This window comes from Hermetia illucens, chromosome 2, assembly GCF_905115235.1.
Source record: "Hermetia illucens chromosome 2, iHerIll2.2.curated.20191125, whole genome shotgun sequence".
In the NCBI taxonomy this organism is placed as follows: domain Eukaryota; kingdom Metazoa; phylum Arthropoda; class Insecta; order Diptera; family Stratiomyidae; genus Hermetia; species Hermetia illucens.
Window position 1 is genome coordinate 138,469,945 of NC_051850.1, and position 560,210 is coordinate 139,030,154.

General features: G+C 39.8%; 23 protein-coding genes and 3 long non-coding RNA genes across 43 annotated transcripts; 12 read left to right on the forward strand and 14 right to left on the reverse strand.

Moving 5' to 3' along the window:
- Positions 1-2,057: 2,057 nt before the first annotated feature.
- On the reverse strand, positions 2,058-110,336 carry LOC119648323 (ensconsin). Of its 13 annotated transcripts, XR_005249039.1 has the most exons (17): positions 110,192-110,336; positions 52,934-52,987; positions 52,576-52,653; positions 31,584-31,843; positions 31,373-31,509; positions 31,106-31,233; positions 30,666-30,818; positions 25,933-26,073; positions 24,525-24,959; positions 14,768-14,938; positions 14,559-14,704; positions 13,829-14,494; positions 13,523-13,765; positions 12,810-13,462; positions 12,566-12,720; positions 4,200-4,299; positions 2,058-4,139 (listed from the first exon to the last, which is right to left on the reverse strand). XR_005249039.1 is itself a non-coding variant. In XM_038050006.1 (16 exons), the coding sequence occupies exons 1-16, from the start codon at positions 110,253-110,255 to the stop codon at positions 4,283-4,285; spliced, it is 3,498 nt and encodes a 1,165-aa protein (XP_037905934.1). In that variant the 5' UTR covers positions 110,256-110,336; the 3' UTR covers positions 2,058-4,282. The 13 variants fall into 13 exon arrangements, 12 of the variants coding, with proteins under 12 accessions (XP_037905934.1, XP_037905941.1, XP_037905932.1 ...); XM_038050006.1 differs by having other exon boundaries at positions 2,058-4,299; positions 31,584-31,840; XM_038050013.1 differs by having other exon boundaries at positions 2,058-4,299; positions 24,786-24,959.
- LOC119648324 lies at positions 78,443-79,093 on the reverse strand. Its single transcript, XR_005249040.1, has 2 exons — positions 78,586-79,093; positions 78,443-78,524 (listed from the first exon to the last, which is right to left on the reverse strand). It is a non-coding gene; the product is annotated as an uncharacterized LOC119648324 (long non-coding RNA).
- Positions 110,337-114,469: 4,133 nt separating the features above from the next.
- LOC119649954 (acetyl-CoA acetyltransferase, cytosolic) lies at positions 114,470-121,773 on the forward strand. The gene is made up of 6 exons (XM_038052390.1): positions 114,470-114,643; positions 120,180-120,301; positions 120,352-120,464; positions 120,529-120,958; positions 121,027-121,212; positions 121,349-121,773. Exons 1-6 carry the CDS (start codon positions 114,595-114,597, stop codon positions 121,628-121,630), a joined length of 1,182 nt encoding a protein of 393 aa, XP_037908318.1. The 5' UTR covers positions 114,470-114,594; the 3' UTR covers positions 121,631-121,773.
- Positions 121,774-129,156: 7,383 nt separating this feature from the next.
- Positions 129,157-130,046, forward strand: LOC119649897 (heat shock protein 27-like). The gene has a single exon (XM_038052290.1). It carries the CDS (start codon positions 129,269-129,271, stop codon positions 129,890-129,892), a length of 624 nt encoding a protein of 207 aa, XP_037908218.1. The 5' UTR covers positions 129,157-129,268; the 3' UTR covers positions 129,893-130,046.
- Positions 130,047-137,473: 7,427 nt separating this feature from the next.
- Positions 137,474-138,296, reverse strand: LOC119648394 (heat shock protein 23-like). Its single transcript, XM_038050133.1, has one exon. The coding sequence runs from the start codon at positions 138,132-138,134 to the stop codon at positions 137,562-137,564; it is 573 nt and encodes a 190-aa protein (XP_037906061.1). The 5' UTR covers positions 138,135-138,296; the 3' UTR covers positions 137,474-137,561.
- Positions 138,297-143,612: 5,316 nt separating this feature from the next.
- LOC119649191 (heat shock protein 27-like) lies at positions 143,613-144,455 on the reverse strand. The gene has a single exon (XM_038051221.1). It carries the CDS (start codon positions 144,277-144,279, stop codon positions 143,755-143,757), a length of 525 nt encoding a protein of 174 aa, XP_037907149.1. The 5' UTR covers positions 144,280-144,455; the 3' UTR covers positions 143,613-143,754.
- Positions 144,456-155,934: 11,479 nt separating this feature from the next.
- On the forward strand, positions 155,935-156,759 carry LOC119650070 (heat shock protein 27-like). Its single transcript, XM_038052566.1, has one exon. It carries the CDS (start codon positions 156,064-156,066, stop codon positions 156,646-156,648), a length of 585 nt encoding a protein of 194 aa, XP_037908494.1. The 5' UTR covers positions 155,935-156,063; the 3' UTR covers positions 156,649-156,759.
- Positions 156,760-160,554: 3,795 nt separating this feature from the next.
- Positions 160,555-161,459, forward strand: LOC119649254 (heat shock protein 27-like). Its single transcript, XM_038051321.1, has one exon. The coding sequence runs from the start codon at positions 160,847-160,849 to the stop codon at positions 161,348-161,350; it is 504 nt and encodes a 167-aa protein (XP_037907249.1). The 5' UTR covers positions 160,555-160,846; the 3' UTR covers positions 161,351-161,459.
- A 5,075-nt stretch (positions 161,460-166,534) lies between these two features.
- Positions 166,535-167,472, reverse strand: LOC119649964 (heat shock protein 23-like). The gene has a single exon (XM_038052400.1). It carries the CDS (start codon positions 167,302-167,304, stop codon positions 166,768-166,770), a length of 537 nt encoding a protein of 178 aa, XP_037908328.1. The 5' UTR covers positions 167,305-167,472; the 3' UTR covers positions 166,535-166,767.
- Positions 167,473-185,325: 17,853 nt separating this feature from the next.
- On the reverse strand, positions 185,326-388,578 carry LOC119648766 (autophagy-related protein 13 homolog). Its single transcript, XM_038050595.1, has 6 exons — positions 388,269-388,578; positions 270,421-270,778; positions 218,335-218,527; positions 194,488-194,626; positions 194,069-194,419; positions 185,326-188,880 (listed from the first exon to the last, which is right to left on the reverse strand). Exons 1-6 carry the CDS (start codon positions 388,416-388,418, stop codon positions 188,623-188,625), a joined length of 1,449 nt encoding a protein of 482 aa, XP_037906523.1. The 5' UTR covers positions 388,419-388,578; the 3' UTR covers positions 185,326-188,622.
- LOC119648769 lies at positions 218,910-219,515 on the forward strand. The gene is made up of 3 exons (XR_005249057.1): positions 218,910-219,114; positions 219,175-219,204; positions 219,268-219,515. It is a non-coding gene; the product is annotated as an uncharacterized LOC119648769 (long non-coding RNA).
- Positions 368,373-369,099, reverse strand: LOC119648768. Its single transcript, XM_038050596.1, has 3 exons — positions 368,940-369,099; positions 368,760-368,884; positions 368,373-368,695 (listed from the first exon to the last, which is right to left on the reverse strand). The coding sequence occupies exons 1-3, from the start codon at positions 369,008-369,010 to the stop codon at positions 368,439-368,441; spliced, it is 453 nt and encodes a 150-aa protein (XP_037906524.1). The 5' UTR covers positions 369,011-369,099; the 3' UTR covers positions 368,373-368,438.
- Positions 388,579-396,036: 7,458 nt separating the features above from the next.
- Positions 396,037-396,740, reverse strand: LOC119648311 (heat shock protein 27-like). The gene has a single exon (XM_038049991.1). The coding sequence runs from the start codon at positions 396,668-396,670 to the stop codon at positions 396,185-396,187; it is 486 nt and encodes a 161-aa protein (XP_037905919.1). The 5' UTR covers positions 396,671-396,740; the 3' UTR covers positions 396,037-396,184.
- Positions 396,741-403,014: 6,274 nt separating this feature from the next.
- On the forward strand, positions 403,015-403,865 carry LOC119649132 (heat shock protein 27-like). Its single transcript, XM_038051137.1, has one exon. It carries the CDS (start codon positions 403,129-403,131, stop codon positions 403,660-403,662), a length of 534 nt encoding a protein of 177 aa, XP_037907065.1. The 5' UTR covers positions 403,015-403,128; the 3' UTR covers positions 403,663-403,865.
- Positions 403,866-432,037: 28,172 nt separating this feature from the next.
- Positions 432,038-432,868, reverse strand: LOC119650118 (heat shock protein 27-like). The gene has a single exon (XM_038052644.1). It carries the CDS (start codon positions 432,729-432,731, stop codon positions 432,168-432,170), a length of 564 nt encoding a protein of 187 aa, XP_037908572.1. The 5' UTR covers positions 432,732-432,868; the 3' UTR covers positions 432,038-432,167.
- A 6,775-nt stretch (positions 432,869-439,643) lies between these two features.
- On the reverse strand, positions 439,644-440,497 carry LOC119650380 (heat shock protein 27-like). Of its 2 annotated transcripts, XM_038053119.1 has the most exons (2): positions 440,341-440,497; positions 439,644-440,225 (listed from the first exon to the last, which is right to left on the reverse strand). In XM_038053119.1, the coding sequence occupies exon 2, from the start codon at positions 440,221-440,223 to the stop codon at positions 439,783-439,785; it is 441 nt and encodes a 146-aa protein (XP_037909047.1). In that variant the 5' UTR covers positions 440,224-440,225; positions 440,341-440,497; the 3' UTR covers positions 439,644-439,782. The 2 variants fall into 2 exon arrangements, with proteins under 2 accessions (XP_037909047.1, XP_037909046.1); XM_038053118.1 differs by having other exon boundaries at positions 439,644-440,439.
- A 13,697-nt stretch (positions 440,498-454,194) lies between these two features.
- LOC119650381 (heat shock protein 27-like) lies at positions 454,195-455,028 on the forward strand. The gene has a single exon (XM_038053120.1). The coding sequence runs from the start codon at positions 454,336-454,338 to the stop codon at positions 454,849-454,851; it is 516 nt and encodes a 171-aa protein (XP_037909048.1). The 5' UTR covers positions 454,195-454,335; the 3' UTR covers positions 454,852-455,028.
- Positions 455,029-461,925: 6,897 nt separating this feature from the next.
- Positions 461,926-462,791, reverse strand: LOC119650378 (heat shock protein 27-like). Its single transcript, XM_038053116.1, has one exon. The coding sequence runs from the start codon at positions 462,610-462,612 to the stop codon at positions 462,061-462,063; it is 552 nt and encodes a 183-aa protein (XP_037909044.1). The 5' UTR covers positions 462,613-462,791; the 3' UTR covers positions 461,926-462,060.
- Positions 462,792-463,697: 906 nt separating this feature from the next.
- Positions 463,698-464,522, forward strand: LOC119650379 (heat shock protein 27-like). Its single transcript, XM_038053117.1, has one exon. The coding sequence runs from the start codon at positions 463,880-463,882 to the stop codon at positions 464,408-464,410; it is 531 nt and encodes a 176-aa protein (XP_037909045.1). The 5' UTR covers positions 463,698-463,879; the 3' UTR covers positions 464,411-464,522.
- A 4,205-nt stretch (positions 464,523-468,727) lies between these two features.
- LOC119650376 (DCN1-like protein) lies at positions 468,728-477,578 on the forward strand. The gene is made up of 3 exons (XM_038053113.1): positions 468,728-468,881; positions 469,172-469,756; positions 477,013-477,578. Exons 1-3 carry the CDS (start codon positions 468,879-468,881, stop codon positions 477,229-477,231), a joined length of 807 nt encoding a protein of 268 aa, XP_037909041.1. The 5' UTR covers positions 468,728-468,878; the 3' UTR covers positions 477,232-477,578.
- A 7,825-nt stretch (positions 477,579-485,403) lies between these two features.
- Positions 485,404-491,279, forward strand: LOC119650377. The gene is made up of 4 exons (XM_038053114.1): positions 485,404-485,759; positions 490,523-490,702; positions 490,757-490,945; positions 491,002-491,279. Exons 1-4 carry the CDS (start codon positions 485,553-485,555, stop codon positions 491,191-491,193), a joined length of 768 nt encoding a protein of 255 aa, XP_037909042.1. The 5' UTR covers positions 485,404-485,552; the 3' UTR covers positions 491,194-491,279.
- Positions 491,280-497,963: 6,684 nt separating this feature from the next.
- On the reverse strand, positions 497,964-508,984 carry LOC119650429 (serine/threonine-protein kinase polo). Of its 3 annotated transcripts, none has more exons than XM_038053248.1 (10): positions 508,840-508,984; positions 500,777-501,001; positions 500,514-500,718; positions 500,255-500,447; positions 499,953-500,194; positions 499,744-499,892; positions 499,508-499,689; positions 499,181-499,427; positions 498,917-499,104; positions 497,964-498,808 (listed from the first exon to the last, which is right to left on the reverse strand). In XM_038053248.1, exons 1-10 carry the CDS (start codon positions 508,930-508,932, stop codon positions 498,787-498,789), a joined length of 1,746 nt encoding a protein of 581 aa, XP_037909176.1. In that variant the 5' UTR covers positions 508,933-508,984; the 3' UTR covers positions 497,964-498,786. The 3 variants fall into 3 exon arrangements, with proteins under 3 accessions (XP_037909176.1, XP_037909175.1, XP_037909174.1); XM_038053247.1 differs by lacking the exon at positions 508,840-508,984 and adding an exon at positions 508,214-508,511 and having other exon boundaries at positions 499,744-499,889; XM_038053246.1 differs by lacking the exon at positions 508,840-508,984 and adding an exon at positions 508,214-508,511.
- Positions 508,671-509,444, forward strand: LOC119650432. 2 transcript variants are annotated; one of them, XR_005249279.1, is made up of 3 exons: positions 508,671-508,817; positions 509,046-509,169; positions 509,318-509,444. It is a non-coding gene; the product is annotated as an uncharacterized LOC119650432 (long non-coding RNA). The 2 variants fall into 2 exon arrangements; XR_005249278.1 differs by having other exon boundaries at positions 508,796-508,933.
- A 4,023-nt stretch (positions 509,445-513,467) lies between these two features.
- Positions 513,468-556,555, forward strand: LOC119650428 (actin-interacting protein 1). Of its 2 annotated transcripts, XM_038053243.1 has the most exons (10): positions 513,468-513,671; positions 514,252-514,373; positions 524,068-524,158; positions 527,492-528,105; positions 528,172-528,420; positions 528,524-528,718; positions 528,786-529,046; positions 529,131-529,133; positions 556,056-556,206; positions 556,284-556,555. In XM_038053243.1, exons 1-10 carry the CDS (start codon positions 513,656-513,658, stop codon positions 556,391-556,393), a joined length of 1,812 nt encoding a protein of 603 aa, XP_037909171.1. In that variant the 5' UTR covers positions 513,468-513,655; the 3' UTR covers positions 556,394-556,555. The 2 variants fall into 2 exon arrangements, with proteins under 2 accessions (XP_037909171.1, XP_037909173.1); XM_038053245.1 differs by lacking the exon at positions 529,131-529,133 and having other exon boundaries at positions 513,469-513,671.
- Positions 537,230-538,587, reverse strand: LOC119650431. The gene is made up of 3 exons (XM_038053250.1): positions 538,436-538,587; positions 538,252-538,378; positions 537,230-538,176 (listed from the first exon to the last, which is right to left on the reverse strand). The coding sequence occupies exons 1-3, from the start codon at positions 538,437-538,439 to the stop codon at positions 537,270-537,272; spliced, it is 1,038 nt and encodes a 345-aa protein (XP_037909178.1). The 5' UTR covers positions 538,440-538,587; the 3' UTR covers positions 537,230-537,269.
- LOC119650430 lies at positions 548,398-550,091 on the reverse strand. The gene is made up of 3 exons (XM_038053249.1): positions 549,848-550,091; positions 549,647-549,773; positions 548,398-549,555 (listed from the first exon to the last, which is right to left on the reverse strand). The coding sequence occupies exons 1-3, from the start codon at positions 549,849-549,851 to the stop codon at positions 548,640-548,642; spliced, it is 1,047 nt and encodes a 348-aa protein (XP_037909177.1). The 5' UTR covers positions 549,852-550,091; the 3' UTR covers positions 548,398-548,639.
- Positions 556,556-560,210: the final 3,655 nt, after the last annotated feature.

A 560,210-nucleotide genomic window follows, 5' to 3' on the forward strand; every position in this document is an offset into this window, starting at 1 on the left:
TTTTAAGCCGATGAATTGCACGGACTGTTTCTTCTGTACTTGGTGGTAGCAGTATTTGTCCGTTGTCTTCAGTTGTTGGGACCTCCAACTTGCCGATGTTCTAGTTGTTCAGTAGTTCGTCAAAGTACTCAACCCATCGCTCTAATATGGCCATTCTGTCGGAAATCAGATTTCCCTCTTCGTCTCAGCAGGATGAACATCGAAGTGTGTAAGGCTTCATCCTGCTGACTTGTTGGTAAAACTTCCGCGCTTGGTACGGTTGCTCCCTGTTTTCGAGTTCACAGACCTGTTGGTTTTCCAGGCTTCTTTTTTCCGCGAATTGTGGGGTCCTAAGTCCGCATCGACTTAATGCCGGACCGGGTCAAATGGGGAGCAACTTACTCCCTCTTTTTTTGGTCCACGGACCCCTCATTTAGGGTGAGGACCCAAACTTTAGGAAAATGTCAGGCGATGACGGCTTTACGGTTTCTTACCAGGGCAGAGGCAAATCGTCACGCTGCCTCACCTCTGCCCTGGGAGCAGCGTGACCGAAGCGGCTCGTAGATGTTAAGTGCTCCTTTATATATTATAATTCGCAGAACACAACATGACTGCGAATTATATCGAGCGCAAATCCGCCTTGTTGACCAGAGCTTGGCCAGAGCTGAAAATATTTTTTTTTTTGGTACGATCCGGCATTAAGTTGATGAGGACTTAGGACCCCACAATTCTCAAAAGAATATTTTCAGCACTGGCCAAGCTCTGGTCAACAAGGCGGATTTGCGCTCAATATAATTCGTAGTTATGTTGTGTTCTGCGAATTATATAAAGGAGCACTTAACACCTGCGAGCCGCTTCGGTCACGCGGTGTCCGGATAGCTGAGTGGTTAGAACACAAGGCTGTCGTACGGAAGGTCGCGGTTCAAGCCTCACTGGTGGCAGTGGAATTTGTATCGTGATTTGACGTCGGATACCAGTCGACTCAGCTATGAATGAGTACCTGAGTCAAATCAGGATAATAATCTCGGGCGAGCGCAATGCTGACCACATTGCCTCCTAGTGTACCGTTACGGTCTTGAATGAAGTGCTCTAACACACTTCAAGGCCCTGATCCAACATGGATTGTTGCGCCAACGATTATTATTATTATTGCCTGAATACGCGCTCTGTCCCTACTTGGCTGTTAGGATCCCCAAGTATGATTTTGATATCATATCTGGGACAGACTTCGAGGGTTCGTTCTACTGCCTCGTAGAAGGTATCCTTCTCCGACTCTGCATTCTCGTCTGTAGGGGCGTGAACGTTAATAAAGCTTATATGTCTAAATTTACCTAGCAAGCACAGAGTGCAAGGCCGTTCGCTTGTGTTTTCAAAGCCGATAACAGCAGGTTTCATTTTTTGGCTGACTAAGAAACCTACTCCGACCACATGGTTTACTGGATGGCCGCTATAATATATGGTGTAGCGACTCTTCTCCAGGAAACCGGTCCCTGTCCAACGCACCTCCTGTAACGCTGTTACATCAGCCTCATTTCCAAGACAACCGATATGACGCTTTTTGGCAATCTAGGCAAAATGAAACAAAACTTTGATAAAACTTCTGCATAAAAGCATGCAGTGTTTTTTAGGAATTTACAACTTGATGTGAAAATTGATATTATTCTACCAAAACAATGACAAACTATTTTTTTCAAGCTTGAAATTCAATCAATAATCGAATTTATTGTAAGGCGTAATTAAACACGTTATATACGGCCAAATGGTTGTGAACTTTTTTTCAATTATTTCTATTCTGTCAAAAATAGTTGGCAAAGGCCTACTTCGCCACGGAGAACAGCGGTGGTGGTCCGTCAGTCGAATTAACAACATCGAAATAAATTTCATTTCATTCGAAATTTATTTCGAATGTTGCTAACCCTGCTGCGCTACAGTTCAAAGAAAATAAGGCATCATAAACGAGGTGCACATTTTCTAAGGCAGCAATCAATTATTAATCTTGGATCTCTCCAATTCCCGCTGCGATCTACAAAGTCGTCCACTAACTCTCGGAAGCAGATCAATAAAGAAAAGATCAAGAGTATTACATGTAATGCATTTTATTACAAGCATCTCGCATAAAATGTCATACAATAGTACAATAAACTTTTATTTAATAGATGTTTCTTTCGTTTGTTGTTGATGTTAGCAAGATAAATATTGTTTTTAAATGTCTGTAGAGAATAGATATACACAATTTTTATATACTTTTTTCCCACTTTCACGACTTAAATTTATTATTTTGATTTAATTTCTTTTAAATAAGGTTTAATACAATTTTTCCATTAAAAATTACCACTTTTTATTACTGTAAATATGTGTTATATGTGATTCCGAAAATTACTAACTGGATTTTTGTTTCTTGCTTTTGCAAAAATTTCAACGACGCTTGTGGTTTTTCTTTAGAAATTTATGTTTTATCTTTGAATTGAATGTTGTAGTTTCTTCCTACATTATCTGATACAAACGGCATAAGAATGATTTTGATATTTACTATGATTATAAATTAAAAGAAAGTAATTACTTTTTCCAATAATAGACAGTTGATAATAATAAATTACAACAAAATGATTACTTTTCTTTTATATTTCGTTTCAAATAAATATGATTGTAAAAAATTAGTTATAAATATATTTATTATAACAAAGGATTACTTTATTTAAAAAATTAGACAACATGAAGAAATACATTGCAGTTATTGTTTGCGATTTCGTCTAAGCACTGTTTAAATCGATATCTGCGCGGCGCGTCGGCTAGGCAGTAGTTTTCATTTCTATGATGTGTGTTCAAAGAATATCGGTTCCATGCAAGTTTGGCTTAGATAATAGTAATACTAGCGGCATAACGACTGCTGGCATGATAACTACTCAGAAATAATAATCAAACCGTACGAAAGAGGATTGCCAAAAAATTTCGAATAAATTTATAATACTATACAATAATATGGATCAATTATTTCAACAAAGTGCACTTTTCATTTCATTTCACTTAAATTTTTAATTACTGTGAAAACCCCGACTTGGATTAATCTTCTATCAAAAATATCTGATTCTTTCCTCCCAACCGTGCTTCATTTTTCTTCTAAATATCCAATTAGAATCATACGACAGATGAAAGTGATTGGAAATCGGATCAAAGTGTACGTTCCCTAACGAAAAACAACTCTAGGAGCAAAGGTAAACAAATTTTATATACGATTACAAAACATTCAACCCAAACACGATAGAACTTATCGCAGATTGGTTATACACACTAAACAATAATTATGAACTATTGTTCCATTCACGTTATTGTGTATTAACAGTTATAGCAGTGGATTTTATACATTTTTTCTTTCAATTGAAATAGTTAATAGAGAACCGACCCATTAATATTCATTTCTCAATTTGATGCATCTAAATGTTGGTGATTTTCAGCAGCTGCGTCCTTGGCGGACTCCTATCACCATGAAAGCAAGGGAATATTATAGGAAGTAACCACTCTAGATTCTGTCTAAATTTTGATTCATTGATTAAGACTTCTAGAATTTTTATGCGAAAAGGTGCGAATCAAAAAAGCTCCCATATAAATTCCCTGTATACTAGTGTCGCTATTTTATTAAAAATATATTTTTCATGTTGTCTGTAAATTGTTTTTCTTTTCTATTGGAAATAGCATTTAATTTTTGTTCCTTCTATTTTCGCTTACTTGCTTCCTTTATTTGTGATAAATACTACAATAATATAATATGAATAATAAAAAGGAATCTCATCATGTTTATTTCCATTCATTTTTTGCTTTTATTTTTCGCCCACTTCTCCCATCTTGGATACAAAATGCATTTTGTGCTAAATATCCGAACAAATAGTAATACAATGTAAAGAATAGTACATATATGCATATCTATATCTGTAATGTTTATCATTTTATTATTTTTCGTTTCCTTGGATTCTCACTAAATTATTATTGTTGTTGCTTCGTCACTAACACGTTGCGAAATAATATTAATGTTATTAGTTACCTGCGCTCGCGATCACGTTCTAGCATTTTTCTTTCAATAGCAATATCTTTGCAGTTAGAATATGTAGAGAAAAGATGATGGATATCTTTTTTATCTTCACTAGTGTTTGTTTTTATGGTTTTTACTAGAGAAATAGTTTTATTTAGTTTTTTTTTAATATACGTATAGCTCTTACAATAGTAACCTTGAATCTAAATATTATTTTTATTATTTTATTCACACATCATTACCACATTCTTAGCCGACAGACAGACGACTCTGGAAACCTCACAACAGTGATATCTCTGGAAAATATAAAAAATATTTGTTAGATTTAGGAAAGTATCGGCAAATCCGGGATTAGTGTTTAAAATTCATTAGTTTAACGCATAAATTATATTGGTTCTATCCGGATAATCCTCAAACCTGAACGAATGTAAAATGTTTCTTATTTGGGACTTTAGTACAAAATTGCTAATGTTTATATCTATTGATTCCAATTATAATTAAGTTCCGTTGGTTATATTTTACTAATATTCCTCAGAATTAGAGCAAATTTAATATCTCTGAGAGGATAATCAAAAACACGAACGTGTGAAGTGCAGATAAACACCACTATCAAATGAAACAGAAAATATCTTTGCCACATCTGACGAGTCATTAGATACATAATTCAATTTTATTTGATAGCTGGTACTCACGCTGGAAAGATAACGACGAAATCTGAGCGGTGGGCGTGTCATTTAATCTGTACGTTGGAGGATGATCCAGCCCGGAAAGTGTATAATAATAATAATAATCGTTGGCGCAACAATTCATGTTGGATCAGGGCCTTGAAGTGTGTTAGAGCACTTCATTCAAGACCGTAACGGTACACTACAGAATTACAGTACCCTGTAGGAGGCAATGTGGTCAGCATTGCGCTCGCCCGAGATTATTACCCTAATTTGTCTCAGGTACTCAAATCACGATACAAATCCCACTGCCAGTGAGATTGGAACCGCGACCTTCCGTACAACAATATTAATGATAGAAAAAGAAGGCGCAGCCCCTGCGTCAGATGAAACGATGACGTAGGTCAGGACGCCAGACAGCTTCTTTAGGGATATCAAATTGGGATGTCTGGAGTTCCTTGTTAAGGAAGGCCTAGACCGGATATCGGTTGTTGCGCCGTTAATGATGATGATTATGAAATGACCAACTGAAGTTGTTTTCATAACTATTGGGAACTTCATTAAAGTCTTGACATTTTCTATTGCACTGGGATCTTGACATCTTGGTATTCAATTTTCCCTCTTTTAATGCAGAGGATCGATTCCGATATTTGAGATTCTTGCCTGCTTAAAGAATTTAATTGTTTTTGTCGTATACCTATTAAGCAGACTTTAGTAAACCAGATTTCTATATAAGCACCATCAGCTCAGCGTCTAAGATTTTAATGAACTCGCAAAAGCAGTACGCCAAATGCTATCGATAAGCGTGGACACCCGCAGAATGTTTTACGGTGTATTGGAAAAATGTTTCAGCTTCTAAAACCACTCCCCACTTTTTTTTTCTAAAACCACGTCTGCGGATAGCTGGAGAGATAATTTATCGATAAAAATAACTTTGGCCTGTGTGTTTGAGGTGGAAGAGAGGCAAAATATTATATAACTTTGACCTAGTCGGGATCGATATTTTCTTCAATCTACTGTAGTTCTTTTTCACTTTTTTGTCTGAGAGAGAGGGAAAAAGAACGACAAATCTATTGTGGGCTATGCCATGCACTGGAATTCACCACCCACTGACGAATGAGTCGCCCAGAACATACATAAGTTGCAGAACAGGAAAAAGAATTCAAACTCGAAAAATTCCTGGAGGGAGTTGAAATACATTTCAACAAACTGACAACGATGGCATGTAGCCATGGCTGACGTGATTCCCCTTTTTTCTTTTTTTCAAACTTCAACACAAAGGCAAACTTCTCGTTGTAATTAAATTGTTTCACAAAAGATGATTCGATGAGATTAGATTTTCGTCTGCTACTTATAATTCAGCCTAAAATTAATAGACAAGGAGTAGCTTTTCCAAAACTATTTTTTTTTGTTTTTAACGTGTATCTATATATTTCGGGACCGACATACCCCCTTCTTCAGTACAAAGTTACTTCGATGATTTCCTAACTGCATATTACATGCAGACACATACAATTCTAGGACTATTTTTGGCCAACAGAGACGGTGCAAATCTGTTCTTAGCTCGCCTCATCACCTGCGATGACAAGTGGTCTTATATAAGAATTACTAAGACAGTAACGGAATATTGATTTGCGACGATTTGTAGACAGCGTAGCCTCGTCTCATTTTCCATGACGTTTCTTTTTTCAAAATTGGATACTTTTGGCTCAAGCAAAATATGGTGGAGATATTCAACCGAAATAAAATGGAGTCAGACTACGTTAAAATGGATGATTTGAATGGTAAAGGGGACTCTTAACCACGTCTCACAAACACTACCGACCAAGCAAACATACAGTACTGGGCAAAAATCTCGGGTAAGTTCGTTACTTTAATTTGAATTGACAAACAGTTTTTTTTGTTGTATAAATACAAATGTGAAGAAAGTAGTTGTACCGTTGTAGTTTCTCGCAGTGGTAAGTTTTCGAAGTGTGTTCATTTAAAAAATGGCAAAAACACGAAAAATAACTGATCGACCAAGGAGAAATAATTACCTTATTTCATAAAAAATATAGCAAACGACAAATACCGGTCATTGTGGGCTTTAGTGAGTCCTCTGTAGCTGACTTTTTAAAAAAATTCAAAAGTTCACCGGGCATTAAAAAAGAGCTCAAAGATTGCATTGGAACAGAAATTGATGCATCAACGGTTTTTTGGAGGCTCAGAGAGAGCGGCCGTCGTACCGCAAAAAAAAACACTTTTTTAAATGTAAGAATGCGGAAGCAATGCTATTTATGAGCAAAGGACCACGAAAATTGGACCCTGAAACAATGGCAAACTGTGATATTCTCCGATGAATTCCAATTTAATATTTTCAGGTGGGATGGGACCCACCACGAATGGAGAAGGTCAGGTGAGCAATTCAGTGGGGAGTGTATTCAGACCACAGTATACCAGCCGGTGAGCAGGATGATCTGGCGCTGCTTTTCGTTTTATGGTGTGAAAGGCCTTTCATTAATTGATGGAACAGTCAATGGTGCAGCCAATAAACGAATCTTGGAGGAGCATCTGATACCTTGTATTGAAGAGCAATATCAGTATTTAAGTGGGGTCATCTTTCAGGACGATTCTGCGACCTTTCACAGGTCCCATATTGCAAGTATTTTTTTTTATTTTCTCCAGCGGTTTTATAAGAAATATTGAAGGTTTTCCAATTATTTAACCTTTTTTGCTTTGGTGCGCACGTTTCTGTTCGAAATCCCAGTAAAGCAGCTGACTTGGCCCGGGAACAACACGGATTTAAACCCCATGTGGGCACTAATGGAGAAAAATGTAGCTGCACAGAAGTCGAAAAGCCAACATGAGCTTGATTTAATCCTCTTGAGGACGTGAATTGATGAAGTTGACCTGCATATTCTGCAGAATCTTATTTCATCAATACCAGCGAGGATTAGAGCGGTAATTAAGGAAAAAGGAGGTGCAACGAAATACTAATTAAACATTTACGAGTTTACAGTAAACAACAAAAATTGTTGTGATACCTCGAGTTTTGTGATTGATATGAAACATAAACCAAATTTACCTATTTTTCCTAAAGTAGACTAATTTTGAATAAAAGTCCTTCCTGAAAAATTTTACATAGTTTTTTTCTCGAACAACTATTTTTAGAGCAAGATATCAATACACAAAGACCCTCATATTTACTTTTTTTATCAGCTCGATATTTTTTCTCAAAAATCAGATTTTCTTACTGATCGGATTTTTTTTGCCCAGTACTGTATTTTTGAGGATTCCTACCATTTTTGGAAAATTAGTTTGAATATGAAAATACATTGCCTCTTGTCATAAAAGAAAGCTGCAAAATAACAAACCCATCACAGATTTTTTTTCTGGAAAATTTTTTTGCATACAATTCACCGATAGACATGTTTTGGTTTTGCTAGGATAATAACATAATAGGCGATAATATCCTTTAATAAGGCTTGGAGTTTCGTTTGGAGATGTTCATTATACGCTAGCAAGAAAGCGAGGAGCACAGGAGAATATCTGGGCCACCTAAAGTTACAAAAAACAAGAAAACGAAAATTTCCTTACAGTATATTGTCTGGACGCAACCGACGTTTAACTGTACCTCAAATTACTTTTAATAAAGCATGTGACAAACCTGTTCCAGCGACCCCGATTAAAATACGATTATTACCCAGTGGTCTAAAAGGTTGAGTAGCCGCTTAAAAGTCCAATTCGGGAATTTAGCCTAGATGCGACTTAAAATATTTTGCATACGAAAACTTGCACGTAGCATAGGCGGGAAATTCAACCAAGAAGAAACTTACATTGTTGAAGGTTTGTAAAATGTAATTTGCGCACGATCCGGTCGCGACACTGCTTCACTTCTGCCCTGGGAGCAGCGTTACTGAAGCGGTTTGCTGGTGTTCAACGCTTCTTTTTATAATTCGCATAACACAACGTGAATGAGAATTATATCGAACATAAACCCACTACGCTTGGTCAAAACTAGAATTTTTTTTTAAAGGATTAAGAGATTCGCTTCAACTTGATGTCAGACCGGACCAAATGGACAGCCACTTGATTCCGCTTATATGGTGGAGGCTAAGCGCCAAACAATCAAAAAATAAAACGATCCCTCAGTCCTTATATAAAAAGTTCTAAAACTCCGGCAAAGTTTTGGTTTAAGTATGGCGGATCTACGTTCGATATAATTCGCACTCAAGATGTGTTTTGGGAACAACAACGAAGTCTTTAATATCTGCGGACCCCTTCGGCCACGCTGCTCCGTGGGGCAGAGGTGGGACATCGTCTGAACCGTGGACGAAACAGTTAGTCGTCTAGTCTCTAAGCCCAAAAGAAGAATCCATTAACCACAAAGGCGGAAGCAAGTTGCTCTCGATTTATTCCGATATTAAGTGGAAGAGGACTATTTTCAAACAAAAAACGTTAGTGAAGTCATAAAACGTCACGAAATCTCGTCAAGCCGTGAAACAAGACGAATTTTCGAGGCATTGTTCAAACTCAAACTCAAGGAGTCCAAATTATGAAAAAAAAACAACACTACGGCTTGTTGGCTGACTAAGGGGGCAAATCGGTTGGTGTTCTCGCTTGCATACCAAGTGATTCCGAGTATTCAGACATGGAAAACTTCTGTTCAGTGATATGGGAATATCAGTTGTTTTTTGCGAGCGGTACGACAGCAGTCAGTGGAAAGATGAGTTGCCATTGGCTGACATACACAATGCTTGGTATGCTTGAATGAATATTTCCTATTTAAATTTTGCTAATCAGCAATCAGCAGTATGCTGGCCAATTTATCGAAGAATTCTGAGGCGTTTTCAGGACCGGAAAATTGCTTCTTGACCAGATATTTACACCAGAGTGAAATTATGTGGTGTTTCCAACGATTAATTAATTGAAATAATAAAAACTTGATGTTTCTTTTTCGTTGGTGTGGGTATTTATTCTTGCAAATACCGATATTTCGGGAACCACTTGTTGCCTTCATCAGTGCAAACAAGATATTTACAGTTAAATGACTATAGCATTAAATATAGTACTTTATATAATCTGCTTCTTCAACTACCAAAAGTGGTATGATTTATAAGGACCACAATCGATAATACTCATTACCAAGTGAACATACAATCTAAGTTAATCGAATTGTTTGTATCTGAGGTAGTTTTAATAAAGTAAAGAAATGGGCTTGACCCTATCGTTTTCAATTTGGCAATACAATACGTCGCCAGAAATATCAAGACAACCAACGTATGTATATAACGTGGATACGCGGACTCCTCGGACAATTGTTAGAATCTGCGAGAGAAATCGGGTTAACAGTAAACAAAAGTAAAATGTTGATTCCGACTTTAACAACATTTTACTTTTGTTTAAGTAAGGACATTCAGCGGCAAATTATTAAAGCGAATCAAACATATTTCGCAGTCTTCCCGTTAATACAATCAAAGCAAATGCATCGCAAAAGTAAACTGCGAGTTTACACAACTCTTATAAGCTCCATTCTTTTATATAAATACCTGAGACCTACTCAAGATCGTAGAGAGAAAATCCGAGCGCGGATTCAGGGAAAAGGAGCAAAACTGGTGGCCAACAATCTAAGGGAAAAATACAACAACCGAAAAGTAGTATACAAGATAAAGGTCCAAGAATTGGGAAAATTGGAGAAAAATTAAGTCTTTTAAACGACGTTAAGGGCAGTCAAGGGAGAATAGAACTGCAAAGACGGTCTAGAAGCCTGAATTGTCAGTTGTTTTCCTCTTTTGAATAATTTTCAACGAAGTGATCTCCGTTTTTCTGCAAAATTCGTGGAAAACGCCGCGAAATTTGTCACCATAAGCCTAGGAAGAGAAACCGCAGCGGGGTGGTGTAAAAGATAAGTTTCGAAACTAAGGAAAAGTATCCAGATATGGAAAAATAGTAATGGATAAGTTTCTGACAGATAAACTGTGAAAAGTTTAGAATTTATTTTTGTCTTGGCAGGTGTGTCGTACTAAATTTCTTCGCATTTAAGGCGTAAATCGAACGTATTTTTTTCTATGCAGTGCTTGCCATGCGTGCTACGCACATTCTTCTTGCATTGCAATTCCTCGAGAGTTGACCTGATTATTTTCGACTAAGTTCGCTGAATTATCGGAAAATTGGTCTTTTTGGCGGATTCTCATAGGTGAACACATAGATTCGCTTCAGTAGCGTTTTATATTAAGGAATGTTTGTATTTAGGTTCGATCTTCTGTGTACTGAATTGATGCTAGTTTAACACGATCTCTGTTGTTCTCCATATAGGCCTGTAGTTTACTTTTCAGGTGTATTGCTAACCATCCGTAACTTTTACGAGCTTTACTGTTTATGTTTGATAGGTATTGACCTCATGCCTTTTAGAGAGTATGCGGTTTGTTATGTTTTACCCTCATTTCTTCCGTGCAGCAGTTGTGCACTTGATGTGCGAGAAAATGATTTCTGTTTAATTAGTAAAGGTTGTGATTATAATATGTCTTCTGGTTTTCTTTCGGTATTGTGCATAACTCAATATTGGAATGTTTTTCTTTAAATTCAAACTGATGTTCTTCTACTTTTGTTGGCTTCAGGATAACTACTCTTCTAGCATTTGGTCAGTTTGTTGGATAGTAGCTATTTCTAAGGATCCCATTATGTAATGTCTAATACAGACTTTTGGAGGCAGTACCTTTTACCACGAGCATTCTTTCCGTAGTGATCCAGACTTGTCAAAAATTTTGTTTTTCGTTGATTTTGTTTATTAAGCTACTTTAAATCCGTCATTGAATGTTTTTATCGAGTTAGGAGGTTTATGTTTGGCCAGGCGGTTTTGACAGGTTGAAGATACGAATTCTAGCCTCGTCTTTGTGATTTGTTGGACTGCATTTCATAATTGTTACTACAAGATTGCGTTGCCTACATCCTCTTTTTTCTAATTCCCGGGAAGAAAATGCAGTCGTTGTGATATTGGCAACAATTTTCATACTGTCTGCTAACTTCGATTCGGTGTAGGTGAACATAGGGGCGTTGTGGAGGGTTTCTATGAAATGTTATGCGATGAAAGACCGTTGGTTATTTCAGTTTTAATTAGATTTCGACTGTCCTTTTATGCAACTCCAAAAAGCCCGTTATATCGTCGTCATTGATTAAATAGAACTCCACAAACTTAACAAGTAACTTCTTGGAAATTACGAAATTGGCCTCTTGAAGAGTTCTTAATACCTAATTCTTCTTCTAAACTTCACCCTTAGATGCTTTACTCGATTCAGAGTCAAATTAGATTATTTGCTGCGGTAGTTTTGCTTTATTTAAAATATTTTGGACATATTTTGACCTTGAAACCCGGGGATTATTATGGTAGTCAATCCCTTTAATACCAACCCTATGACCTTTGATGCTATTAAGCTGGAAGGTGCAATGTTATGTAATGATTATAGCCAATTGACATTTTGCGTTTATTGTACCTCCTCGGTTGCCGGGTTTTTGATTCTTAATTTGCTGATGCCAGCATAGCGGTCCTTTCAAATAATCTGTTCAAATCCCAGCCATAGATTACTCGCGACTACAAATTGTTTCGTTCTAAGGATGATAAATATACACATCCGGAGAAAGAAAGTATCAAACGAGGGAAGAAATATAAATTCTCTTTTTAACTTGCTGACTTCTATCTAGATTTGAGGCAAAAGCATACAAATTTCTGGAGGAAAAGCGAAAATCTATTAGATCGAAAACTGGTGATACATATGGAATTTTGAGATCGAACACTACCCTAAACTTAACTAACGAAAATTCTGCATTTTATCCAGAATTCGAAATTTGAATTAATTACTTAAAAAATCCCGTTGAGCAATTTTTCACTTGAATAAAATTTTTAAATAATACTTTTACTCACCTTTATTTTCATGACTATCGGATGTGACTAGGTTCGGCCCTGTTGTCGTTGACAGGCTATTGTTGTTAAAATTAACATTGCCGGTCATTTGTTGGGACTCGTTGTTAAAATCGATCAATTGATCTGTTGAAAAGTCGACTAATTGGTTTGTGTCACTAAGAAAAAATGAACAAAAAAAGGATAATAAATTTCAAAATATCTCTGAATTACTATCATTTCCCTTATAAATGTATTATTCACTTACTTTTTATTAATATTTTCAATATGACCATTGCCATTCGCCACGGGTGATGGCTGCACAACCGTTTCATTTGATAGATTTTGTTCTTGCAGTGTTTTACCATTCGTCATTTGAGATGGCGGTGCAATGAATGGATTTTGGAAATTTTGAAAGACTTTATTGGAATCGTCGATAATCATATTTGAGAATGATTTAATTAAGGCATTTTCCCTATCTGTAACAGTCTTTTCATAAGCACACTGCTCTGAAAATGGTTCAGGTTGCTTTTGCTGCATCTGTGGCTCTGGCTGCTGAACCTGTTGTGGTTGTTGTTGAACCTCTTGTGGTTGCTGTTGCACCTCTTGTGGTTGCGGTTGAACCTCTTGTGGTTGCTGTTGCACCTCTTGTGGTTGCTGTTGTTCAGGTTGTGTTTCCTGTTGCTGAGGTGCTACCTGAGGCGGTTGAGCTGGTTGCTGTTCTACTTGTGGTTCTGACTGTAGGGTCGGTTGGGGTTCTGCTTGCGTCATTTGAATTTCTGCAGGCTGTTGTGGCTCTTGTTGTGGAACAGTAATTGCGGGCTGTGCATTAGGATCTGTTTCTTTGTTTACTGTGCTTTGTTCATTTGTTTTCTCTACATTTTCTTCTTTTTCATTGCCATTGGTTTTGTTGTCATTTTCCTGATGTTATCGAGTTTTACGTATTATTCAATTGAAATAAATGATAAACTTCCAACTTACCTTCGTTGGTGTGGAATTGGGTGTGTTGTTTCCACCCTTTGCCCTCGTTCGGGACATAATCGCTTCTACACGCTTCCTTCGCTCTTCACGTTCTTTCTCTTCCTTTTTCAAACGTTCGGCAATTTCCAGTCTTTGCTTTTCGGCTTCCTCCTTAGCCTTCTTTTCGGCTTCCTCGCGTTCAATTCGCTGTTTCTCCTCTTCTTCACGTTTTAAGCGTTCAGCTTCTTCACGTTTCTTTGCTTCCTGTATTTATATAAATATGCATTAGTTTGTATCGAAAAAGGATTGGTATAATTCTCATTATACCTCAATTGCTTGCAATAAGCGCTGTTCTTCTGCTTTCTTCTGTTCTTCAGCTAGTCGTAAGGTTTCCTCCTCGAATTTCCGTTGTCTTTCTTCCTCTTCTGCTTGGCGCTGAAGTTCAGCTTGTCGTTCGGCTTCAAGACGTTGTCTCTCAAGTTCAGCTTGACGCTCTGCCTCCTCTCGCATGATTCGTCGCTTTTCAGCCAAGGCAGCCTTGGCTTGTTCTTCAGTAGTGATTTTGCGTGCAATCATTGAAGCCGTCATTTCATTATCTTGCCGTTCTGCTGATAATTCACGCGTTTCACTTCCTGATTTAGGAGGCGACGGTTCTTTCTCCTTTTCCTTGTCCTTTTCTGTGTCAGTGTCGACCTTTTCTTCAGTCGGTGTCATCTCAGACGGTACTTGCGTCTCGGTTTTGATTTCAGTGACAATTTCTTTTGTAACTTCTACGACATCGCCAGCAGCGTTTGCTTCAGTTTTGACTGCATTTAATGCTTCCTTTTCTTCTTTCGTTTGAGGTATGTCTGCCGTCGGTTCTTTTTCAATAGTTTTCGTTTCGACAGTTGTCTCTGATTCTGTTACGCTAGTAACACTATCGGTTGTAGTTTTTTCGGTTACATTGTCAGTTAACTGTTGTAAAAGTGCACGAGGTTTAGGTGTTGGGGTATCCTGGAAATGCGCGAAAAGTGTTTTCTGAAAATATTCGAGTTTAATTGTCTAATTGAAGCTGTACCTTCTTAGCTGAAGATCGTTTTTCATTTGTTTTTGGAGTCTCAACAGTCATTGACTTAGACATTGCATTGGAATTATTGTTAATACGTTTCGGAGTGCTATGTGTTTTGGGTAATGGAGGTTTCTCCTTCTTATGTTTATTAATTTCTGAAAAATACAAATATAAATGAGAACTTGCTTCAAACATAATCAAAATGCTTTGTAACGAACCATCATTCAACGAAACACCAGTAACAGCTATACTAGCAGGACGTGGTTTACGTACTGTACCCACCGACCTCCTTTGCACCAAACCTGAGGCTGTTGTGGATGTGGACATTGCACTTCCCGGTCTAGAAGTGTTAATGCTACCTCCTGGAGTAACATCTCCCGAGCGGGAGCCTTTAGAATTCAATAATAATGTTTTTTAAATACCTTTTCAAACTAAACTGTTTTCTTATCGACTAAGAAAAAGGGTACGACAGGACTCGGTCTTAGTTAAATAGATTCAAAATTAAAAGATACCATTCAATAAAAAATAGCGAAAAAGAAAAGAAAATCAACGACCAAAACCAAAGAAACCACTTCCATAGTATTACGAGAAGATTGTTTTGTAATAGATATACGGATTAGCGTGGTAGGCAACTAAATGTCTTGTAGATAGTTGTCGATAGTATAATACATTAGAGTAGACTTTACACAACGTATTGAATGTTTATAAAAATTTGAGCAGAAAATACACTTTCATTATTTCCTATGAAGCTTATATGGAGCTGATACATTTTTGAATGGAAGTAAACGTATTTTTACATTATTGTACAAAATGAAAATACATTCATCTGAAATAGAAGAAAAAAAAATCATAACATCCATAATGAAACACGGACGGTGGTACTGCTTTCGTAATCAGAATCGCGCTTAAGGGGGTCATCCCGTGACAAGGCGGTTTTTTGGCTTTTTTTAAAAAAAAATTGTGAAGAACTGGATAAAGATACAAATACGAATTTTTCACCATAGATTTACTAATATGTTGAGGGTGGACAGTAATTTGTCTAGCCCAATCGCATGGTTTGTTATTTAAATACAGAATAATTTATACACCCATCTCCAAAAAAAGATGTTTTTCTGCTGCCACGCTTGAGGGCGCCGTGATCATCTTAAAGAAAAAAAGTAAGCGGCATTTTTACGTACAGACTTATTAATTATTAAAAAATATAATTTAGCTTTTAAAATTTTATGCCGTGTCAAACTTTTTTTGTTAATTTTGATGATTTTTCACAATGAATAAAAAAAACTACTGAATGGATCGCAATTATCCTAGTTTGCGGACCGTAGAAATATGTTCTGAATAAGTCGTAAACATTTCAAACAATTTCGTTGGATAGATTTTGGGCTATGGTGACAACGAGGAAAACGCATTTAAAAAGTGGAATGCGATTTTTAGCTATAAAACTTTAACTGACCATTAATCTGCTATACCTAGTCTATAAACCTGTGGTTCTTCAAGAAACATATGTACAGCCTTGGCTTCAATTCTTATCTTTTTATCGAAGTCATTCGAACGTCATTCGGACCGATAAATACGCGCTTTATTATTGCGATCGGCATAAATCTGGCATGTGACTTATCACGTGTACAACACTATAATTTCCGAACGACTCCGAATATCGACAAATCACTTTCCCCACATATTCTACACTATATCTAGATAGAATTGATGTCAAAAAAAATCCGATTCCGCGGATCCGACACACGGGATGACCCCCTTAACAGGCGTCGTTCGATTTTTATGAGTGACAGAGAAGTAGTGTAATAACCAATTTGCAATTTATTGACGTTATATAAGATAAACAGATTAAAACCTTGGTATACAGTAGATGAACTAATTAAAAGGTGCCGTGAAGGTACAACGCATAACAGTTTTTGCCAAACATGGAAAGAACTTGCTGCATTTAAAGTTGGCTTCGAATCAAACTATCGTCACTGTGATATTACGTTTGGCGTTTGTGCAACAGCTGATCCTTTAAAAATTTACAAATAATTCTCAATATTTCAATATATGCATGTCCGAATAAATAGGAATATTTTTAGATTGTTGCTTTTATATAGGTAAACAAAATCGTAGGAACATTTTGGACGTTTGAATGAATCATTGTACTGTAGTGAAGATGTAAGATAATACAATTTGAAGCACAGGCTAAAGGTTGTAATTCAGAATAAAATTTGAACTATGCAGAGGAATGCCGGAATAAAAGAACCTACGTTGACAGCTCGTAGAGCGATATTAGAGATATGGAAGCATGATACAGTGAAACCTCTAATTTTCTAATGATACATAACCGTAGGTCGGAATCTAGAAGACCCCTCATGTGGCCGAGTTTTCTCATTTTCTCGGGAGTAAATAACTGTTAGTCGGAATCTTTTTGTTTATTTTTTTTCGGACAACGTCCTGTTTTGCTTGTGTGAAAATAATATTGTGTCTTTTGGGTTTATACTTTTTTAAGTTCAGTTCAGTCCTGTCCTTCTCGACACAATGACTACGTCGCGCAAAAGATTCCTTCCTTTTTATTACGTCATATCCGAATCGAATCGTCCGAATAACGGACAAAATGACGTTCACCGAAGGTGTCCGGTAAATAAATGTTTCACTGTATTTAAAAGTGGCAAAAATAACTTTTGGTATATAAGATTATTTTTCAAATGCACAGTGGCGGACATAGGAATGTGACCAGCTAGTCTGACTGCATTTGGAGGGCCATAAAAGAGTTACGCTGAGGTTTTGCTACCTGATAGTTTTCCTAAGCATAAATTGAAGTCTTCTGATTCGAAACATATCAGTTCATCTAAAGTTTTGCAACTAACTTGATAGTAGTACTGTGTTGAATGAAAAAGTGCTACATTGTAGAAAAATGACTGAAAGTGATAAAATGAAAAGTCTTACACTACGATCGGAAAAGTTAAGTTTAAGTAATATTGGTAGCAGAGTGGAGTTTAGTAAACATGCTATAATGAGCAGACTTTTAAAGGCATATCGAGCTGCTGGGTCTATTGAAAAGAACCACCTTCATCTAGAAGTGTTTGAAAAACTGACGGGATCAGCCTCAAACTGCGCAGTATATTAGAAGAGTATTTGTTGGAGAAGATGGAATAGAATGTGGCATAGGGAAGATTCCACGAAAACTACAGGAGGATAGCTTATGTGCTCAAAAACCTGTCAAAAAGCTACTTCCGATCGAGAAATTGCGAAAAGCATTTGGAATGGGCGGAAAAGTATGTAAACTGGACGAAACTCGACTTCAGAAAGGTAATATTCTATGATGATGTGTTAGAAGAATTATTAAGCGGGGAAGTAGCCGAATGATTTGGGAATGTTTTACCTATCATGCTGGTGAATAATCGGCGCGGATAGAAAAACCTTTGAAACACTATCTCATTACCATAAATCAATAGAAGGATTCTATTATCAAGAAAATGATTTAATTTTTGGACATGATTTTGTGCGGACCGTATTATCGCTGCAAACTGATAGATATCGAGAACAATATTAATGAAAACTAACATTTCTTTTGTCTTTTGCAGGTAAAAGATTATTTCTAAAAATCAGCATTTCTACGTAAACAACAGTTTTGAAGACAGCCCTAATATGAAACCCATCGAAATTCTTTGGCACATTAAAGGTGCATCACAGCTGACGAATAGTATTCGATATCCAGTGGCGATATAAATTATATTCACTGAAATCTACAACGGTTACAAGATAGAAGAAACCAGTTGACTGAAATTTTATTTCTTATTCAGTATTGTTTTCGACAAAATCATAAGCAATAAGGGTGTGGTAGGTATGGGGTGCTTCAGCTTATCACTTGACAATATAAATTTAAAAAGAAATAAATAGAATAAAACCATTTGCACATACAGCAATTAAATAAAATGGTGTCAAGGAAATTCACTGAAAAAATCTGTTGGAAAATCAATGATATCAGGATAGCAAATATACATACAATTACCACAGCGCTCCTATTTTAAATGCAAACAACAGAGCAAAAAAGGCGCAAAATATTGATTCCAAGAAAATACTTATTACGGAAAAAACTATTGAACCTTGTTGTATATAACTATATAAAAGGAGGATTCTGTATTGCAGTTGACAATGGGAAAAAACTAAGATTCGAAACGAGCTATACTAGACCAGTCAGCGAATAAATATAGGTGGTTTTTTCTTGAAGAAAGAAAGCTTTGAAATTGTGATTTCCACGCTCACGAAAAAATGCACTTAATTCGCTCGCTATCATTAGTAAATAAATTCGCATATTCTTTGACGACCCTAGTGCGAACAATGAAACAACTTATGAAGGAAATAAATTCCGCGTGACTAGCCAGCATGTCTTATATGTTCAATATAAATATACATTCTACCCCCGTTTAATTTTTCGTTTGACACTTCAACGGAATGGCCCAGCATATTAACCCTGTCGAACATAAATTTCAATTGACACATCTTTTCTAAGTGAAGGGCAACAACAATCAGGCAGTTGGGACGCAACGTCGAAAAGATCTATTCAACAATGAACGACGACTGAGGTTAGTATACCAGAAAAAAATTGCGCCATCATTGTAAATTCAACGAAACCTAACAACTTCCTAATATATCAGCATCCTTTGAATATCTTCAAGAGGCCATGGCCCAATGTTCGCTGCAGCAAAAAGGATAAGTTAACAAAAGTATTGGAAAATTGCGCATTTATTTATTTATTGTAGGTTTGGATTTCATTGTTTATAAACTTTCACTGGAACCGTGCCGTTAGATCTATCTGACTTTAACAAAAGCCAGTGTGACGGGTTGACCGATGGACACGCAGACAATAAACCGATTTTATCAGGGTTTTGTTTTACATACTTTTGGACTTTATATACGTGGCTTTGGGTTACCCGTCATTCTCAAATTAAAATCTCGATTTTCCAAACACAACTTGTTAGCAAGGACTAATAATCTAGTTCGATAAAGGTCGATTCACTGGCCCAGCTAACATCTATGTTTTAACAAAATAGCAGCAAGAAAATTCCGCTAAGAAGCTAAATACGTCATGGCGAAAAACATCATTATGAAGGAGCAATGGGTGTTACTGATGACATGACTGAAGGCAATGCATGCGCATTGCAAAGAAATCAATATATCCGCCTAAACAAGGAATTTAATTCAGATTGACAATCAACAATAATCATACCCGGGTATTACTTCAAAATCTGATCGTTTTGTAGATAGGCTGATGCTCATTTCTATAGAACTGAATATGGACTTCCAACTGTGTGAAGAGGAATCAAATCATGGAGGTCTCATAACGAATTTAAAATATTTAATTCATCATTATTTATTATATGCTAGAGAGGAAGTCGAATGACAACTCAGACATAAGGGTAAAGTTGAGGGAAGTTTATTGCTATGAACTTAATTAAACTCCTACGGTTCTGCGTGAATGATTAAACCAACAAAACTTACCGATGATAAATCGGTACTGAAATGACATCTCGTGACTATAATGAAGTTAAAATCCATGCGTGTTCTGATCATGAGAAAAATCTATCGAATGGTTATTTATTAATACTTCTTATACAAGATGGTGATTTCAACCACCACAACGATCAAAAAGTCAACAGGGGTATAAAGTGATTCTTTGAAGTTCTACTTATTTCCCTTACGGCGAAGATGAACTTCCCATTGGAACATTCATAAGAGTTATCCAATATGCCAGGAATGACGCCGGGAGATAATAGCAGGTGCGGATGTTAACGCAATAGCACGGAATTGATCTGCTATCAGTTGGATTCTTTATATACTGGAGTGAAGAAAGATTCAGATTGCTATGGCTCTTGGAAAAACTCGGAGATCTGCGCAAACACTTACATACAATCTAGACGTAATTCAGTAACGACAAGTTTAACAATACAGTATGTGATCGCTTGAATGCAACTTTGCTAAGCCTAACAAGAGGGAAGTAAAAAGGGGGAATTACCCCAAGTGCGGAATGGAAATTTCAATAAAAAAAAGAAAATAGAGTCTGCATAATTTTCACCCTGGGCAGCGCGATTTTTTTCGCATAATTTCCAATTCAGTTCCCGGATTTCTTCTCTACGGCCCTGAACTTTGTAGATAATTCACAGTTATTGTCTCTATATCGGACTCACGGCGAACGCTAGCAAGACGGACCTAGTTATGTTCACTCGAAGCATTAGGTGTGGCAGCTACACATTACCTACCTTAGCATTAGTAGTGAAAGTTCAGCTGATACGAAACATCAAGTATTTAGGAATGCATCCTGACCCCTAGCTAACAGGATGACATCATATCAGGTACAACATCGGAAATCTTGAGGACTGCCTTGAGGCTGTAGAACTACGAGAAGTAAGTTCTAGGGATTTCCATTACAATGGATTCACAAAATGTACACACCCATCATAAAAGAATTGATATATAAGCGTGAAACGAACCGGTCGCTGAGGCTGAACTTTGCAACAACAAGAAGCTGCTGGCAGATCAAGGAGGACTCGGTTATCTAAGTATTACTGAAACAATGAGAACTACGCCGCCCGCAGCAACCGAAGCTACCTCAAACCTACCACGCGTTCATTTGGAAGTGAACAGCTAACGACGCATATACACGTGACATCATTGGTGAATAGAATGTCGGCCGTTCGTGCGGTAATGCGCCTATTTGGAAATTCCTGATCAAACATCAGGAACTCTGATGGCTGCTAATTATATAGTTTCCAGATTTGGGAAGACATGTTTTGTCGTAATTACCAAAGAGAAGTGTGTATACTCTTAGTGGAGTGTAGGGCATCCATATAGTTTCTTTCGTTATTGTTGTCCCCCCCATTTTTCAGTGAGACTGTGCTTCAGTTTCATAATCATTACAACGCTGTGCAAGTATTAAGCTCATAGCAGCGAGATAAACATAGCCATCCATGACAACTGGAATTTGAATCCAGAGCAACGAGATTGAGAGCCTGACACTCTACCTCCACAACCATCGTCGCTCTCAAAGAGGACTGTTGCTGATAAATGGCCACGAGTTTTTCGAGATTACATATTTAATGATCATGCAACATGAATCGGACTTGTGGTATTTTTCGGCAACCCAATTATGACACTGGCCTGATCTTTGTGAAAAGTCATCACCGCAATCCAGATGGAGAGAGATACATACCATTGTCTAGACAGCAAAACAATGGCTCTGACAAATCCAAATCTGTTTTGAATTGCTATCAGCTACTGCTGGACAGACTAAACGAAACATTCTTGTTATAGGTACTGGAGCAATCGAACATCATCGTGGAGTCACGGGCAACGAAGATCCAGCTGCACAATGTTGAGGCCAGAGCCAACATTAGAATTCCTACCGGCAAATGTTTGTGAAAGAACCCGGGCCTCTAGAACTGCCGGACTTAAACTACGAGATGGAAGAATTGAGGTGATCTCGGCTATATGTAAAAAATGTAAGGAAGAGACAGCCACGTACTTCAGATGCAGCCCCGGTCTCCACAGACCTTAGGCATAGGTGCCTAAGAGTGTACAAAGGTATGAATGCTTGAAGTTCATAATGGGAATGACAAACCGCATGTTTCTGATGATTCGACAGCTAAGAGAAGTAAGTTATGATACATTTACCGTAAAATCCCGACATTCGATTATCACTTTCGGCTTCAAAAATGGTGTATGATCTCACCTTTTCTCATAAAGAAACGTTATAAACTTCACATTGATTGGGATAATGGTGATTTTGGCAGATAAGTGTTTAAAAAATGGAAAGTATTTGAGTTTGTAAAATTAATTTTAAATATTGTAATTTGGTGTAAAAAATATTTGTAGAGGACTATGCATTAACTATTTAGTATACAGAAGTTAATTTCCGCGGTTTTTCGCCCGTTTATTTTACCGAGATAAAAGAATTTTCTATTTAATAAATTTTATCCTGTTACTTTCTCTGGGTTATTAGCTTTCTATTCATTTATAATTTTTCGCATACCATCATGGAAAATTTTAGGTTTAGCTTTGAATAATGTCAAATTATGCATTGGAAAAATGTCATTTGCGGAATACTTTGCTCTTCCTATTCCATCTCGAAGAAAAAGCGACTAAGGGTCATTAAATGTCCGACAATGCTCTTTCAATAAGAACTTGTCAAGAATAGTTTCATCGTTATAAGTCGAATGATTTCGATGTCAACGACAGGGACCGATCAGGACAACCAAAAAAGTTCGAAGATGAAGAAATTCAGGCTCTTTTGCTTGAAGATTCGGCTCAACCTCAAGAACAGATCGCGACATCACTCAACATCATCCATTAAGCCGTTTGTCTTCGATTGCAAGCTATGGGAAGGAATATGAGGTAAGAAAAGCAACTGTCCAAATCTTGCATGTTAGATTCCAAGGGAAGATAATTCTTCACCGTATCATCATTGGTTACGAAAAGTGGGTTTACTACGACAATCCAAAGTGCATGAAGTCGTAGGCAAGCCTTCGATATTCGGAAACTTCGATCGCAAAGCTCAATATCCAATCAAAGGTCTTGGTGGGAGAAGCACGCCATACTGTACTACGAGCTTCTCCATCTCGGCGAAACAACGGCCAATCGTTACCAATGCCAACTCTACGGTTGCGCAATCAACCGATTAAAGACACGCTGGGGGGGATACTACTCCACCCGCTCTACTCAAGTGGTCAAAAAATGAATGGATTGCCTTCAAACCAGAAATTTTTTTTACGGTGGAATCCATAAGTTGCCATGTCTTTGAAAAAGCCTTGTTACTAACGATAGAAATTATTTTTATTGAAAATATTCTTAAAATCAAGTCTCGTGTATCATAGTAAAAAAATAAAAACGGGGAAGTAACTTCTACACCTAATGTTTTGTAAACGATTATGAGGAGCATAGAGGAAACGATATTTCAAGGTAACAACAAGAATTTTTTCGTGGTGGTGAAGCTCCACACATTGCAGATTCAAAGTAATTCTAAATAGACTCGAAAACAATTATCCAAAAGTTGATCGATTATCTGATAAATCGTTCGGAATATCGAGGCTTTATTTCGAGAGTGCGAGCATGGCGTATTATTTTACTGTTTTCACGCTATTTGTAATAAACATATAAACATTTATTCCTTTTACTATTTTCATGCGGTTCGGAACGTATAACTCTATAGAAAATCTATAATTTATATGATCCACTTCTAAAGTGGGGTGCAATAGGCGAGGCTTTTTGCTTTTAAGCTATTAAAAAATGCAACGATTTATTTTGGCAGAGCTGCTTAAATGGAGTTCATTGATGATAATTCATACATGAAACAGCGTTGTGGGATGATTCCTGGAAGCTATTGGTGGCTTATAAATACAACTATCTATTCGGATATATATAAATGTGATCTTGCTGATAACCTACATAAAATTGTAATATTTCCGATGGAATAGAGTCTTTAACCAGTTCATTCAACATACTTCTATCCATTCAAAAACTACTTCCATTGGTCGGTGCTACATTACTTCCGTAGGAACAACGAAAGCTAATCTAATCTAAATGATGTCCGTAAAAAATGAAATTATAAAGAAAAACTTACCAATTTTCACGTTTTAAAGGTAATTCACATATGGAAAATTATATCAAAATTAAATCTAAGAAGCCAGATTCAATATAACGTAACCATCAACAATTAGCATGGAACGAAGTTGGATAACGAACGCAAAAGGGGATTGGAATGGTGATTAACATGTGCAACAACATTAGAAGTTATTTATGTTAATGAAAAGATAAGTAAAACGAAGAACGAAAATGATTAAAAAGAGAACAAGAAGAGAAACGTAAGAACTAACTAAGGAAGATGTTATGCTATTGTAGTTGTGTTATTGGTGTTTATCATTATTGGTCATTGTATTCCGTTTTCTATTATTGTTGCCTGTTCATTCTGTTATTGTAAAATAAACACGAAAAACACACCTGTTGAAGCCAAACTAGATGGTGCATCATCTTTTCTCTCGTATCTTGCCGAACGAGCAGCAGTGATTTTTTTAGTAGTAGTTGTAGTAGTAATAATGCGATTGGCAGATGTAAGTTGCGTCATGCTTCTACTAGTATCATTCTTTTTCAAAGGACGCATCATACAATGCTGTCCTCCAATCATATGACTGTTATCGTTAATATGCTTATTGCTATAAACTTGCTTAGTTCCAGCTAAGTGAGTCATACTGCGTGACATACTTTTAGGCGCAGTGACGGTGGTGGGGGAAGTTTGGGTAAGGGTATTCGGACTTGTATTTGATATTAATCCATATTGTTGTTGACGCTCGCGTTCGATCACGGCACGAATATGTTCTCCGTTTCTTCGAATTGGCTGAGCTAGCTGATCCAATCGAGTCATTGACACAGCACGTCCTTTTCGAAATTGTAATATATATAAATTGTTTTTGAAATGCGTTTTGTTTTTTCTTATATATTTCACATTGTCTTAAAAGGTGTGTTATGTTTGAAAGAGTTTGTTTCTTTGGTTTTAAGATGAATAGTTAAATGAGGAGTGAAGTACCGAAAAAGAGAGGTTCGAGGAGTTTCTAAAGACAGAACTTGCAAATATCTTCATATGGATTGATTGCAATGTAATGGATCACAATATTTATTGAGCACAAAGAAATATTATGGACCTTCGAAAAAGGAGGAAGTAAGAATCGTCACCTTAATCAGTTTAGATTTTACTAATTTAAGTGGATATGAACATTAATGATTCGTGAATGCTTCATTGTTTAATGAATTCTCCTGCTGACAAAACAAACTGATGTGAAGTAAAATAATAGAAAGTAGCGACTACAAGAAAATCGCAAAAAAGATATCAACAATTGCCGAAGCATTTCGGATGCCGGAATGCAAATAATAAAACTGCTTGCTCAAAGGAACTTAAACTGATCTACTGTTGAATTTTTAATTGTGACCAGGCTTTTATAACACTCGTGAAGCAGTTTGCATATTTGTTACAGTAACCTCACATTTCACATAGAAGTTCAGTACTGTACATGGAAAATGTTTCTCTACAGGCAGATACAAGATTCACAGAAGCCAATTAATTTTGAAATGCTCTGAATTAAATACTGAACATGCTATTATAATCGCTTATTTGAATTTGATTGTTATTGTTCCTTTTTTGCAACGAAAGCAAGCAACAAGAAAGCTCGTTTTATACACACGAAATAGGACATTTGCAAAGTTCTCCAATTTTGTTTTTTGCCTTAGAGAAAATAGTGAGAAGCCTTTTAATTTACGAATCGGCAAATCAAACTCTCATAAACGTTCTATCAACAGAGACGGGAAAAAGATAGAGAAGGTGAACATTGTTAGATATTGTACATTTTTAAATTACCTGGTGTTCGAGGAGTGTGGCTGTGTAGAGATGTTTTCGATCCAAAACTCGATTCTCTTGGACTAGGAATCGTAGGCATTAGATCTGTCTTTCTTCTAGCTACACTGCGATATGAAATCGGAGGCGAATCAGTTATATCCTCTGTAAATATTCATCATTCAATTCAAAAGTTTGGTCAATATACCAGCCAGTCTATGAAATCTATTGTATAAGATGTAGTAGTAGAGATAAATATGAATGGTAGACAAAAAAAAAATAAATTTATATTATCTTGTTATGATCAAAAACACAGCCCCGTATACGGTTGAAAATTATAGTTTCAAGTTCAAAATAAATTCGAATACAAACAAACAAATTAAATTCAGCTACCAAGCGATTGACATAAGACAAATTGGACGTTTTACATTATTGAAAACAAAAATCATGGAAATTGTCATAAGGATTTTCGATTAGTATAATTTGTTGATTGTTCATTTCATTCTAGCAAGTATTCCTAAAAATAACGTCATGTTGCGAATAGTTCTGGAGTTCCAACGTTTACACATCTAAGCAAAAATTTGAAAAAATTCTTCTAATTGCCATTAAGCAATTTTGCTGTTAGATAGGAACACTTTCGAATTATATTAGACTCGAGTAATGCAGACTATTCTATTTCTGTTTTAAGCTAAACTATCAATCTTAATATCTTAGAAGTATGGTTTAATTTTAAGTTAAGAATACACATCTAAATATCCGAGACCATTACATGCTTACAGCAAGCTCGATGCCATATGAGTAGTTGTATTTTACACGATGCAATGGAATAAAATTTACATGAATTACATTATGACTAGCTTTACACAAAAAAGTAATGATTGATGTTTCGCAAATGCAGAATAATGGTACGTAGACATTTGCAGGCGACACTTTTCTAGCGTTGACATATTACCACTTATATGTGAACCTTGCATTAGTCTTCCATAAAGCTGTCCTTGCTAGGAGGAGCTGCTACCTCTTTGAGAATGTTGCTTACGAATTCAGCATAAGAAAGTTAGTATAAGTATTTAGAGCGAGAAGCATTAAGGTGTTTGATTGTTTTTCTGGAGTTAAATTGATTCTAAGGCCCAACGGAGTTCAGGGAGATTAATCATCGGTTTTCGTGAGTATGAAAGCATTTTCTAATTTATACAAAGAATTTGGATATCACAGTAAAAAAAATAGTCCAGTAAGTTCAAGCATGAGAGGTACAAAATATCTGACAATTTCTGTCCTGTTAATAAAGAGTTTAAAAAAATAAACACTCTTAAAGACAGTGACCAGGTTGTTTTGCTCGCCGTCTCTCTCATCAAAAAAACTTCAAAAACTGCATTAGAAAAAAAACATGATATAGAAGCTGGGCCAGACTAAAGTTGATCATCACATTAAAATTAGGACGTGAGTCTGTAGAACGTGGCTGTTTAGCCGTAATCAAAACAGTATTGGTGCATCTTTCAAAAAGGAAACTTCGGGATTCACCGCAAGGCGTTTTTGAAGGAAGATAGTCGTTACAGAAAGAATTCTCCGAAAGATAGACTGTGATCAGGAGGCTGTCGTAAAATCATCTTCACTGCATGAGTTCTGCTAAGAAAAAACTTGACAGTTTAAGAGCTACGCAAATCGAGTCTCAAACAAGGGAAATCGTCGCAAAACCAAGAAGAAGAAGACAATTAAAGCACACTACTCAATTATATACATCTTAAAGTGCAATGCACCTGTAAAATAATAATCATAACTCTGTTAGTTTATTGGCAGCAACACCATTCGTTGCTAAATTCAGATGAGAAAAAATGTTGAGACGCTTTTGAACAGAATATTGGAGAAAGTCGCGTTAGAGATGAATTGTGCCTAAGGTATAACAACGAGCTATACAAAATATGCGATTAACCTGAAACCTCGACAACGATTCCATTGGGTCATTTGCAACATAAAAACGACGCAAGAATGTTCAAAAGCCGGACTGGCTCTACTTTGATTCAATATGGCACTAGAGAGCATGTTATTTAAAAGTTCGCGGTATGTGCGAAAGTTGAGTTGTTCTACACGTTCATCCTGATACTGACCTATGGGAATAACCGATGTCGAATGGGATACAACCATTTGTTGTACAAAATATCTGACAAACCAAAAGTTTCAACGATTATCAACCCAAGGACAATGCTCAATCTAAAAGATATTTGCGGGAAAATCCGAAAGGCGAGGACAAATCAGAAAACCAAAAAAAAGTAGATAGATTCTCGAATTCAAGAATTGGGAGGAGACCATCGAAGGATGTAAACTTCTGGAGCCAGTCCATACTAAAGGCAAAGCCGCGAAACGGGGTATGGAACCGAAAAAATGATATTCACGTGTCAATTAATGTCTAAAAGATAAATTCTTCTCTTCTTCACATAATTTTTTAAGCCCAGATTAATCTCTTGTCTACAATTTAGAAAAGTTTCCGTTTCAATTAGTAGTCAATCTTTCAATCATTTAAATGCAATAGTTACATACTACTGCCACAGTGGCACGCACTGAGCCCGTCCTCGCTGTTTTATCCTAACTCCGAAAGTATCGCTAACTCAACAATAACAAGTTGAAGTAATTCCACGCCACTGTTCTCTCTGTGTTGCTATATGGCAGCAACAGGATCAACCCGTGTTTATGTCGAATCATCAGAATATTCCTTCCTCTCTGAGACAATAACAAACAAGAACTTCTTCGGCGTACGGATTAGATATTCATGAATATTTTGATCAGATGGCAGAAGTAGCAGTGGGTAGATCACAATTGCGAAAGGCCGATACCATCATTACATGATCGCCCAAGAAATACTTGGCGCAGAACAATTTAGAAAGAGTAAAAGCTTCTTGATTAATCTTGGAAGGATCTGAAGCACATTACAAATAATAGGCCAGGATGGCAGGTATATAGATGTAACTGACGCATTATGTCCCACATAGATGTTGATGGCGCCATATATCAGCTAAAAAGTAACGCGATTTAGGGGTTAGAAAATTTGAGCTACTTGCGACCAAATTTAAGAATTACTTCCATACTTTTTTCTTGAAATAATCCCTGTAAACGTTATTTATTGACTTCATAAAAGTGTCGATAATTTCGTATAGCTAGGGGCAATGATTACAAAGAGCAGCAACGAAATGCACAAAATCAAGACGGATCATGCTTAAACAAAACTTTTTACCTCGAATTGCCAAAATAAAAAAATTTACACATCAAAATTAAATATATACAAAACAATGTTTGGTCAGCTCCTGTGTTATAGTAGCAAGGTATGATAGAGCAGGTAATCAATGCTGTCAAACGCCGAGTTTTTAGAGGAATTTCAAGCCCCATGAAGGAGGAATGCTTTTGTTGATATAGGTGCAACGCATGCATCCATATCAATATTTACGAACTGCAGTGGGTAGCTAATGTACACAAAGGCAAATCGCCATCTAGAAAACTCGGATTTTCAGTAAGGCATGTATTGTCTGTTATTTAAAAAATAGAATATTCTGTACATACTGAAAAAGTTAAAACATTATTTCCGTGCAAATTACTCAAATTGCGTTTATTGTCTCATAAGTACACCATGGAAAACTACTTTCGGGCAAATGGGATTTTATTTCATCTTTTAAGACTTTTTGACAAGGTATATATCTAGAGTTGAATCGAATTCCATTTTATTAATCATAATTGCATAATTATAATCAATGTGAAATTGGCCGATGAATCGCCTTTAAAACCATGGGTGATATTTACAGTATAATGGATGTAATGCACACACTTTGTATTGTTCGTAGCGTAACGGGAGATGGAGATAAAATGCGAAATTCGACCATCCAAATCACTCCTTGTATTTGGCTACATGAGAAACGTGTCTTGTCGATACTTTCTATACCAAATTCATAATCAAGGAGACAGAGTAAAACGACCGAGAGAATCTACGGGGTGAAAATTATAATGGAATAAAGCTCAATTTTCAGCAGAACAACGTCAATCGACAAGATTTCATGGATATTGAAATTTAATTTGGGTTAATATAAATGGCAACAAAAGTTGTGCAAGTAATAAGTCTACAGCTGCAGGGCAAACACAAAAATACAAATGGATCGCCGTTCATACTGATCCAAAAGTTCAATTTTTACCCGTACGTTTATCGCATCAACTTTTAAATATATAATTGATATCTTCACAATAACACATCTCGCTTCAGATTAGGATAAATACGAGAAATAATTAAAACTATTGTCTTCCGGTGTTCCAATATTAATTGTGGGTTAATTGCTGCAACCGTTGCCATGTTGAGGAAGTAATAGTCAACTTGGAACCAGTTATGAGAGCCGATGTTAATGAATTATTATATGAGATAATTTATTTGATTGACTTCATAATAACCATCAAATTTACGTGCATTCTATTCAAGAATTTCACTTTAATATAAATCGTTACTTTTCCAATGAACGATGATACTTTCAAAGACGACGAAAACACTATACAAGGCTTTATAGCGTAAATTATTTTCACAAAAATCACGAAAACTTAAGACCAAATGGAAAACAAACCAAAAAATAGGTAGGACATGCACAGTCACAATTATTTTTTCTCATATTATTAATGGTGGTCATGCATTCATTTCATATATTAATGTATCAATATTTTATGTAAGTTAATATGAGTATGTATGCATGTAAGTTTTGTGTTAATTGTTTTCTTTTTCTTTAAATTGCCCTCACCCTTAGTATTATTTCTTATATTTGTATATTTCGTCGGTCCGTCAATATTAATTTCTGTTGCAGCAAATGATAAATTTAATCTTTTTGGTGGCTCATCGTTTAAATAGCCCCAATTAAACACCTCATACATTGATGTGGATTTAAATCGTCGATCTAATATAGGAGGGAGAATAGTGCGTGCATAAAGTATAGTAAATTTATGTTTGTCTTTTATGTATATATAATAGGCCTTTACAAGTATAGAGAAAAATATTATTTTAAAATTAACAACATTGATTTTATATATATAACAGGAAATTAAACATTAAGACTAAAAAGTTGTTATGTAACTAGCTGGAATATAATAACTTAATATATAGGGAAAAATTCAATAAATAAAAAGCTCAACAAAAATATGTTAACCCTTTGTAAATTTGAGAGAAAAGTATGGGAAAAATTACCTTCATTTTGCCTGTCTATTCCGCCGGCTGATGTTGCACGCTTCTTTGAACCATCGGCCAGCTCTCGTTCAGAGCTACGTCGTGATAAAGGAGCACCAGTGTAAGCGACATTTGTTATTGAAGTTGATCTGAATTCAAAAGTTTATAAGTTTTTTGATTATAAATATTAAATACGCTTTGAAATAGTATTTGAACATCTCAATAGCAGTCGCTATGATTTTTGCCATAAAATCTCATAAATGTTAGTATTCGAAATTTATAAATCACCTTCTATGTCCCCAATAAGTACTTTGCGAAAGAGTACCAAGTTCTGCAGGGTCAAGTAATCGAGGTGTAGACGAGCCAAATGCGTATACAGAACTTCTCTCATTTCGCCTTTTATTATCAAGTTTAGCGTCACGTTCCTAATATGATAAATTCAAAACATCATTTTGCACGATCTTTTTTAGGACAAATAATATGGGAAAAAGTCGTTTACCTGATTTCTTCTTACAATATATTCACGTCTTTCTCGTTCTGCCTCCATAATTGCCTTTTTACGTTCCTCAACCTGAAGTCTTCTATCAGTTTCGCGATTTCTTAACTCTTCAATTTTACGTTTTCTTTCCTCTTCTTTTTGTTCACGATATTTTTGAGCTGCCTCTGCTTGAGCTTTGAGCTCTTCAATTTTTCTTTGTCTTTCCTCATTTTGGCGTTCTTTAATCAAACGTAATTTCTCGTCCCTATCTCGCGATGCTACTAGAAAAAAGATATATACAGTTTTTAGTTAAACAGTCAAAGTATTAAGACGAAAATATTCAAGTTATGTAACCTTTGAAATCAACAGTTAGTTTAGCGCATTCCAATAATTCCAATGGCATTAGGAATATCTTTCAATTACATGCCTTGAGAAAAATGTAGTTTTTAACAAATATTGTAATAATTTTGAAAAACCTCCCCACAAAGATGTAACTATCTTTTCCTTTTTAAGGTATAAGATAAGTTTATGAAATCACGGAAAAGAAAATAGCTAAAATCGAAATTTTTGATAATATTCGACACTCAGAATGAGCGAAGAAGAAAAAATAAAATTCAAAGATTCATTGACCGATAACAAAAATGAAAGACATTAAACAGGGAAATTTATCTCCCACAGAATCAAGCAAAAAAATTCAATTGATATTAATTCAAAGGAACCAATGCTTAGATAACAAACATTCCTCCTACAAGAGGAAATTAATGTTCAAAATTCATCTATATTTTGAGGGAATTGTTAGTAGAAAAGATATTTTATGCAAATCTTACAAAGCGTTCCATAAATTTTATTAATACTTGATATTTTCGCACTTATCTGTAAAGTTACTTAGCCAACACAAATATCATCCATACCACAATCCATCAAAATATATTTTTCTGCAAATCATCTGACAAATATGAAGAAAATATAAGCGCAACATTCGCATTTACCGCATTCGCGGCAATGAGAAAACCATAAAAGAAAATACAAAGAAATGAGACAAAACAGTGCAACTTTATATTCACCACCGCAAAGAAATGGTTCATTGCCACACATGTATGATTCACTGAATCGTGAATATAATCCAAACTAAAGTCTTAGCGATGTAACGTTCATCTATGCATATCTAAATATAGAATATCTGACGGGTGAATAGATTAACCATATCATACCGACACCAACGATGGAAGAATATGTGCCAATGACATTAAAATATCATGCACTTTTTAGGCTTCGATAAAGAATCTATAAATGTAATTCAGGAAATTCAACGTGAACGAAATGATATTTGCGGTTCGCTTGGAGCGCATAATGTGATATCACAATGAGGTTGTGATAAAAATTATAGTGCGATATTTTGGATTGCGATAAGCGATTACTACTTTTTAGTCAGATATTCAGAGTAATGAATAAGCGAGATTATAGACTAAATGTAGACGATTACATAAGTTTCCAAGGTCATAGGAAAGTTTACCCACAAATTATCAATATTTTGAGTTGTCATGTATGCACTTGATCCGAATTGATTTTTTACTCAATGTTAGTTGGAAAAGGGAACAGAATTGCAATTTCGAAACTTTTTGCTTATTTGCTTTAAGTTCTGGTTAGTGTAGACCAATTGAGTTTTTATTTGTTACTTTGAACATTATTTTTTACTATGTATACACTATTTGCAGTGCAGGATGTAATTCAACCACTGACTTTCCAAATATTTGAAAGCCGTTGAAAAATCAAAATAAGCACTTACTGAATTTAGTACCTCTTACAGAATGGCAATATGGTCTCTTGGTGGCGTTGAACCTATCTATAACAACTTTAAACACAAGAGCACTTAGTTGTAGAACCGACAATGCACCTATATGTACCTAGCAATTCATGAGTGGTCACAGGCCAAATTACGCACTCAAGTGCTATCAGAGGAAAAAAAATGTTATGTAAAGAGATTAAGTCATTTTAGAAGTGCAAGATCTGACGCGTTTAAGTTGAAGTCGTGATTAAAAAAATGGAAATTTCCGAGAAGAAAGGTTTAAAATACAGTAGGAGACAATTGAAAAGCGTTGAAAGCAGTTATGCAGTTTGGGGCTCTAAGATACAAGATAACATAAGATATAAGAACTGGTTAGGAAAAAAAGTGATCATATCGATTTCAGTATGCCCGATTAAGAGACTAAAGAGAGGAGGTTAGTTTGGTCAAAAATGAAGGTAAATGAAGGTAAGCAAAAAAAGAATTATATTCAGTATGCGAATCAGATACCGATAACGATGTGTATTAGAAAGCGGAAGTGATTTCTGCAACATGTATGATTGCATCACGCGAAGCACTTTAGAGGTGTAGGTTTCCCGAAACTTCTTAAAAGCTAAGGCGCATTGTTAAATATATAGAACTATGGCGCACTTTGTCACTTTATTACACTTTTTCTGCAAACAATTCGTAACGGGTGTCACCTTTAAAGTGCGGCTTGTGAGATGGAGCTTGTCGTGAAAGGCAGTGGGCGAAGTGATAGAAATCTTTGGGCTGACAAACTGCAAATTTCGAAAATATACTCCTACTGTAATGTCAATAACGCCTCGGATGAGGAATGACCTCACACCGACCACCTCGAGTTATTATTGGTTTTTAGAGTATAATGGGCTTTTGTACTCTGGAAAGCAAAATCGTAGCAGACGCGAATCCAGTGTCGGATAGTTACCGACGGCTATCGTGAGGTGCTAGTTTCTGACAGCATTTTGACTGCAGAATTCCGGTTCAGGATAAGAAGCATCACAATTGTACAGTGCTATGCACCAATAGTGGGGAAGGATATTTTCTATGAGCAATTATAGCACAGTTCAGGAGAGGCTTACTAAAGGGTACATTGTGATCGGGATGGAGAATCGGAATGCCAAGGTGGACTCTGACAACACTTAGTTCAGACAGTTTTGATAGTTTTGCGGGTTTCTGCAGCTTCAACTGTCACAGAGAGGAAGAAGGGGATATTCGTTAAAATTTCAAAGAAGGGCATTAGCAAGGAATATATCTGGCGTCTTCTACGCAAGAGGAGCATTCCGGAGAAATTGTCATTACCAAAGCAAGATATGATAGCGTAAAATGTACCACACAGAATCGAGGTAAAGTTCCACAGGAATTTGAGGTCTAAAGCGAGGTCTATTTCAACATGATAATGACCCTAAGATTTTGACAAAAAATCGCAAAGGAATGGATCGGCAACCAAGAAATTGAAGTATTCAAGCAACTCGAAAAGTCCAGATTAAAATCCAGTTGTGGGGATTACGTTAGGTACCAGCTCTTCGTCTATGTTGAGCATCCTTACGGAGTCAATCAACTTTAGAAAAGACTACAAGAGGAATAGGAACATGTTTTGACAGTGTAGATTTCCAAATTATACACTTCAATGCCAAACTACATAAAACTGCCAAAAAAGCATTGGACAAAATACTTGGTTTCACGAAATTTTTGCCTGGTGCAAAAATAAGTCAATGATCTTTGATGTTTACATGTATCTATTTTCATTAGTATAGTAGTAGTATGCGATAAAATTATTACCTTTGATTTACCTTTGACTTTTTTAATTGGGACTTTTTTCATTTTCGTATAACCTTGACTCATTTTTGCACCCTTCTGTATATGAGTATTGCGCTCCCAGGTAATATCCGGCAAATGGGTTTGATTGCATGTCAAAAATATAGGCAAACATAAAATGAATCGAGTATTGAACTCGTAAGGTTATGTATTTGCAAACCTTAGAATCTGTCAGACTTGCTGAATATCCACACACATCATCATTTTACCTTCCATTAATAAACATTTTTATCGAATCAATTTCTTTTCCAATGTTAAGATGATGCTAACCAGGTGGCCATTTATAAATCAAATGTACAAATTGATTTCGATTTGATCTGCTTCCGTCAGCACTTGATTTTGAATTTTTGGGGCAGATGAACTGATTTACGATATATTGGATTGTTTTCTTTTCTAAATATTACATATTAATCAAAAAATTAATATTATAATAACGCCTTATGTTAGAACAGAGAGAGTTCTATCAGAAGTATCATTGATTCGGAAAGAAACCCGTCATAAATCGTTCCTACATCCAAACATAGGAAAATATTGCTCAGAAACCAATTTTATAGCAGTGAACTGATCTGTTTGATTTCCGGCGTCACAGACAGTGGATGAATTTAATCTACAATGGTCCTTCTTCTTCCTCCAGTCAAATTTAAATGAGAAAAAGTGAGTTAACAAATTATAAGAACTAAAAATTCTACTCCAAAAAAGTCACAAAGTAGCTTGAAATTTATAGCAAATTAAGTTAACATAAATAGCAGTTGTGACAAAAGAAAGTTGAATTTCGTTAATCTAAAAACATCGGATATCGAATTGGTGGACCTCGACGCAAAACCGGGATGTCTGGAGTTCCTTATTAAGGCAGGCCTAGACCGGATACCGGTTGTTGCGCCGTTGATGATGATGAGGAAAAACATCGTAGCCATATCGTCCGCAGATTTTTTTCAGAAGATCAATCAGTTAAGCATTATAGTCGTGTCTTCCAGAGAAAAATAGCAAATTTATTTATGAGAGTATTTAATTTTGAATGCGATGAACTTTTGCAGCCGATGCAAAATACCTAACGGCATTAACACATTCCAGATCTCCGAATTACCTGCAAATCGAATTCTACTACCTCTACTGGATAGAGTAATTAAGTGGAATGCGGGAAGATATGACGGAGAAAAAGCGGAGCAACATTTTTTTTATTCTATTTTTTAAATGATATTAAGGGTTTAGAAAAAAGATGAACCAATAGTATCGGACTTTTGCGATATTATTTAAAACAATAAATTAAATTTACAATTTTATTTGTGCATTTACGTATTAACAACCAATCATCTTGGATTATTCCTTGCACACCGAACTTGAACTTTGACTGACAGGAAAATTTAATGCTCTTCGTTCAACTTTTGCGTATCTTTTCCTATAATTGAACAACAATGTGAGCTCTAGGGTGTTATAGGAATCCTTGTTATAATTAAGCCCGAGGGAAAATTGAGTCAGCATTGCGCTCGCCCGAGATTATTATCCTGATTTGACGTAGTTACTTATTCACAGCTGAGTCGACTGGTTTCCGACGTCAAATCACAATACAATCTCGCTGCCACCATTTGAACCGACCTTCCGTACAGCCTTGTGCAGTCTATATTGAACATTTTTCCTAAGCGGCATTTGCAATTCCAAAAACTGTTCTTATAACATTACTTTTATTTCCTTTCACTATTACAATGGGAAAATAAATTTCTATAGTTATTTTTTGAGCACGTGGTAAACTATTTACAACATTATTTATTTACAATGAAAGCCCTTAGCATCGCAATAAAAATCGAAGTTATTTTTGCTTTCAAGGGAGGTTTATTAGGCCGAGATAATTCAAAACTAATGTGAACTGGTAAGAAATGTATGATGAAAATTACATATTAATAATTTAAATCCGACTAAACCCCCCTAAAGTCCGACGCCAAGAAGAGGAGCTCATAACAGAGGATACACTGTTGATGCACGAGATTCGACGCATCAGCTAGCGTATTTTTGGGCGGTTGTTCATTCAGACGTTGGACTGAAAGAATAATTGACTAGAATAATTGTACAATAGTACATATTATTCTAGTCTCGCCTCGGTGTTGATATGGAATTCCGACCTGTACTTCCAGTTTAGGTGTTTCTTCAATATTTTCCAATTGAGCTACACTAATAACGAGTCATTATTGTCAAAGGTATTATGAAACCAGAACGAATGCATTTGCAAATTTGTCATTAATTTAATGAAATTACATGCAATTTTCAAAAGTGAACTGGCTCCGGATAGCCAGGAAATGTTATTATGACGACGTGTTTTTGTTCGCTTTCGAAAAATCCGACATCTACTGCCTCTTGTTTTAGATATAAAATTATGCAGTATTCATCATATTCGCCGAACCATGCCTTGCCATTCAACTAATTAATTTAACTCTGTTATCCATGTTAAAGTTCGGGGTATGATTTCATTTACATTTAATGATTGCAGAAATCTTGTAATGTTAATAATTCAGACAGTAGCCTGTCAGGTTGAGCTAATTTGTTATTTGATATCATGTAAAGGGAAATGTATTCCATTAGCTGACATTAAATGAGTACTCGGTGACTGGGGGAAATTTTAATGTCTTGTTAATTCAGATTTTGAGTTATAGGGTAGATAGCTTCGATTTTCTGCGCTGAACGGGCTGCTAAAGGGTAGACAATATATCAAAGTCAGATTTAATATTATTGTTTCATAGAGATAAGACTTCTTCAGAATTTTTGAATTTATTTTAATGAATGTAAGAATATAGCACTGGATCACATTCACAACCAGATTTCTTTCATTTTCTTTTTATTCAGAATTATCGAACCCTAAAATTATATTTGGCCATCATTAATTCTCTAGCTTACATTATAGTATCTTGAAAACAATTGAAATAATTGTATTCATTAAATCTGTTTTTTCTGAAGATCTTGATGAAGCTTCAGTACAAAATATGTTTCTTCGTGTTTACTTGCAAACCGACAGTATGCTTCTACTATTTGGAAGTAAACTATGATAAAAAATACATTTATTCCTAAACAAAAAGCTCATTCAGATGGTTACATTCGACATTAGATCTCGTTTTCTGCCTCTCAAGTCCAAAGAGCCAATTTATTATCTACCATAATGGAAGCCTGATGTAATTGGCTAGACCATGGTTTTTCATAGAAAAATTCAGGAAAAGAATCTACAATGTACAACGTTCTGAAATCAAGCACCTCTTATCCTCCCAGATTGTCCTCAACTTTTCAAGAATTATCTTTAGTCGTCTGTTGACAGACTCTAAATGCGTGCCACTCCAGGTATCATACTGAAAGTGTATAGAAGAATGGGAATGACAAAGGTGTTGATTGCCATGATTTTTTTTCCCGAAAAGCTTAATTTCCAGAATCAGACCCAGGTGCCACCACAATTTCCCCAGCGACTTAGATTCCGTAATCGGTACAGCGGGTATTGCTAGTTGCAATATGCCAAAGTGTAATAATTGCGTACGTTGTCCGAATCCTATATCTTCAATTTGGATATATAATCCCAGAATAGGTATTTCCACGCAATATTCCTCTAAAACTGCATGCCGACATCTCTACTGAACTGGCGGATAATATTCAGCAAGGGGCGCAATTGACTTTCATTACTGGCATACAATTTAATGTCGTAGAATTAATAGATACGAATCCTCAATAATGTATGTTTCGACAATATGCTATGTTTGACCTGGAACTCGTGATTTCATGCAAAAGATGGGACAAACCGTGCGTGCTAAGGAAGTCGCATTGATAGATTTCAAGCCTGAGTAATCTTCAAATACTACATATGTGGAAATTCCGATAACGTCGTGCTTCAGTTCGTTCTCAGAGGAATTAAAGAAAACGCCACATTAAGGTATTAGCCACGAAAGTGATTAGAAATCAATTTATAATCGACGGAGGCTATCGAGATTATTTCATTTTTGGTGAGCCTGCTTTACAGCTACTGTATCGAGTATAAGCTGCTCTTTAGAGCTCTTAAAGCCTTTTACACATCGCATCGTTTTTGCTTATGATGTTTATGAACATAAAGTTGATTGTGGATGTAAGTGTTCAAGTAAGAATAATTGATTATAATAAGAATAATTGATAAATAATTGATCGACATTTCGCAGGGCCAGAGGCATCGTGTTCTTCAGGAATTAGATAAATAATAATTTCTTTGAAAACCAAACCAAACCTGAAAAATAAACAAATTTTTCCGAATGTCCTACTTGCCATAAGAAATTAACAAGACCAAATATTGAGAAATGCTCTCGCGGCATATTCAATTATAATAGGTACTTCGTGTAAACTCTAGCAAACATTATTCAGGTGTAAAAGTGATGATGTTGAGAGACCGTCCTTCTAGAGAACATTTAGCCGTTTTTTCCCAAATAAACCTATTACAACAAAAATTATTTTAGTTGTCCAACATAGTTGAACAAAACGGTGATTTTTTCACTAGATATCATTAAGGAAAAAGACGTCATTGGAAACGTCGCACTGCCTTCCTTCTTGGAGTATTAACACGATTGTTTGCTCATTTTTCGTACGACTAGATACCGAGATTGAAATCTACGTAAAACAACTCACAGTAATATATGTAGATCAGTCTCCGATCTAAAGTTAAAGTTTATTCCAGGAAACACTATCCCAGCCCGCCGAATTAAAGCTTCAGACAAGGATCGAAAGGAATGAAAAAAGTGAAACTTCGGACGAGGATCCAAAGGAATGACAGAGTAATGAAAAACTTTCAGCAATGTATTGTCCAACTTAGTCGACACAGAGCAACATTTGCCGTTGAGACGCATAATAATAGTATGGGTAAATTATATGTCGAAGAAGGGAATGTTGAATAAACTTCAAAATACTACGCATTTCGCCTTTTTTACTATTGCTTGATTTTGGATATGTTTTCGTGTCGAATAGCACCACCGTAAATTTTACAGTCCATGATTCCCCAATTATTTACACTATTATTTATAATCGTTGAACACGACGAATAGTCTAGCTGTTAAATCTTCCAAGCGGTCTGATCAATTGCCAATTTTAGAACATTTGCGTGCTGGAATGCCAATCTATTTAGAAATATAATTCTGGGCCTTGTATTCTTCTAAAACTGGAATAAAAACGATAGCCAGCGACCATTAATAAATGCCAAAAAACGTATGCAAACCTTCGTTAATTAACTTGCGCCTATAATTACGATAACGATAAATCCAGATAATCTAACAAATATCTGCAACTTCTTATGTTGCTGCTTTAAATATGTTGCTTTAACTTTCTTTACAGAGCGATCTGTGAATAATTGTTAATATCTCTTCTTTCTGTGCAAGCATTAACATTCAAACGAAGATAATTTCTTATTCGACAATTTGAATCACCCATCTGACAACTTGAATCACAAATCTAACCACCATTTTATTGATTGAATTATCTGGCTAGATTATGACTTGATCACCAGATTTAAATCTCTTTGAAAATGACTGTGAAATCATTAAGTCGTAAAATTAACAACAGTACAATTTGATGCGAAAATTTAGATCAACTTAAGAAGCGATAATTTGACATGAGGTTCAATTAAGCGATTTGGAGTTCCGGGACAAATTATACAAACTACAATGGTGGATTGATAGATTGCCAACCTTGAAATTTGCTATTTAATTGATTTTATTCTTACTAAACTTATATAGACAATTTGACCACGCCAGTCTTTCATCTTGTCATTTTTTCAAAAATTGATATTTAGCATTCAATATTTCTTTTTTACTGAATGACATTCTAACGCTCTTTTCAGCATCTGTCTTTAAACAAAATATCAAATTAAAATTTTAGATTTTGATCAGTAGTATTAGCAAGATTTGCATCAATCTTTTGCGGTATTTTTGGCTACTTTAACTGACAAATAGATAATAAATCCACTTTAATAAGGTTCCCACAAAACTTTTAATAAATCCAGTGCTGACTGTTCCTTGTATCGCCATCTAATATCAAGACAATTGTCTCTTTGGCAGGCTCCAAGGAAAGGCGGGCTAATGTTAAAGCTCATCATGTTAAATTCCAAGCAAGTAGAAGACTTAACGCTAGATTGTATTCCTAGGGAGCATTGAAAGGTAAGCTACTATCTGTTAACATCTTCCAGATGTGTTGAAACATATTTTAAATGGACAAAATGACGTGGCATGTTATTTACAAGTACAGATAAAGGTGGAGGGATTGAGCCAACGTCCTTTGTACTAGCCTCAGTAAAATAAAAATCAAATGTTGGGATCAGGGAAAGAGATAAGGCGGAAAAGGCGAATTCATATCTGCAATCTTTAAGAAACCTGATGGTCTGACGCCAAAAGCTGCGATATAAAATGCGAAAGCGGTGAAAATGGCTATAAGCTTCTTTATTTTGGTAGCCCACACCTTCAATACCATGTTGGCAGTGTCATCTCAGATGCTATTATATCAGCTGATTGCACTATTCACTCCTTCACCGCATATACACCACAGATAGGTCGACCTGATGCCGAGAAGCATGTCTTCTCGATATAAGGACGTGTAGCATGCTTACTGATGACTGTATCATCATCGCAGGCGACCTTAATGGTCAATTGGAAGAAAAGGCAGGCGGCAACAAGTGCTATTGGGAAAAGGGTTTGAAGCGCGCAATGAGGGTAGCGAGTCGATTTTGCGGACGACACTCATCACCTTGTACTTTGGAAAACGTGGTTCATCAAACGATTGTCACATCTTCCAAAATTTTATAATGGGAACAGTATAACGCAAATCGACTATATTCTCATAAGACGCTGACTTTTTTCCACCGTCATTGGCTGCAAAGCCGTTCCCCATGAGATCATCGCACCTGGTAATGATCTTGCCAGTTCTTATGTATTCCTCGGAGACCTGCGAACTCTTATGCCGCGTTCGAGAGAAAAATCCTTCGAAGCATTTTTGAACCCCTACGATCGCGTAGCCTACATAACGACGAAATCTATGAGCGATACCACGACCGTCTGGTTGCGGATAAAATCCGGCTCAACAGGTTGCGGTGGGCGGATCACTTAATCCGTATGGATAAGAATGACCCAGCCCGGAAAGTCTATAAGGGTCATATCTATGGTAGAAAAAGGAGACGAGGAAGACCCTGCCTAAGATGGAGTGATGGCGTAGGTCGGGACGCCAGACAGCTTTTTGGCATATCGAATTGGTGGACCTCGGCGCAAACGAGGGGTATCTAAAGTTCCTTACTAAGGCAGGCCCAGACCGGATACCGGCTGTTGCGCCGTTTATGATGATGTACATGTGATTTTATATTAACAACATCCCATATTATCAAATATTATTATATTACTATAGTAGGGTATTTACACATGGAAAAAACAGGGAATCAGCTGCTATCCGTTCTGGTGATGACGGTAGTGATGCATCGAACAATGTATTATATTACATTTTTATTCAGTGATGGTTAGTAATATCCTACATTGTGATATCACATCGGCAAGGACAGTACGAAAGATTGCTTATCCAAATAGTAATATCATCATCATTTACCTGTTGGGTTGTGACGCGCTGATTAATTGATGTTTGGATCGCGCTCGGTGATTATAATGTGATATAACTTTTGTGATGCCAAAATCACCACACAATTTATCTCAAATGGTAACAAATAACGAATGCTTTCGGGAAATTATAGTTTTCTGGGAATAAAGTTGGTACTTAAACACGATATAATATATTTTTGAAGGAAAGTTGTTGAGAATTAGATAATGTTGGGAGATGTAGAAATAACTTAATATGCCAATGTGCTTCTGGCGGATTGGAGAGAACAAACAAATTAATGAGGAATCGGGTTTCTGTTTCGATTTATTTAAGAAGTCCATAGTTGTATTTAGCCACCGATACTACTGAAATAGCAGTGTTATCACACCCACTGGATACAAACTTTCCACTATCTTCTGAATTCATTTCTCATATATTTTTCATATCGTGCGCACCTTTCCCCGCCGTGACTGAATGAAATGCATGAAATACGTGCTGATAATTAGAGCTAATTGAAATCTTGAAAATTTCATCTTTAAAAACCAATCTTTAGTTGCTTGCTTCGAAGCTACTTATAAAAGAATAATGCTAATTAAATGGAATGTAAAAGAGCAACTTACTAATCATGCAAATTATGTTTCGGAATGCATTTCGATGAAAACAGCAATGAATTTATAAATGTGAGAAAGAAGCTTGAAGTCATAGTTTATCTGTGGAAACTAATGTACTACATTGAGTTCATCTACAGTAAGCAAAAATGATATAGAAACACCTGCAACTTGTAGCACGCCAACCTGTAAAGCATGGTGAATTCAATGCCTGTTTTAAGTTTTTTGTGCTTATTTCTATGTCTTTTCTAATCTGAATTTCTATACTCCCTCAAATATTATTCATATTGAAAAATCTCAATCAAAGCTGATAGTTACACCTCGCAATTCCGCGATGAAAATTGTTGTCGACGTCAAATGCGGCCATAATCGTACAATTACGAATATGAACTTTCAAGGCCGAATGTAAATGTAGCAATTATCGCACTACAATACAAGCCATTCCACTCAATTTTTCTTTGCAATTGCGTTGAGCTAGAAATTGCTCAACAAAATTGCTTAGCTCCATACACGTACATAGACAGCATCTTACCTAATTTATAAATTTAGATTTATTATTCTTATTGATGAATCAACTTTCACCCAGCCACTCAATAGATCATTGCAAAAATGAGTAAAAAAATCACTATTTATAAACACAATAATTATACATTATTTGTTGCCGTTAGAGTTAGATTAATTCATATATAGACAGAGAAAGACAGCCAGATCTCTCAGATATGTGTAACTTATTAGAAACGGTAAAATAGCTTTTCAAGAGATTATGAGGAATGAGATTTACAGTGAAGGTGGAAACGATAGCAACTTATTTGTGTGCCTTTCAAGGCCGGAGAAATTGTTGATCATTGATATTATAACCAGCTTTTAGACGAAGAAGAACGAAATTCAACGGGAAATATAAAATGATTTGTTCGATTTGCCTCAAAAGAATTAATAAGCTATTTTGTGATGTGAAATTGCATTTTTGAACGGAAATCGAAGTCTATTTCAGTTGTCTGAAATATGAAGGAATGAGATATTTATTCGAATGGCATAGAATAGGAATAAAATTAAATAATTTAAATTCCAAAATGTAGAGAATTATGTTTAAATATGAAGGGATATGAAATTTATTCGAATGGCATAGATTAATAAAATAGCGAACGAATTACATAATTCTTTAATAGAGATCTTCAACAGCTTCTTAAATTTATAAGCAATTTATATTTTTTGAAAAATAATGTTATGATATTCTGATCTCTTGAAATTGCTCCTTCTTTCATATTGTTATCATTAAGTTCTGCATTACTTCGATGTCGACAATAAGTATCTAATAAAAAAAACAGTGGAAAGAAGTCAGTTTGAAACTATATTCGAATAAAACAAGAAAAGTGTCCATCTGCACTTCTGTTTCGCATTAACTTCAAACAGAAGCTGGTTTTGTGAATATCGCACCTTCAATAATAAGTTCACTGAGACAACTTTGGAAAATATAACAATACGACTTTCCTGGCACTTTCAATACTAACTGAAGTATGCAAAATTCGTTTAAATTGGCAGACAAAAGAGACTTTAGCCGGAGTACCGACAACGACGACACAAGAATTAAAAACTGAACTGGAATATTCTGAAATGCGCACCTGAACAGCTGCAATCTTATATTTAGCAGCTTTTGTCCGCTGTTTGAGCCCTCACCAACAATACTTAGCAATAAGAAAATGTGGTTATAAAATTCAAATTTTATCGAGCATCCACCCCCTGACATCAATGAAAGGAAAATATGCAAGATACCCGTTGACCGAACGAGTTTTCCAAGCCGTCAAACAAATAGAAAAGTCTTATGGTTATCCTTAAGGAATTCGGCAGCTAGCCTAGACCCCCCCCTAAATTTCCCGTTGGCGTCTTTAATTATTCCTGCAATCAGGAAATAAAAGTAAGTTCGATTTTGAAACCAGAGAAGAATACAACATTAGGCGAATACAATCACCTTATAATTGACTACTGCCAAGACCCACTAACTTCCGAAGAGGGCACAGCTCCGCAAAAACCCACATACACAATCGCCTCGACCAACCGCGTCCTAATTTCTGAAAATACGGAATATCCAATACATAACATCAGCCAATAATTGCTCCCCAATCAAATAGATCGCCGATTACTTGGCTGGCCGACAAACGTTCACGGAATTCAAGTACTATCAATTAGATCGGGCAAGGTGTAATATTCGCGGCTTTGCAATATGGTCGGTATGTCGCTAGCTTTTCCTGGGTTCCATCCTGGAGCGGGTGCATTCAATTAAACGTACTCTCCCTTTTATTTATTTTTCATTATAACATTCCTTAACTTTCCCAATTACCCTACTCAAGTGCATAATTTCTATCCTGGCCTCCCTTTAGATCCACCATTTACCCCTTAGAATTTTAATTTTTATTCTTAAAGAAAAAAAACCTAACATCGCTTTCAATTAACTTTAAAAATCCCATTTCATTTGATCAAATTTCGATTTGCATTTACTATCAATTCTTGATTGCCATCGAACATTAACTGGGGAAAACGTACGTTTACTTTTTTTGTTGGTACTGTAACGTATTGTTCGATGCACATAAGCGCATTGGTTTACCTGGGCTAGAGAGAATATGCATGCATTTAGCTAAGCGAAAATGTGAGTTGATTTTTGCTTCCGCTGAGCGGACTTGAATTTGAAGTTCAAGGCTGGTGTTAGTGGAATTATAAATAATATAAAATAAACAAGTCGGGAAACCGGAAGCTTGACGCTTCTGGTATAAAAGGTTTTGTGCTTCCTTATGTGAGGAGCATAACGTAGTTTTCCATTGGCTTATAGCATTGTCCCGAGATATTGAAATCGCTCAGTTCTGGGCAGGTTACTGCCATTGCCAAAACTGAGCGATTTAAATATCTCGAAGGGCAGGTTACTGCCATTGCCAGAACTCAGCGATTTAAATATCTCGAGTCAATGCTATCAGCCAATGGAGAACTACGTAATGAAATTGTTTCACGCATTAATACAACCTGGATGAAGTGGCATTCCCCAACTGGTGTTCTTTGTGATCGACGTATCAGCGCACGTCCCAAATCTAATATTTACTGCAATGTCGTCCGTCTGCCGCTCTCTATAGTTCTGAGTGTTGGCCGACTATAAAGGACAATGAACGGCATCTTGCGGTAATGGGGACGAAGATGTTGCATTGCACTGGTGGCGTGACACGATTTGATTACGTCTGAAGTGAGAATATCCCCCATCGATATGGGTTTGCATCGATTGTGGAAAAACTGCAAGAGAGGCGTTTTCGATGGTGTGGTCACGTAACTCACGCTAACGAGAATTCAACAACTAGTAGTGGTCAGAACATCGAAAGCAATGGGAAGCAACCAAAAAGCCGGCCAAAACAATGGTGGCTTGATACGCTGGATGGGGATTTAAAGGTCTCGCGATTACATCTTGATCAGGCATTTGATAAAATAGAATGACTAAAAAGATCACCACGAGCCGACCCCGCTTGTGAACTGAAGGCCGAAGAAAAAGAAAAAGATGTGAGGAGCGACGAGTGCACGACAGCTCCGTGTAATATAGTTAAAAATTCCATTGCCCTCTGTTTTCTAGAAAGCAATTTAAATAAATATTTTGATGGAAAGCCCTGTGTTGATAATGGTCAACTTCATGCGCTTCACGCTCTCAGTTTAATATTATTAGCAAATGCCAACAATTTAACCAACATCAAATATAAAAAAAGGGCTAGGGTGAATTAGATTCTTCTTGAATGGAATTCTAATATTTCACTGGAATTTCAATTATTCTCGTTAATTATGACGTCAGCATCTTATTTGTATGGCTTAGGATCCTGTTAATTAGCACGAAATTGATAAGTTTGAACTTCTATAACTTTGACACTAATAGTTGGAACTTAGCATGTGTATGTACGAGACCGTTCTCTATGTCAAAATTTGGTACACCTAGGATGATCTTAAGGGGAGCTTTTAAGTCAATTTCTAAAAATTGATAATATACTATTAGTAAATTTATTTGAGCAGATACCGGAATGGGACATCTCTCGAAGATTAGATTTCACATAAGTGTTTTACACAAAACCTTAAAAAGGGCTGCGGATAAATAGATTCTTCATAAATGCGACTTTAATATTCCACGCGAATGTCAATTATTCCGAGTAATTATGACGTCAGCATCTGAATTGCATGGCTTTGGAAGCAGTGAATTCGCGTGAAATTGCTAAGTTTGAACTGCTATAACTTTGGCGTTAATTGCCAGATTTTCACGAAATTTAGCACGTATGTACGAAATATTGTCCTCTATTCTGGTGCAAAATTCGGAAGTCCTAAGATGAATTTAAGGGGGGTTTTTCAGTAAATTTCTAAAAAGTAGTAATATACTATTAGTAAGTTAATTTGAGCAGATATCGGAATGGGACATATTTTAAGGCCTAGATTTCATCTAGGCGTACCACCCTGATTTTTTTCGGATTTTTAGGCTGGGTAGTTTCCGAAAATCCGAAGTCCTGTCTCACTTCAAATGCGTACATTTTGACTCCTTACTCACGCACTTTGCAATTTATGCCAAAACTAACTAACTAATCAGTTTCGGAAAGTGCAAACCAAGACCTTTCATTTGATACCCTACACAACCAAATCCGGTGAAAAAATTTTTTGAATCCCCCCTTCGCATGTATGGGAAGCCGCCCTTTAAATTCCACCTAAATTTATGCCACTCGCTGTATGCGTGGGATTTCATAGTTCCCATCTGTCCACCAAATTTCGTTCGGATCGGTTTAGCCGTTTTGGAGAAAAATGCGTGTGACAGACAGACAGACAGACACATTGAATCGATTTTAATAAGGTTTTGTGTTACACAACACCTTAAAAAGAAACCCTGCCAGAGGCAATTCTATTTTGTTGAAAATCATCAAAAAAAAGTTATGGAAAAATGGAAAATTCCGCGAAAACCCTACCCGGTCATTACAAAGGAGAATTTTTATTACCGCCCCTGTTCAGCCTATATCTATAGAGCTCCATATAGGATCTAAAGGACTTCAAATCATCATCATGATAGCTGTTCAATTTTGATGTGACATCCTCAAGATGCACACTCGCATCATCGGATACCAAGGCAAGCGTGACACCTCCGTCAACAGGAACTATGTCGTAAACAAAGGACATGAAAGTGCAGTTAAACATATCAGCAAGCAATCACCCTATCCACATAACTAGCCAACCTTGGTATTATGCTCAATAGCATGGTCACATTATCTGCACATGCACATACGAGATGTAACAAGAGGAGAAGCGGAAACCCAATTCTCAAAGCCTTAGTTATATGTTTCTGGTGGAAAGGTAAGGACATTTTACTGGTAATCCAGAAAGTGATCAGAAGGGGTTGTAGCAGAATAGACAAGCTTTCATATTTGTGCAAATACCGCTCTTTTCTAAGATCGCTCACAGAAAATTGTAAAAAACCACAATAACCTCACTGTAATAAACCACAATAATCTGCCTGGGACGCTAACGAAATGATGGCAGCACCTACCACATAATGGATAAAAGTACCGCCTTCTCATAACATTCGACGCAACCTATGTGACCTCGGAAGAGAAAAAGAGGGAACCTCTCGCCTACAGTCGTGCTATTTCTTAATTGTACCATCTGGTAGTCCTAAAATTAGTGACGGAATTTAAACCTTATTCGATCACCTGTCAGTTGTATGATAAGATTAAATAATCCGCTGCGATAAACGAGAGCTACTCTTGCCCAACTTCGAGCAAGGGAGTGATTTCGCCTCAATTTTTAACTGTTCCGAAGAAACTACAACTTCCAAAATCCCCAGGATACATTATGGATTATGGAACCAGCCCACCGAGGTGGTTGCTTTTCGTGGACTTAATGGGAAGGAGCCCAGAAATACATCATAGCAATTTGAAGCTATTTTAGGAAACAAAACAAAATATTGACTGTAATTTATGTATAGATGTAGACGAAACTTAGCCCTTCTTTATGTGCAATAGTTTTTATAGATGTTCAATGAAATAATTGTCTCTTGATTTTATTCCGTCAATGGTAAGAAAAACATTCACAAGTCTAGAAAAGTTCCAAAGCAATTACGATGTAAAATTCCTAGTTTAATCGGCAATCGTTTGCACCCCGTGGCTTCCACAGAAAGGTAAACTATCATATTTTCATTGCATTTACCTGAGGTGTAATAACGTGCGGAGAGGCATTTTCAATCCTATTATTCGAATAGCCGTTGCTTTCGTGTGATATTGAACCCTCTTTGTTGGCCGCTGAGCAATGAGGAAGGCATTTTTAGTACTGATCTTTAGATGAAATTAGTTTTTAACCAGTATCGAATTTAAGCCATTTGCAAAGAGAATCACGAACCTCATGCAGTGCATAACATCAGTAACCTTCATATTCGAGCTATAGCAGGAACGAAGTTATATGAATATTTATTAATTATGAAAGATACATTCGCACGCATCTGTGACTTGAGTCGCGAGGAAGCAGCTACTGAAGTTGCATCCCAACGGAAAGCGAAATGAGCAATATTGATTGTTTCTCAATTGGTTACGCGTTCGAAAAATGTTTATAAGACAGCTCCAATGAACATGCTGACTCCTAAAAAATACACCACCGTTCTATTTTCCGCAAAATAATAATTGAATCTTCTAAAAACAACTTAATATTTTTCAGAGTAGACAATGCTTTTAAAGACTTCGCTTTAGAAAACTATTATTAAGAAAAAATGACTTCTTTCAAATAGTCCCGATTGATTTGGCAGCAGTCAATCATGTCAATTTAATTTTACAGCCCATTTGCTAAGGTGTGAAACTCGATTTCGCCAATGATATTATTAATATCGCATTTAAGTGCTTGAACTGTTTCTGAATTGTTAGTATAACATCAATCTTGAACGGAAAACCATAAAATTGCGTCAACCCAAGCTATATAGAGGCCAAACACCATCATCGAAATGACTTATTATCCAAATAAGAAATTAGCAAGCAAATTATCGATTGTTCGCGGATTGTGTGGCTCAAAAAGTTATTTTACTGGAAACCGTCCTTGCTGTTTTTATTCGAAGAAAGATGGGCTAAAAGTGCCCTCACTATCGTATCGTTATCGTAACATTAATATGGTGAGAACACATTAACTGTTGTGCGAATGCATTGGTTTTCAATCCCTAAAATAAAATTTTTACTAGATTGCATAGCCACTAAGATAAAAACGTGTCTGATTAGAAATATTATATTTTCTAGACTATCCCTCGCTTTTTTGGAGCTTAAATGTGAAATGATAACGTGGCAACTTTGATTTCTCAACTAGATATGCAACGTAATCCGGCTCTTTGGGCAAAATGTGACTAATTCAAATTATCGGTCTTGGACAGATACTCCCCGCAGCAACAGCGGAATTCTTGCATTTTAATTGTTTGCGCTTTGTGCAATGGTGCAAAAATTATTATAAATGGCCAACTTTAGGTTGTTTCGAACTCGATGATTTTTATTAAAATCAACATCGCACATCGGCATTATATAGCTTTTGTTTATTATGCCATTCTCTATTTCCACCCTAAAGTTCATACCAATCGATCTTGACTGAAAAAATTTGGAGGTTCACCCGATTTTCAGCTTCAATAACGTGATCACATGACAATGGCCAGAAGATGACGCAATAGTGTAGAGGCCTCCAAAGAATGCGTCTCATCTAGAAAGAGGCAGGAAAGACATCAGATTAAAACCGGATCCGTTGTGTCTCTCCTCGATTATAACACTCGGATCACGGTTTTTTTTGCCCTCGCCCGCATTCGAGCCGCTTTTTCCTACTTAATTTTAAGTCCGTTCTTGTTGTTCCCCAAAGGGCTCGAATTTCTTGCAAATTTTTGCAAAAACATGTGACGAACGTTCATTACAAACCGTCAGTCACTTTTTTCCATTGCTGGGCCTTATATAATGGAAATCTTCAAGGTAAGCAGTCTTCCAAACTACTTGGACAAACCAAAAATGATAATTACAATTTGGGAGATTATGGATCATTTCGATGCATAGTATGCAGAAGTCAGAGATTCCCCAAAAAACCTATCCAGAAATAAAAAAAAAATGTCAATCTTGAAACAAGGATGTTAGATATTTAGACTTCGTTATCCCACATTTTTAGATACTCGATTTGCCTGACGATATCTGTTAATTTGGAGTAATCTCTTCTCCGAGCGACGGCGCATCGTAAATGAATTCAAGCCTGGAGTTTCGTTTAAGAAAAATTGAGCTTATTGTCATCAAATATGGACTTTACAGAGTTATTCGAATAAAACAATTACTCGCATAGGAAGATAAGTTACGCCCACAACAATATTCAATTTAATCCTCACCAATTGACTTCAATAATACAATATATATCGGACACACAACTCAATATGTGCTGCAACAACTAAGAAACACTATCTTTCCACATTCTTTTATTGAATGGTAGATAAGTGGCTACTAATCTGTTGAAATCAGATCACTTCAATTCTTACATGAAAGTGTTGGTTACATCCTATATACTGGGCATCTAGAAACTCCAGATAGCTGGGACTGAATTTATAATCCGAAGTCTTATCTTTCTGATACGATTAGATAATTATATCCCTAGGTGACATTTAGCAAGTACAAATTGCAGTTTCAAATGTCTACTATATCGCCGAATAGATCTTATCACGATTCCATAGATCCACTAAATAGACAGTCAAAAATATAATTATGACTTTGGACAAAAAAAGTGAAAAAAAAATAATAATTCTGTCCCTTGTGTTGCACCATTTTTATCACATGTATCAATGCAGCAAAAAGGTTTCATATTTTTAATGGAACTTGCCAACATTTTTTCCTCAAAAAGGGTAAAGTTAAAACCTCACTTTTTTGTACCCTAACATACAATCATTTTTGATTCTTCTTGCGGTGATTCCATTACGTAACAATACCCTAGACCAGTTGTGATTATTACCGGCGTTTTTGATGTTGCCTCTTAATTTCAGCAGCACTCATTTCTGTCCAACAATAGTAACAAGAAATTTGAAGCACTTTTCCTCCAATTCACCAACTGATTGATTAAAACACTTGTTGAAAACGCAAAAAACGATATATCATGCCATTGTTTCAATTGAGGAGTGTAGTTATTTATTAGTTCACATAACGGAGTTGTGTTAGATGATCAACATGCAGAGATGAGGGTGTTATTGACCCCGGAATACCTGAAGCGGAATCGCGGTCATCACCGACTTGAGCAAACCAATGAATTGTGTCACTTTGTTGGTGGTCCATGAGTTGTGCTAATTTTACCAAAAATATTAAAATTAAATTAAATATGATAAGCATCTATTTATATATGTAAATATGCACATCCGTAACACAGGTCATCTTAAGAATCACCTTCCTCATTATGGTTCCGTTTCATCAAAGCGGAAAAGCATGATATATTTACATGTGAAGGAATGTAAGCATAATCATATGCATTTTTCAATCAAATACTCATTTTTCTTCCAAGTAATTAAACCCCCCTTTATTTAGCTGAAAGAGAAGTGAAAAACTCATCACTCTAGTAAAACTTACATTTTCTTTCTACACTGGATGGACGGCTATTAGTAGTTTTTTGTGGTGTGGAATCTGAAACGATAAAAAATAATTGGAAAAGGTTATTAAAGATGATAAATTTCAAGGAAAATTAGAAAGTATTTTTCCCAATAATTTATCCGCTCGTTTTCAATTTTCAGTGTTTGATTGATTGCAGTGCAGTATTTAAATTGTTTCTGAATGATTATTACAATATTATGCATCCATTGAAAGTAAAAGTGCAATTTAGTTGTTATTCATTTCAGTTTCGCAAGCAAAGATCTTTCAGAAATCTGGTATATTATCGGTGATGTAAATCAATATTTTCTACAGATTTAGAAAAAAATTGAATGCATAATCATAAATTTGATTGTAAGATAAAAATCACTCCAATAAGAGTAATTGGTATCAAGATAATATATTCGGAATAGGCCGCTTCCATTCCGAAATTTATCTAGAAAAGAGCATCTTGTTAAAGCATTTTTTATGCTTAAACCTTCGAATTGAATTAACACATTCAGAGTGATATAAACACAGCATGGCGGTTGATATGTAGCAACATATCTGTTCGCGTTATGCGCGGTCGTAAAACAATAATGGGGGAAAGTGTCTATTGCGACAAAACCATTTAGTGAAATCCTCAATAAATTAAAGATTGTTAAAATTACAAACCAATTCAAGGGTGGAAATTCTTGTTTTACTTCAGCGTTTTTTAAGAACACTTCGAGGTTCAATTATGCGTAATCACTGAATTTTTGCAAAAAAAAAAAATCATATGTTTTTGCCTGACAGTTAAATCTAATGTTTATTATATTGAAATTCCAGCACCTGTTCTTCAACCAATTTATCTGAAGTGAAACCTATGCATTTGTACAAGAAGATAAACATCATAATTATAACAAACCGTAGTCAGAGGTCACTGCATTCAATAAATTATACGCGCACAAATACAATCATTTTCCTCGCAATCTAGATACTAGACGAAATCATATCATTAATCTTTCGGCATCTACTTCATAAGAAGCATACCACGACTAGCAAAGAAACATAAATGCTACGGTTGGTACTAACTGCCTGTTAAAGACATGCCTTAATTTGCTTTCACTTTGCATACATATACGGATAAGGTGTTCAAGTTAACGAACTCAACAACAAAAACCATAAAAACTCTCTGTAATTTCATGGAAATCGGACAGGTGGATTTAGGAAATGGATTTTCCTGATTGGCAGGATAATGCAATAGCGAATTAATTAAGAGAGACCGTGAACACATTCAAAATTAATGGGATTTAATAGGAGTTTAAAAGTAACTTTATCGTCTTTTCGTAGATGTTCCAGCATATTCAAATCGATTCATGGTAATTCAACCAATACATGAATACCTCCATAAGTGATAATTCGTAAGAAAAGTGATTAAACTGGCCTGTGTTGTAAGTAATCTATGAATATTCCAAACCTGGATTTATTTCTTCTTTAAACTCTTTAAGTTGGGACGAGAGCTACATATTGGTAGCTTTAACCTTCAATTAAAAATGTTGGTTTTCCATAGACGGTCAAGTTTATACACAGTTGTAATATAGTTTTTCCTTCTCAACTAGAAGAAATTATTAGCTGATAAAAGCATTAAAATAGTTGATATCATCATTTTAATACCAAATTCAATTCGTATAAAACAACTATAGCGAAAATCATGCCTGTAGAAATGGAAACATAAATCTAAATTTCTAAGATCTTGAGTCAAGCTATTAAAGATGTAGAATATCTTAAAAAAAATATTTCCATCTTAAAGTTCAATGAATAGGTTGAACAAGTTATATGTTCGAAGAACGAATTGAATATTCTTTATGATAAACGACTGCGTGCAGCACATAGAGTTCATTTGAGGTGAAGCTCAAGGCCTAAGAAAGTGGGAAAAGCAACATTATCAATAAGAAAAGAAAGATCTGCTGAAATGATTAAATGAACAACGTAAAAGAGTCCATAGCTATCTTTGTTGGTTCAAAGTATAGATTACAGATATACTGACTACATGTCAGTTAACGCTTAATTTGCTAGAAAACAATGTGCGGACAGACAAGCAGATAAATAGATATGCAGCAGATTGGCAGAGGACTGAAGTATGTACAAATATTATAATTGATAATAGTAAAATGAGCGAGATAACTAGATAAACTTTTGGTCGAATATAGAAGTGTGAAGTTCGCAATGGTATTAAATACTATAATTTTAGCGCAAATAGTGTGCAGATTTTAAATGAAAGAAGAAGGTCAGGAGTTAAGATTTTGGTTAAACTAATTATGTTAAATTTGTTAAAGGATGAAATTGAAGTTCTTATTTTAGGAGCTGATGTCCGAAAAAATTGAAATTACTTCTTGGCATCTTCTTTTCCTTTTTCAGGCTTGAAAAATACCCAATTGAAGTTAATCGTAGTTTTTCAGGTTAATAAAGGGTGGAATACACAGAAACCTATGTAATCGGCACGAAAATTCATATAACATCCCACAATACAAATAACGTAGACCTCTCAAGGTTTCGTATAAAAATAAAATGGATTTACTATCTGTCACAAATACTTTCCTTAGAAACGGTTATACTGATTGATATGAAATTTGGTAGAATATGCAGAATATGACCTATTTCGCACACTGTGGCATGGTTTTCTATGGAGTTTAAGGGTGTCCCACACAGGCGAAGACTATTTTTTCCGAAAAAAGTTTCTAAACATTGTTTTGCAAAAGCATCAACTCTGAATGTTTTACAATTTCTGCTGAGGATTTCGAAAAAGTAAATCAATACATTGGCTAAAAAGAGAAGAAAATTAAAAAAGTAAATTTTTCAGGAGAGGCAAAAAACAAAATCACGTACTTTCTCCGCTATTTCGGGACAATGAATTTACATCTTCGAACTATCGATTTGAACCGAACAAAGTACCTCGAAATGAAATCTAGTATCTCATCTGAAAGATGCGTCGATGTGGTTAACGAATTATGCCCCACATGCGCGTTTATGGCAGCTATATTCAGCAAACATTCAAGAATGAAGATGCCAAAGGATTTAACAATGCTTATCTGCATTATTTTATTTATGCTAGATCAGCAGACCTAACTCCTAGTGACTTCTTTTTGTTACTGAACAGCAAAAACGCCAGGTGAGGTTCTAGGACGACGTGGAGACTATAAAACGTGAAATTACAAAGCAACTAAAAAGTCTTATACTTGCACCCTTCAGAGTGCTACAAACAATACCTTGAAAAGAGGAGGTTTCTCTGGCAACAGTCCGCCTATTTATTGGGTCAACATCATAGACATAATAAAATTGCGCTTTCCTTTTGTATTCACTGATTTACAGAGGATGAAGTATGTCCTCAAGTCGCACTAACTACCTCATTTATATATTTCCCCATTCACTAATTTATGGGGTGTAAGACATCCAGACAATTTTATAATGCAATGAGATTGCATTCAGTTTGAGTTTATCATTACCCTTGATGCTATGCAAAGGATAAGGGATATAACAGTGGTACAGCACAAAGGCAAACAGAAACATCCATAAGGAACGATATTTGAAGCTAAAGTAATGAGATCAAGTGGTTGCCCCTATATTAACCATCGCGCCCGTCGTTTGAGAACACAATTTCCAGCCTTTATTTTCGAAAGCTAAAATAAGCGGGAGCATTTGATAGAACCCCGAGTTTGTAATCACGGAGAACTTTTGAATTATTATCGTAGTTTTGTTCCTTTGTTATCATTCTTTATCATTTTAATTTGATGAAGACATTTACTTGTACCCTCACATGTTTTCGTTTGTCTAACAAAATCATAACATAAAGATTATTTCGCCGACCGAAAGAACTCTTTTTTGAATACAGCGTCAAATCAATCTACTAATTGTAGCCATGAAATTGGATAATTTCCATAATAACACCAAATTTCATGATAAGTTTCATTGATTTTAACCATCTTATTTCACAAAAGAAAAATTCAAAATTTAAAGAACTTTCAAATAAATAACGCAACAATTTATGTGAGCATTCGTTAACTTGATTGGCACAGCTAAAGTCCTGGATAGTATGCCATTAAGAAGTAGCTTAATGATAATAAAGCATTTTTATCACCACGTTCTAATTAGATTTCATCGTCATCAAATTTCCAAAGTACAATGACCTTATCAATGCAATTATAAAACCATTGAATGGGGCACATTTACTTAATCATAGGGCAAAACATGACTTAGGTTATCTTCTATCTTTATCAAGAGAAACATGAAAGCGAGGCCGCCATAGTTTCTAGGTGATATTGATTTATAGAAACAATCACAATTGTTAGCTTTCATGCCATTCAATACAATTAATAATGATAGTTTTATAGGCATAAAAGTATCGCATCTACGTTGGATATCTTCAATAATTGTTATTACCACTAAAACACACAGTTCACACACAGTTCAAAATGAAATTTTGTTGGCTTTGAAAGCTTCATATTTCCTATGATACTAATATATATAAAATAAATAAGTTCACTATTCCCTCCCTTAATAGAGAATAACTGAAGAATACATACAGAATTGGAGACCTACCTAAAAATCAACTATCTCTTATGCAAAAATAAGCACGAAAGGTTCTGGAGATGAAATAGGACTTCTTGAATTCAAAGTTATTTGAAAACACTATTTCGCTTTCTAACTATAATCGAGCCTTAAAAATCTCAGCACGGTAACGCGAAAAATTTACTTATTCATCCATTTCACTTTAGTAAATCACAACATTCCTTTTCTTATTGTGAGCACGTTCTTGTAGAATTGGCCGCACCATACGTGGAATGTTTCTAGCTATCCACGGTGAATACTAATTCGAAGAGCGCCTCTCAAGGAAACCGAAGAACAATATTAAAATTTTCCATTTTCCTGATGCCCAGAGACAAAATATTTACTCAAGATAATAATGAAGTTTATATCTGCAGATAGGATAAGACAACACTGCTGAAATTGACTGAAAATGTTAAGAATCGTACTGCAGTATAAAATTGTCCAGTTCCCTTGAGATATGGATGAGAGAATGCCTAGGACATTCAAAAGAGTTCAAATTGTGGGTAAAGGTATTCATGGAATACATCATTTTAAGTAGCTGAAAACTCGTCACTATCTGTACAAATTTATGGATTTGCATGATAGTGGGTGAAAAGCGTGTGAAAGCTTAAAATGTTAAGTAGCTGAAAAAGGATATAACGCAGCTTTGAACATCGCTACCCCATCAAGCTCAGAATAGAAGAAAAATTAAAAAAGAAGATAAAAGCAAGCCCGAAAGACTCACCATACTTTTCTACGTAAAAAAATTGTTCACTTCAAAAGTAAGTATGAAGTTCTAGCATAGTTTGTTTTTGCTTATTACTCATCGAATTCAATTCTCTTATCTTTACAATTTGTTCAACTGGCTAAGATGCGGCTGCAGAACAGACACTAATCTAGGTCTACCACGGCGCTTGGTCATATGTAAAGATAAAGAAGTCTGCATTAATTGCACTGCCATCGTGTATTAGTCAGAATAATTATCATGAAAGTGTTGAATTTGCTCGAGACGACATTGGGGTGGGTGTGGCGTCCAATTTTTCTTGGTTTCAAGAGATTCGATCTCAAAATTATATACTAATACTTACGAAAGCAATAGGATGAACAATAGATTTTTCGATTGAATAAGTTCTGAGAACGAGATTTGTTTCACATTTTGACGCTCACACACATTTCGAGCCCTCTCTCCCCTATGTTTTGCCTAATATCACAAATAGAACCAGTTTGGAAGAGTAGTTCATTGAATACGCCACCACGGTCATATTCAGTGAAAAAAATTGTGCACCCCCTTTTGGCATGGATGAGGAGCCCCCATAAATTCAACAGAAAATAGCACCACTTGTTTTACACAAATCTTTAAAAAGAGTTTGTTTTTATCATTGTTGTATTTACGCTTCTAAGACCCTGCCACAAAAATATGATAGAAAACTGTAGGTCCCAGGCGCTTCAGATTTGAAAAAATGAACGACGTAGACAGTAAATCGATTTTAAAAAGGTTTTGTTTTACTTTTGATAAACCTGCAAGGAATAAGCAATTAAAAGACAAGAATTCTAAGGAACTTAATGTTTGGTACGACAGCCACGAATTAAGGAGCACACCCACTGGAACGGCACAAATTGACTGACACGAGCGCCCACATTTGTCTGTCGGATGTGATTGCTGTCTGAAACGGACACGCATACTTTGTTGTTTGCTGTTTGCTGGCTGGGGTAGAGACCGACATTTGACCTTGACATTGTTTTTTCAAAATGTATATCTTGCCTATATTATCAACCGCAATACCTCAAGAATGTTGTGTCAAATTTTTAGAGTGATTGGAGTAAAATTGATGGAGATATGGAATTTTAACCATTCGAAGATCTGAGTCGCTTCGCCCGATCTGGTAACTTTCAAAGTCGGTGTCGGCTGTAGTTTAAAATCTATAGCACCGATCCGTTTGAAATTTGGTACACACTTTCCCTGAATAATTTACGAGGTGATGCTGTCGAGTTTTTTAAGTTTGTTATTTTTTATTTTACAGTAGCAAATATGCCGATTTTTTGAGCGGAAATCGCATTTTTTGATTTTTTAGTGTTATTGAAAAACCATTAAAAAAGGGAAACTCAACAACGTTACCTGCGAAAACTTATATAGAATCACTTGAGTTTTTTTGCTCCAGATGATCCAGTCATGAGTTACAGCCGTCACCGCAAAACCACTTTTTTGGAGACGTATCGGTAGATTTGCTGCCAATGGCTTAAATTTTAATATTTGTCGCCGACAATCTCAAAATTTTGAGACACTGAACCAAGAAGATCGGTGATAATCTGGTGGTGTGAATGCACGTGGTTATATCTTTCAAGACAATCAAGTGCCAAATCAAACATATCGTCGGGAAAAATGGTTGTTTCTTGGTGTCGGAAAAAATGGTGGTAAAGGTGGATTAAATAAACACCACAAATAGAATTTTTTCGAAACGATGTCGTAGAGGACGGCGATACAAATAATACCACAATTTCATGCCGTCATTTCTACTCAGTTGTTTGTAACTTGTTGCATGGTTACGTGGCGCATACAAAAGAACGCTGTCAGTTGCTATGGAAGCATGACACATATTACATGTAAAAGGTGCGTAGACGCACTGCAACCTTGCTTCAGCCTCAAACAAGAAGATTAGAAGATTCGTTTTTTGTTCCGTTTTCACTTTCGATTTTCACCTTCTGTAAAAAATAGTTTTGCACTGAACGATCGAACGATAGCCAAATAATAACAATTTGAACCGGCTATAGACTATATAAGCAAATCTAAATCACATATAAGGCCATATCATTGCCACGATGACATTGTTGTCAAAATTTTATTTTTGCAAGTGGTATACCTTCTGTATGATACTTAGTTAGAACCAATTCTCCTGGTGTTTAAAGAAGAGATGTTTGAGTATTCTGCCCCCCCCCCCCCCCTCTATGTTTCTGAGCTTAGCACCATAGCAGCTGAAAATTTGACTGTTAGGTGCATTTTAGCAAAATGTATTACAAAATTCGATTGAGAAGAAACTTTGAAATCTACATTATTTCAAATACATTTGACGATTTCACAAAATACGACGGAGAGATCCCAATCTTTTCGGCACAGTGATCACTGATGATAATAGCTTGTGGACACGGCCTACAAACCAAGTTGCAGGCATCAACATGCATCATCGCTGAAGCTTAGAAAGGCAAAGTCCACAACAATGTCAAAGTCTTCTTGACAGTCTTTTTCATCATAAAGACGCCCCATACGGCGCTGTTCAGTTCCTGAGTCGCCTTCATAATGAAATGAGATGCAAAAGCTGGATATACGGACAAATGAACGTTGTCAAAATCATCACGAGAAAGCTCATTTTTCACATACAATTCAGAACTTTTTGGTCAGCACATTCGCCAACCTATCTATTTACCTGGCCTCACTTCCTATGATTTCTGCTGCTTCTCCAAGCTGAAAGTGCCTATGAAAAACCCCAAATCTTTGTCCAGAAAAAACAGTATACAGAATGCGATGGACCTCCTGCTTACCACATCAAAGTACGAACTTCAGCAATGCTTTTAGCAGAAGCAGAACCTTTGAGAATTAAAACACAACTACGTTATTATTTATTAAAATTCCTTATGTTCTCATGTCCTAACGTTGAAATATTTTGGGGATTCCACTTCCCCCTGAGGGAATCGAGAAACAAACCTAGGACAATAGCATCAACACGAACTGTTTAAAGAGTACCGGAGAAATTAAAACTATTAACACCAAAAAGGATATAATTTTAATATGATTAGGTCCATGCATCTGCCAAGTGATGGCAAAATGTTATTTTCTGATACGAAAAAAGTTCAGCATGTATGACCTTGACGGCTTTCCATTCTATTACCGTTATTTAGAATAAAGGTGTATGGTGGGGGAGAAGCTACAGCTTCTGAGCACTCAGGCCGTGTTGGTCCATTGTACTCGTGAAATAGAATAAAGGTACTCTGGTGCATATTCTAATATATGAGGGTGATACACAGGAAATTAGAAGTTTGCAAATGTGATCTCTGGCACTATTAATGAGGCTTTGCGTAATTTAAAGGTTCAATAGTATTCCGCACCGGGAATACACTTGCCTCAATGTCACTAACAATATGATACTTTTGTGTTGTTGCTGTAAATGCGACAAAAGGTGAAAAGTTCTCCATTTGATAAGGATTTCAAAAGATCCTTCCTCCAGAAAAAAATTATTTAGCCTAGATTCCAACGAAAGATTTAATCAGCCAAATCAAAGGTATAATTATCAAACGTAGCATAGTTTATTAAAAAATATCAAAAATTATAGAGAGCTACTAGAATTGCAGAGGGAAGTGAAGCACCAATTCTTCATATTTTAACAGAAAGTGACACAGCTAATTTTGCAAGTAATAGCTTAGAATTAACAGTGTTACACTTTTAGATTTGAGTGTAATTGCGCAGAGTTTCTAGCGATTATTTATTTGAAATAATAAAACTTGTTTTTTCTATTCGCTAGTGGAGAATTTTATTTGGCAAATACCGATATTTCGGGAACCACTTGTTCCTTTCATCAGTGCTAATAGTCAGTGAAGTCTGCTCATCAGTGGGTTTATTAGCTAGCTAGCAATATGAAACAAATTAGGTATAAAAGTTGATGGTCTACTACAAATCTACACAAAAAAAATCCATCATACATTACCATCAAAAATTTTTAAAGTTAGAAGTTGTACAAAAAAACAATGGAAAAAATATCCATTATTAGAAACACATTCACACCAATTTAATTTTTGAATACTTCTTTGGGTGATTTTATTCAAGTGTCACCTGTAAAACTGATGTTCGGGCATTACGAAACTTTCAATCCAGTTGAATAAATTTCTGCAACTCTGCAGATCTTTCTTATTATGGGATTGCGTAATTAATCTTATGAAACAAACATTTTAAGGGCTTACTTATTATACAGTTTAAACGGAAATACTTGTTGGCGCTATTCAAGTGTCAGAGAGTGTATATTGATTTATGATAAGGTAAAGTTCACTGTCAAGCCTTGGTCACTGAAGGAATAGCAAAACTAGTATTAGATCTAACATTAAATAACTGAATCCAATGATAGAGTTACCTTTTACTGCACATATCATCGATACCATAATGTCCCTTACAAGGAGCATGATCTGCTAGAGAAAACTAGAAGAATGTGTACAGTGTTATCATATATCGGATTGCCATTTGGGAAGACATTGGATAAAGCCATGGTGAATATCACAAAAGGTCCGCAAATAGGCGTTGTAACAAAACGCAAAAGCAGTCAAACCTTTCAAGGATGGGCCGAGAATGTCATACAACTGAAGTAACTAGGAAAGTAAAAAAAACTTTATCCCTTTTAAAAATTTGACCTAAAACAATTTCAAATAGTTAGGAATTATACCATGTATATGGTCAGCAGAAACAAAATAGAATAGAAAAGATATATCTGCCGGTGTCTCTCCAAATAAGGATATAGGCGGCATATTGTTTTGCTTCTGGTTTGCTATAATGTATCATTCCATCGATTTGTTGGGAAAACTGGAAATAATAGCGAATATAGAAAAAAACGAAAAGTGACAGGCTAATTCCAAAATAAAAGCCGTTAATCAGCTCTGGCCCATTATTAAAAAATGACCCAGATAATCAGAGCGAGAAATTGTCGTTAAAACGATTTTTGCAAGCTCTAAATCAAAAGAGCCAGCCATGACAATGATTTCAATTCTTCTTCAGCCAGAATTATTCGTCATAGCCTGAAGCGTTCATAAATTTAAATACTAATGAGTCATTCTTCTGTAACCGCGCATAGAGGCCAATGTAGCATTTCTGGCCCCACCACACGCATCGACTCCTGTTCACTTTTTATGAATTAATGCCATAATTACACTACTCTTTTCGGCCAGCAAGAAAGTACGGTACGTGCAGTTAATAACCGAAATTCCACTGAATGATCATTGAAAAGCAAACGTACTCGTTCACAATACAATATGAACATCATACAATACAAATATTATTATGTATATAGATCGTTTCAATGAGAACGAATGAAAACAAGTATTTTACATACGTTTTTACATATGGTTATGGATACAGACTCGTCGCCTAATTATCTAGTCAACGTGACTGAGAGTAGTTCACTAACTACTGAATGACATCATTGAGGTCGTTTATAGTAGAGGCGAATTATATTTTATCGAGTGGCACTGATCTTCCGGCAAAATATGAAAAGAAACCGGTATACGGCAGGTTGTTTGTTTATTAACCCTATAGCGAACAAGATCTTTGACATTCTTAAGATATTTCCCATGATGCAAAAAAGATCTAGCGGAGAACGGTGACTAGATGATTTTGCATTTGGAATGCAATGTTTTTATTAAGACCAAGAGCGTGCTTACGTGATTGTCAACTAATTCAAGATGACTTTAAAAATTTATCTACCACAGAGATAATATCTGATATTAGCAGACTAGTGCGGAAAATGAACAACACATTGGAATTTCGTTTTTATTATCTTTGCCAGTGCACTGAGTTATTTCTCTTCTTGCAGAGTTTGTTCAGACCTATTTCATGATTTTATTAAGATATAAAAAACTGAAAAGCAGTTATCGTGTTGCTGTGTTTTTATACCACTACTGGGTATTAAATTGAGGGTTTGAAAAACGTTTAAGGCTCAAGTTACGGTTACGCTATACGCTTGGGCCAATTTGATTTGGAATCAGCCTGGCCACAGTAGAAATTGAGTTAGGATAGGCAAAAAAATGGAAAGTGAAATAGATTTTCACGACCGCGCTCAGCAGCTAAGTTATGTAAATCTTACATGATCCAATGATCATTACTGCAACAAGACCGCTTTCTAGGAAGTTTAATTCGAAGGAAACTTCCAAAACGTTGCACAGTTGGAAGAAGCTTAATTTGACAAGCGTGAATATATGCAATTAAGAACACTTTATAAGTCGTAAAACAAAAATTGTTGGCGAGTATTACCGTAACTACTTTCATACACGTGCTAAGCATATTCACACAGAAAAAAACGAGTAAATTGAACAACTGTTGACTAGAGTCTTGCACGCAAAACCAGTTAACTTCTTGCAAAAAGTAGTCGCCAATTGTCGCACTTTATCTTTCCGCTATTTGAAAAGATGTTGCAAGAATGCGTCGCCATGGTAGATATGAAATGCATAAGACGGCAGGCAGACGCTATTGCATAATGAGCCGGCATGTGTATTTAACACAAATTTTAATGAGCAGCTTACACTCTTCAGGCTTTCAAAAAAAAGTAGATATGAGACATGAAAGCCAATGCCTTTTACATGAAGGTTACAATGTACAAAAACAGTTCATTTATAATCTTTGCATAATACACTCGGGGGGAAAAGAAGTTGAAATTCCAGTTTATGTCTAGCGACAAAGGTGTGTAACATCATCGGAGCCAGATTCAATGCATTGGTGATGATTTTTTCAAGCCTAAGGGCAAGATAAAATGCAAGATACAATTTCCAAGTACTATGGAAAGAAGCCTCATGCTGAAGATACTTGGAATCAATCATGAAACCATTAAAGTTGCGATCCAGAACCATTGAATTGTAAAAGGGAAAATATCCAGGCTACATGGGTATCATCATAAGATATTATCCGTGATTTCTTGATATTTGTATCTGTGTCAAGAGTGAATTGAATGATTCACTACTGAATAAATTACTCGTTTACAAATATGACTATGAAGTTGGAGTCGATGGAACTTATTCTCAGAGAAATTTTAATCGAAATAGAATTATATTACTGACAGACGAATAGGGAAAACGAAATAAACCATTTGCTGTAGATAGAACTGTTGTTTACTAGTATGCGAAAAGACACTATTCAGTGTGTAAAATTCTTCAGCGAAAAATAATTCGCTTTTAATGGTTTATGAAAGGGAATGTGAAGAATTTATATCACATTCCTATATAAAAGTAATCCCACTGCCCTTTCTTTAAAATCTCTGAATTTGACACAATTTAGGACGGCGGAAACGATATATCCCCAATATCCCACTTGGACCATCCCAGAGTTGTATCGCCCGAAATTGCGTGGCACTACACAATGCAAGCAGAAAACCTACACCCCTATATGACCTCAATATCATAGACCCTACCTTTTACAAATTAGATTAGAATTCACTCCTAATAAAAAAATTACATACAGGAAACTCACTGAACAAAACATATTAAGACAAAATCTAATTCAGATGCTATGCAATCACGCTTTTCTAGTTAATATAATTTTTCATGTTAACAAAAAAGTAACTTCAGTTTCTTTTTCACGTCACAATCATCATCAAGCAGAATGAAATGTGATAAAAAAGGAAGCTGAAAATAAGTATCGCTTCGGGTCATAAACTCGTGGCTACTCAGTCGATCAATTAAGAGTTTCAAGTTCATTAAAACTGCTTCGCCTCAAGCAAATTAAATCTGTAGGTTTGCCGCAGGGAAGTGCTTTCGTAAAGCAGGTTAAGCTTCAGATAATCATCAAATGTATTTCGACCTATGCCTAACACCGTTTTACTTCGAATTGGTTAAATAAACGACTCACGAACTACGAATCATTTCATTCAAAAATGTTTCAAACGCGGTTGTTGATGGATAAAACGCTCGATTCATAATAAAAAACGCGTCTAAGGTCCGAATCCTGATTTTGCCATTTGAATTGTGTCCCCGTTCATATTTGTCCTTTCGTTGGTTTATCTTTTATATCTTGCGAATAGTGAGGCGAAATTTGAACGCTTCAGGGACAAGATGGTTTGTGGCTCTCTCTCTCTAAACAATTTTGACTCGTTTTTGGGTTTGAATCAGAAATAAGTGCTATTTTTTAGCATTCTACTTCATTTTTCTCTTGGCTTCCTAAAGTTTTGTTACTACCGCCGGAATTGATATTAAATCACCAAAGAGACATTTTTGTCGAAGTTCTTTTTGGGAACATAACATTTTTCAGCGTTTACTCATACATCATGTGCCTGTTTTTCGGGGTCTTCATTATCGATAGCATTCCGACATCGTATATGCAGCCTAGTTATCGACAGTCCATTTCCTTTGAAATGACGAGCGGTTCCTCTCAATGTACTAAAATATGGCAAATATTCGTTCCGACGCTCGCTCAGAGATCCAGATGTGGATAGAAAAACCCTCACTAAAACATGTCTGAATTGGTCGATAAGCTTTATCTCACGAAGCCTCCGATCTTCCAAGGCCCAAAAGGAACATCTTCTCTCCCTTCATATACGAGCCGGTTACTGGATAACCGAAATTTTCAGTTTATGAGGGAGCTGCTTCACGGTTCGGCATATTACAAAAAGCTCAAAAAGCCAACACGAGATGCACAGACTACAAAAACTTTGAAACTGATCATCGACATTAATACGAGCTCACATGACCTCGGGTATAAGTTAAACACCCGAAAATTTAGATTTCATTTATCCCCTTGTTTTACAAAAGCAGCTAAGATGAAAAAGTCGTGCAGGTACTTTTTCCTATTCACCCTAATCGCACCGATGTTACCAATGTGTGTAGAACGCACGGAAAACTGTCCCTTTTTGTTGTAAGGGTGTACCGAGGTCACATGGTTTTCCCAGCGAAATACTGAAGCTTTCCTTTAGGTATCAGCTGGGTTGGTTATTCAGAATGTTCAAAGCATGTTTAGCGGCGAACGTTCCCCTTCATGATTAAAAGTTGCAATACTAGTACTGATAGGCAAAGACAAAAGACCTCTGAGTTTCCATCAGTGTAGTATCGTGTCAATAAGTTGCGCAAAGTGGGGAAATTGTTTGAAAATCTTCCCAAACCAGTGCTGGCTGTTGTAATGCGAAGCAGTCCCAAAATAATACGTATAAGGAAATGGCCCAAGCGATTAAGTGGACTTGGGCACCCATTGATAATGTTTATGAGTGCTACTCACCGCTGCAACGATGAATGCAAGGAGAAATTTTATAGTTATTCTCACGCTTCCGGCGCATTATTTGAAATTGTATGGTGGAAGAAAATGATTGCGCTTGTTTGACCTTCTACAGAACGTGCACGAGAAAAATTTCGCGCATTAGTTCTGGTGTTAGTGCCGTATATGCAATGTGGCATTGTACTTATGGCTTGCAACATGGGATGGGGAAACACACAAGAAAACCATATAGGCGCCATCGACACACCAATATATGAACCACAAAGGCCACGGGCCAGTTAGCTGATTCGATCCTACCCCCGGATACGCAATAATGCAATGATTTGCTCCTCCTGTAGTTTTCTTGAAGTTATTTTTGCTGATATTGAGGAGTTACCTAAAGAGGCATACCCCAGATTTCGAAATCCAGGAAAGACAATGGAGAATGAAGATCACATTACAGTTGGCTTAAAAATGCATCCGTGGTAAAATACGGTTACATTATGATAAACTCAAAGATAAGCTGTTTCCGACAGATTTAAAGCATGGTGGATAAGGCGACAGCGATTAACCGGCTGATGACTAACACCAGAAGATCCAATTTCAGTGGAAATGGTTTGCTACTGGGCGCTATAGCCTCGTTCTGAATTGTCCAGATGTGTGCAGATGTGTGCAGAGGTATAATAGTACAGAGATTTGCGGGTGATGTAAATCTACTGCACTATTTCAAGCCAGCCCCCTTCCCCCCGAATAAAATAAAGCGTTACTGTCCCAACACCTTAAAATCAGAGCCTATGTGGATTTCCCCAACAAGCCTCCCTAGAAGTTAGAGGCAAGCATCAAACCAATCCTTATTCTGAGATGCATTGAACTTCATCGTAGTTGAATTTACAATATTGAAGTTGTACTAAGCCCAATCATAACGTGATTGACCGTAAATCGCTTCCAATTAGGGAAATATACTTAAAAATACAAAACATTCGAATGAAATCTTAAAACCCAGTACATTGAAGAGCGACAAGACTTCGTGATTTGAGGGCAAAACACGTTCCTTCGACATCAATTTTGAACGCAGTACGAATACTATTGCACAAAAGAACATAATGAACACAATCTTGGAATCAGAATCAATCAGAACCATGCTATACTGTATTATTCGTAGATCTATAGTTTATTAGATATCAAAATGAGCATGCGGACAACGACTACATGACTCTTTTGAACATATGAGGAACATCGACAACAATTAAGAAACTAATCTACAACAAAAGCACAGACCAGAATGAAATTAGGAGACTAACGGATAAAGACATTAAACTTAAACTTTCAGAAAAGACGATAAAATTTACAAAGATAAAAAAATACCTCATCTTGGCGCAGGATGATAATTTTTTATGGTATACACTCTGTCCCACAAGAAAGAAGACGGGAATTTCAATAGTAAAATAGAAGACATTTTGATCTGTCAATCGAAACAGGCAACATAATAATAATTTTTCAAATGCGCAAGGCGCTTTCAGCCTGTCTGCTTTTTCATGCATACAAACGGACCGAAATTGTCAAATTTTTTGAGGAACATTAATGATCTCTCTGAAAACGCGACCGATTTTCAACAAGCATGACACAATGATTTCCATTTTTAGGAACAAGGTAAATTCTTCATACCGTTCCACGAGTTCGAATCCTCTGCTTAGTACAATTCGCACAGGAACGCCTGAGCTAGGCAAGTAGGAACAAAGATCGTGTTTTTTTCGGATGAAACGACTTTCTGGGCGTGGCTTCGAGTGAAACGTGCCTGGCTACCAAGTAATACTGATTTCAGCGCACCGTCAAACATCGCCAAAGTGTTTTTCTGGGATGGGTTTAGGGTGCTTGGAGCTCTTTACGCGAAATTTGATTTAAGACAAGATGCTGAAAATTTATGAACATAGCATTTGAGGTCTGCAAAAGACTTTTCGAATCGATCAATTTTCGTTGGTCTTCCAAGACAATAATCAGAAGCGCCGAAGCCACCTCTGCCAGGTTTGGAAGGAGAAAAACGGAACTATAACCATGGAAGGATCCTCCAAATCTCTCAACACCAACTGCGTCGAATACATGTGACCCATTATTACGTGACATTTGGGGGAAACTCTGGTTAGAAGAGAGAAATTAACACTTTCTAACAAAATTATATGGAAATCTTTATGAAAGTACATATATCATCAAAGCAAACTCAAAAACATTAACATAATTGAACAGGAGACATGAATTGTTACATGTATACATGGGATTAAACAGTTCAAAGCTAGTTCACTTCTGTTTGGATAGGGATCTGTGATACTATTTATGAACCATATCCTAACATTAATTCGTAACTAAAAACAACAAGAGCCCGTTGCTTCCCAAACAGGGTAAAAATTCCACGTTCCAATGCACACAGGACGCAAGTTGAATATCCTGACGGCGACGTAAACATTACGTTGCGGAGATTGTACACGATATATTTCCTGGTGCTGACCTTTACTCGCTGAGAAAGCTTGAAAGTTATAAATATGCCACCCAAAAAGTGCCACCAATTATAGTAATTGAAATATGGGTGAGAAGATAAACATGAGAAGGATTTAAAACTTCGACTCGTTCCCATGTGTAACATATGTAACATTATAATCCATGACTTTGGGACCTTACGTATCGAATTGCGAATTATGTATACGTAATAAAAATTTAACGTACAAAGTCTTACACTTAGCAGAAATGTAAACTTGCAACTGATCTGGAGAAATTACTGTAAATATATTGTACAGAGAAGACATCCGAAATTGACCATATAAATAAGTCCACGTATCCTTTGTAAACAATTTTATCTACAACTTGAAATTCCACCAAATTTCAGAAAGAAATGTCGGTCGTAGCAACTGAGCAAGAATTCTACCGTTGTCATAGAGCGAAGATGTATCTCGCTAAGAATTGCACCTAATAATATAAGAATACTAAACAAAATATTAGAAGGGAAAGAAAATTGGGTGACCATTCGAAAATGGAAGATCTAAACTGCAAGCACTGTATAAAGGTACGACCCCATATACGCTACGCGACGCGACGCGGCCACAGACTACACTGCCGGACAAAATATCTTCATATGATTTTGTGGGCAGCAATACACACTTGAGCGACACTGCGCGACTTAACATTCAGCCAAGCGACACGACGCGGCCGAGTTGCCTGGTAGAGAATGTTTTGCAGTGCCGCCTGTCATTTCCATATAATGAACTCAGTTAACTGCTACGATTTTTCAGTTTTGGTTTATATTCACCTATGAAAAAAATGTCAAAATATGCAGTTGCCTGTTGTTGACTACCACGCTAGTGCAATATAGGCATGCCGCGTCGCAGCAGTTGTGCTGAATGTAATGTCGCGTCGTGTAGCGTAGATGGGGTCGCACCTTAAATGTGCTGACGGCATGAAAACAATATTCTCTGCTTATATAAAAGAAGTTTTCGAAAAGCACAAATGCCGCGACACGGCATACCTATATTGGACTAGCGCGGCAGCCAACTATAAACAACTACATATTTTGACATTTTAACAGGTGGATACAAACCAAAACTGAAAAATCGTAGCAATCACCTGAGTTGATCATATAACATTCTTCTTTCTTTTTCTATTGTAAAAAAAAAATCATTGAGATTCCCTTATTAAAACATAAGATTTATTAAAATATTGCCTCTAAGCAACGCTAACAGCCTATTATTAAAAATTAGAATATTATCCTAGGGGTTCAATTTTTTTTTGTGGATGAAATTCATCCAATATGACCAATTAAAGTTAAAAGGATTTATTTTCCGTAAAACCTTGAAAATCAGGTTCTATTTGTTCAGTTAATGTTCGACGGGTTAAATTCAGATTCAGCCTAGCTCAGTCCGAACAAACCATAAGTGCTACCTGGGGCTTTATTTTTATTTCTATGTAGGAAGGACTGCATCTTAACCTGAATAACTTGACTTTAAAAAGTATATCTAAGGAGAAACGGCAAGGTTCAGCTATGTAAACAAAGCTATGATTTGCAAACTATTAAATATTAAATCACTTTAATTATAATTGAATTTGTTGCACTCCTATGCCCACTTAACTTACTTCCCTCTTGTTCCTTAAAATACTTTCTCTAATTTCTATATTTACTTTTAGTATCACCTCTTAAAGAAAACCACAAGAAGCTACCTCCTTCAAGTCATTGTCCGAAATTTGCAATTATCATTCAGACATTTGCATTACAAATGAACGAAAAATATTGAAGAGACTTTCAAGACATCTGATTTTTGGTCAACTGATTCGGAGTAAACGGTTCATATTTATTAAGCAGCATATACCAAATCTCACAGATAAACATCACCCGTAGCTGTTATGTATGAATTTCTAAATGCTGCTAATCGTATGAGCCCACAGTCAATCTCATATAATAGAAGTGTCTAAGACTAGGGAGTATGACTAACGGGTTGGCAATTAGATTGTATTAGGTTGTTGCAAATGAAATGTCGGATATTTGAGTAAAATTTCAAAAAACTATAACTTTTATGAAAATTAATTTTATTAGTCAAAATAAGAACCAGCAGCTTCAATGCACTTCTCCCAACGAGATACAAGGGCATTTATTCCAGTTTCGTAAAAGTCTGGGTTTCTAGAGCTAAGAAATTCTTCAAAGGCACTTTTGACAGCTACTTCATTGCTGAATTGTTTCCCCGCCAAAAAGTGATCCAAATGTTTAAAAAAGTGGTAGTCGGTTGGCGAGAGGTCGGGTGAATATGGTGGATGAGGAAGAGTCTCATATCGTAATTCATTTAATTTTTGGACCGTCATTCTGGAAACATGAGGTCGGGCGTTATCATGGAGCAGTATCACTCCATCTCTGTTGACCAATCTAGGCCGCTGAACACGTAATTTATCGTGCATTTCATCAAGTTGGGCACAATATTTCTCTGCATTAATTGTTTCACCACGCTCCAAAAACGAATAATGAATAATTCCAGATGCAGACCACCAAACAGTTACCATTACCTTCTTCGGGTGAAGGCTCGGTTTTGGCATGTGTTATGGGGGCTGATCGACATCTAGCCATTGCGCTGATCTGCGACGGTTGTCGTACAATATCCACTTTTCATCGCATGTCACTATTCTGCGCAAAAAGGGATTGTTCCTGTTGCGGTTGAGTAGAGAACTGGATATTTCCATTCGCAGCGCCATGTTTTGCTCGTTGAGTTCATGCGGAACCCACTTATCAAGCTTCTTCACCTTTCCAAGCTGTTGTAAGTGCCGAGATACTGTCGAATAGTGTACGCCTACTTTCTCTGCAATGTCACGAATCGATGATCGGGGATCAGATTCCACTATCAAACGCAACTCGTCGTTGTCGATCGATGGTCCTGGGTGTCCACGAGGTTCACTTTGGAGGGTCATGTCGCCTGATCGGAATTTTTCAAACCACCGCTGTGTCGTTCGTTCGTTTGCTGCGTCAGCTCCAAATGCTCTGCAAATGTTTCTGGTTGCCTCCGCTGCGTTGTGACCAAGTTTAAATTCATATAGAAAAAGTAGACGTTTTTGACTCCCTTCCATGCTTTTTTCTATGAGTTTTACTTGGAACTTCAATGACGATTGAAACTGAAATGACTCCTTGATCGAACGAACGACTATTTATACTCAATTATCCCATACCACCAGAGTCACCTTGCGGCAGTTTTAAACATTAAAATCATAACTAACTTCACTTCATTGAAAAATCCGACATTTCATTTGCAACAACCTAATACATATTTTTAGGTATTACAAATTCCTTCAAAGCGGAAAAAAATGATGTTCATAAATTACATGAAGTTGTCATATTCTTATTATCGCATATCGCTAGAAACTATGATGGGAGCCGGCATGTGTTCTGGTATTTATCAAATAGATAACTCCAGAGTTTCTATCGTTTGTAGTTGTTGCTAATATATAATAGCTTTCTGTTTGTTAATATTATGGTGACAGTTAAATAATTTCGTACCTGAATTTTGATGCAGTTATGAGGTATTTATACAAATTAAGTTATATTGATATACCAAGGCACATTTTATAAAGAAAATTCTCAAGCTTCTTTTATGTTTTCTTCTAAATTCAGCTGAATTCGCTTTGGATTTTAAGCATTCGGACTGCATCTTGTATATAACTATTGAATCTGGCCGAGCCTTCAAACCAACACAACACCCTACGCTTGTGACAGTATATTGAATTTATTACGTTCTCATATTCACCAGAAAGTATCTATTATCAACATGAACGAAGATAAGAATAGGAATTTGCATAGCTAAGCCCATTTGTCATCATATATTTTTATCTACCCACATAGGTAGCAATAAATCTAACTACTCAACCGACTACCAATATACAGATACATCAAGTGCTTGGCTCTTTTCTCTAATAAACGTCAACAGCACATTACTTAACCTGATCATTAGATTGGGTTGAATAAATTCATCCACAGTAAACATTTGAATATACCTTTAATTAAATACGACCTTGAAACAGAATAAGATGATTTGAATGGAGATATGAGAAAAAAGATGAATCATTTGTGTACTTATACCGTGAAGAATTAACGGCGAAACATAATATTTGAAGACTGAAAAAAATTATTTCTGACTAAATTTGATTTATGAATTTTTTGCGAGTATATCACAAAACTTACTGCTATCGCATTTCCGGCATCTTTTTGTTGAGGTAATGAAAGGAATTAAATCATACAGTTACCTTGGACACGTCCAATCAAAGAAAAGATTCTCGCAATCTTTTGTTGCTACTCGGAAAATAAATGACACTTGAGATGAAAAAGCATTTCGGAATAAAAGGAAGTTGATCATAATCTAAACTTTGACGAAGACTTGTAAATAAACATTTTTTTTTCATATCAACCATTATATTTTATAAGACTTGAATAAAATCCAAACTACTTTCACGAGAAAAATGTTTTGATGCTACTCCAACCTCTTGATTTGTTTTTATCACAATCTAACAGTGAATGATTTGTGTAAAATAAAGATTGCGGTTAAGGTTGAAGAGTGTCCATTCATTTGCAGTCTGATCGAATGAAAGCAAAGAATAAAGGAATCAGATATTATCGTGGAGAAACATCTGCTCATTTTTGATCGTGCAGGCCAATAGGAATGTACGGATTTTCTGAACCAGAACAGAGAAGAAGATGACAAGCGAAATTATAGGTTGTAAAACTTGGTTCCATTATTTGCAAAGTAGAAATCGTGGACACAATAATGCAATAATATTGGGTTTTAGCTAATGCTGGGGTATTGATATATTAGAAAGGGCCCACGTAAGGAGAACCACTTAGGGAAAAAGCATTCCTATTGTACATATAAAGCAGCCACAGAATTATGATATATAACTAAACCTTTTTCTGGTGCTGTTAGTTGACTTGTATTCGAAGATAGATAAGTATATCTGGAGACCATTTCAATGTATCTAGTAAGATATCGAAAGTCTTAGATGAAGGGATGCAACCATTGAATACTCACTAAATTAGCGCCAAAAGTGTATTCACTAGAATATGCGATAGTGCAAGACCAATAATAGAGGAAATGGTTAAGGGTTCTTTTTTGTGTCGAAAAATGGACCGTGGTCACAACTTTAGAAAATATTTCGTAACTACTCTATGTTACAACAAATCTATTTAGTAGAATCATAATGTGGATAGTATTGTGTCCGCAAGCCTCTGCGGTCAGAAAATTATAATTCGATTCAGTAAAGCAGATTTTCTTTGTTTTTGGCTGAAAATATAGAATAACTGCATAACCGGAATTTCGAAATGCTGTATCTGCGGTAACTCAATAAAACTAAATAATGTGGATTTGGAGAGGTGTGCTCTTTTTCTAAAGTGGATATTCGGATATAAGCACTTATTGCAGGATTTTCACTACCCAAACATTTATTGCAAGGTTTTTAGGTACCCAGGCATTTTGAAATCACATGTCGTAGTGGCAGTGTTTCGTTTTACTTCAGTACAAAATTAAGGGCAGTTTGTGACGAATAAAGGCGTTGAAAAGTAATGAATAAAGAATCCTTATGCGGCATGGGAAATTACTCGCATCAAAACGTATGAAAATGAAATGTATGGCGACAAAAGATTTGCGTCGAAAAGATATGGATCCAGTTTAGAGGAATGTACGTTCTAAATAAACCCAGAGGTTGATATTTCTACAGAGTATGTTCAAAAAAATAAATCTCTTACTCAGCGGGATCCCAGGATCGAATAGATTTCTTTTTTGATGGGCAAGGGATTAACTGCCATTTTCACAAGGAAGAACTCAATTTCTTTAGTTATTTGTAAACATCGACACATAGGCTATAGAACGAATTTTTCAGGTTAGAATTATCCAACTTTTTTATTGTTTATTTCTAAACAGAATTTTTTTTTTAATTTTTCTGAAAAATTTATAACTATTTTACGACAATTTTTATATTAAGCAACTTTGTTTCAGCTCAGAAGAACCTGTTCCAGTGCTGTATGGAGAGGAATAGGATGAAAATGACATCAACGGGAATGCGAAATAAACTATTCATGAACAGTTTTTATAACAAAATGGGGGTGACAAAAAATCATGGATGACCAGCCGTACGTGACAAAAACCAAACAAGAAAAAAAAAATTCAAAGAAGCATTTGGAAATGTAAAAATGGTCCAAAGCTTTGCAGATGAAGAGATTTGCGTGATGAAGTAGCGAAATAAGACAAAGATTTTCATGATTTCTCTTTGTATAGAGATAAAATGGATTGACACGACTGATAAAAGAGGAAATATTCAGATAGTTTTAAGTAATAGATAAGCGGAACAAGGTCATGAAAGGTGTTGATCACATGGATCAAATGGTACAAAACGTGGACTACGGGTCCGTCTCGAACTCCAATGGCAAACATGATATGGCTCTGATGTCTGCCGATCATACGGCTTCTAAATTTGTTTCTGAAAGCGCAAACTCTGTTTTAATCTCCAAAAGGCAAGAACGGTTGACAAACGACCACAAGTCTTTTAGGATTGCTGACATAATAATCTTTCTCAACGGATCAGTCATGGAAGACTGACTGAACTAAGGGTGTTTCTGGAAACCCCGATTACGAAGCTGTTTCGACCTTTCGGAAAATCGACAAACATAATCGGAGATATAAGCCATTTTACTGGCAGAGAAAAATGTCTACGATAAAAATGGTGAGGACGCTCTATTTGAATCGATTCAGACAGTCGAGTCGGTGTGGAGTTGCAATCAGTTGCTGGCTAACTGAACATGCCTGACATGGGTGTCAAGGTACTCGAACATCGCTGGTAACGATAAAGCTAACAGATTGTCAAGGGTTTGAATACACAATGCTTTGACCAGAGCCAACATCTGGCATCCTGCTACCTGTCAAGTCTACTCTAAAAGGTGAAGTTGCAAAGAAATTTTAACTCCTGCCTGCAAGTGAAAACCTTTGTGAAAGAACGCAAAACTAGCGCTGAGAGTAGCGCACCCTCAGACCTCAGACGAACATAACAAATTTGTATACTGTCTTTGGAAGATATTTTCTGATTCGAAAAATACTGCAGATGGAGCGGGAGGCCATTAAATAGACGATTTCAGGGCCTAGCATAATGGGCCTAACAGAAAGCCTGAGTACTTGGAACTCCCTCCATCAAACTAACTAAACTTCTACAAATAAATCAAATTCGCAATATAAAATGAAATCAACGAGTAAGAAGATAGTCGACAAATTTACGATTAATGTTTATAGAATCGGCAGCGAACTAATGTTATCAGCCAAAATAAAGTAATCGAGCTAAAATTTCAGACGAATTTGAAGTTCAAAGCGGAATTGGTCAGGGTTGCATCCTGCCACCGATATTATTTCTTCTTGTTATCGGTAACACTCTCCATGCTGCCTTGTTCGGCAACATGTTTTCTGGATTCCTCGACTACGCTGATGATATCTGTTTATTCTCTCAGCGGGTCACAGATCTTAGCCAAATGGCTTTGGATTTGGAAAGAGAGACAAGTAGAGTTGTCCTGAAGATAAACACCAACAAAACTAAGGTTCACATTCGTTTTAGGAATGATGGGGTCCTAAGTCCGCATCAACCACTTTTTTGAGAAGTTTGGGTGCAAGCCCTAAGCGAGGGGTCCGTGGACCAGGAAAAACGGAGTAAGTTGCTTCCTATTTGGTCCGGTCCAGCATTAAGTTGATGCGGACTTAGGACCCCATCATTCCTAAAACGAATATTTCAGCTCTGGCCAAGCTCTGGTCAATAGGGCGGATTTGCGCTCAATATAATTCGTAGTCATGTCGTGTTCTACGAATTATATAAAGAAGCACGCAACATCTGCGAGCCGCTACGGTCACGCTGCTCCCAGGGCAGAGGTGAGGCAGCGTCTGACGATTTGCCGCTGCCCTAGTAAGAAACCGTAAAGCCGCCATCGCTTCACTTTTTTGGTAAGGTTCACAGTCTGACGAATCTTGGCACTCTTCATATCTGGAGGTGGAATGGTATTGGATAGGTCGCGCATGCAATGATATTCACTCTTCCAAGGTGGTAGGCGAGTGGTTCGCCCCAAGAGCACTTGGTGTGGAGTAGTAGAGGGAGAGTGCAGGCGCCTCGGGAAGTCCTAGGAGGAGTTGAAGCGCATTTCAGCGAATCACGAACGATGGTGCATAAGTGAGATTGACGTGCCGTTCTCCACAAGGGGTGAATACCGACCAAATAGATATATATAAGCTTTATTTTGAATCAAATTTTATTTATAATTTCAACAGTAGATCAGCTTCGAAACGAAAAATGAAGCATTTCGTAATAAAATAGAAAGGACAAACTTTAAATAATAAAATTGTAAACTAAGAAACAACTTAAGATCGTTATGAAACATGTTGAGGAAGTGATACTATCTTATCAGCATCTCGAATTTAAATGGAAAAGAAGATATTATTGAAAATTCAAAGTCTGCCTTTGGCACTTGAAGATACTGGCTGCTTTTTTTTCATGAGTACATTTGTAGGCGTTTCGCTAAAAGCCACTGTGACATTCAACAACCTCTAGACGTTCTCCACAATGTGGATTAAACTGCAAACAAAATCAACCAAAAAATTAAACTGCACCAAAAATGTCTATAAAGCAATCATACAAGAATTTCCTTAATGAAACAGAAATTAAAATTCGAATTTAATCGATATGCAAATATCTAATATGACAAGGATCACATGAAAACTAGAATTTATTTTATTCCAGTGGCAAAAGTACATTAACGACCGCACACCCAATGAAATACCAATTTGGAAGAGGCGCCGACGCCTGTATTTGAATGATTCACTTCAGAAGTTGATATTAAGGCATGCACTATCTTAATCAGTGTAGATTAAGTAGAGTTAAGTAGGCTCTTGAAATTTCCTGATTTCGATCTGTCTTTACAAAAACCAAGTGTGAAAAGAAAAAATGGTAACAGTTACCGAGAAGGGTATTTAATAAAGCGTCATGAAACATTTTATAAATTCATTGTGTAAAATATCCCCAGAGTAACCATTTTATTTTCATTTTTTTGAGGCATATCAGAAGATAAGCCAATAGGGAAGCATTTTCTCAGAAACCCAGATCAGATCTACATTGTTGAGAGTACCTAGAAATTATCGGAAAAAGAACTTCATATTTAAATTTAAAATTGCACTTCTTTGGGATAAATTTCTAACGAAACTATTGATAAAACGAGCTGCTTACCACCTAATGCATTTGACTGGTCTGATACTGATAGAAGGGACCTTTTTTATTGAGTAAATATTGCTTCTCTTGCTTCTGTTATCAGTCAATATAAAAATATATGGATATGTTTACTTTAGAAAAGTTTAGTTTTGGTTCTTATCAACAATAATAGAATCAACCATTTAAAATTGACTTAAGGTTGTGAAAGAAATTGATAATAATGAACGTTTCAATCAGCTTTCAATTTAGAACTTGCGTTTTAATTTAATATAAAACCGGCGATTTCATCAGTTCGGTTCCCAAGGCAATATTTCACTTTGTCAACTTTCAAGAGCTCTCATAGCCAATTCCAAAGCGATCGATAAATTTCTGTTAAAAATGATTCTCTTGACATTGACGAAAAAAATGCCCACGTTACAGTCTCCCATCATGCATCAGTTTAAATCTTGCTGATGCTCAGAACTTTTCTCACAATACTTCGCATTTGTTTCTCAATTAGAAACACATAATTTTCATTAGTTCAGGTTATCGTTATTCAGCAACATGCATACATATACCATAGTTTTTCTATTAGGTTTTTTCCGTAATTTTCTTTTGTATTTGAATGGTCTCTACAGAGATTCGCATTGCGGTCGGAATTCGACGCACTGTACCATAGATTTTTGAATATGCTTGGCTCGCTGTGAATCCATCATGGAAACTTAATTTACCTGTCCAAACTATGCTTTCGAAGCGTACCAAATCCCAGCGAAATGATGTAATCGGAAGAGAGCAGAAAAAATTCCATACACCAAATTATTATGGTAATTTACGATTTACATTCAACAAGAAAGAAAGAAAATGCAAAAATATGAATGACAGTCTAGTTGTTGGTACCTGTGGGGGCGGCATCAATGTCACGATGAATGGCTGCGCCACTGTTCCGATACAAAGCGGATAATAGGGGAAAAAATGCGGATAAATATTTGGCAGTTTTCCATACTATGTTTTCACGTTATTGTTTTATTGCATATTCATAATGGATGTATATTCCTAGCGCTTCCGTTGTTTAGCATTTTCATTGTTACTAGAATAAAAGTGAAATTCTAGCCACCTTGTGCCATTTGATCAATCCTCGTTTGGGAAATGAGGTTGTTCTTAATTAACAAACACAAGTATTTGGAAATATCCGATTAGGCAAGTTGACTTGTGTGATTTTATTGTATCATAACTATTTACGTAGATATACAGGGGAACCTCTTCAGAATTGGGAATTAATCGGTGTTACATGCAAACGTCTTTAAACTTTTCAAGGTGATACGGGTAATAATAATCACGAAAATGTGAAATAGATAAATTTGGTAAAAGAAAACGCCGTCAATAAAACATGCTTAGGAGAAATCCCGGAATTTCTGTTGCCATTCAATTCGCCACAAAGTAAAAATTAGTTAAGACATGCGCTAAGTTCGTAACACTATCTTGACATCGAATTTATTAATTTCTACGGTATCCACTGACCCGAAATGAACTTGCACATTTATCTTGTAAACAATGCCACTTGTTTACATGAGATATCCACTTTAATGCATAGAAGAGAAAGCCGAAAGCTAATATCATTCATTGCGGTTTTAAGATATTAAATTGAACCCGCCCAGTAATCCCTCAATTGAAACATTTCGTTTCCTACATTGAAACTTCCAATAAAGGTCAATAGTGCAAAAGCAACGAACCACTAGTAAAGATGATAGATATCCGTAAACGTCGATGCACTTGTTGGTATCATTCCCTTCTCTCCGTTTTTACTTCATCTACGATAAATTCTTTGTAATTTGTCGTGCCTGGTTTAATACTCAATGAATTGTATTCAAAGCTGTATTTATATGTACTTATAATGCTTTACGTGGCGACGGAACTTGAGTACTGAAAATAAAGAAGAACGAAACGAAGCTAGGTCTTCGAGGCCAGGTTTTCTACTCCGCAATTTGGATAATCGATAAAAAAGGCGAAGACGAGAAAAAGAAGAAAACACGTCGACCTTGTGTGGGTGGCTTAACGTTAAATGCAGAATTATACACATTGATAATTTCTTTTTGTTTTTCGTTTGTTTGATTAGTCAACTTCTCGAATGGTTCTTGACCGATATCATAAGTCTCTTCCCCTCGTGATGTGAGTCACGCCGAATTATTCAGCGATTTCCTCAACAATGTAGTAGGAATTTCTTAAGCGGATCCCAGTTAAGTTGAGCCGGTTAGCAAAACATTATTGCTAAATGAAGCTCGTTTCATTTGCAATGATGGTATCTATAAGCAAATCGTACGTTGCTTTTGCACTCAGGTATTGCGCTTCTCAAGTTGTGTACTGTAAATCTGTATTTGTAATGTCTTAATTTGTAGATGCTTGCAGATTTTATTAAATCACTTACAATTGAATCACCTACGTAATGTTCGCGGATGAATAAAATGAATTAGTCTCATAAAGCTTGCATAATCTTCAATTGTCCTTATCAGAATGCAAGATTCAATTATAGGAAGATGAGAAATCTTCTAGGAAACAGTTTAGAGTTATATCTGGCCACAAACAAATTTAAGAGAATTTCCGTTTCATTATTTATATTTTGTATTCGCACTACTCATCGCAATGATGAGGAAAACGCCGGCAAAGATCTAATAGACGAAAACGTAAGAAGCATATGTTTGGTTATTTTGTCGCTTGTCGATAGCGCAACAGGCAAAATCGAGCCCTCTCGTTCAATATGATTCACCTCTAATTCCCTTGGTCTAACGGCACATTTACGGTCCTCCGGTTTAAAAACTTTGACACCGATTTGTTGTCAGCATCGATCAAGTCCTCTCACGGCATACGAGCCTTCCTTGTCAGATTTCTGTCGAACACTCGACCTGTCAGTGCTCCTTGGGGATTCTTTTAGTCAACATTTGCTCTACGTAACCAACAAGTTTCCCTATCTTTGTAGAATTATACGTCAAAATAACTGAAATAATCTATTTGGTTCCTATTGATAGCCAGTCATTCGAACCGAAGCGACTCGCCATTCAAAGGCTGTATGTTTCTCCGTCATCCGTTTCTCATTCGGATTTAGGGCAACATACGGAATCCTAAATCCGAATACCTCCGTGACATGCCATTGATACATGTGGTAACATCTTAGTAGCTGCCCAGGTTTCAACCACCATAGGTCGTGGAGTCCCGTTTTTACCGCCAGCCAGTGCAAAAATAATTAGCAATAAATATCCACTCCATCGAACGTGTCCAACCCTATGTTACTATCTTCCACACATGTAGTTCGCAGGTGTCCTATGCACCTACTATTACGAACCTCAATAATATCTCACTTTTGTATCTAACTGCATTGGCCTTCAATGCAGGATCACTGAAATTGTTGTCATGGTAGCTACCACGTACTTGGAAAAAATCAAATTCTAACGCTGAACAATATAGTTCAGCCATCACTTGAAACTTACGACATCATTGAAGCGCAGGATATAACCAGTCAGTCCGGGAATGTTGGAGTTGTTATACAAACCGCTAATGTCCAGTTACATCATTCACTCGACATCGCCTTGTGCTCGACGATTAAAATTCCAATCTCAATATTAATGCAAGGGGAGACTTAATCACCAAACAATAGGATACGATGGACTTCTGGCCACTAAAAGATAACACTCCCGGTCGTTTTACGGGGGCATCCCTTGCTTATAAATAACCTTTTTCTCAGGCCATCTTCCAATCACCTAAGATCCGAAGCTACAACCTGCTGATCATCACACTTTTTAAGGGGGTTGGTTTTCCTATGTGACGCTCGATATTTCAACCTTATTTTAGAATTTTTGTTTGGAAATAAAAATAACACATTTTCACCCAGACCAGAACTACTGATGTGTAGAATAATGTGTAAAAATGTTAACCCGTTAAACAAAATTTTAGTTGCGCTTCCCACCAAAGGTGGAAAAAAGGTGGTTTTGTGCGTTTTGTGAAAGGTTTCAAATTAATAATATTACATTATGGTACAACGTATTGGCAAATTGGGATTGAAATCTCTATTGGCATAATAAGCAAAATCCTTCAAAAATTTCCCGATTTTTCTGTTAAAAATAAGGCCATCCGCAAGCGGAATTTTCGCCCAGCACAAGAGCAGGAGCTGGTAACACCAAAATTTAATGGTAGAAATAAACCATAGCCTTCCACATATTGACAGTGTGGCGCAGCAGGATTCAAACGCCAGCGGACTACGGCATACCACCCGCAATCCAATGGGATGCTAAAGCGTTGACACCGGACGCTAAAAGCCGCCATTATCGTCCGCAACGATCCGTCCTGGACTCAAGTCTTGCCTCTCGTCCTACTTGGCCTCCGAAGAACCCGCCGAGAGGAATTTGCTACCAGCCCCGCGGAGCTGGTATACGGGGAGAACCCAAGGCTCCCAAGTGACCCGGTCTTCGACAAGAGGTCAGGTCTCACAGATTCGGGATTGCTGCGCCTGCTGAAAGGCAATCTCCACCGCCTTAAAACTACAACTCTTACCCGTCACACATCCGTACCTGCCTGCCTGCGCTCCCAAGGAGCTGGACACGTGCACGCGCGTCCTGGTCAGGACGAATGCTGTCCGGAAGCTGCTGCAGCCTCCATACGAAGGCCCGTACCGTGTTCTCGGGCGAAGAGAGCATTTCTTCCAGCTCGAGAACGGGGGTCGCAAAAAGGATGTCTCCTTATCCAGGCTGACGCCTGTTTGCGCCCCAAATCAACGTCGCATCGCCGAATGATGGAAGACGCAGTTCTGAGTTCAGTCGCTTAAACCCCTAGATTTCATCTGGGAGCGGAGTGATGTGGGGCAGCAGCGTTAGCAACATTCGAAATTTATTTCAAAATAAATTTCGAATGTTGTTAATTCGACTGACAGATGCCACCACCCGTGTTTTCCGTGGCGGAGTAGGCCTTGGTATTTGACTAGAAAAATTGTAAAAAATAATTGAATTTTTGACAGTTAGTTCACAACCGTTCATGGGTGGCGAATGTTTCCTTTACCCAAAAACTAGTCTCATTCATTCAAAGTATAATTCAACAATCCAAATAAAAGTTTCAAACTTGCAACCGAGCAGGTCCTTTAATTTTGTCAAACAGATGTTCCTTTTAAGTTTATTGTAAATAATAAAAAGTGATGTGTCAAATGTGGAAAGCTATGTTTTGTATTATATCTCTACCTAGTTAAATACGGAGACTACTCGAGATATTTAAATTAAAATATTCTCAGAAACTCTTTGACGATCATTGGGAAATGCTCGTCCCAAAGGGCGCGAAAGGGACGAAAAACAAAAACAAGACAGAATCCGAGCTGTAGATGACTGGGGAAAGGCTATGCGAATGGGCGGAGGGAGATCGTGGGGGGAAAATGCATACCATGTAAAGCCCATACTGAAGTTTGCATGAGACTCAATTATGAGATGGCATTGTATGACAAGAAAAGAAACTGAGAAATTGATGAAACTTGAAGGAAGAATAACCTCTGACTCTCATATTAGATTCTACAAGATCATCTATTTGACACCATGGAATATTTAAGTGTTAATGCTTCATTGCCTTTCAATAATCTCCAATGTACAGTAAAATGGGAGTCCAGGAATGCAAAGCAAAAACGTTAGACTGGGCTCCCCAACAACTAGACCTAACCCCACCAAACACTTTTAAAACAACCGGTCACAAGTGATTTGGGCCACTAATCGAATCATGGGCAAATATGCAGAATGCATAAGTGCAATACTTCAGAAAATTCGTGAAAACCTGGTTTTTAGTATAACTAGGAGAATTCAGAACGTAAGGTTGATTAATTCACTTTAACAGCCTTAGAAATCAGAAATGAGAATCATTTACTATCATAATTCGTTGAACTCGCAAAGATATCGATACTGTATTTTAAAACTTCATAAAGAATCTCGGAAAATGATTTCGTTCTTTTTAGACAGCGGACGTTGAAAGTTCTACCTTTGTCGCCCTCTTATTATTGTTAGCACATCGATAAAACCGTAGCCTGGTGGACCAGAATCTACCCTATTTTGATCCGATCTTTTTCACTTGGATTTAATATGCAGAGAAATTGCTACCCAGTCCCCGATCAGGGTTAAACGTATAACCACGTGAAGCCTGGAGTGAATTGGAGAGGTAAAATGCTTTTTTACGCATACCTGTATATTTTATCAACATATCTCCAAGTCCATATCATTTAGGTATATATGACCAAAAAAGGTATTGAAAAAAATTGTTCGGTTTATTGACGCCCCTTCACCAAAATCGCTGGCAGTACTATTCACAAATTTAAAAATTCGCTTAGCCACTAAGGATATGAGATTATGAGATCTAACCAGCAGACTTCCAACGAGAGCTATACTGTTGCAACCAGATTTTTATATGTGCATACTTAAATTAATTCTCTAAACACAATTTTTCAAACTGGAATCGAAAATGATGTTTCTTCTATACTGATGTGACTGTGGACGGAAGAATGCGTAGGAGACTCACGAAACACGACTCTGACATGTAAAAACACATAACGAAAGTATTGAAGGAAAGGATAGGGCAAAGTAATGAATGAAGTCATCAGAAAAATGAATAAGTTTACAACACTTAATTTGTTAAGAAAATCAAGTGGACAAATTTTACACCATCATATTGTTTCAGTTTGTCCGGTTAAGATTCATCTTTTTATAATTTTGGATTGTTGCTCTTTTCCGGAACTCAATAGCGTAGAGCGGAAAACCTTTTGATAATATGCCGATGAGGAAATTCCTTTCCATTTGCATCTGAAATATACCAAATCAACTCTAGTGTAATATCGTATGTTCAGTTAAAAGAGCATAGAATACAACATTCGCCGGTTTGAAGTGGAACGCCTTTAAATCAAATTAATATATTCTGCAAATCTACCGGCGGTCCCATATACACTTCGTTGTACCTCTTCATTGCTCCATACCTCCACAGAAATAAGTTTGTAGTGATCGGGACAAGTTCAAAGAAAAACGCTTTCAGTGTGCACTCCCAAGAACGGGGAAAGAATATGTTTTCCTTGTAAGTTCACACCGTTATATTAGGAATCATTCCCTATTCAGACAAATTTTCATCAAGAACCACTTCCACATAAATAAAATACTGATGACATAGGAATTGAAAGAGAGTGATATTGTAAGCAAGAAGGAGTTATTTGAAATATCGTTGAAGATGACGATGGATGACGATTCTTTGATTAAGATGATCAACCATTGTGCATTTTCATTTGTCGGAAGATGACAAAAACAGAGCTTGAGATATCGAAGTGAAAAACTTCTCGTTTAATTTAAGAACCATTAGATTTTTATTCCTTACACAAACTTTACTTATAAAATTTAAAAATATTTCTTAAGTATGTGTCAATCAGTCTATACTTTTAGGACTGACTGAATGTAACTATGGTTGAGAATTTGTTGAAAGCATTTCAGAATTCAAGAACTCGAACGAAAAGATGTTCTCGATAAGGTGCGGCAATCGTACCATCTGGGCAACTGCCCTCGGGAATAGTAAGTTCGGAAAAAGGGGACTTTGTATGGCCTGAATATTCCTGGGAATCAATTTTCACTTAATTTCTGTAGTGATATATGGAGTCCAAAGTTTATTATAATTCGGCACCGTAGAATCATATAACCAAAGTTAAATGACTGATCAAGACCAACTAGAAAGGAACATGACAACGTCATATGCAGTGAAGACCAACAGAAGTCAGATATTGTCAATAATTGACCTAGGAAGGAGATATTTTGGAAGCATTAGCAATATTGGATGCAAACAATAAGAGCACTACTACTACTACTACTTTTTGCAGCAACCATAAAAATATTACTGCGCCTCGACGTAATAATCAATATAATAACGCAAACAAATCTGGTCACGAAATACTTCAATCGATATAAAGCAAACGAACGAGATACAAGTCACATAAACATCTAGCGAAAGAACAGATGGTTGAGCTTACCGAAATCAAAGATTAGATATCATACCAAACAATTCTGTGATCACAAATGATAAAACACTTAATGGAAAAACTGTAATAATATCTAAATTATGGAAGCAAAATGATAAATGACGTGGTTTACCGTCTGCATCAATTGCATCCCAAAAAGGGTAAATTTTCGAATAGCCAATAGTTTACAAAGCGGTGCATTAATTATAAATTAAATGGCCAATCAGAAACTAGTCGATTTAAGATAATATTATCAGCGACGCCATACTCTCAATCTCGGTCTGATATTGATTTCCAAACAGCAAGACCACTCAATTCAATATTCCGCACCGTTGCACTATCTTCGAGTCATAGATTTGTACAACACCTATGTTAAATGTTTCAGCCCCGATATTCGTCGTTTTTTACCAACTGGAGGTAACAATGCGACCATTCAACCTAGTCTTATCAGTGACTGCTTAATTATCACATCAGTTTTTAATCATGCAAACAGTATAGTCGTCTGCATTAATAAAGAGGGAATCGGTTTTGCGGAGTGTCTTTGGAATCGATCGAAGTTTGCTAAGAGTTCTGGCTACCAAACAAAGTATAATGACTCACAGTATATTTCTTATACCATGGGAACTTTAGTTTTATGGAAACAGATTTTGATGCGAAGGAATTTTAACGATTTGGGACTTAAAGCCATTCAGGCGATGTCGAAATAGTTTTACTTTCAGGTATGATCTTGCGTCCGAAATACATGCGATTGTGATCGCTTCCGAACCGTCTCGACTGTCAAGGGAGTCTAAAATAAAGAAAATCGACTCTGGGGACCGGTAAATTTGTACTGCATTAGTTTCCTTGTTCCACATCTCTCAGTATGTCGTAGTATTGTTTTTGATGATGGTATATTGTTGGCCCTCCTAATCATGCGGTTAGAGTTTATATGCGACTTAATCAACCATTTCGAAGTCTCTCGATGATTTGTTGTGATAATACCTTTTCTTCGTGCCACGTGCCCTCAAAGCTTTGCGAGCGAAGCAAAGGGTTACAACTGGAACAGAAGGATTGACACAGATACAGCCATTCATTCTCAGCAAAACTTAATTTACAATATTATTGAGCAGCAAACAATGTGATCTTAAAAATTGTAGCAATGGTTTAGTAAACCAAACCAAAATCACTGTTGCCCAAGAAACAAACCGAAATGAAGATTGGTACATTCGTTTTAAAAGCAATTTTAAATCCTCAACATTTCCGCCACAAGCACTAATAAAATCGAATGTTCAAATTAAGTAAGCGCAAATAACGCAGAAAGTGTACTAAAAAAGAAAAATCGGGAAATGGAAACGATTGCATGACTCTAATTTGATTTAAGCTTGTAGAAAATTCAGAGAAGTTCAGCGCAAATAAAACGAATATTCATTCTCTTCATTCCAGGTAACCGATAGATCTATTATGGTTTCGGCACACGTACTACAATAACGACAGACTTTTGCATTTTTTTAATGAAACATTTCAATGAAAAAGTTGGATAAGAATCAGTACTCTCCTTGAGATTCAATTAACCACCTTCCATGTTCTCTGATTGCAACATGTCACGACAATAACATTTTCGATGTTTAGCCGAAAACCAGAGACTGAGCCATTGAAGTATGAACATTTTTGTTATTCTCTTTTATAATAACATTTGGGGAACACTTCAATCTGAAAAATCCCACGTCTGCGCCAACTATTACAGTTTTCTGATGGTCTGGAACGAAGTAAATTCCTTTTGAAGAAATTATTTGCGTATTTCGTTAACAATGGAAATATTTGCACCAAACTCTTCAGGTTTTTTGCCTTTATTATGCTTTCTTTACTATTAGAAGTAGACTTGAGTACGTGACAATATTTCAACTAGTCACTCTCTTACTTCTCTACGGAAATTAGATATAAACTACCTAGTATAATCATAAACGCTGCAATAAATCCACTTGATACGTTACTTGAACTACAAAAAGAGCATAGCTGCCCCAATCGATCACCAATTGGCATCAGTCAACTCCACCAGACTAGACTAACTTTATTAGAAAATTTTTAAGAATATTCGACAGTCGGGCTTATCAGTCCATCAATAATTAATTGGGCGTCACTCTGACTTAATTTACTGATGCCAAATTGACCGTATAAATGGTTTCTACTGTAATAGTCTGCCTCGCAAAATTTCGCGTACTTTGCAGCCGTATGAAACCACCTGTAATTTCGGATACTGATGGATAGCGCAAAAATCGACATTTACTGGGTAAACAAAAAATCTTACCACAGGAAATGCATATCTTACAAAAATTCAAGTCTTACATCATATAAGATGATCTGATATCTCTGTACCTACAAGTAGTACACTGAACATCTGCTTTCGACCGCATTGAAACCAAAGTGTAAACAAAAATCAAAAATACTACTCCTAAGTCGGAATGCAAGAAATGGACACATGCAACTTCCATTCACTGAGTAGAAAATCCAACAATCGTGTCATTATGTATGAAAAGCATTCGAAATCATTTCGTCAAAGCCCACATATATATGTAATGGTATGATGAGAACTGAATTGGGACGGTATAAGCAGGGTCCGAGAAAGGAATGAAAATATCGGTTAAACTGGACAACTCAAATCTGATGCAAGGCTAGGTCATATTCGCCAATAAGCCGCGACCTTTCATTAAAAATTTGCTCCACCTTCTGAGGCGAAAGCGATTAATATTTGATTCAGAACTTATGCCGTTACATTAACCAGAGGTTGGACATGGTAGTCCAGACTCCAACTTCCCAGCAAACGAGTCGTAGAAGCTATAGTTTATACGTCACGCGAATATTGAACCGCTGATATGTGCTGTGAGGTGCACATTAAAATTTACGGAATTGGTATTTCAATTCAGGAAATGAGTTGTCTTCTTTCACCAACCATCTTCATCATAAACACCTTTCCAATATCGAGCTCAACTTAGACATGTAGATGAAGTTCATATAAATATCCCAATGGCTTAGCAATGACAGTTTTTTCGGGAAAGATATCTCTTCCTGATAAGGGATGCCAATAATTTCATGAAAGCTCACCACCACTCCACTTTTCATTTACTTAATTAAACTTTTGAAGCGAAAGACAACGCAACAATTAAAACCCTTGAATCCACACTGTACTACATAAATAGCCAGATATACTGAACTCAGACTCATTGATCGCAATGTCAACATTATATAATCAACGCTTGGTTAACGGCCACTCCCCCACCAGCTGGAAATATGCTCGTATTAGACCCCGATAATTATAAACATATTTCCATCATCTCAAACCTCACTTAAATTTTAGAGCGACTTATAAAATCAATAATAGATGGGTTCTGCTATACAGCACAATCCCAGACATCCAGTTCTCCAGCCGATCAAGTCTCTTCGCAGAAACGGATATCTGGGCAGGAATTAGTTGCAACAGACAATAGTCTTCTTGGCATAAAGAAGGATTTCGACCAATAATGGCAATATGGGCTCATTTATAAGCTACACAACATCCTTTACTTCCACTCACCTTCTACTAGTTAATCCTTAGCTTTCTGAAAAAGCAGCACTTTCAAGTAAAAGTTTAGCGCTAGCTGCTCTCTCACTACACCAGTCCAGCTAGGATCCAATAAGGCTTTGTAATTGACGAAATCGTTTCCTTACTTTCTATTGCGGATATCTGTAAATCCATCAATTACACTTCCACTTTAGGGGTCGGTTTTTTAAAGAGCCCACTTCTCATCTCGATGGACCAAATTGGAAAGAAAATCTATCGACTTTTGTCTACTCAAGTATGACACGTAATTTTTTAGACGGGTTTTCTCGTTTTCGAGGAACAACTCATGGGTGACCGAGGAAACAAATTTCATAATATAACATAGGAATCTTGGCACGAACGATGTACGTTCCACAGCTTTGATAGTTTGGCAACAATTAATTTAATTTTAATTTACCCCTCCCCTTAAATGCGTTTTGGCCTTCCAGAACGCGGTTGATTTTCGCTCCATCACAAAAACGTCCGAACCACTGCGTTCAATTACAATATTGTCGCCGTAAATTGCGGCACAAGCTTCACTCTGTGTCCAAGATTGACCATGACCATGACCATGACCATGTTGAAGACGTCGCAGTTAATTCAAGAATGAGGCTAGGCATCAACTACCCCTACCTAAGAGATCTCTTTTAATAAGCCTTATTTTACCCTAGAGCTTACAGGACTAGCAGGTAGTGAGGATCGCCTTTAGATAGGAGGTGGCTTGGAGAAACCGAAAAACTAATGTACACACCCTATATTTAGACGCAACTTACTAAAGGAAAATTTATCTCACCCACAAAGTTTCAAGAGGTGCAACAACCGGTATCCGATCTAGGCCTGCCTTAGTAAGGAAATTCAGACACCCCGGTTTGCGCTGTGGTGCACGAATTTGATATCCCTAAAAGCTGTCTGGCGTCCTGGCCTACACCATCGCTCCAGCTCAGGCAGAGTATACCTCGTCTTTTTTTCTACCATAGATATTGGCCTTAAAGACTTTTCGGGCTGGATCATCCTCATCCATACGGATTAGGTGACCCGCCCACCATATCGTTCATAGATTTCGTCGTTATGTAGGCGGAATCGTCCATCCTCATGTAGGGGCCAAAAATTCTTCTCTCGAACGCGGCCAATAGTTCGCAATTTTTCTTGCTAAGAACCCAGGTCTCCGAGAAATACATAAGGACTGGCATGATCATAGGCTTGTATATTAAGAGCTTTGATCCTATGGTAAGACGTTTCAAGCGGATCAGTTTTTGTAAGCTGAAATAGGCTCTGTTGGCAGCCAACCACCGTGCGCTGATTTCATCGTCATGCTTTTATCGGTTGTGATTTTCGACCCTAGAGAGAAGGAATTTTCAACAACAAGAAAACGCACATTTATAAGGCGCTTGCTTTTAAAACTGTTGAAATCTATTGATTTAATTATTGATCTTAATGATGTCAAGCATTTTGCAATGATGTCAAACGTTTTCACAATAAAAAATGTCTGTTTTCCCATGTATGATAACGCTACAAACCACGACACTGCAGCAAAACATAACGGTACTATTTCTAGTGTCAGTAGGGAGTACAGAGGTGGACAAATGATAAGAAGCTGATTTATCTCAAAAAATATAGATATCATAAGACCACATGCAGTAAACCTCATAGTTTCATTGAAATCAGCGATGTTCATAATTCGATGACACTGCACTGTATAATACAAATTACCAGATCTTCTACGAAACCTTCAAAACACCCAGCATAGATACCCTCCTGACTAAAAGCACAGAGACATTATACTCGTATAAGATATTAGTCACATCCTAATACATCAGTTACTGAGTATCTGTTTATTGAGTTCAGCGAGGAGAATTTCCTCTTTTCAAACCGATTTCCACAAATCTACATTCTTTATAGAATTAATAAACATATATTCCCACTATCATACCCAATAAATACCTCCACCCAAATAAAAAGACTTCTTAATCCTTATCCCAGCCTTTTCTCATCCACCCAACTCCACTCCTCTGACAACCAAGGTCGAAACCAGCGACTGGAGGCCTTTTAATCATCCCTCATCCACGCGTCACACAACACCAATCAACACTTATTAAGTATCATTAGTTTCAAATTGGAGATATGTGTATAACCTAAGATTAAATTCAACTGTTAATTAACAAGACAAACAAACAAAAAATGTAGTTTTGCCATAAATTTCCTAACGAATAAAGCCGGATAACCACAAATGCTAAGAGGATACATCATAATGAAATCACTTTTTCCTCGTCCAATTATTGTACTAATTAGCATCGAAATGAAGCGAAGCAAATTCGACCAACTGTACCCTAACGATTCAAATAGGTGACCAAAACCGCTCATAACTAATGAAGAGAGAAAAACTGCCGCCTTCAAACACTACAAGTTTGTCTTCTTTCGAAACGCTACAAAAGTCAGCCGATCCGATTTACGATGAACATAGATTGACCACTCATGAAAAGATAATTGATTTGCTTTTTATTAAGCTACAACTAACAAAGTAATAAATGTCCAATTCAAAGGTTTACTATATAGGATGTTGTGTAATGCTACATCGTTTCAAATGATTTTTTCATAGTTGCATATGTGGCCTTAATAGAACTCAATGCACTTTCTCTTGGAAATTGGTATCATCCACATGATAACCTTTCAAGTGACAACCTTTATTAGTATCACTAAATAGCTACATTCATTTCATCTTGCAGACCCCCGCCTAAGCGATTCAAGCAACAAACGATGCATGAAAACCATTAAATTTTCAATAAACTTTACTCAGACACGAAGTTAACTTCCTTTAATAAAACTATGGATACATCAATGAGCAGACGACCAACGAGCAGAAATGTAAAGTGCATTCAATGCAATTTGCTAATTTTAAATTCTCACTTTCTCGAAAATTACTTTTCCGAAACCGCTCACTATCTTTTCACCGTTCCAGATCGTAAATACATCATATTAATTATTAATTACAAAGCATACATAGTCTTGAAACATAAATTAAATACGCATGAGTTTAAAACGCAAGTGCATGTATTTATCCCGTGACACCACTTTCAGTATTATTCGTTTTCAAAGAGCCAAGGAAAAAAATGTTTATTGTTTTTTGTTTATGAATTTATGTGTAAGGGAAATATAAACAATTGGCATGAAGCCAATTGGTTATGGGAAAAAGTCATCAGTTTTCGTATTGACAACTTTTATTTTGGGAACTTGGCAAGATAAACATTAGGTTTTATCCGGTGTTGGATTACGGCAAACTTCAGTTTTTGAGTTCTTCAAAGGTCAATGTGTTATGTGTATATTTTTTAACATGACCCCCATTGTCATGGAGCCAAACTGATAAGTATTTTTGTTAATTAGTAAAAATATAATATTTATATTAAAATCCATAACAATTCAGGTAGAGAATCAGTTCAAACGGAACGTTAATTGCTCTTTTATCTTTTTACTCAGAAATCAGGGAATAATCAGTTTTATGGTCGTAAATACACAAAGTTAACTGATATGAAAATCTCTTTAAACAAAAACAACATCATCAATTTTCCAAATAACAACATTTCATGAAAAAATGTATGAACGACTCAACTGTTCTGTGTGCACAAGTCTAAACTTTCCGCAAATAATTGCATACGTACATACTAATGTTGGTATATCAAAGGGAAAATCTGCAACCTGACCTTTCTTTCCCATTCATGGGAATAAATTTAAATGAAAATTATCGCAGTCTGAAAGGTAGATTCCACGGTTCTGTCGTCATCATGCGATAACATCAGTGCGTACGTGATCGAATTACTTAACCATATTAGCCAGTTTCAAAGTTGACTAGAAAACGATTTTTTAGACGTTCTCCAAAATCGTGCAAAACAGCACGCTCGGTCTAATGTGTATTAATTGCAACTTTAATTTTCAATGGACGACAAGTCGCATCGTAAAGTTTGGCAATTTACGTTGAAGTTACTAGTTTCGAAAAAATAAATGAAGATTAATTGAATTCTTTTGAGATATCACCTCCCCATTAAATTTACTCAAATCATTTAAAGACCATGTATGCAGATTAGCTATCAAACAAATGCAAACTCGTTGATCATAATTTTTGAAAAATTTAAGTATGTTTCATTGATAATTTTACCTGCAAGGGTTTATAATTGGAAGGATGCATCTATCATTTTTTTAATATGGAGTTTCCAGCGAGAAAATGCTCACGGGCGGAGGTCATTGGCTTTCACGAGCTCATCATAAGCCAATATTACAATTTCTATGAGTTGTAAAAAGCCAAACATCGATAGAATATTTTATATATAACGCTATAGAGATATCAAACTTCTTTATATCTGTATGTATGCAGCATCTACATTTCAAGTGACTTTCAAATTCGCTGATGAACGTAATGTAAAATAAAGCAAAATATCCATGAAAAAATGGGAAGAATATCCAGTGTCAAAAAAAGTCAATAAAATATCGAAATTCAAGCTGAGGTTCGTTCATGTGGAACATGTTGTAAGCAAGTTAAGAAAAAAAGATTCTAATGGGTATTGATATTATGGACATGACGGATCATCACCTAAGGCGTCTCTAGTTGTCTCCGGTAAGTTGAAACTGAATTAAGAAAAGAGCTCCCCATTGATTTCTTTCTTGATCTTGCAAAAATGATGGAAGTTTTAATATAATAAATTTGCCTGGTAATAGACTTTGGAGAAATGGTGATGACAATGCAATTTAGAAGATGTGGTGAAGACCTTCGAAAGGTATGCTTTAAAGAAGATGTAATAAAGGCAAGTAGGAATAACAAATCAAATAAAAAACTTGACATGCGGCTCATTTGTTCCACCTTTAGCAAATTTATAGAGAGAGTTAAAACTCTCGAAATGTGGACTGAGTAAAAAGGAGAATTTAACTACTTCAGATCACAATTCCGAAGGAAAAAATATTTAGTGATTCAAAGGTACAGACAAAGTTTTCTTCTGCAACTGACCGTCGAAATAAGCAGAAATATAAAATAATTTTGACCATTATGATTAAAATCCTTAGATTTTTTCTCTACACTGAATGATGACTCTTATCAGTTCTACAGGGGTATCATCATCATCATCAACGGCGCAACAACCGGTATCCGGTCTAGGCCCGCCTTAATAAGGAATTCCAGACACCCCGGTTTTGTACCGAGGTCCACCAATTCGATATCCCTAAAAGCTGTCTGGCGTCCTGACCTACGCCATCGCTCCATCTTAGGCAGGGTCTGCCTCGTCTTCTTTTTCTACCATAGATATTGCCCTTATAGACTTTCCGGGCTGGATCATACTCATCCATACGGATTAAGTGACCCGCCCACCGTAATCTATTGAGCCGGATTTTATCCACAACCAGACGGTCATGGTATCGCTCATAGATTTCGTCGTTATGTAGGCTACGGAATCGTCCATCCTCATGTAGGGGACCAAAAATTCTTCGGAGGATTCTTCTCTCGAACGCGGTCAAGTGTTCGCAATTCTTCTTGCTAAGAACCCAAGTCTCCGAAGAATACATGAGGACTGGGAAGATCATTGTCTTGTACAGTAAGAGCTTCGACCCTATGGTGAGACGTTTCGAGCGGAATAGTTTTTGTAAGCTAAAATAGGCTCCGTTGGTTGACAACCGTGCTGGGATTTCCTCATCGTAACTGATTTTCGACCCTAGATAGGAGAAATTATCAACGATCTCAAAGTTGTATTCTCCTATCTCCTGTTTGACCAGTGCGGTTTGATGTTGTTGGTTGGTTTTCGATGCTGACGTCGCCACCATATACTTTGTCTTGCCTTCAAAGTATATCGTGTAAAATTTCCGCCTTTAGGATTAGTTCATATTACAACCAAATACTGTAAGGCGATATTCTGATAATAATCATATAATTTAAAGAATCTACGAATAGATTTACCACTTTAAGTGAATTAGTCACACTTTAATGAATGAAAAGTCGTGACCTTATTTCATGCTATACAATTGTTTGGTGACTGGATTGTGTGTACAAATTATTATCTCGAACATGAATACTGCGGAGTTGGCCTTCGGAAAATAAAAGAAACAAATTAAACTTATGAATCACTTAGTAAAGCTTAATTGACTCCACACAACAAATTGCAATGATGAATTACTCAAGGATATATTATATTCCGAAGTAAGAATTCTCTAAATTCGACTAAGTACTGTAAACTCTTGATATTCTCAACGATTAAGCAGGATTTATATGAAAACCTAGAATTTGGTTATTACTAAATATAGTACAATTGCTAGTGACAGGCACGGATAGATCACCTGAAGAATTCCCAGACTGATCTTATCTCTAATCCAATAAAAAATCCCCCTATTCCCTGTTGTTATCAACCCACATATATGACACAAAATTTGGGGGCACTTCATCCATTGGCTATCAAGATTTTAAAGATTCAGTGACCACACTTTTGTTATTTTCCAAACAACGAGAGAAGCACATTCCGTATGTTGGTTGTGGGAGGTTCTGAACTTTAGCGAAAGCGCCAGCAATTTGCGAATGAAATTGTGATTGAAAGTATCACCCGCATAGTTGAACCGAGGAAATTATCATAAATTCGCGATAAATTCAGTGGAACAAATATGAGGAAAAGATAATGTTTAATTTTATATTGAAAAATTAACATAAAATTTCGAAGTAATTGCAAGGTTAAATTATCACGCATTTCACTTTACATCGGCTAGACAAAATAGCTTACTCGGTTTACAATTCCATATATAACTCGAACAATAAACATTTGATGGCTGAACGCAGCTTACCGAAACTGCCAATATTTTGGGTCGTGGTTAAAACGTCTCTAAAGATATTTTGATAGAAATGAATATGATTCATCTTTCACTAGTCTATGTATGAAGTATCATGACACACGCTACTGTCGTTTAAATGTCACTAAATTCGCCTCCGTATAGAAAATGGAAAAACTGGAGTATCGCATCTTGATTAAACATTGCTTTTTGATTGGAAAAACTCCTGAGCAGTCAATGAAATGCTTGAAGAAAGGTTATCCCACATCTGCTCCTTCAAGAACAGTTTATCGATTGTTTCGTAAGTTCAAAATGAATCGTACAAGCAATGAAGACGCACCTCGCTCAGCAAGGCCAAAAGAGGCTATGGGTGCGAAAATCGTAAAATCTATCGAACCGCCTTGAATGATCGTAAAGTGATTGCGCGAGATAGCCGCAGCCATTGGTATATCAAAAGACTGGGTGGGCCACATTATGAACGAGGTTTTGAACATGAAGAATCTGCCCGACGGGTGCCGCGTTTGTTGATCATCGACCAAAAACAGTGGCGCGTTAATAATCGAGCGGACTTTTTTCAATATTTTATGACAATGGATGTAAATGGATCCATTACCATACGCCTGAATCCAATAGGCAGTTTCTAGAGTAGCTGAAAAACCTCTGGGTACCTGGTCATTGTGCTGTAGAGGGAAATGAAATCTCGGAGGCTTTAACTTTCCCCATGCCCGGACCGGAACCAGCAATTGGGGTGTCGGTAGCATTGGCTGATGCTGCTATCAAAAGCTGGGAACAAATTTCCCATAATGACAGGTGGCGAAGCCTTAATGTTGCTAAACAGACCAAACACTCTCTGTCAGAACAAAACAAACATATTGCAAAGTTTATCCTGTCGAAAAGCAGAAAGACTTGCAGAAGTATTGTGGGCATTCTGACTGGCCATAATTCACTAGCTGGGCATATGTTCAGAATAGAAATTATCCAAGATGATACGTGTCCATCCTGTAATGAGGAAGCGGAATCCACGGAACATTTTCTATGTGATTGCCCCGCTTAGGGACGCATTAGACACCAGATTTTTGGTGCCGATGTGCTCCAACTGCAGCGGATCGCATCACATACACTAACGGAAATCCTGTTATACATAAACGAATCCGAATCGAGTACAATGGACTACTAAGGTCTGAGTGCTCAGAGGCTTTGCCTCTCCACCACCTCAAGCAACAACAAACACACACACAAACAGCTGAAAAACCACGAGAGTCGACCAAAGCGCCCAAACGATCAACGCTGGACTGAGTAGGTTTTGGCTACCATTTTTGCAATGAAAGGGAGAAAATGTTAACGGAGAGTATTGTGCAACGTTATTGTACCAACTGCCAAAATAAAAAAGTTCTGTACCCTCAAAATGACGAATCTCCACGCACGCCCTTGAAAGCAATGGCCAAATTAAATTAACTATGATTCAAATTGGTTAGTGCCCCACCGTATTTTCCAGACTTGGACCCCAGCGACTATTACCTTTTCCCGAACATGAAGTGGTGGCTCCACATTCACATGACATGAACAAGGCATCGCGGAAACCGACTCGTATTTTGAAGGCTTGGACGTTTCGTACTATAGAAAGGGCATCGAAATGTTGGAAAGTTGCTACACCAAGTGTATCGAGCTTGAAGGGAACTATGTTGAGGAATAAATTAAACTTTGCCCGAAAACCTTTGTTCTCATGAAAAATTCCAGGACTGTACAAGGACAGAATAAAAACTGTGAGCTGGACTATTCTCCATTTAGAAATTGCGTTGGACTAGTGGCGTGGCACGTTTTGATCACATCTGCGATATGGGACTGCACTGAACGTTTAAAAACTGCAAGAGATGCGTCTTCGGTGGTATGGTCACGTAATTCGCGCTAACGAGAATTCACTTGACAAGATTGGTCGGAACATCGAAGTCGATGGTAACCGGCCAAAAGGCCGGCCGAAACAACGGTGGCGCTGGATGGGAATTTAAAAGCCTCGAGATTGCATCCAAATCAGGTATTTGATAGAGCCAAATGGCGAAACCGATCACGATGAGCCGACCCCCGTTAAACAGAACAAAAGCTGAAGAAAAAGAAGAAGAAATTAAATATTTATATATGCGTACTTCGTAAGTGACAATTATGTATATGCACGTACTGTGTTGCTTTTTGTCTGATACAAACTGTCTAACGTACGAGACAGAAACAGAAATTTGTCTGATACAGAAACAGGCATTCAGCTGAGGCAGGTTCAGACATTTGTCTGAAACAAACATTTGCCCGGATAACTGAGTGGTTAGAGCACAAGGCTGTCGTGACAGTGGGATTTGTGTCGTGATTTGACGTCGGATACCAGTCGACCCAGCTGTGAATGAGTGCCTGAGTCAAATCAGGGTAATAATCTCGGGCGAGCGCAATACTGACCACATTGCCGCCTACAATGTAATACTGTAGTGTACCGTTACGGTCTTGAATGAAGTGCTCTAACACACTTCAACACCCTGATCCAATATGGATGCGCCAATGATTATTATTATTAAACTTTTGTCTGACTCAAATGTTTGTCTGTCTGATATCTGATACAGGCGCAGACATTTACCTGAGAAAAGTACAGAAAAAGAAGAATATGATTTTTGCTTTCAAGTGCTTTCTCTTCACAAAACAATTCTTCAGACTTGAAAATATTTTTCGAGTTTCTACTTATATATCTTTTTGTCTACAGCTGCAACGCCTTTTAATTTCCTTATTGGATATTCATTCTTGTGTAAATAAATATTCTTGTATAAATACGAAAATATTCACTTCTCCGAATACGAATATGTTCGTATTCATAGAAAATCATCGTATGAATTTATTGGTATTAGTATTTATGAATACAAATATGCCCAACACTGCATTCACCCACTATAACTTTCTTAGCAATAGTGCGATTTCCATCAGACTTGATAGGATCGTAGTTCATATAACCTCAATATTATTAACCTTATTTAAACAGGTATCTATATGGAGGCACGCTATAATGGCAGCTTCGTGTTTTTTTTTTCAGATCTTTCAGTTCAATGAAATAAATGACCTCTTTCTAGCCCCCGCCCTATCCCGGAAAAGTACTAATCGAGACCTTTTATTTGGGGTATAAGCCTATATTCGGTGAAAAAAAATTGTACAGCCCTCTTTTATATGTATGGAGGCCCCCTTAAATTCCACATAGAACGATATTACTCATTGTATGCGTGTGGGTTCACAGTACCCACCTTCCAACCAAATTTGGTGTCAATTGGTATAACCCATTCTAAGAAAAATGCCTGTGACAGAGGGACAAGTAAACCAATTTTAATAAATTTTCGTTTTACACAAAAAAAAGGGCTCTTTCACCAAATCAATGCATCATACCACAAACCAATATTATGAGAGAAGGCTTGCTTAGGTAAAGTTAAGGAAAATTGGATAAACCGTCATTTCAAACCTTTAGGTATAAATATTGTAAATCTGAGGACGTCCTCTAACAGAAAAAGAGTGAGCATAGATAGGCCTTCTGCCCGAGAAAGCTTGAAAACATTTTCCTCACTTTACTGTAGTTAAAGTCAATCCCACAACCGTAATTTCCTGGAGGTCATACATAATTCAAGAAGCATACTAAGAATAAGTAGAAGTCAAATTTTCGAATGATCTCCAATTGAAAATGCACAACGATTTCAATAAATATGGAGATATAATCTCCCAAGCATTTTTAAATATAATTTATTTTAATCTCCACACACTGACAATCATAAATGGTGTCTGAAAAAAAAAATATTATCCTGCTACACAATTTAGGTCACACTTCGCTTAGTTTTCATAGTAAAAACGTTCAAGGAAAAATTCTAACAGTTCCTCTTCTTCCCTTTCTGCATGTATAAGAAGTCTCTCTCTTGAAGTCAACGCATAATCATGTCACTCAATGCATGCATGCATTATAATCTACACAGGTTTTATTCCCACAAAATGTTAAAAAGACACAAAACAGGACGACACCTTCCTAGGAAATTATTTTGCTAGATTTCAAGCTTGTACAGGTAAATCAATGAATTATGACGAGTTGGCAGTTAGTGTTGTTCCGAGGATGGGGTGGTACTTATTCAAATTTTCCTCAGTTGCATAGCATTTGTTGAAGAGATAGTAAAATGTAATATCTACATTGTGGAAAAAACTGCACAATCTGAAATAAGACCGTATTATATCATCCCTTGCTTTCGCATGGCCTTTCGTATAATAATTATTGGAGACTTCACGCCGTGGTAAAAGGTAAGGGTACAGTATCTGAAGAACTTGCTAGATATCAGCCGAATCTAACAATTAATACTTGATAATTTGGGACATCAATGTTAAGCAGAAGAAGGAAAGAGATTGGCTCGTTTATAAATTATTCAATTCGAATTTGAAAGACGCCAAAAAATCAACGATGCGACTATAATATTTAAGCGTCAAAATGATAGTAACTGGTAATGATGCCAACTTAATCATACTTAACATTTTTAATCAAGTCCAAAAGCGAAAAACATCTGATAAAAGATAAGAGTCAGTGAAAGCGAAGTCAAAAACTGGGTCATGATAAGTGCCAGCCAAATAAAATTCGACCTTGTGAGATTACAGTTTGGATACAAAAGCGAAAAAGTGGAAGAAAGCTTTCTACGCGAATGGATTCAAGAAAAAATGATTGACACTTAGCTACTAAAATGAAAATACAGATGATACGTAAGATCCTTAGAAAATGTAAAATATAGAAACGATACGATACTTGAGGCGCTATCGGTAGCTATCTGGATACTCGAAGGAATAATCCAAGCTTATCTCCTGAAGTCTGTAAGGCACCATCTAAACCATGCAACAAAGTATATGTCAGAGAAACAGAAGTAGACATTAGGAAAATTATGTGGCTGAACTACACAAATTTATTAGTAAATACATGATTCTTTAGCAACAGCGGAGCCCTCACATACATTAGATATAAGCAGTTTTTGTCTAGCTTATAGGAAGACATCTCCAACTTAACTTATTCTCCCATAAATATAATTGAATCTATCATTATGTTAATATATTGACCGGTATTTTTGAATTGGTGCATTTACGATATTTTTTCTAATTTTGAACAGTTTTTTTGCCCTTACCAAAATAGGTCGTAAACAAGGATATAACTATAGCGCATACCCGTACAAACCGAGATACAAATCAGTAAACATTGTTGGAATGATTCTTTTCAGGTATAATAGTGTCCACCAGGGCAATGTAAAATGCTACAAGGAGAGTGGTGGGAGTGCTGAGCGACCAGGACCGGTGAATATTAAGCGAGAATGTTCATGAAATGCCGCAAGAGCTCTGGCTGAAACAGGAAGCACTTAAACTATCGTTAGGAGGTTAGAGCTTTGTCATATAAACATAATTTCCGTGATTTCTTTTATTTTTCTACATAGTTCCTTTGTGCTCAAACAATTTTTTTCCAACATCTTGGAAGTTCCCTGATTACTTCGTTATAAACAGTTGAAAGCTAAATCGTTAACAAATTACGCACACAGAGGTCAATCTCTTCACGGTGATCGAACCGTTAACCTCTAAGAGCTTCCTTCAATGGAACAAGCAAACCGTAGGCACACGGCGACAAATCTGGACTATATGGTGGAAGTTCTAGTTGATCCCAGTAAATTTCCTCCAATTTCCTCTGAGATATGCGCGCCATTGGAAACCAGGCATTACCATGAAGGAGAGTGACACTTCTAATTTGGAAGCCCTGTCTTTGGCTTCGAAATTCAGCTTTATTTTTGTCCAGCAGCTCACAAAAATAAACAGAATTTATTGTTCGGCGTTAGTGGAAAGGAATTTTTCCTACAGACAATCGCATTTTCCTCATTATTGTCACATGTTTTGAATGTGGACTTTCTTTGACCGCTTGTTTTGATTCAGTCGGTGAGGCGCCGATTTTCCTCCAAAAGTTCCCTTACCGCACGGTCGTTTTCTTCAATGATGGAAATGCAAGGGCGCGGATTGTAACTCTGATTTTACACGTCCTTCAGAAAAACAACTTTCATGCCACTCGCACACGCAGGTTTTGGAGAGAGTTTCAGCTCCGAATTGCCCCCGTAAACGTGTTAAAATTTCTGAAGGTTTCATGTCGAAAACTTTATAAAACTCCGTTGCTCAACAGAAGTGGGAACCACTTACTCATTGCTTTAATGTAGACTGAATAGGGAGAATATTGGTAGTGGATACGGAAATGAAGTAGGGAGACCCAGATGGAATCCGGGGGAAAAATTTATAGCCTTCTGAAATGGCTCTTGCCACGAAGCCTCACCGGAGATTATCTGGCGCCATGAAAATCTTGAAACGCGTTGAACCCATTCAAGTTGAATTTTTTTAGCTATAGTTTCCATTTAAAGAAGGCTCAGCATTCATACAAATGCGTAAAAATAACATTCAGAAGTTTTTTGGAATTCATCATAAGTGACACATTGTTCGAGGAGAGAAGCTGTCCCAAGGCAAATTGAATTTCAACAGACCGGCAGTGTACGATCAATAAGACCGACCATATCGCGATCAACAGTCGATTTACGACTTATGTTCTGGATAACAAGAGGGGCGCTGACATCAGACTCGAAAGGGACCGTCACTTAATGATCGCTTGCTTGTGATCGCTTTCATGTCGACTGTCCTGACTCTGCAAACATGGAAACAAATCAAGGATCATAACGACCTAAAGACTCTCCTAGTCGCTGCGAGTGTGGCGTGAGGCGTAGCATGCGTCGTAACAAAAATATATTTACTGTTGTACTTGTCAAGGAAGCAAACGACGAGCGGCTTATGAAGTGGAAGAAACATTTCACTACAATTTTCAATCGTATAAAGTTTGGTGAAATTCCGCCTTTCGTGGATGAAATGGCTAATCACAATATGTCCGTTGGCTGTCCCACGTCCTCGAGGAGGGCAATCAGGCCCGAATCTGAAATGGCTCGCTATTACCCCGCCTTTGCAGCCCCTGTAGGTTCATGGAAATTTGAGATTAATCCCAGTGAATGGCGAAGCATGCAATTCAAAAGCTTAATGGAAAGGGAGCAGATTAGTTTCCGATCTAATCACATCAGCATTCTTCGAAGCATTGCGGGTATTAGACGTAGGCCCCACCTTCTCTTCCTCGATTTTGAGAAGGCTTTTGACAGCGTCAATAGAAAGTGTATCTGAAGTGTTCTGCAGAAGGAGTATGCCGAAGAAACTAGTAGCTATTATCAGAGCCACAATCATATGATGGGGCAAAATGTCACGCATCGAGGTAAAAACTCAGAGAAATTTGAATTTCGCCAAGGTTGTATTTTATCACTCATGCTTTTCCTTCACTTTATCGGTGATGCCCTACAATGCTGCCTTGACCGGCGGACATAAGGAGGCTCAATGGACTACACTGATGACCTTGGCCAAATCGCACTGATTTTGGAGAAGGACGCGAACAAGTTTGGGTTGGAGATCTAGCGGGTCATCGCATTCTTCGCATTTTCATTAATCGGTAGTATATCAAATGCATTTATTTACCAAGGAAGCGTTATTTCTGTCGACGATGGCACACAATTTGATGGCGCTTGAAGCATTAAAAGTACCTTCGCTGTTTTGTCAAAAATCTTGAAATGAAATGCTAGCTATCTCAATAATAACATCAAATTGAAGATGCTCTGGGCCAATATTCTTTCCAAGCGCTACATGGGAGCAGCACATGAAAAGTTAACATGTGCCTACGACATTTAATCGTCATATTATGGCCTGAGACAATATCAAATGGAGAATGTCGTCGGCATACGGGCCAAATACGCGAAGACGTGTTGATTAGAAGACAGAAGACATATCAAGAATTGCTTGCTCTCCAAAAGTAGCCCCAAATGCCTTAAAACTTTCATTATAGTGCAGAAATAACATTTGGACAATGAGAGAGTAGAAGATCCCACTGACAGGTCATGATTAGTCGGTATTGATCAATGTTAGCTTTGTTGCATTGTTTTTCAAGGCTTCCCCTTTCATTGTTTCAAATAGCTAGCTAATGGCTTTGCTAAAAGTCATTAAACTGATTCTTGCTGCGTTGACACTATTTCACTTAGACCATAGGCCCTCAGAGACTACCTCGATTTCTCTAGTAGCAGATAATCTCCTTTGAGGCTTTCATACCGGGCTACTTCCGAAGAGATCCTTACAGACTCGAATCTAATCGCGCTCAAGAACACAGAGGCAGCATATCCACACAGAAAAATCAGATATCGGTGTCCCGAACCGATAAAAATTACCGGAATTCATAGTCTCCCGGCAGCAGCTACTCGTTTATGGGAGCATTGCATGAAAAGTCACGAGCATTGCTTTCCAATTTGACTCAAAAAAACTGCAGATTAAGAATTATATCATCGTAGGGTCACTCACGTTCCAGCGAGTTGATTAGAAAGCGAAAGTGACATTTGACAGGTTACATACTACAAAATCACATTGCTGGCAACATTATGTAGTGGACTCTATTTGTAACGCAGATTAGTATGTTGCCTGGAGCAATATATTTCTAAATAATTGCGGAAAAATGTGGGTAGAAATGCATAGTCAAGAACCAGCACCGATATTACTCAAGCCTAGTCGATGGCAATGACCTTTTTGAAAGCTTTACAGCAGCCGTATACAATATATAGTAACTATGCATAAGAGAATCTAACGAGGATAAAGTGTTATCAATTTTAAGCTTCCGCCGATTGGCGAAGAAATAAATTTAGAAAAACGACCGTTTACAAAAAATAAGTTGTTTTCGATGATGACCAAATCAAAGGAAAAGCATCTTACCACAGCAATGCACGTTTTTATGCATACTTAAGCGGACATTGACCAAATTCCTGAAATCAGTAACAATCTCTAAAACACGTCTGCATTGCGGAAAGAATTTGTAATTTTTGAAAGGTAAAGATTCACGATCCAAAATCCAGTCAATAAACGGCTATAAATTTATCACTGTAGAAAACAGCTCATCCCAAGACAACGGACGGCTAATACTTTAAATCAAGTCTGGTCAGTGATTCAACCATTCGTCTCAATTGCGAATGCGAACAATTTAATAATCAAAATTAGCCAAAATAAGCTGCAGTTTGAGAGTTCAAAATAACCCATCAAGCCCACATCGAGTGAAGCATACCCGGCGCCCATCTCTTTGCAGATTGGAATTAGAGTAATCTCCATAACTGATTATGCTGGAAATGTTTCTCAATTGATCTAAAATTATCAATTTCACATTTATGGAAAGATAATCGTAGGCACACAAGCAGGTATTCAATGAACTTTGGATTATCACGTAAACGTTAAAGTCCAAATCATTGCTTTGCAAATGTAGAAATAAAAATCATTTCCATATGATTGTGCTAAATTGCAAACGATTGCTTGCACTCCAATCCCCTCCTCCCCACATTTTGCTTCATCTCAATTTGAACTCCTTTTGCATGCTCTTATCAATGCTTCTAAGCAATTTTCTATCAAATGAGACAAACGACTGAGCGTTTGCTACGCTTCACCATTTCCATGCAAACTTCCATTCCACTTTATCAAAGTCCATACTCAAATTGCCACTATTTCCTCGCGTGAATTTGCTGCAGTTTGAAATCAATACTAAGTGCATAATTTTCATACGGTAGACATTAAACTGTCATTACTATGATGAATCACCAAAGAAACCTCCTCGCAGGAACGACTTGACTATTACAACAAGAGTAAACACATGGTTGGAAGTTCACGCATCATTGTCAGTCCGAGCTAGAACAAGTTTTTGGTCACTACTACGCCGGTTGGTAGTCAGATCGTCTGCATCATTTCATTGCTATCAGCTGCGCCGAAAGCGATTGGAATTCTTCAATAGTGATAAAATAGCACAGTCGGTTTGGAACTAGTCCAGAATATTTCTGGAATTGCACACCAGATAAATAGAACAATTGCTTGGCATAGACTGTGTTCGACTAAAAGCGAATATTTGGAGCACTATCAAACACTTGGGACATGATATGTAGTAGGCATTGGGATATTGCTGCAAATTTTAAAGCAAAATAAAAATGAACATACTGGCAGCAGTCATTTTCCAAATTATCGAGTGAGGAAAACGCCGGCTTTAACAACACGCGAGTAACATCCGAGGGAAAATCGAATTCACGTCCCGGAAACGTAATTTTCTTGAGTATTTCGCTACACTACTTCAATCTACGTTTCATGCACTTGATCTGATTAAATCTAACCGAATACAAAATTCACGAAAGAAATTATTTTAACGGATTTCAGTAGCGGGCTCGGTACTCTGTCTGTTCGGACAAGTATGGTGCAACTGCTGAGGCCGCGGCTTTTCCGTTCGTTCGCATCGACTAAGAAACGTGAAACGTTTCCCCATTCACATTGATTGAACCGTAACGAAATATATGTTTTTTCTCCACTATATTATTCATACTCGAACTATCGAATATGAAATGCTTACGTGCAAATATACCGTGAGGAAACTGAATATGTACAGAAAAAAATTGAAGACTGAGGTCGATTGAAACATGGATTGTTGGATAATTTCGATTGAATACTGAAGGAGAAGTGAATGCATCGAGAATGACGGGAATAATGTAGGCTTTTCAGGTGGAAGTCATGCATGAATGCGCCTATGACAAGTGGCAAGGTTCGCATGGAAGAACTGATTTTTTGGGCGAAGTAAAAAGGAGCAAGCGATGGGGTTCGGATGAAACGACAGAAACGAAATGTGAACAAACCTATATGGGAAAACGACAGCTGATTTGATTCTTTTACGACGAAGAATAATCAAACAATTGGAAAGAAACCACCAAGACATCAAAATTTCTCCCATAATTACTTTCTGAGGTAATCGTTACTCGATCAACATCAACTTACGCCACTGAAATTTTCTTTGCATTGTTGGGAAATCCTCGAATTTTGTACTGAAGTCTTTGTCTCAGGTAAGGCTAATTGGTGAGCGGGTAAGGCTAATTGTGTACAAAAGGTTACCTTGTTCGGGCAATTATTGGAGGAAATTTAATTGAAGAAACCTCCAGCAAAATTTGTGACAAACCATCATCCGTCTCCACGCCCTCAAAGAAGCAGTTTCCGCCAGAGTTCGTACATTTTCAGAATTCACTCCTGCTGCGTATATGCATTTGCGCAATCGTTCACACTTTTGTTGAACGAGAAACTTTGGAAACATAGAAACACATGTCATTCTTTTTATGACGATGACGAGCAGACCGCCGCAATCTCTGAGATGCATTCCATTCAATAGTAGAACTGAGCGCCATCGGGCATCCGGAATTCCGTTTGATTAACACTCCTTGGATCGTCGCGTCCAAAGCCAGATAAAAATAGAATCATTTCAGAAATTAGAATGAAGCCAGAAGACACGAGCACCGATTGTACGGATATATCGGAGGTCGAGCAGAATCAGAAGATTAGCAAACGGCCAGCCGACAAGATGCATTCTCGACGAATGGGGACGGGGGAAGATGTGTTGCATGCCGCAAACGAATCCCCAAAGTCGATGGAAGTTATCTCGAAATGGAATTTTCCCCAAACTTTGGGGTTCACATGCGAAATGGATTTCTGAGCGCATTGTCGGCTCGTAAAAGATGTGACTTTCGACAGTAGCCACTGGCGAAATCGTTTCACTCCAGCGAATATTCGACGTTGATATTAACGTTTGCTAGACCATTGCCAGGCGGCCGCCGCTATAGTTGCGCTGCCAGATGATTAGTGAAAGTGCATGCAATTCGGCCAGCAATTATACAGCTGCAAGGCAAGCGGCACAAATGATCTAGAGCCAGAGAAATTGGTCTCGTGAACTGCTCTGATCTATTGTCTTATGCGTTTTGGATCAGGGTCACGCTCAATTCGTGCAAGAGCATGATTCCGACATGGTGTTTCTGTGATGCAAGCCAATCGGATCGAGGGGTAGGAGCGGAATTATGAAATCCGTCGACTAATCGCACTTGGAAGCAAAGGATTCCGAGCGAGAAGATGCGATTCGATGCAAGTACTATTCAGGCCGCAATCACGTCAATCAGACCCGACACTGACAAATCGTCTGCCATAAATCAAAGCGACACACGAATTGCTTGAGTGTGTGCCACCCAGCTGAAAAGTTGGTAGCGGAAAATTCTGTTAGGTTGCATCCTTCGCATTGAACCGTTGCATCCAATTCGGCAGGTCTCGCGCAAACAGTTCGGTGCGGATGCCACCCAGACTCTTGACCGCCGCTACTATGCAAAAAATGCACAGAGAAATTCCTCATGACGTAGCGAGAAAGGTAGCACCACGGCACCGTCACAAGTCAAGATGATCCGATCATTTTTCCTGTGTTTGCCATTTTCACTCGAGCACGTTCGTCATCGTGTTTTTCCACTTTGTCCTCGGAGCGGCTGCGACTGCGACATCAACCGCATAACTCGCAGCCGCAAGCTCGCAATTTTCGCCTCGTCGGCGAAACGAGACAAGACTCCAAACAAATAGACTAAAGTAAAATCTGTGGTAGCCAGCGCTAGCTGTCAAGGTTGTTCTGCGAACGTTCTTGGCCCCATCGAACTACGAAAATTTTCACTGCACTTCCCGAGACTCACGACACTGACACTTTCACATTTTCCACAAAGCACTTACAACTATTGATCAAAATTGGGTAAAATGATTAATCTAGAACGGTACCTTGTAGATCTTTTGTTGAAATTATCTGTTCGCCCCCAAGGCTCGCCATATTTTCACTTAACATCAGTCACTCGGTTTTTTTAGAACAATATGACGGGATCGAAATCAGCAGTGCAACACCCGAGTTCTAAAGAAAGAAATGGAAGACGACAGCGGGGCAAAATGAGTCGTGAGCGTCATCTGTTGTCGAGTACTATCGTGTCTTCGGTACTAAATTTGAATTATTTTTTCCGTCGTTAGTCTTTACTGGAATATGGAAGAGAATGATGTAAAGGAAGCGATGGAAATATAAGAACAGATGAAGGTTTGCGAGAAAAAATATCTTGCATTTTCGACACGTGCATGATAGCATTTAGCTCTCAAAGAAAAATGAAAAACCGCAGAATTGGTATACATGGTTTTTGCCCTTCATTTCCAAAAGGGTGACTTTGGATAAGGAGAATTACTTGTATAGGGTGTCCAGGAAATAGGGATGTATGAAGTGGTAAACAACACACAAAATTTATCAAAAATGTAATTTTTTACAAACATTAGGCAACATTTTGCCTTGTATGTATAAAAAATTATATTCTGCAAATCTCTACAAAAATAAGGCTTAAAATCACATAATCCTGAAGGCCATTCCGGGTTGCCACGCAAAGAGATATTCATTCAACGGATATAGGACATGTGGCACTACGTTGTTGAAACCAAAAATCGTGATTGGTTTACAGTAATTGCAATTCCCTCATCATTAAAAAAAAAAGTACAGGCCAATCACTCCTTCTGCCCAAAACCCGCACCTCAGAGTCGTGCGTTGTGGATGCATCTCATTTTCCAGTAAATCTCGGATTTTACTTGTAATTCGGCAGTTCTGCCTATTGGCATACCCAAGAGGAGGAAATGTGCCTCATCTGTTTTTGTCAAGTTATTGAACAAATCGATGGAAAGAACCATGATCTATACGCTTCAACTGTTGTGAAAGTTAAATCTTGTATCGTAAGCAAATTTTATCAAACCGGTGACTTGATAAAAGAATAAAATAAAAGGATAACTATTTTATTTTAAACTTAGCACACAACTTTCATCAGATTAACTAATTTATGGAACAGCATGGCGGCTCGATTCTCTACGTTCTTGGGTTTCAATTGACCGACACCGTATGAGCAATCAGATCGACCACTTCGCAATCTGCAGTAAATTCACTAGTTGTCTCCTGGTTGTGCATAACAACAGACGCACTGACATAGGCTTCGGAAGGGATATTTGCATGCTCCCTACCGTCGCAAAGACAATAGCTAAAATAACCCTATAACATTTCAAAGAATACCTCGAAACCTTGATCGACAGAGATCAGTCTGGTTTCCGCTCCGGATCTTCCTGCATTGACCTCAACACCCAACGGATCAGTTTAGAACGGAGTTTAAATCTTTGCTTTATCTGCTTCTCATCGATTTCTAGATGGCATTCGACAGAGCGAACTGAGAGTTTATAAAACGTGCTCTACGCAAAAAGGTATTCCGGAAAAACTAATAGCTTTTATCAGAGCGACATATGATGGCGCAAAATGTCACGTGTTGAACCGGGGTAAAATCTCGGACAAAGTTGAGGTCCGAACCGGGATCCGATATTATTTCTTCTTGTTAATGGTTACGTTCTTCATGCTGTTTTGTCTGGAGGTCGTGGAGAAACTCAATCGACTATAACATCTTCCCTCTAATACATACTGCGTTGCTATCATGTTTGCTCTGGATTTGGAAAGAGAGGCAAGTAGAGTTGGATTGAAAACAAACACCAATAAAAACAGAGGTTCGGAGTCTGACGGGCCGCACTCTCCCTATCATCATTAATGAGCGGAGCATCGGAGGCGTCAATAAATTTGTTTATCCAGAAAGAGTGGTTTTTTTCGACGCATCAACAGCGCTTCATCCACTTTTGCTACTTTGTCTAAAATCTAAAAATGAGTTATCTCAACACCAAGGTCAAGTTGAGACTGTTTCGTGCTGCCAATTTAAAAACCAAAAACTCGTCTGAAAACACATCGGGAAAAGTTTGCCTGATGACTGACATCTTATCAGTGAAACTTAAGGTATGAAACACGTTATTTAAGGCTGAGTGATCCTATGTTCACCACCACTTGATATCAAACCGGACCAAATGAGGAGCAATTTACTCCCGTTTTTTCGGTCCACGAACCTCTCGTTTCGGAGGTAGCACTCAAGTTGTTGAAAGTAAGCTAACGCGACTTTACGGCATCATATCAGGACAGAGGCAGTTTTTCAGACGCTGTATTACTATAAAATAGTTTAGCTCTGGTCAAGCTTTAGCTCAAAATATGGGCGGATTTACGCTCAATGTAATTCGCACTCACGTCGTGTTTTGCGTTTAATATCTGCGAACCGCTTGAGTCACGCTGCTTCCAGAGCAGCGCGTCAGACGCCGCCCCACCTCTGCTTTGTTATGAAACCGTAGAACCGTTATCGCTTACTACTTCCAGTATGTTTGCAGACTTTTTCAGTCGAAATCATTAAAACATTTCAAGAAACACAATTTAATTTCATTTTGTAAGATTTGACGTTGGATACCAGTCGACTCAGCTGTAAATGAGTACCTGAGTCAAATCAGGGTAATAATCTCGGGCGAGCGCAATACTGACCACATTGCCTCATATAGGGTACTGTAATGCTGTAGTGTACCGTTCAGGTCTTGAATTAAGTGCTCTAACACACTTCAAGGCCCGTAGTCAACTGGATTGTTGCGCCAACGATTATTATTATTATTTATAAGATATACTTGGTTAGATTTATCTTTTATAGTGTGTCAGAAAATTCATGACCATTTTTCTGAGAGACCATAACCGGCTCTAAAGCAGAGAATATCCGTACGCATGTTCACGTGTCTTCATGCCGTAATTTTTTTGTAGCAGCCGCGACCTGCATTGAATGAAGATTAGCAAGTATTGACTCCTTGAGAAATCTAGGAAGTCAAAAAATTGTGTATGGATTTTCTTCTTTTTTTTTTTTAATAATTATCCTTGTTTCCACCAAAGCGCTATTTGGGCTATTCGGAGCGGCCACTGATACTTACCTACCCATCCTTGTTTCTAGGGAAAATTGTTCCATTTTTCTGGTATACATAAAGAGATTCAGATTTTGTGCAGGCATCCCGTACATTGTCGACTCAGAGACGATAGAGGTACGCGTCAAATTTCGGTCTATCTACGCACAGACGATTTCAAATCCTGTTATCCTGCATCCCCGTGTACCACACAAGTCCCCAAACTGCAATATTAGTAAGGATTATGTCAATCATTCTCCGGATAGTTAAGTGGTTAGAGCACAAGGCAGTCATACGGAAAGTTCCGGTTCAAATCTCGTCGACTCAGCTGTGAATGAGTACCTGAGTTAAATATCGGGAGACCACATTGCCTCCAACAGTGTACTGTATGCGGCCTTGAATGCAGTGCTCTAACACACTTCAAGGCCCTGATCCAATATGGATTGTTGCGCCAACGATTATTATTATTATTATATCAACAATAGGCTTGGCAAAGGTCCAATTTCGAGCAGAAGATGGAAGACTTCTTGAATAATGGAGAAAAATTCCAACCGAACATCTCCAATATTTGGTCGAATCCATGCCGCTGGCCAGTGAAGGCGGTATATGATGCTAAAAGTCTCCAAGAGGAGTATTAACTAGTCATTTGTTTGAGTTTTTAATGTCATTCTTGCGATTTTTTTTCTAACTCCGTCCGAATTTCAATTTTGCATACGAAAATAGGAACTCCATTTTCGTAATTCGCTCTCAGTAAAGGCTTTATTTTATCCTTTGTCTTTGAATTTCTTTGTATTGTATCCAACAGACTATACGTTACGTTCTTATAAAAAAAAAAAAACAAAGACATACAACCACTTTTATCCCCTTTCTGAACATTTATGTACGGAGGTATCCGGATTTGATTTTGCTCACTGTATCTATTCATGTTGACTTAGTAATATTTTGAAAAAATTTAAAAACACAGATCTTCATATATTTACGATACATGCACACTTACAGCATACAGTTCCATTTTTTTAATATATCAATCTTAATCATTTTCCCATCGAAAATCAGGTCGCTGTATTACCACTTTATTGTTCTTCTAAACGGCTAACATTGACTGCACGAGTCAGTTGAGCCCCGTTTCTATTACAGAATCTCTCAACCAGCCACATAGCGGAAGAAACTTTGCAATTTTCAATTCTCCTCGGCTAAGCCCTACTGGCAACGCTATAGACATGGCACAGTGCAATCAACAAGAAAAGTGCGGCAACCGAGCATGTGTCAGTTGAGAGAAATCAGCTGTGCTGTGAGATAGGTTGCTGTGTATCTTTGGGGCGGTAGTTGGATATTTATCGAGTTACAAGTGTTCCTTCCAATTTGAAATGAGTGCACAAGAAGTATATATTGTCTCTGCAGCCCGGACGCCAATTGGTAAGTTGATTTTCGATGATTTTCATTCATTTCCGGCGGGAAAATCTGCATAATTTCACTATTACATCTGAGTGGGGTGTTCGTACTTTGTGGGAGAAAGTTGTTAATTACATAAATTTGGCTCTTTTCTGAGTGACTAATATTTGATTGGAGATATCACGCAATTGTATAGATTCACCTGCGAAACTACTGGAACATCATTTTATATTTTGCTCTGAAATAAGCTTCTAATGTGGCGTAATTTGGGCTTTTGCTGCGATACCTTGTTAAGTACTACGTCGTTTCCCTGTTTCCATGAATATTTCCATGAATATTTCCACATCACTTCCCCAGGTATTTTTGGAATGCTAATACCTGCTTTGCATACAGATTATCATAAACACATAAATGTTTATTTAACTGACTATAAATGGACGCAGCTTTTACCAGAGATATTTCAATAAAGATGTTCGCGTAAGTCACTTGGAGATAATCGAAAATATATTTCGAGTTGAGATAATTGTGCTACGCCAGGTTGAAGTTCAAGGTGTTAGGCCTGAGCGAGCTTCCCCGTTGTCTAGGAAAATTCAACGGCTTCAGACAATAATAGAATGTTTTGAGAGGCCATACTAATTCAATTTAAAGCTGCGGCTGCGGTTTATACACGTCGCAGCTGCAAACAATTCACTGTGCACGCAGTGTTGATCGGCAAATGGAATCATAAAACCAGCTCACAGGGATTTTGAATTAAATTAATAATGTGTATTGTATTATCATGTCATGCAACTCGAAAAAGTGTGAAGTCACTGTTCCTCAAATCAACATCAGCCGTAGCTAGTAAATGGTTAAAACGACCTATATTACATGAGGCATTCGATGGGGGAAGGATTACGATCCTTCTACCATGATGGTGCCGGGCTTAAATTTATCGTCTATATTTTCACGAATACCTTTTGCGGAAATAATAATTCAGGGTCAGGTTGGAGTTAACATTCTTCTCTTTAAGGTTTTGTGTAAAACAAAAGACTGTCTGTCTGTATGTCACACGCACTTTTCTCCAAAGCGGCTATACCGATTCAAACGAAATTTTGTGGTCATATGGAAATCCCAGGCATCCAATCAGTTAAATTTAGACTGAGTTTTGACGCAAATTGTAAAATTAAGGAGTGAGGAGTAAAAATGTGGAAACTTAAGGGGTTATATACAGTTAGAAGGCCGAAAAAAAGCGAATTTTCCAGATTTTTTTTTGAGAAACCTTTTAAATTTATTGTTCTAAATATTTGAACATATATTATGGTATGTTTTAACAATATTTTCAGACTTAAAACTAGTACAAATATTTATTTGGATAGGAGCTACAGCTGATCTCCGGGAGCTCCTCTCAAAAAAGACGTTTTGCGGTGACTACAATATCACTGAACTGGAACCTCCGAAATTAAAAAACCAAACAGATTTCGTTAAAGTAATGTTAAATCTAGTAATTAATCGAAGGAATAAGCAAAATAATTTTTTTCTGACAAAATGGTGGTTTATAGAAAAAAAAATTGATTTTCGGCCAAAATTTCGGCCTTAAATTGTGTATAAAAAAAGTATTAATCGGTAAGATAAAATCTTCGATCAATTACTAAAAAATATATTTAAGAAGCTTGTGTCAAAATTTGAAATCAATCGGTTTAGCCGTTTTTGAGTAATGTTTGTCACCGACTTTGAAAACACCATTTTGAGAAAAACGCGTTTAAAGTTTGAAAAGCACTTTACATAAGATGAAATTTTTTTTTTTTTTCAACTTACATGGAGTCGTCTATTCCAGGACCATATAATAAACATTCCGTCGCTTCGGCAGCTTCTAATAACTCACTGTTATAAAATTTAAAATGCGATACTCAACAAACGGATCACGCGGAACCGAGATTTCCTCTTGTTCTTTAAATTTTTTGCCGAGGCCCTGAAACTACTTTCATCCGTTTCGGCTGTTTTTGGAAACAAAAACATTTTTTCGCTTTTTTGGTCTCGACTTACGTATGTTAAGAGATTTTCTCATTTCTCTAGAAGCCTTCATTTTCAAATTACAAATAGAATTTTAACGAACTCACAAGTTTACTGCTTGGCTTAGCTGCATATACTGACTACCACTCTTAAATATTTTCCAGTTTGGGGAGAGCAAAATTAAAATTTACCTTTCAGGTATAAAAACGACAATAACACACTGATGTTTTACCCATCTAAATACATTAGAAGGGAACATTTTGAATAGGTAGGTGCACCAAAGGGACAGCGTTCCAGGTAAGCGCTGCCGCTCCGGCCTTATGCTTCCAACCGCTCTGAAACGCCTTTTAAAATTTGCGTGTAACTTCGAAAATATTCACCGGAACGATATGACCTTTTCTGTGTGTATTCTTAAATATATGTCCATTAAGAAAATAAAATAAAAAAAATAGATTTTTTGAAAATTCTAACTGTATATAACCCCTTAAGGTGAGACAGGACTCATTTTCGGGAACTACCCAACCCAATCATCTGAAAAAATCAGGGCCATGCGCGCATATGAATATAAGTTATAGCAGTTCAAAGTTATCATTTACCTCTTAAGCGATGCTAATAAGATGCTAACGTCATAATTAACGAGAATAGTTGACATTCCAGCGAAATATTAAAGTCTAATAGATGAAAAGGCTACTATTCAATGGCCTTTTTGCCTTTTGTCGCTATTAAATGAGCCCTTTTAGGATTTCGTGTAAAGAAAAAACATTATTAAAATCGATTCAATGTCTGTCTGTCACACCCTATGTACTCCGAAACTACTAGACTGATTGTTACGAAATTTGGTGAGAACATGTGGTCTGCATCCCCCTTTACATGCAATGAGTGGCGCCATTTTGTGTTGAGTTTCAAGGGGTTCTGCCCATACATGCGAAATGAGGATGCAACATTTTTTTTTACAGAATATGGTCTTGTGAAGTACCAAATGAAAGGGCTCCATTACAAAATCTAAGCCTGAAAATATATCCCGTCCCGATATCTCCACAAATAAAATTAGTAATAGTATATTACCATATTTTTGGAATTTAACCGAAAGCCCGCCTTAAGTATGTCCTAGAAATACAAAATTTGGTATCAGCATAAGCGATAATATAAGACATAACTCTGGGAAATTTGAGGGCAATGTAACTATAATATTATTAACAAAGTTATTGAAAGTCAAATTATTGCATCTCACGCAAATTTATTGGACTCTAGGACGTGTATGACGTCATCATCACGTGTATAAGGTGAATTTATATGAACGGCGAAGACATTTTCGCTTTTTTTCTTAGTTGTTTTTAGTTGAAATTAATGTCCATGTTTTTTTTTTACAGTTGGTATATAAGTGAAAAAAAGAACTAGGTTTTTTTCCTTATCCTGTAAATATTTTTATTTTTTCCCCATATACAATTGTGCCTCCTTCCTCAGTCCTACCTAATTAGGTACTAGCACTGAGGAAGGAGGCACGTGGTCTCCGAAAACAATTGTATGCGGGGAAAAAATAAAAATATTTACAGGACAAGGAAAAAAACCTAGTTCTTTTTTCAACTTATGTTTTTAGTTATTTGAATATCAATATCAATTACTGGAGAAGGGCATATGCATGTATACGTATATGCTAATGAAATTTGCGGGTAGTCTTCAATAAGATGGTCACTGCTTTCGGGGACAGAGTAAAATGGAATATGCGTTAGATCAATTTTCCGCACAATATTTATGTCTTTAATTTATATGTACATACGCATATTTTGCTTCCAAATATGTGACGGAATATTTTGCATTCTTAACTATGTACGAATGAAAAAACGTGCATAGAGACTTGCTCACATAAGATAAACACAATACATTTTACCTTAAGCGTCGAGCTTCCAGCATTCAGACTTGTTTGTATCTTGTTACGCAAAAACTGTGACTCCACGTTGGGCACCAACTCTGTTACGCCTGCTCGAATGTGGAAATTCCGAATCGCTGTAGACCTCGCTCACGATGGCATTGAGAGCGGAACGAGAGGAGGGATGGAGTGAGGGTTCCATCTCCGAGAAGTTCCAAACCTCCTCTATCGCTCTTCCCTATCCAGGAACTCCAGTTCTCCAGCTGCCTGACGAAGCTGCGCTACGGTGCTAAGACGCTGTCTGAACAGAGCTCTCCTAAGCGGAATGCTCATCCCTGCTCGAAGCACATCAGGCAGTTCGTCGTTTGCAAGGATGTGGATAGACGATCCTTCAGGTATAGAATGGCACGGGAGATTTTGTTTATGAGGACTTTCTGGGCGTTGGGAAGCAGCAGAAATACCGCGAACTTTCTCAATTACTTTTTTTGTTGTATCCTTATCATGAAGTGGCTTTTAGGAAAGCCTCTAACTCAATAAATACCGGACGTAACATACACTCTGACAGAGCTCACTAAAAATGAAGGGACAAACAATAACAACAAAGGGACTGTATGGATTTCCTATGGTAGGTAGGTATCCGTGGCCGCTCCGAGGAGCCCAAATAGCGTGCGCCGTTTTGATGCCCCAAACTCCTAAGACCGTGACTGTTGTAATGGAAGTAGGGAGGCAGAGTCCAGCCGGCTCGGATCTTCAGAGCCAGCTCGTAGCATTCACGAAAGAAAGCAGCTGTCCTACCCTGCAGCTAGAAATCTCTCTGAGGTCCCCAAAGAATGGTTTACCCAGTGTCCGCAGCTTGACTCTAGCCAGAGCTGGGAAATCGCAGAGAAAGTGCATGAGGATTTCCCTTCCTTCTCCGCAAACTTCGGCAATGCGAATTGTAGGGTATGCCAAACCTAGCGGCATGGTCCCCTATGGGCCAGTGCCCCGTGACGAACCGCCGTAATCTTGAATGCATTTGCACGCGTCTAGCACAGGAGCTCTCGTGATCGGGCTATGTTATAAGCAGGCCAATTTCTCCTTGACTTGGCACAGCTCGTAAGCCTTCGCCACCTTAGGCCCGCGGCTGCTAGGTAGTGCAAGTGGACTTGGTCCCCGACAGCCGCCAGCGGAACACCAACTGCATCCGCCGAAGGACTGCCAAGACTATAGATTTCCTATACTCCACACAGGAATGAACAGGAGACATACGGCACCGCTCGACCGATTCAAACGAATGATGCCTGCTGTAGTAAATTGTGCAATAGAGATTAGCACATTGTTGATTTGGGTGATATGCTCAAAGCGCAATGAGTCTATGCATACATGCGTGGATGTTTCGACTCGCATGCAACTCTAATGTACAATGAACAGTTCACTTTGGGGAAGTTTATTCCACGTTAGCAAGGTTTGTTGTTATTGTGGCAAATCACGTCATCCGCAATTTTGCCCGGCTTTCCATTTTTAAGTCTGCGGTAGATACTATTTTAGTGGCAAGTGGTAATTATTGACGTCACTTGCATTAGTTTCGCTGATTTCATACAGAATAATTGAAGCTTATCTTGCTTACTTCCGAGAGCTAGAGGTCCAAATACCAACGGGTCATCTTTCTCTCACCAATATTTCCGACTATATGTATGTACATTCATCCTATTTTACATTTTTCAGGTTCCTTTAATGGCGTTTTTGCGAAGACATCCGCTGCCGATTTGGGGGCGATAGTTGTAAAGGAAGTTTGTAAACGAGCAAATATCGCTTCTGAAGATGTGTCTGAAGTAATTTTTGGACAAGTAAGATTATTCATATATTAATCAAATTCCCGCACTAATAAATGTTGTAGACTCTCACAGCAGGTTGTGGGCAGAATCCTGTGAGGCAAGCTTCTATGAAAGCTGGAATACCAAAAGAAGTCCCTGCCTTTGGTGTCAACATGCTCTGCGGATCGGGTTTGAAGTATGTGGAAAGAAACCTTTTAAATTATGTTTCAAATATGAAGCATTTATTTTGATGATTTCAGATCCGTAGCATTGGGTTACCAATCAATCCGTTCCGGCGACTCAACGATTGTTATCTGCGGAGGCCAAGAAAATATGACAATGGCACCCCATGTAATGAATCTCCGTCAAGGTACAAAGATGGGACCAGCTACCATGGTCGATTCAATGGTTCATGACGGTCTCACTGATGCAATGGAAAACATCCATATGGGCATAACAGCAGAGAATCTGGCAAAAAAGTACAATATTTCGCGCGAAGAACAAGACAAGTATGCCACTCGATCTCAAAACTTAACAGAAACTGCACAGAAAAACGGTTATTTTGATAAAGAAATTGTACCTGTAGAAATTCCCGATCGTAAAGGTCCCATTATTGTGAATAAAGATGAATTTCCAAAGCATGGTACTACGGTTGAAGCTTTGTCGAAAATGCGGCCGTGCTTTATCAAGGTTGGATTTCAGAAATATAGAAATGGTAGCAATTTAATACTTGATATTTTCCTTTATATAATACACAGGATGGGACAGTAACACCAGGAAATGCATCAGGGATAAACGACTCAGCGTCTGCTGTATTATTGATGTCAGGGGACGAAGTGGCAAAGCGGTCAGTTAAACCGCTCGCTAAGATTGTAGGTTGGAGTCAGGCAGGATGTGAGCCGGAATTGATGGGTATTGGACCAGTTGGGGCAGTGCAAAACTTGGTAATGATGTTTTTTAGTTGAATTTTCATTCTTATTCATATACACATATACATATAATGAAGACATTTAGAAAATTTGCAAAATACCAAATGGGAGAGATTTCTTATCTAACAATTTCAATTTATCGTATTTCCAGCTTAAAAAACTTTCTTGGAACAAAGACGAAGTTGATCTTTACGAATTGAATGAAGCCTTTGCTGCTCAAGCGTTAAGCGTCAATAAATGCCTGGAATTGAATTTGGACAAAGTGAACATCCACGGGGGAGCTATTGCTTTGGGTCATCCTATAGGTGCCTCAGGAAATCGAGTATTAGTAACACTCTTATATGCGTTGATGAGAACGGGCGGTAAGAAAGGCATTGCATCTTTGTGCATTGGAGGTGGCATGGGTATTGCCTTAGCTGTGGAAATGCTTTAAGAGGAAATGGGTAGTAAGAAGTATTTTGTACTGACTATTACAAAAGTGTATTATTCGTGTATAGATGAATTTATAGACGAAAGTATGGTAGTTGTAAAGTCTCCTTGTTATATTGAATAAAGAGTTTATATTTATTTATTGTATACGTTTTCTTTGAATAATGAAAACTCGCCCGAATTTGCCAAGTAGCTTTCATGTTAGTTACAGTACCGGGTTTTAGCAAACTTAATTGTGATCCCAATCCCATCTTCACATATATATAAAACCATAATTGGCGCTAGGAATCTATGACAAAAAATAAAAGGTTCCTCACTAAAAAGCATGTTAAGAAAGTGGTAAGAATTGAAGAAACGACGAATCCAGCGGGCGATGAGAATAGTTAAACTAAAACTCCGAGCTCGTGAGCTTAGCAGTTAATGTGCGCTATTTTATGCGATCCGATAAGGTACATATTATGTTGCAAGCAAAGAAATCTAAAGGTACAATTGCGGGCAAATGCCTATACCCCATGTAGAAATTTCAAGAACAACACGTTAATATAAAGGTTCTAATCAAGTGACCGAATATGGATAAAGTTACTGTAGAAAAATATGTTCATGATAATTCAAAGTGCATGCTATGCCAGAGGAAATAACCCTCCCAATAGGATTAGGAAAATTTCTACTGGTGACGCTACGCTCGTATAATCAATTCGTGATATATGTGAGTCAAAATTGTATCTGTATTACGTGGGAATAAATATTTTGTGCTTTTCATTGCATCGTCTCATACGTGTTTAGAAGTTCGTTCTTCAACCTCTTCTCTTCGAGAACCATTTCTCGCAGTGTACCAACCACACTACCCAAGCACGTTGTATGTTACGTGGGTGTGGCACAGCAGAATTTTTTTCTTTTTACTTTAGCCTAAGAACGGTCATATAAGGGTACCATATAGTACCTTTTTGTCACATTTTTTGATGCCATAGTTTTTTCGCTGGTCTACTGATGAGATTGCAAATCACTGTCAAATTTCAAATTTGTCCCTATAGCTGCCCTGCTCTGCTTTACGGCGCTACATGGCTGGGGAATTGGGTTGAGGAAGGAAGAAGAGCGTTTTCCAACTACAATGAAAATTTCCATTTGGAAGTGATTTTATCAACATATTTTGGATTTAGAAGTGAGTTTTACGATTTGCTTACGCTGGAATTACTTGTGGTGGATAATTTCGTGATATTAGCTGAAATCAATGACTTTGTCTGAAAGGCGAAGGTCGAGAAAATTCGGTTAAGGATCTCATCTGTTGTGTCTCGCAACGAAAAGGGATTTTGATTCGAACGGAGGAACGGGCGAACGAGCAGTTGCATGAAAGGTAAAGTCACAGAGCCAACATGACCGCGAAGGATGTCCACTACTCGGACAAATATTACAATGAACAGTATGAATACTGTTGCTAAACATATGAGTCCATAGAGTTGATGGTCAGTGGTGTGTATGAAAACTCCGTCCTAACAAGATTCGGAAATAATGTTCTGGGACGTTATTTACTGCGTTCCGGGTAAGCAGTTTAAACCGCAATGTAAAGAAAATACCAGATATGTCGATCCACTGGATATATCAATTTGTGGCAAAATAGAAACTGAGCAGAAAAATTGAGAAAAGAAATAAGATCCAAAATGAATCATTCCAATAATTTTGACCCAATTTAAATCTTAAAGAAAATATGATGCACGTTGTATTAGAACTTCATAATAAAATCATCATGTTAAGTAAGGAGATATATAATGAGATCCACACATTGTTGTGTTCTAGCTCTCTCCTGGAATAGCGTCGTTCCTCCCATTTATTAGGGGTCCTCTATTATGTTTGAAGTGGCTGGTGTTGAACGTTTAGGTTGAAGTGGCCCGCCGCAGGGCCACCATGTCATCTGGCCCCTCATGAAGAGGAAAGGAAGACAGGGGCCACTCGTCGCCTAGATGCCTGAATCAGTTCAGAGCTAATCCTTCCCCATCCATCCCGCGTGCGTTAGGGTTTTGTGATTTAGCCCTCTCCCTTATTAGGCTGCTTGGCAGTTTAGCTACTTTGAGATTGAAATCTTCGATGGTATCAATCCACCTCGAAACTTCTCGTCTCTAGTAGAATAGTTTACCCCAGGTGGGTTTAGTTTTGTTGGTTCCTGAGTTAAGGCAGGTGATAAAATCTCTGTGTCCTAACAGGGATATAATATTTGAGGACCAAGAACTCCGCCCTCATCTCGCCGCACTGCAACCATTCAGCTTAGATCCAGCATGTGCCGTCCGGTTCCATATATTATCTCGCGTAGCCGATGTATACGACTGATAAATCTGTTAGGGGAGTTTGTTTGGTTGATAGCCGTGGTGGACACTGGACTCGCATTGCAACAGAGTCGCCTAAAGTGAGGCATATCATCTTCAATGATATGCCATTGGAAGAAATTCTCGAGGTGCTGAACCAGTGCGGTAAGTTCCAATTGCATCCGTAGATACCAGAAAAGCTTTTAGCGAAGGACAGATAACACCTTGCCCGTTCAAAACCAGAGAAGATTTTATAAAAACCTCGGCAACTCAGGTGAGGAAAGTAATTTCGATCTCGACCGGGCAAAAGACTTCTGGGGAAGTGTTTGTAGCCAACCCGGCCGTTGCAATTTAGAAACAGCGTGGCATGCGAGGCACTCCCCGAAATAACCATGCTTGATATAACTAAATTTGAAATTGAAACAATCCTTGAAAATGAAGCGCCAGGAGTTGGTAAGATTCACAATTCCTGGCTAAAGCGGTTCAAGAGCACTCACAAGGTGTTTGCAAATTATTGTCTTCTTACCATCTACAAGGTTCTTACTTTAGTTTTCAACGAGAACATCTCAAAACATCTTGATGTTCGCAAATCGATAGCTAGGGAGGAAAAAGGATGCACAAATTAAAGAGCAGCTTACAATCAATATGGTGGCTGTAAAACCAGCTGTTCACCAAAAACGAAATATCCCCATCACCCTTTGACTCCATATCACATTCATGGTTACTACAAGTGTTACGCTTGTACAAAATCAACTCGAATTTCGCTCTTCTTCTCTCCTTAAACATCAGGACAAATTCAAATCAGTCGTGGAATCTTCCAAAGCGACTGTCTAAGTCCGCTGTGAGTTTGTTTGGCTTTGAATCCGTTATCCCCTGCTTTGCATGAAAGCAAATACCAGTTCCAAGTTAAACATATTGTCGAAATGTACATTTAGTTATTGAAAGTGTGCATATTGGCATCAAATTGTATGGCAAAGACGAATATTAACTTCGAAGTTCTGCAGGGGTATCGTCATGCAGTTGGGTTTAGGGGTGTGGCACACGAAAACATTTATTCGGGGAAAACACACCGACAATGTGGGCTACAGCCAAAGTGGCATCTAAATAATGGGTACAGATTCGGACAACGTCTACCAATACCTTGGCATATTGCAAGCACAACATTTGCTGTGGCAACGATTAAATCTAAGTTGCTGGTGGAATGATGGCAGATAATAAATTGAATTTGAAATTGAAATTGAAAAGCAGAGAGTGCGATCCTATGTCGAATGTTACTTCAGTCCAACAGAATATCGACACGTGGAAAGAGAAACCCATTCATGGAGGTTATATAAAGAATTCTATAAGACCGAAGCATTTTCCGCTCCCAACAAAAAATGTAAACGATACATTCTTCACGACTCCTCAGTCGCCAACTCTAGTTGTAGGATATGTAACTATGAAGAGGAGACCACCCAAGACTTAACACCTGCGTGCAGGATATTGAGCAATACCGAGTATATTGACCGTAATAATCCCGTCAGTAAGATTTTCCATCAAAACCTTGCGTTGAAGTATAACTTAGCAGCAAATTACCATCCTCATTATAATTATACTCCGCAAAGAATCTTAGAAAGTGATCGGTTCAAACCACTGAGGGATAAAACTATCGCCACTGACCACAGTGTTAATCACAATATACCCGATCTAGTTCTGCTTCTTAAAGAAGAACGAGCTTGTTTCATAATCGATATAGCCGTACCGTTGGACCGAAACACTGTTGAAAAACAGCAAGAAAAAATCCGGAACTACGGCCCCTTGGTGGACAATATGGAGTAGATTCAGAGACTATAAAAGATCAAAGTAAGTATCATAATTTCTGCGACGGAATTAGTCCCGTAATATTTACATAATGCGCTGAAAATTCTCGATCCTATGGCTATACATGGAGATGCAAAAAGCGATTATCTTTGAAACCTGTGATATAGTCCGGAAAGTTCTATCTGCTAACGGTCTGGCCTAATGAGCTCTAGTCTTATCTCGCACTGTCTTCTTTTTACCATCAGGACGCCTTTGTCGCAAAAACCGCTTAAGAATACACTCAATCTTCCCTGCTTATCGCAAAAGCCGGCTAAAAGCGATAGAAATTTGTGGGCTAGCAGTTTGATAATTTCGAAACTCTACTCCTACCAAAACATCAACAACGCCTGGGATAGGAACTCACCTCACGGCTACCACCTTTGGCTATCGAAAACGGACTATAATTGGTTTCTGGAATGAGAATTCCAGCGATATGAGCTAGACATCCTAGACCTAAGCGAACTAAGATTGTAAAATTTTGGGGAACACTCCTCCTTCTCTTGCGGCAATGTGTTTTTGTACTTTGGAAAACCAAGTGGTAGTAAAAGCGAATTCGGCATCTGGTTGTTTCCGATGGCTACCGCAAGGTACGCTCTCTTTATCTGAAAGCCGGTTTTTGATTGACTTCTGGCTGCAAGATTCCGGTCCAAGTTAAGGAGCATCACAATTATGCAGTACTTTGCAACAACGAGGTTTTTCGCTACAGTAGGGAAGGATGGTTTTTATGAGCAATTACACGCAGTTCAAAAAAGGGTTTCAGAAGATGTTATTGTAATGGTGATGGCTGATTTGAATGCCAAGGTGGGCTGAGGGCAATAATAATAAATAATAATAATCATTGGGGCAATAATCTAATTGGATCAGAGCCTTGAAATGTGTTAGAGCGCTTCATTCAAGACCGTAACGGTACACAACAGGATTACGGTACCCTCTAGGAGGCAATGTTGTCAGCATTGCGCTCACCCCAGATTATTACCCTGATTTGGCTCAGGTACTCATTCACAGCTGAGTCGACTGGCATCTGAAGTCAAGTTGCGATACAAAATCCTATTGTCCTCAGTGAGATTTGAACCGCAACCTTTCCTATGGCAGCCTTGTACTCTAACCACTCAGCTATCCGGGCACTCGACCATGATAATAGTGGGAGATTTCGGGCACAGAGCTTCCCATAAGATCAGTTGGGTTTCAAGTGGCCGACGCCGTATAAGCAATCCGGTTGGCAACCTTGCGATGGGCGATTTAGGAGTTGCCTTTTGGATGCTCGTAACAAGAGAGGCGCTGGCATCGGCCCTGATTTGATAAACACCAAGCCAACCGACGGTTGCATCGATTTGGATACCGCTCAACGCATTAACATCGCTAGATCCGTTTTCACTGGCTTGTCTAAAATCTGAAAACGTAGTTACTAATGTTCTTTTTGTATGGTTATATGAGAGTAGCATATAGAGAGTGACCCCCACTGTTACTCAAAAGTTCGAAGCGTTCGTGAACACTACTACCATTTCAAGCAAAGAACTTGAACACCAACTGCTTGTGGACGATGTCATCAGAAGGCGGAAGTGGCAGTGGAAAAGTCACACATTAAGGATGAACTGCAATTGCATTGCTGAGTAGGTCATGCAGTGAGACCCACTCTCCCAAGATGCCTGACGAGTGGGCTGCCTCAAGCGCATTTAACGCAGAACAGTAGCGTGCGGGTGTCTCGGGAAGTCCTGAACGATGGCGCGTAGTTGTGGCTGACGCGCTATACTCCACCTAGGGGTGAAAGACAACCATATATCATCATCATCAACGGTGAAAGAACCGGTATCCGGTCTAGGCCTGCCTTAACAAGGAACTCCAGACATCCCGGTTTTGCGTCGAGGTGCAACAATTCGATATCCCTAAAAGCTGTCTGGCGTCCTGACCTACGCCATCGCTCCATCTTAGGCAGGGTCTGCCTCATCTTCTTTTTCTATCATAGATACTGACCTTATAGACTTTCCCGGCTGGATCATCCTCTTCCCCATCCATACGGATTAAGTGACCCGCCCACCGTAATCTATTGAGCCGGATTTTATCCACAACCTGACGGTCATGGTATTGCTCATAGATTTTGTCGTTATGTAGGCTACGGAATCGTCTATCCCCATGTAGGAGGCCAAAAATTCTTCGGAGGAACGCGGCCAAGAGTTCGCAATATTTCTTGTTAAGAACCCAAGTTTCCGAGGAATACATGAGGACTGGCAAGATTATTGTCTTGTACAGTAAGAGCTTTGAACCTATGGTGAGACGTTTCGAATGGAACAGTTTTTGTAAGCTGAAATAGGCTCTGTTGACTTCCAACAACCGTGCGCGGATTTCATCATCGTAGCTGTTATCGGTTGTGATTTTCGACCCTAGAGAGGAGGAATTATCAACGGTCTCAAAGCTGTAGTCTCCTATCTTTATTCTTCCCGTTTGACCAGTGTGGTTTGATGTTGTTGGTTGGTTGGTTTTTGGTGCTGACGTTGTCACCATATATTTTGTCTTGCCTTCATTGATGTGCAGGCCAAGATCTCGCGTCAATTGCCGCCTGCTCGATCTGGATGAAAGCAGTTTGTATGTCTCGGGTCGCTCTTCCCATGATGTCGATATCGTCAGCATAGACCAGTAGTTGGGTGCACTTAAAGAGGATCGTACCTCCTGCATTCGCTGTCCCATACTTTGAGCACAAGTTGATGAATCCCTTGGTGTAACTGGTCGCCTCCATATTTAACCAATTCGGCTGTAATTCCATTGACTCCTGGCGACTTATGATTTTTAAGCCGATGAATTGCATGGACTGTTTCTTCTATACTTGGTGGTAGCAGTGTTTGTCCGCCATTTTCAGCTGACGGGACATTCAGCTTGCCGATGTTCTGGTTGTTCAGTAGTCATCAAAGTATACATATATAACATATAAATATACAGATTTCTCAAAATAAGGCTTACTGGTTAAGGCGTTAAGCTGTCACAATGGAATGTTGCAGTTCAAATTTCACTGCTAACGGAGGGATATCTGCGATGTGGTGGGAAATCCCAGATATCAGCCGACTCAGCTGCGAATAAACTGAGTCAAATTAGGGTAATGTCCCAGCCGAGCCCAATGCTACCCACATTACGGTGTTGACATGAACTGCTCTAATACTAATGAGCTTGTTGATCGAATTTGTATTATAACTCAAAGAATGTAAAAATAACGGTTTCCGAGTCTATGCAATTAAACCAACGATGGATGCATGAAGAATTCCGCCCTTTTGCTTGGAGAGTCAGCGTAGCGAACCAGGCACGCGAAATTAAGAGTGAGAAACTGCATCGTTTTTGCTAATAGTATAAGAGCTTTTTGTGAGAGCAGTCGAGAGAGTGCAATTTCCAATGAAAGCAGAAGCTTTTGCGTGGAAACAGCTCATTTGGGAACTAGTCGGAGAGCCGGTAGGTCGTTGGTCCTTAATTGTGTGTCTGATCTGTTGTTGGTCGCGTTTCCGTGAATTGTCTCGTAAAGTGTAAAAATGTCGGCAATTCCATTCCTTTTAAATCTCGCGGACGAATTGAACGATTTGGAGTCTTGGCGGATACCGGACGATTTCGGAATGGCGATCTATCCAGCGGATCTCCGTCGCAGTCAACGGGTCCCTGCCCGATTGCCTGTTTCGCTTCCACGCGGCCGGAACTATCCGTACGCGCTGGCCAAGAAACCGCAAGATAAAGTCAAAGCCAAGGTCGAAAATGCCGTTGGGAAAAACGGCTTCCAGGTGTGCATGGATGTGCAACAATTCAAGCCAAACGAACTGACTGTGAAGACTGTAGACAACACAATCGTCGTGGAAGGGAAGCACGAGGAACGCCAGGATAGTCACGGATTCATTTCACGCCATTTTGTTCGCAAGTACACACTCCCCGAGGATTACGACCCTAACGACGTCGTTTCAACCCTTTCGTCGGACGGAGTCCTGACCGTAAAGGCGCCGCCGCCATCGAAGTCTGACGCTGCAGAACGGGTTGTTCAGATCCAGCACACTGGGCCAGCTCATTTGTCGGTGAAGGACAATTCGGAACCCACAACTTCGAAGCCGGTCGCAGTCCAGGATGGAGTCGAGAATGGCGAGAAGTCCAATGAGAAGATGGAGGACTGAGGATTCGATCCGAAGTCCGGCAGTGTCCCCCGGAGGGGCGCCGGAAACTCGTAATAAGACTGTATCAACTCGCATTTCTGAAATATTTACGTTCCAGCATGGAGAATATTTTTTCATGCATTCAATAAAATTTGTCACTTTTTTATGTATCCAAGACGCTGCGTTTTCTTTTGTTCTTTTCCGACAGCTGTGGTGGGCGGTGCGGTTGCATTCTGGCGTTCTGCGTTGATGCACGTCCTCTCGCAGAATCGATACGTCTAGACGGCGACTGGTTCATGGTCAGCGGTGGCTGCAGAGCCATGGATAGTTGAGTAGCGAACACTTCATTGACTTGTAATTCAATTGAAGCACATATGCTTGTGTCGGTAGTTGGGAGAATCCGAACGTGTAACTCGCATGCGCTGCGAGAATGCACCAAATGTGAAATGCGGTTGCCTAGGATAAGATATTACAGGTTGCGTTTACGAACATTGGAAGTCCTTGAAGTTTCATGGATACCATTCTTTTATTTTGGAGGTGTTATTTTTCATCTTGCATAAAGGGGAATAGCTTGCTAATCTTATAAGGATACGCGGATTTGATGGGTTCGCTGGTGTATATTTCCATCGTGTAGCGGTATATCACCTCAATTCCATTAGAAGTGCAGTTAGCCACCTGCAAGTTTTTCTATGTAACGGATCGCGCTGTGATTTCCGAAATATGTATATGTACTGTGTAAAGGGCGAATAACTTTGTGGGCCACAGATTAGACCCGGAAAACTCTGGGCACCCACAAACTTATGTAGCTAGCAGTGTATTGCTATATATCTATGCGGAATTGAATAAAAGAAAGTTTCTTTTTTAGGTTTCAATAACAGTGATTCGAAGGACAATTCATAAAGTAGTCTAGCTTCTTTACTTTGTCCCGAAAAAACATATAGAGATAGCGGCCCAGGTAGAATTTTCTATTTTCAGAGTACTGATAGCTCTGTCTGTTCTTGAGGTTATCTATGGAACCACTTACCTGAGATACCATGACCGTCCGGTTGTGGATAAAATCTGGCTAAATAGGTTACGGTGGACGGGTCACTTAATCCGTATGGGTGAGGATGATCCAGCCCGGAAAGTCTATAAGGGCAATATCTATGGTAGGAAAAGAAGACGAGGCAGACCCTTTTGAGTTTGAAGTAGGAAATAAGCTGCATATTGCTTAGTTTCAGTTTGAGAAAATGGGGTACCTCTGTTTCGAGTAATCAAATCTCTTATGTTAAGGGACAATATCCCGTTTTTAAGGTTTTGTGCGAAATCACTGGCCTGGACACGCCAGCGTGTAGGATTCTTACCCACTAAAACCACCCCCGATTCCCGTCAAGCCACGTGGAACCACCTTACGGTATTATATCACAGCGCGGAGTCAGCTCATTTTAGCTTGGTCCTCTTTCGTCTCTACGCGGCGTACGTAACCGCGCTTTTCCAGTCTCCTTTGCCTTTCGAAGTTTGCTCTGGATAGATACGATCATGTAGTTAACCGCATCCCAGTCTTCCTGACATGCTAACATTCCTCGCACCAGATTATCTGGCACAAGCACCTCTCCTAGAGCCTCCTCTAGGTTCTTCCTTTCCTCCACAAACCTTGGACAGCGGAAGGATGCATGCTCTGGGTCCTCTGGGACTCCATCGCAGCTTGGACAATTGGGTGAGGTATCTAGTTTAAATCTGAATAGGTACTGGCGATATCCTCCATGCCCCGTGAAAAACTGAGTAAGATTATAATTAATCTCACCGTGCCGTTCCTCGAACCACTCCTTGATGGCAGGGATGAGCCTGTGTGTCCACCGACCCTTTCCCGAGCGTTCCCAACGCTCTTGCCATCTGTTTATGGATCTCTCCCTCGCAGCGTTCCTCGTCTGCACCACAGTAGATCTACTATAGGCAGTACCCTTACAAAAATGACCCCACTTGCAAATGTGCTTGCAGAAGCTTATCTGTACACATCAGAGACGCTAAACAAGGAAAAGGCATAATCTTCGTCAAATCGTATTGGTAAGAGAGAGATCGGTGAGCTTTTGCTATTCTGGTACTAAGGCGTGCTCACCCATATAGCAAAAAGCTGTTTCACGTATTCACTTATCCATAAGCAAAAACTTGCCAATCTCACCAACACATTGGCAAGTCCGGGCGGTATGTCAAACACAGCTGATCGGGTTTTCGGTACATCTCGCTCATGTTCAAGGGCAAAATAATTTGAAATCGTGTGTACTCGCATTGATTTCCCCCCTTGAGGGGCAAGGGGGAGTGAGGTAGCTGTCTAGTATCTAACTGTGGTCTGCACTAAGGGAGAGATTCGCTTCGCATTGAATATATTCACCATCTCATCTGCGAAGATGTCAATCAGCATCATTCCAGAGATGACGAATGCTGCATCATCTGAGGCAGTCCTGAAGGCAGAGCATACCCTCAGGGCTGTCCTGCGGTAGGGGTAGGTAGGTAGGTATCAGTGGCCGCTACGAGGAGCCCAATTAGCGCTTTGGTGCGCCGTTTTGATGCCACAAACTCTTAAGACCGTGACTGTTGTTATAGGAACAGGGAAGCAGAGTCCAGCTGGCTCGGATCTTCAGAGCCAGCCCGTAGCATTCACGAAGGAAAGCAGCTCTCCGACCCTGCAGCTAGAAATCTCACCAAGGTCCCCAAAGAATGGTTTACCCAGTGTCCGCAGCCTGACTCGAGCCAGAGCCGGGCAATCGCAGAGAAAGTGCTTGAGGGTTTCCCTTCCTTCTCCGCAGCTTCGGCAATGCGGGTTGTAGGGTAAGCCGAGCCTAGCGGCATGGTCCCCTATGGGCCAGTGCCCCGTGCAGACCGCCGTAATCTTGAATGCATTTGCACGCGTCTGGCACAGGAGCTCTCGTGATCGGGCTATGTTGTAAGCGGGCCAAATTCTCCTTGATTTGGCACAGCTTGTAAGCCTTCGCCATCTCAGGCCCGCGGCTGCTAGGTAGTGTGAGTAGACTCGGCCCCCGACAGCCGCCAGCGGAACACCGACTGTATTCGCCGAGGGACTGCCAAGAGCAGAGCCTTGCCTGGCCAATCCGTCAGCCCGCTCATTCCCCTCTATGTTCCTATGCCCGGGAACCCAGAGGAGAGTGATCTTGAGCGTGCCGCCCAGATGGTTGAGCGTGTCTCTGCACTGCCCCACCAACCGGGAAGATGTCGTCGTTGAGCACAAGGCCTTGATGGCCGCTTGGCTGTCGGTCAGAATGGCTATGTTACGCTTGGAGCTCGAATCACGCTCCAGCCATCGACAGACTTCCAATATCGCCAGTACTTCCGCCTGGAATACACTGGCGAAACCTGGGAGACCATACGACTTGGATACACCGTGTGTATTCGAGAAAACCCCGCGCCGACTCCATAGGCCATCTTTGATCCGTCCGTAAAGAATACCGTGTCATAGTCTTGCAACACACCGCCGGTCTTCCACTTTGCCCTGGTTGGAAGGTGCACAGCAAAGTTTCTCGTGAAGTTCAGCTTGCGTGTGACATAGTCCGTGGGGGATGCCCAGATTTCTCGAGGTATTTCATCTAGAATGTTGCTGTGGCCGTAGGACTTCGCTGTCCAACATCCGGACTCACGTAGTCTGACGGCACTGCACGCTGCAACATATTTGATGTGGAGGTCAAGGGGGAGGAGATGCAGGAGTACATTGAGAGCATCTGCCGGGCAGGACTGCAGAGCCCCCGTAGCACCTGCACACGCGGTTCTTTGAATCCTATTAAGCTTCGTTCTATTGTATTTCTTCCTCAAAGCCTGCCACCATACAATAAATCCGTACGTCAGGATCGGACGCACTACAGCGGTGTACATCCAGAGAACCATCCTCGGCCGGAGACCCCATTTCTTGGCAACGGTTCTCTTACAGGCATAGAAGGCTATACAGACCTTCTTAACCCTCAGTTCTATGTTCAACCTCCAATTTAGCTTAGGATCCAGGATTACACCCAGATACTTTACATTAGAGGAAAGAACCAATCTTTGTTCATTCAGCTGTGGTAGATGGAATTCAGGTATCCTTGTCTTGGTGGTGAATAGCATCAGTTGCGTTTTGGTTGGGTTTATGCTGAGTCCGCATCTTGCGGCCCACAGGCACACCTTTCGCAACGCTCCTTCCATGATGTCGCTCATAATGGACAGAAACATCCCTGATACTAATATCACCAAGTCGTCGGCATACGCCACCACCTTCACCCCGCTGCTGTCCAATGTACGTAAAATTTTGTCCATTACTATTAACCAGAGCACCGGTGAGATAGCACCACCCTGGGGCGTGCCTCTGTTCACAGCTCTGGTCAAGTGGTTGCCTCCCAGATCGGACTGGATTATCCTGGTACTCAGCATGGATATAATCCAATGCGTGAGATACCCCTCCAGTCCAATACCGGTCAAGGCTTCCTTGATGGCGTTGGTACTGACGTTGTTGAAAGCTCCTTCTATATCCAAGAAGGCAGCAAGGGTATACTGCTTGTACTGCAGCGACCGCTCAACCGTGCCAATTACCTCGTGGAGGGCGGTTTCTGTGGATTTTCCTTTGAGGTAGGCATGCTGGGACTTAGAGAAAGGCGTTCTCTCCATAATCGTCCTTAAGTGAATGTCCAGGACGCGTTCTAGGGTCTTCAGCACGAAAGAGGTCAGGCTGATTGGCCGAAAGTTCTTCGCGGACTCATGACCTCGCCTGCCCGCTTTCGGTATGAAAACCACCCGTGCGCGCCTCCAGGACTGCGGTACGTATCCTAAAGTGATGCAGCTTCGGTAAATCTCAACAAGCCACGGCACAACCCTTTCCTGCTGCTTCTGTAGCATGACTGGCATTATACCATCTGGGCCTGGAGATTTGTATGCGGTCCTGCGGTAGACTGCACTAAATTTGTTAGTGTTAACCGATATCTAAAACACCTACCTCCAAACTGGGGTCACATAAAGCATGATTGAGGTCACCACCCTGGCTATAAGCAACCTAGAAGTATGCCGCGGCCTTCCCACGTTCCGCATCACTATCGCCAGGGCCATATTAGCAGTGGATGATTTATCACAAGCATACTGTACGTGTTGCTTATAGCTGAGCTTCCTGTCTATCACCAACCCTAAGTATTTGATGGTCGGCTTGGAAGTGATGATATGATTCCCGATTCTAATATAGGCCTAATTTCTCTTCCGGCGCTTGATGATGAGGACCGCTCTGTCTGTCTGTCTGGTGCTCAGAGGTGGCGGCGAGGAAGATCGGCCAAACCAAAACCAAGTGGCCGAGGAGAACCTCCATAGTGGTGGCACCGGGAAACGCTGTACTCACTTTGGTTTGCCGGCCGTGATGCAGTAGGGGAATGCTCCAAAGGCCTAATTAGGGCGATCAGACCCGCGTCTGCACAGGGACTCATCTGAAGTGGCAAATTGGTCACGAAACCTTACCAGGGGTATACTGGTACCATGGGAACCGGGATAGCTCCTGGACTCTCATACTTCGGGTAAGCTCCCGTTGTACGTGAGTACAGCTCGGTTATTTGCGGTAGGCCCCCTAGTGGGAGTTTCATGGGGGTTGTGGTTATGCTCAAATGAGAAGAGACCTTCGGGCCTCGCCGTGGTGTTGCGTTTCAACACTGGTGCCGTACTTCTTAGTTCGGTAGAGATTTAGGTAAATCTTGCATCCACCAGAAGGTGGGAACTGTGGACGCCCAGACATGCAGTGAATGATGTCCTTCTACGTTGAGATTTAGGGGGAGTCGCCATACATGTAAAAGGGGGGTGTACAAAATTTTTTCACCGAATATAGTCATGTGGAGTATCAAATGAAAGGTCTCGATTAGTACTTTTTGAAGTCAGTCTTAGTTTTGAGGTTTGTTAGAAAGGCGGGGAGTGGGAGGGATGGAAAGTGATGATTTCTTGAACGGACCCATTTGAAACCCATATTGTACGCAGAATTTTCAGTTTGCGACAGTTTTCAGCATATATTATAGTTATGTCTAGGAATATAAAGGTTACTCAAATTAACTGACATGCCAAAGCCTCTTTGTTTCTATCTGGTACAAGATCTATGGGTTCGGTTTTACAAAATCTGTGGTACTGGATCAGTAAAGAGCGCTAGGATCTTCTAGATCATATTTGTTAATAGAAACTCAATTGGAAACTCTAAATCACACACTTTTAGAGTACTTTGAAGAAGCTTGTACTATTAGCCGAGGCGAACGAAGGAACCGAGAACTGCAAAAATACAGGATATCAAATAGATGATTTCTAAATCGTGTTTGCAAAAGCAATACAAGTGCTTCCTCGCGTGAATATGAGCGGCTTGTAGAAAGTTCGGAGCAGGAAAGTGTTACTCTGAGGCATTGGAACAATGGGAGAGCAGTGGTTACCAGTAAAGAGGTGAGAACTGCTACACTATCTTTTAAGTACTTCAAAGACACTGGACACTATCCAGCGATGGTTGATAAGGAAATACTATAGAACACGTAGAGTGAATTCTAAGAAATCTTCTTCTAGCATTTCTTGCACTCTTAGCAGAGGGTAGAGGTGTTCTTCTTACCAAAGTCTGGAGATGATAACTATTCAAACCCAAACAATTTCAGACAAATCAACTTAACGATATTCGGGCTGAAGTGGAGGACTGAGTGTTACATGCACGGAATAATGCTAACGTCGGACTCACTAAATGAAAACCAACAAATTTACCAGCGTGGGAAGTCCTGTGAGTGGCTTTCACTCATTGGTTTCCAAATTAAAGGCCGTAGCGCTCAAACGCGTTTACGCGATTGTAGTGTTCGTGAGCATTGAACCTAACAGAAGTAACGAAAAGCTGCCCCAAGGTGGTACGTTGATAAGATGTGTAGACTGCAAAATCTGCCAGTACACGCCCAAGCCTGTCCGGATACGGTGATCTCATTGACAGTTGGTGCCTCAGGCTAAAGAACCTAACTGACCTTTACCTTCCAAAATTATCCTCCAACAAAGTTTGCCTTTCAGATAAAAACAAGTGGATTTTTTTCTTAGGACAATATAAACGAGTCTTTCAGGAACGATTGAAGAACAGCTCTACCGCAATTTGCAACAATAGTCGAATTGCACCGCAAAAGGTTCAATTTCACCTATACCGGAACTAGCAACTGAAGTGTCCGTTGCATTGTTATTAATGACGGGAAACAAACACATAATGATATTACAAAGTTCAAGCTATCGAAAAGCGAGAAAGCTTCCAGAAGTGTTGTGGGAATTCGTCTGGCCACATTCAATATGGATATATGCTTCAAATTGGGATTCTACAAGATGATATCTATCCATCCTGTAATGAGAAAGCGGAATCCACGGAACATTTCCTACGTGAGTCCCCCGTCTATGGACGCATCAGACATTAGACTTATGTTGTTGATGTCCTTCAGCTGCAGGGGTCAGCGTGACATCCACTAGAAAAAATCATGAGATACAGAAACGAGTGCACGTCACTTAAATGAATGTGTCGAGTATAATGGACCACTAGGGTCTGAGTGCTCAGAGGGTATAAGTCTCCCCGATCTCAAACACATATACACATTAGTCCGGTTGGCACATCATAATCCTTCCTCTTCAAAAATTGAATCTTTATTGAAACAAGAAACAATTGAAGTATACAATCGATGAAATATTTTCAAATTAACGAAAATCAATTGCCTTATTCAGTAGGATTTTCACCGTCTCCACTTGCATCAACTTTAGGATTCTCCTTAACAGATAAATGAGCTGGTCCGGTTTGCTGTATCTGTATAATCCGCTCCTTGGATTCATCCAACTTTTGCGGCAACGGAACCTTAACTGTAAGAATTCCGTCGGATGACAACGTTGAAACAACTTGGCTCGGATCATATCCTTTTGGCAAGCAATACTTCCTTACGAAGTGTCTGGAGATCAAACCATGGTCATCCTGACGCTCTTCATGTCTTCCTTCGACAACTATAAAATCATCCACTGTTTTCACACATAACTCACTAGGTTTAAATTGTTGTACGTCCATGCAAACTTGAAATCCATCCTTTCCAACTGTAGAAACGCAAGTATCAGTGTTTCGACCCAAAGGATACTCGCTTTTAGTATTTATGCGAGCGGGCAGAGATTGCCGATACCGAGGACGGTAGATACGGTTCAATTGGTAAGGATATATCCCAAAGCCAAAATCATCCGCAAGCACTCGATTAGATAAACAGTCAAGCTCGTCTGCTAGATTCAAGAGTAAAGATAAAGACGACATTACTCCGTATATTGATATATTTTCCTTCTTCACTGTAAGGGATTCTTCTAATTCAATTGATTCCAGAAAATTTTCAAGATTCCGTTTGTAGAGATTTTAGATAATCTGCTTTCGTACAATTGACGAAATTGTTTTGTTGCTATCTAGAAAGTGAGAATTGATCGGTTGCTTTGATTAGCGAGAACAGATTTTTTTCAAACAGTGCGGGTCACAAGGTAACAGACAATAGTACTCTGTTTACATGCGACACTGATTTACATTGAAATTGTGATGGTGATCTGGACTACAGGTCGATTCGCGTTCTTTGGAAATTTTATTTATGGACCACCATAAGCCCTCATAGTGTATGAGCCATCTCTGTCGGTTCCTAGCAATGTGCCTCAGCTCGCCCTATAACTTTCGCCCATCGCACATAGCTCTGTTCGCTCGTCCTGGGATAGTTGGTTTCACTGCATGGTATAATTTGCAACCAATGTAATCGTCGCCCTTTCTCGATACGTGATCTATCCACTGCCATCTGTGCCTCTCAATCGATCAACACATCCCATTTAGCAGCACAGATTGATCATTGGTGTGGAAAAGTCTTAATTTAATCTTGGTCTTGAGATAGCATTTTCGGATTTTGGACTGCAATGATCAATTAGAAGGAGAACTTTGGTTTTGTTGGTGTTTATCTTGAGTTCGATTTTTGCTTCTCTCTCCGCATTCAAAGCCACTTTGCCGAGGTCCATGACTTGTGTCGTCATATATTGTTCTGAAGGCAGTATTGACCTCTCTAGAAGGTCCCTCCTGTGTGGGAATTCAAGATACATTCTCTGTTCATGTTAACGAAAACCTGCTCGAATAGACAAAATGGAGGTAGAGCGGAAATTTGAACTTCACAATGATCCAAAGGGTGTTAATGTTATCGATGCAAGAAGATAAAGAGCGGAAACCAGTCTGCTTTCTATCGATTAAATTTTCGAGATGTCCTTTGGTGCGTTCCAGGGTTATTTTAGCTATGGTCTTTGCGACAGCAAGAAGTCTACAAATATCGCTCCATGTGCCGCACTCGAAACGGGTGCCATTCTTCAAGATGTTAACGGTCATCCCTTTCTTCCAGTCATTGGGATAGATTTCAGATTTCTGGCATTTTTAAATATGTGGAAGTAGAGACTCTACAGAGGCTGCAAGGGAAAGTTTCATTGGCAGGTCGTGAGGTCGGGAGCCTCACTCTGCTTGAGCACGTCGCGTCGATGGCAAAGGTGATTTCACTTCTATTTGAAGGAGTACTCTCTATCTATCCTTACCATCCGAAAGAGGTGGAACTTAACTCAATGTTACATGATTTAGAATCGTGGTGAAATACTTGGTTTACCTTTTCAGCTGCTCATCATCATGGGTGAGAAGCATACCGTCAACGTTTTTCACGGGACCATCAAAAGGCTTGCGATCGCTTGCAAGCTCCTTCGCGATGTCGTACATGGTGGCAAAACTGTTGCTTTTGCGGTAGCTTGTGATTCGCTTACCTATGAATTGGTTTTCATTCTTGTGCAGGCTAGGTAGGTGGAGGAAAATGCCCACCCGTGGACAAAAACTGGTTATGAAAACGATACTCAGAAAAATAAACCCAATATGGGGGAGGAGAAAGGTGTTTTTTTTATAGAGCAGAGCTTCGGAAATTCGGTACCGGCATTCTTTTGGGTATGGGCAAACGAGCTTCTGCTCTTCGATTTCAAGCGACCGCAGTACGTCAATAGTTAGGAATTTGGCTATTATGCACTTTATGATAGAAAACATAATAATGAAGTGGAAATGAAATCTACTTCGAATCCTTTTCGTAAGAGTTTGAAGCTTAAAAGGTCAACCCCGAGTACAACGGTGCCTCTCGGCTGTTGAGAATCGTCGTGGATGTCTCCGGATCGACATCAAAGCTGTTGGAGCAAAAGATGATGACAGAAGGCAGTAAACTGAAACTGTGTTCCTTTTACTGGGAGAACGCATAAAGAATTCTGCGGGTTCATCAAGGAGAGGCAGAATATCTACCAAAATATCCGAGCTCTAGTAAGGGTATTAAGTTCTCCTATAGTAGAGAAGAGAAGCGGAGAAACGGTAGAGGAACGGTACAGGTGAACCTTTTGGTACCCAACAAGGGGCCAAGAAGAAAAATCCTCACGGGGGAAGCTGATTACGGCCTCAGCATTGGCAAGAGGTGAAGAATCAAAAACTCGGAGACCGGCAAAAGGACGGAAAAAGATCCGTTGGGAAATTCTTCGGAAAATGAAAGCGAATTCTGAATGGGCGAACTAAGGTGATAGTGTGAGACACAGGAAAGCGATATGATATTGGCGTTAAATAAATTCAGCGAGTGATCAACGGATATCAGTGAATCAGTGAACAAGCGGAGGTTAAACGCCGAAAACAGGATATAAAAATCGAATGTAAAGATCTAGACAAGGTTTTATCACGGGAAGATATTTGCTTTGCGGTAAAGGAATAACTTAATTTTAGCGAAATGAAATAAATTGCAATAAGAGGGTGGAGATACACCGGCCACTATTATTAGCGGTTTATGTCCCGGTCAGTGCAGGTTCAGTCCGGATAGCTGAGTGAGTAGAGCACAACGCTATCGTACGGAAGGTCGCGGTTCAAATCTCACTGGTGGCAGTGGGATTTGTATCGTGATTTGACGTCGGATAACAGTCGTCTCAGCTGTGAATGAGTACCTAAGTCAAGAATTGGTTCAGTCGTGTGCCAAGCCAGGGAGCAAGTATCTTGAAAGAGCTGATTTAGACGCATTAATTTTAGCCAATTTGCAGCAGCATACGTCGGTCAGTACGATAAATCATCAAAGACCATACTGCAAGACCACAATGCGTGTTGTGCAAGGAGAAATAGGTAATGGGCGACTGGCACGTTGCAGATGGTGGCAGGTATCTGGGATATAGAAGGATGCTAAATGCATGGCTAAATAAAGCTAATACAAATTAACTTCAATCACTGGGAGATAGTTCAAGCTTTCACAAAACATTCGAGAGTATGGCCATCTAAAAGGCAAGCCATACAGAGAGGTATAGTATTCTCTGAAACTGGGTTCCATCCTAAGTGACCATCAGGACATTTTTCTTGATATTTGAAACAGTGAAAGCAACTTTCGAAGACGCGTTAGAAATGGAAAATGGGAAAAGTTAGTTGGTCCACTGACGTTTCTGAGGAGGCAACATTTCTAGCGGCTCTAGAAGGAAGCCATGACTCAAAACGAGCGGTGCTAGAAAAGGTAAGTCAAGTGTATTCACGTGAAATTGAGGTATGTTACGCCACAACGACGCGGCGACGTTTCCACCCCCGTAGAAAACCAAACTGTTGGTGGAATCAGGAAATTTCGATATTAAAAATTTACCAAAGAGCAAGAAGAAAGTGAGAACACAAGAACTGACGGAACTGTACCGAAATCTTCACAGCAGCCTTGAAAAGGCCCCTTAAAAGGGTCTTACGAGAAAGCAAACGGAATGTCTATGGCCTTGAGGCAAACTCTAACGTTACCCACAATGTTGGAATGAACTAGATAAGTGGGCCCGATCCCTGGGGTTATCGAGGAGAAACCACGATGTTGGTAAGCGGTTCACAGTGGTTATGCTAGACGTTAGGAATGTCTTTGACTCGGCCAATTGGAGTTGAGTTAAGGGCACCGTGAATATACTAGGCGTCCCTGATTGCTTAGCTCTGTGAATGGAGAGTTACCTCTAGAAGAAGCTTTTTTGGTACGAGACGGACGAGCCGCGTAAGTAATACATTGCTTCAGAATATATTTACCAGGGTTCCGTTTTAGGAACATAATGTATGTAATGTAATGTAGTGCTTGGCTTTCGCGTGCCAGAGGAGGCAACTTTGAAAACGATCTGGCGGTGATGACAGTTACGAACACGAACGCAAATATGAAATTTTAACCAAGTGATGAACGAGTTCATCAAATAATGGTTACGAATAAATACGTCAAATTTAACCCGACGGGCGAAAACAAAAAAGTAGTCCCTATTACCAATCGCTGGAAAAACAATACTCTCAAAATTGGTTACTAGATGCCGAGGGGTAATGATCGATACCAAGTTGAGTTTCAAGGACTATGCACGGAAGAAGGCATGATGCATTATATCAGACGTCTAAAATGTAGTCGCTAGTTTCTTCTAACAGGGACGCAAAATAAATCCAACTATATGCTGACACTTTCTGAACGAGAGGTCGGCCGCACTAAAGGTGCGCAGCACTTGGTTGCTTTACGTAAGTACCCGTTGTTTATACGTTACCTCATGGTTTTCTTAAGATACATTTTGATTTTGTGGTCATATTCAAATTCCCGCTGTGACAAAAAGCAATAGTACCAGTCTATACTGAGTATACGTCTCAGTATTTATACTGGTGGATGCACGACCTACTGAACTAAGGAGTATAGTACCCGAATTGTTAACCAAACTCTACGTTTGAGACCCGAAGGCTTTTTATCCACGTGGACGTAACTGGGCCAACTGCTAATAATATAATATAATAACCGGGCTGAAAACACATGCCACAGGAATTCTTCTGTCACATACGAACTTACAGGGCTTTCCCCGTGACCATTGTATCAGATAACCTTTGGTTTCATAGTCAAAGCCATCTCGGATGAGTCCCCGTGCAGACTCGGGTCTGATCGCCCTAATTAGGCTTTGACACATTTGCCTACTGCACCAGGAATGGCAAATCAAAGTGAGTACAGCGTTTCTTGGTGTCACCACTTGAATGTTTTCCTCGGCCACTTGGTTTTGATTTGGCCGACATATTTGTTGTCCCGGCTTCCTCCTCGCCACCTTAGAGTATCTGAAACGCGTATAGGACATCATTCAGTGAGGCATCGCAGGAATGATTCCCTTGGACATGCTAGCAAATGGAGTGGATTGCCTCTACCAGTGGAGGAGATGGGTCGGGTGACGGCATAGGCAATTGAATCATCATCTGATATAGTGCCTTACAGTTGTTGTAAGAAGTATGTATTTACATCGCTCTGGATTGGACGGGACTCCCCGCTGTCCTCAATGCATCGCTATGTCCGAGCCTCGAAACATGTTATGTTCAAATGTCTAAGACTTGTGGATGGCAGAAGTAGTTTGAAAGACCCTCACATAGAGTACAAAACTTTTATATTCTATAATTCTGTTAACAATGATAGGATTTCCATCAAACTTTCCACCATTATGCTTTATGTTATTGTTTATTCACATGCTATTTTGTGCTCCTGGGATGAATTTAAGGTTTTTTGATAAATTTCTAAATTATAGTAATATGCCATTGTTAGCCTCATTTAAGCAGATATCGGAAGGGGATGTTTTTTGAGGTTTCGTATATGAGTAGGTGCATTATCGTGATTTTCCTCAGATTTTCTGGTTTGGTAGGGTTGAATAAGAAGGAAAGAGTTCCTGATAAGCTTCCAAAATCTAATTAGCTCCTAAGAAGAAGTAGTCAATCTAAGCTCGATTTTTTTATTCTAATATGACTTATTTTAGTATAATAGCAGGCTTCTATAATAAGATTCAATTGTATTTAACATTGTTTTGTTTATTATTTATAAAAATGAATTAAATTTTCAACTTAAATTTGCTCGTTTGCTTCACTTGCTCTCTTCCCTGGTTTCATCTTCAGCAGGATCGTTGTCTGCCTCTAATTGAATATGAACATCGTGTTCCTGCCATTTTTCAGCCGCTCCCGGTGGATGCGGAGCCCTAACAGTTAAAATACCATCTACCGACAATGAGGACACAACGTCTTTTGGATCGAATTGTTGCGGCAATTGAAACTTCTTTGTGAAATGCCTAGCAACCAATCCATAGTCCTCTTCACGTTCCTCGTGCACTCCTTCGATGACTATATAATGGTCGACGACCCTCACCGTGAGTTCGTCCCGTTTGAACGGTTTAACTTCTATTGCCACCTGGAACCCGTCCTGGTTAACAAACGGACCTCTCCGAAGTTCAGCGGGTTCCTCGATCTCGTATGCCTCTTGGCCTTGGCAATATTCGCAACAGCTTTGAACTATTAACGGGGGTTGCTCACACTCTGGTTGGAAATGGGTCATGGAATCGTTGCGGCAGGTATTTAGGTCCGTGTATTCCGGGCTATATTTTTTTTTAAACATCGTAGAAATTTTTATCTGTTTTCAAAAATATTAACTTTTTATGTAAATTAGAGATATCACTTTATTTAACTTTATTTATTTAACAAGATGCGCGTATAGCACTTAATCACTTTCTGAATTTGGGCATTCCAACTGGATCCCAAATTTCGCTCTACCAATGCATCAATTTTTCGAGTAAAATCGAGAACAAGGGAGAGCGATCCAGAAGGAAACTACTCTCAAGTAGGGGAGGAATTCTCTTATATAAAATCAAGAGAGTTTATACTAGGAGAATTCAAGCGGACCCGAAGCTTCTGGAAGCTACGCGAAGTAGTCATTAAGGCATTCGGAATGGAACCAATATTTTTGTTGAGGTAGGTCACGTCTTCAATCTGATTTCGAAGCTGGATGGATTTTGTGGTGGTTAAACAATTCAGCGCATCAGGAGAATAGGTTTCCCATTCTTTTGTAATCTCGTATGAGTCGCAACAGTCGGAGATTTATTTGACGTCGGTTGTGGATGCATGCATAGTCTGCGGAGTTAAGTATGTGCACAGAATCAGATGCATTTTTTGTAAAAGCAGAAAATTAGGTCAAAAGAAAAGTCAAGATAGTATTCCATGTGCATATTTGATTTACAGGAAAATTGACCGTACGAAATACATGTGTTCAGAAAGGGTGTAAAAGGAGTTGTATGTGTTTTGTTTTTTTTGACAAGAACGTAATGTACACTCTGGTGGACACAATGCAAAAAGAAGCAACGGAAAAGGATAAAGTAAAACCCTCACTGAGTGTGAATAACAAAATTGAAATCCGGACAATGCAATAAAATCGTAATGATAACATTAAAAACTCAAAAGATTATTAACACTTCTAATGATGACTTTTAGCATGATATGTATATCCTTCACTGGCCAGTGGCATAGATTTGATCAAACGTGGGACGTATTTGGCTGCAACTTTTCTCCATTATTCGAGAAGACAAGTATTTTTTGTTTGAAGGTTCTCAATGCAGTCCGAGCATTATGGAGAGGTTTTGAGTAACTTCGGACAGACCACTTCCACATGCGTACTTTTTACGCTTTATGTTTCAGGCCCACTGTTTTGGCATATGTATTCGGAATGTTTGACAAACACCTAATTTCTCGGCGCTGGCATGTCGATTTTTTTTAAATGTCGATTAAAAATAATAATCGTTGGCGTAATAATCCATATGCTCCTTGAAATGTGTTACAGCACTTCATTCAAGACCGTGACGGTACATTGCAGTACACTGTAGGAGGGAATGTGGTCAGCATTGCGTTCGCCCAAGATTATTACCTTCATTTGACTCAGGTACTCATTCTCAGCTGGGTCGACTGATATCCGACATCCAGTCAAGGTAACAAATTCCTCTGCCACCAGTGAGATTTGAACCGCGATTTTCTGCTACGAAAGCCCAACGCTCTTACCACTTGAGCTATCTGGGCACACTGATCTGATATAATCAATTATTATTTCATTTCAGTTATATTATTTTTGTTTATCTTATTATTATTTATGATCCTTATTTTTTATTTCCGAGTTATCGCAATCTCGGCAGATGCCGGATTTTACCTAATACTAGCACTAAGTGCCAAGCATTTAGGCTCGGACGATCCTACCTACTTAAAAACTAAAGGGGCACTGGTGGTGGTGGCCGGTGGTAGGTCAGTGGGAGAATCCGTCGAGTACCCCCCGCAACATCGAGCACGTATGCAGAATGGTGTACTTCTGCATGGTTTGAACCAGACTGTGCGAAAATCCCAGGACATCAAGGGAAGCCGTCAGGGATTTAGGTACAATACCTGTAGCTGACAATATTATGGGAACTACAACCACCCGCTCGAGACGCCAAATTTCTTTGATTTCCCGAGCCAATGGCTCATAGTTCACCTTCTTCTCCACGTATTTCCGTTCAATGTTGCTATTATGGGGGATAGCAACATCAATAATATACGCGGAGCGACCCGTCTTGTCAACTAGCAGTACGTCAGGCTTGTTGTGTGCGGTATGGCGATCAGTCAGAACTTGCCGGTCCCAATACATGCTGTAAGCAGAACTATCAAGTACTGCTTGCGGCTCATATCGGTAAACCGGACATGTTCCCGTGATCAGCCCATGCTTATATGCAAGGTTTTGATGGATAACCTTACATACAGCATTATGCCTGGTGATGTATTGCACCGGTGCCATAACAGTACAGCCAGAAATGAGATGGTCCAACGTCTCTAACGCCGAAGCACACATTCTGCACTGGTCGTTCTCCACCCGTTCTTTCATGATGAGCTTTTTATAAGCTCGGGTGGCGACCACGCCATCCTGAATGGCACACATGAACCCGTCCGTCTCAGCAAAAAGCTCCCCAGCACACAGCCACCTGTTCGACAGATGCAAATCGACAAATGGCTGCCAAAGACAATTCACGTGTTTACCATGCATTGCCTTCGACTTCCATTCCTCGATCCGCTCCTGGTCCGACTTCACCCCACTCAGAGGATTGAAAGATCGATCCTTCAAGTTAAGTGGAGTCAGTCCACAGTCTGCCTTACAGACAGCCGCATGCAAGGGGCTCGCCTGCTCTCTACTGTAAAAATAAGCGCGCAGCGAGTCGACTTAGCGATGATGTTGTGCCGCCACGTCAACCACGACCCTACCTCCAATGTCACGAGGCAGGTTCATCCGCTCCACGGCAGACTTTGGGTGATGCATTCGGAATTTGGACATAGTTGTCCGTATCCGCCGCTGGACGTTTTCCAGGTCAGTCTTCGTCCACGGCAATATTCCGAATGCATAAGCCAGTGAAGGGATAGCGAATACATTCAACGCGCTTATTTTATTCTTCCCCGAGAGATGCGATTTCAGCACCAGCTTTACACGTCGCAGGAATTCGGACAGCAGAGCTTCCTTCAGATCACCAACTCGAGCATGGGTTCCTTGCAGAATTCCTAGGTACTTGTAGAAGTCTGTCTCGGTCATAGCTTCGATGTGGAGGTCACCAATGCTATGTCCGGCATGCGGCTCGTGATGACCTTTGCGAATGGCTTGGATTCGACATTTGTCTAATCCAAACTCCATCCGAATATCACGGCTGAACATGTCTATTATTCGCAACAGACTTCTAAGATGGTTGTCAGTACCAGCATACAGCTTGATGATAGGTACATCAAGTGTGTCAGTTCGCACTTAGCACGTAGGCCATATTTTATTGCAAAACCATGCCCTCTAGCATCATTCAGTAGCCATGAAAGGGGGTTCAGTGTCATACAAAACCAAAGAGGACTCAATGAATCCCCCTGGAAGATGCCCCTCCGAATACGGATGGGCTCTGAGGTATTAGCACCCTCAGATGTACGGACTGACAAGGTGGTATGCCACCCTTCCATGACTGTCGCCAAAAACTTTATTAGTTTCGGATCAATGCGATACAGATGTAGGATGTCGATTAGCCAGGTATGCGGAACGCTATCAAAAGCCTTGGCATAATCGATATAGCAACTGAAGAGGTTTCTTTGGCCTCTAGTTGCTTGTCCTACAACTACCGAGTCGATAATGAGTTGCTCTTTGCAACCCCTTGACCCAACTCGACAGCCCTTCTGCTCCTCGGACAGAATGTTGTTGGTCTCGAGGTGCGCATTGATCCTTCCACTAATAATGGACGTGATGAATTTGTAGAGGGTTGGTAAGCAAGTGATCGGTCTTGTGTCTGCGGGGTCCTGCACCGTGTCCTTCTTAGGGATAAGGTAGGTAATCCCCGCAGTGAGGAAAGGTGGAAATTCCTCCGGCCGACTCATGACCTCATTTATACTGCGTGCCAACCGACTGTGTACGCTGGTAAATTTCTTATACCAGAAATTCTGCACCCGATCCAGACCTGGGCCCCTCCAGTTCTTCGAGATGTTTATAGCTCGTCGAACTTCCTCTTCGGTAACATCCGCGAAATTCATGCCAGGTGTATTGGCATAGCGGGTGCCTTCGGCGGTGATCCACTCAGCATGCTCAGCATGCTGAGCAGGTAACCCCCAAAGTCCACTCCAATACTCTTTCGCTTCCGTCACCGAGAACTGTATTGTCTGGGCGCTCTGTTGGGATTCGTTGAGAGATCTGAAAAAGCTCCGCTGGTTCCTCGCGTATGTTGCATTCTGGACACGTCTGGAATAACTTTCGCCATACCGTCGTAACCGACTGCATATGACAGAAAGTTTCTGTTTTAGTGTGTCCAGAATTTCAACTACGGGTGTCTCACAGGGGATGGCATAGTTCCGGTAAACCCTCTGCACTTTATTTCTCACCCGTCGGCTGGCATTGCCAGTGCTGATCTGAATCAGTCTAACAATGTCCTGCCTTAGTGAGTCCCGCCGACGTTCCAGACGAATTTTCCATGGTGGATCTCTTTTGTCACTCAAACCAATAACGCGAAAGCGAATCTTCTGACCGTGCAATCTGATAGCCGCAACTGCACCACAATACACAAGTGATTGTAGTTGCAGCAGCGACATATCAGCACACAGTCGAGATGCAATCTCATCATTGATTTGAGATAGAATTCCCGGAGTTGCTGGAGATGCATAGAGCCTGGGAATACCTGGTCTATGCAAAGGATCCATATCCGAGAATTCTATACACGCTCTTTGGAATTCGTCCCGAACTTCAGCGGAAACCTCAGCTGGACGGTGGAGAAGAGTGCTTCGGCGAGTACTGAACCTGTTGCCTGCAGTGCGGCGTGGTGTTGTTGATGCCGCCGCCTCTGCCCCCATCGACTCTCGGTCACCAGTTTCCCCGATGACTTCAAGTCGAACACGTTCCCTGATGGCGGCCGGGATTGTGTCACTGCGAGTGATGAAGCGGTACTGGTCTGCGACTCGCTGCACAGTCACGTGCGCGAATTGCGGGAAACGCTCGACGAATCTCTGGTGCAACAAGGGGCGGTAAGATGTTATACCCGCCCCCGCCGTTATTTCGTAGTAGGAGCGGATGATGAAGAGGTTCATTTCTTCAGTCCATTTCATCCGCTTCCTACGCGAACCTGCTGAAGTGGTCGCCACTTGTGGCGAAACAGCTGCAGCAGGCGGAGCTGTGCTCCTGGTCGTCGTGGCGCCTAGACGTCGAACCGCCCCACGACTAGCGGTTTCGACGCCGTGCTGTCCATTACGAGAGCCCGACCCAGTCACCAAGTCAGACGACTCCCGCCGGTTATCCGTACCGGACCTTAAATTTCTCCTTCTTCTCATTTTTTGGTGGTGCATTTTATCCCTAGCTGCCAGGTGTGTAGATAGCTTCCTTAGTGAGTAATCTGCAAGACTGCAAAGTTCCTGCACTTTCCTCACCTGACGCTGCGGTGGCGTACAGCCATTCAGACTGAAGCTATCCATCCCTCCTCCTTTCACAACCGGGCTTGGGACCGGCTTCGGCGGGGTTTGATCCTTATTTTATTTTTGTATTTGTATTATATGGTAAAATTATTAGGAAGGACTTCCTTCCTCCTCTTTGACCGCGCAAAACTTTCTTTACCAGGCGCATCCTCCAATATAATGGCCTGAGGATGCCATGGTAGAGGCGTGACCTTAGAGTTCCCGCATCTAGGGTAGAAGTATCGATTGAGGATACGATCTGTCGTGGCTCTTCCCTTTCGATCGCCGTACTCGGGTCTAGAGTTTTACAGCTCCACGCGGGGCAAACGTAAAGTTCTTATTCCCTATTCAAAAAGAAAAGAAAGACGAAAGGTAATTTTAATTAATGTGTATTCTCCGAATGTTAATATACAACTCAATTCGAAGTTGTTGGGTTTCTTATAGGTAACTTCATTGACCTAATTAATAGTATGTGCATATTCATTGATCAGCCAAATACTCTGATTGCTTTGGAAAAGTAACTAGTACGCAATATTGCTAAAGATCAGCATAACTTCATTAGTAAGTTAATGATGAAATGTTATATTGAAGAAATGTGGATCAATGACGAAATGCTGCCCCTACTTTATTTACCGAATCTAGTGGTGAGGCAAATGAACTTTGCCAGAGTATTATGATGCCCAATTTAGTTGAAAATTTCTCCTACGTAGGGTCGAAAATGACCGCGCCCGTCTGTTGGCTGCCGAAAGAGCTTATTTCAGCTTACAAAAACTGTTCTGCTCCAAACGTCTCACCATAGGGTCAAAGTTCCTTATCTAGGAGACTTGGGTCCTTAGTAAGAAAAATATCGGTACGGGTGAGGATGATCCAGTTCGGAAAGTCTATAGGGGTAGAAAAAGAATACGTGGCAGACACTACCTGATATGGAGCGATGACGTAGGTCAGGACGCCAGATAGCTTTTAGAGATATCGAATTGGTTAATCTCGGCGCAAACCGGGATGTTTGGAGTTCCTTACTAAGACAGGGCTCTCCATACAAGCGAATGGAGGGTCCCAATTTTTTTTTGTTCACGGAATGTGACTATGTGGCAAATGAAAAGGCTCAATTAGTAGTTTTCGAAACTGGTCCAATATTTGATATCTCATGAAACATAGAGGATAGAGGCCTCAAAATATGAATCCCAAAAAGTGTAATAAGTCTCGTTCTCAGAATCTATCCTACCCTAAAATCTAAAAAAAATCACAGTGGTGTATCTAAATGAATTCTAGGCCTCAAAATACATTCCGTTTCGATATATGCATAAATAAAGTTAAGGATAGTATATTAGCATATCTTAGAAATTTAGCCGGAAATCCCCCTTAAGTTCATGCTAGAACTTAAAAATTTGGCACAGTCATTGGGGATAACGTAAGGCATAACTTTGGAAAGTTTGCAGGAAATTCAACTGTTATTAACAAATTTATAGAAGGTGAAACTTCTTCATTTTGTGGGAATTTTGCGCATTCTTAAACGTGTATGACGTCATCACACATATCAATTCGTCAATACCACAACAAAGTGAGCTTACATGAATGGCGAATCACAGGGAAACATTTCGTTTTAGTTTTTTAATCATTTATACATGAATATCAATTACTCTAGACAGACAAATGTATTTTTTTATATGTAAATGTATATGTAAATGAAATTTTTTGAATAGTGCCTAATTCAGATAGATATTGGACAAGCGGTATTCAATATACATACTTTAAATGTGCATATGCACGAAGTAAATCGGAAATATGTGTACGATCAATTTATATACATGCATATATAAGTATAGTATTCGATAATATACAATATTTGTTTGTTTAGGGTGAACATGATATCTGCGTCTGCAATATGTACGTATGTATATATTGTAGTTTGAAAAAAGTACGAACGAATATTTTAAGGCGATATACGAATGAAGAAATGTGCGTAGAAAGTTTTTCACATAAGATGAACACAAATCCTTTATATTCGAAGCGCCAACTTCCGGTATTCCAATTCATAAATTAAATCTTCTTCAGCCTTTTTCCCGTTCAGAAGCGGGGTGGGCTTTATTTATTTATTTTATTACAATTATTTACAAACACAAGTTTCATGATAACATGAAACTTGAATCATGGATTAATTTTCCCCAGCTTTGATAATTATAATTTGCATATAAATATTAATACTTACCGGTCAAGAGATTGTTCTCAGTAACTCGAATTTTCGTGTGAGCGTCAACGTAAGGTGCACACCATGTTCTCAGAATGTCCGGAACTTTTCTTGAAACACGAGAACTTTTCACAAGGAGGGAAAATCGCTGCGTGATATTGCTTCAGTCATTGCCATAAATTCGAGGAATTATCATCATCATCATCAACGGCGCATCAACCGGTATCCGGTTTAGGCCTGCCTTAATAAGGAACTTTAGACATCCCGGTTTTGCGCCGAGGTCCACCAATTCGATATCCCTAAAAGCTGTCTGGCGTCTTGACCTACGCCATCGCTCCATCTCAGGCAGGGTCTGCCTCGTCTTCTTTTTCTACTACAAATATTGCCTTTATAGACTTTCCGAGCTGGATCATCCTCATCCAGAAGGATTAAGTGAGCCGCTCACCGTAACCTATTGGTGCGGATTTTATCCACAACCTGATGGTCATGGTATCGCTTATAGATTTCGTCGTTATATAGGCTATGGAATCGTCCATCCTCATGTAGGGGACCAAAAATTCTCCGGAGGATTCTTCTCTCGAACGTGGCCAAGAGTTCGCAATTCTTCTTGCTAAGAACCCAAGTTTCCGAGGAATATATGAAGACTGGCAAGATCATTGTTTTGTACAATAAGAGCTTTGACCCTACGGTGAGACGTTTCGAGCGGAACAGTTTTTGTAAGCTGAAGTAGGCTCTGTTGGCTGACAACAACCGTGCGCGGATTTCATCATCGTAGTTGTTATCGGTTGTGATTTTCGACCCTAGATAGGAGAAATTATCAACGGTCTCAAAGTTGTAGTCTCCTATTTTTTTTTCTTCCCGTTTGACCAGTGCAGTTTGATGTTGTTGGTTGGTTGGTTTTCGGTGCTGATGTTGCCACCATATATTTTGTCTTGCCTTCATTGATATGCAGCCCAAGATCTCGCACCGCCTGCTCGATCTGGATGAAAGCAGTTTGTACATCTCGGGTGGTTCTTCCCATGATGTCGATATCGTCAGCATAGGCCAGTAGTTGGATGAGCTTAAAAAGGATCGTACCTCTTGCATTTACATCAGCATCACGGATCACTTTCTCCAGGGCCAGGTTAAAGAGGACGCATGTTAGGGCATCCCCTTGTCGTAGACCGTTGTTGATGTCGAATGGTCTGGAGATCCATCCAATAGAGCATTTATGGGAATATCTCGACAGGAACATTCAGAATACCGACATAACTAGCATAGCCTATACTAGACTTTTGTATAATAAATGAATGGCAGAAAACATCACCAGCAGTAACAGCGAAGTTCGTGGAATCAATGCCGAGCAGGAAAAAGGAAAACACACGAAATATTAATTATTGCAATTTTAAGTTTTATATTTATTTATTTTTTACTGTGTATGCAGAGAATTTTGGTTTTGTTACATTACTTTTATTTTTGTGATATAAGTTAAAAATTTTGTTTCTTAACTATTAAGGTTACAATATTGTTTAAACAAGTCGGGAAACCGGATGCTTGACGCTTCAGGTATAAAAAGTTTTATGTTTCCCAATGTGAGGAGCATAATGCAGTTCTCCATTGGCTGATAACATTGACTCGAGATATTCAAATCGCTCAGTTCCGTCAATGGCAGTAGCCTGCCCAGAACTGAGCAATTTAAATATCTGGGGTCAATGCTATCAGCCACTGGAGAACTGCGGAATGAAATTGCTTCACGCATTAACGTAATCTGGATGAAGTGGTGTTCCACAACTGGTGTTCTTTGTGATCGACGTACCAGCGAACGTCACAAATCTAAAATTTACCGCAATGTCGTCCGTCTGCCGCTCTCTATAGCTCCGAGTGTTGGCCGAATATAAAAAACACTGAACGGCGTCTTGCGGTAATGGGGGCTAAGATGTTGCATTGGACTAGTGGCGTGACACGTTTTGATCACATTCGAAATGAAGATATCCGCGATCGATATGGGGTTGCACCGATTGTGGAAAAACTGCGAGTGAGGTGTTTTCGATGGTGTGGTCACATAATTCGCGCTAACGAGAATTCACTTACCAATATTGGTGTGAACATTGAAGTCAATGGTAAGCTGCCAACAAGTCGGGAAACCGGAAGCTAGACGCTTCAGGTATGAAAGGTTTTGTGTATTTCCTTTATAAAGAGATTTGAGTGTGCATTTGTCCCATTAGCATGTAGCACGTAAAATATGCATATATTATGTGAAAATAGCCATTTTCAAGTGATATTGACATTCATAGTCTTGAATTTGTAGAGGAGCGACAGTTTTGACCTAGTATAACTTTGTTAGTAATAGTGCGATTTTCACCAAATTTGGCAGGGTTATGCTCTATACTGTAATCTACATTGCTGCAATTTTGTGATTCTAGAGTGAACTTAAGGGGGGTTTCCATGTCAATTACTAAAAATTATAGTAATGTACTATTATTAACTTTATTTGAACAGGTATCGGTATGGAGGGTATTTCGGAGCCTAGGTACCATATTTTTCTCAAATTTTTCGGTTGATTTGGCGGTTTCTGAGAATGGGTTCGTTAAAAAAATGACTACTTTCAACCCCCCACACTCCCCACCTTTTCAACAAATGTCAAAACTAAGACCGGCTTCGAAAAGTACTAGCCGAGACCTTTAATTTGATATGACTATATTTGATGAGAAAAAAATTAAATTCAACTTAAAAGGATGTAACTCACTATATGCGTGAGCGTTCACAGTTCCCACCTTTCTACCAAATTTGGTGTCAATCGCTATAACCATCTCCGAGAAAAATGCGTGTGACCGACAGACAGATAGACAGACAGACAGACAGACAGTAAACCGATTTTAATAAGGTTTTGTGTTTACACAAAACCTTAAAAAGGGCTGGGGAGAAATAGATTCATGAATGGAATTTTAATATTTCACGCGAATGTCAATTATTCTCGCTAATTATGACGTCAGCATCTTATGTGCATGGCTTTGGAAGCAGTAAATTCGCGCAAAATTGCTAACCTTGAACTGCTATAACTTTGGTGTTAATGGCCAGATTTCCATGAAATTCGGCACGTGTATACAAAATATTGTCCTCTCTAGTGTGAAATTCGGAAGTCTTTGGATGAATTTAAGGGGGTTTTTAGTCAATTTCTAAAAGTTGGTAACATACTTTTAGTAAGTTTATTTGAGCGGATATCGGAATGGGACATATTTTGAGGCCTAGATTTCATCTAAGCGTACCACACTGATTTTTTTCGGACTTTTGGTTTGAGTAGTTTCCGAAAATGAGTCCTGTCTCACTTTAAGTGTGTACATTTGGACTCCTTACTCGCGCACCATACAATTCACGCCAAAACTAATACCAGATTCGAAAAGTACTAATTGAGACCTTTTATTCAATATCACACATGACTATAGTCGATGAAAAGATTTTTACATCCCCCTTTACATGTATGGGGAGCCGCCCTTTAAACTACACGCAAATTTATGTCACTCACTGTATGCGTAGGATTTGATAGTCCACCAAATTTCTTTCGGATCGGAATAGCCGTTTTCGAGAAAAGTGCGTGTGACAGACAGACAATGAATCGGTTTTAATAAGGTTTTGTTTTACACACAACCTTAAATAAGGAATATCTTTTGAAATCGTTTTGTAAAGCATTGACATTAAGCAGGCAAATGTGAAACGTATGTTGTACACTTTACTTTGACGCTCACAGTACATATGTAATAAGCATTTACTGTTGCGATCACATTGGGCAACGAATTCAAAGCCAATCTGGAATCAAAAAATGTAACTTTGATCACTATCCCTAATAAAAGTCCAGTCTGTGCATTTTCATCAAATGCATAAATCAATTTGAGTTCAATTGCCCCATAATGGACTGCAAACCTCCCCTCATCCAACGCAGGCATTGATTGTTTGCTAAAGACCGGTTCCGGCAAATTCTAGACAATTCATAGCAAGAGCGGGGAAATCGTGTGCTTCCAGTTACTCAATAGTACTCTCTTTGGGGTGGCTCTGAAGAGAACTAACACAATTTTAATTTCTCTTTTCGAGTTTCTTCTGGATCATTCTCCGCTTTTCTTGATTTCTTGCGTTTAATATAAAAGAGAGGACGAGCAAGAGTCAGGTATCAGTCGAAAATTGAACATTTAAGAGAGCGAATAGTTCTGTGAATTGCGATAAAGTGAGACTTGTGTTATTTAGTTTCTTTGTAAATTTCAAGTGAAAGAAGCCGTGAAGATGTCAATCATTTCAAATCTTATCGATTTGGCTGCAGAACTTGCCAATCCAACTTATTGGGACAACGACGACGACGATTTCATATTGGGAACTCGCCCCCGGAATATTTGTCGTCTCGAACGACTTCCGTTACAGCGGCTCGGATTGTCACAATACCGGAAACGTCCATATTCGTTGCGAAAGTCCAATAAAGTCCACGACACTTTCAAGGATGGATTCCAAGTATCAGTGGACGTTCAGCAATTCAAGCCAAGTGAGATCACAGTGAAGACTGTAGACAATATGGTAGTAATTGAAGGCAAGCACGAGGAGCGGGAGGACGATCACGGAATCATCTCGAGGCATTTCGTAAGACGGTGTCCGTTGCCAGAAGGATACGACCCAAATGATGTTACGTCGTCTCTGTCGTCAGATGGAATTCTGACCGTAAAAGCACCGAAGCCACCCAAAAAGGATGCACAGGCCAAAGAGCGCATTATCCAGATAGAACACACAGGACCCTCCGATAAATCCGAGGAAGACGGCGTTGCTGACAAAAGTAAGAAAAAGCGAAAACAGGCAAATGGAGTGGCAGAGATAAATTAGTGAACTCATGAGTTTAAGTTTAGATTGGTTACGCGTATAAGTCTGATAAATTATTTTTATATAACATAAGATTGATTAGCTCCTAAGAATAAACTTCGACTGTAAAACAAATTTGTCTTTTATTTCACCGGACTTAGAATTCAAGTTCAGTATTGAGAATTTTTCTGGGAAGTAGGGTTCAGCACTGAAGGAGGGAAGAGGTTTTGGCGTATAAGTGATTGTTTGATTTTCGTAAAATATGATTTGAAATACTTGTACATTGAAAGGTTCTAAATACAGCTAGCAGGCTACATGGGAGGGAAAGGTCCCCGGTTGACTAAGAGGAAACGCCATACATGCAAAAGGGGATGTAAATTTTTTTTCACCAAATATAGTCATGTGAGGTACCAAATGAAAGGTCTTGGTTAGTACTTTAAGAAGCCTGTCCCAGTTTTGCCATTTGCTGGAAAGGTGGGGAGTGCGGGGGGTCGAAGTTAATCATTACTTCTCAGAAACTACCAAACCGAAAAATCTGGAAAAAGGAAAAGGCTGCCACTATAAATACCCTCCATACAGATATCTGTTCGATCCTCTACGAGTGCTGCCCCACGCATCGATGCTTTCCTTTCCCGTCATGCCCTCAACTTCCTGGTCAAGTGTCAATTCCATCCCAATCCTCTTGTCTCCAAAGCCATGCAGATCTATATCTTTAAAGATAACCTTCTTCGGCCTCATCAGTTTCCCCAGATTCTTTTATCCCTCCATTCACAGAACCGTCTTTTCGATCGCCACGGTAGAGTTGTCTTCTACACAGGCAATTTTTCCGACTCCCAATTTTTTAAGCGTACCCATCATTGGCGCCCCTCCTAGCTTTTAATTCTCATCCCTCTCCCGCATGTGACCCATCCTACCCCAGTCCTTTTTCCCTCCCAGTCCCACCCTGATTTGAAATATGCTCAACAAGTGGAGGTTTTTTTCGACTTTTCCTCCAAAATGATCTGTAAATATTTCCACACATTTCTTTAGTGATAAGTTAGGTTAAGCTTCATGATGTATCTTAGATTAAGTTTAACTGTTAAGGTAGTTCCTAAGACTACGTATAAGTTTATTTTCATCCTTTCCTGTAAATAAAAAATTGTTGTTTTTCAAAAAAAATATTGTTTTTCGACGCATATTATTATTTTGATCTCGGGAACCCTTTTTCCAATAAGTGCTATAAATTGGCGAGCATTTATTTATTTATTTATTTATTTAATTAACGGACAACAAACAGAGAAAATTCCAATTAATTATTGTCCTCAGGAGGAGGAGAAAACAAAAAACTTATCCTACGTTTAAAACTACTTAAAGTAGGGAAGTTAAAAGGACCAAGCTGTTTTGCATTATAATTTCGGCAAAGCCTGGGAATTGGGGAATGAAAGTAGACTTCGAGCTCTGCGAAGGGGACGTTGAAAATGTCTGCGATACGTGCGTTATAAAACGCAGGACGGCAGGTGATCTCGTCAGCGGCGGATCAGTCCATCAGACCCGAGGAAAGTTTAAAGAATGTGCATAGATCCAGATAGGATCTACGCTGTTGTAGGAAGGGAAGGTTCAGAAAGCGGAGGCGAGAGGGGTAATTCACACGAGGGAAGCTTTTCTTAAAGAAGAGGGAACGGGTGAATTTATGTTACACATTTTCAAGGGCAAGACAGTCACAGTTACGGGAGGGTGACCAGATCACGGAGCAATACTCGAGGGTATTCCTCACGGGGGAATTGAAGAGAGCTAAGGAGGGTTGGATGGAGTCAAAATCAGAGGAGGAGCGAAGAATAAAGCCTGACAATTTTACTGCTCGATTGATGACATCGAGGCAATGGGTGTCAAAGCGGAGCTTATTGTCGCAAGTGACTCTGAGGTCTTGAGTGGAATGTAAGCAGGATAAGGAATGTCCGTTAAGCGAGTAGGAGAAAGAAGTGGGTGAGGATTTTACGGAGTAGCACATAGTGTGACACTTTCTGACGTTTAGCGTTAAACCATTAGTCGAGCACCAACGAACCAGAGTGTCCAGGTTAGATTGAAGGGAAACACAGTCCATAGGCGACGATATAGTGGAAAACAGCTTAAGGTCGTCTACATAGAGCAAATAGGGACAAGTAAGGAGGGGAGGAAGGACGTTAATAAAAAATAAAAATAGCAAAGGACCCAGAATAGACCCCTGTGGGACGCCAGAAGAGGGGGTGAAGGAGCGGGAAGTACAACCGTCAAAAGAGACGCGGCAGGATCGGTTGGAAAGATAAGAGGCAAGCCATAAAACAAGTGGTATGGGAACGTTTAGGGACGAGAGTTTGGATAGAAGTATCTTGTGATTTACAGTGTTGAAGGCTTTCGCGAAGTCATTGTAAATGGTATACACTTCTTGCCGTGAATTTAGACATTTGGCGGCAAAGTTGGTAAAGTCAAGCAGGTTGGAGGTTGTACCCCTACGTTTAACGAAGCCGTGTTGCTCTTTCACTATGTGTTGGCCAAGGTGGGTGGACAACCAGTCGCTGACATTTCTTTCTAGGATTTTGGGACAGGAGGAGAGGAGGGAAATGGGACTGTAATTCTGGGCAAGCGAACGATCGCCACTTTTGTGAATGGAGATAATGAGAGCCTCTTTCCACAAGCTGGGAAAATGATTCTCTTCGAGGCTTTTGTAGAAAATAAGAGATAGGGGAAGGGAGATGGCCTTACCAGTTTTGAGCAAAAAGAGGTTTGGAAGACCATCGTAGCTAGGTCCGACATTGGCATCAAGTTTGCCAATGAGGTATTCGACAAGGATAGGGGTGAGAAGGGGAATGGTAGGCGATGCGGCGATGTGGAGTCAGGATATCTGAACATCGAACTCGACAGCAGGATGATGGGCGTCAGGGGCAACGTAAGACGGAGCATGCCCTTCATGCTCCGTCTTGAGAAAGATAACATACGGGAAGGTTAGAGAGGACAAGGTCAAGAGTGCGATCTAAGTGGTTTCTAGAAAGGTTAAATTGGAGGGCGCCACAGGTGTACATGAAAGTGGATAGAGGAAGGGAAGGGTGGGTCAAGTTATTAGGGAGGGCGGGAAGGCCAGGAGTAATAGGCCAGGAGAGCATAGGAAGATTAAAGTCGCCACAGAGGATGAAAAGAAGTGAGTGAAACAAAACGATTAGGGCCTCTAATATCTGTTGAAGAAATCCTCGTACAAAGAAGGCGGGGTTAGGCAGGGAAAATATACATACGATATGATAAAGGGACATACGTTTGGCGGAAGGACACATATGGTAACAGAATCGTAGAAGGAGGAGGAGCGAAGATGATTTCGACACGGAGAGGGGACTTAACAGCTATTAGGGCACCTCCGCATGATACAAATCACCCTAAATTACGATTTAAAAATGTGATCTAATGCCCTCAATAGGTAAATACATCGTGAAGATCTAGTGCAGGTCCGCCGGAACCTTGAATTTGTTTTGCCACGTCCAATTTTCGAGGACGCCTGGATGGCGCTGAAACACATTTGCAAACCAAGAATACTGGCAATTTGGCGTAGCCAACGCGTGTAAAGCAGCTGCATATTTATATGTATATAAATATGTAGCAAAAATTGACGATCTATATACCTGAGAGAAGTTATCGTTCCGTTAAATTAGAAGTCTTTAATTGCGGTTAGTCGAACACAGTGAAAGTGATTACTTCCTACTTCAACTTTCTGGGGATTCAGGCGTTTCTTGTCTTATTTTAAACCTAATTAATATTGGGGCACTTTTTTAGGACACGGAGTGATTTTTTGGTAGGATATTTAATATTATTTTGTTAATACTTTTTTTTATTATTTTTTATCTACTCTAATTCTAGTTTGTGATCTTTTCATTTTCGTAGAACCGCCGTCAAAAAAATGCAGTCAACAGTTTTTATTCAGTGATTTATAGCACGTTAAAAAATAAATCCATAAATTTCATCTCTTCTGCTGGAATTATGATTCGTTTCCCTTTTTCAAGCCAGCGTACACCCTCACTCCAGCGAAACTAACTGGCATTTTTCTTAAAACCTTTCCAGGCATAAGAACGTTAAGTAGTGCAAGTAACAGCATAAGTTCACCGTTCATATAATTGTTTAAGTGTATCCTAAATGAAAGTTACGCTTTTTCTGGGAAAGAGCTTGTTTGTGAAATAATGTCTGGAATTTTAATGTAGAGTTATAGTTTAATATAAGATTTACAATGGATAATCAACCGCCCGGTGCTCCGCGTCAGCATTTTGAAAATCTAGTGAGAGATCGTCGACATAATACGCCAATGGATTTTATTCATTTGAACCTTCCAAGTTGTTGTCTTCAGCGGCTATGCCCAAGAAATGACGGGGTGTTCCTTGCAGTTACTCGAAAAGGATATCACTTAATCTTGGATGTGCATCAATTCCGGCCAAACGAATTATCAGTGAAAACCATTGGCAATGAAATCGTATTTGAAGCCAGGCATGGACAACGTAATGAGGACAATGGATTGGCTACGAGGAACATCACCCGACGCTTCTTCCTCCCATCAGGTTACAATCCTTTGTCCGTTGTATGTACACTCGATCTTGATGGAGTACTAAATATCACAGCGCCTGCACCGGGACGAAGTGCTCATGAAGAACGTCAGGTCGAAATCCACTTCACTACAAAACGGCGTCCCCGTCCACCCGGCCGAAATAATCGTCCCCGGCACGGGGGACCAAATTAGATGCCATCATGGCATCTTAAGAAATTCAGAAAAGCATCATTTTCAATCCTTGTAATTTCGGTCTGTTGATTTTAATTTGTAGAGGAAACTAATAAATTATTCAAATGATTGTGTTGGTTTATAATTTTTCCTAAAATGAATTCTTCGCTCGGGGGCAGATATTCAACTGAGGAGCTTCAAGACCAACAATATCCACCCAATAAAAGAGCCTAATCACGTTTATTCTGTGCGCCTTGAGGTTCTCATTGCCTTGGGATTTGCACACTTTTACTCTGATCTTATTTTAGAAGTTATGTAAATCCACTTTGATTTACCTTACATTAGTTATGTGTTATGTGTACCGTCATCAACTGAATTCTATTCATCATCATCATCAACGGACAACAACCGGTATCCGGTCTAGGCTTGCCTAAGTAAGGAACTCCAGACATCCCGGTTTTGCGCCGACCTCCGCCAATTCGATATCCCTAAAGCTGACCCTATTGCTCCATCTCAGGCAGGGTCTAACTCGTTTTCTTTTTCTACCATAGATATTGCCCATATAGACTTTCCGGGCGGGATCATCCTCATCCATACAGATTAAGTGACCCGCCCACCGTAGCTTAATGAGCCTACGGAATCGTCCATCCTCATGTAGGGACCAAAAATTCTTCGGAGGATTCTTCTCTTGAACGCGGACAAGAGTTCAATTTTTCTTGCCAAGAACCCAAGTCTCCGAGGAATACATGAGTACTGGCAAGATCTTTGTCTTGTACAGTAAGAGCTTTGACCCTATGGTGAGACGTTTCGAGCGGAACAGTTTTTGTAAGCTGAAATAGGCTCTGTTGGCTGACAACTGTGCGCGGATTTCATCATCGTAGCTGTTATCGCTTGTGATTTTCGACCCTAGATGGGAGAAATTATAAACGGTCTCAAAGTTGTAGTCTCCTATCTTTATTCTTCCCGTTTGATGTTGTCGGTTGCTTGGTTTTTGGTGCTGCCTTTCCCACCATATACTTTGTCTTGCCCTCATTGATGTGCAGCCCAGGATCTCACGCCGCCTGCTGCTAATTCTTCCCATGATGTCGATATCGTCAGCATAGGCCAATAGTTGGATGGACTTAAAGAGGATCGTACCTCTCGCATTCACCTCGACATCACGGATCACTTTTCCAGGGCCAGGTTAAAGAGGACATATGATAGGGCATCCCCTAGCCGTAGACCGTTGTTGATATCGAATGCTCTTGAGAGTGATCCTTCTGCTTTTATCTGGCCTCACACATTGGTCAGGGTCAGCCTACCCAGTCATATCAACTTCGTCGGAATACCGAATTCTCTCAAGGCCGTGTACATTTTTACCCTGGCTATGCTATCACAGGCGGCTTTAAAGTCGATGAAAAGATGGTGTAACTGGTGTCCATACTCCAACAGGTTTTCCATCGCTTGCTGATTTGCCTGGAGTGAAACCTCTTTGGTATGGGCCAATGATGTCCTGGGCGTATGGGGCTATGCGCCCTAGCAAGATAGAGGATAATATCTTATAGATGGTACTCAGCAACGTGATATATCTATAATTGCTACACTGTGTGATATCTCCCTTTTCATGCCTGAGACAGATAATGCCTCTTTGCCAGTCGTCAGGCATTGATTCGCTGCCCCATACTTTGAGCACATGTTGGTGAATCACTTGGTGTAATTGGTTGCCTCTAATTTCGCTGTAATTTCATCCGCTCCTGACGACTTATGATTTTTAAGCCGATGAATTGCACGGACTGTTTCTCCTATACTTGGTGGTGGCAGTATTTGTCTGTCGTCTTCAGTTGGCGGGACGTCCAACTCGCCGATGTTCTGGTTGTTCAGTAGCTCATCAAAGTAGTCAACCCATCGCTCTAATATGCCCATTCTATCGGAAATCAGACTTCCCTCTTTGTCTCCCCAGGATGAACAACGAGGTGTGTAAGGCTTCATCCTGTTGACTTGTTGGTAAAACTTCCGCGCCTGGTGCGGTTGCTCCCTGTACTTTTCGATTTCACAGACCTGTTGGTTCTCCTAAGGCTTCCTTTTTCCATCTGTGAAGTCGCTTCTCCGCTCGACGGAGTTCGTGAGAAGTCTCCGCGCTTGCCCGCGTTCTTTGAGAATGCAACATTAGTCGGTATGCGTTCGGTATCTTACGTTCCGTTGGTAGCTTACAATCATCATCGAACTAGTCGTTCCGATTTTTCTTGCGGCTAGGACCAAGCATATTTGTGGCCGTATCAATGATAACGTCCTGCAGGTGATTCTGAAGATCATTTGTTGATGCTTCATCTGCAGGAAATCTGTTAACTGCGGTTATTTCGTTATCGATTCCCCCTTATAGGTGTGGACTGTGTTGTGAATAGCTTCAGTATCCACTCTCACCTGATTGTTAGAGGGGATTGTAATTCGAGCCCGGCGCACCATGCCAACGAGATAGTGATCCGAGTCTATATTGGTCCCCTTATATGTTCTGACATTCATCAAGACTGAGAGGTGGCGGAGTTCAATCAACACGTGGTTAATTTGGTTGAAAGTGGTCCCCTCTGGAGAGACCCACATATGTTTGTGGACCACTATCCGCCCAGACCAAGTACTTCCAATAACCATTTCGTGTGACACTACTAATTGAATAATCCGCAGTCCGTTATCATTTGTATTATATTTTGATGTAAGCTATGGGAGCCAACGTATCACCTGAATACGGGCTCCGTCCCTACTTCGCTATTAAAATCCCCAAGTACGATTTTGATATCATATCTGGGGTAGGCTTCGAGGGTTCGTTCTACTGCCTCATAGAAGGTATTCTTTTCAAACTCTGCGGTTTCCTCTGTAGGGGCGTGAAAGTTAATGAGGCTTATATTTCTAAATTTGCCTCGCAAGTGCAGAGTACATAGCCGTTCGCTTATGTATTCAAAGCCGATAACAGCAGGTTTCCTTTTCTCTTCTCCAGGAAACCGGTTACTGTCAAACGCATCTCATGTAACGCTGTTACGTCAACCCTATATTGGAACAGGACATCGGCTAGCTGCTCAGCAGCTTCATCTCTGTGCAGGGAGCGCACGTTGTGGCTTCGTAAACAAGTTGTTTTCCATGTAGGGTTGCCAGCCCTACCCAACCCACCACCCTGGAGGACCAGTTGGTACGATTTATCCCGTTTTTAGGCGCGCGAGACTCGCCTTCATCCTTCTCCATCTGCAGCTTTTCGTTGAGAAAGAGCTACCAGCGGTCACCACGTGGAGGTGGAGATAGGGTTTGGTAGTAGAGCTGTTGGTGTTAGTTCAACAGGCATTTCCCAGGTTTTATGCTCCATCGTGGGTACCAATCCACGTTTCGCCTTGGGACCTATATATTTGATATATTCGATGTAATTAATACTCCTGAAGTGCAACTTTCTAACGAAAAATTGTTGAATATTGTAACAAATGACGCAGAATTGGTACAACAAAATTTAGATCATCTGGGATAGCTTCTCAACTGCAAACCTCAACAGGGATTCTTCGTGATTTGTGTAAAATAAAATTCTACACTAGCGAATAGGAAAAACAAGTTTTATTATTTCAAAAAAACTAAAGCCCTTTCCATTTTCGTATGTATTTTGAACTGATTCTTAATAGGTGCTATATGCGAAATGTTAGCTTTGGTACTTCATAAGCAACAAGCGACAATTAACGAAGAATTCTAGTCGTCTTTACCCTATGCGTACGAGCATGTATTTCTTACGCTTCGACTTGTCACATTTTCGACTTATAACGCACTTTCATGGAACAAATTAACTTGATAAGTCGAGGTATGCCTGTAATATATGGTGTAGTGGCTCCTCTCCAGAAAACCGGTCCCGGGTCAGCCCATCTCTTGCAACGCTGTTAAATCAACCCTATATAGGGGGCAAGGTACCGTTTACAACTTTTCGTTAAGAAGGAGCTCGCAGCGATCACCAGGTGGAGGTGGAGATGAGGTTTGTTAGTAGAGCTGTTGGTGTTGATTCAGCAAGCGTTTCCTAGATTTTATGCTCCACCGTGTGTAGCAATCCACCTTTTGTCCTGAGACCTATACCATCTTTTGACTGCTAGATCCGGTGGAAGAGAAGATTCTCACAGGCAAGATTCAGCCGGTTATTCCCCCTCCTTTACGGCTGAAGTTTCCTTCTGCCGAGCCTTCCACTTTCTTTTTCTGGAAGAATTAGGTAACAGTTCCACCGACAACCCGATCGTAATCGAATTTCTAGTTTCTCTCATTATGGCCGTTACTATACTCTCCTTCCTGCTTGATCGCGCCGTAGGCACTAAGTGCATTTTTCACTGAAGTTGAGAGCATGTCTTCCACAGATTTCTTCGTGGTGAAGCCTCCAAAATCCGTATTCCGGCCGCGACTTGATTGCTTAAAGTCGCGAGTGGGTTCGAAATCTCTGCTTTTTACCATTTAGAGAATCAATATCAATATTGGCACACAATCAAAATGTTAGGAGTTACTTAATAAAGCAGAGACCGGTTCAGTGCTTTTGTTGGTAATAATGATGGCTGCGTGTAATATCTTTGAGTTTACAAAATTCGGTCACATACCACTCTTCACTTTAATTGAGCAGATATTTACGTTTATGACATACGTTGAAGCCTAGATTTCGTATAGTGGCACCACCCTGATTTCGTTTCAGTTTTTCACTTGCGCTTTTACACTTGAACTAAAATCCTACAACTAATTGTATGGGGTCTCATATTCCAATCAGCAAAAGAGGCAGGAAAGTATATATAGCAAGAATATGTGCATGGATTTTACTAAAAACTTGCAAAAAACTCGAAAATATACACTTTTGCCTACTGCTTCCTTATTTAGAAAAATGTTCGATTTTTCAACGTAGGTTTAATTATTAACCCCGTTTTAAAGAAACAATTAATCCTGCCTACATTAGAGACTAGTCTTGAGAAATAGGAAAGTGGAACAAGCATTCTCATAGTCCTCTTACAAAAGGTACACATATGATAACAATATCGATCGCAAACCCTTACACCTTAAACTGTTTACTCAAAAGGAAAATTCAAAATCGATACTCGGTACGCCCGGAAAGCAAGGAAACTGTTTCCTGAAAGTAGTGCAACGACGAGACATCAGCATGCACACTACAGTGCCAGGGAAGCCCGGCAAAACAGCTAATCCAACCGATTAAGTATATCAAACACACACAGCAGCGAATTAACGTACAAGCATTTTATTTCTTTGTTATTTATCTGAAAGTGGATGAGTACAAGCTCTACATAGTAAACAATACATTTGGTTACCTCAATCTAACCCAAAGGCGGAAGACTCCCATCCGGGAGCACTCGCCCTACATATAAATAAGTTCGAGTATCTAATGCAAAAGCTTACGCCACGGAAGGTCATGGCTTGCCAATATTTGTTTTCAAAAATTGCGCATTTAAATTGCTTTATTCGCTAGCGTCGTTCTGTTCGTCCTCGACACTATCGTTGTCCTTAATGCCGAAATGCGATACTCCTGTCTGTTGAATCTCAATCACGCGTTCTTTGGAGCTTTCCGATGTTGCGGGTAGAACTTTGATGGCCAGGATACCATCTGAAGACAGAGTCGAGGCGATTTGCTCGGAGTCGTAACCCTTGGGAAGGGCGTAACGGCGCACAAAGTGTCGCGAAATGAATCCGTGCTCGTCCTCACGCTCCTCATGCTGGCCCTCGACAACAATAAAGTCGCCAACGACTTTGACTGTTAGCTCCTCTGGCTTGAACTGCTGCACGTCCATGGTCACCTGGAAACCGTCCTTTTCGATTTTGGTCAGGGGCCGGTCACTGTCCATTTTGTGGTGTCTTTGTAGCCATCCATGGTTCCGGGGCCCATATGCATGGTAATGGCGATGCGGATACAATCCAAACCCGAAATCGTCAGCATATGAACGCGTAGAAAGGGTCTCCAACTCGTCGGCCAAACTAAGAAGGAGCGGAAGAGTCATTTCACGAATTTTCCGGCTTTTCACTTCACAAGAAAAAACTGCAATTGCCCAATTTAGTGGAAACGACAAAACACTCAACAATCTGGGATGCTCTATCGATTGAACCCGGTTAGAGAACAGGAGTCTACTCTGGAGGAAAGCTCGAAAGTTTCTGTTGTTTATCCGCGACCGGTGGATGGTAAATAATAGGAAAAGTGGAAAGCACATCGGCTCTGTGGAAAGCTTGAGAGTTTTTCCCTTGCATTTTCCACGGGCGGTGGGGGAAAACGCTGGAAGAAAGTGAAAAGATTACCCTAGGTCTTCGGAAAGGAAAACTCATGAGCTTTTGCTCCGCTTTCTATGCCACTTGTCCTTTACAGTTCAATTGCATTATGTCTCCATAGTGTCCGCCGGTGGGCGGGGTATTGCGAAATTTTGTTGGCGAAGTTAAAGTGCACTTGGTGGCTATGGGTGCAGTGCAATGGCTGTTGGCACAATTAATCCTCCATGCAGCTACTCAGAAAAGTGTGTCTAGTGCTTTGTACAATGTCAGTGATACCTAAGTAAATATTTTCAACTGCTTGATTCCGGTCTTAAAGGATGCACACAATAAACAGCCAAACATGAGAACCACTTTTGCGTTTTTAGGTGTTATGGTCTATGGATGACATGGGCAGAAGCCAAGTGCCCTTTGTCCATTAGTTTTCGTAGCAGGTGGGGAAGAATTCGATACAATTTGTCCTTATTTAAATAACTATTATAAATTGGTACTTCTCACAGCATGAGAAATCTATGAGTGTAGAAATTTGTAAATATCAGTTGGACAAATGCTAATTGTCATTATTACACCCATTTGACTGGCAAACATTTGTGGTTTTTGTAGCGTTCGCGGCTTTGCGACATGGCTGGCATTTCATTCGGCTTTCCCAAGGTCAATCTCACAAGAGAATGCATTCAATAAAATGTAATATTCCCTCCCTTTCTCTCATTTTCGCACTCCTTAGCTTTCCCAATTACCCCTCTCAATTTCATAATTCTCATCCCGACATTCGTTTATAATCAACATCTAACATTTAAAATAATCAATTTTACTTTTTCGGAAAAACAAACCCAACAATTGGTCGCTTCCCCTAAAATCAAGAATCCAATTCCATTTGAACAATTCCAAATTTTATTTAGTAATAATTTTCGAATGGTGCAAGCGGAAATTGACTTAAACTTGCCTATATTACCCATTGCGCATATTTTTGGATGCAGACTAAGCGACTGGCCTTTTTGAGGTGAATGAAGTTTGTAATGCAAGCAAATGGTTGTGGTTGTTTCTTTTGCTGTGCCTCCATTGAATTTTAAAGTTCAAAGTCGGTGTCAGCAAGAGTAAGACTAACGGAACCGGAACCGGCTGATGGAGGTTGACAGCTGATCAGCTGGACAGAGCAGAGGAGATCGGTTTTGTCTTTCGAAGAAGGTGAAGGTGAAAGTGATTCGAGAGATTGTCTGTTTTAGAAAGAAGATTGTGACGGTGTAGGGTTTTGAGTGAGTAAGGTGTCTTAGCTAATTAGCAGCTTTTGATTTGATTAGTTTATTATTGTTATTTTCAGAAAGAAAGGCTGAACGGAGAAAAACTATCTAATCGTGAACTTTCCAATAAAGAAAATGAAGAGAAAAATGTTTTGTACATACATTGGTGGAGTTTATTAATTCATTAGAGAATCAATGAGTTGAATGAAAATTGAAGGAAAGATGATTAACGCTTTCGTCCAGGGCAGAGGTGAGGCAGCTTCTGATAAGTAGCGTGGCCAAAAGTGGCAACAGATAGAAATCGTTCCTTTTTATATAATTGTAAACATGACAAGGGTGGGAAGTATATCCAAGTTAAAATCAACAGTATTTTAGGCCTAAGCCAGACTAAAGCCCTTTTTTGTTTGGTATAAGGAGAATCCTATGTCCACATCTACTTGATGTTGGACCGGACCAGATGGAGAGCAACTTACGGTCCGGTCTAACATCAAGTAGATGTGGAAGTAAGATCTCTTGTCACCAATATTATTTCTTCTTATTATCGATGACGGTATTCATGTTGCCTTATCCGGAGGATGTGAAGGGTTTCAATGGAATATGTCCTCTTTTCTTAAACGCTTCAACATCGTTGATGACATCATCTCTCTGACCGGGTCATGGTCGTGACTCTGGATTTGAAAAGAGAGGCAATAGAGTTGGACTAAAGATAAACACTAACAAAACCAAGGTTCTCAGTCTGACGGATCACCGCACTCTCCCTATATGTATTAATGGCCAGAGCATCGAAGGCATCGATCATTTTTATGTCTGGGGAGCGTGGTTTTTGCCGTTCGTGGTACCGAACTGGATGTCGCTTGACGCATTAACAGCTCTAAACCCGCTTTTGTTGCCACTAAGATCAAGTTGAGGCTGTTTTTGTGCTAAAGTTCTTTTTGTTTTGCTATATGGGAGTAGCACTTGGAAAGCGACCCCCACTGTTATTTAAAAGCTCCCAGCCTTCGTGAACACTTGTCTGCGTCGCATCATCAGAGTACGCTGGCCTAATACTATTTCGAACAAATAACGTCGGCGTACAGGCCAGTTGGCTGTGAGAGATTTGATCAAAAGGGCGACAATCCCATTGCTCCATTCATGCAATAGAATCCATTCTCCCAAGATGGCCAACGAGTGGGTCGCCCCAAGAGCCAAGAGGGGAACAGTAGAGAAGAAGTGCGGGCATCACGGGAAGTCCTGGAACGAGTTGAAGCTCAATTCAGTGGACCATATGCACTTGCGGGTAGTTTCGTTGACGCTATTATTATTATTACTATATTTTTTTAAAATTGATTGGAAACCACCCCCCTCCCTTAAGTTCCTAGATATTCAAATTGATCAACATGCAAAGGTGCAATGATCCGTCAGACTAAGAACTTTAGTTTTCTTTATCTTCAGTCGAACTCTATTTGCCTCTCTTACCAAATCCAGAGCTATTTGGCCAAGGTCCACGACCCGGTAAGAGAGCAAACAAATGTTATCAGCGTAGTCGAGGTGATTGAGGAAAGATGTCATCGTCCATTGAATTCCTCCACGTCCTCTGGACAGGGCAGCATGAAGAACGTCACCGACAACAACAAGAAATAATATTGGTGACAGGATGTAATCCTGGCGATTTTCACATTAAAATCCCCCAGGATTTTACCTGATAATAGCTATTAGTTTCTTCGGAATGCCCCTTCTACGCAGAGCAGATACCAGATACTCTCCTTGTTCACGCTATTAAAAACTTTCTCGAAATCGATGAAGAGCAGGTACAGCGAAGATTTAAATTCCGCGCAATGTTCCAAAATGATCCGTAGGGTGTTGATGTGGTCGGTGTAGGAGATCTGATTGCAATTCAGTTGAAACCCAACTGACCTTATGGCAGGCTCTGTTCTCGAACAATGTGCCACCAATGACGAGGGGATGGAAGCTGCAGAAATCCACCAACTTCCCACCATTACCGTTACGGTAGCTAAGACCTATCACATGTCCGAGCAAGGTGTTGTCAGATCCCACTTTGGCATTCAGATCATCTATAATAATCACAATGTCACCATTAGGAAGCTTCCCCTGAACCGCGTTTAATTGTTCATAGAAAGCACCCTTCTCCACTACATGAGAAGTCTCCGTTTGTGCATAGCATTGCACAATTGTGATGGTCTGTAACGTGGACCGAAATCTAGCAGTTAGAAGTCTGTCAGAAACCGGCTCCCAGGTCTTAACCTGGGAGAGCGCGCCTTGCGGTAGCCGTCAGAAGCAACCTGACACCGGATCCTCGTCTGCTACCACCACCAAAAGCACGTTGCCATTAGTGTGGCAAGAAGGAGAGAAGTAATCTCCACAGTCCTACCATCTTACTTTGCTTAGGCCCGGAATGTCCAGCTTATATCGCTGGAATTCCTGCTCAAGTTGGAGAAAGCGAGCATTCTGATGACCTTCGCTTCCGTTGTCGAGAAGTGTGCGCATGTTTCAGTAACCAATCATAGTCCGTTTTGGATAGCCAAAGCTTATTTCCGTGAGGTCACTTCTTATCCGAGGCGCTGTTGACGTTTTAGTAGCAGCAGAGTTTCAAAATTTCCAGGTTGCTAGTCCACGAATTTCTATCTCTTTTAGCCGCCTCTTAGGGCAATTAGGGAAGGCTTTGAGTATATTTTTAGGTCCCAAGTCACAGGGCACATAACACTATTAAGTTTGGTGGAAATTACACTATAACTAACAAAATTATAATAGGTCAAAGTCGTCGTTTCTATGCAAATTTATTACACTCTAAGATTTTTAATGTCGGTATCACACTGAAGTAAATAGCCTAATGCGGCATCCACATATTTGCCAAGCCTTATCAAAACGTCTCAAGCACAAGTGTAAGGGTGGGTTGCTTGGCTTTGGTTGCTAGCGCTTGTTGGCAATCTGGCACGTTCACACACTTGTCAAGCCTCAACAAACGTGAGGGCAAGGAGTTTGGCCTGGTATGTGCACGTTCCCGAGGCGCCAATTCGATGCAGTATCGGTTTTTTGGCAAAAATCAAAGGGTATGTGCGAGATGAAGGAGCGGTGTGAAATGTAGTTTGTGAACAAACTTCGCCGACGTGGAACGCTCACATCGCAGGTTTCTGGGAGTTTGGGAGTTTCCCAGCAGGAAAAGAATGCATTAAAAATATTTCTACTGCGGGGATTTAAAAAACAATGGTTTGCTTGCTTGCTTGAAAACTGAAAATTTTGTTTTTTCTATATTATATTATATATACTTGTAAAATATAATATTTCCACTTATCCAATGAAGTCTATATTTATAATACCACAGTGTTGCACTTAAAACTTTTATTCGTTTCACTGCCTTTGAGTAAGTGGCTTAGATCAATGAACAATTTTCCAAAAATTTCATGGGCGAAAACAGAAACAAAAGAATAAAAATGTATATGCGCGTGTACTTCTAATAAGCTTCCTATAAAGGAATTTTTGAAGCATCATTTGCTCACAGATTCCAGATCAATTGACATTATGCCTTTGCTAGATGATTTTTTTCCCCCGTAACTTAATATAGGGCAACTTAATTGTCCTTATCGAAGTCTGGACGTTTCCATGAATATCAGGTCTTGCATTAATGAACGGTTCATTTATGTGTTCCCCAAATGAAGAAACGCTGTTCTGGTTTGCTCTTTTTTACACCCGTGGTCTGTACAAAACACGTTTGTCTCGATCAAGGGACTATGCGCATTCCTTTCCAAGTTCTGTGACGAATCTCGAAAGCAATCTTTCTTTTCGATAGGCAGATTTCCCACCTCTGAGGCACTATGGTTACTGGATTTTAACGACGGGGAGCACGTTTGCTCATTTCTCAAAACCACTAGTATCAGTCCTGCTCCGGTAAAGGTTTCCCATTTTCTCCTTCGTATTTCCTTCATATATTAGTAGATATTTGACTGCTAAAGTAGAACTTAAAGTTCAGAGTGAGAGTGAGAGTGAGAGTGCTTTCAATAAAGTATTTGTTCTCGCAGCACTCCACTCCACTGAGGAACAACAATTCAAAAGAGTTGATTGACAGTTTTATCCAGGGCAAAGGCTAATCATCAGGTGTTGCTTCACCTCTGTCCTGGGAGCAGCGTGACCGAAAATGGCGCCAATCGGAAATTGCTCCATTTATATACTACTAGCTGACCCGACAGCCGTTGTCCTATCTTACAGCGTTGCCATTCCTCCATCAATTTCTTGTTGCGTATTTCAATTCAAAATTTCATTGAAAGCTGCCAACCAGCCAGATGGTAGAAATTTATAATCTCCTATTATATTTGCATTGAAAGTGGGCATAAAATTATCTCAAATAAGTTTATTATTAGTGTATTATTTCAGGATATAAGTAAAAAAATGTATAGAATCTGCTCCATTTCCGGAAACCAATTTTAGCCGTCATTTACGTTTCGTTATTTCACTGTCATTTGCGTTTTGTTATTCCATGGCAGATGCGTTTTTGTTATAACACGTTTTATAGTGACTTGACGGAAACTTGGTCGAACGGGTTAAAAAGTATCCTATGTCCGTCTCCTGGTTCTAAACTACCTCTCCACCAATTTTCAGCCAAATCGGTTCATCCGTTCTTGAGTTATAAATAGTGTAACTAACACCACTTTCTTTTATATATAATCGCAAAGGCGACATGAGTGCGAATTATATTGAAGTGAAATCCGTCGTATGTTCTGACCTAAATTAGGCCGAAATGATTTTTTTGTTGAGAAAGCAAGGGGATGACGAAAATCGTCAATCAGCCTTTTGAAAATTTGGGTGTTTAACTCAAAAAAGAGGGGTCCACAAGAGAGGAAATAAATTGCTTCGCAAGTAGTCCCGTCCGCCATCAAATGGATACGGACTCTGGACTCCCTGCATCCTCAACAAAGAAGCCTGTACCCCAATCGCCCTACAAGAGGAGGGAGTGGCAAATATATAGGTTTCTGTCACTGAAACATCAGATTGAAGAAGTTAAAGAGGTTTCTCTGGCTGGGTCGAAATTCAGATCTTGAAACGTATTTGAGTCGTTTATCCTCTTCAAAAGTGACTAATTGCTTTCATTAAGGATAGGGATCTCCCATAAAACCGGAGGATAGTTCCAGGGCAAACTCCTGTGAAAGCGGGAAAATGGATCCTGGATATAAATTAAAACAAATCCCTCTATTTTTAGAAATACATTTTATTTAGCTTAAGATCAATGTGGTAGTTATTCATTTAAACAATTGATTTACACTTGAAGGTTTTCCGTGGCTTATAATAAATGTGCTTACAAACGTTTTTCATTCTTCTTTAAGTTTCCTGTTACTTTAAAGCCTTCAGTCTTCTCATTGATGCGTGTAAATTACACGCCGAAACGCTTGAAGTCTTATCCTCTTAAGCAAGGCCGAAAAATATTCGTTCCACTACGTATACCCAATCTTCCAACATAAATGTTACGATTTCCGCTTTGTTTTAACATTTAATCAATCTTTCATCAATAATATCAAAATATATAGAGTGATGATAACAAAATAAGCGTTTTATCTAAAGTCATTGTAGGAAATGAAGCAAGTACGATTACAAATTTGAATATTATACGTGATAAGTGCATCGAAATGAAGGTTATAAATACGAGGTGACTGTGTAAAGGTATTATACTTTAAGTTTTCTTAGGTAATGATATAGTGTCCTTATTTGCGAGTAGTTAAGGGGATGGTTTTGTTTTGATCAGTTTTGAAATTTATATATCATTGATGGAGTAGAATAATTTGGCACAGAGTTCTATGGACAGTTGAAATTCAACGATGCTGAGGTTGAAGATTAGTGATAAGAACGTTAGAAAAAAATATACAGAAGATAGTGTACATAATATAATGTATTTTTCAGGATAAGTAATTTCCATTGCAGGACGTATTGTTTCTCAATATATTCTTAGGTGTAACAATAACTTACCATATTAAATTAGAGAGCTAAGTTCATCAGAGAAGCTGATAATTAAATTATCAAAGCCAAGCATAATTGTAATTGGCATATCTCAGACGCATTTGTAAACCATCGTGGACTTCATCGAGGCTGAATGCTGTCTCGCATGTTATTTCTTTTTGGAGGATATGAATGAGCACAAGGGGAAATATTATTTCTAATTAAACATCTCGATTACATTGCCCCCCGCCCCCCCACCTCCAATTAGTCCTAAACTTTAAGCAAATGATTTTGAATTTGGAGAGGGAAGTAAGGAGAGTTGGACTAAAGATAAAAACCAACAGGACTTCAGACCCTTTCTATCTACATCTATGGACAGAACATTGGAAGTGACAAAAATAGTATAAGGTATTGTCACGATTTATGTGCTCTTCCGCAGTGAGAGTGGACAATACCAACTTAGAACACGCGGGAATATTAAAAAGCACTGGTTCGCCATTCGTAGCCATTATCTTTGGTGCAAATTGAGTGGTCAAGCATATCTCGAAAGACTGTCGTAAAACTTCGCTCAGTATGCAAATATGGCAGCGATTGTAGAATGCAAGAAGACCAGCAGGGACCTATGACAATTCCGGAGTCTACATCCTCCTCGTAGAGTTATTTCATATAACTTCTACTGGGTGACCAAGCCGAGTGCACTAATCCAATAGTAAGAAACTGAGCTCTTTATTTTTTACTCTATTTGGAGAGTTTTACTACTTTTTCTAGGAGAGAAATGAGGAAAAAGGAAAAAGGGAAACATTTTTGAGTTGAATCATCAAGGGCAAATTTATCTAGTAACGGAAAGCGAACAAGTTCTGAAAACTGTCGTATCTAACCACTACACTAAGCAGGCTATAAAAAAATTGTTCGACAAACATAAGAAAGCTTTTTAACGACAAGCGCTCACCGAGCTGGCTCCGGATCGTCAGCTCATACGGAGAATAGCTTTAGCAGAAGCAATCAACTCAAAACGCTTCTAGAGTCGACTAAAGAACTCATTCGAACGCACGGCATCGGGAGTGAGAGGCTGACACTCAACCAACTCCACCATTATTGTGTCCAGATAAAGGGTGTCAAACAATTAGGTATGTATCTTGATCGACAATCGACAACAAAAACCATATCGAAGTGTAGAAATACAAAAGTATTTCAAAACCACGGGCTATGTTTCAACTCTTGCTAATAAAGTTATTTTGAAACCTATCTGGATTTATAAGAGCCAATTTCATGATGCTGATAATGATTGTTCCATGCATTGAAGATTTTTGAAAGCACTCTTAACACCTGCATTTGCCTGGAAAAACTCCGTTGGAAGCATCGGCATTTTTACATTGCATTCATTGGATCTGCCGAAGGGATCTGTAGAATGGATTTCGCCGAGTGCTACACAAATACATTTGGTACGGACTGCGATAACACCAAATGCCAAGGGAACTCTCAGCTAGATTAAACTGTTCTATCGTGATCCCAAGAGTAAAGTTCGGAGTATGGCAGGTATTTCAAAATCGTTTCGTGCCTGAAACTGAATAAAACAGTCTTAGACGACCAACCCCAATAAAGTAAGCGCTAGGAGTGAATGTGAGCTGAGTTGATGGGAAACGATCCAAAAGTCAGTCGAAACAGCGAACCCTCTGCATCTGGGTCAAGCCTATGGCCGACAAAAGTCGCAAATCCGTCTACTCCGCTAACGAACGGGATAAAGACGAGAGAAATAGAAGACGACATCAAATCTATTATGAACAATAACCGGTAGTCCATAATATGGGAGGAACCTGATGCTTACGAGGAATGCAACGCATCGTACGTTGGGGGTTTAGACAAAGTTTTCTTCACTCAATACTGCCTGCAATCGTTACGAACTTTGAACTTCAATTACATTCTTAATCAAACGATAAACAAAGTTGACTGACATAAAGGTTGTCCATATTTAAAATTATGCATTTCTCCTGCGTTTATAAAAAGTCCTCTTTCAAACTTAATGTAAAATCATCCCATTCAGGAACCGTAGTGAAAGCTAACCAGCATCTGTTTCTCTCAAAACCTTAACGAAAATCTTCATTCGAGTTTATTTTCTTCGAGCGACTTTTATATAGAATCGTTGAAAGTGAATAGCAACGTTCTGGTATCGACTTGCTCAAATGGCATGACGATGATTTGAGTAGCCTACGCATGGCTGCGTATCAGCTTCGAATTCTAGCTATGTTATGTTCTTTTGGGGGAATATCTATTTCGACAACTACCTGGTTAGCGCAGCTACCGTAAAGCCCTCGTTACCTAGATTATTAATTATTGAGCATGTTACTTTTTTTTTTAATTTGCTGTGCAAAGTTGTAGTAGAATATTGATTCTCTCTCAATGAACCATCCCGATAACCTGTAACCATTCATGGAGCCCTAAAATAGTCCCCTTCAACTCCATGATCCACTCAATGGAACCAAATGAAAGACACGATCCACAAAGCGGCCTCTGCAACCCTCGGGGTCACCAAGCCGGGTAAGCGGTACATCAACCGAGATACTTGGCTTTGGAATGATGATGTTGAAATGAAGGTCCGTGAAAAGAAACGCCTCTACCACAAATTTCTCGACGATAAAACGCCTGCTAATTGGCAAATTTATAAGAATGCCAACCGGGAAGCAAAGAAAGCGGTCGCTGTCACCCGAGCGAACCATTTCAAAAATCTTTACGATAAACTGGACACTCGGGATGGCGAGAGAGATCTATACCGACTTGCTAAAAGCCGTGATGAACGCACACAGGATATCGAACATTTCTGTTGTGTTAATGACAAGAACGGTACTTTGCTTACTGATCGTCGAGCCGCGACGGATAGATGGCGAGAATACTTCGAGCAGATTTCAACTGAAGAATTTGCTCATCCTCCACTTCCACAATCATTGCCGACGTTTGGAGCAGTTCCACCAGTCAGCGCAACTGAAGTTGAGGAGGCAATAAAACAAATGAAATCGGGGAAAGCAACAGGACCTGACGACATCGCATCTGAGCTCTGGAAAGCAAAGAGCTGGGACCCAACACCGTGGCTGAGTGAATTCTTTAACCGGGTTATTCAGGAAGGAAGATCACCATCTGACTGGCAAGAAAGTACCACTGTTCCAATATGGAAAAAGAAAGGTAGTCCAGCAGAATGTTCAAATTACCGTCCGATCCGGTTACTTTCCCATACCATGAAGATTTTTGAACGCATTCTTAACAACCGTATTCGCGAAATAGTTGAAATAACCGTGAATCAAGCCGGATTTGTCAAGAACTGCGGAACTACTGACGCAATACACGCTGCGCGGTTACTCATGGAGAAACACCGTGAGAAGCATCGCCCTCTTTACATTGCCTTTCTGGATCTAGAGAAAGCGTTTGACCGTGTACCACACGAACTCATCTGGTATGCTTTACGACAACACTTCGTGCCAGAAGAACTCGTGCGCTGGGTTCAATTGCTCTACCACGATCCGAAAAGTAAAGTTCGAAGTATGGCGGGTGTATCAAAACCGCTTCGCGTCTCTGTTGGAGTTCATCAAGGAAGTGCCCTCTCACCACTTCTCTTTGTCCTTGTTATGGACACCGTCACACGGGATATCCAACGTCCAGCGCCCTACACACTGCTTTATGCAGATGATGTTTTCCTAGCATCTGATAGCAAAAATGATCTTGAGCAACTTGTTCAAAAATGAAAATGGTTCATGCAACACGGTCTCAGATTGAATTTAAACAAAACTGAATTTTTGACGACCGATCCCCATGAAACAGGCACAATCACTGTCAGCGGCAGTGATCTGCCCAGATCTGAGCGATTTAGATACCTCGGGTCAACGCTATCAGCCAATGGAGGGCTGCGTTATGAAATTGCTTCACGCATTAACGCAACCTGGATGAAGTGGCGTTCCACAACTGATGTCCTTTGTGATCGACGTATGAACGAACGTCTCAAATCTAAAATTTACCGCAATGTTGTCCGTCCAGTCGCTCTCTATGGTTCTGAGTGTTGGCCGACCATAAAAGACAATGAACGGCGTCTCGCGGTAATGGAGACGAAGATGCTACGTTGGACTAGTGGCGTCACACGTTTAGATCACATCCGAAATGAGGATATCCGCGATCGTTATGGGGTTGCACCGATCGTGGAAAAGTTGCGAGAGAGGCGTCTTCGATGGTATGGTCACGCAATTCGTGCAAACGAGAATTCACTTGCAAAGATTGGTCTGAACATCGAAGTCGATGGTAAACGACCAAAAAGCAGACCTAAGCAACGGTGGCTTGATACGCTGGATGGGGATTTGAAAGCCTCGAGATTGCACCCAGATCAGGCATTCGATAGAGCCAAATGGCGAAGCCGATCACGACGAGCCGACCCCGCTTGTGAACGGGACAAAGGCTGAAGAAAAAGAAGAAGAACTCCATGATCCACTCAATGTACACATGTCCCGCTAAATGAGGAACACTTCGAGAAGGAGAAAGCATACATCCCCGTCAACACCTCTTAGATGAATGGCTACACGGAAAAACCAATGAAGCATCAGGAAAGGCAACTGAAGAGGAGGCAACTAACGCGAGAAGTGAGATCCGGAATGCGACCAGGTCTACGTTGGACAGACTAAAATGCCGGTGGCCGCCGGGATCAGAGGATATATGGGGGAAGCACGGGCTGTATTGAAGAAAGGAAGAGCAGCGAGCGAGATAAAATCGTCAGTGGCCAAGCATATGGCAAGCAGGAACCATAACATCACCATAGATAACTACGAGGTGTTTCACATGGTAAGAGGAACACCGTCATTGTCATCCTAGAAACTTTACAAATCTCCAGACTACCGAATGAAAATGGGATGAACAGGAATCGTGGGAACGCTCCATCATGGTTTTTCAGCCTAATTTAGAAAAATCAGTGCTAATTGACAGACTAATCACCTCGCATTTTAAATATCCGGAAAATATTTCAAATACAAAATTGTAGCAAAGATTTCTTTAGCTTAATTGTTAGCACTGAGGAAGGGAGCAACTGGCTCCCCAAATATTCATTTCTGGAAATAAAAACAATAGGGTTGTCCCACATATAAAAACAACTTTTTCATTTCATTGGAACGTAAAAGACTACAGAAGGATCAGAAACATACATTGTCCAAAGAAATATGCAACCCACAAGCTTTATAAGTAGAAATAAAAGAAACTACATAAGAGACTCTCCGTATGGTTTTCATTAAATATGAAAATTATTTCTCTAGACCAATCATTTGTGAGAAAATTCCTAATCTTTAAACTATAAGCGTTGACATGCAGTATGTGACGTCACAAGTCACGCCGGAAAACGTCAGTGGCTTGCGATTAGCAAGTATCCCTTGCATTCCCCTTACTGTATTATCTGTAAATTAATTGATGTACAAATATAAGCGTTATATTAATTAAACTTTAATTTGACATGGCTTAAATTCAAGCCAATCGCTCAGTAATGGCATTTAGCGCCGCAACTAATCTCAATTTTTTCCTACCTTTTCAAAACTCAATTTTTTTTTAAATTATTGTAAATTAATGAGGACCTGAAAGATTTTTTTCATGTGACGCTTTCCTTAATCGACTAGATTTATATATATATTTTGAAAGTAGAAACTATTCAGTATTGAGTATACTGCCGAAATTTCAGTCCAAAATTCAATCAAATTACAGCAAAGATAAAAGCACGCGCCATATTGACGTGCATACAAAACGAAAATTTTGAATGCATCTTTCTCGAAACGCCATTTTCTAAGTTGGTGGGCAACTAAAATTCTGTTGGAGCAATCGAGCTGAAATCTCTACACATTATTTTACACATCATATTAAATTTTTGGTTCCCGATTACTGTCAATGGAGATGTGCTTCCCACCAGCAACCCATCTTTTTTTAGAGAAGCCCACTTGAGCGTAAAAAACAAATACACACGATTATCGAAACCATTAATTAAAAAATCTGTATCATAATCCAAGACCCCTATAGTAACGTATGAAAAGACATTTGCCATTATTGCCCAAAAAATTCTTAAAAAGAGGTTGAAATATAGAGCGTCACATAGCGAAACCGCCTTCCAGTCTGTTTGAAAAACGCGTGTACGGCGAAACTTTTTTTTGAAGCTGTTAGAAAGATGGCTTAAATATGAGCCTGCAGTGAGGTTCATTTCCTATGACGTTTTGTATACCATAGAATACATTAGCTTTTTTCCAATTATTGTGACAAAACGACGTATTTTGTTATGAGTACCTCGTATGCGTCACGTTATGAAGAAGTATTTTGCTGAAAGGGAGAGATCTCTTCATAAAATATCTTACAAAGTAGCTGTTAAACACATGAAAAAGTGAAAGGCATCAATTAGTGGATGAAAGGCTATTGTGAAAAGTTTCGTAAAGCACGAAGAAAAAGCAGAACAAGATGAGTTTAAAATCATCCCAAAGGAATTCTCAACTATCATTAAGTGCTCGGCAATCGGATAAGGAATTCCTTTACTGTAGTACGAGGAGAGCAAGGCTCAACTCTAAGAAGTCACCTGACAGGGATGGGATGATTGACCATCTTATTGCATTTTCAGTGCCTGTATGAGTGTTGTCTACGGGAGGTCTATTTCCCTACATTCTAGAAGATTGCCAAATTTATTATCGGTCGTACAGCGTCATATTTCTTCTCCCAGCCTTTGGTAATTGCTAGAAAGGATTATGATCCAGCGGCTGGGGGTGAAAACATCCAATTTGGTGTCGGAAAGATAATATGGCCTCCGAACTAGCACTATGTTGTCCTTTGTGTTAGCAAATGGAGTTTCCGTAAATTTCATTTGTCGACCGGATGCGCATAATCTCGCGCTCGCACCTGATCAAGCTCTAGACGCGTGTAACTAAATTGGTGTATATGTTGAGGCGTATGATGAGGTGAGAATGAAGTCAGGAGAGGAGAGCTGCTAGATCCATATATGGGGACACTTTATTGCATGTTCTAGGCACGGGTCCTCCAATATATGTCACACCGAACCCCCTATTGCATGATATTGCGATGTCGGGCAAGGCAGGCAACTGTTCTACGCTTCTCAGCGAGTGGCATTGTTAGCGTGTCTTTCTATGTGTCGCACGGTTTTGACCGACGCGACGTCATGCAGATATTGTTGCGCATTTCTCCTCTTGATCTAGAGGTGATGCGGGGCGCCACTGCGTATAAGATCAGGAAAGTAAGTGCCGATCAGATGGAGTTACGGTCAAAAGGTTGGTAGATGAGAGTGTTACATCTAAGTGACAGATTAGATGGAACGAATATGGGAAAGCTCGGGTCACAAACGAGTACGTGAAATGTGTGACAGAGGTAGCTCTGTCATAGACTTCGAGCTCGAAATGGGCTTCCTCTTGACGGGGCATGGTAGCTTGAATTAAGCGATGTCCAGCGTACTAAGCCATCCGCAATCTAGACGTGTAATGATCGATATCTTTGATTTTAGCCAATGTCTTGGAGGCAGTGATTCGCCTCGTTCCGCTAACGCATAGGCACCTGCTGCCTTCCGGCGACGGAGGGTGTTCATTGACGTTGGGCGAATGGGCATAGCGGCCGTGGTGGAGAGCCACCAGTTCCTTGTGTTTTGTGTTAGGTTTGTCTTGTTGTATTGTACTCGGATCGATAGTTGACTGGTGGAAAAGTTTCGTACCGGTTTCCCGCACCGGGCTGATTCCAGTCAAGCCGTTAAGGAATGCCGTCCCCACTTACTTGAGGAAGGCGATCCGAACAGAGTCTGCAGTGGGACTCATCTGAAGCAGCTTTTGCCACGAAGCCTCATCGGAGGTTATTTGTTACCATGAGAACCGTGGTGGCTTCAGGAGAATTCTTGGGGGGATTTGCTTTCGGCGCGGTTATTTACGATTGGCCCACTTGTGGGCATTCCATAGTGATTGTGTCAATATGGCGGTCAGAGCTCATTGTGTGCTCAAGCGTGGAGTTGCGCTGTAAAACTCGGGCTTCGTACCCGTTAGTATGGGCAGAAGTGTTAAATAGGCCTTGCGTCCACTGATACAAATGCGTAGCCTGCACTCAGTATAAACCAGTATCGCTGTACCAGATGTGGTCTTCAAATCAATCCGTGCCCGCAGAAGGCCATGGGATTATGCCCGCAGGACTATCAGTACCTAAAATTTAGAACACGTTTTTCTGAAGACAACCAATTTCAAGTCGGCCGGACCGGCACCTTCAATAATTTCTGTTCGATTGTCTTCCCAACTTTTACTGTATATTCAAAACTAATTGTTCAAAAACACTAGGATTATTATTCAATATTGCATGGTTTTATTGTTGACAATTTGTAATGACTTATATGATTGGGCGATGGTCAAAAGACCATCTTGATTTTTACGCAGTTTGTGTAGGAAAGTTAAGTTAGAAGTAGCGGCGAGTGTACCTTGAGTGGGAGAGATGTGAAAAGTGTAGGCTGTAGATTGGCGGTGAGATTCGAATGAATCATCCCCGTTTTAATTTGCAAATAAACTTCGTTTGAGGTTGGTGGTACGCAAGGAAAATATTGAGTTTCTCTAGATTTTCGTCTAGCGTAGCAAGTAAGCATATTCCAAGTGTTTTTGGGGTTGCAGCAGTGTTCCTTTCGTTACTCAACTTAACATTTAATGATAGGTAATTCCTGTGTGGTGGGTGAAAAGTGAATTATTTACGTATTTTAATTTGGTTTTCGTTTATTGCATAATCCACGTTAAAGTGAGATTTTGCGACGTGCTCATAACGCAGAGATTGTGCCCATCCTTATATCGATAGCCACGTAATCTAATTTAGAATTAGTGCTTCTTGGAAATTCGTAGCATTTCCGTTGGGGTTTCAGCAACCGTTTACGCTCTGGAGTCCCCAAAAATCAGTTACTCGAAGGTTTTGGCATTGGATGAAATGAATTCTCGAATTCGAAGCAAAAGTGAACAGACAATTTACTACTTCCCATTGTTAATTGAAAGTGTCACAATTCTAGGATTAAATCTGTATTATTTCTGTGAGCTAACCCTAAAGCTCTGGGAGAGGGGCCTCCATTCAATATTACTCATTTACGGGGGCTGTTCAAAAAACAATGGACGCAGGGAGGTAAATTGGCGGGACTTCGCGGTCAATTTCGTAATTTTTTTTAGCTTTTTGGGATAACTCTCCCTTTTTGGTCGATTCCGGCCACTCAGAATGCCTTAGATCATCGCCAAATCCCAGTAATCATTACAAATTTTTTTGGCATTTAAAAAATCTTAAAAAAATTCCCACGAACTGATGAAGCTAGTATGAAACCTAATCGATTTTTTGATTTAGAACTGCATCTTTGAAATTGCTGGCAGTTATGGGTCTGACCACACAGCTACAGAATAAAAAATCACGACTCTAAGAAAACGCTGGGAAGCCGCCTTTTTATTTTGAACAGTTCTGCTAAAATTTACCAAAAACACTTCTTTAATAAATATATTTCTACCAAATTCCAAAGTTTGCTCTATTCTTCGATCTGTACGGTAGTTTACCCCCTAAAATAAGTAGAAAGCATGCCTCGGAGATTTCAGTCAATTATTGTTAATGAGGTAACAATATTGATGATATTCATAGATATCTTAATACCATCGAAAGAGAGCGTAAAGGAGACCCTGGTGAAGCTTGACAAGGAGCTACGTCTCTATGGTTTTAAGTGAGTAGCTGTCTCGTAGACTTAATCGCACGGTCTTCTTAAGACACGAATTGATTTTGTGACCACAATCAGAACCTAGCTGAGATAAGCACAACGATACCAGTCAATACTGAGTGCAGTTTATTCATACTGGTGGATGCAAGACCTACCTATATCTTTACCGAACTTTGGAGTACGGCACCAGTGTAGAAACGCAACACCACGTTTGATGCCCGAAGGTCTCTTTTCGCTACTTGACAAGTATTGAATGAAGTTGACCTAAAATTAAACGAAGAGAAAGTCAAAATCATGATACAAACCCGACATCGAAGACGCTAATCAGACAAAATGACTTCAAATAAATCGACAGTTTTGTGTGTTTAGGCACCACTCTCACAAAGATAACTAATAAATAGACGAAATCAACACGCAGATCAATGCTTACCAATAAAACATTTCACCTTGCACTGCTAATTCTAGAAAATAAAAATGTACACAGGCAATCAAAGTTTACAATATATAAAACTTTAATTCTGCCAGCCCTTTGTTAAGGAAGCGAGACGTGGACGATGATCCAGGTGGGAGAAAGAAAAATCAATGTTTTCAAACGTCTTCGTACCAGGAGAATTTTAGGACCAGTGAGGGTGGACAGCGGATAGCGAATGAGATATAAAAGTGAGTTGTTTCCATTATACGAAGAACCAGAAGCCGAGGCGCATACTCAAAGGCAAGTGAACACGTCGAAAACCCCGAAACAGATGTGAGAACTCAGTGGATAACGCTACCCGGTTTCCGAAATCTGTGGTTGGCAGATTGAAAAGACTGGAGACGAAGGCTTCGGAAGGCCAAGGACTGACTTCGAACTGTAGCGCCATACAACAAAATGCCAATCTATATCTTGCAAAATGTGTGATTTTTTTCCATTTCTTATGAAATTAGTTTCCAAGTTTCGCCATACACGCTCTTTTCAAACGTACTGTATCTTTAGAGCATAAAAGTAAACGGAAAGATAACCATCAACCAGGCCTTTTCATGCCTTCTTTTCACATTTAACTGTTTCTTGTTTGAATTTTAATAAATGTTTTTTTGAAACATTATATTGTGTACACTTGCTACCGTAAATTGCAACAAAAATTATAGCCAAAGTCATATTCTTCCAATCACATCGCATATTTCACTCGCATTCTTGTCATTCTTGCACATTTATCGAATGCTGCTCGTTTATAATATAAATGTCTTCATATATTTTTCTTATAAAATTTAATAACATTTATTCAATATTACTTAATTATTTTACACACTTTCATAGAATATAGCTTAAGAAATAGAATTATATAATAATAGTAATTATATAATATTATATATATGACCATAATAACTTATATGATTTTCATCCAATAAAAATATGATTTATACAAACAAGTTTAATTTTTACGATTTTTTCGTTATTTCTTATTTTTTTTTTTTTAATATTTTGTGGTTTTTACTTGTATATGTAATTACTCTTAATAATCAGCGCATTCAATATTCGGTCATATAAAACATGACCAATATCAATATAATAGCAATAATAACAGCTGGATTTTTTTATCATTTCATTCCTCCCTATTCTTATTCAATATCTAAAATAAAAACAACATTTCTAACGAAAAAGAATAAACACTTGCTCCACATCCAGTGCGTTTGCTCGAGCATTAGTTTAGTGAAATAATATATTGTTCTGTACTGAAAATAGTTTTTATTTTATCTAGCTAAATTTGAATAAAGAAGAAATTAATCGACACTTTCCTATTTTTTATATGAAAAGTAATTGCATAATGGTGAGATGATGGCGGAGAAGTAGTGCTGAGGTCAATTGTAGTCATTTGCTTTCGCTGGTGTGCTTTTTGCATCGGAAATGTAAGTTCTACATTTAATACTAATTTCCCTCTATATTCGGAACTGAGTGAGAATGAACGAATGTCGAAAGTGCTTTAATTTTCTCCAATAGATATCCGGAATGAACTAGACTTAACCTTGGCACTAACATTTCAAAATTTTGTAAAAAAATAACCAAAAAGTAGATTTATATTTTTCAGTCTCAAATTTTTAAGAATCATGAGTAGATTGTTGCCATAGAAAAGATGAAAAACTTTGATTGCTTAGCATTTGTAAGCAAGATATGGATATAATTCGTGGATAGTCAAGTATTATTTGCATTGTGCTCGTTACTTTATCGACTATCACATTTCATTTTCAACCTGAAACTAGCATTTGAGAATCTGAATACGCGAGATATGAGCGGCGAAGATATAGAAATTGAACTTAAAAGGTCTTATTCAAAATAACGTGGCAAAGCATTTCCAATGATTTGTAGGATTCAATATACGAAAGATTGTACAAGGGGATAACGTTAACTGCGTAAATTTAAGGGCAAAAAGCAATATTTGTATAATTTTGATAACATACTTACAAGCATATCCAATAACGAATTAATTTTACTAAACTGCGTCTGTATTGCCATCTTTGGAATATTTATCATCATTTGTAGGCTTCGAAGTATTACAATAACTAAATACTTTCCATTGCCTTGCGGAAAAAGAAGGGATATAAATTGAATTAAACACTTAAAAAAATTCAATGTTCCCTAAGTGATAACTGAAAACAGCATGAATATCAATAGAGGCATTGAAATGTTGTTTTCACCAAGTTTCATTCTTTTGGATTTAATTTATTATCTGAGCATTTTTGTGCTATCGATTTGGCTAATAAACATCTGATCTCTCGTTGAGGAGAGAATAGAATTAACACATTCGCGGTTATTACTTTCGTAAGTTTTTCATCGTCCAAGAAGGGAGGAAGGAAGGGTTAAATAAATAATGACTGGCCCCTTGCATTCGGAACGCAACAACATTCGAAAATCCTTGAACAAGATTAATTGTACGCCCTTCCTTTGCTATATATTGGAATAAATTTCTGCTATCGGATTCATACAATTTTGAACAATGGATTGTCACAGCACAAATAACCGCGAAGATATTAAAGAATTTGAAGTGATAAAACACCCGAAATTTGTATACATTCTGATGGACTTTCTCAAGTACAAACGCTCGGCATTGAATCTCGTAAAAGGCAATGCTTTAATTGGAATCGAATTCACAGCTTTTCGGATGATAACTTGACGCACTCACCCTTTGGCGATTGGTGCCAACCCTTCTCTCCACTTTGAAGCGCTATTGACACTCTAAAACCATGAATTAGCATTTATCCCCGTCCATAAAATGTTGAACTGAAGTCTAGCCTTTGCTATGATCCTCACCAAGCGCTTAGTCGGAATGTATACGAATTCCCATAATGTTAGCCATATGAAAGGCAAATATTTTCGAAGGCAACTAAAGGTTTTCATTCCCTTTTGGATATAAAGAAGGAATCCAAAATTGGAACACTTATAATATTGACTAAATATCAGTCTCTCCATTCAAATATTCCATTTGACTATAACAACGCATATTTAGAAATCAAATTTTTTTTTTTTCTTTTCTACAAATTGGAAAATTGCCACAATTTCGCTGAATATTTACAAACGTCGTCTAGAGTTTTCACGCTAAATGATACAAAAATGTTTTTCAAACTGATAGAATGCATAATGAAATGATGAAAGTGTAAAGAAAGCTAATCCCAATCATATGATCAAAAGGATTTCAAAGATTAAAGCCAATAAAACTTAAGAATCGTAATCCATTCTTCTCTTATATGCGATAATGATAAATATTTGGAAACATATAAGGCATTTACATCTAAAATAAGCTCGCATCTTATGACAAAAATTAAATTATGCAAAAAAACACATACAGGGCGACATAATGCTCAATAATAAAAATAGTCAGTCCATATTTGCAACAAGAGAAGTACCTGCTTCACTAGTTCCCATTTCTTATAATATTTGACGAAAAAACCTCCACGGCCGTTACAAATTGCCCCCTCCCCTCCCACATCAGAAAGACCTACTACAAAATCGTAATATTGCTCCTCACTTAATCGACTTATCGTTTACTAAGCTTAAATCAAATTTTTTGGAAGTCTTAATTAACCATAAGCAGCTATCATAGCTCTTCTTCTCCGGCTACTTAGTTGTTAAATTCCGGATATTGATTATAGTTATGCCAATTATGATACATTACATGGTATTGTAGTTTGTCTTATCCACTTGATATTCCAGCGGCGTGTAATTTAGTTATTTAACTGTTTGAGTTGTCATCGAGTGGGGGTAGCGTGAGGGACTTGACTAGCGCGTCATAGTCAGCCAGATCCATCTCGAATTTCTCCAACTGCTTCGTTATGTCTTTAATTGGATCTTCAACTTCGACCGCAGGTTTCTCTTCGTCACTTACTGTGCCATCTTCGTACTGCTTGAGTTTTGGCGCGTTATAGATTTGCCGTATAAACGTCGCCAATTCAGATGATTCGCTGTTTTTGTTGGTAGCGAATGGAAAGTGCTGAAACAGAAAAAGAAAATTGCTGTTAGCTTACTGCGGTTTCCAATATGAACTTCATGAAATTTACTGTGGAATTTTTTGTTGAAATGCCAGACAAGTGCTTGGTAGTCTTCAATTTTAAATCTTGATTGATATCAATTTGTATCTTATTTAAAGCAATGTTTCTCAAAGAGCCTTTTCTGCTCTAAAAACTGTCATAATCGCTGTTTTGAAGAATTTGAATTTTCTTGATTTTTAGATATAGAAGCAGATTATCCACGCATTAAAAATAGACATCCGCAATGAGCACGGGAGGACGTCCCAAAAGCGTTCCACTGCACAGAAGTAGTTTACAAGGTTAAAAAAGTCAACTTGAACCGATCAATTTTCGGAAGGAGCATCTCAGCAACAAATAATCCGTGAATTGTTCACAAAATGAAACGCAACCATTGATAAGATTTGCTAAAAAATGAAGAGTGTCTCATGCACTCTCTCCGCCGTTTGCTCACTGCTTTGTGCACTGTTGGGAATCCATGCAGTCTCTTTTTCGTATTGTAAATTTTTCCTATTTGATTTCCAATGAAACTTTACTTCAGATTTATTATCGTAACATTAAATGTTGTGCAAGTGATAAACCTACAGAAGCAGGGCAGAACTAAGACGAACACAAACATCCATGACCGGACGGGATTCGCACCTGGGGCAGTAAAATCGAGAGGCTGATTATCAATCAACTCGGTCATCGTACCGTCAAATTCCTGTTGAAAATCTTACTAAAGTGCGGATAATTGGCGGTTACAAAGAACGATTCACATACAGGGAGGGGTAAAATTTCAACCTAAAGTAGAGAAGACAATGATTGGAACTAGTAGATATATCGAAGCTAAGAATCAAACAAGATTTGCACGCAAATGTAATGTTTCTAGTGGTGCTGGAAGGGTCTTCTACACAAGAAAATGCTCAAAAAGAACAAGGTCTATTTCCATTTTAATTCTGTGGATTGTGATATATAATAATAATCGTTGGCGCAACAATCCATGTTGGATCAGGGCCTTGAAGTGTGTTAGAGCACTTCATTCAAGACCGTATTGTGATATACAACTGAAAAGACCCGAATAATAGCAGTGGCTCCCGAGAACCTCAGGTTCTAAGTTACGATTTTCTGATATTTTCTTTGTCCTCTAGCTTGAGATTTTGTTGAGGTCATCAAAAAGCCTGCTAGTGTTCGTGATTTGACCAAAGATAATCGCAGAGTTCGTCCTGTTTTATGATTTTTAATTGACTATCAACTGAACGAGTTAACTTTACAAACTCTATTGCTCGCAGCCTCCTTGAATATATATGCTGAAAGTATTTAGCTTTCGCAATCTGTAAATGGTTGTTAAAAGGCATTGCGTGCCCTTTGCGGCAATATTTTTCGCAAGCGGAACATCTAAATTCCGACAAAAGCCATCCAACATACTGCAAGGGTTACAATTTTAAATTCGCGCATCAAACCAATCTTCTAAAAAATTACGGAACTTAGGCTCTTAGAAATGTAAATGTGTTCAATCATCTTCATCAACGGTGCAACAACCGGTATCTGGTCTAGACCTGCCTTAATAAGGAACTCCAAATACCTCGGTTTTGGGCCGAGGTCCACCAATTCGATATCCCAAAAAACTGCCTGGCGTCCTGACCTACGCCATCGTTCCATCTCAGGCAGGATCTGCCACGTCTTCTTTTGCTACCATAGATATTTCAGGTTGGATCATCCTCATCCATAGGGATTAAGTGACCCGACAACTGCAACCTATTGAGTCGGATTTTATCCACAACCGGACGGTCATAGTATCGCTCATAGATTTCGTCATTGTGTAGGCTACGGAATCGTCCATCCTCATGTATAGGGGCAAAAAATTCTTCGGGGGATTCTTCTCTCGAACGCGGCCAAGAGTTCGCAATTTTTCTTCCTAAGAACCTAAGTTTCCGAGGAATAATGAGGACTGGCAAGATTATAGTCTTGTACAGTAAGAGCTTTGACCCTATGGTGAGACTTTTCGAGCGGAACAGTTTTTGTAAGTTGAAATAGGTTCTGTTGGCTGACAACAACCGTGCGCGGATTTCATCATTGTAGCTGTTATCGGTTGTGATTTTCGACCCTAGATAGAAGAAATTGTCAACGGTCTCAAAGTTGTATTCTCCTATCCTTATTCTTCCTGTTTGACCAGTGCGATTTGATGTTGTTGGTTGGTTCGTCTTCGGTGCTGACGTTACACCCATATATTTTGTCTTGCCTTTATTGATATGCAGCCCAAGATCTCGCGCCGCCTGCTCGATCTGGATGAAGGCAGTTTGTACGTCTCGGGTGGTTCTTCCCATGATGAAAATGAAACTAAAAGCGCCAATTCCACGAACATTTTGATCTTAAAGCAGAGTGAATATCGCCGTCGCTGTGGAGATAGAGCCATGCATACAATCTCTTCGAATAATGGATTGGGTAAGCAACATGTTGTCAATGCAAAGTCAATCTACTATAGAACATATTTAAAATAAAAATTTATGGAGAACATCCTCCATCGCAAAAAATGTGTGAGTACTGGTTACGATGCTTTAAAAGGGACGATTTTCACATTGAAGACCGGGAACGTCATGGACAGCCGAAAAAGTTGAAAGGACTATTGGATGGAGATTCGTACCAAACTTAAGAAGAACTTGCAGAATCATTAGGAGTATCCAAACCGGCCATTTCATTACGTTTGAAAGCATTGGAAGTGATCCACAAAGAAGGAGAATGGATGCCATACGAACTGAAGCCGAGACACATGGAAATCCGCATGTGAACAGTTGCTTCAAAAGTAAAAGGAAGGCTTTTTGCATCGTATCGCTATTGGTAATGAAAAGTGGATGCGCAATTCCAAGCGAAAAAAATCATATGGTTATTCCGAACATGCTGAGATCAGCAGAACGCCAAGCTAGCTCAACCCTTGCAAGGATGATGCCTAACGTGGGAGGGTCAAAGTATAGTCGCAGGCTACTCATCGCGGGAGTGGTGAAGTCGATCCTGTTATACGCGTCCCCTGTCTGGGCGGAAGCGTTGAACCACGCTGTAAACCGGAGAAAGATAAGTACGGCATACCGGGAATGATCCCTATAGATCTTCTAGCGAGCGAGGCACACTGGCTCTACGAAAAACGGAAGGCAAATCCAGCCGAGGTGAATGCGGATTTCCGAAAAGCTATCAGGAGAGAATTGTGTGGCAAGTGGCAACAACGGTGGGATAACTCCGACAAGGGCCGGTGGCCCCATACGTTGATCCCTTGTATCGAGAAATGTATCGACCGAAGGCACGAAGACTTGAATTACCACCTGACACAGTTCCTTACGGGACACGGTGGCTATAGGAAATACTTGCATCGCTTCGAGTTGGATGAGTCTCCCAACTGTCCTGAATGCGGTGCTACACTCGAGGACCCGGAGCACGTTATGTTCCATTGTTGCAGATTTCTGCAGCAGAAAAGGAGGTTGAACAGCATTTTGGGGGCGACATCGAGCCCTCCAACCTGGTGGAAGAAATGCTGAAGTCGGAGGAAAGCTGGATGGCGGTAAATGAGCCAGTAGCCGTGGTGCAGACAAAACTCCTGGAGTTGGATCTAGCTCGGAAGGCGGCGCGAACGGGGCGGAAGAGTGGGGGTGGTTTTAGTGGGTGCCAATCCCACACACTGCTGCAACCTGGCGCAGCAGCGTCTTTCTAAGATTTCCACCTCCATCCATAAAAAAAAGTATTTACATGGTTACATTTACAGACATTGAACATAGCTTATTCGCACAGACACTGCGCGACACACGTCAGAATTATCAAAAAGGATATTTTCGCTGTGCAGGTTGCGCTATGTGCTGTAAACGTTGAGTGTCTGCAGGTATGCATAAACTTACTACGGGTTTAAGACGATCCTTTTTTGTATTGTATGCGCTAGGTGCTGGTAAGTATGAGTATTTTTGGCTGTGCTGTGTCTGGTACGCTACGTCCTGGTAATTATGAATGCTGTTTAATGCAAACTGGACTTTTTAGCTTGAGAGATTTGCGTGAAATTTGAGCTCCAAATACAAGTGAAGTAGGAGGAATGGAAAAACCTATTTCTTTCAAATCCATTCAAAGTTGATTTGTTTTTATTGCATAAATGTTCACCTTGAAGCAATATACCATTTTCAACTAAAAAAGATATCTTTCAAATAAAAAAAGAAGTACTTCGGCGACTAAGTCGAATTACAGGAGATATGAGCACAGAAAATAAAAAAAATAATTAATTAAATCAGGAGCACGCATTTTTCAATTTGTGAGAACATTTCTATCAATACATTGTTTGATGATGTTAGACAACATATTCTAAATTTAGTGGAGCTCAGAGTATGAATATTTGACGAGACATTAATGCAACGAAGATGACATGCAATAGCCAAGCAAATTACGACAGCGGAGAAGAAATATATCAGATAATCAAAATGTTGAGCTTAACGTTCAATATCAAATGCAAAGTCGCAATAAACGAAAATTCAATCGAGCAGGTAATGGAATTGATAATTCTTTATACGTTCGGCCTACCAAGGCGTAAACAGTTAAAACTAATAAAGTCATAGAGACTGTCAAGAAGCCAACATCAATCGTTAAATTGAAAATACCGAAAGGAAACGTTAGAATGAGGGAAATATATTAAAGATAAGAAGTAGTCATATACATAATGCTAAGGGATTTGTACCCGCATCTCGATAGGATATGTGGTCATAATTATATCCGGAAGTTATGGGTAGAGCTGTGTATCTGCTTATGACTTTCGGACTTTGAAATCAGATTTGGTCAACTGGCCAAGGATTAGAGAGCAGTTAACAAAAACAGATAAAGGATAACTGACAATTTAAATGCTATCATCAGGAAGAGTAAATTTGCTGTCAAAACTATTCGTAGGGCGACTTCATAAACACAAGGAGGGATGCTTTCATAGGAAAGATACTTCGTCTGTCTCTCGTAAATAATTATGAATTATTATTTGAAACACTATTTGTATATTGAATGTTCAAAAAAAGGAGATAAAAAATAGGTTTTACAGCTTGAGACGATTTTTTTATATAGATTTATCCAAAGATCAAAATATTTACGTTTGAACCTAACTTATCGTCATCAACTAAATTCTCATCAGAAAACTGAAAGTCATTCATGAAAAAAACCACTTACCATTTCCTTTAAAAATATGTCAGGTTTTTGCTCTGTATCACACCAGGGAGACTTCTTAGGTACATAGCCACTATCAGCTAACACCTTCTTCCACCAATCAGGATTTGGTTGTTTCTTCCCCGTGCTAATAACACTTGTTGTTGTGCTATCACTGCCGGCACTAACATCAGACGATGTTGATTGTACCATTGATTTCTTCTCTTCATTTGACTTCTGCTGTTCGACCGTTTGATGCTGTTGTTGTTGAGATTGTTCCGTGTTGTTATTTTCTGAAGTACATGAAACTGACTCGTCTTCATCTTCGCGCCGACCCACTGCTTTGTGACTTGGCTTACATTTACAGACTGGTTCCTAGAAAAGAAATGTAAATTATATTTATTCATACCGATTGGGTGGATATGAAATTACAAAGAACCAACCTTTTTCTGGAGCAACCAGGCAAATGGTGGCGTCTCTGGCAAAATGTAATCCTCTTCTGTGTAGACTTTAATTCGGGAGGGATCGGCAAATGCGCCTGGTTTCATTGGGGTGTTCCAATCAACAACACGCGGAGCATTGCTAAAAATAGACAAGGGAAAAATGGAAAAATCAGTAAAAGTTGGTTTAAAAAACAAAGATAAAGTTGTAATTCATTGCTTGGAGAGAATTTCTTAGCAGGAAGGAAAATTTTTCAATTAAATCCAAAACACCCATTGTTTCGGATACGTGCTTATAATTGCAAGTCATCGGGGAATGCACCCAAGACGTGATCTGCATTGTTTGATTAGCACATTTCAATGCGTGCAGGTGTTTTCTTAATTAGCAACTTCTGTTGATTACTAAATGCTTCAGACTTCCGAAAGAGATCTCTATTGTGATGAGCTACTGACCGCAAGGAATGGGCACAGAAGAAAATTTCCATTAATAGCATATACGTTTGCTCATCTCCATTACATAACAATTTTATCATAATCTGATTCAACAGGAGGCAAAACAATAGAATTGGATAAAACAATATTCTTAATTTCTAAATCAATTAATATCAATTACTCAACAATATGCCAATAAATAAAAGTTGGCAGCCTAAGAAGGGATTTCCCTCTTTCTGGTTCATATGTTTGAAGATAAAATGAATAACAACTTTTAATAGCGGAAACTGGAAAAGTTTTTTCTGTGTTTCAATTAGTTTTGATAGATATGCTCTGCAGGAAAGAATGGAAATGCTATCAGCAATGGTACGAGGGCGTTTGAATGAATTGTAACTTTGGGGGAGTCGCTTAAGCTGATAGTGTGTATTGCGTCTTTTTTGGAGAAACTTTATCATTGACTGCTATCAGCTACAATTACGAGAGGTTCATATGTAATTACATTTTAATTATGCTGAAGAATGGGAATATAAATGGGTTTCATTCAGACAAGTCAACGTGGCTTAAAAGACTCAAGTGATGTCGTTTATAATTGTGAAAGACCCTATTTTACATGACAGTTTTCATAATTGTACTTATTGGGACTATTAACCCACGAAAACTGCTCAGTAAGTAACAAACAGCCACGCTTAAATCCCTTCAATAATTCAAACCATGGATACCAAATATATCGCAATAAAATGACGATTGGCAACAGTCCCGAAATCAGATCAGAAAGCGCCAGCTCGTCCAAGTAAGCATAGTTTGCCAATTGAATACCATCACGAATTCGAAAGCAACGCTTAAATGAATATGAGCAAAGTAAATGGAATTTAACTTCATTAGGATATTTGCATTTCTAGAGTATCCACGTTGTTGTCAGTAACGCTCTGCTAAATCACAGAAGTTAAAAATGTATGGCTAATTCTTGCACAAAGGTGATATCACGATTCGCCATGAATATTGCACAAAAAGCTCTATTTGTAAATTAGTGCAAATAGTCAATTCTGCGCGATTGAAGGTATTAGCAGGGTTTAACGAGATATAGTTGTTAAAAGGGTGGCGAGGCAGATATCGTCACAGGCAGAAATCCGCCAAACAAACGACGAATCGAGGCTTTGGAGCGATTAATTCAAACGCTGGTTTTGATGCAACCACGAAATCAAATTAACAATGAGGAATCAATGGACTTCTGAATAAATTGTATCTGTATAATCCCTCCTATCTCTTCTATTCGCATATAGTATTATAGCCTTTATCTAAGGCTTAGGTTTGAATCAACTACTCAGCGGCGAGTGTGACCTTTGATTAGTTCTATTTTGGTGTGTGATTTCACATGTCTGACGACTCCCTAATCGAGAGCTGTCACTATGGTACATCATTTTATTATGAAATGTTGACATGGTCATTTCCCGAAATTCTTTTGTGAATTTTTTCGAATCCATCAATACGATGGATATTCTTAGCAATGCTTTCGATTTTTTTGAATAAATGTAGGATATACATGTGGGTGAATGCTCATCCTTTTCAATTGAAAGTCAAACAGTATAGAAATAAACTGACCGGGAAACAATACTCTCTAAAAATACCTCTAGAAGCATTTTTCGACATTTTCTTGCACGTGCCACCGTCGAAATGTTTTTTAAAAAAAGCAGCCATGAAAACATGTGCATTTCTCATATTACCAAGTTGAAAAGAAAACATTTTTTCTGAAAAATTCCTCGAATCAATGGCGATATTTTTTTTTATTTACCTTTCACTGATAATTAAGCTCGTATTTATTGGCTCTTGGTTGCATTAAAGCGAGATTGAAAAATAAACATGGAGAGTTCGATTCAAGGCAAATGTTTATGTGTGGAAGCAAATGCGTGCAGTTAAAGGTAAATTAGTATTAATTGATAAACAAGCTTAGAGGAGTCGATGAATCAGTGACTTATGATTCATTGAGCAATGTAGATCGCATCGGACGATTTTGGATGCTACATTTTTGGACTTTGTGTTCGTAAATATTTGATATTGTTTTACAAAAGGAAATTGTGATGTAAACTTTCCTAATGTAAGCCAAACTCTTCTTTTGATTAGAAGATATAAACACTGGGAGAACAGTGAAATGCTAGTCATATCCTCTGTAAGAATAACAATTAAGGCACAGAATATCTTCTCATGATCGGGCTTGATAATCAACTAGTGAAAGAACAATATATTTTGATTTACAATTTCAATAGCTTGAAATTTTGGGTACATTAACATATCTACTCGTTCGTTGGATAATTTAATGCTTTGCTGGCTGGGTATCTTGACTTCAGCCGATGTGCGTATGAAGGAGCCTGAGCCAATGTAGCTACGTGTAAGATTCTCACCCCAACGAGTGGGAGTAGACTTTTCGTCAGGCCCTCGTGGCCAGAGTACTCGGTCTTTTTTGTCCATGTGCATTTATCTAAATGATGATATTGATTGATTGACAGCAGCAGACTGAACAGAGCTGTTGCATTGCCCCTTTGTTTTTGGGGTATGTACATTTGGCTACAAATTCATTTCTTTTAACCACCATTGTTGAGAAGCCAGGTAAACTGCTCCGAACCAGAAAGATTTAAGGGGGTAGTACGGTCTGGGAACATCTTGTCACAAAACTATATCAACATCTTACGAGCACTTTTGCGCGAAGTAGAAGGTTATTGGGATAAAAAAAAATGGAATTGACAATCTTCAGGTCAAACGAACTTGTAATGATTCGCACGATAAATTTAGAAAAACTAAGAAAATTATCTGTCAATTGGCACAAGAGTGTCTTTTACTTTATCTATAGGAGAATAAACTGACCTATGGTAACTAGGAAAATATTTACAACACATCATCACCAATCATTCATAGGTCAGATTAGATTATAACCATACCCCACCTACAAAAAGTCTACTAATCAAAATCGAAAATATAATTTTGAATTAACCGCGTTTGCATTTGAGGTAGCATTACAATAAGATGTTTCTGTATCTATCCCTTTCAATAGGGTATTGCAATAAGCTCTGTCATAGAAAACTGTCATTAGAAAATCAATGTTATTAACATTGATTTGCCAAGCATTCCAAAAGGACTTGCAAGAACGGATCAAACCAAGTAAAGGCAGGATACAGGTCACCAAAAATGAAACTCATGACTCCAATAAGTAAAGGCTTTTGCTACTTGGTAATGACAAAACAGTTCTGCTGTTATTGTGATGCATCGGGAAAGTAAGCTGTGGGTTTATAAGACTTATAAGATCTATTTTTGCACCATAGATGAGTGTCAAACTTGTATGGCAGTTAAATGACGTACTCCACAAGCCACGAGCATCAGTTTTACTGAAACTATGGAAACTGAATGGGAAAGACATGTCGAATGAATAAATGCCCACCCAATAACCTCCAAAACGCTGGCAAGACACAAGCGACTAGAGATGCGCGGTAAGTGATGTGGTATCACATCGCACACACACATTTTCATGATTCTAACTGTACATTTGAGATCATATTACCAACACCATATTATGTACATTCTTCGGCCGTTATTACCAAATACTAATTACCACCAGAGTGATATTTACCCTGCATTCGATTCGGATATATGTAGTATGATATTTTCATATGCAAAGAACAGAGAACCATGATTCTTGTAAGTTAGCATTACTTACGACTTAGGATAGGGAATCACAGTACTAATAGATTAGTAACCAATAGTCGGCATCGGTACTCAAAAGCCCGAACCACCATTCGCACTAGGAAGAAAGGTGTAATATATCGTAGTGTTATTCGGTGAGGTACTGTAATGTGATATCACATTGGTTCGAACACAAAACACATTATCACAAGAGTAATATCATCATCACTTTTTTACTGGATGGTGATGCAGATATTTGGATCGCATTCGGTGATGGTAATATCACAATATTAGACTCAAAGGTTATATCACTTTTGCAATATTACATACATCACTTACCCACCTCTACAATTTACGCAGATGCAGCGGTCCTTCTGAGAATATCAAACTGGACGACGCGGATCGAAAAAATTGGAAGCGACGTATTAAAGAGATCCGGGTTTGAAGTCGACTGTAGCATCATTGTAGTGAGTAGTAAACAATCCAATATAGGTGCATATGAAGTTTCGTTCAATTCGAAAGTATTAAGTGAAAAGCATGGTATTCCGTCATGGTCGATGGTCGAGTATAATTTTAAAAAAACTGGTTGGGTTAATCGGATTGACGAAGTTAGTTTTCTTAGGTATGATAGGACTCGGTTAATGTTTCCAAATGAACTGCTTAAATATAGAGACAGGATGGATATCCCTGGTGTCTTTTAGATCGTGAGCGATTTGAACATTCGCGATATGGTGTGGTCTTACAAAAGCTGTTTAAATTTCGAAAAATTATAATATTTTTAAAGGATCCATGTAAAGAACAATTTCGAAATGAAGGCACTCCGGGGAATCTCCGAAGAACCGCATGGGAAGACGATGGTTGATAAATAAACTTCAACAAGGAGCTGTACGATAAGCGACATGGTGAACTAGAAATATTCACTACAATGAAACTTCAAGAAACCCAATCAACCAATCAAAGAAAGTATTCAGAGAAATGTATGGTGAAGGAAATAAGGACGCAATGAACATAGTGCAGTATTGCTAGGAATGACGAGCTTGTGAGGGTAATCATTGAGCCGAGGTGAAAGCAAGAGTCTTTAGAAGCTATGATCCCATCCATACCGTAACATAGTGTAGTTTATACTATTTTCTTCATTTTTGAGAATTGAAAATTCAAACCGAGTCCCAAATACGCAAAATTCATTCATGATGCCCTTCAAACTGCAACAAGCCCCCAACCTCCACGACAGTTATAAATGGCCTATCAAAGAAGAATCCATCTAGCAACAGGATCAGCAAAGTCGTGCCAACTATTCAGCCACATTCACATTTAGCATATTTTAATGCATCTCTCCCGTCGGCTACATTAATAAAACCCCAAGACACTGAAAAAAATCTCGTGAACTCAACCAAGAAATATTAATTCAACTGATCGAGGAGGCCTTGAAGATCAATTTAGCCGCTATTTCTGTCTCCACATTAGTTCTTGCGTTCCACTGCGCATTGGACACCGCATTTGCATAAGAAAATTTATGCAGTTTTATTCTGATTTTGCACAGAATTTCCGCTCATAACGCGAATGTCAGCCAAAGTCTGGAAAGAAACGGTGTGATGGCGGTTTTTATATTTTTCTTGTAAATCTGTGCGGGGATTAGCAGGAGCGCGCTTACAAGACAGACTCGCTTTACAATGCCTAGAAGACTTATGTTCCCTCAGAATTTATGAAGGTGTAAGTATTATTTATGATCTTGATCTTCATCTTTATGCACAACCAAGGAATCTCCATAATCTGAACATATGGCCCGCAAGTCGTCTGTCTTATGATCAAAGCCAACTGCTCGCTGCTTTTCTATTCAACTTTAGTGCATTTTCTAGGCGGCACGATGGCGGAGTATAAGAGTTCAAAGTGATGTATTATTGTTTGTTAAATCATTTTAGATGAATGACGACATGGATGTAACCGATGGACTGCATTTATACGAGCATTTCTGGTGCCGCTAGAAAACATTTGTTCGGTAGTTGTATATCGGTTGGATCATGGCTGGCACATATCGTTCTATCGAATGTTACAAAGTGAAATGAGAAATGTGGGAGAGTTTTCCATGCTTCGTGTCATATTGTAAAAATAGAAATGTTTAATCATGCGTTGCAGTATTTCACAGAAGGCACGAATAAGCAACCATTGATGCATTTATAGGCAGCCGGATGGCAATAATGGGCGATATTACGCATCTATTGTGAACAAATTGGACGCAATTCGTAATAAAAGCGAATTCTGTGCATTGGTTTTGTTTGGAAACTATTAAATTACTGGAACGTGTCTCAGTCCTATAATAATGGCTGTCCAAGTATTAAAGCAGTTCATAATTTATGGATAAATGGTGGCATGCTGCCCATTTCCGCAGTTTCATACCTTCTTCATTGCAATTTATTTCGAAAACGGGCAAGCACAGTCCAAAAGAATTATAGATATTTCCATTAGAGTTTCTCATAATTAAAACTTTTTCCTTTTACATACTTCAACCAACAATTATTAACTAAGCTTCACCTGCAGGTTTTCCATAGCGGTTGCAATAATTCCACCATCACAACATTATTCACTTCTTTTCGGCAAGATGGAAAGCATTTTATTCAAATCAAGTTTAAAACCTGTCCTAGCAGCCATAACGTCTCATTGAACCGCCACTACAAGAATGTGTTAAGTAGAGTACATTTCCTTATAACAAAAGACGCCAAGACAACTGACCACCAATTTTCGTGATGAACTCGCATTATCTCGAGGTCATCGAATTTGGGTGTGTTGGTTGATGAGTTTGTCCTTGCGATTCATTATTCAGATTATATGGAAATTCGAAGAGAAATGAGAAAACGTTTATTTCCATAACCACGTCAATAATTGATCGTTTATTGGATAGGTGTAGCAGAATTGGGAGTATTCGAGGTCAAGTCAATCCTTTTCGGCTGATTGTAATCTAGAAAGTGTCGGAGCTTTATTGTTCAATTTAACGTGTCATATCTTTATTATTGAATTTTGGAAATTTAAATTTAGACAGACATTTTCAAATTTGGACATTTGTGGGTGTGTAAAAGAAGTTGGCCTAAATTTAATTGAACGATTTGCAAATGTTTCTTTACAATATGACCTCCTAAAGCTCAAGTTATATGCTATTTGTATGAGTACGTAACACAAAACCCCATCAACATTGGTTTACAATCCATCTGTCTGTCTGTCGAACACAATCATTCGTACGAATCAGTAGTAAGAAGCCTGTAAATCAGGCTGGACTAGCTTCCCTGTTGCTGAATATTTTGTATCAGGTCGTACATGACACCCGGATGGGATTAAAAGTAGAAGTCAAAATTACGGCGGAAAGAACTGTTGGTTGGAAGGTTATATAGATTAGTTACCTGACAAGCGCATGAACCCTCTCACTAAATCTGAGGTTTTTGAGTACTGCTTAAGGGCGGAAATGGAGAAAATTAAGGAAAGTATGAAAGGTTTTGTGTATTGTTTATATAAGAATTTTTCAGGGGGCAGTTGTGTCGTTTGTACTTGGCACGTAATGGTTATGCTGCTGGTTATGAAATGATCAGTTTGCAGCCCCCGCACTCCCCCATTTTGCACCAAACATCGGAACTGATGTTAACTTGGGAAAGTCTTCATCGACACTTTTCATTTGATATATTCGTTGAAAAAAAATCCCCTTCTGCATCTGTGGGAACCCCCTTAAACTCAACGTAGAATCATGTTACTCACTACATGCAAGCGGATTCACAGTTCCCACCTTTCTACCAAATTTCGTATCAATAGGAGTACCACGTGTGCCGTAAGACGGGGAGCCTTAAATAAATATTCGAAAATGGTAAACGTTTTTGAAACTATGATCCTGGGAAGATGATTGGACTACGGACTTGGGTTTATAATTAGAAATCACTTTATATCGAAAAAAGTGAATCGCCTTTTACAGGTTTTTTGGTAAAATGCAGTAGCCTGCGAAAATTTCTCACACTGGTTACTGCTCAATGTAAGCGCGAATTAAAATGCATTTCCAAGGCTGAGAGAAGATACTTCCTAATTACAAACATTTACCGTCATTGGTCCTATTTTACTGTAATCAATTTGGCTGATGGATTTATCGAAGCAACAGTTCGAGGTTGTCCTCTGGAACTATAATCTCTAAACCAATATAAAGCAGAAGATTTGTGGCCTTAAACTGGTCTGGAACTAATCTCCTGCCAGAACGATATGACCTACCATAATTGAATTTACGCCCGACAACTGAGTTGAAGCCTTTGGAGGGACGAGCTCGCGGAAGTTGACGACGAATTTGGGCGCTCCACAATGAAATGTAATTTGAGGTCGTAATTTATGAAGGATGCTGCAGTAATATTACTGTGGGAAAACGCTACAACGGGCATCATCCGCTTCTACAACTACAACCCTTCAAAAATCCAATCTCAATAGCTAGGTTCTAAAGGCTCACTGCCCATAGTACTTTCCGGCATAGGATAGAGTCGCGGCTTTCCACTAGAAAGAATCTACCTACGCACTCGAGTTCCATAGTTTATCGATTAAGGAATGTTGGTACGACACTCTTTATTTTCATATGAACACCAGTTAGCCTGCCACTGCACCATTAATCCAGGAATGTCTGCAATTATATGGAGTGTACTGTCAGCATTATGAACAATTATGAACAACAATTAAAACGAATTTGTTACACAAAAACCGCAAGAGATACCATCACACGAAATCTAAAGCAAAAAAAAAACAACCAGCAAATTTTATGGTGCAGTGACAACAGAACTGTTGGTTTGGAGATTGGCAGCGGAAAACCACTATATTGCTCCTTGCAAAAGTTCCAGACATGCGGAGATGAAAAAGAGCGAGCAACTCAAATTTTCCATAAAATTTAATTTTTAAACATTTCGTTTTTTGTCCAAAAAGAAAATGGAGCGGTAACGGAAAGCCTATGTGCTACCTGTTTAAGGATATCAGGAGGTCATCGCAACTTCTGAGTACCTTCGTGATGACCTTTTATAAAAATTTAATTTGTTTGGTTAATGAAGACCTGTCTATAGAAAATCCTTTTAAACTGGTTACAAAGCCTTGTCCTATTGACCAAAATGAAACAAGATTACCATCTTGTAAGAATTAGGACACATCGGGAATGAAAGAACTGAAGAGGTGAATAACCAAACTTGGCACCACGACATTTTCCAGTACCTTGAACCATTTTTTGGGAATCAGGGGTTATAGATACGGAAGTGGCTAGGATTTTAATATTGGAAATACTGAAGCAACTTCCAGAGAGCAATAAAACTAACATCTCAAAGCAGCTATGATTTTCAACTCAATCAATTGGCAACGACTGGGTACAGTAGATATCTGTAGGTTGTACGGTGTATATACTATAATCAGCTGTATAACTCTAGTGTAATTACCAAGATAACAGAACACGACGACAAGATATAAGGATGTTGTCCATGCCCTTTTGAATATTCACCAAAATCTCAGCAATTTTGAGTGAGTGTTCTTTCAAAAGCGCTAGTGTACCGGAACTCTACACTACCAGCTATTATGGCCAAATTTCGGGCTGTTGAATTTAAACCCAGCCGAACCCGCTTATATGACGTGGGACGTTTGGGACGGCCAAATACTGTCACCACTGATAATAAAATTGCTGAAATATGGCAAAGGATGTTAGACGACGAACGACGAATATTTTCAATGTTCCTTGGGTGCAATTTAGGAACGACAAAATTCTGGACGTTGCGAGAGTCAGCTGATTGACAGTCAGCCTTTCATCTTGTTTCCCCGAGTTCGAACCTCCATTCGTCATGGATTTGATCTGGCTTGACATACACAGTTCAGGTGTCAATTAAATACTGTAAATAGAACTTGCGTACTCCTTTATGCCCCAAAATAAAAAGACAGTCCAAGAACTGCAAAGGGAATCAATCTCAAAAAATGCAAAAGCTTGGTTCAAAAAGTAATGATGACAGTTATCTGAAGTAAAAAAACGTCAAAACTTGACGAAGCAAAAAGCAAAAAAAAAGAATATGTCACAAATCCCAGCGATTGCCACTTGGAAATCAATTCAACCTAAATTGCGCTGACTATTTTCTTTACTCATCAAATCTGGCTCCAAAGAACTTTTCTTTTCTTTTCCTAAATGAAAAGTTGGCCTCGGAAAACAGAGATTTTTTTCCCAAGTACTATTTGGTCAGGTTGAAATGATGGAAGCATCGTCAGGAGGAGCGTATAGACTTGCCAGTAGATAATAAACAAAAAAAATGAAGGAATAAAATATATTTGAAGAAAAAATTCCTTGTTTCATCGCTGGGACTGACGTTAACTAGACAATTCTAGCGTATGCTTGAGTTTGAAAGATTGGGGAATGGAAATAGAAGGACTTTAATCAATTATGGATGATTTTTTAACGGAGAAATCATAGTTTCAGCACTCAGACCTGCAGTATGGCTCTTATGCTAATTATTTTCTTTAGACAATCACAGAAACCCTTGACCATAACTGAGATTCGAACGCGGGGCATAAACTCGACATTTAGGGGACGTCACTTCAGCTACCCCAATTATCGTACCAATTAGGACTCATTATAATGATAATAAAAGTTATGGCGCTGTAAGTTATGCTCAGGAAATTTTATATACTTCTATATGCAAAAATATGGGATCAAAGTGATGATGCATTAGCAATTTTAGAAGTGAATGAAAAGACAGTATTTCTAGGAGCTACTACTATCCTTAGATCTCTTTAGATAATTTACTCCAACGAGAAAAAAACGTACAAATGTGATTATTGTCGCTAGATATTATCTTTAAGTAACAATAAACAAATAGTATAATTGAGGATTTAGATCATAGAGGGAATCACATTATTTTATTGTATTTATTCTTTGTGACGCAGAGTTGCCCTATAATAGATGTCTTTATATGATTATATAGTAAATTATTAAAGTTATCCAACAAATTCCAAGGAATAACTGAATAATAATAAAAATTTGTATAATAAATCTATAAATCAATTAAAATTCGAAGTCGAAGCCAAATAAATTTGGGACGAAAAATTTTAATAAATTTTTTATGTCTACCCATTAATTAACAGAATTTTCTAAGCAAAATAGGAAAGTTATTATAATTTAAAAGCCCAAAATGTCTTCACTTCTTTGAAGGACATTCTGCCCTATATATAATTTTGATAAGGGTAAATCCCTAATCAATACCTCATAGAAAGTTAATTCAACCCTTCACAAATTGATAATAGGGGCCAATTAATTGACAACAATATAAGACCATACAACAATTTTGAACAATGGAAACCTTCAATAAATTTTCAAGAACTGCGTACTAATCCTATTCCGTTTTGGATTGAAGTTCGATGTGGATGAAGATATGTTTTCGAAGGAAATTGACCCACCTTGAATGCACGCATGCGATACTTATGTGTGCAAACAACATATCATTCGTCCAAGCGGAAAAACAGGTCAAGAGGAAAATTTCAACGGAGACACCATTCTACTTAGCTTCACAAAAATATAAATTATTTTTGGGCGCCATTGGGTCGTGTATTAATCTAATAATCGATGGGATGTTGTTAATATTCAATTTTAGGTGTTTTTTTGTGTGTTTATGTAATAGTTTTGAAAAAAATTACTTGTGACATGTGATGCGTCAGGTATTGAAAATTGTTTGATGGAGTATGGAGTGAATGTTTAATAAGGTCCGTTGTTAGAAAGTTTGCCTAAATAATTGAGTACTGAGTTTGTGAATGTTTAGATTATTCAGAAGAAGACTCGCAAAGTTTCACGTATTGGATGGTACCTACTAATTGCCTGCCTGATTACTTTCCCATAAGGTTCCAAACAGAGTTTTTCCTAGTTCAGAAATTATTCATACCTATTTCAGAAAAGTTGGAAAAAAGTTTTATTATCTGAAACACATTCGTTTGTTATGCACATACATGCAATGATATATATAATACATATAATAACAAATGCCGTCCTTGATAATCCGAGCAACATGAGTAGGAAGAAGACGCAACAAGAAAAAAATCGTATCTAAGAAAAGAGATCTCAATTTTGTAACATGCATAGATGCGTTTGACTCCTACTTAAGATTCTCACAATTCGGTCTTCCATCTATTCTCATTTTTTCGCTTGCATGAATTCCGTCACAAATTATATACCGCTGTGCTTTGCCGGATTTCCGGAATGGGAACTGGAAATTCATTTTGGAAATGTTATTTTCCTACGCATATACGATGTCTGAATGAACAGAATCCCAAGCCACGCGATTGCACAAGTCTTGGGCTGCTTGAAACTTTAGATTGTTGCATCTTCTACTGCACATACCACACGGTATTCAACCATACAAATTAGATACCATTAAACTAATTTCACGCGATATATCAATTTGTATTTATCCAGTGTGAACATATCTCAACGTAGATCATTCACGTTTGAGAAAATAACGTCTACGTGAAAAATTCAAATCACCGAAACTGGTTTTTGTCTTCATCTCTTTTATTTTGCTGAATACCAGAGTGAATAAAGTCTAACGTTCTATTTTTTAGGTACCATTTGTACGTTAATGGCGTGCATACATGCCTATCAGATTCAGTGAATCGGTGAAGCTGCTGCTCCAAGTTTCTCTGAAGATACCTTTATTCCCCAGTTATCTGATTTCAATTTGATTGGCAGACGATCCAGTACATTGCGCGATTGAGCAGCTTCTGCATGTTCCCAAAAAACGGCTGAATTGGTAAGTAATTGTTGGTCGAAGATGAGGAGCTGTAAAAAAGCTAATCATTTACCTGCCAGACGAAAGCCTTATTGGTTATGTTATTTCAATTTGGAATTGAGGGTATGGGGCTGCATACAAAAAGTCATTTTTCATAATGCTGAAGCAACAGCAAACCAAAGCTGAAGTTCGAATTAATATCCAATAAAAATCTATATTTAACCACATCCACTGATAAATTTATTTTCAAGCAACTGCTCATTCCCCTACCACCGCAAATGCATACACTTGTAACCAATTTTGAAATTTGATTTCCATTACAAACTACGCGCGGAGTCATTGACTTCATTGCATTTACAAAGCTTACGTTTTTTTATCGCTTGTAGAATAATGCATGACAGTAGAATTCATGTGGTTTTTCGTACGACATTTCCATTTTAGTTTTAGCTTTTCCCCCAGAATAATTAAAAATGTGGCGCAAATTGACCTCCGTTGTAAATTCAACTAAACATGTTGGTTAGTTGACCTCTTTCACAGGTTGTATACATTTGAATTTCAAGTGCTTTACCAAACTTTCATTGGATTGCTTGTAATGACACTATGGGAATTCTCGGAATTCCATTGTCACTAGAAATATGGGCCCTAGTAGTACAGACAGACCCTCATCAGCTTTTGATTATTGAATATTTTCCTGAATAAAACCCACATGATTGCATTCGATACGGGCCGTTGTTTGGCTATTGAGTGACATGACACTTTCAGAGAAATTAATTTATTATCAATTTATAAACGGATTATAAACATGCAGGTGTTTGGGAGATGACAGCTTTGAAATATTCAAGTATATAGTGATGCAATTTGTTTAGAGATGTTTGGAACGGACATATGGATTTCAAAAAGCGTAAAATAAGAGGAAATATGTCATAAATGGAGAGATAAGCCGCCAACCTCAACTGAATCAAGTCAAAGTTATTAAGGGCCATAGATCCAGAAGCTTTTTCTCACGTGCATCTACACACAAAAATGGTAAAGATGCTGCACTGCTAGATTCTATTATAAATTCAAAATAGAAGAAATTATTATTACTTTAATTACGCGTTTTTACGCAATCTCCAAAGCTACTTGTTCACAAAAAACCCAAAGTCAACCAAAAAAAACTTAATGGATAAACGCCACCCTCAGAGCCAAATATCGTGTTCATTTACAAATATTTTCTGAATTTTAATCACTATACTTTCCTTATCAAAATCCTTGACTATTTTAAGATGTCAAATCGTATGCATAGATCCATGTTTAAAACATGGTGGGCTGGTTAATTTGTGGAAAGATTAAACTGGGCGTTGTATCTTATCTGGACATAAATAAGATTAAAAAAAAAATTGCATTGAACATTCGTCAGCATGACAAATTTTATAATCGCCTATTGATAACGCCATAAATTAAAGTAAGTGTTAAGTCATTTGACTGTCAAAAATTCATACATTGGAACTTCAACTCTTGAGGCGTTATTAAAACGTTTAAAATTGAAATGTTGAATTCTTTCCTAAGATTAAAATTATTTTCATGTACGCAATGCTAAAAATAATCTTGAAATTACTCCTATTACGTATGGAAAACACGCTCTTACTTTGGGTGTGAATCCAATTCCAAGTACAACCATAACGTGATTCAGTAGCTTGTACTTATCTGCTAATATGAGATATAATTCATACTCAAATAATTTTGTTATGAGCATTATGATCTATGGACTTACGCCTACAAATGATCCCATGAATCGATCTATCAGGAAATGGGTACCAAAAGAGATTCTAGTGGAATATTTTCTATCGTAGACTATGGAAATGACCTTCGTGGTCTGTCTTGTCAGAAATGCGTCTAAGTCAGCCGATGAATGTTATCAGCCCTTCTCACATCTCAAACACGATCAAATCATGAGTAAAGCACTATCATTACACTGAGTTTTTTCTTGAGAACTGAGATAACACTAAGCCTGCATCTGTTTGAAGTTCGACCGCAAGTTACCTCATTTAAAAATTTTAGTTTTAGAAGTAGAACACCTGCTTTACAAAAAAAGTCTAAAAAAATTGCTGTATTGAATTAAAAATCAATTGAAAAAGTTTTTTTAGTTAAAAGAGGAACACGCGTCAGAGCAGGGAACAGGTTCCCGAAATACTATATATGCGTCTGAGTTGATGAAAATCATAATTTGTTTGTTTTTGAGATTTTTTTTAATCGAATAAATCAGGATTTTTTTTATTTATTTGCATTTATTGTAAATTTGTCTTAATTGAAACATAAATGGTAGGTCTCAGCTTTTTTAACTGTCGACCCCTTAAGATACTTATCATTTTTCACACGCACAACACTGCAATGCATCCGCAGTGGAGCGAAAAAGTCGTCTCGTAGAATGTTGAATAAAACCACTAATAAGGATTATATAATTTGGGATGTCAGTGAGTATTTTCAGAACTATACTCGCGAAGCATCAATGATAGTTTGAATTTTTTTAAGACTTGACGTGATAATTTTTGAATTCGGCCGCGAAAGTGTTACATGGGATGTAGGCCGCCCAAGAAAGCAAAATCCTGGTATTACTCCAAAATTGCCTAACAAGTCTCTAAGGGAGACTAGTGTATTTCCAGGATTCCCCTAATTTGTCCTTAATGATGATCTGCGGGCAAATAGGTGTCGTAAAAAATAGTATTGTAAATTATCATGATGATCATGCTAAGTCAGTCGAAAATTTGTTAAAAAGTCACTTATCTTTATGAACAAAAACTCAACTTTCATTTAAATATATATTTTAATGAAAAAAAAATCACTTGATATTATCCATTGATTTAAATCAATCAACCCTGATATGCGATAATTCAATGAAGAATTTTAGTAAAAAAGAGCGTGCTTCGATTGATTTACATTTAAAAATTGACTGACACACTCCATACCTAACAATGTTGTTCTATTGATCTGAACCCTTCAAATTTTTCAGCTTTATTTCAATGGAAGTGAATAGCAACTTTTTAAAAATATATCTCGAAATCTAGTGAATAAAGTGTTGCATTTTTACATTCAATCTAAATCTGTCACTTTAATCTTTTAAGCTTCAGGCAATTGACAATAATTTCAAACTAAGAGCCAGGTTTGGGTATAGACCAAATTTCAATGGACGAATCCATTCAAATTAAATCAAATTGTTGTTAAATCTTTGTGAAAGACGATGATTCCACTTCTAGTTATGCTATCTGGTAGAACCTACTTTCAAAACTAGATTGAAATGGATTTAATTGAAAACACCAGCAAAAGTATGGAATCAAATAATGATTATTGGCGGGATACCATTAGGACTTCTCCTTCTCCAAACTGAGAGGAAAGGTGTAGTTACCGAAATTCAAAAACTTATCCTGCGCATCTGGATCGCAGGGGGAAACAAACGACACCGCGAAAATTGCGGACGTATCTAATTGCTTTTTATGCCTATAGGATACTTGGTAAAATTTAAGAAAACAAAATTGAAAGATAATTGAAAGATAAAATTCTGTGGGAAATGATTTTAGGACAGTTATACTTATGATTGACCACTCTTTGTAATCAAAACAAAACTCTATCTCTAAATCTATTACATTTACGGACACTTTCAGTAGGTAAGACAGCATTAATTGGGCAAATCTGGAATTTGGAATTCCCGCCGAATTAGCCCAACTCACAAAACATGCGAAGTCCAAATACAAAATCTTTTGATGAATCCTGCTTCGTAAAAGGGTGTACTGAAATCAGGCAGCTGGTTGACCACTAAAGCATTCAGCCTAGCACAAGAATCCAATATTCGAAAAATATCCTTCATGAATAGAGGAGTAATATGCCTCGTTTCTTTTTTGTTTGTGGAAAAGGATTTCGTCAATCTTAATACTTTCGTGAAGGAAGTTTAATTTCGCATCAATACAACAAAAATCATTAGGTAATCAAAAAAAAACCCTCAAACTCAATTAAAAAATATAACATCTTCTGACATTGACATCTTTATTTACCTTGGTTGCATACTTTAGAAGGATGTAAATAGGATTGACAAAAAGAATCATTCAACCAGCGAACAGACCTTCTTTTCAATCCTCCTAATTTTTATCTAGAGAGGCAAACACCCTAAAATCGTATTTCACATTTATACAGCGGTAGCCTCGTTTATGTTAGGCAGTGGGAGTAAAACTAGAACCTATATATGGTTACCATAAACGTGAGTGTGGGGTATACTGCGTCGCCTCTGTTGATTGCTCGTAACTTGATTAAGTTCTTTCCAGGACTTTCCGATAGACTTAACTCACCCATGTGAAAATTTATATCTCTTTGAAAGGAAGGTGGTGAATACTGAAACCTGGACAAATTATAGACAACATATAAGAACGAATTAGATGGCATATACGATGAACTCAGAGTCTCTGTAATTATAAAGTTACTAAAGTTTCAATGGATCAACTACGTACAATTCATGGACGAAGCAAGGAAACCTAGCAGGATCTTCTTAGGAGAACAAACAAGACAACACTAATTGGATTATCAAAGGAAGATACTGACATGGACAGTGCGTCCTTCTCAGGAATTAGAAATTAAAAACTTGGTTATCCGGTCGAGATAATTTCACTGATCTATTACAGCAGATCAAGACCAGGTATAGTCTTCAATGACATAAAGAGGAACCGGTGGAACCCATGTCAAAAAATTTGATTCGTACAAACTCCACTAGGAAGTCGTCGCTTCAGCTCCAACATGTAGAAGGAACCTCTGTTGCGGTGTCCTTCCCAAAAAATAACTTTCATCGGCAGGTGGCATCCTTCGTACAAAATAGGCCATTCGTCTAAAAAAATAGATCGTTTCTGCCAATAAGAATGAAGGTTGATGCTTGGCGTGGGAAAGTAATGTCGACAACTCTGATCCCGGCAGAATTAGGCCAATCAGCCCGTACTGTGATTAAATATAAAGATGTCATTTTCTCTTCGGGACTCAACTCCATCAGCTTCACTTGTTCCGATTCCTACAAAAGGACTTAAAGTTTTGACCGCGCAGGACATGTTATTAAACGCTTTACCACCTTCTAGAATCAGGAGGACGGAGAAATATAGAACCTGTCGTTACGAAACCTAGTAGCTTAAATGGCTGAAGTATCTAAATTCTGCATATTATAAAAAAGTCGGGAAACCGGAAGCTGGACACTTCAGGTTTTGTGTATTTCTTTTATAAAAAGGCTTGAGTGTGCATTTGTCCCATTAGTATGTAGCACGTAATATATGCATATATTATGTGAAAATATTCACTTTGAAGTGATGTTGACATTCAGTCTTGAATTTGCACAGAAGCGACAGCTTTGACCTATTATAACTTTGTTAGTAATAGTGCGATTTTCACCGAATTTGGTAGGATCATGCTCTATGATGTAGCCTACATTGCTTTCGTGATTCTAGGGTCAACTTAAGGGGGGTTTTCCTGTCAATTACTAAAAATTATAGTAATGTGCTATTATGAACATTATTTGAACAGGTATCGGTATAGAGGGTATTTTGGGGCCTAGGCACCATACAGTGGCAGGCTCCTGATTTTTTTCGGATTTTTCGGTTGGGTAGTTTCTGAGAATGGGTCCGTTAAAGAAATGATCACTTTCGACCCCGGGACTCCCCACCTTTCCAACAAATGTCAAAACTAAGACCGGCTTCGAGAAGTACTAATTTGATACCCCACATGACTATATTTGATGAAAAAAATTTACACCCCCCCTCTTGCATGTATGGGGACATTATGATAAAAAAGCGTACTATGAATTAAGATTTTGAGGAAACTGAGAGTTGGCAATTACATCTGAATAAAAAGTTTCTAACAGATCTGAGTTAAAAATCAAAATTCAATTGAAACTAGAAGGTTTGAATTTGAATTTCATATAATGACAATGCTTCACAGAATAAATATTGAACGCTTTTGAAAGTTAAAAGCACTGTTGGGGAGGAGGAACATTTCCAAGTTTGCTGGTCAAAATCGCATTGAAAATTGTATATTTCCGCGAAAGCAAACCAATTCACCAATATTCTATCATATCTTCGCTTGCAGTATATTTACTCGAATTTTCACCAAACTTTCCAGTATCGGACTGTAGTAGTCCATAAGATGATTCTAATTACGCTTTAGTTTACACGTAAATGTATTGTAAAAATCACCATTCACATTATTTTTTATTATTTCATAATTGGTTTCATGCTTGCCTAAAACTGTTCTCCTAAAATTTTCATTTTAGGAAACTACAAAACCTCTCAAGCAAACAATTAACAATTACTGATTTGTTGGCCTTTTTTTGTTATCATTTTCTTTGTATTACTTGATAAAACCTGTGAATCACAGTATTTTTTCAATACATTAGTTATATCATATTCGCATAATTTTATAGTTAGCAACCAATACAAAAATGCTGACATTTCAAGCATGCACGAATGCCCCAATACATTTCCAAGATATTCGCCATTATATTCGCATTCGCATAATAAAATAAAGTAAAAATCGGTCATAAAATCTGCATACTGACATTCATTGTTGCAGCACGTTGAAGTTACACGAAAATAAAAAATTCATTAGCTTAATCAGCTATCAATAATCGTCACATGACATGTTAATTTCAAAAGGGGGAAACACGACTGCCTTTCAAATGCGTCTCTCAACTCTTCTAATTTTAAATTGTATATTGTAAACAAAAGTGCTGGGAGATCATGATCGTATCACGTAATAATTGAAACTGGTATATGTGAAAAAACATATATGTTCACACTCTAGAATGAATAGATGAGGAGAGTTGCCTCGATTAGCTATTAATTACTGCAAAAGTCACGTTTAAATGTTAGAATTTGATAAGGAAAAGTTCACTTGTTCGTTCATTCACTTTATATACTACATTATTTGCGATAATAGGAAATATGTCCACCATGAAAAGGGAATTTTACGTTCGGAAAAAGTGTGAAGATCTTCTGATAATAAGCGATAGAGGTAATAGTCATGTGTGTTGAACTGGGGTTACAATGCAATAAAAAAAAGCTAGGAGTCATGAAAATGAAAATCTGATAAGACGATGAAATGAATCTAAGGAAAGGCTCCGGAAATCCGGATTTTTCATTATATATATTTCGAACCCACTCATACCAAAAAAAGGTGATTTTTTCAGGCGGCTTGGAAACCATTATGTTATTTAAGTGCTGAAACCGAAAGGAAACAGTAAACTGTACCGCGAATAGGGAGCAGGGTCTGCATGATGTATAGGATGGTAACCGCAGGATCGTATGATAGACTCGGCATGCCTCCCACATCTCGATATTTACACCAACACGTCCCATGTTGGTCCAGAAATTATGGACAGTAAATATCTTTGATATTCAACCCCTTCGAAGTGTAAATTGCCAACCAGATCATTACTTAATGGAAAGTACACGCCGATGTATCATATCTAGAAGCATAACGTCGAGTCTAGTCAGTCTCCTCGATTCACTGCGCTTCGTAATGGCTCACTAGTGAAGGGAAAATTAGCTTCCTTTGATAGTATCGCCCTATAGCTATGAATTGAACAACATCTGGTTCTATTGAGACTTCATTCGAAATTCTTTAAACAGTGGTCCCTGGCTAAGGAATATTCACAAGGACATAGCGACAATGCGTTGCCCAGCTCTCCACTTCCGGGGACTCTCATAATATTAAAATAAAAGCCGACTCTCTGCAGTGGTCGATAAATTCACTAAGAAAGTATCAAAAAATATTTCCGATAAAAAGAGTACTGGGAAACTGCTGGAAACACGTCATGAACATACTATATGAGAATGGGTCCGTTAAATAAACCATCACTTTCCCCTTTTACATGTATGGGGACCCCCCTTAAATTTCAAAGTAGAAGGATATCATTCACTGCATGTCTGGGCGTTCACAGTTCCCACCTTCTCACCAAATTTCGTGTCAACTGGTATAGCCTTTTCTGAGAAAAGTGCGTGTAACAGACAGACAGACGGAGGAGGCCACGGTGGTAGGTTAGTTACGCCGATGATATAGCACTGGTTGTGGTCACAAAGCTTCTCGAGGATGCTGAGTTGTACTCAAGCGAAGCAATCAGTGTTGTAAAGGCTTATTTAGAGAGTACTGGACTGGCACTCGCGGAGGATAAGACGAAAGCGGTTCTCATCACTAAGCGCCGCAAAAGAAATTACGCCTGCATTAGAATCGGAAATCGTATCATCACTTCCAAGCCGGCCATCAACTACTTGGGGGTGATGAGGACTTAATTTTAAGCAGCACATAGAGCATACTTGCAAAAGAGCATCCACCACGAGTAAGGCTCTGGGAAGGATCATGTCGAACGTAGAAGGCCTGCGGCATACTTGCAGGCTGCTCATAGCCAGGGTGGTGAGCTCTACCATGCTGTATGTGGTCCCAGTTTGGGGAAAAGCACTGCAGGTTTTAGGCAATACACATAAACTGAGTACGGTTTACAGAAGAACATCCTTAAAGGTGTGTTCTGCCTTCAGGACCGTATCAGACGATGCAGCGTTCGTCATCTCGGGAATGATGCCGATTGATATTCTGGCTACCGAAATGATGAACATTTATAAAACCAAGTCCATCTTTGCCTTATTTCAGATGAAAAAAGCCGAAAGGGAGAGATCCATAAGCAGATGGCAAAAGCGATGGGATCAGTAAGAAAAGGGTCGTTGGACTTACATGTTGATCCCTTCCATCGAGGAGTGGCTGGAGAGAAAGCATGGGGGGGAGGGGCGATCAATTATAATCTCACCCAGTTTCTCACCGGCCAGAGAATACCGTCAATATCTGTCAGGTTTAAATTGGACAACTCACCTAATTGTCCAAACTGCGACCCAGAAGACCCAGCGCACGTATTCTTCCAGTGTCCTAGGTTCGTGGAAGAAAGGAGGAACTTAGAGGAAACTCTGGGTGAAGTGCTATCACCGGAAAATTTTGTACGCAGAATGGTAGCCTGTCAGGAAGACGAGGATGCATCAATTCCATGATCGCTGTAATCCAGGATAAACTGCGAAAAGCAGAAGTGAGGAAGGCGCGGTTACGAACCCCGCGGGTAGACGGAAGGAGACCTAGCTAAAGTAAGCTAACTCCGCCCCGTGATGTAATACCTAAAGGTGATTCCACGGGGTAGGGGAGGAGTCGGGGGTGGTTTTAGTGGGTAAAAATCCCATATTCTGGAATCTGGAATCTTTTGAAGATCTCCACCTCCTCAAAAAAAGCACAGACAGACATTGAACCGATTTTAATAAAGTTAAAGTTAAATTAATCAAGGTAAAACACGGGTTTGCCTTCTGAAAATTCAAAGAAAAGGAGGATTTAAAGCAGGCGATTACTTGTAGATTTTGAATAACTCTATTATAAAAGGGATAGCAAACACTTTATTAGATGTGATGTCAGAAACCAGCGGAAATGAAGTCTGGGATCAGTGGATGTAATTACGCAAACTAGTGGATGTGATGCCAGAAACCAGTGGTGGTGATACTGGAAATCAGTGGATGTAATGCTGTTGCCAGTGATTTAACAAAATAGACAGATTCCGGAGAATTTTCTTTTATTTGTGAAAATTGTTTGTTAGAAATCATGAACATTGCGTTTTGGTAATCATTTGTCCCCTTCACCACCCTTGAAAGTAACAACACATAAATGAAGGGACCGCTGGTATCCGAAATATTTATGATTTTAAGGACTAATCATCAGATAACGCAGCCTGAAGTAGACTAAATACTTGTTATACGAAACCAAGAAAAAAAAAAATCCAAAACTTTTAACGATAGTAGCGCACCAATCATAGGTCTAAACCTGAATGTACTCAAATCTCTGAGTAAACCAACTTTACGTGTCCACAGAGACCTGAAAGGCAAGGAAAGCTCCAAATTCAACAGATCGCTACCACGCTACATATTAAAAAAAATTAAATCAATTAAAATTAGTCCTGTTTCAGAAATAACTAGTATAATTGTAAACCTCTTCATATTTTTTACTCTTAATTGAGGGGCGGTAAAGTAAAGCTATCAAACATATCAACTACTTAACCATTCCTATGATTGGGTCGTAAATTCATCATAGGATTTTCCAACTTTATTCAATATTCACAGATCCTTATCAAAAATCCACAAGTTTATTATATTTAAATTAAAATTCAACTTCGGGCCAGAATCGTTTGTAGTTCTATATATAGACTCTTGAAAGTCCCCACTCTTAAGTGATATCTTCTCATATCTCATTTTACATTGTAGTCAAGTGTGTCAATAAATATGAAACATTGTTGCACAACAAAGTGTACGTGATTGTGCAAATCGTCAAGAAGTTAAGTCCATATATAACTAAACCGAATAGTTTTTCTCCTAATACCCAACAGAGTCCTGCATTCTGATGTCATTGTACAATAAATCAAAACATGCCAGCACTCTTTGCAGCATCGAATGGGAGATGAATCTAAATGAAATTGTTTTATTGAAACTTGTATCAGATACTCGTACTTAGCGATCTTAGTTTATGACTTGCATCTGGTGAGCTAATTGATGGCGCGAATCCAATCCAATTAGTAACTAGAGTTTGTTTTCAAGTAGCTGAACATTTCAATCAAGCAATAGGCAGTTCTCGGATCTTACATCTGTGTGGGTCCATCTAATTATATCCAGATAAATGTGTGATGTGTAGAAAGATTGCAAGCTTCCTTGAGTGGATGCGTAGAAAAGCAAGTTCTAGCCGGCGAAATTACTTACACTGTCGTGCTCACCAACATCACTGATTAGTTTTATTTCATATGAACCGGCTTGATTAAAATTAATTAAAAGTGGATTTAAGGCGGGTTCAACCAACATATCTGACAAATAATTCCAAGAGTACACCTATTACACCCAATAATTGTTTATCTAAAATCGTCTTAATCAAAATATATCATTCCGCGAATCCACACCTATAAAATTCTGAAAATTTAAGTGATTAAGTCCACACCTACCTCTTCTTGTTACTCTGATATCTGGCATTCTTCGGGCTAACATTCAGGAAATGATCGCTCTTCAGCATGATGGTGGTATCGCGTCCGGTTTGTGTTGGTGATATTGTCATTTTCGTACGATATGCTACGGACATACTCAGCGTACCCAGCGTTGTATTCAATTGTCCCACTCGAACCTGTTTCAATCCTTCACCTGTTATTCCGTTATATACGTGATAAACACCCACGTACGATTTTTTTTTATTTTCAAAAATATCCCGCAGGATTAGATCACAATTGTCACAGAACCATCACGTTCACAATCACCAGATCATAATCCGTTGCAAAGCACACCCAAAATGATTAAAATGCCGGCAAAGTTCCCGGATATATTTCGAAAATTTCGCAAACCGCACAAAATTGAGCGAGCGTCACAAAAAGAAAAAAAAATTGATTGTAGTATTCAAATAGCGAAAAAGCGCGCGCGTCCAATCGCCAAGTTATCAAGCGACCAAATGAATTCACAATTGACGTAGACAAGTTTTAGAAGCGCCAACCGCACAAGTTCGTTGTTGCCGGAGGTAGTCGGCAAGCCGTAGCCAACCCAGCGTGTTGGGAGAGAGAGGCAGCAGTCCAAGTCGGTCCCAATTTGATTAGGATAAAGTCCAAGCGAGAGTGCAGTAGTACATCAACATCACGCCGCACACAAGGTTCGTACACACATGAAAAGAAAAAGAAAAGCCACAGAGAGAATGAGTGTAATTTAATAATATCTTTTATAGCAAATACTAGATAAAATGTGTACGTTTGTGATGATCTTACATTAGACCGCAAAAATCAATTTACATTATTACTTTTCAGCGAAACATAATGCAGCGACAAAAGGATTAGGTATACCTTTATTACTAGAAGAAATACACATACATAACAGATAACCTACTTTATTTCGTATAGATTGTAGATACACAAGCTTCAATAATCGGCTCACAGGAAAATTACGAAGATATTAGTGCATCAAAAGCTTTCTCGGTAGTACGAACAACAATTGTGAACCAACAGTAATCAGCAAGCAGCGTTCCACAGAATAATCCTCCGAAGAATTTTTGGCCCCTATAAGAGATGTGCGATTCCGTACCCTACATAACGATGAAATTCATGACCGATATCACGACCCTAAAGTCGTGGGTTAAACCTGGCAGGATGAGCCAAGCCTATCGTAGAAAAAAAGGCGTGGTATACCTTGTCTTAGAGCATAGGCCAGGGCGCCAGTCAGTTGTTAGGGATATCGAATTGGTGAACCTTGGCGCAAAGCCGGAATATTTTTTTTTTATACACGAAGGTGTTAATAAATCTTACTAAGCCATCCATTTCAGCTCTGCCGTTTGAACGCCAAAGCTGGCATGGACGTATTGTGGGATTCGCACCCACTAAAAAAGCACTCCCACCTATCTCCTGCCCTTGCCCCACGAGACTATCGCCTTAAAGTTTCCAATTCTGCAGTCTTCCATTTCTTTACTTCCTGCACGAGCTCCATTTTGCCTTTAGGGTACAGCCTCTCCATTCTTGCGTGCTTCTTTCAGGAGCTGGGTTTGTATCCGCACAATTGTGTGGATGACCGAAGGTCAGTTTGGCTCTGACCTTAGCATTTCCAGGATTAAGTTTTGGGGACTTACGCCCACTCCCAGGGCTTCGCTCAGGCTTTTTCTCTCCTCCCGGAATCTCGGGCACTCAAACAGCACATGCTCCGGGTCTCCTGGGATTCCACATCTGTAACAGTTCGGAGAATCATCCACACCGATACGATGCAGATATGTTCGGTAGCAACCACCATGTCCAGTGAGAAACTGCGTGAGGTGATAGTTCGCTTTCTCGTGTCGTCGGTCAAGTCATTCCCTAATATCAGGAAGCTTGTATGTCCATCGACCCTTCGACGGCTCGTCCCACCATCGATGGACCCGCCTGCCTTTGTCCATATAGGCATCACGTCTCTCTCGGTAACAGGTTAATAGGGACCATCCCTGCGATTACGAACACCGCATCATACGAACTAGTTCGAAATGCGCTGCATACCTTCAGTGCAATCAGACGATAGGCAGAATTTATCTTCCTCCAGTTCTGTACGTTACCCAAAGTTTCCACCCACACAGGCGACGCGTGCAACAATATGGACCGCACGACCCCAGCTATCAGCAGCCTGCTACACTGTTTTGGCCCACCTACGTTCGGCATCATCCTGGCAAGGGCCGTGGTGACCTTTGCAGCTTTTTGACAGACGTACGATATATGCCCTTTGAAACTCACCTTGGCATAGAGAGTCACGCCAAGGTAGTTGATGATCGGCTTTGAGGCGATCATTTGGTTTGGTTGACTCCTCAATAATGACTCCTCAATGGGGCCCCAGTTGGCGGAGTTGAATGCATTTTGAGCCAAGGCCACCACCCTTTCCACCGCGCCAACAGTAGAGCGAGCTTTCCGGAACCCATATTGCTCATCCGCAAGACCATTCCCGTCTTCCACGATAGGGAGCAATCTATTGTAGATGATGCGTTCGAACATCTTCCCCATTGTGTCCGACAAACAGATAGACCGATAGCATGCTGGGTTCCCCGGTGGCTTGCCGGGTTTGGGCAACAACACCACTTTTTGCCGTTTCTATTGTAGAGGAATTACGCCTTCCGCCATGCACGCCTCGAAGGTATTTATGAACCAATCAGTTCTGGTCCCCACCGCCAGCCCTTTATTAGGGATGCTATCCTTTCCTTCCCTTTATTAGGGATGCTATCCTTTCCTTCGCGCAGCATGCATTTCAGGTCAGCTGTGCACTCCTTGGCGATATGTCCATCTTCTCGGCATTTTTTGCATCGTTTTGATCTATCGTGGGCGCTGATGCATGCTGCGGCTATGTGCCCAAAGTCGAGGCACCTGAAGTATCTTTTCATGTCCACTCGCTCCCTGAGTCGACAGTTGACCCAGCCTATCTTGACTCTGCCTGCCGCTAGTAATTTGGACGCTGTCTCTGCTTGCAGGCTGATAACTGTAGTCTGCGTCCCATAAGCCTTTCTCATCGATTTGATTGCCGATTCCTGTAGTCCCGGAACCTCGAACACCTTTTCCAGTGCTGCACGGATATTCTCCTTCGTGGTGACCTCATCGATGTTCTTGCACTCGAGAGTTATCTCCTGCCGTCTGGCTTTTCAGCCTGTTGGCCAAGGGATTTTTCCACCTGACCCCGAGGAATTTCTCTTCTTTATCATTCGACTTCTTTAGCTCCAGCATGAGATCTCCCTTCTGCGGCCGCCTAATTCGGTTGACGCTCTTTCCTAGATCCCTAAACTCTGAGTCCGACTTAACTTGCTTAAGAATGCCGCCATAAGTTGCCCCCCTCTTTTTGGAAATGACGATCACTTCTGGCCGTATCCTCCTCCTATCCTTCCTCTTCTTGGAGACAACCTTGTTCCATGGTGGTGGTGATCGTTCGCTCTTCGCACCCATCATCTGGTATCAGAATCACATCGCTGGGTCTGGCTTCCTTAAATTTTTCTGTCATTATCTGACAAACTTCTCGTCCCTCTAGCGATCTCGCTCGATTAGGTGGCGATCTAAGGAGCACTGAATTCCTTCTGAAAGGATCGGGTATGGAGTTAGATATCACCTCCTGGACATCTGCAACCGAGGCAGTACGGTTACAGGCCTGCTTGAGATACTATGATCAATAGGTACACTATAACCAGTAAAAGGGGCACAATAGTTCTTCAAGGACGCGGTGCGACTTTCCCTTAACAGAATAATAATAATACCATCAGCAGGCAGCCGCCGAGGGTTCCGTAGGCCTTTAGGAGTAGTCCAACCTGCGCGTCCCCTGAGTTAGCTTAAATTAATGTCCGTCCGTCTCTCTGTCTGTCCGTCCTTTTAGTCGTACTAGCTCAGGTGTTTCCCCTAGTTTAAGGCGCGCTACCTCTCTAAACCGCGGTTCACCCGTCTCAGGAATACCGCAAAGTGGCGAATTTGATTCGTTCACCTCAACCTACCAGCTGCAACCTTACCCGGATCGCCGGATCGCCTCTGGGGAGAGGAACATGGACGTCCCTCTGACACCTACGACTGGGAAGTTCGGACACTCGTTTTTGCGTTATTAGTGACTATGACGAAGAACAATATAAATTACAACTGATAGATTTCCTTCGTTGTCAATCTTTTATGATTTTTTGTCACAACGAATGACAGCCGGCTTATTAAAAATGAAAGATATTTTATTTTTCGTTAACCAAATTGGAGGCAAGAAAATACGAAATTACTGAAATAAAATCAAAATCAAATTCCACTGTTCAAACAGTAGTTGGGGTTCGATTCATCGTTCTTTACCACACAAATATCCACTTAAATTCAATTAAATATTAACTGAACAGTAGGCTGCCTTCGGGGATGCCAACCCACCTATTTACCCTTGGAGATTGAATCTCGAAAAGGTCACCCAAAACCTTCTATTGACAATCCAAATGTGAAATGTGTGGGAATGATTGCAGTCGAATTGAGTTCAATGACATGGCTGTGCGAGGAATAAGAAACAAGTCGGAGTTTAGATATGGAAGGTTTTATGGTTCATTCAAAGTGAAAGAGGACACAATGATCTTCATCTTCATTTTCAAAAAAAATGTTAATTGGTTGGTCATATAATTGAAGAACTGTCCGGCAAGCATGTGTGTGTTTGCACCTTTGGTTCTATATATAGACAAGAAAAGCAGTTACCATTAGTTACACAGCAATTGCAACTGAAGGACGGCGGGGAACGAAAAAGATAAATTGGATTAATTTTCCAAAGAGCATATATTAATAGTCACTTATCATTTCATCTTCCTCGGAGATCGAATAATGACAAGGATAAGCAAATGGAGACATACTAAAATCCTAAATTTAGTAGTATGTAATATCTGAAATAGAGCAACAAATTTTCAACACATAAATAACTTCATCGAAATTAATAAGACCCTTACCAGCAAGAAGCAACAATCAAGGAGAGCTTAGCAAAGAAATCGATAACTGACAGGAAAGCAATAATTATCTGCTGTAGTGAAAGAACTTCTTGAAGTTTCGTTGAACTGATATACATATACCTATATTGTTGCTATTTACTCCTAAATGGTGCGCAGCGTCTTAACCAGGCTGTCGGTTTGAGTTGGAGTTCGACAGTGCGATGATCGAGGGATTAAGACGTAAGCCTCTCAATCTCCAGTTCGAATCCGAGTCGTCATTGATGTCTTTGTGTTTGTCTCGCTACTGGGAGCTCTTCACTTGCATATCTTTAAATGCGATGAAACTGAAGTCAGTCTCACAAAAACTAAAAAGAAAAAAAAAAAACCACAAAGGGACTGTTTGGACGCCCTATGCTCCGTAGAGGGAACATGAAATGTACAAATTTCGTGCATTAGGACTCGTTTTTTTTCTAGGGACCGATCAGCGATCGAAGCGGAAGGGGTTGAAGGCTCTACTGGCCGCTGCGAGTAATAACGGGCATGACGCGCTCGAATTCCGATACTGAGCGATATCCCGACAAATTCAGCGTAGTGTACGGGGTGACAAGAGAGAATTTACTATTGTGGTGATCACGGAACCGGAAATTGCCGCAATATTTTCAGAAATGTATACCGCATCACGGAAGTCCTTACATGTGATCGCAAATTTTTAGGTCTTGTGAAGGACGTCAAGTTGAAATAGGCACTGTTGGCTGACAACAACCGTGCGCGGATTTCATCATCGTAACTGTTATCGGTTGTGATTTTCGACCCTAGATAGGAGAAATTGTGAACGGTCTCAAAGTTGTATTCGTCTATCCTTATTCTTCCTGTTTGACCAGTGCGGTTTGATGCTGTTGGTTGATTCGTCTTCGGTGCTGACGTTGCCACCATTTTTTTGTCTTGCCTTCATTGATGTGCAGGCAAGATCTCGCGCCAATCAGCGCCAGCTCGATCTGGATGAAGGCAGTTTGTACGTCTCGGGTCGTTCTATCCATGATGTCGATATCGTCAGCATAGGCCAGTAGTTAGGTGGACTTGAAGAGGATCGTACCCCTCGCATTTACCTCAGCATCACGGATCACTTTCTCGAGGGCCAGGTTAAAGAGGACGCATGATAGGGCATCCCCTTGTCGTAGACCGTTGTTGATGTCGAATGGTCTTGAGAGTGATCCTGCTGCTTTTATCTGGCCTCGCACATTGGTCAGGGTCAGCCTAGTCAGTCTTAGCAATTTCTTCGGGATACCGAATCCTCTCATGACCGTGTACAGTTTTACCCTGGTTATGCGCTGGCTGGCTTTAAAGTCGATGAATAGATGGTGCAACTGGTGTCCACATTCCAACAGTTTTTCCATCGCTTGTCGCAAAGAGAAAATCTGATATGGCCAATGATGTTTTGGGCGTATGGGGCTATCCGGCCTAGCAAGATAGGGGAGAATATCTTATAGGTGGTACCCAGCAACGTGATATCTCTATAATTGATGCACTGTGTGATATCTCCCTTTTTATGTATGAGACAGATAATGCCTCATTGCCAATCGTCAGGCATTGATTCGCTGTTCCATACCTTGAGCACAAGTTGATGAACCACTTGGTGTAAATGGTCGCCTCCATATTTAACCAATTCGGCTGTAATTCCATCGGCTCCTGGCGACTTATGAGTTTTTAGCCGATGAATTGCACGGACTGTTTCTCCTAAACTTGGTGGTGGCAGTATTTGTCTGTCGTCTTCAGTTGCCGGGACCTCCAACTCGCCGATGTTCTGGTTGTTCAGTAGCTCATCAAAGTACTCAACCGATCGCTCCAATATGCCCATTCTGTCGGAAATCAGATTTCCCTCTTTTTCTCGACAGGATGAGCACCGAGGTGTATAAGGCTTCATCCTGCTGACTTGTTGGTAAAACTTCCGCGCCTGGTGCGGTTGCTCCCCGTACTTTTCTAGTTCACAGACTTCTTGGTTCTCCCAGGCTTTCTTTTTTCGTCTCCGCTCGACGGAGTTCGTGATAAGTCTCCGCCCGTGCCCGCGTTCTTTGAAAATGCAACATTACTCGGTATGCGGAATTCTTCCGTTCCGTATCTAGCTTACATTCATCGTCAAACCAGCCGTTCCGACTCCTTTTGCGACTGGGGCCAAGTATGTTTGTGGCCGTATCCATGATAACGTTCTTCAGGTGATTGTGAAGATCATTTGTTGATGCTTCATCTCCAGGTCCTCTGTTGACTGCGGTTATTGCGGCATCCATTTCCCTCTTATAGATGTCGCGGAGGACTGTGTTATGGATGGCTTTAGTATTCACTCTCACCTGATTGTCAGAGAGGATTCTAGGTGGTATTGTTATTCGAGCTCGGAGCGCCATGCCAACGAGATAGTGATCCGAGTCTATGTTGGCCTTCCTATATGAGAGACTATTGCAGCTTACAAAGACTATTCCGCTCGAAACGTCTCACCAAAGGGTCAAAGCTCTTACTGTACAAGACTATGATCTTGCCAGTCCTCATGTATTCCTCGGAAACTTAGATTTTTAGCAAGAAAAATTGGCACTCTTGGCAGCGTTCGAGAGAAGAATCGTCCGAAAAATTTTTGGCTCCTTACATGAGGATGGACGATTCCGTAGCCTATATAACGACGAATTCTATGAGTGATACCATGACCGTCCGGTTATGGATAAAATCCAGCTCAATAGGTTACGCTTGGCGGGTCACTTAATCCTTATGGATGAGGATGATCCAACCCGGAAAGTCTATAAGGGTAGAAAAAGAAGACGAGGCAGATCCTGCCTAAGATGGAGCGATGGCGTAGGTCAGGACGCCAGACAGCTTTTAGGGATATCGAATTGGTGGACCTCGCCGCAAAACCGGAATGTCTGGGGTTCCTTACTAAGGCAGGCCTAGATCGGATACCGGTTGTTGTGCCGTTGATGATGATCATCATCATCTATTTCAGTTTCAGTTTCTAAAAAGAAGCGAATAAACACGATGTCAACTCATGCTTGGTTGGTTCAGTTTGGCAGATATGTGATACAATCATCGTTAAGTAATACATTGGGATATGCCTAACCAACGCATCTGTTTGGAAACCCCATTGTACACATTGTCTCCTGTTCACTCATTTTTGAAGTACTTATTACCAAATTATATACTATTTTTTTACCTAATGCATTTACCACGAGAGCGTGCTGCAGTTTCATTATCACCACACTTAACGCTGTATAAGTGATAAAATTATAGTAGCAAGAAAATTATAAAGACAAACAGCCATGACGCAACCAGAATCGAACCCAGAGCATGAGACTGAGAGGCTGACGTCCAATCATCTGTGCCAGTGCATCGTCACATGTTCTGTCTTTAGAGAATAAAGCAAAAAATTTGTTGAATATATAAGTCGACGCAAAAATACAATAATAACAGAACAATCTGAAATAATTTGCAAATTCTTTTACCTTTTCAAAGGAGCTACTTGGAATTTCTTTTGTGTCCATGTTTACACCGGAATTTAACATATAAAATTGTTTTTAATAGAATATTTGTGGTCTCACAATTCGCCGAAGCCTCATTTTATAAATGTTTCTAGTAGCAAACAGCGACGAATACTTGCAACATTTACTGTACCACATACATGGAAATGTCGCTGACTCAACCATAAAACCCCACTCTATCACATGTGGGATCTTCTGAGTATCTCTACATTCCAATCATTGCCGACACGGTGTATTGCTCCACTTCGGTGTTTTGGCACTACTTGTATCTGTTTTGAAGAACTTTTCAAGTTTTCAGAGGGGTGACTACGTGATGCAGATCGGGTTAATCATGAAATCGACGCCGGGGCTTCAGATGGCGCCTAGGCTGACCCTGTGGGCAGCCTTCACCTCCCGCTTATTGATCAACAAGTTCTCTGGTCAGTTTGTTTTTTTCCGCTGCTAGAAAAACGCCGCCAGATACTCATTCTGCATATTTTTCCACATCGGATGGCCATTTGAATATCAGATCACTCGCCATACCTATGGATGACAAACGGTGTGAAGACCATTATTCAGAGAGACCTGCGGCAGCGCGAATCTAGCCCAAACGCATTTCTTTCGTCTAGTTCGAAAAATATGTGGAAGTTTTTGATTGGCTCGTTGCCATCGCGGCTGTTGCCAGGTCTTGCACTGTCTGAAAATATGCTAAGCCGGTGTCTAGTTTGCAGTGAATAGTATGTGGGAGAGAGCGAATTTTTGAATGCAGATTGACATGTTTATCACTTGCTTGACTATAGATTCAGTGACACTTTGCTTTTCTATCTATCACTCACTTCTGACTATCTATCTGTTTGCCTAGCATTCACTTTTGACAAATGATATGATTTATATATCTTCAAAATCACTTTGTTGACAGGTGAGACAACATCAAATCTTTTCCATAAAAATGCTGTAATATCTGCGCAGTGGGAAGACGACTCAGTTCAAGACCCTCTTCAGCAACATTGAGAGACGAAGTGAATGCCACGAGTAAAAGTTTCGCAGAAAACGCAGGCCATATTTCCTCCTAAGAAATATGAACTCTAATCGCGTTCTCTCTGCAGAAATTTGAGCCAGCTTTCAACCACTTCAGCGAATGTGCAAAGAAAAATGCAAATTTCTTGTGCTAGGTGGACAAATTGATATCAATCTGGTTGCATTTCATGCAAAATATGGTCTTCAAGCATATCTAGTAAGAGCCAAGACTTGATAAAAATTACGTGATTTGCATTTCCATAAGAACTGGTCTTTGCTAGATCTTCTGGAAAGGCCTCCATTACTGCACTGCCTACACCTCCCCCACAAAGCAGAACTCCCCTATCTGCATACTGATTGCCACCTCTAGACTGAATGCTGATGATCATGTTTTGTCGGAAAAACCGGCGCGACATCATGTCGGCCGCAGAATTTTCTATTTTTTGCACACCATTTAGTTTAGCAGACATACATTGCAATCAGCACCATTTTCTTGTTTTCTGAAAGGGAAAAAGTCGCGGTATTTATAGATACATTATAATGACCCAATGTACACTAAGTGATCGAGTGTTTTCGCAAAATGCCTTTGTATTTATTTTATCTGACAATAGCCCAATTTTAAGTTGTGCAAAACCTAGACTGCATGTGCCCGGGACAATATAAGTTGTTGCCTTTTCCATTTTTCTATGGGCTTTAAGTCGTATTTAGAAGCCGGTTTTATTGAGAAGCCGGTTTTTTGCTTCGATTGATAAGGTTGCATGGTGTCGACTTGAATGTATTTAGATTTCAGACTCACCTGGCAACAGAGACGTGCTTAGCGAATTTTCTTTCATGGTGGGTTGGTTGAAATTACCAAGAAGTAAAAATTTGAATATTAAAGTTACCAAACAAAGAGAAGCTCCTTTCCAAAAAAATCATATAATGATAGTGGGCAAGGACATAGATAAATAAATTAATCTCTGCCAAGATGATATCATAATTAAGTTTCCAACAAGGTGGCAATCAACAGAACCGAATAACGTAAATAGGGAAATACAAAAGAGAACAGATAGGCTTTATCAATATATCAAAGTTAAGAAACCAAGCGTAGAAAACGTCGGTTCTTTACAAACTTTTCTCTTATAGTTGTTTCTATAGTCGTTACTCAGTTATTTCAGGTTAGTCAGGAGAGTTTCCTGATCTTATCGGGCAATGGTGGACGAAAAAATACAATAATTACTATTTTAACCAATTAGTTTAGGCATACCATTGTAAGATCTTTAATTGTCTACTTCGTGTACCTTCTCAGTGTTAATGCATCAAATCAGGTGAACAATATCCAAAATTATCATTCGGTTCTATGGTAGACTTGGAAAGAATTCGCTGACCAAAATCCAGAGACAACGACATCCGTTATTGTTTTCGAAGTTCAAATTTCCTTGAATTCAAAACCTACAAAACATCGGAAGGAACAACAGGATTCGCTTCGAAATCATGGGACTTGGCTGACTATGCTACCAGGCACAATATGTGTCACTTGCTACTATGCTTATTATATTATGTTAGTACAGAAGCAATATGTGTTACGCATCACTCATGTTTGACCGATACTCCACTAGAGCAGGCAATAACAGTCACTTTTTAAAGAGTCACAAAAGGCGCCCAATGTGGGTTACACTTCATATTGCCTAGATAAGGATGTGGCGCGGCAGGATTCGCAGCATTCGAATATTGCGAATGCGAACAAATAGATGGCGCGGAAGTCTCCACTTTTTAAAACTCGCCACGGGAGTGAAGGACTAGCGGTGAGAAAGTGCCGTTGGTTGGGACAGGAAAAGACCGCATGGAAATAAGCCGGTCTCTTCTCTCTCAACCACTAAGAAGTATAGGCGTTTTCTCACGCGGCCGATTAATTAAAATAACTTTCAACCTTCACCGTGTAACTAAATAAAATTCAATTAAAATTAGTGACTAGCTAAATTCGGTGTATCGTTTTATTTAAACCGAGAAAATAAACAGACTTAGAACTAAAGTGAAATTGTGTAGCAATTGATCCCAACTATAACTAAGCAGACAACGTGAAACTTTGTTCTGCCTAGCATTAACCGTAAAGGTTCAGGAAGGATATTTTGGAAATTACGACCAAAAGGAATTGAATCTTTTCCGCTCAATTTGACTTCCGACATTTATACTAGTAAAACAGAACGGTCCTTACATACTACTGCCTTTGTGCTCACATGTCATCGTTCCTGCCACTTTTGAAATACAAATTTCAGGCCGTCTTATGCAAACTCCTCACATAGTGCCTCCACAGGTTTTACCCCCCCCCCCCCCCCCCCCCCTTATTTGTCTTGAACTATTGCCTCCTTAGGGAAGATTTTAGTTTGGGGAACAGTTGCGAACCACATGGGCCTAGGTCCGGACTGTAGGGTGGATGGGGTACAGTTTTGATGAATTTGTAGTCTGCCGTGACTGTCTGACTTTGACGGACTTCATGTTAGTACAAAAATCCCTGCGAATTGAAGAAGACTTGACCAGGATAATAGGTACATCCAAAATTCATAAACAGCTATAATTCGATTCACTGATTCCTTTGATTCCCCATGGAACCGCAATAGCAAGTCCTGACACACGGAAACACAATGTTGCATTTGCCTTGGTGCCAACCGGCGCGGCACTATATATGTATACTTCAAAACGCTCTTCTAGTTGAAATGTTTAGGTATCCCCCTGCCCTTCTCAAATGTTGTATATCACTAGGAGGTTACCTGTTTCATAATATATGTATGTTCACATACACTGAAATTAACATATACGCGTCTTTTCTGTTTTTTCAGAGTTTTACAAAAAATTTCACGCTATAACATTGATCGTCGACCGTCTTGGAACTGTAGGTATAGATGGCTAAAAGAATGGCTACCACCTTATACAACCCAATTTCCCTCCTTGTGATAATTATCATTACTTTTTGAACCTTCGTATTTTGATACCCAGATTTCATATCCATACAGAATTTTAACGATAAGAGACGCAGATGAAGACCGCGTCTGGACCGAAGGAGATATGGCTAGAACCATTTAGGTTGATTATACGAGAGAAGAATTTTGACTTATAAGAATCATCTTAAACCCTGCTTAGAAGGAAAATAATAAGTTATCCAAATTTCTAAAGGAGAAGTATAATGAGAATCAGTTCAATACGAACATTGCCAAAACTGTTTGGGTCTCTTTATTCTAGCACAAAAGACAAGAAGTCTTTACGAAGAAAAAGAAGTTATCATCAATGCCTCCTCAAAATCAAAGAGCTCTTTGTTCGCAGAGAGGAGTAAGGAGATAATGAACGAATGTTTAAGCTATTTAAGAAAAGCTAACCAATAACAAGTCTGGTTACCGAAGAAAGTAAGACAGATTAAGCCCAGAGTTATGCTAATAGCGATACCGGCCCTACAGCAAGTACAAGCAAAAAGTAAAAAAAATAAATCCAGCATTGATTATTACCTCCAAAAAATGTAAATATGACACACGTGAACATTCTTTGGAAGGTTAAGTTGGGTCTAAAATTGAGGAGCCACAGAGAATTCAATCTGAAACTGAAGATCTTCGGACAAAACTGCAGAGGAGCTCTTCTGCAAAGTGAGTGTTCCCAGATGGACGACTTGATGTTGGGACTGAAGAAGACCGGAAAAGGGCAGAAAAGAATGAAGAATGAAGAGGCTCTTAGAACAACAGGACGGGGTATGGATCACAAGATAGGATGTCGCCATTCAACGAGAAGATATTGACGAAATCATTTACAATGACATTTGCGAGGTGTTAGAAAAGCAGTTTGGACCAAAGTCGACAATAAACGAGCTAATTAAAGTGTAAAGAAAGACAAACGACAAATCATAATTTATTGGCAGAGACGGTATTCAAATTACTGGTGACAGATAAGATGAGAAGAGTATGAATTGGATGCCCCCATGCCCCCACATGATCACAAAAGGACTGACTCGGATGCAACAGTCCAAAAAGTTACAAGAAATGTAGAGGTGAAAGCCACAAATTTAAGGAATACAAAGCCAGGTGTGAGCATAGCATTAACAAAAGGAAGGGTGGTTTCGATTGCCGGGATACTAATGGTAGCAGCACCGTTCTGATCTCTTAAATATTCCATCTGAAGAACATCAAATGGGCTAAAATCTTAGCACTACAGTGCAATAACAATGTGTCAGCATCAACCAAAGGTTCAACTGTAAGGGCAGTGATATGAGCACCTATTGTAGCCGAAAGGTAATTTTCCTTCAAAGACCTTTATGTGGAGAGAGATTTGAATTCACGAGGATCAACAAATAAATAGGCAGGCCCGAATGGTTTATCGGCTAGTTTGAAGAATGCAAGATAAAAAATTTGCATATCTTGGTAGCGTTGTTTCTGGAACCCTCAAAAAGTATTAGGGGGAACTAACACACATTGCCAGAAAGCAGTAATGGCGGTAGGTAGAGTTAACGCTTGTACTTCATTTAGGAGTCGCTGTAACCATATATCGAAGTATATATGATGCAAGTAATTTCTCTGCTCAAAAGAAGGCTCAAAGGCTGATTTTGACGAGGTTCAATAAAGAACTTATAGGGGAGTACTTTGAATCAGTGCATAGGTCCAGAACGGACTTAGAGCCGACGCGGGTTTCGGAAATTATAGAACGAGATGTTCGCAATTTCAAATACAGCCCTGAACGGCAACAGAGTTCACCAGTTTAGCTCTGCGTTGCAGGCTGATCTCATACCGAGTGATAATTTGCTTGATTACTTTGTCTCATGTGGGGAATCAACCAATAAGGGTAAACAATAAGAGATCATCCGGTATGGATGGCATTCCCAACGTGCTCCTCTGGCCAGACATTGCCATTCGTAATTGTTGCATTTTGTTCAATAATTTATTGAACCAATTCTTCTTTCCAGGACAATGGAAGAGAGCCGGAGTGTTCCCGATCTTAAAGAGAGAGAAGGATTCATCAAGTATTAAGAGCTACCGCCCAATTAGTTTGCTGCCTAACATCAGCAAGGCGTTTGAAGTTTTGGTATTGAAAGTCTTGAACGGGCATATCAAGAGGAAGGAATTATTGTCGAATGCTCAATTCGGATTTCGATCTGGACATTCGACAATGCATGTAATAACGAAGGTAACGTCTGGTATTTACTGGCGGATTAACAATGGTGAGTGCGTAGGCGCTTGTCTTATGAACATGGAGAAGGCCTTTGATACTGTCTGGTTGGATGGACTGATTTTCAGGCTCCTGAAGAACGAGTTTTCCAGCCACCTCGTAGCGATGATGTGTAGTATGCTGTATGGCAAGTGGTTTGTCATTACTAGTAGAGAATTTCATGTTCTGAATGGATTACAGTAAGGGACAGCGACTGCGGCGAATTGCTCAACTCGTTCGAGTTTAATAAATCTCCTAGCTCGTTGGTTGCCTTTGCTGATGATCTGATAGCCCACACGGCACACAAGAGGGTAACTGAGGTGCAAGTTGAACTTCAGAAGATGTCCAAAGATATTAAGTTCTTCACGAACAGTTGGCGGATGAAAATCAATGCGCAAGTGTGAAACGATTTTGTTTCGAAATTCCTTGGCGTACGCCAGTAGGAACTTGAAAAGGATTTGGAGAGATTTCCACATTGTCGCAAACGAGAATAGTTCTGAGCGCATTCCTCATAAGAAGTGCGTTAGATACTTAGGTGTGCGTCTTGACGAGCGTCTCCAATTTAATGAACATGTTAAAGTCGCGCTGGAAAGCGTTCGCAAGGCATTCATGTCTCTTCGAAAACTCTTTTATGCTCCACATCTTAGCCGGAAGGTTAAGATTATTTGCTATCTTACTTTGGTTAGACCGGTTCTCATCTACGGGTGTCCTATCTGGTTTAATTTGAGTGCTAGCCAAATGGAGAAAATAAGGAACTTTGAAAGGAAATGTCTGCGTGCTTGCACGCGTCTTCCTAGGACTGCTTCGTTAAACAATGAGCATTATGTAACTAATGAGGTGATATATGCAGCTGCTGCTCTGCCGAGAATCGACACAGTTATCATCAGATTGATTCGGAATCATATAGTGTCATCTGTTTCGCAGCCGTTCTACCCAAATGATAGGTATTTCGAGAAAACTCCAACGCTTCATTCCTCCTGAAGCGTTCGTGTATCTTGACAGGAATGGTCTAATTCTTGATTCGGCCGGTGATCCGGTTATGTATCATATATATAGGCGAGCCACCAACAAAAGGATAGAATACCCTCCGAATTTGACTGTGGGTGCTCCAAAAAATTATTTAAAAAAAAAAAGGAGGACAAGAATGTGATTTTTAATGGAATTTTCATCCTTCCTGTATCAAAAGTCGCTAAAATAATTCGTTTTGTCTTTGACACGGCTGCTAAGAATGTTGTTGAAAATGGACTTGGTGAAACAAAAGACGGGTGTGGCCTTGATAACCAGTCGTAAAAAATACGAAATGTGATTAGTATTTGAGTTAATGGAAACACCATCACTTGAAAACTTGTTATCAAATACTTGGGGATAAAAATTGACGGGAAGCTTGGTTGTAAGGAATGTCTGTAGTACGACTAGAAGAAGATGGCAATTATCAGTGTATCGTTACCGAGAATTATATTCAACATCAGAGGCCCGGAGCACAACTACACATTTTTTTTAAAGGAGGAACCATAGTTCAAGTACTCAGGTCTTAAGTAGGCCATTATATTATTTATCTCATTCAGACAATGACGAACATTCTTAACCGTAGCCGGGATTTGAAATCGGGATTGCGCAATTCACGCCTGAACCATCTCGTACATTTTACTCATCACCTACACATTACTGGTGACCGGATTGGTTTGCTTCACGTGTTTATACCTGGCACCCGGGTATAATAGGAGAAACATTAGCTACTTTCTTCTTCTTCTCGTTTAGCTTTTGCCCCGTCCACAAGTGGGGTTGAATTGAATATTAGCATATGAAAGTAACCAGTTACTGGTCAGGACCATCTTAAACGAGGCAGAGTGTAGCATTGCAGTTACAGGAGTGGTTCCAATGAATCTGGTGAGTGAGCCTTGCTATCTGGGCAAAAAGAGAGAAGATTCACCTAAGGAAGGTGAAAAATATCACACACACAGCAGTAGGAGAGTTATCGTCCCAACGGCACTCAATAGTTACAGGAATTCTCTCCACCGATTTATGCAGGTTGATTTTTTCTTTTAATCTGAGTTTGCTAGTATCCATCTGAATTACTAGAAGATGTCATATATTTGAAATAATAAAACTTGTTTTTCCTATTCGCTAGTATTGATTTTATTTTGCAAATACCGATATTTCGGGAACCACTTGTTCCCTTCATCAGTACTAAAAGTCAAGTGAATAGGAAAAACAAGTTTTATTATTTCAAATAATTAATCCTTAGAAACAGGGCGTAATTACACTCAGTCATATATTTATTAACTTCCAAGGGAGATATTATAATCCTGCAAAAAATTAGCAGGAAGCTATTGGATTTTGAATACAATTCACCATAGCCAAGATGAAGATGGAATTTGGAAAGGGGATCGAACAAGGTAGACACAAAAAATATAGTCGCTTAAAGTGCAGCTTTTATGAGAAAGGGGGTTTCCATTCTTCAAAATAGCAGGCAACGATTAAATAACCAGAAGAAAGTATTTTTTCAATGCATATCCTCCTATATAGCTTTCATAATCTCGTCTGAATTCGTACCAGTAAATTCAAATGTTCCTGCATAACCTGATTGTGCAAACAGATGAGTTTATATGTTTCATTAAGCTCTTCTACGGTCCAAGTGGACTAAGGATAGTAACATTACGGTTTGAGACAGGATGGGTGGACATGGGATATAATATCTGATTTTAAAGATGGCTGCACTATAGAGATAGTGAATTAAATGTAAATGAAAACATTTTCAAGAAGGAAGGTTCTATTCGGGTTGTTGACCATACCATCATTTCAGAACCGAATGTCAATCACTTGACAGTATTGAATGACAATGAGTCTAATTTCAATGGACAGAAAGGATGTGTCCGTGAGAGAGCAGAAAATGCTTATGAATTTATCGTTAGTTACGTTAAGCTTAACGTTTAGGTTCTATTTTATATAAAAACACTTTACAATATTCTCAGATTACTTAAAAATTCAGTTTAATGGTTGCTAATTAATTCAGATTATTTCATCTTATCCATCCTCCTTGAAAAGTTAGAATGGTAACTAAACCACTCAAATTCAACTTATGCCCACTCCTAAACAAGCAATTTATTGAACCTAAAATTTAGCAATAAATGGAAGAATTGAATAACAAAATAGCCATCAAATTCGGCTGATTTATAGAGCCAATTGATAAAAAAAGATACATAAAGGTAAAAAAAAAGATACAAAAAAAACAGTGAACTGTTTAATATACACCTGGGACGGAAAATTAATATTTTCCTCTATGGTATGCAAGCATTCACATTCACGATTTGAAAGTAAATTCAACCTTGTCGAGGTTGTTTGCTAACTTGTTTGTGTGTAAAAGAATGTCCGCTAGAATATATGAATGAATAGCTAACATGGTAAATTACAATCGCGAATAAATTTTCTGATCTTTTTTGTGATGCCAGTATTGTATCTAGTTCAAATATTTTCCTTTGTTGAAAACGAGTTCATGTGTATGGAACGATATGTAACTGGAAATTGCAACAAAAAACGAAGAATTTAATGAAAAAAAAAGTCGCAGATAGTTGTAAGTTGAAGTTGAGCCATTAGTGAAATATTTTTAAATTGCCTAGATACATTTTGTAATTATGTAGCTGAAATTGTATAAGTTATATTACGAAATTACAAGGTCTGAATCTTATCACACCTTGTTTCAATTAGTGGAATTATGACGCTGTTTTATCACCAGAACGATAGGAAACGCTCGGAGCACCTAGAATCCCCTCTGACAATCTGGTGAGAGTTAACACTGAAGTCATCCACAACGCAGCCTTCCGCGACACCCATTAGAAGGAAGTCGATGCCGCAATAACCGCAGTCAACAGAGGACCTGGAGATGAAGCATCAACAAATGATCTTCACAACCACCTGAAGAACGTTATCATGGATACGGCCACAAACATACTTGGCCCCAGCCGCAAAAGGAGTCGGAACGGCTGGTTTGACGATGAATGTAAGCTAGCAACGGAACGGAAGAATGCCGCATACCGAGTAATGTTGCATTCTCAAAGAACACGGGCACGCGCAGAGACTTATCACGAACTCCGGCGAACGGAGAAGCGACTTCACAGACGGAAAAAGGAAGCCTGGGAGAACCAAGAAGTCTGTGAACTAGAAAAGTACAGGGAGCAACTGCACCAGGCGTAGAAGGCGGAACTTTTACCAACAAGTCAGCAGGATGAAGCCTTATACACCTCATCCTGCCGAGACAAAGAGGGAAATCATATTGGAGCGATGGGTTGAGTACTTTGATGAGCTACTGAACAACCAGACCATCGGCGAGTTGGAGGTCCCGCCAACTGAAGACGACGCACAAATACTGCCACCACCAAGTTTAGGAGAAACAGTCCGTGCAATTCATCGGCTAAAAACTCATAAGTCGCCAGGAGCCGATGGAATTACAGCCGAATTGGTTAAATATGGAGGCGACCAGTTACACCAAGTGGTTCATCAACTTGTGCTCAAGGTATGGGACAGCGAATCAATGCCTGACGATTGGCAGCGAGGCATAATCTGTCTCATACATAAAAAGGGAGATATCACACAGTGCAGCAATTATAGAAATATCACGTGACTGAGTACCATCTATAAGATATTCTCCTCTATCTTGCTAGGCCGGATAGCCCCATACGCCCACAACATCATTGGCCCGTACAAAAGAGGCTTCACTCCAGGCAAATCAGCAACAGATCAGATTTTCTCTCTGCGGCAAGCGACGGAAAAACTGTTGGAATATGGACAACAGTGGCACCATCTATTCATCGACTTTAAAGCCGCCTATGATAGCATAGCCAGGGTAAAACTGTACACGGCCATGAGAAAATTCGGTATCGACGAAACTAATAAGACTGTCTAGGCTGACCCTGACCAATGTGCGAGGCCAGATAAAAGCAGCAGGATCACTCTCAAGACCATTCGACATCAACAACGGTCTACGACAAGGGGATGCCCTATCATGCGTCCTCATTAACCTGGCCCTCGATAAAGTGATCCGTAATGCTGAGGTAAATGAGGTAAATGCAAGAGGTACGGATCCTCTTCAAGTCCACCCAACTACTGGCCTATGCTGACGATATCGACATCATGGGAAGAACCACCCGAGACGTACAAACTGCCTTCATCCAGATCGAACAGGCGGCAATTGGCGCGAGATCTTGGGCTGCACATCAATGAAAGCAAGACAAAGTATATGGTGGCAATGTCAGCACCGAAGACGAACCAACCAACATCACCAAACCGCACTGGCCAAAGAGGAAGAATAAGGATAGGAGAATACAACTTTGAGACCGTTGATAATTTCTCCTATCTAGGGTCGAAAATCACAACCGATAACAACTACAACGATGAAATCCGCGCACGGTTGTTGTCAGCCAACAGAACCTATTTCAGCTTACAAAAACTGTTCCGCTAGAAACGTCTCACCATAGGGTCAAAGCTCTTACTGTACAAGACTATGATCTTGCCAGTCCTCATGTATTCCTCGGAGACTTGGGTTCTTAGCAAGAAGAATTGCGAACTCTTGGCCGCGTTCGAGAGAAGAATCCTCCGAAGAATTTTTGGCCCCTCTACATGAGGATGGACGATTCCGTAGCCTACATAACGATGAAATCTATGAGCGATACCATGGCCGTCCGCTTGTGGATAAAATCCAGCTCAATAGGTTACGGTGGGTGGGTCACTCAATCCGTATGGATGAGGATGATCCACCCCGGAAATTCTATAAGGGCAATATCTATGGTAGAAAAGAAAGACGAGGCAGACCTTGCCTGAGATGGAGCGATGGCGTAGGTCAGGACGCCAGACAGCTTTTAAGGATGTCGAATTAGTGGACCTCAGCCAAAATCGGGATGTCTGGAGTTCCTTATTAAGGCAGGCCTAGATCGGATACCGGTTGTTGCGCCGTTGATGATGATGATGATGATAGGAAACGCAATATCTTAATTTCCTCTTTAAATTTCGAATAGTTTAATCAAATGTTCAGTCTGTAATCATCGTTGTCATAATTGGAGCTAATTTGTACACTGCTCTCAGCCGTTAGATAGTTCTGAGAAAAATAAGGACTTCCACTTTCGGCTTGTATGCAAAAATCATTCAAATATCCTAACCGCACCAACAACCTCAAAAGCCAATTCAATTTATCTATTTCATTTAAAGCTGGAAAATTTGTACGAAAAATGTTATCATTATAACAGTGTCATCTTTTACTAATCTTCAGGGAATTATTAATATGTTACATCTATCAAGTCTGATAGCACACGCCACATATTCTAGAATGGAGGCTTTCTCCCACCAATTACGTTATCGCCACAGTCCCCAAACGTGTTAGAGAAAATTATCTAATAACCAAGGAGGGCATTCACATTCTGTGACGTAAGATTTTCAATTTACTTATGCGCATGTATTAGCACTAACCGTCATAGTTAATGGATATGTTAAAGTAACTAATGTACATGCAAGAGTTCCGAGCAATATACGCCATTTCTTGAACAGCAAACAAACCACTATCGCCCAATTTGTAATTCAATTAAATTTATTCAAACTTCAGCAATGCGAATGCAATGAAATGGATAAGAAAACTTTATTTGAATTTTCATCAAATCCACTCTGATATGCACGTATCTGTGTGGATAAAGATATAAAGAAAAAGATTTTATTTTTCCTCGGTGGATTGAGCCAAATTGCATCAAAAGGCGTTATGTGGCAAACAAGGGATCCTTAATTGAACAGTGAAAGTGAACGCTACCGTTTTAACTCAGTATAATAACGATGACCTGTGTAATCACCAAAGGTCTTACTTTCGGGAATAATGATGATATTCGGAGCGTTTTTTTCAATTTCGGGCTAAGTTTGAAACTATTCTTTGTTTCTTTGTTTAATGTACACACAATTAGTGATAGCTTTAATGAGATAAGTGCTTACGCCAGTAATTTGAATTGAAATTATCTGAAGCCAGGCATAGTGCTAACATTATTTCTAGATTCAATTTCCTGCAGAAAAAAGTGAAAGGTTACGAAGGGTTCAGTAAGAGCGCTCGATTTTGAGAAAAAGAAAAGTATTTGAGAGATACGACGAAAAGCTTAATTTAGCATTGAAGAACTTTCATTGTATTATCACATGCAATTCAGAGGATCCAATTTGTTTTCACTTCGGCAGAGGATCGCTTTGTTGCCCAGGTCGCAAATTTTTTCGTTCGCATAAATTATTGAATTAAGGAGAGGTGACGGGTTCAAAATGTTCAAATGCATTATTTTTTTTAAAGATTCATATATGTTACTGTAATCTTAAATTTTGAAAAATGTTCGGATTTTTCCAGACTGTTTTTGTTTACTACAGATTTTTTAATTTTAAATTGGCGCCGTGCATGATATTAAGTCCTTGGAACGTCAAACAAGTCGGGAAAGCAGAAGCTGGATGCTTCTGTGTATTCCTTAGTACGTAGCACATAATATATGCATATATTATGTGAGAATTTGCAAAGACGCGACAACTTTGACGTATTATAACTTTGTTAGTAATAGTGCGATTGCACCAAACTTGGTGAGATCATGCTCTCTATTTTAGCTTACATCACTGCAAAATTTCGTGGTGCTAGCATGAACTTAAGGGGGGTTTTGCAGCCAATTATTAAAAATAATAGTAATATACTATTATTAACTTTATTTGTTCAGATATCAGTCTGGAAGGTATTTCGGAACCCAGGCACCATATAGTGGCAGCCTAGTGATTCTTTTCAGATTTTTCGGTTGGGTAGTATCTGAGAATGGCCCCCTTAACGGAATGATCAGATTCAACCCCCGCACTCCCCACTTTTCTAAATGTCAAAACTAAGACCTGCTTTGAAAAGTACTAACCGTGACCTTTAATTTGACACTCCACATGACTATATTTGATGAAAAAAAATTTTACACTAACCTTTTACATGTATGGGGACCCCCTTAAATTCAACGTAAAAGGATGTAGCTCACTGTATGTGTGAGCGTTCACAGTTCCCACCTTTGTACCAAATTTGGTGTCAATCGCTATAACCGTCTCCAAGAAAAATGCGTGTGACGGACAGACAGACAAACAGAGAGACAATAAACCGATTTTAGTAAGATGTTGTGTCCACATAAAACCTTAAAAAGGGGGTCCTAAGTAGTATGAAATTCCCCAGAGAATGACCTTCGAATATGTGCAATGACATATTCAAATTTCGATTGGTTTTCTTTTAATCTTTCACACCAGAAAAACCCGTCTACATTTTACCATAGTAGCTCTTGAAAAGAACCTTAATTAATCTGCGTTGGACACAGCTTATAGTATGCTTTTTCTACCTTATAAAGCAAATGAGAAAGAAGCATACGTTTTGGAGAGAAAGGTATGAAGAAGAAGAAGGAATAGAGAAGCACACTTTAGAATTTGGCCCCTGGAGTGTCCCTGCACTAGCTACTCATTTTCAAAATCGAATTTGAGTTTTATATATAGATATTCACTATAAATATCAATCATAAAAAATCGATTGTTAAAAAAAAATCGGACCCGTCACGTCCCCTCTATACGAAGACGCCAAGGTCGTAAGATTGTCCAATACTGGAGACTAACTTTTCTCTGACTGGTTGCTGCAATGCGAACAATAGAACTCCCGTCAAGCAAAGAATGCAACGGAGGGTCTTAGGAATCCTGCGGATAAGCACCGCTAATTTCTTAGATTAGATGAATATTATGTTCTAGTGACTTAAGTTTTTAAAGAGAGCGAATTTTGTATAAAAGACTTAACATCCCGGGAAAAGTAGGGGAGATCCATTGGTGGGACCGTGGGAAAACCTGAAATTAAGCTATGATAGAAACCTCAAATCAAGGATTCCCGGCTGAATGGGTCCCAGAGGCTAAGTAGTACTGAACGTTGAGCTCGGAGTACCAGCTGTCTCCAGGTCTTTTTGCAAGGACAGCTAACGCGATTCTCCAATTGGTAACCAAGTCTTAGCAAGAGAGAAGCTTATATCTTCGCACAATCCAACGCCTTTATTCAAACCATCTTCGAGCAACACGTTACTCCCCTTGAGGAGAGGAGGAATGAAAACAAAAATTGAAGAAGAATGAACCCTGGAGTTGCTTCCGCAGAGTGAAAACGGAAACGAGACGTAACCATTGAACAAGATTCAACTCCCTCTGCTACTGAGACAAAATCCCCAAAGAGGTTGATGGAGAAAAAAAACGGATAGTAAATAACGTAATTAAAGGCTCAGTATCTTTCATATTATCTTAAATACAGAGACTACGATGAAGTTGTTGAGCTTGAAGGTGCCGAGATCTTGCAGATAGTCAAACCCTCACCAGGGGGATATAAATGACTATGGAATGTAATACTTTGCAAATAAACTGATTATGGAAATGGAGAGACAGAGAGAAGTCTGTTACGATGCAGAGCTTGGAACACCGAGAACCGGTAACTAAACCCCACTAATAAGTGAAGATGACTGTGGAAGGGAATAAAGGGGAAAAACTGACTGAACGCATAAGGAGTACGAACGATAGGTTCAAGAAATGCAAAAAATGTATTAGCAATGATTCTGATTCTGTTTGCAAACGGAAGAAGTGTGTCGACTATCAACAGTTTAAGGACAATAACAGATACTCGTAATAAAAAAACCCTTGCAAAATATGAGAAAATGATGAACTCTGCAGTAATTGAAGCGAAAGAATAAACTCAAAATTGAAGTAATAAAAACTTGTTGTTTCTTTTTCGTTGGTGTGGGTATTTATTCTTGCAAATACCGATATTTCGGGAACCACTTGTTCCCTTCATCAGTGCTAACAAGTTGTTAGCAAGTCCTTCCATATTCGACACCAACCGATCAATGTTAAACCACGTATCCAAGTCGATGCATTGAAAGGATAGAATGTGATACTCGACAATATCGCAAACACGAATAATTTCCGAAGAAAAGGCCTAAGGTCGATAGTGGCTCTGCGCTGAATTGCTCCCTAATGCGGCACTCATGTCATGTATGTCAACTTCCGTACAATCGACTTTAGGCCTCTTTATCGGAAAGTGCTCCTGTTCTCGACATTTGGGGGTATCATATCCTACTCTGCGAATGTTTTGAGCCGGACACGTTGCTGGACTTTGTCGTTCGGTGCCGATTTTAAGAGATCTTGTATTAAAATTATTGTTTTGCATGCTAATGACCACTGGATATCAAGGGATTGCTATACTAAGCAAAAGTGAATCAAAAAACCGACTAAAAAGAATAAAGATTGAATTTTCAAATTTCTTTTCTGGTTCTGGTCCTTTTCCCCCAAATAGAATTTCTCACAAAGCTTTAAAAATGGTAGCGAAGATCAGCGTTAGGTTTTCGCGAAAACTTCGACGTGTGCCTGAAAGACAGAATCTTTCCTGGTCAACCGCAGCTTACCAACAATGGATAAAATGACGGAAAGCGCCATCTACAATAGGCTCCTACTTGCCACTGACAAATGCGATGAACTGTCCGAACGACATTATCAACTTTGAAGTGTCTACTCCACGATGAATGCAGTCAACATGGTTGTGAACCTGACAAAAGGCAAAGTGCTACGGCAGGCTGACGTCGGATGTAAAATAAGCATTCACCTCTAAGGCTGACCTACACGACCAGTATTTCATCAGTCTGCTGTCAGTTTGAACGACAACATTACCGATCGAGCTCTGTGAAGGGCACATTGAAAATGTCTGGGGTGCATATATTATAAGAAGCGGGGCGGCAAGTGAGGTCGTTAGAGGCACAGCAGTCCATCAGACCCGTAGAAAGTTTGGAAAAAAATATTTAAATCGAGATAGGTTCTGCGTTATTGTTGGAAGGGGAGGTTAAGATGGGAGAGGTAGGTGGGGTAGTCTTCAAGGGGAAAGTTTCTTTTTTCAAAAAAAGGGCAAGACAATTTGTTACGGTAGGATGACCAGTTCAGGGAGCAATACACGAAGATACTTCCAACGAGGACGTTAAAGAGAGTTAAGGGGGGTTAGAAGAAATCCAAATTAGACAAGGGTAGTATAAAGGCGGACAATTTGGTAGCCCGATTGGCGATTTTGAGGCAATGGATGTCGAAGCGGAGCTTATTGTTTTGAGGTCTTGACAAGGAATATCTGTCAAGAGAGTAGGAGAAAAAAGTGAGTCAAAATTTAAGTGAGTAGCACATCCAGAGTTGCTGGAGTTTGGCGCTAACCCATTAGCAGAGTACTAACAAACCAGAGTATCAGGGTTTCGTTGTAGGGAGACACAATCCATAGGTGACGATATAGCAGAAAATACCTTGAGGTCGTTGACATAAAGCAAGCAGAGGTAAGGAGGGGGAAGGTTGTGGATAAAGAACAAAAATGATAAGGGTCTCAAAATAGAGCTTTTTAGAACGCCAAGAGATGGCAAAAGGAGCGGGATATCCAGCCATCAAAAGAGATGTGGCAAGATCAGTTGGAAAATTAACTGGCAAGTCATCTTACAAGTGATATGAATGCGTTGAGGAAGATGAGCTTGGGCAAATGTATCTTGTTTTTACAGCATCGAAGGCTTTAAAAAAGCCAGTGTAGATAGTATGCATCTAATACTGAGAATTAGACATTTGGTCACAAAATTGTTCAAATCGAGTAAGTTTAAAGCAGAACCATCGTCTAACAGAACTGGGTTTGATCTTTGACTATGAGTCCTACAAGCCGATGACATACTTTTCTAAAATTTTGAAACAGGAGGAGCGAAATTGGAAAATAATTTCCTTTGAGGCTTGTTGAAAATTATGGAGAGGGGAAGGGAAATGGACTGACCAGGGCTAGTATTGGCGTTTAAGGTTACCAATGAGCTATTCGACTAAGAAAAGTTAAGAATACAGGTTGCACCCATTGGTGGGAAGAGGAAGGAGAGAGAACATAGACTGAGTAAAAGCAGCAGAAAAATAAATCAAAAGATAGTTGAGTGGAGTTGGCGAAAGAAAGAATTTAAGGAGGAGAGAGTTGGGTAGGATTGTGGGAGTTTCAATATTCCTTTCTGAAACCAACTATTTGAGCTTTGACCGAGGAACGCAGAGTTTTGAAAAGAAAATAAGTCAACATGCTTTCCAAAAAACAGAATTTTTTTTAGGAGTAAGTTTTTGACGAAGTTTTTTATGGACTTCATTAGTGAACCAGACTGGACAAAAGTACAGGGACAAGTTGAGGGGGCATAATAAGGAAAGAGATCTAACAAGCTGAGTGCTTGGTCTCATATTGATAGGGAGAGGAGCAGAGCTGATATAGACAACATTTGGATCGGTTTTTATTTAGGGAGATGACCAATAGAGGACAATTTAGAAATTATGGAAATCTAGGGCGAGCTGCTCAAGAAAGTAAAAGTGAAGAAAACACAGAGTTCGAATTATAAGAACGCACTTCTGAGGTTACGTGGGGGAGAGTGAAAGCGACGGAATCGGCTTTTAGTGAAGAAAAATCCGGTACACGTCAGCTGTACTGTGTGGCTTCTCTAGAAAACCGGGTAAATATCCTTTTAATAATTTAAAAAGTTTTGTTAGAGGAGATATTTGAAAATTCATCAGACCTTACTTGATAAGTGTCCGGATAGCTGAGTGGTTAGAGCACAAAGCACAGAATGCCAAATATCAGTTTGTGGACTGCAGTGTGACAGACAAAAATAGTTTCTTATTAAAGAACAATATTAGACATTTCAAATGAATGCATGTTAGGGAAGTTTGGTTAAATTCAGTAAATCCAAACTAGGTATAGTTTTACTGCCAGAGTTTTGGATAGATCACCTCCTTAGACACGAAGCAAAAATTTGTAATGAACCAGCAAATGAACCTAAAGTTGTAATTCATATTGCTGCAAATAATTATCGTGGAAAGCTACCCGCTCTTAAGTCTAACCCATAATAAGCATAAAGGTGACATAAGTTTGCATATCGGTATGTTCTGCTCGTTTAAGGGCTTAGTGGCATTCTTGATACCTTGACCGACGACTACCTTTGAAATTTGGATTTGGGAATCCCATATTAGTGAAACTGTGATTACGCTCCGTATATTGCCTGCGAAAAATCAAAAGGGAAAAGCCTGTTCAACTGCATGTACTTTGCCGAATGAAATCGAAGAATACTGTTCAAGACATAAATCATCGTTCAATTTATCCTTGCTTCGGAAGAAATCAAGCCTGGGGTTGCGGTGAGTACCAATTCTGGCTTCCCTTGGGGCTAAAAATTTGGGTAATTGACCTACTTTTGAGAATCGTAATTTCATTTTTCGTGATACACGTTTGTTTTATGAGAGTTTGTTTAACCAATCAACGCTCTTTCCCCATACTAAATATTATATTAGAATTAACCTTGACATTGACTCTTCTAAACAATTTCCTCGTTTGTTATTAAACTCGAAGTTGCCGGTCTAAAACTACATCGTGCACATGAACTCAAATGAAAACGACTAATATATTGCATTTCTAATATTAGAAATGGAAAATTATTCACAGTAGTAAATTTTTTCAAGCAGAAAATTAATAATATCGTTTACGCCATGCATTCTAAAACTATTGACAAAAAAATATTGCAATAACTGATAACGAACGAATCAAACTTTCCACAGCTTTTCTACAACGATTCATGTTTCCCTCATATTTATTTTGATTTTATTTTATTGGAAAACCAATATCAAACATATAAACATAAGTATACCTATAAATACTAATTTTTTTCTCGATATAATTCATACTTATTTCCGCTTGTACAAACGAAAAAAAAATTAAATTGAACATCTGTGCCAGTTGCATTTTCAAATATAAAGATATTACGTGCAAACGTTGAAAATCTTTTGAGGTTTAAATATTACGCAATTCACTTAACTCAGCCATAACTTAGGGAAGTGTTTTAATTCTCAACTATCATATACTATTTGTGAATGCACTGGAACCAAGTATGAGATATGTGAATCACCGACGAATCTGTATGTTAGAAGAATATTCAAATAATAAGACGGTGCACATATAGTAATGCATGTGGGTACGTATATGGCTTCAAGTTTGAGCTTGGGTATGGAGAGGTTGAAACGAATTGTAAGATTTATTAAATAATACTTTGGATAATATTATGAAATATCTTGAAGTTCATTGTTATACTAACAAGGGGTATGTTTGAGTAATGGCTAGCTTGAAGGGTAAATTGAGTAAGGAATTTTATTTTCATCAAATATGTAGGTAGAGGAGAAAAAAGCGGGGAATTAATTTTATTGCTGTTTTATTATAAATGAAGGCACTCTTGGCCGCCAATGACTATTTTTCTTCAACTTGCTTAATTACTTGAAACCGCAGTTTCAAGTTTTATTACAGCATCATCTCGACCATATTCGGAGATTTTAACAATTTTTATATTTTTATCCAACCACTTTCGAAGAGAAAGAAATTATCCGATTATGTTGCACTTAAGTACACTCAACCACAAGAAAAACAAAATTTCTAATATTCACAAACCGATCGAACAACCAATCAATAAACATTTCATTATATAAACCATTTTAACATGTCAACATTATTACGAACCACAGAATAGTAGCGAAGCTAAATCTACTTTCATTTGTAGCGGAAAATTAGAGAAAGGAAAAACATGGTGATACAATGTCACCTGGTTTTTGACTAATAACAATTACCGGCTTATGAGATAGCGAAATACTCGTACGTGCTATTCACTAATCGAAGAAAATAGGATTATGCAACTGATAGAAGCGGCTGGGCGTGAATAAATATTTATAAGTGTGGAAAATTGACAAAAAATAAACTGCAAGGCTAGAGAATTCAAGTTCTATATTGGAATAGATTCTTTTCATTTAAAATTCATTATATGCAAGTCTATTCAGTTTAAGAACTGGAATACATAATGCAAAACTATGCACAAGAATTTAATGTGGTTGTGGGTGTGAAGGTCACTATTCAGAACTTTAAGTTTTATATTCAGTATTTTAATATATTAATTGTTGGTGTCTTTTATGTCAAATATCATAAAAGAAACAAACAAGGTGAAAGACTTCCTATTTATTTCAAGGGCAATTTATTACTAACAATATAAACCCACACATGAGAGACGCTCTAACCAAATGAATGGAACCAACTGGCCTTGTATGCATCTTCTAATACATTTTCCTTTGTTATTTGTGGTTGGCTGTGAGTTCAATTGGCTCCTCAGACAGCATCTTTTATAATTTTCATCCCCTGTTAATGCGTAAAACCAGATAAATATCCAATCTATTTTAGGAACCGTGCCAACTGAAAAGGCATTTTGTAAGTCAATATAGCAATACAAAAATCTAAACAAATATCTACACAATTGAATTTGCTCTGCTTCTTCTAAGTCGGGGTAGAAAAAGAAGTCACTAGATCCAACAAAAACAATTACATGTAACAAAATGTATACAATGAACAATGTATTGACCACGGTCAATATTGTTTGGGTTTGGATAGTTCAAGATTTCTACAAAGTTGACGATTACCATTGCGACCGTGTGTGGTTAAATTGTAGCATATTTGAGAAACGCTGAAAGTAGCGATACGAAGTCAATGTAATTAATTATACTAATTTTAATTTTGTCAAGGCTAGTTAGCAGCAAATACCTGTCTTGGTAGTAATTTTTTTGCCAATTGACTGCGGGTACTAAAACAATTTTTGTCTTCAATGGAAAAAGTGAAAAAATCAATACAAAGTGGGAAGTGGTTCAGTTTGAGCAAGAAACATACGAGTACATTTTCATTTGATACGTGATGGTTTTGTAGTACTTTTTTTTTGTTTAATTCATATTATTTTATGCAATGTAGGAATACGGAATGGTTACCTTCTCTAATCGCAAGATTATTTCACTGACATTGATATACATTTCCAGTAAAGAAGGGATATCATATTGAAGTTTCATATCACATTACCTACCATCACCGAGTGCGAATCAAATATCACCAAACATCACTTAACGTTACAATATTACTTAACATCAGCAGCACCCAGTAAAGAGTTGCTGATACCTTTTGATTTTAAGGATTCTTTGCAATATTAAGCTAAGCAATAGGAAATGCATATATGTACCTTTAAAGTAACACAAGTTCGCAAGAATCATGATTCTCTGTTCTTTGCATGTGAAAATAGCTTACAATAGTTGTATATATAGGATATATTTTGCATTTGCATGAAGGGTTTATTCTTCATTCATACCTACTAGGTGATGCCGTACATTTTACGCTATGATTGCGGCCAATATAAGGCAAATATCAGTCTAGTGATAAGCAATATTTACTAATATTGGCTGCTGAGTATAATAGGTGATGTCAGGGATATGGTATCATCCAAAAGTTGTTACCTAATTATGTTACACACTTATTCTTTCTATTCTCGCTTGTAAGTTTCCGGCACTTCTCATCTCTCCGACCCCTCAGTGGGAGACCAGTACCCAACATGATACCAGATCACGTAGGAACTCCTCTTTTGAAATTAAATGTTTAGTGATTAGTGAAAGTGCACCAGGCCTTTCTTTCTTGCAGTATCTTCAGCGAATCATCAGATGCAATCTAAACAAAGATTATTATTATTATTTTTATTGTGTCTGTAATATCTATTTTCTTATGACACAACAATACTTTCCATTCCGCCATGCTATTAATATAGCATGCTGGTCCCAAGCCCAGGTAAAGGAGGAGGGTTTGAGGCAACGTACTCTGTACTATCCTCAGTAAAATAAAAATAAAATGCTGAGATCAGGGGAAGACATAAATAGAGTATAATTGGAGGTATTCTACTATGCTAAATCCTACCTGATCTCTCTTGGTGACAGGTCCCGCGACAGGCCGACCAAGAAAATGCATACAATGTCGTTACAAACATGATGATCGGATTGAGTCAGAAGCCTCGGAGAAATGCTAGGGCGTCCATATCAGTCCACGCGGCAGGACGGACCCCGATCCGTAAGCAAGTTAGTCCGAACAAAACAAACAAAACAAATACGCGGTAAAAATGGCTCCAAACTTCTCTATTTTGGTAAACCACACACTCAATATGGTGTTGGCATTGCCATCTCAGAGGGTTTCCGTGATGCCATTAAAGAAGTCGAATGATTTGATGATCGGCTGATGAAGCTCACCATTATATCAGCTGATCGCACTATTCACTTCTTCACTGCGTACGCACCACAGACAGGTCGACCTGATGCCGAGAAAGATGCCGTCTGGCAACTTCTCGATGAAAAGACTTGTCACGTGCCTGCTGACGACTATATTATTATTGCCGGCGATCTTAATGGTCATGTGGGTGAAAAGGCAGACGATAACAGGTGTCATGGGGGAAAGGGGTTCGGAGCGCGCAATGAGGATGGCGAGCGTATAATCGATTTTGCGGGCACCCATGACCTTGCACTTATGAATATATGGTTCATCAAACGATTGTCTCATCTTCCTACATTTTATAGTGGGAACAGTAAAACGCAAATCGATTATATTCTCATAAGACGCCGACATCTTACCACCGTCACTGATTGCAAAGTCGTTCCCTATGAGACCATCGCACCTTAACATCGGCCGTTGATTGCCGTCCTGCGAATTAAGCCACCGATAAAACGTGTGAGGTACGTACTGGCTTGAGGCGCATCAAATGGTGGCGATTTGCTGAGAAGAAAGAAGAAACGATCTTACTCATATGATTGCCGACCATTACGAATGTGGAAGAATCGTGGAACCAAATGAAAGACACGATCCACAAAGCGGCCTCTGCAACCCTCGGGGTCACCAAGTCGGGTAAGCGGTACATCAACCGAAATACTTAGCTTTGGAATGATGATGTTGAAATGAAGGTTCGTGAAGAGAAACGCCTCTACCACAAATTTCTCGACGATAAAACGCTCGCTAATTGGCAAATTTATAAGAATGCCAACCGAGAAGCAAAGAAAGCGGTCGCTGTCACCCGAGCGAACCATTTCAAAAATCTTTACGATAAACTGGACACCCGGGATGGCGAGAGAGATCTGTACCGACTTGCTAAAAGCCGTGATGAACGCACACAGGATATCGAACACTTCTGTTGTGTTAATGACAAGAACGGTACTTTGCTTACTGATTGTCGAGCCGCGACGGATAGATGGCGAGAATACTTCGAGCAGATTTCAACTGAAGAATTTGCTCATCCTCCACTTCCACAATCATTGCCGACATTTGGAGCAGTTCCGCCAGTCAGCGTAACTGAAGTCGAGGAGGCAATAAAACAAATGAAATCGGGGAAAGCAACAGGACCTGACGACATCGCATCTGATCTCTGGAAAGCAAAGAGCTGGGACCCAACACCGTGGCTGAGTGAATTCTTTAACCGGGTTATTCAGTAAGGAAGAACACCATCTGACTGGCAAGAAAGTACCACTGGTTCCAATATGGAAAAAGAAAGGTAGTCCAGCAGAATGTTCAAATTACCGTCCGATCCGGTTGCTTTCCCATACCATGAAGATTTTTGAACGCATTCTTGACAACCGCATTCGCGAAATCGTTGAAATAACCGTGAATCAAGCCGGATTTGTCAAGAACTGCGGAACTACTGACGCAATACACGCTGCGCGGTTACTCATGGAGAAACACCGTGAGAAGCATCGCCCTCTTTACATTGCCTTTCTGGATCTAGAGAAAGCGTTTGATCCTGTACCACACGAATTCATCTGGTATGCTTTACGACAACACTTCGTGCCAGAAGAGTTCATGCGCTGGGTTCAATTGCTCTACCACGATCCGAAAAGTAAAGTTCGAAGTATGGCGGGTGTATCAAAACCTCCTCTTTGTTCTTGTTATGGGTGTTGTTCTGGGTGTTGGCCGACTATAAAAGACAATGAACTGCGTCTTGCGGTAATGGAAACGAAGATGTTACGTTGGACTAGCGGCGTGACACGTTTTGATCACATCCGAAATGAGGATATCCGCGATCGTTATGGGGTTGCCCCAATCGTGGAAAAGTTGCGACAGAGGCGTCTTTGATGGTATGGTCACGCAACTCGTGCTAACGAGAATTCCCTTGCCAAAATTGGTCTGAACATCGAAGTCGATGGTAGACGACCAAAAAGCAGGCCGAAACAACGGTAGCTTGATACGCTGGATGGGGATTTAAAAGCCTCGAGATTACACCCAGATTAGGCATTCGATAGAGCCAAATGGCGAAACCGATCACGAAGAGCCGACCCCGCTTGTGAACGGGACAAAGGCTGAAGAAAAAGAAGACAACAAGACTTTTCATAAGTGGTTTGAGATATTTGGCGAAAGTACTACTTCAAAATGTCATCTTCCAATTCGTATATGTATTTTTTCTTTATTCTGGGGGCTGAATTTCAATTACATCGGACACTATTTGCTGTTAGAAAACTAAAGGGTCTATGCAACGGGTCAAGAAGGTAGAATTCTCATATGCATAAGAGTAAATAGGTCTTTGAAAGACATTCCTGCTTGCCTTGCGAGTCGAAATTGTCAGACTTTTGATTGACATTCCAAAAAAACTCCACATTTAGAATGGTTTTAATTCTTTCTTTTTAGCAATTGACGATAGATTTATAATGTGAACCAGAGACTGACTGTGGTTCGCGTTCAATCTGATTTGAAGGATAAATACCTAAAAATATCCAAAGATCGTCTTCATGATTATTTGACTAAATAAAATTTCACAAAGAACGTCTTAAATAAATTTCAAATTAGAAAAAGTATTTGACAAATCTCAATGCACCTGTGGAGTACAAGTAATCTTATCAATATTATCACGACATTTTAAAGTGGAAATCCTCCATCGCTATCAGTTTATGGCTATTGTTTATGACCAACTATAATATACATACATATAATACTTTGTGATTTCACTTTCACTTTTTTCATTAGGTTCGATTATCGGTTGATGGATTTTAGTCAATGCCATAAAATTGATAATCGAAAGTTGGCATAAAAACAGCAAAAATTATATTTGAACATTATTCAGATACCCCACACTGTCGGCTTGTAATCTTTCTTTTTTCAAAGTCTGTTCCAAAATGAACAAAAAAATGATAAACAATTAGTTCAGATTATCTCTAATATTTATAAAATTTTTAACAATTTGCTACTTGGTAACATGTGAATTTTGACCATTTGACCGATAAGTTCAAATTGATTGCATATCGCGTCCCCAATTTTTGTTATGAAAATGTTACACTCTGGCCATTTTTTGTTATTGTTTAATCTCTTGTAGGGGGCTAACAGGGGCGTATACATGTTATAAAAACGTGGACAGAGTTTTTGTAGTTGCTTCTATCTGGTACTGAGGTGAAGGGGGTCGTGACAAATATCAAACATATCTGGGGAAGTAAATGTTAGTCCCTCGGTCTCGTGCTACATCGACTAACATTTTTGAAAACATCCTGATGCCCAAGTATAAGTTCGGAAAACATCTTGATCTGTGGATATGTAGTAGTACCCAAGAGCAACTGCGGAAGGAAATGTCTCCAAGATCGATGCCACACAGAGTTAAAAAAATGTCAGACAGGAATAATGACATTTGCCAGGGATAATAGATATCGGGATTAGTTTTGGTTTATTTAATTTGAGAGCAATGTCAGATGGAACAACCGTGCTACAATTGAATGTTATGAAGTTGATTTTTAGAAGAAGCGAAGAACCAGCATCTGACCACTTGAAATTACTTAGCTCCCAGGCAGAGGTGAGGCAGCATATTCCCCTGACCTGGAAGTAACCGCAGTTTACTTCTTCTACAAAAAAATGTTTATACTTTTTGTAGAACTAAGGGGTCTGGTACACTTTCTCCCAATGATAGGGCCCAACAGCAAATGGAAAAAGAAGACCTTAAATCTCTCTTGATTGCATAAATCAAAAACTTTCCCTGATCTGTTAATCAGATTTTGTCCAATATAGTTCGTAGAGCACAACAAGTTTGCGAACTAATAAAAAGCAAACAACCATCATCTGGCCACCTGTAATAACATTACTCTGGTAGGAGAGAGACTACGAGGTGATGCAAAGTGTTGAGAGCTGCTTCTACGCTGGAGTGACGCTAAGGCAGGGTCTGAAAAGCGGCATCTGTCCTGTATGAAACCGCTGTTCAATTTTCCTAAAAAAGGTACATAACAATCTACAGTACGTTCAATAAGTCAAGCAGTTTGTTACCTAAAAACCCCATAACTTTCGAACTTAGAATAAGAATAGCAATCTTTAAAAACTCCTGTCCTGAGAAAAATTATCTCCTTCTCCCCTGCGTTGCTCAGGTATGGACAACTTAAAAGTACATCACATAACGGCATGTTCATCGTTTGGGCCATACTGGCGCTGGATGTTTTGTGATTGAACTTTAAACGTTCATCTGTAATAATCAAACATAATGGCAACTTTCAAATTAGACGATGTGATTCCCAATGTTAATGAAAAACTATTTTCTCTTATAGTGCTCTGCCCCGCAAGTTTGTCTCCATATGAATACAGTCAGCTGTTTTGTAACCATAACCAATGCCATCTTTGGCGTTATCTACTACCTCGACTTGTTGAAGGTTGAGTCTATCGCTATATGTGAAGGTTCACAATAGAGAGCGCAGTACAGAATCCTTTGGGTAAAGCCACAGAGAAACTCAAAGTTATCTAAGTAGATGTCGATAAAATTTTATGATTTCAATAGTAAAATCCCTTCACAGACCTGAGCGAAGATTAAGTAGTTCACTGAGGTCTACCTTGTCGTGGTGGGAGAGCTCAGTAAGGGAGATCCTCTAGGGGGCGAGACACTTGAAGCTAAGCGATAACCAAAACCCCAAACTAAGGTTAAGGGGTTAAAATGTGGCAATAAACGGTGACCCCAGTTTAAACTAGCCTTGTCTGTGCCGAGATCAAGTTGCTTTCTGCGGTAAAACAATGGCCCTGGAAACCAACTATGTAAAATCTCAAAACATAAAACGTTGAACAAAACATAAAATTAATTTTCGATCGTGACGATAAAACACTGAGCGACGGGATAACTCTGAGCTCATCAATAGAGAACCTAAGTAAAGACTAAGGTTCTCCACTCCAAACGAGCCGAAGCTCCTGACCCCGGGCTCCAGTCGGTGTTAACTGCTAAAGCTAAAACTTTATCCATGGGTAAGCATCTATTTTTGGGCAAAAGACAAGCTATGGGCAAACCGCTTTCTGGTAAAACCGGGATGTGCCAAGGTTGAAGGTAAAGAAATGTCCAGTGCAAAACGAAGCGGCAGTGGTCCTAACGGTAACGGATAAGTCTTCATTTGCAGCCAAGTCTATCGAAGCCGATGAATGGTTGTATGACGACACCAATCCATCCGATTACGATACCGAACTCTGCAAACAATTTAAAAGGAAATTCCTTCTAGCTATAAGGGCTGCATCTTCCTAAGGTATTACGATTCGCTGTAAGCTGGTAGGTGTATACCGTAAAATGTTACCGCTAAACTTTGCCAACGAAAGCACGAATGAGTGGCTCAGACGATACCACTCCTTCTTCAGAACTGTCATCATTCAAAAAGTGCTTTCTTGGGTTTCCAGAAGACAAACTTAGTGTGGCCTTAACACCTCCACCTGGATGCTACAGGAAGCAAGAGAAAACCTGAACCGGATGTTAATAAGCGCCCATGACCCCCCGGGACGACTGCACTTCTCCTCTACTGTTCTGCATCAGAAGCTGCAAGACGTCAAAATGACCATAAAAGGTCTTCCTGGGCATCGCTCCACCTTCAACTACTCCATTCTGAAACCCGCGAATGACGCCCAAAACTGAACGCCCGACCTACGATCTCTGAGAGACGCATTAAATATATTGCTGGGTTCAAAAAGATAGAAGCTTTTGAAGAAGCGTAAAACACCATCGTGGAACTCGGGTTTGGCAAAACAGACGAGAACAACACAGTTAGCCGTCATCCGACTTCCAAAGTCTAATAGCGATTGACTGGAATGGGTATAAAGAGCTCAGAAACTTCTAAAGAAGAACATATGGTCGGGAAAACGATCACAGAGACGTTCCTGCGAATAGACTAATTCGCTTAAGGCTACTTCAGAGTTGAACCGGCTCCTTGTCGTTTACAGAACGAAAGGTATAGAGAAAGCGATGAAGAAACGGGAAACGAATAGCTTACTAGGTAGCATCCAAAATGTTAGTTCAGGGCCTATTGGTGTATGCAGCCCTCAACCGAAAGACTGGACTCTAACATCAAAAGCGGTATTACTGAAGCGAGTAAAATGGGCATTTAACTATATCATGCTTATCTTCGCTGCTATAAGCTCGTCACTTGCACAGAATTATCATAAATGTGATAATAATGAAACTGAAGCACAGTCCATTGAAAATTAAAATGTCGGCAAACAAATGACAATAACATCGAATAGACTGAGTGGATGCCCTATACTCCACAAAGGAGCGAACAGGAAGCAAACCAGGCAAACTCACCTAAAAGGACGCAAGAAGGCGCCGACCGATCAATCCAACTTCTTTTCTACTAAAAGGATTGGGAAGACTAGTAGATCGATTCATAAGGGATACTTACAAATCCAGTTGACCACTTCATTGCAGGTAGCATGCCTACCAGAAAGGGAAATCCACAGATATGACATTGCATGAATTTACGGAAAAAATTGAGAAGGCGATGTCCGAAAAAGAATATACCTAAAGCGCATCCATGGACATCGTAGGTGCCTTCAATTATAGCTCATCCTCGGCGATTTATGGCGCGGTTAACCACTTGGATCCTTAATATGATAGGGTGGAGATAGATCCACATACTGGACGGACAGGAGTCTATCTAGGTAGATTGTCTGAAGCGCTACACATATGGGTGCAAAGCACTCAAATATCGCTGATAATGAGGAAGATAACTGACGCAACAAGAATCTGGATCCACTGTCAAGTCTACTTTGAAGGATGAAATTGCAAGGATTCACGCAGTCAAATGGAGAATTTCGAACTCCTGTCGACTGGCGAATTTTTTTCTGAAAGAACCCGGGGCTTCATTTTTGATCTCCCTTGAGAACAACTTTAGTTGAGCTTTTAATTAGACACTGCTCCTTAAACTACCTTATAGAAAAAGTCGGAGTGGTGGTCACAGATGTATGCAGCCAATGTGAGGAGGAAGGGGAGCCGGCTCCGCACTTCATATGTAGCTGCTCGGCCTCCTCACATCTCAGACGAAGATGCATCGGAGAAGTTTCTTTCAACAAAGAATCTGTCATTCATCATCTCTGGAGAATGTTCCCAGATCTGCAAAAGCTTGCTAATGTCGCAGGTGGGAAGCTATTAATATGGTGATTTTTGAGGACAATTCAGTGGGCCTAATAAAAGGTATGAGTGTTAGGCGCCTACACTAAACTAACTGGGAAATGCGCATCATATCAATATGGAGCAACATTTCGTTCTTTAGGAAGTTCTGCCTGCATAGGTATCATTTTTAACCGCACCTATACAAAAATTTTCTGAACCATCGATTTCGCTGGCGAACTTGATAATCTGACAATTTATGGCCTTATGCGTTTACAGGCTCCCTTCCTAACTATAGTAACACTACCACCAAGGTTAAGGAAATAAATCCCATTAAAGTGATAAGCCATACTATACATCGGTGCACCGCCTATGAATGTCAATCTCAAAACTTAACCAAATCCTCCTTTCCGTTTGTATTCATAACACTTTCGTTGGGTAGCGCAATGCCCAATTATGTAAGACTTTACGACTAAGTACGGGTTTTTGCTAGTCATCAGCAATGACGAGCAGATTGCTGAAGTATATTCTCGAACTCTATCAAAATAGAACTTTAATTGAGATAAGAGGCATACACATATACGTAACCTACCATAGTTAACACAGAGCTGCCTTTAGTTATTCCATATGATTTGGCCGCCGGACGCTAATGTGCTCCATCCGCCTTCCAGTTAACCCGTTGGGGAGTGCCGTCCCCACGTACTCGAGGAGGGCGATCAGACCCGAGTCTGCAAGGGACTCATCTGAAGTGGATCTTGCCACGAAATCTAAACCGGAGGTCATCTGGTAACATAGGAACCGGGATGGCCCTCTGAGAGCATATGCTCCAGGAGAATTTCTGGGGGATGTGTTCTCGGCCCGGTTATTTGCGGTTGGCCCCCTAGTGGGAGTTTCATGATGGTTGTGGTTATGCCTACATCGCGGGCAGAGCTCCTCGGAGCTCAAGCGTGGAATTGCGCTGTACAACTCGGGTGCCGTACCCCTTAGTTGAAGCAGAAGTGTTAGATAGGCCTTGCATCCACTGGTATGAATGCTGAGTCTGCACTCAGTATAAACCAGTACCGCTGTGCTTGCATGGTGGGACTCTGATTGTGGTCCCAAAATCAATCTGGGTCCGAAGGGAACCGTTAGATTATGCCTACACTGCAGGTACTCACGTTAAACCCCCAGGACTTTCATGCCCCATCCGCCTAATGCATGCATCAATGCAAAGATTTTTCTAAGGTTCACTTCGGAAACGGCTTCAGAATCCAAACCTTGAGCGACCCTTCAAAAACTGGTTTCGAATTCGCTCCAGTTAACACCGCATGCTTTCGCGAAGTATTAGTAGACAGAAAATTTGAGCTGAGGATGAATAGTGTCCCTTTCACATTACCAAAAATTAAAACCTCCATTTCGGGTACCTCGAGAAAATTTCGAGTCCGGGACCAACCCTTTCCTTCCCCTCTCAGTAGGCCTGTGGAGAATACAAAATATTCCATGAAAATCGGGCTCCCACATCACCCACACTTGCAGCCTCACAAGTAAACCTCAATAAAAACAAGCGGACGTAAGCGCAGATGATGATAATACAATCATCTTCCCAATAAAAAACCATTAAAACTGCATGGTATCAATTTAAAATTTTATCAACGCAGCTACCCATTTGTTCAGTCACATAACGTCTTTGCGTCACTGGAAGATGTTTTTGTCCTACTCGGCATGAATTTTTGTTTGTAAACATTTGAGGTCAGATTCAATGTTATGGAAGGTCAAACCAGCCTCTCTGAACTAACGAAACCTGTTTACGATTGACCACTGATATCGATCTCATGACAAACTTAGAACTGTTTACATTTTTACGATCGCCATTCATAGTACTTTACATAGGCGTGTTGCTGAGATATCTCCATTAGGTGGACCTAAATATACAGTTTACTAGTTTTCTTTAACGTTTGGATAACTGGTTAAGGTAAGGTGGGGCAACAGTAAATGTGAACTGAAATATTTAGATCATGTGAGATCTCGCTATAATGCCAATCTCAACCTTGGGGTTAACATCTGAATTCCAATCTTAAAAAGTTACCACAAGTATTTACATATCCGATTCAAACACATCCGACTACTGTTCGCCCAATGGAACATTTTGGTTTGACATTCAACTGAGGTAACTTTTCAAACCACAATTGCGAACTTTCTGAAGACATTGGTTTCAAATCAAAGTTAAAAGTATCTGATAGAGCTGGATATATCGAGCCCGAGCTGCTCAAGCCCCCATTTTACACTATGCATCTTACGATCGGGAACTTTTTCTTGAGCACTGTTGCGTGTAAATATCTCTAGAATTATTAGATGGTCGCAGATATTTTCGCAATACAATTTTTTATCACCTTGAAATGTTCTTGAAGGAGACAGCTCCAACTCTCTCTAAATTAACTTAACCGTCCTTATGAATTCAATTTGTCTGAAAATTGCAATCTGTCTATCTATTCTCCGTTTTCTGGTACCGATGGGTACAAAATAGATGCGTTAACATGTGACAATTCTCGGCGTTGCATAACTCAAATCAAACAAATAACATTTGTTAAACTTATTTAATTTTCTCATCCAGTTGGTTAGTTGCGGGACAAGGCGAAAAGATCAGTAAAATTTTTCTTTTTTGTTAGGAATTGTAAACATGAATTATGGTAGAATGAAATGGTTAACGTTGACGGAAATTAAACCTTGGACTTAACAAGCAACACCATTTTTTCAAAATTAGAATTTTTCTATGGAAGAGAACACTTCATTTCATAAATGTTTGCAATGTTTTTAAAATAAATATTTTTCATCAAGTAGGTTCCTCTTAAACGTAGCAGACAGTGAATAGTCAATATTTTGTTAATGTTGAATAAAAAAGATTCGATAAATAATGCACAGCATTTAGCTTTTTTTCGGGGGTTATTTTTAATATATTGTAGGCGTTCACCACATGCCTATTTTCTACACAATGGAAGAAGCAGAAATTAATTCTAGTCCCCAAGCCAAACAAACCTTTGGGTGAAGCTTCGTCCTACAGGCCGATATGCCTTCTAAATAATACTGGCAAACTATTCGAACGAGTAATCTATAACAGATTAATTCGAATTGCCGAAAAGGATGGCGGTCTCTCCGAAAATCAGTTCGGTTTTCGAAAGAGGAGGTCTACCACGGATGCATTTGTCCTAGTAGCTAACACAGCTAAAACCGCACTTGACGAGGGCAATAGTTGTGCAGTGATTACACTTGATGTGAAGAATGCCTTTAATTCCGCTAGATGGAGCAAGACACTTGAGTCCCTAATCAACTTAGGCGTGGCGAAGTACCTGGTGCGTATCGTTGCCGACTTTCTAATCGATAGCATTCTGTGCTGCGAATCAGATGAAGGAATGAAATCATACCAAACGACATGCGGAGTTCCACAGGGGTCTGTCCTAGGGCCACTCTTGTGGATTATTATGTATAACGGAGTAATGACCCTAGACCTTCCTACTGGTGTGGCTTCTATTGGTTTCGCGAACGATTTTGGAGTGACGGTTGTTGCACCCCTTCTCGAAGAAGCCAAGCTTTATGTAAATGAAGCAGTCTATGAGATTAAATCCTGGTTGGAGAATGCTGGTCTACAGCTCGCAGAGCATAAGACGGAAGTAGTACTTATTACCAAGCGGAGAAAGTACACTTCCATGAAGATCGAAGTTGGAACATAAACAATTCATTCCAAGCCTGCACTTAGGTGTAATGATTGACAAGAGGTTAAATTTCAGATTGCATGTGGAGGGTGCAGCAACCAAAGCATATAACATCGGAGCGCTGGTTGCGAGAATGCTACCAAATATAGGTGGCCCAAGGCCGAGCCGTCGACTGCTTATTACGAAGGTGGTCAATTCGATCCTACTGTATGCAGCCCCAGTATGGGCAGATGCACTCGAAAATATAGCAAATAAAAGAAAGATTGGAGCTGCGCATCGCATAAGTGTACTCCGAACATGTTGGGCTTACAGAACAATATCCAATGAAGCAGCTTGCCTGAAAGCAGGAATGGTCCCGATTGAGATTCTGGCGAAAGAAATACAACGACTTTACGATCGAACGTACCTCACCGGAGAATCTCCAGCCCGTCGGCGACAGTTCCCACGAAGTGAAACTGTTGCGGAATGGCAAGAGAAGTGGGACGAGTCAGAAAAAGGCCGTTGGACTCACAAAATCATATGGGATATCCGGAAATGGATCGAGCGACCCCACGGCGAAGTAGGTTTCGACTTAACCCAATTCTTGAGTGGAGGGTATCCAGCATATCTGTATCGATTTGGGCGTGATGATTCGCAATATTGCCCAAATATTGCAGAGGACACAAAACACGTCTTTTTTCATTGCCACAGATTCGAAGCCCAAAGGGCTACATTAGAAGCTACAACCGGGGAGCCCTTTACAAACGAAAATATAATGGAACTTATGGTGAAAGCAAAGGGGACATGGACCGAAGTCGAAAAAGTGATTGCAACCATCGGAAACAAGCTTAGGCAGGAAGAAGGCATTCGAAAGAATGAACGCGAGATGAACATGAGCGCGGAATAAATTCTGATCTAGCCCCGCGACGTAATACCAAATGGGAGTCCCGCGGCGAGAGTGGAAGGAGAAGGAGGTGGTTTTAGTGGGTAAGAGTCCCACATAACCGTGTGGTAGGAGCCTGCGGTAGCTTTTGAAGCTTTCCACCTTCCATCGGAAAAAAAAGACACCTCACCTTACATAGAACTTGTAATGAACCTACGACCCTGAGATTAAGAATCCCATGCTCTACCGACTGAGCTAGCCGGGCCTTTGCGGCTATATGCTGAAAGGTATTGCCGTCCGAGCTTCTGAGGAGTGTCCTTCCCTACCTTTATGTGAAACGACTATCTCTTCGTTTCAGAATTTGGAAAAACCTAAATATTCTTTCTTCTTCGTATGGATGAAGTGACGGGTGAGATGAATCCTTGATGAAATACGGAGGTAGTCGGTTATACGCTGTGCCGTTCTGTCCTCAATGATTCATCTTCACTTGGTTCTCTGACTCCAGACGAGGAAGATTAAATTCTCAAGGATCGCTTTTGTTTGTTTGTTTTTTATTTCATACTCTGCGACGGAGAGCAATTCGATTGATGTTTCTTCCTTAATAAGCATCGGAAGTTTTTCTGCACACAGGTGTAACAATTTTTGAGGCTGAGATTGCATTTTGGCCATCCGGGATTTTTTGGAGTTGTGAATAAGGAATTGACAATTTAGGGAAGGAGGAGTCCTCGTAATTCAGTATTTTTTTTTCTTTGTTCTTTTCTCTCATGGTTGTTTTCTTCCTTTTGCTTTCCGCTTGATTCTACCATTTTACCTTTTCTTTTATACACTTTGCTTCTTTTTCTATCTCGATCCGCTTTATTGCTCCTTTTTGCTTTAAGCGTTATCTTGATTTCCTTTGCACTTTAGAATTTCGCTTGGTTTTTTAGACATCTTTTTGGTCGTTTCCACATTTACTTAATTAACGACATGTCACATCATCGAGGTAACTTTTCACGTAACTTGTGTCGCCTCCCTTCCACGCTACCTCCAGGTCAATGGAGCTCTGCTGAGCTTGACCTGCCAGCACGCCGTGACGATTGACGGTGGCATGAGTCTGCGAGGAGAGATCCTGTGGATTGGGTTGATCCTTCCACGCGGGATCCTAGGGCGACGGACGCATATATCGGGGTCCACACAAATGCAAAAGAAAGGTGTACATTTTTTTTCATCAAATATGGTCATGTGGGGTATCAAATTAAAGATCTCAGTTAGCACCTTGCGAAGCCGGTCTTAGTTCTGACATTTGTTGAAAAGGTGGGGAATGCGGGGGGTTGAAAATGATCATTTCTTTAACGGGCCCATTCTTGGAAACTACCCAATCGAAAAATCTAAAAAAATCAGGAGGCTGCCACTGTATGGCGCCTAGGCTCCGAAGTACCGAAGTTGGTGAAAATCGCACTATTACTAACAGAGTTATAATTGGTCAAAGCTGTCGCTTTTGTGCAAATTCAAGACTTTGAATGTCAATATAGCTTGAAAGTGGATATTTTCACATAATACATGCATATATTACCTGCTACACACTAATGGGACAAATACACCCTCAAATCTCTTTATAAAAGAAATACACAAAGCTTTCATACCTGAAGCGTCTAGCTTCCGGTTTCCCCACTTGTTTTTTATTTTCCAGTGTTAGCTCGCGTTCTAATTTTCATCGTTAGGCCGTCGCGAATTGCTTGTGTGTTGTCTATTTTGAAATCCGGTGTGGACCCACGTATCGGTATAAACAAGTTAATTTTGCAATAATGACACGAAAGGGATCAAAGCGCTCAAAAGACCCCCCCCCCCCCCACATTCCCGAGCATGGCTAGCACAGAGGCATACAAGAACGTGTCGACCGAGCACTTTGATGGAGCTTCAGTCTTTGCGAGCGGACCTTCACGGTCAATTTCGCCAACTTTTTAGGTTTCTGGAGTAGTTCTTCTCTCTAGGTCGTTTTCGGCCACTTAGGATGACCGTTTCATCCTCCTATTCCGCTAAGTTCTTTACGAACTTCATATGACTATTCAATCTAACATTACGCCGTCGTTCTATGATATCTGAGAAAGCAGTAAATTCACTCGGAAAATAAAATTTCATCTTTTGCAATTTTGCCAAAAGTAGAAATAATTGCACCAAACTTCGCAGTATTTTTGTGGTCTACATTATGAGCTATATTTTCTCAAAATTTGCAAATAACTTTAGGTGGAATTTTCCAATGAGTTTATAAGGCTTGAATATAAGTAAAAGGATATATTTTCTCATTTCGTTACTTTTTTTTTTGTTTCCATGAATATCATATTTATGGAAGCATTTTTCTTCTTCGGCAGGAGTTAATTAGACATTGGGATTTGGGTGAAAATGATATTGCCCGGTACGTTACTTGTCACCTCTCTAAGAAGCTTCCTTTGCACCTTTCCCGTGTCGTGGTTCAATCTGCTTCCCTCTGGTTTTCCCTAAGATCTCCAAGCTCTGTTGCGAGCCCAAGTTCCTTTTCCTTATGAGAAGCGGAAACAACAAAGAAAAAGGAGAGCTCAACGCTGAAATCCATGATAGCACGGCACATCATACAGGAAGGACACCGCATCACATGGGACAACTTATATCTCATGAAATCTAGTATGAAATGAAATTTGGGTCATCTTTGTCATAAATTTTCAAAGGTCATCCCTCACGTTGACAATGGTCAATTTCCGAATTTATTTCAGGGCTACGCATGCGTCCGCAATTCTCGCATCCGCCACTGCATTTCCATAATAAACAAATCACAATTACGTAGTATTAATGGCCCAAGTACCACTGGAACGAAGCAACTCAAATAATAAATCTGATGTCATGCCAATGCCTCAATGATTTCCTATTTACCTCATTTTTGTTATATTGTTCTTCAATGAAGTGTGAAGAATATTTCAAGCGTTATTTTATTCAATTTACCAATCAATCACAAAATTTCCTAATGATGAAGCAATTTCTTCATCAACGATTAGCTTGATGACACCAAAAAACCTATGCCAAAGAAGAAATCAAGCAGGTACCATCAAATTAGACGCACGCACACCGCAAAACGTTGAATATTGGCGCCAATAATCATGTCTATAATAATTACAAAGTACCTTTCCAGAGAATAAGATTATACTTATTAAATGCAGACAGTGTACAGAGTATTATGTTAAGTGGCTTCTTCGCACGGCTGTACACGTCCTCCAGAAGGCTGTCGAGTTGGCTCAAGAAAATAAACCCGCGATAATCACGATCCGCCAGCGGTGGTATTCTTAGAATATAATTTTCAATGATAATACATCTAAAGTGTATATTTACAATAATTTATTAACTTCTAGTGAATGCAAGATGGTGTCAACAGTCTTAGATATTTGGTTGTTTACGTCTTGCTTAGGCGTGGGCTCAAGGCTGAATCCCAGTCGTTAGGGTAATGGCGAGGTGAAGAAGTTTTCTAAATTTAGTGGAGAGGAAGAAGTGCTTAAACGGGTTGTTAAGGGTGAAATTTCCCACTGAATTCAAAGATAGTAGAACTATCTTTTTTCTTGTCCTCAGTATCTGATGCGATGCAATCTTCCAAGACTGTCTGCAGTAAGAACACATTCATCATTCAATTAGTTTGCTCAGTAAACAATGTGTTTGGTAAATTTACGGGCTTATATTGTACACCGGATGCCAAGAACTTAAGGAAGAATTACCACATGCAGTAACAACTATTATTGTCATCGTGATTTGTATTGTTTCAACAACAATCTTTGTTCGCTCCGCGTCTTAGGTAACCACCAATGGATGCACTTGTTGCTCGAACAATGACAACTGATTTTATCACGTCGGATTTCACTTGATGATTTATGATAAAGAAACGTCGACGTCGTGTCTTCGTGCAGCTTTATTAAGCACAACACACCTTCTTGGTGGTTTGCCAAGTGTTTTTTGTATAAAAATTTCAGAGTGACATTGATGAAAACGGGAGTTTTTCGTGGTTTCCATGGCTAGGAGAAGCATGTGACTGCAAATTTCTGGGAACTCTAGGTTAGTCTCATAAAGAAATGAATGTGTAAAAACAACTTGACGATTATATTCGTCAGATGCGAAAATAATGACAAAATTTATTGCCGATACTACTTAATCGCGTGAAAATTTCTGAGGAACTATAAAAAAAATAATATTTCCCTTCAACACAATCGCAAATTTCATGGTAGAAAGCTTTGAGTAAATAAAAGTTGTTTTGTCTAATAAATTTAGAGAAGATGTATAAATAGACGTCTATAAATTAGGAACCATAGGAACCATTTTAAGGTTTTGTATTAATTAAAATGATTAAAGTCGATTAACTCCGCGTTTATCTGTGTGTTATAGTAGTCAGAAAAGGTAGATAGAAAGTATTTCGCCACACGATTTTACTCTCAGCGCTCCTCAGCATTGTGTCCTCTGCATCTGCATAAAATTGCCGACGAATCCCAACCACCAATTCATTGCAAAACATATGTCTGCTTAGAAGTTGGGTAAAAAAACAATCAACGTCATCATATTTTCGGTTCAGTCACGGACTAAAGCTACTAGATAGAAGACTAGATAGTCTTACATTTGTTAGAGTGGGGGTGACGAGAATCATTCTAGCGATCATCTGAGACAGTATGGTAAGCAGGCGACACCCGGAAAGATTTACGTCTCTGTACTTGCTAAGAACATCAGTCTATGCCTAGATGGGGTGTGATATCATCTACTAACTAAGTCGTCATTGAGACATATGAGATCAGCTGTCTGCCTAAGACAGCCACGCCATCAAGGGAATGGGAATGGTCCGAAAAATCCCCAAACCCGGGACTGGCAGAGGTACAAAAAACGCACTGAAAACAATACGATCAGGGAAGCGGAACGAAACAGCTTCAGGGAATTCTGCGAAGAGATGGAAGAAACTACAGAGGCATCCAGGCTATACAAAATTAAGTCCAAAGACAGGGCTTATCTTTTGTCTGTGCGACAACATTCTGCCTGATACCCCAACAAACAGAAAGGGTAAAAAGTAGAATCGGAAACTAGCAAAAGGGTTATGTCCGGGAGGGTAGAGCAAGATGGGGAATGAGAACTTTTAAACCACTGAAATCTCCCAAAGTAGATCGCATTTTCCCCGCATTACTCCAGAAAGGCCTAGGAGTTGTCTTTAGAGCCTCTTCTAAGCGTAGCAAGCGGCAGCATAGCCTTGGAATATATATCAAGGCCACAGAGGCTGTCAAAAATGGTCTTCATTTTGAAAGCGGGTGAAAAGAACCCCTTCACCCTAAATTTTTCAGACAAATTTACCTAACATCGTTCTTACTCAAAACGGTGAAGAAGGTCATAGACAACTATATGAGAACTAAAGTTCTAATGCGTAATTCCTTATATGCATGTCAATACGATCACAGGGCAGAACGGTCAATCGAAATTGCCCTGCATCTGCTCACGGATGTATTACGGCGTGCCATAGACACAAAAGAAATAGCACTTTGTGTTTTTTGACATCGAAGTAGAATATGCTCACAGATAGCATGCAGAGATATGAGATGCCCTGGTCCGCAAAGGAGTGGGAAGAACCCTGGCCTTCTGAATGGACATAATGTTAAAAGCCAGACGTTGTACTATTGTCATGAACTAGATTGTCCACAGCTTGGATATTATTTTGAGGGGCATGGTAGCGGATATGGGGTAATCTGGACAGAAAGAACTGAACTCAGCCTGACAGGATTTGCACAAAGTGCAAAGGCTGGTTTGCGTGAATATCAATGGGACAATGAGGGCATGCCCAACGGCATCCCTGAAGCTCCTCCTGGGATTAACTCCCCTCTATCTTCACATTCTGCAAGCAAGGAGGAAATATCAAGGAAGCGGGGAGCTACCGAAATCAAAGGATAATTGATTTTCTCTTTAGGTGATATCCCGAATTATTGATATTTAGGGATGACATGACAATGATGTTTCATTTCGACAAGAAATTTGAAACACGTTGGAGTAATAGGGCAAACTGGGAGAGCGGAGCAGTGACGTACGGCTTAAATCAGCAACTGATTACCTGGTACACCGACGGATCTCTCATAGCAGAGAAGTGGGGGCCCAAAATCATTGATCCAAAAAAAAAACAGCTTTGAAATAATAAGTAAGCACACTGGCTTATTCCAAGCGGAAATACACGCCATAGACAGATGTGCCGCCTTCAATCTCCAAAGGAACTATAGGGGCCAGAACATTGCTATTTCGACCGACAGTGAAGGGGCGATTTAAGGCACTTAGGTCCAACCAGGTGAACTCCAAACTGATACGGGAATGCCTTGAGAAACTGACCACGCTTAGCTGACACACTAAGTTCTACTTTGTATTTCATTCCATGTTCGGTTAGAAGGCAATGAGGCAACGGGCGAGCTGGTCAGGAAAGGAGCACGCCTTCACCTGGACCTGTGAAAAGGAGATATGAGTTCATGGCAACAATGTTGCAAAAAAGGAATAACTGATGGAACTATACCGGGCGAATTTACCAGGAATGGAGGAATACGAACCCAAGCGCTCGAAAGATTGTTTAAATCTCACCAAGAAGAGTTTCCGGATCATAGTGGGAATACTCACTGGCGACTCCCGGTTAAAATATCACCTGATGAAGCTAAGGAAATCTACGGACAATGTCTGCAGATTGTATACGGAGAGTAACGAACTATCCACACATGTTCTGGGACAGTGTCCGGCACTTGTGTATAGTAGATTGACCTCCCAATTCTAAAACCGAATTGCCCTGAGAATAAGCCCCCGGCAACAGGTAGAGCTTCGACGAGTTAACCCCTGATGAGTTTGCTTTTCGAACACTTTCACAGTATGCTGATGGTAGCTCTAGGGCGACTGACTTCCTTTCTGGTGTTGTCTTACTAAGAGTATTAATCGTTTCTTCGACTTTTGTCCAAAAGAATGTGGAGCTTCGCAGCTCCCATAGGTTACTGGGTTTCCTGATATTAACAATCACTTAAACATGGTTCTGCAATGGGCAATTTCCCCCGTGGAATTCTTATGCTCTAGAAATTTAAACTAAAGGTTTCCAAATTGACAATTAAAAAAAATTATCAAAAATCCTTGCTCTCTTGCTTGTAGACGCTACCGGGGTTCTTCAAGAGATTGTAGAGAATCCACGCAGCACTTAATTCATAAATCTCTTGAATGTCTGACCGAGATTGCAGAATCTGAAAGTCATGACGGCGAATTTATATAAACCAAAGGTTTTTATGATAGTCGTTTTGTGAATTCGGTCACTGGCATTTGATTACAGGCACGAGTTTGGTCAAGTGTGGTGCAAATAGTTGCTCCATTTGCCGATAATGTATTGTGGTTGTGTGGAATCTAACAACTAGTTCAGTAACTGGCCTCCCCGTAATGATGATGTGATATTCTGAACGGCGATTTTTCGCAACTGTTGTGACGACGAGTAAAAAAAATTTCGGGAACATCTCGAGAACGCAATGGAATTCGTTTTTGAACTCCCAAGCTAAAGGGAGTACTTTATTTGTATTTAACTCGTTGTTAAAGAGTCTTTAATTTGTAATGTACACCCTGAAGTTAAAATGCTTCAGAAAATCGGTATCGATGTTAGGCTTACATTTCTATTTCAGGCTAATCATGTACCATAAGTGGTAATTCGCCAAGAATTAGCGACGAGCAGCTTCATCTTTTCAATATGGTGAGGTTGGAAGAGTGTGGTTTATTTTCTAAAGAGACAGGTTGAGCAAATCTGTCACCCGAAAAGAAGGTTGTGTTCCACCATCATAACACAAGCCCACAAACATTCATCAGTCAAAAATTATTAGAGCCTGAATGGGATGGATGTGCTGCTCCATCCAGCATATTCGTCTGACCTTGCGTCGTCAGACTTTCACTGTTTTGTTCTCTTCAAAACGCCTCACATAAAGGCGATACAACAGCCGCTTGTCCAGTTTCTCGTCAATAACAACAGTTTCTTCTACGATTGGGGAATTATGAAACTCACGAAAGATGACAAAATTTGATCGACCAAAAGATTTCGTCAATTGATCTTTGTTCTTTATATAAATAAATCACTAAAATAACTACGCAATAACTTTTGGTTGCACCTCAGGCATCATGACAGTGTGATGGTCGATCCGATTGAATCTCAGTTTCTCGATCTCGCTTCCAAGGATTCGAATTCCCATTCATATATGGAAATTTTATATTCGTCTTTGAAAAACAGAATATATGGATGCTCTGTACTCCACAGAGGGACGGACAGGTGACATATAAGACATAATTGAATATCAGCAAAATGAATAACCTGATATACAAAAGTATATAGATTACTATCAACCAATCTTGACAAATAGTATATAATTCAGTTTCTAGGGAAACGATAACGCCTATTGTATGTGAATCACCCAGCTTCGATTTTCGACCTGTTTTTTACTTAAATTTCCATGACATTATGGAATCAAAAGATATTTTCTTTCCTCGCTAATTTTTAAGCTGTCTGTATACCACCTAAAATGTTAAATTTGTCTTAAATTCCAGACATATTTTTCTTGTGTTAGATATTAGATACAATAGATTTCCAAATGTTTCAGTTCAAACTTTGAAATTACATTCAAATTATGGTTCTATCTTTCTTGAAAAAGATCAACTCACCCAAATTATGAGTCTGTGGTTCATCGACATAAATCCTGTAGTAGATATGGTAAGAATCTGAGCTTTGACGTCGCGAAAGTTTATAGGCTGGCGTAGCTCTTGTCGCTGATATTAATGATTTCAAAAGAATTCCCATACGATTGTAAATGGTATGAGTTGCTCTAACGGTCGGATCAGCTTGTTCTGGATGAATGGCTAGAGACCATACCTCTAAAACCATTTTATCATCTTCGACCGTTTGTAATGATATTTCGATACATAACGGCAAGCGTTTGATAATCGAATCACTGGCATTCAAATTTAACGCTTTCTTCGTTTCGCATAAGACGTCTGGATGGTCTTGGATGACAACGTTAAACTGTAAGTAAAAGAAAAAACAAAAAATTAGCAATTATTAAATATCGTTTCTTTGAATATCTAAATAAAAAAATATGAATCTGTTATACGTTTAATGCGGATACGATTACAATCTTTTATTAAAATTCAGTATGTTATCGCCAACATCTTAACATAAGAAAATTGTTATAAATCGTCTACTTTTTCTTGTATGTCTTCTTTCACAATCTCTTTTTTGGATTATTGTTTTCTTCGTATTTTTTCTTCAATGAGACTTCAGTTCAGTTTCATTGTCATTACATTTAATGCTGTGCAAGTTGTAAGCCTAGAATAGCGAGACAGTAGAAAGACGAACGTAAACATCCATGAGCAGCAGGACCCAAACTCCGGGCAACGAGATTAAGAGGCTGAAATTTAACCAACTCGGCAGCCGCAGCATTTGTTTTTTTAATTCTAGGATCACCCAACCAAATGAAAAGCAGCTCTACTGGGATGAAGGCCTGAAACTGATGATCAATAATATATTGCAGAAAAATATTCCGTTCCTATCCGTTAATAGTTCCCATACGGCACGATTCAGTGTTAAATTAAGTGGCGCAAGCGCTGTGCTAATCTGTTGATCGTCCACCTTTTGACAGCTATACTTATTAACATCCACACGACACAACCATTTTTGGAGCCTTCCTGTATAACCCACACTGGCAACGACACCGATCGATAACGACAATATATTACTTTGCAAAATACGCACTGTTATTAAGTTATGTCTAGTTTAGGTAAATGCCTGGCTCTCCTGAAATAACAGACAGGCAAACGTATGCGTCTGTCTCAAACAATTGACATTCAAATGCCTGTCTCTGTCAGGCTAACATGTGTATTTTTTTGTCCTTGGAAAGTGGAAAGGTTCACAACCCACCGGTAGCTCCTATTTTACGCCAGCGAATAAGTAAGGTGAAGAAAGTATTAGAGCTTTCTGGCCTTATAAATAGCTGACAGCGACAGCTATTACAAAACCTGACGGTCAGGTAAAATGTATAGTACGCAACCAAATAATGACGAATAGGAAGAATTTAAGGTCCGGTGTAGATAACTGGCAGGAGCCGACTGACTTGGTAAATTGGCCGGGTTACCGTAAGGGCCAATATTGCATCGAAACTGCTAACCGCTGAGCGTTTCGACGTCTAGGCGCCACAATAATCAAGACTATGACTCTTCCTGCTGCAGCTCGTTCCCCGTAATCCATGGTGACCACCTCAACGGGATCGCGTAAGTAGCGGATTAAAAGCACACAGCAAAAAAATGTATTATCCACTCCACGTCCATAAAGGTAGGGCAAGGTACAACATCATGCCGCCACTTATTATATCAATGATTCCTCGAGCGTTTTCCACAATACACATACCTGACTTTACAGAAATTTGGAGAACTATGGCATCTCGATATCCATTATTAAAATTTTAGACACACCCAAAAGGAAACTTTCAGTCGTATAAATTTGACTGTAACGGTATAGCGAAATTCATTCTAGACCTTATTACTCAACAAATCCTAACAGAGAGCCAGGACAGTGCAGTTTTCCATAACGAAAACGAAAGGTAGACTTTGGATTGCCCACTCATCATGCTCACGATTACCTCCAAAGGCACTTAAGATGCCACTATCTTGGGCATGCATTTTGCAGATTTTACTGAACACCTAGAGGGCTCAAACCCTGAATCGGATGCCAAATTCCTGGTACAAGGAGTTTAGTAGTATGCGTCATCTTTTGGAACACAAAAGAAACCAGGTGATTAGCTGACCGAAGGAATTTCCTCGCTTCATTACTGCGGGGATAATTACCTTTTTCTGAAAAACACGGTACTAAACCTCGCAGAAATAAGATTGATTAGTCGTCTGCCAACCCTTTCCAAATTTATAACATTCATTAATATTGGAAGAATCAGTGCACACCTCAAGACTAACAACATACTGTCCTAAGAACAAACTCACAGCAACGATATTCTGATGGAATTTGGTTTTGACAAGTGTCGAATTCAAGTTATACGCACAGATAATCATGAGGAAGGTACATGCATGATATTATGAGCGCGACAATTTTCGGAGCGAAATTAAGGCCATGAAGAACCATCAAAAAAAGGAATAACTCACGCGATGACAAACCATTATAAATGTAGAAGAATTGAAAAACAAAGTTAAAAACACGATTCACAAAGTGGCCTGTGAAAGCTTCGGGTTCATCAAGCCAGGTAAACGCATCAACTGAGGCTTTGGAATGACGATGTCTAAATGAAGGTCCGTGAAAAGAAAAGCTTCTACCATAAGTTTCACGACGATAAAACGCTGGGGAAGAATATCGAACACTTCTGATGTGTTAATGACAAGAACGTCAATGAATGTTTCTCCATCGATGAGATGTGACGGATAGACCGCGAGAGTATTTCGAGCAGATTTCAACTGAAGAATTTGTTCATCCTCCACTTCAAACAAGCACTGCCGACTATTGAAGCAATTCTACCTGTCAACACCACTGAAGTCTAGGAAGTAATAAAACAAATGAAGCCGGGGAAAACACCAGGTCCTGACGAAATCGCATCTGAGCTCTGGAAAGCGAAGAGTTGGATCCCAACATTGTGGCTCAGTGAATTCTTTAATCGGGTTATTCAGAATGAAAGAAAAAGAAAGGTAGTCTAGCAGAATGTTCACATTACGGTCCGATCAGATTACTGTCGCATACCAAGAAGGTTTTTTGAACGCATTCTTGACAACCGCATTCGCGACATCGTTCAGATAACCGGGAAACAAGTCGGATTTGTCAATGCGCTTACTTTCGTAGAAACACTGTAAGCAGCACCGCCCTCTTTACATTGCATTTCTGGATCTAGAGAAAGCATTTGACGTGTAGTATACGAATTTAGTAGGCTTTACGTCACTTAGTGCCAGAAGAATTCGAGCGCTGAGTTAAATTGCTCTACCACGATCCTAGAGGTAAAATTGGAAATGTGGCGGGTGTATCAAAACCGTTTCGTGTCTCCGCCAGTGTTCATAAAGGAAGCGTCCTCTCACTACTCCTCTTTGTTTTTCTTATGGACACTGTCACATGGAACATCCAACGTCCAGCGCCCTATTCATTGCTTTACGCAGATGTTTTCCTGGCGGCGTATAGCAACAATGATCTCAACTTGTCCAAAAATTGAATGAAACTGAATTTCTGTCAACCGATTGCCATGAAACAGGCACTACCACTGTCAGTTGCAGCGCCCAGAACTAAGCGATTAAAATATCTTGGGTCAATGTTATCAGCCAATGGAAAACTGCGTTATGAAATTCCTTGACGCATTAGCGCAACCGGAATGAAATGGCGTTCCACAACTGGCGTTCTTTGTGATCCAACTAGCAACGAATGTCTCATATCCAAAATTTATGGCAATGTCGTCCGTCCTATCGTTCTCTATGGTTCTGAGTGTTGGCCGACTACAAAAGACAATGAACGGCGTCGTGCGGTAATGGAGATGAATATGTTGCGTTGGACTAGCTGCTACGCGACACCGTGATCACATCCGAAGTGAGAATATTCACGATCGATATGGGGTTAGACCAATCTGATGGTATGGTCACGTAATTCGAGCTAGCTAGAATTTACTTCCCAAGATTGGTCTGAACATCGAAGACGCTGGTAAACGACCAAAAGGCCGCCGAAACAACGGTGGCTTGATACGCTAGATGTGAATTTAAAAGCCTCTCGATTGCATCCAGATCAGGCTTTTGATAAAACAAAAAGGCGCAACCGATCACGATGAGTCGACCCCGCTTGAGAACGGGACAGAAGCTACAGAAGAAGTACCATTTTCTAAATTATTTCTGAAATTTTATGAAATTTGAGAAATGAAGGTATTTGCTAACTCGATGCGACACATTTTGACTATGCAGCTTCCTATTTTAATATGGAAGGTAATTGAAGAAAACATATATAACAACACGTTCTTTTGATATCTTTAGAGCTTCAAAGCTATCCCGATCAACTTCACTTCGCGGTCATCCAAAATTACTTTCTGGACTTTTTAATGTTCGATACTATAACAGCCTCTCTAGGGCGTCCACTACATGCACCGGTCTCGGTACTCATTTCAACTCGTTTAAATATAGCAAATAAACTACTCAATGGTTGATTTTCTTGGTGAAAAGTCCAAATAATGTTTATCCAGCCGCAGCTGGTGCCTCCGCAATGGACTTACGGTGAACGCTAGGAAGACTGGACTAGTTATGTTCACTAGAAACGTCGTTAGCAGGGGCGGAAATCCAGTTGGCACAAACAGTCAAGTACTTAAGAGTACATTTCGACTCCAAGTTAACGTGGAAGCATCATATCCAGGAACAATATCAGAAATCCTGCAGATTGCTCTGGTACTGTAGGAATGCGATAGGTAAGACCTGGAGACTTTCACCCCCGGATATACTGGTGTATACATCCATAATAAAACCCATTTTGATGTATGCATGCATCGTTTGGTGGCCGAGACTGAACTTTGCTAACAGCAGGAAACTGCTAACGCAGATTCAGAGACTTGGTTGCCTAAGTATTACTGGAGCAATGAGTACTACGCCGACTGCGGCACTTGAAGCTATCCTAAATTTACCCCCCATTTACTTGGAGGTGAAACGGAAAGCAGCCAACGACGCATATAGGCTCGATACCATTGGGGCGTGAAAAGGCGGCCAATCACATGGGCATGGGTCCTTGAAAAACATCCGATAGCCCTGATGCCGACCGATTATATGGTTTCCAGATTCGTCTTTGAAAAGACATACACTGTCGTAATCACCGAAAGAGAAGAATGGTCGACAAGTGACCATGAGTCTTTTCAGATTACAGACCTAATAATCGTCACCGACGGGTCAGTCATGTAGGATGAATTGGGCGCAGGGGTGTTTTCGGAGAATCCGATTATAGAACTGTTTTTGTTGTCCCTTAAGAAGTGGGACATGAAAACCCTAGTAGGGCTTTTAACGGGACACTGCCCCTTAAACTACCATATGGAAAAGATTGGGTTAGTGGTTTCTGCTGTGTGCAGTCAATGTGAGGAGGAGGAGGAGACGGCCCTGCACTTTTTATGCAGCTGCCGGGCATCCTCAGATCTCAGACGAAGACACCTTGGCAATGAAGAATCTGCACACTCTTTGACTCTGGAGAATGTTCTCAGATTCGCTAAAACCTGTGAGTGCGGAGCTGCGACTCCCCCAGTAAACTAAACTAACTAACTTATCCAGCTAAGCCTTGGCTTCCACGGTATTTTTTTTTCGCCAAAAAGCAATGCTTTATTGACACACGAAATTAGTTTTTATCCATTTTTTTCATTCTTCTATCCCATAAAGTAACAATCCGACAGCTGTCAAATTTGTACACGTGTATTTTGAAGGTTGGGGTTAACTACAAATCATATGGAATTAATTCTGGTAGTGTCATATGTGTGTTAGCCTACGAACTTTGCATCCCAACTGTTATGTAGGTAGTTTTCGTTTAATACTTGACATGATTACAGTCTCTGAAGCATAATTTTCTTCCTGTTCCTCGAAAATAGAAGGAATCTTCAACGTATTTTCCGGGGAAGCCTTTCACACTTTCCATAATCTATTCAAATTACATTATTTCAATTTCGTTCCTCTTCGAAACCGAGTTATTTAGGCTACGCCAGCAAACATACAAAACAAGACCCTACAAAAATTTCGCATGTCTACAAAACCCTACGCTAGAATGACTATCCAATTATGCTCTACCATTCAAATCTAATCACATGCTCAATAAGTGAAGTAATTTAACTAATACAAATTGAAATCTTCGACACCTCACCTTCTATAATTGAAAATAAGAAGGTCAAAGTATGTTCAATGTACTTTCGAACAATCAATTTCATTTTGCAGTAGTGACTTCAGCAAAAGAATTTGCTAAATTTAGCATCACCAATCTTTCAAATGAAAAATGTACAAGTGATACTGGTGCCGGCGTATTGTACTTTGATTACGAATAATTGTTTACGATATTACAATGGCCGCGTACTGAAGGTGCAGAGCAGAGTATTTCATCTCTCAGATGGCTGTATGGGTCGGCGGAATCGTGATGCTGCATAATTGCTATTATTTTTTTATATAATTTAGTATTGTGTTAAATTATTTAAAGTTAATTCCACAACAATGAACATATGCATAAATTGTTATAATGACAACAAGTAAGTTTTTTTCAACACATTCTTCGATCAGACAATAATTATAAGCATTTATGAATAGCAAAAAATATCATTACTTATGTCAGGTTTTATATTAAAATTTCATATTTCTATGGAGAGTTTTCAAATATTTTGCACATATAGTAAAATACTACTATTAACTTTACTTAAGGAGATATTGGAATGAGATGTAGTTTGAGGCCCCACTCAATAAAGATGAACCATAGCGATTTTTTTCCAATGTTTGTGGTAAAATGAGACTTGTTTCATTTTTCAATGCATACATTTTGGGTCCTTATTATCCAACGAAAGTTAGGCAATTTAGAAAAGCACCAATCCAGCCCTTTTATGACCTTACATGCAGAGAGTCTCTCCTTTAAACTGAACCTAAAATATTACAACTGAAAGGTTTCACAGGCCACGAAGTCTTACCAAGTTTCGTGAGTAGTCGTTCCGAATAAATTCGGGTGTGACAGACAGGCAGACATACATTGAATCGATTTTTGACAAGGCTTTGTTGAATACGAAACGTTAATAACCATTGTTATGGTGTCTGAATCATATAACTGGAACCATTCATTTATCATATCACTGAAACCTGATTACAACTTCCAAAAGTTTCGAACTTTATACGTAATTATCCCATATTCATGTAAATATTGATAATTTGCATAATTTTGGATTGAAATCATGCTCTCTTTATCAATGAATTCAAATAAATATTGACCAGATTCGTGATAATTTACGAAAAATCCCGGTTTCCATAATAGTATCTTTAATGACCACGGAAAAAACGAATCAATCATCTGTGATTGGTGCATTGATAGTTTGATTAAACGCCATTGCATAATTGTGTGAATGGTGGCATTGTTATTATTGTAAAACAATACCAAAAGCGAAACTGATTTTATCATCATTATTTATTAATCTCTGACCCAACTACGCATTACAAAATCGAATAATTTCCTCCCTGCGAGTATTAACAATTTAGTTTTAATCTTTTAACAAAATCCATTTGGCGCCTTGTTGCCTATCTTTTGTTTCTATTTTTATATTTTTGTTTTATTTATATAAATAAGATTTATAGGAATATTCCTGGAATTCTGTCGATTACACTTAGAATGACCATTAACGCTCGAAGACATTGTTGGTTGGAATTTATGAACCATCATGACTGGCAGGAAATTCCACTTGAATGGTTTGACCTTGAACGTACGTTCATAAACTTTTTTTACACCATTTATGTCACTCCCAATGTATAGGAAATTTCTTTTCGATGATAGTAGTGATAAGATTTTGGAAGGCAATGAATGTTGTAATTTTAAAGAAACTGCGTATTGAATTCATGAGGAATATTATCTCTGTCACGTACGTAAGTTGATTGAATTCTTTTGATATAAAAAAGATGTGATAGAAATACAAATAAAACTGGAAGGGAGATAACACGATATTTATGGTCTATGAAATTACATGAGCGTAAAACCATAAAAATTTTCAAGTTTGTTTATATACAATTTGTAGCCGAAAATGCTTTGAAAAAAAACCTTTGTCTGTTGTTAATTAATCCGTCTGAGGCGGATTTTATTATTGTTCGATTTATACCGCAAACTCTCAACAAAGACCGAATCCCTGACAGGAAGAATAAGTTTTCGATCGTTACTAGTGACCACTAACTCTAAACACTATCGAGAGAGTTAACCTGAGTTACAGAAAATATTGGTATAAATAAAATCATCATAGACAGCAAAGGTCACCCGAGATATATGTCGGCACCCTCAAAAAGGGACCAAACTCATATTAAACAAGTCGGGAGACAGGAAGCAGGACACTCCAGGTATTTGGTGTAAATCGCTGCAACCGTCCCCGAGAAAAATGGGGTGTGACGGACAGATCCTATGATCCATGGGGTGGCATCTACAGGTCGGTAATATCATCACTGAAAGGCAAACGTTTCCCACCCATTACCAAATTACTACAAAACAGAGTGGACACTCTCTTCCCCCTCTCTCTCCACAAAATGTACTGGTAGAAAAAGAAATTCTAGATGCAGCAAGGAAATTCGCTGAAAATAAAACTCCAGGGCCAGATGGAATCCCGAATATCGCCCCGATAGTGGCAGACAGGACAGCACCAGGTATGTTTGCCCAAGTTTTTACGGCGTGCCTTAGAGAAGGGGAATTCCCCGAGCAATGGAAACTGCAAAAGCTGATACTTATTCCGAAGTCAGATAAACCATTGGGTGATCCCTCCTCATATCAACCGATATATTTGGTCAATACCATTGGTAAATTATTTGAACGAGTATTATACAACAGGCTGCTCGCTATTGCGGAAAAGGAAGGAGGCTTATCCGACAAGAAAGTCGGATTTCGTAAGGGGAGATCAACCGTCGATGCAATCAACATGTTGACTGGCCACAATACAAGATAACAAATGCTGCGCAGTGGTGACACTCGATGTAAAAAATGCTTTCAACACTGCAAAGTGGATGAAAATCGTAGAGGCTCTAACTAAACTACAAGTTCCGAAGTACATTGTATGCATGGTTGTTGCATTTCTTCTAGGAAGAAGATTATACTACGATGGACTGAAATTATTCCCGATGACATGCGGCGTGGTTAAATATGTATGATGGAGTGTTGACGCTACGCCTTCCTAACGGCGTGATAACCATTGACTTTGCAGACGATATCGGGGTAAGAGTAGTTGCAAAACGCTTAGATGAGAACGAAATCTACGCAAATGAAGCGATACGGGAGATCAATTCCTGGCTGAAAAAGTCCGGTCTATGACTTGCTGAACATAATACGGACCTAGTACCAATCAGCAAAAGAAGGAAGGACACAACCGTCAAAATTAAAGTAGGTGAACAAACAATTTACTCCCAAGAGTCGCTTAAATACTTGGGAGTTATGATTGACAAAAGGCTCAACTTAAAAAAACACGAGTGCGCTGCAACTAAAGCGTCTTCCAACTACAGAGGACACTATCGACAAAGTCCGGTGGGCCTTCGAATGTGAAAAGCGAAGAAAATAAGCGATCCTGACGAAAAAACTGAAGCTTATAAGATACAAAAAGCCATCAGAAATCAAGGCAAGCATCCCGAACCTTATCGTCAACGACTCTTCAGAGACATTTTCAGAAGCACAATTACAACTCCTAAATAACAGACTCAACTATGCGATCCGAAACAATAAAATTCCAAGGAAAGAAACCATCATCGACATTGAAATTGCCATAAAATAGGAAAAGGAAAAAGAAGTGATACGAAAACTAATAGCGAGAATAATAGAAAAAGCAGTAGAAAAGAAAGGAAGGAGCATGAAAGAAAGGATCGTGAAAGAATTGAAGAGCACACCTGTTTATTACCTCCAAGCCGACGAAGGAAACAAAGTAGTGATTATGAACAGAAGTGATTACGACAAAGTGGTCATGGAAAAGCTGGAAAACGGAAACTTCCACGAATTACGAACAAACCCACTACCGGACTCCATAAATCGAATTGAAAAAGAGAATGCTCAAACGTAATAGAACCCAGCAGGGCTCAGGACAACAAACCTGTCTCTCCCACGGATCAGATGTCTACCAAAGATACATAAATCAACTAATGAGATGCGTGAAATCTCCAACACAGAAGACAGCACGATGGCTATTGCAAAGATTCAATGAACTAGGGGTATCAACGGGAAAACGAACTGTAAGGAATAGGGAAGAAATCTTTGAAAAACTTCGAAACATGGAAGCACTTTCAGATGAGGAAGGTATGGTTTCATTTGACATTACATCTTCCTTACATCTTACATCTTCCCTAGTATACCAGTAAAGGAAGAACTGGCATACTTAGAGGAAAAACTAATTAATATCGACGAATCATCGTGGGAATGGAGAAAGAAAGTACGACAATATATGAAGTTAACTACCCTTTGTCTGAGTGAAAGCTACTTAATGTTCAGGAATCGATGCTTTAAAACCATAGAGGGCGTCAAACATGGGTAATCCGCTATCACCATTTATCAGCAACATCTTTATGGAGCGTATAGAGCAGCTTGCTATTTTACCAAGATTCTGGACCACATATGTTGACGACATTTTTGCAATTGGGAAACGAAGCCAGCTTGAAACCATACTCAACAAATTAAATGTGGTCCACAAGAGTATTACATTCACCATGGAAGTCGAATACAATCACCAACTACTCTTCTTGGACTCACTCATCATCAACAACAGAGGAAAAATCGAATTCGACATTCACTGAAAATCAACAACCACGCAGAGAATCATCCAAGCAACATCACAACCCTTCTTCTCACAAAAAATGGCGTTGTAGAACACAATCTTCCATCGCACGTTAACCACGCCCTTATCAGAGGAACGTTTAAACAATGAGGAACGCCACATCATTGTAACTGCGGAAAAGAACGGGTTGAACAGGAAGACCATAGAAGGAATAATCAATAAACAAGTCGGGAAACCGGAAACTGGACGCTGGACGTATGAAAGTTTCTGTGTATTTCTTATATAAAGACATTTAAGTGTGCATTTGTCGGGTTATATTGACTTTCATAGTTGTGAATTTGCAAAGAAGTGACAAATTGGACCTAATATAATTTTTTTAGTAATAGTGCAATTTCCACCAAACTTGTTAGGATCATGCTCTATGTTATAGCCTAGATAACTTCACTGAATTTTGTGGTGCTAGAATGAACTTATTTAAACAGGTATCGGTGTAAAGGGTATTTCGGAGCCTAGGCACCATATAGTGACAGCCTCTTGTTTTTTCGGTTGGGTAGTTTCTGAGAACGGACATTAAAGAGATTATCAATTTCGACCCACGCACTCTCTACCTTTCTAACAAATGTCAGAAGCAAGACTGGCTTCGGAAAGTACTAACCGAGAAGTGGAATCTATCAGATAACCTGCACCGATTGTGAGAAATCATATATAGGGCAGATTAGAAGGTTAATAACAACGAGGTTCAACGAACATATAAGGGAAGCAAATTTGACGAAAGCAAAAAGCAGACAAACACATGCCCTCAAATCATTGCTAGCCAGGCACATCATCGAAGAGAAACATACAGTAACGAAGAATAACCTAAGGGTAGTAGTTAAGGAGGTTAAGAGGAAACAAGTCGGGAAACCGAAAGCTAGAGGCTTCAGGTATGAAAGGTTTTGTGTATTTCTTTTATAAAGAGATTTGAGTGTGCATTTGTCCCATTAGTATGTAGTACGTAATATATGCATATATTATGTGAAAATATCCACTTTCAAGTGATATTCACATTCGTAGTCTTGAATTTGCGCAGAAGTGACAACTTTGGCCTAGAATAACTTTGTTAGTAATAGTGCGATTTTCGCCAAATTTGATAGGATCATCCTCTATGCCATATCTTATATTGCTGCAAAATTTCGGTATTTTAGGGTGAACTTGAGATGGGTTTTCCTGTCAATTACTAAAAATTATAGTAATGTACTATTATTAACTTTATTTGAACAGGGTATGGAGGGTATTTCGGAGCCTAGGCACCATATAGTGGCAGCCTCTTGATTTTTTCTTCAGATTTTTCGGTTGGATAGTTTCGGAGAATGGGTTCGTTAAAGACATAATCACTTTCAACCTCCCGCACTCCCCGCCTTCTAACAAATGTTAAAACTAAGACCGACTTCGAAAAGTACCAACCGAGACCTTTAATTTGATACCCCACATATATTTGATGAAAAAAATGTACACCCCCCTTTTGCATGTATGGGGACCCCCCTTAAATTCAACGTAAAAGGATGTAACCCACTATATGCGTGACCGTTCACAGTTCCCACCTTTTTACCAAATTTGGTGTCAATCGCTACAACCGTCTCCCGAGAAAAATGCATGTGACAGACAGACAGTAAACCGATTTTAATAAGGTTTTGTGTTTGCACAAAACCTTAAAAAGAAAGAACAGTGATTTAGGAAACGTCAACAGTTGGTTTTTTGGATTAATTGGGTAATAAAATTAACTAGCAATTAAGGTCTGGACTTAGGTATTTAAGGACAAGCTGGACCATAGGTAGCTCAGACTAAAACCCACCGAGGAAGAGGACAATTAGTCCTGGAAATAACGGTATATGATGAATAAAAAAACTCACTATTCGGTATTAAAAAATAAAATTTGTCTTTTTTTCTCATTATAAAATAAGCCGAAAAAACGACACACATAACCGAAGCAATCCATGTCATGCTACGCGACATCGCAATTAAAGAGTCAACGCACATTCGAACATCAAACTTTGGTCTAAAAGGCAAAAGTCGTAATTACCAAGTCCATTCTTATCAGACGCCTATAACTAACAAAATAACGCTATCCCAATAGAATGTTTGATTCATTGCAAATGAACCAATAGCGTAAATTTTTAATTGCAAAGTTCCTCAGTCAATAAAATGTTTTTCAGCCTCTCGGATTCTTTTGGCTGTAGAGAATTGACGTGCTGCCAAACACACTAAAATCGAACATCCTTTTTAAATTACGACTACGGTTGCTTTCGGAGGAAGTCATTTTTATGGAAAGGGGGTGGGTGGCCTAGTAAAAGCGTGATCGAATATACACAAGTGCTGGATTACGAGGGAGAACTACTTCTGCTTCCTCATCTATATAACTTCATAGCAACTTACATTTTTCTAAGGTTATAATAAAATGCTGTTGCACAAAGACAAATCGAGTTTATCTAGCTCGTGCGCTCTCTTTAGATACGCTTATATCAACAAATGTAAAAAAAAAGCTGCAACCTGCACTATTACTATTTTATAATAGGTCTTTGTATAAAAAAATTTAATAAAAAACTAAGCTTCAGACAAAAACCATTTCAATTTTTCACTTGGCTGAATTGTGCAAAAATTTGGTTAGATTTTGAAGAGGTTCCGTTGACCTTCTCTAGAGATACATGCATGTGTGAAGGCTATTCAAGCTCGATTAAGCAAAGAAAGTAACGCTAGAATGGTAACTTAAAAAAACCTTTGATATGTGCCCATCTAAACTGCAATGAATACATGAGTATGCATCCCACTTACGTTTTATAGTTTCAAGTTCTTCCCCGAGAACTTTGCGTCCATTCAAAAGTGTAATGCTTTGAGCATGCATACTCGATTCCGTGCACTTTTTCCAACACAAATTACTCAGCTATAAATAAATCAAAACTTATCTCAGATTTTATAACAGGCTAAATAACTTAACGCGATGATGGATTGTAATTGTAAGGCCAAGTTGTAATTACTCTGCTTTCTGCTGATTGGACGAGAGCCGATTTTGATAAAAGGTTTTTGCTGGGAATATGACCTTCTGATAGTATCACAATTGCTTTGTGCTATAAATAATGTTTATTTCGGAAGTTTAACTTTGCAATGTTTGCGATAAGACCCAAGCGACTTTAATTAAACGGTGTAAACAACTTCTTTGAATCTTTTGAATCATATCTAGTACTGATTGTGGGGTATGTATTTGTTCGATAAAATCAAGTGTTTGCTTGGAACCTGCTGGTATGAAAAAAGAAAAAAAATTTGATAGGTGTCATCTTGTATAAAAGGAACCAAAGAGTCCCTTAGTGCTACGAATACCTCCTCCCGTTAGCAATTTGTAAAGGTGTATTATTATTATTCTGTTAAGGGAAAGTCGCACCGCGTCCTTGAAGAACCCCTTTTACTGGTTATAGTGTACCTATTGATCATAGTATCTCAAGCAGGCCTGTAACCGTTAGGAACTTTAGTATGTTCCCCACTTCCAGATGTTTCAGCTTTGCATCTGGTATTAAGTGTTCTCCCAGATGTCTCGACCTACTTTGCACAAGTGCCGGACACTGTCCCAGGACGTGTATAGAGGTTTCGTCCTCCTCCTCACAAAACCTGCAGGCAGTGTCCGTAGATATCCCTAGCTTCCCTAGGTGATAGTTCAGCCGACAATGACCAGTGAGAATTCCCACTATGATTCGGAGGTTCTTTTTGGTGATGTTTAAGCAATCCTTTGTACGCATGGGTTCGTATCCCCCAATAAGCACCCTGGACTGCTCCACCCCTGGTTGGCCCGCCCAATATAGTTCCCTCAACCATTTCTTTTCATTTCTTAGATTCATAGCCATGAAACCATTTCCGAGTCCACAGAAGGGTTCTGGCCCGTGTAAAGGCATCCCTGCTCCCTTCTTGGCTAGTTCATCCGCTGCCTCGTTGCCTTCCAACCCAGCATGGCCTGGAACCCAAAGTATCCAGACCTTGTTGGACGAGCCGAGTGTATTCAGTCTCTCAAGGCATTCCCATACCAGTTTAGAGTTCACCTGGTTGAACCTAAGTGCCTTGATCGCTGCTTGGCTATCGGAAAGAATAGCTATGTTCTGCCCCCTGTAGTTCCTTTGCAGATTAAAGGAGGCACATTTGTCTATGGCGTATATTTCCGCCTGGATGTAAAAGTGTAATGCGTGTACAATAAAATCTAAGGAACGTCAAATCTACATATTGCGATTATTTCAATGTACTTCAAAGTACCTACTTAATTTGAAGTTTTATTTTATTTTCAATTCAATTTTATTGCGTACTAGGGCTTAGTTCGATTAGAGTTCCACATAGAAACGTATAAAAACAAGTGAACTGAAAGGAATAAATTCTTGCATGCTCCGCTACTTTCGGAAATATTTTCCCCATACGCCATGATTTATCATAGAATCTATCAATAACCTTGAAAATCACAAAGAAAATTCCCTCCCCCTGAAACTACAATTATTTTCATATTATCAATTTACCCCAAAATTCTAACAGTAAACATAAACAAAAACGCCCTTGATCCCTGCCGAAAAACACAACCGGCATAGACGTCACATCTACCATTCACCATTCGCCTCATTGCATAATAAAAATGAATAAAACTCAATTAGGGTAGCCGGTCATAATGGCCCTTCGTTGAATACATCCACCTCCGCCTTTAGGGGGCAGCGGCGCAGGTTATCGGGAGAAAATCGATGATGAAAATCCTTGAACGTAATACTATGTTGGGGTAGGTAGAGGAGAGACGACGGCGTTCCAGCACAGAACGAAGTCTCGGATGCTGCTCTGTAATATGCGTACTGCGTAGTACGAACAACAACAAGAACTGAAAATAAGGCCAGAGATCGAGCGTAGGTGCCATTTGCCTTTTTGTGAAGCTCGGTAGGATTTCGTAGAAGCTGTGGGATGTACAGCTTTCGTTTGTGTCCTTTATTCTGTATCTTGTGGAAATTTATATTTAGATGGAAAACCAACCCACGCAAGATGTGTTTATGCGTATGGAAAAGATTCTTTAGGTAAAACGATGTCTTCGAGATGATTGTAATTAGTTTATACACCGTTGGATGGTTTTCCCTGTGACGGAGATGAAAATAATAAGGAGATTACTTCCATAACAATGCAAAGCAGTTAATGAGTTTTAGTACTTTCCATATGTTTGTAACCAAGGAGACGGATAAATTTAGGTTTTCCCATGAAAATGGTTCATTCAAAATCTCCGATATTTTCCATTAAAATTCGGGGAATAGTATTTCCCTCCCTTTTAGAAACGGGACTGTTTACTACCTAGGCATACTGAAAAAGGAGACGAAACCTGGATGTATGAATCGTTTTTCTTCATTACTAATTAATACAGCAATGCAAGTAACATATACACCACCAGTATCTCTTCAGGTATCCTGATATAAATCCAAAATGGCGTCACCGTAAAGGATTGTTTCAGAAAAGATTTTTTCTGTGAGGAGAAATTGTATACAGAATGACAATGTTTAGATAGCGCCCAAGGACTTACACTTTTTTTAATTTGAACAGGGTCTTTCAACAGAAAGTATCATCATGAATTTTGGGCCATTTTTGAATTAATAAGTAGTACGTAAGATAGCACACCCTTGATTTGAGCGTTTGGTCTGACGTTTTTCCGTTTCCTTTGTTATTAATGTTGGCTTGACATCTGAAACGTTTCCTTGGTTTTTGTTGGAAATAAATTGTGCTTGGTGTTTATTTGGCCATTTTCGGCGTCCTCCCCCGATCCAAAGTTGAAGGCAGCTGGACATCAGGATATCAGGATCTATTGACGATACTCCCTTTGACAGAACCTTACATAATCGATTAGTTAGAGATATACATAGATGTGGAGGCATGCCCATCATGTGGCTTCGGAGACGACCTACCAGACAATGCTCTTTATAGCAATAAGCAGCACCATAAACTGGCGTAACGCATAAGGAGACTCAACTTCCCTTTCCTTCCGTCAGGATCTCACCGAATAAGACATACAATGTTCTGCCGTTATCCATCTCCGGTGCAACGACAGAGCATTTCAACGAATCATGTCAGACTCGGTTTCTTCTTTGGCAAGGAGCTATACAGTAATCCTTTTGGCAACAGCACAAGTCTAGATAATTGGTAAGTTTGACTATCGACATTCAGTCAGAATAATATGCGATCACGAGCGAGTTTCATTACGTTACAATTGGCACAATTACAAATCTAACTACGTAGAAATTTCACATATGTAGACATTGGAACACATCTCCTGATCGCTGTTTTTGGAGTTGACACTTAATTCGTAGGTAGCATTAATTGCTCCGGCGTTTCTGGCCGTATAAATCCATCAATTGAAACGGCAGTATCTTCGAGGACTACAATTTGCGAATCCAACATTTGGAACATCAGCAGGTATTGATATATTCCTAGTAGCTGACGTTTAAAGTAGAGTACGGATTTCGCAGTGGACAACCTGGCATGTCCTGCACATATGCAACTGGATTTGATTGGATTGTATTTGGTCCAGCTTCTGCGGCAGCACAGCCATTTAAGGTGTACTTTAACGACAACGAGGTACGCTTGGTTAAAATAGTACAACATTTTTCGCTACGAGAAAGAACATTACTGAGCTCGCATCTTCACCGATACTCATTTACGAACTGCGAATGGCATGTCATCCAGATGCCATTTGACCGGCGATTCCAGACTTGGGTGACTCTTCGCAACCAGCTTTACGAAAGTTTCAAAACGGTGCTTCTCATTTGATCCCGATCTCCGGGAGCGGTTCATCGCTCCCTAACAGAGCATCCTCCAGCTACTACACCAAAGCACACTGTGCAGCAGAAGTTTCAAGTTGTCCTTAATGCTTTGCATTTCAGCCAACCGAGAACGATGGCGCATAGTTGTTGACGCGCTATACCCCAACAATATATGCTTCTGGGGGCAACGTAGAACGACAATTTATTGAATAACGTGCAGTGGAGCAGACCAACGATTCAGCCTCCTCTGCTTTACATTCTCTTGTGGTACAGGCAAGCGCGCTCCTGATAATGTGAAGCGCGTGAAAGAATTGAGCAGAGCAGCAACCGCACGACATACTATGTAAGTGGAAGTTCGTGGTGTAGGAAATCTCAGGCGTTTCTGCCTCGTTTACTGAGTTGACTATCGATCTTCCGTATCCTCCGACCTCCGTACTTAGCTTACGATGGAATCCAGTCTATGGGAAGTTCCTGTTGCAAATGGATCTCCCATCCTTGACATCACTTTCAACTAAGCGGCGAACTATAATTGTTCTGGACAAATCATCATTTAGTTTTTCTGTGCAGCTCGCTGAGACTAGAATATCCCTCTTTCGAACATAAGGCGGTGCTATGATTCCGAGGTTGAAACTGAAGCCTTACCAGGCATATAAATATCAAACTGTCTTCTTTTTAAATTGTATATTTCAGAAAAATAGTCAAATTTATTTCATTCAAAGTATTAGCCACCGCTAGCTATAGAGTTTTACCATCTTTCTGCCAATTTTTGGATGCCTTGCCAGTAGAAGCGTTGGTTTTTGGAAACGAACCATGCATCGAGCCATTTTTTGATTTCTTCGTAAGAACGGAAATGCTACGCAGCAACTGCGCGTCCCATTGATACAAACAAGTGGAACTCAGAAGCCGCCAAGCTTGGTGAGTAGGGCGAGTGAGGTAGGACATCCTAGTGAAGTGCCCCTGACTGCGTGATGGGTCGTTATCGTGCTGAAAAATTACTTTTTCATGTCAGGTATCTCATTCTGGTCGCTTTTCAAGCAATACAAGATTTAAATTGATCATTTGTTGTCGATAGTGTTGCCTATCAACAGCTTCACCTGATTTTAGAGGCTCATAATAGATCACACCCTTGCGATCCCACAAAACACAGATCATTGTTTTCTTTCCAAGGCGATCTGCCCTTGCAGTCTATATTGAAGGTTCGCCTGAATCGATCCATGATTTTTTTCGTTTAGTATTCTCGAAATATCTCTATTATTCACCCCCCGTCAAGACTCGATGAAAAAATGCTGTTTCCCGCCTTTCGAAAACAATTTCACAAGTGGTCTATCGGTTTTCTTGCTGTCTTTCGTTCGATTTTCACTCCCTTAAAGGAGATACTCATTTGTATCACAATCAATTGTTCTGCGAGCTTTTTGAGTTTCAGTGTCATCCTGATTAAGCAGTTTGGCATTTTCAAACTTATTTGGTCGTCGAAACCACTCTTTGAACTGTCTGAGCATGTCTCCATTAACAAACGATGACTTTCAGCAGCACTTTTCTTCAAATCAAAGAAAGTTCTTAAAGATCCCCGCAAAGCACATATTCTGGTCGTGGATTAGATATTTTCAAAGCGATGAGAAACTATGTTTTCGTGTGAAACCTCAAATGGTGTGTGTTGATGATGATGAATGGCTCTATGTGAGATCGACCGAGAGTCCTGCTGACTGCGCCAGTCTCAGTTTGGATCACCACTTCAAAGGCACTTTTTGACGTAAGTACAATCTCACGTTTACCAATAGATTTGGATCAGGCTCAACTGGAGAAGTCTCTGATTGTCGTGATATTAGCAGCTATCTTTTGCATACCGACTGTTTCTGCATACCGAACAATCGACAAGACGATAATTTCTCCCCTGGATCGATTTAGACAACTTCGGCGTTGTTGAGAACTCTGCTCGTATTCGATGTTGGATCCCTTCTCACCGACACCTCCAAGGTGTTTCTACAATTAACGCCCATGAATTGGAGCAGGCACTGATAATTGTACTTTGCATCGAGCAAGGAACGACTTCCACAGCAGAGCTATAGGCACTGCGTGGCGAAACTTCTTTGCCGAGTTGTAGCCCCCCCTCAACCTACATCTGGGCGATATCTAGGATGACTTTGGCTAGGAGAACGAGCCCATTCTACGCCGTTATAGAATCAGCGCTGTGCGATAATTCTACCGAAGGACGACTCTTTTGCTCAGTTTCTCATTCATCAGGCGCATCTCACCGCCTGTAAGACCCAATTTGCTGGATCAACCTCTTGTCACGTTGAGAAATTGGTTTAAGCGAGATTGGGTTAGCTCTACACGTCGAATTGGAGTTCATTTACAACGAAGCACCATAGCGACAGCCAGTCTCTCACAAAAAAAGCTTACCAGTACTTGCCATGGATACATTCTTCTGGTCAATTCGAAAGCGATTAGTATTTGAGATACTGTCACTCCGTCGCATAAATCGAAGATTCGAAATATGACGGGCAATTCAAAACCGCTTCTTGCCATTGTCGGTGTTCATCAAGGAAGTGAATTCTCACCACTCCTCTTTGTTCTCTTTATTGGTACTGTTACACGGAACATCCAACGTCCAGCGCCCTATACACCGCTTTATACAGATGCAGTTTTACTAGCGTCTCATAGCAAAGCTGATCTTATGTAACTTGTTCAACAATGGAATGATTGCCTCATACAATACGGTTTCAGATTGAATCTGAATAAAACTGAATTTTGACGATCGTTTCCCCAGAACTGAGCAATTTAAATATCTGGGATCAATGCTATCAGCTAATGGTGAACTGCGTTATCAAATGATTTAAAGCAATAGCGCAACCCGGATGAAGAGGCTTTCCATAACCGGCGTTGTTTGTGATCGACGTATCACCGATCGTCTCTAAGATTTACCGCATGTCTAGTGTTGACTGACTGTAACACATAATGAACGCCGCTTCACGGTAATGACGACGAAGATGTTGCGTCGGACTAACGATGCAACACGACATGATCACATCCGAAATGAGGTTATCCGCAGTCGATGTGGGGTTGCATCGATCGTGAAAAAATTGCAAGAAAGGGGTCTTCTATGACATGGTTCCGAGATTCGCGCTAACAAGAATTCACTTACCAAGATTGGTCTGAAATATGTGAAATTACCAAAAGACCAATGGAAACAAAGGTGGCTTGATACGCTAGATGGTAATTTGAAAGCCTCACGACTGCATCCAGATCGGGACTTTGACAGAGCAAAAAGTTGCGCAACGGATCAAGACGAGTCGTGCCCGTTTCTGAACGGAACAAAGGCTAAAGAAGAAATTCAATATGCCATGCTGTCTAGAATTTCTACCAATAACCCCTTTTTCTTTCAACTGTTATGAAGAAAAACCAATACTTGTAGAAGGTTACATTGATATTCCTAATGAGGCCCCATATGAAGTTAGACCAGATTACCCTGGAAAATATAATCCATTTTCTGGCAAGTCACAATTAATGGATATTTACGTATACATATTTTCCATTTTAGTCTCCCTAATTAAAAATTCTGTATGCCATTCGCTGACTAATTAGTAAGCCTTAAGGGATTCAAAGTCCCCGAAAATATTGTCTGAATGCCAAACAATAAACGATTCTAAGGAATCCCTGAAATATTGCCTGAATGCAAACGACAACCATCAGCTGCATATGTGATTACTAGTCCTTTACTCAATACGTTTGCTCCTGTCGTATATTTCTGAATTTTTTACCAGAGGTAAAAAGTCAGCATTAGAAACCGATAGAAACAGTTCCTACGTAAGCAATAGGAAAGTTTTTTAAAACAGAGTCAACAAACTGAATATCTGTCTACAAATGCAAGTAAAACTTTCAAACAAGTCGGGTATCGAGCTCCACTCGAACCCCACTCATATTTTCACAATATTCGAAACATTCCGAACATTTTACTTCGTCGACTTTGTTTATTTTCAAAATTTCCTCAAATATTGTATTACAATAAAATTTCAGAAGTATAACAATATTCCAACTTTTATCCTTTACGTCAACGTCTGTTTGCAGCTCACCAAACTAATTTAATCTGCTCTAATTCAATCTTCCCAAAAATTCCAAATGGAATTGAATAGAGTCCCCTTTACGCACTTGTAGGGACTTGCAAGTTATGAAGGGAAGGGTACAGGCTAAAGTCTAGAGAAAAAACGGGAAATTTCCAGAGGAAAATCAAATTATATCCACTAAGTTTGCGAAGGTCATTGAAGCTATAGAAAACTTTTTTCGTAATTTTAACAAAACCAACCATTTGGATACTAAGTATCTTGGAGAGCTCTCATCCCTTCAGATCTTCAGTCGACTTAATTTCTTCATTAGAATTCCCACGAAACGTTCGATGAGATTCTGTGATAATGGCTGTTGTGAACAGCGATTGCCTGTCTTTGATTGCTGAAAATTGAAAATAGGGATTACGCGAAGTATTCCGTTAAGTCAAAGGGATTTTCAGTAACAATTTGTATGATAGCCGCTAGGAAAATTATTAGGTTTGGTTATGTTTGCGAAATCTTGCTTGATTTTCGTGGAAATTCATAAGCAATAAGGATATAAGTGTATAAAGGAAAATAACCGAAACTCATTTCGAATTTAGCTTATTTACAAACTTTCCATTTGTTATAACTACAAAATGAAAGCGAAATCTTGCTACTTATTGCGAGTTTATAAATAGTATTACAGCCGAAAATATTACGCCGGAAATCAGACGTAAACGAATGGGCACAGAAACGCCGTGATATTGTCACATAGATTTTGCAATAAAACACGGGGATATAATTTTCCTTTCCTCACAAAAATATCTAAAGTGAGAACCATATAAACATTTCCACACCAATATTCAGGAAAATGACTCTAATGAATCTCAAAGTGTTTTTTAGTGGTTTTGGCATTCACTCACTGTTTATATTAATGAAAATATACACATCAAGGGAAATAATCGTTTATTTACTTTCTTCAGAAATGTATAAAAAACCAAAACTTATGTCTCCACAAAATTTATCCCCAATCAATTTATGAGGATTTATGGCTCTTGGCAGATACACATTAGCCGGAAATTTGTTTCCAATGAAAAATGAGAAATCGCGGCGTAATTAAATCAAGCGAGCAATTAATTGCGAGACTATATCAAAATCGAGCAATTTGGCGCTTTTTCACGAGTAAATTGAAATTGGATACAGTTTCAATTAAAGTTCGAAATCAAGACACCACGTTCATTGGGAAAATAATTTGGGGTGATTTATCTTGGAAACGAGAATTCACTTCTTGGTGGAAATTTATTTTCGAAATAAAATTTAATTTAAATTGTGTAGAACTATGGATGGAACTCCATCGTACGAATTCATTATTGTAATTGAGGTGCTCATGCTATCAGTATCCTGCATTTCAACGGGAAATTCGCCACATTTTCATGAAAAACCGGCAAGCATTGGATAAAATACAAGCTAGAAAAACCAAGTTACCTTACCTTACTAGGCGGTCAAAGGGTAGTATAGGTCCCAGGGCGAAACGTGCATTGGTACCCACGATGAAGCATAAAACCTGGGAAATGCCTGCTGAACCAACACCAACAGTTCTACTACCAAACCCTATTTCCACCTCCACGTGGTAACCGCTGGGAGCTCTTTCATAACGAAAAGCTGCAGACGGAGAAGGATGAAGGCGAGTCTCCCGCGCCTAAAAACGGGACAAATTGTACCAACTGGTCCTCCAGGTTGGGGGTTGGGTAGGGCTGACAACCCTACACGGAAAACCGATGTTACAACGACGAATCGGGCAACGACAACGGATTAACGATTTGCGCATTTTCTCATGGAACGTGCGCTCTCTGTACAGAGATAAAGCTGATGAGCAGCTAGCCGGTATCCTGTCCCAATATAGGGCTGATATAACAGCGTTACAGGAGATGCGATGGACATGGACCGGTTTCCTGGAGAAGAGCCGCTGCACCATATATTATAGTGGTCATCCAGTAAACCATGTGCTCGGAGTAGGTTTCTTAGTCAGCCAAAAAATGAAACCTGCTGTTATCGGCTTTGAAAACATAAGCAAACGGCTATGCACTCTACGCTTGCGAGGCAAGTTTACAAATATAAGCCTCATTAACGTTCACGCCCCTACGGAGGAGACTGCAGAGTCGAAGAAGGATACCTTCTACGAGGCAGTAGAACGTACCCTCGAAGCCTGTCCCAGATATGATATTAAAATCATACTTGGGGATTTTAACAGTCAAGTAGGCAAGGAGCCCGTATTCAGGCGATAATTTGGCTCCCATAGCTTACACGAAATTACAAACGATAACGGACTGCGGATTATTCAATTAGCAGGGTTACACGAAATGATTGTTGGAAGTACCTGGTTTGCGCGGAAAGCGGTCCACAAACATACGTGGGTCTCTCCAGACGGGGCCCCTTTCAACCAAATTGACCACGTGTTGATCGAACGCCGCCACCTCTCAGCCTTCATGAATGTCAGAACATATAATGGGGCCAATATAGACTCGGATCACTATCTCGTTGGCATGGTGCTCCGAGCTCGAATAACAATACCACCTAAAATCCACTCTGACAATCAGGTGAGAGTGAACACTGAAGCCATCCACAACACAGCCCTCCGCGACATCTATAAGGGGGAAATGGGTGCCGCAATAATCGCAGTCAACAGAGGACCTGGAGATGAAGCATCCACAAATGATCTTCACAGCCACCTGAAGAACGTTATCATGGATACGGCCACAAACATACTTGACCCCAGCCGCAAAAGGAGTCGGAACGGCTGGTTTGACAATAAATGTAAGCTAGCAACGGAACGGAAGAATGCAGCATACCGAGTAATGTTGCATTCTCAAAGAACACGGGCACGCGCAGAGACTTATCACGAACGCCGTCGGGCGGAGAAGCGACTTCACAGACGGAAAAAGGAAGCCTGGGAGAACCAACAAGTCTGTGAACTAGAAAAGTACAGGGAGCAACCGCACCAGACAAGGAAGTTTTACCAACAAGTCAGCAGGATGAAGCCTTATACACCACGATGCTCATCCTGCCGAGACAAAGAGGGAAATCTGATTTCCGACAGAATGGGCATATTGTAGCGATGGGTTGAGTACTTTGATGAGCTACTGAACAACCAGTACATTGGCAAGTTGGAGGTCCCGGCAACTGAAGACGACGCACAAATACTGCCACCACCAAGTTTAGGAGAAACAGTCCGTGCAATTCATCGGCTTAAAAATCATAAGTCGCCAGGAGCCGATGGAATTACAGCCGAGTTGGTTAAATATGGAGGCGACCAGTTACACCAAGTGGTTCATCAACTTGTGCTCAACGTATGGGACAGCGAATCAATGCTTGACGATTGGCAACGAGACATTATCTATCGCATGCATAAAAAGGGAGAGAGAGGTAGACGTATCACGTTGCTGAGTACCATCTATAAGATATTCTCCTCTATCTTGCTAAGCCGGATAGTCCCATACGCCCAGAACATCATTGGCCCATACCAAAGAGGCTTCACTCCAGGCAAATCAGCAACAGATCAGATTTTCTCTCTGCGGCAAGCGATGGAAAAACTGTTGGAATATGGACAAAAGTTGCACCATCTATTCATCGACTTTAAAGCCGCCTATGATAGCATAGCCAGGGTAAAACTGTAAACGGCCATAAGAGAATTCGGTATCCCGACGAAATTAGTAAGACTGACAAGGCTGATCCTGACCAATGTGCGAAGCCAGATAAAAGCAGCAGGATCACTCTCAAGACCATTCGACATCAACAGCGTTCTAAGACAAGGAGATGCCCTATCATGCGTCCTCTTTAACCTGGCCCTCGAGAAAGTGATCCGTGAGCTGAGGTAAATGCAAGAGGTACGATCCTCTTTAAGTCCACCCAACTGCTGGCCTATGCTGGCCTATGCTGACCATATCAACATCATGGGAAGAACCATCCGAGACGTACAAACTGCCTTCATCCAGATCGAGCAGGCGGCTAATGGCGCGAGATCTTGGGCTGCACATCAATGAAGGCAAGACATAATATATAGTGTCAACGTCAGCACCGAACACCAAAAAACCAACAATATCAAATCGCACTGATCAAACAGGAGGAATAAGTATAGGAGAATACAACTTTGAGACCGTTGACAATTTCTCCTATCTAGGGTCGAAAATCACAACCGATAACAGCTACGATGATGAAATCCGCGCACGGTTGTTGTCAGCCAACAGAGCCTATTTCAGCTTGCAAAAACTGTTCCGCTCGAAACGCCTGACCATAGGGTCAAAATTCTTTTTGTACAAGACAATGATCTTGCTAGCCCTTATGTATTCCTCGGAGGCTTGTGTTCTTAGCAAAAAAAATTGCGAACTCTTGGTCGCGTTCGAGAGAAGAATCCTCCGAAGAATTTTTGGCCCCCTACATGAGGATGAACGGTTCCGTAGTCTACACAATGACGAAATCTATGAGCGGTACCATGACCGTCCGGTTGTGGATAAAATCCGGCTCAATAGGTTACGGTGGGCGGGTCACTTAATCCGTATGGATGAGGATGATCCCACCCGGAAAGTCTATAAGGGCAATATCTATGGTAGAAAAAGAAGACGAGGCAGACCCTGCCTAAGATGGAGCGATGACGTAGGTCAGGACGCCAGACAGCATTTAGGGATATCGAATTGGTGGACCTCGGCGCAAAACCGGGATGTCTGGCAGGCAGACACATACACTAATGGATTAAATAGGCTAGGCTAATAGTAGCAGTAATTGAATGTCAAATTACCTATAGATGGGACATTTCTTCAACTTCCATGAATAAAAAATGTTTGTTTTCAAGGGTAAGATTGAGAAAGAGGAAGGAAGGACAAATAAAATTATATTTGTTAAATTCAAATTGATTTTTGATTATTTTTCATTCAAATTTTACTGATCAGTATATATACATTTTTTTTCATTAAAAATAAACATAAAAGCCACGTTTCTAAATGTAAAAGTATGTAAGTATGAGACGTTTGAAGCTCCACTCCATATCGTGAACTTTGTTTTTTCTAACCAACCCCATCATATAAAAAATCTGGGAGTTCAGAATATTTTAATTAAAAAACGCGTACAACCATATATCTTTTATTCTACTTACATTCAATAGCTGCAGTGCTAATTGCAGTTCCTGTGGCAACTGCACTGGCAATAACATCACAGACAATTTCTAGTGAAATTTAACTAATAAGGAATGCAATGATCACTTTATTTATGAGGAAAAGGTGCGGCAGTAATATTTACAACAAATTTTACGACCTGACAAGGGCTCGATTCCATCCGGACTATACGATCAGTATAATCCAACCAGGCGGGTTGACCCCGCTACTGAACATGAGAAAGAAAGAAGATTTGCACCAAATTATTGCGTTAAATTAGGAAATGGAGGCGAATGTAATTTCAAGCACTAAAGTAAAGCCTATTTAGAGATTTTCTCAGGCCTAGGATGTCTTCGAATCTCAAAGACACGCGGAATAAAAAACAACCCACTTCGAAAATTTAAAGTTGGAAAACTAAAAAATTATTTAAAGGTGGAAGAGTGCAAGCCAAAATTGAAACAACGATTAGGTCCTATTCTCCAGAATTTCACGAGGAAGCCCATAGATGACACCTGGTACGACCTGAAACGTACTATCAAAATAAAACCAGAAGAAGTGGTTGGATATGGATCTCGACCAAAGAGAAATCATTAGGTTGTAGTGTTCGCATCTTTGCGACAGATGCAGTCCTTCCTTCACCTTTTCCAGAGACAATCTTAAAAAGGAATGCATACCTAATATGTAATATTCTCCATTTTTTCAATTTTAACACCCCTTACCTATCCCAATAGGCTTCTCCCAATTTCCCCTTCCCTAACCTACTACCTATTACCTTTCCCTAAAATTCATAAAACTCATTTATATATTTATATACAAATTAGCAATTAGTATAAAATAACAATGTCCCAATATTGCATCACCGGTGAAAAGGGAACATCGACCTTAAATTCAAACTCGACCGGTTCATATATTTCAGAATGCATGCCTAACGGTTGTTCTGGTTGAGACGAGTGAGAATGTATTTTTTGCACGAGATAGCAGGACCGGAGACCGGCTGATTAGAGGGACAGCTGATGAGCTGGGCAGGGGAAAAAAGCGGAGGAAGAGTTTGTGGAAGTTTTGAAATTTTGTTTGGTTGGTCGGTAGTGGCCATCTCTCTTGAAGAAAAGAGGAATTTCGCGACATAAATTGTGCTGCAATTACATGTGAATTTACGTAAAAACTGTGAGATTAGTGGCGAAAAGAATGGGCAGTCGATGCAACCGGGAAGACGGAGTCCGTAAGAGGATTGAGAAAGTTCGGCTAGGGAAGAAAATTGATTGTCAAATCTGCCAATTTATCAATACACAAACGTTAAATGTGCACTTGAAGGGAAGTCTGGAAGTAAAACAGGAAATGAGAGAAAAAGTTGATATTTTTTTTACGGGATAGATCAGTATCAGATGTATAATATAATTTGTAGAATATAATCAAACCGCGAGAATATATAAAAGAAAACATGTAATAGTTGACCACATAAACAAAAAAAAAGCAGAAGTGGTGAACTAACATATGCCGAGCTCTTTGAATCGTTTGGTGACGTCCAATAAAATCATCAGAGACGTGTCTTCTTTTGGGAATATAACAGCAAGAACTATATATTATACTTATATACTGCCGAACGCAACATTTAACTTTTGTTATTTCTCTTGTATAAGGAAGTTGAATAGAATAGTTAGTTTTTCTTAAGCAAGCGAAGTTTTGATTTGATTTCTTTCTTTTTATCCGTTCATTGAACATCTTTCATTGCTGTATTTAAGTATTATACCTCATGTAAAAAGGTACTATTTAGGAAATGTGCATCATACAGAGCTCTGGGTAAGAATGGTCAAATGTTTTTTTTTCTTCTTCGCTTTTGTTTTTGTTATATTGACATTGCATTTATTTTGCTTTTCTACATTATTTTGATATTTTTTTTTCTATTTTTTATTATTTTCGTATTTATTTTATTCTTTTCTTTTTGAGGTTTGTCACTCTGACACTTTCGTATGAATTATTGGTTCTTTGATTTTGATTTTGTTTTTTATTTTTGGTTTAAATAGAATGTAATGAATTCCAGTAAAATTTCTTTAATTTAAATGCTCCCTTCTTCCCTCCTCCTCTTTAACTACCTAGAACTCTTTTTAACAAGGATCTTCCACCAATATAATGGCTTGAAAATATCAAAGCAGAGTGAGAACCTCAGAGGCCACGCCTCACAAGGCAAGGGAAACACCGATGAGATGTGATGTGATCCGCGAGAATCCTCTCTTTCGATCGCGGCACTCGGGTTCAGAATTTTACGGCTCCACGCGAGCGGTCGGCCGCCCTTTTTTTATTTTTCTATTTTCAGGTTGCACTAGTTGTTTGTTTCGAATCCCCATGATTGAATATTTTTCAGGATCTGGGGCTGACCCTCGCACGTCAATTTGTGCAATGACGCGTGAGGGATCGAAGTGCTCAAAGGACCCCCCATTTCCGAGTCTGACTAGCACATTGCCGTGCAAACATGTGTCAACGGAGCTCTTCCAAGGTGCTTCAATATTTACGACCGAACCGACGGTCAAGTTCGCCATCTTATTAGGTTTTTGGAGAGGGGACACTTCTGCCACCCAGAATGGTGGTTTGATCACCGACAATCTCAAGTAGTCATATATTGACTGTTATGAAAGTCGTTTGTTGAAAATTTGATTTAAGGATTTTAACCTGTAAAGTATTGAATCGTCGTCAACGTGTTTACCAACGGATTTCGTTAATTTTTCTCTATTATTGGCGTTGGAGGATTATTAAAATTAAAAGTTCTGCTTTAAGGGGGTAAACCACTGAAAAGACTAGAAAATAGAGTAATCCTCGGGATTTTCTTTTGAACTAAACAACATATCAATATTCGATAGAAAGATATTTATTACAGAAGTAGTGGGGAGCGTTAGTAAACTTGACCAATGATCCAAGTATCTCACGCAGATGTCTTTTTCTTCGTGGAATTTTTGATAAATTGATTTTTTCCAAAATGATGTGTTTTTCTTTAAATCGTTTGAAATTTATTAATATAAAGAAAAAATTCTACATAGTGTCGAAGAGCAAGTTATTTTGAGTGAAATTATTTGGTCCAGCTAACTCAAAATTTGTTGTTTTAGAAAAAACACATGTAAAGTGTTAATCGTACTCATATGGAGCAATGAAAGGAACCGTTCAATTCCAGCTCTTACAGATTTTTTTCGTGCACGAAACCTTGCTACGTGACTTTGAAGATATTAAAGTATAGTTCAACCCAAAAAAAATGTTTGATTTCCAGAAAGTTGTAATGGTGAATGGTTTTCCCTTTAAAAGAACGAATTATAGGCATATTCATTTTTAACTAATCTGGGATACATATTAAAAACAAGGTCTAATTGTTTCCTTTAGTTACGGCAAAAACACTCCCTCGGGTGCTCGAAAATCACCCCTGGTATGTTGAAGGTCAAAATGAATATTTTGCGCTCCCGAATGGGACAAAGGATGAAAAAGAAGAAGACTTTGCGTCAAATTTACGATCAATTTCCTCTTTTCTTCTTCTTCTTCTTCCTTTCTTGCTTCCCAAGCAAACTTTTCATAAAGAGCACTTCAGATAGCCTGCTTGATGACATGATGAGAAGGATCGGAAGATCAGACTTAATTGGGAGAGAGTGGAATTTGATATGATTGTTTCCCACATTGGTCGCATCTTTCGGATTAATAAGGTGGTTCGACTCTGCGTGTTGTATCTAGCAGTTTTTTTTTCAATTACTTTTATAATTTTTATTTTATTAGTTGATTTGAGGCCCAAAGCCCACCTTAGTTCAAATCTTAGGAATAACCGAGTTAAGACAGTTGAATGTTTGCCTTATGACGTGAGAGACAGAAAAGATAAGTGTGTTGGCGAACTAGGGAGACTAAATACAGGAGATTCGTCTCTGAAGGCATTGTTCGAAATTGTATGAAGGGAAAAAGTCATTGCGCATGTTGGTCTTTCTACGATATTGGTGTGCGACCACGTAGTTGCTAGCATATGGCATTGCACAGGCACTTATGGCTTGCCACATGCAATAGGGAATCACACACAAGAAAACCATCTAAACATCACCGACACAACAATACGTGAACAACAAGGGCCACAAGCCAGTTAGCTACCCCGCCCCTACCCCACGAATTCGCACGAATTCCGTGCTCCCTAGACACTTGATTTGCTCCTCCTGTATTTAGTCTGCTATCTATCTATCCATCTGTAGAAAAAGGGTAGTAGCATCCCGGGTGATTTGAATCGCTACTAGTCTTGCATAAATCTATGTATGCCTACTCGTAGAAGTGCGAATCAACCTCGTGGAAAATAGCAGAGCATAAGGTAATTGATTTTAATAATTTCTCTGGAAAATTTAGCAAAAAAAATCTGGTTTTCAATAGACTTTTTAAGCGGAACATGTTACGAATAGGTGATTAGTGAAAATTATGTAATAAATAGATAATTTTCATGTTAGATCCAAATAAACATCATAATTTTCATGTTCATTTAATAACTGAGGCACATGGCTTAAAAAGTTTATTATGGCATTTCCGTACGTTTTCTACTATACGCAAAAAAAAGAATGATAAACAAAATGTTGTGCTGACAAATCATACAAACATATAATATCTATGAAAGTGTTTGCATCTGCAAGTTTTCCAGGAAAATGAAATGCGTATAAGCATATGATTGGCACAATTATAAACAGGTCTCGGTGTTTTTGTTAAACTTGCACTTCATCTGGAATGTGGATTTAATTGACGTTCATTTTAAACCACCATTCACACATAAGGCAAAGTAATGAGAAATAATGCTAAAAACGTCGGCTAATTGCAAGGGCTTGCTGTTTGCTAAACTTATGCGTATCCTTTGAGTATTAGATATCTACGATAATTGCGTGTATATGTAGTTCATGTGTGAAAATATGTAGTTCCTGAAGTCGGTAGAAATTTCCACAAGAAACTTAATACTCATGAATGGCTGATTTTCGATTCGTTCGTCCTGGATTAGGTGAATAGCGATCCTACGCACGGGGGAAGACATGAGGCAACAAATCAGTAAGAAAATAACAGTAGTCATTCTTTATTCGTTTTAAATGACTACGATAAATTATGAACGATGAGATAACCCGACTGGATAGGTAAGAGGAGTCGATGGACATATTGCAGATAAATCAAACGTTTTCTAGGAATTCGGCAAATAGTGGCTGGGACTCATGGCCAGAGGATTCAAAGGTTGTTGTTCTAAAGGTATCCGTGGCCCAGTAGATAGCGATCACTAGCAATTACTGCTGACCAACTTTCAAACAACGTATCCTGAATGTTATGATATTTAGTGAATAGATCCTCGTATCTTTCAGATACGTTATGTGTGAATGCAGCTTAAGATATAATTAAGTGCGGTAGAAAGCGTCGTGCAACAAATATTATGAAAAATATCGAGTCACGTGTAATGACAATCTCCCTCATTTTGAATTATACAAATTAAAGATACACGGACTCTATCATTATTAGCAAGTGTACTATTAGCAGCATACAAACGTGTGTAAAAACATTCTGATCGTTTGGTCAATCAGGGGTCTTAGGTAGATGTTGAAAAGAAAAATAACTGCCCCACATCTGGGTTTGTTTATCAAAATGCTTGCATAGGTCTGAAACCGGGTCACTAGTCCATTATTACATAACTCGTACTATTCTTACCTAATTTTGGTGTTAACACCCACATTAATCGAAACTAACGATATGAACACTCAACGTTTTTGATAGGTTTATTTTGTAAACACAATTCAACATGCACTGCTACACAAGCACAAAATTTAGACTGTAATCAGCCACGCTTGAAATTTTTAGGCGGGAATTTCGAACACAATTTTCTTTTCAAATTTCACAATGTAGGGTTCACTTCATGAAAACTATTCACTCAAATCTGAAAAACTGAATATCCTTAAAAATGTCAAGTCAGTTTTGAGCTTTGCCCGGATGCAAGTTATTCCTTTCAGACAGAATCACTTAATGAAATGTAGGACCGACCACTTACTCCAATTGCGGATGGAAATGAACTCAAACTAATTGAGAACTGAAAGGCAGCAGGAAGGATAGTGGCCAGACTCCTGTTTGCTATGCGCGTACAGGAGTGTGCGCGCCGAGTAGTGGTGTTTTCCAAGAAGGTGAAGGAGAAATATTATTGCAGGACACTATCTGCCATTCAACTTTCAAAAAGGATTTCGGGATAAATAAGTCTTTATGTGTTTTTGTACCAAACTAATGACCCTTTCCTGATGAGCAGGCAAAAGATTTGCGATAAATTTTATCTTTATCTTTTCTAGGAAAAAGGCATTATAAGATAATTTCTGAACAGCGTCTCTGTGAAGGCCGCATTCCCCTACGAAAAAAACTACTTCAAACCCACGTGGCCCAATAGAAGAGCGCAATCGCCGCATAGCAATCTTCTTCCCATTCCACAGTTTCCATGCCTTCCTGCACGTAGCCATGCACGTAGGCACGCATGTCGGCACGCACAATGAGTGCTTGTTTGTTGTTTTCGCATCGTAGCAAACGGACAAGGTTGTGTATGGTTGTCCCTCATTCATTCGCAGGCATAACATGATATAGTAAATGGGTGAGTACAGACACTATGCGCGCGCATTTATGCTGAGATATTCAAGAAATTCCACTGTCATTATGTGATGTTCCCCTTCTCCTCCTCAGATTTCCGCCTACACACAGTCGGAAGCTTCTGGGACGGGGCTTATCAGTCAGCCAACCTTCATATAGTCTGGCCCACGACTGCCTAGACACCCAAATTGACCTCCGGGAATCGCGATACTATCCTACGTATGACTCATCAGTATAGCAATGTGATAATACCGTTATTTGGTATATAGATTAGCGTTAAATTACATCTATGACGCATACATCCACATGTAATTCCGAGTAGGGTATCATAGATACTCATTGTCATTTGCATATTTACCTGCGGGATTTGTATCTTTAGGGATTATACGAGCACCATGTGATAGATATGTCGCAAAATTCGAGATTAGTACAACCACTATAAACCAGATCGATTCCAGCTCTGACTCAAAAAAAGAGGGACGGAAGCGGGACGGAATTGTGTCACAGAAATTATTTAATTTGTTAGCGTGGAAACCCCAGATGGTGTTGGCATTGAGCGTCTTCATAAATTCAGCGTGTTCTCATCAGATGAAGCAGAAAAACTCTTTGTAGGTATTCGGATCCAAATTAAATTTTGAATCCCTAGATTAATTTGTTTTCTCAATGTCTCGTGAATTTTCTCGGTAAAGCAAGCAAGAAATCTTTACTTTCTGCAGAGATTTTTTAATGTACAGATGTATTGAGCAATTTAAAAAGATTGAATTACATTCAGTAGATTTATTCCATTGAGATTTTATCCAAGAGCGGCTCAGACGACCAGATTAATTTGAAATTGCTTTGAAATTGATTCAAAGGAGAGTAAACCGTCAGCTCGCAGTTTGCAGATAAATCAATATACAAAGAATCTGCCTCGTGCTCATCTTTTAAATTAAGGCATATTTCTTATGAATCTATATCGTAGCATTGGGTTCGCAAGAAAGTTCCTCCGGTTTTCATGATGACCAGGTTTATTTGCTATGGGCACTGAGTTCTATGCAGAAGAAACCGAAAAGGGTACAATGCAGTCTTGAAAGTTTTTCTTTATCTGATAAACTTCTTATTTATTACTTTTCCATTTGCACGTGAATTATTTTTCTAAACCCATCTAAGCGGCGAGTTGGTTTACCACAATTGTGTAAATAATAGGATCCGCACCAAGGGTAGGTAGGTAGGTATCAGTGGCCGCTCCGAGGAGCCCAATTAGCGCTTTGGGATATCCGCACCAAACTTTCCAATATAATAATAATAACTCCGCCATAGCCGGTCCCAAGCCCGATTGTGAAAGGAGAAGAGATGGATAGCTTCAATCTGAATGGCTGTACGCCACCACAGCGTCTCAGGGGATAGGAACTTTCCAGTCTTGCAGATTACTCACTGAAGAAGCTATCCCAACACCTGGCAGTTAGGTATAAAATGCAAATCCAACTATGAAAAGAAGGAATTTAAGGTCCGGTAGGGATAACCGGTGGGAGTCGTCTGACTGGTTCGGGCTCCCATAATGGACATCACGGCGTCGAAACTGCTAGTCGTGGGGCGGTTCGACTTCTAGGCGCCACGATGACCAAGAGCATTGCTCCGCCTGCTGCAGCTGTTTCTGTGACGACCAATTCAGCAGGTTCGCGTAGGCAGTGGACGAAATGGACTGAAGAAATGAACCTCTTTATCATCCGCTCCTACTACGAAATAACGGTAGGGGCGGATACAGCATCTTATCGCCACTTGTTGCACCAGAGTATCGTCGAGTGTTTCCCGCAATTCGCGCACGTGACTGTGCAGCGAGTCTCAGACCAGTACCGCTTTATAACTCGCAGCGACACAACCCTGGCCATCACCAGGGAGCGTGTTCGACTTGAAGTCATCGGAAACTGGTGACCAATAGTCGATGAGGGCAGAGGCGGCGGCATCAACAACACCACGCCGTACTGGAGGCAGCAGTTTCAGTACTGGCCGAAGTTCCACCAGCTGAGGTTTTCGCTGAGGTTCGGGACGAATTCCAAAGAGCGCGTATAGAATTCTCGAATATGGATCCTTTGCATAGACCAGGTATTCCCAGGCTCTACACATCTCCAGCAACTCCGGGAATTCTATCTCAAATCAATGATGAGATTGCATCTCGACTGTGTGCTGATATGTCGTTGCTGCAACTACAATCACTTGTGTATTGTGGTGCAGTTGCGACTATCAGATTTCACAGTCAGAAGATTCGCTTTCGTGTTATTGGTTTGAGTTACCAAAGAGATCCACCATGGCAACTTCGTCTGGAACGTCGGCGGAACTCACTAAGGCAGGACATTGCTAGACTGGTTCATAAAAATAAAGTGCAGCGGGCTTACCGGAATTATACCATCCCCAGTGAGACACCCGTAGTTGAAATTCTGGACACACTAAAGCAGAAACTTTCTGTCATATGCAGTCGGTTACGACAGTGTGGCGAAAGTCATTCCACACGTGTCCACAATGCAACATACGCGAGGAACCAGCGGAGCTTTTTTAGATCTCTCAACGAATCCCAACAGAGCATCCAGACAGTACAGTTTTCGGTAACGGAAGCGAAAGAATACTGGGATGGGCTTTGGGGGTTACCCGCCCAGCATGCTGGATCACTGCCGAAGGCACCCGCAATGCCAATACACCTGGCATGAATTTTGCGGATGTTACCGAAGAGGAGCTATAAATAGCTCGAAGAACTGGAGGAACCCAGGTGTGGATCTGGTGCAGAATTTCTGGTATAAGAAATTTACCAGCGTACACAGTCAATTACCACGCAGTACAAATGAGGTCATAAGTCAGCCGGAGGAATTTCCACGCTTCCTCACTGCGGGAATTACCTAACTTATCCCTTAGAAGGACACGGTGCAGGACCCCGCAGACACAAGACCGATTACTTGTCTACCAACCATCTACAAACTAATCACGTCCATTATTAGTGGAAGGATCAATGCGCACCTCGAGACCAACCACATTCTGTCCGAGGAGAGGCCAAAGAAATGTCTCTAGTTGCTATATCGATTATACCAAGGCTTTTGATAGCGTTCTGCATACCTAGCTAATCGATATTCTACATCTGTATCGCATTGATCTGAAACTAATAAAGCTTTTGGCGACAGTCATGGAAGGGTGGCATATCCCTATCTCTTAGGGTACTAAAACCTCAGAGCCTACCCGTATACGGAGGGGCATCTTCCAGGGGGACTCATTGAGTTCCTTTGCTTTTATATGGCACTGAACCCCCTTTCATGGCTACTGAATGAAGCTAGAGGGCATGGTTTTGTAATAAGGTATGTCCTACGTGCTAAGTGCGAGCTGACACACTTGATGTACTTAGATGACATCAAGCTGTATGCTGGGACTGACGACCATTTTAGAAGTCTGTTGCGAATAATAGACATGTTCAGCCGATGGAGTTTGGATTAGGCAAGTGTTGAATCCAAGCCATCCACAAGGGTCATCACGAGCCGCATGCCGGATATAGCATTGGTGACCTCCATATCGAAACTATGACCGAGACAGACTTTTTCAAGTACCTAGGAATTCTGCAAGGAACCCATGCTCGAGTTGGTAATCTGAGGGATGCTCTGCTGTCCGAATTCCTGCGACGTGTAGAGCTGATGCTGAAATCGCATCTCTCGGGGAAGAATAAAATAAGCTGCGAGTCCCTTGCGTGAAGCTGTCTGTAAGGCAGACTGTGGACTGACTCCACTGTATTTGAAGGATTGATCTTTCAATCTTCTGAGTGGGGTGAAGTTGGACCAAGAGCGGATCGATGAATGAAAGTCGAAGGCAATGTCTTTGGCAGCCATTTGTCGAACAGATGGCTATGTACTGGGGAGGTCTTTGCTAAGACGGAGGGGTTCATGTGTGCCCTTCAGGATGGCGTGGTCGCCACCCGAGCTTAGAAAAAGCTCATCGTGAAAGAACGGGTGGAGAACGACCAGTGCAGAATGTGTGGTTGAGCGTTAGAGACGTTGGACCATCTCATTTCTGACTATACTGTTACGGCACCTGTGCAATAGATCACCAGGCATAATGCTGAATGTAAGGTTATCCACTTAGTGCTAGTATTAAGTAAAATCCGGCATCCGCCGAGATTGTCATAACTCGGAAATAATAATCGTTAGCGCAACAATCCATATTGGATCAGGGCTTTAAAATGTGTTAGAGCACTTCATTCAAGATCGTAACGGTACACTACAGTACACTGTAGGAGGTAATGTGGTCAGCATTGCGCTCGACGGTGGTTATTATGTGATTTGACTCAGGTACTCATTCACAGCTGAGTCGACTGGTATCCGACGTCAAAACACGATACAAATCCCACTGCCACCAGTGAAATTCGAACCGCGATCTTACGTATGATAGCGTTTTGCTCTAACCACGCAGCTATCCGGACCAATATATCCTACATTATTATCATGGGACCAATTTTGCCCTGTGACTTGGGGTTTAAAAATACGCTCAAAGCCTTCCCTGCTTGTTGTAAAAGGCGATAAAAGGGATAGTAATTTATGGGCTAGCAACCTGTAAATTTTGAAACTCTATGTCAACGACGCATCGGATAGGGACTCACCTCACCTCACGGCAACGACCAATGACTATCGAAAACGGGCTATGTTTCATTTCTGGAATGGGCGCACGCTGCTCGAAAATAGTAACGAGCGTCCACAAAATGCTCGCATTCCCCAACTTGGACGGGAATTCCAGCGATATAATCTGATATTCTGGGGCTAAGCGAAGGAAGATGATGGGACTCTGGAGAGTACTCCTCTCCATCTTGCTACATTAATGTCAATGTGTTTTGCACACTGAAAAGCCAAGTGCCGGTTTGCTTCTGACGGCTACCGTAGGGCGTCCTCTCTTGGCCTGGGAGCTTTCTACGAGCAATTAAACGCACCCTAAAGGTGACATTGGACATGTGATGGGGGACCAGGGCTTTGCAACCGCAACCGTAATGGTGGGAGGTTTGTGGATTTCTACAACTTCCACCACCTTATCATTGGTGGCACATTATTTGAGCACAGAGTCTTCCATAAGGTCAGTTGGGTTTCAACTGAATGAGATCATACGAGCAATCAGATTGACCTTTTCGCAATCAGCAGTAGATTTAGGAGTTGCCTCCTGGATGTGTGTAGCAAGAGAGGCGTTGACATCGACCGCGAAAGGGATGGTAGCTTACGTGTTGTGTCCGCCACTTCCCACAGTGTTGGGGAGCTGCAACCCCCCAAGTTCAACATCGACCGCAAGTATAACCCAGTTATCGCTCGACAGCAGGAGAGCTATCTCGCTGATCGACAGTAACCCACTTGAGATAGTCTTCCTGCAGAGTTATTTATCGCCGTATCTGCATTTACTGCAGATTTGCTTCTTCCACTTATACGAAAATTTCGGGAATCTGAGACCTTTTCCATAGAATGGAAGAAGAGTATGATCATCAAGATTCCAAAGAAGGGTGCCCATTTTAAATGTGTCAATTGGAAGGATATCTGCATGCTCCCTGCCGTTGCCGTAATCCTGGACCGCATCGAAGAAGATTTCGAAAGCTTGATCGACAGAGAGCGGTCGGGTTTCCACTTTCCATATCAACACCCTGCGGACCATTTTGGAACAGTACGAGGAATTTAGATCTTCGCTGCACCCGCTCTTCATCGATTTCAAAAAAGCTTTCGATAGCGTAAATAGGGAGTCTATCTGGAGTACTTTTCGTAGGAGGGGCATCCCAAAAATAGCTATTATCAGAGCAACATATGATGGCGCAAAATGTCGCCTATTCCTCCGAGGTAAAATCTCGGAGGATTTTGAGATCTAAAGCGGAATCCGTTAGCATTGCATCCTGTCACCAATATTATTTCTTCTTGTTATCGGTGACGTTTTTCATGCTCCGGAGGACTTGGAGAAATTCAATGTACGATGACATCTTTCCCCAAACTATGATTATGACATCTGTTTGCTCTCTCCCCGGATCATGGACCTTGGCTAAAAGGCTCTGGATTTGGAAAAAGAGACAAATAGGGTTGGACTGAAGATAACCACCAACAAAAGACTGATAAGCTAACTGATGGGCCATCGCAATCTCCCCATCTGCATTAATGCTCAGAGCATCAAAGGCGCCAATCAATTTGTGTATCTAGGAAGCGTCGTTTCTGCCGACAGTAGCATTGAACTGGATGTCGCAAGACGCATGGAGAGCGTTAGAGCCGCTTTCACTGCCCTGTCTAAAATCTGGAAATGCAGTTATCTCTACACCACGATCAAGTTGAGAATGTTCTGTGGTGGAGTTCTTTCTGTGTTGCTATAAGGGAGTAGCACATGAAAAGTGAATCCCATTGTTATACTTTCGTCAATACCTGTCTGGGTTATATCATCGGAGTGGGCTGGCCTGACACTATTTCAAACGAAGAATTTGGTTGGCGCACAGGCGTGGTAGTTGTATGCACTGTGATCGGAAGACGAAAATGGCAGTGAGTAGGTCATACATTAAGGAGGGGCGACAGTTGCATTGCGGGCTACGCCATGCAGTGATATGCACTCTCACAAAGTGGCCGTCGATTGGGTCGCCCTAAGGGCACTGGGCGCAGAACAGTAGAGGATGAGTACGAGCGTCTCGGGAAATCGTCGGGGGTGCTGAAGGGCATTTCAGATAACCGCGAGTGATAGCGCGTAGGTGCGGTTGACGCACTCGCCCCACCAAGAGGTGAAGAGCAACCACAGTAATTTCAGAGCATCCGTTCAACTTGTTTGGAAAACGAACTACTATGCTGATAGCCTGATTTACGCCTTTATTGCGCATATATCAGAATGGAATAAGTTTTGGGACCAAAAATTCATATAGATACACCACAACGATTTTCAAAATTTTCAGTGGGACAAATTCTGGAAATCAACCGTGTCTCATCTTAAGCTTGCACTTATTGATCCCTCTGTCTCCATTTTGTAACAGGCCTTTGACGGAGCAAAATGGCGCTATCGATCAAAGCGAGCGGACCCCGCTTCTGAATAGGACAAAGGCTAAAGAAGAAGAAGTCGATACTAAGACCTATTTCATAAAGTACTAATACCTCTCATTTTCTCAGAACATCCAAGAAATGGCCGCCATGGCAGTAGAAAGTGTTTGTTTTTAATTTCTGCAATTTCTCATCAAATAGCTGCCAAAGCTTAGCTATACCCATAGTTATGGTAGTTTCATTTTGATTGTTGATTGAAGGAGGAAACTTACTTAAATGGAAAAAAGTTCATTTCGAGCGGTAATTAAAACACTTATATTTGAAAGGCTTGACACTGAAAGAAATTAAAGCTGAGGTCGATGACGTTTGTGGCATACCCGCCCTAGCTTGTAACTGTTTAGTGGGGTAAAGCAATTTAGACATCACGGCACATCCACAAAGGATGAATATCGTTCAGGGCGCCCAGTGGAAGTGACGACTCCCGAAATAACTGACAGAGTGCGCGATATGGTTTTCAATGATCGACGAATCAAAGTGCCCGAAATAGTTGAGACGATAGGCATATCGTCGCATAACGTGTTTTCAATTTTGCAGGGAAAGTTGAGTGTGAAAATTGTTTATCAAGATTGGTGTTGCGCTTGCTCTCAATAGAGAATAAAAGCAGTCATGTGGTCGACTCCGTGGCTGTTTTAGGGCTCTTACGTAATGAGTTTATTCGTCAATACATTGCTGTTGACAAAACACAGATATTCTATTACACTCTAAAGCCAAAGAAAACATTCAAAAGTGTGTGTTTTTACGAGCGAACGGGTTTCGAAGAAGGCAAGGGCAATGAAATCAGCCGACAAGGTTATGGACACAGTTTTCTGGGATGCACGCCAAATCATCTATACCAGTTACTTGAAAAACGGAAAAACAGTAACTGGACAGTATTATACGTCGTTATTGCATCAGATGAGCGAAGAAATGAAGAATAAACGTCCTCTCACGGGGCCTATGCAGTGAATCCCGAAAATCGTGGAATCAACATTCACCGTGTTCACCGGATTTATATTTTTTATTGTCGAACTAAAAAAAACTGTTTCAGCGGACAACACTGCATGGTGGACGAGGAGGTCATCGTCAAAATAGATGCCTATTTTGAGAGCCTTGTAGGCTCCTACTTTTCAGATGATTTCATGCGAAGATACTCGTATATTCCATTTCATTGGCAGCGGAAAAATGTTTGCGACAAAAATGGAGGAGTCGCACCATTCGAATATGTTCCGACAATCGGGCAGCATTATTAGCACTAAACAGCAATGACATATCGAGCCAGTTGGTGTGGAGTTGTAATCAGTTGCTGCTGAAACTTGGCCAACTGAATGAAACATTTCTGTTGTGGGTGCCGGGTCACTAGTACATCGCTGGTAATGAGGAAGCTGACAGACTGGCTCGCCAAGGTTCTGGATCCACAATGATTGCACCGGAACCGGCTGCATGGCCAGATGTCAAGTCTACTCTGAAGGAAGAAATTGCAAGGATTTATACCACCGAATAGAGATATTTGAACTCTCTGAACTTTCTGAAGAAATTCAGGGCCGCTAGAGCGACATTTTTGTTGTTCCTTACGAAGCCAGACATGAAAACCTTAGGCTTTTAACGGAACACTACCCCTTAAATTACCATATGGAAAAATTCAAAGTGGTGGTATCGGTCATATGCAGCCAATGTGAGGAGGAGGAAGAGATGACCAGGGCCAGGCCTCCTTAGATTCATTCGTAACATTTTCTTCAATGAATAGTCGACACATTCTCTGTCTTTGGAGAATGTTCTTAGACTCACGAAAGCCTCCGAACCCCGTAGGTGAGAGGCCGTTGAATAAGCGATTTCCGGGGATAGTACAACAAAGGTCTAAGTGCTTGGAGTTGCGACTTTATAAATTTCACAATATTCAGACCAAGTTTGTATCCTAGATACCAATAATTTCAATGTACTTTTTTTAGTGAAACTATTTTCGCTGATAATGAGGTCACGTCCTTTTGAGGTAAATTATTGTATAAATAATAAACAATGAAGCCATTCAAATTAATTGTGGAAATCAAAAGCACGTTCAGACACTAAAAATTATGGTAAAGTACAAAAGCAAATGCCCTTGAATTACACCAGTAAAAGTAGATGGAAACACCGAAAAAGTAGCTAACATTGGCAAAATATTTCAATATTGCATGAAAATTTGACTACATCCATATGTATTTGCAACAAATAACTTGAAATTTCATTCCAAAGTCCATGTTCATTAGCCCGTAACACTCCGAACATGGCGACATCAAGCAAAATAGGCCGATATTTATGCTAAGCTAACACGCAATGACGTAAATATATCTAAACAGTTGACTTCATTTAACTAAATTGCGGCGACACTTTGTAAGCAACGTAAGTGATAAGGTCATGGAAATTAAGGTCAATTCCCGACAAATTGGCGTTGTTTTCCATGGAAATTCAGGGCGATGGCATTAAAATCTTTTTTCTGAATCAAGGTGAAAAAACTTGAGGGAGTTGACCTTAAATTCATTTAAACATGAAAACCAAGATGGATAAACCCTTTCTGCTTCTACTCAGTCAATATTACTTTCAAATGGGCTTTGAACAAGGAGTGGGCTGAAGCAGCTTGGTGAAACGATTTGTGAAACCGTTTGGGGTTTGAACTCCAATTTCAGTTCAGGAACGAGTGTGATGACTTTCCTTTCTCTAGATTACAATACACGCGTGCTTGTGATTTACGTAGTCAATCTGAAATGGGTGCTTCGACGGTTGGATAGAGGGGACGAAAAATACCACGAGCGTCAACTGGCGTATTCTCACAAATTAAACTTGAACCCGGTAGTTAAAATATGGCGCCGTCGTCCTTTCAGTCTCGTTATCTAGCAACGAAACACATTTTCTTTCATCAAACCATATGATACATGACACCATAGTTGCACCAGAAACTCACCTGACCAAGAAATGCAGCGACTGACACCACAGTCACTTTTTGCGTGGGAATACCATGGCCATTTCTCTCTTCCTTAAGTGCGGAAAAAGCTAATTAGCGATACATGATAGTTGAAACATTTGAAAGTAAACGAACACTACCTGCAACATTCAGGGTATAAACGCTCAATAGAAGGGTACTGAATGTTCATAATCCGGAAAACACGTTCTTCATCAAATTACAAGCAAATGCAGTGGGTAGTGTTCCGTTCCTCGAGACCATTGTAGACATTGTGGTTTTCCAATTTGTTATCTACGTATCTAACTAACCGTCGGAGGTGAATGTTTTCCAGAGAAAATTTTCCTCAAACCTCAATTAGCGTTTTCCAACATTATCGCCGTCAACTCTCACAAAATCGTTCTTTCACTGCACTTAATGTGTATGTGCAAATATTTTGTTTTACACTATCTGTCCATGTTATCCGTTAACATCATTTGAAATAATGAAAGTTAAATTTGCTAAGAGACTCTATATAGCGCCGTTATTTCTGTTTTATATATACATATGTATATGATAGAAGGAAGGCTCTCAAAGCAAGCGCTAGGCTACTAACCAGCCGGAGTAAATCGATTGCACCGGAACGAGTTTCAGTGCTTAGATCACATATCACCATTAGATGTTAAGACACCTATGGCTGGCTACACCATTTCTCATGCTTTTATTGATATTGTTGCCATATAAGGTTACAATGAATCAAGAGTAAAGCGTTTAGCGAACCTAATGAGTCATAGTGTGGTAAAAAAATGCTAGGGGACCAGGGAATGCTGACTAAGAGCAAACTGCAATGCAACCCACTTACAATTAATCCCACACGTCAGCAAAGAACTCAATGGAGCTTTCCACTACTAATTCAGCTTGTGAATCAGGCAAAAACAGCACTCTTCGAAATACCAAATCATCCTTGCCAGCCAGATTTCTCAACAAAACAGTATGGATCACCGCTCCGAACAGAAGAGAGCCCCAAAAAAACATCGCAAATGAGGCTGATACAAATGAACCTTAACCGCTGCCAACCGGCCCAGGACTTACTCCCGTAAACCATCCGCGAGAAAAACATGGATATAGATATAATTAGTGAGCCATATCGAAATCATAGTGAGGACATTTGGGTCAAAAACTAAACGGGCCAAGTAGCCTAGTGCGAACATATGCTAAGCGGTATGGTTCTGGACACAAGAGGACGTTGTCCGAAAATCATAACGGGGATTTTAACGCATAGGCAGCAGAACGATGAATGTGAGAGGACGTGCTCAAAACATTCGAGGAGCTAGACGTGGTATACTTTTAGATGACGGGGCATGGGGTCTATAGTGGACCACACATACGTATGCTTCGCTTATATCAATAGAGTTGTTTGCCCTACACTCACAGTGACCACCAATCTGCAAGGAAATCAAATGTGAATCGAGCTCGCGTGGGTGGACGCTTTTGACGGAACACGTTTCTCGCGGCACTCAAACTCGACATATCCCTGGATGATGTGGTCAGAGAAAAAGTGACCCAAATCGTCCGATAGTTGACGTAAGCATTTGACGACGAATCGTAAGTTTGCAAGCCGGCAAGCCTTAGAAAATGTGTACTAGGATCACCGAGAACAAAGGCCCAGGTTTGGATAGCATCCCGACCTTAGATGCAATAAACATGATAAGTATAGCAAAAAGGGCACTGATTTCTGGCTGCTGCTATACTATTTTGGCATTGGATGTCAAAAACGTATTCAACTCTTCCAATTGGAACCGAATTAAAAGGGCGTTGGCGTGCATAGGAGTTCCTAGAATTTTAACGAGACTGGTCGAAAATGGCCCCAAAAAATGCATCGTCGAAGCGAGGGTACCACAGGGCTCGGTACTGTGTCCCCTGTATGAGAAATGTCATGTATAATGGTTGCTTGCTCATCCCATCTCAGAGGAAGTTACGAATGTCGACTTTGCTAACGACCTGCCTGTAGTTGTTACATCAAAGCACACAAAGTATGTGGAGGTCTCCACGATGAATCCCACTTTTGGAAGTTGCTTCTAGTCGGAGTGGCGCGTTCTATTCTGCCTCACGCACCACTTGTGTAGGCTGAGGCCCTTGCGAACTCTCAGAGATGGAAGCAGATGAATTCATTTTACTGAGTTTGAGGCACTGGTGGTGACGGGTATGATTTCCGTCGACATTCTGATAAAAGAAACGCGGGCACACAGAACGCAGAAATACGGTAAGGTTAAAGTGGAATGATCTCTGACAACGCTCATTCTCAACATAAGGTGTGGCTTAAACGGAAACATGGCAATGTGATCAGCATTGCGCTCGCATGAGATTATTACCCTGATTTGATGCAGGTACTGATACACAGCTGAGTCGACTGATATCCGATGTCAAATCACGATAAAAATTCCACTGCCACCAGTAAGATTTGAACCGCGACCTTCCGTGACACAGCTTTATGGTCTAACCACTCAGCTATCCGCCAAAACCAAAGAAGCCTAGGAAACGCAAGTCCGCTCTGCTTTCGAATCCTAATCGCTGCAAGTTCTTTCTTAACGAAGAACTGAAGAGATGAGCTCCCACATATAAAATCGAAAAAAACTGTGCCAACTGGTCTCAATTGAGGTTAGATGGAGGGACGATGACCGCACCAAACAAATTAACTGCCACGAAATCCCGCAAACAAATTTCGAAACATCAGCCTCATAAACGTTCACAACCCAACAGAAAAGACTGCAGAACTAGAAGAGCATACCTTCCACAATGTACGCATCCTCGAAGCCTAACCCTGGCTTGAAATCAAAATCATACTTGAAAAATTTAGTAAACAACTAGGAAAGAAGCTCGCATTCAGACTCATATCTGGCATACCAATGACAACCAATCACTGAACTCAACTAAAAGTCTGACTCGAAACTTCTAACACTGAAACAAATGTTCACATCACATCACCCTAGGAGGATTATGAATGGTTCGACCACAAATATATTTGGCCCAAATCGCAACGAAAAAGCAACTTCACAGACAGAAGGGTAAAGCCAAACAAACGCAGCAAACATGTAAACCGGCGAGGTCTAGGGAACAACTTCATCAACCAGCTTGATCGCGTGCCAATCAAATACCGCTACCCGTCGTTGGTATGAAACTTCGGGCTCGATTGACAACACCACTTCAAATTTCCTCTGACAATCAGACCAGAATGAAGACTGAAGCCACCCGAAAAAAGTTCATCATAACAACTATAGGGGGTAACCGAGGTCCTGGAGATGAAGCATAGACAATCTTTTATCATTCACCATCATCAACGGCGCAACAACCGGTATCCGGTCTAGACCTGCCTTAATAAGGAACTCCAGACATTCCGGTTTTGCACCGAGGTCCACCAATTCGATATCCCTAAAAGCTGTCTGGCGTCCTGACCTACGCCATCGCTCCATCTCAACCAGGGTCTGCCTCGTCTTCTTTTTCTACCATAGATATTGCCCTTATAGACTTTCCGGGTGGGATCATCCTCATCCATACGGATTAAGTGACCGCACACCGTAACCTATTGAGCCGGATTTTATCCACAACCTGACGGTCATGGTATCGCTCATAGATTTCGTCATTGTGTAGGCTACGGAATCGTCCATCCTTATGTAGGGAGCCAAAAATTCTTCGGAGGATTCTTTTCTCGAACGCGGCCAAGAGTTCGCAATTCGTCTTGCTAAGAACCCAAGTCTCCGAGGAATACATAAGTGCTGGCAAGATCAGTCTTGTACAGAAAGAGTTTTGACCCTATGGTGAGACGTTTCGAATCTGAGACGTTTGGTGAGACGTTTCAGAATCTGTGGCATCGGATCAGTCAAAGGGGACCAGGATCTTTTCCGATGAAAGATCCTCGAGACCGAGGGCTTGCGTTCTGATGTCAAAATTGTTGTAGGCAACCATGCTGAGACAATTCTGTTCAGAGGACCTTGTTGTGGTCAACTTACAATACCAAGTTAATGGTAAGAGGAGAAACGTGTGTGTGCCCTCCGCCGACGCAAGAACTAAGGGATCTGGAAGTGTATGCAGAATCAAGTGGCCTTGAACTTTTAATAAGTTGTGATGCGAAGGCTCAGCATATTTTTGTGGGGCAGTAGCAAATGCAATCCTAGAGGAGAGAAGCTGTTTGATTTTATCACTTCAGCTAGCCTGATGACCGCGAACGTAGAGTGCGCCCCTACGTTCGTGGGGCCAAGAAGAAGCGAAGTAATTGGCCTAACAATCTGCACTTCAAAGTTGTTAGAGTTGATTAGAAACTGGCGAGTACTAGATGAAGTTTCATTCTCAGATCACCGTTACTTAGAATTTAATCTAACTATTACAGACGAACAGCCTATAATACAAAGACGGAATCCTAGAAAAACGGATTGGACAAACTTCAATGAACTTCTAGGCCACAAAATTGAGCTTCCTAGGCGACTAAGGACTAATTTGGCGATAAAAGATCAATTGAAAACTCTGAGTCGCACACTTTTAGAGTGCTTTCAAGAGGCTTGTCCTATTTCCCCAGGTCAAAGTAGTAAAACGATTCCATGGTGGAACCGAGAACTGCAGAGACTTAGGAAATCAACCAGACGACTTCTAAATCCTGCTTGCAAAAGCAATAAAGATGAAGACTGGCTAAACTTCCGGAACTCACAGCGTGAATATAAGAGGCTCATAAAACGTTCGAAACGAGACTCTTTTAGAGCGTACTGTGGAAGGTGAAAGGGAGACTTCCAGGTTGTGCAGAGTCCTTAATAAGGATGAGTCGGCCAAGTTGGATTCTCTTAGAAAGCCGGATGGTACTTTCACGAACTCCAGAGTTGAGTCGATGCAGATTCTCTTGGAAGCACACCACCCGGGAGGACAGGTCTCAGAAGTGGGAAGATGAGAATTGTCAGTTTCTACAAACCCTTCAACACGAAGGTGTTGCAAGGGGAATTGGGACACTGCGAGAGCGGTTGTTACCAATGAAATAGCGAGAGCTGCTATACTATCATTTGAACACTTCAAAGCACCTGGTATGGATGGCATCTACCCAGCGATGCTAAAAGAGGGTATAGAGCACTTAGAGAAATTTCTAAGAAATATTTTTCGACGATGTCTTGCTCTGGTCTACGTGCCTTCCTCTTGGCAGAAGGTGAAGGTAATCTTCATACCAAAGCCTGAGAAAGATGACTACTCTAATCCAAAGAACTTCAGACAAATCAGCCTAACATCCTTTTCGCTGAAATGTCTGGAAAGACTGGTTGAGCGTCATATTCGCGAGAAGACGCTAAAGTCGCACCCCCTAAATGAAAACCAACATACTTACCAACGTGGAAATTCCTCTGAGTCTACTCTTCATTCTTTGGTTTCAGAGATAGAGAATGCAACTCTGGAGGGTGAGTACGCGATGGGTGTGTTCGTGAACATTGAAAGGGCGTTTGGCTGTGCGCCCTTCCAAAAGCTCTGTGATGCCGCCAGAGAACATGGTGTTGACGAAACTCTAATAAAGTGGATCTACGCTATGCTAACGCAGACATTGTTGTGTGCTGAAGTGGGTGTTGATCGCTACTTAACAGCCCTCAAGGGCAACCTTTCGTCGTTTCCGTGGAGGTGTGCTAACGCCACTTCTGTGGAGTATGCTGATCAACTCACTACTATGCGAACTGCAAAATTTGCCAATACATGTACAAGGTTATGCGGAGGGCATGGCTGTACTGGCTGTTGGTCGAGATCTCGGAATGGTGTGTAGAAATACACAACACGCCGTTGATTTGATTGACAGTTGGTGTCTTAGGCATGGACATTCAGTAAATCTAAACAAAACCACAATGGTATTAATTACAAAAAGGAGGAAACTGGATGGGCTTTGTCTTCCAGAGATGAAGGGTATAACCCTTCAAGTCTCAAAAGAAGTAAAATATCTGGGAGTTATTCTAGACAAGAAGCTTCTTTGGAATAAACATGTAGAGGTAAAGATGAGACGAGCTCTCGCAACTTATAGGCTGTGTAGGCGGACCTTTGCCTCGACATGGAGATTTGGGCCTCAAGTATTAATGTGGATATATGTTGCTATTATTACGCCGATGTTCGTTTATGCATCCGTAGGGTAGTGGGTTAAGGTGAAACAGAAGAGTTTTCGCTGTAAGCTAGCCACACTGCAAAGAACTGTGTGTCTGGGTATCAACAGTGCCATGAACACCACATCCGGTGCAGCTCTGAATGCATTACTCAATTTACAGCCGTTGGACTTGTTTATTCAGAGCACTGCAATGAGAGCAGCTCGTAGACTAATTCGATTAGATCTATGGGAAAACAATGGACGTGGGGGGCACAGAGCAATGGAAGAGTCATTGGGAGAACTGAAGCTAGTTTTCGCGATGCCTTCCGATTCTCAGATCCCCATACATCTGTTTGGTAGAAGATATGATGTTATCTTGAAACGGAGAGAAAACACCAATGGCTCAAAGATAGAAAATGGTTCTGGAGCAGGAGTCTACTTCTCGAATAAAAACGACAAGTGGGCTTTTCCTTTGGGACAACACACAACGGTCTTTCAGGCTGAAGTGTATGGAATCCTAAAGGCTGCAACCTGGATGATTGACGAGCGGTTGAAGGGCAGGCGCATCGCAATCTGTAGCGATTGTCTAGCTGCATTGAGGGCGTTGAGTATTACTTTGATCACTTCAAAAATCGTTCAGGAATGTAGAAATTGAATTCTGTTTCTAGATTCAATATGGTGGATTTACTCTGGTGTGTGGGAAATGAAATCTCGGATGCCTTAGCAAAAGAGGCTTCAACTTTCCCCATGCCCGGACCGGAACCAGCAATTGGGGTGTCGGTAGCATTGGCTGATGCTGCTATCAAAAACTGGGAACAAGCTTCCCATAACGATAGGTGGCGAAGCCTTAATGCTGCTAGACAGACCAAACTCTTCCTGTCAGAACCAAACAAACATACTGCAAAGTTTATCCTGGCGAAAAGCAGAAGGACTTGCAGAAGTATTGTGGGTATTCTGACTGGCCATAATTCGCTAGCTGGGCGTATGTTCAGAATAGGAATTATCCAAGATGATACGTGTCCATCCTGTAATAAGGAAGCGGAATCCACGGAACATTTTCTATGTGAGTGCCCCGCTTACGGACGCACCAGACATCAGATTTTCGGTTCTGATGTGGTCCAACTGCAGCGGATAGCATCACATTCACTAACGAAAATCCTGCGATACATAAACGAATCCAGGATATTCCGTTAGACGGGGAAATCGAGTACAATGGACCACTAAGGTCTGAGTGCTCAGAGGCTTTGTCTCTCCCCATCTCAAACACAAACACACACAAACAAAAAAATTAAATTCCCCCACAACACATGCCACATACCTGGGGCTCAATAGTTTTCCGAATCAATGAGGTGCATGTGGCAGGCGGACAGTAAACCGACTGTAATAAGGTTTTGTTAAAACAACCAAAACTATGCGGACATAAATTTGGCTATATTAATTCAAGATGTCCTGAATTCCGACTTTTGTAGATAAACAAATGTAAAGTGGGAAATGAGATAAATAGCAGCGTCCAAATAGAGAAGATCGACAGATCTGAGAGGAATTAGAATGCGATAGAAAGCCGAAAAGAGCAGCACTAATAGTAATTGTGATCAAAAAAAGTTTCCACCTCGTGAAGTGGTGTTTACAGATGATCCTATAAGAAAACTAAAGATGAGATGCTTGGTTTGAGTGGGTGTAAATCTCATTCATCAACGAGACTGACATGAAGGAAGTGGCGGTATTATTTTGAAGATTCCCACTTTCAAAAAGGAGCACCCTTGACATAGAAAATTGACTACTTTCTTCAAGTATGCATCACTTCTCTTCTTCATTGCTTACAGTGAAATTCATTCAACCCATTCATGAATCATTCCGCATCAAATTAAAGTTGAAATCTTACAATCACAGCAATCCCACACGATGAAAGACTCATTCATAGATTTGCCAAGTGTGAGTACACTCAATATCGCTTGGTGAATGAAGCAATAATATGTCGCCGTCCTCTTGGCTAGACGTCGTCTATAAAGTGAAAGGCTATAAAACTAAAAACCATGGAAAAAGACAAACATAATAATACTGGAAAAGGCAACGCTTTCAGCAACTGCGCCAGCAGCAACCTCCTCTTAGGTTGGCCCACACATTTCCTCTACTTGAACATGGTGGGCTGAGTAGGATTGCTGTGCATTAATGTTTGCGGCAATCTGTTAAAAGTCGAACGAAATGCAATGCAATCGACCGAAGCACTTTAAATGGAATCTTGTTAAGATTTACAACAATCCCAGTATGTGTACTACTATGGGGAAATTTTCCTTCAGCTCGTGCAGCAGCAAACGTGACAAAGTATCTGCAATGACCATTTGATTTATATTTCTTTATTTGGCACGATGTTGTCAAAACAGATATTTGCAGATGTTAAGATTAGAACCTTTGCATAATTATATTTCTTGAGTGGTTTTGAGTGCAACCTGACACAATTGGAGAAACAAATCACTTTGATAGACGATTCCCTTGAATTTGTTTCCTTATTCTTGAAACGTGACTAAGGCCATTCATCGAAAAATCGCAATCGCAACCCCCATAGGATAAAACCTTATCTAATTGTTCTTGTAATTCATACACAAGCTTATCAAAAGAAGTATTAAATTAGGCAACCCACAATTTAAATTTAAATTGGAAATCAAGGACTTCCCGGCATTGTTTTGGAAAATTCACAACAACATGTACATACATTATCACATCCAGCGAATTCGTTATCATAATGCCCTTAAAATTCAATTCACCGAAAACAAGAAAAATGCTGTATTTTTCCATTATAGAAGTTATCACCATAAATCTACACACTCAACACTCAACGAAGATTCCACTTTGGCTACTTCGAAAATTATTTGGACTTACATTGAGCTCTACCGCAAATGAATTATGGAAATACAAGAAGTAATCATTTGAATTTTTCCTGAAAAGATAATCCAAAGTTTTCTTTGAGCAAAACTTGGAAATTAATATCTTCCTGTTCAGGTTCCGAGTTCCCTGACTTTTCCCCATCGATATTCTGTTTGAAATTCTATACTAGAGTATCTAATTTAGCATTTCGTGTACATGTTTAGGTGGGTCTAAGAAAGACGTCTGAATTTTGGCACGTTATTTCGTAGAGGAGTGTTAGCTAATCTCACATTTTATACAATAAAGATAAAAGTGAAATAACACTCCCCAATGGTGACAAGTCACGAAAACAACAATGTGGTCGCCTTCAAATTTATCAAGAGTGCAATCCACTCGAATATACACCACCCATATTGCGATAATAATTTATCTCGACGCTTTCGAGACTACAAATCTTTTTGTGGCGCCTTCATATCTTTCTTCTATTAATCACTTTGAAACATTTTTTTCCGGCGAATTATCTTAATTTTCAAGATACACAAGAAATGATGATTGTATTTGAAATTTACAATATATTTTGGTGAAAACACGACAAAATATTTGCAATTTAAATATTTACAAGCTGCTGGCTTGTTACTTACGGGAAATTCATCTAGTCGCGAAAGCAAACACAGAACCAATGCTTACCTGAAAAGAAAGAAGACAAAAGTTATTTGAAAAATCTACACATAGACAATAGATTAAGATAGAATTAGTGATTGCCAAGATAATTCAGGAGAAAATAATAAAGAAAACGGAACATAGCCGGTCCCAAGCCCGGTTGTGAAAGGAGGAGGAATGGATAGCTTCAGTTTAAATGGCTGCACGCCACCGCAGCATCTCAGGGAGAAGGTCAGGAAAGTGCAGGAACTTTGCAGTGTCTTACCCAACTGAGGAAGGTATCACTACAGCTGGCAGCTAGATATACGAGTAAAATGCAAACCTAACAAGTCGGGAAACCGGAAGCTGGACGCTTCAAGTATGAAAGGTTTTGTGTATTTCTTTTATAATGCGATTTGAGTGTGCATTTGTCACATTGGAACCTAGCACGTAATATATGCGTATATTATGTGAGAATATTCACTTTGGCGTGATATTAACATTCAAAATCTTAAATTTGCATAGAAACGGTATGGAGGGTATTTCGGAGCCAAGGCACCATATAGTGTCAGCCTCCTGTTTTTTTTTTCAGATTTATCGGTTGGGGGGGTTTCTTGTGAATTACTAAAAATTATAGTAATATACTATTATTAACTTTATTTGAACAGGTATCGATATGGAAGGTATTTCGGAGCCTAGGCATCATATAGTGGCAGCCCCCTGATTTTTCGGTTTGGTAGTTCCTGAGAATGGGTTCATTAAAAAAATGACCACTTTCAACCCCCCGCACTCCCTACCTTTTCAGCAAAAGTCAAAATTAAGACCGCCTTCGAAAAGTACTAACCGAGACCTTTAATTTGATACCCCACATGACTATATTTGATGAAAAAAAAATTGACACCCCCCCTTTTGCATGTATGGGGACCCTCCCTTAAATTCATCGTAAAAGGATGTAACTCACTATATGCGTGAGCGTCCACAGTTCCCACCTTTCTACCAAATTTGGTGTCAATCGCTATAACCGCCTCCGAGAAAAATGCGTGTGACGGACAGACAGACAGACAGTAAACCGATTTTAATAATAATTTTTATTAAGGTTTTGTGTTTACACAAAACCTTAATAAAAATTAGACCCCCCTTTTGCATGTATAGCTACCCTGCCCCTCCCTCCCTAAATTCGATGTAGAAGGATGTAACTTATTGTATGCGAGCGTCTACAGTTTCCACCAAATTTGGTGTCAATCGCTACAGCCATCTCCGAGAAAAATGCGTGTGACGGACAGACAGACAAACAGACAGGCAGATAGTAAACCGATTTTACTGATCTTAAAAATGAGGTCCGGTAACAGGCGGGAGTCGTCTGAATTAGTGACTGGGTCACGCTCCCGTAATGGACAGCACGACATCGAAACCGCTAGTCGTCCGCGGTTCGACGTCTAGGGGCTACGACGCCCAGAAGCATTGTTCCGTCTGCTTCAGCTGTTTCGCCATAATTCAGCACGTTCGCGTAGGCAGCAGATGAAGTAAACTGAGGAAATGAACCTCTTCATCATCCGCTCCTAATACACAATAACGGCGTTGGCGGGAACATCTTACCGCCCCTTGTTACACCAGAGATATGCCGAGCGTTTCCCGTTCGCAGACCAGTTCCGCTTCATTGCTCGCAGTGACACAATCCCGGCCGCTATCAGGGAGCGTGAGGTCATCGCGAAAACTGGTGACCGACAGTTGGTAGAGGCAGAGGCGAGGCAACAGTTTTAGTACTCGCCGGAGCAATATTGTTCCCCGTCCAGCTGAAGTCTCCGCTGAGGCCCGGGACGAAATTCAAAGAGCTTGTATAGAATTCTCGGATTCTTTGCATAGACCAGGTATTGCCAGGTTCTATGCATCTCCAGCAACTCCGAGTACTCTATCTCAAATCAATAATGAGATTGCATCAATTCTGTGTGCTGATATGTCGCTATTGCAACTACAATCACTTGTGTATTGTGGTGCAGTTGCGGCTGACAGATTACACAGTCAGAACATTCGCTTTCGCGTTATTGGCTGGAATGACCGAAGAGATCCACCATGGAAAATTCGTCTGGAACGTCGCGTGACTCAGTAAGGCAAGACATTGCTAGGCTCACTAAATTCAGCTTTGGTAATGCCAGCAGAGTGGTGAAGAATAAGCTACAGAGGGTTTACAGGAACTAGCATCCCCAGTGAGACACCCGTAGTTGAAATTCTGGACACACTAAAGCAGAAACTTTCTATCGTATGCAGTTGGTTACTTATGATGGTACGACGAAAGTCACTCTAGACGTGTCCAGAATGCAGTATTCGCGAGGAACCAGTGGAGCTTTTTCAAATCTCTCAACGAATCCCAACGGAGCGTGCAGACAGTTTTCGGTAACGGAAGCGAAAGAATATTGGGGTGAACTTTGGGGGTTACCCGCCCAGCATGCTGAGCATGATGCGTGGATCACCGCCGAAGGCACTCGCCATGCCACTATGCCGAGCATGAATTTTACGGATGTTACCGAAGGTAAGGTTCGACGAGGCATAAACAGCTCAAAGAACTAGAGGGGCCCAGGTCTGGATCGGGTGCAGAACTTCTGGTACAAAAAGCTCTGGTTGGTTGGCACACAGCATAAATCAGGTCATGAGCCGGCCGGAGAAATTTCCACCCTTCCTCACTGCGGTAATTACCTACTTTATCTCTCAGAAGGATACGGTACAGAACCCCCGGACGCAAGACCGATTATTTGCTTACCAACCCTCTACAAATTCATAACGTCCATTATTAGTGGAAGGGTCAATGCGTACCTCGAGACCAACAACATTCTGTCCGAGGAGCAGAAAGGCTGCCGAGTCGAGCCAATTTGTTGCAGAGAGCAACTTATTAACGACTTGGTAGTTGTAGGACAAGCAACTAGAGGCCAAAGAAACCTCTTTATATGCTAAATCGATTATGCCAAGGCTTTCGACAGCGTCTCGCATACCTGGCTAATCGATGTCTTACCTCTATATCGCATTGATCCGAAACTCTTTTGGCGACAGTCATGGGCAGTGGCATACCACTTCATCAGTGCCTTCATCTGAGGGTGCCAATACCTCAGAGCCTATCCATATACGGAGAGGCATCTTCCAGGGGGATCCGTTGAGTCCCGTCTGGTTTTGCATGGCACTGAACCCCCTTTCATAGCTGCTGAATGATGCTAGAAGGCATGGTTTTGCAATAAAATATGGCCTTGATATACTTAGATGATATTAAGTTGTATGCTGATAGTGGCGACCACTTTAGAAGCTGCGAGTTTGGATTAGACAAGTGTCGGATCCAAGCCATCCGCAAAGGTCATCACGAGTCGCATGCCAGACATAACATTGGTGACCTCCACATCCAAGCTATAACCGAGACAAACTTCTACAAATATTTAGAAATTCTGCAAGGATACGCGAGTTGGTGATTTGAAGGATGGTACTGAAATCGAATCTCTCGGGGAGAAATAAAGTAGGCGCACTGAACATATTCGCTATCCCTTCAATCGCATAAGCATTCGGAATATTGCCTTGGACGAAGACCGATTTGGAAAACGTCCAAAGGCGAATACGGACTACTTTGTCCAAATTCCGAATGCATTATTCAACTCTGCTGTGGAAAAGATGAACCTACCTCATGATATCGGAGGTAAGAGCGTGGTTGCCGCGACGGCACGCTAAGTCAACTTGTTGTGCGCTTATTTTTACAACAAAGACCAGGCGAATCCCTTGCTTTTGACTGTATGTAAGGCAGACTGTGTGCTGACTCCACTTAGGTTGAACGATCGATCTTTCATTCCTCTGAGTGGGGTGAAGTCAAGCCAAAAGCGGATCGACTAATGGAACTCGAAGGCAATGCACGATAAACACGTCGGAATCGGGTCCGCGAAGGACACGTTGAAAATGTCTGCGTTACGAATTTTATAAGACGCAGGACGGCAGGTGATGTCGTTAGACATCGGTTAGGGGCAGACCTTCGGATCCAAGGAAAGTTTAAAAAATGTACATAAATCCACATAGGTTCTATGCTGTTTTAACATAGGAAGGGCAAGCGGAGGCGGGAGGGGTTATCCACACGAAGAAGTTTTTCTTTAAGAAGAGGGAACGGATGAATTTATGTTGCACCTTTTCAAAGGCTAGACATCATAGATACGGATAGTTGACCACATCACATAGGAGTACTCGGGGATATTTCTCCCGAAGGAGTTGAAGAGAGTTAAGGAGGATTGGATGGAGTCGAAATCAGAGGAGGATAAATCCCATCAATTTTGCTGCTCGATTGGTGATTTCGAGGCAGTGGGTGTCGAAGCAGAGATTATTGTCGAAAGACTGAGAAAAGGAAGTGGGTGATGATTTAAGCAAGTAGCACAAAGAGTGATAATTTCTGACATGTAGCGCCAAATCATTGGCAGTGCACCAGCGAACCAGAGTGACAAGTAAGGAGGGGGTAAGGTGAAATAAAAAAAAAATCTTAAAGGACCCAGAATTAAAACTTATGGGATGCTAGGAGAGGGGAAGGGGGAATTAGATGTGCAGTCATGAAAAGAGACGCGGCAGGAATGGTTGGAAAGGTAAGAGGCATGCTATGTAACAGACAACAAGAATGGGAATGCTTACAGAGGAAAGTTTGGACAAAAGTATATTTACAGTATGGAAGGCTCTAACAAAGTCAGTGTAGATAGTACTAGCGTATAGTATCTGACACCTATCCAGTAATAGTAGGAAAGAAAACATTATTCACAAATTGTCGGATTCGCTGATGAAGAAGGGTACTGAAGAACACGAGATTCAGCAGGGAATGAAATGGAAAATAGGACTTCCTTTCCACTCACACAAGAGCAAAAAGATTTATAAGAAGAAGCTCCAGATATAAAAAGCCATAATAAGATCTATGTAACATAGGTCATATCTGTGAAGAGTAGAATTCAAACTAAGCGTGAGGAACGTAAAATCCCGCCACGAAAGCGAATGATCAATTTGATGCAACGACGAATTGTATAATCTCTATGAGGATCCAAGCATCATCAGCAGTTTTGAAATTGTAAAAACTACAGTGGGTCGCCACATATAATAACCAATAGCATACGGAGATCGATCAATAAGAAAATCACTCAAACATTAAGAATCTGTTAATGATGATTTGACAAGCTGAAGGAAGGGACAATGATCAAGTTGCCTGGGAGAACTGTATCCAGGATACCAAAACTCGAGTATTGAGTAGATATGATTCTTGAGCTCCGTAGCGACTGTGGTGAAATTGTGTTAAATTGAGAGCCCCATAATCTTCGATTTGACTTTCGATTATTATGCTTCTCTCTCAGAAAGTATTTGAGTATGTGCGGCTATTCTTTTTCAAGACAATGATCTGGCAAATCCTCATGTATTCCTCGGAGACTTGGGTTCTTAGCCGCGTTCGAGAGATGAATCCTCCGAAGAATTTTTGGCCCCCTACATGAGGATGGACGATTCCGTAGTTTACATAATGACGAAATCTATGAGCGATACCATGACGGGTCACTTAATCCGTATGGATGATGATGATCCAGCGCGGAAAGTCTATAAGGGCCATATCTATGGTAGAAAAAGAAGACGAGGCAGACCCTGCCTAAGATGGAGCGATGGCGTAGGGGCCAGGACGCCAGACAGCTTTTAGGGATATCGAATTGGTGGACCTCGGCGCAAAACCGGGAGGTCTGGAGTTCATTATTAAGGCAGGCCTACATCGGATACCGGTTGTTACGCCGTTGTGATGATTCTTTTTCAATGTGCTACTGACATTGTATGGCGGGCAATATTAAGTTATTAAGAACCTATTATTGTTGATAATAGAACGATTTTCACCAAACTGTTCAGTATCATCTTATTATATTATTATATATCTTACTATCCCAGACCCATATAGTCTGGGATGAGTATGGTATTATACTATTATTAAGTTTATTCGGGCAAATATCGAGATGCACACCACTTGCTGGCCTAGATGTCATATACAAGTACCACCATGTTTTTTTAGATCAGTTGAGTAGATTCTTATGATGGGTTCTTAAACTAAGTGAGTATTTTCTAAACCCGGACCGTTGCTCCCCCCTCCTTGGCGACTCATGTCGAAAATTGGGCCTTGTTTCAAAAAGTATTGATCTGTCATTTGGTAGTCCATGTGGCTATACACCGGTGGAAAAATTGCTCAATTTAGAACGATGCTATTCACTGTATACTTGGGGTTTCAGAGTACAACTTTTACACCAAATTTTATATCAATCGGTTTAATCTTAGCTGAGAAAAACAGAGTGACAGAGACGCAGCGAACCACTTTTATAAGAAAACCTCGAAAACGCACATCGAGAAAATCAGAGAAATGTTGACGAAGTTTAGCGTTTGATTTGGATATCGATAGCTGGAGCTTTTTTTCTAATTTATTTATGGAGGTAAATCTGCAAGGATCAGTTATCGATAATTCACATACTTCGATTACTTTTGAACTTTTGAGGACAGGAAACTAAAAATTGACAATTAACAAAATGGGATTTTTTATAGCTCATTCCGGACCAGTCGAGTCACCCGGATTTAATTAGTCTGCCTTCTGTGGTATTAACTGAGCTTCTATTACTATGATAAATTTGATTCAGATTGCAACTGGATCTTAATTGCATGTTTTATGATATTGTAAGAGAATGTACATGAAAAATTATAGTTACCACAGTTGCTGCTAACCGGCCATCTGCGCTTTGCCACTTGAATAGAACCATGTGCACGATAAGGTTTGACTTGTTGCCTACGCTTGATATATTTCACAACAGATTAAGGTGCTTGATGCAACTTAAGGACTACAATTTCAATTTTCTGATGTTAGTCTACTATCATATGCTAAGCACTCCAACGTATAAACATAATTGAGGATTCGAATTCCACCTTTGTCAGTTTATTCCAATAGACTGGCAGACATGCTAAGGAGTTACTGAAAGGAAATTAGTCAAAAATTCGAGAGTAGCAACTCCGCTTAAGAAATTTATTGGAGTACGATTGAAGCTTGATCGCAACCACGACTTGTGCAGGTAAAATAGTGAAAGGTGTGTAGCGAAACAGGAAGTGATAGACACCGCCGAGTAAGCGGTATTTGGGCGCGGTGATTAATAAACTATGCTTAAGTTGATTTGCTACCAGAACTCGTTAAAATTCTTTCAGATGCCGGAGTGCACCTCAATTAAACTGAGTTTAATTGACTCTACTCCTCCACTAAGGGCAAGAAATTATTAGAGATCTGATGTTTAGGTGGGCAGCCATTAGCTGCGGAATGCACTCTCCAGATTAGAAGCAATCAAGCTGTGTTTTCGATCATAAATGCATCTGCTGGACTTTTTGGATTCTTACAGTCCCGTAAGATTGTAAAACGTTTTCCATTTATAGAATGCTTGACGGTGAGGCAGGCTCGATCAAATGGCTCTTGGTTAGCCTTCGAATTTCATGTTTTCATAACAAGTGCATCTGATAAGCAACCACAAACCGAATATTCTATTGCCATTCTAACTTGAAGAAGCAGAAGAATTTCCCGGTTCACTGCATGACTCTTATAAAGCCAAGGAAGCAAGAGACTCTTCCAACAAGGAATCACTCGTTAGCCTTCATCAAACTTTTCCGTAAACAATTTGCTAGTCACCAACTCAGAGATTTACTCATATTTTTATTCAAATTGATATAAACAAATTGTGTAATCGCACGCCATTATCGGAGGGTAATCGTCGGCGCCAGCGCCACCAGATTTGAGTGCTTTTGCTAATTGCAGTCTCGTGAGCAGGTGCCCCGTTTTGATCAAAGGTTGCTTTATTTCCACCGTTGAAAGTCACTCAGGGCATCATGTGAAATTTTGGATTTGATTTATTATTTATACAAACATACGTTCGTAAACACGTTGACTGACGTGTGTTTTGTTAAGTAGAAATACGAGTAATCTTGATGCATGTTGAGGTGGTCAAGCGTTGAAGGAAATGTGAGTTAAATGCGATTTATTTACATTATGAATAATATTTTATATAGTTTAGCGGGCATAACCCGGAATGGTTATTATAATTTCATACATGCAACATACATATGTGTGTAGAAGCATTAATATATTGTATTGTGGCTAATGACCAACTGTTTGTACAAGTCGGCATTCTGTTTCATATCTGTTATGAATTTTTAAATCACGCTAATGGGAAGAGTGTAGTAATGGGTTCAAGTTTCAGAATAATATATTTGCAACGCATAATGGTTGGGAAATAAAACATTTTTAATTATAAAATTGTGTTTATTCACTTTTATTTCTCTTTAACAGCCCCTTGGGGTGCTGAATTTCATTTTTTTAAAGGAATATCTTCAAATTTTCCGTGAAAGCAGGAAGAACGTTTTGATACTATGTACAAATTTGTCAATATTTCGACTGAGCAGCTTTTTTCCAAAATAGCTTGCGGAGGACTCTCAATCCACACTTAGGCAGTGTCCACGAAAGTGTGTTGTCTAAGATTATTGGTGCAAATATCAATTTGTTCATTTTAGTAATATTGCATGTCGTGAAAAGTTCTTGGACTGACATAGATCGATTGGGGAGCCGACATAGTAGCTCAAGTTCCAAGGTATGCAGATACTGGGCTACTCAGGTTCGCCGATCCTTATTTCCCATTGATAATATTCACTGCTAGGACGTACGATAACACAATAAGGCCCTCAAATAGAGATTGTAAAGGCGGTTTAGCCTTGTCAGAGGAGACGAAAATGTGGATGGTCAGAGAGAAAGGAAAAAGGCTTAAATGTTGTCCCTTAAAGCATTTCGCAGTCGGAGAACGATGAGCCTTTGTAAAATCGTCTGTTGTATGGCTCCCCTGTCAGGACGCGATGGACCGTGAATAATGTAGAATATAAGTCTGGCAAGCGGCCCAGGAACACTAACACAATGCCCTTCTCTCGAGACGTCACACACATCAGGATCATTCGTCCCCAGCTTTAAGTTTCAAGCTTAAGGTGGTTTCAAAAAGGATAATGTCCGTCCCCTGAGTTGTCTTGAGCTCCAATGGGCTGTTTAAAACTGAAGCGTGGTTGGTTTAACATCTATAGCGCTAAGCGAAAAAACAGATCTACCCTTAAAGACCAGCCTTTTTTGAGGAGGTTACACTCCCAGGCCAGGACTGTTTTTTTTTATTTCTCTATACTGTTGAGGAGTTTACAGATGATGTTGAATAAGTATTAGTATACATGCGACCCAATATGTAAACTCAATTTGTATTAGATTGATACATATGGTGCTGTAAGTGCTAAATGCAAAAATGGCATCCGCAGATTTTCAGAGAGAAAAACGCATTTAAAAAGTAGAATGTGATCTTTAGCCATAAAACCTTCACTGATCATTAACCATTGACCATCAAAAAAACATATGCGCAGACTTGGCTTCAATTATTGTCCTTTTAGCGAAGTTAGTCGAATGTCATTCAGATCGACAAATACGCGCTTTATTACGGCGATCGACATGTGACTTATCACGTGTTTAACATTATAATTTCCGAACGATTCCGAATATCCCCATACGCCCAGAACATCATTGGCCCATACCAAAGAGGCTTCACTCCAGGCAAATCAGCAACAGATCAGATTTTCTTTACACGATTTTCTTAAACTGTACACGGCCATGTGAGAATTCGGTATCCCGGCGAAATTGATAAGACTGACTAGGCTGACCCTGACCAATGTGCGAGGCCAGATAAAAGCAGCAGGATCACTCTCAAGACCATTTGATATCAACAACGGTCTACGACAAGGGGATACCCTATCATGCATCCTTTTTAACCTGGCCCTTGAGAAAGTGATCCGTGATGCTGAAGTAAATGCAAGAGGTAAGATATTCTTTAAGTCCACCCAACTACTGGCTTATGCTGACGATATCGACATCATGGGAAGAACCACCCGAGACGTCCAAACAAACAATGAAGGCAAGACAAAGTATATGCTGGCAACGTCAGCATCGAAAACCAACCAACCAACAACATCAAACCGCACTGGCCAAACAGGAAAAATAAGGATAGGAGAATACAACTTTGAGACCGTTGATAATTTCTCCTATCTAGGGTCGAAAACCACAATCGATAACAATTACGATGATGAAATCCGCGCACGGTTGTTGTCAGCCAACAGGGCCTATTTCAGCTTACAAAAACTGTTCCGCTCGAAACGACTCACCATATGGTCAAAGCTCATACTGTAAAAGACTATGATCTTGCCAGTCCTTATGTATTTCTCGGAGACTTGGGTTCTTAGCAAAAAGAATTGCGAACTCTTGGCAGCGTTCGAGAGAAGAATCCTCCGAAGAATTTTTGGCCCCCTACATGACGATTCCGTAGCCTACATAACGACGAAATCTATGAGCGATACCATGGCCGTCAGGTTGTGGATAAAATTCGGCTCAATAGGTTACGGTGGGTGGATCACTTAATCCGTATGGATGAGAATGATCCCGGATCGCGGAAAGTCTATAAGGGCAATATCTATGGTAGAAAAAGAAGACGAGGCAGACCCTGCCTAAGATGGAGCGATGGCGTAGGTCAGGACGCCAGACAGCTTTTAGGGATATCGAATTGGTGGACCTCGGCGCAAAACCGGGATGTCTGGAGTTCCTTATTAAGGCAGACCTAGACCGGATACCGGTTGTTGCGCCGCTGATGAAAGCATAATTCAAATCACTCCAGAATGGGTTTCTTGTAGAATTCCTAAATCTGACTCGGTCATAGTTTGGAGGCCCGGTATGTGGCCTGTGATAACTTTCGCGGTTTGCTTGAATTCGACAGTTGTTTAGACCGGCTGAGAATATCAGCTATGTGCAGCAGACTTCTAGGATGGTTTTCAGTACCAGCAATCTTGACGTCATCTAAGTACGTCAAGTGTATCAACGCGCACAAACCGCTAGCATTATTCAGAAGCCATTAAAAGGGTCTCAGTGCCGTACTTAACCAAAGGGAATTCAATAAGTTCACTTGGAAGATGCCTTTCCGTTTGCCGATGAACGCACTAACAAGATAGTATTCTAACCTTCCATGGCTCTCGTGAAAAAGTTTATTAGTTTCCAGCCATATGGAATATTATCGCTTTGGGGTAATCGATATAGCAAAAAATTGAGTTATTTAACCTCTAATTGTTTATGTTCGGACTGCCGAGTCGATAATTCACTGCTCTTTCCGACGTATCTATCCAACTGGGCAGTTCTTCTGTTTCTCCGGCAATTATTATTATTAGTGCGGACTGATCCTTCCACAGACGTTATGAATTTATAGAGAGCTAGTAACCAAATACTCGATCTCGTATCTACGAGGTGCTGAACGGTGCCTTTTTGGAAGAAGGTAATCCCCGCGAATTCCTCTGGCCAATTAATGACCTGATTTACACTATACCAAATGACCGCCTATACTGGCGAACTTCTACAAAGCAATTTGGCATCTGATTCAGGTCAGGTCTTCTTCTCTTCAGTAACATCCGCAAAATACATGCCCGGGATAGTGGCATCGCGGGTGTTTTCGTCAGTAGTCACCCCCATATGTTTTTGCTTCTGTTGACCTAAGCTTCATCATCCAAACGCTGTGCTGGGATTTGTTGAATGATCTGAAAAATCTCTGCTGTTCTTTTGCATGCCTTGAATTCTTAACACTATTATTATTCTTTTTGTGCTTACCATTTAAATGAGTGAATTATAAATAAATAAATTTAAAAGTTCAGTATGAGGATCCATTCCCTTCCTAATATTTTACTAATAAAGTCGGGATACCGGAAGCTTTGCGCTTCGGGTATAAAGGTTTTGTGTTCATAAAAGCATATATATATGTTAAGTACGCGCTGGTAGCCAGGTACCAACATATCTATTATATTAGTTATTACCCGTAAGGTTTATTATCATATCCATTCACATGTCTACCTGGAGTAATTGAGACTAATATGCAAATAACTAAAAAAGGCCAAAAAAGGAAAACTTAAACGTCGACATGCACCCCGCCGTTCATATACGTTCACTTTATATGATGATGACGTCATATACTTCTTAGGGTGCAATAACCTAAAATGCCAAACTTTGGTCTTCTATAACTTGGTTAATATTAGTTGGATTGCGTTCAAACGTTCTGGGATGAACCTAGGGGGATTTTCAGGTACTATGTGTGCGGGATGTATTTTGACGCCTAGATTTCCTATAGATGCATCATTGTCAATTTTTTCAGATTTTTCGATTGGATAGGTTCTGAGAATGAGACCTGTTTCAGTTTTTAGGGCACACATTTTGAGCTCCATCTCCGCTATGTTTTACACGATATCAGAAATAAGATCAGTTTTGAAAAGTACTAATCGAACCCTTTTATTTGATGCGCCACATGACCATATTCTGTGAAAAAAGTCAACACAAAATGGCGCCACTCGCTGCAGGTTAAGGGACACACAGATCACATGTTCTCACCAAATTTCGACAATCGGTTCAGTCGTGTACGAGTAAATCGGATGCGACAGACAGACATTGAATCAATTTTAATAAGGTTTTATTTCACACAAAACCTTAAAAAGGCGAAATCTTTACATAACTGGGTCAAGTGATGTTTGAACCGTACCGCAATATTATCTGAGGAAGAAAGAAGTAGCAGATGAAGTTCCATCATGAAGTTTCTCATCCTCCGATCGCAGCATCCTGATCAACTATTTACTCTGCTGCACGCATCCGGTCAAGCGTTTTTTTTCTTTTATTTTGGTCCTTTGACATCGTATTGTTTCGGGATATAAAAAAATAGACTGGTGCAAGCTCCAAATGTAGAAAACTAAAGACACATAATCCTTGCTAAGGAATTATGAAAGATCAGAATACCAAAGACCCGATTCATCTTCTTTCATGAGTTGACAAAGAGACCAGAACTGTTCAAATTCTTTAGCTCGTATGGTTGACAATAACCAAATTACTCTACTCCTCGTTTTATTACCACCAAAGAAATTATACTGATAAAGTCAACTATTTATTTTCGTAGAAAAAAGCGGATATTATCATGATTGACCTACTGGCAACCGCTTTTCGTAATAAAGCAATACACCCCAAGGAAAATTATTTATTCAAATTACCCTATTGCATCTATTATACTAAAAACGAAACGGAAAATTAAATACATATTCTTGACTAATTGTGCTGCTTCCCATGGTGGAAAACATTCGGATATTTCATGAATCTGGGAAATATTGCATGCATGTATTTTTCTCTGAATAATTGAGGAAAAATGAGCGCACCATACCAGCTGTATTAAATCAGAGCACTGATGCCCCTAGGGGTTAAATTTTGTTAAATACCAAGGAAGAGCTTTATTTTTATACATTTTTCTGAGATGTTAATATCTAAAATTAACACAATTTTCCGATAACGCTAGATATTGCGTTTCCCGGCCTAAAGCAAACGGTTCAAGAGCACTTAGCAATATCTGCTATCTGCGTCTTCCGGCGCACCAAAATTATGAAGTGTTGTAACATCTTCCTGCTTATTTGAATAATTAAATGTACTTCATACATTACAATCAGCACTTTGAATATAAAATATACTGGAAAATATGTTCACCAATGACGCAAGATCCTATTATACAATAATACAAAGTACAGCTGTTCAAGAGCTCTTCCAACAGCACGAGAAGTTCAACCATCGAAAATGATCAAGGTCGACCATATAAGATTCAACATTTTTTTTTTCTGTTGGGGAAGCCGCGATTTGCATATTTGGCAAGTTGCCTGGCATGATATATCTTAAAATCAAGCCGTTGTTAAAAATATCTTACTTTTACTTTTGCCCGTTAGCGACACAGCTACCAATCTTTTATCTATTATATCGTCTGCATCCGCCTACTTGCAGGCTGCGAAATGAATGATTTACAGCCGAAAGAACGTCTACGAATTCAGGGTAGTCAGTCAGGTTTCAGGTCCTCCTTGCAAAAACTGCTCACATATTCAACGCCAATCGATTTTTATTATTCAATCTTATGAATTTCTGTATCTTTTGAAGTGATCTTATTTCAACTGCAACCAGAGTACATCACGCATTCAAGCAAATAAAAATTGACGGAATAATGCAGCCGGAATCGACTCAACACCCCTCGAACTGTCTTAGCAGTGAACCTGCTTTGCGCTGAGACTCGACAGAGCAAGGTAATGTTGTTTACAGTTTTCGAATCTGCCAAGGTAACGAAGTGGACTTGGAAGTAAAGTTGGACTTTTAGATACGATTATTCAAATTTCGCACGTACTATAGACGGTTCAGTATGGATTGTTTTCGCACAACAGCTTTCGAGGAAATTATCAGGAAATGTTTGCAACAACATGTTAGCAGATAGCTCTCAGCTGGAAGATTTTCGGCGAAATTTTGAAGGAAGTTCATTCACATAGAATGGCTTGCACGCTGCTAATAAATAATTTAAAAACAGTACGACGTGATAGAAGTCATTCTCGTATGTTTTCCAGTTGATCTGATTTAATGTTTGTTGATCAAGATTGAAGATAAATTGCTGATAAGCAACTGGAATGATTTCATAGAGTGACTGATTAATCGTTAAGAAGGTCTCATTTTGAGTCACTTTAGACTCAACCAAGGTTGGATTCAATAAGAATATTAAATTTGAAAAGAGACTTAATGATTCACAGGTGGTGAAAGTAATTCAAACAATTTTCAAACTATTCCAATCTGAAAAGCACCGTGATTTTGAAGAAGGCGTTGTATCTTTATGTAGTTTCTATTCTTACGTACTCAAAGTCATAATAAATAATAATGAAAAATTCCGTATTGTGTAATATGCGATTACAAAAAATGGCCTCCAACCAAAGTGTCTCATCAGTTCCGCTTTGATAGACAAATCAAGCTGTACATATATTGATATTGAAATGGTCTCTCATTCTAGAAGCTTCCAACGCACGAATACGAACAGAAAGAAAAAATTTCACTAATCAAGGTCCCGACAATAGATACTTTTATAGATAGCATTTGAGGACAGATTACTGACATTATGAATTTTGATAATTCAAGTTCATAAGGGTCAACAGAGCCTAATCGATGACCTGAATGCTATAGAGGCAATCTAATCGTTGTGAGATTATACGATTAGATGTGTGTTATTCATTATTTTTATCATTGACGGTGTCTTTTGCCTTTAATGTAAGCCGATTATACATGTCCAACTGATATTATGTCATTCAGGGCTTTAACTCATCTATGTAGCACAGTGCTAAAAGAAGGTCTAGATAAATTGCATAATTTTTCTTCGAATTTCATATCGTCTTGTTTTACTGTGTGTTTGGAAATCTTCGTGATTTAAGGATTAGGTCTGCATGCTTGCTTATATGTAATAAATTAGAAGAGCCGAGGATATTTAGTGAACCCTCAAAACTGTTAAATTGTTAGAGAAAGTGGAAATCGACTTAAGGGATGATACCTATTTGAAATTTTGCATACTTTATTTTTTTATTGGCTTAATATATACCCTAGAATTATAATGAATAATGTTCTTGCATAAAAACAATTTAGGAGTATTTTTAAAATTAATTTCCTTTGAAGAAAAATATGAATGAAACAAAACCTTATTAAAATCAAATCAATTTCTATCTATCCGTCACACCCGATTTAGTGGGAAACGGTTAAAACAATTGTCACGACATTTGTTGAGAAAATGTGATCTATGTGTCCCTTTAAATGCAGCGGGTGGCGCCAGTTTGGGTTGAGTTTGAAGCAAGGCTCCTCATACATACGAGAGGGGGGTGCCAAATTTTTTTTCACAGAATATGGTCACGTGTGGTATCAAATGAAAGAGCTCGATTAGTACTCTTCGAAACTGGTCTTATTTCTGACATTAGGTAAAACATAGCGGAATGAGGACTCAAAATGTGTGTCCCCAAAAGCGAAACAGGCCTCTTTCTCAGAACCTACCCAACCGTAAAACCTGAAAAAAATGACAGTGATATTTCTCTACAAAATCTAGGCCTCAAAATACATATTTCTATAAAGTTAATAATAATATATTACCATATTTTGGAAATTTACCCGAAAACCCCTCTTAGGTTTGTCTTAGGAATCAAAATTTAGTACCAATATAGGCGATAATATAGGAAATAACTCTGGGAAGTTTGATAGCAATCTAACTGTTATTAACAAAGTTATTGAAAGTCAAATTATTACATTTCATGTAAATTTATTGCATTCTAAGACGTGTATGACGTCATCGTCATATGAATAAAGTGAATTTATATGCACGACGACGTCCCTGAAAACACTTTCGCTTTTCTTTGTAAGCTTTTTTTAGTTATTTGAATATCAGTATCCATTACTGAAGACAGGCATTTGAGTGTATATGTATGTACTAACGAAATTTGCGGGTAGTGTTAAATTAGATGGACGTGTGTATATGTATGCTTTGTGCAGAGTAAAGTGGAAATGCGTGAATATCCGTTAGATTAATTTGCCGCACAATATTTATGTCTTTAATTTGTATGTACATACGTTCATTTTGTTTGGCAATATATGATGGAATATTTTGCACTCTTAGCAATGTATGAATGGAAAAACGTGCATAGAGAGTTGCTCACATAAGATGAACACAAAACATATATACCTATGTAGAAATGGCTTGAGCCTAAAAATTCTTTCAAATGGACCAAAATCTATACAAATGATTTTACAGTTTGCACATTCGAATTGTAGATTAGCGCCACATGAGCATCTCATACGAAAGAGCAAGCTGGGCCCAGTGGGCCCTGCTTTGTTATAAACATAAAAGGTAGGCTTTTCCAACACATTCCCAAATAAGGCACTTTTAGTGTGGTAAAGTTATCATTACGATTTCAAATCTCTCGGTCATTGAACATGAACGAGACAAACAGGAAAATGCAAGCAGTTTTTCTTGACATCCAGTCGGGACTTTCGAATGCCTTACGAGTAAATTTATCTGATTCTGACTTGTACGACGCAAATGAAGCCAACTGTCAAACTGAGGAAGAAGTTGCAGGAGATTTGGCACCTGAAGGAGAATCAGACGCAGATTATTAAGAAAACGAAGTCATAGATTCAGATGAAGAAATATTAGATTTGACGCGACCACACTGAACAAAAATCAGCTCCGAAAGCCGGTAGACGAAATCCTTTGAATATTTCTAAATATTTACGTCCACAGTTGGGCAAAGTACTGCTGTCACCCGGTAAATATTAGGTTGTTGCAAATGAAATGTCGGATTTTTCAATGAAGTGAAGTTAGTTATGATTTTAATGTTTAAAACTGCCGCAAGGTGACTCTGGTGGTATGGGATAATTGAGTATAAATAGTCGTTCGTTCGATCAAGGAGTCATTTCAGTTTCAATCGTCATTGAAGTTCCAAGTAAAACTCAAAGAAAAAAGCATGGAAGGGAGTCAAAAACGTCTACTTTTTCTATATGAATTTAAACTTGGTCACAACGCAGCGGAGGCAACCAGAAACATTTGCAGAGCATTTGGAGCTGACGCAGCAAACGAACGAACGACACAGCGGTGGTTCGAAAAATTCCGATCAGGCGACATGACCCTCCAAAGTGAACCTCGTGGACACCCAGGACCATCGATCGACAACGATGAGTTGCATTTGATAGTGGAATCTGATCCCCGATCATCGATTCGTGACATTGCAGAGAAAATAGGCGTACACTATTCGACAGTATCTCGGCACTTACAACAGCTTGGAAAGGTGAAGAAGCTTGATAAGTGGGTTCCGCATGAACTCAACGAGCAAAACATGGTGCTGCGAATGGAAATATCCAGTTCTCTACTCAACCGCAACAGGAACAATCCCTTTTTGCGCAGAATAGTGACATGCGATGAAAAGTGGATATTGTGCGACAACCGTCGCAGATCAGCGCAATGGCTAGATGCCGATCAGCCTCCACAACACATGCCAAAACCGAGCCTTCACCCGAAGAAGGTAATGGTAACTGTTTGGTGGTCTGCATCTGGAATTATTCATTATTCGTTTTTGGAGCGTGGTGAAACAATTAATGCAGAGAAATATTGTGCCCAACTTGATGAAATGCACGAGAAATTACGTGTTCAGCGGCCTAGATTGGTCAACAGAGATGGAGTGATACTGCTCCATGATAACGCCCGACCTCATGTTTCCAGAATGACGGTCCAAAAATTAAATGAATTACGATATGAGACTCTTCCTCATCCACCATATTCACCCGACCTCTCGCCAACCGACTACCACGTTTTTAAGCATTTGGATCACTTTTTGACGGGGAAACAATTCAGCAATGAAGTAGCTGTCAAAAGTGCCTTTGAAGAATTTCTTAGCTCTAGAAACCCAGACTTTTACGAAACTGGAATAAATGCCCTTGTATCTCGTTGGGAGAAGTGCATTGAAGCTGCTGGTTCTTATTTTGACTAATAAAATTAATTTTCATAAAAGTTATAGTTTTTTGAAATTTTACTCAAATATCCGACATTTCATTTGCAACAACCTAATATTTGGAAAGTGTGTTAGATTATTTTAAGTTCATTTTTGATGATGCCTTAATCAACATGTTTATGCGGTACACGAGTATTGAAGCAAGGAAACATGAGAACAACTGGATAGATGTTGACTGCTTGGAACGGGAAGGCTTTATTGGTTTGTTGACTCTTGCCCTTCGATAAAAAGGAATTAGGAAGAGTTTTTTGATCGTCTACGCGGATTGCCGATATTCAAGGTAACGATGAGATTGAACAGATTCAAATCGATTCTTTGTCATTCACGATCCGATAAAAAGGATACACGTAGCGTTCGACGTTCAACCGATAGGTTTGCTACAATAAGATAGGTATTTGATCCGGTTGTTAAAAATTTTTAAAAATCTTATTCTCCCAGCGAAAGTTTAACTGTTGTTCCTTGTCGCGCTCACCGTTCTTTCAAACTGTGTATACCCTCTAAGCTAGCGGATAGGGCTGCAGCTGGAGTCGCGGCCTTGAGTCGGCTAATGGCAAGTGTCATGAAGCCATGTTCTATAATTTGATCAACGTCGCTGGAATTGCAGCTCATATTATTTATCAAAATATGTTGAAAACTTGTGAGCTACTGGCCTGTAAGCAAAGAAAAGCTGGTGTAACAGCAAATAAAAGCGAGAGGCAAGATGGGTCTACACACTGAGCGTCTTCTGAATATTGATTTCGTTCTTGGTGAAGGTGCCTGAGATGGAGCATTGGCGTAGGCCAGGACGCCAAACAGTTTTTAGGGATATCGAATTGGTGGACCTGGCCGCAAAACCGGGATGACTGGTGTTCCTTATTAAAGCAGCCCTAGACCAGATACCGATTGTTGCGCCGTTGTTGATGATGATAAAAGTTAGTTACAAAGTGTTAATAATAGTCAGATTCCGGATTCCGGAATCGTGTCTTATATTATTACTTATAATGATTCAAAATTGTATACCTGAGAGATGAACTTAAGGGGGGTTTCCGAGTAAAGTTCTAAAATATGGCAATGGTAATGGGATGTATTGTGAGGCCTAGATTTCATATGGATGCATTTTTGAGAATTCTTCCAGATTTTTCGGTTGCATATGTTCTAAGAACGAGATCTGTTACAATTTTGGGACTAACATTTTGAGCGCTCACTCTCTATGCTTTACCCAGTATCAAAAGTAGGGTCAGTTTCAAATAGTACTAATTAAGCCCTCTCATCTGATACCTCACATAACCATATTCTGCGAAAAAAAAGTACACCCCCTTTTCGTATGTATGGGAAGCCCCCTTAAACTCAGTGCAAAATGGTGCTATCCGCTGTTTTCACCAAACTTCATGAGAATAGGTTCAGTCGTTTCCGAGTGAATCAGGTGCGACAGTCAGACAGCCATTAAATTAATTCTAATTGGATTTTGTTCTAGACAAAGCTTCAAAAAGGGCCAGGGAGAAGTAGTCTACTGTCAACGGCCCCGCATAGGGCCGTTGAGAGGCTTACGACCACCTGTAAGCCTTTTTGAGGTGCAGTTTATGGTGGCGAAATCTCAAGTCTTTTATGTCCATGGATCCTGTTTCTCTTTTTTGGGTCGCGGTCGAAGACCTCAGATAGAGAAACTTTTTATGGCGACTTATTGCTCAACTATATTCTTGGGCATGTTACCCAAAGATTGTTTCGTGTACACAGCATGATATCGGATCATGAAGACAGTATCTGAGGAATTTGAGGGGCTGACGCTTTGTTCACCAGCGAGCAGATGCAGCGCGCATGCGAACATATCCAACCAGCAAATGATGGCCAATTTCAGCATCTCTTTCGTTGATAATGTTACCTTTATAAAGCCTCTCATGGAAAGCATTCTTCTCCTTTATATCGGAAAACTCCGCTAGTGTGTAACACGGTGCAATTCTGTCAGAATCCTGCTCCCAGGGCATGACACTGCGTATTGTGGTAGCTGGAAGTTTTGCTATACTTTTGCAAATTAAAAAAAAAATTCGCTGAAAGAGAAGTGAAGTTTATGTCGATTACGCACTATCGGGAATGGGTTAGCCGATTCAAAAGTAGTAATTTTGACGTTTGCAACCAACCGCACCCCGGTGCCCCAAAAAAATTTGAAGACGAAGAACTCGAAGCGTTACTCCAAAAGATTTGTGTCAAACTCTGCAGGAATTATCAAAAGTATAAAATGTTGATTCAACGACAGTTGGGAAACACGTATACAACCCTCTCCGAAAAAGAAAGAAATTGGATACCACACCAGTTGTCCGAAAGACAGCAGGAAAGACGATTCGTCGCTTCTGAACTGCTTATTGAAAGGGACAAATAGAAGTCAATTTTGTATAAAATAATTACTAGTGATGAAAAGTGGATTCACTATGGCAATTCTAAGCGAAAAAAATCCAGAGTGAAGTCAGGTGAACCGTCAAAATCGACACCGAAACGAGACGTTCACGGCAATAAGCTTATGCTGTGTATCTAAGGGGACCAGCAAAGTATGCCATATTATGAGTTACTGCACCCGAATGGAACTATGACAGCTGAACGATATCGATGGCAAATGATCGTTTTAAGTTAACATTTACACGGTAAATTACCTGAATGGGTCGAAAGCCACGGTCATATAATTCGCGTTGATGAAACTCAGTAGCTAAGATTGGGTGGTGGTGGGGTGGGGACTATATTCTGGGAGAAAAATTTCCAACCCCCCCCCCCCCCCCCCCTTTTCTGTGTGTATGGGGAGCGCCCCTTAAACTCAACGTAAATTCGTGCAACTGGGCGCATCCAAAGGGCTTCGTAGACTACATACTTTCATCCAATTTCGTGTTAATAGATCCAGCTTCTCGAGAAAGTAGCTATGGCAGACAGATGGACAGAGAGGCAGGACAAACACTAAACTTATTTTGTTATTCACAAAATTTCAAAAAGGACAAGTTTTCGCCCAGCTTCTCCGAATCTGCCAAGGAATCCTCTTCTTGGGCAAAATATCTAGGTTTTTTTAAGTGTGAGGGGTCCTCCTTTAAAATACTTGGATGCTTGGTCCAAAAAAAGGGATTTCTTGACAGAAACTGCCAGAGAAAGGTTCCATCATCAAATGAATGCGGACTCAGGACAACAACAAATTTAACCTTGATGTTTACATATAAACACGATAATTCCGAAACTTTTGTATTTGCTACCAATATCAAAAGTAGGTAATTGATTCCTTTGAATCAAATATCTTCGTTGAGATCTCCTACAACCAAAATTCCTTAATAATTTGTCGTTAGCTTGAATCATACTAATCACACTCAAATTAGATACAAACAATTACACTGTTGTAAGCCATACCTAACATTGATATTTGTTTCGTTGGATATCTGATTAGGCTAATGGAGGTTTACCTCGCAGTCATAGTCAATACACCTAGTCACATCATTATTATGCAGCAGGCATTTTATAATGTACGCTTAACATGAAACAGCTGAATTTTTGGGTTTCCCCACGTTTTTCAAAGATTCCAAGGGAAAGGCCTACTTAGGGAACTAGGTTTCCAATAGTAAATGTTCAACTCTAAAGTTCCCTAATTTCATGCTATAAAAGTGTAATTTAAGCCATTGAAAGATAGCGCCAAAAAGGTTTTAATGAAACTTAACCTCTGGAAACTTAAACTTTTCCCTAATTTTAACCTACGGTAACATATCATACACCAAAATCTGCCATTCCTCTGTATAATTATATTTTTAAAGATTTTCTTTTATTCATGAGATGATACGTATCGTATTACGTGGGTTTTGAAATCACTGACTTTGAATAGTGTATGGAATTTTTCATTACGTCTATCTATTATTTCGTAAAAGTGAAAACAAAGATAGCACGTATGAAAGCGAAAATTACATAGAAACATGGCAAAGTCACTATTTACGTAGAATACATACAACAGTTTGATGTTAATGTCACATCCGTACATGGTGTAAAAGCTAACGTACTTAATAGCATGCACTCTAAGTGGGTACTTTGAAATGGTGTTCATGGTCAATAGGGTCAAACCGTGTAGTAGGTTTTTTTCCCTGTAAACAAAGTGTAGTTGCAAACAACAATGACTATGCTCTTTGAAGGGGGCGAAGTACGGTTGCTTCTAAAACAGGCTATATTTATCCCTCAACACTTTGATAGTGATTTACATCTAAGTTGCTATCTGCGTCCATACGAGGACATCTTGCTATTTTCGTTCTCGTCCGCAAAATGATGAAAGATGTAAACGGTGATAGTTAAAGGTCGAGGGGTCTAGCCTTTTAAAGTCAGTTTCGAACGTTTATTTTCGACAAAAATCTTTTGTTTGGTTCAGGGAAATATTGACAGAGTAGGTGACATTCGAAACTAATAATTATAATTCTCACATGTGTTTATTACTCTGCAAGTCTCCACTTATGTGAACAGACTCAGAGGAAGCAAACCAGAGTCCTAACTTCATTCTTCGCCTCTTCATTCTAAGAAACGTTCATCATTCTGTAGAAGCAATTCCTTCTATAGAGCGGACAATGATGCAATTATAAAAAGCAATTTACTTAGTCTTAGTCATAACAGTTGACAAATGGCTAAAGCTTTACTGCAGGCCGTTATTGACATTCTACTCGATTTCATTTGACCATATCTCTCGCATAAACAGCTTCTACACCCGCCTAACCATTTCAAAAAACAATCTATACAGTTAGTCGGATGATATCAGCAATCTGGAATAATTCAACAAAAATTCATTAAGACTCCAAAACTGTCAGCTTACTGTAATCGGAATCGTTGCCGGCTCTGACTCAAAATGTTATTTTCCATATATGCATGGCTATAATCTGAAGAATGGGGAACCCAATAATATGATTCACTCTGCACTTTCTTAGTAGCAATAAAGTCAGCATCTGAAAGCAGCACATCTCATAGTTCACCATACAAAGATCAGATTCTCTTTGTAGCAAAAAATGGATCAAATGCAAGATGGGATCATCATGGATTATTGTGCAAACTACTTCCATATATATCGTCAAGATGCGTGGTTGGAGGATTACTATGCCAGGCAATGGATTTAAGGGGCATCTCGATTTGTATAACAGTAAAAGATAATTGAAGTTGGTAGAAGAAATATGTGATTAATGAACCTGAAAAGCGACGTCGAGAACAGATAAATATAACGTTCACACTAATGTAGATGAGGTTCAATGCATAAAGCCTCTTGAAAGCAAATTAATGTGATCCCAGCTCCTTAGCCCTTACATCGCGTACTAAATTTGCTCAATCTGCAGATGGAACTTACCGATAGCAAATCAGAATAAACTTGATTAATGAAGAACCAACGACGGTATGTAATTGAAACCAAATCTTAACCTCGAAAGTGGGAAAATATATTCATATTATCTTGGAGCAAATAAGCATAAGTACGAGAAAATTTCTAGAGTTTGACCTTACCAAATAAAGCATAATTCTGATGCTGATATTCAGTCTATTGGAATAAGTTACACAGCTTCCAAACGCTAAACGATAATGAAGCATCTCACAAGTTATTCTATAAACGCTCTTTGATGGTTCTCTAAGTACATTTCTTAGAAATTCTTGGATAGCTTCCACCCCTTCAATTTCCGGAAAATCTTTTTATATCCGAAAATTAAGTTCTGACAACTAATCAATCATCCGGACGACACAAGAGAATGAACAATCAGGAGGGAGCTCCATCGCACTAGATAATAAAATCATGGAACTCTAGTGAACTTACTAAGGAACGCAAAAATATTCACCAGCCATTATATTAGGCTACGATCAGGGGCACCAAATTCGCAAACACAAAAGACGTCCGGATAGCTGAGTGGTTAGAGCGCAAGGCTGTCGTACGGAAGGTCGCGGTTCAAATCTCACTGGTGGCAGTGGAATTTGTATCGTGATTTGACGTCGGACACCAGTCGACTCAGCTGTGAATGAGTACCTGAGTCAAATCAGGGTAATAATCTCGGGCGAGCGCAATGCTGACCACATTGCCTCCTAGTGTACCGTTACGGTCTTGAATGAAGTGCTCTAACACACTTCAAGGCCCTGATCCAACATGGATTGTTGCGCCAACGATTATTATTATTAAAAGACGCCCATTCAAAATACGGAACTGATGAAACCGGAGAAGAGATTACCTAAACGGTTGAACAAATCAACAAAATCCAAAACCCCCCAACGACAGAAAAAGTGCTTAACTTCCAAGGAAGAGAAATATAAAGAGAGCAGTTGAAATTGCTGACGATCCGCATATAGCCGCAGCGCCTGAAAATAGAAGTGGACTTCATAAAGAAACTGTGGAAGCCTGGACAAAGGTGGCACCGAGGAAAAGGAGAATAAGACCGCAGATGATCTTCTCTCTCCAAACAACGGCTCATCCATAACTCGCCAATTTGGAAAAACGTGTAAGCAATATTGGACGGTGTCAGAAAGGAGACCTATGTTCGAACTCATGCAATCATCATCATCAACGGCGTAACAACCGATATCCGGTCTAGGCCTGCCTTAATAAGGAACTTCTGACACCCAATATCTCTAAAAGCTGTATGGCGTTCTGACCGACGCCATCGCTCCATCTCAGGCAGGGTCTGCTTCGTCTTCTTCTTCTACCATATTGCCCTTATAGACTTTCCAGGATGAATCGTCCTCATCCATCCAGATTAAATGACCCGCCCATCGTAGCCTGTTGAACTCAAACAATACAAGATTATAACCGAAAACAAATTCTTAAATTAACTGAAAAGTCTTTAGGACTGGAGACAGACATAAGGGCTAGCTATAATAGTATACAGATATAGACGAGATTACCACGAAAGAGGAGAGGAGGAGATTCAAGAGATCTTGGAGAAGGAATTTATTGGATTTGGCATAAAAAGTAATAATAGACTGGTTTTCATGTTGGCCTAAGCAACAAAGTGATACTGAAGCAATGATATAGACGCCTTAGCCTTGATACATAACGAACATATGTACATACGAGTACAAATGATGGGCCCGAGCAATGCAAAAAAATGTGTAAGGGTTGCGGAGTTAACTCAATTCGCACGTTGTGCAAAATCGGCTGTTGGCGCATTTCAGGCAACAGCAGGTATCCGGACTACAATAGAACCTTTAACTAACATCACAGATGAAATTAGAAATAAGTTGAAAACCGGAAGCTCGACACTTCAGGTATGAAAGGTTCCGTTGATCTTTCCTGTAATTAAATTCGGGTACACGATAGTTTCATGTGTACATAGCTCGTAGTGTGTATACGTTGAACCTGCTCGATTTTCAATTTGATATTGTACTGACATTCTATCACTCATCGACTACCAATTTGACGTAAACGGGACAACTTTGACTTACTGTAACTTTGTTAATAATAGTTGGATTTCCACCAAAATTTCCAGTAGGCTGTTCCAGATTAAAGCCTATGTTAATGCAACGAATCTAGGATGAACTTAAGGGACACACGTTCACAATAAATAAAAATATACATAGTATATTATAATAACAATATTTTAGCATTTTCGAAACCTAGATGCATCATCATGATTTTTAAATTTTTGGTAGGTAGCTTTTGAGAATGGCCTTTAATTTAAGTGACCTCTATAAGACCTCATTCAGAAAGTACAAGACCTTTCATTTGATACCCTACATGGCTATATTCGGTGAAAAAAAGTGAAACCCCACCTTTTCATATATGGGGAACCCTCTTAAAGGACAATGTAAATCACTGCATGCGTGGGCATCCATAGTTCTTACCGGCTCACCAAATTTGATGTCAATCGGTACAGCCGTTCCAGAGAAATGTGCGTATGACAAACAAACAGACAGATGGACAGACAATAAACCGATTTTAATAAGCTTTTGTTTTCAGCAATTAAACTTTATCCACTTAGAAGAGAGCTCGCGCATATATCCGGCAGAAAGACAATATGACCATAATTAGCGAAACATATACGGCATTTCGGCGAAAGAATGAAAGGGTGAGCAACGTTATGAGCAACCAAACCTTTCAAGAAGTGTGAACTACAACACAAAGGAGCAGGATTCATAAGAACGAAATTGAAAGAATCCACTTATGCAGCCACTATAGTCCCTCTGATATTACACTTGCGGAATTTGAGGAAACACGCTCTGACGTTGAACGTGAGAGGATGTGGCTAGAAAACCAAAGCGAGGGACAAACGAATGGTGAATGAAACGGAGTGTATTTTGCTCGAATCATTTGCAAAGTTTGCGACAATAAAAAGGCTGCAAGGGCAAAGCTGATGTACCAGCGGCTGCTCAAAAAAATTACTGCCGATCTATTTCCTCCCTCCATGAAAAACGGAAAGCAATCCAATGAAGCTGTGATACCTACAGTTCCTCAAAAGAAAAGTTTTGGAACTTGCAGTGGAAACTAGGTCCCACCTATTCATCAAAACTTGCAAGAAAGAAAGAATATTTCCTACCCAGCGAAAAAAATCAAACATTGGTGTTGCTTCTCGAACCCTATAACCCATCTAGAGACTGGATAGGGAGACGTACGCGATGGGGACAGTGAGAGCGATGAAGCTATAGAGAACTGGACTGACACTGTCTAATGAGAAAAGGGGAGTCTTGATTACGAATTGTAGAAAGGAAAGCACGATTGAAAACGGGTAAACATGTGGTACACATCTTTAAGCTGGCTACATATATGGGATTGATTATTGATCTTAACTTATCTCCAGCTCCACCTAGAGTATGTTTGCTAAAAAGCAGCTGGTACCACAGCGGCACTCACAAGATCGTTGCCTATAGCTAGAGTAGGACATTCAATACCATTATATACGTCCCTGGGACGTGCCTTCAAACTCGAGAAAACGAATGTAGAAAAATTCGATTTATTATCTGATGGCTTTCAGAGTCTCCGTCACTTTTAGAACCGTATCAAATTAGGCAGTGCTGGTGGTGGCGGACAAGAGCCTAATCGATACCCACACACGAGAAATGAGCTTGCTGTACCATACAACACGTATGGATACGTACGCAAAAAGCACGAATGCGGCAAAATCGGAGTCGCCTGATCGCTGGAAACACAAAGGGGGCCAATTTTCCTAACGTTCCCACACAGTACTCGATGGTTGCGACCGACAGTATCTACACCGTTTTCGATTGGATAATTCCTCAAATTGATCAAGATGAAGCAGCATACTAGAAGATCCAAAGTATGAACGAGGATCGCGGAGGAATGAACTGGAGGGATAAAGGCCTAACGGCAAACTTATTCCCGAAGTAATACCTGTATTGTAGTTCCACAGGATCACTCCTTCCGATAAATTACAAGCGAATTACTGCTTGTAATTTAGAGAGCTTTAGCATTTAGGCTCTTAACGCTGTTAGAATGAGTCGATTCTAGTTGTCATCAGCAGCCTTCTATAACTTTCTTAATAACAGCTGGATTTTTGTCAAATTTTCCAAAGTTATACATTACAATATACCAAATTTTGTACATGTAGGATAAACTTAAGGGGGGTTACGGGTAAATTTCTAAAATATGGTAATATACTATTATTAACCTTATTTAATCAGATATCGGAATGGGATGTATATTGAGGCCTAGATTTCGATTTTTCAGTTGGATACGTTCTGAGAACAAGACCTGTTACACTTTTTGGGGCACACATTTTGAGCCCTCACTCCCCTATGTTTCACCCAATATCAAAAATATCTTTAGTTTCGAAAACTACTAACGAAGTCCTTTAATTTGATATCCCATACCACTATATTTAAGGAAAAGAAATCCCCCCGCTCCTCCCCCTTTACACATGTATGGGGAGCCCCCCTTAAACTCAACATAAAATGACACTACTTGCTATATGTAAAGGAATTCACAGACCATACCTTCTCACAAAATTTAGCCACAATTGGTTTAGCCGTTTCCGAGTAAATCGGATGTGGCAGACAGACGGACAGACAGATATCGAATCGATTCTAATAAGGTTTTGTTTTACACAAAACCTTAAAAAACATGAACTTACTATATGTAGTCCAACCTTTCGTTGTGAAAAGAGTATAACAAAATTAATGAAATTAACATTTATGATCGCTTAGATCATCGTGGAGAAACACTCACTCGTGAAATGCAAGGACAAACGCTGAATAAATGTTATGGGGATGCAAGGCTGAACTTATATTCAACCGCATACGACTGTGCAAGTGAGGCCACAGTAGAATGGCTCAGAGCCTTAGGCCCTAAATTATCAGGCTGAGAGAGGACTTAACTGGCGATTATGCAGTTTATTTACCTGAAGCCACGGAGGTAGAGATGAAAAAGCTCCTAGACAATATTGCCAAATGTTAAGTCTCCATACGTTACTATGAAGATCGTTTAGATCAAAGGAAGAAGGTAAAAGGAAATTGCTGACGATCGGAATGGATGAACAATCGCTGTAGGCAATTAAGAAATATGATCCCGTCATCAGATACAAATTTGACTGCATCCCGGTGCACATGTATAAGATGAAGCCGAGAAAAAACTTTCAGAGAAACTTCGGGTAAAAACTGTCATTTATATATGTAGATCCTAGCAGGCATTGCCAAATCAAAGGTTTTAGATGAGCGCCATGTGGGAGGGGAAAGAACTACGCTGACACTGGAGGAAGGCTAGAAGTTATAATGTAATGGATAAGCGCACTAGAGTTACTCATATAAACATTTACCCGACAAGGGTCTGCAATAATTGCTCCACTTCGAGTTCAAGAATCCAGCGTGTGCCAGGTCCTTGGGCTGCCAAGAAGAATTATGCAAGTAATTTAGGACATATCTTGCAATAAACCAAAAGCCGGTGTAACCTACTACAATCTAATATTGTAGAAGGTACATGCCTTTCCGAATTCCTATTTGGAGATTTAATGGCAGCCCAGTTAACGCCGGACGCCAACGGAACTCACGCGAAACCGTCCTAATGTCGGAAAGACAATTCCCTGGTCCCACCAGATCAAGTTAAAGACTATCAAACGACATGGTTGCAGGTTTCCTGAAATAGAAAGAATAATGGGAGATCCAACGAAGAAATAGAATGCCTGGAACTAGTGGCGCCTTGCTTCCGTAAGACACTAGCACAATTAGACTGTAAACAGGAAATCCTTTATGTCAATGCCACGCTCAAGCGAAAACTTCGAAACATCTCCTTCCTATCGTTCCACGTTAGGCATGCTGTACTCTTCTGAAATTGAAAATTGTTTGTCTTCGCATTTTCTGTAGCGATTATTAAGAGAACACTCAAGAAGGGGGCCGTTCTCGCAATACTGTAGATGTGTTTCATAACAGTGAAACTTTAGTCAATAAAAGAAATGCTCTTTACAGCCTGTTTAATTTCATTTAGCTCTAGGCTAACAAACTAAATCATAACTCAAACCATAAATGAGTACTCAGCCGCGTTCCCAGCACAAATATTGAGTAACTCCTCAAAAAACAAAAACTAAAATCTAAGATTTTTTGAAAACGGACCCATTGAGAAAGCCAAGGAGAAGGAAGGTATCTCCTCCGAGCCCGAATTTTTTTTTCGGGGGTCAAAATACAGCGAGATCAAAATTATATAGTTCAGTTTCAGAAAGGAGCATAGTTTTCACCACGGCTCGGGTTTTCTCGCTTTGACCCTACCCGTAGCACACCCGCGCTTGGCTAAATGGCTGCATTTGCTTTGTGGGGTAGATTTCGCTCCCAGAAAGGTGAAGATTTGAATAGAGTTCTCAAACGAGGCATGCCCCAGACCAACTCTCGTGACAGTTAAGTACGCTCTGAGCCTTAGTAAAGCTACAACATTTCCATTATTTGGTTAAGGGAAAACTGTTTTTAACCTGATCTTTACATCAGGCAGCAAAAATGTTCAGGAAAATAGCCAGTGACCGTCAGTATATTGCTTTCCAGAGCGACTAAAAACTATTCCTTACGTACTAGAGAAAATTGACTGACGGTTTCGCAGAGGTAACACATCAGACGCTGCCTCTGCCCTGAGAGCAGCATGACCGAAAGTGGCGGCAGGTGGTAATCGCTACATTTATATATAATCCAAAATACGACATGAATATTTCAAATAATAAAAACTTGCTTTTTCTATTTGGTCTTGCAAATACCGATATTTCGAGAACCACTTGTTCCCTTCATCAGTGCTAACAAGTCAGGACATACACATATAAATAATTTAATCGCTAGAAATACCGCGTAATTACACTTAGATAAACGGCATGAGTGTGAATTACATTGAAGTCAAATCCGTCGTATGTTCAGACCTAAACTAGGCCGAAGTGAATTTTTCTACATTATGCAGGGAGTTCTGTGTCCGCATCCACTTGATGACGGATCGAACCACTTGGGAAGCAACTTACTTCCTCTCTTGTAATCCACAGATGCCTCTTTGTTTTGTTGGAAAATTAAACTCTACTTCGGCCGGCTTAGGCCTGAAGAGGGATTTTCGTTCAATGTAATTCGCAACCATTACGTGATTGCGAATTTATATAAAGGAGTGAATAACCCAGTAGCCACTTCGGTCACACTGCTCCCAATGCAAAGGTGAGGCAGCGTCGGATGAGGTTGTCTCTTCTAAAGGTTATTGAAATGAGCAAAGACTACATTGAAGAATAAAGCATATTTCGACATCCAGCCCATAGTCTTTCATTTGTATGCTCAAAGATTACTGACTGGCCTATTAAATTGGCCACCGATAAAATATAATTACTAACATACAAATTATCAATCCGTTTCTTAGAAATCAAGTATCTTGTTTAATTGCACTTCGCAGGTTTGAATTTTAAATTCAATGGTCCAAAAATATTTAGTTTTATGATATCAAGATTTAATAAAAGATTTTTTACATTTCTTGACTGCCTACTGATCTTCACAACTTGTCACGAAAAACACTCATTCCGACTTATCGGGTCACAAATCAGCTGAAATACTTGCACATTTATTGGACGCAAAGTATTTTAATGCCGTTTTTACTGAATAAAAGGAAATTGCTTTCAAGAGAAAATCCTGACATTTAGGTAATTATCTAATAAAATTTAATTTGCGATTATCTAATGCACCACAAAAAAGCCCCTTAATTCCTCCATTATAGTCGGTCGTAACTCCATCAGCTTAGCCTACATACATATTCAAAATATTTACACCAAATGAAGGTATAAATATCCCGCACCGCTTTTCCAACAGCGAAGAGGCGGGCGACCATGTGAGTAATACTTCAGCCAAAACAACAGATTTACTAGTGGAAATGGTCCACATTGCGTGGGTTCAAGTTAAATTATTTCTCAAAAAAGGTAATCTAGGAGAACAACAAATGCAGACAATGAATGGAAGAGCGATTTATGTTGACGCTCTTATAATGAAGTAGTTGACGGCTTGCAATACCGCCATAATATATGAGATTAGTAGAGAGAAAGGCCCTGATGCGTAGGCTTAACTCATTACATAGAAAACAATAATAATGAGTGCGCGTAGGCAAAGTGAAGCTACATCATTAAGCATTTTATGCTATATGCAGAATGTATCTGTTAATTGCCAACGCATTTTGTTTCGCTTGTAGAAATACTCTAGCATCTTCTTGTCCAATAAAAAAAGCCTTGGATGATATTGTCGGAAAAACGATGAAACCATAAATTTGAGTTTCCCACCTTTTCACTTTCATGGATTAATTAACTCGCTATTGACCCCTCTAATCACTGCTTACGTATCATTGATCATATTTACCATGTACATATTTAGAAACTTCTTAAATGGTGCATTTTTAAAATTAGCAAACCTTACTCGTCAGGACCACGAAAGCATTCTTTCGCGATTTTGGCACTTTTTGCAGATTTGAGGTTTTGAAGAAAATTATGATAAATATCTTGGCATTTTCGCACCTCTTTGTACAAAAACTAAAATGAATTGGTAAGTAAAATGATATACTTTATTTATTCTTTTAAATCTACTGTAGCAGTTTCAAAGTAATCCCCATTCAATGCAATGAATACATATCAACACTTTATCCAATCCTTGGTACAGTCCAAAAGATCCTCCTTCGGTATCGCGTTGATAGTGTGAAACAATATTTGCCAAATCTTTTCTATGAAATGAAAATCGCACCCCTGGGGGTCTTTTGAGTTTGAGATATAGCCAGAAGCCACTCCGTGCCAAATCATGGTAATACAATGCTGCCGAGCCATGTAAATAGATGTTTTTGAAAGATAGTTCTCAATAACCAGTGCAAGGTGTTTGACCGAGTTGGAGCGATTCATAATGCCCTAGACCATGAAAATCAGAAAAATTGTTAGTCCAGCCGTGATTTTCGAACGAATTTATCTTAATCTTTTTGGCATTGCTTCAGTTCTGTGTAAATCACCGTTTCACATCTGTGCGGTGTGAATTTCACAAAATTATTAGGTTGTTGCACATTAAATGGCCGATTTGGTACTAAATTTTGAAACGACTGTAAAACTTACAAAAATTAATTTCATTAATGAAAATAGGTGCCAGTCGATTCGAAACACTTCTCCCCGCGAGATACAAGAGCATGTATGCCAGTTTCATAGAAGTCCAATTTTCGGGTGTTGATAAACTCGTCGAAGACAATTTTGGTGGTCTCTTCATTCCTAAATTGTTCTTCCGCCAAGGAATGATTCAAATGCTTTAAAAAGTGGTAGTCGGTTGGCGAAAGGTCCGGTGAATATGGTGGATGAGGCAGAGTCTCATACTGCAATTCGTTCAACTTTCGAACAGTTGTTCTGGAAACATGAGGACGTGCATTGTCGTGAAGAAGTATCACACCATCTCTGTTGACAAATCTCGGCCGTTGAATAGTCAATTTTTGGTGGATTTCCTCGAGTTGGGCACAGTATTTCTATACATTTATCGTTTCTCTAGGTGCCAAAAAAAATAGTGGATAACCCCAGCTGTAGACCACCAAACAGTCACCATTACCTTCGTCGGATGGAGGCTCGGTTTTTGGCATATGCTTCGGTGGCTCATCAGCATCTAGCCGTTATGCTGATCGGCGACGATTGTTGTATAATATCCACTTCTCATCACATGTCACTATTCTGTGTAAAAAGGGATCGCTTCTGTTGCGGAAGAGTAAAGAACTGCATATTTCCATTCGAAGCGGCATGTTTCACTCCGTAAGGGCAGGCGGAACACATTTGTCGAGCTTTTTCACCTTTCCAAGTTGTTGCAAGTGCCGGGAAACTGTCGAATAATGTACGCCCAGTTTCTCTGCAATGTCTCTTGCAGACTAACGTGTGGTTCGTTCGCTTACCGTATCAGCCCTAAGTGCGCTGTTAATGTTCCTGGTCGACTCCGCTGCTTTATGACCGAGTTTGAACTCATACAGAAAAATTATACGTTCTTGGCTCTTTTCCATCCTTTTTTCTTTTTATTCATTGTTATCACAGCGACAGTCAAAATTGAAATGACTCCTTGATTAAATGTAGGAGTATTTATACCTCATTATCCGACACTAACAGAGCCAATTGATGGTGGTTTGATACAGCAAGATCGCAACTAACTTCACTTGATTGCGAAATCGGCCATTTCATATGCAACAACCTAGTAGTTGGGATGTTCACCCCATTTTTGAGATTTTTAAAGTGCTGGTCAATTCTGTCAGTTTTTTGGCGAGGTCCAAATACAAATTCGTTGGTCCAATTCTTCTCAGAGAAGCTGAAGTGAATTCAGATCTGAACTTTGAGAAGACAATTCAATTTATTATATTTGATTGATTGTTAACCAGAATGATCGTGTAACCAATTCAACAAATTTACACAGTCTGTCTCAAAGTAAACAGGACTTTTTCAATAGGGATGTAGCGACATGGTAATGACATGACAGCACCAACATGGTAACGCCTTTCAACAGCTGATATGCTCAACAAAGTAACGTCACTATATGGATCGGCAAGGATATAAATTCGACGCCATCCGACTTTTTTAGACACTCTTTCTCTCGATCTTCTCGATGTTGGTTGAATAAATGGATAGAACCTTAAAAACATACTTTTTCATGTTTCTACATTGGTGACCCCGACGACTAGAGTTAAAATAAAAAGTGCAGTGATCTTAAATTTCTATACGTTTAATCGACACCAAGCGCGAGTTTCAAAATGGCCACCGAATCCAAATCGCCAGAGACGCCGAAAACATCTCTTCAGAGTGATTTCCGGCCGCCGATAGCTAATCGACCAGCAGGCGTATTCGTGGAAGCGGCACGCATACAAAAATTTCCGTCATTTTATCGACCCGACCCGGCATTTTGGTTTGAGCAGGTAGAGGCTGCGTTCCACACTAATCACATCACGTCGGACGAAACAAGATTTAAGTACGTGATACATATTGCCGAGCCGGAAATCCTTCCGCATGTGAACTCGATAGCACGCAATCCTCCGGCAACAAATAAGTACGAAGCCGTGAAGGAGAGGATATTGGCAGCATTTGCAGAGTCCGCCGAATCCAAGCTGCGACGACTTTTCCAAGGGAAGAATTTGGAAGGAAAGAGACCATCGCATTACCTGCAGGACTTGCGAAACACTGGCGGAGAGCAGGTAACTGACGCCATGCTAAGATCGTTGCTACTTGAGCAATTGCCCGAAAATATTCGAATGGTGTTAGCGATTTCTAACGAAGCAGACGTCGATAAATTGGCGAAAATAGCGGATTTAATGATCGAGATGCAACAACTGCCTTGCATTTCCACCGTTCAGAAGGCATCCACGGAAAATGATGTCTTGGAGCAAATATTGAGCCGAATTGACCGACTGGAAATCACGACACGACAACAACATTCAAGCAACGGAGCACCAGAAGGCAAAGATCAGGTTCACGGAATCGAGGGTTTTGCTTCTTTCATCAACGGTTTGGGAAACAAGCGCGTAATTGCCGACCGCCATGTAAGTGGCAAAATAATTCCGCGACTTCGGAAAACTAAATTCGTCGTCCCGAATTTCGGCGGTCGAGGACGACCCCTCTCACAGTAAACCCAGCCGATTATTAGTACTCGATCGGAAAAGCGGCATGCATTTACTGGTGGATACCGGTGCTGATATTTCAGTTTTGCCTAAAGACAAAAATCAGCACACGCCAATGCAATTTCAGCTTTATGCCACCAACAATACGCCGATCAAAACATATGGACATCGCATCATAACGCTCGACCTCGGCTTACGACCACCGTTTACCTGGAGGTTCGTTTTAGCGGATGTTCGACAGCCAATAATCGCTGTCGATTTGCTGCATCATTATGGCTTATTAGTGGACCTACGCAGGAGGAAGATAATCGACGAAAAGGCCAACTTATCCTGCATCGCAAAGCTCACCGGCACCATAACTTGTAGTATGACGACACTGAAGTCTAGCGAAAGTTATCATGACATTCTGAGAGATTTTGTCGACATCACAATTCCATCTGACCGAGCGAAAGTGATGGCTCATGATATCTACCACCATATCCTGACTAAAGGACCGCCTGTTTTTGACCGACCCAGACGATTAACGCCCGAAAAACTGCGCGAAGCAAAGGCCGAATTTGACTACATGCTACAACAGGGAGTTTGCCAACCATCGAGTAGCCCATGGGCGAGCCCGTTACACTTGGTACGGAAGAAAAACGGACAATGGAGACCATGTGGAGATTATCGGCGTTTGAACGCTATCACCGTCCCAGATAAGTACTCCATCGCTCACATTAGTGACTTTGCGCACAAACTGAGTGGATGCAAGGTATTTTCCACGATTGATCTGACGAGAGCATACCACCAGATTCCTGTAGCACCCGAGGACATTCCCAAAACGTATGTAGGACCAAGAGCGAAACCAGCGAATGAGAGGCGAGTAATATTCGATACGTAGTTTTCCAGCCGTTAACCGTCAAAACTACTCAGGAGGGAGCAGTGTAGCGACATGGTAATGACATGACAGCACCAACATGGCAACGCCTTTCAACAGCTGATATGCTCAACAAAGTAACGTCACTATATGGATCGGCAAGGATATAAATTCGACGCCATCCGACTTTTTTAGACACTCTTTCTCTCGACCTTCTCGGTGTTTGTTGAATAAATGGGTAGAACCTTAAAAACATACTTTTTCATGTTTCTACAGGGATATTCATGGTGGCGCCATCTTAATGTGGCCATAGGCGCTCGAAAGGTACATCTTTTCCCGACTTTCAGTAAAAATTTCATGGGCAAAGAACCAATTTTAAGTTTTGCTCTAAACTCCGTAAAACGTTTTCCGAAACATTTCAATTGATGGAACAAGTTTATGGTGATGATTGTCTATCCCGTGGAAGAGATCGCGAGTATTATACGCGTTTTAAAAACCGCGGTGAGGACATCAATGACGATCCTCATGTTGGCAGAGCATTGTAAAAGTGCATGATTTTCTGAAAATTCAGCCCAAACCGTCGTTGCATTTTATGGAAATGGAATTGGGAATGTCCAAAGACTCGATTAATCACATTGTGACCAGAAAATTGGGCTACCGGAAGAGTTGTTCTCACTTTATGCCGCGCAAACTCACTGGCGACCAAAAATTGCTCAGAATCCAACAACAACAGAGTCAAACCAGTCGGGAAACAGGAAGCTAGACGTTTTAGGTATGAAAGGTTTTGTGTATTTCTTTTATAAAGAGATTTGAGTGTCCATTTGTCCCATTAGTATGTAGTACGTAATATATGCATATATTATGTGAAAATTTCCACTTTCAAGTGATATTGACATACATAGTCTTGAATTTGCAAAGAAGCGACAGCTTTGATTTAGTATAACTTTGTTAGTAAAGGTGTGATTTTCACCAAATTTGAGGGGATCATGCTCTATACTGCAGTCTACATTGCTGCAAAATTTTGTGACTCTAGGCTGAACTTCAGGGGGTTTTCCTGTCAATTACTGACGATTATAGTAATGTACTATTATTAACTTTATTTTAACAGGTATCGGTATGAAGGGTATTTCGGAGCCTAGGCACCATATAGTGACAGCCCCCTAATTTTTTTCGGTTTGGTAGTTTCTGAGAATGGGTTCGTTAAAAAAATGATCACTTTCAACCCCCCGCACTCCATACCTTTTCAACAAATGTCAAAACTAAGACCGGCTTCGAAAAGTACTAACCGAGACCTGTAATTTGATACCCCACATGACTATATTTGATGAAAAAAAAATTTACCCCTCCTTTTGCATGTATGGGGACCCCCCTTAAATTCGACGTAAACGGATGTAACTCACTATATGCGTGAGCGTTCACAGTTCCCACCTTTCTACCAAATTTGGTGCCAATTGCTATAACCGTCTCCGAGAAAAATGCGTGTGACGGACAGACAGACAGATAGACGGACAGACAGACAGACAGTAAACCGATTTTAATAAGGTTTTGCGTTTACACAAAACCTTAAAAAATAAGTGGTTTGTATAGATTGATAGATGATGTAGGTAATGTCACCCCTGTTCACCTTAAAGTGTGATATCATGTTACAATCACTGAATCCAATCCCGACATCACCAAATATCACAACATCACTTAAAATCACAATACACTTAACATCACAACACGACCGCGACATCACCAGGTGGAGAAGTGATAATGATATTACTCTTGTGATAAATGTTTTGTAATGTCCGAAAATAGGGAACCGTATACATTTCTAAGAGATAAGCAATACTCCTTCGCAACAATCATGATTCTCTGTTTTTTGCATGTTAAAATAACTAACTATAGTATATGGGATCTTGCATGGTGATTCATTCTTCATTCATGTTTACTTGGAGCTGTAGTACACCTTATGTGATAAATGCGGAGCAAATATCACTCCAGTGATAAGAAATATTTGATAATATCGGCTGTCGAGTATGTAATGTTGGTGATGCAACATCATATATTCCGTTGAGATAATGAAAGGTAATGTTTTTCATATTACTTTGCAATAAGCAGCACATCAAAAAGTAATGTAATATTGTATTATGAAATTGTAAAAGAATTTTGTATTTCGCAAATTATTAACTTTTTATACGGGTGCTAATTATTTTTGGTCAAGGTTCTATGCATATAAATATTATATATATTAAATAGACCACAATAATAATATACTATTGTTCACTCTAATGTGCTAAACTACCTCGAACTCCCATTTGATGAACATTTTCTTAATAAGGAATGAAAAATGATACTTCCTGAATTAGGTATTAGTTTAAAATCAAATATTTTGTAGTGCGCCATAAGCTTATAATTTATAATGCCAGAAACGGAAATGTGCTTCGATGGTAATTCATGATCAAATATTACTATTTCAAAACAGTTAATAATTTCGAAGTATTCTCCAAAATATATTTTTATTCTTTGGATGTTTATTTTTTGGTATGTAAACCTTGCGTCAAATTACCTCATTTTTTTGCATCCACTTCCTATTTGTTGAAGCTATTATTAGAAATACTTTATGTACATACCTGGAAAGAAAAAAATATGAGTTCAATAATTTGCCTTTACGTTCGAAATTGAAAATTGTGGTCCTATAAAGTTATGTTTTCTCTAAAAGGTACTATCTTGTAAAAAAGCTTCAAAATAAATAAAATCTATGTATAATAGTTGAAAAGTCAGCACTGCAAGTGTCAGTAAGTAGAACCCTAGGTACGAAACACCAGGACAGGGGCGGAAATTATCCCCCCTCCACTCCGAAAAACGCGTAATCATCCCAACTTTTATAAAATTTTCGAGCCCGGGATTCTCTCTCTTGCTTCTCCTTGATTTTGGCTGGTTTGCTGATGAGCATGGCAGTTGTTGATAACCTAGCGAAAAGCGGACGATGAGAATAAATTATCTAAACAAAGTGAGCAACAGACAGTGGGAATTCAATCCTATATTGCTCCAAATGACTAACTAGGAAAACCTAATTGAGGGACCAGACAATAGTGCCTTGTAACACCTTCATAACCTTAGGATCGGAAGTGAAAAAAGAGTTTCGCGAAGAGCAGCCCGAAAGTGTCTGCCTGCTGTGTTCTATACGAAGCGATGCAGTAGGTTTCAGCAGAAGCGGAGCAGTCCATCAGGACGATAGAGAGGTTAAATAAAGGAAATATATCAAAAAAAGCTCTGAATTTTTCTATGCGCAAGGAAGGTTCTTCTTAAAGAAAAGCGATCGGCTGAATTTGTATTGAACTTTTCAACACCAAGCCAATCACAATTGCGGGAGACAACGATGACGACATTTCTATCCAGTAGGTCAACTTTTTGATTGAAAGTATCTTCGAGAGGGTAAAAATAGTAAAGCAAGCTAGATAAAATCAAAGTAGGAAAAGTAACGCTATATGAAGCACTGCAAGCTAAATGTATGACGTCGAAAATTACGCCAAGATCTTGTATGGAGATCAAATCTAATAAAAAGTGCCCGGCATAGAAAAAATATAGTGGGTACAATTTGGGCAAATAGCACATGCAGTGGCATTTAGCTGACATTTAGTGAAAACTCATTAACAGTCTAAGTTCGATGGTAGAAAGACAAAGTCTTTTGGAGACGATACCAAAAATAGTAGGGGAACTAGGATAGATCCTTGTGGTACACCATAAATAGAAAAAGATGCACCGACTATACAACCAGCAAAAAAAAATGAAGCAGGGTCGATTAGAAGGATAGGAGGCAAGCCGTGAAATGAATGACGAGAATGTGGAATAAAACAAGTTTGAACAGAAGCAACGCGCAGTCTGCACAGTCGCACCTTGGAGAAATCCGTGTGAAAAAGAGAACTTCCTGCGGAGAATTTAGACTTCTGGCCAAGAAGTTAATGAGATTTTGTAGGTTGGTAGCAGTGGACCGACATTTTAGAAGGCCACCTTGCTCCTTCGGTATAAGGTAGCGAAAGTGGGCGAACAATCAGTCATTGACACATCCTAAAGGATTTTGAAGCAAAAAAATAAATAGGAATGAAATAGCCTGGAAATTTTCGAAATGGCAAACGTTTTAAGATTGCATATCTTGTACTAAATGTATGATTTACAAAGTTCTGAGAGTGTCGACAACAAGCCAACCAAAAAATGATAAGGTTCCCGGGAATCGGATTGCTCAGAGTCAAAATAACTGCCGTTTACATCTAGAGTCGTTACGCTTCACCAGTCGCGACGTTGACACAGTGAGTGTGTCTGAGGACTGTGGCTTGCGGCAGTCACAGCCACTTTACGGTAATGGGATTTGAACTCGATCTGGTATATGTGAGTTCTGCATTAGCGAGTGGGATGGTAAAGTAGTTCAAGGAACACTATACCCACAGGAACCATTAGACAAATTTCCTCCAGGTTAACAATGGGCATGTGGAAGTGTGCGTTCCCGCATATTTGGTGCTGCAATCCAAGGCTAATCACAAAAGCGTTGTTAGAAAGCAAAAAAGGTAACACCAGAAGCGTAGCGCAGGCAATCTAAACTACCATGTCGAGAGGATGAATAATCACAAATAGACGTTCAAAACTATGGATCGATAAATTGCGGCCTGTGAGCCAAACTAAAAGGGTCATAAGTTCGTGGAAACCGAAATGATGCGAGGAACTTTGTGCGAAAGCGAATAGTTACAGGGCATTTACGAAAAAGCTGAGGTAGGCAAACACCATGGCAAACCTGCCGCATCTTCTCCTGAATATAGTGGTAGGACTCTTCTCTCCGGAAAAACAGGGGTCGCACAAAATATGGTGCGTTTCATAACCACATTTGATTTGGTTAATTTAACTTTTCATTAAAGTGAGGCTAAATGAATTTTTTCGTTCCTGAAGAAGGATCTTCTAAAACCCCTTCCTGCACTATTTCAAAAAATTTTATCGATAAAATTACAGTGGAAAGTGACCCATCAACTGAGTCAAGACTCTTGCCAGTTAACGCAGTAGTCCTTTATTCTACATCACGGATCGCATAAAAATCTTCGCCGTCATAAGTCACGGTCTAAAACGCTTCAACAATTCAATTGTGAACAATATTTGATATTAATTGGAAATTAAATGGAGTAAATCCAACAAATTTCGCAGAAAAAAACTTGTTCCTGGGTGATGATCTCAGATTACCACACAAAAGAACACAACTTGTAAAAAAATCAAAGCGTGAAAGTTACTCCTCCAAAAGGACATTTTGGTACGGCAGAGATGAGTATCTAAAACATACCCATCACAACACGAGCCCCACAGAACTCACTGCCAAGGCATTTCCTGCGAAACGTGGCACTTGTGTTATTGCAAAAATGACTCCGATCGATGGGTGGTTTCCTGGTAAGTAAACCTACTGCCTTTATGAAAAAATAGAAGGAATCCAGCCTGAAAGCAGACAGAATGCCGAAAAGCAACAAGACATTATATAATATTGCCATTCACCCCTTGGTGGAGTATAGCACGGAACATACATGTCATTGGCCGCGATTACCTGAAATGCCCTTCAGCTCCCTCCGCCCTGACCCTCCTACGAGTGCCGGGCCTATGTACCGACCAAGTTCTTCGTTTGAGATAGTGTCAGACCAGTGCACTCAGAAAATACGACGCCGGCAGGTATTGACGAAAGCTTGGAGCTTTTGAGTAACAGTGGAGGTAACTTTCCATGTGCTAATCCCATATAGCAACACAGAAAGAACACTAGCACAGAACAGTCTCAACTTGAACCTGGTGTTAAGATAGATACATTCCAAAATTTTAGACAGGGCATCGAGAGCGAATCTTGCGCCTTTAATGCGCCAGGCAACATCTAGTTCGGAGCCACCATCGGTAGAAACCACCCTTCGATGCTCTGCCCATTACTGCAATGACTCGTCAGAATGAGAATCTTGGTTTTGTTGGTGTTTATCTTCAGTCCAACTTTCCTTGCTTCTTTTTCCAAATCCAGAGCCATTTGGTCAGGTAATGTCAGATGTCATCAGTGTAATCGAGGTGTTTGAGGATGTCATCGTCCATTGAAGTCCTCCACGTCCGCCGGACAAGGCAGCATAAAGAACGTCATCGATGACAAGAAGAAAAAATATCGGTGATAGGATGCAACCCTGGCGGAATCCACTTTGGTCCTCAAATCCTACGAGATTTTAACTCGGTGCAGCACATGACATTTTGCGCCATCATATGTCGCTCTGATAATAACTTTTAGTTTCTTCGGAATGCCCCTTCTTCGTAACTCACTCCAGATACACTTCCTATTCACGCTATCGAAAGCTTTCTCGAAATCGATGAAGAACAGGTGCAGTGAAGCGTAGGGCCAATGCAGGAGAATCCGGAGCGGAAACCAGCCCACCCTCTGTCGATCAAACTTTCAAGCTATATTGTCTTTACGACGGCACACAACACGCAGATACCCCTCCAATTGTCAAACTCAAAACGGCTCCTCTTCTTTGGGATCCCTTTCTTTCATCCTCTGGGAAAGGTCTCGGATTCCCAAGATTTCCGTACGAATGAAAGCCGCAGATATGCAGTAACTGCAGGTGCAGCGATAAACAACCATGCGAGAACACCGCCAAGCCGAAGTGATTTTTCTTCTGCTTGGAGGAACAGTCTATATCCGTCATTTGATCCACATGGGGAGGAACCTCACCGGATGGTGAATTGCTCTTTCCACCTCTTGAGTTGTTCTTCATCGTGAATGAGAAGTCGAACATTGGCGTCCTTCACAGGAATATCGGAAGATTTGGAACCACATGCAAGATCTTTCGTGATGCGGTATACACTTCGGAAATCATTGCGATCTGCGGCATCTTTCGCTTCGCCTGATCAGCACAATAGCAGATTCTCTTTTGTCACGGCTTACACTACGCTGAATTACTCGGGATTTCGCTCGGTGTCACAGTTCGAGAGCGTCACGCCCGCCGTCATTGGCAGCGATCATCGGAAGCTTCAACCCGTTAATTGATCCCTTTTCACGATTCGACCCGTGGCTAACAACTTGCATAGCACCGAAGAAAAGAGCACTCTTGATGGCAGCCCAATGCGCACTGATATTTTCATCCGTCTGCCGTCCGATCAGCAAGATAGCTTTCCCACTGTCGAGCGACAGCTGGGTCATGCAAGCGATCGATGTCGAACTTAGGGAGTTGCAGCTCCCCAACCCTTCGAAAAGTGACGGACGCAACCGAATGTAATCGACCATCAGATGGTGATCCGTTCCAAGACCGATTTCAGTGCCTCTCTTGTTACAAAGATCCAGAAGACAACTCCTAAATCTACTTCTGATCGCTTCAGGTCCGCCCCTTTATCTGATTGCTTATATGGCGTCGGTCAGTTGAAAACCAACTGATCTTAGGCTTGGTGCCCCAAAACCAATGTCATCTTTATTAAACCTCCCCTAACTATGTTTAATTGCTCGTAGAAAGCATACTACTCCACTATATCGGAAATCTCCTTAATCTGGATGAGAATTTTGCAGTTAGAAGTCAGCTAGAGCGCGCCTTGCGGTAGCAGTCAGAAACCATTCGACAACAGATTCGCGTCTCTTGCCACTTGCCTTCCAGAGTGCAAAATCATATTACCACAAGAGGGGGAGGAGTACCCTCCAGAGTCCCACTATCTTACTCAAGATGGGGAAAACCAGCATTCGCTACCGTTGTCGAAGAGCGTGCGCATATTCCAGAAGCTAATCATGATCTGTTTTCGATAGTCAAAGGTCATTGCCGTGAAATCAGTTCCTATGTGAAGCGTTGTTGACGTTTCGGTAGCAATAAAATTTCAAAGTTTATAGGTTACCAGCCCACAAATTTCTATTCCTTTTAGTCGCCTCTTATGACAAGCAGGGAAGACTTTGAATGTATCCTTAAGCCCCAACTCACAGGGGCGAGAAGGTAATAGCCAATAATGGCGGAATAATTTGAAATAATTACGGTGTCGTACTGGCGAGCGGAGTCAGAGACGACTGAGGTCAAAGCGAGACTTTGTATTTAGTGGGATATGAAAAGGGTTGTACATGACAAGCTGCTAAAACCTGGAGGAAGGAATGCTAATGAAACATCCAGCGCAGTATATGTACATGAGTTAAAATACAACACTGAAACTATGCTTGTATTATCATTAAATTCATAACTTTTTAACTACCCAACTTTCCCACAAAATTCCTTAGAAAAAGTTACTTTTCATATGATTCAAATTGCAGGAATTGCAACCAGAAGTTATCTGATGCATGAATGTAGAGTTCAATGCAGTTCATGTAGATCTTTCGCAATATAAATTGAAATAACTGAAACAGGAGGTGACATTAAAAGCTCGATTCAAAGTCTATCTCCAACGACCCGAATGAAAATGAAATGAATCAGCTTTTTGATATCGTTTCATGCACATACCACCGGTCGCCAACTACTGCAATTTCAACGCGCTCCAGCACTGTCACACTGTGGAATGTGGACAACAATGAATGCATTATTATTGCATTGTTGCATTGTATATAAGTTTTATCATTGTGCAATGCGCATTCTTTTGATGACTCCAAGTAATAAACCTTACATCGAATCAGAAAATTTCGCTGGAAAATTTATAGAACGTGAAGTATATTTCCTGCGAAAAATGCAAGGAAAATCTTTGAAATAACTCCAGAAAGTAAAGTTCAAGGTACTTGGGATATAAAAAAGAAGCGCTTGAATTGTAAACTAGTTCAAGTATCGCTAAGTTAGGAAAGGAGTCAGGACAATGAAAGGAGTTCCATATCTTTCAGAACTGTTTTTATTGAAAAACAAAATAACACCTCAACGCGTCCTTTTACAAGGCGACTCACTGGGGAGCGGCAATGGGTTCTTCAACTAACATGACTGGTTGTTCTTGTGGCAAGGGGGGTCCATAATAATCTTCGTAACTGTAGTCTTCATATGACTCTTCCTCGTAATAATCCTCGGGAGAGTCATCATCTGCTCGATAAGGCCTTGCATAAGGTGCGGCAACTGGAGCATAATCCACACCCTGGGAGTGCTGTGGATCGTTTACCTGATCAACTATGACTTCTGCTGCGCCGGGTTTATTTTTTTTCCTTTCTACAATAATATGGTCCTAATTCGTCCAATTCAATCCGCTGTTGTAATCGAATGTGTGTCTTACCTTTACCTTTACCTCTCCTACGGAACGACCTTAAACCAGGCTCAATAGGAGAATCAGCATCAGGCGTTAATTCCATTGCATCCTCAGCTTGGATAGCGTTTTCAGGATTATCTATATCCTCTTTTCTAGTAAGGAAAGTGGATTTAATACGGATGCAACAATGTTAGAAATGAACCTTACAAATCAGTGGTTGGAAGAGATAGCGCTAGGGAGAAACTAGCGAAGAGTATTGCAGTGAACCAGATGTTCATCGTGTATTTGCAGTAAGGAGCACTCTAGGTTGTATGAAGTTACCACAAAACTGACTTAGACTTGTTAATGACTTTCATTTTATAGAAATGATATTGCGCCAGCTCTTTTGAAGTCAAGTAGGGTAATACTTTAAGAACTAAGGGTTTATATACCATAACTATTATGGATAATATAAAACGAGTATAATTAAATAAAAAGACATCTTTTTTCACTTCTTCTGTTTGCTTAGAAATTAAAGATTAGATAGGAAGCTTTTCGTGCCTTTATTTAGATAAAGAATGACAGCGAGAATATTCTCATTCTTGAAAATTGAATTGCAGTAATAAAAAATATCTTTTTGTTTATCTGATGAATGTATATAAAGATATTCAGGTGAAGGTTAAGACTATTCAAAGTGTTAGAGGGTAAATTCTATTAATCTATTTTGTATCATGTCAAGGACGAGTCTAAATTTAGCAGGGCAAGAATGATTCCGATTGAACAGTACTTTGGTATATTCGCGAAATGATGGTTGTGATGTCGCGTTGTAGTGCTTTTTCCTCAAATTTCGAATGAGTTCCAGTTTGTTTCAAAATTAAGTCGTAGATCTCAATTCGTATCAACAGATGCATTTCTTAAAAGAAAATTCACAAAATCATCTTTAAAATAGATTTTATTCATTCGAAGAAAAGTAGTAAGCAGTGTCACTATTTGTTTCCAAGTACCTCATAGATCCACAAGCCTTCAACTGGTGCAGGATATCTACCTACTAAATCACCCCTAGCTCGTGAAATCACTATAATATATTACAAGATAATTTGAGCTATCTATAATTAGAATATCTTCCTTCAGTATATGGGACTTCTAACTATTTTCTGACTATAGCAAAGCGCTATCTTCCCCCTTCTTCATAGGATTTCCTCTAATTAGTCACCACATGGGTGCTCTACAGTGAATTTTAAAAAGATGCTTGATCTTCAGAATATTTCTCTTGCAACCAATCCGATCCTCTGATTGCATATTTCAGTTCCTAAATTTGAACGAATGGAACCGCTTATTATCCTTCAAATATATTTTTGAGTAGACTATGTTTACGTGGCGGACCGATTACAACTTTTGCAGCGTGATTGTCCTGGAAGCCTCAGGTTCATGAAGCATCTCATACAACTCCTATTCCATTTTGCTTCTGTTATTTCTTTCAAAACTCTCCTTTAGAGCACGGCAGAAGTTTTTGTGGGGCTGCATCTTTCACAGGCGTCTCTTTTGATGGCTGCACATCCCGTTTCTTCTCTCCCTCTTTTGGGGTCCCACAGGGATCTATTCTGAGTCCTTCATTATTTTTATCTTTTATCAACCCCCCCTCCTTACTTGTCTATGTTTGCTCTATGCCGACGATCTTAAGCTGTTTTCTGCTATATCGTCCCCGATGGACTATGTTTCCCTTCAATCTAAGCTAGACATTTTGGTTCGTTTGTGCTATGCTAACGGTTTAGCGTTAAACTGTGGCGCGGCAGGATTCGCAGCATTCGAAATTTATTTCGAATGTTGCGAGCGAATAGATGGCGCGGATCTATCCACTTTGCGTGGCACACCAAGGGAGTGGAAGATCGCAGTAATTATGTTTTTCAGACCTGTCACTGAATTTAATTATTAAGTTGAAAATTGCTAAAGAATATGGAAGTCCTTTTTGAAAATAGAATTTGAGTTGAGTTTACTGTATAGAATTCGCGTTGAGTTTGCTGTATAAAATTCGCATTGAGTTCGCTTAAATATTGTGGCGCGGCAGGATTCGCAGCATTCGAAATTTATTTCGAATGTTGCGAGCGAATAGATGGCGCGGATCTATCCACTTTGCGTGGCACACCAAGGGAGTGGAAGATCGCAGTAATTATGTTTTTCAGACCTGTCACTGAATTTAATTATTAAGTTGAAAATTGCTAAAGAATATGGAAGTCCTTTTTGAAAATAGAATTTGAGTTGAGTTTACTGTATAGAATTCGCGTTGAGTTTGCTGTATAAAATTCGCATTGAGTTCGCTTAAATATTTCAATAAAAATAATAAGTAATCATAATTACTTAATTGGATTACTTAAAAACGTCAGAAAATGTCAATCTATGTGCTACTCGCTTAAATCCTCACCCACTTCCTTCTCCTGCTCTCTTAAAGCACAATCCCTATCATATCTAAATTCCACCCAACACCTCGGAATTACTTTCGACAATAAGCTACGCTTCGACACCCATTGCTTTATACTTCCCACCTCCTCCGATTTTGACTCCATCCAACTCTCACTAGCTCTCTTCAATTTCCTCGTGAGGAATACCCTCGAGTATTGTTCTGTGATCTGGTCATCTTCCCGTAACTGTGATTGTCTTGCCCTTCCCTCCGTTCGTTCTTCTTTAAGAAAAACTTCCTGTGGAATACCTCTCACCGCACACGTTTTTAGCATCCTTAAGACCTTATCCCTGACTATTAGCCAGAATGTCGAAGAAGGCGGTAGAGGGTATTTCTCTGCTAAGGGTTCTGGTTAAGTGGCTAACTCCCAAATCTGAATTAAATACTCTGGTTCCTATTGTAAGACAACCGTCCAACCCTATTCTAATTGTTAGATGATCCTTCTATATCCAGAAAAGCAGATAACCTGTGCTACTTTTGGTAGACCATCCCTTCAAATGTTCAATTCATTATCTGAAGAGCAGCTTCTGTATAACTTTGGGGCAGACGTGCTGAATTGAAAGAAGAAATATTCCCTAATCAGCCTTACATTGAGGACTTTGTCCGGATAGCTGAGTGGTTAGAGCGCAAGGCTGTCGTACGGAAGGTCGCGGTTCAAATCTCACTGGTGGCAGTGGAATTTGTATCGTGATTTCACGTCGGACACCAGTCGACTCAGCTGTGAATGACTACCTGAGTCAAATCAGGGTAATAATCTCGGGCGAGCGCAACGCTGACCACATTGCCTCCTAGTTAGTGTACCGTTACGGTCTTGAATGAAGGCCGGATTGCTAATTCTTTTACTGGAGTCTTCTCGTTGATGCTCCAACCAGGACCGTTTCTTGACAATCCTAATAACCCTAGATATTCGCTAGCATTTAAGTTTGTAGTACATATTGAAGGCTTCGACAATTATCTTTCACAGATTATACAGAGCTTCATTTTCTACCCTAATGCCGAGATCAGGGAAAAAGATAAATACAATATAGTTGAAGTTATTCCATTATGTTAAAGCCTACCTGATTTCTCTTGGTGACAGGTCTCGCGACAGGCCGACCAAGAAAATGCATCCAATGTCGTTAAAAAATAAAAGGCGTCTTCAATGGTATGATCACGTAGTTCGCACTAACGAAAATGCACTTACCAAGATTGGTCAGAACATCTGAATCGATGTTAAGGGACCAAAAAGATCGGCCGAAATAACGATGGCTTCATACGCTAGATGGGGATTTGAAAGGCTCACGACTTCATCCAAATCAGGCCTTTGATAGAACAAAATGGCGCAGCCGATCACAACAAGCCGACTCTGCTTAAGAACGGAGCAAAGGCCACAGAAAAATATTCTGCGGGTCTCTACCCTAAAAGTCGCATCAACTCCAGTTTAACTACGGTTAAATCGCTGGAATCTTAACTAAAACACGGAAAATGTGTTCATATGTTTTTTCCACCTATCCCGATCTATAACTTTTTGATTATAGAATAAATTGGACAGCCTTTATTAGAGGACTTTTATAGTCAAGCCTTTAACTCAGGGCTTTTGCATTAGGGCGCCATCGAGGTTTTTCTTCCTGAGACCAGCAAGTTAGTCAAGACGCACTTCCAGGGCTGTAGATCGTCGTAGGGTTCCAGGGACCGGAAAATTTTTCCATTTTTAATACCACGCCGTATTTCATACCGTTTTCCAATGACTCCAGGCCCTCTCTGTTTATTAGTAAGAAAGGCAAATTATTCTTTTGGAATTCTTTTTTCTTTATCGCAACCCAGCCATGTATAGAAATCAGAAGGACGAAATTTGGGGAGGTGCAAATGTTGGGCAAACGTACCTGTCAATGTGAACCCTTGGTCACTAGATGCGAGCAAGAGGTCCACTGGGAATCCCATCATCAGCTGGGACTAGCTTGAGCTTTACGTTCTTCTAACCACCATAGATCTTAATGACGTATAAACTGAGAAGGAGGAGTAGGTTTTCGCATGCGATGCAGTCAGTCACGATTTCCAACCGCTTGGACTCAACACTATTGCACAGCTCTGGTAACAGTTTGCAACTACAGTAGAATACCGATAATTCGTATAGTCAAGAGACTGGCGAATTGGTGCGAAATATCGGGATTACCAAGTATCGGGAGTGTAAAATGTAGAAAATTAACTCTGGGGACAGACAAATTTGTACGTATTAGCCGTAAATAAGAATAATCAATGTACGAATTATCGGAATTTCACTATATTAGAATCCCCATCCATCAACGCTATATAAACATGTCTCCTGGACATCCGGTTGAAAACTTCGACGAATCTATGATTTAGAATTATCGTTTAGGCCCTGTTTTTTTATAGGTGGCTAAGTTTCAGTGCCCTTGTAGGCTCTGCTTCTTTCGTTGTGAGAATGGATCTCGCTTAACTAAAATAAGTTGTCTCTTCTTCCGGTTCTTAGGCAATTGTTGCTGGACTGGTCTTAAGTTTTGTCCTTTTCGTTTCGACTTTCCTATTTTTTGCAAGCATGTTCAGAATGTGGATGAAAAAATTCAAGCGGTCATCACAACTGGCGTGTATTTCTTTCTACGCCCTGCGCCGTAAGCAGAAAGATCCGACTGCCCCTAAATATTGGGAGTTGTACAACCTGCTCACAGAATACTTTTGTTTTTGAAGCAGAAATTGAACTTCGAATCGAATTGGAAGAAACGACGACTAGGGCAGCCGAAAAAGGACAACGAGTTTGGGACCCAGAACGCGTGTTTCCTGTTCTGAACTGGTGCTATTAGAGCAATCATCGAACAAGTCGAAAAGTACAAAATAGATGGTTTGGTCATCCAGGAAAGGAAATTATTAAGCAGCGAGTCATAGTATAACTTTTGTCGTCTACGGGAATTTCGCTCCAACGTCAAACGAGGTTTCCAGTTTTCGTACACCTCCAGGAATGCCTGGATGCACCGGAATGGTGTTTAGCTACTTCATCACAGCCTGATGCACCGCCTTGAGCTGTGATCTTCTCTCTTTGAAAGCTGATTTTATCTTTCGGAATAGAAAAAAGTCTGGCGGGTCAAGTAAACAAAGTCGGGATCGTTATTCACATTATGAAAAAAATACTGAAAGATCGCTTTTGGGTTGGCCTTTTGCTCGTCTGACAACACTCGGCACTAACTTTCCTTATGGCTAAATTTTCTGTCACGATCTCAAATGCTTGGGTTTGAAGAATGTTCAAATCATCAATGATGCTGATGCTCATTATACGATCACAGATCAGTAAATTCGTCGGTTTTGCTTGTCGAAGGGTACCCAGAGCGGTCGTCGTCTTCCACTCTTTCTCTATCCTTTCGAACAGTTTTTACCATACAAAAATACCCGATCTACCCATGACACCATCACTGTATTCCTCCTTAACCATGACGTGAGTCTAACCCCATGCTCCAGTAAACGTTCCATGATTTTCCGTGTCAAGGCGTTTCGACAGGGTTCACAATACAAACGACCTGCTCTCTTCAACGACCGATTCGACGATGATCCTTCCAACGTTTCCAATAGCCCCTCTATCGATCCTGCGCCACTCGTCCGCCCGCGAAAAAAAAAAGAATCCTGCCACTTGCTCCAACGGAGCGAACAAGGACTGCTAAATAAAGGATACAACTCGCCCTTCGTCGTCGCCTTGAATGAGAATTTAATAAATTTCTCTCAAACAACGTGAGGATAGTACTCGCCGATTCAACGTGAAGATGGTGTAACTACCGGCGACCATAGCCCTCAAGATATACCTCATAAGAACGGAAGCAAGCAATTCTATCGATTGGTTGTCCTTATTGGAAGATCTACAAAAAAGCAAAGGGCTTGCCAGAAGGAAGGACGTCCAATCACATTGATCACGTCCTTATTGAAAAATGAGCTGCATCTAGCATTCTTGACGTACGCCACTATGTTGTCATGGGAAGATATCGATGCCGGATAGCAAATAGTAGTAGGCTCGCCTCAGTTGTCAGGATCGATATTGAAAAGCTCCAGAACGAAGAAATGGTATCGAAACATGTTGGAGCGTTAGAGGAACAAATCTTGCTGACGCTTATTCCCCATCAGGAGGGCGCTAGCATTGAAGTGAAGTGGAATCAGCTAAAAGTTCCAAACAACACAGTTGCAGAAAAAACCATCGGATATGAACATCGGCGCAAAAGGAATGAATGATTTGACGAAGAGAAAAACGCTGCAGATAAACGATGTCTGGAGCGACCCACAAGAACAAAACGTGGCATAGAGTTAAGACCTACCGCTGACAAAATCTACAGAAAGATGAAACGAAAGCATATAAAAGACAAAATAATTTAAGGTTGCCAGCACAGGACCATATTGGCCACCACGCAGCGGGGAATCATATTGGAAACGTGGTCCCATATTTACTTTGTTGCAAAGAATTTTCAATAAATTTTATTGCTTATTTTGTTATATATAGTAACCAAAGCAAATGATTTCTTTGGCGGAAGTTCTTTTTCATTGGTCCCTCCACGAAGTGTTCTTTTGTGAGCACTTTAAGCGCAAACTTAGAATCAAATTCAATCTTTCTATTGGAGATCGAATCTATTAATAGATATATACATATCTATTTATTGCTCTTTACAGATGTACAAAACACTCCTTCCGATAAGATTCAAATCTCAACTGGAGGAAATGCATTGCCCCGCGGGGATCTTATTAACAATTTGCTGTTTGGTTTTCCCAACTTCTACAAACTAGAATAAAAAATTCGAAAGAACTTCAAAAGAATTCAACAAACGACCAAATACAATTATGTTTATCTAGATTTTGTCTGACAGTGGCCTTTTGAAAATATTATCCATTACTTCCATGAAGTCAATATTGCCAACTATTATCCGTCTGCGGCCGGCTGACTCTTGCACAACCATCAGCCTCAAGTGGTTGAGGACCCAACTGCCATTACTGCTTCTACCATTAACATTAGCGTGCATAATAAGCGCTCGACTAGCTCCCGAAGCATGTTCCGCTTCAGCTAAGCCCTTGGCCACTTCACATGGACTTCGGAATGTGAATGGAATTCAATGCATTGAGAAGATTTGCGCTTTCAAGCGAACGAGGGAGCTATGAACTTTCCAAGAATTACATTGAAAACGATATCGGAACAATATCGACTTCCAACTAACTAGATTCCTAGCTGGAACTGGAAAATCTAGGCGTGACATTACACGGAACACTTCAGAATGTTATCGTCGGTATATGTATCACTCCAGCGACAGGCACGGAATCATTGCCGTCAACGCAACTGCAATATGCATGGATTAGCGATAACCAAGCAGACATGTTTGCTTCTTGCCTGCATGCAAATTGGGTTTTAAAGATGTTAATAAATATTTGATCAACCACAGAAGATTTTTTCCTCAAATTATGTTTGCAAAAGATTATTTTTTTTTAAATTATGTCATCAGGCAACATCAAGATTGCAGATTAGCCTTTAGCGAGTTATTATGAATCAACCATCAAAGAAATGATATCATGGAACTGTGATGCAAGAATTCAGATTCCAGCAAGGTCACTGATGATGGCGGCTATAACCTCACTGCGTAAGTAAAATTCGATGCGTCATCTTGTTTTTAAATTCAAGAAGTGACAATTGTGGTCTCAAGATGATGGAATTATCACTTCAGTATGGGAAAGCCATGGGACCATAGAGCTGATAGCTAGTTCCTGTCAACCGATCCATTTTGATAGATTTCGTCGAAATGAGTTATTAGACCATTCTTGACACCAGCGTCCTCCAAATGTTACTACAGGAAAAGCACGTTTCATAGAACTGAAGAGGAAGAAATAGGTTGAAAATAAGTTGTCTTTTCTTCTGGTACTTAGGCAATGGTTGCTTGACTGGCCTTAAGTTTCGTCCTTTTCATTCGCTAAGAAATAGGTTGAAGATGCAGTAATATTACGGACTAATCCCGGAGACTAATCGGTCTCAAAAAGTGAGTAACTTTCGAATGAATCAGTATTCAGCTCAACGTATGGATTATAGTCTACTGAAACAAGGGCATGAAATCAGGAATCCCACAAAACGTCACAAAACGATGATATTAACATCATGGACACGATACGAAACGACAATAAATCAATCTTTCATGACTGACCCGTCGGTGAATGATTCTGTTTTTAATCCAAAAAGAGTCATGGCCATTTGTCAACCACTCTTCGTTTTTGTTGATTAGGACAAAAATATGACTGGAAACCATATGATCAACTGGTATCAGTCACCTGACGTATTTCCCAAAAATTAACATGTCATGTCATGTTTGAAACATTGGTCGTCATCCCAGGCACCAATGGAGTCAATCCTAAATGCATCGTTAGCTGCTTTGCATTTAACCCCAAAATAAATGGGATGGCGACGGCCAGAGTAGTTCTCATCGCCCCAATAATACTTGGGCAACTGATTCTTTGGATCTGTGCTAATAGCTTCGTGCTATTAGGAAAATTCAGCCTCATCATTTGGTCATCAGGCGATGTATGCATGCATCAAAATGGATTACACTTTATTATGTGTGCATCCAGTAAACTTATTGTGGCAAAAATTAATCGATTACGGTTGAAGCCCCTAGGTCTTACCTACTGCAATCCTAGAGCACCGGAGCAACTTACTGAATTTCTGAAATTGTTGCTAGTTAAGGTGCTTCCAGGTTGCTTGGAGTTGAGATGGACTTCTAAATACTTGATTGACTAAACAGCTGAATTTCTACCCGAATAGATGGGTAGAGTAATGCTGGCCCATCTAAAGCCATACACGATCCGACACGCCTATCGGTACCGCGTGTACCTGACAATGAAAAGCGTTGAGACGTATATCAATATAATCTCCACATGTACCGATTTGAGGCCGACCGAATGGCCGAATAGTTTTTCAATCGAACCGGCTGTACAGTCGGAACTTACAGGTCAGCCCGACCTCATACACGATTTGTCTGCCAATTGTCTACGGGCTGTTCAGAGGTAACTGACCTGACGTTCCTAATGAATACAACTAGTCCAGTTTTCCTAGCATTTTTCGTTAGCCTGATATGGGAGTGCCAACTGATTATCCACAGTTACGCTCAAATGATTACATACTATTAAATGTCCATAAAGCCGATAATTATCATTGCTAGACCGCCCACACTTGCACAAAGACCTTTGTATCCTTTAAGAACCATAACAAGGAACAGAAAACCAAGGAAAGGCATAATTGAAGTCACTTTCGATGTCCATTAATACGCCGAAGTTGTATTCCTTTTCCTACTTAGCCTTTCATCATCATCAACGCAGCAACAACCAGTATCCGGTCTAGACCTACCTTAATAAAGAACTCCAGACATCCCGGTTTTACGCCGAGGTCCACCAATTCGATATCCCTAAAAGCTGTCTGGCGTCCTGGCCTACGCCATCGCTCTATCTTAGGCAGGGTTTGCCTTCTGACTTTATTCTTTGATAAGGGCCCGCTTTAATTTCGAGCTCACCTCGAGCAAGCTAATCTATTAATGTCTCCATTATGATCGGTTAGTAGAGATTATGGTTTTTTCCAGAGTTTTCCTTCATCTTATGCTGATCTCAGCCTAAAGCTGAATCAGACTTCCGAGCTTAATTGAGGAGTGCCCTTGTTGTGCTTCTCTGCTCTACCAATTCCGTTTTTTTGGCGTAGTGAGTAGACAGTGGAAGACATCAATGCAACAGTTAGATGAGTATACGTATACTTCTTACAACCCCAATGATAAAGGCTCAAATAGTATCCCACACATTCAGAGCGAAATGAACATGAATAGCCTAAGTGATCGCTCTGACCAGTCAGCATACTCCTGCACCCACATTGCCAAATTAAACATTAAAGCTTGATGTCGCATATAAACAAATTTTGTAAATTTTGAGTCAGCTATGTCAGCCAAGATTTTACGCATGCGCCGCCTCAATGCCTCGATGGCGTTTGTACTGCAAAATTCGGAACTGTCGTGTCCGCCAGCGAAGAGACTTTACCAAAGAACAAGATGGGAACCGGAACATCAGGAGCTGGAAGAAGAACACTGGAATCATCGAAGTAATCTTAAGAAGGCTACACTAAAAAGCGAACAGGGATGCAACATATAATTCATATAATACGAAGCCCTACGGATTTGTAGTGCTCGAAACCCACCTAAAGTGATGTGCTCACAGGTCTTGTTAAAAATAAGTATAATCCGTTTTTTCGTATTCACGTGGACTTCAATCAACGGCTCAACAGCACGCCTTTTCGATCCCTGATATTACTAAGAAGTAACTGCAGGAGATCAACATATTAAAAATAGGAAAACTACGGAATTGGATGGGATGGGCCACATCCACGACTTACATTACAGCATCAACTGTAGATCTTCCTGCTCTAAAATCAAACTGCCGAAGAGACGAATCTCCAGCAGTGTCAAGCATACATAGTGAGCGGTATGAAGACGACAAATATGGGTCGCCTTTTCCTTTGTGGATCATCACAGCAGGGAAAGTGCCCTCTTTCAGGCAAGCATTGTTAAAGAGTGCAGCACCCATTTGGCGTATAGCTTTCTGAAACCCGAAATTTCACTTAAGGTATGGCTTACACTGCCTGCTGAGATCGCTACGACCTCTACTAATTTTTTCTGTGCCGCTCGACGATTTTCCAAAACGATATCCTGTATTTGTCTTATGTTTTCTGAATTTCATGCAATTGTTGGGCATCCTGCTCGTGTATCGTCTTCGATGTGTGTACGACCTCTTTTAAATAACAGCCCAGTTGTAAACCATTGCTTCCGAAGGAGTAAATTGACATAAACATTTACCATTTGGGCAAAAATCCCCATTGGCCTCAAACCTTTTTTTATAATAAAAATTAATAACTGCACGATGTTTGATGTTTTTCAATGTTGCAGAATTCACTGACATGTTGACTTAGAGTGGCTTATAAACAAAAACAGAATTGCCAGATCAAGTTGAAATTCTGAGAATTTTTTAATGACAGATGGAATGTTAAAATGTGATCCATGTGTAGTTCAAATATCCACGAATAGATACCGTTCCGCGTACTTTTGATATACCTAATAAGAACAATGGCTTACTGCGCTAGATGGTGATTTGTGAGGCTCTCGATCCCACACAGATCAGCCCTACACTGAGAAAAATGGCGCTTCGATCGAAACAAACGGACCCCGCTTCTGAACCGAACACTGGCTAACGAAGAAGACCGGAGGAATCTATCAATACCGAATTGTGATCACTAAAGCTTGCCAAATATATGTTAATGACTGCATTTAAACGAATGTCTTTTTTTGTGTTCTAGGATTCAAATTGTTAGAACTTCGGAAGATTTCGCGATATAAATCTCTGAGACAAAATACCGTAAAGTTCTCTTCATTTTTAGTTTGTATTAAGCAGCTTATAAACACCGAAATCGGCTCTTACTTATACAGAATTTAAGTGATATCCAAATTTTGTTTCCACTAAGAGAATTTCAAAGTCTCATCTAGCATCAAAGACTATCTATTACAATAATGACATTCAACTTAATTTACTTCACTCCTTGAACTCTGTGGTAAAGACTTGAATTACTTTGCGCTTTTATTTCAACAAAAAATCTAATATGGTAAGTAGTATCTCCAACTGACCACCTGGTATTTCCGTTTCAAATGATTATTCTTGAAAAAATATTCCATGATCGTTAAAATTCCTCAAAACATGATCTGCTTTAGGCAATTATATCAGAATTCGAACGTTTATGTCTTTTGATCGCTAAGTGGTGCAATTATGCTTTCATGGTCCGAATTAAAGCGTTAATTAAATCTCAGCTTCCATGTGGGATGCAATGGGCTTTTAAGTGATATATGTAGGTCGAGCTTGTTGCCAAATGCTCAAAGTAATAATAATTAAACACAGATTTCTGGGGAGTTATAATATGGCAAGAGGTTAGTGAGAAAATAAAGTCATGGAGGTGAAATTTATTAAATTTATGTTAAAACCACCCAATAAACATTTACGTAGCTTGGATAAAAAAAATAGTAGCAAGTGTCCTCTAAAATGCAATTGTACCAAAATAACAGCGCAACGAGCGATTGGATGCTATACGAAAAGGAAGAATCCGCTCCTAACATTTTCAATAAGTTTTGGGTAAATTGAAATCACGAAACAGGGTGCGGAGTTTAATCGCCTATCGTATGACACATCCCGTTTTGTGTCATTCACACAGGCTTTAACAAGACAACAGTTTGGATTTATTTTATGGTCAATTAAAAACAAAATATTGCTTCAATAAAAGTTCAAAACAACTGCAATTCATAAATATCTAATTCACAATAATTTATCAACAAGAAAGTGTCCATGAAATAAACCCATCATGGTGGCTTTGTGATGGAAAACAACCTGTGAACGCCAATAAAATGTCTTTCAAGTTGCCGCTTTGGAACTGTCATATATTTATCGTTTAAAGCACTCTTCCGCGGAAGATCATATTCAATAAATATCCTAAAATTCCTAATTCTACCAAAAACTTTTTCCAGATGAAAAACACTAAAGAAGGGAACAACTACTGTTCCTTGAACCTTCTGTAATTTCATCGCCCGATTAATATTAATAGTTGAGCACTTCATTTAAATTAGTACTATTTCCAACGAAATTCATATCTCATAGATAAAACTTGCTGTTTTTCTTCAGCCTTTGTCCCGTTCAGAAGCTGGATAGGCTCGTCGGGATCGATTTCGCTATTTGGCTCTATCAAATGCCTGGTCTGGATGCAATCTCGGGGCTTTTAAATCCCCATCCAGCGTATCAAACCACCGCTATTTCGACCTGCCTTTGGGTCGTTTACCATCGACTTCGATGCTCAAACCAAATGAACTCTCGTTGACGCGAATTACGTGACCATACCATCGAAGACGCCTCTCTTGCAATTTTTCCACGATTGGTGCAAACCCCATAACGATCGCGGATATCCTCATTTCGGATGTAATCAAAACGTGTCACGCCACTTGTCCAACGCAACATCTTCGTCTCCATTACTGCAAGACGCCGTTCACAGAACCATACAGCAATTTCGTAACGCAGTTCTCCATTGGCTGATAGCGTTGACAGGCAGGCAGATCACTGCCGCTGACAGTGATTGTGCCTATTTCATGGGGATCGGTCGTCAAAAATTTAGTTCTGCTCAGATTCAATCTGAGACCGTGTTGCATGAGGCGATCATTCCATTTTTGCACAAGTTGCTCGAGATCATCAGCATCATCTGCATAAAGAAGTGTATAGGGCGCTGGACATTGGATATCCCGTACGACGGTGTTCATAACCACACACGATCAAACGCTTTCTCTAGATCCAGAAATGCAATGTAAAGGGGGCCATGCTTCTCACGGTGTTTCTCCATGAGTAACCGCGCAGCGTGTATTGCGTCAGTAGTTCCGCAGGTTTTGACAAATCCGGCTTGATTCACGGTTGTTTCAACGATTTCGCGAATACGGTTGTCAAAAATGCATTCAAAAATTTTCATGGTATGGTAAGGTAACCGAATCGGATGGTAATTTGAACATTTTGCTAGACTACCTTTCTTTTTCCATATTGGAATAGTAGTACTTTCTTGTCAGTCAAATAGCGTCCTACCTTCCTGAATATCCCGCTTAAAGAATTCACTAAGCCACAGCCGATTTCATTCGTTTTATTGCTCCGTCGACTTCAGTTCCGCTGACAGGTGGAACTGCTCCAAATGTCGGCAATGATTCAGTTGAAATCTACTCGAAATATTCTCGCCATCTATCTGTCGCAACTCCACGGTCGGTAAGCAAAATACCGTTCTTGTCATTAACGCAATAGACGTGTTCGATATCCTGTGTGCGTTCGTTACGGCTTTTGGCAAGTCAATACATATCTCTCTCGCCATCCCGAGTGTCCTGTTTATCGTAAATATTTTTATATTGGTCCGCTCGGGTGACAGCGATCGGTTTCTTTGCTTCCCGATTGCCATTCTTATAAGTTTGCCAATGTTTTATCGTCAACAAATTTTTAGTAGAGGCGTTTCTTTTCACGGACCTTCATTTCAACATCGTCATTCCAAAGCCAAGTACCTCGGTTAATGTACCGCTTACCCGGCTTGGTGATTCCGAAGATTGCAGAAGCCGCTTTATGGATCATATCTTTCATTTGGTTCCACGATTCTTCCACATTCGTAATGGTTGTTCATCGCGTAAGTGAAATCATTTCTTCTTTATTCTCACGGAATCACCACCATTTACTACGCACCGGCCAGTGGGTTCCTCACGCTCTTTCATTCGTGGCTTAATTCGCAGGACGGGAATCAACGGCCGAGGTTGAGGTTCGATGGTCTCATAGGGAACGGCTTTGCAACCAGTGACAGTGGTAAAATGTTGGCGTCTTATGAGAATATAATCGATTTGCGTTTTTACTGTTCCCACTATAAAATATAGGAAGATGAGATAATCGTTTGATGAACCATGTATTCATAAGTGCAATGTCATAGGTGTCCGCAAAATCGATTATACGCTCGCCACCCTCATTGCGCGCTTCAAACCCCTTTCCCCCATGGCACCTGTTACCGTCTGCCTTTTCACTCACATGATCATTAAAGTCGCCGGCAATGATGATATAGTCATCAGCAGGCACGTGACAAGTCTTTTCATCGAAAAGTTGCCAGAAGGCATTTTTCTCTACATCAGGTCGACCTGTCTGTGGTGCGTCCCGATGAAGAAGTAAATAGTGCGATCAGCTGATATAATAGTGAACTTCGTCAGCCGATCATCAAATAGTCCGACTTCTTTAATGGCAATCCTCTGAGATGACAATACCAACACCATATCGCGTTCGCGATCAATTTCGCAGCTTTTGGCGAGTTTCTTGCAGAGCGCAGATATCAATGCGCCTTTCCGAAGGGCTCTTGTGAGTTCCTCGGTCTTTCCAGTTAGGGTGCCAACATTTAGCGTGCAGACACGTATTTGTTTTAAATACAGAAGGAGGTTCAATCTTAAGATAAAACCATGCAGAGTAAATCCAACAGGATTGAAGCCCCAACCAGAAATTTTTTTACCGTGAGTCCGCAGCATGGCTCTTGAAGAGCCAAACAATCGCAAAAAAATTTATCTCCCCTCTCCGCCAATTCGACGATGCGGATTTTGTTATAGAAGAGGCAGAGCCTTGTTGACCTCCACCTCTTCGGCTTCTTATCATCGTGGATGAAAACCTGCCATTAACGTCCTCCACAAAACCATCGAAAGAAACAAACGAAAGCAAAGTAGTTCATGTTGCAGTATACGATGGCGAAATCGTTGGTAATGCGGCAGCTTCTGCTCCCCTCACCAGCGCAATAATAGATTTTTTTATGCCACGGCGCACTTTACTTTTTCATGATAGCGGAGCCCAACAATCCGCTTGCATGTTTGCATAGTCAGCAAGGTCTTGAAACATTTTTTTGAGACGTGACAACCTTATCTGAGCCCAAACACCAAAGCACTTTTAATAGCGGTCCAGGGCTCATCAATATTCTCGGGCGACTTGCACATCTAGGGAATTTTCGCATTACTGGTCAGCCGGATCAAGGAGACCGATCATATTGAATTGCGGTATCACGCTGCCACTGCGAGCAGTTGTAGGAGAAACAGGCAAGCGAAGATAAGTGACCACCAGATGATGATCTGTTATGCACACGATCGATCTAATCAAATATTCGTTGCCGATCAGCTGAAACCCAACTGGCCTTGTGTCCTGCGCTCCAAATCCAATTGGATCCTCGCGCCGTATAGTCATTTCGTATCCGAGGCGTTGTTGACGTTTCGGTAGCCCCCACCTTTTAAAACAAACATGGAATTCTTTGAGAGTATTCTTCAGGACGTTGCTGACGACCTGAAGGAACATCACAAGATCTGGCTTATTGCAGAACTGTGTAAATCACAATGATGTCAGTACTGTATACTGCATCACGAAAGAACTTGCATGTGGTCGCAGATCTTGCGGTTAACGGACAGCTCCGTATCCACGAAGACGAGTAACTGAAGAGGTAGAAAAAGACTTCTCCACGGTTTTTAACCGTATCACCTCCGGTGAAGTTCCGCCTATGCGAAGCAAATATGAAGAAGAAAGGAAGACGGGGGCCGCTTGTCGTGTAGGTGAAAGAGTCAACTTGGGGCTAATTCTTCCCTGTCGATCCCTCCGCGCGGTTATTTTCGGCTCTGTCCTGTCGGTGTTCACGACTGACAAACGGAGTAAAGCCGCTGGTCTCGAAGGTCTCCCCATAGAATTATTTATCACTGCACCTGCAGTTTCTGCAGATTTGCTACCTCCACTCGCACGGAATTATTGGGAATCCGAACACATTCGCAGAAAGTGGAATAACGGAATGATCGTTAAGATTCCAAAGAAGGGGACCCGTCTTGAGTATGACAATTGGAGGTTACGCCATGCAGGGGAACGGCAGAAGAGGAGTCCGGCTGTCTTGGGAAGTCCTAGAAGAAGTTGAAGCGCATTTGAGCATAACGGCGCGTAGGCGTTCACATTGCGGACAGTGTCCTTCAGGTCTCAAGCGCTTATAACTCGGGTGCCGTATACCTTAATATCGTAGACATTTAGGTAGGTCTTGCATTTGCCTGCATGGAAGATGAACCATGCACCCAGTATAGACTCTGCCGTTGTTGCTTGTCACAGCGAAGCTCTGATTGCTGTCACCGAATCAATCCGTGTCTTAAGAAGAGGATGGAGTCATGCCGACACGGCGAGGACTCACGTAAAACCACCACCAAAGCTTATCAATTGGGAAAGTAAACCAAGCAAGGAGAGTCAAGAGGAACCGCAAGCGATTCTGCAGATAGAAAAGGAGAACAGAGAAGACTAGATTGTTGTGGAGAATTACCAGTGGAGCCAGCCAAATCAATGGCAAGCAAGTTAGAAAAAGTTGAATGAGGCTAGGATAATTTCAAGTATTGGACGAAGACGCCTTCAAATTGTCGTGCTAGAGCAGCGTCGACGGTTATCAAGTATCGCTCAACTGCCTTTTTCATCATTGGCTCCACGAGGCGAACGTATAGTCTTGAAATGATCAGGATGAGTGGCATTTCTGCAGGACAGAAACATCTTCCATAGTACATGCATCAGGTGAAAGCCAACCAAAGTAGATAAGAGTACAGACAAAGGGCAGAAGAAGCGTCGTATCTGGATACGGAACCGGAAAACGATATTGCAAACAGTACAGGGAGCTTGATCACAGATTAAAATCATTAATATGTGATTCCAGTCGACCGAACTACATTGAGGGCGTCGAAGTTGGCTTTGCAGAAATTGAACTTAGCTCATTTTCGCACAGCGTTTCGCTTCGAATTTATGGTCGGGATAGAATGTACAGGAAAATGCAAAGAGATAACGCTTCAGGGAGTCCTTGGTTGCATTGAATTGCAGAAGAAAATAAATATTGAAAAAACTAGTGTTGTAGGGAAGAGCGAGATCAAATCGACGCGAAGAAAGAGGGGGAAAGAGACGAGCATGAAGAAGAAGTTCGGCCAAATTCTCAAACAATTCTTCATATATGTAGATAGCAAACACAGAGAAAGTACACACAGAAAACAATGACCGGAACAGAATTGAACGGGGACACACGCAAAGCAACACAATCACAAAAGGAGCCAGAGAAAAGGACGACGGGTTTCGCGCGAAAGGAATACTTAATTGTAGTGAATTTACATAATGCAATCCGGACCTTTGAGGAGCTCGGAGCTTAATATTTTATCAAGTCAGGGTTCTGCAAATATGATATGATTTGTTGAGCCCAACCCAGAAAAATTAAAGGCTCCAAACTAGGTTTTTAAGATCCTAGCATTTTAGTAGAATAATTAAATAGTGAAATCAGGTCCATAGGTCGATGGGGCAGGCGGGCTGCCCTGAAATTTGATATTCGTCAGTCTTCGCGTCATTTATATCCAAACCTACTCGCACACGCATAGTACTTCAATTCCCACAAATTTAAAACAGACGACTTCCATAATGCGATGATGGAGCACTATCTCTCTGACAGCATGTGTTGAACAGTCCGCCAAGGAATATTGAACGTCCACTGGCTCGCCATCGAAATCGGACGCTCCAGTCTTGACGATCTCTTCAAGGACGTGTTCCCAGCAGTCTCAGCAAGGCGGCAACGCATAATCCTGGAAAATCTAATATCCTAGCAGGGAGATACATGATGACGCAAAATTTCACGTGCTACATCGAGAGGAAGGTAGTCCCAGCTGACCATCCATGGAAAAGAAAAAAGTATTCAAAAGGAAAATCAATAATATGAGTACGATCGGGATGTCGAGACGAGTAGCTGACTAAGCGGTTATCGACAATGTAACCTTGCGATACAAAAGAGGAAAAAGACAATCTAGAAACTGAAGAAATTAGGATCCGTTGAACCATATTTCTACTCCACTTTAGAAGCATCTGAATTTTTTGTCAAGTAAATTTCACCTTTGATTCGTGTCAATGTTTCTTAAAGTCAATTCTATATGTGTGAAGCAGATGGGCAGGTTCCCATTCAATTGAACAATTGAAAATAATAGAGGACTGAAAGGCGTAGGACTAATCGATGGCACGTTGCTATCGCAACATATGGGGAAGCAGTCTCGTGTCTGCTCTTTTCGCAACTGGAGGTGCGGATGTCAAGGCCACAGAACATCTCGGAGCCAAGGTTACCAAGTCGATAATCAATAACCGCTAGTCGAGTCGCCATGCAGTTTTGCTACTAATTTTAGAAGGCCCCACGTCTGTGATGCAACCGCTCCAGGGACAACAAAGAAGCGAAACCAACGTCAGCCCGAACAATGACTTGCGGCGTAGCATAATTCGGCCTGAATCGTTATCATCAATGAACTTGCAGCCGCGTAAACAAAGCAGTGCAGCGGGTGTAGGCGGACCATCTGCCAGCTGTCAGAGACTTATCAACAAGGAATCGATTTTTTCGGTTGTCATCGCTGCACTGCAGTACAACGCCCACATGGCATGACTGGCCTGGCCAATTTCCATCTTCTCGACGCATTACATTCCATATTGCTGCAATGGAACCTCTCCTTCTCGCCAAAATTCGACACACTTACCCAATCGTTCCCCGATGCTTGCGGATTACAATGAGTTTGAAGTTTCTCGCCAAGACGACTCTGCACCACGACCTGAGCCGATTTCAATGCCAGAAACTTTATAAACTTCTCCACGTCTTTTTCAGTAGCACTAAAACGCGTAGCGGACATTTTTCACTCGTAAAAGATCGCGAACGACACGGAATTTCACTCGATACCGAAACGGAAGGATTTCACTCTCGATAACTATCGAAAATTCCGATTGAAAGTTTTGCGAAATGCGAAAACACCAAAATCGCAACCTTGCACCGATCTGACGTCTGACAGTCACTTGGTAAATGACAAAATGGCTGAAATTTGGCAGATGTGCGAAAGAAAGAGATACGAATAGATTTTTCTTCAAATTGCATAATATTTGGAGTAGGTTTAATTTGAAACTCTGCGAAATTATTGTACTAGAATAAAAAGAGAAGAGTGCTAGTTGATGTTTAGCCGGGAAAATGTTTAAATTTGAAAGCAGTAGTATTGAGGGCATAGTTAGGAAATGTGAAATAATTGTTGAAAAAATGTGTATCATCATTAATTTTTAAAAATAAATTAGTATCCGGCAACTAGCGATAGCAAAAATTAAAGACGAATATTTAAAGTGCTCTGGTGCGATATTATCAATTTTTCTTATTGGTGTTTTGTCGAGTTCTGGTCTCTCCTGGAAGCACTATCGCTAGTAACGAAGGAAAAGGAAACATGAATTCGTGATTGTCTGCCCGATGGTATTCATTCTATAAACGGTTGCAAATAAATTGGCAGCATATAATTTTTATTTATAGTTTCATCATATTTCTATAAAAAAAAATGTTTCATTGCGCACCATTGGTACTACGCTGCGTTTTCGGTATCGGATAACGCGAAGTTTATCAAAAAAAGTTTCGTCTCGTTTTTTCTCGTCACGCATAGAAGGAAATGAAAGTGCTTGCCTTCGAAATTTTGCAAGAGAAATTTCAGAAAGTCGCCTTCACCCGCTTTTACTATCCGGCGCCATAATAGTTCCACCATTTTGATACAGAATTTCGGCTACCTAACCTAATTCAAACAGCTGCAGTGCCAGTTTGCGATCGCCGCGAGAAACAACCAACGTCCCGAAACCTTCGAATTCTTATTCACGCTGTAAGGAAAGGTCATCAAGCGTAGTCGGCAAATGAGTCAACTTAGGCTATTGCCGTATATTTAGGATGACCCTTTCGTCGACCATCCTGGGATAATGGGTTTCATTGCATGGCATAGCCTGCAACGCACTTGTCGCTCTTCCTTAATGTGTGATCTATCCACTGCCATTTCTACTTGTTCATCAATACGGCCACAAATATTTGCCCCGTATGTCGACGAAGTTCTTCATCAAGTAGTGTTTTGGGGTAGAATACGCCTACGATACCATGCAGACATGAATTGATTGAATTTTCTGAGTAACAGTGGTGGTCACTTTCCATGTAGAAACACAGGGAGAACAATAGTGTGGAACAACCACAACAACACTTCTTAGATATACAGGATCAGACTGAAAACCTTGGTTTTGATTGTGTTTCTCTTTAGCACGATTCTACTTGCCTCCTCTAAATACAGAACCATTTGGTCGAAGGGCATATGTTATATAATTCACTGAATCCCTCCACGTCCTCCAACTAAGGCAGCATGAAGTTCGTCAACGGTTATAGGAAGAAAAAGTATCGGTATGAAGATGCCCCCCTAGTGAACTCAGCTTTGAACTTCAAATTCCTTCGAGAATCTCGATACAACACGGACATTTTACACTATTATGTCATTCTGATAATAGTTATTAGTTTCTTGGAAATGCCCGCCTTCAAAAAGAATTCCACATATCCTCCCCGTTCCCGCTGTCGAAGGGTTTCTCGAAATCGATAAAGAGCTGAAGAAGTGGTAATCTAAACTCTGGACAAGGCTCCACAATGATCCGAAGAGTGATCGGTACAAGAAAATCTGTGTAAAAAAATCCTCTCTGTCAAATGAACTTTTGAAATATCCCTTGATACATTCCATTGTGTCTGCACGAGAGCAGGGAGTACGAGAATACTGTTACGGCTGTTCCCCTTTTTCTGACGATAACGATCAATCCCTTCATTAGAAAAGATCTCAGATTCCTAGCGTTTACGAATGAGCAGAAGTAACAACTCTGCAGATATTTCAGGGAGACTGTCAAGGCCAGCAGCTTTACTCTCTTTGAATGCGTTGATAATAATTTACAACCTCTTGCCATAACACCCACAAGTGGCGGAACCGTGGATGAAAAGTGGTCAATTTATTTCTACGTAGTTCGCCATATGGAAGCGGCATAGCAAGCTCTGTGCTCGAACAATGTACCATGCGTAAGCTGCAGAAATCCACAAACCTCACCCCATTATCGTTGCCGCCAAGGCCGTTCTTCTGTATTGCATTTCTAAGCAAGGTATTATCAGAGCCCACACTGGATCACGATTACCCAACATGATTACAATGTCACCATTAGGACACCTCTCATCGACTACATTTAATTGCTGATATTGCATGGCAAAGCCAGCAAAACTGTCACCCTTCCCAGCGTACTCCTTTTAAGAAACAGTGGGGGCCACTTTCCATGTGTTACTCCTATATTGCAACACAGAAAGAACGCTCACACAAAACAGTCTCAAATTAATCTTCGTGTAGAGATAATTACAATACATTTGCAGATTTTATACAAGGCATCGATAGGGAATCTATCGCTGTTAATACATCGTGCGACATCCAGCCCGGTGCCACCATCAGCAGAAACCACACTTCCTAGATACACAAATTGATTGACGCCTTCGATGTTCTCCTCATTAATGCAGATAGGGAGAGTATGGTGACCCCTCAGATTGAGGATTTTGGTTGTGTTGGTGTTTATATTCAGTTCTAATCTATTTGCTTCTCTTTCCAAATCCAGAACCATTTTGGGCCAATGTTCATGACCTGGTGGGAGAGCAAACAGATATCATCGGCGTAGATGACGTGTTTGAGGAACGAGGTCATTGCACATTGAACTCCTGCACGTCCTTCGGACAAGGCAGCATGAAGAACGCCACCGATAACAAGAACAAATAATATCGGTGACAACACGGAGCCCTGGCAGATTCCACTTTCGACTTCAAATTCCTCAGAGATTTTACCTCGATGCAACACGTAACGTTGTGCCATCATTTATTGCTCTAATAATAGCTATTCTCCGGAAAACCCCTCCTGCGTAGAACGCACTCCCTGTTTACGCTGTCGAAAGCTTTTTTCAAAATCGATGATGAGCAGGTCAAGCGAACATCTAAACTTTTTGCACTGTTCCAAAATGATTCGTAGGATGTTAATGTGGCCAATGCAGGAAGATCCGGAGCGGAAACCAGCCTGCTCTCTGTCGAACAAACTTTCAAGATGTTCTTTGATGCGTTCCAGGTTCATTTTATCTATTATCTTTGTGACGGCAGGAAGCGCAACGATATCCCAATTGTTACACTCAAAAAGGGTGCGAGAAATCTCGGATTATGAGGATTTCCTGCAAACTACAGGCGCAGCGATAAATAACTCTTCAACCATCAAGTCTGGTGGCTTTACTCCGTTTGAGTGCATTGATGGCCGAGATGATTTCTATTCTGCTTGGAAAAATAATACGTATTCGCATGTTACAGTGTTTAGTCATTCCACAAGAGGCGGAACTTTACCGGGTGAAATGTTCTTTCCACCTCTTCAGCTGCTTGCCATCGTGGATCACAGGATCATCGAAAGTTTCGCGACTACATGTTAGTTCTTTCGTAATATGATATATATCCTGACTAGCATAATAAAAAATTTCCTATCGGAGTTCAAGCGCGTCACGCCAGCAATCCCCCACAGAGGTCAATAGAGCCTTCAACCTCTTCCATCCATAGATCCGCTTCAACGGTTGACCAGTCAGCCAGATCTTATGATGTGCCCCCTCCCCCCTGCGTAACATCCGAAAAAAGAGCATTTTTATGGTAGCCCAATACTCAACGATACCCCCAGATGGGTTATTTAGGCAGACTACCGTCCGATCAGCAAGATATCTCTCCCACTATTGAGCGACATCTGGATCATATAAACGGTCGATGTTGAACTTGGCGGTTCGCAGCTCTCTCACCTTGCTAGAAGTGGCATGCGCAACACGACGTTAGCGACCATCAGATGGGGATCCCTTTCGAGGGCCATGTCAGCGCTTCTCTTGTTACGCACTTCGATAAGACAACTCTTATGTCTGCTGCTGATCACAAAGTGGTCAATTTCCTTTTTCGTACGGCGTCGGAGAGTTGACCTAATGGCAAGCTCTACGCTCGAAATCATGTGCCACCATAATTATCATTACAATCGCCAAGACCGTATTTCCCGTCACATGCTCGACTAAAGTGTCGTTAGAGCCCAATTGCTCGTAGAAAGCATCCTACTCAAATATATCGGAAGTTCCCGTTGGTGTATAGCACTGTACACTGATGATGCCTCCTAACCTGGACCGTGAACAGTCAAAATCCTGTCAGAAACCGGCTTCCAAATCAAACGAGGCCGCCTTGCGGTAGCGATCAGAAACAATTCGACACTGGCTTCTAGTCTACTACCACAGAGTACAAAAGCACATTATCACAAGAGAGAAAGAAGTTCTCTCCAAAATCTCACCATCTTACTTAAAATCATAGTCCATTTCTGATAGTCAAAGATCATAGCCGTGAGGTTAGTCCCTATCCGAGAGGTTGTTAACGTTTCGGTAGCAATAGAATTTCGAAATCTGCAAGTTGCTAGCCCACAAATTTCTATCCCTTTTAGATGCTACGAAATTTAGCTGAGACGGACATTTGTCTGTTTGATGTGTTATAATTCATTTTTTAATTCAGTTATAATTATATGTGGCGTCCAGTTCATACTAATTTTTACTTTTCTTCTAACATCGGAAATACGGTGCGGTGTGGACCGCAGGCCGCGCATGACGAGATGGCGCAGGCGGATTCACTCTGGAAATGGCCGTATCAGGCGCAACAAGCCGGTCTCTCGAAGCCCGTCTCTTTTGTCAAGAACCAGGTCGCCGGGTAATTGCAGGTTCTCCCCGTCCCCAAATCAGGAAGGCTGGTAGCAAACTCTTCGCGGACGGCTGTACGGAAGCCAAGCAGAACAACAGGCAAGACCTGCGACCAGGACGGTTCGTCGCGCACCATAATTGCTGCCTTCAGCATCCCATTGGACTGCGGATAGTGCCCGATTGCTTGCTGACGTTTGAATCCAAGGAGCTTTCCGAACTGCGGATTCGAATTGCATTCTCTGATCTATGATGATTACGGCGGGAACACCAAAGCACAGAATCCACTCTCGGCAGAAGACCTCAGCACATGACCGTACTGTAATGTCCTTCAAAGGCATGCCCTCAGGGCACCGCGTAAACCGATCAATGTTTTTGAGGCAATGCTTACAGCCATATGATTCTCGTGACGGACCTACCATGTCGAGATGTATGGTGTGGAAGCGCTTTGTTGATTTAAGGAGTACTCCTAATTTCTTCTTAGCATGCCTAGTGACCTTACACCTTTAGCATGCGATGCACTCTCAGGCCCAAAAACTCACGTCTTTGTTCATCGTTCACCGAGCGGAACATTTCTTTACGGAAAGCGGCCGGAATATATGGCTTAGTTCCCTTGTCGGAGATCTCGCAGTAGAAAGAGGAAGACGAGCCGAAGATGGGGGACTCCTTAAACTTTAATTTGGACTGCAAGTTCTGAAGAACTGCATCATCCTTCTGGGCTGTGGTGATTGCCGGTAAATCGACTGCGGCTGGGATGTTGATTCTAGAGATCCGAGACAAAGCAAGCAGCGACTAACTTGCCGTTACTGCACACATATTGAATGTCCGTATGTAAACGCATGTAAAACGCATGTAAACTAAAGGCCGACACTGGCGAGGGGACGCTTTGTCAGGCTTCTGTCTTAAAACGAAAGTTAGAGGCTTATGGTTCGTGAACATGGTGAACGTCTCGCCTTCAGGGGAAGAACGAAAGTACTTGGTGCTCTGATACGCGGTTAGTAATTCACGATCTTAGGCGCTATAATTCCGTTAAACGGGATTCAACTGTTTTGAGGAAAAACCCAACGGTAAAAAGCTTTGGTTTATCAACTAGTGAAGAAAGTAATTTTATCTTCTAAAACAATTTTTCCCAGGTCATGGCCAACGCCACTTTTAAAACACAGTACGTTCATTCCGCTACAGATGTCTGCTCAGCCACAGACATTTGTGTAACACAAGCACAGATTTTTGTCTGACACAAATGTTTGCCTGAAACGAATATTTAGTCAATTACTCAACATTTGCTTAACATAGGAACAGATATTTGTCTGCCTGATATCTGAAGCAGGTGCAGATATTTGTTTGTATGTTGTCAATTTGCAGGAGAACAATTCCAAGTAACAACCCAATCAGTTATTAGTTTCTCTCCTTCATTGCAACCAATCCACAAATTTGTTAACTTGTTAAGTTGCTGCATAAACATAAACTTCATTGGTCATGACTTTGTGGCAGCACATCGGAAGCGCGAACCTGGGCGCCAATATGAGTTCGCTTCCACCGCTGCATTCAATGGCCGCAGAGACAGCTGACGGATTGAAATGAGATTGGGGTGACAAATATCAAGAGTGACATTTTGTCATCAGTCTCGAGAAAAAAGAGAAACGTCCGCCGACCGGTGGAAAAACGAAAAGAAAAAGTATTGCACAAACAAAAAGACCTGTAAACCCCTAAATTCTTTTAAATATAATAAAGCCTGAAAATGCTATTCATTATAAGTTTGAAGATTTGAAGTGTATAAATAAAAGACTAGAATTTCATGATGATTTCATATGATTGCATGATTATGATTACAGTGATCACATGATTATAATTGTAATCAAGGTCTGTTATTATGATTATAATAGCGTTATTACGAAATTATACCCACCTCCCGATTATAATCATAATTACGATTTTGCCTAACCCTGATGAGTAGCAACTACTATTAATAATAACCGTCATTACCCCAATTTAAAATACTTCCTAAGACACTAAGCTATAGTAAGCCTTTCCACTTTTTTTTTTATAAACAGGCGGGATCGCCTCTCAATGGATTTCCTGGTCCTAATTCGTATAAGGAAGTGCTTTCCATCGACAGCCCACATAGCTGGATGACGAAAAAGGACCAAGGACAAAGGACCGAAAATTAATGTCATCATCGTGCCACTCTGCTTTTTTGGATAGAATACTGAACGCATATTGGCACTATTTACCCTATTGAAGAACATTTCTTTCCTTTTTTGGAATACTTTGCTGTCATTGGAAGCTTGAACAATGCTAAATTCAGTTTTGGTACTCTATTGCTGAAATGAAAACTGGATATCACAATTAATCGAACGCCTCATGTTTCGACCAATTCGAGTCTGCAACTCATCATTCAGGTGTAAATATATCGGTCACATGAAAGTGTCTAAGCTAATCAATGAAAATAAATAGGGGCATCATGAATTAGGACATTGGGGCAACTGACATTCCCAGTAAAATCGCAATAGGAGCGACTGAACATATGCTTGAGAACAGTTGAGAAAGGAGATGCATTTCTCGGGAAAGCTTGAGGAGGACAATCTCTGATTCTTGGTTGTTTCTATTCAAGTTTTTAGCGCCACCTGCACGATGCTAACAGGCACGGAAAAATAAAGTGCTTTGATAGACTTCTCTCTAAATTCCCTAGCAATCAAGAATTCAATATAAAATCAGAACACCAATTACTTGTTCGGACTTTTATTTACTGTGACTTCATGAGTGTATAATTTCGCAATGCAGATGAAAATAATAAACTTAACTAATTCAGACTTTAACCACATTTGACTTCAACAATATTCGATCACAAGAAATATCTCTTTCATTCCTTATCCTCCTTCTTTTTAGCATCAATTTGATTGACTTGAACGATCCTTTCATTCGATGGCGGGTGAGGTGCTGTTATTGTAAGAACCCCGTCCGAATCCAAGGTTGACTCCACTTTGTTCGTATCAAAGTTATCTGGAAGCACATATCTCCTCAGAAATTCCCTCGAAAAGGATCCTTCCTTATCATCCTTTCGCTCTACTTTACCTTCCACAACGACCATATTGTCCACCGTCTTAACTACGAACTCATTAGGCTTGAAATCCTTCATATCCAGAGCCACTTTGAATCCCTTCTTATCAATTGTTGGTGGCGTAATTTCTTCTGAGGTAACAGTAGGGTAAATTTTGAAATCCTGCATTTGGAAGAATGCTTGTATTTCGGCGGGTGTAAAACCGAACCCGAGTCTATCTAATCGATTGAAAACTGGAGAACGGAACGCCCACGGTCGCAAATCGTAAAGTAATCGATATAACGACATTTTATGTACACTTTAAATTTTAATTTCGCAGAATTTTACTTAGAATAATTTTTGAATTTTCGCGCACAGCAGAATTATTCAGCTCACACTAATCTGTTGAAATAAATTCTCAGATGTCGTCGCATTGATATTTATATTTGCTGTGGCGTCGCTGACAATACGTTGAGATGCGACGCTTCTGCGCAAAAATCTAGTCTAAGAAACATCGAGAGAGCACGAGTGCAGTCGAGAGTGGACGAGAGTGTGCGATCAGCTGGAATCTAGAGTTTTCGGGGTGGATGCATTATGATGTAATTTGGCATTATTTTGTTTACAAACAGATGATTGTTTTGCTGTTGATGTTTTTCTCGAGGGTGATGAAAGTGTGAGTGGCTTGTTTGAAATGCTCGAATTTTCGGGAAGATGAATATTCTAGAATGGCGTGGAGACTGCAATTGCACGCACAGTGCGTGAGGAAGGTCGTAAAAAATGAAAAGTAAGCATTGTTGTAAAGAAAAAATAAATATAAACTCAGAATAAAGTCGAGCATTTCACACCAAAAAGTATTCGTCTGTATGCATTTTTCCTTAGAATATTACAAGATAATGGTACTTACCAAAATATTTTGGTGCGTAGTGAACCGACGTTGCGTTACTTTTGTTCTTAATAATAGCTTTTAGCCGGCTTGGCATTGAATTTACGAGATTTTCTGTTATACCTCTTTAAACGGGTCAACATTCTTCCTGAAGAGCAATTCGTGAACAATTTTTGCTTGAAAAGTGTCTGCCTCGGATTTAATTTTTCAATGTATCCCACAAGTTCCCTACAGCGTCTATATCTGGAGACTGTGGTGGAGTTTCCAATCCTTTTGGAGTGTTGATAGAATAGCCACAATCTTGTATTTAGTGCATCGCGAAGAACATTCCGTACAGTTTCAACCGAGACGGTTTCCCCTACCTCTTTCTTCACCTCAGAAGCTATTTTTGGCGCACTTTACCCAGGATTTTTTTTTTTTTAATTTTTCCCACTTTTTGCCGTTTTTCACTTCCAGTTAATTTTTGGGGTCGGCCGGATGTTCGGGCGGTTTCGCGCTTTCCTGTTTTCAGATACCGGTAAAGAATCCTTTCATAGTTGTAACTGGCTTGTTAGCAGTTTCACTTATTTCTTTAAATGTGCGACTTATTTAAATAAATTATGCATAATTTTTCAGTCTTCCACAGTCACCTCTCGGACCTTTTGTCCCATTTTGCAATTCCTTCATTATTAACTTACTGCAGTTGAAATCTTTCGCTTTAAAATATAACACTAAATAGACTGCAACACAATATCGACTCACTATGCACCAAAATATTTTGGTAAGTACCGTTATCAAGAACTCTGGCGAGCGGAGAAGCGACTTCACATACGGAAAAAGGAACACTGGGAGAACCAACGCGTTCAAAAGAAGAATCCTCCGAAGAATTTTTGGCCCCCTACATGAGGATGGACCATTTCGTAGCCTACATAACGACGAAATCTATGAGCGATACCATGACCGTCGGTGGGCGGGGATGATCCGACCCGAAAAGTGTATAAGGGCAATATCTATGGTAGAAAAAGAAAACGAGGCAGACCAGGCCTGAGGTGGAGCATTGGCGTAGGTCAGGAGCTTTTAGGGATATCGAATTGGTGGACCTCGGCGCAAAACCGGGATGTCTGAAGTTCCTTATTAAGGCAGGCCTAGACTAGATACCGGTTGTTGCGCCGTTGATGATGATGAAGTACCGTTACCTGGTAATATTTCAAGAGAAAATGCATAGAGACAAATATTTTTTTGGTGTTTTTGTTTTTCTTCGTAACAATGGAGGGAAGTGCTTTTTCATTTTATTTCTAAAGCGTAGATAATAAAGAAAAAATGAGGACATGAACCAAATATTGCATTTTTCATTTAGTTATGAAACTTCTAACTTAATCACGGATAAGGTTAACAGACGAATACTTTTTTGACGCACAGTACATGCCACGAGCACAATAAATCTAACAAAGTGCTTTACTCGAATACTTTACAAAACAAAAGTGTATAGTTATTACAGAAACAGATAATAATAATAATCGTTGGCGCAAAAATCCAATTGGATCAGGGCCTTGGAACGCGTTAAAGCACTTTATTCAAGACCGTAATGGTGCACTAATGATGGTCAATCATCATCAACGGTGCAACAATCGGTATCCGGTCTAGGCCTGCCTAAAAAAGGGACTCCAGACACCCCAGTTTTGCGCCGAGTTCCACCAATTCGATATCCCTAAAAAACTGTCTGGCGTCCTAACCTACGCCATCTCTTACTTCTCAGGCAGGGTCTGCCTCGTCTTCTTTTTCTACCATAGATATTGCTCTTATAGACTTTCTGGGCTGGATCGTCCTCATCCATACGGATTAAATGAACCGCCCACTACAACCTGTTGGGTTGGATTTTATTCACAACCAGGCGATCGTGGTATCGCTCATAGATTTCGTCGTTATGTAGGCTACGGGGTCGTCCATCTTCATGTAGGGGGCTAAAAATTCTTCGGAGGATTCTTCTCTCGAAAGCGGCCAAGAGTTCACAATTCTTCTTGCTAAGAACCCAAGTCACCGAGGAATACATGAGGACTGGCGAGATCATTGTCTTGTACAGTAAGAGCTTTGACCCTAGCTAGTCTTGACCCTTTTGCGGATTTCATTATCGTAGCTGTTATAGGTTGTGATTTTCGACCCTAGATAGGAGAAATTATCAACGGTCTCAAAGTTGTAGTCTCCTATCTTTATTCTTCCCGTTTGACCAGTGCGGTTTGATGTTGTTGGTTGGTTGGTTTTCAATGCTGACGTTGCCACCATATACTTTGTCTTGCTTTCATTGATGTGCACTCTTTCCCAGCTGAATCAAATTCCACTGCTACCAGTGAAATTTGAACCGCGGCCTTTCGTACGATAGCCTTGTGCTCTAACTACTCAACTATTCGGACATTGTAACAGAGCGATGGTCGTTTATAAAGATTGTCCAGCTCTCTTTCATGCCCCCGATGGCACCGACCAGTTTTATATTAGTTATCCCTGTAGCGTCATTTGACCTGCTCAAAAGCATTAATTGCATTTTTAGGAAATTCGTAAACAAACTCCAAACATTATTAAATCTCATAAGGAGGGACGATCACCTCGAGAAGTTATATCAATAATTGGTTGAGCCTATAATGCAATTAAAAAAATATTGATAAGTTCAGGTCACATAAAAATTAGAAAGTCAATCAGATGCACCCCAATCAAAGGAGATACGCTCTTTTGCAAAAACCTTAAGGCAGCATCCGATTTTCGGTGCGGTGAAAATATCACTGGAGCTTCCCAGCGGAATTAAAGTTAGCCCCATCACAATCATACGAGCGTTGAATGATAATGGAAGGGTTTCAAGGAAGAAGCCATTCGTGTAGAAAACAAAAACACCAAATCGCAATAAAATTATCAAAATTCTGATTTTTTTTGCAAAGACGTGTTTAACAATAAAGCCGAATTTGTAGTATTTGGTATGACAACACCCGGTTAGATATGAAATGGAAAAAGACTGAGGGTCCCTGGATGAAGAGATAGAGTCTACAGTAGAGCACTATAAAGTTCAATGAGGGTATGCATGGGGGCAAGTGGAGTCGGGAAATTGGTGTACATTAAAAGCACAATGAACAAAACAGCCAATCAGATCTTCCTGCAAGGCAAAGACGCCAAACAAATCGGGAAACCGGAAGGTGGACACTTCAGGTATGAAAGGTTTTGTGTATTTCTTACATAAAAACATTTCAGTATGCATTTGCCCCATTAATACGTAGCACGTAATATATTCATATATTATGTGAAAGTATTCACTTCCGGGTGATGTTGACATTCATAACCTTGAATTTGCAAAAAAGCAGCAAATTTGACCAATTATAACTTTCTTAGTAATAGTGCGATTTCCACCAAAGTTGGTAGGGTCATGCTCTATCTTATAGCCTACATTACTGCATACGTCGTTCTAGGATAAACTTAAGGGGGTTTCGCAGCCAACAACTAAAAGTTATAGTAATATGCTATTATTAACTTTTCGGTTATTTCGGAGTTTAGGCACCATATGGAGGCACCCTCTTAATTTTTTCAGATTTTTCGGTTGGGTAGTTTCTAAGAATGGGTCCGTTAAAGAGATGATCACTTCCAATCTTCCACTTGCACAACTTTGCATTTGTGATTTGTCCCCAATTTTAAATAATTAGAGCAAGGTCTAACAGATAATCTGGAAAAAATAAAATCAATGCTATCAGCCAATGGTGACCAAAAAAGGAAAAGCGACGCAATCGACCGAGACAAGCCGGCCCCACTACTGAACGGGCCTTTGTCTGTGCTGATATGTTGTAGGCGAAAACAGGTAAGGTAATTGCGTTTCATCAAAACCTCCCCTTTAGTCGATAAAAGGTAAGGGATTTTACCGCCTGTCTGTAACGCATAATGTATTTCCAACAGTTCAATTTATTTTTGGGAAAAGCAACAAACTTATGAGAACGGCGCCCTGTGGGTTGGGGCTTAAGAGTACATTCAAATTCTTCCCTACTTGTCGTAAACGGCGACTAAAAGGGATAGAAACTTAGTGTCCTAATATTCGCATATTTTAAAATTTTACTGGTACCGAAATGTTAACAACGCCTCGGAAATGGATTGACCTCACGAAGAAGACCTTTGGCAATTGAAAACTATGATTGCTTTCTGGGATATGCGCAAACTACTCTACAACGGTAGCGAGGGACCTTAGAAAACCCTGCCCAGAACTAAGTGATTCAAATATCTCGAGTCAATGTTATCAGCCAATGGAGAACTATGAAATTGCTTCACACATTAACGTAACCTGGATGAAGGGGCGTTCCACAACTGGTGGTTTTTTGTGATCGACGTATCAACGAATGTCTCAAATCTGAAATTTACCGCAATGTCTTCGGTCCTGTCACTCTCTATGGTTCTGAGTGTTGGCCGCCTATAAAAGACAATGAATGGCGTCTTGCGGTAACGGAGATGAAGATCTTGTGTTGGACTAGTGGCGTGACACGTTTTGAGCACATCCGAAATAAGGATATCTGCGATCGATATGGGGTTGTACCGACCGTGGAAAAACTGCGAGAGAGGCGTCTTCGATGGTATGGTCACGTAATTCGTGCCAATGGGAATTCACTTGCCAAGATTGATTTAAACATCGAGCTCGATTGTAAGCGACCAAAAAGCCTACCGAAACAACGGAGGCTTGATACGCTGGATGGGGATTTATAAGCTTGGCGATTGCATCCAGATCAGGCGTTTGATACCAAATCAAGAAATAGAAGTAATGAAAACTGCAAACTGCACTGATGAAGGGAACAAGTGGTTCCCGAAATATCGGTATTTGCAAGAATAAAATACCTACACCAACGGAAAAGAAACAACAAGTTTTCATTACTTCTATTAATTAATCGTTGGAAACACCGCATAATTTCACTCTGACAAATCAAGAAGATCCATTTAGAAGAAGTCAAGAAGTCATAAAACACTAAAGAAGGCTATTAGATAAGCTGTGAGCTGAAATTCAGCTATCTAACTAGAACATCGGTCTGGAATGCTATAAATAATAATTTTTGGCGTTCCCCCCATTCGAAACTGGCTTATTAGACATGCACCTGTAGTTTCAATATTACAGTGATGTCAAATTAAAAACCAGTGACTCTATCAAATAAGCTAGGAGCCACTGTACCTGTATAATGGCCAGGAAAAGCTTCAATAATTTGAAGAGCGCAAATATTTCTTGTTGTCATACTTCGAATAAAGAGTCGGAACCAGTTTTCATATTTTTAAGGTTCCAAAAACTTTGCAATTCAGTGCTCTATCCCTGGACAATAAATGTATCGAATATTATTTCTAGTCACAAGTCAATAATTAATTTGGAGATGAGCCGCTAAAAACAAACAGAATACATTTTGAACAAAAAAAAATCGAATTCCCTTCATGTTTCTAATTTCGCCTCATCCATAGCTCATGCACCGATATAGTAACGGCAAAATCGAATTCCGATGCATTCCCGGAGGAAAAATACCTGCAAAAGAAGCAGTAAACCAATCCTCCACCTCTCAAATATTCGCAAAATGCACTTCAATGGATGCACCATGTAGAAATCAATAAACGCCGGCTGGGACAATGCACTTTGCTGTTTTAGTTTTGCCGCTACTCGTCCGATTTGTTTACGTGCGAGAAACTTCGGGGCGGCGAACTCTCCGGCGCTTTCGAGAACATTTTGGTGCCTACCATCAACATCGTGAGTCATCGTATGATAACGGAGAGCCTGAGCGAGGTATATAAACGTGCAGCGGCGAGCGACGCAGCACAGAGTCACGAAAACAGTTGGAAGCTAGTGCGAGTACGCGAAGTACGGATTTAAGTGATAATTAAAAGTTTGTTCTTGTCAGTGAATTTTAACTAAGTGAAGATGTCTCTAATTCCACTATTGTTCGAAATGGACCCGTGGGAGATGCGGCGAACTCGTCGTAACGACTGGGATCTGTTCGGCCTAGGAATCACTCCTCGGGAAATTCGCGAATTGATGGCTGTTCCACGGTTCCCATTGGAGGCTGCAAGACGAGCTGCGAGTAGTGATCTTCAACCAGCGATAATTGGAAAAGACGGGTTCCAAGTTTGTGTGGATGTCCAGCAATTCCGTCCGAACGAGATCACCGTTAAAACTGTTGATAACATGGTGGTAGTGGAAGGAAAGCACGAGGAGCGCCAAGACGAACATGGCTACATTTCCCGACACTTTGTTCGAAAATATGCTCTACCCAAAGGATATGATCCAAAGGAAGTGGTCTCAGCGCTGTCTTCAGACGGAGTGCTAACGATCAAGGCTCCGAAACCATCTGAGGAACAGAAGGCAAATGAGCGCATTGTCCAGATTCAGCAAACTGGGCCAGCTCATCTTCACGTCAAGGAAAATGCTTCGGAAGAGGAGAAAAATGAAAAGTAGATTTTCATGCCGACTCTAATCCCTGGCGGATTTTTCTATTAACGCAACACTTACATTCATTGAAATTTTAGTCATTATTTGTTAAGACATTACCTTCGTCACCAAAAATGTTTCGACATAAATTCTCATTCCTTCTACTTTAAACGTGTACTTTAGTATTTGTATTGCCCTTAAAAAGGAAATAAAAGTATAAACGCTATAAATGAAATGTTTTTATGTTCGGGAATTCGGTCAAACAGGAGTTAAAGGTGCCAAAGTCTCTTCGCAAGTTTGCACCAAAAACGTATTCTCAAATGAGTTGAAACTGCAAACGGGAAGAGTTTTTTGTGTACAAAGTCAGTTGGATGAAAATGATCGGAATAATTTCAAACAAAGGGCGATGCTTGGTTGAGACAAACTTGGAGTTTGGTATTATAAAATCGCATCTTTAGTGCCCGGGAATTCTATCTCTTCTTCCCAGTCTTGTCGTAATCGGTTGTAGAAAAGATTAAATGATATCATGAGCCATTACTAGATATCTGATATGAGGAAAGAAACGGCCCCAATGGAAAATAACACTAACTCGAAACATATTAATAATTCCCAAAAATATGTAATTGCAACGCAATTTTTCTATTAAAATCAAAGGCTGATCAATGAATTGATAACACTCTTCATCCGTTGAACATTTGCCAAAAACGGTTTCCCTTCCTAGTTGTCCGGGTTCAATGGCAAAATCCCACCGTTTTTGTGTACCAAGGAAGTTACTGTGAAGCTTCCGCTGGTAGTTTTGATGGCGGAATGCACGTGAGTACAAGTTGCGTGGCAACTGGTGTCTTAAAATAAAGGCTATATATTAAGAATGGACGATACTTTTTCCAATAAATCCCTTACCATTGTAGCAAGTAAAGTTGCGAGCAAGTTAGTCACTGTCGCCTCTCTTAATGGTCCATCCAAATGTTTGCCAAACCTGAAGAAAAAGTGTTTAGCTTGGTTGTTATCGCATCCGCACACTTGCCAGACCTCGAAAACCCGTCGTAACGCAAACTGTGGATAGGGTGTTTCGGTGATATCCTTGCCGCCGATCAGATGGTCGGTTTTTTCGGCAGAAATCAAAGGGTGTGTCTGTGTGGGAGATGAAGAGGCGATGTGAAATGAACTTGGTGAACGAACCTTGCCGGCTTGTGTTCATTGTACATTGCAATTGCAGACAAGTTGCAATTCACCTCACACGTTTCTGGAAATTTGGAGTTTTCCAGCAAGAAACGAATACATCAAAAATTAATGATTGCCTCGAGAATAGTGGATGCATTCCCTTTCCAATGACATCTCATTTCATTTGAACATTGCATGTCATTGCTTCCCAAGTGGTCAACCTCGCTATGCCTGCTGATGTAGTCAGGAGAACTTGTCACATCGTGGGTTTATTTCCATCTGCGACATAAAATAATTTGGGATCAGTTTACTCAGCTCTTTAAGACTTTAGGGACCAAATGGACCAAATGCAATGACGTAAACAAATTACGAGCTGTAATCAAACCACTCTCCCGTAATTAACACGGTGCAAAATAAGCGAAAGTATAATAACTCCCAACAATTGGCGAACATTAAAAAAGGAAGCCAATAATAGTGTTTCGTTGGACATTCTATTAAGGAGTAAATCTGACATTGTGAAGTGCTTGAGCGGAATTTTACTGGCAGTCGTCTCTATAGCAACACCAAATACTTTGTAGAGAGCCGAATTCAAAGAAGTCTATTCGCCGACAATTTTGAAGCTTTGCAAGATAGAATAGCACGATGGGAATGGCAAAGACATAGGTATCCACAAGCAAGAAGAGACTCAATGAAACCACAAAACAGCTTCGGCACTTATAGAGGATCAGGAGTCTGATATTCAAAGATTCCTGTCTGCACCTGAATCGGATTACTATTCGCTGTAGAAAGCTGCCAAAAAGATGAATAGGCAACGATCAGAGAACCCCCTTTAAGAATAACGCAGGAACTCGGACTAAACGTAATGAGGACAAATCCAAAGCATTCGCAGCCCACTCAGAAGAAGTATGTTTCCCAGTTGCCCAATTAGCACCACGCTAAGCCACCTGCAAATTTTTCGAAAAATGTTGAAAACATTGTTACAGGAAAAGTCAACCATAGAAAGGCTCCAGGTTATAACTTAGTTACTTCTTTAATGTTGAAATTGACATTATCTCCCATCAATGCGAATCGGATATTTCCCAAATTTTCGGAAGAATGCAATTGTAACAAGATTTCAAAACCTTGAAAAGATGCCACTCTAGTCAAATTGTACAGACCGATAAGCCTTCTTCTCACAATATGGAAAATATTCAGAAAACTACTACTCAAGAAGCTATTGCCAATCCTAGCAGACAGCAACGTTATACCTAGTCACATACAGTGGAATAACATAAGTCCACCGGATAGATATTGCATATATTCGACAAAGTTTGGCACGCAGATCTTATGAATAAAATTAAACGACTACTCCCTGGTTGTTTTGATAATCTATTAATATCGTATTTAACTAAACGCTGATTCCAGATGAAATACAAAGATATTCTCAGTAAACAACATAAGATTAGAGTAGGGGTTCCTGAGGGGAGTGTACTCGGTCCTGTACTGCACCTTATCTACACGGCCGATTTTCCTGTTAGCGGATTAACCACCACAGCAACCTTTGCTGACGATACCGCAATCTTAAGTCCACATGCAGATCTAAAACTAGCTTCTTTGCAACTGGAACTTCATCTATGGAAAGTAGAAATTTGGGTTTCAATGTGGAGGATGAAAGTTAACGAGTCGAAGTGTGTGCAAGTAAATTTCACTTTGCGAATAGAAAATTGTCCGTGAGTCGGCCGAAGGAATTTCGATCCTTCCTCACTGCGAGGATTACCTACCTTATCTCTAAGAAGGACATGGTGCAGGACCCCGCAAACACAAAACCGATTACTTGCTTACCAACTCTCTACAAATTCATAACGTCCATCATTGGAGACCAACAACATTCTGTCGGAAGAGCAGAAAGGCTCCCGGGCCGGGCTAGGTCAAGGGGTTGCGAAGAGCAATTCATTATCGACTTGGTAGTTGTAGGAAGGTGTCAATACCTCAGAGCCCATCAGTATATGGAGAGACATCTTCCAGGGGGATTCTTTGAATCCCCTTTGGTTTTGCATGGCACTGAACCCCCTTTCATGGCTACTGAATGATGCTAGATGGCATTGGTTTTGCAATAAAATATGGCCTGCTAAGTGCGGACTGACGCACTCGATGTATTTAGATGACATCAAGTTGTATGCTGGTACTGACGACTATCTTAGAAGTCGGTTGCGAATAGTTGACATGTTCAGCCGTGATATTCGGGTGGAATTTTGATTAGACAAGTGTCGAATCCAAGTCATCCCCAAAGGTCATCACGAGCCGCATACCGGACATAGCATCGATGACCTCCACATTGAAGCTATGTCCGAGATAGACGTCTACAAATACCTAAGAATTCTGCAAGGAACCCATGCTCTAGTTGATGATCTGAAGGATGCTCTACTGTCCGAATTTCTGCGACATATGAAGCTGGTGCTGAAATGCATCTGTCAGGGAAGAATAAAATAAGCGCATTGAATATATACGCTATCCCTTTACTGGCTTATGCATTCGGAATATTGCCGTGGACGAAGACCGACCTGGAAAACGTCCAGTGGGCGGATATGGACAACTATGTCCAAATTCCGAACGCATCATCCAAACTCTGCCATGAAGCAGATGAACCTACCTCGTGACATCGGAGGTAGGGGCGTGGTTAAAGTGGCGGCACAACATCATCGCCAAGTCCACTCGCTGCGCGCCTATTTTTACAGCAAAGAGCAAGTGAGTCAGGCAGACTGTGGAATGACTCCACTCAACTTGAAGGATCGATCTTTCAATCGTCTGAGTGGTGTGAAGTGGGACCAAGAGTGGATCGATGAATGGAAGTCAAAGACAATGCACGGTAAACACGTGAATTATCTTTTGCAGCCATTTTGTCGATTTGGATTTGTCGAATAGATAGCTGTTTGCTGGGGAGCTCCTTGCTGAGACGGAGGGATTCATGTGTCTCATTCAGGACGGCGTCCTCGCTACCCGAGCTTATTAAAAGTTCATAATGAAAGAATGGGTGAAGAACGAACAGTGCAGAATATGTGGTTCGACGTTGGAGACGTTGGACCATCTCATTTCTGGCTGCACTGTTATGGCACAGGTGCAATACACCACCAGGCAAAATGCTGTATGTAAGGTGATTCATCAAAACCTTGCATACAAGCATGGGCTGATCACAGGAACATATCCGGTTTACCGATATCAGCCACAAGTAGTAGTTCCGCTTGCAGCATGTATTGGGACCGGCAAGTTCTAACTGATCGACACGTTCCACACAACAAGCCTGACGTGCTGTTAGTTGACAAGACGGGTCGCTCCGCGTATATGATTGATGCCCCCCGTTAAAAAAAGTACTTCGATTTTATTTTTATAAAACCAAATAGTTTTTAATAAACCAATTTAATTTTAATTTTCCACACGCTGCTGCCTGACGACAGGTGTCCCATATCTTCTATATTGATGCACTTTCTGTTAGTCTAGACCAAACATATCATCCAATTCTAAAAGCCATTGTAAGTACTTTATTTACATTATATACATATATAATGTATATACATTTAGATAAAATGGAGTGCGGAAAGTTCCAACGAAATTGTTTCACAGTCTTGTTTACAGATTCAATGCACCGATCCAGCACCAATTTGGCAGCGCGAACTTTTTTATCATTGCGCAAGCGAAGACATTCGTTTTGTAAACAAAATTCTACATTATTTGCTTTGTTTGGTATACGTGCATTTGCTCGCTTCTACAGATACTTGTAAAGATACCACTTTGTTATCAGATAGGCATGTGTACGCGTATGTATGAAATGCCGGCCGGCGAAGCCACGAACCGGCCGGTGTATTTCTTAATATCTTCTTGTCAGCAATGACACGAATTGTAGTCAAAACTTTCAGAACTTGTTCCTACTGCAAATGTAAGCGAGCCATAAATCAGAGCAATTTGGCGGTATGTCTATCAATGTGTACACATAGCATATATATTACCAAAAATATTTACATAACTAATTAAATTTAATATAATTTTCGGCAAAAAATATTTAATCCAAAATCCTCAACAAAATCAAGGCTGATAAGACTAAAAATAAAATGGGATTTATTTATAACAACATTTTATCGGTGTGGAAATGTTTTCAATTCGGTCAGCTGTGGTTGGATTATTGGCACTCTAGCGCAAGGAGATATCAATGGCTGCTTAGTTCGAATACTGGAAGTTATCTCTTAGAAAGATTCTATGTACTGAAGATTTCGAAGAAGGTAATACTTACTTGGAGGTGATTTAAGCCCTTATCATTAATCACAGGAAAAATGATGCAAAAAGAAATCAAAGCTTAGTGAGCGATGATACAGGGTGCGGCAGCATAACTTCCTTTTTTCAAAACTCAATAAAAACTATTGTATGCATCGGAAAATATTTATTTATTTTTTATAATGTAGGTACATGTCTAAAGTTTTTATTTACATTGTTTTGAAGATTAAATCTGTTAGGTGACGTCCCCCATTCTCCATACATTGCGTAAACCGATTTCTGGCGTTTGTCATGACTCTTGTTAGCATAGCAGGTGTTATGTTGGCAATTTCTTCTTGGATGCTGGTCTTCAAATCTTGTAGGGTTCTTGGACGGTTCACATAAACACGGAATTTCAAAAAACCCCATAGAAAAAAATCACAAGAGGACAGATCGGGAGAGCGTGCCGGCCATTCCAAATCGCCGCTAATTGAGATAAGGCGCTCTGGAAAGTGTTCCCTCAAAACAGCCATCGATGCTCTTGAAGTGTGTGCTGTTGCACCGTCTTGCTGGAACCAAGTGTCCCCCAAATCCAAATTTTCTAGCCGTGGGAAAAAAAATTCTGTAGCATGTTTACATACCGGTCCGCATTCACTGTCACTGTAACCTCATTTTCCTCAAAAAACCAGGGACCAATAATTCCAGCTGAGGAAATTGCACACCATACTGTGACTTTGGGTGAATGCAAAGGCTTTTGATGCAATTCTCGAGGGTTGGTGTCAGCCCAGTAGCGCATGTTTTGTTTGTTAACCGACCCACACAAATGAAAATGGGCTTCATCGCTAAAAAAACAATAGCATCCTCGGGAACGACATCAAGAAGAAGCTCACACGCGTTCATCCGAGAATTGAAGTCATGTTCTGAAAGTTCCTGCACTATCGCCATCTTATAGGGATGAAAATGAAGATCATCACGAAGAATTCTTCTCCAGAACGATCGGATAGTCCAATGGCAGATGCGTGTTTGCGCGCAGAACGCCGTGGCGATCGCAACATTGACGCTCTCACTGCTTCAATGTTCTCAGGTGATCTAACGGGCCGAGGGACTCCAGTTCTTCCTTTTGTCACACTTGCAGTTTGTCTGAATGTAGTGACCCATGTAACAATTAATTTGCGGTCTGGGACGGGAGCCAACGGGGCTAAATTAAAGCGATTCCGAAATCCACGCTGTGTTGCAATAACCGAACATCCGCTTGAAAAGTAAATCTCAACGGCAAAGGCACGCTCCTGACTATTCCAACGCATGATGGCGACTGAACCGTGTCGGGACAAAACTTTGCAGTATTCCCTCTTGAACGAGACCACTAGCGCTCAGTTATGACATCAACTAACTGAGTGGCGCGCATTTTAAAAAAGGAAGTTATGCTGCCGCACCCTGTATATCTAAAATTAACCTTTAAGGGACGTTTTAATCATGGCGGGGAGAAAGTAGCTAAGGTTAGACAACATCGGTAGCCCAAACTACGAACGCAGATTGCGGATAGACTAGATGGTGTTGCTGGGGTATATTTGTTTTGAGAATATTCGTGTGGGATATTACTAGTTGAGAAGTTTATCAAGTTAGTTTAGATTACCGCTGCGATACTTGCTGCTAGAAATGTTTGACCTGAACTGCAGGATCCTAGAGCGCAGAAGAAGAATACTAGTAGTCAATGCACTTGCTCAGCATTTAGACATCTATTCTAACCAGAATTTTTGAAATGTTTTATGTACATATACATTCAATAAAAGCGGCACAATTCATAATTAGTATGTCAGTAGATTCGTACATAATAATATTATAATCGTTGGCGCAACAATCCATATTGGATCAGGGCCTTGAAGTGTGTTAGAGCACATCATTCAAGACCGTAACGGTACACTACAGAACACTGTAGGAGGCAATGTGGTCAGCAATGCGCTCGCCCGAGATTATTACCCTGATTTGACTCAGGTACTCATTCACAGCTGAGTCGACTGGTAGCCGACATCAAAGTCACGATACAAATCCCACTGCCACTAGCGAGATTTGAACCGTGGCCTTCCGTATGGCAACCCAGTGCTCTAACCACTGAGCTATCCGAATTCGTAGATACCTTAGCGATAATGCTCTCTAGGTTTTGAAAAAAAGCCTTAGTGTGTTAAGTAGTTCCGGATTAATGCCTTAGAAACAGCCAGTATTTTGTGTGGTCGCTTGTTCTGTTAATGCACTTCATCTGAATACCCGAAATTAAATTTAGCCTCGTTATCAATAGCCTCTATGTACTATATCCGTGGTCACAGGGAAGAAGTTGGTAAATCGTCCTATACCGAAAATGAGAGAAGATTCAGAAAAGCCATTTCTTCAAGTGGTTAACTCTTCCCTTAAATGTTCGAATGTGCGTTTTTGAGCATCTTCGATTTTTCTGTTTCATTTAAGTCATTTTCGTTTATCTGTTTCCCCCCAAAGACTTTACACAAGTGAACTTACCTAAAAATTCACGATGACTCATCTAATTAAAACATTATTCACAAATATGGTCAATTTCGCTTACCCACTAATTACCGGCTGGATTGTTTGTTGGACATTACCTTGTTTCAACAATTTGTGTTCTGATAAGGTAATCATCATCAACGGCGCAACAACCGGTATCCGGTCTAGGCCTACCTTAATAAGGAACTCCAGACATCCCGGTTTTGCGCCGAGGTCCACCAATTCGATATCCCTAAAAGCTGTCTGGCGTCCTCACCTACGCCATCGCTCCATCTTAGGCAGGGTCTGCCTCGTCTTCTTTTTCTACCATAGATATTGCCCTTATAGACTTTCCGGGTGGGATCATCCTCATCCATACGGATTAAGTGACCCGCCCACCGTAACCCATTGAGCCGGATTTTATCCACAACCGGACGGTCATGGTATCGCTCATAGATTTCGTCGTTATGTAGGCTACAGAATCGTCCATCCTGATGTAGGGGGTCAAAAATTCTTCAGAGGCTTCTTCTCTCGAACGCGTCCAAAAACTTGGAAGTTTCCGAGGAATACATGAGAACTGGCAAGATCATTGCCTTGTACAGTAAGAGCTTTGATCCTATGGCGAGACGTTTCGTAAGCTGAAATAGGCTCTGTTAGCTGACAACAACCGTGCGCGGATGTCATCATCGTAGTTGTTATCGGTGGTGATTTTCGACCCTATATAGGAGAAATTATCAACGGTCTCAAAGTTGCATTCTCCTATCCTTATTCTTCCTGTTTGACCAGTGCAGTTTGATGTTGTTATTCTATATCTTAGACTCAGTTTAACTGTTCAGGTAGTCCCTAAGTTAGTTATAAGTTTATATTCATCTATTTAGAAAATTAGTATGTCAGACGGTGTAGGTCGCTTTTACTGTTAATGCATTTCATCTGAATACCCGAAATTAAACTTTGCCTTGTTTCAATATCGACACGAGTAGACATATCGGCCCCTATGTACTATATAACCTTGTTTATATTTCTTCTTTTTCTTCAGCCTTTGTCCCGTTCACAAGCGGGGTCGGCTCGTCGTGATCGGCTTCGCCATTTGGCTCTATCGAATGCCTGATCTGGGTGCAATCTCGAGGCTTTCAAATCCCCATCCAGCGTATCAAGCCACCGTTGCTTAGGTCTGCCTTTTGGTCGTTTACCATCGACTTCGATGTTCAGACCAACCTTTGCAAGTGAATTCTCGTTTGCACGAATTGCGTGACTATACCATTGAAGACGCCTCTCTCGCAACTTTTCCACGATCGGTGCAACCCCATAACGATCGCGGATATCCTCATTTCGGATGTGATCTAAACGTGTCACGCCACTAGTCCAACGTAGCATCTTCGTCTCCATTACCGCGAGACGCCGTTCATTGTCTTTTATGGTCGGCCAACACTCAGAACCATAGAGAGCGACTGGACGGACAACATTGCGGTAAATTTTAGATTTAAGACGTTCGTTGATACGTCGATCACAAAGGACACCAGTTGTGGAACGCCACTTCATCCAGGTTGCGTTAATGCGTGAAGCAATTTCATAACGCAGCTCTCCATTGGCTGATAGCGTTGACCCGAGGTATTTAAATCGCTCAGATCTGGGCAGATCACTGCCGCTGACAGTGATTGTGCCTGTTTCATGGGGATCGGTCGTCAAAAATTCAGTTTTGTTTAAATTCAATCTGAGACCGTGTTGCATGAGGCGATCATTCCATTTTTGAACAAGTTGCTCGAGATCATTTTTGCTATCAGATGCTAGAAAAACATCATCTGCATAAAGCAGTGTGTAGGGTGCTGGACGTTGGATATCCCGTGTGACGGTGTCCATAACAAGGACAAAGAGGAGTGGTGAGAGGGCACTTCCTTGATGAACTCCAACAGAGACACGAAGCGGTTTTGATACACCCGCCGTACTTCGAACTTTACTTTTCGGATCGTGGTAGAGCAATTGAACCCAGCGCACGAGTTCTTCTGGCACGAAGTGTTGTCGTAAAGCATACCAGATGAGTTCGTGTGGTACACGGTCAAACGCTTTCTCTAGATCCAGAAAGGCAATGTAAAGAGGGCGATGCTTCTCACGGTGTTTCTCCATGAGTAACCGCGCAGCGTGTATTGCGTCAGTAGTTCCGCAGTTCTTGACAAATCCGGCTTGATTCACGGTTATTTCAACGATTTCGCGAATACGGTTGTCAAGAATGCGTTCAAAAATCTTCATGGTATGGGAAAGTAACCGGATCGGACGGTAATTTGAACATTCTGCTGGACTACCTTTTTTTTCCATATTGGAACAGTGGTACTTTCTTGCCAGTCAGATTGTGTTCTTCCTTCCTGAATAACCCGGTTAAAGAATTCACTCAGCCACGGTGTTGGGTCCCAGCTCTTTGCTTTCCAGAGCTCAGATGCGATGTCGTCAGGTCCTGTTGCTTTCCCCGATTTCATTTGTTTTATTGCCTCCTCGACTTCAGTTGCGCTGACTGGTGGAACTGCTCCAAATGTCGACAATGATTGTGGAAGTGGAGGATGAGCAAATTCTTCAGTTGAAATCTGCTCGAAGTATTCTCGCCATCTATCCGTCGCGGCTCGACGATCAGTAAGCAAAGTACCGTTCTTGTCATTAACACAACAGAAGTGTTCGATATCCTGTGTGCGTTCATCACGGCTTTTAGCAAGTCGGTACAGATCTCTCTCGCCATCCCGAGTGTCCAGTTTATCGTAAAGATTTTTGAAATGGTTCGCTCGGGTGACAGCGACCGCTTTCTTTGCTTCCCGGTTGGCATTCTTATAAATTTGCCAATTAGCAGGCGTTTTATCGTCGAGAAATTTGTGGTAGAGGCGTTTCTTTTCACGGACCTTCATTTCAACATCATCATTCCAAAGCCAAGTATCTCGGTTGATGTACCGCTTACCCGGTTTGGTGACCCCGAGGGTTGCAGAGGCCGCTTTGTGGATCGTGTCTTTCATTTGGTTCCATGATTCTTCCACATTCGTAATGGTTGGCAATCGTATGAGTGAAACCGTTTCTTCGTTCTTCTCACCAAATCGCCACCATTTAATGCGCGGCGGGCCAGTGCGTTCCTCACGCCGTTTTATCGGTGGCTTAATTCGCAGGACAGCAATCAACGGCCGATGTTGAGGTGCGATGGTCTCATAGGGAACGACTTTGCAATCAGTGACAGTGGTAAAATGTTGACGTCTTATGAGAATATAGTCGATTTGCGTTTTATTGTTCCCACTATAAAATGTGGGAAGATGAGACAATCGTTTGATGAACCATGTATTCATAAGTACAAGGTCATGGGTGTCCGCAAAATCGATTATACGCTCGCCACCTTCATTGCGCGCTCCGAACCCCTTTCCCCCATGGCACCTGTTACCGTCTGCCTTTTCACCCACATGACCATTAAGGTCGCCGGCAATGATTATGTAATCGTCAGCGGGCACGTGACAAGTCTTTTCATCGAGAAGTTGCCAGAAGGCATCTTTCTCGGCATCAGGTCGACCTGTCTGTGGTGCATACGCGGTGAAGAAGTGAATAGTGCGATCAGCTGATATAATGGTGAGCTTGATCAGCCGATCATCAAATCGTTCGACTTCTTTAATGGCATCACGGAAACCCTCTGAGATGGCAATGCCAACACCATATTGAGTGTGTGGGTTACCAAAATAGAGAAGTTTGTAGCCCTTTTTACCGCGTTCGCGTTCAATGTCGCAGCTTTTGGCACCAGACCATCGGGTTTCTTGCAGAGCGCAGATGTCAATGCACCTTTTCCGAAGGGCTCTTGCGAGTTCCTCGGTCTTTCCAGTTAGGGTACCAACATTTAGCGTGCAGACACGTATTTGTTTTGTTCGTTGTGTGCGGACTAACTTGCTTACGTCCTGACGCCGTCCATGCGTCAAGAACCCTTGCCCATTTCTCGACAGGACCGGGGCCCGTCCTGCCGCGTCGACTGAGGTGGACGCCCTAGCATTTCTCCGAGGCCTGTGACTTAATCCGATCATCATGTTTGTAACGACATTCTATGCATTTTCTTGGTCGACCTGTCGCGGGGCCTGTCACCAAGAGAGATCAGGTAGGATTTAGCATAGTAGAATAACTCCAACTATACTCTATTTATCTCTTTCCTGATCTCAGCATTTTATTTTTGTTTTACTGAGGATAGTACAGAGTACGTTGCCTCAAACCCTCCTCCTTTACCTGGGCTTGGGACCAGCATACTATGTTAATAGCATGGCGGAGTTAACCTTGTTTATATTTGATTTGTATAAATTCATAATTTTGAGATAGGGCAAAACCAGGAAAGTTCCAGCGAAATTGTTACTTGAGTTTGTTTACAAAGTTAATGCATCCGCCCGCTACCAATTTGGCATGGCTGTGAGTCTCAATATTGTCTACTTGTTTTGTAAATAAAAGTTAGTATAAACTGCTTTGTTTGGTATACGTGCATTGACTCACTTGTGCACAATATACAAAAGTAAGGTGTCTGGGGAGTTGGAGATATATGTATATGATAATACCGACCGGCTCGTGGCTGGCCCGATGTATTTTGCAGTGTTCTATATATGATGCGACCACACATGCAAGCATTTAAATGTTACGTAACAGCACGAATTATACTGAAAGCTTTCAGAACTTGTATATCGTTGCGGAAACTGTTGAAAAAACGAGCGTTTAGTTGCAGCAGTTTGGCAGTATATCTATCAATGCATATATTCATATGTAGAACACATCACTAGAAATATTCCCACTGTCAATTCAATATAAATTTCGGTCAAAAAAGTTAAATGTTTAAATGAACTTTTAACCAAAAGACGAAAGTAGAAATGAAAGAATTTGTTGATTTGCATCATTATGCTACTTAGGTTGTAGGGCAATTATTTGCTAGAGCAGCAATATGGGATAGCAATGGTCGTGAACTTGGCCTGCCTTAGTTTCGGCAAGTAATGTTGATAATTCGAGCAATAGAATCAGCGCCTAAAAATGGAGGCAATTGTGAAAAGATTTCAGATTTATTTATTGAGCAAAGAGAAAGAAATACATGTGAGGTACAAAAAATATACATTATATGTAAATATTCACTTGAAAGCGCAAGCGTGACTAAGTAAGTATGTAACATTAACCTAGGGAAATATCCGGCGTAGCCAGTGGCATGACATAATTGAAAAGTGGTGAATGTCAATGCTCATTTGACATAGCATATGCTTAAAACTAAGAATGATTTACAACTTACAACTAAACAAACAAATAACACAGAGGGGGGGGGGGAGAGAGGAAGGGAATTGTTGTTAGTTCAGGGAACCCCTTACCGTCCGATCCCTCCGCCGGTCGAGTTCAATCTTCTTCGCAATAAGAAGAGCCCGAATATAATGCACAATACGATTCCAGCTGCCAGCGCTCTCTGACAATGCTGTCGGGAGAGAGCTCCCCTGCAAGAGAAAAAGGTGTGTTCAGCGTCGTCCGCCACTCCATTGCAGAACACACAATCAGGAGATCGCGCCTTCCCAATCCTGTGCAGGTAAGACTGAAAACCTCCATGCCCACTTAGAAGTTGGGTAAGGAAGTAATCAATCTCACCGTGCGTTCTGTTCAACCATGGGTCTAATTTGTCGATGAGCCGCGCAGTCCACCTGCCCCTTGGCTCATTTTGCCAAGAAAGTTGCCACTCGGTAGGGGTGCGGTGACGTTCTTCACGGGCAACCACCTATCTTAAGTTTTCGCCCTTACGGCGGTAGATAGCTTTGCGCTCCTTAGCAAGGAGGGCAACCGGGATCACTCCCGCAATCACCATCACAGTCGATTCGGAGACGGTGCGATAAGCAGACGCCATTCGCAAAGCTCCCCGCCTCTGCATTTGAGCGAGGCCTTTACGATGCACCTCCTTGTCAAGGGCATCAGCCCATACCTCTGCACTATAGAGAAGAGCCGACTGCGTTGCTCCATGAGGAGGCGTCTCCTAGTTGATATAGGGCCCCCGACATTCGCCATTAGTCGACTCAAGGCTGCGACTCCAGATGCAGCCCTGTCCGCTGCTGCTTTGATTTGCTTGAAGAAGCTCAGCTTCGTGTCGAGCATTAAACCAAGGCATTTAATCGCTGGTTTTGACTCTATAGTCAACTCGCCGATCGATATGGGACGCAGGGTCGAGATTCTCCTTCTGGTCAGGATGACTACTTCGGTTTTTTCCAGCGCAAGGTTGAAACCGTGAGCAGTCATCCATCCCGCTCACCCGTCGCATCAATATGCCAAGCCTGCTTTGCGCCTATTCAACAGTGCGTTCAGCAACAAGTGCCGCAACGTTACCTGCATAACCGACCAGGCGCGACTCTTCGGGCATATCGAGTCTTAGCAGACTATTGTAGGAAGCATTCCAGAGGTCCGGCCCTAAGATGTGTGTGCTACTCCCGACGTGATTTCCATCCTCCTTTGGCCCTCCTTTAGCGTCTCATAGAGCAGGGAGCGGTCTTTCAGATAATCCCTCAATATCCGCAAGAGATAGCTTGGCACGTGAAAGGAATTCTCTAGTGTGTCTAGCATATCTGTCCACCTTACGGAATTGAAGGCATTTCTGACATCAAACGTTATGAGGAGCACTATCCGTCGAGATCGGCGGCTGTGTGCCCCGGCTCGATTAACCGCATCTACCACCTCCATAACAGCATCCACTGTAGATTTCCCTGTTCTAAACCCGAACTGCCTTCCTCGGCAGCACGGATCGCTTCAGCGAGTTTATCCCTGATGAGCTTTTCGAGCACTTCTCCGGCCGTGTCAAGCATACACAGCGGTCGGTATGTAGACGGGAGCTCTGGGTCTCCTTTACCCTTACTGATGATCCTTTACTGGCCACTTTCCAGCGGCAAGGAAAAATGCCCTCCTTCAAGCAGGCGTTGAACACTTCAAGCAGCAATTCTGGCCGTTGGCGGAACACCAGTTTGTAAACTTCCGCCGGGATGCCATCAGGACCTGGCGCCTTCCTGTTTTTCATAGTGAGAACTGTTTCTTCGAGCTCTTTCATTGTGAAAAGGGGGCAATCCACGACGCTTTCCGCGCTATTTACATCAACCCGTATAGGGTGTCTGGGGAACAATGCCCGCACAATGCGGTCCATCTGAGCGGTGCTCAGTATGCAGGGCTTCCGCAGAGCCCCGAATTTCCGGGTGACAAGCTTATAGCCAAGTCCCCACGGGTCCTCATTCATCTCGTTAACAAGATTCTGCCAGCCGCGAGCTTTGCTTTTATTTATAAGGCTGCAGAGTCTCCTTTTTGCTGATCTATATTGTGCCTTTATGGCATATGCCTCTTCGTTGGCGTTCAAACGTTGTGCCAAACGGCGGAGCTTATGACACTCCTTCCGTAGTTCGACAATTCCTGCCGTCCGTCTAGTCAATAGAAGGCTTGTCGCGCCTGGGGCCTCTCCGGGGCATGGAAGCCTCACACGCCGTCGTTATCATGTTCATCATTGACACTACCACTCCCCGGAGTGCCCACCAGCGCGGCCCTACCTGCTCCAAGAGCTTCGATGAACTTCCCGATGTTCACCCTCGCGACATTCCACACGCAGGGGGAGCGTCGTGTTGGTGCTCGCCGGCAAGTAGCGTCAACCACTTCGAGCGCAATGTACTGATGATCACTTGCCGAAAAGTCTTCTAGGATTCGCCACCCGTCCACCGATGATGCCCGAGATTCCGATGCAAAAGTGCCAGGAATGCATCCTGGGGGGTTTAGAGTAAAACGTTGGTAATAACAACCCGACAAGGGGTTACCTTTTATTCGATTTAGGCCTGTGCCGAATTGAGAAAAGTTTGATTGGAGAACCTAATTGATAAAAGGAGTGGCCATAATTCAGAGAAGTTATTGTATTCGTAAAAAAGAATACGCATAAATTCGTACGACGATCTATGAATATGTATTCGAAAAAGTGAATATTTAGGTATTTCTAGAAGTGAATTCGAATATGGCTGTATTCTCACGTCTGAAAGTGAATACAAACGTCTTTGTATTTACGAATACGAATTCTTTTGGGCTAATAAGAATACTTTCAAGTGCGAGTACAATTTTTGTATTGAAATGTAAGCATTCGCCTGGATAGCATACGTACGTATGTACGGTGGAGTCGGACTTAATCTTCAATAAGAAAATTAAAAGGCATTTTAGGTGTAGACAAAAAAGTATGAAGAATTTCCTAGGAACAGAAAGCACTTGAAAGCAAAGACATAACATATTCGTCTTCTTCTGTGCTTTTGTCAAGTAAAAGTCTGTGCCTGTATCAGACATCAGACAGGCAAATATATGTGTCAGATAAATGTCTGTTTCAGCCGATGTCTGCTTTTGTACCAGACAAATGTTTGGAGCTGCTTCAGATAAACGTCTGAGTCTGTATCAGACAACAGGCAGACAGATAGATGCCTGTGTCTAAAGCAAACAGCTGGTTGGGCAATTGACTCACACAGTACGTGCATATAAATAATTGCCACTTACGAACTACGCATAGGTAAATGCTTAAGTTCCTAAATCCGAAACTAACCAACTAACGGAAGACAAGACTTTTGCAGTCCTCAGTGAAATCCGTTACAAGATTAAACCCGAAGATAACGGAGCAGAAGTGTCTTCTATTGGTAAAACGAAGGGTGGTGGAATCCTAGCCGAACTAGGCCCGAAGACAATAAATAAAGTTACGTTCTGTAAAGCAGTCAAGGGACTTCTGAGAGAAAAAGCTTTGGTTTCCAGCCTGGAACCCACGTGTTCTCTGGAAATCGGAGACCTTGACTGCCTCACAGAAAGGAACGTGGTAGAAGAAGCCATCAAACGCGAATGTCCTTAGGTAACCAATGCCCGGATTGGTCAAACCCATCATCACCTTTGTGAACTTCCGGAGCAAAAAAATGGCTGTGGTGGAAGTTACCGAAAAATACGCGAAGAAGCTTCAAAACTGCGGCAAAATAAAAATTGGTTGAGCATTGTGTAGGACACGAATTTGGGCCGCCCCAGCCAAATGTTACAGATGTTTGGATTATGGGCACGCATCTGCAACCTATCGGGGACCTGACAGAAAGGCAACATGCGGTAAATGCGGTCAGGCAGGTCAGAAAGCGAACACCTGCAATGAAAAGGAAAGCTACGTCCTATGCAGAAACCGTGGCGCGACTGATGAGAACGTTGCGCACACTGCGGGCTCGGGGCGATGTCCATACTTCAGAGCAGAATTGAAAAGAGCTAGGACGCAGTCAACATGATTCGCATCCTACAAATCAATATGCACCGGAATGCAACCGCTAACGAGTTGCTAGCGCAGTTCGCTGCAGAGACCAAAACTGATTTAGTACTCACCACTGAGCAGTACCCAGTTTCATGGCACCCTGAAATATCAGGTACCGCTGCCATCTGGGTTCGGGGCGGCACCCTCCTTAAGGTTCTTACCCAAGGCCGAGGGCAGCTTTGCCGGGATTCGGTGTTCAGGGATAACGTTTTTTAGTGTCTATCTTACGCCGAATGACACAATGCCGGACTTTCGACGCAAGATGGATTCTTCGGAGGACGCTATCTTAGGCACAGATGGGCGGATCCTGGTCGGGGGTGGCTTCAATGCTAAGGCATTTGAATGGGGCCTGCCTCACACTGACTTCAGAAGGAAACGAATTCAGGAAATGGTGGCGAGAACAGGACTGGTAGTTTTAAATACTGGATCCACATCAACGTTCCAGCGCCCGGGCTACAAGGGAAACATTCCAGACGTAACCTTTGCGTCGGAATCACTGGTGGACGAGTAGTGAGTTCTGGAAGACTTCTCGGCAAGCCACCATCAATACATTGCCTTCAAAGTGATGGACACAAACTCTCGTTGTGCGCCACCCGGCGAGGAGGTATGTACCATAGTGACGGAGTACAAATGAGCCAAATGGAGACTCCGCAGCGCAATAAACAAAAGCAAAGTTCGCTGCTGGCAGGATCTGATCGACGAGGTGAATGGGGACCCGTGGGGACTCGGCTACAAACTGGTAATCCGAAAAATTGGGGCTCTGCGGAAACCCTGTTCAGTTAAGGCCGAGCAGATGGACCGCATTGTAGGGGCACTATTTCCTGCGCACCCCGTATGGGATGATAACGTCGGCGCGGAGCGCGCAGAGGACTGTCTATTTTTCTCTATAAAAGAGTTAGAATAGGCAGTCCTCTCTATGAAAAGCAAGAAGGCGTCAGAATCCGATGGTATTCCAGCAGAGGTATACAAACTGGTATTCCAACACCGGCCAGACCTACTGCTCGGTGCATTCAACGCTTGCCTGAAGGGCACTTTACCTGCTCGTTGGAAGGTGGCGAGGCTTGGCACAAAGGGAAAGGCGACCCCAAGTCGCCGTCTTCATACCACTATGTATGCTTCACAGTGCTGGAAAAGTGCTCGAAAACCTCATCAGAAGTAGATTCGCTGAAGCGATACGTGCTGTGGGAGATTTAGTTCCCCGGCAGTTTGGTTGGCAAGGAGATCCACAGTTGATGCTGTCATGCAAGTCGTGGATGCCGTTCGACGAGCGCAGGCACATAGCCGCCGAACTCGTTGGGTGGTGCTCCTCATAACGCTTAACGTCAGAAACGCCTTTAATTCCGTAAGATGGAAAGACATTCTAGGCACACTAGACAATACTTTCCACGTGCCGAACTATCTCCTACGGACATTGAGGAACCGCTTCCTGCTTTATGAAACACTAGAGGGTCAGAGGAGGATGGAGGTCACGTTGGAGGTAGCACGGGGATCCATCCTCGGACCGGACCTCTGGAACGCCACCTATGATAACCTACTTAAACTCAAGATGCCAGAAGAGTCGCGCCTGGTCGGCGCTTGTTGCTGGACGCACTCTCGAACAGGCGCAAAGCAGACTCGGTGTATTGATGTGATAAGCGGATCGATGACTTCTCATGGTTTCAACCTGGCACTGGGAAAAACCGAAGTAGTCATCCTGACTAAAAAGAGAATTCCGACCCTGCGTCCCATATCGTTCGGCGAGTCGATAATCAAGTCAAAATCAGCGCTAAAGTATCTCAGGCTGACTCTTGATTCAAAGATCAGCTTTTTTGAGCAAATCAAAGCAACAGTGAACAAGGCTGCAGGTGGAGTTTCGTCGTTAAGTAGGCTAATGGCAAACATTGGGGGTCCTACGTCTAGCAGGCAACGTCTCCTGATGAGTTCAACGCAGTTTGACCTACTCTGCGGCGCAGAGGTATGGGCTGACGCTCTTAGCAAGGGGGTATATCGTAAACGTTTCGCGCAAGTACAGAGATGGGGTGGCATCTGAAAACCGCACTGTCTCTGAACCGGTCGTGATGGTGATGGCCGGAGTGATTCCCGTTGCCCTTCTTGCTAAGGAGTGTCCAGCCATATGTAAGCCCAAGGGAGATGAGCCAAGGGAGGTGAAGAACGGCAACGCACCCCAGGCGAGTGACAGCTCTCTTGGCAAAACGAAACTAGGGGCAACTTAGATGCGTGGCTAAATAGGAAGCATGGTGAGACTGACTATTTCCTTACCCAATTTTTAAGTGGCGCTATCACTGGATTGTGTGTTTTGCAATGGAGTTGTGGATGACAACTATCACACTTTTTTTTATGTGGAAGATGGGATGAGGTTCGTCAGAAGCTCTATTCAAAGACAGGGGATCTCTCTCCAGACATCATTGTCGAAGAGATGCTGAGGAGTGCTAACAGGTTGAGCCGTGTTGCCCATTACGTTCGGGTCCTTCTCGTTGCTAAGAAGATAGAGCTCGACTGGTGGAGGAGCCGGATGGTAGGGGGTTCCTTGAAGTGCCAGTTCCCTTCCTCCTCTTCTCTCCCGTTGGTGAAAGGAATTCCCTGGTTTGAAGGCTCCGCAAGGCGGGAGAGTTCGGGGACTAGTCCGAAGTAATGTGACAAACGGTTCCAGGCTAGCTTTCTGACGATGGGGACGTGTTTAGTTGGTAGTCTAGCCTGGTCGCCATGGGCGATATATATGGCTTTGTGATGTTAGTTTACTAACAGATTATCACTTGTAGAGCGGTGAAAGTCAGTTTTATCCACTCATACATTTCACATGATATGTAATAGAACCCTAGCCGAAATAGAAAAAAAAATACCGAACTTCACCATCGTATAATAATACACATCTTTAAATAAAGTTTTGATAAAAGGGCAGCACAAAATGTTTCCTTCTTTTGATAAAATTTTATGTCCGGAAATTTATGTATCCAGTCTACAGATGATTGCTCCCGAAAAACCGTCAGTCGGTCATTTCTATGGCTTTGCTGCTTATTATGCATAAATGTTACCCTAACGAGTCTTTCATCTCAGATTGCGTTTTGAGCTCGTAAAATCTATACAAATAGGCAACAATATGGACATGAATACAACCGTACATAAAATTCTGGGAACTGCGTATCCTTGCTGACGCCGAAAATTGTATCTTTTCTCATTATATGGGACTTTTCGCTCCTACTTTCAACCAGACAAGCGCCGAAAATGAATCAATGGAAGTCACGGCCCGACCTTTCGCCCCTCGGTTTATTATGAAATCGAAAGTTCGTGTAGCGACAAACTGTTTTTTCGTGCCTGCGTCCCTCTGCTTCGATCCCTGTGACCTTGAGCCCGATTTGTGTAACCACTGCCTGTATATAGAAATACGTATGTATATACGTGTCTATATGACAAAGCAGAAACGCATTTACGACAGACAATAAAATTAGCCCCCTCACATTAAAAGCTGCATTGGGATGGAATATTTCACAGCCAAGGCAGAGCTATCCATTGCCAAGCCAACTGGAATAACGAGAACGTTCTGCTTGTGTATATCTTACTTTGATATACATATGTATGTAAGCACGTAGCCCCATTCGACAATGATTTGATACAAACGAGAAGATTCTGCTATAAAAATCGTAGGCTGATTCCCGGGCAAAATTTGCGCAAAAACTAAATTGCCTCTGACCTGGGAAGATAGGGAAGTGGAGACCCGACCTCACTGCGATATGCTACATTTGCTCAAATTTTACGTTGGATAATAACAAACCTTACCTTCCTTTATATAGAAGCTTCGTATCGGCTTCCATTTTTAGAAACAAAAACTCTCCTCGCCTCACTGACTGTCCAAGTTCATGACCAGCCCTAAAAATACGCAGAATGCACCTCCATGCTCCCCGGTGCGCTTTCACTTTCAATTGTGGCATTGTCGGGCGCTAACGTATTGCGACGCGTCTGGCACAACAGCTGTTGATTTGCCGTGAGTTGCGAAAGATTCTTGGAACATTTTGGTGCTTACGGTGTTCTGCTGCTAGACGATGTTGAGAGAAAGCGTGAGATTAAGGAATGTTGCGGCGTAAATATAGCTTTCTAGTAACGAGATTGCAACAAATTTCAGCGCAAAGTAAACTAAAATAATTTGCAAAGATAGGGCCGCCGAGAAAATAGGAACCGTGTGAATTTGACCTCGGTATGAAAATTAAACACGCTCCTCTAAAAAAAAAATTGATATGTGATTAGTCAAGGGCAAAGACTATCCTAACTGACCAGAGACACCCAAGAGGAGAAAGTTATTCCAAACACCCGAAAAGATGGCGAAATTGACTGCTAAGGTCCACCCGCAAATACTCCTTTTGGCACTTCGAACATTGTATCATTGTACAAAAATTCACGAATCTTTTTAACCGATACGTAGGTCCGCACCGGATCCTGAAAATCCAACAATACGGGATATCACCTATCAAATAATCAACAAGCGAGCTGAATTTAAAACTGAAAGTAAAAAAATAACGGCTCGACCGCGCCCGTGGAAGATCCACGGCGAATCATATCCTTAATCGAGGTATGGTGAGGCGTGGCTTTCGAGGTTCCCTCCATACCGTGGCGTTCTTAGGCCATTCTATTGGGGGATGCCCCCAGTAAAGAGGAGTTTATTTATAGCGACAAAAATAAGATTGATGATGATTGAAGACCCATCCTGAGTGGCCGGATACGACCAAGAGTGGAGAGCTATCGTAATGTTGTTGTTGCCTTTTGTTTGCCCCTTGGGACGCGGCAGGCTAACAGTGCAAACAGGACCTCATACCACCCACGAAGCACACCAACAGGACTGATGGTAGGCACTTAGTCTAAAAGCCAAACACAAATTGATTAAGTTTCATTTTTTTTTAAATAGCCGACACACTTTCAAACACATAAGTGTCAAAGCCAGCCCAACAGACTGGACACGTGTTGCAAGCTTAGCTGGGATTAGTAATTAATGTTTTAGGGTTATGAATGTTTAGTCGTTCTTTGAGTTGATAAAATTTAAGTTGAAAAAATTAATTCACACGTTGATGCATGTTAGCGTTGCACTGTAAAATCGAGGATGGTTGAGGTCCGGAAAAACGAGATCCAGTATCCCTTCGAGTGAAATAAAAGGTTATCTGCTTCCTCCATCCGAAAGGCTCCTAGCTCAGACCAGAAATCCGGTCGCAACTTGACGCAGGAACACATAGAGGCTGCTCGAGAGGTTAAAGGTATCTGACACCGTGCGGATCAGGTACTTCTGCGAAGCTCTACTAACCATTGGAGCCCGGAAGGGTAATGACAGATCAATGCAAGAAACAAGAACGGGGATGGAAGAAACTGCCGCGAAGAAACTGAAGCTATGTGTATTATAATCTGACTCTAGTCTCCTTAAAGAAATATAAAAGGTCAACAATCATGGAAGGCTCTATACTCAAAAAGATTTGCTGAAGGTTAAACAATTATTATACCATCTACACTTAACCCAAAACCGGGCATAATCATTACATTCGAAGATTATGTGTTCGTCAGTTTCTCTAGCCATGCAAGTGTTACATCTGTGCCAATCTATGTTCCCAAACCTTTTGAGAAAGACTTTGTTACATATGTGAATGGTCTAAAGGCGATTCAGTAATTTTTCTTCGGAAGCTGTAAGCGCACGCGTAGCCTCCGATTGAATTATGGGTAAAGCAGCGTGAATGTTAAACAAAAATGATCCTTTTATACGTGATATTGCCAAAAAGTCATCCTCCCACTGTCTATAGGAGTGTTCCTGAATTGTCTTCAGAACATCAAAAGGAGAGGGTTCGACCAAACTTGTGGGACTAGAGCCCAGAACCTTATGGGCCTCTACGTGGGTGAGTTCATTTAATGGGTGTCTCGCCTGCGCCAGGCACCATAGAATTGATAACGACTTAAAAAGGCGGTCAGAAGCAAGGTCGTGTATTTTGCCCACTAGATGATGCGATAGCGTAGTTTTTTTTTAGTAATTTATAAGTATGCAGAAAGTCTGTGATAATGGAAACCTTCTCCTCACCCATCCTGAAAGCCTGCTTGATGGCCTGAAGCAATACAAAAAGTTCAGCCACTAAAACCGAACTGACGTCCAGGCAAAACGTGAGACTTGCGCCCCATTCGGACCAACCACCGCACAAGCGGGCCTACCACGTATAAACGCAGTATCAGACGCCAGGACCAAAAAACCAAACCTTGATTTCAGGCCCTCCACCGCCCTTCCGCCGTCATCAACTCATACGACAGGATAGCCTGAATCTTATTAGCGGTTGCGGGAATAATATTGGGAATTACAATGTTAAACAAGCTGCGGTACCACTTATAGATCGACGAGCGGCCATTTTCAGCATTCATTAGGTTCTGAACCACCAAACGATAGGTTTTGGGATTTATTTTCTTCAATTTAAGAATTTCTTTTGCAGGAGAGGCCTTCTGGAATGGAGAGGCGGATCGTCGATCAAAGCAAAAATGGGTGCGATGAGGTGGTTCTGGTCAGCCTGAAGCATTTTCTGAGGATACAAGTAGATATTGAGTTGAGCTTGTTTTCAAATTATTTTGGCGGATTCATAGAGGACGTAGCGGCATACTCTATCATCGGGCTTACCACAGATCTATAGAAATTGCCTTACGGGTGTGAGACCTCAAGAAAAATTAATCAACCCGCCTGCCTTTACGGTTTGTGGAATAATGGGGTTCAAGTGGTCTCTGACCGAACTCGTCTTCGTTATCTCCCTGCATAAAAAGGTTATGGATTTGACATGAGCAAGGGTAAGATTATTAATTTTAATGAGCCCCCCTGGTTCTCTTAAAGGATATAGATTAGGATTTGGTTATGTTGATTGGTAGGCTAGATCAACCTTCTCAGATGTGTTCTTCACAGTCGAACCTGCCGACCTTTACCTTTTGCTATCGAAATATGTAAAAGGATATCATTGATGCAAGCAGATGTAGATTTGCCTGCCGAATAGACATAGCAGGCCGAATAGCAGGCAGGGCTTTGTATTCATTAATGAAATGATTGATACGAATCTATCTCAAAACCCTAGGAAGATGATGACATGACACGTGAGGGATCGAAGTGTTCAAAGGAGCTCCCTCCTCCACATTCCTGAGCCTGGCTTGCAAAGAGGCATGCAAACACGTGTCGACGGAAGACTTCGATAGAGCTTCAATATTTGCGGGCGGATCTTCATGGGTTTCTTTTTTCATTTTTGGGCCAGCTCTCCACTTCTGGTCGGCTCCGGCTACTCAGGATGGTCTTCTAATCATCGCCAATTCCATTTCTATCATTACACAGTTTGCGCCTTTGAAAAAATGGTCTTTTCGCTTGATGCATACATTGTATAGTATCTCGTGATGAAGAAACAGCAAACCATATGCTTGAAGTGTTCTTCTCAGGTAGCATCCAAAGTCATAGCTTAGGGCCGACGCACACCAATCTAGTTGGGAAAAATTGAAGTCAGGAAAACCTCGCATTTTTATGGGTGCAACAGGGACCGTCAATTGGATAAGCCAGATAGGTAAAGATAAACAAGTAACAATTATCCCCGTTCTTTGTAATATGATCCAGTATGTAGATGGCGCCCTAGTAGCCAAGGGTTCCATTGTAGCTGTATTATGACCCATACTTGCTGCATACTGCGCTGAATTACATAATAGTCGCCATGGCCATCGAACATACATATGTCCTCGACAAATTGCGTTTTTTTTTCATGTATAAGTTGGAGTCGTTTACTTTTCGGTGTTGGCACTGAAGTTTTACCAATATATTATTATATGGGGTTTCTACACGCTATTGTAGATATTCAATATTAAATTTTTTTGCTATAGATGTCATCAATATTGCCATTCATAAGTACTTGCTAATGAGTAGTGTCTTATCTAAAGTGGTCATGACTAGAGAGCCCCTTAGAAACAAATTAGTTGCGATTGCTTCCTTCTACGCCCATAATTAAAGAGTAGATTACTTGCGACATTAACAAGATAAACTGGGTGTATTCAGTTGCATAATTGCCACTTCCCCAACAGCGTGTGAAAGTTAAGTAGGTTGGAAAAATTTTGCTGAATGATTCATTTTCGTAAAAAAGTTTTCTTTACTGATAAAAAAATATTAATTGTTTAATCGCTAGTAACAATTTCAATTACTGAGCGCTTATTAAATGCAGGAAATTATATACATGGAAGATATTTTTGTGGTTGGCGAAATCAAATCGTCACTAGCCAGAAAAAAAGGTACGGAAACTCTCAACTTGGGAAAACTGGAAATCCGACTACGGCCGGTCCACGGTACTACAGCTCAAATTTACCCGCAAACGGAAGAGGAAGGTTTGGCAGAAGGAAATTTCGTCAGAACCTTCTACTTCACCCTTACCGGAGCGAAAGAAAGGGACGCTGGTGACGTGGACGCTACTGGTTTAACGCCGGTATGAGAAAATGGACGCAAGCGGCCCGAACACCGTGAATCTGCAAAGGCACTGAGATGGAAGACGAAGCACCTTGGGAATGAGGATATGGACGTGGGTGGTACAGTCATGTCCATGTCTTCATGGTGCGGTAATGTCCAGAGAAATCGGACGCAAGGAAGCGGAATATTCGGTGGAAGGTGGGGATTAGCGGCGGTGGACCAAATCAGAGAGAGAGATCTCAATGAAGCTGGTCCCTCCCATATGAATATGGACACGAAGGCGGGAAGGAAGAGAGCGTATGCGAAAGCTGCAGTCTCATTTCTGACTGCTCCCGTGGGAGTTTCCTCCAAGGATGGCAAAATGTCATAGGAACAATTTGCCATCTTCTGGCAATGCCTGTGGAAAGACTGTCGGACCCTGGAACGAAGTGAAGACTTAATAATCAAGGTTTTCGCGATGGGCTTCTCCATTTGGAGAGCACTGATGAGGCTGCCTTAAAGTAGCTCCGGCAGGTAATCCCGACTTTCGAGTTCTGGCGGTTGGCCCAAGTTCACTATTGTGAACACAGAGCTACACAGGACTCTCGAAGGAAGGTAGAAGACATCATCCGCAAGTTGGGTGAACAGGATCCGGGCATGGACTTCAGATACTGGAGGTTTCATGAATGCCAGGAAGGACAAATCTAGAAACGTGGAGGATTTCAGCTTGGTATTCGCACTTTACCAAAAGAGTCTGAATGCGCTCAGGGGAAGTGACCAAATCGTGTTCCATTTTTTCTAGATAGCTAGAAATTCAACCATACCAGGAAACTGTGAAGGAACTACAGAGTAAATCCTACCCACTAGTAACTTCTCCTACTCCATTTACGGAACAGGCTGAAGAAAGGGAAGCCAGAGACGGGAACGGAACTGACTTGATGCCAGTTCGAGTGATCTATGCAAACCGGGCACTGCAAACCAGTGAAGGTATTAAGTGGAAAATAGACGAATGTTCTGCAGAATGAGATGAGACCTTTCGTGGATGAGGACATAAGAACTGCTGTACTTCTAAGTGCGGCTTTTCTCGGAGAAATCGAACACGAGGGCATCGAGTCTCTGGCGGTACGGTTTGGGGAAACTCCATCATACGCGGACTGCGGCATACGGTTCTAACAGTTTTCCATTACATATTAGACTAAGTTTATGTCGAAAAACATCAAAATTGGTCAAATTAACCTACAGAATGCCGAAGACTCCTCCTATCTACTGGGCAGTGAGGCTGATAAAGCTGCAGGACTACCCCTATATTTTTCTGGTGCAAGAGCCATGGGTTCGATTTGATAGAATCTGTGGTATTGGAGCAGTAAAGGGGGCTAGAATCTTCTGCGATGAAAGATCCATAAGACTGAGGGCTTGTGTCCTGATGTCAAGATGGTTACAGTCAACCATGCTAAGACAGTTTCGTTCTCAGGATTTAGTAACGGTCATCGTACAATACCAGATTAATGGCGAGAGGAAAAACCTCATAGCTGCTTCCGCTTATCTACCCTATGATTTTTTGTATCCTCCACCAACGCAAGAACTAAGGGATCAGATTGCGTGTGCAGAATCAAGCGGTCTCGAAGTCTTAATAGGTTGCGATGCGAATGCTAAACATATTTTTTGGGGCAGTAGCAAATGCAAGTTATTTGATTTCATCACTTCAGCTGTTCTCACGACGTCTCAACGTAGGATACGCCCCTAAGTTCGTGGAACCGAAAAGGCTTGAAGTAATTGACCTAACAATCTGTACTTCGAAAGTTTTAGAGTTGATTGCACAATGCGGGTGCTAGACAAGGTCTCACTATCAGATCACCGATACCTAGAATTCAATCTGACTATTGCCGGCGGACAATTTGCAATACAAAAACGGAATCCGAGGAAAACGAATTGGACAAAGTTCAATGAACCTCTTGGCAGTACATCTCCCTAGACGACTAAGGACTCCTTTGGCACTTAAAGATGAATTGGGAACTCTGAACTGCACACTTTTAGAGTGATTTGAAGAAGCGTGTCTTATTTCCCGAGGCCAAAGTGGTACAATTGCTCCTTGGTGGAACGGGGAACTACAAAAACTCAGGAAATCAACCAAACGACTTCTGAACCGTGCTTGCAAAAGCAGTAAGAACGAAGACTGGTTAAACTTGCGGAACTCCCAGCGTGAATATTAGCTGTTCGAAACGAGACTGCGAGCGTATTGCGAGGAACTGGAAGGTGAAAGAGAGATTCCAAGGCTGTGCAGAGTCTTTAAAAGGGATGAGTCGGCCGAGGTAGATTCTCTTAGAAAACTCGATGGTACTTTCACGAGCTCCAGACTGGAATCAGTGCAGACCTTCCTGAAAGTACACTACCCGGAAGAAAGAGTGAGAGTGGTGGTAGGGGGAGACTTGACGGTTGTAACGGAAATCCTGCGATACGTCAACGAATACGGGATACTCCGTTAGATGGGGGTGTCGGGTACAATGGTTCACCATGGTCTGAGTGCTCACAACCTATAGATTCTCCCCCACCACACACACACATTAGGTATAAACAACTGGCAATGGATCATTGCTTTAACTCTCTTATCTCAATAATTACTGCTACTTGACTGCAATTCTTGTGGTGTGATTTTTTTATCTAACAAAATCAATTATGTAATTAATGTTCCACGATTAAAGGCATGGATCAGTGCCTTTAATCGTGATAAAGCACTAATAGTGGCGGCGTAATAAATACTTCGAGTAATAGCAACCACTCGGTGCCAAACATGCCGATGAGGTCAGTAGCACAGGCTTCATTAAAAAACAAAGTTTTTATTTGCAACTAATTTATTTCTAAAAATGCAATAAAGATAACTTACAAATCATAAGCGTAATTTAAAATCCCTGACTTTGGCAGTCACTAAAATTTCCAAACATTCACAACCCCTTTTTATTATTCCTATAAAATCAAAATTCACTTGTCCTTCTCCTTTTCTTTCGTCTTCTCTTTATCCTTTTCCTGTTCATCTTCAGCAACATTCTCCTTTACATTAAGGTGAGCCGGTCCGGTTTGTTGGATTTGAACTATACGTTCATTGCTCTTCAACTCCTTACTCGGTGGTGGTGGGGCTTTAATAGTCAGAACTCCATCGGAGGAAAGCGTCGAGACTACTTCCTTTGGATCATATCCTTCTGGTAGTGCATATTTTCTAACGAAATGCCGAGAAATAAAGCCGTGCTCGTCCTCACGTTCTTCGTGTTTGCCTTCAATGATTATATTATTGTCGACAGTTTTAACGGTTATTTCGTTGGGTTGAAATTGCTGAACATCGATGCATGCCTGGAAACCGTCCTTCCCAATAGTCGGAGTAGGCAGTTCTGTATCAGTTTTTCGAAGAGCATTACCCCATCTGGGAGCCCGAAATATTCTTTGGAACTCCCTCGGTGCAATCTCTAAACCAAATATGTCCCAGTCGTTGTATCGTGGACGAATGGAACTCCATGGATTGTAATCGAAAAACAACGGAAGTAGCGACATTTTCACTTGGTTATGTTTTTCAGGGCACGTACTTAAAAGAACTGAAATTCAAAAACGCTTCTCTGAGTTTAGCGAAGAGGGTTAATTCGCCGCGCTTGCAACTTGTTGCGACTCACTTCGTGACTTCAACAATTCTACCAACGGTGGCCGACGTACGGGTTTATATACTATCGGTCGCCGGCTTGTTTACGCGTGCAATCGGATCCGTGATAGCGCGGTAGGCAACAGATTCGACCAGAAATTTCGAGGAACACTCTGCGTGAAACATTTAGGGGGATGTTCTGTGTGAGTCAAAGTTTGTGTTTACTTCTTAATGATATGGTGCAATATATACAAACATGCATACGTAAGCATGAATGCTTTCCAAATAAATATTTTTAGTCGCTTGATAACTGGAAAGGAATTTTCGTAGAGAAAATTCGATTCCTTTCCCGAATATTCCACAAATGAATTTAGTTCAAATGCAGTTTTTCTAGGAAAGGACATTTGAAATGCATCATAATTATTTGTTGAGAGAAATTCATTGATACAATTTTTACTTGTGTATAGATATTATACATATATTCATAAAAACGCAAAATCATTAAACGCCCGATCTATAAAATCCACCAGGAATATTATTGCGAATCTAAGTGTATTCGATCCTATCTATCACAATGGGGAGATACACATACCAAAAAACTCTTCGTCTACTTGTTATGACAAAAATCTTCCCAACTTATTATTAAAAAAGTATTTTATTTATTGATTTTGACAAACGATCTGGTAAATGTTAAAATAGCTATTTATTCATCCGCTAATAAGAATCTCGGGAAAAAAATAGTTTCTTGCCTAAAGGCGTAGAAAAGCTTCCAAAAAAGTTTGCGTACACCTGAAACAATTTATTCATTTAATTTAAACGCAGTAGAATTGCTTATCAGATTCAGTGCCTTAATAGCTGTTTACATAACCTTTTCTGTAAATGACCTCCTTAAACCTATTTTGCATTGAATGAACTAGCTTGATGGTTTCTTCGGCCGTTAACTGTTCCACTTCATTCAATATGACATTTTTTAGAGCTTTGTTTTGTAATTGGATGTTTTCTTTCAAGCAAGTGCTACAACTGCTCAATTAGATCCTGTGATTGAGGGGGTGTGCGAAGCTGCTTCGGGACATTGTAGAGCAACCAAAGCTTATTTATGTCAGCAGTGTGCTGGCGGCCATTATCTTGCTGAAAGTAAAAGGCATTCCCTAGCCCTAATTTCATAGCGCTTTATTTAACATTGCTTTTCAAGATATTTAGATATACATGCTAGTCGTCCAACTCCGCTATTCATTATACACCCCCAAACCATTAGACCACAGTTTACAGTGGAAATCAAATTTTAAACATTTAACGCTGTGTTCCTTTTTCGCCACCCTAATAGACAAAATTTACTTTCATTTGAAAAAGGATACCTTCCCAGAATTTTTTTGGTCTGCTGACGTACATTTTTGCAAATTCCATTCTTTCCACGCGATTTTTAACTGAAATGAATGGTTTCTTGCGTGCTATTTGACCATGGTAGCTGCATTTTCTCAAAATTATACGAACGGCACGGCATATTGTTTTGTTGTATTACTCCTTTATATCTTGAGCAAGTTTGGATGTTTTTAACTGAGGATTTTCTTTAGTAAAATACTACAATACTTCGACGCTGGAAGTTTTAGTGGATGCCTTATTGATATCGTGAATTAAACAAGTCGGAATACCGGAAGCTGGTGCTTCAGGTATAAACACTTTACACTTTATTGTAGTATTGACGAATTGATGCGATATCAAATATGGGAGCAGTTTCAAAAAGTATTAATTGAGCCCTTTCATGTGATACCCTTTGTCATGTATGGGGAGCCTCCTTAAACTCAGCATAACATGGCGCCACTTGCTGTATGTAAGGGGATCTACAGACCACATGTTCTTACCAACTTTCGTGACAATCAGTCCAGCCGTTTCCGAATAAATCGGCTGTGACAGACAGACAGACATCGACTCGATCCTAATAAGGTTTTGTTTCAGACACTAACAGTACGATTTTCATCAAATTTGGTAGGATCATGCTCTATGCTGTAGCCTACATTACTGCAAAATTTCTTAATTCTAGGGTGAATTTTGGAGGGTTTCGCTGCCAGTTACTAAAAATTATAGTAATATACTATTATTAACTTTATTTGATCGGGTATCGGTATGGAGGATATTTCGGAGCCTAGGCACCATATAGTGGCAGCCCCCTGATTTTTTTCTGATTTTACGGTTAAGTAGTTTCTTAGAATTGGTCCGTTAAAGAAATTATCACTTTCAACCCCCGCACTGCCCATCTTTCCAACAAATGTCAAAACTAAGACAGGCTTCGTAGAGTACTAACGGAGACTTTTCATTTGTTAGCTCACATGATATTTAAAGAAAAAAAATTTACACCCCCTTTTGCGTGTATGGCGACCCCCCTTAAATTCGACGTAAAAGGATGTAACTCACTATATGCGTGAGCGTTCACAGTTCCCAACTTTCTACCAAATTTGGTGTCCATCGCTATAACTGTCTCCGAGAAAAATGCGTGTGACAGACAGTCAGACAATTCACCGATATTAATAAGGTTTTGTGTTTACACATTTTTCAAGAAATAATAAAATAATGAAACGAACTCCGAAAGCTCTATATGTGTCTTAGATAATGGCACTATATTACATTCTCCATAGTAGTTTACGTAGCCTTTCCGGTGAAATGCAGGGTGTAATTAAAAAAATCGAATTTCAGGTAGGTAAAAATGAAAAGACATTACAAAAAAACATCCTATGGTTGTTCGGATGTGAATACTTGTTCTGTAAAAAAGAACGAAAAGTACTTTACTTACAATTATTATTATTCCAAGCTGATGTGCTGTCCTAAATATTATGCCGACCCCTGGGAATTATGGCAAGAAAAGATCAAAAGGACACCTAAAAATTATAAGTTGTATGGTCTGGACGGAGAATTACCCGATTAGCATCAGCATACACTAACCGCACGACATATCACGCGTTAGAAGAAAAAATGATGTCGTATAATTTTCATGGTTTTAAGGTTGCATTGAAGCAGGTGGTCAAAGGGTAGTAAAGGTCCCAGGGCGAAACGTGGATTGGTACTCACGATGGAGCATAAAACCTGGGAAACGCCTGCTGAACCAACACCAACAGCTCTATTACCAAACCCTATTTCCACCTCCACGTGGTAACTGCTGGGAGCTCTTTCTCAGCGAAAACTGCAGACGGAGAAGGATGAAGGCGAGCCTCCTGCTACTAAAAACGGGACAAATTGTACCAACTGGTCCTCCAGGTTGGAAGTTGTGTAGAGCTGACAACCCTACACGGAAACCCGATGTTACGAAGTCACAACAGGAGTCTGGATGGATTTTACTACGACGAACCCGGCAACGAAAAAGGAATAACGATTTGCACTGATGGGCTGAAGTAAGAGCGTTGCAGGAGATGCGTTGGACAGGGACCGGTTTCCTGGAGAAGAGTCGCTACACCATATATTATGGTGGCCGCTAGTAAACCATGTGCTCAGAGTAGGTTTCTTAGTCAGCCAAAAAATGGAACCTGCTGTTATCGGCTTTGAAAACATAAGCGAATGGGACCATTTTCATCCAAATTGACTACGTGCTGATCGAACGCCACAACCTCTCAGCCTTGATGAATGTCAGAACATATAGGGCGGCCAATATAGACTCGGATCACTATCTCGTTGGCATGGTGCTCCGAGCTCGAACAACAACACCACCCAGAATACCCTCTGACAATCAGGTGAGAGTAAACACTGAAGCCATTCACAACACAGCCCTCCACAACACTTATAAAAGCGAAATAGATGCCGAAATAACCGCAGTCAACAAAGATCCTGGAGATGAAGTATCAACAAATGATCTTCACAATCACCTGAAGAACGTTATCATAAATACGCCTAAAACATACTTGACATCAGCCGCAAAAAGAGCCGGAACGGCTGGTTTGACGATGAATGTAAGCTGGCAACGGAACGGAAGAATGCTGCATATCGAGTAATGTTGCATTCTCAAAGGATGCAGGCACCGCGTGGAGATTTATCACGAACTCCGTCGAGCGGAAAAGCGACTTCACAGATGGAAAAAGGAAGCCTGAGATAACCAAAAGGTCTGGGAACTCGAAAAGTACAGGGAGCAACCGCACCAGGCGCGCAAGTTTTACCAACAAATCAGCAAGATAAAGCCTTACACACCTCGATGTTCGTCCTGCCGATACAAAGAAGAATGGGCATATTGGAGCGATGCGTTGAATACTTTGATGAATTACTGAATAACTAGAACAACAAAAATACTGCCACCAACAAGTATTGAAGAAACAGTCTGTACAATTTATCGGCTTAAAAATCATAAGTCGCCAGGAGCCGATGGAATTATAGCCGAATTGGTTAAATATGCAGTTGACCAATTACACCAAGTGATTTATCAACTTGTGCTCAAGGTGTGGGACAGCGAATCAATAGCTACCTACCTAGCTGACCCTGACCAATGTGCGAGGCCAGATAAAAGCAGCAGGATCACTCTCAAGACCATTCAACATCAACAACGGTCTACGACAAGGGGATGCCCTATCTTCTTTAACCTGGCCCTCGAGAAAGTGATCCATGATGCTGAGGTAAATGCGAGGGATAAGATCCTCTTTAAGCCCACCAAACTACTGGCCTATGCTGACGATATCGACATCATGGGAAGACCGACCCGAGACGTAGAGACTGCCTTCATCCAGAGAGATCTTGGGCTTTACATAAATAAAGGCAAAACAAAATATATGGTGGCAACGTCAGCACCGAAAACCAACCAACCAACAACGTCAAACCGCACTGGTCAAACGGGAAGAATAAAGATAGATATGTCAACTTATAAAAATTGTTCCGCTCGAAACGTCTCACCATAGGGTCAAAGCTTTTGCTGTACAAGACAATGATCTTGTTAGTCCTCATGTATTCCTCGGAGACTTACTACTAAGAAAGTAAGAAAAATTGCGAACTCTTGTGGGATATCAAATGAAAGGGCCCGATTAGTACTCTTCAAAGCTGATCTTATTTCTGATATTAGGTGAAACATGGAGGAGATAGGGTTCAACGTGTGCACCCCAAAAAGTGAAATTGGTCTCGTTCTCAGAACCTATCCAACTGAAAAATCTGAAAAAATTAAAGTGATGCATCTATACGAAATCTAGGCTTCAAAATACATCCCGTTCCGATATCTGCACAAATAAAGTTAATAATAGTATATTACCATGTTTTAGAAATTTGCCGGAAAACCCCCTTAAGCTCATCCCAGAAGTACAAAATTTGATATAGAAGATAATATAGGACATCATTTTGGAAAGTTCGAACTCGATCTAACTATTATTAAAAAGTTATAGAAGGCCAAAGTTTCGCATTTCAAGTAAATTTATTGCCCTCTAAGACGTATAAGACGTCATCATCATATAAAGTGAACTTATATGAACGACGGGGTCCATGGGGACGTTTCAACTTTTTTTTTGGCTTTTTTTAGACATTTGCTAATAAAACTTGCGTAAACTTATGTGTAAAGTGGAAATGCGTGAAAATGCGCTCGAGTAAATTAGATGCGCCCATATTTGCATATTATGTATGCATTGTGATGCGGTAATAGACAATGTTTGTTTATTTAGGATGAGCACAATATCTGTGTCCTTGATATGTATGGACATACGTGTATCTTTAATTTTGGCAAAATATAACAGAATATTTTGTATTCTTAACTATATGTGAATGGAAAATCTTGCATAGAGAGTTTCTCAGATAAGATGAACACAAAACCGTTATACTGGAAATGCCCAGCTTCCAATATCACAACTTGTTTTTTATTTCTATTATTTCCAGGTTTAGCTTGCGTGTTGGTTATTTCGTTAGGCTCGCCGGAAACCCCGTGTTTCATTTATTTTTCAGGATCTGATGCGGATCCACGTCCCGGAAGAGACACGTGAATTTTGGCAATGACACGTGAGGAATTGAAATACCCAGAGGACATTCAATGGACAGATACTGTAAGAAGACTCAAAAAAGCAGATTTTGCGGCAGAGGATTCGGATAAAAACAGGACAATGATCTGACACCACCAATATTCAACATCACTCTGCAGTGATGACGTCGGACTGTAACGCCACAGAAGAAGAATTTTTTAATTTTGTCCAGTATTGTATTATGTCTTACTATGTTTTCTACTGTAACAATTTCGACAAACTAGAAGCTCGAAAGTGAATAAATGTATTGTTCGTTACTGCCAGTCGTGTTAATTTGTCTGAGTTATACCATCATCAGCTGCTATCATCCTATAATCATCCGTGCCTGATCTACCTATACTGGTATTCTGCATTTTCGGTTGCTTGGTGCTTCTATGAAGCGCCGAGCGTACATATTTATACGTACATATATGAGCGCATTCGAACAGGTGTCGACACTCTATCGACGAAAGTAAACTAATAATAAACTTCGACACTAGATGCATAAAATCCTTCAAAATTACTCGAAGTGAAGTATCACAAATCGACAATCATGGCGGGGAATAAAATCTTGCCAAAAGCTATATTTAACTGCACAGTCTCATAGGCACCTCACAATGGAATCACTAGTCAACGCCATTTCTTAAAAATAGACAATTCATTATTAGTCATGCACTTGAGTGTCTAGATATATGTAGTTTCAGGAGTCGACATTGGGTGTTTTTTTCTCAAGGAACTGTGCGTGTCCAAGTCCAAAAGAAACTATGAATTTGAGGAATTTTCTAAAGACGTCTCCTGAAAAACTGAAGCAGGCAGCCACCTTACAGGTCGCAGTGATTTTCCAAGATGTTAATTAGAACCAAGCAATCAATTTTTTTACATCAGTACTAGCATTTTTATAAAAAGTTTATTTCATAGAAAATAATAATGAATTTTACAAAAACGACATTTATCACAGGAAATAATTAAATAATGCATGCAATTTATAATTCACTTATAACTGTTAGATAGGCAGTTCAAATAAAAATTAGGAGAAGATTTTCTCTTTCACATCTCCATTCTCTGGTTTTTTATCCTGAAGACTGGGTCGTGCAGGACCAGTTTGTTGAACAGGAATCACTCGTTCTACACCTTCCGCTGGCTTGGCTGGCGGATGTGCTTTGATTGTTAGGACACCGTCAGGTGAGAATGTGGAGACTACGTCCTTTGGGTCATAACCTTCAGGCAGAGTGAACTTTCGGACGATGTGTCGAGAAACCAATCCGTACTCATCCTGCCGCTCGTCGTGTTTGCCTTCGATGACCACGGTATTACCAACGGTTCTAACACTGATTTCCTCCGGTTTGAATTGCTTAACATTGACAATGGTTTGGGCAGTTGATTGTTTGTCGTCTCCGCTCTGCTTGGAATCATCTGCGTGGCCTTTAGGTGAACCAAAAGTGCGTTCCCTGCTTGGTGTAATTTCCATTCCTAGCAAATCCCAATCGTTGAAACGTGACCGACGCGATTTAAATGGATCGTAAAAATCGAAAATGAGATCCATCTTTATTATACAAATTTAGATTTGCAATTTGTATTAACTAACCACTTCACTATAGCACTTGGAGGGATTGGCTTGGATTTTGAATCCGCTGTAAGTTCACTTTGTGTATTGGCCGTGATCTAATGCCTGCTTCTGCTTCCACACCAATTTATATACCGATGGATCGTCAAGCTGTTCCGAAATACGCTCACGCGTATTCGATGTTCATGAACTCGATATTCGCCGAGAAAATTCGACCGGAAAATATCACGGAATTCGGGCTACAGAAGTATGTTCAGAACCATAACAAACTGAGTCACTTGGTATTCTCTTGATATATTTAAATTGTGAGTAACTTTACAGGACAGAAATATACTAAATAAGGAAGTGTGGAATATTTGCAAGAAAAATTCGAGGATTTTTTTCCCAAGCGATCGTTATGCTATTATTATAGTATTTTACGGACGGTTATAGCTATTCAGGCCATCAGAAATGAATTGCAAATATACTCTCTAACAGTGAGAATCAGCAGGATCGTTGAGATGAAGGAGAATAAAGTAGCATAATTCACGGAGATATTATCCAAAAAAGTGTAATTTTTATTTGTAATCTTCAAAAAGTGAAACTCGTTTATTGATGAGGGTAATAAAATTCACTAAATCGCCTAGGATGCGGGCGTAGTGGACTTTCTGAATTCTCTTTGAAAAATTTATAGTAATTTTTCGACTCTTCTTTCATTGATTAAAGAGCTCCGAAAATTATTCAGAGAATTTTTAATACAAGGTTATCAAAATCAATATTACCCCCTTCAAGGTAATCCCTCCTCCCTACAACGCACTTATGCCAGGATTTGAGGCGATCCTTGGACAATGATGACATTGTATGTATGTAAGTTCTCACAAATCCTTTCGTTTTAAGGGGGTCCATCCCGTGTGAAGGCCGTTTTTTTTAGCGTTTTTTAGATTTTTTTTGTGAAGAACTGGATGAAAATACAAATACGAATTTTTCACCATAGATTTATCTTGAGCGTGCATAGTAGTTTTTCCAGCCTGATTGCATAGTTCATTATTGAAATACAGAGCAATTTATACACCCATCTCCAAAAAAGGTGTTTTTCTGCTGTCACGCTACGCGCTGCGTTGATTTTAAAGCAAAAAAGTAAACGCCATTTTAACCTACAGATTTAACTACAGTCCGCAAACTAAAATTATTAAAAATATTAAAAGCTAAATTTTTGGTGTCGTGTTAAACTTTTTTTTGTGAATTTTGGTGTTTTTTCACGGCTTTTTCAATGAATAAAAAAAACTACTGAATGAATAGCAATTGTCCTAGTTTGCGGACCGTAGAAATATGTTCTGAATAAGTCGTGAAAATTTCAAAGAATTTGGTTGGATAGATTTTGGGCTATGGTGGCAGCCGATTTTCAACATGCAGTTTCGAGAAAAACGCATTTAAAAAATAAAATGCGATTTTTAGCCATAAAACTCTAACTGGCCATTAATCTGCTATACCTAGTCCATAAACCTTAGGTTTCTTCAAGCAACACATGTACAGCCTCAACTTTAATTCTTGTCCTTTTAGCGAAGTCATTCGGACCGATAAATACGAGCTTTATTACGGCGATCGACCTAAATCTGCCATGTGACTTGTTACGTGTTTAACACTATAATTTCCGAACGACTCCGAATATCAAAAAATCACTTTGCCCATATATTCTACACTATATCAAGATACAATCGAACCCAAAAAAAAAAAAATCACTTCCGCGGATCCGACACACGGGATGACCCCCTCAAACGAATTTCTTAATGCAAGCTTCCCACAACACCTAAAAAATACTCTTTATTTACTATCTGACTTTCTGGTAAATTGCATGGTGCTCAACATCGTTATAATCGGTGAAAGCCGTGAGCATCGCCTTCTTTTTCGAATTACGTATTTTTCCGGTTTTGATATTTGTAGCACGTTATTCGCTCGCCTAATATCTGGATTGAGGTCAGACCCATGAACTTAAGTGTCGTCACCTCTATTCACTGGTGTCATGAATGTTGGAACGGATTTAGCCATGAAAATCATGCTTTTGTGAAATTTTAATTCAAACTAGTTGTCACAAATTGAATTCCATATTAAAAATTGTAAAAAATCGAAAATAGGCACACATACGGATGTACTCAACGAGGCGTTATTTCCACAACAGTTGAGTTGAATATCAGAAACATATGTGGCAACCTAATGAAAAACAAGTCAGAAAACCGGAAGCTGGACGCTTCAGGTATGAAAGGTTTTCTGTATTTCTTATACAGCATAACTTCCTTTTTTCAAAACTCAATAAAAACTATTGTATGCATCGGAAAATATTTATTTATTTTTTATAATGTAGATACATGTCTAAAGTTTTTATTTACATTGTTTTCAAGATCGAATCTGTTAGGTGACGTCCCCCATTCTCCATACATTGCGTAAACCGATTTCTGACGTTTGTCATGACTCTTGTTAGCATAGCAGGTGTTATGTTGGCAATTTGTTCTTGGATGTTGGTCTTCAAATCTTCTAGGGTTCTTGGACGGTTCACATAAACACGGGATTTCAAAAAACCCCATAGAAAAAAATCACAAGGGGACAGATCGGGAGAGCGTGCCGGCCATTCCAAATCGCCTCTAATTAAGATAAGGCGCTCTGGAAAGTGTTCCCTCAAAACAGCTATCGATGCTCTTGAAGTATGTGCTGATGCACCGTCTTGTTGGAACCAAGTGTCCCCCAAATTCAAATTTTCTAGCCGTGGGAAAAAAAACTCTGTAGCATGTTTACATATCGGGCCGAATTCACTGTCACTGTAACCTCATTTTCCTCAAAAAACCAGGGACCAATAATTCCAGCTGAGGAAATTGCACACCACACTGTGACTTTGGGTGAACGATCGGATAGTCCAAGGGCAGATGCGTGTTTGCGCGCAGAACGCCGTGGCGTTCGCAACATTGACGCTCTCACTGCTTTAATGTTCTCAGGTGATCTAACGGGCCGAGGGACTTCAGTTCTTCCTTTTGTCGCACTTGCAGTTTGTCTGAATGTAGTGACCCAAGTAACAATTGATTTACGGTCTGGGACGGGAGCCAACGGGGCTAAATTAAAGCGATTCCGAAATGCACGCTGTGTTGCAATAACCGAACGTCCGCTTGAAAAGTAAACCTCAACGGCAAAGGCACGCTCCTCACTATTCCAATGCATGATGGCGACTGAACCGTGTCGGGACAAAACTTTACAGTATCCCCTCTAGCCCTCCGCTATGACATCAACTGACTGAGTGGCGCGCATTTTAAAAAAGGAAGTTATGCTGCCGCACCCTGTATAAAGACAATTGAATGTGTATTTGCCCCATTAGTACATAGCACCTAATATATGCATATATTATCTGAGACTATCCACTTTCGGGTGATATTAATAGTCTTGAATTTGCAAAGAGACGACTAATTTGATTTATTATAACTTCGTTAGTAATAGTGGGATTCCCAACTTGGTGCTCTTTGCCGCAGCCTACATTACTGCAAAATTTCATGGTGCTGGGATGAACTTAAGATTATAGTAATACACTATTATTAACTTTATTTGAAAGGATATCAGTATGGATGATATTTCGGAGCCTAAGCACCATATAGTGGCAGCCTCTTCATTTTTTCAGATTTTTAGGTTGGGTAATTTCTGATAATGGGTTCACTAAAGAAATGATCATTTTCGACTCCCAACACTCCCCACCTTTCCAACAAATCTCAAAACTAAGACAGGCTTCTAAGTACTAATCTAGACCTTTCATTTGATACCTCACATGACTACACTTGGTGAAAAAAAATTTACACCCCCCTTTGCATGTATGGGGACCCCCTTTTAAATTCGACGTAGAATGATGTAACTCATTGTATGCGTGAGCGTTCACAGTTCCCACCTTTTCACCAAATTTGGTGTCAATCGCTATAACCGTTTCCGAGAAAACTGCGTGTGACGGATAGACAGACAGACAGTAAACCGATTTAAATAAGTCTTTGTTTTACACACCTTAAAAACCTTAAAAACATATCTGCAGGGTGCGCTACAGGGTGGCGATTCCGAAAATATTTTGATCAAGATAGTATTCCAAACCAATAATAATTTGCACATTTCGAAGTTTAGAGAATAGATGTGGGACAAAAAAATTCCAAACTTTAATTCTCTTATAAGATTATCACCAATTTCATTATTATCTCCGTTACCATCCTATTTTAAGCCAATGAAAACAACTGGTTTTCTTTTACGCCAGCATTATTATTTATTTTGGCGAATTAAATCAATTGGAATTGCCAGTATTTCGGCTCAGAATAAATCACTGTTCGACTTATAAATTAGATAGACCATTATCTTTGTTTAATTTAGAAATTTTATTCATCACCTCCCGTTTGTTCCGCAACAGGCGGGCTCAAGTTTTGTCGGACAATTAAGACAGAATAATTACTACGAATTTGTCTAAGTTTAGGAGATTTTGTTACATAAAATGGCATATTTAGTTGAGTATGAAAATCTGTGTCAGTTGAAGAAAGCTATCTTTAATATTTCAAAGTATCGACTTCTTGCGAATAATTGTAATTTTTAATCTAAATTAAGAAAAAAAATACCTCAGCTGATCGCTTTGTCCAGTGCTCCTGACATACTCTTCAAGTGCTGTTTTCACGAAAAAAGTCAGTCGTAATTCCACTCATCCTATACCACACAGACCATTAATCCTACCAGTTTTCCAGCTCCTCGACTCACCTCTATCATCATTTTATGAAACTATTTTCTTTTTCAGCCTGAAGCATGGTTCAACTCTACTTAAGACCTTACGTCACTATACACTACTAGGTTAAAGAAGAATCCTGAACCTGGACCCTGGATCTACAATTGCTAAAAGAGAATGCTGAAAATTAGAAACAGGCTCAAAAGAAAAGGGAAATTCTTATGAATAAGGTTTTCCCAATGGTGAATGGCATGGCATGCAGCAGCACTTAAATGATAGAGGGTCAGACTTGTAAATTGGCTATGGAAAACTCATCAGTATTACGGTATAGCCGACATCGACATTAAAGTACGGAGGTGCCAGTTCTTTCAAGATGCTGTATATGATTTTAAACTCAATATTATTTGGGGTAGGTTCTGCTCCTGTGACCAACTCAATAGTAAATTTTCTTTTGTTTCGACGGACATTATACTATATTCCCCGATGTCGGAGCTAAAACGTGTCACCTGCTCTTCTACCTGCAGCAATCAATAGAGTTTTCACGAATACGCAGTTGATCGAGCCTTATGATGCCCTTTCGGAACGTAGATTATTTTGAATGGGAGCCCAATGATCATCAGTATTGTCAGGTGGATTATTCAAGGCACCTACCGTCCAATCAACAAGCTAATTTCTCAGGCCTTATATGAACCACCAGATAGCGGTGTTGATCTTAGGGACCGCAGCTATCCAGCCCCGCGGGAAGCGGTAGATGCAACACGCAAGCGAAGACAGGTGGTCATCCCCATTCAATGAACCTCCTGAAGTCAACTTCTATCTAATCTACTACTGATCGCAATGTAGCCGAAGGTAATATCCTATAAGCCTGTCCTTTTCTGAGGGATGGATAGAAGAAGAATCGAAATTTGTAGTTTACTAGCTCAAAAATCTGTTATTAATTTTAAATTCCTAATTCAAAAGGAATAGTGACACCCTTTTGGATTGGGATTGAGATAAAGATCTCTTAACTTAACAGTAGTTACTATTGATAAGGATCTACCTAGTTTATAAAATGTCGGAGTGTTATAAGACCATTCAAACTATAGTACCCTCCTCCAAACGAAAGAAACAAAATCGGAACCGTATTTGGCGGCCTTTCATAAAAACTTTTTTTTTAATTTGGATATCTTTTCTTCCTTTTTCTTCTAACTTCTCGTGGAATCATATTTTTAAAGGGCAATTTTCATATACAAATTTAGGAGACGCCAAGGCAGGGAGAGAACATTAGATGAGGATGCGACCCATCGTGGGTCTCCCACTCCCCTCGATTGCGGCGTATGGGTCTCGAGTGGTTTGCGAGCTCAGAGGGCAGAACCCACTTATGCTCCAGAAAGAAAGAGTTGTGTTGTGGCTTGCAGAGATTTATGTTCATTTATTTCATTCGGGTATGTACCGCACTCTTGGAGGTACGCGTGCGGTGGTTTTCATACCGAAAGCAGGCATGGCTGACTAAGAGTCCACGATGGACTTTCAGTCAATCGGCCTCCCCTTTTTCGTGTTGAAGGGCCTAGAGCACGTCCAGGGGACGACCATGAAAAGGTCGCCCTTCCCCAAATCTCACTCCGCCTACCTCCATAGAAATCGCTCTATACGGGGTAAGAACACGGTTGTGCGGTCTCAATACTACAGACAGCATTTAACGTTAGCCAAAGCTAAATGAATAAAGATTTGGACTTTTCACAAATATGAAGTTTGTGGTCGCAATCATGGATTCCAAATCAAATTAGAAACTTAAAATAGAGCCAAAAATTAAAAAGGCCTGTAAGGCCTTCTACGTATGTAAGAAGACCTTCGTGAGGAAGAGAAACTCCGGCCGACGATTATTCTGTACAAAGTAGTGGTCCTTCCTATCCTAACATACGGTTTTATTGTGTGGTAGCCGGCGCTAAATAAGAAATACGATTGAGGGGTTGCAAATGATGATTTCTTTAACGGACAGATTCTCAGAAACTACCCAATCGAAAAATCTGAAAAAATTCATGCAGCTGCCTCTATATGGTGCCCAGGCCTCAAAATACTCTCCATATCGATATCTATTCAAATTAAGTTAGTAATAGTATATTACCATATTTTTGGGGAAATTGAGTAAAACCCCCCTTAAGTTTATCCCAGAGTTGGTAGTAGTATAAAATATAATATGAAGCATATTATCCCCAAGTTTGATCAAAATCATACTATCACTAACAAAGTTACATTAGCTGAAAATTGACTCTCCCCTGTAAATTTACTGCAACTAGATATCAATATCACATTGAAGTGGGTAGTCAGACATGCTAAATCCAAATACATAACGGGCTTCGTACAAATGGAATAGTTCTACACTTAAATATAGTCACAGAAGAAACAAACAAAACCTAAACACCCCGCTTCCGGTTTCCCGACTTGTTTGCAGGTAACAAGATGATAGAGCCCTACAAATTCATCAAGGAACGCGGGAATATTCATCAGAATGCAAGAGCCATGATAATGGGCACTCGGTTGGCGTACGGCAAGGCCCAGGACGAAAGCAATAAGGGCTTTGAGCGAAAAAGTCAGCCAGAAGCCACTAGCGGCGGCAATCCAATACACCGGAAAGGAAAAACCGGGGAAGAGGCGGGGCGAACGGTTAAACGAATCAACAGCAAACCCCGAAGAGAAACAAGTCAGGAAACCGGAAGATGAACCCTTCAGGTATGAAAGGTTTAGTGTATTCCAAGAATATAAGAGCGTGTATTGGTCTCATTTATATCTACCTCACAATGTACATGCATTTAGTTTTTCGGACTCTTCACTTTAGTGTAATATTAATTTTGAACGTCTTAGATTGCAATGCATTTGCAGAAAACAGACAATTTTCACCTATTATAACTTTGTTATTAATAGTCCGATTTCCACTAAAGGTCCTTGAAGTAATTGATCGTTTTCGGACTCCCACAAAGCAATGCTAACACTAATATCAATTGCGGAAAGTGTTTTTCATTCGATACGTCACATGATTATATTCGATGAAGAAAGAATTTCATTTCAACAGGTGTAACCGTTTCGGAGAAAATATGTGTAACAGATAGGCACACAGCCAGATGAACAGACAGACAATAACTGCTTTTAATGAGGTGTTGTTTTACACAATTTGGGCGATAATGTTAGCCGCATTAGACGGCCCCAGAAAGAGGACCTTATGTAGGAGCTTAAGAAACCCAAAGATGTAACGATGGACGGCCGAATCGGAAAGTCTTTAGGGAATATAACCTACAAGAATATATGTAAAACCACCATGAAGGAGGAGATTCGTGAGATTTTGGAAAGCCAGTTCAACCTTATCCCACTACAAGAGTTAGCGGTGAAAACGCTAAGGCAAGCTTACACACAAACAACCATCATCAGTACACCGCTGAAGGTAGCACTCAAATTGTTGGCAACAGGCAAAGTAAGAGCTGGTGGTAAAATTGCGAAGGCATAGATAGGAGATCAGGAATGGAAGGACTGTGAAGCTGAGCCAATTGCTTACTATGCAAAGCGAAGGATAGTCATACACTTTCAGAGGAAGGACCTAAGATACGTGATCGCGGTTCAAGCTAGTAGAGTTGCTGGCAAGTCAGTAAGAATGATACTATACTATACGAGCTTGAAAAAAAGCTCGTATAGACTGCCAGGTGGGTTTTCCCGGCGAACAGTGAAAGCTTTTGAGGGGACATGTTCTCCGCGGTGGGCAAGCCCGTCGTATCCTTGGATGCTACACAGTGAAAAAGTCACTCAAAGCACTCTATGAGAAGCATGCTATGCTACTTTTCCCAGAAGGCGCCTGCAAGGCCTAACCTTTTGCGCTAACAAATTCGAGGCGTGCATTAAAGAAGAAATATTCCCTGCTTAGTGGAAAAAGCAAAAGTTGGTGTTGCTTCCCAAACCTAATAAGCCGCCTAGAGATCCAGCATCATATAGGATACAATAGGGAAGACAATGGAAAGAGTCATCTACAACAAACTGCTACCCATCATCTTAAGCAACGATGACTTATGGGCAGTGTTGGGCATATTTGTATTCGTAAATATATTCGTATTCGAAAAAGTAAATATTTTGGTATTTGCACAAGCGAATATGAATACGGCTGTATTCTCATGTCCAAAGTGAATACAAACGTATTCGTATTTACGAGTGCGATTTTTTTTATATTGGAATGTGGGTAGCGAATATTAGCGCCTTAATGATCTGATCATATTGTATGGTGGAGATGGACTTAATATCCAATAAGAGAATTAAAAGTCGTTGCAGGTGTAGACGAAAAATATGTACATATAAACAAGAAAGATAATTTCAAGCTTGAAGAACTGCAAAGCAAAGACATTCTTCCTCTTCTGGGGTTATAAAAGGTAAATGTCTCTGCCTCTATCAAATACAGGTGCTCTGGATATTTAGTAAGTCTGGTCGAAAATTACCTTTCAAATAGGACTCTCTGCCACGGAAGGGGTGTGGGCTCACAAGACCACGATGTCACGGCGGGAATACCACAGCAATCGATGCTGAGTTCGCTGCTGTGAAATGTCATGTATGATGGGGTACTTATGTTTCCGTCCCAAGCAAGAGGTGTTGATTTTTTTTTAAAGGCGATTATCCCAGTTTAGTTTTGATTTTGAGCGAAATGGGTCGCAAAGAACAACAGCTGTCCGTAGAAGTGAAAAATTTAATTATCAGTCATTATAAACGCGGTCTTTCTGGTATCAAAATATCGAAAATAGTGAGCAGACCCAGAACAACTGTGCATTTTATAATTAAAAAGTAATTAAAAAAAGAAGGGAATTCAGTTCGCAATAAACCCGGATCTGGTCGACAAAAAAAAATTGGCTGAGACTGCAGAGTGTTGGCTGGTAAGGGAAATTCAAAAGGGACAAAAGATGTCGAAAAATTGGCTAAAGCTACTAAGGAACATTTAGACATAGAAGTTACACCCAAACCATCAAAAATTATCTATTTTCAAATAGGTATGAAGCCAGGTCAGCTCGAAAAAAGCCACATATATCCAAAAAGAACCGCAAGGAAACGCTTCAATTTGCTCGGGAGTACGTAAACAGGCTTGCAGGGTTTTGGTTTGATTTTATTTTTGTAGACGAAAGCAAATACAACCTCCTTGGATGCGGTGGAAGAGTGATTGTGTACAGAAAGCCAAACACTGAGTTGGAAGAACGAAATATGGTTTCCACTGTGAAGCATGGCGGAGGTGGTTTGATGGTTTGGAGGTGTATAACGGCGTCGGGATGGGAAATATAGTGTCAATCAAAGGGCCGCCGATACTATAACAATTTAAAAGAAAATTTGCGTGCCAGTGCCATGAAACTTGGAACCGAACGAAGCTATAAATTTTATCAGGATAACGACCCAAAACACACAGCTCACAACACAAAGCTTTGGCTTCTTTACAATTGCCCAAATCTCATTAAAACACGAGCCTAAAGCCCCGATCTTAACTTGAATTGAGCATGTAGGGAGTATTTTATAAAAAAGACTAAGAGGCCGCCACGTTACTAATGTTAACCAGATAGAGGAGGTCCTAAAGAAAGCGTGGCTGAAAATCAACGTAGAAACGACAAAAAAATTGGTGCAGTCGATGCCACATACATCATACATCCAAAAGGGGGGGTACATTTTTTTCATCAAATATTGTCATGTGGGGTATCAAATTAAAGGTCTCGGTTAGTACTTTTCGAAGCCGGTCTTAGTTTTGACATTTGTTGGAAAGGTGGGGAGTGCGGGGGATTGAAAGTGATCATTCCTTTAAGGGGGCCATTCTCAGAAACTACCCAACCAAAAAATCTGAAAAAATTCACGAAGCTGCCTCTATATGGTGGCCAGGCCTCAAAATACTCTCCATATCGATATCTGTTCAAATTTAGTTAATAATAGTATATTACCATATTTTTGGGGAAATTGAGTAAAACCCCCCATAAGTGTATCCCAGAGTTATAAAAGTTGGTAGTAGTATAAAATATAATATGAAGCACATTATCCCCCAGTTTGATCAAAAGCACACGATTAGTAACAAGGTTACAATAGCTCAAAGCTGACTATACCGTGTAAATTTACTGCAACTGAATATCAATATCACACTAAAGTGGGTAGTCAGACATGCTAAATGCAAATACATAACGGGTTACGCACAAATGGAATAGTTCTACACTTAAATATACTTACAGAAGAAGCAAACAAAACCTTTCATACCTGAAGTGCTCAGCTTCCGTTTTCCCGACTTGTTAATTTACTTTGTTTTTGTAATTCAAAAAAGTCTTTAATAAAAGCTGAAGTATTTTATGTTTCAAAATATCAAACATTGTTTCTTTGTTGAATTTAGTTTTTGATATTTTGTAGGATATTTGCGCATGTCGAATACTTTTTTGGGACGCTGCATGTCATTTTTGTGCTCGGAACTGCTTTCAAACTACTATATATGGAAGAAGGTGAACTTGGTTTATCCGCTGATGGTTTTGAGGTGTTGAAGCGCTTTTAGAACTACATCAGATGATACCAGTGGTCACTCTGATAAAAAAAAGACTGATGAGGGCAAAGTAACACCTAAATGGGGCTAGACAGACCGGGTGCGAATCCCACACGAGCTAACTCTTACTCCGACTTCCACGCGCCTGATTTGGAGCGGATGTGTCTTCTTAAGATTTTCCACCTCCGTGTATGAACAAGAAATATATTTATGGTGTATTCAGCTCAAGGAAGGGATTGTCCCTTCCATCAGGTGTATTAAATAATGAAAGAAATAGCTTCGATATCTACAAGTGTTTGGTATTATTGCATCTTTTATTCAAAATAATATCTACTTTCCTCAAAGAAGAAAACAAGTCGGGAAACTGGAAGCTAGACGCTTCAGGTATGAAAGGTTTTGTGTATTTCTTTTATAAAGAGATTTGAGTGTGCATTTGTCAAATTTTGTGGTTCTAGGGTGAACTTAACGGAGGTTTTCCTGTCAATTACTAAAAATTATAGTAGTGTACTATTATTAACTTGATCGGTATCGGTATTGAGGGTATTTCGGAGCCTAGGCGCCATATAGTGGCAACCCCCTGATGTTTTCAGATTTTTCGGTTGGGCAGTTTCTGAGAATGGGTTCGTTAAAAAATTATCACTTTCAACCCCTCGCACTCCCCACCTTTCCAGCAAATGTCAAAAATAAGACTGGCTTCGAAAAGTACTAACCGAGACCTTCAATTTGATACCCCACATGACTATCATGAAAAAAAATGAACACCCCCCTTTTGCATGTATGGGGACCCCCTTTAAATTCGACGTAAAAAGATGTAACTCACTATATGCGTGAGCGTTTACAGTTTCCACCTGTCTACCAAATTTGGTGTCAATCGCTACAACCGTCTCCGAGAAAAATCTGTGTGGCGGACAGACAGACAGACAGACAAATGTAGGCGGCCCGAAGCACAGTCAACGATTACTTTTATCGCGAGTCGTCAGCTCTGTACTTTTATACGCGGGACCCTGTGTCGACGTCGGCGATAAAAATCGAAGAAAATCGCAGACAGCTTCAAGCTGCAATCGATTAAGCGCTCTCTGAACATGTTGCGCCTACCGAACAACATCTGAGGCAGCATGCGTGATTGCGGGGATGATCCCGGTAGATATTCTTACCGATAAGGCGAGTCGTCTGTACGAATATCAGGAAGCGAGCCTAAACAAGCAAAGTGAGCGTTTGCGGTCACTGGCTGCATGGCAAACAGCATGGGATCAGGCGGAGAATGGCCAGTGGACGCACAGGCTTATCTTAGACATAAGCATGTTGACTATGCGGAACCACAGTGAGACGAGCTATGATATGACTCAGTTCTTAACCGGACACGGTGGATACATCAGTTACGTCTACAGGTTCTGTCTAGATGAATCGCCTGATTGTCCTACGTGTGAAGGTACAGCCGAAACTGTAGAACACTTTTTCTTCACCTGCCTGCCTGCCAAATCTGATAAGGCGTATGATACAATCAAATACAGCATGGGACGCGCTAGTTGCAATTATGAAACGGATCCACCAGCAACTAGAAGCAGCAGAAGTACAGCGAAGACATAGAAGGGCAGCTACTGCAATTAACGCCACGCAAAGCGGTAGCAGCTCGTTTCGAGTGAAGCAATACCAAAATGGTAGCCCCGCGGAGAGAGTGCGGAGAAAATATGGAAGGTTTTAGTCGGTAAGAGTCCGGCATGCGTGTCCTAGATTCCAGATGCGTATTCATGATGGATTTCCCCCAGCCAAAAAAAAAGACAGAGAGTAAACCGATTTTTATAAGGTTTTGTGTTTAAACAAAACCTTAAAAACGAAAATCAGAAATTTATTACATACATTATAGGGACAATTTTTCGTCGAATATTTTGCAAAAGAAGTTATACAAGTTTGTAGGGTGGTAGTTGCTGCTTACATATTTACATTATTTGCATATACACATATGGGAAATACTTCATATAAATAAATAGAAATCATTCTCACCTATCTTCCAAGTCTACGTAGGTATGTTATGCAATCAAAATGGCATGAGGTACTCTTCGCCGACTAATGTTATTCCTCTTGATCCTTTGTACTATTGAAAAATGTCAAATTCCATAGGTGTCATCAAATTTTATACATGACCCATTGATTTACATTAAAGTTATTAACGTAAACTCATCGTTTTTCCCACATCTTTTCTGGAAGAGTCTAGGTTCTTCTCGGACTTTCCCTTTGCAATAAATTTTCCCATTTTCTTCGACTGGACCTGCAACCACTTTTACATTCGGAATAGACGCATTGTGTGTACAACTGTACATTTGTATATACAAATTGGCAAGAATTTCAGTGAACACAAATTATAAATCTCACAACCAAGAAGTACTGACACGACAAGTTATAAAAATAAAGAATGAAACATCAAGTGGCAAAGGTAGATTCTCGGTAACGAATCTTTGCCATTTAAAATCCACCAGTAATCAAAAAACAGCTGCCGGTCTGTGCACTATCGCTAAAATATGTTATGAATCTAAGCAACGTAGTGCCGGAACAACGAAAGTTCACTCTTCGCTTTTCTAAGTTTTCTCGAGATCGAAATGTTGAGAATTTTCTCGAACCAACGCAACCCAACGCATGCTTACCAAACACCATACAATCCGTTGGTATATAAGCAAACCCGTCAGTTAACGTGAGCAACAGAAACAAGAATCATATCGTGCAGTCAAAAGCGGCGAATAAATCGAAGCGAAGATTTTCCTCTGAGTGTTACCATTCAGTGTCGTTCTCGTTGAATTAAAATCTAGTCTGAGCATTGAAAATGTCGTTGATTCCATTATTGTTTGGTCATGATCCGTGTGAACTTTATCGTCCACGCTATAATTATAACTTATTTGGTGTTACCCCGAGAGAAGTTCGTGAACTGGTATTGTTCCCGCGTCTCTCGAATCTAGCCCGGGAGTCTGGTGCTGACTCGTTTCCAGCAACAACAGTCGGGAAGGATGGTTTCCAAGCGTGCATTGACGTCCAGCAATTTAAACCCAACGAGATCACCGTGAAAACTATCGATAATACTGTAGTAGTTGAAGCAAATCATGAGGAGCGTCCAGACGAGCATGGATACATTTCCAGGCACTTTGTGAGGAAGTATGTGCTCCCACCAGGCTACGATTCACAACAAGTAACTTCAACACTTTCGTCTGATGGCGTTTTAACTGTTAAAGCGCCACCACCTAAGAAGGACTCTGCAAGCAATGAGCGTGTTATCCAAATTGAACAGACTGGGCCTGCACATTTGAATGTGAAGAAAAATGAAGCAATTAATGGAGAAAAATAAATATCCAACCTGTTCAGATAGTGTAGATTTACCATCCAATTTCATATATGTGAATCTCTATCGAGATAAAGTCATCCATTCCAGTTAGTGAATAGAATTTGAGTTTAAGTTATTTATTAATGTTTTCTACGATTCGTGTCATATAAGGAAATAAAAATAAAGTATTGGTCAAGTCGATTTTAAGTTGTTTTTTGTCAGGGTTCCTTCCCGGTTTCTGAAAAGTCTTGTCCTAAGCAGCTTTCTAATAATTGTTGGTTGCGCTCTTGGAAAACGGGGAAAGTATGGAGTCACCAGATTGTTGCATTTTAATTATGAGTGCTATCTTTTAATAAATATTCGATAAAATATGGCGCATATACACTATTACTTGATACGCTTATTCAAACGGTTGTATGTCTACTACGCTCACAGTCTCTATAGGAATCTAGGGATCTTTTTCAGAGGCGGAGGTTCTTCGCTATATAACTTTTCCACAATATTAGTCTTTCCCCATTCGGTAGCGACTTCCATCACGTTCAGGACACAGCACGGCTTAACCCCAAAAACCGATCTTGATCTAGAATTGCGAAACCAGACCCCCCGGCGAGCCATCTGTTAACCACCTCATTACAAAAATACTTGAGTGGTCTGGCACCCACATCAAGAACGTTTCATTCAGTCGACTGAACGTAACTAGTTAGTGGGAATTTCACACCAATTGGTTTAGTATGTTCTTGCCATTTAGAACGTAATAACGCAAGAATGTAGGCTTCGGTTTGTTTCGCAAACACATACGCACTACCTCCCGTTTCATAAAAGCGACACTTCTGCCGTGATTATCTTCTCATTCGTCCATCCATCCATCTCGTATCATGGTGGTCGCTCTAAGAGGTAATTCCTGATTAGTTACTAGGAAGGGACAATTTATTTCGCACAGTTCATCATCAACAGCGCAACAATCGGTATCCGGTCTAGGTATGTCTTAATAAGGAACTCCAGACATCCCGGTTTTGCGCGTCCTGATCTACGCTATCGCTCCATCTCAGGCAGGGTCTGCCTCGTCTTCTTTTTCTACCATAGATATTGCCTTTATAGACATCGGGCTGGATCATCCTCATCCATACGGATTAAGTGACCTGCCCACCGTAACCTATTGAGCCGGATTTTATCCATAACCAGACGGTCATAGATTTCGTCCTTATGTAGGCTACGGAATCGTCCATCCTCATGTAGGGCGCCAAAAATTGTTCAGAGGATTCTTCTCTCGAACGCGGCCAAGAGTTCGTAACTTTTCTTGCTAAGAACCCAAGTCCTCGAGGAATATATAAGGATTGGCAAGATCATTGGCTTGTACAGTAAGAGCTTTGACCTTATGGTGAGACGTTTCGAGCGGAACAGTTTTCGTTAGCTGAAATCGGCTCTATTGGCTGACAACAACCGTCCGCGGATTTCATCATCGTAGCTGTTATCGGGTGTGATTTTCGACCCTAGATAAGAGAAATTATCAGCGGGCTCAAAGTTGTATTCTCCTATCCTTATTTTTCCAATTTGACCAGTGCGGTTTGATGTTGTTGGTTGATTCGTCTTCGGTGCTGATGTTGACACCATATATTTTGTCTTGCTTTCATTGATGTGCAGCCCAAGATCTCGCGCCAATCGCCGCCTGCACGATCTGGATGAAGGCAGTTTGTACGTCTCGGGTCGTTCTTCCTATGATCTCGATATCATAAGCATAGGCCAGTAGTTGAGTGGACTTTAAGAGGATCGTAGCCCTCGCATTTACCTCAGCATCACGGATCACTTTCTCTAGGGCCAGGTTAAAGGGGACGTATGATAGGGCATCCCCTTGTCGTATACCGTTGTTGATGTCGAATGGTCTTGAGAGTGATCCTGCTGCTTTTATCTGGCCTCGCACATTGGTCAGGGTCAGCCTACTCAGTCTTATTAATTTCGTCGGGATACCGAATTCTCTCATGGCCGTGTACAGTTTTAGCCTGGCTATGCTATCATAGGCGGCTTTAAAGTCGATAAAAAATGGTGCAACTGATATCCATATTCCAACAGTTTTTCCGTCCCTTGTGCGCGCTGCCTCGTATTGGGACAGGGTGTCGGCTAGCTGCTTGGCAACTTCATCTCTGTACAGGGAGCGTACGTTCTATGAGAGGGTTCTTGTTCCGTCCGGTTATCCGTCCATTCCGAGGCTCCTGTTTTGGCTTCGTAACTAGTTGTTTTCCTTGCAGGGTTGTTAGCCCTTCCCAACCTCCAACCTGGAGGAACAGTTGGTACAATTTGTCCCATTTTAAGCACGGGAGACTCGTCTTCATCCTTCTCCGTCTGCAGCTTTTCGTTAAGAAAGAGCTCCCAGCAATCGCCACATGGAGGTGGTAATAGGGTTTGGTAGTAGAGCTGTTGGTGTTGGTTCAGCAGGCGTTTTCTAGATTTTATGTTCCAACGTGGGTACCAATTCGCGTTTTGCCCTGGGACCTATACTACCCTTTCACCACAGTTGGCCGAGTTAAAGGCAATTTGGCAGCGTTACCGTTGTTTAGTACCCACCAAAGGTCGTTGCCTTCTGAACTAAATTTACGTCTTTACCGTGAAGTGGGTGGTGGAAACCTGCAGTAACGCTCTGATAGACGACTGATACCGGATACCGCTTTCTCACTTCATGCTCTTTACACAAAATACATCGTGGTGCTCAGATGCAGTTGTTGATTAAGTGTCCATTTTCTATGCACTTCTTACACCTTTACAGACCTCCCCCTCCCCATTATGGGAATAACTATGATATTATATTACTATCTTATTGTCTCTTCTTTTCGTTTTGCTGACTTTGCAGTTTTTTTTATTCCTGGATCCTGCTATTGATACAATCGAATGACTTTCACATTTGTCACTTGGGTACTTTACTCCTCCAGCATTTTAGGGTAGAGAAATTGAACGTCCCTTATTAAATTCCATATGTTTTGATTTATTTGCTACTCAGTTCATTTATCTACAACTGGCGAAAAACAGTAGCCTCATGAGTATGAAATTCCACTTAAGGGGGTGGGAAGCTATGATATTCATATACTTTTTGGGATTTTTTAGTTGAAAGAATTTAATCAAATTTGGATATTATATTATTATTATGAATATTTTAAGATAAAAATAACAAAGTTATAAGGCATTAGTTCAATGAAGACCGTAACTAGAGTTTTCCAAGTGCGGGAAGTGTAACGGCTCCTATTTTTAGCTGAACCCAAAAAGGTTTCAACAATTTTATATTGCGGTTGAAAGAAAATATTTCAATTTTCACAATTTTTTCAACTTCCTTCACAGGATTGTAAGCTATCGAAATATACAATATAAAAATTGATTCTGAGAACTTCCTAATGTTGTTTTCCCCCCTTATACGAATCTGATGCGAACTAAGTTCTATAATACTTCTTGATGATCTCTTGCAGCATAGGAAGCCATATCAGCTAATTTCTACCCGTTAAGGAGCGACAGTTGGATTTGACTTGAACAATGCATTTTATAAAAAGGCATATCTCGGCATCTAACGGTTTAGAGACAGTGACTTATTGTATGTACATATATTGTACGATACGACTTGTAACAACGTATTTTGATATGGGACCTTACTTTAATTTAATTAATTTTAATTTTACCTAATTTATTCGAAAAGGGCTGAAGCTATTTTCACAAAATTTGGTAACAATACATACATCCGTGGGACACTTTAGATACAGCGAGTGGCACATTTTCCGTTAAGGTGTAACAACACGATATGATATTATGGGGTATCAAGAAAGGTTTTAATTATTACTTTTCTAAACAGACCTTGTTCCTGATATCGGGTGAAACACAGGAAAGTGGGTGGGCTTGGGTTGAGAATGTCGGCAAGCGAAACCATACATATATATAAATAACTATTTACCTATATATTTATATGCAAAAAAAAAATAAATACATAAATAAATAAATAAACAGAAAAAAATATTCAAAATAGTTTTAGTATGTTATTAAAATTATTTAAAAGACAAAAAGATGAAATATATACATATACCATACATTGTAACAATGCTTTATAAATGATGATCTGTAAAGAGTATCAATTAAATTCAATTTAGATGAAGTTAAAATCGAACTCAACTGCACAGATGTTTTTCCCACGTCTTTCAACAGTTTTATGAAAATTATTTAAATCTTCTAATCTTTCTGTTTGGCACACGTTATTTTCGGAAGGAAATAGCAAACATGACCCACACACGTTTTTAACGTCGCAGTCGTTGAATCAATCCACAGCATCATACAATTTACTAGAAAAATCACGAACGCAAGACTTCTTTCTGTTTTAATAATAATATTTATTATTACCGACATCTATCACCAATTCCTTCCTTAACAGCAAATAAACGCGATCCAAAAGATTTCGATAACAAATCATCAATCACACAAAAATGAATACCTTCCCCTTCGATTGATTCAGTAAAGACGCCACTTTCAATTCGACAACTACTCAACACTACTTTTAACTTTAAATGGAAGTGAAGGGTTCATTTTTTGTAAAAAAAAAATTGTTTAAGATTGATTTTGATTGAAAATACATCTGGTAAGAATATGGGTGGTCAAAGGGTAGTATAGGTCCCAGGGCGAAACGTGGATTGGTACCCACGATGGAGCATAAAACCTGGGAAACGCCTGCTGAACCAACACCAACAGCTCTACTACCAAACCCTATCTCCTTAACGAAAAGCTGCAGACGGAGAAGGATTGGAGGTTGAGTAGGGCTGACAACCCTACACTGAAAACAATTTATTATGAAGTCACAACAGGAGCTTCGGACTGGACGGATAACACAACGACGAACCCGGCAACGACAACGGAATAACGATTTGCACATTTTCTCATGGAACGTGCGCTCCATGCAAAAAGATGGAGCTGCCAAGCAGCTGGCCGATACCCTGCCCCAATATAGGACTGATGTAATAGCGTTACAGAAGATGCGTTGGACAGGGATCGGTTTCCTGGAGAAGAGTCGCTACACCATATATTATAGTGGCAATCCAGTAAACCATGTGTTCGGAGTAGGTTTCTTAGTCAGCCATAAAATGAAACCTGCTGTTATCGACTTTGAAAACATAAACGAACGGCTATGCACTCTGCGCTTAACGATCACGCCCCTACATAGGAGACTGCAGAGTCGGAGAAGGATACCTTCTACGAGGCAGTAGAACGAACCCTCGAAGCCTGTCTCAAATATGATATCAAAATCATTCTTGGGGATTTTAAGAGCCAAGTAGGGAAGGAGCCCGTATTCAAGCGCTACAAATGATAATGGACTGCGGATTATTCAATTAGCAGTGTCACACGAAATTGTTGTTGGAAGTACCTGGTTTGCGCGGAAAGCGGTCTACAAATATACGTGGGCCTCTCCAGACGGGACCACTTTCAACCAAATTGACCACCTATTGATCGGACGCCACCACCCCTCAGCCTTGATGAATGTCGGAACATATAGGGGGGCCAAAATAGACTCGGATCACTATCTCGTTGGCATCGTATTCCGAGCTCGAATTACAACACCACCCAGAATCCCTTCTGACAATCAGGTGAGAGTTAACACTGAAGCCATCCACAACACAGCCCTCCGCAACACCTATAAGAGGGAAATTGATGCCGCAATAATCGCAGTCAACAGAGATCCTGGAGATGAAGCATCAACAAATGATTTTCACAATTACCTGAAGAACGTTATCATAAACACGCCTAAAACATACTTGGCCCCAGCCGCAAAAAAATTCGGAACGGCTGGTTTGACGATGAATGTAAGCTAGCAACGGAACGGAAGAATGCTGCAAACTGAGTAAGAGACTTATCACGAACTCCGGCGAGCGGAGAAGCGGCTTCCCAGACGGAAAAAGGAAGCCTGGGAGAACCAACAGGTCTGCGAACCTGAAAAGAACAGGGACCAACCGCACCAGGCGCGCAAGTTTTACCAACAAGTCAGCAAGATGAAGCCTTACACACCTCGATGTTCATCCTGCCGAGATAAAGAGGAAAATCTGATTTTCGACAGAATAGACTTATTGGAGCGATGGGTTGAGTACTTTGATGAACTACTGAACAACCAGAACATCGGCGAGTTGAAGGTCCCGCCAACTAAACACGACGGACAAATGCTGCCACCACCAAGTATAGAAGTTTCCAACTATAATAAATCGGGTGTGACAGACAGACAGATGGGCAGACAGACACCGATTCGATTCTAATAAGGTTTTGTTTCACAAAAAACTTTAAAAAGTAGCCCTAGATATCCTTTTCTTTCTGCTTAATCTCCTTTTTAACCATTTTTCCATATTTTAACTTAAGCAGAGAACCCAACAGGCTATTGATATCCAGTCGAACGGCATACGACCTCAGTCCTACGAATGAATGAAAATCTATATAACTTGTTGTATGAAAAATTTTACCTGGAAATGGTTGGACTTTTACATAGATATCTAGCAATTACCCACAAATACAGTATTCCAGTATTCAGTTCATCCGGTAATTTTGAAACACCCTATATATGTGGAGGAAATAATTTCGAATCCTAAAAATAACTATTTAACATGCAAATTCATGTTTTTTTGCAGCTTTAAGCCTTTACCTTTGGTAAAGCCTTCTGAAGATTTTTTCTGTTTGCGAGTAATCGTTTGATATCTATGCTAAAATTCAGCCGGCAAGATGTCCATTTTTAATATAAATTTGGCAGGTTTGACAGCCCGCCTTAATCTTCCAGTAGGCCTCCTGACCGTCCGACTGTTGTTTCACCGAAAACAATCAAACCATTTAAAGGTAAACTTTTTCGTGTATCAAGTGATGTAGATTTTCATTTAGCCAGCTCTCCGCCTATACCGTTTAAACAGTGATTACCTCACTTTTATTTATTATTAAAACCTAATGCATCGATTATTGAAAATTGCATTCCAATAAAATCACAAACATTTTGAGCTGAAAATAGACCGCCAATAACGTAATGCCTTATGTTTCATCTTAATGATTCAAACAATAAATTATTTGCAATCGATTCCCACAGATACATACTTCTTCAAAGAAAATATCGAGTATATTTACAAAACGATCGGTTTATTCGAAAATTCTAGTCAAGTAAAAAAAATATCACAAAAACGTTCAACAGATATTATAAATATAAAATTTGGCATTTATCCAAGAAACAAATCATTCCTCAAAGATTCTTCTTCATTTCTCTGGTTTTTCAGGAGCTGGTTTCGATGCGCCAGTTTTCTGGATTTCAATGACGCGTTCCTTATCATCGATAGCAGCAACTGGATTCGGGGCTTTGATGGTTAGAACACCATCAGATGACAGGGTCGATACCACAGTTTTTGGGTCATAGCCAGGGGGCAGGATGTACTTCCGGTAGAAACTCCTAGAAATGAATCCATGCTCGTCCTCTTGGTCTTCGTGTTTTGCTTCAACTATGATTGTATCTTTGACAGTTTTAACAGTGATCTGCTCTGGTTTGAAATGTTGAATGTCGATGCAAGCTGTAAAACCGTCCTTATCCACTGTCGTTAGGGGTTTGCTCTTATCGGAGCTAATGGATAACTTTGGGAATTGGAACAGTGCCGCGCTTTCATCCGGTGTGGGTATTGGCGTGGCTAATGGCGAAATCAGTGATAGTGATAGGCGATCTCGGTTAAAGAGACTGGTCTCCAAGAAGCGCTTTCTGCGTTCTTGCAGCCAACGCTCCCAGGTGTCAACGTCAAAAGTACTCGGAAACGTAGACATTTTTATAAATGCTATTCACTTTCGAACTTCGCGGTTATCCTTATGTTATCACTAACTATGTTAGTACTCGTACAAAATGCACTTTTAAACTTCCGACTAGAGACGCCAATTTTCAATGTTCGACTGTGTGTTATTTTAATAGGGAACCCGCTTTTATACAAGAAAAGTCGATCTCGACCAGGAAACGTAAGCAAAACATGCATACACTTACTTCAACTTGAGGAAAGCCACTGAGCATCCATAGAGAAAATATGAGGACTAAAAATAGAGTTTGACTCGAACATTGTTGGGAGTATTTCTGGATGATACATCCGCTCATGTTAACGTTTAAACGATAAAATATTTATTATTATAAAAGAAGGAATTTTTCTGTGTTTGCAAAAACAACATCACATATGATTGGGGTTCTTACGGCGTTCTTACATCAGCAGAAGGATTCAACCATTTGTTGCTTTTTTTTAATTTTTACTTCGTGATGCTTTAGGGACAGTTTTGATCTGGAACCATGGCGAACGTTCAATGAGTGATGATAGATACATGGGGATGTTGTGGTTCTGCAAATGAGGAGATGATCGATGGAATTAGGAAGTTAGGGAACAATAATAAAAAATAATAATATTGTTTACTATGGAATTTTTCGGGAGTTTCGTAGAATATAAACATGTTTCGCAATTTTCATCACCGATTGGAAAAATTATCAATGACACTCGAAATTTTAAGATTTCTACGAAATCAACCTATGATGAATATTATTTCTAGGATGTAGCGTTGAATAATTTTGAAATCATGTTCAGTGTAAGAGAAATATTTATAGGACTTCACAGCAAACTTTGAAATTGTGTAGATTTTAACTTCGCTTACTGAATAGTCAAGGCTCATTATGGGCTAGTTTGTCACTAGTAGAGAAGGGTCACTTTCACGTTCTCCCCCTACTTTTTAATACTTTAGACAAACAATTATAAAAGGTCGAACTTAAACCATTGTAGATGTGAAATTTCCAGAAACTTCCACACACTAGGACGAAAATAGTCAACATTTCCCTTGCACCATAGCAACCACATTAGTAACGTCAGAACCTATATAAATTTTGAATTTGCGTTTAGTTCTCATTTTCATTTGAAATTCTGCAAACAACGTGTAGCATTCAAGTAATTTTCCTAACGGAAATTTACATCTTCTGAGTAACTACGGTGAAGCAATTGTTCACAAGTGTCGGTTTCGTTTTGTTGTCCATTGTTTCTGTTTTGTGTAAAAAAACAGCAAATACATGGCTCTATCACCGATATTTCGTGATTTTTGTGAAGAACTCGACCACTTCCATTCGCATATGTTTGACCACTTTCCTGTTGACCTACATACGGACGATTTTCTAAAGTGCCCGTTTTCTCTTTTTTTCTCACATCCTTTTTGTCGTCGCTCGTGCTGCGATGACCCAAAAGGTAGACCCAAGCGAGAGCGAACATGTTGCCCGAGAGTTTCCATTGGGAAGGATGGTTTTGAAATGTCCATGAATGTTAAATCATATAAACCGGAAGAAATTAAGGTGAAAACTGTGGATAATATGGTTCAAGTGGAAGGACAGCATAAGGAGCGTAATGACAAGCATGGATCCGTTTCGAGGCAATTCTTCAGGAGATATACACTGCCTAGAGGATACGATCCTGAACAAGTTGTTTCAACTTTATCACCAGATGGAATTCTAACCGTGAAAGCTCCGGCTCCTGCGAACATTCCTGAAATTATGGAAAGAGAGGTTCCGATACATCAAATGGCCATAACCCATAGTCAATCAAAATAGTCTAAATTAATAGCGAGAAGATAAATAGTAGTAAAACAATAACATCCGGGGATTCGTTCTATTCCATATAGTGTACAATTTGAGCAGTGAATCAATAAAATCCTAGTCAACATCCAAATGGTTTTCTTGTCCTTTCTCAATATATTTTGCCTTATTAATGCTGCAATGTTTGATCGATAATTCCAATTCAAGGTTAACTGCTGCGTGTGTACAAACATCCTAGAAAGTCAAAATTTATGAGATTGGCCGAAGTGACCAACAAATTTATGAGCTAATATTAAAACATGATAGATGACTTATTCAAAGATTCGTTATATTCAAAAAATGCCATTCAGAGATATATGTACATATTAATTTGAAGATCTTATATATGTCCTTTCTATTGATTTTTGTTACCCGGAAATTTCAACTGCCGAAATTACAGCCTTTGATTTGGTTTTCACCTAGATTATCGTCGATATCAATTTGATTCAATTTGTAAATTTTAGCTTTATTTGCGATGATTGGTCAGGTTTTTTATATCCATTTAGGTCCCCATAGAGGCGACTAAAATTGTATGCCTAGTTTATACATATGCATGGTGGCATAGACGCTTCTAGACTTTTTATGTTTTGTATAAAATTTAAATGCAAAGTTCATTTTTAAGGCTTTATGCAAATAAAAATGGACCGCAGCTAACAGGTGTCCTGGAAATGGATGAATGATCTTCCCAACCACCTGAAGAACGTCATCATTGGTACGCCCACAGACATACTTGCCACAAATAAAGTCGGAACGGCTGATTCGACGATGAACGTAAGTTAGCAACGGAACGGAGGAATGCTGCATACCGCGCAAAGGAATCCTGGGAGAAACAACCAGTCTGTGAACTCGAAAAGTACAGGGTGCAACTGCATCATGCGCGTAAGTTTTACCAACAAGTTAGTAGAAAGAAGCCTTATACACCTCGATGCTCATTCTGCTGAGAAAAAAAGGGAAATCTGATTTCCGAGAGAATGGGCATATTGGAGTGATGGGTTGAGTATTTTGTTGAATTGCTCAATAACCAAAATATTGGGAAGTTGGAGGTCTCACCAACTGAAGACAACGAGCAAATGCTGCCACCACCAAGCATAGAAGAAACAGTCTGTGCAATCCACCGGCTAAAAAATCATAAGTTGCCATTGGTTAAATATGGAGGCGACCAATTATATCAAGCGGTTCATCAAATGATACTCAAGGTGTGGGACAACGAATCAATGCCTGACGACTGACAAAGAAGCATTATCTCTCCCATACATAAAAGGGAGATATCACGCAGTGCAACAATTGAGGTATCACATTGCCGAGTACCATCTACGAGATATTCTCCGTTGTCTTGCTAGGATGGATAGCCCGATAAACCCAGAACATCATTGACCCATACCAAAGAGGCTTCACTCCAGGCAACCACCAGCTCTTGCTGCATAAGACAATTATCTTGCCAGTCCTTATGTATTCCTCGGAGACTTGGATTCTTAATAAGAAAAATTACGAACTCTTGCCTGCGTTCGAGAGAAGAATCCTCCGAAAAATTGTTGGACCCCTTCATGAGGATGGACGATTCCGTAGTCTAGTTTTGAGAAAAAGCTTTTATTACTGATTTTTACTGGACTGATCAAGGCACTCTTCGAAATATTCTTATATAAATAGGCAGTTCTTTATGACGTTGATAATTAAATCCTGCGCCAGCTTGTAGGCGTGTGTGTTGTATTTCATTCTATTTCCATTCCATTCCATTTTTCCTCCTAGAACGCGCCTAAGTTGTTGTACTTGTTTCGTATTTCATTTTTACTTATTCAACCTATCGTAATTTTTGGATGAAAATGAAAGTGGTTGCCTTCGGTATATCATAAATTGTATATACATAATTCCCTGTCTGCTCTCCGTTACTAGGCCTCAGTTTTCGCTTGATCGCAAATAACCTTTCTGTTTTCATTTTCATTTTTCAGTTTGGAAAGCACAAAGCAATAAGTGTGCCTTTCAAGCGTTATTGGCCTTCTGACTTGTTTCATCTCGCGCCTGTCCCTGGCAATCATTGAGTCGAGATATAAAAACTGTCTATGTGTCCATCTTCTCCTGTATTTTATCATACACATAGTTTTTGTTTTATGATCATTGGGAATTCATCCAAATGTTCTCATTATGTCATCAAGTTTGATCAGGATTTCTTCAATGTAAGTTTTGTATCGTGCTGTCTACTAGGCTACGATTTTCCACCTGGCATACCCCATCATTCCATCTGAGGCAGGATTTGCTACGTCTTCTTTTTTAACCTTAGATATTGCCTTTATAGACTTTCAGAGCTGGCTCATCCTCACCCATACGGATTAAGTGACCCGCCCACCGCAGCCTGTTGAACCCAATTTAATTCACGACCAGACGGTGATATGTAGATATAGATTTCATCGTTATATAAGCTAGAGAATTGTCTATCCTCCTATAAAGAGACACAAAATCGATCCTAGATCCTAGGTCTAGATGAAGCCAGCATGTCGGGCTGCTCTTCCCATTATGTGACTATCATCAACATAGACTCGAAGAGAATAATGATGGTTGGTTGTGTAGATTGTGTGTTGTGTAGATCATTTGTCGACGTTTCATCTGCAGGACTTCTGGTAGCTGCGGCATCCGGTTCCTCTTTATACGTCTTGCGGAGAGCTTTGTTTTGGACAGCTTTAGTGTTTATTCTCGTTCCATTGCCTCATAAACGGTAACCTTCTCCAACTCTGCAGTCTCCTCTAAAGGGGAATCTTAATTTGGCTTATATTTAGAAATGCTCGCTGCCATTGCAAAGACAATAACTAAAATAATCCTAGAATGCTTGATCGATAGGAGATAGCCTACTCAGGATCTTCCTGCATTCATCACATCAGCACCCTACGGATCATTTTAGAAGATCTTCGTTTAATCTGCTCTTCGTCGATTTTTATCTGGTATGCTTTACGCAGGGGGGCATTCTGGAGAAATTAATAGCTATTATCAGAGCGACATATGATGGCGTAAAATGTTCTAGGCGGAATCCGGCAGGGTTTCATCTTGTCACCAGTTATATTTCTTCCGAACCTTCCGACTAAGCGCTTCAGGTATGAAAGGTTTCATGTATTTCTTATATAAGGATATTTAAGTGGGCATTTGTACCAGGCTTGCGATGTTTATACATTTCGTTTGTCAAGCCATTCACTTTAGTATGATACTGATATTCAATGTCTTAGAATGCAAGAAATTTGCACAAAAGTGACAGTAATACTAAGATTCCACCAAACTTGGTAGTACTACGTTCTATAGTATATTACTGCATAAGTTGATGATTCTAGTGTGAACTAGGATATAGTAATATACTATTATTAAAAATAATGATAATCGTTGACGCAACAATATACATTGGATCAGGGCCTTGAAGTGTGTTAGAGGACTTCATTCTGTGTTGCACTCTAGGAGGCAATGTGGTCAGCATTGCGTTCGCCTGAGATTATTACCCTAATTTGACTCATGTACTCATTCACAGCTGAGTCGACTAGTATCCGAGATCCAATCACAATAGCAAATCCCTCTGCCTCCAGCGAGATTTAAACCTCGACCTTCCGCTACGACAGCCCAGCACTCTAACCACTTGAGCCATACAGACACATAGACTATTATGAACTCTATTTAAACAAGTATCAGTATGGACAGTATTGACGCCTAGATACCATATGCATGGACCACCATATTTGAGATATTTTAGTTGGGTAGTTTCTGAGAACGAATCCTTGAAGTAACTGACCCTTTTCGGACTCCCGCACGCTCCTTCTTTGCAACCAATGTCAAAACTAATATCGGTTTCGGAAAGTACTAATCGAGACCTTCCATTTGATTACACCCCCTGCTTTGAATATATAGGGAGCCCCCTAAACTCAACGTGTAACTATGTTACTACATGCAGTGAGATTCACAGGTCCCACCCTTCTACCAAATTTCGTATTAATAGAAGTAACCGTTTCCGAGATATACTTTGTGGCAGACAGACAAACAATAAACTGATTTAATAAGGTTTGTTGTACATAAAACCTTAAAACGAGACGGTGTGGATGCTCCATACTCCAGAAAAGATGACTTATCATACATTTTGAATATATATTTCATAGATCAAACAATTGTCTTTTAATAGGAAATAAAATATGAGTCACACCCAGTATTATCTTTTTCGAATTTTCTGGTATTGAGATTAACGATCAAAATACAGTCACGAAGGCGCGAAACTCCTGGTAAATTCGACCAACTTCACGCTCTTTCTACTCTCCACAAACGATAGGAATACTTTCCACTGTTTGACATACGACAAGTGGTGACTTATTTGCGGATCGCGGAGACATTTTTTATTTTTATACACAAATGTCAAATTTTCGGTGAAAAGTTGGTGTTTTGTTCATTTTCTTTTTAGAAGTGTCCCCTAGCAAATTTATAGAAAATGGTAATTCGTTTGAGTTTATTAGGCTTTCTACGCTTTGCGCGGCACCATCGTCGCTACGTATTCGAAATTGCATAAGAGACAAATTGCGAAAATTGGCATGAGTAATATTTCTTGGCAATTCCGGGGTCTATCTGAGAAAGTTTGTGCTGCAATTATTGCGTTTAACTTATCAGATGGTAATCGCCCGTGCATTAGCTTTCAGTAGCCGAATTTCCTCAAATAGCATTCGAATGTTTACACATCAGCATTTATGTAATGACGCGACATTTCCTCTCTTCCCCGATTTTTAGAATAAATTGAAACCGGCCCAAAAGGATAAAGTGCGAAAGTTCATATCGCTCACCCAAACCGGAGAACAAACAGCTATTTATTGCCTAACACACAATGACTGGAAATTGGATTTGGCCAGCGACAATTATTTCCAGAATCCCGAACGATATTATCGCGAGCTTGATCGCAGGAATATAGAAGCGCTTTTTAATAAATACCGAGATCCGAACGATCCGTCAAAAATCAGCTCAGATGGCGTCATACGTTTTTTGGATGACCTTAATTTAAGTCCCGATTCAAAATTAGTCCTAATCATAGCGTGGAAATTTCGTGCCGAGACACAGTGTGAATTCACGAAAGAGGAGTTCGTCAATGGATTCATTGATTTAGGTGTAGATAGTATAGAAAAATTACGGGCTAAGCTGCCGGCATTAGAAAATGAACTTGTGGACGCCAACAGGTTCAAGGACTTTTACCACTTTACGTTCAATTATGCAAAGGATTCGGGACAGAAGGGCCTAGATCTGGACATGGCCATAGCATATTGGAAGATCGTACTGCAAGGACGTTTTAAGTTTCTGGATTTATGGTGCAAATTTTTAACGGTGAGTTTGATATTTTGTTTTGAATTTATAACAGTTACAAATTTGCATTCTCTCCGTCCCCTTATTGGGAGAATTCTGGGGTCATTATTGCTAAAACGTGGATCACTTATCGGTAAAATTCCCAAAATTCGATCGTTCGATTAATTACTAGGACAATACCCAATATATTTGTTTGTAATTTACGCTAGTGATAGTCAATGGGGTGCAAAAGCTGATACTGTTCCCGAGAACTAGAAATACGTGATCAGTTAGGAAATGTAATAATTTTATACCAAGAAATTTTGTTGTGATATATGATAAATGTGATTCACCTTTCTTACTAGGACTTTTGTTTAAAGGGTATGAGATCGGTAGTTAACAACGTCAGTAAAAAGGGACAGAAGACGTGGCTAACTTCGGTATGATAGAAGCTGGTTGAACAAAGTGAAGGGCTGAGATATATGTTGATCGCTGCGGGTGAAGGCAACGTTAGGGTGTCGAACTAGGGCCTCAATACTGTGACAAAACTCTAAAAGGGAAGCACAACAGAAAAAATAATTAGATTGATCAGGAAAGTTGCCGCTAATAATGATTTCGGTATCGTATATCGCATAACGAAAGAGTTTGCGGCGATCGGATGTTCGTAGATTGCCCAGTATAGGATGCTAGCAGTTACCTTCTCAGTCATGATGTCCAACTTTAGATGTGGAACGAGCCAGCCTGGGCTTGACGGTCTTTTTTGGAGAAACTTTCTTGCAGTTCTCAAACACCGATCGTGAAAAAACTACGAGAGAGGAGTTTTCCATGGTATGATCACGTAATTCGCAGCAACGAGAATTCAGTTGCCAAGATTGGTCTGAACATCGAAGTCAATGGTAAACGACCAAAAGGCCGGCCGAAATAACACGTTAGATGGGGATTTAAATGTCTCGCGATTGCATCCAGATCAGGCATTTGATAATGGCGAAACCAATCACGACGAGCCGACTCCGTTTGTGAACGAGACAAAGGCAGAAAAAAAAGAAAGACTTGTCAAACATAGGAAGTTGAAACCTTCACCAGGATATAGAGGTATCCTGAAGAAGGACACCCGTTTTGAGTGCGATAATTGAAAAGATATATTTGCGCATTTTCTGTGGGAAAGCTGAAAGTTAAAATAATACTGAAGTGCACGAAAGAATATATCTCAAGCCTGATTGACATAGAACTGGGTGGTTTCCAACTCTGAGAAAAGGGTGGACTCAAACTACATTGCCCGGTCGGAGATTATAATTGCCGGCACACCAAAGGGTGAAATCCATTCTCGACAGATGGCCTCAGCACAAGATTGTGCAGTAACGTCGTTCAGAGGTATCGCCTCAGACCATCGCGCGAACCTATCGATGATTGTGGGGCAATACCGGAAACCGTGCGAGTCTCGCAAAAGGCCAATTAAATCGAGGTGGATTGTGTGTAAACGCTTGGTGAACCGAATGAACATACCTACTTTATTCCTCAAATGTAATTTCCTTGTTCATGGACGGCGAGAAATACTTTGCGGTGGCTAATCGATTTGTTGTCCGAATGGCTGGGTACTCTAGATCGTGAACGGCGTAAAATAATAATAATATTGTCCCAAAAGAACTGTTGGTTACTTACTGGTATAGTATAGATATAAGCGAATATAGTTTCAGAAATTGGCCGGGATATATGGCCTTGGTCCCTTATTGGTGGTTTCGCAGTATATACTGGGTGTTGAGCCGCAAGTGGGAGACTTCCTAAATGTGTATTCGGAGTCGGTCCTCAGGATTTGAAGAACTGCGCCTCGGCGAATGCCGGGAAATCGACGGTGTCGGGGATATTGACCTTTGCAACAAGTGACAAAGCGTCAGCAACTACCGTATCTTTTCAGATACGTGTTGAATGTGGCTGATAAAGTTTAAGTGCCGAAGTTGGCGAGGGGACGCTTTGTGTGTGTGTGGCTTATGCTTCGTGAACACTGTGAACGGCCAGCCTTTAAGATAATACCGGAAGTAATTAATTGTGAGGTACGCGGTTAATAACTCACGATCATAAGTGCTGTAGTTCCGTTCAGCGGGATTCAGCTGTTTGGAGAGAAGCTTAATGGCGGCCAGATTAGGTTGACTTTTTGGTGAAGAGCAGCACCTAAGGCAACGTCTGAAGCATTGGGGAATATGGCTAGGTGTGCATATTGCTGAGGAAATGCCAGAAGTCTTGTATTCACCAGCTGTTGCTTGGTGGTCTCAAACACGGGGAACCACCAAATCAGGCGGAAGTCATTAGTGTTTGGGCCAGACAAGTAGGCATTAAGGATCGACTGATGGTAGGCGGTCTTCGGCACAAAACGACGGCAGAAGTTTAACATGCCTAAGTAGATTCTTGGATCTTTAATAGTTTTCGGACACGGGAAGCTCGAAATCGCTTGCATCTTGACTAAGTCTGGCTGGATGCTTTCAGCGATGCGGTTGTAGAAATTTGCATTTCTCAACTTTAAGTAGTAGATCGGCCTCAAGGAGACTTAAAAAAATGCACTCGAGGTGCGTCAAATGTCTAAGTCCAAAAGTCAACCTAGTGAACTCAAAAAGTCCAAAATGTCGGAATGTTTTCGTGATTTTATGGTATGCCTTGACTAAGTCCCGGTCAATTTTGCGACAAACTGTGCGAAACCGTGGATGAATGGGATAGGGTGTCGGTCTGGAATCGTCTGAGCATTTAGACGTCTGTAGTCGTCTTAAGGTCTCCATTCGCCATTGGGTTTAGGGAGCATGTGTCTGGAGGCTTAAGGAGCAGCAACCGCCCTAGTGTCTGTTGATCAAATTCTCGAGATGTTCTTCGATGCTTGCTAAGATTATTCGAGCTATTATCTTTCCCACAGAATGATATGGTTCACATGGTGACACCAATTAATTATGATCTTTTCAAGCCTTTGCAATATTTTCTTGATCGTGTCAGTTTTAGCATGAAGAGAGGCCTGTCTAAGTGAATTGGTTAAGTTTTTTTTACTAGTAGCGGCGAACATTTCCTCTTTCGCGGAATTATGAAATTTTCTGCAAAACGAATAAAGTTTATCGAACAAAGAAGGGCTCATTTGATCTAAATCAGATACTCCTTACTATCCAAATTTCATCGCCGAAATAGGTCATACCCTCAAAATATTATATCATCGCTACGTCGAGGTAAATTTTCAGAGGAATTAGAAGCTCCAAGCGGATCTCCTTTATATTACCTTGCGTGGACGGCATGGAAGCGTGGGCGATGATGTATTTCCTCAAACACCTCTACTGCGCTGTGAGCATTTACATTCTCTCTTATCCAGTCTGAATTTGACGAAGGAAGCAAGGGAAGCCGGATTGAACATAAAACCAACAAAATCATTACTAGTCAGAAGAACATCGAGGACGCTGCAACATCAACATCGAGTTAATACTGTTCTATTAATTGGCATGCAATGTAATGGGCCCCACTAAGCCCTAAATACCCGAGGGAGCTACACGGCACAGAACAGTGGAGGATTGAAAGCTTCTTTGAAAGTTTTGGGGAGGAACTGTGGCGCCGTAAAGTAAATTGTGTATTCGCGGTCGGCACGCTGTGCTCCACAAGAGATAGTGGCAATAACCATAATCATAACAATTAATGCTACGCAAATGGTAAGGCTACAACAGTGGGACTCGATAAATACACACAAACATTCGTACTCGAAATCAGGATTCGCACCGATATAGAACTAGCTAACATTCGCATGATCTATATGAGCAATTTAAAATGATCCTTAAAACATAGAAATTCTGATGAATCATAAATGTCTCGCTAATTGCTTGCCTCCTCCTTCAAATGCAGAGCCATTTGGCCAAGTTCCATGACCAAACTGGCGTCATCAGCGTAGGGTTTCTTCAAATTCTCTCGAAATGTTACCCCGATACAGCACATGACATTTGTTGCGCTGTCATATGTCGCCTTAGCTGATTATTTCTCCTGCGAAATCGATGAAGAGCATATGGAGCGGAAATCTAAATTTCACACCATTCTCCAAAATGATCCGCGACATGTTGATGTGATAAGTGCAAGAATATCCAAAGACGAAACCAGTCTGCTTTCCGTCGGTCAAATTTGCAAAGTGTGTTTTGATGCGTTATAGGATGATTATAGCTATTATCTTTGAAGCAGCAATGAAGACGCAAATTCCTCTGCAGTGATCAAATTCAAGACAGTTTCCCTTTTTCGAAATCTTAACCATCCTTCATTGTTCTCCTCACTGGAAAAATCTTTGGATTCTCAGCATTTACAAGTAAGTGGAAGCAGCAACTGTACAGAAACTGCAGGGGTTGAACACTTAAGTTTTATCACGATTTTACTTCTTTTTATATGGTTTTACTTGTGTTCAGCGGGGCAGTCCTTATCTGCATATTACAGTGGCTATCCATTCCAACCGTAAAATTCGCGACTCCACCAAATGTTATACCTTTGAGAACAGTGGTTACCTACAAGTTCTTTCATGATAAGGTGTGCTGCTCTGAAATGTTACTACTTGCGGTAGCCGCCCTCCCTGAATATCGCAATAATAAATTGCTTTTATGTCGTGGACCACGATAGTTTGCCGCAATACCACTACTCACGTCCGGTCCTACCCGCAGCGGTAATAAAAGTCTTCCTTACGCTCTTGGATCCGATTCCAAGTTTTCGCAGTCTAAGTAGATTTTATCGACTATTCTGGAAAGTTTTGATACGGTCTTCGAGCAGTGTTCTAACATTTTAAAATCCATCAGAAGCAGCTCATCATAAGTAAAAGCTCATAGTTGGAAAATTAGTCTCGTCTTTTTGGTATGGTAGCCGTTTCCGTAGCATAACCATGGTTCGAGATTTACCGATTGCTAGATCAAAAATGTCTTCCATTTCAATCGCCTTTTGCGACAAACAGAATACTCTCGAGTGAATTCTAAACTCTCAGCTCAAAGAGAAATCACTGCCTCAACGGAACATCAAGGTTCTCGGGGGGGTTCTCTTTGGTCACGAATAGATTTGGACACCACAATCAGCTCAGCCTCACCGTGATTGGCACAGCGGTACCAGTTTATACTGAGCACAGGCTTACATTCGTACCAGTGCCTGCGAGACCTATCTAACTTATCTGCCACAACTAAGGGTTGCGCAGCGCAACTTCACGCTTGAACCCACAAAAAGCTCTGCCCGCATTATTGGCACAACCACCGTGAAAGTTTCACAAGGGAGCCAATCGCGAATAACCGGGCTGAGAATACACCTGCCCAGGAATTTTCCTAGAATATATATTCTCATAAAGTAGTCCCGGTTTGCATGGTACCGAATAACCTCCGGTGAGGTTTCGAAGCAAAAGCCACTTCAGATGGGTCCTATTGCAGAAAGCTTGACTGGAATTAACCCGCTGCAGAAGACCGAAATCTTTCAAACAGCCAACTCCCACTCTGCGTATACTTCAATGGAGCATCAACTTCTTGGCTTAATAGTAAAAAACTACTGCTCTCTCCTTGTAGAGTGCAAGGCATCTACAGTCTATTCGTTGTTATTGGTATTTTCTTCCAACATTTTTTATTTTCAATGGGACTATGCTTCAGTTTCACTATTATCACACTTAATGCTGTGCAAGAGATAAGCTTATATATACAAACACAACACACCCATGACGACCGGGATTCGAACCCGGAATAACGTGAGAGGCTAATTCTACTCAGTCAACAATCGCGCCGCCATAATGAAATTTACCTCACCTACACTCCTGGATGTTACACAGCCATTCAGACTTTCTCTCAAATGGATCTTACGCTATCTGTGGATTGAATTCCGAAAATATGAAGAGACAGAATGCTTAACCTCGACCACAGAACTCCAATCACATAAAAAATGTGTAGTCTATTGTTAGATGGCTAGGACACACCGCCAAGTAGACTATGGGAAATATTGGACAGGAATCGATAAATGAGGAAAAATATCTTAAAAAACATAATCTTCCAACGCTTTGCAATCAACGAAGTAGTCCGAATAATGTTTCTTACGTATGAGCAATAAGCGATTTGCGATTCATGCTGACTTTCTTCTATGTACTCGAAATTATATCCCTCGATTGAATTGCTAGAAGTAGTCGACAGACGGTAAATTATATGATAGCGGCGGCTTAGAAATGATATAGGTCGAATTTTTGAGAAATAGTCCTGCATAACTAGTGCAATGTGTATTATTATTAGGAATTTGAATGGGGGAATTGCTTTACGTAATTATTCCACACTACTCATATAATATTAGTTAATGTGAGAGGCGTCCAAAGGCGTAGTCTATTCGACATCATTTTATTTGTTGCACGATATTCAAAGGATTGGGTTGGTATAGATTAAAGTATCGCTTTCAATAATATGTGTACTCATCTCTTTGCTGATGTTAATATGTCCACAATGACACTAATTATTAACTGACCATTTTTCAATACAACATTGTGATTTCCTTGTGATCCTCATAAGTTGACCTCTGTACATAAAATTTAAGACAATCTTTGCTTAGCAAAAAATCAAAAACTAATAAATACTTTAATATGACTTTCGTGTAGATATGAAACTTCAGCCTATGGAAGTATAGCCCAATGAAATTTCGAAATTTGCGAAGAGTATCCAGATAGGGTGTACTGGGATAAGAGTACAGAGCTGATGTCGAGCTGGTTGAGAGCAGTAGGAGGAACTCTGAGGCGCAATCCATTATGGCAGTGAATAGTAAATCAACGATACTATTGTTGATATTGAACTTATGACATGCATTCAAGTGGACATGGACATAGGTGCTGTTGCGTTTTCAATGCGGCACCATGTTCCATAACATGATCCAGGTTCAGGTTTAGATAGGTTCGAATCGTATTGTCTTAGAGTTCAGACTGCATAGACTGTTACCTCAGGAGCTCGGTGCTTTAGAGCACACTTACTTTCCTCGTAAGGCAAATTACAATGACTTTCTTCTAAAGATGAACGGATAGCTTCGCTTTTATCATGCAATTATTCAGTTCGGTGTCGCTGATTTTCACTAGAAAATAGAATTTATCTATATAGTAGTTGCGTCCGTTTGTCTTCAGTCTTTATCGAATTGTTGGTCGTTCACTTATTGTTAAGAATATGTATTTGCTACACAATTCGCTGCATTACTTTCAATAACCTGAAATTTGCATACGAATCAACAACTTACTCTATAATATTGTTGAGAGAATATTAGAAATGTGATTGCACTTGGTAATTCACCTTCATTCAACTATTATCCTTTTTTTTCAGGAAAAGCATAGAAGATCAATACCAAAAGATACATGGAACCTTTTATTAGATTTTGCATCTCATATTGATGATAACATGACAAACTACGATTCAGAGGGTGCTTGGCCAGTACTTATTGATGACTTTGTGGAATGGTGTCAAGAAAATTACTTTAGACATAAAACTATTACGAATTCACCATTTCAATCTCCACATAGTACAAATATGAACTATGGCTAACACAACCACAATTTATATATTTACATAAAATAATTATTAATAAAAAAAAAATATATATTATGTTTGTTTTTAATTAAGATACGCAGTTTTACTTTTTAATGATAATTATAATCACGATTATGATATGAAATCATTTTCTTTCATTTTTTCTCTCGTGTAGATAAAAACAAGAACAGAAAAAGTAATAATCTCATGCGACAGAAAATACTGTAAAAATAATGAAATTTCTAAATAAACATCTGGAAAGAAAAAAACAAACAAACTAATTGATGAAATAAAAAGATATGTAGATTTGCATTTGTTACTATTTTTTGTTGAATAAATTGAGATTTGTTTCTTAAGGATTATGAACTATAATTGAATTACTTTTATTCGTATTTGAGAGAATTTGGTTTGCGGTTAGGAGCGTATTCTATGCAGGATCACCATAATATTGTATTTTATTTACAGTGTAAAATATAGGAGAACTATTTTTGATGGTGGGATTATGATTGTACGTAATTTTTGCCAATATATAATTAGGTCTACCCTATTCTTGAATAGGCTGAAATCTAGATAAATTTTATATGAATATAAATATCGCACACTCACTTAAAAAGGCGAGTGATAAGACCAAAATAGCAAAGAAAATACAAGAATCTAAGCAAGAAAACATAGAATATGTTGCTTTCCTGTAGATATTGTGGGATCCAGCGTTCGGTCACTTCCTGCTTGAGGAGTTCATTCCCTGATGGTGATTGGTATTGAACCGACTTCATTGTAAATGAAATCACTGAACTGATTTGGTTTTATGAAACTTCGAACTTCATTTTCTTATTTGTGTACTCATCAGAGTTTTGTTGAAATTTCCTTTTGGTACATTCAAAGTTTTGCTATGATTAGGGTAGTGATAACTTAACTATTAGCAAATATTTGCCTACTTTGTTTTTGATATTATGATTGGTAATTTTGTACAGTAAATCGATGCTATGTTTGGTAAAAACATAGCATCTCATTATCAAATGGAATTTCTATCAGTTTGTTGGGCTTCATAGCGGTCACGTCTGTGGATCAAATGTCGTCCACGCACTCACAATTGGTCACCTCTAATTTTTCATTAACTGATGCAATGCAAGGCTTGGATTTGTGATTTAATTGCATCTGTACATTTCCCATATTACAAGGAATCATTTTTTCGATCTTCTTGTTGGGGTTAGCCTGACTGGAATCTTTCCCCTAACTTTGTTGCAATCTCTTCAAAAGAGTGGAAGAATGATTTCCGGGGATTGCCGTTCAGTACCTGCGTTTTCACAAATTGATATGGTGAGTATACGTAAAGCATAATTTCACCATCGGGATAAAAAAGATTCGGTATTCGTCCAGGAGCTTGACGAGGATTTGCGGAAAATGGTTAACATTAAAGGATATTTTCTCCTGTGTATTCATCTATCGGTTAATATATATTACGCAATAGTTCTTTTAGGGCGCAGTGTAACCTCCCTCGAGACTATTATTATCTGTTGATAAGTGGGATAGTGTACTTGCTTCGTTGCAACGGCAACAGTGCGTATACTTTTCCAGCTAATGAAAAAGTGTCCGCTACGAATGCAGTAATTTAGGGATGATATTCAAAATTTCAACTCCTGCAAAAAGAAATTATTAATTAATGAAATTATATTAAGTTACAATATATTGGGCTATGGCGTCCTCATGACGCGTAATGTCGAAATAGATTAAGATTAAGGAAGCTATATCTGGGAGGATTATAAGATGCCTGTTAATGTGACTAAAGTTTTCTTATACTGACGAGGTAGCTAACGAGAATTGGCCATCAGAAAATGGTAGTGTCGTGATGGATTTTGACAAGGATTGGGACGTACGAGCATTGGAAGAGTAGAATTAAAGTGGCCAATATTCCGTAGTGAGGGTAGCCTGGTAAGCTAGCAGTGTATTCGTTGGTCATTGTAGTTTTAGTTATTATCAGGGCTCAGAAACAGGATGAAGTCATCCTGGAAAAGCTGGAACAAGTCGGGATACCGGAAGCTAGGTGCTTCCGGTATAAAGGTTTTGTGTTCATCTTATGTGAGAAACTCTCTATGGACAATTTTCCATTCGTACATAGCTAAGAATACAAAACATTCCGTCATATTTTGCCAAACTCCAAGATACACATTTATACATACATACCAACGAGATAAATACAGTGTTCATCCTAAATAAACAAACGCCGTCTATTAACGCATTGGTAAATTGATCTAACGCATCTTGACGTATTTCCACTTTACTCCTTGCACAAAAGCACGTACGTAAATTCGTTGGCAACCAGGTTACATGTGTGAACCTGGTTCAGTTACGCCGCATGTACACTCACACATAACCTCTGGCAAAGATGCTAACAAAATTACAAACCCAACTTTAGAGATGGACTATGATTGTACGCTATTGAAAACAATAGCTTTGCCCCCAAAGTTGAGACCACGATAATTAGGGACGTCACACATTATGGTACACCGATGGATGATGGATTTAAAATAAACTAGTCGAAAAACAGTCGCTGCTCGCTTCGGGTATGAAAGGTTTTGTATATTTCTTCTGTAGGAATATTTGGATGCAGCACTGTGTCATTTCTACATAGCTACCAATGAATATGAAATTCGTATTTCCTCTTATTCATTTTATTGTGATATTCACAGAAGAAACAGATATTTTGGTTGGGCGGTTTGTGAGAATAAGTGCATGAAAGAAATGTTCACTTTCGACAGACAGACCTGTGAGGAGTTGTTAGATATTCCATCAGGCGCAACGGATAGAACGGGCAAAGTATACCTATTGATGTGTAAATATGTGTTCATGTACTTTCTTTCCAAACAGTGCATGGATTGGTGTTTGCAGATCTCTGCTGCGTGGGCTAAAATTACTATGGGAAGGACACCCAGAACATGAAACCAACCATGAACAATGAGAAAAGCTGTAAAGTTGCGGCGCAGTGGCTCGGAATTTCAGTACCGGCGGTTTTTAGGAGTGATTGAGGCCGTTGATATACATCGACCGCAATGAAGAATGATGAGATGAAAGGAGATCGCTGACGAAAAAAATGCGATCTGTTCAAGATATACTCCAGGACCGGAAAGTGGACCCTTTCAGAAGAAACTCGTCCATTTTAAAATCTCCTCCAACGCCAAAGACGCCAAAAGAGAAATCTTATGGGAGCTCAGTAAATGATAAAGGTGAAGAAATCTGGTCAAGACTCACCGAGAAAATAGAACTGATCCGAAAAAACTGCCTGCCATGAAAGTGGGAACTAAAATAGCTGAGCTCTCAGAACTCATCAAGGACAAGCACAACCAATACGAACCTGGTGAGATCATCAGATAGATTGCAAGAGGAAGGAAGAATACCTAAGCAAAACCCAAAACCTGTTGTCCCAACAGTGTCATGGGCGACCCAAGGGATACCAATTCGCAAGCCCATTGACCATCCGCCAAGTAAAAGAGCGCAAGACAAAGACGGGTAGTCTTTAGAGAATCAACGGGCCCCTAAATGGAAAAAAGGCATTCTCACCAGTCCAACAAACGGGGTAAAATTTCAGAGAGGAGAAAATATATTCCACCATGGAACGTCGGCTAGCGGAGCGAAAACCGAGGAAGAAGAAACCAAAGCTGCGAATTCGCCCAGAGGCAATTGTAATCAGCAGCAAGAGAGCTGTTGATGGCCCAAGCGTAGAGCTAAGTGTCAGCAGAATCCGAAGGACCCAGAAAGGAATCTTAATGTTTAAGCTGAAAAAAATCTGGCATAGGAAAAACTGACGGTTCTCGTAACCAAGTTATGTCCTAGTATGGGGAGACTGTCGCGGTACGTTCTCAAATCGATAGAGTGCAAGGATCACAATGAGGTGACATCCAGAGAACAAATCTGCACTGCCTTGAAACAACAATTCTTGTTGGAGGAATTCGGGGAAGAATCCATTGTGAATCTAACAATAGGTCATGATACTCAGACGGCTACAATGCGATTGCCAATGGAGGCAGCGCGGAAGCTGTTGGCCGTAGGGAATGTTCGAATTCGATGAGTTTTTCGCCGTCTAAAGGAACAGATCTCACTAAAGAGATGCTTCAAATGCCTGATATTTGGACACGTATTAGCGATCGATGTCGAAGGTGTGGGGAGAAAAGACATGTTACCAGGCATTGCAAAAAGGACCTCAAATGTATTTTATGCGAAGGAAAGGAGGGACGGGAAAATCGGCATATTGACAGAAGTGGGAAATGTCCGGAATTCAGGAAGGTGGTAACTGCAATGAAAAAATGAAGTTAATTCAAATAAACCTCAATCATTGCAGGGTCGCACAAGATTGCTTGCGCAGACCACTTACAAATCCGAGATGGAGATTGACATCATAAGTGAATGGTGCTGTATGGGTCATAGATTCGGCTGAAAGCCATACAATATACTATACCATGGGTCAGGTGGCTAGTGGCTTTGTATGGGCAAAAATAAGCCGCGTATTTGTGCACAGCTGCTACTCTCCATCGAGCCTCATATTGTCAGAATTTGAAGACGTTTTAGACAAGTTGAAGACTTGTCGGAGAATTTGAAGATTTGTTAGACAATTGACGCAAGAGGATGAAGTCCAAGGGTGATAGCCGGAGACCTCAATACGTGAGCGTCGAGTGGGACAGCAAAGGGACTAACGCAAGAGGGCGCAGTTTATAAGAAGCTTTCGCCTAATTAAATATATTTCTGGCCAAAGAAGGGTATATAACACCTATCCCAAAGGGGGGTTTGGTTCAATTGGAGATCTGATTTTAAATCAACCGGGCTCTAAGGAACAGAATTTAGTAAGGTTTTGTCTTACACAAAAACTTTAAAACTGGAAGCGGGGCTAGGATACATATACATAGAGTCCATGTGAAGCATGACATATCATAACTAATAATTCAACTTAGCACCACATTTTTTTTTTTTTTTTTTTTTTTATGGATGGAGGTGGAAATCTTAGAAAGACGCTGCTGCGCCAGGTTGCAGCAGTGTGTGGGATTCACACCCACTAAAACCACCCCCACTTTTCCGCCCCTCCCCGCGGGACCACCGTGAAGTATTACTTCGCGGGGGAGGCTCTGGTTCATGTCACGTTTCCGTCGCGCCGCCTTCCGAGCTCGATCCAACTCCAGGAGTTTTGTCTGCACCACGGCTACTGCCTCATTTACCGCCATCCAGTTTTCCTCCGACTTCAACATCTCTTCCACTAGGTTGAAGGGCTCGATGTTCGCCCCTAAGATGCTGTTCAACCTCCTTTTCTGCTGCAGAAATCTGGGACAATGGAACATAGCGTGCTCCGGGTCCTCGAGTGTAGCACCGCATTCAGGACAGTTGGGAGGCTCGTCCAACTCGAAGCAATGCAAGTACTTCCTATAGCCACCGTGTCCCGTAAGGAACTGTGTCAGGTGGTAATTCAATTCTCCGTGCTTTCGGTTGACCCATTTCTCGATGCACGGGATCAATGTATGGGTCCACCTGCCCTTGTCGGAGTTATCCCATCGTTGTCGCCACTTGCCACACAACTCTCTCCTGATGGCTTTTCGGAAATCCGCATTCACCTCGGCTGGATTTGCCTTCAGTTTTTCATAGAGCCAGTGTGCCTCGCTCGCTAGAAGATCTATAGGGATCATTCCTGCGATAACACACACTGCCACCGTCGACGCCGTCCTAAATGCGCTGCACAACCTTAGCGCAATTGGCCGGTATGCCGAACATATCTTCCTCCGGTTGACAGCGTGGTTCAACGCTCCCACCCAGACAGGGGCCGCGTATAGCAGGATCGACCTCACCACTCCCGCGATGAGTAGCCTGCGACTATACTTCGGCCCTCCCACGTTAGGCATCATCCTTGCAAGAGATGAGCTGGCATTTGCTGCCTTCTCTCGCGCATAATCCAAGTGTCCCTTGAAACTCAGCTTGGCATCGATCATCACCCCCAGGTATTTGACAACGGATTTTGAGACGACCTCACGATTACCAACCCGGATGGTAACCGTGTTGTTCTTCCTACGGTTGGTAATGAGGACCGCCTCCGTCTTTTCGTCCGCCAGGTCCAGCTTGGCCATTCGTAACCATGACTTGATGGTATGAATGGCTTCATTTGCATAGAGCTCCACGTCCTCGGGATGCTTTGCAATTGCAACTACCGCCAAGTCGTCCGCAAAACCAATCAGCGTTGTCTCCTCCGGCACGCGAAGGCCAAGCACTCCGTCGTACATTATGTTCCACAGCAGCGGTCCCAATACAGAACCTTGAGGCACACCTGCTGTCACAATGTACTCCTTCGGCCCGTCGTCCGTCTCGTACCAGAGAAGTCTGTCCGAAAAGTAACTCTCGATGAGCCGAGCCAAGTAGCTAGGAACACCCAGTTTGGCCAAAGCGCCCTTAATCCAGCCCCAGTTGGCTGAGTTAAAAGCATTTTTGCCGTCCAGCGTCACCAGAGCACAGCATTTGCCCATGGCCATTGCATTTCGAGCCAATTCCACGACCTTTGCTACTGCATCGACCGTAGAACGGGCTCGCCGAAACCCATATTGCCGCTCTGAAAGACCACCCGCAAGCTCGATGAACGGGAGCAGCCTGTTGTATATCACCCTCTCCAACATCTTCCCCATGGTGTCTAAGAGACAAATAGGGCGATATGAAGAGGGCACGCCGGGTGGTTTTCGAGGCTTCGGTAGCAAGACCAGCTTCTGCCTCTTCCACTGGGCGGGAAACACTCCTTCCGCCATGCACGAGTCGAATGTGCTTGCGAACCACCTTGGTCTGGCCTTGACCGCCACCTTCAGAGCCCCGTTCGGAATTCCGTCCAATCCCGGAGCCTTGCTGTCCCCAATACGTCTGCAGATTTCCCAAAGTTCCTCTTCGGTAACATCAGGGATCGAGAAGACGTCCTGCTGAGCTGCCAGTTGGGGTTCTCTTTCGTCCTGCTCCTGCTGCGGGAAAAGAGTTGCAATTATTTGCAACAAGAGCCGTGGGCATGTCACCTGAGGTGATTTTCGCCCGCGGATCTTCTTCATTACAACTTGGTAGGCTGTACCCCACGGATTCGTATTAGCCTCCATGCAGAGCTTCTGGTAGCATTCCCGCTTGCTTCTCCGAAATGGCCTTCTTAAGGTTGCTTCGCATATCCCTGTATTCCTCCTCACGCTCCTGGTGCTCCGGCCTTCCCCTTGTCCTGTGGGAAAGTCTCCTCGCTCGGAGACAAGAGGATCTCAAGGTAGCGATCTCCGTGTTCCACCAGTAGTTTGGCCTCTTGCCGTGGTGCAAACGTCGTCGTGGCATCGTAGCGTCGCATGCTTCCGTTACACGCTGAGACAGCTGTGTGACCCTTTCCACCGCTGTTCCATCCGGATCATGGGCTCCCTCCAATGCGGCCAGGAATGTCTCTTCGTCGAAAGCTCCGATAGAACTGCCAACCGCCTTAGCCTTTTCACCTCCAGAGCGTCGTTGACTGCTTCCCCGGTTCCCAATATGGAGGAAGATGGCCTGGTGGTCACTGTGGGTGTAATGCTCACTCACTTGCCAAGCCATCCCCCTCACCAGTGAAGTGCTAACAAATGTCAGGTCAACGATCGAACCCGACCCTCTTCCTCGAAAGGTGGGCACGCATCCAACGTTGGCCAGCACGATGTTCAGCTCCGCAAATGACTCCAACAGAATTTGACCTCTGGTGTTCGTCGATCGGCTTCCGCATTTAAGGTGCATCATATCAGTCTTTGTCTTAGGGAAAATCGAAGCCCAAACACGTTAAAATCCATATTTTTTCTGACCCTTGCATTTAGTAGAATATTTCCACAGTGTGAATGGAAATAGTGCAGATTTGTAAGAATGCTTTTTGCACATCTGCACATCATCTGACACAGTTCTATCCATTGGTCCAAATATATAATGTATATAACAATATAACAACTTTATGTTGAAGGCTACAGTTTACATTATGTACATCCCTTCCCAAAGTTTCTCAAGATTGTTTTGTCTTCAGATAAATTACGAAATTTATTTTCAAAAGGGCAGAAATTACATTATTATCAAGGCAAATATATCTCGCTGTATAGTAGATATCTTTCATTTGTATTGTATTTGTGGTATCAGAAAATCCTACCTACACAGGACGACTTCCAACAATTACTCGGCCAAGCGCCGTCATTGATCCAAGGAATCGTGTCCAACGAATGGCATTAAATCACACGTCATGTTTCGATTACATTTTGTATCAATGCAAAATTTTAGTGTTTTAAATTAATGCCTTGAAATCTTTTTTAGGACAGTGCAAATTCAAAGTCACCAAAAAACACCCGGGCATGTTCTTCGAAAAAGATGCAGGACCCCAAAACGGTATACCTTTCTTTCCGGCCTATGACTATGAGAACGTGAATGGTGTGTCGGTTTGGTGGTTTGAAAGGGAGTTCTCACAAGGACAATACGGAAAACATGCCCATAGGGGAACAAATTCATGCACATTAATAACAGTTCTAACGGCACAAAAAATTGCTCAGGGTCGCATAAAGGTAAGTTGTAGCCTCTTATCCACTGAACCGCATATAGACGGCGTCTGCATTGTGTTTATATTAAAACTAAGAAAATAGATCACCGATTACTAGTGAGCAATGACCTCGTTATTTGACAGCCCCCCAAATCGTAATATGGCGAAAATCAGTTCTTTATCATTTGTACCTATATCAAAATTGTTGTCAAGGTAGATACTAGGGTTGGGAGCATTGTCATAATGAAGTTTCCGCACGTTTTTTGATGTCATTTCGGCAGACCCTCCTTTTTAGCCTTTTCCGTAAGAAAAGAAGTGGTTGGGTAACTTGGCTAGCCGCGGTTGAAATGACTGGCGTTTGTTCAACCGCGTAATAAGGTGATTAAATTGCCGAACAATGCACAATTGATTGACAAATGAAGTGGATAATCATCATCATATATCATCACCATATCAAAAATGCTTACTACCAGAGAATAGGTTGGTGTAATAGAGCTCCCTCTCCCCATTTTAGACGTCATAATTTTTTAAGAGCGCCTGACCGGAACCATTTTCCAACGGAGTTTGAGAGAGGTGATCCCCCTCTTTTTCCTTCATTGTCGCCTTTACCGTTGCGTGGTTGGAGTTCGAAATTAAATCCAACCATATAGACATGAAAATAGCCCAACTTTGAGGTGCCATGAGTTTTTGAGGGTGGAAGACCACTACATATCCTCCTCATTGTCTCTTCTTCCCGGGAAAGGGTTGAAAATTCAGATTTTTCCATGATGAAATTTTAAAAAAACCCCACTTTGAGGGGTCATTATCTTTTATGTGTTGCGTGCCGCAGCTAGCAGCGCGACGCAGTTAAGTTGACTACCGATTGGCCGGTTGTGGATAAAATCCGGCTCAATAGGTTACGGTGGGCGGGTCACTTAATCCGTATGGATGAAGATGATCCCACCCGGAAAGTCTATAAGGGCAATATCTATGGTAGGAAAAGAAGACGAGGCAGACCCTGCCTAAGATGGAGCGATGGCGTAGGTCAGGTTGCCAGACAGCTTTTAGTGATATCGAATTGGTGGACCTCGGCGCAAAACCGGGATGTCTGGAGTTCCTTATTAAGGCAGGCCTAGACCGGATACCGGTTGTTGCGCCGTTGATGATGATGATGATGACCGATTGGCCAACCGTGTAAATGGTGCGATTGGACTCCCAAACGATGGACATTCTGTTCACAAACGAAATGTACGCCGTTGAGTTAGCTAGTGCTATCTATTTATACTACCATTTAAAAGGCGAAAGCAAAGCAAGAAATATTGAATTCATCCTTTACTCCAAGCACCTCAGAACTAAGAAACCAGCAGAATACGTTTTCCCATTATGTGAGAATGAGTGTTGCGTCATTTAATAAATTACTTCAGAAATTATCTAAAACCATCAAACGACAAGATACAAAATTTCGTGAGTGTATCAACTATAAATTACTTCTTGTCGAATTCCATGCTTACGAAGTACTCCTGCGCACTAGAACTAGAGGTTAGCCGCGCATTACAAACGCCTAGTGCGGCTAACCGCAGATCGGGCTGCAGCTCTACATTTAATCAGCGCGTTTGAAATTTCGTTGGGTTTTAGTGCGTACAAGTGTGCGAGGTTACATATCAAAATCAAAAAGCGTCAAGCTGCGCGTTTAGAAGTCTACGCGGGTAAACGCAATGTGTATGAGCCCTTAATCCTGGAGGTGTCCTTTTCTTCTTCACGAACAATTGGACAAGCAGTCACTTTCGAAGGAATGCTGAATTACCGACGACGTTTGCTTAGCAGGATACTTAAGTTAAACACAAGATTTAGGCCTCATTTACAATGCAAATAATGAAATATCACTCAGTGCAGGGAACTTAGTTTAAGCCGGCTCATAGTCCAGTCATTAAAGCCGCAAATCGAGTGCGTCCTCCGAATTCTTTCAGTCAAGACTGATTGACATGAAATTGGGCGTGGCGGTGTCGGATGATATAAGAAATAAAAGTTATATAGCGCCGATGAGTGGCACCCCACCCCCCGGCGTGGGCATTTTTTTTTCTTTCAAAATAACCACAGAAATCGATTAAATCTATTCAAAGCAAAAAATTATTCCTGTTCAAACATGCCGTTTTTTTCATCGAAAAAAATGTATGTTTTCCAACGGTTTTTCACAAATAACTCGAAACCCATGTATTTAATATAGAAATGGTATTAGTGATGATAAGTACAATATGGGCAGAGTTATGGCTCGTCAAACGTAGATTCGTAATGTTTAAAAAAAATTATTAGCTTCAAAGTCAAATGACGCAAAATAAGTAACTATTGGTGGAGATTGTTCTAAAAAAGTGCTTGAACAGGGCTTTAAAATGAGGCATGATAGAAGTCAGTACGATAAATAATAACGGACCTATGATCAAAATAAGGTAATTGTCTGAATTTTTTACGTAAAAATCAATAAAAGCAAAACTTAGTTTTCTCATCTAAATTGAAAGTAAGTCGAATCCGACAATCTACTGTATTTAACCCCTTGAATTAAATTCTGAAAATTCTTTGGATATGCGTGTTTCGAAAAAAATGTGATTTACCCCAATTTTTTTTTTTTAATTTTTCCAAAAAGCAAATCATTTTTTCAACAATATCTCAAAAAATAAAAATGATAGCGAAAAACTGCTAGCTTAATATTTAAGTAAGAGAAGAGATATATTTAAAAAAAATGATTTCTTTGTTTAGAAATAAAAATTTCTCCGAAATTTCGCACTTTATATTCACCAAATTAGATTCTCAAAGTATTCGGCTTACTTTCAATTTATATGAGAAAACAAGGTTTTACTTTTTTATTGATTTTTACATAAAAAATTCAGGTAATTACATTATTTTGATCATAGTTTCGTTACTATTTATCCCGCTGAAAAACATACCTGATTTTAAAGGCCTTTTAAATCACTTTAAAAGAGCTTTAGATCAATTTCCACCGAAAGTTACTAATTTTGCGTGGTTTGACCTTGAAAGTATTAAATTTTTTAAAACTTTAGAATTTACATTTGACGAACCGTAACTTGGTCCATATTGTACTTACAAAAAAATATACGTTGTTTCTGCTTAATACAAGGTGTCTCAAAAGAAATTTTATAATTATTTAGCTTACTGCGTGAACGCAACGTATCCGAGGGGCGCGGGGGCTATTTCAATCGGTAGCCTGGCTCTTGGGAATTCAGTCGGTATGGACCGTTTCTCGGGAGCAGACCGCGCATTGTGCGTGCGAGAGTAGAAAATTCTGCAGTATTCGAGGTTTTCGCCACTTAAATGATGCGCCAAGTCTTCCTCTCATTCGACATTGGGTTAAAAAGTTTGAAGAGACTGGTACAACGCTGGATCAATCAAAATCCGGGCGACCTAGGTCATCAAGAACGGTAGAAAACGTGGAGAATGTTAATCAGTCTGTGCGTGACGACCCGAACCTTTCAATTCGGAAGCGCGCAAGTGCTTTAAATGTGCATAGATCATCATTACATCGCATTATGCAAAAAGACCTAAAGCTACAAAATTCAATTGGTGCAAGAATTAAAGCTCCAAGATGCCAGTCAGAGGCTTAATTTCGTAAATCAGGTGATTGAGCGATTTTCAACGTTTACCAACATTTTGTTTTCGGATGAGGTACATTTGCATCTTAATGGCCACGTAAATAAGCAGAGCTGCCGCTACTGGAGTGCAACGAAACCGAAACGCAAACATTAGAAACCCCTACATTCGACCAAAGCGACCGTATGGGCCGCGATATCGGCGCGAGGAATTATCCGCCCTTACTTTTTTGAAGACGAAAGGGGGCGTGCAGTTACAGTGAATTCAGAGCGTTATGTGGAGATGTTAGACAACTTCTTCGCACCTGAACTGCAAAACTTTCCTGATTATAACCAAAGAACATGGTTCCAACAGGACGGAGCAACTGCACACACGTCCAATATGTCTCTGCCACGTGTTCGTGAAATTTTCGCAGGCAAAGTGATCTCCCGGAGAGGTGACAGAAATTGGCCTCCACGCAGTCCAGATTTACCCCCAATGGACTTTTTCCTATGAGGTTATCTTAAATCTAAAGTTTAAGCCAATAAATCAACTTCACCGGCGCATTTGAAAGAAAATATCCGTCACGAAATGGCCGCCATCCCTGAGTCCACCTGCATCATCATCCTCATAAATAATTTTGCTGTTCGATTAAATGAGTGCCGAGAACGCGAGGGTCTACATTTAGACGATATTATTTTGAAGAAATAAATCCCCAAAAAGTGTATTTTAATAATTAATAAACATTTTTTCCATATACGGCTTACTTTTTTTAATCGATCCACTAAATATAAAATTTCTTTTGAGAAATCCTTTAATATTTCTACATGAAATGCATGCTTTTCGAATTATTTGCGAAAAACCGTTGAAAAACATGCATTTTGCCACCCTCTACACCCGACACCCGATTATCATTGGGAGATTCCATTGACACCGGCAAGGCACCATTGCTGGAAGTAAGGAAGTAATTAACATGGGAGAACATACCACCAATATCTGTTTTCTCCCTTATTTCTTTTTTTATTTAAAATTCTAAAGTGCAACAATGTTGAAACGGTAAAAAATTGTTTGTTAATAGTCAAATATAAAGGAAAGGAAAGGAATACTCCATGTGTAAATGTGACGGTCACTTCTGTAAAAATATTTTCAAGAATAGGCCATGCCCGATTTTAATCTGGAGAACCGATCCAAGAAAAACCTTTTCAATTTGAATATTATTTTACTTTTCAGACGGTTACAAATTCAAGTCGCCTTCCGTATGAAGTCGTTGAAACATTCGCGAAAGCAATTCTGGATGGGAACGCTAATTACGCACGACTTTATAACGAAGGGAAGTTAACTAATGTTAACCTCAACATCCCTGAAGCCATGGAAGCTTTGAAGAAATTATTAAAGAATCTAGAAGAATGGGTAACCTTATTCATTGTCCATCTGTTAATTACTGGCCACTTTGAATCTTTTTAGTTCTACGTTCATACACATTTGCCCGTCGTCAGTGGCTATAAAAAACATGCTAGTGAAAAGCTATTCAGCGTTTTAAGAGATGGATTGGACATGTGGCATATGGTTTACGAAGACCGCGAATATCTTTTTGTCATTATGATTGCTGATAATCGATCTATTGTTCTGTGTTTCCAAAAGAGTACCAAGACCGTATGTTGGGAGTGAGTGTAAAATTTGATCCATCTTTTCATGAAGTTCATTTCTAGTTAACACTTTTCGATTCACACCAACATAGCGCCGAGAACGGCGCACTAATTGCACAAACTTGCTGGAAAAATCTTATCAAGATGTGCGAATGGATAATCCACATGTTTGTCGAAATATACCAAACACGGCCAAATGTATTCGAATTGTCTTTTATTCCCACAAAAAAATGCGACAGTTCAGAAAAATCGTAAACGGCAAATATACAAAATTTTGGTTTTTAACGCTGTGGACTATTTTAATTTTGCATTGAAATTAAATTGCGTCTGCACGACTGATTGTTGCGAAAAAACGTACCACAAAAATGTACATAACTATAAGTTTTTTAAAAGTGCTTTGGAATCAAAATAGATGATAGATTTGGATTTGTTCAACAAGATGCTGTTTTTTATCAGTGGCTTAGTGGTTAGATCTGGAGCACTAGACTATCATAGCGTAGTTCTATCAGTTCTCAAGCATGTAAGATCCACGATAAGGTTCGATTAATAAATTATGCTGAAATACTTTAGTCACTCAAGATCAGCCCAGGGTGAACCACAAATTTTTTAATAAGTTAAAAACATATTGTTTCCCTATTCGCTTCTCCTGTGGTAGAAATATAATGAGGTTGAGGATGCCACCTATTATGATTTCCCCCATTGAAACGCGGTGTTGGTGCTTACGAGTATTCGACTACGCACGGGGTCTTGCCACTTTTTCCTTTCCTTTTATAGTTTCACGTTAGTTTTATTATTTTTTCGCGGTTGCCTCTCATTATATTTGGATTTTACATCAATGGCAATTGTTATATATGATCTGAGGGTGCCTGAAGTGTCCTGCGAACCAGATCTGCCTTCCTTAATCTGACTAGCACAGAGACACACAAGTCGGCCTCGAAGGGACATTTCAGTGGGGTTATGTATGATCGATTTTCGGAAATTTTACTGAATTTTGGAATAGATTTGATCTAGTGAATCTGAGGGAAAAAAATTAGAAAAGGGGCTGCGAAATTGCCCCACGCTTCACAAAGGAGCGTATCAACTCTTTTATCACTTGTACCTTCATCCGGACAAGGAGGTATGTGCACATAGACTTACTTATGCGCAGGTTTGGTAGATAGGAGTAGAACGTCCTCAGTGGTTAAAGAAGGTTATGAGAGAGATACTCAGAAAAGTAAATCAAATATGTAGAAAAAGAAGGGTATTTTTTACGAAGCAGAGTTACAAAAACAACATCAGCGGTTTTTGGGAGTTGATTGCCGATATCCAGTGTCTTAGTAGTTAAGTAGCTACGGTGGGGGCGAAAGCTACAAGAGGTAATTGTCAAATGGAAAAAGAGACTTTCACAGGATATTGAGGTTTACACCTCGACTTCAAGCTAACATGGAAGCATCATATTCTGCCTGTGGGGACTTGCGATGGATAAGACATGAGGACGTTCACCACGGCAATTTCGATGTATGAATTTATCGGTTTCCTAAGTGTCACTGGAGCGATGAGACTGCACTTTCCGTCGCATTCAAGGTTATTTTAAATCGGCCCCCTCATTCATTTGAGGGCAAACATCAGGTTGCTGTGGTACCTGCTGATCATGATATCATATTTCCAGATTTATCATTGATGATAAACCCCATCGTAATTACCAAAAGAAACGAATGGTCGACAAATGGACAATGGTCTTTTTGCATTACAGACTTAAAAATTTTTACTGACGGGTAAGGCGTGTCGAGCTTAGCAGTGTTTTCGGAAAACCAGATTATAGAACTTGCCTTAATATCCACTGAGAACCGAGGGGACTTCCTAACTATTAAGAAGTTTAAATTGTGGATTTGCTATTACTTTCAGACACTTACCCGTCGCGGAGGACGCCATTAGACCATTAGACCGATTCGTTAAAAATGATGGGCATTCCAGACTTTTTTCAAAGAATCCCAGCACCATCCTTATCCAGCCGTAAAAAGTATAAAACTTTATAGTAAAATATTGTAAAAAATTCTGAATTGGAAGTGGAAAAGTGTAAAAAATTCTGAAATTGACTTGGAAAAATCTGAAGTTAGTTTGAAGAGTTCTGAAAGTTGTTTGAAAAATTTTGAATCTGACTTGCTAGACTTATATATCCCATTTTGCAGCAGAAGAATGTTACAAAAATGGTTGAGACGCACTGTTTCAATTCGTTTAGGAATTCAACCTGCACTGTCAGCACTAAATAGTAACATCATATCATGCCCGTTGGTGTGGAGCTACCACTGGTTAAGACTAAAACTTCTCCGACTGAACGGAGTACGTTGGTGCTAGGGTACTCAAACGTCATTAGCAATGAGGAGATTGACAGGCTTGTCAATGGTCTGGTTTCACAATTTTGGGGCCAGGAACAGCATTGTCCAGTAGAATCTGATTGGGCAGTTCCAAGGGTTTGTGCAGCCGAATGAAGAAATTTGAATTTATGAAGGCAGGCGAGCATCTGTATGAAATATTTCTAGAGTGACGTTTTTATTGTCCTCCAAAGGATGACATGAAAACCCTAGTAGAGCTTTAAAAGCACTATTCCTCAAACAACTATATGCGAAAAATTGTAGTCATGGTCTCGGATATATGTAGCCAACGTAATGTAGTTTGATATTGGATGCTAGAGTATTGGGCTAACTAGGTGGTGGACACTAGAGCCAAATTTTACTTGAAATCTTGCGGGGCTCGACAGCGCACTGGTCAATGTTGGATGCGTACTCATTTTCTAAGGTAGACGGTTAGAGCTGATCACCGACGTAATATATCTTAATAGCTCGTTAGAGGTACGGTCGGGCAGATGATTGAGCACACACCTACAAGGACTATCAAACGATGTTCTTTGGTATTAGAAAGGGAGGAAATGGCAAAAAAGCGATACTCTGGAGCTAACAAAACTAGGACGGTTTGGTACCCTACCATGGCAGGGAACACTACTGGCGCCTTAGAAGGAATGGCGATGGGAAAGGTTGATCAACTATCTTGGTTTGTAACTGCGGCATAAGACGCTAGAATGCTGCAATGGAGTTTCCACTGCAGCACACGTTCCTTGGTGTTACCGAGGCATTCGATCCAATTCCGAAAAAATGCCTCCAAATTTGCTAATCAGATTAGATTTGTGTGGGAGTCACTGAGAAAAGCGAAAATGTTAACTTTAAATCGATCAACTAGGGTTGGACTCAGGGTACTTGGCTAAACTGGTTGTCTCAGACTACTTATTCTGGCTAAGGCGAGGCTTTTTTAGTGCAAAAAAGATGACTGGCCAAAAGTATACAGGTATTCCCCAAGATTCCATACTGGGGACCCTGTTTTGCCGAGCTTGAAGGGGCACTTAGACTATGCGTCGGAGAAGACAGCAAAGGGTAGTTCATTTTCATCATCTATGAAGCCTAACTAAGGGAGTCAAATTATAGTCGCTGGTTATTTATCGCAGGGGTAATGAGATCGAATAAAATATATGTGGCTCTCATCTGGGTAAAAATACTGGATAAAACTGTGAATTGGATTAGGAACGAAAAATAAACAGAAGAAAGACCAACACATACCATGAAAGAAGCTCGAGCAGTTGCAGAAAAAGTATGAGATTCTTTGGAAGGATCCGGAAGTGTTGAAAGTAAGACATTTAAATCTCTTAGTGAAATTGAAGGTTCCGTAGTTCGATGTGCTGGCTAATTGTGCTGAGAAACAGTATCAGGTGAGGCAGGGCGAATTATCGCAGGAATGGCCCCTACAGATTTAATATACAAAATCAACTGGTTGTTGCTCATACGATTCAAATGGAGAAGAGAGCCATTGGCATTTATTTGAGGTGGGCAAACGGCCATCCAACCGGTTATAAAAAGTAAAGAAAAAGTTTCGGTATATGGCCGGGTCATGTGGGGAATCGTATTATTTTTAGTTTTTAAAACTTTTACCTTCAAGATTTCTGCGATCTCGAAAATAGTTCTCAATATAGGTAGACATAAAAATGCCGCCCTACTTATAGTGAATTTTAATGTTTTTTTGAATCAGGAGAATTGTTTGATTTTGGTTGGCCTATCAAACTTTCCCATGAAACATTCGATTTGAGAACGACAACTTTATCAGTCATCAACGTGTGGAGTTAACCGACTATCCCGAATATGACTCCTAAAGTTTCCAGCAGAATTTGTCTCGCAACGGAGTGAAAGTTAAAGAAATGTGAAAATCAGTTAATGAAGGGTATCATGTTAGTGGCAAAAGTAAACTCAAACGCAGATAAAACAGCATATTAGCGCACCTTAAATATGAATTTTTTTTCTAGCCAATCTGCATATGAGAACCCATTTTATCATTCATATTGCCCCCCCCCCCCGCTTTGCGGTTATACAAATTCATATGTCTACTTTTGTCCTGATTATAGCTTTATGTGTTTACAACCTGCACTTTTGTGGATTGTGGACTTTCCATCGATTAAACAGTTGCTCCACTGTTTTCTATTCTCATAAGCCGCATATTAAAGACGTTTATAACAGTGTAGTGAACTTGGAGACGCCATTTCATACACACTCGAAATTGGACTTCACTAGAAAAACTGCAAGGTGGTATTGATTATCAGAAGCCCCAGAAACAAGTATTTGACCCCTTTTCTAGTTACACCTGCGGCACCTCTGCCCTTTTGACCGTCGAATACGGTCCCCTCGAGTTTAACCTCAATAGCTTTTTGCACGACATAGAGAACTACCGGGCAGATTATGGTGCTCTTTATATATTTATATACCTTGTCAAGTTTGGAGATCTTGCCTGAAGGGCAAACCTGGCCAGTAAGCCGTGTGAAAAGCGCTTCCTAGTGAAAACGCGAAGACGTAGATGCGCCGTTTTAGTGCTACTATCTATGGTCACTACCGTTGTGGAAGGACAAGGAAGGAGGCAGACGTTCATAGTCCTACAACCATTTTCAAAGAATTGTCTGCTTAGTGACTGCAGCCTGGCCCTAGCTAGGGCTGGGCAATTGAAAAAGGTGCCTGAGGGTCTCCCCTTCCTTTCCGCAACTTTGGCAATGCGAATGGTACGGTACCTACGCCTTGGGGCATAGTGTCCAATAGAGAGTGCCCCTATAAATAATCGTAACCCTGTGCCCAAAAGCTCTTGTGATTGAATTTTGACGAAGGTCAGATCCTCCTTGATTTTGATGGAGGAAGGTTAAATCTTCCTTGAGTTAGCGCAGGTAGTGGGCGTTCCCCATCTGGAATCAGCGGTTGTACGCTATCGGAACGCAGACTGCGCCACAATGTCCTCCTGCTCTACCCTTGCGGAATTATTGTGGGTCAAAGAATAGTATAGGCTGCAGACTGAAAACGTGGATTTGTACCCATGATGGAGTATAAAAGCTGGAAATACTTGTTGAACCAACACCGACAGCTCTGCTATCAAACCCTCTCTCCATCTCCACGTGGTGACCGCTGGGAGTTCTTTCTTAATGAAACAGAACAGGAGGTACGTAGCAGCTAGCTGATACTCTGTCCCAATATAACGCTAATAGCACAGTGTTACAAGTGATGCTCGGAGTAGGTTTCCTTGTCAACAAAAAATGAAACCTGTTGTTATCGCTTTACTCTGCGCTTGAGAGGCAATTTCGAAAATAAGCCTCGTTGACATTCATGCCCCTATAGAGGAAACTGCAGAGTCGGAGAAGGATACCTTCTACGGGGTAGTGGAATAAACCCAACACCCATTGTGCTATCATAGTCGCATTTGGAGATTTTCACGGTTAAGTAGGAACGAAGTCCGTATTCAGGCAAATGTAGCTTATATAAAATTATCAACGACAACGGACTGGGGATTATTTAACCAGCAGTGTTACGCGAAATGGTTGACCTATTAATTTTAACAAAAAGAAGTGTTAAAAATGTTGTTCCCTCTCCAAGTAAATATTTTCAGCTTTGTTCATGAACTCTTTCGAAAGCGTAGTATTCTAACTCATGTGAAGGATATTTTCTCGGGAACGCTATCGTGCCCAAGGGGCAGATGTCACATATCCTGGCAGTTACTCAACCGAAGTTTAATCTCGTCAGCGCTCCTGCAATAGCAGAAACTAGATGGTTCGCTGTTCACTACTGGCCAATGCTTGATTCTAGATTGTCTCAAAGATGCAAGAATAAGTGGATAGATGAGATGAAAATGTTCACTTTGTGAAGTGTTTTTCGGCCTTCCGTGCAAGGGATCCTTGATACAGGGTGCAACTGGGTGACGCACCTTTTAATGCTCTTTGTTTTGAATGAGGTGTGAATGAATATTGCAATGATGGAAGTTTATTCATCAAACATCAAATATAACGTTGAACATTGCGGACTTAGTGAAAAAGAGAACAAGCGTTTGGTAAACGTGATCTATTGTAGACCTCCCCTCTGGATCGTTCCTCACAAGTTCCCCGGCATCATATGCACTCTCCGAGCCGAACTTTTTTTTATATTTTACACTTTCAGCTTGCGTAATGTTGCGAGAGATTTCTCTTGTATTTCAGCTTCTTTTACTGTTCCACGCATCGTATAAGGATATGCGAAATTTGTGATGGCATGAGAAAGGCTGAAACGTCCAAAAAGACCGAGCGTGGCTACCACTACCAACGAGACACATCAATAGAGCCCCATTCAGATATAGGCTGACCTTCACAACCGATTACGTCATTTGATCTTGATCAACCCGGATGATACTCTTATCAACTCAACCATACATTTCTGTTAAGCTTTATATTTACTTAATTATGCATTTAGTTCTTTGAAAGTTTCCAACTGTATGTCAATTGCAGCAAAAACACAAAATTCTTGAAAGCGATTTATTCAGTTCATATAAAAATTCACCTTAATATTCGCCTTATTTTTTATCTCTAAAAGTATTGTTCGAAGCAAAGAAATACTGAAATTTCATAGCAGGGTGAATAATGTCATGTTCATTTGCTCACAGAGTAATTAAAAACTCCGTCAATCCAATTATCAAGTTCTAAATAGAATTAACGGCAAATGCACTTAAATCAAATTACAATTTATTTATAAATATCGATTACACATAATAACAACTAAAATAAACGATTGAAGAATGTAAACTAAATAAAAAGAAATAGTTACGAAGGAAACGATTAACAGCAATCGAGTTTGAGGACTTTGTAGACTGAATATAATCAGAAAATTTACCAGGACGACGACTCCAGGGAATTTTGCAATTTTTTTAAATAAATTTTTCTAATTTGCCAAAGTAAGGAATGATTGAGTCAAATATAAAATTCAACTAAAGGCAGAGAATTAAACTGGTCGCCGTGAACAAAGTTTTTCAGTCTTTCAGTCCATTTTCCAGCAGATTAAATATACTCGTATATAGTTGAAATAGTTTTTTCTGCAGCTCATTTCGTAACGTTGTTTTTCTCTATGTAAAAAATTGTCTTCATAACAACTTCTTTCTCGTTGAAAAAGTATAAAAATAGAATAACACTCTCTATAAGTTTCGATAAGTCTTCCAAAGATAGTTCAGAGTTCGATTTCAAGAGCCGACCCACCGTGTCCGCCTTGAAATACAATCTTCGCAAAATCTCTTCTCATCTTTAGATATTATTGAGCAGCAGTTTATCAGCTCTTCTTTCTTCTCATACGTGTTTATGCCTGTGTAATAGGCAAAATAGCGCTATGTCTGACAAAACAATTGAACAGAGACTACAATGTGTAAATCATTGCGCTCTCAACTGACTCTATGTCAAGTTTTCTTTTTTTTTCGAATTTTCTTCTTAATAAAACTAGTTGCATTTCTTCGCTTATGTTATACATTCATTCGAATTAGATATCTTCAAAACTCTCCCCACTATTTATGTACATTCTTTGACCTAACAATGAAAATTCGTTAAAGTTTCAGTTCTACACTTACGATCGGTACTCGATTTCGCTCGAAGTACATTATTTTTTTTGCCGATATTAAGATGATGCAGACTTACGACAACTTTTCCAGCAGTTTCTTCAGTTTCTCGTGAGCATATCGGATTTTCTGGTATAAGTCTTTCGAACAGCCATTTTCTTGAATCGTGGAGAATCGGTAGGTTCTGAAGTTCTTTTCGCTATCCATATAAGTTACGGCGCTCATTCGTGGACACAAAATTATCTTAATATGGTCAGAGAAGTTCAACTGGAAAAAGAATTGTAAACAAATTGAAATTAGCACCTCCCATGCACTTTATACTGAGGAGAGAGTATAACACTACCTGCACGGTTCCATTTGTTAAATGCATAACAATCGCACACATCGTTCGGAACCATGTGTGCAAATGTGGAAGTCGAGAGATTGAGTCTCCTTCGGCTATCACAGCGCCAGCACCAGCTTTTACTAAGTGTTCAGTCATATAGCGTTTGAAGTACGATAATAATTTCATTTTTTTGTCTAATGCTGCTGGGAATTCGTTCACAGTCATGTAACTTTCCTTGCCATCTTTCTCGATGAAGTGCACATTTCTGAAAGGATAATGATGAAAAATTTAACCGTCGTTCCTTTCATCATCTCTAATTCGACTTAATTTGCTTTGAATACTCACATTCCATTTGGCAACATCAGCAATTTTGTTGTATCGTTGAACATAACTCCCATGCCTTCATCACAAAGCTGATATCCAAAACCGTACTTATCGCTATAATCTACCCATTTGGAGATCCAGAAGAGCGGTTGCGCTGCTGGATCTGTGTTTTCATCTCCAAGATTACCTGCTAATTTGGGAGGCTGCGAAAATATTCAATATAAACCTTGTACTATTCACAAAAATGTTAGAATTACTTTTGAATTGATTAATGCAGTTAGCTGTGTGTATAGATTTTCAATATCCGCTCGATATTCATCGTTGTGCTGAGATGTTTGCCCTGAAGCCTTGATGGGATCGTACAAATTGTTCTTCAGGAATGTGGATTCGAAGCGTGTGTCTTCTACTGTGTAATAAAGAAATACTGAACATTTGTTGCAATTTGATTTGTTAGATTTTCAAATACCTAATGCATTAAGTTCTACGAGTGGGGTTCGTTTCTTGTAGCCATTAGCCCGATCAATATGTTCCAGAAGGTCTGGTCGTGGAGCCATTGTCAGACAGGAGCTTGGCAATGAAGTGGGAACGGGGCTGGACGTTAAAAATTCAAAGTTCAGAAGTTGCCCAATGCGTGGCCGCTTCTCGGGATTCGATTGCAACATCGCGACTATCATGTCGGCAGCAGTTTTTCGAAGTGAATTCGGAACTCTGCAGATATTTGTTTCATATATTAGCGAAAATTATCTTCTTACTTAAATTCCAACTTACCGGTATTCGCATTTCTTGATCTTAGTGTATGTATCTTTCAGACTCTTGGTTTCGAAGGGTGGTTGACCGACTAATAGTGTGTACATGACACATCCGATTGACCAAATATCAACTTCATAGGAATGACCTTTTTTATTGAGAATTTCTGGAGCAATATAATTCGGGGTACCGCAAAGCGTTTTCTTCCTCTCGCCTAAAGTTTAAAATATCCCCTTTGAATTGGCAACTGCTCATTCAGCAATCAATTATATCAAATTACCTTCAAATTCAATTCTTGTCGCTAATCCAAAATCGCCAATTTTCACGTTAAGATCGTCGTTTAAAAATAGATTTCCCAATTTCAAATCGCGATGAATGATTCGATGGTCGTGAAGATATTTAACGCCTTGGATAATTTGGTAGATGTAGAACCTACATTCGTACTCTGTTATAACTTTTCGTCGTTTGTGAAGTTCCATCATAGACTGTGGTTGGTAATGGAGGTTAATCAGTAAATTCGTTCCAATCACTTATTTTACGTACCCTCTTCTTACATAGCTCCAGCACAATATAAACGTTATTATTGTCGTCAAAAAAACTATGGAATTTTACTATATTCGGATGATCTAGACTCTTGTGAATGGTGATTTCTTGGGTCATCTTCTCTTTTTGATTATGCTTGATCATGAGCTTTTTCGAGACAATTTTTCCGGCATAAACATTGTTTGTAACAACATCTACGATCTCGTAACATTTTGCGAAACCGCCCTGAAGTAAATAAAGATTGATTTAAAATGATTTTTCATTGACATATACGGTAACGGTTACAAATTTGGATAATAATCGTGTGCCGTGTGGAACGCTGTAGGTGAAATGTCCTAGACTGAATAGTTTTTCTTTTTTGATTGTGTTGCTAATTCAAATTTATATTACTTTTACTTGCCTTAAATAACACTTTTTGGTCGTATGTACAAATGCTTTTAGAAGGGGAAAATCCCAAGTTATGATGTGATTTAGAATCACATTTTCCTTCCTTCAATAAGAAAGTTGAAAGGGATTCACTACGGAAAGTTCCCAATCGGCTGCTGGAGGCGTTGACATCAGGGATAAAATCTTTTTTTTTGTAAATTGGAGAAACTGGCGTGACATCAGGGCCAGATCAACCTTCAAGCACCAAGGGAAGCGGAGTATTCGTCAACCCATGCAAAGTTCATGTGGAGATGAAATCCCAGCAAAAATTTTGTAATCTATGGATGCAGCAGTGTCCAGAATGCGGAGACTAACCACATCCGGGAAGAAACTGTTTGGAGTTCAACGGTGGAAGGACAGCGCGGAAAAGAGGGAGGTCTATTCAACTGCGTAGACTCCATATCTTGCCAAACATCGAGGCTTACAATAAAATTCCGAGCAACATGAGAAGGCGAAGGCCGGAATCACAACTTGGCAGCTCCAAAAATCCCTTCAAACGACGGAGGAGCGAAAAGATTTATAAGGGAGAAACCTACAGGGAAGCACTAGCGCTCTGAAAATGGCGGTGGTGGAAGTATTCAGAAGAAAAACTGCAGGTTGACGAAGGTAACTTTTTGGGGATGGTGTGGCCTTTTCGCTACGAAATTATGAAAGTTTGAAGATATTTGAAGACAGAGACTGGCGATACAACCATGGTTTGTTTCGACTAACTTTCAAAAGTCTTAGTAAGTGGCCGACAGATGCTGTAGAAAATTCAGATAAATATTATAAAGCTGCAATAGCGGGAATTAGTCCGCTAATCAAGGGTCGACATTGTGTTGATCCAAGCACCTTGGCTAGCGAACAGGAAGATAATCGTATTCAGGAACCAACCAGACAAATGGATATATGACATGTCTTGTTACTCGATCTCTGTCGACAGAGAGCAGGCTGGTTTCCGCTCCGGATCCTCCTGTATTGACCACATTAACAGCCTCCGGATCATTTTGGAACAGTGCGCGGAATTTGGATTTCGCTTCACCTGCTCTTAATCGATTTCAAGAAAACTTTCGATAGGGGAACGTATGCTCTACCCAGAAGTGGCATTCTGAAGAATGTAATAACTAGTATCAGAGTTACATATAATATTCAAAATGTCACGTGCTGCACCGAAGTAAAGTCTGAAGAGGATTTTGAGGTCCAAAGTGAAGTCCGCCAGTCCATGCTGCCTTGTCCGGAGGACGTGGAAGAATTCAATGGATGATATCTTTCCGCATACACCCCGACTACGCTGATGACATCTCTTTGCTCTCTCATTGAGTCATGGACGTTGACCAAATGGCTCTGGGTTTGGAAGGAGAGACAGATGGACTGAAGATAAACACCAACAACACCAAGGTTCCCAATCTGACGGAATATCGAAATCTTCCTATCTGCATTAGCGGGCAGAGCATCGAAGGCGTCGATCAATTTGTACATCTAGGGAGCCTGGCTTCTGCCGACGGTGACACCGAACTGGATGTTGCCTGACGCATTAACAGCGCTAGATCCACTTTCGCTGCCCTGTCTAAAATCTTGAAGTAGCACAAGTGGGAATGTGACCCCCACCGTTACTCAAAAGCTCGTAAGTATTCGTCAATACTTGCCTGCGACGCTTAATTGCTGGCCCGATACTATTACAAACGGCCTGGTAGCCGTATGGCATTGGATTGTGGCGGAGCAACAATTGCATGGCTGGCTACGCAAACATATATTCTGCCAAGATCGCATGCATATTACCCAAATTCGTAATTCAAGCAGTGACAGTGGTAACATTGATTGGGTCAAAAGCGCCAAATGGAAATGCACTCGCAGGTCACGTCACCTTCGAAGGAACTGCTGGGAGCACACAGCTACCACGTAATTATTTATGCCGGCGCAGACGCCCATCATAAAACTTGGAGAGTAGCATCAAAATCAACAAAAGGGGTAAACAATGCATTGAATGTGCTACGTTGGTAGGAATCTAATGAGCCCTCACTCTCAAACTAGATATTTTTGCACAAAAACCGACAAAACCGATAATTGAGTGGGTATATATCGAACATGACACAAAGGGTGGAAATGCTATAAGTGAAAGTTGTAAATGGAAATGGGGCGCGAGAAGGGTGGTCAAAATAACATGACATCAAGATGGTAGAATCAGAATCTTGCAAACCCACCGTAGAAGACGCCGGCTGGACAAAGGACAGGGAATATAACCGAACACTTGCTCAATAAAACAAAGTGATCTGGAAAGCCAAAAGGAGGTTCTGTGAGGAATAGAAGCGCTCTTAGAAGCTAAGTGCCTTCAGAAGACCCTAAGAAAAGATATTAAAGTCGAGACCACGTTAATTCAAGGACTGAAATCATTGGAATGATAACCATTTAGAGAACCGCATTCTATGATACACAGATGGATATTAGACAGAACACAGGGATGAAATGAACTAGAGTCATAAAATATTACAATTTCTATGTTAACGTACCACTTCCAATGTGCTAAAAGCCATATTCTACATCATCTTTTAACTAAACTGGTATGCAAATGACAAAGCGCTTGCTGTCAGGGACGAGAAAACGTTGAAGTTGAAAGTAAAGCACAACGGTTTCAATGGGAGGGCGGATAAACTTGTAAGAAAGGGATCCCAAGTACTATTTGTGGGACCAGAGCTGTATATGGAATCAGCTAAATACCAGCTGTAAGAACTTTGCGAAACTGTAAGCTCAAGCGAATAACCATAAAATGGGAGACATCCGCGGATTATAGAAAAACTTAGAGAAAGAACATGGGGGATGTAATCTGCGGTTACAGGCTTCTTAAGAAGGAGGATCTATAATGAATGTGCAGATTTTGCAACGAGAAGGACGAAAAAGCCTTAAAATCTTATTGAACTGACCTGGAAGCATACCACGCGGGAAATAACAAACTCTAAAGAAGGTCCTAGGTACACTTGGTGAAGTCTTTAGCCTCGGAATTAAGACATTGCAGTTTATGTCGCAGCCTGTGTCTTCTGAAGGTTCTTTGCATAACCAACCTTCATGTAAGGTATGAGAATCAGTAGTGGACCAACCACCCATGAATGGGCGATAAGTCTAGCGGAGCCGGGAAAAAAAATTCACAAATTGTACTTTTTTGAATGAATTAGCGTTATCGGGATTCCACTGTACTTGATACGCTCAGTAGAAATATCTCGAATCAATCGAAATTTTCAAACACTACATGAATTGGTTGAGCATTTATTGATACAGCTTTTTTGGGAATTCGCGAGAATTCTCGGCAAGCATTACGAACGATTCAACTATTGTTTCAGCATATTGATCATCAATTTTTCATTATTGATTTAAGCCAGGGTACCACGATGACATGGCGAAGCTTGAAGCTTTCGAGCGACAGTGGCGATTAGGATTATACGTTAGTACGAAATCGCGAAGGCGTCTCCTAGATATACAAACTGTTCGACACCCTCGAAAAATAAGAAATAGGAAGAGTACGCTGACCTGCCAAAGTGAGAACCTTAGGTATGTATGTTCCGCCCGACTCTAGTGCCACTCGGTCCAAGTCCAGAGCCATTTGGCGAAAGGCCATGGCCCGATGTGAGAGCAAACAGATGTCGTTAACATAGTCGGAGTGTTTAAGGAAAAATCGTGTCGTACATAAACTAGATCATAGTGTACATGAATTTAATGTCAGATTTTGTTAATAACACGATTCCCTTCAAATTTTCGAATATTATGCAATGTTGTGATTTACATTTTTGCAACTTTGCCATTCTACGGCGAAGTTAAGAAGGGATTCCCGGTTAAATTCCAGATATAAGATGTAATTTTAGACCTAGATTTCAATGGTGGGCGTCATTATGTTTCGGATTTTTCGGCTGGATAGTTTCTAAAAATGAATCCCCACTTTAAGTTTGTACTTCTCAACCCCTAACTCTCCTACCTTGCAACTGATCTTAAATCTGAAACCCGCTTGGTAAAGTGCTAATCGAAATCGCTCGTTGACATGGCTATATTCGGAGAATAAAAATTTGTACCGCCTTTTCGCTTCTCTCCCCCGTGAGGGGGAGCTTTAAACTGTTGTCCAAGATATTTACGGATAGGATAGGGATAAATTTATGGCCTAGCAACCTGCAATTCTCGAACTCATTGTATTCCTGAAACGGCTACAATTTCCGGAATTGGACTGACCTTTCCGGCTAAGAGATTTTACTCTCGTCAAGAATTATAATTGGATTTTGGGATGTGCAAATACTTCTCGACGGCGTGCTCGCTTGTTGCAACTTTAGCGACACAGTGTAGACATTCTCGGATTAAGTGGGATAAGATTATGAGCCTCTGGGGAGCACTACCTTCCCTCTTGCGTGCGATTGCATTCTGCCTACCTGCCTCTGTCGGATTAATACTTACTGGTTTCGCTAGACGCGCGCCCTCTTGACTTGAGAACCGATATCATCATCATCAACGGCGCGACAGCCGGTATCAGGTCTAGGCCTCCCTTAATAAGGAACTACAGACATCCCGGGTTTGCGTCGAAGTCCACAAATTCGATATCCCTAAAAGCGTCTGGTGTCCTGATCTACGCCATCGCTTCATCTCAGGCAAGGTCTGACTCGTCTTCTTTTTCTACCATAGATATTGCCCTTATAGACTTTCCGGGCTAGATTATCCTCATCCATACGGATTAAGTGACCCGCCCACCGTAACCTATTGAGTCGGATTTTATCCACGACCAGACGGTTGTGGTATCGCTGGAATCGTCCATCCTCATGTAGGGGGCCAAAAATTCTTTGGAGGCTTCTTCTGTCGAAGGCGGCCAAGAGTTCGCAGTTTTTTCCCTAAGAACCCAAGTCTACATGAGGTCTGGCAAAATCATAGTCTTGTACAGTAAGAGCTTCGACGTATGCTGAGACGTTTCGAGCGAAACAATTTTTGTAAGCTGAATTAGGCTCTGTTGGCAGTCAACAACCGTGCACAGATTCCATCGTCATAGCTGTTATCAGTTATGATTTTCAACGGTTTCAAAGTTGTAGTCTCCTATCTTCATTGTTTTCGTTTGATCAGTGTGATTCGATGTTGTTCATTCTTTGGTTTTTGGCGCTGACGTTGCCACCATGTACTTCATCTTGCCTTCACTAATGTGCAGCTCGGGATCTCGCGCTGCCTGCTCGATCTGGATGAAGGTAGACTGTATATCTCGGGTTGTTCTTCCCATGATGCCAATATCGTCAGCGTAGGCCAGTAGTTGGAGTTGAAGAGGATGGTGCCTCTCGCATTTACATCGGTATCGCAAATCACCTTCTCCAGGGTCAGGTTGAAAAGGACGCAGGATAGGCATCCTCTTGTCTTAGACCGTTGTTGATGTTGAATGGTCTCGAGAGTTATCCTGCTCTTTCTGGCCTCGCACATTGGTCAGGGTCAGCCTAGTCAGTCTTACCAGACTCCTAAAGGTGACATGATATATGATTTGAATGGCGAGATGGTTTTGAAACATGGTCTTGGGGATGGCAATGACAATGGGGAAAGATTTGCGGCTTTTCGCAGCTTCCACCGCCTCGTCATTTTCGGAATACTGTTCGAACAGAGCAAGGCTCAAGATCATCTGGCAACATGAAGTTGTCTTTTGGATATGCGAAACAAAGGAGGCGCGAAGTTTAACACGCTTCGCTATCAGGACCACGCTATCGCACGGCAATTGGAAAACTACCTTGTCGACCTTACGGCAGACATCTCGAATAGCTCATTGGAGAATGTTGATGAACATTAGGCCTTCATCAAGTGTTCTTTTTGCCGATGCAAGCGAAGTTTTTCCCCATGTCCCGAAAAGGCCTATAAGATCGGACTAAGAAGAGTGGATTACGAAGCGTAGAGAACTGACGGCTCTAATTGCTGCTGCGGTCAAATGTATCGGGAGACGTGTTGATTCGGGGACAGAAGTGGCAGTGGATAGATCATACGTTAAAAGAGGGTAATTTCATTGCTCCCACCGTAGAGAGTCGCCTTAAAAAATAGCGCCGGGCAGTAGAGTAGTGTTTCTCCGGAAGACTTGGAGAGAACTAGAGCACATTCCGTAGAACCAGCAACGATGGCATGTAGGCGCGGTGGAAGTGGGCAAGATAACTTCACAAAAAACTATCAAGTCCGGCAGCAAATTGTTATAATACAATCGGTATTAATTCTATTTAGACATGGTACAATTCACTTCAAATTGGAAATGCTAGGAAGATTAGAAAGTTTCATCCCATGCCTTGTGAAAAAACACCACCGCACCCTTAACTAACTTTTATCGGCCAATAACATTTAAAAATCGAAAAACCTCAGAAAAAGGTTCAACCTTTGGTCCATTCAATGAAGTTTGGTCTGGTTTAGTTGCAGCTGCAATGTCCACTGAAGAGTTCGCAATTTAAGCAAGACATAGTTCTTATCAAGTACATTAAATCAAAACGATACAGAAAAGTTTGTCAGGATTTAACTTGCTTAATTTCTTTTGGGAGTTTTTGATGATCTTAGTTTGGAGTCTAGACTTTCCTTAAAAGAAACTGCAAGACTGAGTTTTTATGAATTCTATATGAATGACCATTGTGATCTAATAATGCCAAGCAAGCGTTTTGCAACTTTACATTGAATTCGTCAACCATATTGCGTATGGATTCAAGTTCTTGTCAATTAAGTCCGGGAGGAAAGGGCTTGTCAAATTGTAAAATTTGAAAAGTAACGTAAATACTGAAGGAGGCAAAACTTCCCTCTTGGCAAAACCGTAACAGCTTCTCCATCGTTGGGAGACTTTCCAGGATGAAAAACATCCAGTCTTTCCCTCAACCCTGGAGATATCCTGACTTTATATCCTTAAGACATTCGGAGAACCGCCATGCTTTGATCATGGCACAAAGGGACCTTGGCATGTCGCCCTACTGTCACCTGCCACGATCGACCCATGGAATAGAATTTCTTCCGATAAGCGCTCTACATTCGATTTATTTTCTATTTTAGTGAAATGCCGGTCTGTTTACTTGCCTTTCCAAAAAACCGTAACCGTTTATAATTAGTTTTCGTTGAGGCGTCGTAAAGGCGATCGGGAATGTCAATTGTCTTATCATCGTTGCGCGCCGAACTCATTTTGTGTATCGCGCACTTTCTCTACAAAATTGCTAGTTTACAAAAATGCGGACTGATTCTCCACTAAACTATGAATGAAAGCCCGGGCAAATATTGTACGAAATACAATTCTAAGGTAAAGAAAAACAAAAACGCCGCTCACACTGCCCGAACTCACTCGATTTTTTGAATAGCTGTAACCACTTCGCACATTGAACTCAAATTCAAATCGTCGAGCCGAATATAAAACCGGTAAAGAGATTTTCGCGATCGGATACGAAGAGAGACGAAATTTCCTATAAAATAAATTCTTGGGAACGTTCAATGACTTCTTCGACTGACAGTTCAAATAGGGTATTTGAATAAGATCCTTTAAGTTGCACTTTTATTGCTTTATACGAAACAGGGATAAATTATGAAAAGATATCGCTTTTAAAACCTTCAAACCATCTATTCAACCGCAAAGATGCCTTTCCCGGACGATGTCATAACCACATAACCATGAAATCCCCCGTTCAACTAGGTCAAAATAAAAAGCAATTTACCTTTCCAAAAAACCGCGAACGTTTATAGACCGTATTTGTCATTGCATTCGTTAGCACTTCTGGGATATCGTTTATCTTATCGTCGTTACCCATTGTAATGATATTTTAATTGAAATTCCGAGTTGCTGCAATTCACTTGTCTTATTAGACTTTCAAATTCTAATAACCGCACTTTTGATTGACTTAACTTTTCCTATAATTTTCAGTTATGGAACGTATAAGTTCAGTGGACTACGTATTTATTGACAGTACGTAATTTTAAGGCAAGTTTTCACTGTGCACGTTGTTCAAAAGAGCAAAGTTGTTTCCAATGTTAACCCACTGATGGTGGTAAGTATTTCAAGGCAGTCACTAGATTTTTTCAATTCAAAGCTTTAGATTTTAGTTATTTTATTTCATTTATTTTTTTTTTTTGTTAATGAAAAAATTGTTTTTTTTTATTATCACTAAAATCGGTTGTGACACTATTTTTTTCCAGATAATGCACACTGGACTATATAGAAGGAATAAAGGAGCATGCTGGATACACATAAACCTTAAGGGTAACACCACAGAGATTTTTACCGATCTTTATGTATAGAATGAAAACTTCCCCCCTAAATCTTTATACAGTCTTTGATTAAATCTGCACTGACATCGCAGCTGCATATTATGGAAGTTCATCGAAGTTTTGCAAGGCGTGAAAAAGGTTGGCGTAGCTCGATAAAAAACATTTCAAATGTAACTAACGGAGAAACTAACAGCTATTATCAGAGCAACGTATTGCGCAAAATGTCATGTGCTGCACCGAGGCAAAATCTCGGAGGATTTTGAGGTAGAAAGCGGAGTCCGTGAGGGTTGCATCCTGTCACTGATATTATCTCTTTTTCTTATCGGTGACGTTTTTCATGCCGCCTTGTTCGGAGGGCGTCGAAGAGTTCAATGGAGAATGACATCTTTCTTCAAACATCTCGACTACGTTGATGTCATCTGCTTGCTCGTTCACTGGGTCATGGACCCTTGCCCAAATGGCTCCGGATTTGGAAGGAGAGACAAGCAGAGTTGGATTGAAGATAAATAACGATAAAATCAAGTTTCTTAGTGTGACGCGTCATCACACTTTTCCAATCTGCATAAATGGGCAGAGCATCGAAAGCGTCAACCAATTTGTATATCTAGGAATCGTGGTTTCTGCTAACGGTGGTACCGAACTGGATATTGCCGGACGCTTTCGCTATCCTGTCTAAAATCTGGAAATGCAGTTGAAGTACATGTTAGGTAACCGCGAGCCATAGGGTGTAGGTGTGGTTGACGCGCTATACCTCACAAAGGAGTACATATAGTATATACATTTACCTCGAGTTTGATAATTGCAGAATTTTGTGTTCATTTTGAATATTACCCACTCGAATACCCATTGCAGCTGGCCAAACAATCCCGAAATTAATTAAAATGAGCTCTTTTAAGGATCTAAAAGGCTCTAACCGTTTTTTGAGTCCGTCTAGTTTTTGAAATGTTCTTTGTCTCCTTTACTATTCTTCGCGAGGTAATATAAGCCTCCCTCTTTCTAAAAGAGCTAAGCGGGCATCTCTTGATTTTGTCGGTCGGATAAGCAGAGGGGTTGTACTTTTTTTTTCTGAATATAATCACATAGGGTACCAGTTAAAGATATCAGTTAGTGGTTTTCGAAGAAGGTATTACTTCTGGCGATGGCTGTCAAAGTGCACATTTAAACTAGAGATACATTCTCAGAAACTGGTCAGCCGAAAAACTGATGGTACGAAAATTGGGTTCGGTCCGAACCTGCTTCAACTGAAAGTTCCAAAACTTTTGATTTGGCGCTTAGATGCCAAGCCTTTTACTCTTAGTAAATGTTTGGTGTTCTTCACTACACCATCGCTCCACCGAAGACAAGACCTACTCCATCGTTTTTCACCATAGATATTGTTCTTAAAGACTTCCTGGACAGGGTTTTCCTTTTTCATTTGGATCAATAGACTTGCCCGTTGCCGCCTGTTGAGTTTTATCCGTAATATCCTTGTAATAGCTGTATTCAGTGATATATTCCTTTTGTATCTAGGACAAATGATTCCTATCCACCAAATAATGTACTGTCTAGATGGTATCTTTGATGGCTTATGGCGTTATTAGTATTCCGACGATTACAATTAGCAGGATCACAAACTCAGCAGGCTGACTGTTTAGCAATACATCGAAGAATTCATCGTTCTAATATGCCTAGTCGATCGGGACTTCCTTTCTTGTCACGGACGAATCGTATCCTGTATATACTTTGGTAAAGCTTTTGGACCTAGTGTGATTGCTTCATGTATTTATCGATTTCACATTACGTCAAACGTGTTCATTGCTTTACCAATGATCGAATCCTTGCGATGTTTCCAGATTTCGTTTATTGCAGCTTCAGCCTTAAGGCAATTTGCTCCATTTCTGAGTGCTATATCGAACTCAAGGGGTCTCTGCATTTACTTTGCAGTTGTTCATGCTGTATCGAATCCGCATCTCAACCCAAGTCAGTATTAACCCCTGTACTTCATGAGGCTCGAAAGGTTGACTCAATCGATTAACACATCATCAATTTAATTGAATGTAATTCCATCTGGAAATAATCAAGCACTCTCGTGCAAACCAGGCATTTTCAATAAATATTTCTCATGGTGTGTCAAATCGGATAATTCGCAAACCGTTATCGCTAGTTATTTTATGCAGGCTATAGGTGCTAACTTATTAGTTAACTTTGGGTTACAGTTAAAGTCCCCAAATACAATTTTAAAACCATACGTGTGCCAGGTATCGAGCGATCGTTGAACTCCCGAAAAAGCTTTATTGTCACCAGAGCAAGACTTTTTCAAGCTGATATTACAGAATTTGCCCCCCAAACGCAGAATGCAGAATGCATTGTTTTTCATTTATCCTTTTCAAATCTCTAACAGACCTCCTTTTTCCCCGCAGAAGTTGAATTCACTCTTCTCCAGAATGCTAATCCATGTCTGTTGTATTTCCTAATGTGATGACGTCAGTATTACATATATGTGCACAATACGTTATATTGCCGAGTTGTTGTGCTTGTGAAAATCGGCTTGTTGGCTTCAAGTAAACTATACGCTTGGTTTTAGCGTTCGCCATCTTACCTAGATAGCGTAAATATAATGATCGAGTGTTACAATGGGGATATATTGGGAGGGCTTTACTGGTACAGAAGTGATCTATAGTTGGAGGGATTTCTCAGGTTTTCGGACTTTAGGTAATGAGGACTATGAAAGCTTCCTTTGATCATTACATCATTTTTTCGCTCGTTGGGTACCTTTCACGGTTTTCTCAAACCTTCGTAGATTTCAGGTCTATCCTGGTAGGCTTGAACTATTCAGAGGATCAAGCCGCTTAATTTTTACCAGGATAGATCCGACGAAATTATTTCGAAAGTTCCTTGCGCATCATTTCCGTTAACGACGTAGCAGAACTCTTAGTATAATTCGATGTTCTACGAGTATTCACGGTGAAGAGCACCGTTACGGCCTTGAATGTAGAGCCTTAACACATTCTCTAGGTCCTGATTCTATTGGATTGTCGCGCCATCAACAATATATTGTAGTTCTAAATATTTTTTTGTTTTATAATATAAAAATTGAGCTGTTTGGATAAAATAAAATCAGAGTTTCAAACCCAACGAAAGAGTTCCGTTATTTTAATAATTAAGAACACTCTTACTAAGCATGAGGTTTGCTTTCTAAGAGGTATGTATGTTTAATGAATAATTATTAGTTATAAGAAGCAGAGCAATGGAGCAAGCATAAAAACGGATACAAACTTTCATAAGGAGCCAGGATACCAACCAAATGCCCAAGGAATAACAGCCCGACGTTCAACTAAATTGACCTTCTTATATTATAATATTCGAAGCACGAAGTTTATAGCAACGAATTCACACAAGGATTTATCAGATTTCAGTCAAAGGTCATGCTTTCAAAAAGATAGGACAAGATATCATATCATCAATGACTCTACATCAGCAGTTCGTAAAATATTTGGTTAAAAACTTCATCCAAAAGAGTAATGTCAGCTCTACAGTCTACAAAAATACTACCAGTAAAGAACTATCAGGGTCTGCAGGCAACAAACTATTTTCTTTAGAACTATCTTCAAAATTAAGTTTTTAGAAACAGAATAGAATCCATTGAATTAGTTAGTTGCTCATGGAAAACTTTGGTCCAGGTTAGAAGAACAGGTGTCGCATTTTAATAGCAAAATTCTAATTCATATATTTAATATATATAATATATAATAATAGCAAATAAGCAATTCTTGGGTCATGTACTTTTGTACTTTTTAAAATCGTTTCAAATGTCCTTGTATTATGGAGGCTCCCACGAATCCTCTTTTGACTAGTTTTATATTTTTCCTTAAGTCAATACAAGAATACCCCAATTACTGAAACAGTAATGCAGCGAAGTGGAAAGAAAAATATTATTTTTAACATCCAGTGTTGATTGGGACACAAATTTAAATTCTTATTAGCTTTCGTGTTTAAATTTTCCCGCTGAGAGTCTCAGACGAAAACAACTATACTCTCAGTCAACAACCATAATCCCATTGGACGTATTAGTTGAGCCAACGCACCGTCGCATGTTGTAGCGCACAGTATTAATCACCAAATAAGGAAACTGTTTTTGGTGCCGTTTTGATTGCTTTTGCAAGTTGGTTTCGCGTTCGGGGACGTCTTCTTGTTGATCCAAAATTCATTTTGAATTTATACCGAATAAATCAATTGTGTCGTTTTAGTTTTCGGGCGGTTTCCTTGCAGTAGTGTGTCCTTTTAGCAATGGCATATTCAAATAGTGAGTACGCGTTGTAATTCGCGAAAAATTCAAGTGCCGGTGAACAGCAGGCGGGTACGGCGATACGTAGAAGAATTATCAGCTCAAGTGACAGGGAGGAGATTGTGCAAAATCGGGCTAGAAGAGGCCTCCTGAGGGCGATATGATACTTGGATTGTGCATTTCGCCGACGTAGAATTGATTCAGATTATCGCGTGCTGTTACAGGGCAGGTTTTCGAGCGTGACAACCTGACCATATTTGGAAGAAATTCGATTCGGTGTCGGTGAATCACTACCTTTTCTCGCGATTGCAAATCTCTACGAAAGGTGCATACAGTTCAAGAACCGCTGCTGCCTCTGGGCGGTTGACAGCTATGCGATTATTCGCTGATAAGAGTAAACAGCAACAACGGCGAGAAGACACCCATCCGGAGCATCAGAGTTCTGATGACCGGAAGTCGGGGGAATTGAATTGGTCGGGCCGCGACTGTTGTCACTTGAATTGAATTTTTCGTGAATTGGAATTGATTGCGCCGCGTTTTTATTCGGGTTTCATCTCCCTAAGCGTACGCAGAATACGAGATTTGTGTCTATTTTTAGAGTTCATCTATGCGACACTTCCGCGAACGCAACGAGGTCAACCAATTGTGCTGGGCGGTGACCCCAAAGGAAAGAACTTTCTCTACACGAATGGAAATTCTGTGATTATACGGAACATTGAGGTAATTTACTGTTGAAGTTTTTGTTCATTTTCTTTTGCTCGTGAGTGTAGTGGCACGGTTGATAGGTTGACAGAGCAGGGGTTTTCCATCTGTAGTATGCGTTGCGGTTTTGTTCAGTTCCTGATATTTCTGAGGGAAGTGAAACTAAAATGCTGTCGAAGTTGAGGTCAATGAATTTAATGTGCCAACTTAAAATTGAAATTAAATAAATTGAGTGAGATATGACCTCATAGTTGAATAAAAGTTTTTCAACGACCGAGTGAAAAGCAATTTTCCAACTCGAAACGATGAAAAATTATAACCAACCGACGAATAACGGTTTATTGATTTGGATATCAAAGAATTTTTGAATCTTCTGTATAATATTTATTTGGATCTTACATTTCTCTTATTTTTGCCCTTCGTAACGGCAGTACTCACAACAATTTTCCGTTAGCTTTGCGAATTTCTGAGATGTTTACTTGTTTCTGACAGGTGTGATGCTGTAATGAAAAAGGTCCATAAATAATATATTTTCCGTTTTGTTCGAAGACCTTTTGCCATCATCTGCTCGTTTCATAGTTTCCCGTTATAGAAGAACCGGTCTTTATTGGGAAAAAACCGAAAGGTGCCAGTTTGCCGTCTCAATTACTTCATTTAAGAGGTTCATCCCGTGTGAAGGCCATTTTTTTCCAGAAATTTTTTGTGAAGAACTGGATAAAGATACAAATACGAATTTATTAATATCTTGAGCAAGCGTAGTAAGTCCGATAGCATAGTTCATTATTGAAATACAGAGCAATTTATACACCCATCTTCAAAAAAGGTGTTTTTTGTTGCCCCGCTAGAGGGCGCGGTGATCGTTTTAAAGAAACAATGTAAACGGCATTTTAACGTGTAGACTTAACCACAGTCCACAAATTAGAATTTCGAGAAAAACGCATTTAAAAAGTAGAATGTGATTTTTAGCCATAAAATCTTAACTGACCATTAATCTGCTATGCATAGTCCATAAACCTTAGGTTTCTTCAAGAAACATATGTACAGTCTTCGGACCGATAAATACCCGCTTTATTACGGTGATCGACATAAATCTCACATGTGACTTATTACGTGTTTAACACTATAATTTCTCAAAAAATCACTTAGCCCTTGTATTCTATACTATATCTAGATACAATTGACGCCAAGAGAAAAAAATTGATTCCACGGATCCGACACACGGGATGACCCCCTTAAGGAGTTTGAAGAGAGCTAAACAAGTAAAAGTCTGATCGCACAACCCATACAAGCTCCAATAGTTATTGACGCGATTTGTATCATCTTCAATTGTGATGGATCCTTTACAACTAACGAGCTACGTCCTTACTGGATAGTCTTCCGAATTGATTGTTTGATTTCTTTGTAAAAATTAAAAAAACCCTTTACCTTTCCAATCCTACCACGATGAGAGCTTAATCTTCCTTTGATGAAGTTCTTCTTTTGAAGTCGTTTAGACGAATCTTTACGTTGAGGCCAAGGCCGTTTGCATTGCACTTTCTTGTAAGCGATCTATTTCTTCGCGAAAATATCGAGCTTTTTAGGTGTCAGAAAACAATTTTCTGATCAACATTTAGTATTTCTGTAGTAAGTCGTGTCGTCTAATGTGGGTTTGATTTGATTACTGCAAAAGTTTTTTCATCATAAATACCGATCAGCCGTCCTGACCGGGGAGCATCTTTAATATCTAAATTCTCAATGCGAAACCAGTTTCGGCAATGACGTTTTTTGGTGATGCTGTAAAATATAGTGGAAATGTATTTTGGTCTTCCATTATCAACTTGTTCTGAAATCTCCAAATTTTTTAGGGTGTTTAACTTGATAGCTAGCACTTGCCGCCCCCAGTTTGTGAACGAACGGGGTTAAAATCCTTATCTTACTTGCTTTAAAAATAAAACTTATGTTTTTCCTATAACATACTTGTAAAATATAATATTTCCACTTGGCTATATATATAACAGTGCACTGTTGTACATTTGAAATTTCCATTTCACTGTCCTTGAGAAAGTAAGAAACAAAAGAATAAAAATGTACATGCATATGTACTTCCATCACGCTTCCTATAGAGGAATTTTCAAGCATCCTTCGCTTATAGATTCCATTCAGATCAATTGCCATTAATCCTTAATAAATCTTTAAGGAAGGTCTGCATTTGGTTATAAAGTAAGTTGTTGGTAGCAAGGTGATTGCAAAATGGTCGGCAAATTGCGTTTGCAGCGAAATTGAACGCCTGTGGATAATCAGGTTGCTGCAGCCGCAACTTGCCCACATATGTGCAAACTTGTCAATCAACAACTTGCTTGACAGCTTGGTTGCAGGTCTGTGGATGATGTAACGCTCTTGTATACGATTACAATGTTGATATGCAAAATCATGGTAAATATTTGTTGAAGGTTTGAATTTTGTGCAGGCATGTGGACCTGGGGTTACTAAAACTGGGTCATTACCATTTATTACAAAAAATGGAATCATTGTTCTTCCCCTTATGATTGTGTTACCCTACTTATGTCTCCTGCATTTCCTCTTGTGTTGCACAAGGATCCGTTTTGGCTCCCCTTTTATTTTTATTCTTAATCAACTATTTTTCCTCTCGTATTTGCCCTATATTTGTGTCGTTCTCAATAGATTTTATTCCACTACAATCAAACTCAGATATTCTGGTTTACTATTGCTCTGTTAATGATTTGGCAATCACTAAGTGCTATGTTAAATCACCGCCTCTTTTTTCTACTCTCTTCACGGCCATTCTATTATATCTGAGTTCCATCCAAGACCCTCGGCGATAACCACCGTTTCGACAGCCACTGCCCTGATCTTATCAATTGTGATTTGAGGATATAGGGCTTCACATTGCTTTCCTCTCAACTTGCTAGTTAGAAGTATTCTTGGGTATGGCTCCGTGATCTGGTCCACTTCTCGTAACTGTGCTTGCCTTGCTTTTGAATAAATTCAATGCAAACTCATCCGATCCCTCTGTTCATTTTAATAATAATAATCGTTGTCGCAACAATCCAATTGGATCAGGGCCTTGAAGTGTGTTAGAGCACTTCATTTAATACCGTACCGGTACACTTCAAAATTACAGTACCCTGTAGGAGGCAATGTGGTCAGCATTGCGCTCGCCCGAGATTATTACCCTGATTTGACTTAGGTACTCATTCACAGCTGAGTCGACTGGTCAAATCACGATACAAATTCCACTGCCACCAGTGAGATTTGAACCGTGACCTTTCGTACGGCAGCCTTGTGCTCTAACCACTCAGCTATCCGGATACTATTTTATTTGAAATTTTATTTTAAATCAATGAATGATATATATGTATGAGCGCAATCGTACAAATATTCTGTATAACCGCAAGAAACATTTTGTGGATGGTAAGATATTCATACTTTTACAGGATATTTTCATAGCGGCATATACTTTCCTGAATGTTTTGAATGCATTTCATTCAATTCATTTCATCATTCATTATTTTAAGGTTTATGCTTTTAGGTTCTAAAAATGAAATTATTATAAATGTCGTCATTTTTATTCGCAAACAAACGACAGTTACGTACACATTAAAATACAGGCTTTTCCACGTACGGTTCCAATGGTGCGATAACAGGGCACGATACTGGAAAGTTCGGTGTAAATTCTGTTATCATTAACAACATTAGTACGTTAAAGTTGCGTGTTTCGTGCGAATTTATTGCATTCTAAAACATCATAAACTGCCAGTATTGTATTAAAGTGAACAGTCTACTAAAGGTACTTCAAACGGGTCCTGAAAATTGGACAGTCGAGTAGTCATCGCTTCTTAAATAAGAAAATCATAAAAGTTGAGGCTTCCAGTTTGGAGTGTGCTTGGATGATCATCTGAATCTAAAGTTTTGCTATTAATAAGAAAACGATACCATTCATGTCTCTTACTCAACGTAAAATAGATTTTTACAAATTGGATTGCTTACTGGAAAGTCTTGCCTACGATCAAAGAAACTTCCAGAACTGATAGATTTCTTAAAACGAGAAAATTCTTAGTCAAAAATTTCATTGTTAAACAAGGCTTGGATTTACGCTGCGATTACCCTCCTAGATGACATTGCGTTTTATGATATCTATTTGAATTATTTATTTTGGCTCAATTCTCAAAGGCAATAGCATATGTATGTCCCCATATAAAATATAGATAAGCTTCAAGTAAAAATTATTATGGGAGTGTTATATAGTGGCCCTGGTTGCCAAAAGCAAAGATTACTCTGAATTCGTCATAAAACCGGCTGATAAGAACGGCTGCCTGTTCAAAAATATCCGACTAAGATTTAAAAATAAAACGTCAAGAAAATTCAAATATTTAATTATTATCTATTATTGGATTACACCGAAGCTCACTTGGAGTATTTCCCCGTCATGAGATATCAGAAGAAATAATCCGAAATTCCCTTTTATTAAATCATGTCTATTTTATTTACGATAAATCGTCGAAGGTGATTGCAGGGGTGCTACTATAACGAATACACGCATCGTGAGTTTTTTCCAGTTTAGGATAGATTTTGAGAATGAGACTTTTGCCATTTGATGGGATGATTTTTCAGTCTGGCTAGGGGCTTACTTCCTGCTCAATTTCTTCCCCTATTGTTCAAGTTTTTTTGCCCTGATTTTATTTTGTTCGGTGAGAACATCTTTACGTTTCACCAGGAATGTGCCTTTCGTCAAATACAATGTTAATAGTCGACCTCAAAATTGCGGTGGAACGGATGTTTGATTTTATTAATAAGATCCGGGTGGTAAGCCTTATATAATGCTTTCACCACACCTTAGTACTTGCTGCACAACATTCCCTTCCTTCAAGCGCTTTGCTTAGTGCTCATATAAGTCAGTTAACTTGGGTTAGGAAAAAAGGAATGTCGTATTTGTGATCGAAATTCGACGTTTTATTTAACATACTTAGAATTATCCAATTTAAGTCAAATACGCGCCGTTTTGTTCGCAAACTTGTTGCCATTTAGAAGGCAACTTCATTATTCCCCCTCCTTATTTACAAAAAATTCGGACAGCCAGTTTTCGCAAGCCTCTTTTGAGGCCAACTTGGTAGCACCAAGAGCGTTTTGCATGGACCGGAAGAGATGGTAATCACTCAATGCCAGGTCCAGACTATACGGTCCCATCTGAACCCCCGTAACTTTTGGCGGGTTATCAAATATGTGTGGGGCCGAGCGTTGTCCTGGTGGAACACAACACCATTCCTATTGACCATTTCTGGCCACTTCTAGTCAATCATCTGCTTCAAACAGTCGAGTTGCTCACAGTAGAGAATCGAATTGAGCGTCTGGCCACAGTTGAGCAGCTCATAGTGTGATTCCCTTCCAAACCCACTAAACACACAGCAAAACCTTCCTGGTCGTCAATTCGGGCTTGGCGATGGTTTGAGCCGGCTCGCCAAGCTTCAACCACGATCTTTTTCGCTTGAGGTTGTCGTACGTGATCCACTTTTCATCACCAGTCATCATCCGCTCCAAAAATGGGTCGAATTCGTTCCGTTTCAGCAGTGCATCGCAACTCGCGCGGCACCCAAACATCCAGCTTTTCCCATCTTCTGCAAATGGTTCGAAACGGTTTTATGGTCTATACCCAGTTCCTGGCCAATCGAGCGAACGTTCACATGCCGGTCTACTTGGATGATTTCGACGGTTTTATTGGTTTCTACGACGATTGGCCTACCAGTACGGGGTGTATCTTCGACATCTACTACACCAGAACGAAATCGATCGAACCAACGCTGTGCTGTGCGAATCGTTACAGTATCCGACCCATAAACTTCACAAATTTTTTTGGCCGCCTTCGTTGCCTTTTTACCTCTCAGGTAGTAAAAACGTAAAATATGACGAATTTCTTGCTTGGTGGACTCCATCTTTGACGCGCTATAACTTGAGACTGAAATGTACGATTAGAACACTGTCAAAGAGGCACTTCTAGCACAGATTGTCGTCTTCAAATCGCCGTACAGCATGAACCGATGCGATAAGTACAACACAAGATTTGTTTAAGTGTCGTCATCTATTGACAAAATTCGACATTATCCTGCATGCTGAATTCGAATTGATGATTTGGCACCACGTTTCTGCTGCATAGGATTTGGCAATAGTTTCTGAAGTAGTTTTTTCGAATATTTTTGATGTGGGGTGAAGAAGGCTTATTGGTCTGTGCGATTTTATTTAAGGGGTTTAGGAATGGTTGTCGCAAATGGATTTTTCAAACAAGTTGGGAAGTACGCGATTCTCAGGATTATATTGAAAATATAGCGGCTTGAGTGCTGTTACAGAGTCAACACGAAAGAAGTGATTAAATCAAACCCTGGATTCTTTTAAGGATGCTTGCAAATCGCTCAGTTTGGTGCTGATTGGACATCTGGGAAGTTAAGCTGGCGCTTAGGGTTTGGTTAGTTCAAATATTTCTTCCAGGTGAGCTGTGTGGCAACTTTTAAAGGAGACTATGGTTGTTGATTTATTGTCGAATAGTCAGTGGATCCTCTATAAGTGCCGATTTAAGGATTTAAGTGGTTTCGTTGAGTTCGCCTCTCGCTTTGGGAACAATATCGCGAAAAAATGTGAATAAATAGACCACTTTAAAGAAAATTCGCGTTGAAGATTTTGGTGTTGATTTAGAGGCGGCTTTTAGTACACCTTACTTCAAATTAATTTGCTTTTTAACCGAATATTCGGCATAATACCATTGTCGATTTCCTTTTTGTACTTTCGCCAATTTGTGTTTGTGGGATGATCTCACTAAGATACTCACTTCCACAAAATGAAGATGTTGCTGTAATTTTTGTCTAATATTTAGCATCATGTTTAACAAATTCACATTAATTGTTCTTCTTTTGCAAACGAAAATTTGTCGCTAAGTACTTTCACAGTTTTTTGACATTTGATATTATTTCGTGTCTTCCGGCTCAAAGATGTCTTTTTCAATTGCAAATTCGACCGCTGCTTCTACTTTTTCGTTATGAACGACGATGTCTACACTCCTCGTCCAGGTGTTTTATGTCGACGCTTATTGCGAAGTGATTAGCTTATGCTAAAATTATTATTTGTAGTTGATGCTCGAATTGCAATTCTTCGTAGTACACAGTACAGTCCACAACCGGGACATAGATTGAACCATCTGAAATTCATATCATAATGTTCTGTCAGATGAACTCTAATTATATTTAGCAGATTGTTGCCGGTGGAATGGTTTTCGCATTTGAAACGGGCGTTCTTAATAATATTTATTATGACGTCTATTGCACAAGATGATCTCGTCTACTGCACTACTTTTAGATAAATTAATCGTGTCATATCAAGATAGTATATCGGGACTTTCAAAGGTAGCTGCTTGATAGAAAGATGATGAGCCGATATTTCGTAGCTTCGGAGTTCGTTTGCTTCAGTCCTTTTGCGCCGTTATATGTAGCTCGGATGATACATTCTCTCTTCACGCCATTGAAAGTCTTATTGAAATCGGTGAAGAGCACTTGAAGCGAAGATGTAAATTCCGCACACTGTTCCAAAAAGATACGAAGGATGTTGAAGTGGTTAGTGTAGTGGCAATGCAGTTTTCGATGTCTTCTTTCATGTGTCAGGCCAACTTTAACTACTATTTTTAGGACAACGCGAAGGATGTAAATAACCTTTCAATTGTTGCTCGCAAAAGCGGAATAGTGTAAGCGATCAGTATTGAACTTGGGAGTTCGAAGCTTTCTAACTTTGCGGTTTGCCCGTGTTCATCATTTGCCAAAGATTTTGTAGCTTCTAGCAGAAATTCAGGCAATCTCCAAGGTTCTTTGTTGAGAGTAAAAACTTCACATAAGGTCTATATGCTTATCGTGTCATAGGGAAATTTGCAATAGCTGGCCGAGCCCTCTTTGCTGCCTTTTGTGTCGAAGAGCTAGGATCGTCCGAGGACCGCTGCCACCTCGGATTCCCCTTAGCCCCGAACGATCCTTTCTCTCAACCGTTGCACAGCCCGTGGGTTATCCGAAGGCGGTTTGGTGTCCGTGGACAGGTGCTTACCCATGGGCAAGACTTTAGCCTCAGCAGGTGGCGCCGATTGGAACTTGGGGTCAGGAGTGCTGATAGAAGGGGCCTACTTCGGCTCGTCCGTTAAGGACTGGGTCCCAATTAGATTGGTTCCCACCTGAGTAAGTGAAGAATCTGAGTCAAGACTCAGGTTCTCCATTGCTGAGCTTAGGATTGCTCCTACACTCGGGGTTGGATCGTCACGATCGAGATTTAATTGTATTTGTTTAAAAGGTTTTTGTTTTTTTTTTGTTTTCCTATAATTGGCTGCCATGGCCTCAGTTTTTTCGGGAAAAGTAGGTCGATCTCGCCAGAGCCCTTTTTGCCGACAAAAGGCTACTTGAAACTCGGGGTCACTTGGTACCTATCAAATTTGTTTTCCAACGACAGCTTTAGAAAATAGAAAAGTACAACTTCGACCTATTTATCTTCTCGATTTTTACTCTCTCTTATTAGTTTCAACGCGCTTCGAAAACCTTAATCATTTGGTGTTTCTATGCCTTATTTTCTGCAATGACTGAACCATTTTGAGGGTGGTAGGTGTGGATTTTATAACATTGAGTTTTGTTCATAATATTTTTATATCTTCCTGTCAGCAATTTATTTGTAGCTGATTAGGTTTTATATTTCAATGAATTATTAATCTGTAAGTAATAAAAAATATTGAAAATTGGGTTGTCATATTCATGGTAATTTCAAATCGAACAAAGTCTTGAATTCTAGCAATTATTCAATTTATTGTTTCATTTTTTAGGGATTTTGCCAAAGGATTATCATTTGAAATATTATATTTTTTATCTTTTCTACAAGAAATCTCAAGTTTGTTAGTTCCAAACTTCAAACGTCAACGGTAATTTAACTCAACAAAATATTGGAATTATATATATAATAGTAGACACGCCAATACATTTTATTTGACTGCACATACTGGTCATAATCAAACCAAAAAATGTGTTCCTTATCAATATCGAATTTACATTTCCCACTTCTACAGTGTACATTCTACTTTACTATTTATTGGATAAAATTATCAAATTCTACTTTTTCTCTGACAATTCTTTCGGTGTGATATGAATTTTTTTATTTTGGTAAAAGAACTTTAGAACATATACTGATAAGATATCAGATAATTCAGTTTGTTTGCGGTTAACCCTTCTCTATATGTCTCTTAATATCTTATTTATGTGGTGCGTTTTTGCTTTTAATCGCGTGGGCTACTTTCCGCTTGCGAAATTATCTCAATGATTGCATTAATTTCATTTCTACAAAATAAAATCCATCTAGAATATTCAAAGTTAAGATGAGAAATACGAGCTTCGAAAAAAACATTTTTTAGAGGACTCGCTGAAATGTTTCCTGACAATTTTGCAACTGTTTTATTACAGTGAATTTATCCAACTTTCTCAACTTAACTTCATATCTGAAAGAAGATGACCGTCTCTGATAGATGGATTAACATTGTTGATCCAGCTGTAGGACGGATTCTATTTTTATATTACGACCATTGACCAATCAGCTTCGCGATATCCGCCTTTTGGAAAATTATATGCTTTGAAATATCCAAACATTTAAATCACCCACATTAATCCAATTTTCTCTAGATTTTTATTCATTTTCTTTTTCTATATTGTTTTAGAATCCAGCAATAGCCGATGTCTACACGGAACATTCGTGTCCTGTTAATGTCGCGAAATATTCACCCAGTGGATTTTACATTGCTTCGGGAGGTAATTATGACAACTTCGTTATATCATGTTTATTTTGTTCTGCCAGTAGGTTATAAATCAGAGGGGAATATTTGATTGCTTGCCAAGAATATCGTACAAATGGAGGAACGAAAGTGTTTATCTGACTCTATGAAAAGCATGCCGAATCAATTCTTAGTCGTTGTAAATTAGTTTTCTATGAGCTTAAAGATGTCTATTTAATTGGCATGGTGGCGATGCATATTAGAGAAAATCGAAATGTTTGAGATCCATGCAATTAGTTTGCCACATTTCCAGAACGAAATTGCATTTTCTATTTTATTTACAGATGTGTTTCTTGCGTATATGATTTGACTTTTATCAAACAACTGGAATCTATAGGATGATTTCAGACGGCAAAGTGGTTGCTATGTGATAACTGCTATAACATGACTAGATTTTTTCCCATTACTGTTTTTTCTCATATGAAATGTGTTCCCAATGTTTATGATGAAGTAAAAGCATACGATACAAAAGTTAATTCATGCTCAGATAAATATTGCTCCGATATGGGAGAATGTGTGGGTAAACAACTGGGGCTACGATTTAGGTTAGTAATAAGATACCGATCATAATATACCATATTATTCATATCTTACACGCAACTTATCAAATATTTATCTGGTGCGTATGCAAAATTGTAAATAATTATTCATGTGGAATTCCTCTATAATGTTCACCGTTCACTCTTAGAAGGTGGGTTTATATTTTCGCTGATGCAATATTTAAATGTAAATTTCTGAATAATGAGCTAATTTTTGAAACTTGATAAAAAGCGTTGATATTGCTTAAGTGGTGTTTGTTTAGAGAGTAAATTTTAATTTAAGTAATTTACACTTTGTTAGATATATGAAATGCATTGTTTGGAAATATTACTGCATATATATCTTCAACTAAAGGAAAATATAAGTCCACCACATCTATTTTGATATTGTTCCGCAACATTTCCCTCCGCTTGAAGTGTCGTTTAGTCTCCATTTTATAGAAATACTAACTTCTTATCGCTATACCTGATGCTCAGAAAAAAAGAAATGTGGAAAAGTAGATAAAGATAGAAAAATGTACATAACATTTATAAAAAAGTATATTACATGCTATTTGGATGCCTTAGGACGATGAAATAGATGTATTTGATGATTTATATCACTCAATGAAGATTAAGCTTTGGAATTGCATATTTCTGAATTTCAGCATAATTGACAACATATTCCTCAACTTCGATTTCTTCTGAGTGAAATTATGCGGTGTTTCCAACGATTAATTAATTGAAATAATCGGGAACCACTTATTCCCTTCATCAGTGCTAACACTTGAAATAATAAAAACTTGTTGTTTCTTTTTCGTTGGTGTGGATATTTATTTTTGCAAATACCGATATTTCGGGTATACGATGTGTATTCGATATTTTAGTGTTAGCATTGATGAAGGGAATAAGTGGTTCCCGAAATATCGGTATTTGCAAGAATAAATATCCACACCAACGAAAAAGAAACAACAAGTTTTTATTATTTCAATTCGATTTCTTTTCTGAATAGTCTTTATCGATCTCCTTCCATAATGGCGCCTTGCAATGAGCTGATGAAAAGAGTCATTTACTTGTACTAAATATTAATAATATTAATATTAAATATTATTCAATTATAAAACAGAAATCCTAAAATATCCGACAATGATCACTAACATTTTTGTTGTTGTTTTCCATATAAACTGTATCATAAAGGCATGCATTGAAACTTTCCAGTTTAACTAAAAAAGAGTCTAAGAAAATAAACGTAAAGCTCACGATTCTGAATCTACTGTTAAGTGTTTTTAGCTAAAATTATGTGGAAAGAAAATTAAATGCGTTCGGTTTTTTTGTCTTCGGGCAATTGCGAAAATTTATGTTTTCGAGGATTGCTGCTGAAACAGCTGATTGGATACTGTATGGAGGATGGTCGTAGGCGTGCGTGAGAAGACTGTTCGCGGAAACTACTGCTGATACAGTTTCTTGTTCGAGAAGTCGATAGTTTAGGGAGGCAAAAACAAAGCTTGTTTTTGGTTTTGTGGTGAACGTAGGATTCCTGTGAAATTTTTCGATGAGTAGCCGTGGTAAGAGGAGCTACGGGATCGAACCCAGCGGCTGTTGGGATTTCGAAACGGGCATTTTCCATTTTTATGGCCAGGGGAAGGTAAGGAAGGATGGGAAGCTCGAATAACTGCGCTCTATAAAGATCTAGCGCTTGGGAAAGATGGAATGAAGATGTCACCTGTCATTTATCTTCTCTCTCGATTGCCGCACTCAATTCTAGAGTTTTCCGGCTTTCCATTTTATCTTCACGTAGGTTTTCTTTAGATTCTCATGATATTTTCTATTTTATGTTTCAGTTTCCGTTGCGATTCCTCAAATCGGCTAAGGGACACACGAATTTTTGTTAATGGCGTGAGAGGGACTGGAATGTCCAAAAGGACGCCTCCCCACATTCCCAAGCGTGGCTAGCAAAGGCATGTAAGCGGGTGTCGATGGGATACTTCAGTAGAATTACAGTATTTGTGGGGAGACCACGGGCAATTTTGGCACCTCTTTAGCTTTTTGAGATAGGTCTTCTCTTATGGTTGATTTCAATCAGTTCGGGTGGTCTTTTGGCCATCGCTCAACCGCATAAGTGCTTATTAAGGCTTCGTTGGAAATAAATTAAAGTCGGGTCACTGTCTGTCTATCTGTCACACACTTTTCTCCGAAAGGATAGCACCTATTGGCATGAAATTCGGTAGAAAGATTGGAACGATCAACCCCCACGCATGCAGTGAATTTTAACGAATATAGTCATGTGGACTATAAAATGCAGTAGTGTAGGTTTTAATATGAAGAATGGTGGAAATTCTGCTATTATTAACAATGTTATCGTAGTTATTTGCCTCTTTCGTGTCAAATTAATACCTCCTAAAAGATAAAATGCCAGTACCATATCCAATTGAATATTGAATTCAACGGGTATACACTACACTATATAGAAATGGAAACATCGTGTATCCAAATATTCTTAATGTAATGTAAATCAAGAAAACCTTTTATATCTGAAGCGCCCAGCTTCCGGTTTTCAACTTGTTTATTACTGGGCACACTAGCTTTCCCTGCAGGTCTCAATTATTATCGATATAAATATCTGTTTGTTTTTCGCATAAAACAGACAGCGTCTCTCTATTCTTGGGTTTTGAAGCAAACTCTAAGAAACTCTTCGTGACCATTCCAATTTGCTTTTATGATTTACATATATGTTAATAGTCGACAAACCTTACTGTCAATAAGTATATAAAATCTATTCTGTTTCATTTCAGATCAATCCGGAAAAATTCGTATTTGGGATACTGTAAACAAGGAACATATTTTGAAAAATGAATTCCAACCATTCGGTGGACCAATCAAAGATATCTCATGGTCACAAGATAACCAAAGAATTGTTGTTGTTGGCGAAGGCCGTGAGAAGTTCGGTCATGTATTTATGGCTGAGACGGGAACTTCAGTTGGTGAAATTAGCGGTCAATCAAAACCCATTAATTCGTGTGATTTCCGTCCAGCTCGACCATTTAGAATTATCACTGGCAGTGAAGACAATACCATTGGTGTATTTGAGGGACCACCATTCAAGTTCAAGATGACCAAACAGGATCATACACGCTTTGTTCAAGCCGTAAGATATTCGCCAAGTGGACACTTGTTCGCATCGGCTGGTTTTGATGGAAAGGTGTTTATTTATGATGGAACTACCTCAGAGCTGGTCGGTGAAGTTGGTAGCCCAGCGCATAAGGGTGGTGTTTATGCAGTAGCATGGAAACCAGACGGAAAGCAATTGCTTACTTGTTCTGGCGATAAAACTTGTCGCTTATGGGATGTTGAAACGCGTGAGTTAATTAGCGAGTTTCCAATGGGAACTGCAGTGGAAGATCAGCAGGTAAAGTTTTAACATTTAAATATTTGAAAACTTACGTTTTAATTGTGTTCAAATAATTCATGATAGGTGTCATGCTTATGGCAAGGAGAGCATATTCTCACTGTCTCTCTTTCTGGATTTATTAGTTACCTAGACGTAAACAATCCCACCAAACCACTTAGAGTTATCAAAGGACATAATAAACCAATCACAGTCCTAGGATTGTCCGATGATCGTAGTACAATTTATACAGGTAGTCATGACGGTGCCGTTACCAATTGGAATTCTGGAAATGGAGTAAATGATCGTGTGTCAGGAAATGGACATGGAAATCAGGTAAGGGGAGATAGAAATAACTGTTTATAGAAGGCTTAGTTGGTGTTTGTTTTGCTGGTAGTGAGGGATTGTGTCTTTAAAATATGTTTTGTCTATATTCCAGATGAATGGTATTTGCTCATGGGGAGATTTTGTCTATACTTGTGGTATTGATGACTCCTTGCGACAAATCAACATTGAAGGAAATAGCTATACAGATGCAGTAGTGAAATTGAACTGTCAACCTAGAGGCATTGCTATATTCAGGGAGCAGAATATAATTGCTTTGTCATGTGTAAAAGAAATAACATTAGTTCAGGTAAATATTCACGGTATTACAGATTCATCAGTAGATATTATCCTGGTATATTTGTTTCCTTTATTAGGACAATCGTAAAGTGTTCTCGTTACCTATTTCATATGAGGCTAGCAGCTGTGCTGCGAACCCCGAAACATCGGAATTGGCTGTTGGTGGTGATGATCAAAAATTAAGAATTTATTCGTTGTCTGGAACAACTTTAGAATTGAAAACGGAATTGGAGCATTTGGGTGCTGTGACTGATTGTTCATATTCACCAGATAATAAACTATTGGTGGCCTGCGATGCTCATCGTAAGGTCGTTTTATATGCAGTTCCAGAGTATAAGGTAAGATTATTTTTAATAGCATTATCCATTGATGTATGATATGATTGTCATTTATCATAATTATTCGCTACAATTGGGATTTAGTTGGTAAGAGTCACGTCATTCTTAGTTATCATTCAGTAGTGAATGTGAGAGTTGCCTTTTAACTAGATGAATAAGTTTTCTGACTGCATCATTTTTATATTTCCGGAATGTAGGACGCTTAGGAGTGTCCTTTTTATGCATAGAAACATTATTCCAGATTTTTTTCTTATTACGATTTGCGGATTTGAAAGGAACGAACGTTTTTGATAGTAAAAATTATATATGTTTATAAGACCATTCAATAGTTCCTCGTCGTAGAACCCTTCGTTGCCGCCAAGAATTAAGTTGTGCCTTTTGTTAGTATATATTGTTGGAATGACGACTAATTTATATTTCAAGGAAAGGAAGACGTTAAATTCCTATGACTTAATGCAGGGGAATTTTAGATGAATGAAAATATGGATGCACTCATTTTAACAAGCGACGGTTTTAATAAGTTCATGATGGGACGTGCTATACGGGGCGTACCGAACCATTGATTTTGGAGAAAATATGGTCGATAGCAACAATTTAAACTCCCTGCACTATTTGCGTATTTAAAGGGGACGTAACGCGTTCAAATTTTCCAAATGCGTTATTTTTGAAAAGTTTTAGTTTGTGAGAAAAAAAGAGATGCATGTATTATAGACATCTTAAAGTATTTTAAAAAGTAGATTTTGCAATTTTGCAATTTTCATGACTAGTTTTTGTTTGGTATAAAATTGACGGCGTGCATGAACTCAATATGAAATTCTCTATGGAATAACCTAGAATTAAAAGGTTCGATACAAGCAGTCAGAGAAAAACATTGGAAATTCGGGCTGGACGCGCCGTGCTATATATATTGGCTATACATTTTTGGGAAACGAATTGGACTTTTATATTATTAAGAACATATTTTCAGAGGTATTCTCTATCAACATCAATCATAAAAAAAGGATTTTTTCAAAAGTTTGATGGTCACATAGCGCGAGATGATTATTTATCCTCGTTGCATACATGCATCGCATAGACCCAATTTTTGCTAAGATGGGTGTGCTTTATGTGTAATTAGCAGGTTTTGGCTCTGGATGGTTTTACACAGATGTTATTAAACCAGGGTCCTACTAGCAGATTGTGGTTTGAATGTTACTGCGTGTTCAAAGCACATCATTTTGCAACTTTAGAAGGCAAGGAGGTTTAATCGTGCCTGTTCTGGTGGTAGACTTCAAGGCATAATGTGCCCAGTCCTCCATGTTGTTTGTGGCGTGAGCTGAGATTGACAGAATGTAGCATTCCCTTGTAAAGGATTTACTTAGCCTAAAGTTCAACATGTAGTTTTTGGCTTTTTTTAATTTTTAGAATATTGCAGCCATGCAGGGAGTCGTAATTATAATTATTTTTTTGGGTATTTTCGTTTTAGAGCTCCAATACTAGCCAGCTAAATGGCTGCTAGTTTGTAAGTATTGATATTTCTTTTGCTTGATTCTTGCCTGGGCGCTCATCAAGCTGCAGTACAGTCTATCGTATCCGTGAGAGACGCCGCATATGCTTTTTCCTTTTTGAATGCGAAAGCTTCATTAAAGGAGATATATGTTAGGTTGCCAGCTAGTGGAGGTTATTTGTTTGTAAGTTGTCTAGCAGGGACTCAAATTTTCGAAAACACAGTGATCGTTCTTATGGAAGGGGTTAATTTTGATTGTTTAGGGGGCCATTCGTGCTTCATTAAAGAAGGTAACATAATTGTCAGGTCTCTAGTTACTCAGGGTAGTTTATTTGGTTCGAGGTTGCTCAGAAACAAGCCAAATTTTCTAAAATAGCAGAGCAAGTTTTCTTGGCTACTTTCTTCTTTTCCTTTAGCCTTTCTCCAGTTCACAAGGGGGTCGGCTGGTCGTGATCGGCTGCGCCATTTGGTTCTATCAAAGGTCTAATCTGGATGCAGTCGCGAGTATAAGGAAAGTATAAATTTGAATCTTTCTGAAAATATTCGGATTATTGCGAAGTGGTAAATTAAGACAAAAAGGGAAGCACTATAATATGTGTCCGGATAGCTGAGTGGTTAGAGCGCAAGGCTGTCGTACGGAAGGTCGTGGTTCAAATCTCACTGGTGGCAGTGGAATTTGTATCGTGATTTGACGTCGGATACCAGTCGACTCAGCTGTGAATGAGTACCTGAGTCAAATCAGGGTAATAATCTCGGGCGAGCGCAATGCTGACCACATTGCCTCCTAGTGTACCGTTACGGTCTTGAATGAAGTGCTCTAACACACTTCAAGGCCCTGATCCAACATGGATTGTTGCGCCAACGATTATTATTACTATAATATTTTTATTTTGCACGTATTTCATTTGAAGTGAAAAACGTTACAAACAATTTAGATTTTAAATTGCATCATTAGTTTTCGATATGGTGTTCGGTATTTTGGTCTATTCTCGGAGAATAGCTCGCTTGAGGTGATCGATTTACTGTTCAATATCCGCTAAATAGAGAAATTTAACGGGTTTCGAAATAAGTGTGGAATGTTGTTTGCCAAACATTTCTGGTTGATGCGTGCTTACTGAGACGGCAGAAATATTAAATATACCTTCCAAGACACTTTCACGATAGCTGCGTTTATTTTGATGTCGCATTTATGGTGACTTAAAACATCACCATGGGGGCGCCTGCTTTCTGTTGGTCACTCGAAGGTGTAAATTACGAATGTAAACACGGTCATTTTGTTCGTTGACATGCTGCCAAATAAAATGTTATTTAGCAGCTTGCCATTTTCATGCAAGCGAAGCAATTTTTTCGCTTTTTCCTTCTGAATTTTTTTCTGTTGAGCTGTTACATCGTGTACTTTTTGGATCTTCCGAGGCTTGGGGCTGGGCTCTTTTTGCAAGATACGTTGCATGTGCACGAAGTTGGTATATTCAGTTCGGCAACTAATTTTCGTGCAACTTCCTCCCATATTACGTTCAATTCTAGCCTTCACTTTCCAAATTATTCCTGGAGTTACTGTTGTCTTTTTATTACTACTTCTTTTGCTGCTGCCAGGATTATTATAACCAGAAATGGTGCGTGAGATACTCACTTGTGGTCTTTTTAATTCTATGTTAGGATTTTTTTTGTTCTGTTTGACTTAGACGTAAATGCCATCCTCGGCGTGCTTTCTTGTTATACTATAGATATAGCCCTAGGCTGGATCATCTCCACCATGCGGTCTATATTAAAATATTAAGCTGGGTTTTGTCCAGATCGGGATAAGGTCCATAAATTTAACGTGTTTTTCTTCATTACTTTGTTGAAATTCGTTGGCGTTTTTGTACTTTTTAATTAGTGTATTGATTTTAGTTAATAAACGGTGTGCTGTTGCATTAATCAGTTACGAAAAAGGTGTCATTAACAGGCTGAAAGTAGATGGGGAGTCTAATCCCTGCATTGCAAAGAAATTCCTCCCAAATATTAATGTGGCCAACACCAATGTGAAGGGCTGCGACGCCTTCAATATAAAGAAAATAAAAAAAGTGACTTCTCACCCGATCGCGTCCCTTAAATAATTTTTGCTCAGTTGCATCTTTGTTCTGCAAAACTGAAGACCGCACTGCGTCTAAAGACGATTCATCAAAAAAGCGTTGCTAGTCTGTGAGAAACAACATGGCATGAGCTTGGGACATTGTAAAATTCGAGTGCCATTTTTTCGATTTTTTTATTCGTCTTATGCTATGTGTATAGTTTACCTTGAATTGCTTTAAGTTTTATTCAATGACCAAAATAATCATTATACGGCCCAGGCGATTTCAAGGATTACTGGAGGGATTTGAGAAGGGATCCTCAGTATTTCTCGTGATGCGATTTCGGCGATAGTTATGTGGGCTTCTTTTGGCTAGATGGCCAAGATAGTGTTAGTGTTCCGATCGTCAAAAAGGACTTGCTCGAATATCAAGAGATACTTACGAATACTGCATTTTCCAATGTTATCAATGAATTAAGCTTACATAGCAGCAGGATAACGCGTCGGTCTATGTAAGTTGAAGGACGCACATCGTATGGCGACGCTTGACTGGCCTAAATATCCTGGTCGAATGCAGATAAAAACCAATATCGTTCCAGAACAGTTTAAAACGGCGATCATCAACGTGTGGAACGACATCTTTATATTCCCCAAATAATCATATTTTCGATGTGATAAATAAAAGGGTAGATTTCATTAATTACTGAAATCACCACTGCTTGTGTTTCTGTTTTATAAAACGTAATAAAGTGTGAATTTTGGCGAACGGAGCTAAAAGTACTATTTTTATAGCAATAACGCTGACTTGTGGTCGAAATACTTCTTGCTTTCATATTTCCGAATATTTCAGTAAATTTTGTCCATTGATTTCCGAAAAAAAAAGCCAAAAATAAGGTTGCAGCTAAAAGTATTTTCAGTTGATCCGGTGTCATATATTGTTTTTTTAGTTGTTACGTTGCCCCTATGTAGTACCTCTTGTCTTCTTTGATGTACAGCCCAAAATATCGCGTTGTCTACCCAATAAAAGCAGAATGTATATTTCGGGTTGTTCCGGTCATTATGGCGATATTGTCATAAACCACCGGTTGAGTGGACTTGAAGAAGATAGTGGCTTTGACACTCCCCTCAGATCCCAGATAAATTTTTCTAGGTCCCGGTCGACAAGATTGGCTGATAGAGCACCCCCTTACTTTAGCTCACTTTAGACCGCTGATGACGATAGATCTATAAAGTAATTCTGGTGTTTTTATCCTGCCTCGCACATTGGTCAGACAGCTTTACTAATCTTGTCGGGATGTCGCTTTGGCTTATGGCTCTGTATATTTTGGCGATGCTGTTATATGCGACCTTGAAATCAAAGAAAAGATGGAAATTGATCTAACAATATAGCGGGGCATATGATACCTCCATAATTGCTGCACCGAGTGACACTTTCTTATGTAAGGGACAGATTATGCCCCCTTGTCAGTCATCAGACATTGATTCGCTGCCTCAAACCTCAAAATAAGTTAATGAAACTTTTTGTGTAGCTGATCTTTCCCATATCAGTACGGCAGATATTGTTTTTGACTTACTGGTTAGAGCACTAGGCTCTCGCAGCAGAGGATCGCAGTTCAAATCTTACTAGTTTCAATCGACTCAGCTATAAATGAGCACCTGAATCACATCAGGGCAATAGTCACGGATGTACGGAGCGCTCACCATATTGCCTCTTAGTGTACCGTCACGGTCTAGAATCCAGCGCCCTAATGCGATTCAGGTCCTAGAACCATTTTTATTGTCGCGTCGAGGTTTATTATTATTAAGTATGCCAGCCACCACCTTTTGGGTTTGGATTATATATGATATTGTGTAACCTGCGAGATCTCGTTTAAATTTATGCTAAGGAGGCATTTTGTAGTGTTAGGTGCCTGGCATGTAGCAGTATTTTTTTTATTGTACTACATTAATTTTTGGACCTTTCTACTACATAGAAAATAACGAAAAGTCATCAAATCCTCAATAAAAAAAACAGTCTATATCGTTCACCACCGCTCGAGACTATAGAATAATTAGCAGCCAATTATTTTAGTTTATTTTATTTTAATATATAAATCATCAAGGCAAACATTTTTTCCTCCTTAGGCGGTGATATTGAATTTTATGTGATAGGTCCCTGGCTAAGCTCCTTGGATGTGTAGTACGTTTATTAAAGTTTGTTTGCTTGAGTTGCTTAATTTCTTCTTTTATTGGTAAGTCACTGTGGATATTGTAGTTTCTGATGTACCACGGCGCGGAAATAATGGTTGTTAATATTTTAGACTACATTCTTTGAAGAATTGCGATATTTGATGTCCGAGCAGATCCCCAAAGTTGTGCACCAAAAGTCCAGATTGGATTTATCGCTGCTTTATACATCAGCACTGCACGTTTTTGACTCCTAGGTTAAGCCTTGTTTTTTTGGTCTCAATATGTTTCTTCCAAGTAAGCTCTCAGTCTAGATGTATTCCTAGACATTTTACCTCCTGAAAGTGAGAAATGGATCCGCCGTTAAACTTAACCGGAGGACATGTTCGTTTCTTCAATGTGAAGGTGACATGAATATACTTTGTTTCATTTACTTTGATTCTCCAGCGGGTTAATCATTGCTCAATCCCTTTCATGTGACTCCCGACGTCTCGAGATGTGACCCTAGGATTGGAATGTGTGCAGGGTATTACCGTGTCGTCAGTGAAGGTAGAAGTATATATCAAATAAAGCAGAGGGCCGAGTCTAGTCATCTTTAATGTTAGATTCTGATAAGATGAAAGTTTTTTGTTTGATAACGAAACTTCTGCTAGTCAGATACGACTCGAGAATATTGTGGGTATTCGAAGGTAGCTTCTTCTTGGTTGTTAAATACTTGTGCACGTACGTGAATACGACCGAGCAATACTTCCTTCCTTCCTAAGCACAGCTTATCTCGGAAAGAAACTGATGAACTTGCTCAACAGTTCCATTTTTCTTCTGAATTCGAATTGGTGAGAAGGAATAACTTCTTTTTCATCCAAGTGTTGGTGTAGTTTGCATAGTAGGAGCTTCTCGGAAAGCTGTGATAGTGAGAGAAGCAGGCTTATCGGTCTATAGAACGTGACAAGCGTAGGCTCTTTATCTTCCTTCGGCATTACCGTTACTTGAGACAATTTCCAGTGTTTCGGAAAGAAAGCAAGACGTAAAACACCATTGAATATGTGTGTCAGTTGCATGATTGCAGATCTTGGCAGTTCTTGGATCATTTTGTCCGTAATAAGATCGAAACCAGGAGCCTTTTTGGAATCAATGTGGTCCTACGAGAATTTTAAGAGTTCGGAAATTTTGAAACGAATCGGTCGGTATCATCCTTGGGATTCGAGATGACAATTCTTCCTCCATTAGCTGTGGGTTTGGTTGAACAACGCTTCTCAAGTGTTGAACAGAGGAACCTTCTTGGCATCATTCCTCGCCCAGCTGTCGTTTGACAATCGGATTGGTGAATCGCGCAGGATTGGCTTATTGGGCTTCTTCATCGCTGTCCAAAGAGAATAATTCGTGGTCGGAAAAGTGTGAAATCTTGTGTTGTTTTCTTGAAATTAAGAAAAGAAGGTCATAATATACGATGCAGCACAACTTTCACCCCATTTTCTTCCGAAGTGGTTAGTGGTAATATATTTTTCTTTCAATGCTATCATTAATTTAGGAAATACAGAGTATATTGTACTTGAAGAATAAATCGCAGATAAACACCCGCTTCAGTAAATTTTTATCATCCAAATTGTAAAGTATGCAATTATCAACCCGAAATATATGACAAAAGTCTGGGTATAAATACATAGTTTACAGCAGCCTTTCCTGATAAATGAATTATCTTTGCGATTTCTCGTGTTTTTGTCTACTATTTTCAATTAATATTTCTATTCTGTTATTATCGACCAACGGCATTTTGTTTTGTCCAGAGTGGCCTTTAAAAGTTATATTGCGTTCGGGTATCTACATTATTCGTGCCAAAAGATTTGGATGAGTTATTTTCTACACAAAGAAGTTCAGACAAAAGATTTCGATTCCCTTGTTTTTGTTTTATAAATAAATTATTTACGTTGGCCTTTTTCCAGGGCTAAATGTCGCCATAGCCCCTGAGTAACATCCATAAAGAAGGCAGATTAGAAAAATACATATGATATCTTGGATGGAATCTAGTGATATTCAAAAAAGAGTGAAATGCGCTATATGGATTAATTTTTTTCTGGCATTAATAGAAACGATGATAGCTTAGTGATGATGGATTTATATGAGAAAACTAGTTTTAAATTTGGAGATTATGAAATATGCTTCCTTTGGATATTGTTGTAGGATGTAACAAAAGCTTGCTTGCCGATAGGGAAAGGTCGCTTTTAGAATCATCTACTAGCCCAGGGGACACTGCAACTTTGAATCCCTTCAAAGTGATTAAGAGAGATTTGTGAAAACCAGAAGCAATACGTGAGCCCCTCCCTCGGAATTGCCGTAAGAGAAGCCTGGAAATCTCGTAATCCGTGACGTTGGAGAATTTAATTTAATCCATGAAATATTGACATTTTTGTACCAATACATATTCTATGCAGAAGCCACCACATTAAATATTTTTAACTAAAAAATGAGTTTATGTACTCACATATTTTACAATTTTTATTCAATGAACAAAGTGTACACTACATCAGTTTTCTATTCTTACATATGCATCTTTAAAGCCGAATCGGAAAAACGCTATAAATGGAAAATAGTAATGCAAAAACATAGCAAATCTGAAACGCAAGTTCCAATACCAACGGCAAATTGTGTTTTTATAAAAGTGTTGATGTATAGAAACAAGAAGAAAAAGTATGTACCGATTATATAAACTCAATTTCTTGTACAGTTTCGGGGATTCTTTCTCAATTACATGGTCCTTATAATCTGATTTCAAGTATTCATAACCAGGGCAGCCTGCTAGTCTTTTTATGAAATATAAAAATGCATCAAACGTCAAAAATGGGTTTAAACACTGCAGTGCGCTGATGACGTTCCTAGCTAGACTCAGAAACTCTTCGTCCAATGTCTTCAAGTACGGTTCGTAAAGCTTGTGTAATAGTATTTCAAGCCTCGGTTTTGTAGTTTCCCAGGAATCGGTGCACAAATTGTATTTATCATTCATTCCCATCAAATAACCAATAGTTCGCCAGAAGTGAATCATTGATTCTAAGTATTCATTGCATGTTGTTATTCCCAATAGCTTCGATTTCAAAGTAATTAATCCCATGAATGCGAATTGCATCATTGCCATATCTTTTTGATTGATTCTTCCACAATTCAGGTTATCACTTGCTTTACTAGATATTCGATGCACTTTATTCATAATACATACACTTTTCCACGCTTTAGGGTTTGTTTCGAAATCAAAATCTTGTAATGCCCGAATATGGAGGAATATTCGGAAGTAACGATGATAGGATGATTTGGGGGTTGATGATTGATTCGTAGCGATTAAAATACGCCGTATTGATGGGATTGCAAGAGCCATTATTAATCCGCATATAATGCCATGAAACATGGCAAATATATTCCGCTTGTAATGCTTTTGAGCTCTAAGGAAAATTAGAATTTAAAATTATTACAATTTATTGTTTCTTCCAAAGATAAAGTTTGATGCAATATCTTACTTTCTGAAAAGCTCTGCATTATACCAAGCAGGCAGGACTAATTCCTCACTTCGATACTCGATATCCTCATTCTTTCCGCTAAATAATAGGGACTCCAGATATTTTTTTTCTTCGCTGACTTGGTGGTCTGCAAAATTATTATACTTTATATAAATTGGTTGGTAATTATTTTAAAAATACTTACCCATTGGATATATGACGATAATGCACTTTTTCTAGTACTCCTCCGCGCTATTAAGAATACAATGCTGCATTTATATGGAACACAATTTTACTTGAACCAATAATGCGTTGTACTTTGCTATTATCTTCCATTTCCATTATACATAGTGGCGTACATAGATAAGATATTTTGACAAATTTACTCGATAAAAATATTTTGATTATGAGTCGGATTTAAATATTTTTAGAAGATATTATTTGTAATTTCATTGTAGATTAATCGATTTAATTCATATTCAATGGTGTCAGCTGATGATAGTAACGGTTTATCTTTAAATCAGTATCGAGAAAACGCATTTTTTTATATGGAGGGTGCTGTTCATTCGGTAGATATTAATGATTTAAATACGAATATGCTGGCTTAACAATATTTGGTTGCCCTACTTCATGGAGGTCTTTTATGATGGAATTTGTTCATATGCATTTTCATGGTAGTAGCAAGTGGGAAAAATCATGTTAATTTAAAATAATATGGAATTTCTGATCTCACAGGGGATTATATTTTTCAGTTTGTGGATCAGATCTTACTAGACAAGCTAAATAAATACGTGTCTGGACGCTAAATGTTGGCACCCTAACTGGAAAGGCCGAGGAATTCAAGAGCCCTTCGGAAAAGGCGCATTGATATCTGCGCTCTGCAAGACACGCGATGGTCTGGTGCCAAAAGTTGGGATATAGAACGCGAACGCGGTAAAACTGGCTATAAACTTCTCTATTTTGGTAGCCCACAAACTCAATACGGCGTAGGCATTGTCATCTCAGAGGGTTTCCATGATGCCATTAAAGAATTCGAACGATTTGACGACCTGGTGAAGCTCACCATTATATCAGCTGATCGCACTATTCACTTCTTCACTGCGTACGCACCACAGATAGGACGACCTGATGCCGAGAAAGATGCCTTTGGCAACTTCTCGATGAAAAGACCTGTAAGGTGCCTGCTGATGACAATATCATCATTGCCGGTGACTTTAATGGTCATGTGGATGAAAAAGCAGACGGTAACAGGTGCCGTGGGGGGAAGGGGTTCGGAGCGTGCAATGAGGGTGGCGAGCGTATAATCTTTGCGGATACCCATGACCTTATACTTATGAGTACATGGTTCATCAAAAGATTGTCTCATCTTCCTACATTTTATAGTGGGAACAGTAAAACGATGCCGAGATTTTATCACCGTCACTGATTGCAATCCGTTCCCTATGAGACTATCACACCTCACCACCGTTGATTGCTGTCCTGCGAATCAAGCCGCCGATAAAACAGCGTGAGGAACGCACTGGCTTGCCGCGCATTAAATGGTGGCGATTTGATGAGAAGAAAGAAGAAATGATCTCACTTACGCGATTACCAACCATTACGAATATGGAAGAATCGTGGAACCGAATTAAAGATGCGATCCCCAAAGTGGCCTCTGCAACCCTCGGGGTCACCAAGCCAGCTTTGGAATGACGATGTTGAAATGAAGTTCCGTGAAAAGAAACGTCTCTACCACAAGTTTTTTGACGAAATTTATAAAAATGCCAATTGGGAAGCAAAGAAAGCGATCGCTGTCACCCGAGTGGCCCATTACAAGATATTTACGATAAATTGAACACTTGGGATGGCGAGAGAGATCTGTATTGACTTGCCAAAGCCGAAACAAACGCACACAGGATATCGAACACTTCTGTTGCGTTATTGATAAGAACGGTGCTTTGCTTACCGACCGTTAAACCACGATAGATAGATGGCGAGAATATTTCGAGCAACCGAAAAATTTGTTCATCCTCCATTTCCACAATCATTGTCGACATTTGGACCAGTTCCATCTGTTAACGTAACTGAAGTCGAGAAAGCAATAAAACGAATAAAATCGGGGAAAGCAACAGGACCTGACGACATCACATCAGAGCTCTGGAAAGCGAAGAGCTAGGACCCAACACTGGATCAGTGAATTCTTTAATTGGGTTATTGAAGAAGATAGAACACCATCTGACTGGTAAGAAAGTACCACAGTTCCAATATGGAAAACGAAATTTAGTCCAGCAGAATGTTCAAATTATCGTCCGATCTGGTTACTTTCTCATACCATGAGGATTTTTGAATGCATTCTTGACAACCGTATTCGCGAAATCGTTGAAATAACCGTGAATCAAGCCGGATTCGTCAAGAACTGTGGAACTACTGACGCAATACACCCTGCGCGGTTACTCATGGAGAAACACGGTGAGAAGCATCGCCCTCTTTAAATTGCATTTCTGGATCTAGAGAAAACGTTTTACAGTGTGCCACAGGAACTAATCTGGTATGCTCTACGACAACACTTATTGCCAGAAGAACTCGTGCGCTGGATTCAATTGCTTTACCATGAACCGAAAAGTAAAGTTCGAAGTGTGACGGGTGTAACGGGTGTCTCTGTTGGTGTTCACCAAAGAAGTGCCCTCTCACCATTTCTCTTTGTTATTCTTATGGACACTGTCACACGGGACATTCAACGGGCCTATAGATGATGTTTTTCTGGCGTCTAATAGCAAAAATGATCTCGAGCAACTTGTCCAAAAATTGAATGATCGCCTCATGAAACATGATCTCAGATTGAATCTGAATAAAACTGAATTTTTGACGACCGATCCGCATAAACAGGCACAATCACTGTCAATGGCAGTGATCTGCCAAGAACTGAGCAATTCAAATATCTCGGGTTAATGCTGAATTTTTTCAATAAAATCGACTACCAACTTTTTAGCACGGGTTATGGATATAGCTGTGGTCCGTTCAATTTTCTATCAGAGGAAAGTTAATTTTTATAATTTGACGCATATTCGGTTACATAATAAATAATTAAAACGGAGTCCAAAATTGTACGTTCCACACATTCTTTATCCGCTCATAAATAAAACCTAAACCACCCAATTTTTAATGAAATTTAAGTCGGACAGTTGCTAGGCCAATCTGTTTAAACATTCGTGCTCGTAAATTGCTTCGCAAGTTGTCACAACTGCATGCGGTCGAGCTTCATTCTAGCTCAAAATCGCTTCCTCCCGGTCCATAAATTGATGGATATTATCGATGCATTATCCAAACGCTGGGAAGATGTTTTTCCAATAGTATTCTCAATTAATGGACGCTTCCTGCTCGGGAGAGTGTAGTCGGCTTTTTCCGTGACATTTTACTATGCCAAATACCATGGATTTTACGTCGAATTTCGAGCCTTGTATTGTGGAAATTCTTGCAGGATCGCTTGTTTTCTTTAGCTGGGCGTCGAATGCGGATGGACAGTTGTATTCGGGATTTCATCCGCCAACAGAATGTTGGCACGCTAAGCTCGACCAAGGGCCAAGGTTTTGGAGGTTCTGGCAAAGTTCAGGTGAAAGTAAAGGCTTCACATTTTCTACACGCCTTTCGTCACCACTTGATTGATAGAATGCACCGTTGTACCGTTCGCCTCGAAGCTTGTTTACTGAGAGCGAAGGATGCGTATAACCATTTCGTCACTGTTCGTGCATCCTTTTGGCTTATTTTTGGTCAATGTTCGGATCTTACTTTTCGCTTCTGCGGCTGTGGCTTTATTCATACAAGTATGTGCCGCATTTGAAATGCTCATTGATGAATTCAGTGTTGTTGCTTTGGGAAGACTTCTTCATATGTGCGACTTTTTGTATGGCAATTTGTATGCAATAAACGAAGCGATGTCTTTTATGTCGCCTGATTGATCAATTTTGGACATCACGTGGGTTAATCCGGTTCTGGAAATTCCCATTGCGGTGATGTCTCCTTAATTTGGTGTTGAGCAAAACTTCTTAGCTATTTGAAAATTCACCTTTTCGGATATTGTGATGAAATTTTCGAATATTGACGACAATGACTTGTGTCGTATCGTATTCGTTAAAGTGTGACGTGAATGTATCCATTCATCCCGTTTCTTTTCGGAAGTATTTCGTTTACGGGGGTTGTAACGCTTCCAAATGCTAACTTATCCATGCTTGGAGTACTTAACTTTCAGTTTACTACTATATAAGTCTGTTTTGTAAGCTATTTATTTTTCGAAAAGTCACGTTCGACTATCACTACCTCCATCTTCTCGTGTGACTTCAGGCGAAGCTCCTTGCATTGTTTGCGGTCCTTCGCTATGATATGTCAATAGTTCAATGGTTCTAATCGGAAAAATCGTTGACTTCCAAAATTATTGACTGTAAAATTTCCAGGTCAATCAGTTACGGCTGCCTTTTCGGTATTCATTCTGTCGCCTTCCATTTGCTCTGACTCGCTGGCATCAAAAAAGATCTTGGCCTATTATTGAACGTACTCCAACTTCTTACTTGTTCTATATTTCCAATCGTGATTTGGACATATAGCCTATTGAAAATAGTCAATTCGATGTGCAAAGAGAGAAAAAAAATGTAAATAAACTAAACGTTATTGCACGACTTGTTGAAAAGGATTTTTATTCTGAAGTGAAGGTTATTTACATTTACAATGTGTGAATATTTACCTTGAGCTAATTAAAAGAGATTGAGCTTAAGCTAAACAAAAGAGGTACTTCATTTTAATATGAATTATGTTATCCATTCCATCCGCGTAAATCGTAACAAGAATACTAGCAAAGTGCGACATTATTACAGTGCTACAAACTACACATTTCCTTTGACAAAATGCTTAACTTCCCGTATAGAGGGTTGTAGGAGTAGATAATGAAGGATACACCTATATAGCTTAGTACTTAGTATGATGGAATTATTCTAGTATCATTTGGGCTTTATGTTTTTTATGTTCTATTCAAATAAAAATACGTAATGGTGTCATAAAATCCTTGAATTATTCACTTTACTTACGTCACTATACTTTTAGTATTCTTGTCGGTGATCCATGCTGAGAAGCAGAGATATGAGAAATTGGAATTATAGAAAGATACGTGATGAACATAAGTAACGAAAAACAGAAAAGATCAGACATTTGTCGAGTTGTATTTGAGTGATATTCGATTTCTAGGCCTTTTCTCGACCAACAAGAAGATTCTAAATGAGTGAATGATGCGTTTTGATTTGGTAATAACTAAAATTTGACGTGACTTTTCACAACTTCACAGTCAACCATAACTCTGTACTGCTATCAGCTCGCGGACCATTTTTTCTTTAACACTTTATAGATATCATCATTGATAGTTATTATAGATAGAAATATTTCGTTGTTCTTTCATATATCGAAGAATTTTCCAAGCAATCTATTTGAGAAATTGGCTACCTTTGGTCATTGGCTATCAGCTCGTTTCCACATTACAGCTCATTTCAGATCTTGGCTACTTTGAGTGATATCGGTATGATCATGTGCGTTGTCTTTATTTATTGAAAAATGATGTGCTTTCGCTGCCAACTGAATCGTGCCGTCATTTTCCCGCTTTCCCGAATAGTAAGAAAACATCGATTTTTCCGTCGGGAACTATTTAAAATATCGTATAGTATTCATTTCTTGCACAAGGTTGGTTAATTGGAGCTCCTAGGATTTCATTGTGGACATCATTGTGGACGTAAAATTTGTTGATGTAAAATATCTAAAATTTTTATCTATCCATCTCAACGTTGCCCGAAGTCTTCTTAAGATCTTCATTCGGAAGCGTTCATTCTCAGCATTTATATCAGTTTCATGGAAAGTCTTACTTTTCCAGCTATAACTCTGCACAAATCGAATGGTTATTTTAAAAAAAATGTAGGTCGGCCTTTAAATATGTGGATATTTAACTTATGACGTAGAGACCACAACAATATCTTTTATGCGCAAATTGAATTTGTTTCTTCAAATATTGTATGTGGTGACTAAGTTGGTTGAGGGTCAGCTGATCTGGGTTCGAATTTCTGTTGTGTCATGGATGTTTTTGTTTCCTTGCTTGTTCTGCTGTTATAGGCTTCTTACTTATATAGTATAAAAGTTGTGATAAAGAGACTGAAGCAGGCATTCATTGAAAACTGCTCTATATTCTATAAGGGAGTTAAGTTGTCAGCATTTTTTGAACTATATTACTTGGTCTAGTCGATATCAAATTTCACGTTCTATTTGTGCTCTTGTGGTGATGTGCTGTCGGGCTATATATTTGGAAGGGGTGTCCAAATTTGTTCATGGATTGTAGGGTTCAGGAGGTAGCTATCAATTTTCTGACAGTATTATAAATTCTTTTTATCACGCAAGCTTTTATTGTATTTAATTTATAACAGAATGCCATTATGTCTAATCGGCTTAATCAATGTTTAAATTAAAACCATTTCTATGGTGAATAGAAAAGTAAAACTTTTTCCTACGTAGAAGGATTTTTATTATTTATAGTCATTTTGGATGCTTCAAATGCTTGCAACTTTCTTCAGTACTTGTCTGCGTCGGCTATGAATAATCATGTATTTCTTATCTAAGCTGCAAGCTCTGACCGTTCTTTAATACCTAGCTTCGAAGTGTTGTCGTGGTACTGTGGCTTGGAATGATTTCGACCGAAGAACTTCGTTGGCGCACCTGAAGGCGGGTAGATTGAAAATCGGAAGTTGCAGTGGGTATGTCATACATCAGGGAAGGGTTGTCCTAGGAACAAAATTCAGCGAAAAAGGAGTGTAGGGGGGAAGTTCTGCAGAGGCTTGAAGCACACACATTGGACGCGTAGATGATGTTGACTTGCCATGTCCCATTTAGAGGACAATGACTATCGTATATGTATATTTTATCGCCACAATACCAAAAAAAAGATAATCACATGGGCAAGAAATAAGAACAATATTAATAATTAGGGAATTAGAAATATTTAGATAGACAAGATTGAATATCTCGCATGTCCCTGTTCTTTGATTTGACGAGGTTTCGGAAATCTGAATGGTTTCATGAGGGTTTAATTTTTATGTCGTTTACCTCTTTCTGAATTTCAAAATTGGCCATTGTAATTTATGCCTTACTTCCACCATATATTTTCAGCAGCCTTTGCCGTTTGATGGCCAAGATTTCTGGTTCTTTAGATGTATCTAATATAATCTCTTCGACGGTCCTACATACACTTACTATACTTCTTTTTAATGTCCCGTTTTTAAGTTCAATCATTCCGAACAGACGTTTTCCTTTTTTAGGAGGCATGTATTCCTTATCTTTCTATTCAACTAGTCGGGATTAGCTTGTCTGGATGTGTGGGTGGATATTATACGGCTCCTACCCCTTAAAATTGCACCAGGTTTTGTTTGTTACTTCGCCGTCCTCCTTGGAAACGTTTTTAAGGTTTTGTGTGAAACAAAATCTACATATGTATATCCGCAATTTAGCAATTAATGAAGGAATACTTGCATTTTTATGTACGAATGAGAAACCGTTTTCGCATAAGATGAACACAAAACCTTTCGCCCAGCCCCGACTTATTTTTCTTAGCTACTCTGGGTTTTGTGAATGCAGTGTGGTTTATCGTTCCTTTTCCAATTTATGACTTTTCTACCTATACCTATGATAGTTCTTCCATAAATCAATTTTTCTGGCCGTGTCTAGTGTGAATCAGTATTCTTCCTGACTTTTCATTTTTGCTGAAAATTTTATATTTTTATGTAGTGAGTCCCAACCTCGAAGGGTTTCTTTCAGTTTATTTTTATCTGTAATTGCCAAAATGTCGTTTAAACATCTCACTTATAACGACTACCTCCTTTAGTTTGTCCATAAAAATATGACTAATTGATGGCGAAAGTGAGTTGTCTATGGAGACTTCCGATGTATGTTTAAACATCTTTCCCTTGTTAATGAAGTATTTTTCTTGCATGTAATCGGTTGCCGGGTTACTGTAGGTTCAGACGTTTCTCCCAATTCCTGATGTGATCTCTCTCCTCCTCCCCTCCTTGCTGTCATTCTTCCAAATTTGCTAGAGGTTCCTTCATTGGCATATTGAGAAAGAGTTTTTACATCAGTTCTCTGCCATTAATAATCCATCGTTTGCTGGGTTTCCCCAATTGTTTAAGATTTAATGCAAAGCCAGACTTCATTAAAATCCTTTCAATGTCTGGATGTCCGTCTGTCTGTCGGAGGTTTTTTTTCTCAGAAACGGTTCACCTGCTGATATGAAATTTGAAAGTGTGAATCACTATGTGGGGTATCAAATGAAAGGGCTTCATTGCCACCTTCTGAAGCAATTATTAGTTTCGACATCAGCGCTCAATAAGGGAAGGTGGGTTGGAAAGTGGATACTTATTTCAAAGAATCATTCTTCCAAGCTGCCCATCCGAAAAATTTGGAAAAAAATTACAGTAACTCTTATATACAATATTTGTTCAAATAAAGTTAATAACGGTACATTATTTTAGATATTTACTGCAAACTCCCCTTAAGTTCACCACAGAATCATAAGGTTGCAATATCATAGGCCACGGTATGGAAGATGATTATAGAGTTTGATGGAAAGTCTGCTTTTATTCACAAATTTTTAATACGTTAATTTAATACTGGGAGGAAGTGGACTAGGAATTTGAACTATTTTATTTGGGTGGAGGGTCATATTGTGAATACAAATGTCAACTGGTGTAGAGGTTTCTTTTATTCTCTCCCTCTCCTGTCACACAAAAAGCCATCGCTATTAGAGAGAATGAGAACTTGTGGGAATTGATTCGTATGGAAGGAATTTTCCTCGGCGAATTTAATCCACAGACACTGGGCAACCAGCTACTTGAGGTGGAACTCTCACCTTTCTAGGGATTTTATTGCGTATCTAGCTGTAATGACATCGATACGTCGCTTTTGGGAAGAGTCATAGAGGATTTGATTGGGGTATGGGGTATACTTCGCATCATTGTCGTTTTTAGATACGCCGGAGCAATGGCGAGGGATTTAAGGCGTAGCTTATCAGTATATTTAGGAAAACATCCGTCCAGAAAATGAACCCAAAAGTGATGAAAGGCTTAATTAACTGAATTGGACAATTTTGGCTTTTTTGTGGAGTCTGTTGATTGAAATGAAGAATGGTGATTTAAAAGCGTCGTTTACACAGTTGAGCCCCTTATTAACGTAAGGGATGTTGTATAGGTTGGAGGTATTGGTGATGTGTAGATGTTTACCGGTAGGAATGGGAATTGAATTGATATTGGAGGACATGCTCTTTTCGGAGTCGTCTTCGTCCTGTTTCCGCGAAGGACAATCGTTGGAGACCTTTGAGGATTGAGGGCTAGTTCCCATTTTGTAAATTATCGGTTAAGCTCGTCCAAGTATGAATTCAGATGGGCTTGTGGAGAAGTAAACTATGAGGTTATCGGTATATTTGAGGATCTTAATGGGGTTGTGGTTAGGAGCGGGATTGGGAATTGTGAAAAGCCAGCAAAAGTTGACGTATAGTACAGGTCCTTGCGGAGTTCGTATAGGGAAAGGAGAGCTGTTACTGAAATTTCACTTAGGATTGCCAACCATCTCGAAAGCTGAAGATTAGCTTGCAATACTTCGCTTGTATTGGTTCGGTTAAATACCTAATTGTTGGTACTGCACTAATAATTAACTTATTTTTGGAAAATCATTATACGTGCGAATAGCAATATGAGAATATATTGCCTAATGGAGGGTTGTCGGTCAGTATTTTTCGATGATACAGTGAACACTGCGCTGCATAGGGATGTTAGAAACGTTTTATTTGCCCCTTGGGATGTTTCGGCCCAGCGGTCGCCGAATGCTAGATTTATTTCTATGGAATAATTTGACGACAAGAGTATACTCTGAGTATTCCAAAAAACTTGGAGAATTGAAACAATTGATTCAAATTTTCTGAAACAAATTGTTTTTGAAAAATTGATTAGTTTAGCGATGATTGTAGGCTTTGTTGAAATTTCCTTGTTTTCCGCTACTCCTCTGCTACTACTTGCACTATTAATATCATTACTAGTGCTCGTACTGACTAGGAAAATAATGTTGCAATTTGTAGCATATATAATGACAATTCTCTGAAGTAAGTTCATGAACACTCGATTGAACAAAACAATAGATACATTTTATTTTTTTCTTTGGATAAGTTAAACTTTAAAAAAAAATTCTACGAAAAATTGTAAATGACTAAGTAATTTTCAGATATTTTACTTCTATGAATAGAAAATCATATCCTCCCACTTACCTCGCTAATAATTAACTATAATTTTGTACAATAACAGCAACAAAAAGTTCTAATTTGATTGGCTGAAATAAGACTGATTGGCAAAATACTGAAATTTATCTCAGTGATCTTTCTTAAATATTCTAACGTATGATCCTTTCCAACCAAAGCGATGATAAGCTAAAAATGGAAAGTAGTAAATTAGAAATCTCGAAAGCACAATTTGTGAATTATAGTATAAACGGCCGATGGTGTGAATATACAAGTATTGGTGAATTATAATAAGGAAGCATAGTACAAATCGATTGTACCAACTCAGAGTCTTGTAGAGTTTATCCGATTTTTCAGCCACTTCTGGGCAAGGATAATCTGACTTCAAGTATTCGTACCCATCGCATTCAGCTAGTCTTTTTGTAAAGTATAAAAATGCGCCGCTAGTTAAGAATGGGTTGAAGCTCCATAGACCGTCAATAAGGGCGTCAGTGAGTGCTAAAAATTCTGAATCATTTGTTGTCAAGAACGGTTTATAAATTTCATGCAAAACGATTTCCAGCCTAGGTTTCGTTGTCTCCCACGAATCTGTACAAATGTTGTATTGATCTTCAATGCCCATTAGAAAACCAATCACACGCCAAAAGTGCACGGTTGATTGCAGGAATTCGTCATTAGTTGATATTCCAAGTAGTTTTGATTTCAGAGTGATGAGTCCCATGAATCCAAACTGAGTGAGAACCATGTCTTTCTGAGTGATCATTCCACACTTGGAGCTCTGGCTTAGCCGGCTTGCAGCGCCGTGCACCTTGTTGACCATGCAGATGCTTTTCCATGCACGTGAATTTGCTTTCAAGTCATTTTCGTGCCATTCTAGAATATGGAATATGGTCTTTATGTATCGACGGTAGGCTGTACGTGGTGTGGACGACTTATTTGTACAAATCAATACTCGACGAATGGACGGCACCGCCAATACCATGATCAGACCACACAACATACCCATGAACATGGCAAATAAATTCCGCTTATAATACTCCTGGCCTCTGTGAAATATGTAGAAGATGATCGCATAAGTTTATTCATTGCTGGATACAAGATATGAATACGAAATCAATCGAATCTTTATTCACTCACTTTTTGAAGAGCTTCTCATTGTACCAAACGGGCAATTGTAAATCTTCTTTTCTGCTCGAGATACTTTCATTTTTTCCGTTAATTAATAGATAATCGAGAAATGCCCTTTCGTCACTCATCTTCACACCTGTTGGATAACACGTATCACACGATTATATCGGAAATATTGCAATCACTGTTCCACGGCCACAACTCACTCACCCATTGCAACAGTCGCTCGCGTTCTGGTAAGCCCAACGCACAGATTATTTGTTGAAAATCAGTCAGGAATGTGTGATGAGAATTCGTATTTGACCAAATGTTTATTTAACAATTTAGTGTTCAGTACTTGTAAACGACACGAATACGAGGAAAAGCCAATAAGATCTCTCAGATCTCAGTGGACAAATTGTGTTCACCTGAAGCCGCCACTACCACTGGCCATCGAGTTCAGCCTCAATGAAAGTGAAATCGCTGAGCACTCTGCGGTGTGCAATTATTGTTACGAAACCGATACACAATGCTGCACGGGACGCAAACCAGATGCTCATCGGTTGAGGTTGTGAGCTTGGCACTGTTTTGGTTTGCGGATAAGATGAAAGGTTATGATACTATCGAATCCAAATTTGGCGGTTGGCCTTACAGGTGAAATGTGCGCTGAGTTTTGCCGCAACGATTTTGCCGTTTGTTTCCCATTTTGGGTTCGGGTTGATTGTGTTACATAATAATGCGGTATGCTCATCCAAAAGTGTAGTCATTATTTAATATTTATAAGCAAAGAAATGATTGGTCATTTCTTTGACTTATTTAGATACTTGGTAATGATCTATACCTTATTTTGGACTTGGTAAAGAATTATACTTTAAACGGTTAATGCTCTAAAAAGTTAGGTTTTTCCAAAAGGACACATTTGGTAAAAGGAATTTCAAAATTAATTAAATATTTGGCACAAGATTGCTCAATCGACTTGGGCGCAATCTTAAGTGTGACCACGCCAGTCAAATGAGATTTGGTATTGTCGTGAGATAGGGCCTAGTTCATTTTAACAAAATTTTAAAGATGCCGCTACATGTTCATCGTGACTAAACAATATTCATTGGCCCGCATCCCAGGGTTGGTCTATTCCTTACGAAAATGTGTTATTTTATTCTTGAATGTCGATAAAGGATTGAACTGATATCGGGTAAGGCACTGTGAACTAAAACGCAAGTTGTAAAAATGGCAGCTTCTTTTAATTTTTTTGCTGAAATAACAGATTTCTTGTAAAAAATTTAGTTACATATTCCATGTATTCCTTTTTGTTGTGAAACGTGGACGACAACTTTCCCTTGATGGTTGAATGGAGTTGAATTTATTAAAAATTCGGCGACGCATTCGTTGATTACTACAGATATGATTTGCAAATTTTAGTTGGGAGTGAAGAATTTTCAAATGACTTGGAGAATGTTTTAGTCTGGAGGTTTCGATGTTCAATGGGTCTCTTTTCGAAGGGTCAATCTTCCGGTAAACTGAGGTTATCATTGATATGGCATCCAATACTTTGGTATTCAAGCTCAAAGTACGAAGTTTATTTTTCCTCAAAGTGGTACTTTGACCAGAAAATTGCTTCCCACCTCTCTAAAGTATCTTGGGATAGTGGTCTTAAAGTGATTCAATTTCATAGTGTACATTTGAAAAAATTTCCTTTATATAACTATTTTGATAAATTGAGAAAATGTGGAACGTTCGGATTGACAAACATATTGATAGGAGTAATTGTTAAGGTTTTCTATAAACCAAAACCTTAATCGATTTGATATCTGTCTGTCTATCTGTATTACGCACCGTTTTACTCGAACTTAAAAGCCATTGTCATGACATTTAGTGAGCTCGACTTTGTATTGGGTTTCAGAGGACCCCCCATATATGCAAAAGTGGAGTATATATTTTTTCCTGAGCATCCAATCAGAGGATAGTTTTCGGGACTGACCCAATTTTTGATGTCGGTAGAAAAACCAAGCAGTAAGTTTCAAAATGCCCGCATCACAAAGTGAAGCAGGTCCCTCTCTATTTAACTGACAAAGTTGGGAAAGTCATGATGATGCAAATCATGATCGTCTTTTCCGTAGTCTGGAAAACTTTTTCCATGAAAAGTGCTATTTCTTTGAAAAAATGTTGGAGCAAAAAATACTCGTTTTTTTTTTCAAAAAGGAATTTTTATTTGCCATATATACATAAGTGACGAAATTATTTTGATGACTCGAATAAAATTGGAATTTAATTTCGCTATTCCAAATTATAAACTATTTACTCTAATCAGTCGAATTCGACAAGCAGCCGCCAATGCTAAACTTTGTTAGAAATAATTACTACTTGGATGGAGGACTCCATATATGCGAAAGGAGGGTGCAATTTTTTTTCAAAGAAAGGGCTCAATTAGTACGAAACTGGCCCCATATTTGATCTCCGGTAAAACGTAGGGGAGTGAGGGCTCAAAATATCACCCTCAAAATGTGTAAGAGGTCTCGTTCTCAAAACCTTCGTGTATGACGTCATCATAACATTTCAATTCGTCAATGCGGCAACAAAGTGAGATCAGATGAATGGGAGATCGCAGAGAAACATTTCGTTTTAGTTTCTTAATTATGATTGCATAAAAACGGTATATTTAATTATTCTACAACTCTGCCATCCCCTTCAAAATAGTCCCCTTGGGCAGCTATACAGCGATTCCAGCGCATTTTCCACTCTTCGTAACATTTCTGGAACTCTTCGACTGGGATATCCGCGAGTACCCTCGTCACGGCCGCTTGGATGTCCGTAATTGATTCAAAATGGGTTTCTTTGACCACCGATTTTGTTCTAGGGAACAAAAAAAAATCAGAGGGTGGCATATCAGGCGAATAAGACGGCTGTTGCAACGCGGCGATCCCTTTAGAGGCTAAATACTGCGACACGCTGAGGGTGGTGTGGCACGGCGCGTTGTCGTGATGAAGGATCCACTTACGATCGATGTCTGGGGGCACCCTGTTGACTCGTTTTCGCAATCTTTCGGTGGAATAAATTTTTTGTGGATCCCACGGCTATCAAAACAGGTAATAATCATCGTTTTCATCTTCGACTTGCTCATGCTATCTTTTTTCGGGCGGGGGCGTGCAGAGACAACCACTGTGAACTTTGGCGTATGGCTTCCGGGTCGTATTGGAAAAAGCAACTCTTATCGCCTGTAATAACTCGATCAGGCAGCGTGGGATCGTTTTCCACTTGTTCCTGCGTCGGTCATTCTATGCTACTTTAGCTCCTCAGAAAGGTTCTTTGGAACCATCTTTGCGCACAACTTTTTCATCCTGAAATCGCCTTTTAAAATTTCTCTGTTTCACGGTTCATATCCAGTTCCGAGGCCAATATTCGAACTGTTAAAAACCGATCTTCACGGATTAGTGCGCGCACACGCTGGGCATTCGAGTAAGTCCGCATTTCGACTGATCTTAAAAATGATCTTAAAAAATAAATTAGAATCTTTAAATGTATTGACAGTAAGTGTTTACGGTTAAAAACGAATACGAAAACATCTATTACAAATAAAACAATAGGAACAATTCAACAAATTAATATATATATATTAATATATATATTAATATATATATATTAATTTTAAGCATTATCATCAACGGCGCAACAATCGGTATCCCATCTGGACCTGCCATAATAGGGAACTCAATACACTCCGGGTTTGTGCAGAAGTCCACAAATTCGATCTCCCTAAAAGCTGTCTGGCGTGATAACCTACGCCATCGCTCCACCTCAGGCAGGGTCTGCTTCGTCTTCTTTTTCTCCCATAGATATTGCCCTTATAGACTTTCCGAGCTGGATCATCCTCATCCATACGCCCACCGCAGCCTGTTGACCCGGATTTTATCCATAACCTAACGGTCATGGTATCGCTCATAGATTTCGTTATTATGTAGGCTACGGAATCGTCCATCCTCACGTAGGGGGCCAAAAATTCTTCGGAGGATTCTTCTCTCGAACGCGGCCAAGATTTCGCTAAGAACCCAGGTTTCCGAGGAATACATAAGGACTGGCAAGATCATTGTCTTGTACAGTAAGAGCTTTGACCCTATGGTGAGTCGTTTCGAGCGAAACAGTTTTTGTAAGCTGACATAAGCTCTGCTGGCAGCCAACAACCGTGTGTGGATTTCATCGTCATAGCCGTTATCGGTTCTGATTTTCGACCCCAGATTGGAGAAATTGTCAACGGTCTCAAAGTTGTAGTCTCCTATCTTTATTGTTTTCGTTTGACCAGTGCGATTCGCTGTTGTTCGTTCTTTGGTTTTTGTCGCTGACGTTGCCACCATGCGCTTCGTCTTGCCTTCATTATTGTGCAGCCCGAGATCTTGCGCCTATCGCCGTCTGCTCGATCTGGATGAAGGTAAACTGTACATATCGGGTTGTTCTTCCCATAATGTCAATATCGTCAGCATAAGCCAGTAGTTGAGTGGACTTGAAGAGGATGGTGCCTCTCGCATCTACTTCTGCGCTGCGGATCACTTTCTTCAGGACCAGGATGAAGAGGACGCATGATAGGGCATCCCCTTGTCGTAGACCATTGTTGATGTTGAATGATCTCGAGAATGATCCTACTGCTTTTATCTGGCCCCGCTCATTGGTCAGGGTCAGCCTAGTCAGTCTTATCAATTTCGTCGGGATACCGAATTCTCTCATGGCCGTGTACAGTTTTACTCTGGCTATGCTGTCATAGGCGGCTTTAAATTCGATGAAAAGATGGTGCAACTGATGTCCATATTCCAACAGTTTTTCCATCGCTTGCCGCAGAGAAAATCTGATCCGTAGCTGATTTGCCTGGACTGAAGCCTCTTTGGTATGGGCCAATCATGTTCTGGGCGTACGGGGCAATCCGGTTTAACAAGATAGCGGAGAATATAGATGGTACTCAGCAACGTGATACCTCTATAATTACTGGACTGCGTGGTATCCCCATTTTTATGTGTGGGACAGCTAATGCCTCGTTGCTATTCATCAGGCATTGATTTGCTGTCCCAAACCTTGACTTCTTTACTCCCCCAAATTTTGTTTTTGTTGAGCAGTTCATCGAAATACTCAATCCATCGCTCCAATATGCCTATTTTGGGGGAAATCTGATTTCCCTCCTTGTCTCGGCAGGATGAGCATTGTTGGTAAAACTTCCGCGCCTGATGCGATTGCTCCCTGTATTTTTCCCGTTGAAAGACCTGTTGGTTCTCCCAGACTTCCTTTTTCCGACTTTGAAGTCGCTTACCTTGCACCAAGTGGCCTTTCGGAACTGCATCTGCTGTATTTTTCATTCTAATCCAAAAGTTCCTGTAATACGTATTAATTGAAATTCAGTTGATCAACAAGAGCATGAAATAAATTTTGGAGTAATTAGCGTAGATATAAACTTTGAAGGCCTGTTTTCCAGAAATAGTTTAAAATGGACTTTATGAATGAAGGACAATCTGAAATTCGCTCTCATTGCGAACGACCATAAAAGTGTGCCAATATTTTTTCTATTTATCCAATCTTATTCCATGATTTGAAACTATCATATTATCGAACGATCCAGCCAGTTAACAAATTATTTTATTGATTTTTGCCTATTAAATGCCATTTTTTATGGCCCATTGCTCTCCAAATTTTTTTAAAAGGCAGTAAAGTCGATAGTATTGAAGCGAAAATCTATATGACTAATTCATATATAATGTCGTTAATTTAATTATATAGTCAACGTTGTAAACTGATGGTAGCTACTCTCTTGAGTCGATGGATAAGCAAATATCTTCCGTAAAGCTATCTACTGCCAATGTAGACAAAGACAAATTTTTTAGTATGGGCGGCATTTCTAGGCTACTCTATGCCCAGACGATCATTAACTTAAAATTTTGAAAAATTAAGAAGAGCTCTGAATGTGACTGCTATGAACGTCCAAAATCGATATTCCATATCGTTTTGCAATCAGATATACAAATGTTAGGTTGCGTTGGACGGGCTGGCTTGATTTACATTTGTGCAGGAACTTAAAACGGGATTGCATGTTATGGACACTCTAGAATGGGGAAGGAATTCGCAACTACGATAAATTGTATTACTTTTGATAGTGTCTTGGTTTTGAATGTACAGATTTTTTTCTTTTCTGTTTTTGAGATCTAGGGACGTTCAAGAGATTTAGTTGATATAAGGGTTATTAATTATGGGGTTGGTAGGATTACATTTTTGATCTTTGGATTGTGGTACTTTCCGCAAAAAGGAAATATATTGCATGATGAAAAGTGACCTAGTAAATGGTTCCATTTTCGGGCGAATGCATGCATTTCTGCATAGATAATAGTTAGTGAAACTTTTACACTTTCTGCATGTATAGTTTTGTTCCAATACTTCCTAAACTAGAATGTTCGTTTTTGTTTATTTACAGCCACCGCACAACAAAGAATGGGGCTTCCATAATGCTCGTGTGAACTGTGTGGCATGGTCGCCAAACTCGCTTCTAGTGGCAAGTGGATCTCTGGATACAACAATCATAATTTGGTCGGTGACCAACCCATCGAAGCATACTATCATCAAGAGTTAGTATAATTTAAACATTGTCTCTTTCATTTTTTTCAACTTTTTTTTTTCTAACATCAACTCTTTCTCCCTGCAGATGCCCATCCGCAATCTCAAATCACGCGCTTAGTATGGCTTGACAATAATACTGTGATTTCAACTGGACAAGATTGCAACACAAAAGTTTGGGAAGTTGAAACAATATAAAGAAGAATTTCATCGTGAAAAAGGCAGTACTTAACTGGATCATGATAACACTTCTTATTTGCCAACTGACAAAACACATATATAAAAATATATTATGAGAAAGTTTTAATGTGCTTCCTTCAATAGCCGTTCACCATCTTATAAACCATAATAGACCGAAAAGTAAATGAGTGAAAAAGTATTTTCTACATCGAATGTTATAAATTCACCTTTTATTTTGAAACCAAATTGATTTGACGCTGCATTTCTAATTTTATTGTCTTTTTTCATAACTTGCATTTAATTTTTATGTATTATTTAAAATAATTAGGAAGTGTACCCGCGAATTTAGTTTTGTGTTGATTTTCTCTAAGCTGAAAGTGATTGTTGCAAATTTATCCCACAATAGAACAAAAGAAAAAATGCCTTGCATATTAAATTGTACGATAATACCTATTAGAGTCTTAACAATTTTTTTTCTGGATGCAAACAAAAATTTATTAAATCAAATGTTTTAATGTCGTATGTTTTTATTTATATTTATATACAGTAAAGTATTTATAAATTTTCATATTGACTTTTAATTTTTTTATGGAGAATACGGAAATAGATTTTATTAATGTGGGCCACAGTTTAATGGCTATACGGCTTTATTTAATCAATATAAACCGAGTAAAGGGCGAAATACTCTGAGTTTAAAGACTATAAATGCAATAAATTTCACCTCCTTTGTACAAAGAGATTGTATTGATTAAATAAGTTAGTGAAAGTGATAAAAGCTAAGCTAACCACGTTTATTTCCCTCGTTTGTATTATGTGTTCATGAGGAACCGGGTCCGGGTAATCGTGGTATGTCTAATGAGTTGCGTTCATACAGAACGATGACTAGCCAAATCGTCAAATATGTTTCATTATATGAATCGCAATAATAGGTTTAAGGATAGGTTTTAAATTCTGGTATAGCTAACCTGATATTCTGAATCTTATGTAAGTTACTCATCAACTCGACTCGTTTCTGTTCGCTGTGTTTATGAATATTTCTTGAAGACAAGTGTAAACGATATTTAAGTTTTCATGGGGTAAAAACGGTATAGCATATTTAAGTTCGCTTTTTGAAGTTTACAGAATCTGTCCCAAAACTGAATATATGCGAATGTTGGTTAATGACATTCAAAATTACTAGGCGGCCATAACTTCGGTGTTATATGGTCACAGAAATTTTTGGCTCTACAGTATTGTGCTGCCATTCCTCTTGTGTGAAGTCACTTTGATATATGTAGTAGAGTTTACTTGAATTCCTTGAGTAAAGAAGTGTGGTGGCGTAGCATGTTCTTTTGTTGCTCATAACACCCAAAACCAGTACTGGCTGGAAACTTCGCGTGCATCAGAACAAGAAATTCTGCAGGGTTGTAACACAGCCATCTGTCATTTTTGCGGTTTGTCTTTTGGTCTTGGTCAACATTTTTTTCGTCAGAAAAGAACCATAATTTCTTAGGCGCTTTAGGATCTTCAATTTATTTAAAAGGCGTTTTGATCTTCGTTTTCGTGTTTCATCATAATCATCAACGGCGCAACAACTGGTATCCGGTCTACGCCTGCCTTAATAAGGAACTCCAGACATCTCGGTTTTGCGCCGGGGTTCACCAATTCGATAAAAGCTGTCTGGCGTCGTGACCTACGCCATCGTTGCATCTCAGGCAGGGTCTGCGTCGTCTTCTTTTTCTACCGTAGATATTGCCCTTATAGAATTTCCGGGCTGGATCATCCTCATCCATATGGATTAAGTGACCCGCCCACCGTAACCTATTGAGACGGATTTTATCCACAACCTGACGGTAATGGTATCGCTCATAGATTTCGTGGTGATGTAGGTTACGCAATCGTCTATCCTCATGTAGGGGGCCAAAAATTTTTCGGAGGATTCTGCTCTCGAACACGACCAAAAGTTTGCAATTTTTCTTGCTAAGAACCCTAGTCTCCGAGGAATACATGAGTGCTGGCAAGATCATTATCTTGTACAGTTAAGCCCATGGTGTTTAACGTAGGTACCTGTCGTGGAGACTTAATCCTACGGTCCTCTTCAGACACGGACTGATTTTGTGACCACAATCAGAGCCCCGCTGAGACAAGCAACAACGGTACCAGTCTATACCAAGTGCATGGCTTAGCATTCATACTGGTGGATGCAAGACCTACCTAAATCTCTATCGAAATATGGAGTACGGCACCCGTGTTGAAACGCAACACCACGCCGAGGCCCGAAGGTCTCTTCTCGCTTGAGCACAATCACAACCACCATGAAACTCCCACTAGGGGGGCCAACCGCAAATAACCGAGCTGTACTCACATACAACGGGAGTTCACCCGAAGTATGAGAGTCCAGGGGCTTTCCCAGTTCTCATGCCCTGGTAAGGTTTCGTGATCAATTTACCACTTCCGATGAGTCCCCGTGCGGACTCGGGTCTGATCGCCCTAATTAGGCCTTTGGAGCATTCGCCTACTGCATCACGGGCGGCAAACCAAACTGAATACAGCGTCTCCCGGTGCCACCACTATGGAGTTCTCCTCGGCCACTTGGTTTTGGTTTGGCCGACAGGGTTGCCGCCCCGTCTTCCTCACCGCTACCTCTGAGCACCCATTATCTTGTACAGTAAGAGCATTCATCGTCGTAGCTGTTATCGGTTGTAATTTTTGGTATGGGCCAATGATGTTCTGGGTGTATGAGGCTACCAGGCCTAGAAAGATAGAGGAGAATATCTTATACATGGCACTCAGCAGCGTGATACCTCTATAATTGTTGCACTGCGCGATATCTCCCTTTTTATGTATGCGACAGAAAATGCCTCTTTGCCAATCGTCAGGCATTGATTCGCTATCCCACACCTTGAGCACAAGTTAATGAACCACTTGGTATAAATGGTCGCCTCCATATTTAACCAATTCTTCTTGTGTTTGCTCCGTAATAAACTGTCTTCTGCGCATAACGTAGAATTTATACTGGAGATGTTCGTAGACAACTCGACGGATAAGACCGTCAGAAACATTAAGCTCCTTCCCAAGGGTCTCTTTGATTTTGAAGGAGCTTCGTCAATGATCGTTTGAACTTGTTGAATAAATTTTGTAGATCGGACGGTGACATAACGTTCCTCGTTTTTTTGCCTTTTACAACAGATTCTGCATCGCCACCTGACGCTTCCAAGTCACGGCGAACCTTATGAACGAATGAACGGGTGCACTTAAGAAAATAAGAGGTTTCTAAATCGGTATCATTTGCGCATTTAGTGACGATAACTGCATGTCTCTTCATTTCTTGAGTTAAGTTGTACGTCTTATTTGAAGAAGAGCAAAAGGAGAAATAATGATTTCGAGAAGTAATAGTCACATACATGTATGTGCTCAAATAGCGCACGCACTCTGTATTTCATATTCCTATACGCTAGATTCTATATAAAAGTAACCCTTTCGATTATGCATGCGCCGGCTTGAGATCGGGGTTTATCCAGTTGAATCAGAGCTAATCAGCGGACTCTAATTGGAATGTAACTGTTGAAAAAGTGACTCATAGGCCCGGGTTATAGCCTTTCAGAAAAATGATGTATGTACAATAACTTCGACACAATTTGCCCAGTAGTCTAACAAATCTTTTTTAATTTCTCCCTGATTGGAAAAAATCATTTGCTTGTCAGTCGAAAATTAAAATGGGTCTATTAGATTATTAGCGTCAGGTTTGGAAGATTTCTTTTGCCTGGTATCGTTAGAACATTGATAATTCATACTTTAATTCATATCTGACTTGTCAAATTTATCCTTTGAAACGTCTGGTGATCATTTTTCGGAC

What these genes read in the sequence shown, in the direction of transcription:
- LOC119648323 (XM_038050004.1), bottom strand. Translation starts at nt 110,255, where the DNA reads ATGTTAAGTGAAAATATGGCGAGCCTTGGGGGCGAACAGATAATTTCA. An exon ending in ATCTAGTTTGGCTTCAACAG is followed by an intron (nt 14,939 to 24,524) that starts GTGTGTTTTTCG and finishes TGAATTCTAAAG; the next exon opens with GCTCCCGCTCGGGAGATGTT. An exon ending in TGGTGTTTCGTTGAATGATG is followed by an intron (nt 14,705 to 14,767) that starts GTTCGTTACAAA and finishes TGTATTTTTCAG; the next exon opens with AAATTAATAAACATAAGAAG.
- LOC119649954 (XM_038052390.1), top strand. Translation starts at nt 114,595, where the DNA reads ATGAGTGCACAAGAAGTATATATTGTCTCTGCAGCCCGGACGCCAATT. An exon ending in CTCTGCGGATCGGGTTTGAA is followed by an intron (nt 120,465 to 120,528) that starts GTATGTGGAAAG and finishes TGATGATTTCAG; the next exon opens with ATCCGTAGCATTGGGTTACC. An exon ending in TGCGGCCGTGCTTTATCAAG is followed by an intron (nt 120,959 to 121,026) that starts GTTGGATTTCAG and finishes TATAATACACAG; the next exon opens with GATGGGACAGTAACACCAGG.
- LOC119649897 (XM_038052290.1), top strand. Translation starts at nt 129,269, where the DNA reads ATGTCGGCAATTCCATTCCTTTTAAATCTCGCGGACGAATTGAACGAT.
- LOC119648394 (XM_038050133.1), bottom strand. Translation starts at nt 138,134, where the DNA reads ATGTCGTCTTTATCTTTACTCTTGAATCTAGCAGACGAGCTTGACTGT.
- LOC119649191 (XM_038051221.1), bottom strand. Translation starts at nt 144,279, where the DNA reads ATGTTTAAAAAAAAATATAGCCCGGAATACACGGACCTAAATACCTGC.
- LOC119650070 (XM_038052566.1), top strand. Translation starts at nt 156,064, where the DNA reads ATGTCAATCATTTCAAATCTTATCGATTTGGCTGCAGAACTTGCCAAT.
- LOC119649254 (XM_038051321.1), top strand. Translation starts at nt 160,847, where the DNA reads ATGGATAATCAACCGCCCGGTGCTCCGCGTCAGCATTTTGAAAATCTA.
- LOC119649964 (XM_038052400.1), bottom strand. Translation starts at nt 167,304, where the DNA reads ATGACTCTTCCGCTCCTTCTTAGTTTGGCCGACGAGTTGGAGACCCTT.
- LOC119648768 (XM_038050596.1), bottom strand. Translation starts at nt 369,010, where the DNA reads ATGAACATCTGGTTCACTGCAATACTCTTCGCTAGTTTCTCCCTAGCG. An exon ending in TCTCTTCCAACCACTGATTT is followed by an intron (nt 368,885 to 368,939) that starts GTAAGGTTCATT and finishes TTTCCTTACTAG; the next exon opens with AAAAGAGGATATAGATAATC. An exon ending in TAGGAGAGGTAAAGGTAAAG is followed by an intron (nt 368,696 to 368,759) that starts GTAAGACACACA and finishes ATATTATTGTAG; the next exon opens with AAAGGAAAAAAAATAAACCC.
- LOC119648766 (XM_038050595.1), bottom strand. Translation starts at nt 388,418, where the DNA reads ATGTCCGCTACGCGTTTTAGTGCTACTGAAAAAGACGTGGAGAAGTTT. An exon ending in TATCAGAGTAACAAGAAGAG is followed by an intron (nt 194,627 to 218,334) that starts GTAGGTGTGGAC and finishes GTCTATTTTTAG; the next exon opens with CAATGCTCCGCGTGTTGTTG. An exon ending in ACATATTTTTAAAGGAAATG is followed by an intron (nt 188,881 to 194,068) that starts GTAAGTGGTTTT and finishes TTTCTGTTTCAG; the next exon opens with CACTTTCCATTCGCTACCAA.
- LOC119648311 (XM_038049991.1), bottom strand. Translation starts at nt 396,670, where the DNA reads ATGTCGTTATATCGATTACTTTACGATTTGCGACCGTGGGCGTTCCGT.
- LOC119649132 (XM_038051137.1), top strand. Translation starts at nt 403,129, where the DNA reads ATGTCTCTAATTCCACTATTGTTCGAAATGGACCCGTGGGAGATGCGG.
- LOC119650118 (XM_038052644.1), bottom strand. Translation starts at nt 432,731, where the DNA reads ATGTCGCTACTTCCGTTGTTTTTCGATTACAATCCATGGAGTTCCATT.
- LOC119650380 (XM_038053118.1), bottom strand. Translation starts at nt 440,298, where the DNA reads ATGGATCTCATTTTCGATTTTTACGATCCATTTAAATCGCGTCGGTCA.
- LOC119650381 (XM_038053120.1), top strand. Translation starts at nt 454,336, where the DNA reads ATGTCGTTGATTCCATTATTGTTTGGTCATGATCCGTGTGAACTTTAT.
- LOC119650378 (XM_038053116.1), bottom strand. Translation starts at nt 462,612, where the DNA reads ATGTCTACGTTTCCGAGTACTTTTGACGTTGACACCTGGGAGCGTTGG.
- LOC119650379 (XM_038053117.1), top strand. Translation starts at nt 463,880, where the DNA reads ATGGCTCTATCACCGATATTTCGTGATTTTTGTGAAGAACTCGACCAC.
- LOC119650376 (XM_038053113.1), top strand. An exon ending in TATGGTGCAAATTTTTAACG is followed by an intron (nt 469,757 to 477,012) that starts GTGAGTTTGATA and finishes CTTTTTTTTCAG; the next exon opens with GAAAAGCATAGAAGATCAAT.
- LOC119650377 (XM_038053114.1), top strand. Translation starts at nt 485,553, where the DNA reads ATGTTCTTCGAAAAAGATGCAGGACCCCAAAACGGTATACCTTTCTTT. An exon ending in TTGCTCAGGGTCGCATAAAG is followed by an intron (nt 485,760 to 490,522) that starts GTAAGTTGTAGC and finishes TTTACTTTTCAG; the next exon opens with ACGGTTACAAATTCAAGTCG. An exon ending in TAAAGAATCTAGAAGAATGG is followed by an intron (nt 490,703 to 490,756) that starts GTAACCTTATTC and finishes GAATCTTTTTAG; the next exon opens with TTCTACGTTCATACACATTT.
- LOC119650429 (XM_038053246.1), bottom strand. Translation starts at nt 508,315, where the DNA reads ATGAGTTCGGCGCGCAACGATGATAAGACAATTGACATTCCCGATCGC. An exon ending in TAACAAATGGAACCGTGCAG is followed by an intron (nt 499,105 to 499,180) that starts GTAGTGTTATAC and finishes TTCTTTTTCCAG; the next exon opens with TTGAACTTCTCTGACCATAT. An exon ending in AAACTGCTGGAAAAGTTGTC is followed by an intron (nt 498,809 to 498,916) that starts GTAAGTCTGCAT and finishes TTTCATTGTTAG; the next exon opens with GTCAAAGAATGTACATAAAT.
- LOC119650428 (XM_038053243.1), top strand. An exon ending in ATTTTACATTGCTTCGGGAG is followed by an intron (nt 524,159 to 527,491) that starts GTAATTATGACA and finishes GTTTCATTTCAG; the next exon opens with ATCAATCCGGAAAAATTCGT. An exon ending in CTGCAGTGGAAGATCAGCAG is followed by an intron (nt 528,106 to 528,171) that starts GTAAAGTTTTAA and finishes AATTCATGATAG; the next exon opens with GTGTCATGCTTATGGCAAGG.
- LOC119650431 (XM_038053250.1), bottom strand. An exon ending in AATGCAGAGCTTTTCAGAAA is followed by an intron (nt 538,177 to 538,251) that starts GTAAGATATTGC and finishes AATTTTCCTTAG; the next exon opens with AGCTCAAAAGCATTACAAGC.
- LOC119650430 (XM_038053249.1), bottom strand. An exon ending in AATGAGAAGCTCTTCAAAAA is followed by an intron (nt 549,556 to 549,646) that starts GTGAGTGAATAA and finishes CATATTTCACAG; the next exon opens with AGGCCAGGAGTATTATAAGC.